Consider the following 576,716-nt stretch of genomic DNA (forward strand, 5'->3'; position numbering starts at 1 on the left):
GGAATTCTCATATATTGCTGGTGAAAATGTAAAGTGGTGCAGCCCCTGTGGAAAACAGTTTGATGGTTCCTCAAAAAACTACATATAGAGTTACCATATGACCTGCAATTTCACTTCTAAGTATGTAGCCAAAAGAATTAAGGCAGAGACTTAAACAGATATTTGTACACTGGTGTTCATTGAAGCATTGTTCACAATAGCCAAAAGGTGGAAACAACCCAGTGCAACCTAAATGCAAAAATACTATATATATAGGGAAAAAATTAACTATCATTTATATATGTTTAATTAATTCATTCATTTTTATTTTATTATTATTATTTCTTGAATCTCACTCTGTCACCCAGGCTGAAGTGCAGTGACATGATCTTAGCTCACTGCAACCTCTGCCTCCCAGGTTCAAGTGATTCTCCTGCCTCAGCCTCCCGAGTAGCTGGCACTACAGGCATGTGCCACCACGCCCAGCTGATTTTTTTGTATATTTAGAAGAGTCGAGGTTTCACTATGTTGGCCAGGCTAGTTGTGAATGCCTGATCTCAAGTGATCCATCTGCCTCGGCCTCCCTAAGTGCTGGGATTACAGGCGTGAGCCGCCACACCCAGCTGAGTCCTGTCTTTGAGTAAGCAAGAGAAGATGGGATCAACTACACATAAGAAGGGGCTGGGCTTTCATAGGATCATGGATAATTCATCCATACATGGTAACAATAATGAAAGTCAAGAGAATATGAACACAAATGCAGATAGTAGGTTTGGAGGGGAGGACAGATTTGTCTATCTTCATTGACTATAAGCCCTTGAACTTACACCTTTCTTACAGTGTTTATTTCATTCTTCCTAGTGGATTGTTGGTAATTCTTCCCCTTAACCATCATTTCACAATTGCAAGCTTCGTAAAGGTAAAGACAATGCCTTATTCATTTTGAATTTCCATAGAACCTGGCATAACATTCAGAATGAGTGAGTGAGTAAATTTATGGATACAATTGACAACTGGCTCCTATGAGTTGAGTTGATTTTTCTTCATCTTCAGTTTTGTTTATATTCTCTACTTCTGTGTTATACATGAATCAATGTGCTCCGTGAGAAACTTCCTTAGCATCCATCCAACTGTACAGTTGTGTGATAGTCTTCTCATATTCCTTTTTTAGAAATTTCAGGATGTTCTATTTAATTTAATTTAATTTAATTTAATTTAATTTAATTTAATTTAATTATTTTTTTTAGAGACAGGGTCTCATTCTGTTCCCCAGGCTGGAGTGGTGTGATCATGACCCACTGCAGCCTTGAATTCCTGGGCCCAAGCAGTCCTCTTGCCTTGGCCTCCTGAGTAGCTAGAGCCACAGGTACACACCACCATACCTGGTTAATTTTTAAAAATTTTTTGTAGAGATGAAGTCTCACCATGTTGCTCAGGCTGGTCTGAAATCCTGGCCTCAAGGGACACTCCCACCTCAGCCTCCCAATGCACTGGGATTACACATGTGAGCCACCACATTCAGACAGGATCTTTTATTCTTTTTTTTTTTTTTTTTTTTTTTTTTTTGAGATGGAGTCTGGCTCTGTTGCCCAGGCTGGAGTGCAGTGGTACAATCTCCGCTCACTGCAAGCTCCGCCTCCCGGGTTCATGCCATTCTCCTGCCTCAGCCTCCCCAGTAGCTGGGACTACAAGCGCCCGCCACCACACCCGGCTAATTTTTTGTATTTTTAGTAGAGACGGGGTTTCACCGTGTTAGCCAGGATGGTCTCGATCTCCTGACCTCATGATCCGCCCGCTTCGGCCTCCCAAAGTGCTGGGATTGCAGGTGTGAGCCACCGCACTCTTAACAGAAATTTCATCCAGTATTGTGCATTGCAAAAAGTGTTGTGGAAAATTCTAAGAAAAAAAAAATGACTCAGTCTCAGAGAACTGAATATCTAGTTTCAGAGAGGAATTTATGGGATTGACTTAAAGTATTTACAAGAAAGTAATGAAGATTGATGAAGGAAACGGTGAACAAATTCTAAATAATGTGACAACCAGTGCGAGGTCCAAAGAGTTTCTATTCTTTGGGTCTCTACGGTCAGTCAGGTGGAATCAATCAGAGACTTTTTGGAGCAGCAGCATTTTGAACAAAACTTTAAAAGGTGATGAAATCAAGTTTAAGTGAAAGATGATAAAGAATTTTGACACCAGGATAAATGGTTAAAGCATGCCAATGCAATGAGAATGCCAGTGAGGGGAGACTGGCTAAAGGGAGATAAGTAAGAAGAAGATAAGTTTTCTTCTAATATGCCTGAAAATCTGACAGCATTTCAAGCTTTAAGTTATGATCCTTGTGTAACATTTCATTTAAAGTGTAACATATCAAGAAAATTAATCCAAAAATGATTTAGTAATTGAATGACACAATTTGGGAAATGTTTTGGTACAACCAAAGAAACATACTAAATTGTTATTATTCTGCTTTGTATTCTTATAAAATCTAAATGTCATCACATATTTTTCTGGAAATGGTATTAGAGCTAACATTTACTGAGTGCCACTATATGCCACATACTATTCTTTATGTTCAACATGTGTTTCAGTTGCTCCTCGCACCCACTCTATGAAGTCAGCCTTATTAACTACTGTTGTTACAGCTGAGGAAACGAGGCACAGCAAGGGTCATTTAACTGTCTCAAGGTCACGTGGCAGGTCAGGGTTTGCATCTGGACTCTGTAAGTCATGAGTTCATATAATGTGTGGCACCTCTTCTTCAAAGCAACAACGGCAGTCAGGCAAATATTTTCCTGAACAGATTCATTTGATGGGAACAGATTTATACATCACAAATGAAGGGGGTAGAGTGCAGGAGAAGAATGAGAAGAATGAGATGGGGGAAATAGTCTATAATTTGAAAACATAGGATTACTGAGAAAGTATCATTAAAATAAATGAGCACTGACTATGCTAATACCAGATAATTCAATATGAATATATTCAATATTGAATGTATGTTGAGTATTGAATATTAATATATTGAATATGTTCAGTATATATGTTCAGCATGTATATATAGGATATGTTCAGTATTGTTCAGTATGTTCAGTGTGTGTGTGTATATATATACACACATATGGAACATGTGTATATATATACATATATACGTATATATGTGTATATATACATACATAGGTATATACATATATACGTATATATGTGTATATATACATACATAGGTATATACATATATACACATACATATATACGTATATATGTATATATGTATATATACATGTATATATGTATATGTTGTATACATATATACACGTATATATACGTATATGTATACATATATACACGTATATATACGTATATGTATACATATATACACGTATATATACGTGTATATACATGTATATATACGTATATGTATACATATACATATATACACGTATATATACATATGTATATACACGTGTATATATGTATGTATATATACGTGTATATATGTATACGTATATATACACGTGTATATATGTATACGTATATATACACGTGTATATATGTATACGTATATATACACGTGTATATATATGTATACGTATATATACACGTGTATATATGTATACGTATATATACACGTGTATATATGTATACGTATATATACACGTGTATATATGTATGTATATATACGTGTATATATATGTATACGTATATATACGTGTATATAAATGTATATATGTATATGTGTATATATACGTATATATACATGTATATATACGTATATATACACATATACATATATGGTACGTATATATACATATGTGTATATATGTATATATACATACATATATATACATGTATATAGATATACACACACACATACATACACTGTGAGAATGTTCCATATGTGTGTGTATATATATATATGTATGTTCAGTGTGTGTATATATGTATATATATGTGTGTATATGTATATATATATACACACACATATATACACACATATATACACGTATATATGTGTGTATATGTATATATATACACACATATATACACGTATATATGTGTGTATATGTATATATATACACACACATACATATATACACACATATATACACGTATATATGTATATATATACACATACACACATACATACACTGTGAGAATGTTCCATATGTGTATATATATATGTATGTTCAGTGTGTGTGTATATATACACATATATACATATATATGCACATATACATATATACACACACACTGAACATACATATACATATATATATACATATGGAACATTCTCACAGTGTGTGTATGTGTGTGTGTGTATATATATATTCTCACAGCCAACAGAATGTTTAGTAGTATGTATATACTGAACATTCTCATGGCCAACAGATTTACAGAGCACTTACCGTGTAAGGTGGTAAAGGTAAGAAAAGAATGCATGAATATGTATTGCCTTTGAGGTGTCTATAATCTAATGGGGAAGCAACAATTATAACAATTATAAATAATGAACATTTATCCCAAGCTAATGTTATAAATTCTATTCTTGAGGCATAAGTATTATGAGGACACAAAGAAACGATTATTTCTAGTGAATAACGGATAGAATTTGAAAGAGGAGCTGGCCTTTGAGCTGAACTTTGGAGGACGAGTAGGAGTTTCCCCAGATGCAGCAGGAGGGGAAGCACAGTCTGGGCATCAGCAAAGGGTGGAAATGTGAAAGATCACAGAATAGTTTGATGTGAATACCATACGGATGGAGAAAGGTGTGGAAAAGAAGGCTGGAAAGGCCCTAGAAATCCTGACAATGGGAGTCCCTGAATGCCACCACACTGAGGTATAAGGGCTTAATATTTAGTCAATGGGATTTGGCTTATGTGTTGAGCTGTAATTTGAGCTTTTTCAAAGCAAAAACAAGGTCCATGTGTCAATCATCCCTGAATTCCCTGTACTTTGTACAGCATCTGGAACACAGTAGGTATACACAGGATGGATGGGTGGATGGATGGATACATGGATGGATGGATGGGGCACATTCAATACAAACCTTAGAAGTACCAATGACAGTCCAGGCATGGTGATTCATGCCTGTAATCCCAGCACTTTGGAAGGCTGAGGCAGGATCACTTGTGGCCAGGAGTTTGAGACCAGCCTGGACAACACAGTGAGACCTCCATCTCTACAAAAAATTAAAAATTAACAAAAAATTACTAATGACAGAATTTCATGAATAATTGGATATTTGAACAACCAGAAAGAGTCAAAGATGACTTGAAGCTTCCTAGCACAGATTTTAAGGAATACAAAAGGATGAGCTGGTTTGAGGAGGTGAGAGATATTTTAATAAATTTATATCCTGCACCTAAAAATGTGGAGAGGGGACGATCACATGGCACAGAGGAAACAGGAAGGCATCAAGGGGGCTGAATGCAGCCTGGAGGGCCCTGTCTCTGTGGGTGGGAGTCGGGGGTACTCATCACTCTCCTGGACCCTGACAAGCTACTACTAGGGTTTGCTCGGGGATACCAGAGGGGTGCCGTGCCCTTGGACTTAGGAAGAAGTTGGGAAAGGTTGAATTCCCTTCAAAGCTTTTCCTAACCTGTCCTCAGGTTTACATCTTTACTCACCTTCTCTCTCCCTCATCAAAAAACAAAACCATGCCACTCTGTGAGCCTACATGCTCACAGTTTGCGGGTGTCGGGGGCTGAACATCCAATTGGTCAGAAATGTCATTTTAGATTATATAACTTCTCATAAATCTTATCATATTCAGTCTGGATTTTACTGGCATTTTAAAAGTCTGCAAGATCACTGTATTCTTTGAAGCAAAAGGACCAAGTACATATACACATGAATGAAAAGGTGGGATGCTTTACTCAGGAAAAAAAAAAATGATTAGCAAAAAGAGTAGAAGGTGATATGCCTACAATACTCCGTTAAATTTAGCTCTATTAAAAACTGTTTACCCAGAAAAAAAATTTAACAAATGAAGGTTTATGTGCAACACGAAGTCCATATCTCCCCAAACAAACAATTGTGTTATTTTGGCAGAACTTGTTTGAATCTTGCCTCTGTTATTTGTTATCTGTATGACTGTAGGTAAGATAGTTAACTTTTCTGAGCTCCAGTTTTCTCATCTCTTAAATGGGTTTAATATCATTTCCCTCCCAGAGACTGTGAGGATTAAATGGGATGTCCTACATAAAATTTTCACTGCAGTATCTGGCACAAGTAGGAGTTAAGAAATGTTAGTTCACCCTTCCCCCTTATGAGCCGAATTATAGGAAGCTGAGTCAAATTGATACAAAGACAGAAACTAAAAGGATGCTTGCAATTTGTGGGTAAATTCAGACAATCAGAAAATGTAAAGGACTGAGAACACTGATGCAATTAGGGGAAACACTACTGGCTAGTGTTTACAGATTTCAAGCGTCTTTCAAGCTGCTCTCACCAGGCCTTCCTCTGGCTTTCCCCTTTGAGCCTTGATCACTAGTCACACTGTTCTAGACCTTTACAAAGAGGTAGGGAAGAAGAGAATTAAAACGAACAGGCACTTGCATGCACTGAATTGTTCATTTTAACTGGAATTTGGTGATAGGATGGCTAGGGTTTCCTAAGGACTTTGAAGATTTTTCCCCCAAACTTAAGAATACAATAATTATGTAAAATTGATGCCAATGGGAATACTATGCAGCCATAAAAAATGATGAGTTCATGTCCTTTGTAGGGACATGGATGAAATTGGAAATCATCATTCTCAGTAAACTATCGCAAGAACAAAAAACCAAACACCGCATATTCTCACTCATAGGTGGGAATCGAACAATGAGAACATATGGACACAGGAAGGGGAACATCACACTCTGGGGACTGTTGTGGGGTCGGGGGAGGGGGGAGGGATAGCACTGGGAGATATACCTAATGCTAGATGACGAGTTAGTGGGTGCAGCGCACCAGCATGGCACATGTATACATATGTAACTAACCTGCACATTGTGCACACATACCCTAAAACTTAAAGTATAATAATAAAAAAAAAAACGATGCCAATGGTGTGCATTTTAACCTCCACAACTACATTTTTGCTAATGGTGCCTTGCTGCATTTAATATGGAAAACATTAGTCTACTTTGTGGCAGAACAGGTTTTTTTAAAACTCTTTAATTTTAACCCATTCTCCACAACTCTCCTTACCCAGCTGTTTTCCCCTCACAACCTTTTTTTCTTCTCTCTTCTCTATGTAACCCAGCTAATAAGTGGTCACTCTTTTATTTAGTTATTCATTCATGTAACAAATACTAAGTTCCTACTAGATTCCAGGCACTCTTCTAGGCTCTGAGGATATAGTAATGAGTAAGACTAAATCCCTGCTTCCATGCAGACAAATAGAGGGGACAAAGAATAAACAAATAAGCACATGAAAGAACAATTACTCATAATGATAAGTGCTACAGACGAAAATAAAGCAAGTGGTAAGAGTGACTGGGAGATGGCTATTTGCCTAATTTTTATAGACATCCAATGCCCCAGGCCACACACAAGATTACCCCAAGTTTAATTGCTTTGTGCAGAGACTGGAGCCAAGGTGTGTAAATGCATGTCGTGAGATACTCATTCTCCAGTGCCATCTGATAGTCCCATTAACTGATAGAAAGTCAAGAAATTTTTCCAATAAATAAACAGGTATTAGATTGATAATCAGAAAAAAATTCAACCTTATGTCAAAACATGAGAAGCTATTACCTCAAGATCTAAGAGAACATGTTCATGCTTTTGATGCTGAAGTGCTCTTGGTGACTGATGATAAAGGGAGACGGAAGTGACCTGGATACAAAGATGAATGACCCAAGCCCTGAATACAAACAATTTTGACATGCATCTACATCAGATCTCGTACAGGAGTGTCATGCATAAAATGAACTTTCCACAACAGAGATAGTCAAGATTTGGAAAAGGTAGCAGAGAGGAGCAAAGAAAGAGATTTAAATAATCCAGTAGATTAAGTAACTGGCAACCAAATAATTAATTGTAAATTAACTAATAACTGCTTCACGGATAACTGAGGCCGTATCAGAGGCCATATCAAAACATGAATCAAGGTTCAAATCCTATACCTCATCCTTTATTGGTTGGGTGACAATAGGGAAGTTATTTAATCTTCCTTATTTAATCTTTCCACATAGGCATATAATGCTGTCTGTTATATAATGATGCCTATTTGATAGGGTTACTGTAAGGACAGTAAGGACTGTGAGGACATAGAAAGAATTTTGCAGTGTTTAGAACGTACCAACCATTAAATGAGTAGTAGTAATTAATAATAATATTGTTATTGTTATTATTATTATTTGAGACAGAGTCTCACTGTGTCACGCAGGGTGAAGTGCAGTGGTGTGATCACGGCTCACTGCAGCCTCGACTTCCTGGGTTCAAATGATTCTCCCACCTCAGCATCCTGAATAGCTGGGACTACGGACATGCGCCATGATGCCCAGCTTATTTTTTGTATATTTTTGTAGAGATGGGGTTTCGCCATATTGCCCAGGCTGATCTCAAACTCCTAGGGCTCAAGTGATCCTCCCACTTCCCAAAGTGCAGTTATTACAGGTGCGGGCCACCGTACCTACCCAATATTATTATTATTAAAAGTTTTCTGCCTGTGACTTCAATTCGACTCTACTAAAGTAGTCTTTTTAGATGAGGTTAACATTAATTTGACACATTTTTATAAATCTTCACATTGTTTAAATATATTGTAACAAAATAATTTCTCTACAGTTCACTGTAGAGAAATTAAAATACACAAATAAATTATAAGTAAGAAATCTTAAATATCATAATTATGCCACTACTTAGAAACTAGTGAGATAGTTAGATACAATACAATAGATACAATAGATAGATCTAATATTCTTTTAGATCTCTAAATTAATCAATTTATAAATATGGAGTCATATTACTCATACTGTGTTAAAATCAGCTTTTTTCATTTCATGACATAGAGCGAAGAATGTCCAATAACTAGTTATCCAAAACGTAATGGCTGACTGATATTCCACTGGATGAATGAATAACTTACACAGCCAATGTCCTATCAGTGAACATTTAGATTTCTACCAATTAGATATGATGAAAAATCTTGTAGGTACTCTTAAAGCACTGCCCTAATATTTTTAATTTAATATTTATTTTAATATTTTAAAGAATTTGGTATAAAATTTCCTTCCAAAATAATTATAAAATTTCAAGGTCTTGAAAACATTGCCAAATTATCTTTCAAAAAAAAAGGTATCAGTTTATACTCTCATCAGCAGTGTGTGAGAGTGGCCTCTTCTTTGATCCTCAATCATAAGTTATTATTTCTTTCTATAATCTTTGTCAGTTTGATAGGTAAAAACAATATGATGTTTTAATTCACAGTATTTTATTATTAGTTAGCTTAAATTTCCATGTTGATTGTATAATTATATTTTTCCTTCTGTAAATGATTAGTTTAAATCCTTTGGATATTTAGAGATTGTTGTATTCATCTTCTTCTAAGTTTGTAAAAGTTGTTATATATGAAATAACATTTTATCTGTCCTACAGATTAAAAATATTTTTGCCTAATTTTTCAATTGCCTTAAAAATTTTTTTTTCAGGTTAATAGAGATACAATTTAGAATCGTTTCTCAGCCTTTTGGCTAAGATCAACTGTGAGATACAATTTAGAGAAAGTAAAACTTACCCTTTTCTATGAATTTTAACAAAAGCATACAGTCATGTAACCGTCACCATATTCATCACTAAATTCAGTAAAAATGTAGAATAGTTTCATCACCCCTCAGAAGTTCCCTCATGCTCCCTCCTTCCGCAACTCTTGCCCCCAAGTAACCACTGATGTTTTCTTTCTCTGTGGTTTTGCCTTGCCCAAAATGTCATATAAATGAAATCATACAGTATGTAGCCTTTGGAATCTGGCTTCATTCACTGAGAATAATGCACTTAAAATTTATTGATATATTAGTAGCTTTTTTTTCCTTTGAATGTATTGCTGAGCAGTGTTTTCTGTACTCAAATATCACATAGTTTCTTTATCTGTTCACTGGTTGATGCACATTTTCATCATTTCTAGTTTTGGGTGATTGTGAGTAAAAAAAAATAAGTATTCATAAATATTCACGTACAAGTTTTTGTGTAGACATGTTTTTATTTCTTGTGGTTACATCCCTAGAAGCAGGGTAAACATATATTGAACTTTATAAGAAACTGCCAAACTTTTCCAAAGTGACTGTACCATTTTCTATTGCTACCAACCATGTATAAGAGTTCCAGTTGCAGCCGGGCGCGGTGGCTCACGCCTGTAATCCCAGCGCTTTGGGAGGCCGAGGCGGGCGGATCACGAGGTCAGGAGATCGAGACCATCTTGGCTAACACGGTGAAACCCCGTCTTTACTAAAAATACAAAAAATTAGCCAGGCGTGGTGGTAGGCGCCTGTAGTCCCTGCTACCTGGGAGGCTGAGGCAGGAGAATGGCGTGAACCCGGGAGGCGGAGCTTGCAGTGAGCCGAGATTGCGCCACTGCACTCCAGCCTGGGCGGCAGAGCGAGACTCCGTCTCAAAAGAAAAAAAAAAAAAATGAGAGTTCCAGTTGCTTCACGTCCTTGCTCATACTTGATATTCTCAGGCTTGTTTTCTCTTTCTTGTTTTTTGTTTCTTTTTCATTTTAGTCATTCTACTAAGTATGTGATGTTATCTCACTCTGTGTTAAGTTGCATTTCTGTGTTAACTAATGATGTTGAGCATTTTTCCTTGTGTTTATTTGCCATTCTTATTTCTTCTTTGGTACAATAGTTCTTTAAATCTTTTGCCTGTTTTAAAAATGAAGTTGGCCTGGTACAGTGGCTCACACCTGTAATCCCAACACTTTGGGAGGCTGAGGCAGAAGGATAGCTTGAGGCCAGACATTCAAGATCAGGCTAGGTAACATGGGGCAAACCTATCTCTAAAAAATTAATTAATTAAAATAAAATAAATAAAAATGAAGTTGTTTTGTTATTATTGAGTTGTGAGTGTCTTTACATATTCTAGGTAGCAGTTCTTTATCAGATATGTGTTTTGCAAATATTTTTCCCAGTCTGTGTCTCATCTTTTCATTCTCCTAATAGTATCTTTCCAAAAAACATGTCTTTACCAAGAGTATCTTTTCAAAGAGGAAATTTTTTATTAGGTCAAATTTATCAGTTGTTTCTTTTATGATTCTGACTTTCCTGTGTCTTATCTAAGAAATATTTGCCTATTTAAAGGAGAAAATTTTTCTCCTATGTTTTCTTTTAGAAGTTTTATGGTTTTAGGTTTCACATTTAGGCCTATAATCCCACCTCAGTTAATTTTTTTTTTTTTTTTTTTTTGAGACAGAGTCTCTGTCGCCCAGGCTGGAGTGCAGTGGTGCAATCTTGGCTCACTGCAAGCTCCGCCTCCCAGGTTCACGCCATTCTCCTGCCTCAGCCTCCGGAGTAGCTGGGACTACAGGCGACCGCCACCACACTCAGCTAATTTTTTTGTATTTTTTTAGTAGAGACGAGGTTTCACCATGTTAGCCAGGATGGTCTCGATCTCCTGACCTCGTGATCCACCCGCCTCGGCCTCCCAAAGTGCTGGGATTACAGGCATGAGCCACTGCCCCCCGCCCCTTCTCAGTTAATTTTTGCCTATGGTGCAAGAAATGGGTCAGAGTGTGTGTGTGGGTGTGTGTGTGGGGGTGTGTGTGTGTGTGTGTGTATATATATATACACACAATTGAATATTCATATAAATATATGAATATGCAATATTCATATAAATATATTTGTAATGTTATGTATGTAAATTTTTAATATTCATATACATATGTTTATATGAATATTCTGTTGTTCCATCACCACTTGTTAAAACAAACTACTTTTTCTCCATTTAATTGCCTTCTCATCTTTGTAAAAAATACATTGGGTATAGGATAGGTGTGTAGATCTATTGCTGGACTCTCTATTTCTCCTTTTTTGTCTGTGGGTCTGTCCTTTTACCAATACCGTATTACCTTGATTATTCTCACTTTATAATAAGACAACATCAGGTAGTGAGAATACTTCAATCTGATTCTTTTTCAAAATTGTTTGGCTATTCAACTATTTTTGCTTTTTTCATATAGACTTTACAATCAGTTTATAAATTTCTACAAAAATATCATGCCAAGATTTTTTTGTGGAACTGAATTGCATCTGTAACCCAATCTGGGGAGAAAATTTATCTTAACAAAATTGTCTTCCCATCCATGAACACAGAATATCTCTTCATTTACATAGGTTTTTTTTTTTAAGTCTCTCGTTAGTGTTCTATGGTTTTCAGCACACATTTCTTAGATTTGTAGACAGGCATTTTATGTTTGTTTGTGCTGTTATGATACTCGGCTGGGCATGGTGGTTCATGCCTGTAATCCCAGCACTTTGGGAGGCTGAGGTGGGCGGGTCATTTGAGGACAAGAGTTTGAGACCAGCCTCGGCAACATGGTGAAACCCAATCTCTACTAAAAATACAGAAATTAGCCAGGCGTGGTGATGAGTGTTTGTAGTCCCAGCTACTCTGGAGGCTGAGGCATGAGAATCACCTGAGCCCAGGAGGTGGAGGTTGCAGTGAACCCAGATTGCACCACCGCACTCCAGCCTGGGTGACAGAGTGAGACTCTGTTTCAAGAAATAACAATAAGAAAATAAAAATAAATTAATTAATTTAAAAAATATAAATGATAGTTAATTTTTTTCTGTATTTATAGTATTTTTGCATTTAGGTATTTGTTGCAATGTCTGTATTTTATGTTTTAAATTACCCTTTGTCTGTCCTACCTGTCACCAATATTTGGCCTAACTTGCCATTTACCTTTTCATGTTGTTTATAGCCATATAGTTAAGTCTTTTTATTCATGCTTCTCCTTTTGTGTGAATTTATTATATTTTAAATTAATTACCTTTACCTATATTATTTTAATCTTAATGAAAACTATAATAACTATGAAAAGGACAGTGTTATTCATCTTTTAAAGCTTATTACACTGATATCAAAAGATTAACTTTTTAACATTCACAAATTAGTAGGTTACATTAATTTTCCAAGGTTAGAGGCATTGTTGAGTCTGAGATACTTTGATTGTTTTACAAATACCTTTCACAGATCCTGCACTCAAGGAGGAAAAACTGATAAATGAACTTAACAAAGCTTCAGAGGTATCTGAGGGGAAGTACAGAACTTCACATCTGTGGAGTGATCAGGTCACTGACTGATCACAGTGGTAGTAGTAGTAGTAGTAGACACAGTGGTACATCACCCATTAATTTAGTTACTGGTTGAGGTAGAACTCACAGGGCTGCAATTAAAGACTCTCTTAACATTATTTTTTGGATTTTATGATTCACACATTTTTTTTCTATTAATTGAAGACTCAGAGATTACATCTTGTCCTTTGAAAAACATCAGATGAAGTAAGCCAATTTTCTAAGTGTAAATTCATACATTTCTTAACTGGAAAAAGAAAAAGCAGCACCCCAAATATAAAAGGTATTATAATTTTGGATAAACTATTAGAAAGGCTGGCATGTGGAGCAAAACATGACATACTATTAATGGTACCCTTGGACTGACAGACTTATGGTAAAGTTTATGAATTCATATGAAGAAATGCAGCTACTAATTACTTTCAGATGAAGATACCATTAAGCCATTGAATTAGTCAGCTTGAGCTGCCATAACAAAAGCCACAGACTTTGTGTCTTAAAACAACAAAAATTTATTTTTTCACAGTCTGCAGGCTGGAAGTCTGAGATCAGGACGTTAGTTGGGTCCAGTTCTGAGGAGGACTCTCTTTCCAACTTGCAGATGGCCACATTGTCGCCTTGTCCTCACATGGTGGAGAGAGAACACTGGGTCTCTTCCTCTTCTTATTATAAGGACACCAATTCTATGAGATAAGAGTTCCAACCTTAGGTGTCATCTTCAATACAGCCACATGGGGGAGTCATTCAACATATGAATTTTTCAAGGACACACTTCCGTTCTTAACAGCCTTTAAGAGAATGACACATATTTTCCACTACAGAAGATATTACTAGTTAGCAAAATTTTACAGGAAATAGCTGAGGATTGTGTTTATGGTTTAAGCAAACAAGATGATGACATTTCCTTAAGCTAAACATAAATGCTGATCAATGGCCTCATTTAACTCTACTACCAGAAAACCAGCCTAAGACAAACCTGCCCTCTCTTGTGACAAAACCCAAACTACGACTCAAGAATTAAATGCTGATGGTAAATACAATAGAGTTTGGAATGACAACAGAATGTTCTCCTAAGCCTCCTGAGAAACACAGAAGACATAAAATATCACAAGTCATCATTATTCAGAAAGATCCCTACAGAGATCTCTGTTGCAATAAATTCTCTAGAAGGAAAAGGGTCTGCATTTGGGGATAACTGACCTACTCATTTGTCAATGGAATTTAAGTAAAATGTAATTTTATTGGTTGGAGAGATTTTGTGCTGCTTAGGTAGAGAGAAAATATGTTTCTTTCTGTGTTTTTTTTTAATAAAATAAAATCTTGGAGCTCAAAATTTTATTCAACATACTTATACTTTTATTCAACTTTGGTACAAAAACAGGAAGAAGTAAGGTAGGAAAGCAACTGAATAAGAACAGGAGAACTAAAGATAAAGAGGAGCCTATTCTCAATAATGCATCTGAATAAACTGTTTAACTTAAAAAGATTGATTGAGCAGGGAAAGGAGCAAAATGGGAAGCAAAGAAGGAGAAGATGATGATGGAAGAGAGATACTTGCACAAATGTACATCCCATGGGGAGGAACACATGGTAATTAGGAGGTCATGAAGCAAACGTTTAGAGAAAGTAATTACATAAAAAGTATAGGAATAATCCAGGAAAGAAATAGGTGTTAAATAAAAGTAAGTATGGATGATTTCACTAAAAACAAGTCATATTAGTGTATCTGCTTTTCTTCTATAATGGTTATTAAATCAGTAGATCAAGGGAATGCTTCCAGAGATTTAGGACAAATATGACAAAATCTTAGTAAATATCCTTATGAAAATAAAAAAGAAAATGTAAGTTGGATGTTGGCTAAATTATATGAGCCATGTATCTAGTTAAATAATCATGTTCAAAGCATATTAATTAATAGACATATGTCAGTTCATTCATTCATTCTTCAATTATAAACTCTTATTAAGCAGCAAATATTTGTCAGGCACTATGTTAAGCCTTAGAGATACTAAGAAGATCAAACTGTGGTCTCACAATCTATTAGGAAGAAGCAGGGCTGTCACCAATAACTGTGATAGGCTGTTCATTAACTATGACAATAATAATCTAGCTTAAAGAAAAATCTTTAGTGAGAAGAAAAGATACTTCCAAAGCCTTAATCTTATTCACCATTTTTACCAATAATGTGGCTAATGCCAGCAAGAACTTGCTTACTATTTTGCAGATGTCATAGAACTTGTGGAAATAGTTAGACATTGGTAGATCAAAATAAGAAGTCAAGAAAATCTCAATGGATGGGAATAATGGGCTAAAACCAGTAAGATGAATTAAATATAAATTAATGTGGTGATTTACATTGAGGTTAAAAGAACACAACCACGTGAATACAGTACTTGGAAGACGTAGCTTGACAGCAGCTAATATGAAAAAGACCTGACTCTCAGTCAAACACAAACTCGATATAGCTTAGCAGTGATATATAATGTCTAAAACCTTGAGGTTTCATGATCAAAACAGCAGATCCAGGCCAAGGACAGTTACGACACAAGTGTATTCTATGCTGGTAAGGATGATTCTGCGTCGTGGTCCAGTTCTGTGGGACGCTTCAAGGCAGTATTTGACATATTAGAGAGGATCTAGCAGGAGGCAATGAGGGGGAGTTTTTGTATGAAAACTTCTACTTTATATTTTTAAAACTTATAAGAAAAGAGGGCACTTTAGCCTAAAGAAAGAAGTTGTAATGAGTCGTGTCATTGTGTTTTTTAACACTGAGTAGAATTACTCTACGAAGTCCCAGAAGGTAAAATAGGAATAACTGACTTTTCTATTGGGATTTATTCTTTGCAAAGAGCTGTCTTATTAATTATATCATTTGGTTCTTATAATTACCTTGAGAGTTAGGCAATGCATACACTACCATTACCACCATTTTATAGGTTGGAAAACTAAAATTCAGAAAAGTTGAGGCTTACCCAAAGTGGAAAAGTTGAGGGCCCAAATCCCAATTTTTTGAGCCCAAACCTATGCTTGTCCCACAATGCCATGCCGTCTTTCCACTTGGAAGCAGATTTTATCTCAGTATAAAAAATAAAAACATTTTTAATAATAAAGAGCACACAAAAATGAAACAGATTAATGAAACAAATAAAGATTTCCTTTTCCTGAAAAAAAGCAAACATGGGCTGAGGATTTTGTGTCAGGCACTTCATAGGTGACTGCTTCTTATGGAGGAGGTTGGATCAGGTGATCTCCAAATACATTAGAATAAATATTTACTGTGGGTTGCCTGTTCATTCTGATGGTAGTTTCTTTTGCTGTGCAGAAGCTCTTTAGTTTAATTATATCCCATTTGTCAATTTTGGCTTTTGTTGCCATTGCTTTTGGTGTTTTAGACATGAAGTCCTTGCCCATGCCTATGTCCTGAATGGTAATGCCTAGGTTTTCTTCTAGGGTTTTTATGGTTTTAGGTCTAACATTTAAGTCTTTAATCCATCTTGAATTGATTTTTGTATAAGGTGTAAGGAAGGGATCCAGTTTCAGCTTTCTACATATGGCTAGCCAGTTTTCCCAGCACCATTTATTAAATAGGGAATCCTTTCCCCATTGCTTGTTTTTCTCAGGTTTGTCAAAGATCAGATAGTTGTAGATATGCGGCGTTATTTCTGAGGGCTCTGTTCTGTTCCATTGATCTATATCTCTGTTTTGGTACCAGTACCATGCTGTTTTTGGTTACTGTAGCCTTGTAGTATAGTTTGAAGTCAGGTAGTGTGATGCCTCCAGCTTTGTTCTTTTGGCTTAGGATTGACTTGGCGATGCAGGCTCTTTTTTGGTTCCATATGAACTTTAAAGTAGTTTTTTCCAGTTCTGTGAAGAAAGGCATTGGTAGCTTGATGGGGATGGCATTAAATCTATAAATTACCTTGGGCAGTATGGCCATTTTCACGATATTGATTCTTCCTACCCATGAGCATGGAATGTTCTTCCATTTGTTTGTATCCTCTTTTATTTCCTTGAGCAGTGGTTTGTAGTTCTCCTTGAAGAGGTCCTTCACATCCCTTGTAAGTTGGATTCCTAGGTATTTTATTCTCTTTGAAGCAATTGTGAATGGGAGTTCACTCATGATTTGGCTCTCTGTTTGTCTGTTGTTGGTGTATAAGAATGCTTGTGATTTTTGTACATTGATTTTGTATTCTGAGACTTTGCTGAAGTTGCTTATCAGCTTAAGGAGATTTTGGGCTGAGACAATGGGGCTTTCTAGATATACAATCATGTCATCTGCAAACAGGGACAATTTGATTTCCTCTTTTCCTAATTGAATATGCTAGATGATGAGTTAGTGGGTGCAGCGCACCAGCATGGCACATGTATACGTATGTAACTAACCTGCACAATGTGCACATGTACCCTAAAACTTAAAGTATAATAAAAAAAAAAAGAAAACTCTAAAAAAAAAAAGAATAAATATTTACTGTGAGAAAAAGAGAGTGAAAAAGAAAGAGATTCAAGTTGATATTCAGGAGACATCCATGGAGTTCATTCATTCACTTTGCAAAGATTCACTGACCACTTACTATGTAGTACATAGTCCTAGAATAGTGATAAACATACCAGACTTGAAAATAGAAATCCTGGTATTGAGTACGGGTTCACTCAGTTATCATCTGTGTGCTTTTTTGAGTATAAATTTTGCCATATGTCAAGGTTTATAAAATCCATGTCAAGAATTACAAGGATTGGATGAAATAATATTTTAAAAGTAGTAAGCACATAGCAGGAGCTTAATAAATATTAGTTCCCTTCTCCCCTTTACATATGAAAGTTGCCATCAGTTCCCAAAAGACAGTTTGTATGAATTTAATACGACATTAAGACAGGACCAACATGTAAAGAAAGTGGAAGGGCAAGTGAAGACTTTCTCGGTGTTCACATTGCTTTGCTGGTTTGAAGGTGACCACTAAGGCTTAATTTTGTAAAAAGCCTGGGGCACAGCATGTTCTAGAACTTTATTTGATCTTGAATTCTCAGCCTAAGATTTCTTTCTTCTCACTGATCTTTGTACATTGTTGAGTAAATTGTACTGGTTTCTTATTCTCAGACAGAATTAGAGATAATAAGATATTTGTCTGCTGTATACTCATGGATGAAAAGGATATAAAGGCCCTGTTTTATAATAATTTTGTTATTATAAATAACAAAATTTATAATATGCATCTAAACATGCTTCAAATCAGAGAGAAAAAAATAATCAATTGCCTAAAAATGAGGAATTTTCCTTTTAGTGGATTTAACAGTTACACATTTCTGTTTTGGAAATCAAGCTTCTTGGTTGTAACTAGAGTAGTTTAGGATGTGATGTTTTGGATAATTTTGCCAACTTCATGTTCTGGTCAGAAATAAGAACATCAGGAGACAATGGCTCATGAGTTACCAAAGATTGTTGGTTTGTATGCAAGCTCACCAAATATGGAAACCAGGTTTGTAAACAAAATCTTGCTTAGCCCTGCTGAGCCATTCTTCCAGAAAAAAATACTAAGTATAGATTTGTTTTATTTTTTCTTCTGTTTTACCTTAATATATAAACCAAATATTTGTTCAGCTCTCACCTCAAAGAATTAACAAAAATTATGAATGCCTATCAAATATAGAACTGGTTTATTCACATTCCTCTCTTACTATATATTCAAAAGGGTAAAAGATAACAAAGAATATAGGATTAATCTGTTTAGTTTCCTATGTTGAGAATGTACATTTAATATACATGAAGCAGTTTAATAGCAATATAAAATGTATTTAATGTTCGTAATAGTAAACATTTACCGTGTACCTAACCATGCACACCCTCCTTGAGGAACATAATCTGGTGGAAGTGGAAGATGTCAGATATAGAGAAATTTATAATAATAGTATAATGTAAGATGAGTTTCATTAGAGCTTAGGACCATGGTACTATCAGGGAGCTATTACAAAATAAGATGGTATGTCTATGTATACTGGAGTTGGGGGAGAGAGACAGACAGAGAGGGTCCTCACACTAAAAAAAAAGCGTCTTGTTAGGCCAAGCAATACCCTATTTAATAACTTGAAAATTACATAATGCAAAATTTACCAAGGAATGCAAAACAGCAATTCTCTTTCCAGCATATTAAGAAAAAAATAATTCTCAACTCCCAAATATCTAAGAATTATCTGGAAGCATTAAAATGCAAATTTTCAGCTTCACACCAAGATATTCTGATGCAGCAGCTCTGAAATGATGCATTGAAGTTTTCAGGTTCCATAACCCAGGTGATTCTGATACAGACATTATGCAGATCTCATTTTGAATAATACCACCAAAAGAATAAAAATTAGATATAACTGGATATAGCTCTTTCAATCACAGAATCCAAAGACTTAAAACTCCTTGAACAAAAACATAAATCCCTTTAAAAAAGAATTAAGAAAATAACTGTATTAAAAATCAAAGTAATTAACCATGATAATTATCACAATTCCTTCTTTCGTTTCATCCAGATGGTACTATCAACTACAAAAGGATGATTTAGGTTTGTCTCTAAGATAAACTTTCTGACAAAAAGAGAATCATTTGGATGGTAGAACAAATTATTAGAGATGAGTAGAGAACTTCTTTTCCTTGATACAACTTAGATGGTAACTCCATGATATCAAAACAACCATTTAAATGAGGTAGGGGGATTCAACTCATCAAGCATTTCCTAGGGAGAATCTATCAGGTGTATAACACTGTGGCAGATACTTGATGGTCTGGGGAGAAAGGATGGGATTTTCGTCCCCATAAGCCTAAGTTCTTGAGGAAACAAAACTAGCACTTAAGAGAAAAATACAAAATCCCATGAAACATGCAACTGATTATATACAGGAAACTATAAATGCGTGGTGTAGATGATAAGCACTGGATTAGTTCAGTGAATATCAGTGTACTCTGGACTGATCTGGGGAAAGAGCAAGGATTGGGGCCTGGAGGATAGAATGTGGATTGTAAGAAAGAAGAGGAAAACAGTATCAGCAAACAAATAGCACACTGTTTTGTCTCCCAGGCTGCTGGACAAGTGGTTGAGCAGGTTAAATTTTTGTTTTGGGGTCACCAAGCCACTACCTCAGATTTTCAATAATAAAAACCAATAAAGAAAGGCAGGAAGAGCAAGGAGAATAAGACAGAGAAAAATAAAGGGGAAAATAAACCCCAATATAGAAAGAATGACTTCTACTGTTAGGCAAGCAAAAGATTTCCTCACAAAATACCCCAGAGTTTATTTAAAGTAGTAATCAGAAGAAAATAGAAAACATTTATGAACATTTATCATATATCAGACACTATCACAAGCCCTTCCATGTATAAATTCCTTTAATCTCCCAACAACACTATGAGATAGGAACTTTCACTGTATCATCAGGATTCCTAACAGCCCATGAAGCCCTCTAAATCAGTGATTAGCTTGATGTGATCTTTCTACAATGTATACATAGATTAAAACATCATATTATACCCTACAAATTATACATAATTATTTATCGATTTAAGAAAATATTTTTAAACTGAAAGAAGATGAATTTCATTTGATCATTTTTAATACCTTCTGTTTTTATGTGTCTAAGAAGTCTGCTTTAGGAAAATATCCTTTATTTTCCATGGACAGTATATATTCAACCAGTTGAAATGTGAATTTTAAGAATTACAATAAGCAAATTCTGTTGAATGTTCAATACAGAGTTTATATAGATTTGCCTTATACACGTATTTTTAAATTATTAGTATTGATGAGAAACAAAGAATGTAAACTTGTACCTCAGTCTAAGAGGATGAGAAGTCATTTAATGTGGAACAGAGAAAGCATGGAGGGCAATATCAGAAGAAAGCCACTTGAGAATTTAATAAGCAAACTTGGAGTAAATTGGTGACCTAAGGTAAAAAGACATCAACTGCAGTCTTGCATTTTTAGTATAGCTCAGTTCTATCAGTAACCAGTCAAGTGGAGTTAAGAATTACAGCTGCTACTGCCTAAATTTTCCAGCAGTTCAGAAAAATCAACAGATTTTTTTTTTCTTGCAACTAGATTTTTAGGGTAACTCTTTTGGATAATGTTTACAGTTTCAGACAACTCTGATTTTCTCCCAAATTTGCTGAGCAAAAACTAATGGCCTAAATGCAAATTCCACTCCTGTTTGGTAATTACAAGTTTCCCTCTAACATAAACAAGAATGCTTTTTGGAAAATTGATTTTCTCACATATACCAAGCAAGTAGTCTCTTCATTGAAAGAACAGGTATCAATCCACGGACTGGTTTTAAATGTTGGTTAAATGGTCAGTAGCTGTTAATCATAGTTGTAGAAATTTTTAAGGTAATATGTTCATTGGACTAGTTTCCAATCATATCTCACAATCAATACTTTTATAATTCTATAAATTCATAACTGATCACATGCATTTCACATATTCATCGCAGTATTGATGTTAACACTATTTGAAATTACTGAATAACGTCATAGATGCAATAAAGTGATTTGCCATGCCTATCTTATTAGAATGTTGTAACAACCCTGGAAATTATCCAGGCAAAACACCTGGTTTCTAATCCAGAGCTCTTTCCACTGCTAATAAACAAGGGTTATGAGAAGGCAAAGAGCACAGTGAACTCTCAGTTATTAACAGGAAAACTTTCTGGTTTTCTGGAAGCCAGTCTTATCCAGTTTGACTTTTGGAAGGCCAAGCAACCCCACAAAATGGATGTACAAATTCCCTTGTTATATTTATCTCATCCACTATAAAAACACGGGACAGACCATCCTCCTAGGAGTGTCTAGAATTTTATATTTAAAATAAGTAGTTACTGATTAAAATATTGATTCTGCTGAGCTCGCATTTACTTTAAGATATTATTGAGATTTTTTTGACCATTTCTATTTTTTAAGTGATTGAGTAATTTTCTAAATTTGCATATTAGGTAATTGAAGGTTGTGTCGTGGCTGGAATCTGGTTCATGACAAATTCCTCTTTCTAGTTGTCATTCTTTCCATTTAGTTACTCTCTGGGACTTCAGGAGAATGCACAATTTTCCAGTAAAGCCACGTGATAAGTATTTGTTTACACTTATGAAGTACTTCCTGTTTTGTTTTTTCCCACTCTTGTCTACATACAGATATAAGAAGTCTGAAAAACTTGCCTGCTTTTCCTTAGTCCCGCTGGCTTTTCTTCATTATTTTCACCAAATAAATGAGGTAGAAAACTCATCTTTTCTTTTCTTTTTTTTTTTTTTTTGAGACTGAGTCTTGCTCTGTTGCCCAGGCTGAGTGCAGTGGCGCGATCTCGGCCCACTGCAAGCTCCGCCTCCAGGGTTCATGCCATTCTCCTGCCTCAGCCTCCCGAGCAGCTGGGACTACAGACGCCTACCACCACGCCCGGCTAATTTTTTGTATTTTTAATAGAGACGGGGTTTCACCGTGTTAGCCAGGATGGTCTCGATTTCCTGACCTTGTGATCCACCCGCCTTGGTCTCCCAAAGTGCTGAGATTACAGGCGTGAGCCACCGCGTCCGGCCGAAAACTCATCTTTTCTTATAGCAACTACACTTAGTATCATTTCCCTTTGCTTTTCTCTATTACTCACACACACAAACCTATGCTCTATATTCCTTTTTCGCTTGTATCTTGTTTCATTCAGTGACCACCACCTGAATCAATAGGCACTGCTCAGGGAGATTAGAAGATTTGGAAGGTATAGAAGCCATGGGCATTTTAGTAATCAGAAGGAAATAACATTCTAGCCTGCTTGGCCGGAACTGCCATCTTCCAGTAATTCACCAAAATAACGAATGCAAAAGGAAAGAGCAGAGGCACCCTATATATGTTCTGTAGGCCTTTTAGAAAACATGGAGTTGTTCCTGTGGCCACAAACACATGAATCTATAAGAAAGGTGATATTGTAGACATCAAGGGAATAGGTTGAAAAAGGAGTGCCCACAAGTGTTACCATGGCAAAACCGGAAGAGTCCCAGTGTTCCTCCGCATGCCGTTGGCATTGTTGTAAACATACAAGTTAAGGGCAAGATTCCTGGCAAGAGAATTAATGTGTGTATTGAGCACATTAAGCATGCTAAGAGCCAGGATAGCTTCCTGAAACGTGTGAAGGAAAATGATGGGAAAAAGAAGGAAGCCAAAGAGAGAAGTACCTGGGTTCAGGTGAAGCGCCAGCCTGCTCCACCCAGAGAAGTGCATTTTGTGAGAACCAACTGGAAGGAGCTTGAGCTGCTGAGACCCCTTCCCTATGGATTCATGGCATAATAGGTGTAGAAAAGTAAAAGGCCTCTGAACTGTAAAAATGTTTCTCTTCTTTGAGTAGAAGTGGGTGTCCTCTCCCCTAAAGAAATATTTAAAGCAAATTTAAATTTTGCCCTTATTCATTGTGTAATGTCTTTACTATTAATATTAAATTTAATGTTTTTCTTGCTGAAAGATGTGGCTTATTGTGCAACAAATTACTCAATTGGTTAGAAAACGGCCAGATATTACTTATAAAATATTTTTACTGGTTTGAAAACTGTCCCTCTAAATCATCATGTAAGAAATAAAATAATTTTGAAAAAAAATTCTAAGTAATTCTGGGCAAAGTATATAATTTATGCAATTGCATATAAATCTATGCCAGCAACTGCATCAAACCACAACTTTTATTTTTAAAGTTTATATTACTCTAAAAAAATACAGAAGGTTTCCAAATGATCAGTTTTCTTCAAGTCTTACAGATAATTATTTTAAGAAAAGGCTTTTCATGAGTTTTAGCAGGATCTTTAAATAAAGTTACCACATTATAAGCACAAAAAAGTTTTTTTCTTTGTCTTTACATATAAAGACAAAAAGGGAAGCATGTTTTACATAGACAGCCATAAAAGACAAAAAAGCAAGAATGCCTCAGAGACCTAAGAGTAGAGCCAGAAGGCAAAAGCCCAGAATAAACTGTAGAACAGGGGTCCCCAATCCCAACCCTTGGCGGTTGATGGGTACCTGTCCATGGCCTGTTAGGAAATGGGCGACACAGGAGGTGAGCGGCGGGGACATTACCGCATGAGCTCTGCCTCCTGTCAGACCAGCAGCAGCATTAGATTCTCATAGGAGCGCAAATCCTATTGTGAACTGAGCATGCGAGAGATCCAGGCTATGGCTCCTTATGAGAATCTAATGTCTGATGACCTGATGTGGGACAATTTCATCCTGAAACCATCCACTCCCAACCCCCATGAAAAAACTGTCTTCCACAAAACTGGTCCCTGGTGCCAAAAAGTCTGGAGACCCACTGCTTTAGAAAGTGGAAGATGCTGAGGGCTTCTTTAGTTGTGTTCAGGGTAAGAGAATGGAGAAGACGTGAACACTGCTGGGGAGTATCACACTGAATAAAGAGAAACAGAACTACTCAGGTCCTAGTTTAATTTGTCTTCTTTGTTACTGTGGATGTCAGTCTGAAATTAAAGATAGCTTCCAGCATGTGTAAGATCCCCTACACTCTGCACTACACGTGTAATCACATCTGTAGTTTTATGTTTGGTTCTAGGTTTAATATTTTAACAGGACTCAAAGGATACTTAAGTATCTTGAAGCAAATAGCATTTGTTCATGAATTCATTTTTTTCAATAAACACTTCTTAAGCATCAACTATATGCCAGGCTCCATATTATATGCTAGAAAGTAGACTCTCAGTCATTTAACTCATGCATGCCTGTCAGGTTCCCAGCATTATAAACAAGCCAGTTAAGTTCCTTGCTATCGCAGAGCACACAGATACATTAAAAACTTAAAATACAGTATAAAAATCACTGTAGTAAAAGGTGTGTAAAAGCAAAGTAAAGCATTTATGAAGCACAGAGGACAGAATAACTCATTTGGCTGGAAGACGAAAGGGTCCAAACTGGGCCTTGATGAATGAGTGACTCAGTATGGAGGAAGGGATGAAGCACACTGCAGGTGGAGGGTTGCATCTGCAGTCACTGAGGTGCAAAAGGACAGAGAGGCTGCATCAGGAATAAGGAGCAATTTGATCATATGAGAAGCAGTCAGAGAAACCAGAATTTTTTAACCTGGAAAATACAAGACTTATGGCTGGTGTACTATTGTTATTCTCAAATATCTGAAAGTCTGTCAAGTGATAAAGAGAAATTCCATTCTGTAGGGCAAAATCAGAATCAATCCATGGAAGTGACAGAGGGGTATATCAGGGGTTGATGTCAGAAAAAAACTTGCAATGAGAGTTGTTTCAATGGAATGAGGTGTCTTTTATGGAAATAACATCAAACTACAGGAAATACTGAAGCAGAGCTCGAATATGTCAGAGGATTAAAGAGGCAACTTCTACGTTGGGTTGAGTGCTGACCTGTAAAGTCCAATTCTTTAGGTTATTCAAAAGCTAAGATCAGGTCATAGTATTCTAAGAGAACACACTAGATAGAATTTAAGAGAATCTGGGAGAGGGAAGAGACCTTGGAGATTATTGAATCCAATACTTTCACTTTGCAGATGAGAAATTGAAGCCCTGGAAAGATAAATGGCTAGTTTAAGGTCATCTAGCAAATCAGTGGCTCCATCTGAACTGGAATCCTCTCTTCAGCTTCCTGTGTGTTGATCATTGCACAATATCACACTGCTACTATGAAATGAATTCCAATATCTCAACCTAGAATTCTCAGTGAATGTACAGATATTATAACCAAAACACAATCTATAATCTTAAAGGAAAAATGGGGAACAAGATGCTCAACTGCTACAGAACTGGAGATGGGCATACATTTTTCCTGATTTTTCAAAAATACAGAATTTTATAGTGATTTTTATCTCAATACAGGAGAATATAAACCAGATTAATAAATAATGATAAACAGAAAGAAGAGGTGATCACAAGGAACCAGCACGGAAGAATAATTGCAAAGTAACCTTTATTTTTTAACGTGGTAAGGAAATTTGTTCATTCCATCCATTTCTTTATTCTATCAACAGAGATGTTTAAGTGCCTGTGATTGGTCCCACACTCACCTATGGACATATCAGGAAGATAAAAGACTAAGTCTCTGGCTTCAAGGAGTTCAGAATAATACGATGCAATATGCCCGATGACACTATAGGAGGTAAGAGAGGATGTTTGGGAGTGGGTGTGGGTAAGGAAATCATTCCCAGAAGAGGTGATATCTATGCTAGGATTAGGAATTTTGGAGGCTGAGTAAGAGCCAGGTGAGGACTTTCAAGGTGGAGAAAGTAGAATATAAAGGAATAGCTCATTTGAGAAATTGAAGGCAGTGTAGTGCTGTGCTGTGCTGTGCTGTGACTATAATGTATTTGTATTTCAGCAGTTGACAAAAATCTAAATGATACATAACTTTTGTGCATAATATACAAGGTACATGGATTACTGACTGGCTAAATGGGCCCTCCACATTGGAAAGAGGACCACATTGATGTAAATGGGAGGAAAGGTTTTAAGTGGCTTTGTCCAGTTTTATGTGGTTAAAAATAAAGCAAAAGTATGATTTGAGGGAGAAATAATGTAACGACTAATATAGAAAATTCACAGGTATGAAGCTTTAGTTAACAACATATTCTATGAGACAAAGTGAAGCAAATTAGGATTATTAAAGATATTGTAGAACAGATAAAAGCATCAAGGACAAGATTTCTTCTGACTTTAAGAATCTGTATTTGTGCAGATGATAGTTTTACAAAATGAGAGGCCCAAGTGACTAGAAAGAGCGCACAACTAGAAATATTTCTGAATTCAAGTCTAGGATGTGCCATTTATTATACATCCAATCTTAGGCAACCTCCTTGGGATCCATTTTCCCTGTCTCCAAAGAGAGAAGGTTAGCCTAGATACTCTTTATTAAATTTCCAGTTTTAAAAATAACTCCACAATACAATTAGCCTTTAAGAATTCAACACTTATTTCATATCCCAAGTTCCTAGACTATTGTAGGTCCTCAGCAAGTATTTCCTGAATGAATGAATCAATTACTTCTGTATAGGCCTCCACTGTATCCTATGAGTTACAAAGGACAACGGGAAAAACAGGGAAAATGGTCTGCCACACTGGGGCCGGGTAAAAATTCATATTTTAAGGTTGGTCCCTCTTCTTTCATTGGAGGATATATATAATCAGCAAAAGAGAAAGTATGCCTTCTTTATAGAACCTTTATTGACTTTTTGTATTAAAACAGTAATACATACTCATCATATTATATAGAGTGACGTAAACTAAAAACCCCTGGTAATTCTATTACCAGTAAGTTGACATTTTTCATATTTTGGTACACAGCCTTTCAGGCTTTTCTCTCTCTCTCTCTCTCTCTCTCTCTCTCTATATATATATATATATATATACATATTTTTTTTTTTTTTTTTTTTTTTTTGAGACGGAGTTTTGCTCTTGTTGCCCAGGCTGGAGTGCAATGGCATGATCTCGGCTCACCGCAACCTCCGCCTCCCAGGTTCAAGCGATTCTCCTGCCTCAGCCTCCCGAGTAGCTGGGATTACAGGCATGTGGCACCACGCCCGGCTAATTTTGTATTTTTAGCAGAGGCAGGGTTTCACCATGTTGGTCAAGCTGGTCTCAAACTCCCGACCTCAGGTGATCCGCCCACTTTGGCCTCCTAAAGTGCTGGGATTTACAGGCGTGAGCCACTGTGCCAGACCTATACATACACATTTTTAAAACAAGTATCCTATTGTGCCTATCTATATGCTGCTTTAAAGCCAGTCTTTTACTCCCTTTGAAAATACAGTGTGGATTTTTCAAGATGGCATAGTACTCTATTGCATAAATATGCTGTAATTTATTCAACAAATTTTCTATGCTTAAACATTTAGGTTATTTCATTTTTTCTATCAAATATGTTATGATAAAAATCTTTTGAAAGTTTTAAAATTTATTCTTTAAGATGATAGGCATAGAATTGTTGGGTGAGAAAATATGAAACTTACTAAGGCTTTTGGATGTATCTCCCTAAATGACTTCCAGAAAAGGCTATGCCAATGTATATTCCCTCCAGCAAAGTATAACAATTCCTGTCTCCTTGTGTCATCAAACATGGGCATTATCAATTTTTAAAATCTGTGCCAATTTGGAAGGCAAAAATACCATAGTTGTTTTAATATGCATTTCTTGTCTTGGCTTACATTTGTTTAATTCCTTTAATAGTAGGTCAACATTATAAACAGGGTTGTACTAGAATGTGTGCCATACAGTGAATTAGAAAAATACACAAAAGATTACTGGACATCTTATACAAGTGAAATCATTTATTTATCTATTCATTTTCATTTATTCCATTTATTGAGTGCTTTTCTATACTGTGGATAGTTCTGAGTACTGGTGAAATAAAAGCAAAAACACACAGTCCCTGCTCTCAAGGAGCTCACAGTTAAGAAAACAGATATGTAAGTATGCTACTGTAATATGGTGTTATCAGCACTCTAATAAAAGTATATACAAGGTTAGTAGTGTCTCCATGATGGGTAAGGAAAGGGTGTTTCTTTAAAAATAATCAGACCCAGAATAAGGGGGGAAACCCTCCATGTCTACAGGATGCAGTAGAGATCTTGGGCATTCCAGAGACAAAGAAAGGTGCTGCAACTTCTGGACATAAAGAAGTTCCAATAAATCCAATCTTACATCATAAAGACTAAGCTTACCATCACCAATTCATACATTGGAAGTTCAAGAACCAGATTTCCCTTATTCAGTTGGTGGTCTGTCATCTTTTTTCCAATTATTTTGTAACATTGGACTAGTCAACATACCATCTTATGACCAAATTTAAAACAAATTACTGGTTAAGGAAAAAAATGACTCATTAGTAAGTAAAGTGACAAGCAGAACAAATGAACCATCCATCCTTCAGGAAACTTTTTTAAAAAAAGATTTTCTGCATGGTTTATCTTGTGGTTTGCTTCTTCTGACAAGGCAGCAACCTTAGAAATGATATCAGCATGAAAAGTTCATGACTTATTCACCTGTGACATAACTTTGGAGTCTCATGGGAGTTCCAAAGTTTTTCTCCTGATCATGAGATTTGGTGGCTTCACATATTTACTTCCCCCCCCCCCCCGCCACCCCTGTGTTAACAGGTTTACTGGCAGATGCAGGAGGTGACATTCCAGTGGCTCCATTATTTTCATTAGTCAATATCATTTATTCTTTGTCATTAAACAAATATTTGGAACCCACTACATTCAAAGCATAGCATTAGGTTTTACTTAGCATTTTACAAACACTTTTAAGTACAATATCAATATGCACATCAATCTTACCTCTACCTCACAGAAGAGGAAAAAGGGAGCTCAAGTTATCTTCTCAAGGTCACATAGTCACTAAGAAGCAAAGGACTCTGAACACAGATCTCTGAACTCCAAACCCAGGGCTCTTTCCAGCCTTCCTTACTAGTCTCCCTGTCCTCAGATTTTCCTGCTGCCTAATTAATGTTCTTAAAACACCAAAGTAGCCCCAGCCTTCATCGCGTCTCATCTGCTCTGAAAATCCACTTTGACTATTTCAGTCCACAGAACTCACTCTCCTCTGAACTCCTATAGCTTATTGTCATATTATTCAACTGGCACTAACTCAGAAAATGCTTAGTGAGATCTGTCTTTAATTATGAAATAATTTTAGTGTCTATTTAGAAGACACTGTGCCCGGTTATGTGAGACTGCTCCAGTACTACTTAAACGTAAGTTTTATTCAGTTCTGCAAATGCTTTTGACAACCTACCATGAGTCAGGCACCATGCTGAGAGCTGAAGACATGGTTTCTGCCCTCAAGAATCTCAGTCTAATGGGAATGTGGATATGTAAACGTTTTACAGACATATGTGTACAATTGGTCATTCATTCATTAATTCAGTAAGCAAACTCAATTTGCAGGCCATGAGAGATAAGTAAAATACGGTCCATTTCTTTTAAGTAACTTGCAGTCTAGGATCAAAGAGAGACGTGAATTTTTTCATTCATTAAATACCTATTATGTGGTGGAAACAAGTGAGGAACACCTATGAATAACATGGTCTCTGTTCACAGAGCTGTTTCCTTTTTAAGGATCATAATCTTCAAAGGTAGAAACTAACAACTACACTGTTTTATCCTGTGTAATAAGAGGGCATAGCAAAGCCTGGGCCTATGGATATTTATTGGATATTGATTCATTCCTTCATTCTTGTATCTACTCCAAGTCTCTCTTGGTAGTTCTTACATATCATCCTTTTTTAGACCAGCTCTAGATAATGAATCTAAGATAGAATTATCATAAACCTTATAGTTCTAGTGTAAGTATTTCCAAAGATACTTGGAATATTTTTCATGTTATTCCAAACACCAACCACTTCTTGGCTTTTTATAGAGAGAATAAAATAGAAATTCCTAAATAGAAATTCAGTTTTCTCACTCTATTACTTTGTTCACATGTTTGATGTCAAGGTGCAAATGTGCAAGTAGTGGTTTTTAAAACCTGCTATTCAGAGAGCAAGGAGTTCCTTTGAGGTTTTTCAGAAATAATACTAGCAGCGAGGAAGACAGGGAGCTTCCCACTTAACCAGAGTATTTTAGCTTTCTGTTTTAAATACTGTGCTTCTAGGTAAAACTTATTTTGCAATAGGGTCCTGCTACTTAATTAAAAAAAAACTGATTTAAGAGACTCAATGTAATAAGACATCATAGAATTTTGGCTTTTTATTTTTTAATATTTCTCTTTTTTAAAAATAGAGTCCTTCCTATGAAGTCAAACCAATCCACTTTTAAAGACAGCCATAGTAGCTATGTTACTGAGCATTTATTACTTGGTGCCAACTACACTGTAAATTGATCATTTAGTCATATTTAGCATCCATTTAATGAACCATTTCACTATACTGCCTACAAAGAAAGCAAGTAATACAAATCAGTGTGCATCATTGACATTACAGATTAATTTCCTAAGAGATTTGCATTTCTAAATATGTCTATGTAGACAGAAGAAATAAGACCTGGTGTTCGATATATCAGTAGGATGACTGATCTATTAACACTAAACTATTGTACATTTCAAAATAGCTAAAGAGAATTCGAATGTTCCTAGTGTAAAGAAAACATAAATATTTAAGGTGATGGATATCCCAATTATCTTCATTTAATTATATGAATATATCATACTATCACATGTACCCCCCAAATAAATACATTATGTATCAATGAATTTTAATTATATGAATATATCATACTATCACATGTACCCCCAAATAAATACATCATGTATCAATGAATTTTAATTATATGAATATATCATATTATCACATGTACCCCCCAAATAAATACATCTATTATGTATCAATGAAAAAAATGTATCTGAGTGGTTCAATTTTTCCATTTGACTCTACTATATATAACACTTATTGAACACAAGTCCATCCTATGAGGTTCAATTGATGTTTTTCCAGATAGCAAAGAGTAACTAATATTTACTGCCTGTATTTCATTTCATCCTCAAAATAATGCTATTAGATAAGGACTATTATTATCCTCATGTTACAGACAAGGAAATGAAAGAACTAGCACACAGAAATAGGTACCCTAAAAGGACTAGGGGTGCAAGAGGACCATGTATGGGAAAACTTTCCAGGTGAAAAGCAGGAAAAAGAACCTCATTCCAGAAGGTTCCATTTCATGTCAAACTTCTCAAACTGACGTAAGCCAGATAGAGAGAACCTCCCAATTTCCACATCTATGTCTCCTGTTTACTCCAATGACTAAAAAAGGCTTGACCTCCCACTCTCTATGGCTGCCAATAACTGCTCTTGAGGAATGGGGTTAAAGTCTGCTTGAAGAAGTAGTGGGAGCAAAGATAGAAGGTTAGAATTGTCTCCATAATCTTTAGACGTGTTAATAGGAAAAGCATCTCTCTAAGGGTAAAAATGTGAAAATAAGTTTTTTCAAAGGCCCCAATTCCCTGACCGTTTTCTTATTTTTCTCTCTCTCATTATTCACATGTTCAAACACTGTAAACTGAATTGTGTGATGGGCACTTGGAGGCACCAAAAATAAGTGAGTCAGGATTTCTATTATTGAAGGGAAAAAGACATTTAAATAGATACAGCACAAGATATTAAGTGCTGTAAGATGCTACAACAAAGCTTATTTAGGCAGGGACTATATTTTATTCATCTTTGTAGCCACGCTCATATAATAATACCCAGCACATAGTTAATTATTTCCTGAAAAAATGTTTTCATGTCCAGGATTTCTTCTGACTGGCTTTAATATTCATATATGTGGTGGAAGACCCTCTATATCAAATCTGAGTATAATTAAGCTACACTTGAGTTTCCTTGGAAACTCCTTGGAATATAAATATACATTTATATTCAAATGTATATTAGCGTCAACTGCCAGTCCTAGATGTACTAAAATCAATTAGCCTTATTTTATGCTTTCCTAGCACTAGAAAAAAACATAGTAGATGGCAAACCTGTCACATAAGAAACAACTGCATTCATTAATTGAGATTGAATGTAGGTGCAGGTTGAATATCTCTTATCCAAAATGCTTGGGACCGGAAGTGTTTTAGATTTCTTTTTTTTGATCTTTGAATATTTGCATATTCATAATAAGATACCTTGGGGATGGGACCCAAGTCTAAACATGAAATTCATTTATGTTTCATATACACTTTTTACACATAGCCTGCAGCTAATTTTATTTTTCTCTTGGGAACAGAGTAAACTGTTGTACACCTGCATTTTGACTGTGACCCATCATATGAGGTCAGGTGTGGAATTTTCCACTTGTGGCATCATGTCAACACTCAAAAAGTTTTGGATTTTGAAGCATTTTGAATTTCAGATTTTCAAGTTAAGGATGTTCAACCTGCGCTGTTTGGCTATATTAATTCATGTAGAACTCTTCACAATCTAGAAGCAAGCCTGCCCTCTAGTGCTAAAACTGTCAAATTGAATTGGAATAGCAATTTCCAACAATGAGAAAAAGAAACTAGCACTCCAGATGTTGTTATTCTTAATATAAAAAACTGTATTACTTCAAAACAAAAACTTTATTCCAAGAATAAAGTGACACTCCCTCCTCAATTTAATTTGCCATTTGTTTACATATTTGGCAACTATTATCAATCTTGCTTTTTAAATCTTAGTGCTTCTACAACACTATAGAAAGTAATGGTTTGTATATGTGTGGTAGAAAATGTTAACATTTTATTTCTATTTGAAAAATCACAAAAGTTGGCCTTGAATTTCATCGATCATATGTCTTCAATTAAGTTCTATCCTCTGGCTACACTTACTCTCTAAGTGGTTTCATCCATGTCCTGACTTAAAATAAGATTACACACTGATGACTTCCAAATATATTTATCTCCAGCCCAGACCTCTACTTTTCCAGGTTCAAATATCCAACTGCCCACTCTACATTTTCCTTTGGACGTCTGACAGACAAGTCTACCATAACATATCCAAAAGTAAACTCTCAATCTACCCGCTTAAGCCTGCTCCTCTGAGTCTTCGCCATCTTATTAATGCCCACTTCATTCTTCAAGCCAAAAACCTTGATCATTCTTTTTTTCATACCTCACATCCATTCTATCAGCATATCCTTTTGGTGCTACCACCAAAATACATTCAGAATCTGACCACTTATTATTTCCATTACTCTTAATCTCAAATTGTACCATTTGTCACCTGGATTTACCATATTATCTTCCTACTACTACCTGCTTCCATCCTTGCTTTGATCTGAATCCTAATTGCTTGCTAGCTCACTCAGTAAAGTCCTACTCTTGAGAAAGGGCTATAATGCCCTACGTAATTACCTACAATCAGGCAGGATTATTACTCCCAATCTCTCTCAGTTCATTTTCTAATTCTCCCTAAAATGCTATTATTGTTCACTACAGTCACACTGATCTCTTTACTGTTTCTTTACACTCTGTACCAGCTCAGGGCCTTAGCATGTAATATTCCTTCTGCCTGGAATGCTCTCCTCCCAGATATCCACACTGCACAACCATTCACCTCCTCAGGCCTCTGCTCAATGTCACATATCAGTGTACATGCTACTTAATAGTAATCCTATCCTCACACACTCTCTGGGCCCCTTCCTCAACTTACTTTCCCCATATAACCTTGTCACCAAATGATAAACTATTTTACTAACCAATTAAAATAAAAATCCCATAAAGGTTCGAAATTACTGTCTTGCTTCGTGCCCTGCAATATATTCAGGCCTAGAATACTTCTTGGCATATAGTAGATGCTTGAGATTTGTTAAATTAATGATTTAGTCTAAGGAGAATATTAATAATTTTGTTTGATTATAAAAATGGCAGGATAACACAGGAAATCCTAGCTATTTCTTTTTATAAAAGACAGTAAATTTGTCAGAAAAAAATAAACTATCATAACTAACCACTTCTTGTTCAAGTAACAAGACGCATTCATTTAACACCTACTAAGTGCTGTGGATAGGGCCTATTTGAACTTCGTAACAATACTGGTAGGTATCATTATCGCCATTTTACAGAAGAAACTGAAAATGACATAGGTTAAGTGGCTTGTTTAAAAGTGACATTAACAGGAATGTCACAAAAAGAAAATCAAACTCAGGTTTCTCAGATAATACTTCTATAAACTCTCTCTCAATAGGCATAGTTTCAGGGAATAATGTAAATTTCAAATAGGTAAGATTTCTACATTTGTAGATAAAAGTAACTGTGTATGAACTTGCTCTAAGCCATTTTATTTGCATGACAGAATAGTAAAGTATATAAACTAACTTCACTTAAGTCAATACTCACAAGTTAATTCTGCTAAGTTTGATAAGTTAGTTTAAGTCTCAAATGACAAGTTGCTCAAATAAAGTTAGTTTTTCCTCTTTCATGGTTCAAAGGCAATTGTTAGCAACAGCAAATTTTTTTTTGACCTTCAAAATATGTGAGGAGCTTTTATCTGTGATCTATTTTCTATGTGAAAAAGTTAATTATTTCCCAGGAGTGGTGGCTCACACCTGTAATCCCAGCACTTTGGGAGTCTGAGGTGGGTGGGATCACTTGAGGGCAGGAGTTTGAGACCAGCCTGGCCAACATGGTGAAATCCCATCTTTACTAAAACAAACAAAAAAAAAAATACAAAACTTAGCTGGGCATGGTGGCAGGCATCTGTAATCCCAGCTACTTGGGAGGTTGACGCACGAGAATCTCTTGAACCCAGGAGGTCGAGGCTGCAGTGAGCTGAGACCGCACCACTGCACTCCATCCTGGGTGACAGAGTAAGACCCTGTCTCCAAAAAAAAAAAGGGAAAAGTTAATTATGGCTAATATTCTACACAAAACACACACAGCTCACAGAGTTTTGGGGAAATCTGGCTCTCTCTATATATTCACTTCAAGTATTTATTAGCTTTTTAAAATCCACAATTTTAACCTCATACTTAAAACCAAACCCATGAAGTATGTGGAAAAAATTCATTAATATCTTAAAGCTCAGAAAGCCAAAAACACCCCAGAAGGATAAAACTTCTAAAAAATGATATAATTTGGGGGAAAGCTAAGACATTTTTAATAAAACGTTTGCTATTAACTCCCATTTATGGACCATAGAGCCAAAAATAAATGCAACAAAGCTCCAATAAAATTGGCATTATAAGACAAGATTCAATACTTAGGTTAAAATCTAACCTTACTATATAGTGTTACTAGATGTATTTTAAGGAATATTTAACACATGGTAAATCAGAAACCATGTAAAAATGAGCCATATTATAAGAGGTTCTAATACATGACACAGCATACACAGCAAAATGTTTCATCGATCCTAAAAAGAAAATGGTCACACCAATAACAACTGGTCAGGAAAAGGAGCAAAGGAAACACTATCTGTACTAATAGAATGTAAAAGATTGTAAGGTGGACACAGCAAATGTATGATCGATCAGTTTTAAGACTGTTTTTAAAAACATAAATAAATTGTGCTTTAAAAGATCTAAAGATTTGTTCCAGTGAAGTACAAGTTCACTAGAAAAATCTCTACAATTAAATTAATGACAACTTATCCAAGGTTTGGGGCAGAAATTCATCTTTCCACAGTCTGTAAGTTTATCATAAAAATTAGACTGCTTTTTGGGCTTCCACCATACTAATCATAGGTCTATTAACAAAAAAGAACAAATCTTAAACAATAGGTTTACCTGGTTCTTACCAAATATTCCTGAAGTAATAAAACTATATCATTAAAAAAAGATATAATCCAGAATATTTAATAATTCAGACTAGCCTTTCCTATTGAGGAAGTTAATGAAATTGTTATTCCTCTTTCTCCTGAAAAAAAAATGATCCTTTCTTTGAAATGTTTCCTTGTGATGATTTCTAATGTCACTCAAAAAGTGGTATTTCCTCAAGAGGGAAGGATTCCTCCTTAGAGGTAAGAATTCTTCTTTAGGAGTAAGACTTTTGGGTTTTTTTGGGGGGGGTTTTAATTTTATTTTTTATTTTTGGCCTTTTGCTTTAACAAAGAAAGGCATTTAGTTTTCCTTTTTTTTTTTTATTAAAATGCCCTCAATTTATTTGATGCCTTAGACATTTAAAACATTAAGCTGTAAGAGCCTTGAAGGCCAGAACAAAGTTTTATCAGAGATGAATTATCACAATAGTTTTAAGTACACTTCTTTAAGAGGGCAGAAGAACAACACCTGGCATTCTTACCAATTACACCTCAAACTGAACATATATTTCAATAAATCCTTTCATAATTTCACATTAGCAAGTAGGCAGACAGGACATGTTTTGTTGAAGAAATACTTCAAAGTGAAATGTTTCATTTTATACGTATGTATCATGTATTCTGAATCTGTGCTATTCCACATACCTTGTATGCCTTGAAAACTCTGGAGTTATCTCAGAATTTACTCCCACCCCGACCCCGAGTGATGGCATTCAATATTAAGATATAATTTTTGGTTTGCTAGATGAAAAGGCATTTGTATTTAAGAGAAATACTCCTCAATCTAACATTCCCAAAGAAGGCTTCAAATTGCAGTTCAAGAAACACTAATCTAGAGTGCTTCTGAGTAAAAACCAATAAAATCTATACATTATACACAAAAATGCTACTACTGTCAAAAATGTATTATATCAATAATTTTATCAGCAGCATTTAAGAAATAAGAAATCATTAGACAATAGAAGACAAACATGGTAATGCAGTCAGGCCAGCACACAATACACCGTTTTCATCACACACTGTCACCTGAATCCCTGGCAATTTCCTAGAGGTATTAACATCATACCTTATTAAGAATTATTGGCCCCGAGGAGTGGGGGGGTGGGGGGGTTGCAATCTGTCCAATCAACATCTGGCTCTACTTTCTCCCAGTAGTATTACATTTGTATAATATTCTTATAGAAACAACTCAACTCCATGTTATAAAGCACCATACGGTATTTCATCCTGTACAAAGGGAAGTAGTTCTGAAAATTTTACAACAGGGTTCGTGGGAAGGCACTTAAAGCTAACTAGTCAAAAAAGGAACCACAACAGTTAGACTTTTTTATACTGCAGGGTCCTTAATATTGTATTGTTTATATCACTTAACATTTTTGATCATAAATTTCCCAGTAAATTAAATGCTATTCAAAATTAACAAAGGAAAGACAGGAAGGGACACAGCCCACACCCTGACTGATGAATTAGGCAGAGTAAATTTGCCTTCAAAGTAGGCAAATGTTATAACTTTAAGAAGGTAAGAGAAATAGATGGAGCAATAGAGTAAAGCAAGCGTGGCCTCAGTGGTACTGGACTCCAAAGTATGGCTAGGGTAGGATAGGACAGTTGACTTTAAGGGAAAAAATAAAGTAAATTTCATTTTCAGACTCAAAAAGTCTTAAAGGTATCTTTGGATAAGTATGCAAAGTAAATACTGTTGACCCTTGAACAGCATGAGTTTGAACTGTGTGGGTCTGCTTATACGCAGATTTTTTTAAACCAAACATGGATTGAAAATACAGTATTCCCGGGATGCGACACCTACATACACGGGGAGGGCTGACTTTTTATACAGGCAGGTTCCACAGGGATGACTGTAGGACTTAAGTATGCACAGATTTGGGTATACACAAGGGTCCTGGTATCAATCTCCTGCGTATACCAAGGATGCCTGTGCTTTCATAAATATACCTTTTAAAAAACATGTCATCTATAAGCTTTAAGTGTTCCCTATTTTACTCAAATACTGAAGATGAAAAAGATATTACCATTAGTTCAGGTTACAAATGGACAATTTATAAGATTTTGCTTATATGTTTTGGAATTTAACAAAAGTGGATATGTTCTTCAGTTCAGATGTGCCTTGAAGAGTCAACTAAATTATAAATTTAAAGGTCTACAAATCTAAATGCTTTCCTTATAATAAATTTGATATTAAAACATCATTCATAATATTAAATCCTAACACCACTGGTATGCTCAGTTCATAACTCAGTGATTCTAATACTTAAGAGGAGCATTCTGTATTATCCTTTTCTATAAGACATTTAGGAAAACTGTCTCCCACTATTATGGGTGTTTCAGAAAACTGTACAAAGTAATCTTATTAAGAAGGCAAGTAAAACAGTGGCAATCATTTTTTTCCCAGCTGATTAACTAAAAAGCAAACAATAAAACACTTTAAAATGTCATTCTCTTAGGTAATCAATATGGAGAAATCATTCTTTAAACAAATTCACCACTGAAAAATCAACCTTTACCTTAAATCCTAATAGAAACACTCCCTTATTATGGAAAAATAACCTCTTTACTTCTCTCTACTCAAACAATGACACTAGAAATGTTTCTGAAGTTGTGACTGGGCTATGAATATGAACAAAGTTTTCATATCACTGGGATACTGGATGGTTTGAAAAGGAATGTACAAACAGGCCTGCTGCTAGTACAAAAGTGCCTTTTACATGAATTAGGAAAGCCTTCCCTTTCCTCAAGACACTTGATTACCAACAGGCAGAAAATTGTGATAATTAGCAAGCTGCAATACTACCAACGTAAATGGCTCTATTGAGTTGTGCACAATTAATTATACCCAGAGTTCTCTCATGATTCCTTATTCTATTGTCTTCTTTTCCTATGTGTATCTTAATTAAATCCATATCACAGCTAACGTTCTCTTAAGGCAAAAAAAAAAAAAAAAAGTGCTTTAAACAAAATTCCCTATATAATGACAGTTAAAAATATAAATATGCTATTATCAACAATAATAATGATGATACAACTTAATAATACAACTTTTTTAGAAAACAAAACAACTGGACATAATCTTTCCAATTCTAAGCTCTCTGAGATAAGACATCTGCATAAGACCTTGGCAGCTTTTATAGAAACCCAGAGCTAAAAGTAGGAGCATTTTTCCAATACCTAGAAATGTTTATTAGCTGCATCAGCAAATCATTATCCCAGAAGTCAAGGCCAACAGTCTTCCAAATTGTGCAGAGATGACTATAATGAGCCATACCATCAGCAGACTATGTTGCCAAATATTAAGACTGTTTAAAATCTTGAAAATTCTGTAAATTCACGGTGAATTGGAACCTCAAAAATCAAAAAATTCAAATTTACAAAAATAAATACCACTCTGACACTCAAGGGACATCTTCACTTTAAGGCCTTTGTCACAAATCTGAATCTTTATTGTTCTGAAATAAATGTTATAAACATAACTCAAAACAAAAACTTCAATATTCAGTCTAAGAAGAGGTGTGGCTCAATGCCCATCACATGTAACAAGAAAAACCTCCTTTAAAAAAAGGAAAAAAAAGTACTATGAGAAGTCTTTCATATGAATGAAAATGCACCCGTTGGATTTTTTTCCCCCTCATCACATTAGCTTGTATACACGTGGGAATTGAAAGGTTTGCATTTTCTTCACATAGTTCTTGCTATGATGTCTGACGGACTTTTTGCCACTCAACAAATTCATCAAGAAGAACAGGCCCTAGAAAAAAAGAAACCATTTTTGTCAGAATTCAGTGAACTCATCTCTCCAATTATAAAACAAACTCCCCACGAGCTCTGCAATGACAGAGGAATGACCCTTCCTTTCTTTGGGTGTTCTGCTTCTAGACACCTTATTCCATTTAATGGTGCTTTCTTATTAGCCTTTTCTTTTTTGCCCTTAAAGACACAAGGAACAATGGTATCTATAGCAACTTCCTTCTCAAGGTGTTTCATGAACCCTCCAGTAACTGAGTCAATACAAATCTCTCCCTTTTTCTAAGTGTCCATAGCATTCTGGCATTTAATTATGAAACAATCTGAAAAGTGTTGAAGGTAATATTTCTATGTTGCCTCCCCAAGAAGTGTACAAGCTTGTTGAGAGGGATCAGCCATAATAGAGACTTACTTTATTCCAATAACAGGATGTAGTACAAAGCTGAACACAAAGCAAGTGCCTAATGAATATCTAATTAATGAGCTAAGTACTATTCTAAAACATATATTTTTATAACGTAGGGGAGGTCCAAACTCATTTGCTGACAGAGCCAAGTAGGCAGTTTAAATGAGCTCAGTGTTTATTTTGTTTAAATGTAGGAAAAAAATCACCGCCACAAAGAAATATGCTTGCTTTATTCTTCTTAAAACACATAATCCTCTGGTGGTCTTTTTCCATTGCTTTTGACAGACATGTTTCTCTATCGTAAGAAAAGCAGCAGAGCACATATGATAATAAATGGCAACTGAAAAACAGCCTAGGTGTTGGCATACCATGAACTGTCAAACTGAAAAGCAAGTCCAACACAGTTAACACTTGACTCCAGCCTCTGACTCCTATAAAGGAGTACTATAAAGGTACAGTTTTGTCAGACTTTTTAAATTTTTCCAACAAATCTAAATGTTGTATTTTAATACAAAATCTCCTAGTTTTAAATGCTGATACAAAATACATAAATATACACATCTACGGGCCATATACAGCCTTTGGGCTGCCAGGTTACTGCTGCTAGGTATTATTTCTTTAAAATAATACTAAATTTTATACCATCTTGTAGAGAGAGGACAAAATATATGTGGGAAGAAATAAAGTTATCCCTTCTTCTGTTATTTTATTTTTTCAGTGTCACAGAAAAAAGTGTATAATTTCAGTTTAAGTTTATAGGAATGTACCTTTCCTTGTAACCCTTCTGAACACTGAAAACACATGCAACCAACCAAAATGGTGGTTGGAACTGAAAAAAATTTATAGTTCTACAGAATTAACTTGGTTTATCTAATTAATTTATCATTATTTCAAAATCCTGTTTTATGGCATTCTAGCCTTTCCATGGAGGAGTATGGACAGATATTTTAACTTGACGGATTGAAAAATTATAACTATTTCACTATCAGTTAGCTCACAATCAATTTATAGTTTTCAGAGAGAAGTTATACTGACATTATTTGCCATATTGTTAATGGGTAGCATAATATTACAATAATGTTAAAGCTTTTTCTATTGTGGCTGATTGTTTTGCTGTTATATTTTTAAAATCATGACTGTACTTTTCTTCCATAGGCAAATGCCAGGAAAGACAGAAACAAAGCTGAATTTTAGCTTCTGGATGCAAAAATTATAATTTAAATTTAGCTAAAATGTTTGGTTGCCGAGGAACTGAAAACATTTCATTTACCAGCATAGATTTTATATAATACTGCTGAATCTAAGCTCTCTCTCTACTTCTCCCACAATCCCTCACACAATTAAATAAGTTACTATTACAAAGTTTAAAACCTCTATGCTAATACTACACAAATGCATACTCTCATTTAATATTTTTGGAAATTTTGTTTTCAAAGGAACATGTTATGTTATACTTACAAGCACCATCTTCATCATAGTTACTAAGATCAGCATGGACTGTTCTGCTGAATTCTAATACATTGTACCATTGATCTTTGTTCATAACACGATACTTTGATTGCTGCAAAAATGATTTAAATATTTGTATTTAAATATTTAAACAAACATCATTTACTCAATTTAGTAAACTAAGTTTTAACTGTTTTTGTGATTTGGTTTTTTCTAAAACATTTACTATTTTTTTAATTATTTGTGTTTCTAAGAGATTCCTCATGGGCATTTACATATTAACATAATCTATTTTTTACTTTTTTTTTCATTTTTGAGGAATAATAAGAGCACTGAGTACTAACAGTAAGGATAAAACTAACTTTTTCATATGTATATACTTGTGTTACCACCAATGAGATCAAGATATATAACATTTCCTACATCCAGTATGTTCTATTGTGCTGCTTCCTAGTAAATCATTTCTTTGCTCAAGATTTACTGTTTAGCCACATTTTGAGTTTGGCATCTTTGGAAACAAGTGAAAGAGTATAGGCTTCGATTTAAATCCCACCCTTGCCACTTAATTGAGTGATTTTGGGAAAGTTACTTAAGAATAGAAACCACCTCCTCATTTGTTAAATGGGGATAGAATTTAATTCAAAATGGTATTATAAAGATTTTTAAAAATATATGCCAAACAACCTGCACATAACAAGTGTCTGAAAATATTTAGTTCTTCTCAGCTCCCCATAGAGCTGAATATTTTTACATTCAGTTAAATTTATTTTTGCCCAAAACTACTAATAGGAAGAAAATAGATACCATCCATCAAAAATAATTTATAGGACTTACAGATTGAATCATGCGTAAAACTCATTCATGTAAGACCTTTTCATATCATTGTCTCTTTTTTTTTTTTTCTGAGACAGAGTCTCGTTCTGTCACCCAGGCTGGAGTGTAGTGGTGCAATCTCAGCTTACTGCAACCTCCACCTCCCTGGTTCAAGCAATTCTCGTGCCTCAGCCTCCCGAGTAGCTGGGACTACAGGCACAAACCACCACACCCAGCTAATTTTTTGTGTGTATTTTTAGTAGAGACGGGGATTCACCATGTTGGCCAGGCTGGTCTCGAACTCCTGGCCTCAAGTGATCTGCCTGCCTTGGCCTCCCAACGTGCTGGGATTACAGGCGTGTGCCACCACGCCCAGCTGATATCACTGTCTTGTATCACAACTTTTACTACTCTGGGAAAAGGGAAGCAGCTATAAGCAATGTGCTTTATGAGAAATTATTTCCAAAGGAAAAAGCATCTGTATTCAAGATATGGTGAGAACTATACCAATAACCCTAGAATTACAAAGGCACAAAAACAGATTTAAAAAAAAAAAACTAGACAAAGCAATGGAAAAAAAGAATAGCATCTTCTTAGAATCACTGCCTATAGTAGTTGCTATGATAAACCTTCTAAAAGAACACGTCATCATTTCAGCTTACATTTTTTTAGTAACCAGCATATTTAAGTATACTATTATAGCCATTCTCATATTTGTGGCCATAAAATATTAATAGCTTTATTCTGTTTCTTTAGATTGAGCCTAAGTAGAAAAGGAAAGTTTTATTACTAAATTGGTTCTCTTATGTACATTTCAGCTTAAGACCCTGTGTAACAAAAGAAGAAAATCAGATTTAGAAGCTTAAAGGTTTGTGTACTAGCATTAACTCTCTTATGAAAACCCCGAGAAACTAATTCTGCAAGACAAATGTCTGTGATACAATGTATTTCTTGGAGGTTTCTTTTATTTGGGGGACTGGGGGGGTAGGATTGAAAATATCTTAGGTACAAAATATATTAATAAACATGAACTTCTATCTAAAAATAGCAACTGATATGTACATATTTTAGAATTTTTTCTCTAAAGTTTTTTTAAAGCATACTATTAAAAATCTACTTGTTCCTCAAAAGTATAACTTTCAGATTAAGTTTTAAAATAATATTTTCAAAATTCGAAAAAACATACGTACCTCCAGGTACTGGTAAAATACTGAAAACAGTGGCCATGTCCTCCCAAGCAGAAGAGCTAACATAGATTTAGCAGTATCAATATCAAGGCTTCTCTGATCTTTATCCTAAAATATAAGTGAAAAAGTTTTCCTAAGTGTGGTCTCAAGATGAAAAGCTATTAAAACAACAAAACAAGAAAATTGCACCTACCCTTGCAAAATCAAAGGCATATCTGTAGATATTCTTAAATGACGAAATATCATTCAACTGTGAGCGCAAAAAGTCAAATTTGTTTTGTAACTTTTCTGTGCAGTCACACCTTAAATAAAAGAAATATCAAACAAATTACATAATCAAGAAAATCAAATAAAAGTATCACTGGGGGTTAGACGTAATGCATTAAGAAAAAAGTGAGCGCATTTATGAAGTTAATTTAGTTTTAAAATTCTGAGTCACAAATTTAGAGTAATAAATTTCTTGCCCTGCATCTACCAATGCAATAAAAAAAGAAAAAAGGGGAAAAAAGAAAACCTGGGAATCAAAGAAAGTTCACTCCAATTACTTTGCTTAAAAACAAACAAACAGCTCATTCAAAAATTCCAAATAAAATCGAAGTTAAAAAGAGATGTATTAAAACATGTTTTATCACATATACAGCTAAAAATGGCAGAGCAAATGAAACTAATCACGCCTTTGTCACACATTTCTTTAGAAAGTTCGTAGGTAACAGTTTGGTGAAAGACATTAGTCATGAGTAGTTTTAAAAGTTTAGGATATAACACAGTGCAAATTAATACATTAAGTGGTCCAGTCATAAATCAAGATCCCTATATTTTTGTGAACAAAAAGTCAAAGTCAATCAGTAGAAGCACCTAACTTCAAATAAGTTATATATGCAAAAGCATGCAAACAACAAGTCATACGTGTTATTTTTAAAGACAAGACATTAAATATAAGCAGCTAAATATATGGAAGGCTCAAAAATCTTAACTGACTTTGTCTCAGTGGGTTGATAAATTCCACTGTTTAGCAAGAAGCAAGGCAGTCAAGGCCTTTCACAATTTGGCACAAATCTCTAGTTTCATCTCCTGCCACTTCCTGATAACCTTACCATGCTCTAATTATATCACTTACCATTCCCAAATGCCACTGCCATACTTCAGCACCCATTATTTCCACTTGAAATCTCAAACATGCTGATAAAAATATTATTCATCAAGACCTAACTCACATTTTGCCACCTCTGAGAGACCATCTGACTCCCTTTAATCAAATTAATTGTGCCATCTACTGTGGTCCACAGTATTCCACTCAAAACTGAATTTTAGTTATTCAACATGCTCTCCAGCCACCTGGCATTCTCAGATTTAACTAAGACTATACTAAATCAATAATGCAAAGGCCTATAATGTGTAGTAACATAATTTCATTAATGTGTAAATATTTTGGACAATTTTCTAATATTAATTAAACCTTGCATTTCTAGAATAAGTCAAATTTGGTCATGTTATCTGTTTTATACATTGCTGGATTTTGGGGTTGTTTTGCTAGGTTCCTAAGTGAGACTAGCTTTTAAGTTTCATTCTTACTCTCCTTGCTAGTTTTTTTAACAAGATTGTAGTACATAAGACTCAGAAAATGAAAAGAGAATTGCTACTTTTCCCCCCCGTTTTTTGAAAAAGCTTATGTAACCCTGGAATTAGCATCTGTCCAAACTCAGGTGAGTATTGAGGGAAGGAAAACTTTTAACTAATAAACCAACATTTTTAATGGCCATAGGGCCATTCAGATTTTCTATTTCTTTTTGAATGTTTTGGTCCCATACTTTTCTCATAACTGATTATTTTACATATAAGTTTATTTAAATATGATTAAAATTTATAACATTTTCTAATTTGCATTAGCATTATCTTCATCCCTTTTTTGTTGTTTTTCTTGACCAATCTTACCAGAATTTAATTAATTTAATATAGTATTTAAGGCTATAATTTCCCTCTTAATACAACTTTAGCTGCAACCACAAGTTTTGATAAGTATTGTTTGTAGAACTATCATTCGATCCAGCAATCCCATTATTGGATATATACCCAGAGGAATATAAATCATCCTACCATAAAGATATGCAGGTGAATGTTCATTGCAGCACTATTCACAATAGCAAAGACATGGAATCAACCTAAATGCCCACCAGTGATGGACTGGACAAAGAAAATACATATACACCATGGTATATGTACACTATGGAATACTAAGCAGCCATAAAAAAAGAACACGATCATACATTTTGCGGGAACATGGATGGTGCTAGAGGTCATTATCCTTAGCAAGCTAATGCTGGAAAACCAAATATCACATGTACTCACTTATACGTGGGAGCTAAATGATGTGAACTTATGAACACAAAGAAGGAAACAACAGACACTGGGGTCTACTTGAAGGTGGAGGGTGGGAGAAGAGAGAGGGGCATAAAAGATAACTGTTGAGTACTAGGCTTAATACCTGGGTAATGAAATAATCTGCACAATCAACCCCTCTGACACTACTTTACCTATGTAACAAAGCTTCACATGTACCCCCAAACCTAAAAATTAAAAAAAAAAAAAGATCTTACAGTTCAAAAATACATGCATATTTTTGCTTTCAGTATTTACTTGTATATGACACCTTGACAAGAACTGTTTTGAAGGAGTGACAGGGATAGAAATTTTACTGGCACAGGTTTAAGAGAGAATGAAAAGAGTGGAACTGGAGAAAATAAGTATAGACGAATGCTTTCAAAGAGTTTGATTCTAAAGTGGTGCAGATAAAAGAGGCACTAACTTGAGTGGGATGCAGCCAATGAACTTTTCACACTCACTCTCTCCTAGGTACAACTAAAATCCCTGAACATTATATAGAAAATAAACACAAGACCCTGAAAGGTGGAAACCTGAGGAACTACATGGTGGTGAGTTATCTGGGTTTCTTTTTGCCTAATATATTCCAAACTTGGAGCTGAAGAAGCTAGTAACCAGCAACACCAATGGGGGCAGACAAAAAGCCCCAATAAAACCCTGCCTTTTCTCTAGCCAAAAGACAAAGAAAGGAGGAGCCTCACAAAACAGAAAACTCTTAGAAAACAAACACTCTACTCCAGTTAAAAACCACTGAAAAAACTATGGCCCAACTCCCACCAATGCCAGCAAAGACTGAATGGGGACCTAAAATGTCCACCCTTACCAGGATATAATAAAGCCTCTCTCTCAACTCCTACAATGCTGGTGGAAATCGAAACCACACAGGTAACATGAACTTCTGCTCTTGCCAGGTAGTAACAAGCAGCCAATCCTCTTCTGCCCTAGGTTGATATAGAGGAGGCCTAGTGAAGGGTCAGGGCTTTCACCATCACCCAGTGGTAACAAGGCACTCCTATCCCTTTCAGACAAGAAAGCATCAGTAAAAGCGTAGTGGGAACCCAGAACTCTCATCCCTGCCCAGCAGTCACAAGGGATATCCTTCCTTAGATGTTAATGAATGCAGAGTAGAAAATTCAATTTCTACCTGTACCTGGCAGTAATAAGGTGGCAGCCCTGATTTCTCTTGCCAGAATAGCATTAGAGTAAGCTAGCTAAAACTGAAGCTTTAAATACGATCCAGAGATCCAGAGTTTCATAATATACTACCCAAAATATCCAGGTTTCAATTTAAAAAATCACTTGTCAAACCAAGATCTCAAATGGAATGCAAAAACACAATCAATACTTGCAACCACCAAAATGACAGAGATGTTCAGAATTATCTGACACATTTTAAATTAGCTATCACACAAATGCTTCAACAAGTAATTAAAAACGTAATAGAAAAATGAAAAAATATAAAGTCTCAGCAAAAAAAAAAAAGTCCAAGGACAAAGAAATATAAGATACAAAAAAAGAACCAAATGGAAATTTTTGAACTGTAAAATACAAGGTAGCCTTAAGCCCTAATATATCCATAATTACATGACAGTGAGTAGTCTAAATACACCAATAAGACAGAGTGGATTAAAAAAAGCATGACCCAAACATATGCTGTCTAGAAGAAACTTTAACTTCAAATAGTATAGGCAGGTTGAAAGTGAAACAATGGAAAATAATATCTCACAGAAATATTAAAAGAAAGCAGGAAGTGGCTTTCTACATTAGATGATATTAAAATAGAGCAACTTCAGAGCAAAGAAAATGATCAGAACAGAGAGGATAATCATATTATAATAAAAGGGTCAATCCATCAGAAAGACATAGCAATCCTAAACAATTCTAAGCAATCCTATACACGTTAAACAATAGAGCTGCAAAATGTGTGAAGTAAAAACTAAATGTGTGAAGTAGCACTGAAAAGAGAAATAAATTCATAATTATAGTTGGATATTTCACCACCCCTTTTCCAGCAATTGATAGAAACACTAGATAGAATTCAACGAACACAGAGAATTTAACATCATCAACCAACAGGATCTAGCTGAACTTAGTAGACTACTCCATTCGAAGACAACAGAATACACATTCTTTTCAAGTGCCCACAAAACATAAAACAAGACAGACCAATCCGGAGACATAAACCCCTTAACAGAGTAAAAATAACTGAAATAAAAAAGAATGTGTTCTCTGACAACAATGGAATCAAACTAGAAATCAATAACAGAAAGTTAATGGCAAAATCTCCAAACACTTGGAAACTAAACAGCAAACACCTAAATAATCTATGGGAGAGTTAAGTCTCAAGGGAAAACAGAAAATACATTAAACTAAATGAAAATACAACATATCAAAATGTTGACATACAAATAAAGCAGTACTGAGAAGGAAATTTATAGTGCTAAATACACACATTAGAAAAAAGAAAAAGCCTTAATCAACAATCTAAGCTTGTACCTCTAGAACCCAGAAAAAGAAAGGCAAAATAAACAAACCAAACAGGACAAAGTAAATAAGAGCAGAAACTGCTGAAATTGAAAACAGAAAAATCAATGCAACAAAGCACATTGAAAAGATCAATAAAATTGACAATTCTCTAACAAGACTGACAAAAAAGAGAGAAGACAAAAATTACCCATATCAGGAATGAAATGGGGTATTATTACAGACCCACAGCTATCAAAAGCATAGTAAGGGATACACAATGAACATATACAATGTATGATAGTAAGGGATCACAATGAACAACTCTCTACACACACAAATTTTTCTACACATATAAAGATTTTTATACAGGTATAATCTATATATAATTTTATATACTCTATATCTATATGATCTATAATCTATATATAGATATTTTATATCTATTGATTTATATAGATATAATCTATATCTATGTAAATATTTTATATAGAGATTTTACACAGATTTTTACATAGATATAAAAATTCTACATATGTAACAATTTTTCTACATCAAAACTTGGATGAAATGGACCAATAAGTTCCTTGAAAAACACAAACTACCACAACACATACAATATACAGTAGTCTGAGTAGACCTGTTATTATTAACGAAATTGAACTCAAAATTTTTAAACTTTCAAAAAAGAAACTCCAGGAACAGATGGTTTCACTACAGAATTATACCAAACCTTTAAAGACTTATTCCACATCTCTCTCAAAACATAAAAGATTAAGAAAATTTAAAATATTTAAAAAAAGAAAAATTTATTTAATAAAGCCAGTATTACTTGATACCAAAACCAGGCAAATACAAAAAAAAGCCACATAATTTTATCATTTAATACAGAAAAAGCACTTTAAAAATTTAACATCCATTCATGATAAAACTCAGAAAAAAAAAAATAGAGGGGAGTGTCCTCAACTTCGTAGAGCATAAATAAGTAACTTACAGGTAACATAACAGTGAAAGCCAACGTTTTCTCTCTAAGATGGGGAACAAGGAAAAGATGCCTACTCTTTCCACTCTTATCGACATAGTGGTAGAAGTTCTAGCTCATGTAATAAGTCAAAAAAAAGAAATAGGAGAGGATGTGGAGAAATAGGAATGATTTTACACTGTTGGTGGGACTGTAAACTAGTTCAACCATTGTGGAAGACAGTGTGGTGATTCCTCAAGGATCTAGAACTAGATCTAGATCTAGATCTAGATCTAGAACTAGAACTAGAAATACCATTTGACCCAGCCATCCCATTACTGGGCATATACCCAAAGGATTATAAATCATGCTGCTATAAAGACATATGCACACGTATGTTTACTGTGGCACTATTCACAATAGTAAAGACTTGGAACCATCCCAAATGTCCATCAATGATAGACTGGATTAAGAAAATGTGGCACATACACACCATGGAATACTATCCAGCCATAAAAAAGGATGAGTTCATGTCCTTTGTAGGGACAGGGATGAAGCTAGAAACCATCATTCTGAGCAAACTATCACAGGACAGAAAACCAAACACTGCATGTTCTCACTCATAGGTGGGAACTGAACAATGAGAACACTTGGACACAGGGTGGGGAACATCACACACCGGGGCCTGTCGGGGGGTGGGGGGAGGGGGGAGGGATAGCATTAGGAGATATACCTAACATAAACGACGAGCTAACGGGTGCAGCACCAACATGGCACATGTATACATATGTAACAAACCTGCACGTTGTGCACATGTACCCTAGAACTTGAAGTATAATAATAAAAGAAATAAAAGATATATAGATCAGAAAAGAGAAATAAACTGTCCCTATTTCTAGATGACATGACTATGTAGAAAATCCAAGGTCTATACAGAAAACATCTTAGAACGAACAGGTGAGTTCAGCAAGGTCACAGGATACAAGATAAACATATAAAAATCAATTGTATTTCTATATATTAGTAATGAACATGTGGACACTAAAATGTAAAATACCATTTACAACAGGTTGAAGTAAAAATAAAATACTTAGGTGTAATTCTAACAAAAGATGTACAGGACGTATATGCCGAAAACTACACAAAACTGATGAAAAAAATCAAATACCTAAAAAAATGAAGAGACATTACTATCTTCCAGTATTCAAAGCAAGACTGACAAAAAAAGAGAGAAGACAAAAATTACCAATATCAGGAATATTAAGAGTATTCAAAGACTCAAAACAGTAAAAATGTCAATTCTCCCCAAATTTATATGCTATTTAACCAAAATCTCAGCAAGATATTTTTGTAAAGAAAAGACTATTCTAAAATTTATATGGAAAAGCAAATACACTAGAATACCTAAAACAATTTTGAAACAGGATGCATAAGTCTACCTGATTTCAAGTCTTAGTATTTAGCCACAGTAATCCAGACTGTGTGGTACTGGCAGAAGGTTAAGACACATCAGTGGAACAGAGAACCCAGAAATAAATGTACACAAATATGTCCAACATTTACATAGCTTTTACAGAAATTAATTCAAAATGCACCACTGACTTACATGTAAAATTTAATAATGGAAGGCTTCTAGAAAAATACATGAGAAAATTCTCATGATATAAGGCTAGGCAAATAATTCTTAGACTTGACATCAAAAGTACAATCAAAAGTACATCAAAACTGAGGCGGGGGCTCATGTCTGTAATCCCAACATTTTTGGAGGCTCAGGCGGGCAGATCACTTGAGGTCAGGATTTTGAGACCAGCCTGGCCAACATGGTGAAATCCTGTCACTACTAAAAAATAGAAAAATTAGCCAGGTATGGTGGCACATGCATGTGTGGCTACTCGGGGGGCTGATGTGGGAGGATCGCTTGAACCCAGGAGGTGAAGGTTGAAGTCAGCCAAGATCGCAGCACAGGTTGCAGTGCAAACTGTGAGTGAGACAACTCACTGGAGTGCAACAGAGTGAGATTCTCAAAAAAAAGTACACTCCATAAAAGGAAAAACTAATAAACTGGACATCATCAAAAACTTTTGCTCTGCAAAAGACCTTGTTACAGGAATGAAAGAAGTTATAGAATGTAAGAAAATGTTTGCAAAACACACATTCAACAAAAGACTAGTATCAGCAAACTCTGAAAATTCAACAGTAAAAAAATTTATCTTCCATGTTCGTTAGCATCTCTTTCACATTCCCCTTCTGCCTCTCTGCACTAATCTCCTTAGATATCGTAGATCACTGATCCTTACAAGTCAACTACATTATCTTCTTTCTATCTCATCTGCTGAGTGTTTGTTTGTTTGTTTGTTTTGAGATTGAGTCTCGCTCTGTCCCCAGGCTGGAGTGCAGTGGTGCAATCTCAGGTCACAACCTCCACCTCCCCGGTTCAAGCGATTCTCCTGCCTTAGCCTCCCTAGTAGCTGGGACTATGGGCGTGCACCACCACATCCAGCTAATTTTTGTATTTTTAGTAGAGACAGGGTTTCACCATGTTGGCCAGGATGGTCTCAATCTCCTGACCTCGTGATTGGCCCATCTCAGCCTCCCAAAGTGCTGGGATTACAGGCGTGAGCCACCATGCCCAGGAGTTTTTAATCTGCTGTTTTTCACTTTCAGAAATTTAATTATTCGGAGTCTGATATCTGAGACCATTCTCTTTTCTGTAACCACAGAGTTGTCTTATGCGGAAATTGTGATAATTCATAAATTAATCTTAAAGGGTCTGATTCTCAAGTTCATTTTTTAAGATTGATTTCTCAATGTTTAGTGATTTCTGATTATAAACTAGTGATCACGGAACCTTTTTCTGCAAAAATTGAGGTTTGTGTAAAATTTCTCTATGGAAGAACTGCTTCCATTACAAACAGGGGAGTCTTATTCTAAAACACATTTTTGGCTTGGGTCAGATAGTGAATTCCAGCCCCAAATCTGCAAGACAGAAGATGGAGGACGAGGAATTCTCTCAGGTAGAAGCCCTTTACCTCTAATTGTGTGTAAAACCAGGCCCAGGTTATCAAATTTCCACTTATTGCATAAGTTTGTCATCAATGTTTTTAATCTGATTCCCATCCTATTAAGGTCTTGCTTGAAATGTGTCCTCTGTTCTCAACATGCATGACATGTCAACAACCAGACCCTAGGTGACTAGGAATAGGTAGGTTTCTTCAGGGTAAATGTCAGCTCCATAGATCTCTATGTAATCACCATCACTCATCATTTCTGGCCTCTGATTATTTTCCTTACAGGCAAGTCCAAGTGTACTTTTAAAAAGTTTTTTTTTTTTGAGATGGAGTCTCACTCTGTCGCCCAGGCTGGAGTGCAGAGGTGCAATCTCAGCTCACTGCAACCTACGCCTCCGGGGTTCAAGTGATTCTTCTGCCTCACCCTCCCGAGTAGCTGGGACTATAGGCGCATGCCACCATGCCCAGCTAATTTTTGTATTTTTAGTAGAGACGGGGTTTCACCAAGTCAGCAAGGCTAGTCTCAAACTCTTGACCTCATGATCTGCCCGCCTCAAACCCCAAAGTGCTGGGATTACAGGCGTGAGCCACCGGGCCTGGCCAAGATGTTTTTATATGTTATCCAGCATTTAAGCGTTTTACATGAGAAATGGTTTCTCCACACATTTAGTAGCCATATTGCCAGAAATGGAAATCAAAATTTGGATAAGTTAACCAGAATTCCTTATATATGAATGAATGCACAATATGCTTGATGAGGAAACAAGAAAAATTTATTCTTACTTATTAGAAATTCATTACCTACTATTTCACTAAGTGGTTTCTGTTAGTGCAAAAATTATTCATTATGTGAAAAATAATGCTTTAATGAAAGTTGACTTCTACCATGGGGATATGCAAAGCAAATTTCTCAGATTACATGCCACTATAATGTTTGAAAATATGGAGATGAAGTCTTCATAATGTGAGTCACATCTTTCATACAAAATCTCACACAGAATCTTAACAGGCTTGAGACTTAAGTGTTAAGGGGGCAAAGAAGATAAAGGATGCCTCCTGACATTCAAAGTTCTTTCTTTCCTTACCATCAGATTTAAAAAATCACTGTCATAGCATAACACAGGACCTGACATATAGCACTCCAAAAATATTTGTTAAATAAAAGTGTGACCACCAAAAATAAACCACAGGGTAGGTGATATATTTATTTAATTATATAATGTTTCAAAATTCCTATCTGGGAGAAACTTAGTGGTAAATGGTAGATCAAACAAAATCACAAAGCACATAGTGACTGAGAAGTCACTAAGGAGATAAGAATCCAAGATATTATAATATTTTCCAAATATTTTACATTTCATGGGTACACAAAGTTACTATCTTACTTATGTAATTTCAATAAGCTTAAGAAATAAAGTGAAGGGAAGAACAAATTTTCAAGTCAAACAGATTGGTTAAAATTCTAGCTTCTCTATTTCTGGTCATGTGGCTTTCAGCAAGTTACTAAACCGTTTTCAGCCTGTTTCCTCATTTTTAAAACGACGATAATAATTTAATAGGACAACTATATGGCAAGTTACTTAACCTTTTTCAGCCTCAGTTATCTGATTTTTAAAATGGTAACAATAATAATTTCATAGGACAACCATAAAGATTAAATGAGAATCCATGTGTTAAATGCTTAGCACAGTCCTTGATATGCTTCTTTTGAGGCAAATGGATTAAAAATCACCTACACTACACACCTTGGTAGAAACTACGTCATACCATTCCTAATGGTCTACTGTAAATCTTGAGCAGAGAAAGAATCCAACAGACTTTTTTGTAGTAAAAAAAGAATAGGCCAGCACGGTGGCTCACGCCTGTAATCCCAGTACTTTGGAAGGTCGAGGCGGGTGGATCACGAGGTCAGGAGATCAAGACCATCCCGGCTAACATGGTGAAACCCCGTCTCTACTAAAAATACAAAAAAAATTAGCTGGGTGTGGTGGCGGGTGCCTGTAGTCCCAGCTACTCAGGAGTCTGAAGCAGGGGAATGGCGTGAACCCGGGAGGCGGAGCTTGCAGTGAGCCGAGATCGCGCCACTGCACTCCAGCCTGGGAGACTGAGCAAGACGCCGTCTCAAATAAAAAAAAAAGAATAAGAGCACAAACCTCCATATTTATTAACAGTATCATGAAGACTGTGAACACATCTGGCAAAACCAACATACCGAAGCAGTTACTAACAGCAATACAATTTTTATATCGAATCTAGCTCCAAAATACTAACATCAATACCTCAGAAATTGGGAAGTTTAGAAAAAAGAATATTTCCTCCGAAATAAAAAGAAATGCATACTTAACTAGCGTACTATGGAAAGCAAGAGATAGTTTTCCAAATAACAACCAAATAAAACCACACAGATTTGAGGGAACACTGGCACAATACAATACACCATTCTCCAAGGCCACTGTAGTTAGAAAGAGAAGAAATGGGTATTAATTTCAACGTTAGGACTCGGAAATTAATTTCCTGGTATTGCTAAGCAACTGATTACAAAGGGAGGCTTTTGAACTTGTGTTTCATTAAAGACCTTTAAAGTGAGAAGAAAGTTTCATGCATGTATTAGATGTAAGTGAGGCTCTCTTCCTAATCCATAAGTCCCAGTGACTGTGCTGTGACACATTGATGTGTAACACGAAGAATTGTGTCACAAAGTTCTGGATTTAGAACTTCCTCTAAATAAGCTTTCTCAACCAGAACAATACCATCTACTTCTAGGGGTATTTGAAAATGTGCAGAGGGGCATTTTGAAATTGTCATAATGACCTTAAGAGAGAACAGAGGGAAAGGATGCTAATGGCAATTAGTAGTTGGGCCCCAAATGCTAAATGAATGACAGTCACATCACACACGATGGCATTTCATTTACTCTCCTCTTCCACCCCCACCAAAAAAAAAAATCATATAAATGTTCCCTATTCCCCTCTCGCTAAGACGGTCAAGCCATGCCATTCCTTTTACACTTCAAAGTCCGGGGCTCAATAGAGACTAGATTTACAAACTGCAACCTACCGGCAGGCAGCTTAATTACTATCACTGTTGTCAGATGCTCTTGTCTTGTCCTTTTCATTATCATAATCAAGTACGGTCCTCTTCAAAGGTCTATATTCAGTTTTCTCCACTGGTATAGTATTTCACCCTTGCTCCAACACCAGACTTTCAGCTAGCAGATATGAGAAAAGACCTCCACTCTAGTACACTATGCCAGAACAAAAACTCGCCAAGTATCCTTGAAACCTCGTATCTATAGACGAAGGAAGAGAAATTCCATAACCTCCTGAGAGCACATCAAATTTTTGTGTCTAGCAGTACATGTGCCTCTTAATGGGAACGAGGTCCATAGTTCTCATAAGACTCTCAAAAGAGACTGTGACTTTAAAATATTAAAAACAATTGCTCATTGAAAATTATCCCCCAAATCTTTTAAAATTCCTGTGCTTTAAAATCTCTGATGGTTTCCCAATATCTGTAACATAGATTTAAACTCTCTCAACGTATTAGCTAAAGCACTCTACAGTGAAGCCATCACTCAAAATATTAGAATTCAAAACCTATCCTGGCAATTTTTTTATGTACTTTACAATTTTAAGAAATCAAACTACTTCCTTCAAACATATGCTTTCCTTCCTCAAGGTCCTGCTCACAATTTCCCTCTTCTGAAACATTTTCCTGTATCCTCAACAAACAAAATCCTAATCATTCTTCATGTTCTAGTTCACAGGCCACACCTACATTTACCTACCTACTCAGCTGAAATTAACCTTACTCATCTGTGCTTTCATAGTATCTTGTATTTCCACTCTAGCACATGTCACGTTCTCCTTGGTTTATGGTTACAGCAAGGTGCCCAATGTCTGGGCTGAGCATAATTACCAGCCTGTGGCCTGTTAGAAACCAGGCTGTATAGCAGGAGGCAAGCGGCAGGCGAGTGAGCCAGCATATCCACCTCCTGTCAGAACAGCAGCGGCATTCGATTCTCACAGGAATGCGAACCCTATTGTGAACTGTGCGTGCGAGGGATCTAGGTTGCATGCGCCTTATGAGAATCTAATGCCTGATAATCTGAGGTGGAACAGTTTCATCCCAAAGCCATCCTTCCCTTCTCCCCAGCCCCATCCATGGTAAAACTGTCTTCTACGAAACTGATCCCTGGTGCCAAAAAGGTTGGCTGGGTTACAGTATTGTAATGTTTTCCCTGACCTAGTAGAATATGACTAAAGGACAAAAGCTGCATCTTATTCCTCGCTGTGATCACCAGTAAGTGATACTGTGCCTTACATAATATAGGTGTCTAATATAAATATCTACAAAATTAAATTAAAATTAATACTGGGCAAAGTGGCTTACGCCTGTAATTGCAACACTTTGGGAGGCCAAGGCTAGAGGATCACTTGAGCCCAGGAGTTTGAGACCAACCTGGGCAACATAGTGAGACAAGCTGGAGCATCACTTGAGCCCAGGAGTTTGAGACCAGCCTGGACAACATAGTGAGACCCTGTCTCTCAAAAAAAAAATAGCCAGGTGTGGTGGCATGTGCCTGTGGTCCCAATTACTTGAGAGGCTGAAGTGGGAGGATTACTTGAGCCCAGGAGATTAGGTTGCAGTGAGCCATGATTGTGTCACTGCTCTCCAGTCTGGGTAACAGAGCCAGACCCTGTCTCAAAAAAAAAAAAAAAAATTAACACCTTAGATTTGCAAGGAAATTTGGCTATTATTAAACAAAGATGAAAACTACATGGAAGAATAGATGTGAAAAGCATATGGCAATTTCATCCCCTGAAACTTACAAAATGGCTAGTCTAGGCCAGTTATATCCAGTTCATATACCCACAAATTCTTTCACACAAAAAGGAAAGCCAATTCAGTTATAGAAAGCCTATATGAATAGAAAACAAACGAATGTTAACAAAGTAGTCTGCAAACTATAAAGCATTACACAATATAGATGACTAATCATGATTATTACAGTCTACTATCCTTTAACACAGTGTATGTTTTAAACTACCAGACTGTTTCTATTTTTTAACAGACCAACATAGTTATAAAGAGTTTTATGGGTTAAAATTAATTAATTGAAACAACTCATGACTATATTAAGATGATTTAAGAGATCATTAGATGCCCAGGTGAAATCACAAAAGTATGAAAAATATCAGAGAGAACTGATAATAAAGTTTTATATTTTAAGATTATGTTTATTATATAGAACACAAAGTATACTAAGCAACAAATAATTTCTAAAGACACAGATTTTTTGTCTTCCTTGGTTTAAATTTCAAACTGTTTTATTCATAGCAAGTTTTTAATAAGAAAATTCAAGGAGTAATAAGACTTGGCCAATTGAAGAAAAACACTTTGTATTTCACATGGTAACCCAGATCATGAGGGAAAAAAATCAACGATTTTCCAGGTCAAGAATGCTCACTTCAAGCATTCCTCAGTAGCTTCAAGGCTCTACAGTATATTATTCTGGGCAAATGGGAAAGGAATAATAAATCAGTGAAAGAGAAACTTCTGGGACAAATTTAAGTGCTGAATAATTGCTTTTATTTTGTATACCCTGTGACCTTCCTACAGGAAAGGTGTGCTAATAAAAACCGTGCTTGGCCGGGCGCTGTGGCTCACACCTGCAATCCCAGGACTTTGGGAGGTCGAGGCAGGTGGATCACAAGGTCAGGAGATTGAGACCATCCTGGCTAACATGGTGAATGAAACCCTGTCTCTACTTAAAATACACAAAATTAGCCGGGCGTGGAGGCACACGCCCGTAGTCCCAGCTCGGGAGGCTGAGGCAGGAGAATCGCTTGAACCCAGGAGGCGGAGGTTGCAGTGAGCCAAGATCGCGCCACTGTACTGTAGCCTGGCGACAAAGCAAGACTCCGTCTAAAAAAAAAAAAAAACATGCTCATGGGCTAGTCAGTTTCTATTCTTGTACGCAAGACCATATGATGTTGATTATTCAGAAGTATATATTAGAAATGCTTTGTGCTTACACATTTTTGTTATAAAGACTTTTTATATTGTATCAACTTATGCAAAAACATAAATAAGAAACTTTTAGATTTAAAAATATACAGCCACTTGTTAGCTGAGATACTTCAAAAAGCAGTATTTAAAGAGGAGGAGGAGGAGTCCAAAATGCACTTATAATGACAAATGTCTTACATTAATAAGCCATATTACAACATAAATTTTAGTAAAACACACTGAGTTGTATAAAACCTATATTATTTGCATATTCTTTTGTATATTTATTTAATCTTTCTCCAAAAAGCTAATTAAATGTTGAGAAATAATCCAAAGAATTTCAGAATCAATGTATTTAACTGGGCATATTATGACACCTAAATGTATGGCAGAATTCAGTCTTGGTAGCAAATGCTATAATTTAAAAATAATGGTCCTCTATTTTATAAGGAATGTTGATTTATATAGAAAGTAGGAATACAGTATTAGAGATTGGTAATCAGGAAATTTGAATTCTAGGTTCTAACTAAGCACTACTACTAAGGAACTGTGCCAAATATTTTCGTAACCTCTCTAGGTCTCAGACTATTAAAAAAATGGAAGTGGGAGGGTTGATTTTATATTCCATTCAAGAAATTATGATTTGGTTCATATGAGCAAAGGCTTTTACCCAAAAATAAATATATAAAATATCCACGTGTCTACATGTTAATGTCAGTTAAAAAAGAGAATTACAAACCATTAGCACTGAAAATTCAAATTTAAAAATTTTAGTGCCTCATAAACAAATACTTTAAAAAAAAATTTAAGGCCAGGCAAAAAATAAAGAATAATTACATGTGTTAATGAAAGCATAATCACAACAGGAAACCAAACAGCTAATTAAGCCCCAGTTTTTGCCTCAAAAATATTATAAATTAATGCTTTCTCTATTTTAGAATGTTGATAACTAATACCCTGCAGAAACACTAGAAACATGATACTATACAATTAACACAAAATCACTAATTGATTCTGAAATTAAGCACACTTCATTCAGGAAAGCCAAAATCAAATTATTTTTATAAGATGCAATTCTATAACTTATGAAAATGTTCAAAGACAGGATCCTAAACTGAAAGTGTAGGACTATAAAATGGGTAAAGATTGCACGGGAGCAGTTACAACATTTCTACTTTTGTCCTTTATGAAATTCACTTGGCAATAAAGAAATCATAAAAGGGTTATGTAACTCTATCTTCAAATTTTTAAAGTCAAATATTAAAGTGAAGAAGGGAGAGGAGGCCCTAGAGCTTAGGGCTGCCCAACGAACATACTCCTTCGATAGTAGAATTCTGTATTGAGAGAGGAAAATCCTTATACTCAAACAACCTGTAAATAAATAGGTCTTTGATCATAGACTTTTAAGTCACTCACCAAGAGAATCAAGGAATTTTAATAGGACTGTACTAAGGTTCTTTCTTAGAGAATATAAAACATGGGGTACCTATATATTTGCCCAAGACCACAATATAATTTTTTCAATCCCCAAACTAATTGTTATAGATCAAACAGATTTGATTTAAGGTGAAACCTTACTCCTGAAAATTATGAAGCACAAAATATCAATTAAGATCTTCAAATAGGCCATCAAATTTGTTTTTTAAAAAAATTTCTTACTGTAATGAAGTCATTCCCTTTAACCATTCTTCCTTGGTAAAAAATCCCATGCTTTCAGCCTCCAATTTCCACGCTAAAACTAACATAATAATCTGGAAAGAACAGAACATAAAGGATAGGGGAAAAGTCAGCATAGAGATAATCATGTCTATATTTATCATGGAGAGCATTTTTACACAACTACTTCCATCCTTCAACTATTAAAGAGTACAACCTCTGGAATTATTAACTATATACAAAGAAATTGAGATGTGCCAATTTCTTAAAAGTAAAAAGTTCTAACAGTTTCTGAAGGTAGAATCTCTTATTCTATTACATATAACATTTGTATCAAGAAAGAATACATTTGCCCAACTTAAACTGATTAAAAATACCTTAAATGCAAATTTACAATATTAAACATGAAGAAATAAAATCTTCATACAAGATTAAAGTGTCTCGATTTTTAGTAATTTACGAATATGCTATACCCCACTTATATGCCATTCTACTTAGAAATAAAACATACATTTTCAGGTTCAACACCAATGTCTTCACAAAATTTTTCCATTCCTTCTGGCCCTACAACTTCATCAGGACCTTCAAAGACAAAAATAATTAACATATTTTGTTATAATATCAACATAAAACATAAATCGTCATGCTAAAGGTACCCATGAACACACCATAATATTTTGCAAATAATTAAATTTGAATTTTGGCATAGCTTTGATAAGTATAAATATTTGCTACAGGATTTAAAATTTAAAATTTGTGAAGTATTCTTTGAACACCAGATTACAATATGAAATTAAGAAAATTTAAAAAGCAGCAAAGAAATACTCCATTAGTATCAATCACAAGTTAGTACAAAAACTCAAACCAATCCATTAAAAAAAAAATTCACTGAGAGCCTACTCTGAATAAAATTTTTGACAATGCATGAATATGAAAAAACATAAGGCAGCTGGAGCTTCTTAATCTACTGGAATATCAGAACCAACACAAAGTTCAATACAGTAATCAGAAGGGGAATATATTTACCTATAAAACAGGCCATTTATTACCCTTTTGAAATACACTCAAATATAATTTAATTATTGAAAAAGACAAAGGTATTTTGAAAATAATGACTTATGGAAATTACTACATTCCATTTCCAGAAAGAGCTATTTTCCTTATCATCTTGGTTCTAAAACAGACAGCAAGCATTGATGTCACCTTAATGTAGAAACAGAAGTTTAATCTTTCAATTAGTTAGTGTCTATCATTCATCCAAAAATTAATTACTGGCATTTAACTTGTTCCTTATTTTACACCCTTAGCAACATTAATAAATCAATACATCAATTATCATTTTTTCAAAATGTTATCAGATTCCCAAAATATAGTAATTACATCATCACTAGGTCTCTTTTGTGACTGGATAAGAATAAAACAAATTTTGTAATAATATGAGAAATGTGTTTACCACTATGGGATTTTGAAAATATAATCTTGAGATATTATTCTTAAGAGTCAAGAGAAGCCTCTATTTTCCTTTTTCAAGGATGAAAATCCTCCAGCTTTATAAACCATAGACTAGACCAAGGCTGCTCAGGTAAATTTGACAGCACCATATTTAGGTTACTAGCACAACATAAAGTCAATACATTCTTGCTGCCTGAGATCCAAGCTGCTAAGATGACATTAATACTGGTCTGAAGCCAAAACCCTTTTTAATTTTTTTGTGTAACATGTTAAGTGTTATTAGGTTTAAATAAGTACTAACAATGCACTCGTGTTAAAAGGTGAAGGGGGTGATTAATTATAGGGCACTTTCTCTTCCTTTACATATTTGGAGAATTGTTTAAATGAGAATGTGTTAATTTTATAACTTAAAAGGCATACATATACAATAAAGGTGTTAAAATGCATAAATGAGTATGTATTCTTATATATGATTGAAAGAAAACAAAAATCAGATTTGAAAATTTAAGAGGCCCAGGCGCGGTGGCTCATGCCTGTAATCTTGGCACTTTGGGAGGCCGAGGTGGGATTATCACTTGAGCCCAAGAGTTCCAGACAAACCTGCACAACACAGGGAGACCCCATCTCTAGGGAAAAAAAAAATAGCCTTGTGTGGTGGTGCCAGTCTGTGGTCCCAGCTACTCAGGAGACTGAGGTGGGAGCATTGCTTGAGCCCAGGAGTTTGAGGCTGCAATGAGCCATGATCACGCCATTGTACTCCAGCCTGGGAGAGAGCAAGGCCCTGTCTCAAAAAAAAATAAAAAATAAAAAATTAAGGGAAAAGACAAACGGTTTTTTTAAAAGCCACGATGTAAATATATTGTAAATTTTTCTAAAGCATCAAGAAAACATACTTGCTCTCAAAGTTGCCATTAGTGATTCAAAGAGAAAGCTTTAGAGGATGTCTAGAAACATCAGCATAAGCTAGGAGCAGTGGCTCACGCCTGTAATCTCAGCACTTTGGGAGGCCGAGGCAGATGGATTACGAGGTCAGGATTTCAAGACCAGCCTGGCCAAGATGGTGAAACCCTGTCTCTACTAAAACTACAAAAATTAGCCAGACGTGGTGGCAGGTGCCTGTAATCCCAGCTACGCAGGAGGCTGAGGCAGGAGAATCACTTAACCTAGGTGGCAGAGGTTGCAGTGAGCCGAGATTGCGCCACTGCACTCCAGCGTAGGTGACAGAGCGAGACTCTGTCTCAAAAAATATAAAAAATAAAAAAGAAATATCAGTATAGCCCCCCTAGAAACTGGAGGATTACTTGGTGATTACTAATTAAAATTTGGTTAGAAGCAAGTCAAATGAGATTACATAGAGATATAATACCTTATAACTTAGATAAGGTCTGTAAATGTTAACTGACTTTGCCAAAGTGATGTAAATAGTAACAGATCTAAGTCTAAAGCGAGGTCTGTAACTAATGTGCTTTCCCCGGACTGCAAAATGTTAATCCTTCCAATACCATTGCTTCCAATCTTTCTAATAAAACTACTCTCTGGGTAAAACCTCTGGAGCTAAATTTAATTAACTCTTTTGGACAACTAGGTTTCCACTCAATTGAAGAAGCTATAGAAATGATTTTGTTCATACTATGAGTTCACTCTACTCCACCAGCTAGGTACTATATTAGGACTATGCAATTCCAACCTTATTTTTTGACTCTATGAGACTTTAAAACTGCCCTTTCACTTTCCATGTTTTCAATTACCATAGGCCAGTATATTACTGAATCATTAATTTAAATATCACTCAAGAATGAGGTCTTGTGAAAGAACAAAACCAACAGCCTTATCACACATAATACCATAGTAACAAGTTTAGTGATATTTTCAAAACTAAAAGAAAAACACCATCAATTTCCTGATTTCTTTATAACCATAAAGGAATGTTCCTAGCTATATCTGCAAGGCCTAATACCATGCCAGCCATAACAGATGCTTAGGGGGAAAAAAAAAAAATTCTCAGTGACACAGCACCTTCAACATGAGCTACGTAAGAGTCATTAATTTTGGAACACTGTAAAAAACACACAACCAGTAAATCTGATGCTGTAATGCTATTACTGTTTTAATAATAATAACATTTGAGTTCTGACTATATACCAGGTATTGTGCTAAGGGCTTTACATGTATTATTCTCAGTAGGCAAAATTATTGGCTTCATTTTAATACGGACATACCCATTTCAAGACAGAACAGTTACTGTTTATTTGGCAAACAAATGGTTCCTCCCTAATCAGGTCTCTGCACAAAGTGGTCTCCACAGAGAGGCCTTCCCTAATCACTCTATCTGAAAGTCCATCTAACCCTTCTTTCTTCTCTATTCCTGAACCTCACCATATTTATTATCCTTATAACTCCCCACAATCTGTACTTATCTTGCCTACATACCTGTTTACTGACTGTCTTCCTCACCAGAAGGCAAGTCCCCCAAAGGCAGGGATCTTGTCTGACTTGCTCAGCACTATATATCCAGCACTCAGCACAGTGCCTGACTCAAAACAAGTGCTCAATATTTATTGAATGGATGACAGAAATTAACCAAGAGTACCAATATTTTCTTTGCAAAAGTGAAAATTAGCTTAAATAAAAAATAAACATAAAATAATATCTATTATAATAAAATGTTTATAACTATATATAAACATTATAAAATTTAAATAAAAAATACATAAAAGCATAGTAGTTAAAAGCATGGACTTTAGAATCAGAAGGACCTGGGTTTGAATCCTGGCTCTTGTCACTATATGATCTTGGGCAAATTAATTAATCTAAGTCTCAGTTTTCTCATCTATAAAATGAGGGTATGGCCAAGCACAGCAGCTCATGCCTGTAATCCCACCACTCTGGGAAGCTGAGGCAATTAGATCACTTGAGCCCAGGAGTTGGAGACCAGTTTGGGCAACATCGTGAAACCCCATTTCTTTTTTTCTTTTTCTTTTTTTTTTTTTTTGAGGCAGAGTCTCACTCTGTCACCCAGGCTGGAGTGCAGTGGTGTTATCTCGGCTCACTGTGAGCTCCGCCTCCTGGGTTCACGCCATTCTCCTGCCCCAGCCTCCCAAGTAGCTGGGACTACAGGCGCACACCACCACGCCCGGCTAATTGTTTGTGTTTTTGGTAGAGAGAGTGTTTCACCATGTTAACCAGGATGGTCTCGATCTCCTGACCTCGTGATCTGCCTACCTTGGCCTCCCAAAGTGCTGAGATTACAGACGTGAGCCACCACACCCGGCTGAAACCCCATTTCTACAAAAAATTTAAAAAATTAGCCAGGCGTGGTGGCACATGCCTATATTCCCACCTACTAGAAAGGCTGAGGTGGGAGGATGGCCTGAGCCCAGGAGCTCAAGGCTGCAGTGAGCCATGATCACAGCACTGCGCTCCAGCGTGGGCGACACAGTGAGACCCTGTCTCAAAAAATAAAGTCGTAGTGGGAGGTGGTGATAATACTACCTACTTAATAGAACAGTCACAAGAAAAAATAATATACCTGGGACAATTCCTGGAATAATGCAATTATTATGTTGGCTATTAAAAATGCTAATATAGTAAACAAATGTTTAATTAGAATCTTACACTACCTAGGAAAGTTCCTAGTTGAGGCAAATATTTTCTATTTCTATTGTATCTAGTAACCTTTATAAGTGAAATAAGATGGGTGACCTTTTGATTATATATCATTCATACCAGTAAAACTGGCATTTGGGATAATGGGTCAACATTTTAAATGGAGGTCAGTAAGAAATGAATTCCCTTCATTTAAATTGGGTTAGTGGTTGTCTTGGGATGCCAGTAATAGCATTTATTTCTGGTCTAGAAAGAATCTGTTCTGTTACTAAACAATTTTAAAATTGTACTTTGGGATCACTCAGCTGATTCCAACAGTAAAGTTACTGCCCCCCTTTCAAAATAGTCTCACATTCCATACAATTAGCCTAAACTTATACCTCAAGTTCAAAGTATACTACTTTAGACCTTAATGTGGATGAGCACTAAATATAAGGCAATAGCTACATATACACTTCCATTTTAAACAAACATTTTGAGAATGATAGTGATTAAAAGAAGGAGAAAAAAAAGTGAAGCAGGTTAAAAAAAAGGAAAAGGAAAAGAAAAAAGCTTTAAAATCAATAACTCCAAAAAAACAAAACTATTCTAAGGGGAAAAAAATTCCATATATATTTATGAGATAGTATAAGTGTTCTTTTGCATATATTTGCTTAACTCTTCAGCCCCATCTCTGGCTGGCTTTGACTTTCGCCTCTAAAACACAACCCCATCCTGGGCCTAGGGCTCTTCATCCACCAGTTACAAGATTTAGCTGAGGTTAAGTTAGCTCCTCTAGAAAACTCCCATGACACTTTAAAAGCTGGGTTATATATCCCTCCTATGAACTCTCACAGTGTATCTTCTGAATATAGTATTTATCACACTGTATTAATATCAGTCTATTTATTTTCTTACTATTGCATCTCTAGTAGAAGTGGATGGCTAAATGATAATTGTTAAAAAGTAAATGTGTTGTACAATTATAACTGAGGGGTTTAAATCTTTTACTATGTCTCCCCAAAAGTTTCAGAAAATGTTAGTTCAGAAAAATTTCAAAAAGAGAATATTGAATAGAAATGTTTTATTATGTACTTTGTGTTTTCCACAATATCAAATACAAAAATGTTTTATTGTGTACCTTTTATTTTCCAGAATACTACTTTAGCCAATAGATGTAAATAAATGAATCTTTGTTTACACGTTTTATTAATAGTAAATGAGTTCTTCCCTCCCAGTAAATATATACCGAATATATATTTAAAGAAATATCAGCCTAAATTGGCAACAAATTTTTAGTCTACCCACAATCTTCAGTCCTGACCCTCATCCCAGTACACAGCACTAACACATAGCAGGCCTGTAACAGATAATTTGTTAAATGAATAAGGCAAATAAACTTTTTAAAGCATATGACTAGTATCTTCTTATATTAATTTCATTACCTGCATATTCATAAAACCAAGCCAGGCACTTCTTGCTTGAAAAATGTTCCTCTCCACTTATTAGTCTAGCAGGGGGTTGGGATCTGCAATAGCTTAGAAAACACACAGACGCCTAAGATTTTTATCACATCTCAACTCTTAGAGAAAAACTAAGTTCAAAATTAACAACTTCCATTCACATTAAACAAAGGTTTTTTTTTTCTTCGGTTGGCATTGTTGGAAAAAAACTGAAGTTGTTAAGTAATTGCAACTTGAAACAGTAGTCTATACATAAGAATTATCGGCTAACAAAACCCAAATACCTTTTCACTCAGTATCAAAATCCAAAAATATCAGTAAGTTATTTCCGCACATTTTAAAAGACTACAAAGAAGTTCAACCTAGTAGGTGGGAAAGTATAAATATTTATTATGATTCTATTGATTTGCATAGAAATTCTATTTGTGTGTAATAGATAAATATTTGAAAACAAACTCTTACAAAGTATATTTTGATACTTAATGAATCAATATTTCAAAATAAAATGTTATATTAAGAGTTGTTTTATCACCTAAGCTTAAATAGATTTTTAAAGATAAATGATGACTTAGGACCTAAGGGTATATTAAATTACACAGATTTAAAAAAAACAACAAAAAAACACTAAAAGTTAATAATAGTCCAAATAATTGGGACAAGGCTATTTAATCCTAGGTTCTGTTCATTCTATTTCATTTTTTTCATAAAATCATTTTCATTGTTTTTCATAAAATAACTAAAATTTGGTAAGTTCAAAATGGCCTCTAGAATTTAATGGCCTTCAGAGAAACTTTTTTCAAGGAACTCAAATAATTACCCTACCACAATGATATAGAAATGATAGAACTTCTGTAACTGAGTAAAGTAAGAGTATCATATTTAAAAATTTAAATTGATAGAGCAAAGTATCACCTGAGTTCTAATAATACTGCCTGCTCAGCTATCTTAATGTACTTAACTTAAATAATTTTAATACATTATATACTTAAGATGGCCATGATATAGTACAAAAATGAATAATAATTTGCCTGTATCTTATAAAAATGTGAGCTACTAAAGTAACCATGTCAAATTCTAATGTTGACAAACAAGAGGTGTATGTATCATCGTTCACATTAATAGCCTAATACTCCATAGACTCCTTTACCAAAACACAGTAATGAGGGAAAAAAGTCGACCAATTACAAAAAAGAAGATGCAGACTATGTAAGTCATCTACCTCACAGTTTAAGCAGATCTCTCTTTAAGGAGAGCTCTATCATTATTTCCTTCTTATAATCCTGGCTACAGTCTCCTTTCAATAGTAGCATCTGAAGTTGTCATATCAAGTGCCAACCATTGATGAAAAGGCAGCTAATATGGTTATTTTTTAAAAAAGCATTTCTCAGTCGGGCGAGGTGGCTCACTCCTGTAATCCCAGCACTTTGGGAGGCCGAGGCGGGCGGATCGCGAGGTCAGGAGTTCAAGACCAGCCTAGTCAACATAGTGAAACCCCGTCTCTACTAAAAATACAAAAAATTAGCAGGGCGTGGTGGCGGGCGCCTATAATCCCAGCTACTCAGGAGGCTGAGGCAGGAGAATCGCTTGAACCCGGGAGGCGGAGGTTGCAGTAAGCGGAGATCGCGCCACTGCACTCCAGCCTGGACAACAGTGGAAGACTCCGTCTCAGAAAAACAAAACAAAACAAAAAAACAAAAAAACCATTTCTCAAACCAAAATTGCAGTTTTTTTGTAGCATAAATTTTGCTGTGATGCCTCCATGATATGCTACAAGGGGATCAAAGAGCTACTACTATATAGTTCTGCCTTGTCTTCTTTCTTACCAGTAGGACAGAGTACAAGAGCTCACAAATTATTTAATTTATGCTGAGAGCTAACAGCGTCCTGAATGCTAGAAGACAAAAAGCATGCAGGGCCTTTCCAACTCTGCACACAGGGACTTGGCATAGGTGAGGCACTATACTTCCAGAAAATGGGGCTCCTGCAATTTAAAAGGCCTCCTGCTGGGACCTTCCGGGTTAGGCCACTCCAAATACTAAATATGGAGGCCAATTATAGCATACAAGTTTTCCTTTCTACCATTCCCAAGACAGTTGTCAAGATTCCTTATGTTCTGCTTTCTTCACACTCTACAAAGAAATTCTAGAAGTGACCCTTCTGCGGATATGTACTCACTTCTAAGTCTAGAAAAAGGCAGAGGAGCGATACGGGAGTAGGGGATCGAGGGTCGGTTGTGGGGTGGGGGTGGGGGTGGGGGGAAGCGCAATTTACATATGCATCTGTTCCCCACCCTGCAGGGCACGTAGACTCTTAACGTGGGCGGCTCTTCTAGTCTCTCCATAAACGCCAGCGTGCACACACTCGAACACGAGGTCGGGTCGGGCGCGGAGACTCGCGGTGTTCGGCACCTACAGCCTAGCTCGATCAAAGGGGCCTCACCTGTCTCCAGCCCCAGCCCGGCAGGCCGGGCCCGACTCCTTTTCCTCCAGTTGTCCAGCAAAGGAGGGAGGAGGGAAGCTTGAAGGGTGGGGGGAGATGGTACCTGGAGATTTTACACTTTTTGAGGCCTCCGTCTTCCGCTACTGCTGCTGCCACCCCAGGGGATTTTCTCTTCTTCTTCACCGGCATCTTCCGCCCTCCCCGGCAGGGTGGGCAGGGGAGCCGGGGAAGGGGGTCCCTGTCCGCTGGAAGCCCCTCAGCGCTGGCACCCAGTTCCCAGAGACAGCAGCAAGCGGAGGAGCAGAGTCGCCAGCCCGCACCGGCGCGGCCCAGCCCGGCCGCCGCCCGCTCCCAGGTATCCTCGTCGTCTTTCTCTGACCGGGACAGGGCTGGCTCCTCGCCGGTGGACACTGCGGTTCGTTCTCACCGGGAGGAGATAACGCGGACAGCGCGGCAGCTCCACCAGTCACAGCAAGCAAGAGGCTCAGCCTAACCCGGAGGCGAATCGCTGAGGCCCGGAAGTGACGCAATCGCGGAGCCGGTCCCGGGAAGGGGCGTGGTTCCGGTTAGCCTCTGCCACTCGTAGGTAGGCCAGGCAGAGCGAAGCTGTCTGACCCGTCGACTGCGGCAGTCCGCGGAATTCTTGTATCCTGTCCAGGGTATCCTGACCTTTCTCATGAAGCTTCTACCGCGCTCTGATGCTGGCAGTCACCGCCAAAAAGTGAAACTACTAATACTTTGCAGTTGACGTTAAAAACAACCTGGTAAAGTAGACCAAGTTCCACTTCTGAGCTCTTCCACACGATAACCTCACCTGAAGTGTTCCCACCCCGTAAATGCATTGTCACCCTGTGTCTTGCGTGTTTTTTTTATGGGCCTGTGATCAGCCACCCACTCCCCCTTCTCCCTACCTTTGCATATCACTTTGTCCTGTATTGAAACTTAGCTCTGCCATTATTTCCACAGAGCTCACCTCTCCGATAAGAGACAGTAGGTGACTGCGACTCAGTAGAGAGAAATTTGGGGGACAGTTCTAAGGAACCTCCCCCTAGACCCAAAACACACTGTAATCTATTCATCTCCACTTAGGTGGAAATACTGTTTTTAAATAATGGTTATTGTATGTAAAGACATAGTAGAAAGTCGTTAGTAATTCTGTTGGTAAAATAATCTCTGCAAACCAACTGTGATGGGAGAAGACTAAAAGTCTTTGAGTAATAGTTGAAGTGGTTCCTGTGAAACTACCCTCACAATGGCACCCTAATCTGGTCAATCCGAATATCATATTTCCTTAGTGTTATTAATTGGTTCAGGATGGACACATACTCAGGCCAGGCCAATGAGTGCCAATGACACAAAATTGAACCACCAGAAAGCAATTTTATTTCCTATGGATTTGAACCAGAGAAGGTATGGAGAATGAAGCCAAAACTCAGAAGAGACTAGTATCAAGCAGAAAAATAGAAAAACCAGGATGTGATTATATGATATGAGCCCAAAATCCATGATATGCCCTGGAATTTTCACTTATGTGAAGCAACAAATTTCACTATTTTGCATATTTAGTTCAATTCTCTGTTACTTAAAACCAAAAGAATGTCAAAGTATATGATCCTTCAACCCATTTAAAAATGCCTGAGGCCAAAATCAAAACAGAATCAGATAAAGTCTCTAAATAGAACTACCATCTACAAAAAGTACAGGACAGAGGAACATGTTAAATACCCAATGCAATCAGCAATATCTAGACGTCAGAAAAGTCTACAGGACAATGACCCAAATTCTGCAACAAATTATTAGGACGAGAGGAGAGAGAAGGAAATTAAAAGACTTAAAGGATATGTCAATCATTTTCAGTATGCAGTTCTTATTTGAATTTGACTCACACAAACAGTTTAAACAATATGATAACATCTCTGTGGCAATTGGAGATGTTAATGCTGGCTGGATATTTGATGAAATTCTAGAACATGTAAAACTTACTTATAGCAATGGCATATCAGTGACACTTGGGGACAGGGATGGAGTAAGCCGGGGAAGACTGACTGCAAAGAAACACAAGGGAACTTTTTGGGTAATGAACATATTCTATGTCTTGATTGAAGTAATAGTATATATACTTGTCAAAATTCATTGAATTGTACACTTAAAAATTGATATTTTTATGCATATTCTTCCTAAATAAAATTTATATAAAATGTGCAAAACAAAACACAAAATAAATGATAATGACAAAACTATTAGAGATAGCCAAACTTATTTCTTCAACTGGTGAGCTGCAAAAGCTAAACAGCCCCTTTTCCCAAGGAGGACCAAAGAAATGGAATAAAACCTAAAGGATAGAAAGAAAGATCTCAGAGGATGATGTTAAAGGGGTGTCCTTCCACAGAGTAGAATCAGGGCCTGATCAAAGAGTAGGGAATTTCATAATGCCTGTCTTGCAGGCTACCAGCATTGCTATAGACCAAAGACCACTGCACATCTCATCTTCTGTTCTTTTTTAAATAGGAATTTTTTTATTGTGATAATTGTGTCCCTTCTTCACCATTATTTATTGGGCGAGAGTGGGAAGTAGATTATTGCTTCTTAGTTCATAGGCCATTGGACCATAAGGAATCACTTTCGAACTAAGGAAGACCCCACTATACCTGGAAATCCTGGACATTGAGCTGAATGCAGTAACTGGATAGGAGCTTACTCACACCCATAGAATACTCTGAGAAAAAGACAAAAGGCTGGATCTATGTGTGGTATTCATTTAGTCTATCTATTCAAAAAATATTTAATCATCACTTCAACCAGGAGCTTTACTGGGCTTAAGAATATAAAAGGCAGACATGACTCCTGCAATCATGGAGCTGCCAGTCTGGAGGGAGAAATACAGTCATGCACCACGTAATGACATTTTGGTCAAGATGTGCATATGCGATGATAGTCCCTTAAGATTATAATACTGTATTTTTACTGTGCCTTTTCTATGTTGAGGTATGTTGAGATACACAAATACAATTGTGTTAAAATTGCCTACAGTATTCAGTACAGTACCATGCTGTACAGGTTTGTAGCCTAGGATCTATAGGCTGTACCGTATAGCCTAGATGTGTAGTAAGCTATATCATCCAGGTTTGTATAAGTACACTCTGTGATGTTCACACAATGATGAAACTGCCTAATGACACATTTCTCAGAATGTATTCCTGTCAATAAGCAATATATGACTCTATGTATGCTATCTGCATTTAAGAGAATTATATGAATAGGAATTAGGGTTCATAATCTATGCTTGTCAATGATATTAAAGGGATGGCAATTTCTGGGTCATGTAGACCATTCTCATCCATCTACCTCTTCATTCTCTTGTCTGGTCAGTACCTACTGCTACTGCCAAAACTCCATTCCCAAAAGTTGGCTCTTCATCATCCCAATTACTCTCACAAAGGGGCATATTGATAGCCTTGCTACCTATGAGAAGTATAGAAATGCCTAGTTATGTGGCTTTAATATTTTCCGCTGCTCACCAATGCATACATAGTACATGATTTTGCATCAAAAAGATGCCTCTAATACAGAAACAAACTATGACAGAGTACTGTGGCTCTCTGGCGTGCAGTAGAATTTTTTAAATGAAGGTAATGACAAGGAAGGGAGGGATGAAGTAGTTACCTCAAGCAGAAGCCTGTGTGTTCTGGTTTCAGATCCAAAGAAGACACTCAAGTGACTTTAGGAAAGGCAGATAATTTCCTTTATCTTTCATCTTATCCTACTATTATACAGAAGGATGTAGGAAAAAAACAACAATAATAATACTTATGCTGAATAGGGAAGTAATTAAGCAAGAAGACTGAGACCCAGTTCTATTATCTATTTGGCATCTTGGTCACATATACATCCCTTAGCTTTTGGGAGTTATAAAACAAAGCCATGAAAAACATCTTTTAAAATAGTTATATCTCTGTCAAGGTATCCAAAAATAGTACTCTAAGATGTGTTAATTTATATATTCCGTACATAGTTTAGTTTTTCTTAACACCTCTTTAAAATAGGACTTTCCTACTTGGGAGAATAACAAGCAACACAGACATTAAGTGATTTATGGGATGCCGCGTTATTGTGGTCCTGGATCTGTGCAGATGCTCTCCCTTCCATATATTAATGTTGATTTTTAAAACAGCATTGTAGTTAAAAATTTTCTGAAATGTTTTCATGCACATAAATCTACAGAAAGATAACTCTAAGAGAATAGTAGAAATGGGATGTCAAGACAGGATTTTTTGTTTTGGCATTTCAGTATAGCCTACAAGAACTCCTTGTGTTTTAGAGAGGCCCAGAGGTGCAGAACTGTGTAACACATGACACTTACCCCCTACACCCTAAAGCGGTGTGCCAGACCACATCAATTTTAGCTTGGCTGTGACTGTGGTTCACTCTGGGATCTAGACTGAGGGAACAGTCACTACCTAGAACACTGCTTGTCATCATGACAGAGAGAAAGAACAACATGGTAAATCCCATGCTGCCTCTTGAGGATTCTGCCCCGAAGTGACACATTAATCCTGTTCAAGTCATATGGCTACACCTGAGGTCACGAGGGCAGGAATGTATGATCCCCCTGCAGAGAGAAACATCAAGTAAAGGTAAATACAGCCTACTACAGTAAGAGACTGGACTGAAATTTTGTTCAAAGCATAGGGAAAAATGAGTTCACAGTGCAGTTTTAAAGAGGCAGTAGGAAAAAGCATAAGATTGGTTTCAGCTTATACCTCACCGTGGCAGTTTATATTCTTCAAAGGTGGTCACAGCAATATCTCTCATCCCACATATTCTAGAAACTTACCATTTCCTATCAAAAAGTGAAGTCTAGTTGAAAAAAAAAATCAATATTGGTTCATTCATTGTGGGAAATGTACCATACCAATGTAAGACATTAGTAATAGGGGAAACTGGGTGTGGGATATATGAGCAGTTTCTGTAGTATCATTGCAATTTTTCCACAAAATTAAAACTCTTCTAAAATAAATTATTAAAAAGTCACAGTGAATGGGAAAAAATAAAATTTAGAAAATAGTAAAGTACAGGAAGAAAGAGTAATGATTCAAAGGAGCTGCCTAGGTTGGATGCTTTTGGAAAGGTAAGAATCGAAAAAATTCTGGATGTGGGATCATAGGTAGAAAGCAATGTCTTGTATATCAGCTGGCCAAGGACAGAGCAATTTCAACTTGAAACCTAACCAGGAAGACTAAGAACAAGTGCTCAGGTGGGAAATTGTATTAAGCAGTACACCTGATTTGCTTTCCCATATGTGAATATGTACCCCAAATGAAGAAAAGTAGTTCAGGCCAGGTGCCGTGGCTCATGCCTGTAATCCCAGGACTTTGGGAGGCCGAGGTGAGTGGATCACTTGAGGCAAGGAGTTCGAGACCAGTCTGGCCAACATGGACAAAACTCTGTTCCTACTAAAGATACAAAAATTAGCCGGGCGTGGTGGCGCATGCCTGTAATCTCAGCTCTGCGGAGGCTGAGGCAGGAGAATCTCTTGAACCTGGGAGGTGGAGGTTGCAGTGAGCCAAGATCATGGCACTGCACTCCAGCCTAGGTGACAAAGCAAGACTCTGTCTTAAAAAAAAGTAGTTCACAGAACCAAAATTACTGGCAGAGGTTGTATTGTTTTGATGACTTGCTGAAGAGAACTCTCTTTTTGTTTGGATGAGATGGTAGAGAAGACCAAAATTGAATGGAGACAGCTTGCACTGGGTATGTTCTTAAGTGTAGTTTCCTAATTTTGGTATTTGCTGAATAGGCATTTATCACACTATACACTTCCAAGACTTAACATTGGAAAGTGGCATAGTGTAAAGGGTTTGTTAAAATAAGAACCACCATTAGACTGATGAATTTCCTTTTTAACTTTGCAAACTTGATAAAACATTTAACCATGTTGTGACTCAGTTTTGTTCTTTGTAAGATAAAATAATAATACTTGCCTTGTCTGACATCACAGCATTGTGGTGTTGAAAAAAATGAGAAAATAAATGTTAAATAAATGTTTTGATAACAATGTTATCAAAATTGCTAAAGGGTACAAAACCACGTATCAGTTGAGGTCTTTAGAGTACATTAAACAAAAATCAAATTCTATATTTAGCAAGAGGATATATTTTGAAGCATTTTACAGAATCAAAGGAAGGCGTTGCAATGAAGGAGATACGTAAAAGGAGTGAGTTGTCTTGGTTTTTATCCTCACCCAAATTCTGATAATGGAGCTTTCTTATCTATATCACTACCACCTTTTTGATGACTTCATCTTTAGTTGCAGGGATATTAACAATAACCATGTTTTCAGCCATTGAAAATAGGGTCATCTACACTGGGCAGTTTGAATGGGATTCAGCAAATTCTTGGGCCATGGCTATGCATGACTTCTTTGGAAAATCCATAGGTAACATGTGAGCAGTTATGGAAAGCCACTGGTGAGGACCACTCAGCACAGAGAAGATCAGTTCACATGATTGCAGCAGAGGCAGTTATTCTTAGAAAGGCAGTTAATGGTCTGCAAAGAGTCGGACATTTATTTGGCACCCACCTTGCTCTCGTCTCTGACAGTGATAGTGTTGGTGTCTCTTGATGCTGATGCTGCTCCTCATTATGTGTTCCTCAGAGGCCTATTCCCTCATCTCTAGTTTCACAACAAAGACCTCTTCCAAGTTCAAGCCCTATCCAACTTTTGAACTCTATTTCTAGCCAAGATGACCTTCAATTGTTATGGCATAGCATCTGTGATCTTCCTCTTTCAGGGCCTGAACTTGTAATTTGCAAAAGCCTTCTTGTTTATAAAGAAAACATAGCTTATGAGAATCAACAGTTTTGGTTTAAATAGCATTTTTTAAAATATTGTGGTATTTCAAGAGTATGTTTTTAAAGTAAATAGTAAGCCAACTATATTTCTTTCCATTTCTGATTTACAGTTTATAATTTTCTTTTAGATAATGACACTGACTATAATGATCATGAGCAAGAATATAGAGAAAACAAAAATAGAACAAAATATAACAATTCTTTCAAGATATTATCTCTCTATAGGCTAAACAAGTAGAGAATTCTTAGATAACTTCACTGAACTCTTTCACATTTCATATGCAGTTAAGGCTTCCACTGCACATCCTTCTGATACAACCTATACTTAGGACCAGATGCATAATTTGTGGGACTCAGAACAAAATGAAAATGCAGAGCCTCTTGTTAAAAAAATTATGTAGTGCTCTGTGAGGACCCATCATCAAACCAACTGAGAGGCCTTTTTAAGCATGATGCCCTGTGACATTGCACAAGTTGCATGTGCATAAAATCTGCCCTGCATACACTTTAAAAACAAGTCAAGGCCCGATTGACCTATAGGTTCATTCAATGGAACACCAGATTTGTAAAGCACACTTAGTCAGAGAATGATATGTGTTGATAAAGTCATTCTTTCCTATTCCAGGGTACAATAAAGATTACATTTCCCTCACTTGAACCCGGGAGGTGGAGGTTGCAATGAGCTGAGATTGCACCATTGCACTCCAACCTGGGTGACAGAGCAAGACTCTGACAAAAAACAAACAAACAAACAAAAAAAACAAAACATTTCCTATCCACCCTTGAAGTCAGGAATTGCCATATACATCTGCTGCATGAGACTTCACTCTTTACCTGTCAATCAACCAGATTTAAATAACCCAGGAGATAATTCCATAGTCCTAGGGGATAGTGGAGCTACAAAATGGAATAGGTCTAGATTCCTGAATCATCACATGGAAGACTGCCTGCCAAGTACCACATTGAATTGTCAGAAGAAGGAGAAATAAAATTCTTACGTTAAGCCACTGAAATTTGGGGGTTGTTATAATAACGTTTGCCATACCTTGATTGTATCTGTCAGGACTAGGCTATGTTACAGTAACAAACACTAAAATATCACTATGCTTATCGTAACAAAAGTTTATTTCTTGTTCGTGGTAGGTTATTGAGAAAACCCTACCCATCCAAGCTACTCAGGGAGCTAAACTGATAAAAACACTGTCTTGATTTATGCTTCCATGATTACCATGACAGTGAGAAAGAACTATGGTAAATCATATTGGCGTTTAGTATTTTTGTGTATATGTGATATATTACTTCTACATAGATTTCAGAGATCAAAGCAAGTCATAAGATCATACCTATCTTTAAAAAGAGCGGAGAAGTGCCAAGAAAGAGGAAAGCCAGAAACATTTGTTAGATGACAGTAACAACTACCACATGAATATAGATGTTGGTGCTTAGAATGAAGATGCTGCATGCAGAAACTTAAAATATGTTGTATAGAATTAGTGGTCATGCAACAGGCAGCAAAGAAACAGATTAGTAGGTTGATTATCTAGAGATTTTTAACATGCCTTGTTAAAATATTCAGTGATACTTCCCAATGAGAAGTAGAAGAGAGACCATTAACCTAGTAAGAATCTAACTCTATGGAAAATAGCTAGAGGCAGAGTGATAGTGTGTATTGGCTACAGTTGTCTGCCTTTAGCAAGATTTACAAGAAAAATATGAGCTCTGATGAGAGCTGGTTAATCTTCCAGAAAGAATAGAAGGATACTGAGGAATCCTAGAGATCAAGGGTCTCTCAGGTTTAGAGAGGCTGACTGCTCCTAGTTTCTAAGTAATAAGAGATAAGACTGAAAAAAAGTTGTAAGTGATAAAGGCACTGAAAGATCTCTCAGTTAATAAAAGTGATAGAATCTTTGGGTAAAGCTCAGACTAAGGGTTTTAACCTTGCCGTTTAAACCTATTGTTTCATATAGCCTCAGGATACCCATCAAGTTGAGAGAGGGGGACTTGGGTATGAGTAAGCAAAAAGATCATTCTTTGGAATCATATATAGGAAATAACTAGAATATGGAATTTAGAATATGGAACTAAAAGCAAATACATTCGAAAGCCTACTAAGTTTGGAAAATAATTTTATTGTTAAATAAACCATGTGCCTGGACCAAAAAACACTGATTTTTTGAGCCTTAAAACAACTATCAAGCTCCCAGAGTTTCCCCAGAAGGAAGCTCAAATAACTTAAATTTTTAGTTTGTAGGTTGCTGAACCATCAGGAGCTATATTTCAACCCGATGGAAGCAACTGCATCACATGGATACCTTAGAGATTCCTCTCTTTTCTCTGACAAAGGACTTCCCCAAACGTGTCTTCATTGACTTCACAGCCCCATTCCTGACAAGAACACTAGACACAGCATAGGAATAATTTCCAGTAGTTTCAGTGAATGTGTTCCTTAAAGGTGTAAAATCTCAAATTTCGTATTTGATTAGATATCTTTAGGGATTAAAGGTGCCAAGCCAATGCTTGAAAAATGAGAATTGTAACCTGATCTCTTTTACTTTAAATTTATCCTGAGCTACCCTGCTGAGTAGGTTGACACTGCCTAATTTTTGATGTTCTATTCTCATAGCAACAAGCTGTGATGTCAGAGAGTTATTTTATCACAGAATCTATCCAAAAAGATGCCAGGCTGTGAAGCAGAAAGTTCTGATTTAATTGCATGTTATTCAACAATCATTTTATGTAAATAAAAATGGAGATGGAAAAAAAGACTCAACAATTTATGTGAACATCTTTATTAATAGTTGCCATGGTGTAAAAAGCTTTCCCTTCAGCATTTACATCAGTGGGTACGTATTTCTTTTTAAATGACATTAAAGGACATTCAGGCAAGACTACTTCCTGCAAATAACAGATAAGCTAGATAATGCACACAGTAAAGAAAGCAACTTCAAACCATCTAAATGTATAACTAGCATCATCATAGAGGAAAAGATTAACTAGTAATGTGATTTGAAATTGTTTATATTAAGGGCCTTAACACAGTTTTACTAGCATACTTTTTTATCCTGAATGGCAAAATTAAAAGCAATATCTTTACCAGACAAGTAATTATCACATAATCTGGTGTAAGTGCAACAAATTTCATTAAGACAGCATTACATAAAGCAGCTTTACAAACCTGCAAGCCTTTTGGGCCTGGTAGACCATGTAAATTAGTGAAATGGCCTGGGTGTAAGACAACGGGGTAGGTGGGTACCATGGCTGAAGCCAAGTGCATGCCCTATCTGCAGAAGTCTGGATGGGTTAGATTAGGCCAGAGCAACAAAGAAGCCAAAGAAGCTCAGTTGTTGAGGACAACACAATTTTCTTGCTTGTTCATACTACCTGTTAAAGGTCAGCTGGAGACTCTGTTCTTTGTCATTAGTGCAGCCACTGTCTAGAACACTACTGGTTACTGTGGCAGAGTAAAAAGAAAGAGCACAGCTTCTTTGGCTTAGTGAAGCAGTATTTGTTTTTGTTAATTTGAAAAACATTAGGCCAGGCACGGTGGCTCATGCCTATAATCTCTTCACTTTGGGAGGCCAAGGTAGGCAGATCATTTGAGGTCAGGAGTTCAAGACCAGCCTGGCCAACATGGTGAAACTGGTGTATTCTCTACTAAAAATACAAAAAACCAAAAAAATTAGCTGGGTGTGGTGGCAGGTGCCTGTAATCCCAGCTACTCAGGAGGCTGAGGCAGGAGAATCACTTGAACCCGGGAAGTGGAGGTTGTAGTGAGTCAAGATTGTGCCACTGCACTCCAGCCTGGGGGACAGAGTGAGACTCTGTCTCAAAAAGAAAAAAAAAGAAAAAGAAAAAGAGAAACATTAGAAAGTGTGGTAGTTACTAGGGTTACTCTCAAATATTCTATAACTCACCTTTTGTGTACAAGGTATGGTTTCACTTACCTGCCCACTTGCAGTAAGATGTGACCATGTGGTTTGCTTGGCCAATGAAAGGTAAATGGAAGTGATGTGCAGAAACTTTGGGAGCCAGTATCTACTTTTTCACATGTTCTCTTTTCCCTCAATACCAGTAAGATGTACGGTCAAAAAGCAATGTGACTACTTAAGAGAATTCTTACATAAGGTAACTATAACCACAGCTCAAGAACTAGAAACAATTTTTACTAAAAAGTACTTGTACAGCATCACAAAGCTATACTTTTAAGAATATATATATATATATATATATTCCTCCCAAGACTGGTATTCTTTTTATTTTAAAAGATAACAGTTTTAATAACAGTTTGAATACAGTCTTTGCTGTATTTCCTGCAATCCTTGCTATTAATACTTAAATGTATTTAAAAGTGACTTTGATATGTAATTTTTAAAACATAATGAAGCACTAACATTCAAATAAATGATATTTATTATCTGATAGAAAAGTTAAGATTTAAACTATTTAAATATACTGTCTGGATGTTCTCATAATGAAACACAGAAATATTATTTGCAAGAAGGAATGCTACCCCTTGATTTTGTTATCTTCTAATGATTGTTTCTTGTTCTCTTGTTAGAGGAGACAGGTGAAAATCATGCCCACATTATCACATTTCTGGGTATTCTCCCACTTCTTCAATGATAACATCATAGGACATCATTGGGGGAGGGGGTGACAAGAGTGCAGATATAAAAAATATCTTCAGCTACATGTTAGAAACCAATGAAGACTAACACCCTTGCTTACATATCTCCTTCCTCTTTCCCTGTATATTTTCAGTGCAATTGACTGCAGGAAGAATTGGCTCCCTGCTAGACCCAGAAGGAACAGTTAGCAATTACTGACTGATTTAGAAAGAGAGTCAGAAGAAATAGAATTCCTTTTATTCCACAAAGAGTCATAAAAATGTGTAAAGGTAAATATATTTAAGTATTTGAGGTAAATATCAGATTTCAGTGTAGAGAATCGTCTTTGTTTGTTTGGGCTGCTACAATAAAATATCTTGGACTGGGTAATTTGTAAATAATAGAAACTTATTGCTCACAGTTATGGAGGCTGGGAAATCCAAGATCAAAGCAACAGCAGATTTGGTATCTGGTGGGAGCCTGTTCCTCCTAGGTGATGCCTTCTATATGTCCTCATATAATGGAAGGGGTGAACAAGCTCTATTGGTCCTCTTTTACAGGGGCACTAATTTGATTCATGAGGGCTCCATCCTCAAGACCTAATCACCTTCCAAAGCCCTACCTTTTAATAATATCACGATAGGGATTAAGTTTCAACATATAAATTTGAAGGAATATTAAATGATCTGTATTACTCAGGGCTCTCCAGAGAAACAGAATCAACAGGGTATAAATAAATATTTAAGAGGATATTTGTTATGGGAATTTCCTCACCCAATTATGGAGGCCAAGAAGTCCCAAGTTATGCTGTCTGCAAGTTGGAAAACCAGGAAAGCTGGTGGTGTAATTCAGCCTGAGTCTCAAGACCTTGGAACATGGTGTGCTGCTGGTATAAATTCTGAAGTCAAAAGGTCCCAAAGCTAGGAGTTCTGATTTTCCAGAGCAGAAGATGGATGGCCCACCACCAGAAGATAGCAAGTTCACCCTTCCTTGCCTTTTTGTTCTATTTGAGTCCTCAAGGGATTGGATGATGCCTGCCCACATTGATGAGGGCTATCTTCTTACCCAGTCTATTGATTCAAATACTAATCTTTTCCTGAAACACCCTCACAAATACACCCAGAAATAATGTTTTACCAGCTATCTGGGTATCATTTTATCTAACAACTTGACTAGTATTTTTTCCTTTAAATTTACTAAATTACAAAGCATCTATTTAACAAGTAGGGCAATATTGTATAACCAACACTATATATTTAACATATTTGCCAATATTTATCAAACATAATGGGTAAAATGGAAAAAAATCTTTATCCTATATTCACCTTCATGGAATAGATGCAGATACCTTAGAAATCATCTAGAAGGCTAGATTTCTGGAGGAACTTGAAATATTTTCAGAGGAACTACAAGGTCAGAACTGTTTTCACAATAATAGTGAAACATTATGTATCTCCGCTGCTATGCTTGACATTTTCATCGATGGTGCAGTAGCAATGGCAGCTACGGTAGGCAGAATTCTAGGAAGGCCCCAAGGCCACTGCTCCCTGGCACGCACACTTTGAAGAGCCCCCTAACCTTGAGTGTGGAGGAAATCTGTGAATATGACGGTATATCACTCCCGTGCCTAGTTTACTCATCAGTTGACTTTGAGTTAATGAAAAAGGAGATTATTCGTTGGGCCTGATCTAATCAGGTGAATCCTTAAAAGGAACTGGCTTCTTGCTGTTATAAAAGAGATTTGAGGCACAAGGGAGCTTAGATGTGTTAGGAAGTTCTCTACTGTTGGCTTAAAAGACGGAGGATAAGAATGTGGGCAATATCTAATTGCTGAGTGGCCCCAGCTGACATCCAGCAAAGAAATGAGGACCTCAGTCTTACAACTGCAAGAAAATGCATTCTGCATCAACTATAAGAGGACTCTAAGCTCCAAATGAGAATGCAGCCTGGCTGACATCTTGATTTATGCCTGTGAGACCCTTAGCATGCAGCACCCAGCCTCCTGACTTATCAGACTTTTAGCTAATAAATGGGTGTTATTTTAAGCCACTAAATTTGTAGTAGTTTGTTACACAACAATGTAAAACAATGCAGTGGCTAAAACAGCTGGCAAATTGACACAAATCAAGGGTGGGGCACCAAACTGCTTTACTAATCATCTATTCTTCACATGCATGCATTCACTGGAAAAGATTCCAGTTTCATTTAAGAATCTCCTGGATGAAGGAGTAAAATTTATTCTTTTCATTAAATCTTAAACCTTCAGTACTAGTCATTTCAATATTTTGAACAATGAAATAATATACCGTAAAACACTGCTGCATTGAAGTATTAATAATGGCCTGTTTCAAGGAAAATAATTTTGTGATTGTCTGAGTTATGGTCAAAACTAGCTGTTTTTTTTTCATGGAAGACCATTTTTACTTGAAAGAATAACAAAATAATGTTATTCAGACTTTGATATTTGGCAGAAATTTTTCTTAAAAATGAATGAAATGAGCTTATCACTTCCAGGGAAACAATTGACCTTATTTGTGGCCAATGATAAAATTCAAGTGTTCCTGCAAAAATTAGAATCTTGGATAACTTAAATTCTCTACTGTAAGTTTGACAACCTCTCCATACATAAAGACTTTTTCTTGGCCAGGCGAGGTGGCTCATTCCTGTAATCTCAGCACTTTAGGAGGCTGAGGTGGGAGGATCACTTGAGCACAGGAGTTTGAGACTACAGCAAGGTATGATCAAGCCACTGCACTCCAGCTTGGGTGACAGAGAAAGACCCTGTCTCTAAAAAGACTTTTTCTTATAAGATCAGTGGTGTATTAATAAATGTGATTTTAAAAATATTATATAAGCAAATGTATCAATATTTGGAAGATCTTCATAGCTTAGGAACCAATACTTTCTAAATGACCAATGTATGATGTTATGAAATTATGTGCGAGCAAAAGATACATTCAAAGTGCTAGAAAACCAATGGATTTTAATGTAACTGAGTATGAAATATTCATTGATCTGGTTCCAAATTCCAAATTTTAACTATCCTTTAAGAAACTACTACTTGTGGAATGTTAGTTTAGTATAAAAGAATATTCACAAGCATCTATTAAAATCTTCATTTTTTAGCTTCTCAATTTTTAAACTACATATCTGTGTGAGGCTGGATATTCTCTATATACTTCAATCCAAACAACGTATTGCAAGAGATGGAATGCAGAAGAACATAGAGGATCCAGTTGTCTTCTGTTAAGGCAGACAGGAAAGGGACTTAACAAAAATGTAAAAACAATGCCATTCTTCTCATCATTTTTTTTTGCCTTTTAGAAATATAATTATTTTCATAAAAATGTTATTTATTTTACCAAGAATGGTCTTATTATGCTTATTTTAAGATAGATAGATATTTCAAAAATTTCTCAGTTTTAATTTTGATTACAATAAATGTTGATAGAAATAAACTACAGAAACAAAATCCTTTTGAAGTCTTCAGTAATTTTTTTTATTTTATTTTTTTTGAGACAGAGTCTTGCTCTGTTACTCAGGTTGGAGTGCAGTGGCACGATCTTGGCTCACTGCAACCTCTGCCTCCCAGGTTCAAGCTATTCTTCTGCCTCAGACTCCCGAGTAGCTGGAATTACAGGTGTGCGCCACTGTGCCCGGCTAATTTTTGAATTTTTAGTAGAGACGGGGTTTCACCATATTGGCCAGGCTGGTCTCAAACTCCTGACCTCATGATCTGCCCGCCTCAGCCTCCCAAAGTGCTGGGATTACAGGCGAGAGCCACTGTGCCTGGCAGTAATTTTTTAAAGTATAAAAATAATTGTTTAAAGTATAAAGTATAAAAAGGTCACCAAAAAGTTTGGGAAATGGCATATAGGACAAAATTAGGAAACCCTGTCTCAGAAAGTTTTGGGCCTTCCCCTTCAGCTCACGTTACCTGTTTTTATGCCACCTGCCAGACAACTGCTAAGACAATGCTCCACATTAAAAAAAAAAATCATTACTACACTATGGATATCAATTACTCTTTTGGTTAGAGTAGCCTAAATTGCCATAAAAATAGCCCACACAGTTTAATGTACAATGCCTCAAACACAACAAAGCTTATTTCTTGCTTATTTAACAACTGCAGACATTATTCCACTCTGTGATTCAGGATCCTAGGGTCCTACTCTTGGAAAGTTTTGCCATCCCTGTTGCTTTATTGTTATCTGCAACCAGCTGGCAAAAGTTAAGGTATTCTCACTTCTTTAAAACTTTGCCTTGAAGACGCACACATTACTTCTTCTCACATTTTATTGGTGAGAATTAGTCACATGACCACACCTGGATGGTAGCCACTTCTTAGCTATGGAAGGGAAAAATAGATTTTGGTGGATATCTGGCTAACACTGTGATATGGTATATAGAGATTGGCTCAGAATTGGATTTTGGTAGGAATCTTGGTTCTACCACTTACCATCTCTGTGTTTTTGTGTAAGTTATTTAATCTGTGAGGTTCTTTCTTCTTTATTGTATGCTTGATACAATACATAAAGTCCGTATCTGTCTTTTCTTCCCACTCTGTGCCTCATTTTTCGTATATAGTAGTGAAAAGGAAACACAAAACTTCTATTTCATGGGGTTTACATGTCAACGGGAGCTTCCATGTTTGAGATCGGTGTTAAACTTGATTCAAACACAATTTCATAGTTTGTGGAAGCCCTAAGTTTCCTGAAGAGTTCTAAAAATTCTTGGGAGGATCACATACTCATGATCTCATCTGCTTTCTAGACTCATCTTCCTACATGTGTTGCCTTTTTATTTACCATATTGTTATGGAAGCTCAATTCAGCCATTTCATACATTTCCACCAAAACAACTCACCAAACCGAGCACTTGTGGGTAATGGAGACTTTCCTGAAGACCTTGGTAAGAGTGATAATGCTCATTGCAGAGCAGGAAACTCTGTAACCATAGTGGTCACTTTGGCTTTCAAAATCTTTTTATTAGCTACACAGTCATCTTGGGTTCCTGTTAGGATTTTTTCCCTCACCCAGTGGTCAGCATCCCACCTCACTGTTTGGATGTTTTCCCATCCAGTGGCCAGACTCCCATCTCTCACTGTTTGGATATTTCATGAGAATTTACATTCATTTCCTTTTATAATTTAGAGCAGTTCAGCTTTTTTAAGTTCCCACTCCAAAATCTTAAGTTGCTCAGCAAATAAAAGGACTCTCTCCTTCCAATTCTCAAATAGTATAGTTTTAAGGGGAGGTTATGATTATTAAGTGCAAACAAAAAAAATCTGCATATGTTTGTGTACCCTAGGATCTTGGGTCAAACCAGTGCTGAGGTGATGAATGACTACAGCAAAAACTTCCTGAGGGCAGGAACTGTGTCCCCAGGGCCTAGTTCGGTACTTGGCAAATTGTGTTAGATTGGTGCAAAAGTAATTACAGTTCTTGCCAAAAAACCGCAATTACGTTTGCACCAACCTAATAGCATGTAGTAAATATTTTTAGAAGAGAATTACTGAATTGAGAAAGTGTTTGACGAATGTTCGGATGAATGACCAGCAATTTAGTAGTTTATAGTAATGCCATGAAGTAGAAAATGACAAAGACCGTTTTCATATCTGTATTTTCACAGAATTTGGTTGCGGTTGTTATAAAATAAACTAAAAAGTATCATTTTACATTTTAGCTATTTTACAAATATGGTTGTGCTCGGGTAATGATTGCAATAAAAAATTGCTGGTTAAATTATTCTAAAATTAATAATAGAAAAAACGATGTTGGGAAATGCAGCAGCACAGAAAGGAGCAGAGGGCGACTGAGAAAGTAAATTAACATTGTATTGAATTCCTAGTCTTTATAAGCTTCTCTAAAAAGCGATTTTTAAATAGTAATCTTTTACAATCCGCACTACACCCCTGGTTGTGAGATAGTATTTCCCCTTCTTAACAGATGTGTACCTTGACGCTGACAGACTGGTTTGCTACCAGGTGCACGTGGAGAGCGAGCACTGGAACCCAGCTCTCCTAAATCTAGATCACGCTGCTGTACTTGAAGGCTAGATGTCTCTCTTCTGATTATGCGTGATAAGAAATCAGTAAGAAGAATAAAAGACATGTTTGAGAGCCAACATAAACTTGTCCGAACCCCTTACAATCGATGACCGCAGGGAGCCGCTGAAGAGCTCCGAGGCGGTCGATAGCCTCCGCGAGCTTTGCGTGCGCGTGCCCCGAGAGGGCAACGCCCACCGCGCGCCGCCAGCGACGCCGCCGTAGTGCTCCGTCGCCATAGCGACTACCCCTGGCAACCGCGAAGCTCTGCGGTCCCGCGGTCGGGCTACGGGTTTGAGCAAAGCTCCTCTCTTCCCTTCACTTCCCTCCGGACTGGTTTCTTCTTCCTTCCCCCTTCCCCCAACTTCCCTCCACCCCTTCCAATCATGGCGAACGGGACTGCGGACGTTCGGAAGCTCTTCATCTTCACTACTACCCAGAATTACTTCGGGTTGATGTCTGAACTCTGGGATCAGCCACTGTTGTGCAACTGTCTTGAAATCAACAACTTCTTGGATGACGGCAACCAGATGCTCCTCAGGGTGCAGCGATCCGACGCAGGAATCTCCTTTTCCAACACGGTACGGTTCCTTGCACTCCTGCCTGACCCCTGACCACTCTTCAAGTCCCCAGGCCCAGCCAGAGGGACGTCGGGTCACACTCTTTAGCTTTACCAACCAGATCCTTTTCAGGAACCCAAGGCTGTCTCCACTTCTCCTGCATTATTGGCTTAGATGCGTTGGCCTCGTGCTTAAGCAGGTAGTTTCCAAGCTTTGCATCCTACCTGACCGAAGCATGTTTCCCTTCCATACATCTGAATAGAAGCAATTAGATTGTGTTTTATTTTAAATTTTTATACGGAGTTTCGTTCTGTCGCTTAGGCTGGATGGAGTGTAGTGGCGCGATCTCTGCTCACTGCGTCCTCCACCTCCTGAGTTCAAGCGATTCTCGTGCCTCAGCCTCCCGAGTAGCAGGCGCGCGCCGCCACGCCTGGCTAATTTTTGTATTTTCAGTAGAGACGGGGGTTTCACCACGTTGGCCATGTGGGTCTCCATCTCCTGACCTCAAGTGATCCGGCCTCCCAAAGTGCTGGGATTGCAAGCATGAGCCACCGCGCCCGGCCTATATTCTACTTTTTAAGAAAGACTGCAGATACGTTATAACTAAAAAGAAAACATTTACTTAGTTATTTTTATTTTTTTCTCTCCCCTTTTTGAGTTTTTTTTTTGGGGGGAAGGCAAATTCTAGTCTATCTTTTTTGGATCAGGCTCTGATTTTAACATTGCCCAAGGGAAAGATTAGTTAGGAATTTAAATTTTTGTGAAATGATATATTTCAAAATAAAGTTTGAATTCTTTTTTGGTGTACATCATGTGATATACTGATTTATTAATTGCACTGCTCCCTCCACTGGCAGGATTGCTTAAAAAATGGGTTGCATTTGCAATCAGGGCTTATATATATAAGCCTAAAAGAAAAACACAGAAGAAAATTGCCTGACACATTAAAGGGGACTCAGTAAATAGATTTAAGTTAATAAAACAAAGACATATTTTAAACCTCTTCCTTTGGTGTTCACCCTTATCCCTAGGTCTAGCAGAGTTTTTGACACTCAGCAAAAACATTCAGTGCCTTTTTTTTTTTTTTTAGACGCAGTTCGCAGTTTCGCTCGTATTACCCAGGCTGGAGTGCAATGGCACAATCTTGGCTCACTGCAACCTCTGCCTCCCGGGTTCAAGCGATTCTCCTGCCACAGCCTCCCAAGTAGCTGGGATTACAGGGCATGTGCCACCACACCCAGCTAATTTTTTGCAATTAGTAGAAATGGGGTTTCACCATGTTGGTCAGGCTGGTCTCGAACTCCTGACCTCAGGTGATCCACCCGCCTTGGCCTCCCAAAGTGCTGGGATTACAGGTGTGTGCCACCGTGCCTGGCTTCAGTGCATTTTTATAGGATGATTGAATCATTCACCCTATTCACTATCTTTATTCTTAGGTTTAATTCGATTGTATTTAATAAACATTTACTTTGAACTCAGTACATGCAAGGCACTTTGCCAGGCATGATGGGTTTACAAAGATATAAAAAGGATGGATAATCATAGCTAACATTTATTTTCACTTTAGACTCTGTCAAGCACTGTTCTAAGTACTTTATATGTATTCGTTCATTTAATAGCCATAACGACATTGTAAGATAGGAACTATTCTTTTTCTTATTTTATGGCTGAGGAAAGTAAGGGACAAAATTTACAACCTAAATGTTAACTTTTCTTTTTCTCCAATAGGTAGCGTAGTTCAGGATAGAGCCCCCTGCTTTCTGCCTTTCCTAGACTCACTCCAGTGGCTTAGGATGACATATACTCAGCAAATGATAAAATCAGGACACACTGTTGTAAATGCCACTGAAAGTTCGGATAGAATGCAGTAGGAAAGATGGAAAGGGGTTTGGATTCGTGAAAGTGTATCTTGGCTTGGGTATTTGAAAGTTGAAGGTAGAACTTTTTTTTTTTAAGTTAAAGCTATTACTAGTAAAGCCCAACGATGTATCTGTTATTTTTAGTTGTACACTTCGCTACAGGTTTTTAGTCATATTTGAAAATATTTTGTTATGTCTTCAGTTGTACTTTAGTTGCCTGATAGTTAGCGTGATTCAATAAGTTAATAAGTCAGCAAATATTTATTGCCTACCTACTAGTACTGGGGACAAAGCCATGAACACAGAGTCCGTATCTTAAAGGAGTAACATTGGAATGGACAAAGGTAGGCTAAACGCATGCTACAGATATATGTAACATAATTTTGGGTATTGATAAGTGCCGTTAAGATAAAAATAATGTTATAGTAGTGATGGGGCAGCGTGGGGAACTAAAGATATATAGGGTGGGAGATAATCCCTCTCTGGATTAGTTATCTTTGAAGCGAGATTTGAATGATGAGTTGCAGGCAGGCATAACCTGGGGGAAGAGTGTTCTAAGCAAAAGAAACTGTAAGTACCAAGGCCCTGAGCTGGGTTTTAACTTAGTTTCCAGGGGCAAGAAAAAAAATCCAGAGTGATTGCTGGAGTTTATGGTATGAAGGAACATTGTGGTAGATGAGAAAGGAGAATAAGGCACAGGCTGATCATTTAGGACACTGTATACCATTTAAATTGAAATAGGAAGTTATTGGTAATCTTAAGCAAGAGAGAGCTGTGATCTGGTTTATGCTTTAGGACAGAGGTTGGCAAAAAGTTTTCTGTAACGGGTCAGATAATATTGCAGGCAACAAGGGCTCCATTAGCAGCTACAACTTGGCCTTTGTAGTGTGAAAGCAGACATGTAATACTTTGTAATAATACATGTAATTGAATGGGAATGGCTATGTTCTAATAAAACTTTATGGACACTGACATGTGGATTTCATATACTTTTCATGTGTCATGAAATGTTATAAGCATTTGAGCAGTAACAAAGTTTCAGCTCCTTTCCAGTGGCCAAAAATGTAATTATTTGGATAGAAATAAGTGGCATGAGACCCATAGCTGTTCTTCCTACACAGCAGTGACCTTGTCTGAAAGCTTTTTAATGTGTAGACTTCTTTTCCTGAAAAAAGAAATGAGAATAACTGAGAATGTGTGTATAATGCAAAAACTTCCTTTGACTAGTATAGTTCTCAGCTAATGAACTCATTACTATGAACTGACCTATTTTAAACAAGATTGCTGTAGTGAATTCCAATTGAGTTCATCTGGTTCCGATTTAAAATAATCTAGCTATATGACAATTTAACAAAGTTTTATGCTCTTAACTCTTTAAGGAAAAATTTTCAGTTAAGATAAAGTTAATTTCAGGAGATAGACAACTTAAGTTCATTTTGGTAGTTTTGAGTGCATGTATAATTTTAAAAGCACCTTTTAAAATGCTTTTTCTAAGTAAGAGGGTAATTAATTACATTTTGTTATAGACTTTCTGGGTTACTAGAGAAGCACACTACTCATTGTGTACCTGGAGCCTACAGCTTTCATCTGTACTATTACTGATTCTGGCTAGAATGGACTCTGGCTGGAATGGAATCTGGCTGGAATGGAATCTGACTGGAATGGAATAGTTAGCAGTCAACAACGTATATATTGTTTTATGTTTATAAATAACTTATCAAAGTGACTTTATGATCTAATGTAAGTGGGAATAAGTTTTTAAACTGAAGTATTCTTAAGGAAAGAAGAGATAAATTGGTTTTAATATATTTATTTTTAAAGTAACTATTTTTTTCCAAGAGGTATAATTATAGTGATAGAACTTTGTCTACATTTTTTTCAAATATTAAATTTTATGAAGATAACATTAAAAATCATTTATCACTTTAGATTGAGTTTGGTGACACAAAAGATAAAGTGCTGGTGTTTTTCAAGCTGCGACCTGAAGTAATTACTGATGAGAATCTACATGATAACATTCTTGTTTCATCTATGTTAGAGTCACCTATTAGTTCTCTTTACCAAGCAGTACGGCAAGTATTCGCACCAATGTTGTTAAAGGTGAGAAAAGAAGCTGTCATTTTTTTTAACTGAGGTATTTGGATAAATGTTTTCATATAAACATAAATATCTATTTTTTACTGTTAATGTTAGTAGTGTTTTAATTTTAATTAAAATATCTTTTCTTAACTTTTTTTAACTTAAATTTTAATGTAAGTTGTGGTAAAAAATAGAGAAATTGGAGAAAGGTATAAAATGCAATCCACATCAACTCAACATTTCTACATTAAATGCTTTTCATAGTTTTAACTGTTGAGAGGACTTTTTATTCTTCTTATGAAGTGGAGGTAGTGGCAGGCTTTAAGAAAAATGGGGTTTTGGACAGTGTTTTGGGAAGCCAATTTGATTAGCAAAATTTTGATCAATCTTGGTTGCTCTTGTCTGTTTTTATTTAGGATCAGGAATGGAGCAGAAACTTTGATCCCAAACTTCAGAATCTTTTGAGTGAACTAGAAGCTGGGTTGGGTATAGTTCTACGAAGATCAGACACTAACTTAACAAAATTGAAATTTAAGGAAGATGACACACGAGGTATATAACCATAGCTTAATAAAAGAGAGTACAAAATGATTGTCTCATTAATACATTAGTAAATGAACATATTTCTTCATAGATTTCTTCAAATACTTTTGGAATTTCTCTGAGCATAGGTTTTAAAAAATGAGTAGATTTATGTGGATGTAGAGAAGAGGAAAATATAATTGTTAATAATGTGCAATCTAGCTTGAGCCTCCAGAGTAGCTAGAACTACAGGTGCATACCACTATCCGCTGGCTAATTTATTTTAGTTCTTGTAGAGATGGGGTCTTGCTGTATTGCCCAGGCTGGTGTCAAACTACTGGCCTCAAGGGATCCTCACTACTAGGCCTCCCAAAGTGCCGAGGCAGTAGTTGTGTTCTATAAAGTCACTGTAAACACTGTAAACACTGAATTAGTGAATATTGAACCTTTGTTCCTAGGAGCAATACAAGATTAGGTTCCTTTGAGCCCCTGGTCATAACATCTCATCAACTGATCAATACATAACCTTATTATTTTTTTTCTGTTTAAAGACACTTTAATTTGTGTATATTGTTGATTCATTAACATTGACTTAATGGCTAACAGCACTGTAACTCATGCCTGAATGAAGTTTATCTAGTATATGTATTTTTTCGGTAAGGTACATTACAACCTTCTTGTGCTTTGGAACACTAGACAGCAATTTAGCACTTTTTTGGGGGCCATTTTAAACAGCGAATCACTAACAAAAAGCACACAGATCTAAAAAATGTGGCACTAAGTAGACTTCAGGAAGGACACTTTGTTTATAGTATGAAATAGGAAACAATAAGGAAGTGTCACCTATTTGACCTCAGCTAGGAGCATATGTGTTAGATGACTCAAATATTTTGCTGCTCTGCTGTTTTGTATTCATTTTTTTTTCTCTGATATTCTATGCCATTTTTTTCCCCTCTTGACTTTTATAGGTATCCTTACACCAAGCGATGAGTTCCAGTTTTGGATAGAACAAGCTCACCGTGGAAATAAACAGATTAGTAAAGAAAGAGCCAATTATTTTAAAGAATTATTTGAAACAATTGCAAGAGTATGTGATTCATAAATGGTGATATATTGGGCTTCTTATAAAAGTACTTTGGGATTCAATTTTTACAGCCTCTCTTCTGTTTTAAAATGTACTTGATGATTGTGAACAAAATAGATTCTTTATATGGAGAAAACTTTAAGTTGTATATGTAAAATGAATTGAGAAATCCAAAACTTAAATTCTAATCTCTATAAAATATTTTTCTCAAAAACAAAATTACGCCTGGGCATGGTGACTCACACCTGTAATCCCAGCACTTTGGGAGGCCGAGGTGGGTGGATCACTTGAGGTCAGGAGTTCGAGACCAGCCTGGCCAACACGGTGAAACCTCGTCTCTACTAAAAGTACAAAAATTAGCTGGGCGTGGTGGTGAGCGCCTACTCGGGAGGCTGAGGCAGGATAATCACCTGAACCTGAGAGGTGGAGGTTGCAGTGAGCGGAGATCGTGCCATTGCACTCCAGCCTGGGCAAGAGTGCGAGACTCCATCTCTAGAAAAAAACAAAAAACAAAAAAAACCCCAAAATTACTTTTCTGCAGGTATATAGTGAAAAACAAATATAACAGGTTTATCCATGCACAGGTAATACGTTCTTTTGAATGGGTATTCACTTTGTTCAAATTAGCATTTTGAAGTAATCTGAAATACTAAAAGTTTTAGTTTTATGCTTATTTAACTGATTATTCCTTTATGTGTCTACATTGAAATTGAGTGACCATTTTAAGTATGAACATAAAAAGTCTACTCTTTTCAAAACAAATATATATTAATTTTCTACTCATTTCCACTATTATTTCAATAATATTTTAATAGACTGTTTTAAATGGTTTTAAGCTTTTTTTGGTAACAATGATGAAATATAGCATGACAAATCTGGACTGTGGTTGTGTTATTCTTAAACATAATATTATGAATTAATAATGAATGAATAAAGACATGCGAACTACAGTGGGTAGTGTATATGTGGAGTTGAGATAACCTTTAATGGGTAAATTTTAAAAAATCAAAATTTAAAGAAAATTAGGCCAATTGTGTAAATGAATGAGTAGACTTTTTACAATTTTTATATATTCTTTCTTTTCATGACATTGATGTTTGGGGGGAAATTATAGGGTATTTGCATATGGAAGTAGTTATAAGCTGTTAGAAAAAGGAGGAGAAAATAATATGGCAAATATTAGAGTTGTGGCAGTTGAAAAGGCCTGGGAACATTTTGATTATATTACCCAAGGTACAAATATAATTATGTTTAAAAATTAATGCATTTTTTTCTAGGAGTTTTATAACTTGGACAGTCTATCCTTACTAGAAGTTGTTGACTTGGTGGAGACTACTCAGGATGTTGTAGATGATGTGTGGAGACAAACAGAACATGATCATTATCCTGAGTCACGAATGTTGCATCTCTTAGACATCATAGGTACTAGTAAAAAAATGAACTTTTGGAATTTTGAAAACCTGTCTTATTTTGTTATCTTTTTATCCTTTAAGTCCTTACTTAAAATGCTCCTTTATGTAATACTGTAACTCTTAAAGCAAATCATGTAGCATTATTTAAATAGATATTTGTATATAGTTGGGTGGTATAAATCATATGTGTCAAATTCTTTGAACCATTGATATAACCAAATTTACATAGATTTTTAGTATTTATATATATATTTAGGCTATTTTGAAATAAACTGAAAAATTATTTAAAATATATAGGCTTATTTGTTAATATTAAATTTTTTGACCTAGAAAATACCCTTGTCATTATTTTATAAGGAAATGTCAGATAAGTACATAAGGTTATATGTACAAATATATTTATTGCAGCATTGTTTGTGATGAGCAGAAGTAAATAGCAATTAGGGATTGTTTACATAATGCAGTATCCATACAGTAGGCTCTGCAGCCTTGAGGAAATTGTATATATATATATATATTTAATATATGTATATATATATTTAATATATATATTTTATATATATATATTTTTTAATATATATATTTTTATTATACTTTAAGTTCTAGGGTACATGTGCACAACGTGCAGGTTTGTTACATATGTATACATGTGCCACGTTGGTGTGCTGCATATGTATTTCTATACTTAAAAGGTGTAATGGTATATTGAAAATTGAAAGATGCAAAAATGCAAAGCAATATGTATGTGTGATTTTAAAAATATTTGTTACTGAGAGTGGTAGTCTAAGGACATGCATGTGGTATTTCATAGATCCTTAGTTGGCTAATTTGTATATTTTAAAAATATTGTCATAAGCATGTATTTTATAATTTTTCTATAAAAATACATTTATTTCCCTTAAACTCTTTGCTTTATGTTTTATTAGGTGGTTCATTTGGAAGGTTTGTTCAGAAAAAGTTGGGAACTTTGAACCTGTGGGAAGATCCTTATTATCTTGTGAAAGAAAGTCTGAAAGCTGGTATTTCAATTTGTGAACAGTGGGTGATAGTCTGTAATCATCTAACAGGTCAGGTGTGGCAGCGCTATGTTCCTCATCCATGGAAAAATGAAAAATATTTTCCAGAAACACTTGACAAACTTGGCAAACGCCTTGAAGAGGTATCAATTTGATTATCTAGATCTTTGTCTTTAAATGTAAAGTGTATCTTCACTTGTTTGTAAATGTATTTTATAATCAATAAGCACTATACATCTGCTGGAAATTAGTTTTGTGAGAGAATAGGAATTAAAGTTCTTGTTGGGCCAGTTTCTACATCCTTTCTTTTTATTTTGTGTGAGACTGGTCAACTTGATAGTTGTGAGCTTATATTTTGTTTTTTATTGTAAAAAGATAATCAGCCCACTTGACCATGTATGGAAGCTTTCAGGGGGTCTTTTGGCTATTGCAATTGTTTTTAAGTTGGGACAACTTTTTAAGTGGTATTCAGTGGAAATATTTGAAACAATTGCTTAATTTACACAAGTTATGAGTTTCAGTAAAGAACATATATTCAGCTTACAGGGACAGGCAAAATGAGATTACTTAAAGATTGCAAAACTGACCATTCCTGCCTTGCTTAGAAGAACTATAGTTCTTTATTAGAGACTTTTTTAAAAAAAAAAACAAAACTTTTTTAAAAAATGAAATATTTCAAACATATTAAAAAGTAAAATAGTATAATGAATGTCCACGTATCCACCATTCAATTTTAATAGTCATTGACATTTTTCAATTCTTTTCTCATCTTTGTCTTCCCTGCCTTTCTCTTAACCTTTTTTTTTAAATGGAATATTTATAAAGCAGAGATATTGTATACTTCCACCCTTAAAACATAACCACAATGCCATTATCACAGCCAACAAAATGACGATAATTCCTTAATATCATTTTATGTCTAGCCAGCATGTATTTATCCTGATTTTCTCAGAAATTTGTAAATAGTTGGTTTACTTGAATGAGGTTGCAGACAAGGTGCACCCATTGTATTTGGTTGATAGGTCTCCTGAAACATTTTTAATTTAAAAGTTTCCCCTTTTTTTATGCCATATGGCATTTCTCACCTTGCTATATCAGGACGTATGTGGTATTAGGTTTTCCCATTTTTAGTGCTGTTAAGTTTAATCTGTGAGGGTTCAGGTATGATCAGTCTGATGAATTTATTATAATGCTCTCCAACTTTTAAAAAATGCTTTTAGCAGTCATTAATCATGAAGAGTTACAAAATGGTGATTTTCTAATTCTGGTGTTTTTTCTGCTTTTATTAGTCATGACTTTTCTATAAGAAGAATTTTTTCTTCAACTTTTTGTTACTTTGAAATATAGTTTGCATAGAAACGGCAGTATAGATAATTGCTTATTTCTTTTTATCACTTTAGAACAATGAACATTAAGTAGATTAGTGTCATAGTAAGTTCCATTGGCAACCAATGAAATGTTTTTTGATAGTGTCATTATGAACCCATAAATTTTTGTATTTTATGTGTTTCAGTCCATTTTAGTTATTATTATTATTATACTCAATTTGTTCAGTTTTTGGGCAGAGAGTGCCCCTTCAAGTTGCCTCCTATGCCATTTTGACATGACTTCAGTGTTTCTTTCTTTCCTTTTTTTTTGAGATGGAATCTCGATATGTTGCCCAGGTTAGAGTACAGTGAGGTGATCTTGGCTCACTGCAACCTCTGCCTCCCAGGATCAAGCAGTTCTCCTGCTTCAGCCTCCTGAGTAGCTGGGACTACAGGTGCACGCCACCACACCTGGCTAATTTTTGTATTTTTAGTAGAGATGGAGTTTCGCCATGTTGGCCAGGCTGGTCTTGAACTCCTGACCTCAGGTCATCCGCCCACCTCGGCCTCTCAAAGTGCTGTGATTACAGGCGTGAGCCACTGCACCTGGCCAACTTCAGTATTTCTTTGATAGCTTTCAAGCCCCCAAAAATGTTCCAGCCCAGCCCATGTTGTACATTTTATGTCTCATACCTAGAATTAGTAATTTTTTTCAAGGAGCCTCATTCTTTTTGGGGGCTATTTATCAACAGTCTGTAGGGGAAGTGCTGTTACTTAGTTATCAATGCTGTTAGGCATTCTCAGTAGACAGAACTGCTAACAGGTAAATTTTTAGCAAGAGAAAAATAAATCATGAGTTTATACTGAGATTTACAACTCAAATAGAAGGAATTGTTTTCACTTAACTTTTTTGATTACCTTTTGATTGTTGGTGGAAATTTTTAGCTCAAAATACAATATGTGTTTCCCAGCTGTTTGTAAATAATAAAAAATAGGGCTGTTAACATGTCATTTCATTATTAGAAGTGCAATTTAATGCAGAATAATGAAAATCAGAAGTTATTACTATATTAAGGGTAGGCTCTAAAAATTTACTTAAATGAGCTCTAAATATAGTTTAAACAGTTTTTTAAACTGTGTTAAACTTTAAACATAGTTTAAAAATGTTTAGGTCTTATATATTCACTAGATTTGAGCACACTTATTAATGTTAGTGTGAAGAAACAGTTATGTTTTTGAGCATCACTTTGTTGTTGTCACGTGGCAATTCTCTGGACTAGAGTTTCAGTTTTATTGGTTTTTTCTTTTTTTAGTAAACCTAATTTAAAGAAATTCTTGCCCAATATATCTAGATTTTAGACCTATTTATGCAAATGGTTGGATTTAAATAAATTCTGTTGTTTTAATACTTCATTTTAGGTCTTGGCTATTAGAACAATTCATGAGAAGTTTCTCTATTTTCTACCTGCCAGTGAAGAGAAAATCATATGCCTCACTCGAGTATTTGAACCTTTTACTGGCCTGAATCCTGTGCAATATAATCCATATACTGAGGTTGTATATATATTTGTTTATGTCTGTACAGTTTCCTGTTTATGTTGTTCTTTTTAAAGACAGATTTAAAAAATACTAAAGTCTAACAATGTTGTTAATGTATGTAGCCCTTGTGGAAAGCTGCGGTGTCTCAATATGAAAAGATTATTGCACCTGCGGAACAAAAAATAGCAGGAAAATTGAAAAATTATATTTCAGAAATTCAAGACAGTCCACAGCAGGTAAAACATTGAGATATTTCACTTTTAATATTTCTCTTAAGCTAATATATATATAAAAATATATATATATTTACTGAGTTGATCCGTTGGGATGAACATGTACTTATTTTATTTTATATTAGCTTCTTCAAGCATTCCTGAAATATAAAGAGTTGGTAAAGCGTCCAACTATAAGCAAAGAATTGATGTTAGAAAGAGAAACTTTACTGGCAAGACTTGTGGACTCAATTAAAGGTAAAAGTTTATGAGATTATAGTGTTTGCTTGAGAGAATATTTTTGTATATTACTTTTTTCTTCGTTGCATACCATTTAGGATTAAAGATACATTTTTCTGACATTTTCATGCTGAAGATTAATTTACTTATTCTGTTATAAATGACAGATTTTTTTGCATTAACAAGTTATTATAATTCGCTGTTTCATTTGATACATGGTACAGTCCTTGGGGATAAGGACCAACTCATTATTTTTCTTTCTACAGCATCTGACATAGTGCTTGGTACGTGGAAGTTATTTAGGAAATCTTTGCTAATTCTTTGTAATCATTTATTTGATTTAAATTTTATAGATTTTCGATTAGACTTTGAGAATCGGTGCCGAGGAATTCCTGGTGATGCATCTGGACCACTTTCTGGCAAAAATCTTTCAGAAGTTGTCAACAGTATAGTTTGGGTTCGCCAGTTGGAATTGAAGGTATTTATTTTAATAAAAGATGAAGAGTACTAATTATAAAATCTGCTAAATTAAGGCATGTAGAAGGTACTCTAGAGCTGTAGTAAATATATTCTCTGTTTTCCTTGGCATGTCTGTCTAATTTTCATACAAAATGCAGAACACTGAAAAAGTATGCAGAGGAGTCGTAATGGTTCTATTCCTTCTTTCTGTAGAGATAATGCATCATTTATTCCAATTGCAGTTGTTCCAAAGAAATACCTGTATTCAGGAGGAAAACATCCTTTATGCTGAGTAAAAAAAAGAAAAATTATTGTTTACAAAAATGAGCTGGACATGGTGCTGCACATCTGTAGTCCCAGCTACTCAGGAGGCTGAGGTGGGAGGATCACCTGAACCTGGGATATTGAGGCTGCAGTGAGCCATAATTGTGCCACAGTGCTCCATGGTGGACGACAGAAAGAGATGCTATCTCAAAAAAAAAATATTGTAAAATTTTAGTAGTTGCAAAGTCTTACCTGCAAGTATGTTTATGTAACTAAATCACTTTAGGTTGGAAGGAAGTTAAAGGAAAGGTAAAAGGTAATTATGGCATGGTCTAAGGTAGTGAGAACAATTTATAGATGTAAACGACTATTATTTTAATATTATTAAAATTGACCTAAGACTCTTATGGACTTACTAACTGGTATGTGGTTCAGTGTCTTGCATTAGACTTGTACAATAAATGTTAATTGATTATAGTCTGTGAGTAAGAGCAAGACCTCATGGAATATTACAAAAGCCAGCATGTTCGACATTTCTGCTTATTCAGGTTTGTATTTTTGATGTTTTATTTTCTGATATATTCTGCCTAATGTTTCTGTCAGTCAGTTTTCCAGGGTGCTCTAATGTTCTCTGTACAGTTGTGGAGGAAAGGCATTTATGTCTCTTAATTGACATTCCCTTTGGCCTAATTACTATTTGTGCTTTTAATCGGAGCATGTTGCTAAGGGCCGAAATTATTACTGAACATGTTTAGCAGTAATGCTGAAGTTCTCAGAGTTTCCTCTGAAAATCACTGGGGCACAGATATTTTGAGGGCTGACTTTCCCTTTACCCTCCATTTTATTCTTGGAGTTATGCCTTGTATGGGTTATCCTCTTGCGTTTGCTCTTCTGCGGCTGTATAATTCAGAAGCAAAGTAGGGGTTGATATTTTTATATTCTTTGGTGAATCTTCCGTTTCACTGTTTATAGATGAAAGGTAAAATAATTTCTGAATCACAGATCAGAGAAGGGGACTCCTTACTTTATGCTAATTTTTTTGGAATTTAAATAATGCACATGTCTGTAATTTGGCTTTTTAAGGTAGATGATACTATCAAGATTGCAGAGGCTCTTTTATCTGACTTGCCAGGATTTCGATGTTTCCATCAAAGTGCCAAAGATCTCTTAGACCAGCTTAAACTATATGAACAGGAACAATTTGATGATTGGTCCAGGGATATTCAATCAGGTTTATCTGATTCCAGATCTGGTTTGTGGTAAGTATAGATATATTAAACTGTAAAATCCAAAACCATATGTTATTAATCCAAATACCCAGAGGGAATTAATTATCTTTTTCCTTTCTCCAAACTTGCTACTCCTCCTGTAATTTTTTTTTGTTGTTTGTTTTTGATCATCAACTTTTAATTCATTAAGGCTGGAAACTTTGATGATTTAGTTAACTGCTTCCCTCTTGTTTCTCTTGTCTGTTCCCCAGAATTATGGATTCCCATTTTAGGATTAGTCTTTCCCCATGTTTTTTTATTATTGGTATTTATATGTTTTTCTACCTGTTTACATTAATATTATATGCACACACACACATACACTTTAAACAATGTTGTGGTTTTGTAAAATTGTATTATTTTTAAACTCCTTGAGACAGAGTATTTCTTCATGGTGCCCCACGTAATATGGCTTTGGTAAATATTTATTGAGCTATATTGAATGTATTAATGAGTTAACCTTATTAATTCTAATGGGAATTTAAATCTGGAATTCTGGCTCTGGAGGAAAAATAGAGGAAACTGAACGGTGTTAGGGCATAGTGATTATAATTTTATGCCATTTAGCTCTTTTTCCTTCTACTTTGAGCCTAAAACATGAGAGATACTCCAGGCAAGAAAAACAAAAAACAAAAAAAACCAGTGCTTTAGTCAACTAATTTTGGAAAATTTGCATACTTTATCATTAGAGCTTCAGTGGAGGTTCACTAGCATGGTAGCATACCAACGGTCTGAGATCTGCTGTTAGTAAGTTTGTTTAACTTTGTTCCTTCCACACAGCGTTTCTCATTAGGCTTTGAAACCCCCTCCTCCTGCCCTTTTTTTTTTTAGACCCATTTTTTGTCCCATAGAATCATCAGTGTGTTTTTGGACATATTTTGGGAAATGCTGGTATATACAAACTAAATTTGAAGATCAATCCTGAATAAAGGCAAAAAGAGTCACCATAATAGTTTACTGACATGATTTATTTGTATATAGGAAAATTTGGGCTAAATCATCATTTTAAGCCATTTTAAAGTGTTCTACTTTTTATTATATTTTGTTTTATATGCTATTAAATAAGCTGAATACTTTTGTTCTTTGCTTTTCAGTAAGTTACCTTCTAATACCTGCAATTTTTCTTAATTGTGAGGGTGATTTGAAATAATGAGGCTGGGTGTGGTGGCTTATGCCTGTAATCCCAGTACTTTGGGAGGCCAAGGTGGGAGAGGATCACTTGAACCCAGGAGTTTGAGACCAGCCTGAGCAACATGGCGAAATCCTGTCTCTACAAAAGACAAAAAAATTAGCCGAACATGGTGGCTTGCCTGTTGTCCCAGTTACTCAGGAGACTGAGATGGGAGGAATCCTTGAGCTCAGGGAGGTCAAGGCTGTAGTGAGCCATGATCGCTGTACTGCACTCCAGCCTGGGTGTTGGAGCAATACCCTGTCTCAAAAAAAAAAAAAAAAAAAAAAAGCAGCATTATATAAACCTAATCCTAAAGGAAGGTGATGAAAGCATAATACCTGTTGCTGAATTTAGTTCAAGCATTTTTACAATCCATTCTGATTTGAGTTCCCCAAAGTAATATTTGCTATTATAGCCTTTACAAGAAACACAAAAAAGGACAATTATTAGGTAGTGAAACAAAGGGTAGAAGAATGAAACGTTTTAATATCTCTACTCCTACCATTTTGATATTCCTTATTATTGATGTTTTAATAAAAGTACTAAAGAAGCAAGTACACTGATTTTTTTAAAAATCAAAGATACCTTTAGAAAATGAATCAAAATTTTTTCTTTATGGTGGATGTGATGTCAATTTTGAGTTTTAGCTGAAAGTTAAGAGATTGATTTTTCTTACTTTAAAACTGCTTGGTTGAAATATTAATGTGATGATCTATTTTGGATATTGCAGTTTGTTTCCAAAATCTGAATTGTGAAATAATATATGGAAAAAACCCACAACTTAAAAGCTATAATTAAAAAGTTTTTTTTTACTTTGAGCTAATATTAGATGTACAGAAAAGTTGTAAAAACCTATTGTGTTTATTAGTCAAAACAGTGAGAACATGAAACTTAACAGGTTATTTATTTTGTTTTATAGTATTGAGGCTAGTAGTCGAATTATGGAATTGGATTCTAATGATGGATTACTAAAAGTGCATTATTCAGATCGTTTGGTGATTCTTCTGAGAGAAGTTCGTCAGCTCTCTGCACTTGGCTTTGTTATTCCTGCCAAAATACAGCAAGTTGCAAACATTGCACAGAAATTCTGCAAGCAAGCAATTATTCTTAAACAAGTATGAAATTACATTTTTTGAATACCTGCCTATTTGGAGTTCATTACGTTAAACTAGAATATGCTAAAGGCTTTTTTTTTTTTTTTTTTTAGGCTCATAGAATAGCACTGCCAGCTGTGAAATTATGTTTTACTAAATGAGTCCATTACAAAATTTGCTTTGTAACCTATAAGGAATTTATTAAATTATTATTGTTTATTGCTTTTCACTCTAAAAAGCATTTAGAAAATAGTATGTTATTCTTCCTTCTTTTGTTTCATGTTACTTGCATGGGTTTTAAAGGGCCTTCTAATTAAGGAGTCCTCTGCCTGCCTTCTAGGAGCAGAGTCATAAAGAATTATCAGGTTGATGAATGGTTTCTGTTTCTAGTCATTTTCTCAGTCTACCTATGGGCACATTGCCATCATTTCACTTGTCTAAAAATCAACTATTATCAGCTCACAGTCTAGCTCCATAACATGGCATACAAGGCCCTTCTTAATCATGACCCAACTAAACTGACTGGTTTTGGCCTTTACTACTTATGTACTTCCCTGTCACACTGTACCCTATGCTTCAGTAATATAAAACTTTGCTTTCATCTGAACATGTCTCCATGCATTGAAATCTGTTCTCTGATTGGAAAACTCAGTGTGATTGTTTAATTTCCAATTCACAAGTCACTTTCTCTGTTGTGTCTTTCTTTAGTTGATTTTTATTCTTTGGGCAGTGTGAAAATCACTGTTATAATACTGCTCATATTGTGTCTTGATTTTTTTCGTTTTTTCTTTGACTTGATTATTATATTTTAGATGGCAGGAACAGTATCTTGTATATTTGGTCTTTCATTTATTCTTTTATTCAACAAGGATTCATTGAATATCTACCCTGTCAGGCATAGCATAGGATATAAAAATGAATACAGTACTATCATAGTCAGGCACAGAATTTCTTAGCCTCTTTACTTTTGATAGTTTGGATCAATTCTTTTTTTAGGGGGCTGTGCTTTGCTTTGTATGCTTTTTATTGGCATTCCTGTCCTGCACCTAGTATATCCAGTAGCATCTGCTTAGCACTGCCAATCAAAAATATCTCTAGATATTGCCAAATGTTCCCTGAGGTATACTCTGCTTTGGTTGAGAATCACTGGTCTAGTGGGAGAGAGTAAACTAAACATTGAGTGCTCATTAAATATCAGGCCTTGTGGTAGATGCTTTCGTTATGTTATTTTTAATTAATTCCCCATTGTACCACTGATCTAACTGAGGATCAGATGTTTAACAAAGTTTTCCCAGTTTCACATAGATAGTAAGTTATGAAGCTGGGATTTGATATCAAGTTTCTCTGACTCTAGAACTCATATTTTTTTTTTTTTTTTTTGAGACGGAGTCTCGCTCTGTTGCCCAGGCTGGAGTGCAGTGGTGCCATCTCAGCTCACTGCAAGCTCCGCCTCCCGGGTTCATGCCATTCTCCTGCCTCAGCCTCCCGAGTAGCTGGGACTATAGGGGCCCGCCACCAAGCACAGCTAATATTTTTTGTACTTTTAGTAGAGATAGAGTTTCACCATGTTAGCCAGGATGGTCTCAATCTCCTGACCTTGTGATCCGCCTACCTTGGCCTCCCAAAGTGCTGGGATTACAGGCGTGAGCCACCGCAGCCGGCCTATTTGTTTCATTTCAAAATAGTGAACAAGTAGATCAATATTTAATGTATTATAAGTACTATATTACAGATGTTCAGGAAGTCTTGTGAAAGCATAGAGGTAGGAAGTTTCAATTCTTTTCCTAGGTAGGGATAGAAGTAGTAGCAGGTAAGTCTTTTCAGAGGAATGATTGATGTGAGTCTGGAAGAGTGTACATATGTTTTTCTCAAGTACACAGAGGGTTGGGTGATCATTTCAGTCAGAGCGACTACTTAAAAGCAGAGAGGCTTGCTTACTTTAATATGGTAAGTATTTAGTCTGACACAATAGGAGCTCAAAAAATGAATGGTCATAGGTATTTGTATTTACCCTGGAAGAACAACTGGGAAAATCTATTTATATATGCCTTTATTTCTGAGCAGAATTTAGCTGGAATAGGGTGTATAAAGCAGAATGTTGGATAGATAGCAGTATGGCTAGATTGTAACAGAATATATACTATTGTATTGCTTCTGGTTTTCTTGATTGTACTTTTTCTGGGCCTATTTTTGTGGTACAGAATAAGTAGAGTGGGTTTTCCCCACCAAATAAAGTATATTTTTACATGTATTAGTGGAAAGAAGAAGATCTCTATAAAATTAGTTAAGAAATATTTTTAAAGCATCTACTATGTGCCAAGAATTTTGTGAGGTGCTGGAGACACAAAAATTAAGTTTCCTTAAATGCCTTAGACTCAGCCCAGGGTGTCCACTTGATCTTATTCCCTGAACCGCTCCTTTTTCCACCAACACAGTTAAGAGTGTCCTCCTTTGTCCAACACTGTTCCTTGTAGGATCTGTATTTATTAATTAATTCAACAAGCATTTATTGAGTCCTTGCTGTTTGCTTGGCTCTGTTCTTAGAGCTGTCATTCCAGTTGGAGAGACAGATAACAAACACATAAATATATAATGCAGTGTTAGGCAGTGATAGTGATAAATGCCTTGAAGAAGAATAAAACAGAATAAAGATATTGTGACAAAGACTGCTATTTCATACTGACCGGTCAGGTTAGGTATGCCTTGATGAAGAGGTAACATTTGAGAAGAGACATGACATAAAGTAGGCAAAAGAACCATGCAAATGTCTAGAGGAAGACTATTCCAGGGAGAGGGAATGGCAGATGCAGAATTCTAGAAGGAAGCCTCACTTGTTAGGTGAGAATAATAGTAAAAAGGCAAGTTTGGCTCATTCTTTAGTATATTGGGAGACAATTTGAAAGTTTTTAGGTAATAGTTTTGGGATTTTTGGGTTTTATTCTCAGGTGTATTGGGAAGTCATTAGGTTTTGTGTAGGCAAGAGGTGTGATATATGTTTAAAGAAGGCCACTCTGGCTGCTTTGAATAGATTATAGGAGGCCATGATTGGAAGCAGAGAGACCAGTTAGGAAATCTGTTGCACTGGCCTTGCCAAGAGAGGAGAGTGTATGGATTGGGATGCAATTGATGGGGGTTGGGGAAAGTGGTTGGATTCAAGATATATTTTGAGAGTATAGGCAATAGACTTTTGCTGATGTGGAATATGAGAGAAGCATTAAGGATATCTCAAAGAATTTTTGGTCTGAGACATGAATAAATTATTGTAGCATATACTGAAAAAAGAAGGAGCAGATTTGGAGAAGTGCAGGAATTAAGAATTTAGTTTTTTAGCATTTAACATGCTTCAGTGAGTTCCTTCTTTCCTATGAGATTGTGAACTTCTTGATTCCGGACAACGTTTTCTAGTCTATGTTTAATCAGACCTCAGGACATGACTTGGCAAATTGTAGGAACTCAACACTTACTTGTTGATTGTGTGTATTAATACATGAACAAATGCCCTATTGGAGATGAAAAACCAATTTTCTGTTTAAATTTTAGGATTGAGAAAAGTTAACATTTTCATTCAAACAATTAAAAATAAAAAATTAAAAATGAAGTTATTAATTATTACTAATTGGACTTTTACTTTGTAGGTGGCACATTTTTATAATTCTATTGATCAACAAATGATTCAAAGTCAGAGGCCAATGATGTTACAATCTGCCTTAGCATTTGAACAGATAATTAAGGTAAATGGGCTTTTAATTTTATTATAATTAGATTTTACATGTGAAGTGTTTAATTCTTAATTTTCCGGTGTTCCCTTCAGCTTAATATATCAAATGATCTAGATTTTGTTTTGCTTCCAGGGACTTCCTTCAATCTTAGCAAGTAAAATTATTTTTTCTAACTGTAGGTTTAAGTGGTTAGAATATTTCATATATTTTGGTACTGATTTCGATCAATTGCATTGATATAGATAGAAAATGATTTGTATGATGTTATGTTCATTTATCCTCTGAAGTTTGAGGTCCTTATACACAAGCTTCCTTAGACCTTTCCCACCACCTCCCAATTTTGTAATGTAATATTTTTTTCCTTTTTATTTGTGGTTATTTAAATGTCTGTATATAAGAAATTAGGAGGCTGGGTGCAGTGGCTTACGCCTGTCATCCCAGCACTTTCGAGGCCGAGGCGGGTGGATCACCTGACATCAGGGGTTTGAGACCAGCCTGGCCAACATGGTGAAACCCCATCTCAACTAAAAATACAAAAAAATTAGCCAGGCATGGTGGTGGGTGCCTGTAATCCCAGCTACTCGGGAGGCTGATGCAGGAGAATCACTTGAACCCAGGAGGTGGAGGTTGCAGTGGGTCGAGATCGTGCCACTGCACTCTAGCCTGGGAGACAGAGCGACTCCATCTCAAAAAAAAAGAAAAAAAAGAAAGAAAAAGAAATTAGGAAAACCCATAATAGCGTTTAAACTGAATGTTACTATGTGACTACTAACTTTTTGAAGTCTGTATTTTTAGTCTTCATAGACATGAAATGTTTGACAAAAATAAGCAGAAGAGGTATATACCATTTTATTTTTTTCTATTTGAAAGTGGATAACTAGTTGTGTCAGGATCCTCAGGACCACCCCAGATTCTTTGATTTGCTCAGAGGATCCACAGTACTCAGTGTATGGTCATACTCATAGCAGTATTTATTACGGTGAATGCATACAAAGCAAAATCAGCAAAGGGAAAGGTGCATGATGGGGTGAAGTCCCAAGAAAACAGGTACGAACTTCTAAGAGTCTTCTCCCAGTGGAATCACAGAGGGTGTACTTATTTTTTGCAGCAACAAATTGTAACACGTGAAATTTCGTGTTACTGGAGAAGATCATTAGAGACTCAAAACCTAGGTTTTTATCGGGGATGGCCACGTAGACACTTTCTGCCTAGTATGCACTGAAATTCCAAACTCCCAGAAGGAAAGCAAATATTCAGCATAAACCAAATTATTTAGGTACAGTGAGCCACTCTTATCAGAGTGGTAGGAACTCTTCTGAAATCTAAGTTCCCAAATGCCAACTAAGGGACATCTTTTAAGCAGGTCTTTTGAAGGATGGTAGTCAGACCTGCTATGTTAACTCTTTTCTGCACACTAGTTCTCAAGCTTGATAATTCTAGAAGTTACATCATTCATATTATAGATGTTATTAAAAGCACTTTTTTTCTTGTTGGCAGAGATTAACATGAGTTTATAATGCAAAGTTTAAAAACAGGTAAACAAAAAGAGATGTCGTATAATCATGCCATGAAGAAATGACCATTTTAAGAAGTCTGGTGTACATCCTTTCAAATATTTTTCTATGCAAATTTTTGAAAATGTATGCATATTTTAAAAAATGTATGCATAGTTTTGGAAATGGAATCACCCTTTATTATTTTTGACCTTTTCCCTCTAAAGTATAGATCATTTTAGCTGCAAGTCCTTACAACTTTTTCTTCCCTAATAAATTTGTTTAAAATAAAGTCTGTTGATATTTCTGAGGAGGAAACTTATTTTGTAAAATTGTGTTGTGAGAAGTAAATATATTTAACAAGTTAAAGGAGACATAGTAGTGGTTATAAAACTAGCATAGGTGTAGAGAGAACATAAGGTTCTGTATGATGCTCTACTCACTATATTGTAGAAAATCAGACTGTAATTTATTTATTTTCATATTCTCAAGCAATAGAACAGTAAGTGATATATAGTAATTATTCAGTAAACAATTTTTAATTCATCAGCTATTTATTGAGCATCTCCTATATTCCAGAGACTTACTATGCCTTCATTGTCCCCTTCAAGTGAAGTATAGAAACTTTTCTTCTATTTAGGTTTCTTCAGTCTCTCTACTTCCATATATTAGTCTTAAATATTTTCCCTATATACATTGAAACCACTTCAGATGGTGTTATAATTTTTCCCCTAATCATCAAATATGATTTAAAGAACTCATGACAAAAAGGATAGTTTACTATATAGTTATATTTTTTACTTATCCCAATATTCTTTTTTTTTTGAGATGGAGTCTAGCTCTGTCGCCCAGGCTGGAGTGCAGTGTCGCAATCTCGGCTCACTGCAAGCTCTCCCGGGTTCACCCATTCTCCTGCCTCAGCCTCAGAGTAGCTGGCACTACAGGTGCCCACCACCATGCCCAGCTAATTTTTTTGTATTTTTTAGTAGAGATGGGGTTTCACCGTGTTAGCCAGGATGGTCTCCCCAGTATTCTTTTTTTTCCCTGAAGTTCTATGCTTCTTTGGATATTTTTTTTTCTTCTTTAAAGAAATAACTTCCTTTAGCCATGGTTTAAGATTAGGTGTGCTGGTGACAAATTTGCTTATCTTTCCTTTGTCTGATAATGTTTTCTTGTTTTCCTTTTCCCTCATTCCTGAAGGATATTTTAAATAGATATGAAATGCATATTTGACATTTTTTTTTTAGCACTTTAAACATTTTCCATGTCCTGCTGGCATCCATGATTTCAGCTGACAAACTACTGTCATTTGAATTTGTGTTCCTTTCTGAATAATGTATTGTATCTCTTTGGCTCCATTCAAGATTTCAAAGAATCTTTGTCTTTAGTTTTCAGAAGTTTAATTATTGTCTAGGAAAGCATAGAATCCTTTTTTAACTTTATCCTATTTGGGGTTTACTCAGCTTCTTGAATCTGTAGGTTTATGTCTTTTGCCACATTTGTTAAGTTTTCAGTTACTGTTTTTTGAATTTATTGTTTTTCTCAGTTTTTCTCTCTTCTTCCTTTTAGGAAGCATGTATATATGTATACACATATAATGCTTAGGAAGCATGTATGTATATATATACAAAATCCTTGGAAGCTAATATATATATATTAACTCTTTTGTCTCAAGGGCCTCTGTTCATTTTTCCCTTTATTTTCTCTTTGTTGTTCAAATTACATAAACTCTCTTGATTTTTTCTCAAATGTACTCATTGCATCCTCTGACATCTCCACTCTGCTATTGAGTCCATCCAGCCAGTTTTACATTTCTGTTACTGTATTTTTCAGTTCTATATATTCCACCTCATTTTTTTTATAATTCTATTTTTTCTTGAGATTTTCTGTTTTTCACTAGTTTCAAGAGAATTTGTAACTGCCTGTTGAAGCATTTTTATGATGGCTGCCTTAAAATCCTTGTCAGATAATTCTTATGTCAGATTCATTTCAGTGTTCACATCTGTTACCTTTTCTCATTCAAGTTGTGATTTTTTTTAGCTCTTGGTATCACAGGTGATTTTCCCTTATATTCTGGTCATTTTGGATATTATATTATGATGCACTGTATAATATTTAATTTTTATATTTTAGAAAACAGTCTCTTTGCTGAGAGGGTTGGGGGTGTGTGTGTGTGTGTGTGTGTGTGTGATGAGTTTCCTGCTGGGCCCTACAGTACCAAAGTGGAGCATTTGTACACTGATTCATTGCAGATGACTGGAATGGAAGTTTAGTGCTCCATTTTACTTTACTGATACCTTGTTGTGAAAGTGAGGCACCAACTTGGAGGCACCTTGTTGCCTCCAAGCTGGGGTGTAAGCTCAGCTTCCTACTGGGCCCTGTTGACTCCTCCCTGTTAGGGAGGAGGAGTAGAGGAGTGGAGGGCAGATTCACACCACTGTGAGTGGGGTGGGAGCTCAGCTCCTTGTTGAGCCTCATGAATATTACCTTGTCAGGGGGATTGGAACACTGCATGCTTTTGCCAAGTAGGTGATGGAAGATCAGCTTTTTACTTAGTCCCACTGAAACATTAGAAAGGGGTGATTTTCTCCTTGGTGTTAAGCTACAATAGGATGTGTATTGCTAAAAATGTTTTCTCTTGTTAGGCTGCTGTTTTCCTAGCCCTTTATAGGAGGTTTTTGAGTCTGTGCCTGTCAGTGGTTCCAGATTGGAATCTTCTCTAGCGCCCTGTCCTGGATGTATAGGAGATAATAAGGAAACCCAGGTTTGTCGTGCCTTAATTCCTCAGGTTTCTAGGCTGTCTGCCTTCTTCATTCTTCCTTTCCGTCACCTTATGCTTGTTTGTTGTGTTATGTCTAGGGCTTTTTAGTTGTAAAAGGGAGAAGCTGGAAGAAATGGGCTACTCAATCTTTGCCAGACTGCCTTATCATTTATAAAATGGAAAATTATTATGTGCTTTCTTTGTTGCAGGTCAGAGTTGGGGATAGTTGAACTTTTGATATAGAATATTGAAACTTTTGGAAAAAAGAAATACTTATACATACTAAAGGTTATTTATTGTACCATAGAATTCAAAAGCAGGAAGTGGAGGGAAATCACAGATAACTTGGGATAATCCTAAAGAATTAGAAGGCTATATCCAAAAACTCCAAAATGCTGCTGAACGGCTTGCCACTGAAAATAGAAAACTGAGAAAATGGCACACTACATTTTGTGAAAAGGTATATTTTGTTTATAAAATTGAATAAGCTATGAATGATATTATTTAAAAAGTCATTAAGATACAATTTTTAAAAACTTATTTTGAAATAATTTGAGACTTAAAGTTACAAAAATAGTACAGAGAAATCACAATTCCCATTTGCCCAAATTCCCTGTTGTTAACAACTTATATAACCGGAGTAGTTATCAAAACCAGGAAAAAGACTGTTTTGAATTTTACAATTTTCCACTAACATTCTTTTTTTTTTCCAGGATACAATCTAGAATCCAACTCTGCCCTTAGTTGTTGAGTCTCTTTAGCCTCCCCTCCTCAGTCTTTTCCTTGTTTTTCATGACTTTGATGAGTACTGATCAGTTATTTTGTAGAATCTCTCTTGATTTGGGTTTATATGATGTTTTCCCATATTAGATTGGGGCTATCTTATTTTGGCAGGAATAGCACAGAAGTGATGTTTTGCCCTTCTCAGTACATTGGTCAAGTATTGATATGTCTTGTATAGATTAAGTTAAACTTGATCACTTGGTTAAGGTGGTATCTGTCAGGTTTCTCCACTGAAAAGTTACTATTTTTCCAGCAATACTTTGAGACTAGCATGCTCTAATTTTTCATAGGTGGTTGTTCTTATGAATATTGATCTGCTTCGGCAGCAACAGCGCTGGAAAGATGGATTACAAGAATTGAGAACTGGCTTAGCAACTGTAGAAGCACAGGTAGAGTATGTTTTATTTTGTGTGTATACTTTGAAATATGACCTTTTCAGAATGTAAGTACAATATATGAATTGCCGAGAAGTTCATAAAAGTTATCTTTAAATCTTACTAATAAATACCTAATATATTTATAATTTTTGACTGAATTATATATAAAGACCACATATGAACAATCAATTTACATTTAAAAATATAAAAATAAGTTCCTGTAGTGTCTTATGGAATGCCAAATTCCTCAATTCAGAATTTGTAGGTTTTTGTCTTGGTATTTAAATATCTATCACTTATTAGTTCTCTTCTAGGTGATCGTGATAGCCGTAAAAAACAAAGTTAAGTTTAGGTAGAATCCTAATGATTGGAATAATTTTATTCCAGATTTTTTTCCTTTTTGGAGGTAAAATTTGAGTTCTATTCATATTTTGATATAATAGTTGATGCATATAAAGGTGGCTAGCACAAAGCCTGCTACATAGTAGATGGTAATGAAATCTTAGCAGAATATGAGTTAGATGTCTCACACATTTACATATATTTAATATTTTTCAGTTTTTATAACTTCAAGAAAAGGCAAAAGTACTACTAGAATGGATATATTTATGGTTGTATAGAAGCAAAAAAGTATGTAAATTCTTATGAGCAATCTAATATTTTAAATCTCATATGTTTTAAAATACGTAGTAGATTTACATTATGTAAGAAGTGGGAAGGGAAGAGAAGAGCTATACTTGATGGGAATTTTTGAAAAAGGACCAAGAAGTTCACAAAATAAACCAGTATTTGTGGTACTACATCATAAAATAAAGTCCAAATATGAAAGTCATTTAATATTTGCTTGGTTTTTAAATTTTGCTGATCTTTTAAAATAGTATTTATAAGTATGAAGATTAGATTTTCATATTTGTCTCTAAATAAACTTATACGGAGAGTAACAAGGATGTACCAGTTTTACATATTTGAAATGAGTTGGTTTTATTTTTGTGATTATAATTGTGCATTATGTGACATGAAAGTATTAAATGAAAAATCCATTCTACTGCCTAATTTTTAAATTAAAAATGTGAATGTAACATATTAGGGATTCCAAGCAAGTGACATGCATGCATGGAAACAACACTGGAATCATCAACTGTACAAAGCTCTGGAGCATCAGTACCAGATGGGCTTAGAAGCACTTAATGAGAATTTGCCAGAAATAAATATAGACTTAACTTACAAGTAAGATGTTTTTTCAACCCCAATTTAATGTTCATTGTATAATTTTCTAACAATTTATGTTTTAAAGTTATTTATTTACTTTTAGACAGGGACGATTACAATTCAGGCCCCCTTTTGAAGAAATCCGGGCTAAATATTATAGAGAAATGAAGAGATTCATCGGCATTCCAAATCAGTTTAAGGGAGTGGGTGAGGCAGGAGATGAATCTATTTTTTCTATTATGATTGATAGAAATGCAAGTGGATTTTTGACGATTTTCAGCAAAGCAGAAGATCTGTTTAGAAGATTGTCAGCTGTTTTACACCAACATAAGGTATAGAACATGTAATGTTCCATCCTTCCATCATAAAATTATTTCTGATTGATTGAATTTACATTAAATGTATACATTAATAGTTTACCTTGTGTGGCATAACATTAAAATATGGCAAAGCAGAGAGCTGGATTCGTAGATACTTATACAACCTAGATTTATACTTCAGAAGAGAAAAAAGTTATGGGAAAGATTTTTTTTTTGTCTTTGATTATTTTGTGACAATTGAGAAACTTGTTTTTTTTGGTTTTTTATTTTTATTTTTTATTTTTTATTTTATTTATTTTATTATTATTATACTTTAATTTTTAGGGTACATGTGCACAATGTGCAGGTTACATATGTATACATGTGCCATGCTGGTGTGCTGCACCCATTAACTCGTCATTTACCATTAGGTATATCTCCTAATACTATCCCTCCCCCCTCCCGCCACCCGACAACAGTCCCCAGAGTGTGATGTTCCTTTTCCTGTGTCCATGTGCTCTCATTGTTCAATTCCCACCTATGAGTGAGAACATGCGGTGTTTGGTTTTTTGTTCTTGCGATAGTTTACTGAGAATAATGATTTCCAATTTCATCCATGTCCCTACAAAAGACATGAACTCATCATTTTTTATGGCTGCATAGTATTCCATGGTGTATATGTGCCACATTTTCTTAATCAAGTCTATCATTGTTGGACATTTGGATTGGTTCCAAGTCTTTGCTATTGTGAATAGTGCCACAATAAACATACGTGTGCATGTGTCTTTATAGCAGCATGATTTATAGTCCTTTGGGTATATACCCAGTAATGGGATGGCTGGGTCAAATGGTATTTCTAGTTCTAGATCCCTGAGGAATAGCCACACTGACTTCCACAGTGGTTGAACTAGTTTACAGTCCCACCAACAGTGTGAAAGTGTTCCTATTTCTCCACATCCTCTCCAGCACCTGTTGTTTCCTGACTTTTTAATGATTGCCATTCTAACTGGTGTGAGATGGTATCTCATTGTGGTTTTGATTTGCATTTCTCTGATGGCCGGTGATGGTGAGCATTTTTTCATGTGTTTTTTGGCTGCATAAATGTCTTCTTTTGAGAAGTGTCTGTTCATGTCCTTTGCCCACTTTTTGATGGGGTTGTTTGTTTTTTTCTTGTAAATTTGTTTGAGTTCATTGTAGATTCTGGATATTAGCCCTTTGTCAGATGAGTAGGTTGCAAAAATTTTCTCCCATTTTGTAGGTTGCCTGTTCACTCTGATGGTAGTTTCTTTTGCTGTGCAGAAGCTCTTTAGTTGAATTAGATCCCATTTGTCAATTTTGGCTTTTGTTGCCATTGCTTTTGGTGTTTTAGACATGAAGTCGTTGCCCATGCCTATGTCCTGAATGGTAATGCCTAGGTTTTCTTCTAGGGTTTTTATGGTTTTAGCTCTAACGTTTAAGTCTTTAATCCATCTTGAATTAATTTTTGTATAAGGTGTAAGGAAGGGATCCAGTTTCAGCTTTCTACATATGGTTAGCCAGTTTTCCCAGCACCATTTATTAAATAGGGAATCCTTTCCCCATTGCTTGTTTTTCTCAGGTTTGTCAAAGATCAGATAGTTGTAGATAAGTGGCCTTATTTCTGAGGGCTCTGTTCTGTTCCATTGATCTATATCTCTGTTTTGGTACCAGTACCATGTTGTTTTGGTTACTGTAGCCTTGTAGTATAGTTTGAAGTCAGGTAGCGTGATGCCTCCAGCTTTGTTCTTTTGGCTTAGGATTGACTTGGCAATGTGGGCTCTTTTTTGGTTCCATATGAACTTTAAAGTAGTTTTTTCCAATTCTGTGAAGAAAGTCACTGGTAGCTTGATGGGGATGGCATTGAATCTATAAATTACCTTGGGCAGTATGGCCATTTTCATGATGTTGATTCTTCCTACCCATGAGCATGGAATGTTCTTCCATTTCTTTGTATCCTCTTTTATTTCATTGAGCAGTGGTTTGTAGTTCTCCTTGAAGAGGTCCTTCACGTCCCTTGTAAGTTGGATTCCTAGGTATTTTATTCTCTTTGAAGCAGTTGTGAATGGGAGTTCACTCATGATTTGGCTCTCTGTTTGTCTGTTATTGGTGTATAAGAATGCTTGTGATTTTTGTACATTGATTTTGTATCCTGAGACTTTGCTGAAGTTGCTTATCAGCTTAAGGAGATTTTGGGCTGAGACAATGGGGTTTTCTAGATATCCAATCATGTCATCTGCAAACAGGGACAATTTGACTTCCTCTTTCCCTAATTGAATACCCTTTATTTACTTCTCCTGCCTAATTGCCCTGGCCAGAACTTCCAACACTATGTTGAATAGGAGTGGTGAGAGAGGGCATCCCTGTCTTGTGCCAGTTTTCAAAGGGAATGCTTCCAGTTTTTGCCCATTCAGTATGATATTGGCTGTGGGTTTGTCATAGATAGCTCTTATTATTTTGAGATACATCTCATCAAGAGTTTTTAGCATGAAGCATTGTTGAATTTTGTCAAAGGCCTTTTCTGTATCTATTGAGATAATCATGTGGTTTTTGTCTTTGGTTCTGTTTATATGCTGGATTACATTTATTGATTTGTGTATATTGAACTAGCCTTGCATCCCAGGGATGAAGCCCACTTGATCATGGTGGATAAGCTTTTTGATGTGCTCCTGGATTTGGTTTGCCAGTATTTTATTGAGGATTTTTACATCGATGTTCATCAAGGATATTGGTCTGAAATTCTCTTTTTTGGTTGTGTCTCTGCCCGGCTTTGGTGTCAGGATGACACTGGCCTCATAAAATGAGTTAGGGAGGATTCCCTCTTTTTCTATTGATTGGAATAGTTTCAGAAGGAATGGTACCAGTTCCTCCTTGTACCTCTGGTAGAATTCGGCTGTGACTCCATCTGGTCCTGGACTCTTTTTGGTTGGTAAGCTATTGATTATTGCCACAATTTCAGAGCCTGTTATTGGTCTATTCAGAGATTCAACTTCTTCCTGGTTTAGTCTTGGGAGGGTGTATGTGTCGAGGAATTTATCCATTTCTTCTAGATTTTCTAGTTTATTTGCGTAGAGGTGTTTGTAGTATTCTCTGATGGTAGTTTGTATTTCTGTGGGATCGGTGGTGATATCCCCTTTATCATTTTTTATTGCATCTATTTGATTCTTCTCTCTTTTTTTCTTTATTAGTCTTGCTAGCGGTCTATCAATTTTGTTGATCCTTTCAAAAAACCAGTTCCTGGATTCATTAATTTTTTGAATGGTTTTTTGTGTCTCTATTTCCTTCAGTTCTGCTCAGATTTTAGTTATTTCTTGCCTTCTGCTAGCTTTTGAATGTGTTTGCTCTTGCTTTTCTAGTTCTTTTAATTGTGATGTTAGGGTGTCAATTTTGGATCTTTCCTGCTTTCTCTTGTGGGCATTTAGTGCTATAAATTTCCCTGTACACACTGCTTTGAATGTGTCCCAGAGATTCTGGTATGTTGTGTCTTTGTTCTCGTTGGTTTCAAAGAACATCTTTATTTCTGCCTTCATTTCGTTATGTACCCCAGTAGTCATTCAGGAGCAGGTTGTTCAGTTTCCATGTAGTTGAGCGGTTTTGAGTGAGTTTCTTAATCCTGAGTTCTAGTTTGATTGCACTGTGGTCTGAGAGACAGTTTGTTATAATTTCTGTTCTTTTACATTTGCTGAGGAGAGCTTTACTTCCAACTATGTGGTCAATTTTGGAATAGGTGTGGTGTGGTGTTGAAAAAAATGTATATTCTGTTGATCTGGGGTGGAGAGTTCTGTAGATGTCTATTAGGTCCACTTGGTGCAGAGCTGAGTTCAATTCCTGGGTATCCTTGTTAACTTTCTGTCTCGTTGATCTGTCTAATGTTGACAGTGGGGTGTTAAAGTCTTCCATTATTATTGTGTGGGAGTCTAAGTCTCTTTGTAGGTCACTCAGGACTTGCTTTATGAATCTGGGTGCTCCTGTATTGAGTGCATATATATTTAGGATGGTTAGCTCTTCTTGTTGAATTGATCCATTTACCATCATGTAATGGCCTTCTTTGTCTCTTTTGATCTTTGTTGGTTTAAAGTCTGTTTTATCAGAGACTAGGATTGCAACCCCTGCCTTTTTTTGTTTTCCATTTGCTTGGTAGATCTTCCTCCATCCTTTTATTTTGAGCCTATGTTGTCTCTGCACGTGAGATGGGTTTCCTGAATACAGCACACTGATGGGTCTTGACTCTTTATCCAATTTGCCAGTCTGTGTCTTTTAATTGTGTCTTTAATATTCACATTTAAAGTTAATATTGTTATGTGTGAATTTGATCCTGTCATTGTGATGTTAGCTGGTTATTTTGCTCGTTAGTTGATGCAGTTTCTTCCTAGGCTCGATGGTCTTTACATTTTGGCATGATTTTGCAGCGGCTGGTACCAGTTGTTCCTTTCCATGTTGAGTGCTTCCTTCAGGAACTCTTTTAGGGCAGGCCTGGTGGTGACAAAATCTCTCAGCATTTGCTTGTCTGTAAAGTATTTTATTTCTCCTTCACTTATGAAGCTTAGTTTGGCTGGATATGAAATTCTGGGTTGAAACTTCTTTTCTTTAGAATGTTGAATATTGGCCCCCACTCTCTTCTGGCTTGTAGAGTTTCTGCTGAGAGATCCCCTGTTAGTCTGATGGGCTTCCCTTTGTGGGTAACCTGACCTTTCTCTCTGGCTGCCCTTTTTTCCTTCATTTCAACTTTGGTGAATCTGACAATTATGTGTCTTGGAGTTGCTCTTCTCGAGGAGTATCTTTGTGACATTCTCTGTATTTCCTGAATCTGAATGTTGGCCTGCCTTGCTAGATTGGGGAAGTTCTCCTGGATAATATCCTGCAGAATGTTTTCCAACTTGGTTCCATTCTCCCCGTCACTTTCAGGTACACCCATCAGACGTAGATTTGGTCTTTTCACATAGTCCCATGTTTCTTGGGGGCTTTGCTCATTTCTTTTTATTCTTTTTTTCTCTAAACTTCCCTTCTCGGTTCATTTCATTCATTTCATCTTCCATTGCTGGTACCCTTTCTTCCAGTTGATCGCATCGGCTCCTGAGGCTTCTGCATTCTTCACGTAGTTCTCGAGTCTTGGCTTTCAGCTCCATCAGCTCCTTTAAGCACTTCTCTGTACTGGTTATTCTAGTTATACATTCATCTAAATTTTTTTCAAAGTTTTTAACTTCTTTGCCTTTGGTTTGAATATCCTCCTGTAGCTCAGAGTAATTTGATCGTCTGAAGCCTTCTTCTCTCAACTCGTCAAAGTCATTCTCCGTCCAGCTTTGTTCCGTTACTGGTGAGGAACTGCATTCCTTTGGAGGAGGAGTGGCACTCTGCTTTTTAGAGTTTCCAGTTTTTCTGCTCTGTTTTTTTCCCCATGTGGTTTTATCTACTTTTGGTCTTCAATGATGGTGATGTACAGATGGGTTTTTGGTGTGGATGTCCTTTCTGTTTGTTAGTTTTCCTTCTACCAGACAGGACCCTCAACTGTAGGTCTGTTGGAGTTTGTTAGAGGTCCACTCCAGACCCTGTTTGCCTGGGTATCAGCAGCGGTGGCTACAGAACAGCAGATTTTCGTGAACCACGAATGCTGCTGTCTGATCCTTCCTCTGGAAGTTTTGTCTCAGAGGAGTACCCGGCCGTCTGAGGTGTCAGTCTGCCCCTACTGGGGGGTGCCTCCCAGTTAGGCTGCTCAGGGGTCAGGGGTCAGGGGTCAGGGACCCACTTGAGGAGGCAGTCTGCCCGTTCTCAGATCTCCAGCTGCATGCTGGGAGAACTATTGCTCTCTTCAAAGCTGTCAGTGACATTTAATTCTGCAGAGGTTACTGCTGTCTTTTTGTTGTCTGTGCCCTGCCCCCAGAGGTGGAGCCTACAGAGGCAGGCAGGCCTCCTTGAGCTGTGGTGGGCTCCACCCAGTTCGAGCTTCCCACCTGCTTTGTTTACCTAAGCAAGCCTGGGCAATGGCGGGTGCCCCTCCCACAGCCTCGCTGCCACCTTGCAGTTTGATCTCAGACTGCTGTGCTAGCAGTCAGCGAGACTCCATGGGCATAGGACCCTCCCAGCCATGTGCAGGATATAATCTCCTGGTGTGCCATTTTTGAGGCCCATTGGAAAAGTGTAGTATTAGGGTGGGATTGACCCGATTTTCCAGGTGCCGTCTGTCACCCCTTTCTTTGACTAGGAAAGGGAACTCCCTGACTCCTTGCACTTCGCGAGTGAGGCAATGCCTCGCCCTGCTTCGGCTCACGCACGATGCGCTGCACCCACTGTCCTGTGCCCACTGTCTGGCACTCCCTAGTGAGATGTACCTGGTACCTCAGATGGAAATGCAGAAATCACCTGTCTTCTGCGTCGCCCACGCTGGGAACTGTAGATGGGAGCTGTTCCTATTTGGCCATCTTCGCTTTTTATTTTTTAAAATAGTTGTGTCATCTTGGTGGGTTGGGCGTGGTGGCTCATGCCTGTAATCCTGGCACTTTGGGAGGCTGAGGCTAATGGATCATTTGAGGTCAGGAGTTTGAGACCAGCCTCGTCAACATGGCGAAACATCATCTTTATTAAAATACAAAAATTATCTGGGCATGGTGGTGGTCACCTGTAATCCCAATTACCATGGAGGCTGAAGTAGGAGAATCATTTAAACCAGGGAGATGGAGGTTTCAGTGAGCTTAGATCGCACCACTGTACTCCAGGCTGGGTGGCAGAGCGAGACTCCATGTCAAGAAAAAAAGAAAATGTGTCAGTTTAGAATGTGATATGGTTCTGTTGTGTCAATTTGAATTCTTCTTCTGAAGCCCTCAAATGTTACTGAAATCAGGGCTATTTAACAGCTTATTTCCGTTTAAGTATATCATCCCAACTAACTTTAAGTATAAACTAATTGTATTTCTCATTTGTATTGATGCTGAGACATATGACTGAAAATTTGACCAGTTTCTTAACTGCCACTGCAATACTTCTGTGTCTTAGATTTCTAGGATGAATCTGGACCCTTTCAGATTTGTAGCCTATAGTGACTCTTGATTTTGCAGAAATGATTCCACCTTTGAAGTTTTGTATTATTTAATTTGAGAAGAGAATCTAAACAGAGGGTTTATATAATTTTCTTTAAAAGTTTATGATCACTGCATTTGCATATTAAATCTCTTTTTTCTGTTTATTCTTTAGGCTGTGCAGTAATGATTATATTACTTAAATTGACACTTGAATACCTCATATTTTCCTCTTTTTATTGGTTTTAATAGTTGAATCCTATTCTATTATATGTTAACATATTGGTTCTGTGTCTTTAATAATACATTTTTTCTTTCTTTAAATAGGAATGGATTGTAATTGGGCAAGTTGATATGGAAGCTCTGGTGGAAAAGCATCTTTTTACTGTACATGATTGGGAGAAAAATTTTAAAGCATTAAAAATAAAGGGGAAAGAAGTAGAACGACTTCCAAGGTATTGGAGGTTAATGTAGTACTTACGTACCATAATAATTTTTTGACATGGACAGTAAGGGAGCTCTCTACTTAGTGGCATTGAAGTCACATCAGCTTCTTGCCTCCTCCAGATCTCATTTATGACACTTGAGTATCATCTAGGTAGGGCATTACAGATAATAAAACAAGTTTTCCTTCTAGAAGCTCTGCTGGCGGAGACCTATTTAGGTAAAATAGACTGAAGAAAGAGGCTTCTATCTTCATCTGGTATGAAGAGCTATGTTTGATATGCATTGGCACAATCTCAGTATGGTTAGAAGCTACTGGTGAGAGCATACTAGACAATATAAAGCTAGTGACATTTCACTCTGCTTTTGTACTGCTCTGCTTCCTTTCAAGATGTCCTGGAAGGCACACAACATAGTGCTGCATCTAGATATTGCCCTAAATGTGGACAAAAGCCTCTGAGGGGCAACTCAGCTACTTGAGAATATAGTCTCCTTGTATCTAAAATACTCACCACTAGAACCACTCTTAGTAATAAGTTCCATGAAAGGCCTTGTGTAATCATGCATATGTCACCTCTAAAGGATAATATCACTTTTATTAATTTATGTTTTCATTATTTCAATAAATACTTAGTGCACATTTATAAAATGCAAAACTTTGTGCTTTAGGAGTACAAAGAGGAAGAAGACAGAGGACCTAAGATGAATTGCTTATTCTCTGGTAGTGCAATAAGACAAATATATTTGATGATTAAGTCAAGTACACACAGGGGTTAAGTAAGTGGGCTCTGGAGTTAGGCAGCTGTTACCAGCTGTATGACTGACAGTCATTGAAATTGTGAACCTAAATTTCTTTAGCTTTAAAATATTAGCAACAATAGTTAGTAATCTCATAGTGTTTTGAGATAAGTAAGTGTTTCCATATAAGTAACTGGCACAGGTTATATTTTCAATAAATGTTAGTTACTTTTAATTGTGATTAGTATCAAGTGGAATAGTCTATATTCCATATTAAAACTGAACTAAAACTATGGGGATTCAGAGGATGATGACATCCCCTCTGTCTGGGGCAAAATCAAGGAAAATCTTTGTTAGGATAGTAACACTGGAACTAGGATTTTGACAGGTGCAAATGAAAATGGGAGGGCAAAAAAGAACCTCTTAGCAACAGGAATTGTGTGCTGAAAATATGAAGTTGGTTAATTGAAATTGTTATTAGAGTTAATGTTTTATTAGAGACTAGAGGGAGATGATCCTGGAAAGGTGTAGATAAGGTATAGATCTGGGAGTCTTACATTCAAAAATAGAGAATTTGGATTTTATTCATTTTGGGATGATTAGCTTTTAAAGGGTTCTAAACAGGAGTGTGTCAGTACCAAAGCTGTTCGTTAGGAAATTTAATCTGGAAACACAGATATACGGTGGGATAAAGAGATCCTGGAGGCATACTGGCTAGTCTGTCAGTCATCCAGAAGACCAGTAATAATAATGATAATTAGTTATTTTTTTTTTTTGAGACAGAGTCTTGCTGTGTCACCCAGGCTGGAGTGTAGTGGCATGATATATGCTCACTGCAACCTCCACCTCTTGGGTTTAAGTGATTCCCCTGCCTCAGCCTCCTGAGTAGCTGGGACTACAGGCACGTGCCACCACGCCTGGCTAATTTTTTGTATTTTTAGTAGAGGTGGGGTTTATTATGTTGGCCAGGCTGGTCTCCAACTCTTGACCTCAGGTGATCTGCCCACCTTGGCCTCCCAGAGTGCTGGGATTACAGGCATGAACCACCATGCCCGGCCATAATAATTAATTGAATTATCTTGTTGGAACTCAAAATGAGGAGGAGGAAATAGTATGAGGAATTAAGTTTTATTTATTGGAGGAAGATGAGGGATTAGGAATAGGAAGAGACAAATGACTTGAGGGTTTGAGCGTGGGTGATTTGGATACTGGTAGGACCATTAATATTAGTTTAAAGTAAGGAAAAGATAGTGCTTTTGTAGTGCTTGCACATGGGGTTTTTCTTCTCTGTTGGGCCTTGCCTTTGATCCCAATCTTGCCCATCTTCTTTGACTTAATGCTGTCACCTGACTGCCTAAGAACCTCTACTGCTTCCTCTACTATTTTTTTGTCCCTTACTATAGATAGCTTTCCTATTTATGATCCTTGCCAAAAGAAAAAAAAATAAAAACAACAATGCCTATCCCACACTGTATTTTTCATTTTGTCATTTCTTGCTAACAAATTAACATGTATTCATCTAAGTGAATACATACATATGCACATACAAACATACACATTTATTTCATCGGTACTTTTTGGAAATGCTGTAAGATTAGAAAAGCTATGTTCTAGTGATGTATTTTAGATAGTATCATAAGAAAATCATTTTTGAATATGCATCTTTGATATATAATGAGTCATCTTCCATTTCTATCTATGGCTGAACAGAATCTCAGTTTCATATTGTGAATATTTTCAAATGAAAGATGAATGTTAGCCTTGTCCACAGCACTCCGTAGTTAGTGAGTAAAACTTCTTTGCTGTAATTAGATCACTTTATGTTAATTCATTAGCAAAATACAGTATAATATAACCTTTTAGGTTTACCAAAATCACATATCTTCATGTATCAAGTATCATAAATCATGAGTCTTTACGTGTCAGGATTTCAGAAATTTTATAACTTCATGTGTCAAGAAAATTGGCTGTTATATATAGCTTTTGGTTGTTAAGAACTGTAGTTTAAACTTATCCAGCTAGTAGGTGATTGAGAATAAATAAGTAAAACTTTAAAAGAAAATTATATTTTCAAATAAAATGGTATGTAATTAAAACATATAATTTGCCTCTTAAGGATCTCACCTGGCTCTATGCTTTAAGAAAGGCAAATAGCTTTCCGAATAACCTTTTTGACCAAAGTTTTCAGATTTGTTTTAACTTTGTATAATTTAAGATAAATATGAGATTTTCCTCAGATGACTGAGTCTGGATCAGCTTCTCTTTGGTTAGGACATTACAATTTGCGTTGGGGTACAATGGAAATAATTACTCATTTAAAAACTTTATACTTGTTTTCTGATTATTAAAATAGTACATTTGTTTTATAAATTGTTTTAAATGTAGTGAAGTACAGAGACAATTCCTGTTAATATTTGATGTTTTGGACATATTAATACACTTATAAAATGTAGATTATATTATATCCTGCTATTTGTTTTTTTGTTTGTTTATTTTTTGAGACTGAATCTCACTCTGTCACCCATGCTGGAGTGCAGTAGTGTGATCTCGGCTTACTGCAACCCCTGCCTTCTGGGTTCAAGCAATTCTCCTACCTCAGCCTCCTGAGTAGCTGGGATTACAGGCGTGCGCCACCATGCCTGGCTAATTTTTATATTTTTAGTAGAGACAGGGGTCTCACCATGTGGGCCAGGCTGGTTTTGAACTCCTGACCTCAGGCGATCCACCTGCTTCTGCCTCCCAAAGTGCTAGGATTACAGGCCACTGTGCCTGGCCTATTCTGCTATTTTTATGGAATACTATTTCATCGGTATTTTTCCATGTTATCATCTGCACATCAAAAATGTGATTTTTAATTATAGGTATATATAAAAATTTATTTTGCCATTTCTATATTTATCTTGTTTCAAACTTTTCACTATTATAGTTAGTGCTTTCATGAAAATGCTTGTGTATAAATCTTGGAGCCTGCCTTGAAATTTGTCTTAGGATAAATTCTAAAGGTAGAGTTGTTAAGACAAAGGATATGCCAGTTTAAAATTATTTGACGTGTACATTGCTCTTTACAAAGATTGCATTGTTTTATATTCTAACAGTTCTGGGAATTCTGTTTGCCCACAAAATTGAAGATTCAAAGTAACCATTCATTACATTTTTTTTCAATTTGATAAGTGTAAAATGGTGTCTTATCGTTTTATTGTTTTAGTGCTTTAATAATCTAAATTCACTTTCTATCTACATTTAATTTTGCCTTATTTTTATTGTTTGTATTTTGGCTACAGGATAGTAAATTTATTTTATAAATATTTAAATAGGTGTGTTACATGCTGTGACAAGAGAAGCTCATTAATATTTAAATATATTCTTTTGACACTTTACTAATTCATAACATACCACCTTTTTTTGAAGCTGATATGCTGGATGATTAAACTTCTAGTATTGTAACAAAATTATTGCTCAATGAAAAACTTCAAAATAGTATGTATAAGGCATTTTTGCTAAATTAAATCTAAATGTGCTTAAAGATCACCATATTACTGCTGACATACATTTTTAAGTGTATTACATGAAATCATTATAATATTATATGAGACTCTTTTCCTCTAATTAGTCTTTTCCATGTCAAAATATGTCCATTGACATTTTTCAGTGCTGTCAAGGTAGATTGTTTAAATATTAATTGCAACCCTGTGAAGACTGTGATTGATGATCTCATCCAGAAGTTATTTGATCTGCTTGTTCTTTCTTTGAAGAAGTCCATACAGGGTAAATACACATTTTAATTTTTATTTTTACTTAATTTGATATGTAGAAGCATGTACTTTGATAGTTATAAAATGTGAATTTCAATGATCATTAAAAACCAAAACTGAACTAATTTAAAAAAAGCAGGAAAAGTCCATATTCAATCATTAGGAGGTCTAATGAAGACATCTTTATTATTTGCAGTCTGAGCTAGTATTAGATTGTTGCATATGTAGCTGAGAAAGGTAGATAATTCTGATATAATGTATTTCTGCTTATCTCCTCAAATGACAAAGTATTTTTCAAAATACCACAGTTTCTTCTTTTTCTTTAAAACTGAGATGTTTTAGTATGTTGTATAAAAGACGAAAAATGCAGTAATGCATTTTAAGCTTTTCTTAAAATTTTTAAATACAACGTGAAACAACTAAACTTTCATGGGAAGAAATTTCTTTGCTTATTCCACATCTTGAAATTTTGTTTTATGAAAGCAAATGATAATTTAGAACTTATTGTATTCCATGTACTGATTACTTCTACCACCCCTTGATTTAGAAATTATGTAACTTAGTATTTTTGATGGTAATAATTAACATTTCTTGTATTTCAATGTTACCACTCAGCTCATTTACATGAAATTGATACATTTGTTACTGAGGCTATGGAAGTCTTAACAATTATGCCCCAGTCTGTGGAAGAAATTGGTGATGCAAATCTACAATATAGTAAGTTACAAGAACGGAAGCCAGAGGTGAGAATCACAAAGTAAAATTATTATTATTACTTTTTACTGCATGGAAAATGTTTAAATTAGGTAATTTTATGTCATTATTTACAAATATATAATCTCAACATTATAAGGAGGTCCACAATAGTCTGGCTTACCTGGTTAGCTCATGATTAGACTCTTGGCTGGGCCTGGTGGCTCACGCCTGTAATCTCAGTACTTTGGGAGGCCGAGGCAGGCAGATCACGAGGTTGGGAGTTCAAGACCAGCCTGACCAACATGGTCAAACCCTGTATCTGTTAAAAATACAAAAATTAGCCGGTTGTGGTGGTGGGTGCCTGTAATCCCAGCTATTCAGGAGGCTGAGGCAGGAGAATCTCTTGAACCTGGGAGGCAAAGGTTGCAGTGAGCCAAGATCGTGCCACTGCACTCCAGCCTGGGTGACAGAGCGAGACTCTGTCTCGAAATAAATAAATAAGTAAATAAATAAATAAATAGACTTTCGATGCACTATTGGTGTAATGAAACAGTAATAGTATTGTTTTCAGATCTATTTGCAGTCTATTTTATGATGTGGCATATTAGAGTAAGAGTAAACTTAAATAATTCATACTATTACCTTTAGAGTTATAACTTTAGGATGCAAAAGTATGAAGTTAAGAGCTAAACTAGGAGTACACATATACACATACATACATAATGGAAGAGCTCATAATTAAATACAAAGGAGAATGGTAAAGATTCATAAAAAACTATCCAGAAGGCTAGAGCCCAGAATAGACAAGCCAAAGTTTTATAACATATTATAGAGATTTTAGTTATGTTTGGAGCAAGAAGGAGAAATAATTCAAATTAGTGTACAAACTTATGTGCCCCCACTTAAAATTATAAAGAGAGATTCAAGGTGAATAAAATAACATACCACTGCAGTGGAAAGAATTACAGACTTTTATGTGATAGACTTAAAGGTATTAAAGAGGGTTTAAAGGTGAATAAAATAATGTATCCGTCTAGTAGAAGGAATTAACTAAAATAGGAATGGTTATGAGCTGTGGCAGTTAGCAGAGACATTTGACTGATATGTATGGATCACTTGATGTATTCCAGGCATTGTACTAGGAGTTGGGGATGCAGCTGTGAACATATTCTATTCTCATGGAACATACACGTGTGTGCGTGTGTGTGTGTGTGAGAGAGAGTGAGCAAAAGAGGATTGAGAGAGAGAGAGAGAGGGAGGAGAGAAGTGAGGATGAGTATGCTCAACTAGGGGTTATTACTTAGGGTGGGTGATCATGGGATATCTTCTCAGAAAGATGACATTTGAGCTGAGATCTGAAAGATAAGAAAGAGCCAGCCATTCTGAGATTTGGGGACAGATCATTCCAAAAACAATGAATAGCATGTACAAAGATCTTAAGGTAGAGAAGGAGCTTGGTATGCTTAAGGAACAGATAGATGTAAACAGTATCAAGAGAGTTAATTATTAAAAGAGCATAGTATTCAAGGAAGAGAATGGTATGAGGTGCAATTGGAAAGAGAGGCAAGGGCCAGATTACGAAGATGCTTTTAGAAATTGTAAGAAGTTCGTATTTTATTCTGAGTGTAATAAGAAAGTCTTTAGAGGGCTTTAAGTGGTGGAGTGACACAATGTCTCTGACATTTTGAAGTGATGACTCTAGATGCTCTGTGGAAAATGAATTGGAGGGAGACAATAGTGGTGGACAGGCCAGTTAGTAGGATATTACAATATGATAGACAAGAGATGATGGAAGCTTGTATCATGTAGTGGTAGTGGAGATAGAACTATATCTCCACTGATTGATGATGTATAGGGGTGGGTGTGGTTAGAGGAAGATAAATCAAAATGTCTCTTAGGAGTTTGGCTTGAGCAGCTGGGAAAATATTGGTGCCATTTCCTGAAATAGGGATGACTAGAGGAGCAACTGGAGTTTAGAAGTGGTGGAGACTGAGTTGTCTGGTAGAAATCAAATGAGGATGTGGAATTTAGAGTAAAGGTAAGGACTACAAATACAAATTTTGAAGTCTTCTTTCTATCTATGATACTTAAGCCTTGGGATTGGCTTAGACCAACTGGTAGATAATAAACAAAGGGTGTAAGACCAGGCTTGAACTTTGCAAAATTTAGACTTCAAGCATAGGATGAGGAGCAAAGGACATAAATGGAGTGGGAGGAAAGACAAGAGATTGTAGTGTCACAAAAGCTAAAGGAGAGATTGATGTTGTTTGCTGGGAACAGCAAGCAATTAGGTATTATAAGAGGAAATATGTGAGGTAGGAAGTGACATGAGATAATAAAAGAACTAGGCAGAATCTTCATGTGAGCCATATCAGGGACCTTAGAATCTCATATTCTGTGGGCACTGGGGAGCTGTTGCTGGATTTTATATAGCAAAGTATTATATAATTCTCTTTTGGTATGTCTATTTGTTGGTATGTGGATTTGAGGGGTAGGACTGGAGGTAGGTAGACTAGGAAACTATTGTGATATGTTTTACAGGCTAACTGGAGTTCCGTTCACGTGTAGAAAATTAAAATCCTGAGGTGTCCAATCATAGTTCACTGCAGCCTCAAACTCCTGGGCTCAAGCAGTGTTCCTGCTTCAGCCTCCTCAGTAGCTAGGAGTACAGGTGTGCACCACCATGCCCAGTTAATTTTTAAAATATATTTTTTTAGAGATGCGTTCTCACTATGTTGCTTAGGTTAATCTTAATCCCCTCGCCTCGGCCTCCCAAAGTGCTAGGATTACAGGTGTGAGCTGCCAGGCCTGCCCAATTCAGTTATATTTGAATTTCCTTTGTTGTCTGTTTTATTATATATGCATACTGATATTTAAAAATGTTTAAATGGATTTTATTGCTTTATTGAATAGTAAAAGTACAGATATTAATTATAGGATACTGTTGTTTTACAGAGCTTTAAAAGCCTTAGAGGCAATTCCAGCAGTTTAGCACCCATTGACCTACACCCAAACTGTTTAACAAACTGTTAGCTATATACAACTTAGGGCACTTCAGTTAAAAACCCTGAATGCATGAGCTTAATTTCACTTCTTTAGTTGTCTGTTTCTTAAGTACCTTTTTTCATGACTTTCCTTCTCTATTAAGTCGGATAATTTAGTTAACTTATGCTCTTAGATAATCACTAATTTTAGCTCCTTTAGAAACCTCTTTAGCATTTTCTTGTGAATGGACCATTTATAATAAGAACTTTACTTTGATAAACTGTAGTATTATCTTTATGGATTTCATTTAGTCTCATATTACTACTTTATCTTTTTTAACCTCTGATGTTAGAGTGCCTTAGTTGAATTTGTGTATAGTAAAAAATAACCATCAGAAAGTTTATATCCAGGAATTTTTTTCTGCCAAATCAGAATATATAGGAATTTAACAAACTGTTTAAATGCAAAAATCTTAATTTAAAAAATAAAGTTATGAAACAAAAATTAAAATAAATGAAATCTTAAGAGATTTGATAAAATAGGTTGTTATTCAATTTGTTTTTTTTTTTTTAACCTTTAGATTTTGCCCTTATTTCAAGAAGCTGAAGACAAAAACAGACTTTTACGAACTGTGGCTGGTGGAGGTTTAGAAACAATTAGTAATTTGAAAGCCAAGTGGGATAAATTTGAGTTAATGATGGAAAGTCACCAACTTATGATTAAAGACCAGGTTAGAATCTTTTAATTATTTATTAAAATGGGAACTTTTTTCTTACTTAAGATTTCTTGCTTATCTTTTATTCCTTTATAGCCCAGGTTTATAATAATTTAATGTGGCTGTTGAAATTGACCTCCCTGACTACTTTTATAGTGAAATATATAAATGATGATTGTTTCACATGGTTTTTCTTTACTTCCTATCACACCAAGAAGAAACCAATGTCTTTGAAATGTAACATTATTTGTAGGCCTGTGAATGAATCTGTTGCTTACCTACTATGTATGGCTTATTGCTGAAACTCATGTTTTCTTTAATTACTAAATTTATTAGGATATCAGTTTAACTACTCTAATGGAGACCCCAAAAATTGTAGCTTATGTTTCTGTCTCACATTAGACTATAAGCTGCTATGGTGCCTCTGCTTCATAACTTTGTCTGGGTCCTAGGTTTTGTCAATCTTTTTGTCTACCATCTCTAGCGTATTGTCCAGGATGGGTTATTCAGTTGCTGTGTAGTAGGGTTGGGAGAGAGAAAAGGAGAAAAAGGCAGCATCTGTCTTTTAAAGACACAACCTGGAAGTTGCACATATCTACTGCACTCATATTTTATCAACCAGAAGTTAGCCTTAGGGCCCAGTCCTTAGCTGCATGGGAGACTGGGCAATGCCTTCCTTAATTTAGCAGCTATATACTCAGGTAGAACAATCAGCAGTCATCAAACAAACATTTTAAAATTATCTTACCTTTGTTGTTAGTTGTACTAGGTGCGGTTAACCACATGAACGATTTTTAAATGATTTTATTTGAATGTTATCTCTTGTTATTATAAATTTATGGTCTAATTTATATGTTTGAATTATTTTATTGAACTTGGAATTAATAATTAAAATAACAACCATCCTTTGAAAAGTTGACATTGGTCATTGATATTTTTTCACTTTTAAATAGAAAATATTAGAAAGAAAAGTATGAACCCAAAATGAAATTTTACTCTGCATTAAATTATTTAAATTTTATTGGCTTATAGATTGAAGTGATGAAAGGAAATGTGAAATCACGTCTTCAGATCTATTATCAAGAACTGGAAAAATTTAAAGCTCGTTGGGACCAACTAAAGCCTGGTGATGATGTTATTGAAACTGGCCAACATAATACTCTTGATAAAAGTGCAAAGTTAATAAAAGAGAAAAAAATTGAGTTTGATGATCTTGAAGTCACAAGAAAAAAGCTGGTGTATGTTTTTTCTTTAAAATTGATAGTGCTTATTTTGAAAAAACAATTTATATATCAAGCTAGTAATTTTCTTATGTCTGTTATCTTGATAACTTTCCTCATAAACTTCATCACTTTTTAAACTACAAATAATAAGCATTCATATACTGTTGTCTTAGGAGTCATAGTTGTGTTATATAAGGATATTAAGAGAAAGCAAATTTCAAGAAAGGCCTAGAAGATAGATTTACCTAGAAGTTATATCAGGGTTAGAACTGTCACTTTCTTTGAACTTATCCTATTTAAAAATGAAATATATATAATTTTCAGAAAAATTACTTTTAGTGCCTCTGAGAAAAAAATAAATCTAGCATAATAAGTAATAATAAAAAACTTCAAAGAAAAAAATGAGTTGTTGGCTTATAATAATATAAAGTATTAAATTTGAGCACTGCTTTAGGTTTGTTCTATTTAAGTAGATGCTTTCATAAATGAGTGGAGTGAGTCAATTTTGTTACCATAATTACTAAATGGCATTATACTGATTAGATTAAGGATATCTTATACTCTAGAAGCTTGCCCTTTCAACTGAGAAGAGTATTCTTTTCCCAGATCAATCTGTAGATTTATACAATCTTGAATATTTACATATATATAATATGTATTACGTACATATAAATCTCTCTATATTACCAACTCAGTTTTGACTTCTTTGGAAAAAATGTATATTAATGAATTTATAGAGTTCATATATGAGTAGGTAAAGTAAAATTCTCATAGTAAATAGGTAGTTTCTTAATGTTCTTATTGTAGTTTCTTATTGTTTCTTATTGTATATCTATTAAACATACACAAGTGTGTGTGTACACACATACAAGGATTGCAGTTAAGTAACTTAATGATACTTAACAGTATCAATATTTCTGTTTTTAAAATTTAATATTTCAATATTTGTTTCTATAGTGATGATTGCCATCATTTTAGACTGGAAGAGCCTAATTTCTCCCTGGCAAGTAGTATCTCTAAAGATATCGAGAGCTGTGCCCAAATTTGGGCCTTTTATGAAGAGTTTCAACAAGGATTTCAGGAAATGGCCAATGAAGACTGGATCACTTTTCGGTTTGATTCAAAAACAATATTTAGACTAATAATTTGGTTGTTTTATTTTTGGATGTAATCTTTGCAATGTGTTTTTGGTATTTTATAGGACTAAGACATACCTGTTTGAGGAATTTTTGATGAACTGGCATGACAGATTAAGGAAGGTTGAAGAACATTCAGTGATGACAGTGAAATTACAATCAGAGGTTGACAAATATAAAGTAAGATTGTTTTATTATTTTGCCAATTAAAAACAATGTTTGGAGCTTTCATCTTATGTAGTGACTGAACTATATAATTTTACTTTATATGTTTTTCAATTAAATTATTCCGTTTGATGAAGAAAATAGGAAATACAGAGTAAACCATAGAAATTATTGATATTTCTACTACCAATGAGAAAGAAGTTATAAGAAATTTATGTTAAAGTTAAAAAACAGAGTGCTTATACATTCCAGTCCATCATGGGTCCTATCCTATAATAATAAAAATAGAAATAGTCTATGCCATGTTTTAAAATATATTAAACTACAAAGGGTAATTTGTGTGTGTCCATGGCAACATTTAATCAAAAGCTTTATACAATTCTGTTTAAGAATATGATTTTAAGATTATTAAACAAGAAAATGGAATAATTAAAATTTTGGTAACTAATAAGCATAAAAGTAAATACTAATTTGCATTTTGCTAATATATGTATATGTGTATACATATGACTTTTTCTTTTTTTTTTTTGTAACAGATCGTAATTCCTATCTTGAAATATGTGAGAGGGGAGCATCTTTCTCCAGATCACTGGCTTGACCTTTTTCGTCTCCTTGGACTTCCTAGGGGGACTAGTCTAGAGAAACTACTGTTTGGTGATTTGCTCAGAGTAGCTGATACAATTGTAGCCAAAGCTGCCGACCTTAAAGTATGAATCACTTTTATAAATATCCCATAAGTCTGGCCTTTTTTAATATACAATATTGCTTCATATTTTGTTTAAATACAAAAAAAGTCTTCCTTTAAGGGAATCAGCTTTCATCAAAAAGTAAACAAACACAAATCATTTTACATAAAATACATAAAAAATTATGTGATATGTTACACATAAAAGCTAGAGGATACACAAATCCAGAGAGCTAAGCCAAGAATCAGTTTGCTAATCACTTTTAGAAAAGCTCTCAGGTAAAAGTAAAAGTTGTCACAATTTATTACAAGTGACAGACTTTTAGTGTTGCATTCTGGCCGTTCAAAATTATAAGGACTCTTGATATCAAATTGTTTTATTTCCTATCCCAGAAATAAACCTCTGTGTTTGTTAATAACCCTGGAATGTTTTTAAATAATCTTGAGAAGTTATGAAGCATGACTGTTGCAGAAGATAACTCTAGTGGATTGTTAATCATTTTAGATGTATCAGAATCTACAATAAGATTACAGTATAATTTCTGAATTTCTTTTGTTCCAAATATTGGCCTTTTGGTCTGTAAAACTTTAAATAAACCAAACTAGTTTTGTCTTTTGTGATGGATGCTTTAATTTTTTGCTTTTCTTTTAGAGAGGTAAAAAGCATAAGGCAGAACTTTGTATATATTTTGACCATGTGAACCAGGATACTTAGTATCTTACATGCTTTGATAAAATAACCAGTAATTTTCTTGAGTTGCATGTAAAATAGAGCCACTTAACTTTTTTTTTTTTGCCTTATGGTGAAAAGCCAGATAAAATATATTTTTCATAAAATACTTTTCTATTAATTACTTATGTGAAAATTAATGTTGAAGTAATAAACATGGATATTTTGTGTTAAATAGGATTTAAATAGTCGGGCACAAGGTGAAGTTACAATCAGAGAAGCTTTACGTGAACTTGATCTTTGGGGAGTTGGAGCAGTGTTTACATTAATTGATTATGAAGACAGCCAAAGTCGAACTATGAAGCTGATTAAAGACTGGAAAGATATAGTAAATCAGGTTGGAGATAATAGATGCCTTCTCCAATCCTTAAAGGATTCTCCTTATTATAAAGGATTTGAAGATAAAGTATCAATTTGGGAAAGAAAACTTGCAGAGTTAGATGAATACCTGCAGAATTTAAATCATATTCAGAGAAAGTGGGTGTATTTGGAACCCATTTTCGGCCGTGGAGCATTGCCAAAAGAACAGACACGCTTCAACAGAGTTGATGAAGATTTTAGGTCAGTACAATGATGTAAGACATAGACACATATGGTATTTTTTTTAAATTAATTCATATTGTGAAGTGCTTAATACAGGCAAATTACTTTTACATGATTGGTATCCTCTGTGTATTCAAATTCTTTCCTAGTGGATCCTTTTGAGAAGCTATTCTCTCATTCAAGCATTTACTTCTTGAACCATTATGGTGTGGTCTCTGTTATTACCACTCTACCTAATAATACATACTTCATAAAATCACTAATTACTTTCTCTTTTAAATTCAAAAGGCATTTTCAATTTTTATTTTACTTTATCTCTCATTAGTATTTAATAGAGTTGAGCATTTCTTCTTTCTTAGAAAGTCTCTTCCATTGGCTTCTGTGATTTCGTCCTCTCTTGGTTTTCTGACTGTCTCTCTAGTTCAACACATAGTTCCTAGTCCTTAGCTGTCTCCAAATCTTTAGATGTAGTCATTCTCCAGGCCTCAGCCTTCGATTTTTTTCTCACTGTATTCTCAGGTAATCTTAACCACTGCCAGCATCAGTTCTCTTTTATATGCTGAGGTCTCCTCAACTTACATGTACAGCCCATATTTCTCTTCTGAGCTCCAAATCTACCAAACATGCTCAAATAGTAGGCTAAAACTGAATCCATGAGCTTAATTTACCAGTTCCTTTCCAACAAATCTTTCTTCTTTCTGATTCCTATTTCAATAAATGGCCCAACCTAATTGCTGAAAGCAGAGACATGATGGATAACTTTGATATCTCCCTCTTCCTCCACTTTTACATACATTAAGTTGCCAAATTTTGTTGATTCTAACCTGCTTAGTATATCTTGAGCCAAATACCTGTACAGAAGTATATCTGTACTTCTATTCTAATGTTCTGTATCTCTTACTTGGACTACGCACATTAACCTTCTGACTTGCTCTTGTATAATATAAGTTTTTCACACAACAGCCAGAGTAATTGTTTAAAAATGCAGGTTCAGCACTTTCTTTTACTCCTGTAAATAAAACTTTAAAATAGTTTCCCATTGTGCTAGGGATAAAGCATGATCTGCTCCTTGTTCATTTCTCTATCCTTTTCTTGTGCTGCTCTCCATTTTGCTTTAGTGACTCTAGCTTTTAGTTTCTCGGTCATACCTATCTTCTTCCCAGAATCTTTGCCAGAAACGTCTTCTACTCACTCACTTTTTCATTTTATTCTTCATCTGCATATCAATTTAAATTACTTCCTTAAAGAAGTCCTAGGTTATGGGTTGCCCTGTTAGCCATTTTAACAATACTTTACTTTTCCTTTTTAACATTTATCACAATTTTATTTAAATATTTCTAGAAATTATTTGATGTCTTTTGCTGTCACTGGACCATTAGCTCTATGAGGTAGGGCTTAAAATTAGCTTAGCAAGGCTGGGCATGGTGGCTCACGCCTGTAATCCCAGCACTTTGGGAGGCCGAGGCGGGCGGATCACGAGGTCAGGAGATCGAGACCATCGTGGCTAACACGGTGAAACCCCGTCTCTACTAAAATATACAAAAAAATTAGCTAGGCGCGGTGGCGGGTGCCTGTATTCCCAGCTACTTGGGAGGCTGAGGCAGGTGAATGTCAGGAACCCAGGAGGCGGAGTTTGCAGTGAGCAGAGATTGCGCCACTGCACTCCAGCCTGGGAGACAGAGCGAGACTCCATCTCAAAAAATAAAAAAATTAGCTTAGCAAATGAAATATATAAGATAATTTAAAATATAAGAAGTTAAAAATGATAGTGTGATATTAATATTTAACATTCCTAGAGGTGTAATACTGTTATAATAGTGTTACCTTTAGTTCATTTTAAGCAGGTAAAAAAAGTCTTAATCTGTTTTTCTTACCCCCCCAAATTGTTAAAGTAGATGTGAAGATACTTTTTTTTCTTTTGTAGATCAATAATGACTGATATCAAGAAAGACAATAGAGTCACAACATTAACTACTCATGCTGGAATAAGAAATTCTCTACTAACAATACTTGATCAGCTTCAAAGATGTCAGAAATCATTAAATGAATTTTTGGAGGCATGTTTTTTAAGAAAAAAATATATAATAAATTGTAAAGTACTTGATATCTTAATTATCTGAAAAAAAGAAAGCTATTTTTTGTTTCTATTTTTATTAGGAAAAACGCTCAGCATTCCCAAGATTTTATTTTATTGGTGATGATGACTTATTAGAAATATTGGGCCAGTCTACCAACCCATCAGTGATTCAGTCTCACCTGAAGAAGCTTTTTGCTGGTAGGATTCAACATTTATTTAACAGATATTTATTGAGTTTCAACTGTCTGCCAGGCCTAATATTATGCTCTTAGGTAGACTACTGAATACAGCAGTCAGTTCATATACCCAAATACAGTTCCTGTACCCAAAGAATGTACAGTTTAATGGGAGAGACAAGGTTGTAAGTTGACAAATATAATACAGTGTGACAATTCTGGTGATTGACATAAGTATGTGGTGCTATAGGTCCATCTGTGAGGGCATTTAGCTCAGTTTTAGGGCATCATGAAGTAAGTGACATCTAGGGCGATATCTGAAGAATGTATAGGCCTTAGTTAGAAAAAGGCAGGCAGGCAGTGGGTATAGGCTGTGCAAAGGCCTGTAGTGAAGGAGAATATGCCTCTTCCTTATAGAGTTTAAGGTGTCCTGAATGACATACAGGTGGAGATACTCCATAGGCAGTTATTGTCAGTGAAGAGACCTAGGTGAGAATGTAGGAGTCATCCATATAGAAATAATAGTAAGCTATGGGAACAGGTGAGATTACTTGGGGGAAAACTGTAATGTCAAATGCTTTGATGTTGTAGAGTCACTTTAATGGGATACTTATTAGTGGCAAATGGAATAGGTTTATTACCAAAATAATGACTATTATTTTCTTAAAATACTTAATTTACTTGGAAAGCGCAAGCAAATGACTTCTTCTATAGAGCAAACAGCTCTATAGAAAAGAGCTGTATTTTTCAAATTAAATTTATGAAGTAAAATAATTTTCATCATTTTAACTAATAATCAAGGATCAGCAAAATATAACCCATGGGCCAAAATCTGGCTCACTACTTGTTGTTTTTAAGTAAAGTTTTGTTGAAACATAATCCTGCACGGTAGTTTATGTATTGTTGTCTATACCTTTCATGCTATGAATGCAGAGTTGAGTAGTTGACACTGACCATATGGTCCATTAGACTTAAAATATTTACTCTCTGGTCCTGTACAGAAATATTCATCAATTCCTGTGTATCTGAAGCTTTAGGATGCTTATATTTGTAACTATGATTTGGGCAATGGGAAGTAGTAGAAAACAAACTCTTGCAATCAGAACCCTTTTATTCAACCAATTTCTCTATTGTTTATTAATTGGTTATCAAGTTACCTCTCTGAAATTTAGTTTTTTCTTTATATTGCAAATAATAATATAGTTTTTTTGTGAAGATCAAAATGACATAATATATTCAAGTTTTTTATATACTATAAAGTAATATGCAAATTTGGGGGAAAGGGAAGTCTTATTTGCCTTCAACACATTTACCTGTTCATGGGCATTTGGGTTATTTCCAGTTTTTGGCTATTACGAATAAAGCTGTTGTAAACAATCATACAAGTCTTTTTGTAGACATACATTTTTATTTGTATTGGATAAACACCTAGTTTTGGAATTGCTAAGTCATATAGTAAATATATGTTTAACTTTTTTAGAAACTGCCAAATCATTTTCCAAAGAGGTTATAACATTTTTCACTCCCCCAAGAATGTGAGTTAGGACAATTCTTACTGATTGGTACGTAGTAGTTGATTAGGTTGCCTAAATTTTTTATTCTGGAAAATGGTAGGAATGAATAAACAAACATATATAGAAATATCTAAATAAACATTCACAAATTTCACCAGTGAATCCTGTCACATATAGATAGATATTGATAAGAAATATTTCAGATGAGTGATAAGAATATTGATTCAGAAAGTGATTTTTTTCCCTCAATAGGACATTTAAACACTAGGAGCACTATATATTATGTGGTATACATTATAATTTGATTATTATATATGTTTTAGGGTATATATTAACACTATGTGACACATATTGTATCTAATAATTATGTCTTTAATCCTTTTGCAATTCAATCATTGCTTTTATATTTCAGGTATTAACAGTGTTTGCTTTGATGAGAAATCAAAACATATAACTGCAATGAAATCTTTAGAGGGAGAAGTTGTACCTTTTAAAAATAAAGTTCCTCTATCAAATAATGTAGAGGTAAGCAATTCTTTTTCAAATATGAAAACAAAAAGAATTAACTATATATGAACTTTGTGTCTAAAATAATTTAGTCAATTTAGAGGGTAAAGTTGGTTAATTTAGGTATTTTAGGAAACTCAGCTCATATCTTAAAAATGATTTGTTTTGTTAGTTTCGGAGTATTTTGATATTAAAAAGAATATGGATTTGTAGTCTTTGGAAGGCAGCCTGTAATTATGAAAAGAACCTTGGCCTTGGAGTAAAAAATCTTAGATATTAATCTTAGCTCCACAACTTAATAGCTATGTGACTTACAGTGTTGTTTTTCTAATCAGTAAAATGGTAATCTCAGTACAGGTGGAGTATGTCTTATCCAAAGTATTTGGGACCAGAAGTGTTTCAGATTTCAGATTTTGTTAGATTTTGGACTATTTGCATTATGTCAGTTCAGCATCCCTAATGTGAAAATCCAAAATGCTCCAATAAGTGTTTCCTTTGAGCATCATGTCAACCTCAAAAAGTTTTAGATTTTGGAGGATTTTGGATTTTGGATTTTCGGATTAGGGATGTTCAACCTGTAACTGTTGCAAAGACTTTCAATTAAAAATTAAATGAGATAATTGGCTTTAAGTACACTATTTAGTGCTTGGAACATGGTACTCAATACATTTTAGTTGTCTTTACTCTTTAAAATATGAATTTGTATAAGATGATTTGGGTGAACAAGTAAGCGAACAACTATTGATTAACTGGTTCTGCAGGACTGGAAGTAAACTGATCAAAGGCCTATTATAGGCATATAGCTAAAACTAACTAGCAATAGATTGCATCACATGGAATTGTAACTTTTCAATTTCAAATTATCTTCCACCTGGAAGCCAGGGCCCATGCCTTACCATGTGCATGTCCATACAGCCTAGCAAAATGTTTATTCCTGGTTAGGTTGCAACATTTTATTGGATATTGAGTACATAAATCAGTTGATTGAAAACCTGGGAGATTTGCTAATCATATTTGGTTAAGAGTTTTGTTTTTTTTCCTCTCTTGTAGTTTTGTTGGATATACACAGAGGGACAGAGCTTAAATTTTAGCAACTGGGCTAGAGCAGGTATACCAGCAAAGGAAAAGTTGAAACTCTGGAAGCTTTATGATTGTTAGCAGAGTAGATGTGTCTGTTGCCATGCACTGAGAGGCAGATTCTCACTCTAGCTTCAGTGAATTTTGATGCTATTTTCAATACTGGAGAATGCTCTACAGATTGAAAAAAAAAGCTGGAACACAGAGTTATTTAAGTACGCAATGATGAGAGGCTAAGATTGCAGCTTTTGCCTTTTTATTACAAATGATATATTTTTAAGGTTAAGAAGTGATTCATAAATATTCATTGTTTATCAATCATTGTTATTTTAACTTTTTATTATTTTATATATAATCAAGTGAGTGGAAAAATACATTTTTTTTCACTTTGAAACAAAATTAGTTTTGTTGGATGAAGCAATCTAAGCCCCCAAATAATACATTTCATCCTGATGAAGCAATCCCTTCCTATGGTTACGACTTTATGAATATAAGATCATCAGGATGGCATGAGCCAGGAACTTAGCCAGCCATTTTGACCCTGATTTATTGGCCAAACTATCTGGTTTGATTCATCATAATGATGAAGTGAATGGGTCGACTTTTAAATGCTCATATTATATTGGCTTGTATAGATATAGTCATGGTAGTGTTAGCCACAAATTTATGTTTTCACACTCATCATTATCCTAAGAGGTGAAAAAATTGTTTTATTCAAATTATTTAAACTGTTTATTAAGAAAATAAAGAATTATATTCCTATAACACATTTTAGGAGTGTAATGATCAATAGGAAAGTATAATACCCCGTCTTGAAATAACAGTATAGAGTTAGTAGATTGTATATTTATTTTATGTCTTATATATATTATTTTCCAGTTTATTTTATGTCTTGTTTATATTATTTTCCAATTTCTTTTTCAGACATGGTTGAATGATTTGGCCTTAGAAATGAAGAAAACTTTGGAACAGTTGTTGAAGGAATGTGTTACTACTGGGCGAAGTTCTCAAGGTGCAGTTGACCCATCTCTGTTCCCTTCACAGGTAAGGGGGCTTACGTGTAGAAGCTACATAGGCATGGAACGTGGAAAGATCCCTGACCTAGAAGCCAGGAGGCTCAGATAAATCGCATCTGTTTTCTCCCTTTATCTAACAGTTAACGGACAAATTGCTTAACTTCTGAGTCTCAGTTCCTTCAGCTGTAAAATGTGGGGGATGAATTGAGATCCAAGCAACCTAGGCCAGTGGTGAGTAGGATGGGGAGGAGGGAATCAGGCATCTAATAGCTTCCTGGTTCCAGATGATTAGTTCATCATTGATGGAGAATCACAGGATCTATAACACTGTTGTCCCCTACCCGTCCATCCCTCCCATGGGATCATCTAAGCATTGGAGCTGGCAGGAACTTAGCAGGTATTAGTGTAAATCTGAAATAGTCATAACACTAAACTGTAATATTGACAGTGAGAGTGAGGTCATATGGTGAATTACAGAGATGGCTGCAGCTCAGGGTTAATAGGAGTTCATCCCTGAACACTGGGTACTAGATATTTAGCTTACAAAATTTGTACCAGTCTATATCAAAATGTAGCACTAAGACTTGTGTTAAACATCCTGCGTTGTTTAATAGTTGGGCCAGACTGTTACAGGTGTAGGTCATCAGGAACTTTAGTTCTTAGGGACTGTGGATGGTAGACATTGGGATGTTTCATGATTTCTTACAGAAAAATCTACCCAGCAGCTCTCAAAGTTATTTGCTTTTCAAATAAAAAAAAATGTAGTGGCTATTGGAACAGGTTTTTATGTTGATTTTCTGTAAGTATGGAAGCTTGGAACAGTTTACATTCTGAACCATTTTCTCATACATGCCATTTGTATCTTTTTTCATTTTAAGGCAAACTGAAATGTTTCAAAAAAGCTCAAATTCTTAGAGAAAAATATAAGTAATCATCACTGAATAACCAAAGCCATTGTAGAACCAGAGTAGACTGCTTTATTACCACTGAAAATGTTTCCTAGTACTCTGTCAACTTCCAGATAGGATTTATAAATCAACTTAGAATAAAAGACACAGTATACAAAAAGTCTACAAAAGCAATATTGTATAATATTTGGGTTAGGGAAATGACAATTGTGTTGGGAGATATAGTGGGAGGTAATAGGCTAGAGAAAGTTGTTGGATTTCAGCCTGCAACTTACCTCCAGGCCCTTGAGCAGTCAGGTAAAAGTGTGAACTACTAAAAATGTAAATAGTTCATTATCTACTAAAATAAAGAATTCTAGTTTATTAGCATTTAATGCTAAGAAATATTGATCTCAAGAGTATTTACATAAGGGAATTGAGTAGCATAATTGGCTATTATGTACTGATAATTCAGTTACTTTTTTTATATGGACCTGAAATAATGGTAGAGAGGGTACTTTTTTGGTATGGGAAGGAGGCAGTGTGGTAAAGTAGAAAGAATCTGACTTTGGTTTAAATATTAATCTTTGCTAGTTATCCTGAGTAGAACATTTTGACACTTACATTATTTACATGACCTTCAAGTACCTACGTTATCAAGTCATTTTGAAGGTTATTTCATAATGTTTGCAGAGCACACTTAATTGTCATTACATTTTAGGTAATTCATAATATTAGTTCCTATCCAGCTGTCTTAACAGTAATGCGATTTTATAACCCAGGACTGTAACTTAACTCTAACTTTTGTTAGCCATTCACAGAAATTACACAGCAGACTGTAAAAAATTAAGTTTATTGATATGTATTTATAATATAGAAATTCAGTAGCATTGCCTAGGATTAGGCTTGAAGGTAGCAAAGGAACATTTTTATATGAAAATCAAAGAGCAAAGTATTTTTCTCAAAAGCAGATTTGGTTCTCCATAAATACCTCATCATATACCTGATTAAAGAAACTGATGAGTTTCATACCACAAAGTTTGTTTGGGCGATGAATTTGCTTAGAAATGAGTTACTAGTTGGCTTTCTTTTCCATAAAAGAACCATAATGTAATATTTACAGAATGTTTTAAGTTGCAGTAAGACAGCAGCTTAGCCTGCTCTCATGTGGAGTGCAGTGGTGCGATCTCAGCTCACTGCAACCTCCCCCTCTCAGGCTCAAGCGATTCTCGTGCTTCAGCCTCCTAAGTAGCTAGAATTACAGGCATGTGCCACCATACCTGGCTAATTTTTGTATTTTTCAGTAGAGACGGGGTTTCTCCATGTTAACCAGGCTGGTCTTGAACTCCTGGCCTCAAGTGATCCACCCACCTCAGCCTTCCAAAGTTCTGGGATTACAGGCGTGAGCCACCGCACCCGGCCAAGGCAGATCTTAGTTTAGGAGAATACTGGAATTTTGCTATCGTAGACTTCAGTACTATACTAAGAAATTATTTTGAAATGCTAAAGATTGCCCTTTTATTAATTAGAATGCATCATACTTTGATATCTTTGTAGTTTACTGGTTGAAAAGAAGCCATTTCTGAAGAGAGGGGAAGAAAATACAAAGGCTTTGAGGTTACAATAAACATAGTGGGTTATAGGACCAGAAAAATAGGTTTGTAGTAGAGTATAGTATGAAATGAGTTCTGTGAAGTAGGCTTGGCTGCATCACACAATACTTTTTCTACTACTATATTACTCTATTAATATTTAAGGTTCCAGTATGACATTAAGATGGAGAGATCCAATATACAATTGGCTATTTGAAAAAAGGTGCCTTTCTTTAAATTTATAAAATATTTCTAAGTAAATTCACCTTTTAAAAATAATTTTTCTCTTTATTCAATAGATTTTATGCTTGGCGGAGCAGATTAAATTCACTGAAGATGTAGAAAATGCTATTAAAGATCATAGTCTTCATCAGATTGAAACACAACTGGTGAATAAGTTAGAGCAATATACTAACATTGATACAAGTTCTGAGGATCCAGGGAATACTGGTATGGAAAAGACATTCCCTTTTCTGCCTGGTTTTGGGTTATTTTTTGGTATTCTATCCTAATTTACCTATTGTGTTTTTGACTGTATATCTGTGTTGGTGATTACTCGAGGAATTACAACATATATACTTAAATTTTTATAATGTACTTTGAATCAGTAATTTACTAATTTAAATAGAATATAGAAACCTTACTACCATATAGGCTTCTTTATCCTCTCCTTTTAATATTGTAGTTGTCTTAATATTTTACATTTACATACACTGAAAACTCCATGAGATTATGTTATAAATTTTGCTTTTAACCATCAAAGTTATTTGAAAAAACTCGAGGAGAACAATCTTTTATATATACCTAGATGTTTACCATTTGTTGCCCTTCCTTTATTCCTGATGTTCCAGGTTTCCTTCTGGTGTCATTTTCCTTCTGTCTAAAGAACTTCTTTTAGTGTTTCTTTTGGAGAAGGTGTCCTAACTCTGAATTCACATAGATTTCCTTCATCCAAGAATGTCTTATTTTACCTTTATTTCTGAAGAATTTTTCACTGGCTATCCTGGGTTAACAATTCTTTTCTTTTAGCATTTAAAGTGTTCTACTTCCATCTGAGCTATATGTTTTCTGATGAGGAATCCACAGTCATTTGAGTTGTTATTCTTCTATAAGTAATACATTACTTTTTTTTTCTGGCAGCATTCAAGATTTTCTCATATTCTTTAGTTTTCAGTAGTTTGATTATGATATAGACACATCTTTGCATTTATTCTCTTTGGGGTTGTCTCAGCTTCAATCTGTACATTTGTTTTTCACCAAAATCTGGGAAGCTTTTGGCTCTTATTTCTTCAAACATTCTTCCTGTATTATACTCTTTCTCCTATATTCTGAGTTTCTCATGACATGGATGTTAGACCTTTTGGCATGGGTTTGGATCTCTGAGGCGCTGCCTTTTTTTTTTTTTTTTTTTTTGATTTTTCCTCTTTATTAGCCTGCATAATTTCTACTGCTCTGTCTTCAAGTTCACTGCCTCTTTCCTTTATTATTTCCATTTCAATATTAAGTCCATTCAGTGATTTTCAAAGAATTTTTCAGCTTTAAAATTTCTATTTATTTATATTTTTTATTCCTTTGCTGAGATATTCTGTCTTTCCACTTGTTTCAAAAGTCTTCACCTTTTACTTCTTGTACTTCTTAGAGCACTTTTATAATAGGGCTTTAAAGTATTTTTTTTTTTTGGAGGGCGGGGACAGGTTCTTGCTCTGTTATCCAGGCTGGAGTGCAGTGGTGAGACTGTGGCTCACTGCAGCCTTGACCTCCTGAGCTCAAGCAATTTTCCCACCTCAGCCTCCTGGGTAGCTGAGATTACAGACATGTGTCATCATGGCTGGCTGACTTTTTTATTTTTTGTAGAGACATGGTTTTGCCATGTTGCCCGGGCTGGTTTCAAACTCCTGGGCTCAAGCAGTCCTCCTGCCTCGGCCTCCCAAAGTGGTGGGATTACAGGCATGAGCCTCTTTGCCCGGCAATAATAGTACTTTAAAGTCTTTTGCAGATAACCTCAACAGGTATGTCATCTAGATACTGGTACTTATTATTGTCTTTTCTTATGTGAATTGAGATTTTCTTGGTTCTTTGCATGTTGAATAATTTTGGATGATACCATGGATATTTTGAATATTATGTTATGAGGGTTTGGGTTTTGTTTAAATCCTCTGGAGAACATTGATATTTTTGTTTTAGTAACTGATCCTGTTGGGTTCAGATTCCAAGTTCTAGCCAGCTTTCTGTGGGTTATGGTTCTGGTGTCAGTCTGTTTTCAAATCTTTGCAGTGCTATTTCAGTCTGTCCCACATGTGTTCCCTCGTAGCCAATTCCAGTCTTTGGTTTCTGATTAGAATGAGATCTATTCATGCACCACACCTTGGGAATGAGTCCAGGAGTTCCTAAAGAAGTTTATGGGGTTATTTTTTCAATCTCCTTCTTCTCCATGATCTTCCCAGCATTTTATGGTTCCCTCAGCCTTCTGTTTTGTTTCTCTGGCCAGAAAGCTGGGGTTCATGTACTTTATTTTCTTGCACACTTTTGTGCAATTTGGGTTTACCTACTCTCTTGGGATCACAGCTCCTCTGGAGTTTTAGGGACTTCTGGGTCCCAGCTGCCAGTGGGATAGCTAGCAGAAGACCCCTTTCCTTCTAAAGCCTGAGCTAGAGGTGGTTTTCTAGAGATCTGTCTACACCAGTTTCGGTTTCTGGCTGCATTGGGTATGGCCCTAGCGTTGCCAGAAGGGGGGAAAAATACAATGGTAAATCCACCACTGGTTTGGTGTCTCTTCTAATTCTGGTCTTCCTCAACCTGCCTGCTACTCTTTTCAGAGTTCTAAATAGCAGTTCAATGTATGTTGTCCAACAGGTTTTTATGCCTGCATTCAGAGGGAGAAGCAGAGTGGAGTCTGCTTACTCCCTTGAATAAGGAACTGAAACTCTTTTCTCTTGGAATTTTGATATCTTAATTTTTATACTCAAAATTCTTATTTTTTACTTACTGGTAGATTTGACTTTTTTAGCTTATGTGATTTGTATTACTATACCATTCATATGTGTCATGAAATTACCATTTAAATTCATGGAGAAATCACCTGTACACGTAATCATAAATTATATAAATCACAGGCTAACATTTTCTCCAATTGTCAATATTTTTATTTCTGCCTAGAATCGGGCATCCTGGAGCTTAAACTTAAAGCCCTAATTCTTGACATTATCCATAATATTGATGTGGTAAAGCAGTTAAACCAAATTCAGGTTCATACAACTGAAGACTGGGCTTGGAAAAAACAACTTAGATTCTATATGAAAAGTGATCATACATGTTGTGTTCAAATGGTGGATTCTGAATTTCAGTATACTTATGAATATCAGGTATGAGTTGTGGCAGTGTTTTATATTTCCAATTAGAAATTATTTACTGTAAAGAAAATTTGTTATTGGTAGAAATACTTTTTTATTTAAGTAGTAATTTTTCCATAATATTTTTAGTATTATTGTCTTGTTTAATCAGAATTAGAAAGGTGTCACATAAGAAAAAAGTGAAACTTCATTCTATATACAAAAAAGTTAAAATATTGCTAGTATTGTACTGAATTCTCAAAAATGTACCTTTTCTTGGAGTTGCATTTATATACAATTTGAAATATATCTTCATCCAAGGAGAACTGAATATAGACAACCTCAGTCAAAGCAATTTGGTTTGTGTCTCCTTATACAAGGCAAAAATTAGTGTTATTTTAAATATGCTAAAATGTTTGCTAAATATTTTTTAGTTTGTAAGATGAAAAAATTTTCAGACAAATAACCTAGTTAATGTAAACATGTTCTCAAAAATTCCACCTGTTGCCTCTGCCTTTTTCTATCATAATGAATGAATCATCAAAATATATTTGAAAATATTGTTAATAAACCTATGTTAGGAGAGCTGCCAAATGGCTTTTTCAAAAGGGAAATGTATTTGGGACCCAAATCTATCTACCTCAATTGAGGAAAAACACACTGTAAATTGTAGCTGGAATGGGAGTCTGTTTTCCCTACAGTTTAGTAGAAACTTTGAGAATTATTTGATAAATTACATGATTAATTTCTTAAGGAATTTTTCAAATTCATTACACTTTGTGATCTCCAAAATAGTTCTGATTTGTGGATATCATAAGAGTCAAGGAAATAGTTTATATAAATTTTAAAATATGAAATGGGATGATTACTGTATAATAATTTTGGATTTCTTTTCCTTAGAAGTATATCTTTGTGCCATTAACAAGAACTTGAGAAACAATTTTGAAACCTAACAATGTATTGAGTATAGTATGAAATACTTTCTTGAAAAATAAGTTTGATTTCAGCTTGTGTTTAGAAAGCTTCTTTCACTAGAAAAAATTTTGGATATTTTTCTGTGTTAAAAACTTTAACCTGTTTGTTGCATTTTTATCTTTTTAACTACAATCTCATGCTGTAAAAATATTTGTAAATGTTGAATAGAACATGAATACTCTGACTTTGTGTTGTTCTTGTATAGGGTAATGCTTCCAAACTGGTTTATACTCCACTGACAGACAAGTGCTACTTAACTCTCACTCAAGCCATGAAGATGGGACTTGGAGGAAATCCTTATGGACCAGCTGGAACTGGGAAAACGGAATCAGTAAAGGCTTTAGGTGGACTTCTTGGAAGACAAGTTTTAGTCTTTAATTGTGATGAGGTAGAATAAATAATTATCAAAATATGTAACAATGGGTTAATCATATTTAGATTAGTTTCTATTAGTATATGAAATACTCTACTTAAAAATCACTACATTTAAATTAGTTGAAGACAGAATTTGTTTAAATTGAAATGTAAAATGGACAGAGGTTGTACGTAGTATAGTCCAAAACTTTTCTAAGAATTATGGCAAAGAAATAATTTTAAATACAGAATGAAGATTTATATTACATTGAAGAAAAATGTTTTTAGTAAAGAGAATAATACAAAAGGAAAAATCTTCTGTTCATTTCAGATGACAGTTTTAAAAACATTTTGTATGTAATTTGTATTTTGACTTAAAGAGTAACTAACACAAATCTTGTATTTTTTCTGCAAGCTTTTTAGAACACTTTCACATGCATTATTTTGTTTATCCCTTGAAATCAACCTGGGTTTTGAAAGAGTAGCTACTTAATCCGTATTTTAAAATGAGCAAAAGAGGCATAGATGGGATAAATTATCACCTTATCAATAAGTAACATTAAATATTAAGTAGTTATGGAGATTTTGATTATTTTTTAATGACTATAATTTTTATTGTTGTTTTTAAGGGCATCGATGTGAAGTCAATGGGACGAATATTTGTTGGTTTGGTGAAGTGTGGGGCCTGGGGTTGTTTTGATGAATTTAATAGGCTGGAAGAATCTGTACTGTCAGCAGTTTCTATGCAAATCCAGACAATTCAAGATGCTTTGAAGAATCATAGAACTGTATGTGAACTGCTTGGCAAGGAGGTATAGAATATGTTGGGAATTTAAAGAATTAAAATATTTTGTAAGACTTGATATTACTCATACTTAAGCAATATTCTCTTTTTATTTCTCCTGACATCCGTGTTTCTAATCTGTAACCTGTGTTGTAAGATTTTTTTAGCTATAAAACGTTTCTGAGGTTTCTTACCCTTTTTTGGTCCTACTTTCATTATTCTTTTTTTTTGGGGGACAGAGTTTTGCTCTTGTTGCCCAGGCTGGAGTGCAGTGGTGTGATCTTGGCTCACTGCCACCTCTGCCTCCCAGGTTCAAGCGATTCTCCTGCCTTAGCCTCCTGAATAGCTGGGATTACAGGTGCCCGCCACCACGCCCAGCTAATTTTTGTATTTTTAGTAGAGATAGGGTTTGATCATGTTGGCTAGGCTGGTATTGAACTCCTGACCTCAGGTGATCCACCCCCCTCGGCCTCCCAAAATGCTGGGATTACTGGTGTGAGCCCCACACCCAGCCCATTATTCATTTTTAAACTTTCCATTTTGGATAATTCAGTTATAATAATATTTATATTGTTGTATTATATATTATTCTATTGTCTGTGCTGACATTGTTCACAGTGCCTTAATGTATTGTCTCATTTAATAATTACCACAACCCTTTGAAGTAGGTGCTATTATTTTTTTCCCTGCTTTGTGGCTGAAGAAACTAGGACTTGATAAGTAAGAGTAAGAAGTGGAGCTAGGAATTGAACCCAGGTCTGTCTAATTCTGAAGCACATTTTTTTTTGTTTAACCTTCAAGCATAGGAGCAGAATGAAGCACATGTTTTTGATCATTATTCTATATGAATGTTAAAACAACAAACACTTAGCTATTTTGTTCCTCACTTCTCCAAATAGGAGATATACATTAATGTCACTAGAATATAAATTCGTTTGTACAGAAAACGTAAACTTTTTTATATAATGTGGATTGCTGAATACAGGAAGTTGTAAGAACTAAGAAATTATCATGTTATATAAAATAACATTTTAACAGTACATAGTTTTCTAGGTAGCCCAAGAATGTAAGACCAGTTCTAAATTGTTAACATGTTGTTTATGTGATGTTTAAACTCTTCACAAAGAAAAAGAGAAGAAACTATTAAGTGAGAATTACCTGCCTTCAAGATTTAGTTTCTTCTACATTCACTTTTTTTTCTTCTCTTACAAAGAAAGAGTTGTCTTTTCTCCCAACCAGTACTAATCTTTTCACCTGTACTTTGGAATCCTCTTCCCTGGGACCTTATTATCCCTTGTGCTATAGCTTCAGTCTTCCCTCCTCTACCAATTCCTCATTAGGTTTTAAACATAATCACATCTTTTTCATCTTAATAATAACTAAAACATAAACAAACCTTCCCTGATTTATATTTCTTCTTTCTCTTTTCTTTCCTTTGTAGCTAGATTTCTTGGTTTTTCTACTCTAGATGCTTCTACTTACTAATTGCCCATTCATTATTTACACATTCTAATTTAGCTTCTATTCTTAGGGTTTTGCTGAAAATCCTCCTACTAAGTGCTGTTATCACATTCAGTTCTTCCCTGTCATAATATTTATTACACTATGATTGCCTCTCTGTAATACCAGATAGACTCTGAGCTCCAGAGTGGCTTAAAGTATTATTTAGTTCAGTTGTCTCTGTGTACTTAACAAAGTGTTTAGTACTAAGAAGGCTTTTAGTAAACATATATTTAATGTATAAATAGATAATGAAATTAGTATCTCTTAAACATTCAGCCTCAAAAAACTGATTGTAAATAAACTCTGCAAAGCAGTGTAGGTCTTAAGGAATTTATCATATATTGAGTAAGGAGATGGTTAGTACATTGGAGGTTACCTTTACCTAAGGTATAAGATTTATGTGTAGTAATATGTCACAATAAAATTCTGTTGGCAGCATATTTTATGTTTATAGTTTCAAATATAAACGATGCCTATATGTTAAATATTTTAACTTAATATTTAATATTTAAATTAATATTTTTAATTAATATTTCAGGTAGAAGTAAATTCTAATTCTGGAATTTTTATCACTATGAATCCTGCTGGAAAAGGTTATGGAGGAAGACAAAAACTGCCTGATAATCTTAAACAGCTTTTCAGGCCCGTAGCTATGTCTCATCCAGACAATGAGCTTATTGCAGAAGTTATTCTCTATTCGGAAGGCTTTAAAGACGCTAAAGTATTGAGCAGAAAATTGGTAGCTATTTTCAATCTATCTAGGTGAGTTTTCTTGTTCTAAATATTTTTATATTTTACATTTCTAATGATTGATTTTGGTTATTAGTGATCATTTTCATATTTTCTCAATTCACCTATTGCATGATTTTTATTCTGATGATTTTATTGTACTTATAGTGTAGCTATGAAAGGCTTTAGCATGCACATAAAAATATTGGTTCAAAACTACTTGCTTTTCTTAAATATTATTAATTTGATCAGTTTTTTTTCTTCAAAATGTTTATATTAGAGTGCTTCAGCTAAATGATTCTTACTGAACTAATTTATCAGCTGACCACTCACAAACTACTGTTCTTTGGAAAGAATCCTTCACAATTTTTCTTATGTCTTATTTCTAGTAATAGAAACTGACATTTAGCTTCTTTGGGACAATGTACAATTCTCTTCCATATCACTTAAGAGATAATGGTGAACTAGACAGTGTCAGAGATTGAGAGCAAGATGGATTGATTAAAGGCTTTAGGCATTAGGGTAACAGGTAATTGTCATTTGGTGTCTTCATTAAGATAATTAGCTTGTTCATAAAAGCTTTATCCTACCCTTGAGAACCGTCCATCTTTAACAGCTTACTTGAATGATTATTTTGTGTGGTTGCTTCCCTTATATAAATTAATGGGATATCAACATTCATTTCTATGTGTCAGTGTTATATTCTGTATTTCTTTGGATGTTATGATGAAAGTAATTTCTTCTAGCTATTTGATGTGTTGATTTCCATGTCTCTATTTCAGGGAACTTTTGACACCTCAGCAACATTATGATTGGGGTTTGAGAGCTTTGAAGACAGTTCTGAGAGGAAGTGGAAATCTCCTTAGACAGCTAAACAAAAGTGGCACTACACAGAATGGTATGATTGATTATTCCAAATACATTAACTTATTTTTAAAAACATAAGCGTTAATTTAGAATAGTTTGAGATTTACAGAAAAGTTGTAGATACAATATTAAGGATTACTGTATACCCTGCCCCAATTTCTACTGTTGTTAACATCTTTCATTAGTGTGGTATATTTGTCACAACTAATGAATCAACTTTGATACATTGTTTTTAAACTAAATTTCCTACTTTATTCAGGTTTTCTCCAGTTTTTACCTGACGTCTTATAACTTTTAATGTGTGTTAAATATTAAATAGTTGTAATATGTAAAGTCCACTTGTTCTTTAACTTCAATGTCCATTGGAATCACCCAGTGGCTTGTTAAAACAGATTATTAGACCCCACCCCCAAAGGTCCTGATTCAGTAGGTGTAGAGTAGAGCCTGATAATTTGTCTTGTCTTGAAACAAGAACAGAAACCTTAGAAACACATGTAGGATTTTCTCTTTCTAAAGCTAGTATATTATGATTAGACTAGGTTATAAATGTTTGGAAAGAATACCGCAGAGGTGGAGTGTCTTTCTTACTGCGTCATATCAGTGGGTATATAACAACCATATGACATCACTAGTTATGTTAACCTTCATCACCTGGCTATGGTAGTGTTGCCAGGTTTCTCCAATGTGAAGTTATTTTCTACCCTCCTGGCTTTATTCTTTGGAATCATGTTAATAAATCTAGCTTACTCTCAGAGTGGCAAGGAAAGGATTAAGCTCCACTCCTTGCGGGGTTTGGGGGGGTGGGGTGGGGTGGGGGGTAGTATCTTCATATATTATTTGAAATTCTTCTGTAATGAAGATTTATCTTTTCTGCCTCATTTATGTATTCATTAACTCATTTATTTAGCTCAATACAGACTCATATATATGTGCTATACTTTCCTCATATAAAAAAATGGTTTTTTATTCACATAAAAATAATGATTTCCCCCACCTGTGGAGGTATACGTTCATGAAAGGCTGAATAATCAGTTTCTTCAGGTTGCTATTGAAAACTAAGTTAAAACACTATGAAAGTAGAGACAACATAGAAAAAAGGACCACATGAAATTACCTCTTTGGACTTTAAATGATCAAAGTGTGTCTCTTAAAAATGGCATCTACATTAGCTGTATTATTAGGTTGGCGTATGCCTGGGTAGATATAGTTATTTTGTGAGTGTTTATGTTACTATTTTTTAATTGTCTATATTTGGTGATTTTTAAGAAATATTTAAACCATACCTGTAATAAGTAAAGATGGCTTATGAGTTCAGTGCTTGAAATAAGCTTTAGAGAAGTCCAGACTTTTTATGTGTACTTAAGCATGGAAATATTAAGCAATTATAGAGGAAATGCCAGGCAAATAGTTTCTTTGACTTTATGTATCTTACCAATCAGCAGCTAATATCTGTGAAAATAAGAGTCTGGCAGTGGTATCAGTATTTGCATTTGGCTTAAGAATGGGTTTGTGAACCAAATTTGAACAAGGCTGATCAAAGATTGTTGCGCAGTTTGTTAGTTGTTTATCTTAGGACATAAACTGTGAGACGATATTGGTATATTTGGAGAGGCACCTGAATTTAGAATTAGTTTATCTGGAATTGAATCTTAGCTGTAATATTGCTGTGCCTTTTCTGAAAGTCACTTAAACCTTCAGAGACTTAACATTCTCATGTGTAAAATTGGAATAACAATAGTAATACTTTTTAACCTACTTTATAGGGTTGTTAAAAGGATTACATCATATAATATAAAAGGTGAAGTACTATGCAAATATTAGTGATAATGATTTTTATTATTAATTAAAGTCTTGGTACCCTGTGATCTGAATTCTATGGGAAAGAGTTTATAACTGTACTTAGTGATATTTACTTTTTAGCAGTCAAAAGATATTAAAGTAAGCTTGCCAATTCATGTGATGTAATGTCTTTAAATGTTACTAAATTCTAGTGCATTTAATGATTAATAATGCATATCAAGGCTATAGAATATTTAAAAACTTTTTTCATCATTAAAGTAATAATAAATAATTTTAAAATGAAACTTTTTTCTAGCTAATGAAAGTCATATTGTGGTACAAGCACTGAGGCTTAATACCATGTCAAAGTTTACGTTTACTGATTGCACCCGGTTTGATGCACTGATAAAAGATGTCTTTCCGGGAATTGAATTGAAAGAAGTGGAATATGATGAACTAAGTGCTGCATTAAAGCAGGTCTTTGAAGAGGCCAATTATGAAATTATACCCAATCAGGTAACTGTCAAGAATATTTTATAATAGATTGATCCCTTTTCCTAGTTGATTCCTTATTAACTATCCTTGTCCTTCATCTTTCAACTTATCTTTTATCTTTCAACTTAGATCTCACTTGCTCAGGGAAGTCTTCCCAGATCTTCAAGTCCTGATTTGATCTTCTTGCTGTGTGCTCTTATCAAATATTCTTGTTTCATGTTTGTGTGTTTAATATTGATTCTCCTCCACCATAAAGTAATCTCCGTGAAAGGCAGGATCCATGTATATATATATTTTATTTTTATTTTTTGAGACAGAGTCTTGCTTTGTCGCCCAGGCTGGAGTGCGGTGGTGTGATCTCGGCCCACAGCAACCTCTGCCTCCCAGGTTCAAACAATTCTCCTGCCTCAGCCTCCTGAATAGCTGGGATTACAGGTGCACACCACCACACCTGGCTAATTTTTATATTTTTAGTAGAGATGGCATTTCACCATGTTGGCCAGGCTGGTCTCGAACTCTTGACCTCAGGTGATCTGCCCACCTTGGTCTCCCAAAGCACTGGGATTACAGGCCTGAGCCACCGCATCTGGCCATCCATATATATTTTTGCTCACCATTTCATTTCTATTGCCTGTTATAGTACCTAATGTGTAATGGATTCATCATTTTTTTATAATTGATTATATATATGATTTAGTTTCATTTTGATAATTTATTAGGATTTTAAGTGAGTCTCTTTATGTAGTGCAAATAATTGTCCAAAATTAGCACTTTGCCCTCAGTTTTGGAGAGAAGTAAGATAAGAATGAATGAATGAATGAATAAGTGAATAAAATAATGAATATATTTGAATGAGTGAATGAGTGGAGCAAGTAACGAACATAATTGTTCATACAAGTTTTTTGAACTTGGAAACCTGGAAAGCACCTTTGTTTCTTTTAAAGAAATATTGAAGTATTTAAAGATTATATTGTAAATATGTTCAGATTTATTTAGGTAGTCTATTACATTTTAGGCAATACCTTCCACTGAAGAAATCAAAGGCTTAATTTACACATTAGAACAAGTGTTACAGAATAAAAGCAGAACTAAGTATGATTGAATATTATAAATCATATATGAACATATTTCTTTCCTACTAGATCAAAAAGGCTTTAGAATTGTATGAACAGTTATGCCAGAGGATGGGAGTTGTTATTGTTGGTCCAAGTGGTGCTGGAAAATCAACGCTTTGGAGAATGTTAAGGGCTGCGCTTTGTAAAACTGGCAAAGTAGTGAAACAATATACTATGAATCCCAAAGCTATGCCTCGATATCAATTATTAGGCCATATTGACATGGACACAAGAGAATGGTCTGATGGTGTTTTGACAAATAGTGCTCGTCAAGTGGTTCGGGAACCTCAAGGTTAGTCTCTATGTATACTTCTTTGCTTTACTTAGTAATTCTTAGATAATGATATAATTTGTCTATAATGCTGTCTTTGTCAAGACTTCTACATGACCATAAAGTCATAATTAAGTTAAAATGATGTACATTTGATATTTTACTTTGGAGGGGGCCAAGACATGCTATCATTTTCAGTTAAACTCTGTAACTATTTTTAATATAATAGAAACTTAGAGTAAGTTGGGTGAATTGTAATTCACAACTAGATTAATTTACTGAATGAATATAAAATCTTTGCTGAGTTGATATTATACTGCCTCAGAAATAAACAAGATGACAGATTTTTGTTTGGGGTTAAAATTGGTGTGTATGAACAGTATTAACTCATTAGTTTGAATAAAGTATTTTGAATACTTTTGAAAATTTAAGTGGTAAAACTGCGGATTTCCTGGTCTAAATTTGTTGACTTGGTTTTTTAAGAGAATTTTTGGCTGGAATCAGAGGAGACTCCCTACTTTTTGCCAGGTTATAATTTAATTAATAATTATTTTTCTAAGGCAGTAAGTGAAAGCATTGGAAGGGATTTTCAATGTAGTCTTTTCTTTTTCTATATAATACCACATTAAGTAAAGGCCAGTTATTACCTTCATGTATTTCTAACACTTTTATCAGTGAAATTTTCCTCTTTGAATTGTTTCAAAGGTCCAAGTACAGTATTAACCACTCCCATTTTAGGAAAGATGGATAAAAAAGGTTTTATCCTGGAAAGACTATGTATACAATTGGTCACTATTTTTCCCCCTTTGAGGTCACCTTTTTATATGTCAAGAAAATTTGACAGTGGTGAATTTTTTATTTCTCATGCAGGGAACTGGAAATTGGATTTTCTGTAGTTTCTAAAAGATATACAACAGAGCAAGCCTTCGTACATTCTCATAACATAGTAGAAGACAAAAGTCTGAAGAATATCTTGTGGGAATAAAAATACCTAAGCCTTGCATTTTTTTTAGTGAAATTGCCTATTTTGTATGTTTATAGATAAAGTATTATTACATGATATATATCTGAGTCTTTGGCCAGCTGAGCCAGGATTGCGCATGGGTTCTTCAGCATATTTGTAGTACAAATTCATATGAAAATTAAGAATTGTTTTAGTCCTTATTTTTAATTATTATCACTGCATATATTTTTATTTTGTCTCCACTGTTTTGATTTGAAAATAGATGTCAGCTCATGGATAATCTGTGATGGTGATATTGACCCTGAATGGATAGAATCTCTGAATTCTGTTCTGGATGATAATCGACTGCTGACTATGCCCAGTGGAGAAAGGATTCAGTTTGGCCCAAATGTTAACTTTGTATTTGAAACTCATGATTTAAGTTGTGCATCACCAGCCACAATATCTAGAATGGGAATGATCTTTCTTAGGTAAGCCATAGATTATTTATATACAGTATATTAGAATATTCTTTTACTGTCCTGGTTTCATATTAAGTAAAATAAGTGTAGTGTGAATAATGAATACATATTTTTCCCATTTATGATTAACTTCTTTTTTGTTAGGTTTTAATTAATTCAGAGAGTTCCTGTTTTATTACAAAATTGAATTATTTTAGGAGTTTTAGTTGTATCACAATTATGAAATAATTATTTGTTTAAATGAAACAGCAAGAAAATTTGGTCTGTTTATTATTTTGTTGAAATATTGTGACTGATTTCAGAGAAGTGAACATATTAATTATGAGCTAATATGAGCTAATATTATGAGCTAATAATTTAAAGCTGAGTAGCAATATTTTAATTTTAGAATTTAATTAATTAAATCTATTTAATTTTAGATTCACAGAATTTTAGGGCTAATTCAGGTTTATTAGGTCCAATGACCCAGTCTTTTCATTTTACAAATTGAACACCTCTTTACTTAATATTTTTTTTCTTCTTCAGTATATTTGGAAGAGGCTTAAAGACTGAAAGTGAATAATAAACCAATTTTAGATATCATGTAAAATAGTCACATACCAGAGCATGGACATTTGCACCAATTTTATTTTTGAAAATCAGTAATATTTTGGCATAAGTAAGAAACTTTTATTTTACTTTTCCAATTTTTATTTATCATACTGTAGCATTTTATTTTTTTTAGTACCATTTAAAGTCATTTTAGGTGTTGTATGACATATGACAATGTAATAAAGTTGATTCAAATCATGTTTTGAAATTATTTAGTTGTTTACTTTTTTGACAGTATTGTAGGAAACATTTACTTTAAATTAGCCAGAAGCTTCAATTGATATTTTGAGGTATTATTAAAAGATAATATAATTTTGGGTTTACTGCTTTCATAGCAGCATTTGCACACAATTTATCATATTTATTAATTGTGTTATAATCTTGTGAGAAAAATAGAATAAAGGTAAGTTTTTAGTTAAATTTTAAAGTACTTGTTAAATATTATATATATGGTATTAAATTACGCACCTGAGGAGAGAGAGAGCTAGAAAGGAGTAAAACTGTTTGTAGAGAGCTTATCTTTTTGGAAAATACTTTCACATAGAGGAGGCAAATTTATACAATTTATACAAGTGGAATATAAGTGAACTAAGCAGTAAGTAGAATACTATTAATATTTAGCAGAAAATAAGACATTGCTTTAGAGGAGTTGAAAATTGTTGGTGAATCAGGTATTGTTTGTGAAAGGCATAATGAATGTATATGATTTCATGTAAAATACAAATACATATTAACTTTTTTTGTTGCTATGTGTTCAGCTTATATCTTAGTTTTAGGTTTCCTTTATTCCTTTAGCAGATATTTGTTGAGCACTTGCTATGTAATAGGCCAAATGTGGACCTTTTAATACTGAAATAAATGTTATTATTAATGATTCTGGGACAACTGGTATGAAGCAGTGTTGTATTGGATAAACCAAGACATGTAGTCTCATAGACATTGAGAAAATACCATTGGTAAGAAACTCTTTATTCTGAAGGAGCTTAGCATCTTTGGTTGGCCTACTTTGGGCTAATCTAATGTTATATAATTATTAACCTCTTTGATATTTCAATTTTTTTCATATTAGACTGGATAGAAAATGTGAGAGCAGAGATTCAAGGCATCAGTGTCATTTATTAATTTGCTATGAAACAATGGTGGAAGATAGGAAAAAATGACAAAAATCGTGAGGTCTTGTCAATTCTAAAATAATATGAATTATTTTTACTATAGTTTTTTATAATTATATAAGGTATAATTTTGAATAAGATGTGAATCTCTATTATTTCACCAATTGGATTTTGGTGAAATAATTGAATTTTACCCAGATAATTATGTGCTTTGCTAAAGGAATTATAGTTTGCTTTAGGAAGATCTTTAAATTTTAATAGTGGCATGGGAATTTAGGTAGTTGGATTTTTATAGGATAGAGAAAAAGTGTTTCTAAAGATCTGTATTACAGTTTAGATCAGTGCATTTTAAACTCTAATGTGCATTTGAATCATCAAGGGGTCTTATTAAAATGAAGATTTTTGCTTTAGTATGTCTGGAGAGGGATTTGGGATTTTACATTTCTAACAGACCACTCTGAGTAGGAATGGTTGAGACCACTTTAGGCTATGTAGAGCCTATGTAGAGTAGGTTGTGTAGATATATAATTCTCGTTTAGTTTATATTTATAATAAAATAGATGAAATGTATTTGTTTTATAGAAAATGACATATATATGTATATATACCTATATGCATGTGTGTTTGTATATATTATGTGTATGTATACACACACACAGATGTAATTGTATTATTCACACATACTCATAGTAAAGTAACTAAAGCCACCTTTTGTATGCTAGCAGACAAAATATGTGCGTAGAATAATGTTTATTGGAGAAGAAATTTATTTTAATGTAAATTGATAATTTCTTCCTAAGTAATTTTTTATTTGTCTAAACTGTTTCAGTGATGAAGAGACAGATCTTAATTCTCTGATAAAATCTTGGTTGAGGAATCAGCCTGCTGAATATAGAAATAATCTTGAAAATTGGATTGGAGATTATTTTGAAAAGGCTTTACAATGGGTTCTAAAGCAGGTAAATTAACCATAATATTTCATAATTAATCGAGGTGAGAAGTATGATTAAGAGTGATGCTTATTTTAACTTCCTTGTGGTAGAACTCTGCTGGAATGTGGGTGTGAGGTGAGAGGTGGATTTTGTCACTGCTACTCCTCTGTATCTCTTAGCATAACTGTTATATCTCTTATCATAACTTTTTATTTTGTTAGTCTTAAAACATTTTACTTCTTTCATTCATAATACTTTACACTGCTTACCTAACAATCTTGATTACTAGAATGTCTTTCTAATTTTTACTAGCAAAAACCATCTTGCTGCCACTTTTTACTGATATGCCAGTAAATACCTATATATATGACATATGTATATATAATATATAGGTATTTATATACCTATATATACACCTATATATACACACCTATATATACCAATAAATACCTATATATATGTCACATATATATGATATATATAAGGTTAAAAACAATATGAAGTTAGCACTAAACTAGAAAAGGGATGGTGAGTTATTTGCAATAATGAAAACGTGTTTATATTTAACAAAAACATTGAATATCTAATATATGTGAAGCATAATACAAGAGAGACTTTGAGAGGTGAAGATTAACAAGGTAATTCCTTTCCTTGAGAAGGGTTTATCTAATGGAGAAAAATGACATGCAAACAGATAACCACAATTTAGCAGGATGAAGAGAATATTGCTGTCATTTAGAAGAGGTTTAAAAGGAGATCACATTTGATTTTGGATTTGAAATGTGAAAAAAGTTTAGCATGCAAAGAAGACCGTGGAGGGTGTTCAGATATTCTACATGTTTATGCCATTGCTTTTATGAAAAATGAAAACATATACAAAATAGAGGATATAAATAGCAGTGAGTTTTTTGAAAGTATCTGATTGTGATTGTGAATCTGAACTTGATTTAGAGTTCAATACTTTAGGATTGAACAAGATATAGAGAAATGAAGATTTGTTTTCGTTTTCTCAAACTTTTTCTTTTCTGACTTTGTAAGAATGAAAAATGGAGGAATAGGGATTTGTGAGGATAGCGATGCAAGTGAGGTGGGTTTTCCTGGAGGCCTAGGAAAGGGAACACTCCCATTAGCTCCTAGTCTGACTGAGCTGTCTCCTCCTTTGTGCTTCTGTAGCAACATACAGCATCTACCAACTATGTTATAATTGTCTGTTTACATTAAACTATAAGCACCTTGAAGGCAAGGACCAAGCTTATCACACTCTTCATTGTGTCCTCAGAACCAAGTATGATATTAAGTGATAGCAAATGAATGATAGTATTGTGCTTAATTATATACCTGATGCCTACATTGTGACACCTTTTCAGTAGATATGTTATTTCATTAGTACAAAACATTCAGAGCCTAACAAGGCTTTCCAATGCAGATACTTTGAGGTAATCTGCTCATAGATGTGTGAATGTTATAATAGGAGTATCGTATTAGATGGAATATATTTATGTATATATAGGGGTTTATGACTGTAGAAATGACGACAGGATAAGATTGTTAAACAATAGAGTGAATACCAAAGATTCAGTTAGGAAAAAAAATGGTTTATGTTTTGAGGTCACACCGCTGTTTGTTTGTTTGTTTTATTTAATGTGTTAAGGGTTCTTTTCTTTTTATCCTGTATTTTGTTCACCATGCACAGGTTCTGAGGTATACCACAATGAATTCTCTAGTCAAATGCTGAAATTGTATTTATAACTAGAACTTTGCTTTCTTCTTTTTTCTCTTCCTCAGCCTATGGGATAAATCTTTGCTTTCTTGTATGAATTCAGCAAATAAGAAAATATAGAAGAAAATATGTACATTTCCTTTATCTCACCTTTAAAATCTGGAACTCTCAGTATGAGTCTGTCTAGATTTCTTTCTTTCTTCTCCTTTCTTCCTGCTCTTCCTCCTATTTCTTCTTTCTCACAAAAATATTAATTTTTTTAAGCACAGCGATGTTTTTAAAATGTAAACTGGGTAATTTTACTCTATTATAAAAAACATGTTAAAGACAAGGAAAATAAGGATTGTATTCCTTACCATGTCTGATAAATTCTGCACTCTGGCCCTTGCCTATTTCTCTGACTTAAAACACTGTTTCCTTGCTTACTTAGGCATAACTTCTTTTAATTCCTTAACAGTGCTAAGTTTTTCTTTGCATGTGCTCTATTCTCTGCATAAGCAGATAGATCTCATCCTTCAGTCTTAGCTTAAATGTCACCTTTTTTTAAAGAAGCCGTGAGCCCTCAATCTGAGTTACTGTTTCCCACAACATTCTGTACTGCTGTAGCTCTTACCACAATTTGTTAACCATTTCCTGTGCTATGCTTGAGCTCCATGAAGACAGGGACCCTGTTTATTCCAGCTTTTAACAAAACAAAGCAAAAACAAACCTGGCACCACATACAGATCCTAATGCATGATTGGTTCTCCGTAAATATTTATAGAAAGACTGAGAGCCATTTTTTCTTTAACTCTCTGGCACTTACCAGGGACCCCAGGGAGGCTTACAGATCAAAGCATCTACACAGCACTGAAGTCCAGAAGTTTCATTTAAAAATTCTTTCAGAGAAAGCTCCATGTGGTTTGTCATTTATGCCTGCTTTTTCTAACGTTTCTTTTCTAGTGCCATCAATCTAGCTCTTGGCTCTTGTATTCTTTTTATCAGCAAGAGGAAATGAACATGTATTCTTTTTGGAACAATGCTCCCTAACTTACCTTTTCTTTTATATTCTTCAGGTTTAGGAAGTAAATAAACTGTATCTATTTGAGGACTGTAGCACTGAAAGCTAGAAATATATGATTGTACTTTCATGATTACTTTTTATTTTCAAAGTATATATAAAAATTGAATGAAATCCAAACTTTCTACAGTTTGAATAGAGGAGTGAGTTTAAAAATGGTTCTTGAAAAGGTATGTGAACATCAGTCTGTATGGTTCTATGTTTACTGGTTAATAGTTGCCTTTTGTCTGTTTGTATCACGGATTTTAATCAACAGAATGACTATGTGGTAGAAACAAGTTTGGTTGGGACTGTGATGAATGGTTTGTCACATCTACATGGTTGCAGAGATCATGACGAATTCATTATTAATCTCATAAGGGGACTTGGTGGAAATCTGAATATGAAGTCACGTTTGGAATTTACCAAAGAGGTAATGCATATTTATAGCCTATATTTAGTCAAAACTTTAACTTTTCATTAACTCTTAACTGCCAAAACACAATGATTTGTAACTGTAAGATATGGAACTTTTAAAATTTGAAATTATGTATTCAATTGAGTAATAATGTATTTATGTATGTGTATTTATATTTTCTCCTTTGAGTTATTTTATGATGTTTGATAATATTATTAACATTTTATAAAATAATGTTTTATAAGTTAAAGTTTGGACCATATCTTTTTTAAGTTAGACATTTTTGAACCTACTTGTCTACATTAATAATTATTTCATTCATTTAAAAATCTTAGAATAGTTTAGTTTTTATCATCCTTTTAACTAGAGCAGTTTTAGGAATTGGGAATATTAGGATGAATTAATTATTAATAAATATTTTCTTTAATATATGTTAAAGTTGTATTACAGTCAAGTTGTTTATAAAGCTGAATTCTAAATAATAAGTGATTTTTTTTCCAATTGACCTCTACTGAAATTATTGGACATTTATTCCTTTGGGTTGGCTCTAACATTAACAGCTTTTTTTTCTCATTTTGCTGCTTCTTTGATAGTGTCATTTACTGCTTTCTCTATTCCGTCTCCCTTTCCATGGCTGTCCTGTTGCCTCTGTTGCCAGATGCTTCTCATTGTTACCACTCAGTGACATACTATATGCTGCTTTTAAGCACATACTCTCTTGTCAAAGTTCCGAATAAATGTATTGAAGAATAGTATTAAGGGCTAACTCTGCTTTATATATGCATAGATAACAGTTTTCAGTATTAAAAAGAAGAATAACAGGTGGAGAGCAGTGGTAGTGACACTGTGATGGACAGTACCAGGATATGGCAGAAATGAAGGGCTTTAGGATTTCTGCATTCTGTACTTTGTGATTTAATGTTAATAAGAACTCCATTAAAATGGAATATATTTATACCTTAGTGTATAAATAAATATCCACTATGTCATTATCTCCTATATATACTTTAATTTACTTGCATAAATGATCATTTAGAGAAAAATATTTGAGATAAAATGTTACATTAATGATAAAATAGGTTTAGTTTATGTAAAGTTTTCTTGGAACTAAGATGATTTACTTTTGGGATATTTACTTGGAAGAATTTTAAAATGTCACACACTCTGGAGTATGTGAAAACTTATCACAATTTTTTCCTCTTAAGGTTTTTCATTGGGCACGAGAATCTCCTCCAGACTTTCACAAACCTATGGATACCTACTATGACTCTACTAGGGGTCGATTAGCAACATATGTGCTTAAGAAGCCAGAAGACTTGACTGCTGATGATTTCAGTAACGGCTTAACTCTTCCAGTCATTCAGACTCCTGACATGCAACGAGGTCTAGATTATTTCAAACCATGGTTAAGTTCTGATACTAAACAGCCCTTTATTCTGGTAGGACCAGAAGGATGTGGCAAAGGGTAAGAAAAATATTGGCAAAGGTATATGTTGTGGATTTATTCCTGCCGCCCCTAATTGATTTAATGGCTTTTGTTATGTTTCTTTTGGTTAAAGTAGCATTTACATTTTCATGGAAGATTCATTTTATTTTCATTACTTATAAAAATAAGAACTATGGGGAATAGTGTGTCCTTTTCTTTTCCAGGTTGTGTGATTTCTACTGGAAAGACAGCAATCTGAGAAGATACTCTTAAAAATTATCCGTCCATATAATACAGCAAAAAAAAAAAAAAGAATGCCTTATATATACTCACACACCATTTGCTTTAGTTATAAAATTTAAAATTTGAAGTTAGATCTCTATTTAAAAGTAGCTTTTAATTCAGTGGAATTCAGCCTAGTTTTAGTTCATATGGAGCATAGTCTCCTGAAATATAGGAACCATGGTTTATTATTTTCATATTTCTAGTAGGGGAGTAGTAATTTTAAAAATTGTATAAAATCATAGTAATTTTTTTAAACTCATGGAACTTAAAATCTTAAAATCCTTCAACTGTGGGGAAACAGGGTTGGTATATTTGACATGTACTTTATCAAACTAGATTAATTCTGAGAACTTTGATTTTTTTGGCTGAAAACAGTCCTCACAATGCCTTAAAACATGAATTTATGTTTTTCTAGTCTAAAAGAAAGTTGCTTTGATAGTTATGGAAGCCATATCTGTATTTACCATTTTTCCTATCATCATATACATTTTAGAAACTGAAATATTTATGAGATAGAAATTTCTTATTGAGTATAAAATGTATTTTGTTGGTTGCATTTTTATCAAAGTCAGATGTCATGCATTTTTCGTAGGATGCTGCTCAGGTACGCATTTTCACAACTCCGGTCCACTCAAATTGCTACAGTTCACTGTAGTGCACAAACCACTTCTCGACATCTCCTGCAGAAACTGAGCCAGACTTGCATGGTAATCAGTACTAATACTGGTCGTGTATACAGACCAAAAGACTGTGAAAGACTTGTTCTGTACTTAAAAGATATCAACCTACCTAAACTTGATAAATGGGGGACCAGTACTTTGGTAGCATTCCTACAACAGGTAAGTCATATTGCTTGAAGTGTTTTAATCTAATTGGAAACAATTTAATTTCATTAACTTTTCTTAGAAAATATTCATTCTTCATTTGGGGCCAGTTTTATCTAGCATTTGTCATGGAAATTAAACTCCTGAAACACTTCAGTCTTGTTCCAGTTCTTCTGTGATTTTCCTTTCTTTAGAAGTTAGTATTACGTCAGGATAATACATGACAGGGAGAATAGAAACAGCCTTCACTCTACATCTATTACTTGTCCTTTATTCGTAAAACAAGGAGGAAAACAAAAGCTGGACATGGTGGTGGAGGTGGAGAAATTTTTGCTTCATGTTTTAAAGTATGCATTCTTCTCACTGCAGTTAGACTTGGTCATGTTTTTTTCTGGCTGCTTTAACCCATTATTCTCCATTTTTGCCTGTATAAGGATTTGAGATCACATATCCTGAATCAGTGTGGAATATATTTTTTCTTTATGTTATTTACATCACATTAGAAGCTATAAATTCTTAGAGTTTATTACGGTATAGGTCCAATTTTAGGCTTATTATGTAACTGCAGAATATGATAAAATATTTACAGAAAAAAACAAAAATATTTTTCTCATATTTTTCCTGATACTTTCATTTTCTAGGCTAATTGTACTCAATTTATAATATCATTGCATTTTAGTGTTTATTAGAGAGAAAAGCATTTTAAACAGTAGGATAATTTAGCTAACATTCATAGAACACAGAGATTTGAACAGTATTATTTTTCAGTGATATAATAATTTAAGATACCATTTAATCTAAAATTCTTGAGTTAGATAGATGATGATTGCATTTAGAAATAATTGAAACTTAGGCAAAAATATCCTTTATCATGATTAGGAAATCTTAGATAAAAAACGTTTAAAATATATTTATTTTCAAATAGGTATTGACGTATCAAGGATTTTATGATGAAAATTTGGAATGGGTTGGTCTAGAAAATATTCAAATTGTGGCTTCTATGTCAGCTGGAGGAAGACTGGGAAGACATAAACTTACTACCAGATTTACTTCCATCGTTCGTCTTTGTTCTATAGAGTATGTATCTTTGTGTTTCAGATTTTTTAATTTGGGAAGATATCATATATAAATGAATTTTATTTAAAGTATTTATGATAATACTTTAAAATTTAGAATATAAAAATGGTCAAACTTAACCTCTGATATTTTTTCCTACCCTTCTCAAAATATAGGCAATAATTTAGGATGATAAAAGCTTTAATCAAAGCATCTTATTTATGATATGTTTAACAGGAAATAAAACGAAACTGTTTTGTGTAGTCTGTGTTCCAAAATGTCAATCTCAGGAGTCTGAATGGTGGATTTTAGATTTAAATGTTTTATGCAGTTCATGAAACAAAAATACCATCAAATTTATGAAGATAACAAAAAGAGAATTTCAATCTGAACAAGGGAGAATTAGGGTCATTTTAATGGCTGGTGGCATCAATGCTAATCATCTCCACGGGCCATAATTACAGAGACTATGGCAATATCTCCTCTGTTTATATTTAATATACATTATATTACATTACAAATATTGAATATTACAAAACCTTATTTGTATACTTTTGTGCTAATTGTACTCCATCAATTAAACTTTTTTTTTTCTAGAAATATTCCTGCTGCCAGTTAAACCATATTGAAATACATTTTGGTTTGGGAGAAAGGGGTTGATTTTATTTGTTGTATTAGTTTTACTTTTATAGTTCTGAGGTGGATTACTGCCCTGTGTACAGACCTTATGTAACTCAAAAATGCTTTTCAAAAGTAAAATTTTCCTTTTGGTCTTTTCTGAAGATCAGTGATATGTTTTAACATAATTTCTTGGGGTTCTCTAACACCTTCTGGTATTTGACAATAGATATTTCGGGATCGAATTTGGTTGAAATGAGAATGGATCGGGGCGATGAGCCTAGTCTTAGCCCCCTGGGTAAGCTTTGGAGATATGTAGGTCTTAGAGCAGCACAGTTTCAAAACCACTGTTGTAACTTAACATTGAAATATTAATTTGGAATACTGATTTATTTCAGCTTTCTTCTTATATGCCATTTTTTTTAGTTACCCAGAAAGAGAGCAGTTACAAACGATTTATGGAGCATATTTGGAACCAGTTCTACATAAAAATCTGAAGAATCATTCTATTTGGGGTTCTTCATCAAAAATTTATCTTTTAGCAGGATCTATGGTACAAGTGTATGAACAGGTAGATATGCATCTAAATTGTAGCTTTCATGTCTATTAGTATCATTTCTAAAGGTCTACTTTTAATTCTGACCTCTGTGTTGACACCCAGGCTTTACTTTCCTGTTTATTAGACTTTTCTAGTAGAGAGTAACTGTGAAGACAGGTGCTGTGTGTGCCTTATTCACTGTTGTATCCATGGCACAGTTTCTAATAGGCACTCGATATTTGTTGAATGAATGCATTTGTGGTAGATGGTTATTCTGCTGTCAGCTCAAATTTTGCATATTTAGAATTGAGTTTATCTTCTTTCCCAAAACAGATCTTTTTCCTGACTTCTATCAGTTTGTGTCTTCCAGGCTTCAAACCTGCAAGCAGTCTTTGATGTTTCTTTCTTTCTTCCTGACTGTGAGGAAATGTCTAAAGTATTCTTCCTAGATAAAATGGGGAAGATACTTGAAAGTAGGCATTGAGGATACACAAAACATTTGTTGAGCACCTTTTCTTGCCAGTAGTAGTCCTAGGGATGTAAAGATGACTTAGTTTATTTTCACTGAATGTTCGCAGTCTAATGAGGGGCTGAGTCATATAAATAAGCTATTAATGCAGTGTAATAAATGTAGCAATAACAGTATGTCTAACTTACAGAGATAGCACAGAGGAGGAGTAAATAACTTTGTTGTATATGGTAGTTGTTAAGGAGGAGGTGAAGTTTGATCTGAGTTTTGAAAAATTAATAGAAATTCACCAAGTTGCTGGAGGTGAAAGAATGTCTTCTTAGATAAAGGGAATAGCGTGTACAAGTTATAGACATGTTTGTGGAAGATGCTTTTTATAATATTGGAGTAGAAGTGGGGATAGGTAAGTTTAAAAGCAAGAAATTCCTTTTTTTAAAAAAATAAAGATGTTAAGTAATCAAGATCAGAATAAGAGTAATGGCTCTGTCCATAGAGAGGAAGGGACAGGCATTTTACCGGTTGGTTGTATATTGAAGAGAGATACTTTGATTTGTTCAGTGACTTCTTGAACTTAAATTGTTTTAATGGTTCCCAGCATTAAAAAATGGGTCTTACCTAGACCTGTGAGTACCTTGGAATTGCAACCATCATATTTAAAGGTTAGGTTTGTTTTTATTGAATTCTTCTGTTCAGCAGGGCTTTTTAGCCTTTTTTTTTTTTTTTGGCCATCTGTTGAAGCCTATGAACCCTTCTTAGAATATATGTATATATATATATTTTTTTTCTTTTTCTTTTTTTTTTTTTTGAGATGGAGTCTCGCTTTGTCGCCCAGGTTGTAGTGCAGTGGCACAATCTCAGCTCACTGCAACCTCTGCCTCCTTGGTTCAAGTGATTCTTCTGCCTTAGCCTCTCAAGTAGCTGGGACTACAAGCATGTGCCACCATGCCCAGCCAATTTTTATATTTTTTTTAGAGACGGGGTTTTGCCATATTGGCCAGGCTGGTCTTGAACTGCTGACCTCGTGATCTGCCCCCACTCAGCCTCTGAAAGTGCTGGGATTATAGGCATGAGCAACTGCGCCCGACCAGAATGTTTTTAAGTGCATAAAATATAGTATAAAGATAATGAAGTCATTTATATTGAAATCCAGTTCCATCTACAGGTAGAAATTGGTATTCCTCTGAGTCTAAGGAGACTGAAAAATTTATAACATGATTATTATTTAAGGCAGTAGAAAGATTGTTTACTGTATTTTCTTTTTCAGGTGCGAGCCAAATTTACAGTTGATGATTATAGTCACTATTTCTTTACTCCTTGCATTCTTACCCAATGGGTTCTTGGCTTATTTAGATATGATTTAGAAGGAGGTGAGTTTTGCTAGTGTGTATCTTGTGTGTGTGTGTGTGTGTGCACATTTATTCTCTAGATTGTATTTGTAATAGATAAGTTAAATGCGTATTATATCACAAGTTATATTATTAAATAGAAATATTTTTATTAAAATTATTATATTTCTTCTTCCAAACTGTGTATGATTGTCACTATTAAAACTTCCTTTTGGGAAAAATGAAATCATTATATTTGAGGCAAAGCATATTTAGTATACTTTCTGGAATTATTTTTGTTGAACAACTAGAGATGATAGTATTTAATGTCATCTTTAAGTAATCACAAACATGTACCAACTTATTAACAAAATGAATTTTAACTTTTTTTCCTTTCTTCCATTTATCTGATGCCAAAATTATGGTATGTAGACACCTGCTATTTCTTTCTAATTTTATGTTAAACATATTATTTAAAAATCATTATATTACAATTAAATAAAATTTTGCCTTTTCTAGGATCCTCAAACCATCCACTAGATTATGTGTTAGAAATTGTAGCATATGAGGCACGGCGCTTATTTCGTGACAAAATTGTTGGTGCAAAGGAACTTCATTTATTTGACATCATTTTAACATCAGTGTTTCAAGGAGATTGGGGCTCAGACATATTAGACAATATGTCAGGTAAGGTAATAGAGCTTATGCAAATACATAACTATTACAAGGATTTCAGAAATTTTTTCTTACCCAGAGCATGATTTTATAGGTCTAAACAAATAAAAACTTTGAATAATTTTAATATTATTTTTCCGTAAGGTACAGCTCAGTCTTTTTTGCTGGATTTCAGTAATCATGTTTCAATCAAAATATAATGGCAATTATTTTTTTCTTAGAAAAAAGTTCAGGCCATACTGTTTTACATTGGCAATGCAAGATTATTTTAATAAAAGTTTTTTTTTGAAAAACAGTTACATGTATATAAAACATGAAGATCATTGGGAAAATTCATATTTGATTGTCATGACCTTTTGCCTAAGAGCAATGGCTATTCTTATTCCTGTCACTACGTATAATGTCATTAGCATAGAACTTACATATGCTTGTTACCATCTTCATCTATTGTTATTGTAAAGAAAGCTTAACACCAGTCAAAGCTGCTGTGTTGCATTTGCAACTATTACTGCTTAATAACCAATCTGCATTTTGAAAACTATCGTGGGAGTAATGTATGTAATATGAAAGTCATCCTTGTGAGAGGGCCTTTCATTAAAAGAAGATTGCAATATGGAAATATTTCCTAATAAAACTGCTGTCAGGCCACAAAAGGTGCTTATTTTTTCAGAGGATAAAGCTAGGCTTCAAAAATATTTTATATAATAAATACATTTTATACAATTACTTTTAATGGCAAAACCACAATTACTTCTGCACCAACATATACATTTAGTATATTGTACATTTCTAGATTTGATATTGGTCTGAGATCCATGAGTACCTATCCTAAAGGGAACTTCGAGGGTGGGAAAGATGTTTAGATTGACAGAAAGAATTTTCTAGGTGCTCCTGAGTTTTTGAATCAGGAAATGGGTTCAAGAGAAACTTCAAGAAGGATGAAATGCTGAGAGAAGCCTGATCATATTAATAGTTCAGAGTTTGCTTGACTTGGAGTGAGGGTTTATGTCATTATGACCTGTAGCTTGCATGGCTTAGTGTGGAGAAGCTTAGGTTCTTAAATGGTGCTATCTTTCTCAGTCTGAAAATTGAGTCAGTAGTGTCTCTTTTTGCAAAGAGTGGCATATCCTTTGGGCATAAGACAGTATTGGCACCTAATTGGGTGTCTGAATCCTCTGAAGAGTTTGGTATCTTTCACAGTCTCCTGTCTAAGACTCAATAAATAAAATATGTCTTTTTTTGTTATTTTTCTCTTCAGTGAAAGGTTTTCTTTTTCTTTTCTTTTTTCTTTTTCTTTTTTTTTTATTTTGAGACGGGTTTCATTCTTGTTGCCCAGGCTGGAGCGCAAAGGTGCAATCTCGGCCCACCGCAACCTCCGCCTCCCGGGTTTAACTGATTTTCCTGCCTCAGCCTCCCGAGTAGCTGGTATTACAGGCATGTGCCACCACGCCCGACTAATTTTGTATTTTTTTTTTAGTAGAGACAGGGCTTCTCCATGTTGGTCAGGCTGGTCTCAAACTCCTGAACTCAGGTGATCTGCCCGCCTTGGCCTCCCAAGGTGCTGGGATTAGCTGTAAGCCACCACACCCAGCCAGATTTTCTTTTTTAAAAATACAGTTTTGACATATATTAGATCTAGGCATATAGGATTTTCACATATTGAAAGATAAGCTTATTAAGAAAAATTTAATCTTGGAGACATAAAAATAAACTAGATACATTCTTGTCCTTAAGAAGATTGTAATCTAATGACAGAAACAGATATAAAAATCTTTGCTTACAATGATAACTATTGCTAGTGTGGTTAGATGCCACAAATGTTATAGCAGTTATAGCACCACAGGATCTATAATGTTACCCTTTTGTAGCCATACTCACTTCTCTCCCATCTCCTGGAAACTACTAATCTGTTGTTTCTTTAATTTTGTCACTTCAAGAAAGTTATCTTGACTCAACCTGTTTCTCTGGAGATACATGCCGATTGTTTTGTTTCGATAGCTCGTTTCTTTTTATTGCTTTTTATTCCATCATATGAATATACCACTCTTTTTTTAACCCTTTATCTACTGAAAGACATCTGGGTTGTTTTCAGTTTTTGGCTGTTAGGAATGAAGCTGCTATGAATACTCTTGTACAGGTTTTTGTGTGAACATACATTTTTGTTTTCTGTAATAAATGCTCAGGAATGCAATTGCAGGGTTGTGTGGTGCTTGCATGCTTACTTTTTTAAGCAACTAACAGGCTTTTTTTTATAGCGGTATTGTTCCTCATCATTGTCAGCATTTGGTGTTGTTACTATTTTGTATTTTAGCCATTCATGTAAGTGTATATAGATATGTCATTGTGGCTTTAATTTGCATTTTGCTAAGGGCTAGTGAACTTGAACATCTTTTTGTGTAATATTTGCTGTCTGTATATCCTCTTTGGTGGAATGTCTTCATTTCTTTTATCCATTTTTCCAATCAAATTTTTTTTTTTAATTTGAGACGGAGTCTCACTCTGTTTCCCAGGCTGGAGTGCAGTGGTGTAATCTCTGCTCACTGCAACCTCTACCTCCTGGGCTCAAGTGATTCTTCTGCCTCAGCCTCCCGAGTAGCTGGGATTACAGGCGTGCACCACCTCGCCCAGCTAATTTTTGTATTTTTAGTAGAGACGCGGTTTCATCATGTTGGGTAGGCTGGTTTTGAACTCCTGACCTGAAATGATCCACCTGCCTCAGCCTCCCAAAGTGCTGGGATTACAGGCATGAGCCACTGCAGCCAGCAATTGGTTTGTTACTGTTGAGTTTTGAGAATATGTGTATATTAGAGATACCAATCCTTTGTTGGATATATGGTTTGCAAATATATTCTCCCTCTCAGTAGGCTTGTCTCTTCATCCCCTTAGCAGGGTCTTTCACAGATAAAAAGTTTTTATATAATTTTGTGAAGCCTAACCTATCATTTTTCATCGTAAGGATCTGTTGATGTCAAGTTTAAGGAGTCTGTCTAGTTGTAGATCCTGAAGATTTTCTCCTATGTTTTCCTTAAAAGTTTATAGTTTTATGTTTTACATTTGAGTCAGTGGTCCATTGTGAGTCAATTTCTGTATAGTGAATGAGACTTAGGTCAAGGTTTATTTTTCTGCCTATGGATGTTTATTTACTCCAGCATCGTTTGTTGAAAAGGCTATCTTTCTGCCTGAATTGCTTTTGCAGCTTTGTCAAAAATTGGTAACATGGGTCTATTTCTGGGTTCTCCATTGATGTATGTATCTGTCCTTCTGCCAGTACCACACTGTCTTGATTAGCTACTATATGAGTTGTGAAATTGGTTTAGACTGATTCTTCCTACTTTAGACTTCTTTCTCAAAATTGTTTTAGCTATTTCTGTTTCTTTGTCTTTTCGTATAGATTTTAGAATAATCGTTTCTGAATCCATAAACAATGTTGCTGAGATTCTGATAGGAATTGCTTAAATCAGTATATTGATTTGGGGAGAATTGACATCTTTTCTCTGTTGAGTCTTCCCATTTTCTCCATTTATCTAATCCCTCTATTTATTTAGATCTTTGCTTTCTTTCATTAGTTTTGTGTAGTTTTCAGCATTCAAGTATTATACATGTTATGTTAGATTTATACCTAACTTATACCTAAGTTTTAAATTTGTTAAAACAATTGTAAGTGCTCAAACTGTGTTTTGAAGGATGAATATAGTAAGCGAAGGATATTCCAGACAAGGGAAAAACAATGTGCAAAGAAACAGAGGCTTGAGAAAACTAGAGTATATAGTGCAGAGAGAGATAGAAGATTCAAACAATCAGTGAAGCCAGATTGTGGAGGGCCATCATTAGGAGTTTGGTGTTTTGTTTTGTTTTAAGAAGTGGAAAGCTATATGGGATATTGCAGTGGTGTGGCACAATCAGGTTTTGTTTTTATATGTGTTATGCTAGTGGTAGTAAGGATGTACTTGAGGAGGCAGAAACTTATAGCAGGGATACAAGGTAAGAGCCTACTGCAATAGTCCAAGTGAGAAATGATGAGATGTGAGGATAATAGTTCAGTTTTGTACATGTGCTTTGAATGTTTGCAATCTTTCTTCATGTCTTTTGGAAATCTACATGGAGTTGATCATTTATGAGGGTAGGAATCATGTTTGTCTTACTCAATACTTATCTCAGGCAGAAAGTACCTTGTTTAAACACAGGTGCTCAATAGGTAAGTATTGAGCCAATGAATGCATGAATTATATGTCTGTTAAGCAATTGGAAGTACAGGACTAGCCCAGAACATAGGAGTTTTGCCTAAAGATAAGTAGTAGGTGAGTTTTTGGTATATAAATTATTGATAATTTAACTGACAAAAAAAGATTAAATGATTCGGGGAGAATTTTAGAATTAAAAGACTAGAAGGCTGAAATTGGACCCCAGGGAGTATCAGTATATAAGGGATAAAGCAGAAAACTGAAAAGGACTGGTAGTTGTGGCGTGATAAGTAGGGTTACATAGATGCAAGCACAAAAGAAGAGATGCACAAAGGTCATGTTGGGATAATGATTGCAAAGAAGATTTAGATTTGGAGATTATGACTGTATTATTGTTCCCAAATAAGTTTTAGTATAGTAGCCTGTACAGATAGAAAATAATGTAAAAAATGTGATGGTGAAAGTAGGGAGAACATGACATAGCTTGGATCTAGGGAAGGTAAGGTTGTTTTTTTAGGGGAGTTTGGAACTGAGCATGTGACAAGGATGCTTGGTGGAACAGTCTCCCAGAAGAGTTGGGAAGGAAAAAGTTCAATAGAATGATGAATAGACTTTCCTTGTATGGTAACAGGAACATTGCTATAGGTAGATTTAAGGGAAGTTTGGGGGATTTTTGTTTTCTAATTGAAATTTGGTCAGTTTTTTTTTTAAACATTAGGGCTCTTTTTGGTATTAATACATCTATGTCCTTTCTCAAGGAGAGTTTTGAGATTGTTTTATTTGCTAATTTTATGTGAACTATTTTTAATTTACAAATTTTATGTAGATTCTGAAATAGAAGGAGGAAAATGGGACAAACTGAGAATAGACAGTGGGGAGTAGTGGGAGAAAGGTAGAAGGAATCCAGTTCATTTCAGGAGAAAGAAGTGAGGGGGCAGAATATAGACTAGTGGTGCCATCAGTCACTTTTCAGGTAGAGTTTGATATTGCAATTGAAGGTCTTTGTATTTCTTTTCTATTTATTTATTTTTTTGAGATAGATCTCACTCTCTTGCCCAGGCTGGAGTGCGGTGGTGCAATCATGGCTCACGGCAGCCTTAAACTCCTGGGCTCAAGTGATCCTCTTGCCTTAGCTTCCCAAGTAGCTAGGACCACAGGTGCGTGCCACCACACCTGGCTAATTTTTAAATTTTTTATAGAGATGGAGTCTTGCTATGTTGCCTAAGCTGGCCTTGACCTCCTGAGCTGAAGTAATCCTCCTGCCTTGGCCTCCAAAAGTGCGGGTATTATAGGCGTGGGCCACCTTGCCTGGCTCAGTCATTGTATTTCACCTGATTTTATTGACCTTACAATGTACACTTTAAAGTATTTTGCCTTTGCCCTTCTGGAGATGATCTTATTTGGATTATTAACTTAAAAATGTTTTAGTAGGCAATGTATTTGTTGAACTCTCATTACGAGTAATGCATATAAAACAAAAATATCATTTATTTCCACAGATAGTTTCTACGTTACATGGGGAGCTCGGCATAATTCAGGAGCAAGGGCAGCCCCAGGACAACCATTACCTCCACATGGAAAACCACTTGGAAAACTAAACTCTACTGATCTCAAGGATGTTATTAAAAAGGTATAATATGAATCATTAATTGGAACTGGGATTTGGTCATTATAGTCTTTTAAAAATATTTATTGTAAATATTTAGAGGGCATGAATATGATAGATTGTAGAATAGGCAAAGCTGGTTCTTATCTTTTGGAATTTAGTCCATTGTGGCGGATGTAACGAGATGTGCCTGTACTTACATAGATATGTGTAAAATTGCTAAGATACATTTTGGGCAAAGGTATGTTGGAAATATTAATGAGGTTTAATATTAATCAGGAAATTACTCTGGAGCAGTGGTTGTCAAACTTTAGAGAGCATTAGAGTCATGTAGAGATTAGAAAATATGCAGATTCCTGGGTCTCATCCTCTTAAGTGTCAGATTCATTAGGTGACCCAGGTAGTCCAGATGTCTAAGAGGCTCCCAGATGATGTTGATGCTGCTGGTCCACTGAAACTTTGAGTAGTGCTATCCTAGAGAGTTTCTTTCTCTTTTAAAGTTTAGTTATAATCAAGAAGAAGAAACAGTATTGCAAATGATTGCTTTAAAAATTAATATTTATATTGAATGTTAGTGTGGATTTTATATCAGGAAACATTTTTTCATGGTCTGGTAAACTGATTCGCCTGGAATGGATGTTGCAAAGTTTTGAAGCGTTGAAAGTTGTTAAATATGTAAAGTCTAATTTTCCTTTCTCCCTTCCTGCACTCTATCAGGTAGTCCCTGGCAGAGCATGGTACCTGTGTTAGCTTTTGATTCATTCCCAAGCAATGCGAAAGAACAAACATTCACAAAAGATTTTTTAGGCACTAGATTTCTAGAGTTTGGGGATTTTTTTCATGGTCTATGCACACTGATTCATGACAACTGATAAAATTTGAGCAATTTTAAAGTTTTATAATTAACCTGCTATCTCATGCTGCTTTTTATTAGTGTAGCAGTGACCAAAAGTAACTGATTTTCACGGACCCTTGAACTTGTTTGACATGAGTTTTTCCTTAGAGAATGCCAATATATTTATCCAGGATTACCAGACATATAAAATATTGAGTGTGAGATGATATGTAGTCACTTTACTTTTTTTCTTGAATGTATCAAAAATATAATATTTTAACCTAGGTAAGTAACATTTTTATTATGTAATTAGGGCTTATATTAATTATAAAATATTCTGATTTTTTTAAAAGGGTCTTATTCATTATGGACGAGATAACCAGAATTTAGACATTTTACTTTTCCACGAAGTCTTGGAGTATATGTCTAGGATAGATAGAGTGCTGAGTTTCCCTGGAGGTTCACTTCTATTAGCAGGACGCAGTGGTGTAGGTCGTCGGACCATCACTTCTTTAGTCAGTCACATGCATGGAGCGGTCCTGTTTTCTCCAAAGATTTCCAGAGGATATGAACTGAAGCAGTTCAAAAATGATCTCAAACATGTGAGTTGCCCACTCTCTTTTGCTTTATTTGGTTTTAAATTACATTGGTTATTACTCTAAACATCTTTAAAGACCTAAAGGTTTAAAGAACTAAAGTTTTAAAGAACATCTTTAAAGAACTAAAGTTCTCTGTTATACAATGTAGTCTTTATTTTAATTTAGATTATTTTTTCCATGATTATTAGAAAATTACATTTTTATCTATAGACAGGAAAGAGAATACTATTAGAATTTCTAGGAAGCAGATACTCCAGGTCATGGGATGTTAGACAGACATGAATGGTAAACAGAAGGATGGAATTTACATAGGAAATATATGAGTAGAGATAAAAATGATCTACTTGTTTTAATTTTAATGGCCTAGCTGTAAAATAATTAGTATTTACTTAGGGGTTGGATTTACTTTCCAAATTATGTGGCTAAAGTTTGATTTTTAATTATTAAAATGGAAATAAATGAATAAATAAACACATGATACTGGCATACTTTACATACAAATACAAAATGTTAATTTTTAACTGTACCAAAAATACTTAAAGGGCACTAAAAAATATTTTCTGATTTTGCAGGTGCTGCAACTTGCAGGAATTGAAGCACAACAGGTAGTTTTACTTCTTGAGGATTACCAGTTTGTACATCCTACATTTTTGGAGATGATCAATAGCCTTTTGTCTTCAGGCAAGTGAACAGTTTCTTTTCGAAGAAAATAAAAATAATGGCATAAAAATTATCCAAGTAAAATTATCTTGTGCAAAATTTATTTGTTTTGGAGAACTTTTGGCATAGTTCTTACTTAGGAGACATGGTGTTAAACATGCTCATGGCAGGAGAATTGAGAGACTCCATTTTTATAAAACCAATAATTTAAGACATATAAAAATTGTTAATATTGAGTATTGGTGAATATTCAGAAAAATTGACTTTTACATATACTTTTGCTGGGTTATTATCTGTTATAACCTTTGGGAAAATTATCATCTAGGACTTATTAAAAGCTGTGCCATACTCTTTGATGTACCATTCTATTATCTGTAGGAATTTAACCCACAGAAATAAAAGAAGTAGTATGTAAGAAAATAGGTAGTATAATTTATAATCACAAACATTTGATAGAACCTTCCTATCAGTAGTGGCATGGTTGTATAACTATATAATAGTATGGCCTTAGTATGGATATATGAATATACATATACTCCAGATATATGAAATTCCACATAATGCTACACATTAGTGCCCACATTTCATGTGTCTGGAATATAGTTGCATTCATTAACCTGGAAAAATGCACATTCTCCTTCTTCAGTTGGATATTACAAATCAAGTAATAAGTAATCTTGTTTGTTTGCTTGTTTGTTTATTTATTTATTTTGAGGCAGAGTCTTGCTCTGTCGCCAGGCTGGAGTGCAGTGACATGATCTCGGCTCACTGCAACCTCCCCCTCCCAGGTTCAAGTGATTCTCCTGCCTCAGCCTCCTGAGTAGCTGGGATTACAGGCATGCGCCACCATGCCTGGCTAATTTTTGTAATTTTAGTAGAAACAGGGTTTCACCATGTTGGCCAGGATGGTCTCGAACTCCTGACTTCAGGTGATCCTCCCGCCTTGGCCTCCCAAAGTGCTGGGATTACAGATGTGAGCCACCGCGTCTGGCCAGTAATCTTGTTTTTTAAAAGAAGAAATTAAAATTATTTTTAAGGAAAAAAGGAACTTATATGTACTTTATGCATCTGTATAATAGAAAAATACCACTTGAAAGAGGACTATCTTAATACAAATACTCTCTAGAAATTTATGGCTAAGTGGGCTCTCTATGTATCTGGAATTCTATGGATTGTAGAGATATTTATTGTTTTATGTTTTCAAGATTTCTATGGTTTGAAAATCATTACTTGCATTTTGCCTCTGAGATAAGTTCGAGTCTTGTTTTTCCTCTGAGATATAACATGAAGCACTGTCCATTTATATTCCTCAGCATTTCTCACCCCTAATTGCACGTTAGAATCACTAGGATAATTAAAAACAACAACAACAACAACAACTAAAAACGAATTCTTTGCTACTACCCTAAATCCATTGAATTAAAATCTCTGGGGTATGGTGGGAGTATCATTTGGCTATTGTGACTCCCTAATTGAGTCTCTGCAACCTGAACTAAGAACTGTTGCTACTCTTCTCCTGTGGCTCTGTCCCCAGCAAACTGTGGTACTCTCCTGCTGTCTGTGGTGTTACCTGACCTTTTTGGTGTCTTCCTGGGGAGGACACTTGCGAATTCCTATATTTCTTCCTTTTTTTTGAAGAATTTATGAAGTTTGTTAGAATATTTCTATGAGTAATCACTGTTAGTGATTGGGAGGAAGTAGCTTAGTTTTAAACTTGGATCAAGAGTGTTTTGTTATTTAAGTACAAAATAAACCTTAAAAACTAGTTTCAATTGTATGGGTGGTATCACTGTGGGGATCAAAGGACAAAGTTATATGAACTCATTTTCAACTCAGTTTTCAATAAATACTTGCTTTGTATCATGCTAGTGCTCTGAGGAGAAATTTTCTTCAGAATTTAACAGCTTTGGTTAAATAATAAGTAATATTTAAACATTAGTGCCCAGATGAGAAATACAGACCAGGATGCTCTAATTAGACAAGTGGTAGATCCATTTCTGTTAAAAAGTTGAGGGATAATGGCTTAGTGAAAGTAGTAGTACTTGAGTGGACTTAGAGCGTTCCATCTTTTGATATTTAAGGAATACATTCCTGCGTATTGCTTCAGTTGTCACTAGATGGAGACATTGTTCATTTTGGCTGATGAGACCAGAAACACAGATTTTTTTTTTTTTTTTTTGGAAAGCAAACATTCAGATAAGCACTAACCTAATAATCATTATTTTAAGACAAATTGGTCTTTATTATCAAGATATAATCGTAAAAATGAGAAGTCAAATCTTGGCATTTTATTTTCAGAGGAGGTATTCAGTAGGCTTGGTTTCTTTTTTCTATTTCAAATTCTTATTCCCTAATGTGTATAATATATAGATAGAGCTGACATTTTTTGCTAAATTTAAGGAATCAAAAATATCTTGGTATGTCTAAAATTTGAAGAAAAACATATACAGATTTATGTGTGCATGTGTTCAAGTATGTACAAGCTTGTGGGGTGGGGGTGGTCTGGTGCCTCTTAGTTGAACCTAAAGAAAAGTAGGGATCAGACTGTGATGGGCCTTATATGAATGCATTATTTTGGATGTGTAGCAAAGGACTTTTCACTTAATGTTATAGTTTCTTGTGAATTGTAAACATATTGGCTTAACAAATATTTATTAAATGCCTCTTATATGCAGGACCAAGTTTTAAATACTGTTACAATTTGTAGAAGTGAACAAGATGTGCTCCAGGCCCTCTATCTTTAAGTCTGTCTTTAAGACTAAAGTTGTAGTCTTAATCAACTTTGATTTGCCTTTCATCATTCTATTCATCATCATGATTTGGCCTGCATAGTAGCAGGCCATGGACCAGTTCTTCTGATTTCTAGTACAAGTTCATCTTTTCATTCATTCATTTATGTAAAACATATTTTTGTTCTAGATACTTAGGTAAGAATATTCTAGGGTTAAATGTTGAACATTGTCAAATATTTGTCCTCAGAAATTTAAAGTCTAATTGGAGATAAGAAGGAAGTAATTCATTATTAAATGATGTGATAAGTGCTAAAAAGTGATATATTTGAATAGTATGTGAAAGAGAAAGAGTGTTTAATCAGCATATGGGCAGTCAAGAAAGGCTTATGGGCATAGCAGTTAGGGAAGTAGCATCTTGAAGGATAAGAATTTATTGGGTATCAAGATAAGGGGCAGAGGATGACTGTAAGTATACATTCCAAGAAGAGAGAATATTTTGTTGTGTTTATGGAACACAAGTTTATTGAGGCTAGAGTACAAGGTCTTATGGAGGAAGATGGAAAAATAACCAGTAAAGGTAGACAGATGGCTAGTGTATGACTATTTTGAGTGGTTTGCTTAGGTGTTTGAATTTTATCAAATGAGGGCTATAGATAAAGATTTGTGAGTCAAGTAGAGGTAATAAAGTTTGTATATTTTTGGAAATAAAGATTGAATAAGAGCAGATTTTTAAATACAAAAATTGAAAAAGCATCATTTATTAAAATGTTTTCAATTAGTCTAATATTTTTCTGTAGGTGAAGTTCCTGGACTCTATACTCTTGAAGAATTAGAGCCCTTGCTGTTACCACTTAAGGATCAAGCTTCACAAGATGGTTTTTTTGGACCAGTCTTCAATTACTTCACATATAGTAAGTGACATAGAATTCATTAATCAAATCAAACTGGTTTGTATGAAATATATATCATTTAATTTGCCTTATTTTGTCATTAGATTGCAAAGGTATCTTAAATCTTTTTTCTGGAGCTTTTAGAAAGTAACACCTAACTAGTGGATAGGCTAACCTATAATAAAAACACCTGTATTAGTCTGTTTTTCCACTACTGATAAAGACTTACCTGACACTGAGCAATTTACAAAAGAAAGAGGTTTATTGGACTCACAGTTCCCACATGGCTGGGGAGGCCTCACAATCATGGTGGAAGGGAAGGAGGAGCAAGTCATATTTTACATGGATGGCAGCAAGCAAAGGAGGGCTTGTGCAGAAAAACTCCTGTTTTTAAAACCATGAGATCTCATGAGAGCCATTCACTATCATGAGAATAGCATGGGAAATACCTGCCCCGCTCCATGATTCAATCATGTCCCACCAGGTTCCTCCCGCAACACGTGGGGATTATGGGAGCTACAAAATGAGATTTGGGTAGGGACACAGAGCCAAACCATATCAATACCTTAGCAAAATTTTAGCAAACAGGAATGATGAAAGTATGGTAATGTTCTTTGGAATATTTACCTTGCCTCCTTTGTTTCATGTGGTGAAATTAGTGCTGCTTTAGTACCTCCTGTCTTAAAGAACTATTGAACCATTTAGATTGTGCCAGACTTCATAGTTTTAAAAAACTAGCCTTTTATTCTTATAGAAACAGTTTTATATGCACTGTAGAAATCCAAAATTGAAATAAGTAAAAAATGAGGCAATAATCACACCACCCAGACATTATGACACTTACATTTTTCATGGACATTTTTCTGAGTCTTTTTTCTTAACATGCACATACACAAATTTATAAGTGTTCTTTTAACTAAAATAAAAATCATAACATAATATTGTTTTATATTGTGCTCGTTTTAAGAAACAACTCCTACTATTTCATTTGAGAAAATTTTGATCTCTTTAACCCAGACCACGTATAGATTGCCTGATTGTATTATTATTCTTATATATTTCTTAGGAATTCAGCAAAACTTGCATATTGTCTTGATAATGGATTCTGCAAATTCAAACTTCATGATAAACTGTGAGAGTAATCCAGCTTTGCATAAGAAATGCCAGGTGTTGTGGATGGAGGGTTGGTCCAATAGCAGTATGAAGAAAGTAAGTTTAACAAATATTAAAAAATTTAAAAGCACATTTTATTTTTGAAGTTATTGATTTTCACAACTTCTCTTTGGTGTTGGTTATAACATCACCTTAATTATGGCACCAAACATCTCTTATGTTTGGAAATGTCTGTTTTCTTCGTACTCTTGCATCATAATTTAGTTGAATGTAGAATTTTAGATTGAGGATCATGTTCTTAATTAAGGACCCCAGAGACAACTATACTTTAAAATTTTATGGCTTTAATTAACTAGCCTATTACAGGCTGTCCTAGATTTTTAAAAAATCATAGCAAGTATTTAACAATTAAAGAATTTTTAAATCCTTAAAAAATATCATCACTATGCTGTGTGTTTGGAGGGGGATGAGTTAAATTGTGAACTCATAACACTATCTTAACTGGAAGCCTCTTATTTTACCTCATTTGAATAAGTAATAATTTCAACATTGTTTGTTTAAATGATATTCATATTCTCAATCACTAATTTCTTTATTTTTCTATAAGAGAAGTATAGTTTAATGCCTGCCATGATTCAGAGTAAGGAGTGTAATTGGAGATAAAAGACATGGTTTACAGATGAGGTAATATTTTAGTTACTGAAAGATATTTTAGCTTGAGGAGGCCACGTGAATAAGAGGCATTCATTAAGAAGTAATTATTGGGTGCTTAGTAAGTACCACTGTTCTATATATGTTGAGGACATAGCAGACGAAAAAAAACCAGAGAGAAATCCCTGCCCTCATGGTGTTTACATTCTTCTCAGGTATATCTGCGGGGAAAGCTTTCTAGGTGAAGATCCTGGGTAGAGAGCATGTCTGATGATTTTGAGGATCAGTAAGAGGCAACTTCACCTGGAGCAGAGTGATTGAGGGGAGAGTTGGTGAAGATGATGTCAGAGAACTAAGAGGAAACCAGTTAGGATGGGGCTTTGTAAGCTACTACACTCTATAGGATTTCAGCTTTTCCTGAGAACTAACTTACTTTTGGATGCTTTCGAACAGAAATATTCTGACTCATTTTTTAATGGGATTACTGTAGTTTCTGTGCTGAAAGTAGACTATAGAGAGCAATGGTTGGAGCAGTTACAAATGATTGCAGTAATCCAGAGAGAAAAGGATAGGTTGGGCTAAGGATGTAGTGGTAAGGTGGTGAGAAATGGTTGTATTCTGCATACATTTTGCAGTAGAAACAACAGGATTTGCTGACAGATTGTAATAAGGTGTAACAGAAAGTGAGGGGTCAATGATCCTTCTGAATATTTGGCTTGAGCAACTAGAAGGATGAAATGACTATCATTTGAGACAGAGGATACTGTGAAAAGAACATATTAAGATGAGACTATGAGGCCTTCAGTTTTAGATGTGTTAAATATGAGATACCAGACATTGAACTTATAAGTTTGGGAAGGCATTTGGAAATATAAGCCTGGAGCTCCAGGGGTCAGGCATACAGAAAAAAATTTGAGGAATTATCAGAGTGCAGGTGATATTTAAAGCTATAAGAATGAATGATATCACCAAGAGAGTAAGAATAAACAAAAGAGAGCAGCAATCCAAGACTGAACCCTAGGGCACTTCAACATTAAGAAACTGGAGAGATGAAGAGGAAGAACCAAAGGACACTGAGAAGCAGCTGCTAGGGAAATAAGAAGAAAACCAGACAAACATTATATTTTAAAAACCAAAAGAAGATAGCATGTCAAAGGAAGAAAGTATGATGAACAATGAAAGTAGATAAGGACTAGGAATTGATCATTGGGTTTAGCAATGTGGAAATCGTTGGTGACTTTGATGGAGCAGTTGCAGTTAGTAATGGAAAAAGCCGTATTGGAATACGTTTCAGAAAGAATGAGAAGATTGGAGACAATGAATGTGGGTACACTCTTTTAAGGAATTTTGTTTAAAGGATGAGAGAAATGGGTCAGTAACTGGAGGAAGGAGGGGTAAAAATAGTTTTGTTTTTTTTTCCAAGACAGAGTCTTGCTCTGTCGCCCAGGCTGGAGTGTGGTTGTGCAATCTCGGCTCACTGCAACTTCTGCCTCCTGGCTTCATGCGATTCTTCTGCCTCAGCCTCTCGAGTAGCTGAGATTACAGGTGCCTGCCACCATACCTGGCTAATTTTTGTATTTTTAGTAGAGATGGGTTTCACCATGTTGGCTAGGCTGGTCTCGAGCTCCTGACCTCAATTGATCCACCTGCCTCGGCCTCCCAAAGTGCTAGGATTATAGGCGTGAGCTACCGTGCCTGGGCCTGTTTTTTTTTTTTTTTTTTTAAAAAAAGATGGGACACACTATAGTATGTTCATATGCTGTTGAGAATGATTTAATAGGGAAGCAAAAAATATGTGATGCAAAACAGGGAAAAATTGCTAGAATAATATCATTGAGTAAGTGCACAGCAAATGGATCTAGTGTACAAATGGAAGAATTAAGGATCGGCATTTCCTATGAGAATGGAGGAATCATTTGTGATAACAGGAAAGAAAGCAGAATAGAGGGGGATAGATCCAGGTAGGTGGGCAGGTATGGTACTGGGAAGTTTGGGATACTCTTTTCTAATTGTTTCTATTTTCTTAGCGAAATAGGAAGATTATCCCCTGAGGGAAAGAATGAGGGAGGAGGCTTTGGAGGCTTAAAGAGACACAAGAAGACATGGAAAACAGTAGTTTGGGAGAGTGAAAGAGGGAAAGGATTAGGAGAATGGAGTATGATAGGATTCACTTGAGGTTAGTGATCATGGAGTTCAGTAGAGGCCAAACAACATAGTTGTGTGTTTTTTTCTCAAGCCATAGGTGCTTTGATGGATGCAGACCTTGAGTAGGTGGTGACTTAGATTTGATCAGAATTGGGACTTTGGTGCTTGAGTATGACAAAACAATTGAAGGCAAGAGAGTTGAGAATATTTATAAGAATATAATTATTTTGATTTACCATGGAATTTAAGTTGGTAAGGTGGTAAATTAGGATAGGAAGATGGTGAATGACAGTGAAGAGGTGGTCAAATTGGTAGATAGTAGGTTTCAGTGGAGTTTCAGGATTTTGATGTTGGAAGGGAGTAAGCTGGGAAGACAGGAATATAGTGATAGAAGAATGGGATGTTTGAAAGTGAGATTATGGAAGGATTTCACTTAGTGATAATTACAAAATCTCATGATTTGACTGTGTAGGTGAGTGGCTGACAAAAGGTTGGTGGCTAAGAGGAGAAGAGGCAACCAAGGAATTGAGACATGAGGGTATTAGAGGGATTATCTATAATGGATATTGAAATTGAAAATAATTAAGAAGGTAAGACAAGGATTGTGTTGGAAAGAGTGACAGTGAGCCAAGAGCTAAAATTATTTGTGGAATGAAGAAATGATTGGACTGGTAGATGCCTGCACCATGGAGGGTTAGTGGTTACTCTAGCCTGATAATATGAAAACTGAATTTAGGGAGCTTAGTGAGGATGATTTTGAATTAGTGATGAAGTACAAGAGGGCACTGCCTTGAACTTGCACTTGCAGGCCCAGTGGTTCAAGGACATGATATTGCATGGTGTGCTTGGGAAACAGAGAGTTCATGTGGCTGCTGCACAGGGTATGTGGAACATTGTAGTGGGAAATATCATTAAAAGCCAGATTGGGGACAGTTAAGGAGGGGAAGTGTTTAAGTGCCATAACTTTGAATTTTATTTAATAAGCAACTAGAAGCAATTGAAAGTTAGTGTGAAGGGGTTGATAGGATCCATCAGTTTTGGATATGTTAATGTATGAAAATGTTAATATATGTTATATATTATGTTATGAATATGTTAATATATGAAATATATGAGAATATGTAATAGATGAAAATAAAGCAAATTAATAGGCTTACTATGCCCATTCAACTCTTTAAAAAGTACCATTTTTACTTCAAGGGAAGGAACAGGGGCAAATCAGGCCAGCACACTTTGCTAATGTAGGATATTGTTTGAGGATAGACCATTTTAAAGAAAACGAGTTCCCAAAGAAACAAATTAACGTTGATTTAAAAATATAAGTTTAAAATATTCTCGTATAGGTTTAAGTGTTTTGTCAGAAATCAGTGAAGGCATACTCTCTGTCACAAGAATTATGGTACATTCGAACTCTGCATTAATGAAGACATCTTTTGGCTTACATTTTTTTTTCAGTCTGAGAAATTTAAAAAATGATTTTTTGACCTAATTACCAAGATCACTTGTGTTTTCTTCTTGCTGGTAACTTCAGCTCTATCAGGTGAAAGAAATTGAAGCTATTTGGCTTAATTTAAAATTTCAAAATTGTTACTTTAATTTTTTTTCAGGACACTAAACTTTCTTTTGTATATTCTAAAGTAGCATTCTTATAAGGTTATCTTTACTTTAATAATAATGATATCTGCTTATGAAACTGTATTTGCTTATTTACAGTAGTGGCAAAATTCCAGTCACAGTGAGAATATACTTTTTAGAATGATCAGTTATGAAATTATTGATTATAAAATTATTTTTATTTAATTTTAGTTTTTTTTTGAAAAAGCTAAGAATCCTTGCTACCCCACTATGTCATGAAGGCATTTTACTAGTTTTATGCCAAATAAAATATTTTTATTATTGTATGTTTTTAAATGACATTGTGATTATTTTCTAATTCAATCCAAATTGTAATTTCCTTTACTTCATATAGTCTCACCATTTCAAGTGAGCTTTTCCCAGTGTGCCATTGCAATCAGTTAATGGTTGATGTGTGTCAAAATGTTGTCTTGGAAATCATTTCTTCTAAAGATTTCTGTATTATTTTTGTCTCTTAGTCTGGAATGAATCCTAGAAGAAAAGTACAATCAATACTGACTTTTTTTGTATTAAAGGTTTTTAACTTATGATATGGGACTTATACTCTTTCATAGTGATATTCTTTTTATGTTTTAGATACCTGAAATGTTATTCAGTGAAACAGGTGGTGGAGAAAAATACAATGATAAAAAACGAAAAGAAGAAAAGAAAAAAAATTCAGGTAGTATTTTGATAAAATCAGTTTGATCTGGTTTTTATTTATGAAATAATTGCCGTTTTTAATGCTACAGATCCATTAAAGATTCATGATTATAAATTTGAATAATGCTAAGTGTAACAAAATTAGATTTCTTCTGATGCAAACAAAATTTTGAAGCCCTTTTTATTTTTAAATTAATGGTATGTCATTTAACCTAGAACCCAACAGAATATCTACTGTGTGAGTTCAAGAAGTTTAAAACTTATTTTTCTGACCTGAGTGATTTGAAGGACCTACTTAAATTGTTTAGAGTCTTTGGCAAGCAACCTAAACTTTTCATATTAGCTTATCACTTAGATATGGCACAGAACTCTATAATTTATATATGAAAAAGTTTTATGACATTCTTTGAATATGGGCTTAATCTTCTTAACTATAATATTCTCATTATTTTCTCTTCAAATTAATTTTGATTGTGGTCTTTATTTTTATACCATAGCTTATTAACTTATTTATTTAACCATCTAATAATCAAATATTTATTGAACTTGTTTTATACTGTACTGGGCTGGATATTAGAGATCACTTGGTAGCTCATAGTCCAGTGATAGTGAGAATTGTGTTATATATAAACATAAATTTCTGATATAGCAAGATAAGTGATAGTAGAACTTTCTATGAAATAATTGGAAAGTAAAACTTCAGACTAGCAGATATTATAGGAAATAGACATTGCCCAGACGGGCAGCTTGAGAAAGTCATTCTGGTTAGAGTGAGTAACATGGGAAAGGTTTGGAAAAGTGAAACAGGCATCTTATGAAACTATAAATAGCCTAAAGGGCTGAAACATAAGATGTATAAATAAGTACTAGATGAAGAGGGAGGAAAAGGTTGGCATGGTCAGGTAATGAAGAGCTTTCTGCATTATGCTAAGGAGTTTGGATTCTAACTTGCAGGTGATAGGGTATTATTGAGAGATTTAAAAGGAGATTTTACCAGAATTTCATTTTAGAAACAAATATCTTTATATATCCCTTTCTTCAGTTATTGGAAAATAGATTGGTAATAGGAGAAACCAAAAGCAATTACATCACTTTAGAAGTTTGTTGTAGTAATCTAAGAGAGACAAGATGAAGGCCTAAACCAAAGAAGAAGTAATAATAATGGAGGAAGGAATGGACTTGGTGGATATTAGGAGGTAATCTAAATGAGACTTGATGATTATGTAATGGCTGTGGCACACAAGAAGAAGAAAGAGTCGAGGATGTTTTTTGGGTTCTGTCTTGGAATATTCATTACAAATTGATTTCATTCACTGGGGCAGGGAATACAGATGCAAATTGTGTCGGTGAGAGGAATATAATGTGTTTGATCATGGATATATTGAATCTAGTGTGAACTTATTCTTAACTTTTTGGCTTTTGAAGTCTTGTTTCTCCCTGTATCAAATGGGAGTGGATAGGTATTTTGTGTATTGCTTTTCTGTTCAGCAGATTGTATTTAGCTCACTTTTGGATTACTGTACATGTGTTATATAGTCCCAATTAATTTATATGTTATGACAACATGTAGATTTATTTTTCTTGCAACAATAAAGATGTTCAGGGGAAATATATAACAATATATAGATGCTACTAAAACTAGAGAACTCAAAATTCCTAAGGAAGATGGGAGCTGTGAATAGTTGTCTAGGAATGCCTGTGCATCTTTAAGCAAAGATGCTATCTCATATTTATAACTATATAGCATGGAAGTATCTTGTATAAAATAACTATCATTAGGATATTTTCTCTTATTTTTAATGAATCATACATATAATAAGTTATTTTTATTTTCTATTTTTTTCTAGTTGATCCTGATTTTCTAAAATCATTTTTATTAATCCATGAATCTTGTAAAGCATATGGTGCTACACCAAGCCGATACATGACCTTTTTACATGTGTATTCTGCCATTAGTAGTAGCAAGAAAAAGGAATTATTAAAAAGACAAAGTCATTTGCAGGTATAGTATTGGTAATCTTGAATTATTTTATCTATATATAGGAAACAAGAGTTTTGTAAATCACAATGCTATGTTGCGGGTGGCATATATCTGGTATTAATAAATGTACTGTATTAAAAGCCTTGGAAAACAGTCTCACTTTCCTACCTATATTGCCCTGTAGGTTTTAGTGATGATTTGTATTTTTTTTAAAATTCAGTGGTTATTTCTTTTCTTCGCTGGTTGGCATTTATGGATTTTTGATAGCTTATGGTACTCTCTTTAAGAGTCTCTTTCACATGAAAACATTTTTAGAAATTAAGAAAACTCTGTTATTCAGCATAAGATGATACAGTGGACTTTGGGGACTTGGGGGTAAGAGTAGGGTGGGGAGGGATAAAAGGCAACAAATATGGTGCAGTGTATACTGCCCTGGTGATGGGTGCACCAGTATCTCACAATTCACCACTAAAGAACTTATGTAAGCAAATACCACCTGTACCCAATAACTAATGGCAAAATAAAATAAAATAATAATAAAGAAAAAAGAAAACCCTGTTATTAACTGAAACATAATATCCAAGATTATATTTTATAATAACCTTTAAAATTAAGATTATATTTTATAAAGTAATGTTTTCATCCATGTCACCTCACTTAGTACATTCTGAACAGTTTTCTTTCCGTATTTCTTTAACTATAAAGCTTTAACTTAAATGTGACATTAGAATGTCAGCCTCTGAAGTTGTTAGAGAACATTTCCTCTCTAAAGTTTTAGTTTCCCTTTGTTAGGGTAGTAAAGTAGGCTCCATCTTAATTGACATAATTATCTTAATCATTTCTAATGATTCACTTTCATTTATATTAAGGTACTAACTATACGGGCTTTGGGGAGGGTTAATTTCCTGATTTAGTTCTCTATGGTACTTTGGATAAATCACTTTAACTTACTGTTTTGCAGCTTAATTGGGTCAATGGTAGTTGTATGTGAGTGTATTAGATAAAATTCATATGGAAAAAACTTAGCTTAATACCTGTACTTTATGATGGGTGCTCAATAGTTATTAATTACATTCCTTTTTTGCCATTACTCTTTCCCCAAATCTTCTGATTTGTTAGGTGACAAAAACATGATAGAAGGTAAAGAATTTTTTTCATGTACATCCCTGGGTTCATTATTCTGCTGTTTGCACAGTAGGATGGGGTACCATAATGGCCAGGCCAGGGTGAAATGTCTACTCAAAATGCAGGTAAGGCAAGTGAATGACAGCCCACCAGAACCATATGTGAGAAAGTCTCTTACAAGAAAAATGAATATTAGACAGACAAAACCAAGTCATGTCTACTATAAAAAACAGTGACTCTTGAGTCCTTTTTCCCAATCAGTGAGACTAAAATTAGAAAAGGTTTAGTGAGTTACCCCTTGCTTGCTATTTTCTCTCCCATCTAATGTAATGGTAAAAAGTGTTTTTTATTAAGTTCAGTGTTTAAACTATCAAATATGTATTTATCTGTTTAGCTTTTCTATGATGCTTTTTTTTAAGTCTTATGGATTTATTTTAAAATGTTATATATAATGATAATTTTATTGATATTTATGGGGTACATGTGATATTTTGATTCATACAAGAATGTGTAATGATCAAAGGGTGATTAGTGATGTTGAACATTTTTTCATATACCGTTGGCCATTTGTGTGTCTTTTAAAAAAAAAAAATCTATTCAGATCCTTTGCCTGCTTTTTAATGGAATTCTTTGTTGTTGTTGTTCAGTTGTTTGAATTTCTTGTATAATCTACATATTAAGCCTCTTGTCAGATGAACAGTTTGCAAATATTTTCTCCCATTTAACAGGTTGTTTATTCACTCTGTTAATTGTTTCCTTTGCTGTGAAGAAGCTTTTTACTTTAATATAGTCTCATTTTTCTATTTTCATTTTTGTTGCCTATGCTTTTGAGGTCTTAACCATAAAATATTTGCCTAAACCAATGTCCTGGAGCATTTCCTCAATGTTTTATTCTAGAAGTTTTATAGTTCCAGGTCTTTTGTTTAAGTCTTTAATTCATTTTGAGTTGATTTTTTGTATATGATGACAGAAGGAGGTCTAGTTTCATTCTTTTGCATGTGGATATCCAATTTTCCCACCACCATTTAATGAAGAGGGTGTCCTTTTCCCAATATATACTTTGCTGAAAATCAGTGGACTATAAATACATGAATTTATTTCTGGGTTCTTTATTCTGTTCCATTGGTCTGTGTGTCTGTTTTATACAAATACTGTGCCGTTTTGGTTACTGTAGCTTTGTAGTATATTTTGGAGTCAGGTAGTGTGATGCCTCTAGCTTTGTTCTTTTTGCTCAGGATTGCTTTGGCTATTCAGGCTCTTTTGTGGTTTCAAACAAATTTTTGGATTTTTAAAAAAATTTCTGTGAAGAATGTAATTAGTATTTTCACAGATATTACATTGAATCTGTAGATTGCTCTGAGTAGTATGGCCATTTTAACAATACTAGTACTTCTTCTTCTTTTTTTTTTTTTTTTGAGTAGGAGTCTTGCTCTGTTGCCCAGGCTGGCATGTAATAGTGCGGTCTTGGCTCACTGCAGCCTCCAACTCCTGGGTTCAAGAGATTCTTATGCCTCAGCCTCCCGAGTAGCTGCGATACAGGCAGGTGCCACCATGCCTGGCTAATTTTTTATTTTCAGTAGAGATGGGGTTTCATCATGTTGGCCAGGCTGGTCTGGAACTCCTGACCTCAAGTGATCCACCCATCTCAGCCTCCCAAAGTGCTGGGATTAGAGGTGTGAGCCACTGCACCCAGCCACAACAATGCTAATACTTTTGATCCATGAGCATGAGATGTCTTTCCCTTTTTTTTTTTTTTTCCTATCTTTTTCAATTTCTTTCATTGGTATGCTGTGGTTTGCCTTGTAGAGGTCTTTCCTCTCCTTGGTTCACTTTATTCCTAGGTGTTATTTATTTTTTTGTAGCTGCTGTAAATAGGATTGCCTTCTTAATTTCTTTTTCGGTGAGTTCATTATTGATGTATAGAAACATTGCTGATTTTTCTGTGTTGATTTTGTATCCTGCAGCTTTACCGAATTTGCTTATTACTTCTAAGAGTTTTTTGGTGGAGTCTTTAGGTTTTTCTAGATATAAAATCATGCCCAGCTATAAAGAGGGACAATTTGACTTCCTCTTTTCCAATTTGGATGTCTTTTGTTTCTTTCTCTTGCCCGATTGATGTGGCTTGGACTTCTGGTACTATGTTGAATAGGAGTGGTGAAAGTGGGCATCCTTGTCTTGTTCAGTTCTTAGAAAAGGCTTCCAGCTGTTCCCCATTCAGTGTGATGTGGGCAGAGGGTTTGTCATTTTTGGACTTTATTATGTTGAGGTATGTTCCTCCAATGCCTAATTTTTTGAGAGTTCTTGCCTTGAAGTATGTTGAATTTTATCAGATGTGTTTTCTGTGTCTATTTTGATGATTATCTGGTTTTTGTCCTTTGTTCTGTTGATGTGATATATTATGTTAGCTGATTTGCACATGTGGAACCATTCTCTGCGATGCTTTAAAATTTGTTTTTCTTTAAAACCTCTGTGGGATCTTTAACTACATCTTAATGAGTATCATGTGAAATAAATTGTTATAATTAGCAATAAGAAAAAACCTAAGTCTACTTGCTACTGTTTTGTATATACACACTTAACATGTTTGCTTGATTCTTTTCTATAGGGCTTTATTTACTGTGTGTGTAAAATTCCTTTTTTAAAATATTGCCGATCAATATTTTATTGATGTAGGCTGGTGTATCTAAACTAAATGAAGCTAAAGCTCTTGTGGATGAACTGAACAGAAAAGCTGGAGAACAAAGTGTGTTACTTAAAACGAAGCAAGATGAAGCAGATGCTGCCCTTCAAATGATCACAGTGTCAATGCAGGTAATGTTTAGAGTGACCACAAAAATGAAAACAATATGGAGAGCATTTATGCCTGATAGTCAGTGAAAAATAACATTTTCACTTAGGTGGATTTAAAAAATATTGCTTATTCATACTGAGTCAGACTGATATTATGTCCTTAAGCTTTTGTGGAAGGGCATGGTATTTTCCTATATTGTTTAGACTGATCACTCGGTGCACTCAGTTGACCATGTGCAACTTATGTAAACTCTTTTTATATTTTAAATTGGCATGGATCTGTCTGTAACTGATTTTATTTCTTATACTCTGCCATTTAGGTTGGTATTTCCTTTTATTTTTCTTAGAATTCTCTCCTTCAGGCTTTGAGAGTTTTCCTTGCTTTTAATTTTCTCAAGATTTATGAAATGTTTTTATTCTTTCAGTACTTTCATGATGTTTTGTATTTTGATTATACATTTTTTGAGTGGTTGCCTTTGTTTTGTTGAACCCTTTCAAGGGAGATTTCTCTGAGTTCCTTCTTTGCCCCAGTATTTTATGTCTGCATGCTCTTTCAGGATGATCTTGTTCATTATATTGCTCTTACTACCAGCTACATATAACTGTTTTCAAATTCATCTTTTTTATTCTTTATCCTAACTCCTCTTATTAGCTTCAGACTTGCTCAATTACTGGCAGGGCATGGTCACTCATGCTGTAATCCTAGCTCTTTGGGAAGCCGAGTGGGAAGATTGCTTGAGCCCATGAGTTTAAGGACCAGCCTGGGCAATATAGTGAGACCTTATCTCTACAAAAAAAGTAAAAATTAGTTGAGTGTGGTGGCACGTGCCTATAGTCCCAGCTACTCAGGAGGCTGAGGTAGGAGGATTGCTTGAGTTTGAGAGGCAGAGGTTGCACAACGAGCTGAAATCATGCCACTGCTCTCCAGCCTGAGTGACAGAGCAAGACTCTCAAAAAAAAAAAATTCAATTTTATCTGTTAAACATGTCTTCTTGGAAGTCTCTCGGGCATTACAATTTGAAACAGGTTCAAAACTGAACTTATGAGTTTTCTTTCCTGTATTTCTTTCCTCAGATTATGGTACTATAATATACACTAATTATTTAAGACAGAACTTATAAATTATATTATACTGAGACTTTTGTTACCTTATCCCTTAATGTAATGAGTCATTAAATTCTGTCAATTTTATTTCCCTGACTATGCCTCAAATATGTTTCCCCATCTCCCTCTTGGTAACTGTTACCTTGTCAACTAGGCACTAATCTAATGCCTCTTTTATGAAAATTAACTTTAATATTCATCAGACTAATGTATATATCTCAATTAAAAAGTAAGTGGCATGAAAAATCAACAAAGTTATGGGAGTTAGGATTTCTTTTTTTTTTTTTGAGACGGAGTCTCGCTCTGTCGCCCAGGCCGGACTGCGGACTGCAGTGGCGCAATCTCGGCTCACTGCAAGCTCCGCTTCCCGGGTTCACGCCATTCTCCTGCCTCAGCCTCCCGAGTAGCTGGGACTGGGACTTAGGATTTCAAGAGTCACTTTTCAGTAATCATAAGGCAATCTGATATTACTGTAATATTAGGCATAGAGATCACTGGAATGTGGTCGGTTGATTTTACACAAAAATGCCAAATAAATGGGGAAAGATAGTCTTTTTGAAAAATGGTGCTGGATATTTAGATATCCAGGTAGAGAGAGAAAAAGCCCAGAACCTTTACCTTTTAACTTACACAAAAATTTACACAGTGTGGATGATGGATCTTAGTGTAGAACATGAAATTATAAAACTTAGAAGAAAACACAGGAGAACATCTTTATGACCTTGGTGAGGCAAAGACTTGTTTGATGTGATATCAAAATAGAAAAAGAAAATTGATAAATTGAATTTCATCAAAATGAAAACTTCTGCTCTTTGAAATAAATTCCGAAATGAAAAGGCAAGTCACAGACTGGGAGAAAATATTTACAAAACATATATTTGATAAAGAACTTCTATTCAGAATTTTAAAAATACTGCAACTCAATAATAGCAAAACAAAAATCCAGTTTAACATGAACAAAAGATTTGAGCAGGCCATTTATGAAAGAAGACATATAAAGGGACAGTAAACACATGAAAATATGCTTAATTTCATGATCATCAAGTAAGTGTGAGCTAAAGTCCCAGTGATATGCTGCTACATATCCACTAGAATGGGTAAAATAAAAAGACTGAAAACACCTCAGTCTAGTATGGCAAGGCCGTGTGGAGCATCTGGAACTCTTATAATTGCTGGAGGAAATGAATAATGCTACAGTTACTTTTCAAAAGTTTGACACAGTCTCATAAAGTTAAACATATCTTAGTACATCAGCCAGCAGTCCCACTTTCAGATTTTTAGCTGAGAGAAATGAAAACGTGATAAATCTTAGAAGCATTACACTTAAGCGAAAACAGCCAGACACGAAAGACTGTATACTGTATGATTCCTTTGTAAGAAATTATAGAAACAGCCAAACTATGATAGAAATCAAATTAGTGAGTACCTGACCTGGTAAGTAATACATCAGAAAATGTAAATATAATTTTTATACTGGAAAACTTTAACATATTTTTTTCTCAAGGTATTTTGGAACAAAATTAATATAAATATTTACTTAATGAAGACAGCCATTTTTATTGTTAAAAAATCTGTCAATTATTTTGACCTTAAAAGAGTTGTTTGAAATATCAAAAAGTAAACACTATGTAAAGGATAACACTGTTGATTACCATGTGTTTATAAAGGAAAATATTTGGTGTTTTGATTACCATGTGTTTATAAAGGAAAATATTCGGCATTATGTGTGCTTTGTGTACTCTCTGGCTAGTGACATTAGTAATACACATTGAGTATCTGCTACTTTTTTCTCTGCGCTGTTCTGAGAAGCGATATTTCTAAGACTGTAGCTAATTTTATTATCCAGCAAAGACCCAGGAGAATAACTGTGCATCTCATAAGTTAATAATTTTGCTTAATTATAAATAGCAGATATTTCTGTTTGGTATTTTGTAGAAAGCACTGTCTGAAGAGATAGCTTAAATACCAAGTTGTGTAACTTCTAAGGCTTGCAATTCTAGGTTAATGGCATAAAGAAAGTGCAAATTAAATGCTATACAAACTCAGAATAGAGATACCTTCCAATTGGAACAGGAGGTTAATAAAAGAAGGAATCCATGAGCTGTGCCTGGGCTGTTTAAGTGTTTAATATGTTTTATTATGATTGTTTAAGAAATTATGCATTTCAGGATCTGGGCATGGCAATACATGCCTTTAATGTCGGCTATTTGGGAAGCTGAAGTTGGGGGGACCCCTTGAGTCTGGGAGCCTAATTAACATAGTGAGACCCTGTCTCAAAAAGAAAAAAAGGAAAAAAAAACTCAGAATGACAAATATATACAAAGATGTTCAACCTCATCAATAATCAAGGAAATACAAATTAAAATCATACCTTGAAAATTGTGTATTTCTGCTGGGCGCAGTGGCTCACGCCAGTAATCCCAGCATTTTGGGAGGCTGAGGTGGGTGGGTCACAAGGTCAGGAGTTTGAGACCAGCCTGGCCAACATGGCGAAACCCCGTCTCTACTAAAACTATAAAAATTAGCTGGGCATGGTGGTGGGCACCTGTAATCCCAGCTACTTGTGAGGCTGAGGTAGGAGAATCACTTGAACCCAGGAGGTGGAGGTTGAAGTGAGCTGAGACTGTGCTCTTACACTCCAGCCTGGGCGACAAGAGCAAGACTCCATCTCAAAAAAAATTAAAAAGGAGAAAATTACGTTTTTCTATCTTGTTTAAATTTTATATAAAAAGCATTTATTGCTTTGCTAAGTAGAAAAAAATTAAAGCACTGAAACCTTTCTGATAGAAAATATGGAGTAAAATATATCATTGGTTTCCCAGGCATTTTGGAAACTCTCTTGTCATAGATTCAAAACTAGTATTAGGAAACATTTAATAGAAAATGTTATTTTGAAATGTTATATTTTGGATTTCATGCTTTTAAATATCAAGCATTAAAATTGATTGGAATGCCACTTAAATATTCTTATAGGATGCTAGTGAGCAAAAAACAGAACTTGAAAGACTGAAGCACAGAATAGCAGAAGAAGTTGTTAAAATTGAAGAAAGAAAAAATAAAATTGATGATGAATTAAAAGAAGTACAAGTAAGTTAAAAAACATTCTAAGATCCATTTACATTTTTGCTTACCAGTTATATGTAGGAATTTAAACATTATTTGTAACTCAAGTTGTTTTCTCATAGTATTATAAAATGTGGTTTTCAACCAAAATGTTACTTGTAAAAGAGAACAAGAAGGAAAGCCTTCCAGGAAAAGTATAAATTAATGGATGATAATTAAAAATAATCTTTGTTTTCCAAGAGCCATATGGTTTTGATTGCAGAGGGAAAAAATGTGTTAGATAAATTAAGATATACTGTTAAGCTCTTTTTCTCCAGTTGATTAAATTAGTCAGCTAGTCCTAGGATATAAAGAGCCTCTTGAAAATGACAAATTGTCTCAAAACAAGTTAGATTTTCCAAATTAGGTTATTGCAGTTGTGGTGGCAAGACGTCTTACTGTCTCAAGTTGAACATTTTTTACACCTTGTATGATTGAAAGCATTTTGATATTTTAAGAGAGAGAACATTAGTAACTATAGTCATTTTGCATAAATGACAATAAAACATAATTTTTCAAGAGTTAATGATTTAAAGAAATATATAATTTGAAGATAAAAATGGCCTTTTTCTCTTTTAGCCTTTAGTCAATGAAGCTAAACTAGCAGTTGGAAACATTAAGCCCGAATCACTTTCAGAAATTCGCTCACTACGCATGCCACCTGATGTAATTAGAGATATTCTTGAAGGAGTTTTAAGGTTGATGGGTATCTTTGATACATCTTGGGTGAGCATGAAAAGGTACATTTTTCAATTTGTGAAAAATATTATTTCGGCAATGAATGACACATTCTTTCGTAGTTTTAAATATTTCTTATATTGTTTTTCAAAATGCACTTCATCTAAATACATGGGTGTACATTTTGGCTTGAAATTTCAAGGTATTCTATGTAATCATATATCAAGATCTATATATTCCTTTCTGTATAAGTGATTGTTAAAAGTGTCAAAAGAGGAGAAAAGGAATACCTTAGAATGTTTAAGAAATTTCTCAATAAATATAATAATATATTTGGTCCATACATAGTATAGAGGACTGTGATTTCACCATGATTTACTGTTGAAGAAAATATAGTCACTATCCTTAAGAGTCTTGTACTACCGAGAGAGGGAAAAAGACAGAGACAGAAACAGAAAGAGGGAGACCCTTAAATAATAAAAGGGAGCTGCAAACTAGAAGAGAATAAGGTATTAACAAAATATGAAACCATGCAGGTTCAGGTTTCATGTTATAATAGTTGTGTTATGGTTTGTGCCGATATTAAGTTCCTTGTCAGTATTTAGGTTGATAGTAAAGAGTTCCTTTTATATCTGGAGATGGAGGAGGACATAGGTTGACAGAGCACTTTAAGTTACCTTAAAAGGAGTCAGACAATTTTCTTGCATATCCTAGAACATATGAGTACCTAATAGTTCACAAATAAGGATTTGAGTAGAACAAGATTGTGATTCTTTCATATCATTTCTTGTTCTAGTTTATTCACAGAACATTAGAAAGACTGTCCTACATCTCTCTAGAGTTTTTGTTGTCTACGAAAAGTCGATAATACAGCTGGGCACACCTGTAATCCCAGCACTTTGGGAGGCCAAGGCACTTTAGGCCAGGAGTTTGAGACCAGCCTGGGCCACATGGTTAAACCCCATCTCTACCAAAAATACAAAAATTAGCCTGGTGTAGTGGCACGCACCTGTGGTCCCAGCTACTTGGGAGGCTGAGCTGGGAGGATCGCTTGAGCCCAGGAGGTGGAGATTGCAGTGAGCTGAGATTGTACCACAGCACTCCTGCCTGGGTGACAGAGCGAGACTCTGTCTCAAATCAAACAAACAAAAATAAGGATAATACATTAGAAGCTTAAAGGTTTTAATACCATATTTTTGTTAACTAATGGATTAAAAGTATTGCATACACCATTTTGTTAAACTGATTTTTTTTCAGAAACAGCAAATTTTATTTAGCCTCATTTAAGGAAATATGCTTTAATTTTAGTTTCCTTGCAAAAAGAGGTGTAAGAGAAGACATAGCAACCTTTGATGCCCGAAATATTTCAAAGGAAATAAGAGAGAGTGTTGAAGAACTTCTTTTTAAAAATAAAGGCTCTTTTGATCCAAAGGTAATTTTTAAGTTATACTATAAATTTGTTTTTCCATACCATATAATATTCTGCTTTTTAAAATGTGGTGCTTTGTCATTGCCAACTGTTTAGATCACCTAAAAATGAAAATAAAAAATAAGCTTATAGGAATTACACTTGGGAAGCATTAACCATCAGAATCAGGTAAATTAGAATCTAGGTAGCAGGGGAGATTTATTATCTTGAGTGGTTTTAATAGTTTTGTATCTGCTGTTAATGTTCTCAGCTTTTTTTTTAAGCTTTCAACTGTCCTGGTATGCTTTTATTTTTTCTTGTGTACTTGTCAGATAACAACAGGTATCTGTTTTAGGACAGTGGTATCTAATTTCAGTGAACAATTTAGATTTCATGATTCTGGTATTTTTTTAGATCCCTTAATCAAAATGTTATGTACATCTTCTTTAACACCAACTACAATAGTTTTAAAGCTGCTCTTATCTAATAAAGATAAATCACATGTATAGAAGAAAAAGAATTGATGCTCAAACATTGTTGTGGATGACACATGTATTCATTAGAAATGTGACTAATAGAAAATTATGTTGATAAAACATCTTTAATTTAAAGATTCTGTGTGGTTCAAAAAATTTATTTTTAAGTGAAAATAGAGTTCATGTATATTTCTTTTAATCAAAATAGAAGTTCACTGTATTTTTATTTTAGCTATAAGCCAAAAAACTACTTTATTTGGGTCAAGTTAATAAGTGCCCAAATAAAGTGTGTTAGAATTAACTTTGCTTTCATTTGAAATTAAGTAAGGATGTTGAATCACTTCTCATGGATTTTTCAGAATGCTAAGCGTGCCAGTACTGCAGCTGCACCTTTGGCTGCCTGGGTGAAAGCCAATATTCAGTATTCCCATGTCTTGGAACGAATTCATCCTTTGGAAACTGAACAGGCAGGATTAGAATCGTAAGTGAAATATAAAATATAAACAATTCTAACCTTTATTTTCATCAGTTTGATGAGGTTTTAATAATTATTATTTTTATTTTTTCTCTATTTGTAAAATGGCAGTTGACAATACTAAAATATATGAATGAGTCAATTAAAGACAAATTTAAAAACAGATCAAAAAAAGAAAGCAATTAGAAGGAGAGAGAAGAACCAACTCACTTTTTCTTTACCATTATTATATTGTTGGAAGGCTAGGTAAAAGTTCCTTTAGAAGGAGCCAAAGTTTCATAAAGGAATTTTTTTTGTTGTTGTCGTTTTTTGTTTTTTGTTTTTGAGACACAGTTTCGCTCTTGTTGCCCAGGCTGGATTGCAGTGGTGTGATCTCGGCTCACCAAAACCTCCACCTCCCAGGTTCAAGCGATTCTCCTGTCTCAGCCTCCCGAGTAGCTGGGATTACAGGCATGTGCCACCACGCCCGGTTAATTTTGTTATTTTTAGTAGAGACTAAAATAACATGTTGGTCAGGCTGGTCTTGAACTCCTGACCTCAGGTGATTCACCTGCCTTGGCCTCCCAAAGTGCTGGGATTACAGGTGTGGACCACCACGCCTGGCCAAGGAATAATGTTAAAGTACGAAAGGAAAGCTTTGGAAATTTAAGACTTTTATGTTTATTTATTGATTTTTTTTTTTTTTTGAGACAGAGTCTTGCTCTGTCGCCAGGCTGGAGTGCAGTGGCGCGATCTCAGCTTACTTCAACCTCCGCCTCCCGGGTTCAAGTGATTCCCCTGCTTCAGCCTCCCAAGTAGCTGGGATTACAGGCATGTGCCACCACACCTGGCTAATTTTCTGTATTTTAGTAGAGAAGGGGTTTCACCATGTTGGCGAAGATGATCTCGATCTCCTGACCTAGTGATCCGCCCACCTCCGCCTCCCAAAGTGCTGGGATTACAGGCATAAGCCACCGTGCCTTGCTGGAAATTTAAGGCTTTTGTATTTGTTTTTACCTTCTAAGTTCTAGGAAATGCTTAGCATGTATTTTCCAAAACAGTGTGTGGGCAGGTAGGAGGAAGATTTAACCACTTACTATTAGAGCTGTGGTTCTAATTTGCTATCGTTACTAAGTCAGAAATATATTTTATCTCTTTTGTTCTAAATGCAGACCCAAAGGTTTATGTTCTTTTAAAAAAAAAAATTTCAATAGGTTTTTGGGGAACAAGTGGTGTTTGGTTACATGAATGAAATCTTTAGTGGTGATTTCAGAGATTTTGGTGCAGCCATCATCTGAGCAGTGTTACACTATACCCAATGTGTAGTCTTTTATCTCTTGCCACCCCCTGCCCTTTCCCGAGTCTCCAAAGTCCAATGCCTCATTCTTACGCCTTTGCGTCCTTATAGCTTAGCTCCTACGTGAGTGAGAACGTACAATGTTTGGTTTTCCATTCCTGAGATACTTTACTTAGAATATTAGTCTCCAATTCCATCCAGATTGTTGCAAATGCCATTATTTTGTTTCTTTTTGTGGCTGAGCAGTATTCCGTGGGGTATATATATACCACATTCTCTTTATCCACTGGCTGAATGATGGGCATTGGGTTGGTTCCATATTTTTGCCATTGCAATTTGTGCTGCTACAAACATGCGTGTGCAAGTGTCTTTTCCATATAATGCCTTCTTTTCCTCTGGGTAGATACCTAGTAGTAGAATTACTGGATCAAAGAGTAGATCTACTTTTAGTTCTTTAAGGAATCTCCACACTGTTTTCCACAGTGGTTGTACTGGTTTACATTCCTACCAAAAGTGTAAAAGTGTTCCCTTTTCACTGCATCCCTGCCAACATCTATACTTTTTTAATTTTTTTATTATGGCCATTCTTGCAAGAGTGAGGTGGTACTGGATTGTGGTTTTGATTTGCATTTCTCTGATAATTAATGATGTTGAGCATTTTTCCATATGCTTGTTGGCCATTTGTGTATCTTCTTTTGAGAATTGTCTATTCATGTTCTTAGCCCACTTTTTGATGGAGTCGTTTGTTTTTTTCTTGCTGAATTGTAAGAGTTTGTTGTAGATTCTGGATATTAGTCCTTTGTTGGATGTATAGATTGTGAAGATTTTCTCCTACTCTGTGGGTTGTCTGTTAACTCCGCTGATTATTTCTTTTGCTATGCAGAAGGATTTTAGTTTAATTAAGTCCCGTCTGTTTATCTTTGTATTTGTTGCATTTGCTTTTGGGTTCTTGGTCATGAAGTCTTTACCTAAGCCAATGTCTATAAGGGTATTTCTGATGTTATCTTCTAGAATGGTTATGGTTTCAGGTCTTAGATTTAAGTCTATGATCCATCTTGAGTTAATTTTTGTATAGGGTGAGAGACGAGGATCCAGTTTCATTCTTCTACGTGGGGCTTTCCGATTACCCCAGCACCATTGGTTGAATAGGGCATCCTTTCCCTACTCTATGTTTTTGTTTACTTTGTGAAAGATCAGTTGGCTGTAAGTATTTGGGTTTATTTCTGGATTTTCTCTTCTGTTCCATTGGTCTATGTGCCTATTTTTATACCAGTGCAATGCTGTTTTGGTGACTGTGGCCTTATAGTATAGTTTGAGGTTGGGTAATGTGATGCCTCCAGATTTGTTTGTTTGCTTCCTCTTGCTTTGGCTATGCAGGTTCTTTTTTGGTTCCATATGAATTTTAGGATTGTTTTTTCTACTTCTGTGAAGAATGATGGTGGTATTGTGATGGGAATCACATTGAGTTTGTAGATTGCTTTTGGCAGTATGGTCATTTTCACAATATCGATTCTGCCCATCTGTGAGCATGGGATATGTTTCCATTTGTTTGTATCATTTGTTTGTAACCATATCCTTGGTTAGGTGTATTCCTAAGTATTTTTTTTTTTTACAGCTACTGTAAAAGGAGCTGAGTTCTTGATTTGATTCTTAGTGTGGTTGCAGTTGGTGTATAGCAGAGCTACTGATTTGTGTACATGAATTTTATGTTCTGAAACTTTGCTGTATTCATTTACCAGTTCTAGGAGCTTTTTGGATGAGTCTTTAGGGGTTTCTAGGTATATAATAGTATCATCAGCAAACACTGGCAGTTTAGCTTCCGCTTTACCAATTTGGATGCCCTTTATTTCTTTCTCTTGTCTGATTGTTCTGGCTAGAACTTACAGTGCTATGTTGAATAGAAGTGGTGAAAGTGGGCATCCTTGTCTCTTGTTCCAGTTCTCATGGGGAATGCATTCCACTTTTCCCCATTCAGTATAATGTTGGCTGTGGGTTTGCCATAGATGGCTTTTATTACCTTAAGGTATGTCCCTTCTGTGCCAATTTTGCTGAAGATTTTAATCATAAAGGGACACTGGATTTTGTTAAATGCTTTTTCTGTGTCTATTGAGATGATTATGTGATATTTGTTTTTAATTCTGTTTATGTGGTGTATCACATTTATCGACTTAACGTATGTTAAACTTGCATCCCTGGTATGAAACCCAGTTGATCATGGTGGATTATCTTTTTGATATGCTATTGGATTTGGTTCACTAGTGTTTTGTGGAGGATTTTTGCATCTGTGTTCATCAGGGATATTGGTCTATAGTTTTCTTATTTTGTTATGTCCTTTCCTGGTTTTGATATTAGGGTGATACTGGCTTCATAGATTGATTTAGGGAGGATTCCCATCTTCTCTATGTTTTTGAATAGTGTCAATAGGATTGGTACCAATTCTTCTTTGAATGTCTTATAGAATTAAGCTGTGAATCCATCAAGATTTTAAAATTACCATTTCAATCCTGCTGTTTGTTATTGGTCTGTTAAGAGGTTCTATATCTTCCTGGTTTAATCTAGGCGGGTTGTATATTTCCAGAAATTTATCCATCTCCTCTGGGTTTTCTAGTTTATGTGCATAAAGGTGTTCATAGTAGCCTTGAATAATCTTTTGTATTTCTGTGGTGTCAGTTGTAACATCTCCCATTTCTTTCTAATTGAGCTAATTTGTATCTTCTCTCTTCTTTTCTTGGTTAATCTTGCAAATGGTCTGTCAATTTTATTTTTTCAAAGAATGAACTTTTTGTTTCATTTATCTTTTGTATTTTTTTTGTTTCAATTTCATTTAGTTCTGCTCTAATCTTCGTTATTTTTTTTTTCTGTTGGGTTTGGGTTTGGATTGTTCTTGTTTCTTCAGTTCCATGAGGTGTGACCTTAGATTGTCTATTTATACTCTTTCGTACTTTTTGATATAGGCATTTAATGCTATGAGCTTTCCTCTTGGCACCATCTTTGCTGTATTTTAGAGGTTTTGATAGGTTGTATTACTATTATAATTCAGTTCAAACAATTTTTCAACTTCCATTTTGATTTCATTGTTGACCCAACAATCATTCAGGAGCAGGTTATTTAATTTCCACATATTTGCATCGTTTTGAAGGTCCCTTTTGGAGTTGATTTCCAGTTTTATTCCACAGTGGTCTGAGAGAGTACTTGATATAATTTCGATTTTCTTAAATGTACTGAGACTTGTTTTGTGGCCTGTCATATGGTCTATTTTGGAGAATGTTCCATGTGCTGATGAATAGAATGTATATTCTGCTGTCATTGGCTAGAATGCTCTGTAAATATCTGTTAAGTCCATTTGTTGTAGGGTATAGTTTAAGTCCATTATTTCTTTGTTGACTTTCTGTCTTGATGACTTGTCTAGTGCTGTCAGTGGAGTATTAAAGTTTCTCACTATTATTGTGTTGATGTTTATCTCATTTCTTAGGTCTAGTAGTAATTGTTTCATAAATTTGGGACTGCCATTGTTAGGTGCATATATGTTTAGGATTGTGATATTTTCCTGTTGGACTAGTCCTTTTATCGTTATATAATGTCCCTCTTTGTCTTTTTTAATTGCTGTTGCTTTAAAGTTTGTTATGTCTGATATAAGAATAGCTACTCTTGCTTACTTTTGGTGTCCATTTGCATGGAATATGTTTTTCCACCCCTTTACCTTAAGTTTATGAGAGTCCTTATTGTGTCAGGTGAGTCTCTTTTAGACAGCAGAAACTTGGTTGGTGAATTCTTATCCATTCTGCCATTGTGTATCTTTTAAGTGGAGCATTTACGCCATTTACGTTCAGTGTTAGTATTGAGATGGGAGGTTTAGATCCATTGCTGATGAGCTGGTATAATATTTTGGGGGTGTTAAAGAACCTTGTTTTGTCATATTACCACAATTGTTTTTCTGGTTCCTTCTCATTTGGGTAGACTATGTCAGAGGGAAGATCTGGGATTCAAGTGCAGCTGATCAGATTCTTTTGTCTCATGGGGCGCTCCCTTGCTGTGATGGTCTTTCCCTTCCCCTAGGAATGGGTAGTTCTGAGATCTGAACTGTAGTGATTGTTTTTGCGCTTCTGGGTCTAGCTACCCAGCAGAGCTACTGGGCTCTGGGCTGGTGTTGGGGAGTGTCTGCACAGAGTCCTGTGATGTGATCTGTCTTCAGGTATCTTAGCTGTGGATACCAGCACCTGCTCCACTGGAGGTAGCAGGGGAATGAAGTGAACTCTGTGATGGTCATTGGTTGTGTTTTTGTTTAGTGTGCTGGTTTTGTGTTGGTTGGCCTCCAGCCAGGAGGTGGCCCTTTCAAGAGTGCATCAGCTGTGGTCCTATAGGGAGGATGCAAACTTGCCCTAGGGACACCTGGTTAACTCTTCAGGTTTCTCAGGCGGTGGGCAGGGCCTTAGAGCTTTCAAGATATTATGACCTTTGTTTTTGGCTACCAGGGTGGGTAGAGAAAGAACACCTGGTGGGGGCAGGGATAGATGTATCTGAGCTCAGCCTCTCCTTTGGTGGGGCTTGTTGTGGCTGCTGTGGGGGAGGGGGGTGTGGTTTCCAGTCCAATGTAATTATATTCCCAGGGGGATTATGGCTACCTCTGCTGAGTCATGCAGGTCACCCAGGGTAGTGGGGGAAAGCCAGCAGGCACAGGCCTCACCGGCCTCCTATGTAGTCTGCAGTCCTAAAGGCTGGTCTCACTCCCACCATGCCCCAACAGCACCAAATGTATTTCCAGGCAGCCAGTGACCAGGGCTGAGAACTTGCCCCAGACCATGAGCCTTCTGTTGAGAAAGCAAGCGGACTTAAGTTTTTTGGTATCTCAGGGAGCCTGCAGTGGTGACCCAGTTCCTTCAAAGGGTCTGTGGATTCTTTTGGCTTTCCTAGTATGTTCCTGCAGTAGTTCTTGCAGCGAAAGTTCACCATGTAAGTCTCCACATGCTCCTCTGTCTGTCTGAGTGGGAGCTGCAAGCTAGTCCTGCTTGCTATCTGTCATCTTAATCCTAATTGACTTATATTCTTGATTGTTCAATTTTTGACATTATCTATTAATTTCATACTGTGTATTAAAATTTATTCATCTTATTTCCTTTCTTGTATACTTTTTGCTTCTTAATATAAGAATTGCCTCCTTTTTTTAGTTGATTATATTTTTCTGTTTACGTATCACAAATTTATCCACAGTTTCTCTGTCAGAGCCCTGAAACATCTTCATTGATCTGTGTGTTCTATTTATTTTTTCTTAGCTTTAGGCCTGCTGCTTAAGGCTGTTGTCTTGGGGCTTCTCTTCAGCATTGTTCTAGAGATTACCTATTGTATTCTTTTATTATGAATTCCTGTCTTTCTCTTCCTTCCTTTAGTTCTTCAGGTTTCTAGAACACATCTTCCATGGTAGAAAGAGTATATGGGCTGGAACATATTTTGAGATTTGCATGTCTAAAAGTGTCTATAATATATTATTGTATGTGATCAATAATTGGGTTGTGTTTAAATACTAGACTAGAAATAGTTTTAGCTCACAATTTTGAAGGCCTTATTCTATTGCAGTAATTCTCAAAATTTGGTTCCTAGACCAGCAGCATCAGCATCACTTTGGAACTTGTTAAAAGTGCAGATTTTTAAACTCCACCCAAACTAACTGATTCTGATTCAGATATATTGAGGGGGAGGGGACAGTAAGCCCTCGCAATCTCTGTTTTGACAGGTAATTTTGGTGTACACTGAAGTTTGAGAACCCCTGCTGTACTCTCCTCTAGAGTTCAGTGTTGCTTTTAAAAAGTCTAATGCTACTTTGATTCCCAGTGTTTTGTATGTTACCCCATATTTTTAGGGAGTTAGGAAGCTTTCTTGACCTGTCTGATCCTTGGTTGTTAGTTATTAATCGTGAGTTTTAGAAGTCTGACTGGAAGCCCTGAGTGTGTGGCCTGGGCTCCTTGGCTGCTGAGCATCACTGTAAGGCGATCAAATATGGACTGGCCATTTTATGGCAACCCCTTAATATTTGTGGGTATTTTGAGAGGATAAGGTGTCAGTCATTTTACTGTAAAAGAATCTTTTTATCTTTCACCTAGGATGTGTGCATAGAGGTTGATGGAGATGAGTAAGGGCATAAGCTAGACTTGCAGCATTCTGGGTTTTATTAGCGGTAGTCAGCTCTCAATAGAGGATGGATTCTGAGGTCCAACTCTTTGTAATATCAATTATTAAATAATCTTCTGTATTTAGCTTTATTGTTACCTTCATAAGTATCTGTACATTTTCTGAACATTTTAGGATTCTGCTTTTTTTGGCTCCTCTTTGTATAGGCATTTTAGCTTTTGGCTTTTTGCGTTCCGGTATGTTAGTTATTACTTTTTAAAAGTTTATTGAACTTTGAGGGTGCAGGATGCTGAGGTGGGAAGATTGCTTAAGCCTAGGAGTTTGAGGCTGCAGTGGGCTCTGATCGTACCACTGCACTCTAGCCTGAGAAACAGAGTGAGACTCTGTCTCTTAAAAAAAGAAAGTTATTTTTGAAATTTCTCCTATTTCATACTTTCCTCTTTTGATCTCTGTGCATATGTATCTTTCTTATTTTCTTGGCTTCATTTTAGTAGGGTTCTAGAAGGGATAGAAGATAAATAAATATGTTTACCATTTTTATCCAGAAATTTACACGTATGAGTGTTTTTAAATATAAATTCCTAGAAGTGGTATAGTTGGGTCAGAGGAAACACTTCTAATTTTAGCGTTGCTTTTCAAATTAAATTCTAAGTAAAGGTGTTATAATACTGAGTTACTGACAGTTTTAATTGTCATATGATTACATTTTAAGGTGCTGCTGCTGCTTTATAGTTGATATCTAAAATAGAATGACTTGTATAATATTGAGTTATATTTTAGGAATCTGAAGAAAACTGAAGACAGAAAAAGGAAACTAGAGGAGCTTCTTAATTCTGTTGGTCAAAAGGTATCAGAACTCAAAGAAAAGTAAGTTATATTTTGAAGTGTATTTTGGATAATGCTGAGAGTGTTTACATTTGACATCTTGATTTCTTTCTTGTTTTGACTTTTAAGATTTAGACTCTTATGTCAGATGATGCTGTGGGACCCAGTAGTCTATAATCTTTTTAAGGGTACATTATTATGTTTAAAAATTCTATCCTTTTAACTTTTTTCTCTTTTGTGTTAAAAAAATTTCTTCATGCAAATGTTATACTCAAGTTAAGGATCATTTTTGAATATTAGTTTTAAAGCCTTTCATGTATCCCATTTAGTACAGGGTAGAAAATATTGGTATGGGAATTATAAATGTTAGAACATTTTCTTTTAAAAGTTGTGAAGATTGAAAAGCTGAATAATATCTGATTTAATACAGTGTATGTTGAAGTGATGTATCATACTTCCTTTTTTAATGGAAGCAAAACTAATTATTTTACCAAGAAATTATTCAGATTAAAACTATGAATTTTTTCTCTACGTTCAGGAAACAATTTTCTCTCTCTGTGTGTGTGTTTCTCTCTCCCCCTCTCTCTCTTCTTCAGTTTCTCTTTCTGTCTCACCAATATATACTTATAGAGAAATACTTATAGAAAAAAATCAAACCGAAAAGAAAACCCCAAACCAATAAACCCAGTGTTTTCAATATTCCTGAACAATTATGTTAGAAATATAGGAAATAATTCACATCATTTTTTCCAGGTATTATTAGAGAAGTATAAGAAAAATAAGTATAATGTATTATTTTCACTGTCATGTGCTCACAATCAGCACTTAATATTCAGCTAATTCTCAAATATTTATTGAATAATTAGCTTGTTATGGCAATGTTTTGACTTCATTTATTAGTCACTTGCTGTGTTAGGTGTTATACTGGGTAATTTATGTATTTATTTCTTTAATCCTTAAAACAATGATGAGAAGTAAATCTATTTCTATTTAGCAGATTAGGAAGGTTAAAATTATATAGTCTTTTTTGTCTGAAGTTGAGCAGCTAGTAAAATACTAAGCCATGTTAGATACTAGATTTGTCTAATTCCATAAAGTTTCTGCTCTTAACCATTGCACCATACTACCATTATTTTGGAAGGATTATTATAAGAACTTTTGGAATTAACTTTTAATTTTAAATAAAACAGAATGACATTTTTCATTATAGAGTCATTGTTGAGAATGAATTAATGTTGGTTACCATGCTGTTACTTATACTGATCCTTAATTAAGGTTTAATTGACTCTAGGCCATGAGTAACAGTCTTATTTTCTTATACATCAACAAAGAATAAAGGACTTGAAAAATAAGCATGATCTATCAATTTTTAAATTCTAATTTTACAAAATTAAAGAGATGGTTTCCATTTCTAATACAACTTATACAGAGATATGAGAGTTGATTTAATGCAACAAATATTCATTGCAAAACCATGTTCAAGGTGTAATATGAAATGTTGTGGTCAATAAAGATGCAGCTTTCCATTTCCAGGTTTTAGAACAGTGCTGTTTAATGGAACTTCATGAGATTATGGAAATGTTCTGTGCTCTGTGTTTATCCAGTATGGTAGCCAATAGTCATATGCAGTTACTGAGCACTTGCAATGTTTGTAATATGACTGAGGAATTGAATTTAAAATTTTATTTATCTTTAATAATTTAAATTTAAATAGCCGTAAAGTGGCTAGTGGTTATTTGTCCATATTGGACAAATTGGTTCTAGAGTCTTATGTCTAGGGAAAGAAGGAAGAAGGCACTTAGAAAGACAATGAAATATACTGTAAAGTACATGCAACTTAATGCCAGTCACATCTGTATATGAATTTTAGATCCTCTGCTGATTATTGATGAGAACCTGAGAAATAATTTATTTGGGTTTAAGTTTACATATGTATAGCATAAGATTTATAATACTTAACTGGAACTGTTCTGGAGAATTAAATGCTGGTTTTTTTTTTTTTGATGCTTGGCACCACCCTGGGCATATTATAAACACTTACACATATTTGTTGAATGACTAAATAATCATGTCAAATATTACTATTACATTTAATAAAATCACACACATATTTTTCAAGGAAAATAATTTAAAAAGAAAATCATAAAGATCAATGAATATAGGGAGAGATTATATATAATGTACTAAAATGAATTTTGAAATTTTATTTGTATTTTTAGTGGTAGATGTTAGAGGGGGTTGGGCTGTGGGGTGAGGAAGGGTGTGGTTGGAAGATACTCTAGGCAAATGGAACATTCTGAAGAACACTGGAGATGAAGGATAGGATATTTACTGATAATGTAAAATTCTTCCGATATTGACATATATTAATGGTTTTGCTGATCAGTAATATAATGAAATAAAACTAGAAAGACAGATGGGATGTTTAGGACAGTGCCTTGAATGCCGTATTGGCAAATTTTTATATAATGCAGTACAGCACGGAGGCCCTGTCAAGTTTTTTGAGGTAGAGAATGCTACACTTTATGTGTGTGTGTGTGTGTGTGTGTGTGTGTGTGTGTGTGTGTGTGTGTGGGTTTGTCTCTTCTATTAATGATACTTTGTATGCAAACATTAATAGTATTATCATTAAATTATGGCATAAAAGTTTACTTTATTACCTATGGATAATTTCATTAAATCTCTCCCAAATCCTTTTTGCTTTTAATTAAATTTTAATGTTTACATAGATTTCAGAGCAGGACTTCAGAAGCTGCCAAACTTGAGGCTGAAGTAAGCAAGGCACAAGAAACAATCAAAGCTGCAGAAGTCTTAATTAATCAGCTTGACAGAGAACATAAGAGATGGAATGCACAGGTTTGTTTGAGAGAGGGGCCATGAGGAGTCTACCTTTAAACTGCAGGAAATCTATAATGTAATGTATGTTAAGAAAAAGGAGAGAAAGATCCATTAATTTGCACCTGGCTCAGGATAAATAATCTGGATATAAATGGCCATTATGTGAATTACTCTTTAAACAAAGCGTCTTTATATGAATAGATTTTTAGGCAAAGCAGCCTATTTTCCTTTCAGTTCCGTATGTTATGAGAGATGAGCAGGATGAAAATGGGTGGATGGAAAACTTAGTACTCCTTAGAATTTTCTTTGAATTTACCTTCACCAGGACAGTAATTTTAGGATTTGACACTGTTGGCTATTTATTTTTTCTTGAAATATTTTATTATTTTGACTTTTTAGTGTTGTCTCTTGTTTTTTCTTGGTTTATTTCTGAAATCAGTTAAGCTTCCTTTCCTTTCCTGATCCTCCTCATCTGCTCATCCAGTAATGTTGATTGTCCTTGTTATTCTCTTCCACAGCAGCTTTTTCTGCAACTGCCTTGGGGGTTATCTCATCCCTTCATAATATCACCTACACCTTCATAATGACCAGAGCTACATTTCCAGACTACTGAGTTTTAAATGTGTATTTCCAACTATACATTAGACATTTGCATTTAATTGTCTCTGAGGAACTCAAACCCAACATGTCTAAATTATTTTCTTTTTCTTATTCCAAGTCTCCTTTATTTTCTGTTTCACTGGAGGCATCTTTCTTTGGGCATCAATACTAAAAACATGTGGGTTGTCTTAGACTCTTCCCTGTTTACTTGTCATATCAATTTGCAAATATTCTTTATATTTGTCTTCTATCTTTAATGCCAATTTCTTTTCATTTCTCATCTGACTTTTTTAATGTATCCTCCTATCTGACCCTTTAATTAGTTCACCCTTCATTTGTCAGCTGAATTATCTTTATAAAACCCAATCTGATTACATTACTCATTGCTTGCTTAAATGCTTTCAATGGCTCACGTCACAGTTTAAAATAGAAATTCCTTTGCATGTCGTGGAAAACCTTTCACAATCTGCCTTTAATTAGCTCTATCTCTCTTCTTTCCTTTAATATAACTACTCTTTCTGCTGAATCTTGTGCTTTATTTACAATAACCTTTTTGCTAATGGGTCTTCATGCTGTAGCTTTGTTTTGTCCCTTTGTTCATTCTCTGTGTCTTAATCTTAGTTTACAAAGTGGTGCAAACTCACATTTAACTGTGATTGGGATGAAAATTCTGCTTTCTTTAAAATCGTTAAGAACTTTCAATGACTAAATATGTTTGTTTCTACAAATATATTAGGATTTTATACTTTTAAAAAATATCACAGCAGAGTCTGAGATCTTTTTGATATTTTTACATTTTGACTGTTACATTCAAAACAAGTTATTACCTGTGATTTTCCCCCTCACAGTCAAAACCATAAAACTGTCATTTTCTTTAATGTTAGAACATACTCATATATCTCCCTCTTTCTTCTCTCTCTTTTTTCCAGGTTGTAGAGATAACAGAGGAATTAGCTACTCTTCCTAAAAGAGCTCAACTTGCTGCTGCATTTATTACATATCTTTCTGCTGCTCCTGAATCTCTGAGAAAAACCTGTTTGGAAGAATGGACCAAGTCAGCTGGTCTTGAGAGTTTGTATTTAGTTATTCCTGATCTTGAGAGTTTGTATTTAGTTATTCCTGAATTTAAAATTTCAATATACTAAAAATAGACCCTTTATTCTCTGTTATTTTACCTTTTTTAAATGGGGGAAATTTTATATGGGTTCCAAGGATACCCTAGCTACTTTAGATTTGCTGAATTCCACAAATGTTCTTGAATTTGCTTTATTAATATGATTTTTCTATTCTTAAATCACTGTAAAAAACTGAGATGACTGAATTATTTTTGATATTGCATAGATGCAATTAAACATTATGTTACTTTTATTTTTATAATAATTTTATTTCATAGGCTGAGATGCAAGAACTTTAAAATTCTTTGTGATGTTAGTGGTATTTTACAAAATTATTTTAGTTTGTGAAACAGTCACTCAAAGAAATAGGACTTCGTGGAGTTCCATTCCTTTGCACTTTTTGTTTTTGTTTTAGACTTTTTTCTCCGTGGGTTTGGGTGTTAAATGTGGAAGAATGGGTTTCAAGTAAGGACTGTCATAGGACTTTTGTTTCGGAATAAATAGCTTTATTTCCTTCCCTTCATCAAGTACAAGATCGTTGTGAAGTATTATCAATATCTTCAACTTTTCAGAATTTGATCTGAGGAGATTTCTTTGTACTGAAAGTGAGCAGTTAATTTGGAAAAGTGAAGGCCTACCATCAGATGACCTTTCCATAGAAAATGCTCTTGTAATATTACAGGTAGTTAATTTATTTTAATTTTTTTATTAGAAATGTTTTATTGTCAAGCTTGCTGTAGAAATTGTGTTCTTCGTATTCTTAGTCTTTCACAGTTACCCTTTTCTTACTAAAATAAAAATATTTTGCTAATGAAAACCCATCAATGATTCAGTTAGTGAGTGTAAGACTTTCTGTATAATTTATTTTTTACCTTAATATAAAAGTATAAAGTGGCATTCTTTTGATGGCAAAATATTCTAAATTGTATTTCCTAATAGTAATAGAAATATTTTAGGGATACCCAATTCATTGGTTATATAGTTTCTTCATGAGTACAGACTAGAATATATGACTTCATAAATTTTATGTTTTTATTTCATTTTATTTTGCCAAACAAAATTAGCAAAAAGTGAAGATAAGTTTTGGCTTATCAATTAGAGATAATCATACACATAATTTGGAAATTTGTTTTGTCACATAGTGCACATTTTCCAAAGCTATTTAAAATGGAAAATAGCATAACCTTATTATCAGTGAGTGTGAAAACCAAATTCAAAGCCATGTACACAAATAAATAATCACTTGAATAAAGTTTGATTTTTCCCATTAACTTGGTTTACTTTTCTTGATATGGAAATTGGAAGATGATTTTTACTTCTTGATAATGTGATTTTTCTATTCTTTCTGTCAATAGTTTATATTTCATAATAAATATTAGTATTCCTTTTCCTCTCAGTAATCCTTCTCTCTGCCTACACACTATTTCCTTATTCTTATTTTTTAACTCCATAGTCTCAAAGAAAGCATGAACATTAAACATGCTCCTCTTTATGTAGCATAAACTGTATTATAAGATTTATATTTTAGGTGCTGTTCATTACTTGATAATTTGTTCTGTTTTATTAGACCTATTAATCAGCTGACTATGCTTCAGCTCACTGTATTGGTAACTTACCGGTAGAGAAGTTGCTGACCACTAATTGAATAGTTTTGCTTTCTATTAATTTGATTTTGCCTGTTTTTAAATTTACTTTTAAAATTTTTTTTATTATTTTCACAATGGAATCACAAATATGAAACTCTAAATGCTTATGTAAATAAATGTATTACATTATAGCAAACTATATGCTTTTTATTATATTTGTTATTCCCTCCCTAAGGTTTCATAGCCACATCTTTTTCCTGTTTCAATAATCCAAGAAAGCAATTGATTGCAAATTAAAAAAAAAAGGTTTAAGAATTCTTTTTTATTCCATAAGAAACAAGGGGAGGGTGGTAAGTCTGTAGACAAAATATGTTTATCAGAATAATTTTTTTACCAATGTTAATTGAAAATGCTTAGTTTTGTATTCTGAATTGTCTTTCATGATGGATATGGGAAATTGCCTTTGAAATTAATAAGCTTAAATTTACTTTGTATTTAACATTGCTAAGTTCCTTTTAGATAATTACTTGCATTTATATGACAAAACAAAAATCATTGGAAACATTTCTTAGGGTAATTAGTTATTTCGTTGAAATGAATTTGCTGTTATGGTCGACACTCCATCTCAGTTTTAAGGTGTACTAGATTTAAAATTAGTTGTAGTTTAAGGGTGTGATTGGATAGCACGTAATCTGTAACATCAACTCATTAACATCACCATGTACGTAAAATTAAATCTGTAAATATATATTAGTTGGGCTTCTGGGAAAAGATGGCTAGACATGATAAATAATATGCATTTGTGATTCAGAGATATAATCTCCTCATTAACTATGCTAAAGCTGGCCTGGTGTAGTGGCTCATGCTTGTAATCCCAGCACTTTGGGAGGCAAGGCGGGTGGATCACTTGAGGTCAGAAGTTTGAGACCAGCCTGACCAACATGGTGACACCCTGTCTCTACTAGAAATATAAAAATTAGCTGGGCATTTTGTCATGCACCTGTAACTCCAGCTACTCAGGAGGCTGAGACAGGAGAATTGCTTGAAACTGGGAGGCAGAAGTTGTAGTGAGCCGAGATCACACCACCGCATACTCCAGCCTGGGTGACAGAGTGAAACTTCTCAAAACACACACACATACACACACACACACACACACACCCCAATGCTAAAGCTTTTCTGAGGTTCTCCCTCTCAGCGGAGGAGGCTTTGCTAAGAAAGGCTTTTGTGTCTAAAACTATTCTTTTATTGGTCTTACAAAGATGCTTAAAATTCTCATATTTAGGTTAAGCTAACTATTGAAGTGCATGTATTGCCGCAGAGAGTAATTAGTCAAATCCTTACATACCCTTGGTCTTACAACAGGAATTAGTTTTACTACGTTAGCAGAAAGCTCATGTGACCTATGTATTTGAGAGACAGGGAAAAATTTGGCCATAGTGATCATATGTCCTGGATTGCTTGGTCTATGGTTTGCACTTGTTGTCCTGATACAATTATTAATAGTTTTCCTTTCACTCTCAACAGTGTCCTGGTTTGGGTGATAAATTATATGATCTAATATTGGTCAACTCAGTGGATAATGGAAAGTATAATAAGGCTGTTAGAAACTATGGAGAAGGTGTGAGTGAAAAGCATCAAGAAAGGAAGTGGAGAAGATGACTAATTAAAATATCAGATTTTATATGGGTTTTTCTTGTGATGACATCTATTGAATATTTGTGTTTTATTGTTATAGACAGTTCAGTGTCAAATTGGTTTTAACCACTCAAAATTTCATAGATTTTTTTTTCTTGCTGCCTTTTGGTATATGCTGAGGAAATGCAAACTAATGTGATACTAGTCTAAGAATATAAAATTATAATGGTAAATTTACAACTTTAAAGTTAACTTCTCCACATAGGAAAAAGTTTTTCAATCCTTACATAAGTAATAACAATAATCAATACTTGCGTATTACTTACCATGTTGTGCATATATTACTGTTTAAGAATAAATAGGTAAGGCACTTAAACACATAACTCATGTAATTCTCAAATCAACCCAATCTGTTAGATTCATGTGTTATCCCTTTTATAGATAAGGACATTGAGGCACAGAAGAGTTAATTCACTTGTCTAAGGTCACATGGCTATCAAGTGGTAGAGCCAGGATTCAAACCCAGGCCACCTAGCTCCTGTCTATACACTTCTCATAGGAGTGTGTGTGTGTGTGTGTGTGTGTGTGTGTGTGTGTAACCTTATTTATTTTATATTCTTGTTAATGTAACTCTCCTTAGTGAATCAAGAGTTAGGCTTTAGTTTTATTTATAAAATGTTTTTGCATTTGTCCCATTTATAAGTATTGAAAATAGACATAACATTATAGGGTGTACTAGGTGTTTTAAAAATTATCTCTTTCAAAAATATCCTTTGACCAATCTTTTTTTCCCCCAAGGAGAGAAGAATTTAAATAGAGATTATGTATCTTTAGTTTTTAACCTGTTTTTTGAACTCTTGACCTACAGTTCTAACTACCTGTTAGATATTTTTACCCATTCTTTCTAGGCAGCTCAAAATTTATCAGCCTTTAACTAAATTCACCATTTTTTAAGTCAAAAATCCTCCAGTGGCCAGTTATAGCACATTTAAGGGAAAAAACTAGCAATTTATGCTTTTAAATAGCTGAGATGTCTAAAAGGTTGGGGCAAGCTTCTGAATTAAAATAATTTTTACCAGGAGATCTCTGCCTCCATTTTATAAGATGGATTCATTCTCAGATGGGTTCTCTTTACCCTTTGTTAACCTTGTCCATTGGTGACTCCATGTTTACCATTATTAGAGTTTATGTTTCCAGACTGAAGATGTGTCATTCACTCCCTCTGCACCATAGATAATATGCCAGTCTCCCAAAAGGATTCGGATTGGTTAGCTTAGATCATCTAATCATATTGATAACCCATCAGAAATACATTTAGTGGGATATGCAGGGTAGGCAAGGTAGCTCTCTAGTATAGAACTCATTTTTCTTCCTCTCTCACTGCCTATAACCTGCTTCTCTTATTTTCTACCACCAGAGATATCACAGTCTTTTCTCAGTAATGCAAGCTACAACCCTGAACGTCATTCTTACTATGTCTCTTTACTTTTTTATTCAGTTATTCAACTAATCTTCTCAAATCTATTTCTCAAATATCTCATGAATTCATCCTGTTTTAATCACTTCCATTGCCAGTGGCTTCATTTATGCCTTCATCATTTTGTATGTGGATAAATATATCATTATACCAGCTGGTTCCTTGTCTCCAGTACCACTTCCTTTACTGTTGTTGGAGTGATTTTTCTAAAACATTAATCCGATCATAATATTGCCTCAATTAATATATTTTAGTGATTTCCCATTGTCTGCAGTATAAAAATTTCATTATCCTTAGACATGGCATAAAAAGCTGATCATGATCAGACAGACTCCAGGTTACTCCTGCCATTTTATATGCATCACCTTTTCCCATATTTATTTTTCTTTAGCTACACCGGAGTACTGTAAGTTTTCCAAATACTCCAAACCTTTTTATTCCCCTCTATATCATGCTGTTGTTTTTGCCTGAAATGTTTTTCTTTCTTCACTTCTTTGCCTAGCTGATCTCTCTTGTCTTAGTTTGACTTGAACTGTTTTCTAGCCATAACTTCACCTATCATCCTTCAGTAGCAACTTGTGCACCTCTTGATGATGAAATTTTTATTTTTGCATCTTTATTGCCTGTAAAGTTATTGAGGTTAAGGGAATGTATTTTCTTAATTTCTGTACTCCTTGTACTATCTTACTATAGTTGTTATCCAACATATAGTAGATGAAGTAACGAACAAATGAGTAAATAAATGAAAGCTCAACATTTTTGGATTGAGTATAGTTGTAGAATTTAACTATATTTAATCATGGAATACAGAGATAAAATGTACCATAGAAATCTTATCTAAATCTGTCTGGAGACGTAAAATAAGATGACAACAAACTTTTAAGTACCCTTTGAAAAACTTAAGCATGTTTTCTTTGCTAAAAACATTTTGAAATGTTACCTTTCTTCTTTTCATTTAACTGCATCAGATCATTGGTTTGAAATCATGGGTAAGAACTTTTTAAAAATTTAAAATAATTACTTTTGTAGTTAGGCAAAATGCAGAATTGTGAAATGTGTGCTATTGAATGCTAGCATAAAATTAGATCAAAAACCTAGGTGCAGCACCATGGTAACACTTCACAGGCTATTTACTAACCACATCATTGTGCTTCGAGTAGTACATTTACGTGATGGAGCAGTAAGTGAAATCTCTAGAAATAGATGCTGGGTGATGCTCATACAGTGTAACGTGGCAGGAGGTATGATGGGAGTAGTCTACTGTGGGTGCAAGTGAAAACAAGGTACCTTGTCTGTGGACCATTTTAAAATAATAATAATAAAGCTGTTTTAAAGTCGTTCTTCTCTTTAATATCACCGTGTGCTAGCAATTGTAAACAGCATTGGTGATATAAAACTATTCGTCCACAGGGCAGATAATTCCCACTATCTCCCTCCCTCTTGGTGTGCCACTGAGATAACCTGTATGTTCTTATTAGATATACAGTGTTCCCCCCTTTTCTCCTGGGCATGTGTTCCAAGACCCTCAGTGGATGCCTGAAAGTTCAGGTAGTACTGAACCCCATATTTATATATGGGGTTATACATTTTTATATAACACATACATACTATTTTATATACACATACATACTATGATATACATACATGCATATATATACATACAATGTTTTTTCTAAACATACATACTATAATAAAGTTCAATGTATAAGTTACACACAGTAAGAGATTAACAACAACAATAATAAAATAGAACAACTATAACAGTATACTGTAATAAAAGTTAAGTGAATGTAGTTTTTCTTTCTGCCTGTCAGAATATCTTATTATACTGTACTCACCTATTTTTGGACTGTGGTTGACCATGGGTAACTGAAACCATGAAAATAAATTGTTGATAAGGGGGACTGCTGTACCCCATTCTAAGTTTTCATCTTACTCTGACTTTCATATGTGTTCTCTTATTCTTATAGCACACAATTGCATTACATTTTTCAAATAAATGTGAAAACTTAAGAAAAATTAGATCAGTTTAAATTTTAGTAGGTAGCAATGATTGTTAAATGACTTTTAAATTTATCATACATATGATATACATTTTATACATTTATAATTGGCTTTCTTCTGTCTACTAAGTGCCATTGTGTGTGGAGGGCATTTTCACTGGTTTCTAACTCCCTTTTTTTTTGAGATGGAGTCTCTGTCGCCAGGCTAGAGTGCAGTGGCGTGATCTTGGCTCACTGCAGCCTCTGCCTCCAGGGTTCAAGCGATTCTTCTGCCTCAGCCTCCCAAGTAGCTGGGACTACAAGCGCCCGCCACCACGCCTGGCTAATTTTTGTATTTTTGGTAGAGACGGGGTTTCACCATGTTGGCTGGGATGGTCTTGATCTCTTGACTTCATGATCTATCCACCTCAGCCTCCCAAAGCCACCACACCGGGCCTGACTTCCTTTTTTTTAGAATTTAATTAGTGCAGGATGTTCTATAATGAATTTAGTTTTTAGTTCATTTCATTAGATCTTAACCTACAGCCCATGTAATTTTCTCTTCCAGGATACTCCTTTAGTAATATTGGATATATACTGCTTTAGAAGAATTAATGTCTTAAAATGTGAACAATTATATTGATAATTAGCAGTGTTTTAATGATTTGCTCATACTTCTTTTTATGGCCTTTATAGTTTTTATTCAAACAAAGAATATAGATAGATAGATAGATAGATAGATAGATAGATAGATAGATAGATAGATAAATAGAGAATAATTTGACTGTGTATTATAAAAGCCAAAAAGAATGCTGCAAATGACATCAGCTTGAGACTAAAGCTCTTGCTTAGCATAATGTTAGTACAGATATTCTGTGTTATTTTGTGTTAAGTAGGACTGTACTCTCTATACTCTGGCTAAATGTAATTACCTAATATTAACTCCTGGTCACTGAAGATTTGTTAATATGGCTTGTGATGCAGCTAAAAACTGTATTTTTGTTTCTTTTTCATGGTTGTATATTTGTGTTCTCCAAAGCTTGAGAGAAAAGATCATTTAGTAATTGATTTATAATTTCTAGAAAACTATTTCCATTTAAATGAAAGCTTATAATCATTAAAAAACATTACTTTTCCTTTTTTTTATACTAGAGTCGAGTGTGCCCATTTCTTATAGATCCTTCTTCCCAAGCTACAGAGTGGTTAAAAACACATTTGAAAGACTCACGTTTAGAAGTTATCAATCAGCAGGTATGTATTATTTATAATTTACATACCAATTAGGAATGACCTCTTATAGTGAAAAGATCTTGGAGTCTATAATCAGAAAACATAGATTCAACACTGGGTCCTACTGTATGGGACCTTGGGCGAGAGATATAACTCTTAGCTTCAGTTTTCTAATTTGTAAAAAATAGATAAGAATATTTATTTGATTCTGGGTATTGATCTAAGCCCTGGGAATTTAATAGTGAGTTCCTTCCCTTATAAAGATGACAGTCTAGTAGGTTAGAGAAACAATTAAAGAAGCTTTGCACTACGTTATGACTAATGACACAAGTATAAGCTGCTGTAGAAGTAGGAGCTTTTAAGTTAGCTTGGAGAATCGGAAAAGCCTTCTAGCCTTTTAGCATATTTACAGTTTCTCTGAATGCCTCTCATAATTTCCAATTTCTTTAACTCATTGACAGACATCTTTAATGTATCCCAAGATTTGATAATTGTTCAGTGAAATATAATCATAGTCTTTTTGGTAGTGACTTCTCAGTTTCATGTTTATCTTGCAGAGGAAATTATTTTTGGTTAGGTTATTATTTTGTTAAAGGAAGACCTAATATATGATTAATTTTCATAGATAATTTTCAGGTGTTTCAAAAATTACCTCTAAAAGTTACTTTACTTGTAAAATGGGGATATCTACCTTATTTTTTGTGTGATAAGAATAATTATAAATTAAATAATATATAAAATACTTTAATAATCATTTATGGCTTGCATATATGCAAATCATTTATGGTTTGCAATATTATATATAACTATATATGCAAATCATTTATGGTTTGCAATATTATGTATGACTACATATAAGTATACTATATATCTCTATATAGTTATATACATTATAAGTACTATATATCTATGGTTATAGTTATATACATATATCACTATACTATATATCTTATATACATATAAGTATATAAATATACTATATATATCTATAGTTACAGTTATATACATATAAGTACTATATCTATATATAGTCATAGTTATAGACATATAAGTAACTATATAGTTACTTTTATATATATGTACACACACACATATATATATACACACACATACCACACATACACACACACATACACACGCCTGGGGTGATGTTTAAAACTACTCCTTCCCTATCTAGAAAGCCTTAAAATTCTTGATTATTGAATTTTGCCTAAAGGTTCTTTTCAGAATTATCAGACCTATCCACCAAGAAAATTTTACTAGAATTCATCATCTTGCCTTTTTTCCCCATTCAATGTGTGATTCTGAACATAAGCAGAGTAGGGTTCTTATTAATACTTGGGTGAGTAATTTATTACCTATAGAATCTGAAATTGTGTTTCTATAACATTTTGAAATTACTGTAGAAAATCAAAGAAAGGATGTTTGTAAATATTAAAGTAATTAAATAATTAATACGTATTCTTTTTTATTCAATTAGGATAGTAACTTTATCACAGCTCTTGAATTAGCAGTACGTTTTGGGAAAACCCTTATTATACAAGAGATGGATGGTGTAGAACCTGTTCTTTATCCATTATTGAGACGAGATCTGGTTGCTCAAGGTAAATAATTGACACTTTCCAGAGTGTAAATATTTTTAAAATTTCCAAAGTAAGTAATTAAACCAGGTGCAAGCTTTCAAGAGTCCTCTTCCAGTGGAGTCACACATGATGGGCTTACTTCCTTCAGCAATATGTGTAAAGTTGTGACAATATGTGTAAAATGTTGTTTATCAGGAAAGCTCAGTAGAGACCTAGTACCCATAGTTTACTGGGGGTTGATTACGTAAGCACACTCTCCCTAGCACATTACAAAATTCTAGACCCCCTGAAGGAAAGCAGGTGTAGCATAAACCATATTGTTTGTACAAACAGTTTAGGCACAGTGAGCCACTTTTTTGAGTTCTGAGGATGGTGAGAACTCTCCCAAAAGCTAAGTTCCCAGGTGCTGGTTATGGGCCAACTTTACAAGTAGCCCTTTCTAAAGAGTCTCAGGATTGCTATGTTAATTCTTTTCTGCATAGGAACCCAGCCCAGTCTTGGATGATTAGAAGGCTATGCCTTGAAACTTAAAGAGCATATCATGCAAAGTGTATACACATACATATGTAGACGTGTACATATACGTACGTGAATGTATGCCACATACGTTGCTAGCACAGCAAACTTTAAATAGAAAATTGATGTTATTGGGGCAACGCAGAGAAATAGCAAAGCATGCACTATTCTCTGATAACCTATTGTCCCTCACATTGATATGTTTGGCCTAGTACTGGTTGATATGTTATGAGAACTCAAGTAGTGGGGCCTTTGTAACATTATCCTCTTAATATATTTTATGGGCATGAAGGGCAGGGAATATCTAAGCTACTGTATAACAACAGAAGCTTGTAATCAAGAAAGTGACCTTGCTAGAATGGAGTTGTCTTCCAGAGCTCAGTTTCTGGTCCTTCTGTTGGGGGTAACTCAGATCTGCTGAGCTAGTTTCTTGCTATGATATCTTAAGGAGGAGGAAATGAACCTTTAGGGCCATCTCAATTTGCCATTCTTCATTCTATACTGTGGTCCTGAAGGACTCATTAAATATAAATCTCCATGAGTTCTGGTTAGTGTTAGGTTTTAATGGTATGTGTGGCATTGTCTGAGTGTAGAGTGTTGACTAGATCCCCTGAAAAGAGTGATAAATTTTATATCATGATTGGTTCACATTTTGAACTGTTCTAGGTAGTTATGCAAGCCTGTTTAGGTCAATTTGTTTATGTCAGAATTAGGAAAAGAGAGTTAACCATTGCCCCTATCTTACTTTTTCCATCTTCTCCGCAGGGTTGGATGTATTCGTGTCACACTAGTCTGTTATCCCCTTTGTGTATATTCCAGATATTGTCCTTTTCAAGAGTGATAAGTTCCTCATGAGTTGCCATTTTTTCATCATACATTAACTCTGGGGACAGAGGATGGTAGTCCTAGAATCACATAAAACAAAGTTTGTGCCAAGTTTGTTTACATCCCAGTGTCCTTAATCTAAGATATACAAATTACTTTTCTACTTACTGTGTTTAAAGCAGACATAAATATAGGAATAGAATGTACTTCTCTCCTACAAATTTATGCTCGTCAAAAATCTTATTTATTGATCGTAGAAAAGCAAGGTATACTTCTTCAAATTCTCTTTTTCTCTCTCTCTCTCCTTTTTTTTTTTTTACTTTGTTTCCTATGTGCTTAGGAGCTCAGCCAAGACAGAAGGTAGATGTGGCAGTTTGCAGTTGGTAAATAGTTGAAGACAATTGGACCAGCTAACTGTATAGAAGTTGTTGAGGGAGAGGCTAGTGTAGTTGGCTAATAGTTTTACATTTTACAAACAACAGACATCAAAAGTATCTTCTATTAAGCATTCTAATCCTTTATGGTTGTTTTATTTCCATGTTGAGTTTGAGTATGGAACCAGGAATTATACTAGAGATGACAGCTAAACATTTGTGGTTGATTCTTTTAGTCCAGATGCCTCCTTTTAGGCATGGTTCCTACAGAGACAGGCATACGTACATGCAACATAAAGGTTAAATTTGTGATTAATTGTTGTCTCTGTTTTCAAGAGGTATATCTCCATATGGATGTGTCTTTCGTAGTCCAATTGCTTCTGGGTGACCCAATGGCCCGAAGACTGGTAGATCACTGTTCTTCTATTAGGAGCAGTTTTGTCTCCCAGAGAATATTTGGCAATGTCAGGAGACATTTTTGGTTGTCACAGCTGGAGTGGAGGGCCACTATGCTAGAGACATCTTAAAATGGACAGGACAACTACCTAACAACAAATAATTTCTCAGAACAAATTGTTAATACTGCTAAGGTTGAGAAACCTTAAGCTAGTTCACTAGTTCCAACCCATGAGTCTCTGGACAGGTATATTTTAGTTGGTCTCAGAGTGGCATATTTTCTAGCCAGGAACACTACTTGAAGTGAGCTCATTGTACAGAATATCCAATGCTATAGATTGCCAGAAATTGTACCTGTGGTTAGTTGATGGGTATAGCATTGCATTGGATTTGCTTATCTGTAAGATTATTTGTAGATATCTGTAATTTGGTGTACCTGAAGGGTATAGGGACCGAAGACAAGGATTGATTTACAGTTGCCTCAATTACTTCCAAAGGTGCCTCTTGCAAGGGCTATGATTTAAACCTAGCCATGTTTGTTGACAAGATATAGGGGCTATGGTGAAATTTCCAGGTATGGAACATGCTGCTTTTTATAGGCCAAGAGGGTATTCAGATGTTGGTTATCTTTCTTTCTTTGTATTTAGTGGCTGTAACGCAAGCAGTTGGTCTATAATGGGCTGTGGGATATCTCCTTGTGAAATGTTTATTTCCTTCTTTGGGTGCCAGAGTTTTAGATTTGCCTTTAATTAAGTCCCATTCATCTTGAGTTGTGCCTGAGTGGTATGCAATACAATGTGAAAAGTTTTCCCACTGGAGACCATTATCAAAATTTTATCTACATAATGGAATGGAATTTGGACCTATATGGAGGTTCTCATGGTACTTGAATTCATCTAACTCAGTTGATAATATATTTCTGAAGTGTTTGGACCTATAAAGGTGTCCTGCATACAATAGCTGAACTGATTTTGGTCTTCTTTTGAAAAGAATATAAAAGAGAAATAATTAGTAATAATTAGCAATATCCCAGTCTGCATACTAAGTATCAGTTATGACAGCAGTTTTTATATTCATTGTTATGTCAGGTACTATGGAATCTATGGTGGCCACTGCCTGGTTTAAATTTGAATGGTCATAGTAAACCTTCAGCAGCATTGGTTTCCAAAATTCAGACAGATAAAATTGTGGAGCACCCCTGCCTGGTGTAAAAATATAGATTCCTTTGCACTTTCTGTCATAATACATTTCTTTCAGCTGTAAATATTGATAGGATTTGGGTATACCTTATAGGTTGATCTTGCCTGAATCTTTATCTGATTGTTACAGAAGTAACCAAAGATATCACAGTGAGTGCATCTAAATATATCCATGTATCCAAGCACCCCAAATGTTCATTCCGTTGTACACGTTGACTGAAAAAAACAAACAAAAAAACAAAATATCCAAGCCTTATGTTGGTTCAGAAAACAATAGCCATGTAAATTGGCACTTTCCCTGGAAAGGACCCAGAGACCAACTCTTGTACCTTGCCCAATCATGCTGTCTTTAGTTATCTAAAGTACAACACAGATTCTGTGTTCAGAGGAAAAAAGTAGTCAAAATTAACTGCATCACAGGTTAATTCCAATGTAAATTAAGAATTCATACAGTTAAGACTGTGTTGGACTCTATAGTTCTACATTTGATATTTTCTATGAATAAGAGATGAGACAACACTGAAGAGTCTTTTTTAGACAATAAAATATTTATTTTAAAATATTTTCAAAAATGTTTTATCAAAGTAGTACATGCATGGGTTGTAAAGTCAAATGATACAGAAGTGCAGCAGCATTCTGTTCCTCCCCTCCCATGACTAGTTCTACTCACCAAAGAAAAACTTTTTTTATTTTAACTTTTTATTTAAAAATAAATATGCGTAAAGAAAAGAATACCTAAATTTATAGCTAATGAATTTTTACAAATTGAATACACCTGTATAAACACCCAGATCAAGACATAAGAGCTTTATTAGCACTCCAGAAGCCCACTTACTTACTACACCTCTTCTCCACAAGGATAACCACATTCCTAACTTACAACAGCATAGAGAAGTTTTGCTTCTTTTTGTACTTTGAGTAAATGAGAAAGAAAAAAAGCAGCACCTGACTACTCTAGACTGAGATCTGGCCAGATTCTAATAGCTTGGACTTTGTGTACTCCTGTTGAACATAAATCATTTCATAAAACACCAACATCAGAGAGGTCACTCTGACTGCAGTCATGTTTGAGCACAAAAAACAGGAACACTTTCCATAACACAAAAATAACCAAACATTCTCTTCTCCCAGTTAATATGAGTGACTCCTGCTTCTTTACCAATGATAGTTTAGTCCCACTCCATTTCTCTTACATATACATAAAAATTAAGATACTAAACCATTGTTTGCTCTTTCTGATCACACCCAATTCCCAGGAAAAGTACATTTTTCTTGAATTATTTATAAATCGCCTAACACAAGCCAAAATCCTCTAACAAGCCTCTATTAAGTCCTTTGTACTGACATAATGCACAATTTCCCATGATGTTCTATCTTTCATTGTAAAGAGCTGGTAAACGTGAGCTATGGCTCTTTAAACACTGGGATTATTTTGTTTTGTTTCTATTGTGTTTTTTGTGTGTCTGTCAGCTTTGGTTAAGTCGTATTTTTTTAGGTGATTGTTTTATCTAAATTATCACATAATATATATTTTAAATAATATTCTCATCTTTTCAATGTCTGTTGGCTTTGTAATGATGTTTCATTTTTCCTGATATTGATAATTTTTATTATCTTTTTCATTGATTAGTCTTGATAGGGATTTATCAATATTACTAATCTTTTCAAAATACCAACTTTCAATTTTTAAAATTTTAATTTTAGATTCACAGGGGACATATGCAGGTTTGTTTAACAAGCGTATATTGCATGATGCTGTGTTTGGACTCCTATTGATCACGTCACCCAGATAGTGGACATAGTATCCAAGAGGAAGTTTTTTAGCCTGCGATCCCCCCTCACTTTTGGAATCCCACTATCTAATGTTACCATATTTCCCAAGTCTGTGCGTAGCCAACCAACTTTTAATGTTGATTTTCTGAACTGTATTTTAAAATTGATGTTGCTCTTTGTTATTTCATTCCTATCACTTCTCCAAATTTTATTTGGTCTTTTCTAGATTTTTGAAATGGAAAATCAAAATATTGATAGTCTTTTCTTTTTTCTAATATATGCATTTATGTCTATCAATTTTCCTTTAAGCCCTTCTTCAGCTTCCTACCCAAGTTTCAGTTTCTTTTTTCAACTTATAAATTCCTTAGTATTTTGTTGTTTAATTTTCAGGTGGTTGGAGATTTTCTAGTTACATATTTGTTATTGATATGTAGCTTATCTCCATTTAGTCATAGAACTTATTGTAAAGTATTTTAATTTTTTGAATTCTGTTGAGCCTTCTTTCTGATCTGGCATTTGGTTATTTTTTATAAATGTTCTATGGAACTTGAAAATTGTATGAATTTTGCTCTTGCTTCATTTAATTTTCTGTACAGGTTAATTAATAGTGTCAAGTTTGTTAATTGTGATGTTCAAATCTATGCCCTAATTTATTTTTTTTCTTTGCTTTATCGTGTATTGAGATAAATATCCTAAAGTTTCTGTGATTTTGAATTTGTCTTTTAGTTCTGTCAGTTCTTGTTTTAAATATTTTGAAAGCTATGTTATTAGATGCATACATTTTTGGAAATGTGACATCTTTCTATTCAGTTGTCTTATTTATCATTATGAAATGTTCTTCTTTATCTCTATAAATGTTTCAAGCTTTAGAGTCTGATATTAGAGTGGTTACACAAACTTTTTGGACTAGTATTTACATGGTATATACTTTGCCATTCTTTAACTTTCAACTTTTTTGTTGGGTTTTTTAAAAAATATTTTATTGTGCATATTTAAGATTTACAGCATTATATTATGAGATACATATATATCATAAAATGCTTTTCTGTCGTAAAGCAAATTAACATATCTATCAATTTACACAGCTAGCCCCCTTTTTGTGTGTCAAGAGCAGCTAAACTCTACTCCTTTAGCACAACATCCCAAATGCAATAGTTTTGTTACCTACAGTCCTCATGTTGTACATTGGATTTCTAGACTTAATCATCCTACATATCTGCTATTTTGTATTCTTTGACTACATCTCCCATCCCCTCCTTCATTCCCCTGCTACCTGCCCCTGGTAAATACTGTTTTATTCTCTGTCTCTATATATTTGAGATCAAGCAGTAATTTTCTTTCTGTGTCTGGCCTACTTTACTTTGTATAATGTTTTCCAGGTTTATACATGTTATGGCAAATGGCAGGATCTACTTTTTTATGACCGAACATTATTCCATTGTGTGCATGTGGGTGTTTGTGTATACACATCATGTTTTCTTTTCTTTTCCTTTCATTTTTTTAGAACAGGGTCTGACTCTGTTGCCCACCAGGCTTGAGTACAGTGGTGTGATCCATAGTTCACTGTAACCTCGAACTCCTGGGCTCAAATGATCCTCTGGCCTCAGCCTCCTGAGTATGTTGGACTATAGGCACATACCATCATGCCCAGCTAATTAAAAACATTTTTTTTTTTTTTTGCAAAGACGAGGTCTCAGTATGTTTCCCAGATGGATCTTGAACTTCTGGTCTCAAGTGGTACGTCCGTCTCAACCTCCCAAAATGATGCGATTACAGGCATAAGCAGCCGTGCCTGACCCACATTTTCTTTATCCGATCTGTTGATGGACATTCAGGTTGTTTCCATGTCTTGGCTGTTGTGAATAATGCTGTGAAGAAATGGGAGTGCAGATATCTTTATGAGGTGGTGACTTATTTCCTTTGGGCATATACCCAGAAAAAAGATTGCTGGGTCATATGGTAGTTCTGTTTTTAATTTCTTTAGGAACCTTCCTACCATTTTTCATAATGGCTGCCCTGGTCTTCATTCCCACCAACAATTCCCTTTTCTCCGTATCTTCATCAACATTTGTTATCTCTTGTCTTTTTGATAATACCCATCCTAACAGGTGTGAGTTGATATCTAATAGTGGTTTTGATTTGCATTTCCTCATGATAAGTGATGTTGAGCATCGTTTCATATAGCTGTTGGCCATATTTGTATCTTCTTTGGAGAAATGTCTATTCAGGTCCTTTGCCTGCTTTTTAATCAGGTTATTTATCTTTCTGCTATTGAATTGTATGAGTTTTTTCTTTATACATTTTGGATATTAACCCCTTATCTGATATATGGTTTATAAATAACTCCAAGTTTTTAGGTTATTCTTTCATTTTGTTGATAATGTGTATTTTTCAGTTACTCATGTGATAATCTGTTTTTTTAACCATCATTCTGTTTTCAAATACTGTATCTTAAATACTAGTGCAATAAACACTTTTAAAATGATGAATTTAGAAGTAAAGAAAAAATATAATTGAGGATTTCTATTTTTGTCATCTATAATCAGCCATTTCAGAGCAATCTGGAATATGAAACATATTAATGTTAAAACCATACTGAATGAGAATAGATATTCCTTGGGTGCTTCAGTATCCCAGGATCTTCTTAGTGAATATTATTTATCATTGCTTGCATAAGTGCTGATAAATAGAACATTCTGCTAATAGTATCTCAGGTAACCCAACTTTTGCCGTCTTAGACTCTGTCGAAAAGCCTATATTTAGAAGTACTTAAAAATTATATTTTCAAATATTGTATAGTGAAATACAGAAGATTCAGACCAACCAATTGTGTGTTTTTTTTAAATAGGACCACGTTATGTGGTACAAATAGGTGACAAAATTATTGACTACAATGAAGAATTCCGCCTCTTTTTGTCAACAAGAAACCCAAATCCTTTTATTCCACCGGATGCAGCTTCCATTGTTACTGAGGTTAACTTTACTACAACAAGAAGTGGATTACGAGGGCAGGTATACATAGATAATAATAATTTACCTTGGAATCTTTTCGAGCTTTATATACCTATTAGACATTGTGAGTGAGAAGCTATTTTGTTAGACTAATTAGTATTTACATTTATGATTTTGAAAATAATACTTGTATGTTGGAGTGAAGCATTCTGGCTTATTTCATTTATCATATGTATTAGACCTGTACATTTGATGCTAATGTCAAATTGCTGCTCCTTTTAATATAACTCTAATTTTAAAGTTTATTTCTGTTATATGTGGTAGAATTTGAGAGATTGATGGATCGTAAAGATCATCTGCATTATATTTTTGGTTTGAAAACTGAAATTTAATTGTGAAAAGTGTAGCTAATTGACTTGTTCAGCTAGTTAAGAGTCTTTGATTCCTGAGCCAGCATTTTTTTTTAACCATTAGAACACATGGCATCTTTGAAGTCAATTTATCTTCATATGGCTCATTACAGTTCAGAATTATTACATAAATTTCAAAATGATTTTTCATGTCCATACTCACATGTTTCCTAACTCATTTTTTCCCCTTTAAAGATATAATGCCAGTTGACTTTTGGAGTATCATCCTATTTTTTACTCATCTAACAATAGTAGATTTTTTTCATCTTTTGATTTATATGATAGCATACATATTTGCTGCAATTTTTACTTGATTGTAATTTTTAAAATTGTCCTTTCAAAATATTTCTTTGTATACCATATGACTCATCAAGTATATTTTAATGAACAATATCTTTTGATTGACTTGATGATACTTCTTTTAAATAAAACAATGTGACAATCATTCAAAACTTGGCAGAATTAATTGACAGAATTGCTCCTGCTGTGTAAAAGATCTCCACAGTAGTTGCAAAAAAGGAGCTATGTAGGTCTTACTTAGCAAGAACTAAATGAAGATGCTTATACAGCAGATTTTGAATTACATATTTTATACCAATGTCTTTCTCTATTTTAGTATTCAGAGTTAACAATTTGACATAGCATTTTTCAACAGCTTCACAGATAACAGCTTTAACAAATACAATGTACATACCATACAACTTGCTGATTTAAAATGTATAATTCAATGGTTTTTTTAGTGGAATTGCTGGGTCTTATGGTTACTTTATATTTGGCAATTTGAGAAACAAATCTTTCCAAAGTGGCTGCACTATTTACTTTCCCACCAGAAATATAGGAGGGTTCCGCTTTTTTCCATATCCTTGCCAACTCTGGTTGTTATGTATCTTTTTAATTGTAGTCATTCTAGTGGGAGTGAAGTGGTATCTTATTGTGGTTTTGATGACATAGTATTTTATCTTTTTATTTGTTTATTTTATTTTATTTTTTTGAGACGGAGTCTGGCACTGTTGCCCAGGCTGGAGTGCAATGGCGCAATCTCGGCTCACTGTAACTTCTGCCTCCTAGGTTTAAGCTATTCTCCTGCCTCAGCCTCCCGAGTAGCTGGGATTACAGGCGCCCACCACCACGCCTGGCTAATTTTTTGTATTTTTAGTAGAGATGGAGTTTCACTATGTTAGCCAGGCTGGTCTCGAACTCCTTACCTCGTGATCCACCCACCTCAGCCTCCCAAAGTGCTGGGATTACAGGCGTGAGCTACCATGCCTGGCCCTTTTTATTTGTTAATGTGAATACTTACTATTAAAAAAATAGTAATCTCATAATTTAGTATATTTAATTTAAAACTAAATATTACACATTGATATGTTAAGTAATGCACTTTCTTACAGCTTTTCTACAGTAGTTAATATTTTACTGATCAGCTTAACTGTTTTGTCTCTTTTTCATCAGATGTAATTGTTGAAGGTGTCTTATGTTTAATTAGAAAGAATGAAATGAGATAACATAGTATCATATTTGTAATAGTCTGTCAAACACAAGGCCTGTTTGCAGGAAGTTTTTGTTTTGTTTTAAGCCTTATTGCTAGAATTACCTTGTCTTTTTGTTATCCCAAGCTTTTAGCTTTAACCATTCAGCATGAGAAACCTGATTTAGAAGAACAGAAAACAAAACTATTACAACAGGAAGAAGATAAGAAAATACAGCTAGCCAAGCTCGAAGAATCTCTTCTAGAGGTAAAAGTCTAGCTATTTAGGTTACTTTTTTCGTATTACTTTTTTTTTAATGAATACAAATAACAGTGTTTGGAAAATTAATAGTATCTTCAGATTTTTTTTTCCAAAGACATATTAGTGTATATCTTACAGTCAAAATTCTAACAAGAAGGGGAGCTATGTTTTGGAATACAAGATCTTAATGAGCAATGTTTAAGACAAGCAATTTTTAACTAATTTGTATTGTTTTATTATTTAATTATATGCTAATAATTTCAAGAAGCATTGAAAGCAAGAAATTATAACAATCTGTAACTTTAAGTAGTTTTTATTTTTTATTAAATTGACAAAATTAATACCTTGCTATGTTTGATAATGATATAATTTCTTAAAATAATTTATGAATTCATTTGATATAAGAAGACTATAATAAAAACAGAATAAAACTTTAAGAGGGCTATAAAATGTTGAAATTCTTCTAAAATAACATAAGTTGCCATAAACATCAAATGAATGACAGTTAATATGGGTTTGCTTTAATTGGTTATTTTTATATGTATAATAATATTCATATTGTTAACTTTCCCTACAGACACTTGCCACATCTCAAGGCAATATTTTGGAAAATAAGGATTTGATTGAGTCTTTGAATCAGACAAAAGCAAGCAGTGCACTTATTCAAGAGTCACTTAAAGAATCTTACAAACTCCAAATTTCCCTTGATCAAGTAATTATTTCCTTCTTTGTAATTTCGTATTATGTTTTCTTGAACATTTAGGTTAATATGATAGAAAATGTAGAATCAGGTCCTCAGGGGAAAGATGATGTGAAAAGAAAAAAGCTATTCAAAAACATCAGAACATTGGGTTTGATTCTAGTTATTGTAGAGAGGGAATTCAGATGTTGGCACACTGAGGATAAGGAGTGTTTGTCAGTATACCCTGCTGCCTTCTACTGATTTCTGGCATAATGTTATCTAAGGTAGAGCTGCAGTTTTGTACTAAAATTGGAAATGAGTATATTGAAAATGAGTATTAGAGAATATCTTTGCCGTTCTTAGAACTTTTCTTAAGTTAAGGCAAGTTAAATATACTAATTAAAAGGGTTATAAGCTCTAAGGTACAGTTATTGGCTCTTTTCATGCTTATAATGAACAGTGCTGGGTACTTTATTATCCTAATGTGGACACCTGTTAGAGTCATCTTCTCTACCTCTAGTTCCATCAGTGTTCTTATTGTCACCAATCCTATACTCATAGTTCGAACTTTTCTTCACATCAGAGATAGCCTGATAGCGCTGTGCTGTCTTGCGTTACCTTAACTGATTCTCTTTTGAAATGTAAAATTGGATCATCTATTCTCTGATCACAAATATTTACCATTTCATCTTACCCACTTTCCCCTAATACTAGTGCTGTTGGTCCTCATTAAGACCAATCTGTGAACCACTTCTAGCTCTGTCAACTGAGAGGTAGAAAGGTGTTTAAAATATATTGCTATAGTCTGAATATTTGTGTGTCCTCATCACCCCCAAAATTCATATGTGGAAATGTAATCCCCAGTGTAATAGTATTAAGAGGTGGAGGTTTTAGAAGGTGACTAGGTCATGAGGGTGGAGCTCTCATGAGTGGGATTAGTAACCTTATAAAAGAAGGCCAAGGGAGTTTTTTAGCCCCTTCCAGCATGTGAGAACACAGCAAGAAGCAGTTCTTTCTGTGAACCAGGAAACAAGCTCTCACGAGACACCAAATCTGTTGGCACCTTGATCTTGGACTTCCCAGCTTCCAGAACTGGGTGAAATAAATTTCTGCTATATAAAAGCAGAACGAGTTTAGTGTATTTTGTTATAGGTAGCCTTAATAGACTAAGACATATATTCTTTGCAGTTTTATAAAAATGAGGAAGAAAAACTAGATTTTGCTATCTTTTTTAGTTAGAAACCATGATTCATCATCTTCATTTGTTTTATGTGCATAGAAAAAGTAAGGTTTTTTTATTACTTGGGTAGATATGTGCATTGTAGTCTTTAGGTGGCAGTAAAGCACTAATTCTAAGGTGTTTCCACCCTATCCCCTACTGATCTCTTGATCCATAGGAACGGGATGCCTATCTCCCCCTGGCTGAGAGTGCCAGCAAGATGTACTTCATTATTTCTGATTTGTCCAAAATTAATAACATGTACCGTTTTAGTTTGGCTGCTTTTCTCCGACTTTTCCAACGAGCTCTACAAAACAAACAGGTAAGCTGTTGGATACCCTGTACCAGAGACTGAATTACAGGGATTACTTTACTAGGGATAGTACTTAATTTATAATAAAAATTATTAAGCAAACTTTCATAGAATTATGTTCCAAAAGACCACATGTAACACTTTTAAGCTATATAAAGAAACTACTTAATTTCTTTTTATATTGTTAACAAGGTGTCCCAATGTGACAATCTTTTTAATGAAAACAGTTTATGTTCTGAGTATAAATTAATAAGTAATATATAATCATTTAAAAAACCCAGTGATTCTGAAAGGTATAAAAATAAGAATTATCCCTATAATATCATTACCTGGGGAAAACAACATTTAACATTTTATTATATATCCTTGTTGTTTAAGGCAGTAACTTTCCAGATAATGGAGGTACACTTGTCCACTGCCTTATCAAGCATGTATTCTAATGGAGGGAAGTATGTATTAAAGGATAACAAATTGTTTTAACTAAAAGATACAATACTGTGCTTTAAAAAGTGTATTAGTGTATTATGGACAGCTTTCCTACCAGTGAATATAAACTTAATGTTTTTAAGAGATGGTGAGGCTATACCATACTTTATTTAACCACCTCCCATATATGCACATTGTTCTAATTATTTCTGTTGAGTATCGTATTAATCCGAAACTTGGCCAATTAAAACTATTTTCTTATGCTTATTGATTCTATTGGAAATTTAGTCAGGACTCAGCAGGGATGACTTTGTTTGTTTCACAACGTCTAGGACCTCAGCTGAGAGGACTTGAGAGTTGAGGGGCTAAGACAGGTGCTTCACTTGCCCGCCTGGTGCTGTGGGTTGGGAGGACTTGACGACAGGACTGCCAACTGCAGCACCTCTGCAGGAGGCTTGGCTTTTTCACAGCACTGAGTAGATGGATGGACTTCTTATTTTTTAGCTCAAGGCACTAAGTATGTGTTTCAGTGAATAAGGCTGAAACTGAATAGCCTTTTAAAATGCAGCCTTAGGTCTGTGTCATTTCTGCTGTATTGTACTGGCTGAAGCAGTCACAAATCTATGTAGAGTACAAAACTTTCTGCTGTTTAAAAAATCTACTGGATCTTGTAGGTACAGTACTGTGTCTTATGATAGAGTGACTTTTAGGAAATCCAAGTCTCAATTTCATATGTGATCTTTGTTAACATATAGTGAAATGAATACAAGTATTTGCTATCTAAAGTAATGATTAGTTGTCTTGGTTAGAACATGCTACTACAAGGCTAGAAGCCTAGGATTAATGCATCTGAGTTCCAGTTCATAATGTTTTCTTTATACCAATTTCACACATTTCTTTGCTGATCCTGGATGTATTTTTCTAAGCATTAAAATTGTTTTACTAGGTTTTTTTCTTGGTATTAATTTATAAATCACAAGGAAGCAAGCAAATTTAGTCTAATTGTTATACCAGAATTGATCTTCCTAAGACATGTATTCTCCAAATGCTCTGAGATGTAAAACTTACATCACACTAAGGGAAAAGGACAGGTTGACAACCTACCCTTCCTCCATTTCTATGCCAAACAATTTTTCTTTAATCAAAGGAAATAGACACTAATAACATGTTTTTCAATTATTACAATCTTGCAAAACGGAATTATTATATCAGATCAAAAACTAAAATTTTATGTGAGTTTTTACAGCATCAATTTCAAAGTTATTGTTCATCCTTATTCATCCTGCAGCACATGATTTAAGATCATTGAGGTTCCCATATTGAGAATGAGAAAATTCTTTATAAGGTATTCTTGTCATATTGTTTTGGGGCTGGATTGATAATTATAATATAAATAATTAAAATGGCCTTAACCTAGATTGATGTAGATAGTATTTTAATGCTGATAGGAGACTGATATAAAATTCAACTTATATTGTATTATTGGGAATTGATTGTAATTTTCATTTCTTGAAAGCTTTAACTCTATACATTAAAGAAAGATGCGTCATTTTTTAATATTATATTAGTATACAAGTTTAATGCACTTGTTTAGTCCCTTGAATTTGATGGTTAAAGATACTTGTTTCAGAATCAGCTTTGAATCTGGAGGAACAATTTATAGGCGTACTTTTTAAATGTTTATAAATTTCCTAATGAATTTCCAATTATAATCTACAGGATTCTGAAAATACAGAACAGAGAATCCAGTCACTTATCAGCTCATTACAACATATGGTATATGAATATATATGTCGTTGTCTATTTAAGGTAAGAAGCATCATATTTTTCAAATATAAAATACTACTTGTTCTGTGATTTAACGTAATATTTATAGTTATAGTATAACTCTTTCCCTACTGGAAAGGTATTAAAAATGGTATTTCTGGTATTTTTCCAGAACATTTAACTGGAATGCCTTATAGCATTCTTGGTTGTAGTGGGGAAAAAAGTGACAAGTGAAGAAGGGACAGCAAACACTGCGTTAGCTGACTTAGTTCTAAATATTCCAGTGGTCACCAAAAGAGATAATGACAATGGATTATGTATCTCATTATATAGCTAGACTTTCTCATCCTCAGCAACTGACATTTTGGGCTACATAATTCTTTGTGTGTGGGATGTTGTTCTGTGCGTTTTAGGATGTTTAGCAGCATCTCTGCCTTCCAGCATTCCTTCCCATCAATTGTGAGAATAAAAAATGTCTGTGGACATTGTCCAATGTCTCTGGGGTTGAGGAACAAAATTATTTTGCATTGTTAGCATTAGGAAGTAAACTAGTGTTTGATCCTGAGTTATGAAATTTTTTACAGAAGTCTTCATATTACGTGTGTTCCAGAAGAGAACACACATCGGACAATATTTTAGAAATTTTAGATATTAGAAAACGCAGAGGCCTTTTTGTACTTAGAATTTTTTTTTTTTTTTTTGGAGACAGAGTCTCTCTCTGTTGCCCAGGCTGGAGTGCAGTGGCGAAGTCTTGGCTCACTGCAAGCTCTGCCTCCTGGGTTCAAGTCATTCTCCTGCTTCAGCCTCCCAAGTAACTGGGACTACTGGCGTGCACCACCATGCCTGGGTAACTTTTGTATTTTTAGTAGAGAGAGGGATTCACCATGTTGACCAGGGTGTCTCGAACTCCTGGCCTCATGTGATCTGCCCTCCTCAGCCTCCCAAAGTGCTGGGATTATAGATATGAGCCTCCATGCCCAGCCAGAATTTTTTTTTTTTTTAAATAGCAATCTGTGGGTATAGCTTAAGACATAATGTTGCAGAATAGCTTTGTAAAGGCAATTAATTCAGAGAAATAGAATTATTATGGTTCAATTATATAGGCTTCTTAGAAAGTGTTGAAAAATATACAGTTAATGTATTTTTAGAACAGGATAGTAATTTTTGTGATTTTGTTGAGGATCTTTATTTGAGATACAGAATAAATCCTTCAGAAGCTCTCTGGGCAGGGCATCTCTGAAAGAAAGGCAACACCCCCAGTCAGGGGCTTATAGATAAAACTCCCATCTCCCTGAGACAGAGCAGCTGGGGGGAAGGGGTGGCTGTGGGCGCAGCATCAGCAGACTTAAACATTCCCACCTGCTGGCTCTGAAGAGAGCATCGGATCTCCAACACAGAGCTTGAGCTCTGCTAAGGGACAGATTGCCTTCTCAAGTGGGTCCCTGACCCCTGTGCCTCCTGACTGGGAGACACCTCCCAGAAGGGGTCGACAGACATCTCATATAGGAGCACTGCAGCTGGCATCTGGTGCGTGCCCCTCTAGGACGAAGCTTCCAGAGGAAAGAACAGGCAGCAATCTTTGCTGTTCTGCAGACTCTGCTGGTGATACCCAGGCAAACAGGGTCAGGAGTGGACCTCCTGCAAAGTCCAGCAGACCTGCAGCAGAGGGGCCTGACTGTTAGAAGGAAAACTAACAAACAGAAAGGAATAGCATCAACATCAACAAAAAGGACATCTATACAAAAACCCCATCCGAAGGTCACCAAGATCAAAGACCAAAGGTAGATAAATCCACGAAGATGAGGAAAAACCAGCGCAAAAAGACTGAAAATTCCAAAAACCAGAATGCCTCTTTTTCTCCAAAGGATCACAACTCCTTGCCAGCAAGGGAACAAAACTGGACGGAGAATGAGTTTGATGAACTGACAGAAGTAGGCTTCAGAAGGTGGGTAATAACAGACTCCTCCAAGCTAAAGGAGCATGTTCCAACCCAATGCAAGGAAGCTAAGAACCTTGAAAAAAGGTTAGAGGAATTGCTAACTAGAATAACCAGTTTAGAGAAGAACATAAATGACCTGATGGAGCTGAAAAACACAGCACAAGAACTGTGTGAAGCATACACAAGTATCAATAGCTGAATTGATTAAGCAGAAGAAAGAATATCAGAGATTGAAGATCAACTTAATGAAATAAAGCATGAAGACAAGATTAGAGAAAAAAGAATGAAAAGGAACAAACAAAGCCTCCAAGAATTATGGGACTATGTGAAAAGACTAAATCTGCATTTGATTGGTGTACCTGAAAGTGACGGGGAGAATGGAACCAAGTTAGAAAACAGTCTTCAGGATATTATCCAGGAGAACTTGCCCAGCCTGGCAAGACAGGTTAACATTCAAATTCAGGAAGTACAGAGAACACCACAAAGATATTCCTTGAGAAGAGCAACCCCAAGACACATAATCATCAGATTCACCAAGGTTGAAATGTAGGAAAAAATGTTAAGGGCAGCCAGAGAGAAAGGTCGGGTTACTCACAAAGGGAAGCCCATCAGACTAACAGGGGATCTCTCTGCAGAAACCCTACAAGCCAGAAGAGAGTAGGGGCCAATATTCAACATTCCTAAAGAAAAGAATTTTCAACCCATAATTTCATATCTCACCAAACTAAGCTTCATAAGTGAAGGAGAAATAAAATCCTTTACAGACAAGCAAATGCTGAGAAATTTTGTCACTACCAGGCCTGCCTTACAAGAGCTCCTGAAGGAAGCACCAAATATGGAAAGGAAAAATCAGTACCAGCCACTGCAAAAACATACCAAATTGTAAAGACCATCAACACTATGAAGAAACTGCATCAACTAACAGGCAAAATAACCAGCATCATAATGACAGGATCAAATTCACACATAACAATATTAACCTTAAATGTAAATGGAGTAAATGCTCCAATTAAAAGACACAGACTGGCAAATAGGATAGAGTCAACACCCATCGGTGTGCTGCATTCAGGAGACCCATCTCACATGCAGAGATACACATAGGCCCAAAATAAAGGGATGGAGGAATATTTACCAAGCAAATGGAAAGCAAAAAAAAAAAAAAAAAAAAAAAAGCAGGGTTTGCAATCCTAGTCTCTGACAAAACAGACTTTAAATGAACAAAGATCAAAAAAGACAAGGGCATTGCATATGGTAAAGGGATCAATGCAACGAGAAGAGCTAACTATGCTAAATATATATGCGCCCAGTACAGGAGCACCCAGATTCATAAAGCAAGTTCTTAGAGACCTACAAAGAGACTTAGACTCCCATGTAGTAATATTGAGAGAGTTTAACACCCCACTGTCAATATTAGACAGATTAATGAGACAGAAAATTAACAAGGGTATTCAGGAGTCGAACTCAGCTCTGGACCAAGCGGACCTAACTCCACCCCATCTACAGAACTCTCCACTCCAAATCAACAGAATGTACATTTTTCTCAGCACCACATCACACTTATTCTAAAATTGACCACATAATTGGAAGTAAAACACTCCTCAGCAAATGGAAAAGAACGGAAATCATAACAAATAGTCTCTCACAACACAGTGCAATCAAATTAGAACTAAGGATTAAGAAACTCACTCAAAACTGCACAACTACATGGAAACTGAACAACCTGCTTCTGAATGACTAGTAGGTAAATAACAAAATTAAGGCAGAAATAAATAAGTTATTTGAAACCAACGAGAACAAAGACACAATGTACCAGAATCTCTGGAACACAGCTAGAGCAGTGTTTAGAGGGAAAGTTATAGCACTAAATGCCAACAGGAGAAAGTAGGAAAGATCTAAAATCAACCCCCTAACATCACAATTAAAAGAACTAGAGAAGCAAGAGCAAACACATTCAAAAGCTAGCAGAAGACAAGAAACAGCTATCAGAGCAGAACTGAAGGAGATAGAGACATGAAAAACTCTTAAAAAAATCAATGAATCCAGGAGCTGGTTTTATGAAAAGATCAACAAAATAGACCGCTAGCAAGACTAATAAAGAAGAAAAGAGAGAAGAATCAAATAGATGCAATAAAAAATGATAAAGGGGATATCACCACCGATCCCACAGAAATACAAACTACCATCAGAGAATACTATAAACACCTCTACGCAAATAAACTAGAAAATCTAGAAGAAATGGATAAATTCCTGGACACATACACCCTCCCAAGACTAAACCAGGAAGAAGTCGAATCCCTGAATAGACCAATAACAAGTTCTGAAATTGAGGCAGTAATTAATAGCCTACCAACCAAAAAAAGCCCAGGGTCAGATGGATTCACAGCCAAATTCTACCAGAGGTACAAAGAGGAGTTGGTACCATTCCTTCTGAAACTATTCCATGCAATAGAAAAAGAGGGACCCCTACCTAACTCATTTTATGAGACCAGGATCATCATGATACCACAACGTGGCAGAAACACAACAAAAAAAGAAAATTTCAGGCCAATATCGCTGATGAACATTGATTAGAAAATCCTCAATAAAATATTGGCAAACCGAATCCAGCAGCACATCAAAAAGCTTATCCACCACAATCAAGTTGGCTTCATCCCTGGTTCAACATATGCAAATCAATAAATATAATCCATGACATGAACAGAACTAATGACAAAAACCACATGATTATCTCAATAGATGCAGAAAAGGCCTCCAATAAAATTCAACACACCTTCATGCTGAAAACTTCATAAACTAGGTATTGATGGAACGTATCTCAAAATAATAAGAGCTATTTATGACAGACCCACAGCCAATGTCATACCGAATGTGAATCAATATCAGTATCATACTGAATGGGCAAAAGCTGGAAGCATTCCCTTTGAAAACCAGCACATGATAAGGATGCCCTCTCTCACAACTCCTATTCAACATGGTACTGGAAGTTCTGGCCAGGGCAAAGTGGCAAGAGAAAGAAATAAAGGGTATTCAGATAGGAAGAGAGAAAGTCAAATTGTCTCTGTTTGGAGATGACATGATTGTATATTTAGAAAACCCCATCGTCTCAGCCCAAAAGCTCCTTAAGCTAATAAGCAACTTCAGCAAAGTCTCAGGATACAAAAAAAGGATGAATTCATGTCCTTTGCAGGGACATGGATGAAGCTGGAAACCATCATTCTCAGCAAACTAACACAGGAACAGAAAACCAAACACCACATGTTCTCACACGTAGGTAGGAGTTGAACAATAAGAACACATGGACACAGAGAGGGGAACATCACACACTGGAGCCTGTTGGGGGGTGCGGTAAAAAGTGAGTGAGAACATTAGGACAAATACCTAATGCAGGTAGGGCTTAAAACCTAGATGATGGGTTGATCGGTTTAGCAAACCACCACGGCACATGTATAACTATGTAATAAACCTGCACGTTCAGCACAAGTATCCCAGAACTTAAGTAAAATTTTAAAAAACAGAAAAGAAAGATAGTCTTCAAGCTCTCAGATTCTTTCCTCCACTTCATCTATTCTGCTCTTAATAATTTAGATTCCTTATAAAATTCTTGTAGTAAGTTTTTCAGCTGTATCAGATCAGTTGTATTCTTCTCTATACCGACTAGGTTGTCTGTCAGTCCCTGCATTGTTTTATCATGATTTTTAGCTTTCTTGGATTGCCTTTCAATGTATTCCTGTAGCTCAATGATCTTTATTTTGAATTCTATTATCTTCTTTATCCATATTATGAATTCTATTTCTGTCATTTCAGCCATCTCAATGTGGTTGCTTGCTGGAAAGGTGATGAAGTTGTTTGGAGGAAAGAAGGCACTCTGGCCTTTTGAGCTTTCAGGTTTCTTGGGCTGGTTCTTTCTCATCTTTTTGGGCCTACCTATCTTCAGTCTTTGAGGTTGCTCACCTTTCGATGGTTTTTTTGTTTTTCCTTTTATTCTATTTAATGACATTGAATGTTTGATTGAGGTTTAAGCTGGATTTAGTTAGCTGCTTTTGTTTCTGGAAGATTTTAGTGGGCCAGCGCTCATCTCCCATTTCCTGGACTGTGTGCCCTAACTCTGGGGGACTCATATTGGGCCCCAACTTTGATCTCTGGCTCCTTGGGGTTAGGAATCCACTGTGGTTGGGAATCCACATGTAGGGCAGTCAGGGTGGGTGGGGTGGGAGGGGCAAGGCGCTCTGTGACCGCTGGTCACTACACTGCGATAGGTGGTGTTACCTAAGTGTTTCATAGTGCGGTTACAGTGGGATTCATCCCTGTTTGCAAGTGCCAGCAGCAGTGGTAGCAGCAGCTGTGTCAGGGTACTAAATGGTCCCAGAGTGCCTACCTTTCTGCTTGCATTAACCAGGTGGGGGAGGCAGCACAGCTGCGGGGAGGGCATGTGGGGCCCCTGCAGATGACTGTGTGCATGATCACACTGCAGGTGGTGTTGGCTCAAGGGCAGGGCCCCTGTGGGTGCAGGTGGGTGCCTTCTCTGTGACCCTGCAAGCAGGAGCGGTCACTCAGGTCTGGGGAGCATCTTCTCTTCTCTGCACTTAGTTCCATTCCAGTGGCAGTCTTAGCACAAAAGTCAGCCACTAGCGGGGGTGGGGCCAGCTGGTTCTCTGCCTGCCAAGGCTCTTTTTGCGATGGTGGTGGGTGGTGGGAGGTTGGGCAGACTGCACTTTCACATGCTGGTATGGCAAGGAAAGCAAAAGCTGGCTATGCATACATGCACCGCAAAGATGTGTGGAGTTGCTGTGGATCGTGGGGAAGCTGGAGTGTGGGGAGGGAGCGCATGGGCTGGTGCACAGCTATGGAGACAGCTCTGCTGGAGCTGTCTGCCAGTCAGGCACAGTCTGCTAATGCAGGTCCCCTGGGCACCTGAGGCTGCCCTGCAAGCAGGCGTGGCCAGATTGGGGCTTCCGGAGATGCCAGCAGACCAAGGGGTGCTCAGGTTAAAACAGCCAGTCTAATGGGCAAGACTGCCCTGCAGAGTTCAGGACAAACAGTTCCCTTAGAGCTAAAGTCTCCAATGGGAGCAAGTTGAGCTGGGAATGGCCATTCCTGGCCAGCTCTGCTGCACATACTCCGGTACCAAACCCCCTGGGCTCCACATCAGCTGGCTTGCTGCCCCTACCACTTCTGTAAGCCCCTCTCCCTGCCAACTCAAGTGTCTGTGGTGGTCAAGGGATCTTTTCCTGCCCGGGTTCCAGAGGCCTGTGGCGAGAAAAGGTTGCATCTTGCCGGTTCAACTCACTTAGTCCCCAGAGCCACTGAGGGCCAGGAACAAGTCCAGGTGTGCAGTAGCTCTGGGTGGGGTTCCCAGCTTTCTCCTCCTTCAACCGAGCTTCTGTGTCTTCCCTGTATCACTCTTGGTGCTTTCCCTCTGAAGATCTGTTAGGGCCCGCCAGTCTTCTTGGCCCTTCAGTGGGAGCTGTTCCACCTGGTTGCATCTAGTAGGTCATCTTGCCTTCCACTCTGTATATTTTCCTTGTAAAGATTTTGCACTTGACTATAATCCAAACCTCACTTTTTAAGCCTCAATTTTACCTTGTGTAAAATGGGAAATTATAAGCAAATGATCTCAAAGCCATTTTGTTACTAAAATGTTATGATCCTAATTATGAAGATAACCTTCATAGTGATAGTTTCATTAGTTATAGATATCCTGTTTTGTCTAATATTGTATAATGTATTATCTCATGCAATACTTAAAACTTTTTCATTATACAAACAAAACTTTAAAATATTTTTAGAGTTTCAAGCTTAATGGAACTATATAGAAAGGAAACCTTAAAGATCCATTTAACTATTTCCATCCCTTATTCCTTCATCAGAGTAAACCAGTTCAAGGTTTGATTTGTTCCTTATCATCCATTTCCTATCTCTTTATATTCATAAGTACAAATATATAGATATAATTTTTAAATTTTTCTTGCTATATATTTTGTTCCATAATTTCTCTCTTCTTTTTGTAGTAAGGCCTGAAGATCTTTCCATGAGTATAAACATGTTAACTTCATTATTTTTAGTGACTGTGTGCTATTTTATAATATGACCATGTACTACTTCATCTACTACTCTCAGTGAATATTAGATTATTTATACATTTTTTGTTCTTATACATGACTATAGTGAATATCCTATATGGTACACTTATTTTTATGTATAGTATAAGTATTTCTATTCAGTAAATTTCTGTAAGTATAATTGCTGGTCCAAGGATTGCTTTATAAATCTTATTGAATATTAGCAGATTGCTTTCTGAAAAGCTTTTTACCAGTTAATATCTCTACCCACATAATAATAAAGGTATATCTTTATCTCCTTTGTTGCACCTTATCAACCCAGGATGTTATCAGTCCTTTAAATTTTTACCAAGCTCTGGTTTATAAATGTTATCTTATTGTTTTTAAAGTTGTTTATTTCTACCTTCTTCCCTTACCTTGTCATATTCATCTGTTTTCTTGATATTTTAAATAAGCTTTTGCTTTATATAGAAAAAGTCTATTTTGCTGTAATTATTATCTTCTATTTTTTAATCATTGGATTTACTTAATTTATACTTCTAGGTTGTTAGATTTGTATGAGTAGTTTTTTTAAATGTAGTTTTAATCTGTTTTATTTTCTAGGCAATATATTAAGCCTACGAAGTTTCGTTATTGGTCAGTCTTGTAATAATGTGTTTAATGGTTTTTAAATTTTTATTTCTAAGACCTTTACACTGAAATGGGCTGTGATTTATGAAAATGTTATGGAGTTACAGTTATTTTAAGCTGCCCCAAATCTTTTTTGAAAGTGGATATGTTATAAATAAATATTATTATTAAAAATTGTTTATGGCAAAAGAGAATATAAACTTCCTTCTTGTTCATTTGAAATATTAGTAGCTTTTCTTATTAGGAGTTAGTTGCTTGTTTCTAAGCTATGTGTCTTATCTCAGTTTATATATTCTCATTTTATCGTTAGTAATACAGTATATTCACTGATGAAATTTGAACCCCTGTGTCATATTTTATAATGTAATTTGGGAAGGATAAAATGATTTAATATATTAGTGGACTATAGTGACTGCAGTGGGATTATTTCTTTGAAGTTACTTTAACTTTTAAAAATGCATATATTAGGCAAAAGGCAGCATTTTGTTCACTAGGACAGACGTTGAGAGGCTTAAGCTTATTAATATTTTAGTTAGTACTCAATTGGGATTTTTCATTGCTTACTTTGAATAATACTTTTCTATTGTGAACATGTGAAAATCATTTTTAAAAAGCTATTTTTAAGACATGTTTTAATTGATGATGGAATATCTGTTTTGGAAAATTCATATTTCTGTTTGAGTAATATTAAATTCAACATTCCATAGAGTTTCAGTGATTAATAAAAATTCAGAAAGCACATTAATCATATAGCAATGAGATACATTTCTCAAATTTATCACTATAACCTTACTTAGGATGGAACCAATTTTATATTTAATGAAAGCTTTTAGGGTTTTTAGCAGTCAGCGTAACATTAAACTACCTGCTAGGTTTCTCTCATGCTGAATTTGCTCTTGTGTTGGTGACAGCAGTATGGCAACAGTAGACTCTTGAAATAGAGAGAGACTAGGATTATTAATATTCACATCACATTGAACTGAAAGCAAGTTGACCTGGAACAGAAACATGATTGACTTATTTTGTAGCAGGAAATTTAGACTGTTAATAAACTAAAACACATAAAGAAAGCTGTCTAGACCTTTCAGTTTATATTATTAGCTATTCCATTGTTTTTTCTTCAAGAGATCAAAAGTTTTTATTTCAGTTACCTATTTCAGACAATTATAGGATAAATTGTATATTTTGTTCCCTAAAACTTATGTTTATAATAAAACAATTTTTATATCTAAGTACCTTTATGTATTGTTTCTTCATTTACTTTATAATTTAGAATAGGTACAAAATAATGGAAGTTGTTGGAGTATTCATTTTCAACTATATAGGGTGAGTATACAGAAAATGGTTGGAGCTGGGTGCGGTGGTTCACACCTGTAATCCCAGCACTTTGGGAGTCAAGGCAGGCGGATCACCTGAGGTCAGGATTTGAGATCAGTCTGACCAACATGGTGAAACGCCATCTCTACTGAAAATACAAAAATTAGCTGGGCATGGTGGGGTGTGCCTGTAATCCCACCTACTCTGGAGACTGAGGCACGAGAATTGCTTGAACCCAGGAGGTGGAGGTTGCAGTGAGCTGAGATCACGCCACTGCATTCCAGATTGGGTGACAGAGCAAGATTCCATCTCAAAAAAAAAAAAAAAAATAATAATAATAAAAGAAAGAAAATGGTTGGAAGGAAGGATTGGGAGCATGTGCAGTAGTCATCTCTTATCTATGGGGGATACAATCCAAGACACCCCGCATGGGTGCCTAGGACTGTAGATAGTACCAAACCCTATAGGAAAAAACATAATATATGTAGGCTTTGGTATTATCCTATACATATCTATATCTACAGATATATATCAGTGATAAAGTTTAATTTATAAATTAGGCACAGTAAGAGATTAACAATAATAACTAATAGTAAAATAGAACAATTGTAACAATAGTGAAATAGAGCAATTGTAACAATTGTAAAATAGAACAATTGTAACAATATATAGTGATGAAAATTATATGATGTGGTACCTCTCTCTCTCTCTCTCTCTCTCTCGAACTATCTTATTGTACTCTACTCACCCTTCTTGTGATCTGTTGATCTGATAACTGAGATGGCTACTAAGTGATTAACGGACAGGTAGCATATATGGCATGGATCTGCTGGACAAAGGGACAATTGATGACCCAGACAGGATGGAGCCAGACAGCACATGATCTCATCATGTTACTCAGAATGGCTTGCAATTTAATATCTATGAGTTCTTTGTTTTTGGGGTTTTCCATTTAATATTTTCAGACCACTGTTGACTGTAGGTAACTGAATCCACAGGAATTAGAATACTATATTCTTACTGTTTCCCTTACTTCTTGGAATTAATATCTTAGATTTGAAATGGCATAGAAAAATGGTGGAATATGAGGAGAAATTGTTTTCATGCAAACTTCTTGAAAGTTAGTGTCTGTGCCGCTCACCTTGCCTCCATTTCCATATGAATTTGTTTGTTGATGGAGTAAAATTCAGATATATATTATGTTTTAAAGTATAATATTACTAACCTCACATGATTGTATTTAGTGTGCAAATAATTTAATTTGGATTCTGCTATTTTTTCTGCGAAGATTAGTTTTTCTTATATGAAAAAGTGGAAGTTCTGTGGTTGGATGTTTAGAAATTTTATAACTTGTGGCTACTAAAGTGAATCTTAATAAGTGACACAATTTTCTTCTGCTTAAATAACTTTGAAACTCCTAGAATTGTATCTAATCCTTTGAGTTTTCTGAAAATACAGTTGAATGTGCATAAAATTATTCATGAAAATGAGTGATTTAGTCTCAAGCAGTATGTGAATGCCCAAGTTCAATGTTATATAAACTGCTTTGAGCTTAAAGCATGACTTCTCTTCACAAGGTAACATTTCTTTTATACTTTTCATTGAACATATTTGAAAGCAATAAATATAGTAGAGTAGAAGTAAAAGGAATGAATTACTTAGATTTTTTACTGCTTCCTTAGTCTCTTTGAGGATCATGGGGTTTATGGAATGTTTTGGAAGTAAATTTGATATGACTATTATATAGTATATCAGTTTACTGTATATCAGGTAGTTATTTTACTGATCACCTTTTGTTAAGTGCCTTACATATACTGCCATTTAATGCTTACAACAATTCTGTTATACAGAGGAATAAACTAAGATTTACAGCTAATAATCTTTAACTTAGATCTAGAGGATAAAAGAAGACATTTATGCAGCCAACAGACACATGAAAAAATGCTCATCATCACTGGCCATGAGAGAAATGCAAATCAAAACCACAATGAGATACCATCTCACACCAGTTAGAATGGCGATCATTAAAAAGTCAGGAAACAACAGGTGCTGGAGAGGATGTGGAGAAATAGGAATGCTTTTACACTGTTGGTGGGACTGTAAACTGGTTCAACCATTGTGGAAGTCAGTGTGGCAATTCCTCAAGGATCTAGAACTAGAAATACCATTTGACCCAGCCATCCCATTACTGGGTATATACCCAAAGAATTATAAATCATGCTGCTGTAAAGACACATGCACACATATGTTTATTGCGGCACTACTCACAATAGCAAAGACTTGGAACCAACCCAAATGTCCATCAGTGATAGACTGGATTAAGCAAATGTGGCACATATACACCATGGAATACTATGCAGCCATAAAAAATGATGAGTTCATGTCCTTTGTAGGGACATGGATGAAGCTGGAAACCATCATTCTGAGCAAACTATCGCAGGGACAAAAAACCAAACACTGCGTGTTCTCACTCATAGGTGGGAATTGAACAATGAGAACACTTGGACACAAGAAGGGGAACATCACACACCAGGGCCTGTCGTGGGGTGGGGGGATGGGGGAGGGATAGCATCAGGAGATATACCTAATGTAAATGACGAGTTAATGGGTGCAGCATACCAACATGGCACATGTATACATATGTAGCAAACCTGCACGTTGTGCAGATGTACCCTAGAACTTAAAGTATAATTAAATAAATAAATAAATAAATAAAAAAGAAATTCTAGTGCATCCTGCTTGATGCTGAAGTTATCTTGCTGATAAGATGCAGTTGAAACAAACCACTATGCCTGGAAATGTGGACTTGATCTCAACTATAAGATTCACTTTAAGATGTCCTAATGTCATATTAATCCTGATCTAGTAGTTTCACTCTAATTATAATTATTTACTAGAGTGTATGGGATTTAATGTATGGGAGGTGTGGTTGACTTAAACCATCTAATGGCCTACTGTCATTTATTAATTTTTCTTCATTAGGTAGTTATTCATTTAGAGAGTTATTCACTTGAGATTTTGCTTGTTATATATCCCCTTGATATTAAAATATTTTTAAACAAAACTCAAGTATATTGAAATAAATTGTCATTGAATTAAAGTGACCAAATTTCTTGATCTGATAAAGCAAAAATAGATGAAGGATTTTAAAGATACCAAAATATTTGCTCAATTTTGGATTTTGACAGTTTTTTTAAAAAAAAAACTATTCAGAAAGCCTTAATTTATTCATTTTTTTCTCCCTTCCCTTCCCTCCCCTCCCCTTTTCTTTTCTTTTTCTTTTCTCTTCTCTTCTCTTTCTTTTCTTTTCTTTTCTTCTTTCTTTTTTTGATAGAGTCTTGCTCTATTGCCCAGGCTGGAGTGCAGTAGTGCGATCTCGGCTCACTGCAACCTCTGCCTCCTGAGCTAAAGCCATCCTCCCACCTCAGCCTCCCAAATACTGGGACTACAGGCACACACCACCATGGGCGGCTACTTTTTGTACTTTTTGTAGAGATGGAATTTCACCATTTTTCCCAGGCTGGCCTCAAACTCGTGAGCTCAAGTCATCTGCCCGCCTCTCCCTCCCAGGATGTTGGGATTACAGGCATAAGCCATGGCACCCAGCCCCTTAATTTTTTTATTCTTAATTTTAATTCAGTTTAACTGGAAATAATGCAGCCATGCACTTGTGCGCATGTTCTTTTTCTCTTTTTCTGTAAATTGTGTTTTTAGTATTATTCTTGAATCATTATTGTTCTGCTTTATAATGTTATTGTTAAATACTTATGGCTGAAGGGATTTATTGGTACAGGTAGGCAACCAGATATAGGGCCAAAAGAGCTTTCTTTGCCATTTCCAGCTTAGAAAATTAAGGAAGAAGATCCTGGTTGGCCTGTCTGAGGTCACATGGAAACCCTTGTATCAATGTCTATGGAGTGCTGCGATGTGATTGAGCAACACCGTAATTATATGCTCATTCTTAAGGTCAGGATATCTTCTGTAACCAGATAACAGGAGAAGGGTAACCACCATTACCCACTTATTGTCTACATATTATGTGCCTATTTTTTGACAACATTTTGGAGTTTTGGGCTCAGTAATAATTAGCAATTAGTTTACTGACTCCAGTGGATAATCTGAGGACCATAGACTGACAGGGGCTTTGCTTCTGTTCTTGAACCTAGAGACTACATTGTTCTTCCTCAGTACAAGTGAAGAAATGGCTAAAATAAATGTAGTAGTACTGTGTGTACATTTGTTTGTGTGTGTGTGTATATATATATATACACACACATATATATATATCTGTGTGTGTCACAGATATATATATCTGTCATAAAGAATTAACTAGGCCAGGCATGGTGACTCATACATGTAATCTCAGCACTTTGCATGGTCAAGGTGGAAGGATCACTTGAGTCCAGGAGTTTGAGGCTGTAGTAAGCTATGATCACACTACTGCACCCCAGCCTGGGCAACAGAGTGAGACCATGTCTGTAAAAACAAACATCAAAACAAATGAAAAGAATTTGCTATATCATTAAATTATAAGTATTGAACAATATCATTAAATGATAACGTTTTTGAATTAATACATTTATTGTCTTATTTATCTTTATCGATAATTATGTATTTCTTTACCTTAAACTATATGTTATTATAATCATTTTAAAGATTCATTAATTTATAAAATATTCATCTTACTAGCTTCTCCAGCTCATCATTATTTAACTACAAATCTGAATTTTAACCTAATACCTAAGAATACTACGCTACACATCTTCCCAAAAGACACACCTTGCTTTTTATAGTATTTTAATTCTCATGGTAGTTGTTTCATATACATATTAGTTGGTTGTAACTGTTTTTGGGGGTTTTTCAGCCACACTTGAACAATGGCCAATTGCTTAGATCTGTTATGTTTTGAGGGATTTAAAATTTATTTATGTAGGCTGGGCGTGGTGGCTCATGCCTGTAATCCCAACACTTTGGGAGGCTGAGGCGGGCGGAAGACCTGAGGTCAGGAGTTGGAGACCAACCTGGTCAACATGGCGAAACCCCGTCTCTACTAAAAATACAAAAATTAGCCAGGTGTGGTGGCGGGCACCTATAATCCCAACTACTGGGAGGCTGAGGCGGGAGAATCACTTGAACCTGGGAGGTGGAGGTTGCAGTGATCTGAGATTGCGCCACTGCACTCCAGCCTGGGCGACAGTGAGAGACTCCGTCTCAAAAATAAATAAATAAATAAATAAAATAAAATTTATCTATGTAATATTCATTGGCTATGTTATAGTTGTGAATGTGTTTTTTTAAAGTAGGGTTTATTTTTTAGAGCAGTTGTAGGTTCATGGCAAAATTAAGCAGAAAGTATAGAGATTTCCCATACATTCCTTGCCTCCACATACTGTACAGCCTCTTTCACTATCAAAATCCTGCACCAGAGTGGTACACTTGTTAAAACTGTTCAACTTACATTGACACATCCTAATCACCTGAAGTTCATAGTTTACATTAAAGTTCACTCTTGGTATTGTACCTTATATGGATTTTGAGAAATTTAAATGACATGTGTTCACCATTCTAGTATCTTACAGAGTAGTTTCACTGCTCTTAAAATATTCTCTGCCTTATCATTCCTGCTCACTTAACCCCTGGCAAACGCTGATCCTTTTACTGCCTATAGTTTTGCCTGTTCCAAATTATATTCTAATTATATTTGTCATATAATTGGAATCATACAGTATGTCAGTATGTAGCCTTTGTAGATTGTCTTCTTTCACTTACTATTGTACGTTTAAGGTTCTTTCATGTTTTTTTCATGGTGTAATATCTCATTTCTTTTTAATGTTGATTAAAATTCCTTTATCTGGAGGACCACAGTTTATCCATTCGGCATCTACTGAAGGAAATCTTGGTTGCTTCCAAGTTTTGACAGTTATGAATAAAGCAGCTGTAAACATCCATATGCAGGTTTTTGTGTAGACATAACATTTCAACACATTTAGGTAAATACCAAGGAAGGCAATTTCTGGATCATATGGTAAGAATATGTTTTGTTTTGTAAGAAACCGCTAACCTGCCTTCCAAAGTGGCTGTACCCTTTTGCATTCCTGCCAGCAATTAATGAGGGTTTCTGTTGCTCAACATCCTTACCATTATTTGGTGCTGTCAGTGTTTTGGATTTTGGCCTTTCTCATAGGTGTATAGTAGTGACTTATTTTAATTTGCCTTTTTCTGATGACATATGATGTGGAACTTTTTTTTACATGGTCACATGTTTGTTTTTGTTAATTCACTTAATCAAGAAATAGTTATTGAGTACTACACACACACACACATGCACATCCCCAATATATACTTTTATAAAAGAAATTTTACGTATGTAGGTGTGATTTTCTTGTAGGCAAGGAAATAACTTGCTTGTAGTACTTACAGGAAGGTCTTTTCATTGTATGTATGTTTTGTATAAATTGTGACTTAATCTCATATTTATCCCAACCTGTAGGTTTATAATTACACATACATATAATACTAGATGTAAAGTATTACAATATGGGAAAAGCTATATAAATTATCTGTTAAAACTTGGTAGGAAGGTTTGTGCTTAATAGATGGCTTCTTTTTGTTAATAAACATTTAGTGGGTTTTTTAAAAAACGCAAATGATACAAGCTTATTTTTAGAAAATTTGCAAAATACACATAAGAATAAAGAAAACAAAAAGGACCTATAATCTTAAAATTAAATCACTGATTAAAATTTTGCTATTTTAATGTGTTTTTGCAGATGTTTATCCATATATGTATGTTTTTATAAACATCTTCCTCCTCCTTCTACAAAATGGATTATGCTGTATATATTTTGTTTTGATTATTATTTATGATAGACTTTTGGATATTGTTATATAAGGTTTCCCTCTGTTATAAACAATCTTTCAATGACTGTCCTTATTTCTTATTAGGAGCACATACGTGATCCCTTTGCTTAAATTTCTAGAAGTGAAATTTCTTTATATAAGGACATGTAGAGTGTTAAGGAACACATAAAATGCCCTCCAAAAAAGACAGAGTCAATTTCATTCTCAACAGCAATCTATTCGAGTTTTAAATCTCTGAACCTTATTTATACCAGGTATTTTATAAAGTACTTGGCCTTACAATTCTTATTTTAACATATGCCACTTAATTTTTTAAATTACAAGTTATTCATGCTCTTTGTAATAGCCAAATAATGTATACATATAAATAAAGAAAAAAAAGTCTCCTTTTCAGTCTCTCCCCAACTTGTTACCCCCTTTTAGACCTTATATAACAGGTGTTAAAAATTTGGTTTTATTCTTCACAAATTTATTTGTGCTCATATAGTTATACAAAGTGTGTGTTCAAATTTTATCATGTATGGCTTTTTGTATTCAATTTTTTAAAAATTTAGCTCCAATTTTATTTTAATGTGGGTAATTTCCTTCGGTTTTTCTTTCATTTTACTTATATTTTACAAATTTTTCTTCATCTGGGTCTAATTTAAACAATTATAAAGTTCTCTCCCCCTCCTTCATCTGCCTTTTTCAGAAGCGCTGTATACTTCTGGGATGTTTAGTCCCTTCTTACATTCTTGAGTATTTAATGATACTTGTATTAGAGTCTCTTTCAGATTGTTCTATTATCTGAAATTCTTAACATTTTAGTCTTCTTTTCTGATGTGTCTAATGACCCTTGCTTATAGTGGATTGTTTTCTCCTGCTGATAATTTTGGACCGTGAACCCATCTTCAGTGATACTTTATCTTTTGGAGTTCTTTGAGAACAGGGTTAGGGGAGTAGTTCTCTAAAGCAAGCTTGCCTCGACTCTTACCAGGTAACCTAGTGACATCATGATTAGTTCTGTTGTTTAGGGACTCCCTGTCAGTCCATTGTTAAAATTTATGCCTTAAGTCTGTGCTCGGCACAAGTATGATGTTTAATTTTTTCAGAGGACGCTTTTCTTTTCCCCAGATTCCAGGTATATTTGTTGCTTCTTGTGAGCATGGGCACTTTTTTCTGGTTCATATTTTTGCTGATAATGTAATTCTTTAAGGGCCCAAGTTTTAGAAAGAAAGAAATCTCATTGTTAATATTTCTCCTTATGTTGGCTCTGGTAGGTTGTGCCCTAGGTTACCATGACTGTTTTCCTCTAAGGCAGCCATAGCTGGTTTTAATGCCACTCTGGTTTTCAATTCCCTCTTTTTTTCTGATGCTTGAGGACCTTTTATCCAAGATTTTAGGTATTTGTAGCTGGAATGTTTTGAAAATTAGTCTTTCATCTTCCATTTTGCTAGAACTGAGTCACCAATTGCTGATTTTCTATCTTAATTTCCTGCAAGTTGGTAATTGTGTTCCATAGACAAAAAGATTAATAATGATTAAATAAAATGTAGGATCTGTTTTATTCATTATTAGTACTAATAAAATGATAATAACTAATGTTTATTGGGCTTTTAGAGTGTCCTAGGTACCATGCTAAGTGCTTCAGATACATTATCTAATCTAATTATTAAAATAATGCAGTGAGGTAGATAGTATTTAATATTATTGTCCCCTGTTACAGAGAAGGAAACTGAGGTCAAGAGAGATGATGTAATTTGTTTCTGGCTAAGGTCACCTGGCTAGTAAAATAGGAGGGATGGAATTTATATCCAGTTTCTTGATTCTGGACCTGTGTGGGTTCTTTTTTCTTTTTTTTGACACGGAGTTTCACTCTTGCTGCCAAGGCTGGAGTATGCAATGGGGAGATCTTGGCTCACTGCAATCTCCGCCTCCAGAGTTGAAGTGATTCTCCTGCCTCGGCCTCCTGAGTAGCTGGAACTATAGGCGCATGCCATCACACCCAGCTAATTTTTGTATTTTTAGTAGAGACAGATTTTCACCATGTTGGCCAGGCTGGTCTCGAACTCCTGACCTCAGGTGATCCGCCTGCCTTGGCCTCCCAAATTGCTGGGATTACAGGCATGAGCCACCATGCCTGGCCCTGTGTGGGTTCTTAATGCCCATGTAATGAGACTGTTCTTATAAGAAATACTTGTTATCCACCTGCCTATTGTAGGCAATAGGGTTGCAGTGGAGAACAAGGCCTACCCAGTCTCATGGAGAGTAGAGTTAGTATACTGTGTGGATTAAAAACATTCTTCCCATAAATGGAAACAAGTTCGTTTATTTCCACAACATTTAAAAGATGAAAACATCAAATCTTATTTTGCATAGGTACCCTGTATTTAAGAGTGGTGTTTTTGATACATCATGTTACAATTATATCTTATCCATTTCCATACTATATGTCTGACACAGTATTGTTTTACCAGAAAGATGTTTTATTATATTTTAATAAAGACATAATTTTATTTACTCAATTTTGTATGCCATATATAAACTTGTGGCTCTTATTTAATTTAATATGTTCTTAAAAATTGAACCAGTTCTTACTTATGGAAAATAATTAGTTTTCAGTTCTTTGTAAATATATTATTTAATTTCAAAGAGTTGAAGTCAAAGAGTATGATCCTCCTAAGACTACCGGCAGTGGAATGTATGCGGCGTATTATTGAATTCACTTCCTACATTCTTCGACTTTGTTTCTTCCTTCTTTCTTTTTATTTTGTCTTTTAGATTGCTCCTGAAAGTCTGAATCTTAATTTCTACCTTATTTTTCTATCTTCCCTTCTTTTTTTCCTCCTTCCTTTACTGAGAAATTTCTGAGCATAATCTGTGTTGTAGTTTTCTGATAAAGTAGATACGACCTTCTCCTTTGATAACTCTCATTCTATGTGATTGGTGTCTTTTTGATACCTATTTATTGACAGCCTGTTTTTGGTTCTGCTTTCGTTTTACCTGTGAAGTACTGGGTTATCTGATAGTTTTTTCTGTATTATCTAACCTCAATTAGTTACTCATGTTTTAACTTTCTAAGTGATAACACATTGAAGGAATTATTTGTTGTTTGGACTTATTTGGTATAACTTTTCTTCTTGTGTGGAAAATGAAGAGTTCACTACAGTTTCCTGTTTGATTTAGGAAATTAATCTATCTAGTAAGGAGAAAATAGTTGTCATAATTGCATGTAGTCACCCATATGTTTAAACCTACACAGTGACAAACTGAAGATTGCTAATGCATGGAGTGGATTTGGTGGATGATGACTAATCAAATTTCACAACTATATTAATGTTTCACCTGGCTAAGTTAGTTTTGTTTTGTTTTTTAATGACATGGGCCCACTGCATAATTGTTAGTGCTTTCTCCAAAAATGTGATCACTTACTTACTCTGACCCCACCCCTGACTTGAAGTGTCTCTAAGATGTAGAAAGCAATCTGAATAGTAATTTCTTACATCGATAAAAAAGTAGGTCATATGAAGACAGAATAGAGATTTTTGTGTGCCAAATTTTAACGACTATGCTTTTCCAAAGACACAAATTTTTAAAAGGCAAGATAATATCTGTTATTCTTTGCAGGCTGATCAGTTGATGTTCGCTTTGCATTTTGTTCGAGGCATGCATCCTGAACTTTTTCAAGAAAATGTAAGTCAAATTAAAGGAGAGAAATTTTACAGTAACATAGAAATTTGTTAATGGGTGGATTTATGTTTAGATTAGAAATTATTTAGGCTAGAAATTATATATCAACCTATTAATCTTTTACTAAGTTAGAAATGTAGTATAAAATGGTGATTCCTAGTTCTACTTCCCTGTGGATGAGCCTAACATTCCAGAGTGATGGTAAAGCAGGGAAAGAAATCTACAAAGCTGCCTACATTTTTCTGAACCCAAGTTCACTTACTTAGGGCAACAGAAGAGTCAGCCTTCTTCTTTTCCCGGCCTAGGTAGTAGAGCTCATATAGAAAAAGTGAGACAATATTGGTACAAAACTACATTATTTATTGCTTCCACTGAACTGTCAAGAGGCAGCAGGTGAGGCATGAAGATGGGCAGTTCTCAGAAGTTTTCCTGAACCTACAGGTTTATGTTAATTTTTTTATGTATAATTTGTCTTCCTTGTTTATGATCTCATTTCTAGTCTGCCATGTAACCCCTTCTCAAACTTTAAAAGGACCTCCCTTGAGCTGGAGCTAACGAGACCATTTCTTGTCTGCTTACAATTTTAAAAAAAAAGCTATTTGCAAGTAATTTTTCTCATTATGATGCTGTTATCATAAAGTGAGATTCCAGTAGCCAGGGTGTCAAGGGATGGTATATGGACAGTGCAACTTTGACTTACTTTACTCTACTTAGTCAAATTTTAACTATTTTCTGGTTCCTTTCATTTGAATATAATAGTTAAAATAATGCAGACCATTCACAGTTCATATGTTCTCCCTTTGTTTTTCTCTGACTCCACATGCACTGACATGTATAGTTTCTGCTGAATTTATTAATTTGGTCCAGTTTATTCCTGCTGTTAACTTTGATTTCTTTTCCTCCTCTTATCTAATATTTTTCACTATGATCAGTATGTTCCATGAAATATATATATTCCTTATTTTTCTCTCCTAAAGTATAAACAAATTGTCATTGGGAAAGGAGAACACTTTTCTCTGACTCACATAATGTAGTAGTAATCATTCATATTTTACTTATTTGTGGCTGCATAATTGTAATAGGAAGAGTGTGTGGCCAGGGTGAGTGAAGCCAGAAAATATGTTGCTTTGGTAGTTTTTCCACATTGCTCTCAAATTTTCATATATTTTGCTTATTTACTGGCCCGTGTGTGACAGTAGTCACACAAATAGTACCTATTATTGTCTAACTTGGGGATGCCATGGGGAAGGTGTAGATTTTCTTGGCACTGGATTCTGCAACACTTGATTAATCTTAATTCTATGGCAAAAAAAAAAAAAAGATTAATGGCATCTTCTCCCAATCAGTGAGAAAAAAATGCGTTAATGGAATTACTTTTCTCAATATTTCCTACCAGATACCATTTTTAAGTTTTTGGGTGCACCTTACTTCTACTTATTAGCAACAAATAGCCTGTGGGAAAACAATTAACAGGTAGTGACAAATGTTAAGTGAACATGACATTTAAATTTTTAGACATTGAGACTCATATATATAATGGAGTTGTTTTGTTTTAATAAAATTATTCTTAGTAGATTTCATATTAATATTTTATGTTGTCACATTAATTCATTCTTGATAATGTTAACATACTAGAAGAAGTGGTAAGATGGAAATGAGTATCTGCTTAGAAAAATGCATTTTAAGCCATCTTATAAGGAAAGTTAGACAATTTTGTTAACTGGTTATCATTTTTATATTTTTGTGTTCCTATATTTTTATTCAATAGGAATGGGATACGTTTACAGGTGTGGTTGTTGGAGACATGTTACGGAAAGCTGTAAGTTAAAATAACAAAATCTATTTTGCTCTTAAAGAAAATATTTCTGGCTTTTTGTTCATGAGGTATAATTTGCTTCAGAGGTGTTCTAAATTATTGTTGAAGTTATAATTTGATTAGAAGAATATATTCTGGCCTCTTAAGTATTTCCTATAAAATAGACAAGTATATTTGTTTACTTTGAAGACATATATTCTGAGAATAATATGTCATACTAATGAATTAATGCAGTTTCTTTTTCTCAGTATATGTATTTTATTCCAAGGATATTTTATAATCTTTAAGAAAATCAAATCTTATAACTTGAAAATTTTTCTTATATACTTGGAGTTTTAAAATTACATTTTAGAACTTTTTAATAACTTCATTCAAATTTAGCTTTTTTTCCTACTAATTTCCTATTTGAATACATAATGAATAATAGTCTTCCAGCAGTACACCCAAAATATAACACGGAACATAGATCATGTCTGAAATGTAAGATATAATTTTAAAAAATGTAATTTTTATGACAGTTCCTCATGACATTTGAGTTTTTCTGAAGTTTCATGAAAGATTAAGCACAATGAAAAAATGATTGCAACATTTTCCTAAATGGTTCTCAGTCCCTTATGTTACATAGAATTTTACCATGGTGACTTGTAAAATACATAAAAATATAAAGAAATAATGCATAGAATGAATTTTTTTCAAAATAATAAAATAGCTAATCAATTGCTATTTTTTAAACTCTGAATTTTACCAAGTATACTAAGGAAAATAATTGCTTTTATTAAAGGACTCTCAACAAAAAATACGTGATCAGCTTCCGTCTTGGATAGATCAGGAACGAAGCTGGGCCGTGGCAACATTAAAGGTATTCCTTTTCTACTATGAGACATGTTTTAATTTCTTCTGTATTTGCATTGTTTCTGTTGATACTTTGTGCTCCTTATTCGTAATCAGTGTTAACATTTTTAATAGGATGTAAGTTCCCCCAGTAAAAAGTTACCAAAGAATTATTGTAATTAGTCCTTTAACCAGTAATTATTAAACCTTTCATTTATGAAATAGCATGCCTTCCAAATACAGTATTTTCTTTCTCTCCCTTCCCACCCCAGCCACCATGGTAAGTTAGGCTATGAGAATGGTGACATGGGGGAAGAAAAAGCAGTTTAGAAGCTTAACTCTCAACAATTCTGTGTTCTTCAACTACTCAGGCTAAAATGTTGTTTTTGTGGGGAATGAAAGACAAGTCTATGCATATGTTTCCATCCTTCCGTTCCTTCCCCTGCTTTTCTTCACAACTGTTGTATCATTATAACAGCACCTGATAAAAACAGTAAGAATAGCTAGCATTTACTGATGGCTTACTATGTTCAAGGCATTATACAGAATTTTAAAATGTATTATCTCACTAAATATTTTCAATAACATCATGAGGTAGCTATTGTAATTTTCCTTGTGTCACAGATGAGGAAATTAAGGCACATAGAGATATAGTAACTTGTTTATGGTCACTTAGGAAGTAGAGCCAGGATTTAAAACTATGTTTCTTGTTGCATAGTCTGGGCTTTTCACCACTACTCTTTACTGCCTTCATTTCATAAACATTGGTTGAGTAAAAGAAATGAAAAAAAGGGGGGGGAATTCTGCTATATATCCTCCATTTTTTTTTCATTAATCATTTATTTGGTGCTTACTACCAGTTGGCATAATGCTAGTGACAGTCTTTACTTGACCAAACTTTAGTCAGGCTCTTGAACCTTCTTCTAGGCCCACCTGTGCACTTCCTTGTAAAAGCTACTTTTAACAGAACCCTGCAAAGTTGGTTTAGTGAGAATTTCTTAATCTTCCATATCTGATTACCCTTGAAATCTAATCAGATTCCTCATTCCCCACCATTCCCCAGGTGATTCTGATGACTTCGGCCTGTCTTCAGCAAGAATCCCATTAGGTTGGTTTAGCCAGAAATCCCTGTACCCCTGATATTTCCTCTTAGTAATTTTCCATCCACTGACCTCACTTTGCTCCTTGGCTATAAATTTCCACTTGCCTATGCTATATTCAAAATTGAGCCCTGCTCTGTACTGAAGTCTCTTTTCGCCTATTGCTTCCTCTATTGTAATAGTCCTGAAAAAAAATCTGTTTTTAATGCTTTAACTACTGACAAGCTCTGGTTTTTTGTTCATACCAGTGGAATGACAGGTGTATTAAGAGACTCTGCCATGAACAAACTTACATTGTAGAGAGCATATCAAATAATTACCTTGTCATAATGGTTGACAGTATACAAGGTAGCCAAATACATGATGATAATATAATGTGTAGCACACCTACATTAGCAATGATGGGGCCTTGTATACTAAATGTCAATAAAGTTAACAGACCACCATCAAGCATTACTTTAATAGGCTTAGATCATTTATTAAAAAGTAATTAAATTGAAATGTAATTTATTTTCTGCTATTTAATTTAAGTTACATAATGAAATTTGGGCAATATAATGGATTATTTTTATATGAATATAAATGTTTGGATAATGCATTTTTTATATACTTGATTTATGTTCATATTATATGAAGTTCTATACTGAAGATATAGATCTTCTAAATTTCTCATTTGTTTTCAATGAAAATTCTTCACCTTTACAGATTTACATTTCTGATCTTACACCGCACTCTTGAAAAATTTGGGAAAAGAGAACACTGTTTGAGGTAGAGGGATTAATGTGTTTGGGAAAGCCTCTGAAAGATGATATTGTTTAAAGTGAATATTGAACGTGGAATAGAAATTTGTGAGGTAGCAAAGAGGGTTAGAACATTTAGAGACAAATAGAGGCATTTACAAATAGAGACATAAACAAATAGGGTTTAGAAAAACATTCTTTGTTTTTGGATTTGATACTGTTTTAGAAAAACAGAGCTTGACAGAGTTTAAAACTGAAGATAAGTTTTATTGCCATAGGGGAAAAGAGATGTCAGTATAGTACTGGGCTCAATTCTGAATATAGCATGGACAAGTGGGAATTTGTACCCAAGAAGCAGGGTAAGGATTAGTGCTGGGGGTCAGTGAATAGAAAACTATTAAGTGGAAATGTCAGTGGCAAGTGGGGATTCTGGCTAAACTGATTTAGCTGGTGAAGGCAGATCAAGATGATCAGACACCAACAGATAACAAGGGTGGGAGAGGAGGAATTTTTCTTTTTTTCTTTTCTTTTTTTTTTTTTTTTGAGACAGAGTCTCGCTCTGTTATCCAGGCTGGAGTGCAGTGGCGTGATCTCGGCTCACTGCAACTTCTGCCTCCCGAGTTCAAGTGATTCTCCTGCCTCAGCCTCCCGAGTAGCTGTGATCACAGGCGCCCACCACCAGCCTGACTAATTTTTTTTGTATTTTTAGTAGAGATAGGGTTTCACCATGTTGGCCAGGCTGGTGTCAAACTCCTGACCTCAGGTGATCTGCCCGCCTCAGCCTCCCAAAGTGCTGGGATTATAGGTGTGAGCCACTGTGCCCGGCTGAGAGGAGGAATTTGATTAGATATTCAAGGTAGGGATTCTTGCTAAAGTTACTTAGCAAAATTCTTATTAAAATAGGATACAAGGCAGGACACAAAGCCCCTGATTGAGGCCTAGTCAAAGAGAGCTCAGAGGAGCCTGACCGAAGTTTTGACAAAGAGAGTCTTTGTTAATATGAAATTTGACATACTTAACTTGACAATCCTTAAAATTTGCACTTGATCTTAATGACAGCACTTGTTTCCTTCACAAGGTGGAGATAGCTAGGTACAAATGTTTTTACATAGAGAAAAGATTAACTCATGAGTACTGATTTAGTACTACTTTGGAAGTGTATTTTAATTCTGGCTTTAATATTAGGTGAGTTTACCATAGAGTTGCCAACCTAGAAATAATTAGACAAGGCAACACAAAGTAGAAGAGTAATAAACATCAACCAATAATTGGTTCTCACTTTTAGTTTTTTTAAAAATAAATGTATGTGCTTATATTTGCTTATAGCTCACTGTATATGGCCATTTTTATTTTTTAGATTGCTCTCCCCAGTCTTTATCAGACCCTCTGCTTTGAAGATGCAGCTCTGTGGCGTACTTATTATAATAATTCAATGTGTGAGCAAGAGTTTCCATCTATCCTTGCAAAGAAAGTTTCCTTATTTCAGCAGGTAAAATTTAGTGTTATCTAAATGCAAAAAAGTGTTTAATGTTTCTCTTATTATTCAGAAGCCATTTAAAGGAAAGCTTTGCTTTTAGAGTGTTACTTTACCTTTAATGGCGTATTTGGGGAAGGGCTTGATCCTTTTGCCACCTTATTGACAATTAAATCACGCCAAAGTTTCTGGGTCTGGTTTCTCTCTCACTGTGGCTTTTTTTATTCCTTTTGTCTCAGACCCGAGGGGGATTTTGTAATAGGAAAAATGTATTTCAGAAAGAAACTAAGGTACAAATTGTACAAGTTTTACAATCATTTCCCAGAGTTATTTTTAAGGAAAAGACCTAATAGTGAGTAACAGGGGATTTTTCCCATTCTATTTTAAAATAGAATGTTGAAACCTACTGGCAGGTTCCGCTCAAACTTTTTTGCTAGTCAAAAAGCTTAGAGTGGGAGAGCTCTTCAGAAGTTGATGCTCCAGAAAATGACCTTTCCATTTATCTCTTCTCTGGATCTAACCCCTTTGTGTCTCCATATACAGTGAATTCTATTTCCCCAAAAGTGCTTAAACAAAAAGGAAAATGACTAAGAAAAAATTGATTTGAAAACTTAAACATCTAGGAATATCATAGATATGCATGAATCAGTAGTCCCAGCTACTTGGGAAGCTGAGGTGGAAGGATCACATGAGCTCAGGATTCGAGGCAGCAGTGAGATGTGATTGCACCACTGCACTCCAGCCTGGGTGACAGGGCAAGATGCTATTTCTATTTTTTTTTTAAACGTAAAAATAGTGATTTGAAAATTTTAGGGAGGATTTCTGGTTTCTGGGCCTCTGTTTGCTGTCAACAGAAATGCCTCATCTACGTACCATGATTTTCACCTGCCATTTAGCCTTTTATTAGATCCAGAAGATGTTTCTAACCCTGTTTACTTTTGATGATAGGCTTGAGGAAGTAAATGGATTTCAGTAATATTTTTGATATATACTTGCTATATACCTATTGTGACAGTTTAAAGCACAGTAAATAATATGGAACAATGATAAGTGTTCCCATATTTAGTAAACATTTGTTTAATTAGTTAACATTAATTATTGTTTAGTTAAAGTAGTTGCAGCAACTTTATTCTTTAAAAATATTCTGCATTTTATTTTAAGATTCTTGTAGTACAGGCGCTAAGACCGGACAGATTGCAAAGTGCCATGGCTCTTTTTGCATGTAAAACTCTGGGTAAGTGTGATGCTTTTCAAGAACTAGACCACTGACCTGAATTATTTGTTTTTAATTTACCTTTCATTTTATGTTAGCCTGAGTTTAGAAATGTTATAATGTCTCTTTTATTCATTCTGTTTATTTATCTTCCAATCTCTACCTGTTTTAGAAAAATAATTCTCGGCTGGGCATGGTGGCTCATTCTGTAACTGCCCAACAGGTTCAACTTGCCTGCTGCCTAGACAGAGCTGATTTAGCAAGACAGGAGAATTGCCATGGAGAAAGAGTAATTCACACAGAGCCGGCTGTGTGGGAGACCGGAGTTTTATTATTACTCAAATCAGTCTCCCTGAGCATTGGGGGTTACTATTTAAAGATGATTTGGTGGGTAGGGGCTTGGGAAGTGGGAAGTGCTGATTGGTCAGGTTGGAGATGGAATCATAGGGGTTTTCAAGCGAGGTTTTCTTGCTGTCTTCTGTTTCTAGGTGGGATCACAGAAATGGTTAGGTTTTACAGTAGTGGTGTTATCCCCAGGAGCCATTTGGAGATGTTCAGACTCTTGCAGCCACAGGCTGCATTACCCCTAAACCATAATTTCTGATTTTGTAGCTAATTTGTTAGTCTGCAAAGGCAGACTAGCCCCCAGGCAAGAAGGGGGTCTTTTTGAAAAAGGGCTGTTATGAATTTTGTTTCAGAGTCGAATCGAAACCACCTTTGCAAAAATTAAAACTGAGGTAATTATGACAGTGAAAGAGCTCAGGCCAAACTGACTCCATCTTGCTTCTAACCTATAAGCTATCCTTGTTCATTCTTGGGCACAGGCAGAACTAACCTTGGGAAGGAATTTAGTTTATGGTTTGACTCTGAAACAATATTGATAATAGCCCTTTCCCAAAAAGACCCACTTCTTGCCTGGGGATAAGTCTGCCTTTGTAGGACTAGTAGGTTCGCTATGAGATTAGAAATTATGGTTTAGGTACTGGGTGTGGTGGCTCATGCCTGTAATCCCAGCACTTTGGGAGGCCAAAACGGGCAGATCACTCGAGGTCAGGAGTTCAAGACCAACCTGCCCTACATGGTGAAACCCCGTCTCTACTAAAAAAAAAAAAAAAAAAAAAAAAAAGAAAAGAAAGTAAAAGAAAGATTAGCCAGGCATGGTGGCGAGTGCCTGTAATCCCAGCTCCTCGGGAGGCTGAGGCAGGAGAAATGCTGGAACCCAGGAGGCGGAGGTTGCAATGAGGAGATATCATACCGCTGCACTCCAGCCTGGGCAACAGAGCAAGACTCAATCTCAAAAAAAAAAAAAAAAGAAAGAAAATTATGGTTTAGGGGTCATGCAGCCTCGGGCTGCAAGAGTCTGAACGTCTTCAAATGGCTCCTGGGGATAACATCACTATTGTAAAACCTAAGATCAGTAGTTGAGATATTTTGCAGACCCTGCACTAGATGGATCAGCTGACACAACCTAGTCCGGTAATCTGGCTCAACCAATTCTGTGATCCCACCCAGGAATAGAAGACAGCAAGAAAACCTCACTTCACCCCCACTGTGATTCCATCTCCAATGTGACCAATCAGCACTCCCCACTTCCTAAGCCCCTACTCACCAAATCGTCTTTAAAAACTCTGATCCTGAATGCTCAGGGAGGCTGATTTAAGTAATAATAAAACCCCAGTCTCCTGCACAGCTGGCTCTGTCTTGGTAAATCAACTCTGTCTAGGCAATGGGCAAGGTGAACCCATTGGGCACTAAAAAACCATAAGCTAAATTCCTTCCCAAGGATAGTTCAGCCTACATGCAGGAATGAACAAGGTCAGCTTAAAGGCTAGAAGCAAGATGGAGTCGGTTAGGTCTGATCTCTTTCACTGTCATAATTTCCTCAGTTATAATATTTGCAAAGGTGGTTTCAGTACCTGTAATCCCAGCACATTTGGAGGCTGACGGGGGAGGATTGCTTGAGCCCAGTAGTTTGAGACCAGCCTGGGCAGCATAGTGAGACCTTGTCTTTAGTAAATATTAAAAAATGAGCCAGGCACGGTGGCATGTGCCTGTAGTTCCAGCTACTCAGGAGGCTGAAGTGGGAGGATTTCTTGAACTCAGGAGTTCAAGGTTGCAGTGAGCTGTGATTCTGTCACCACATCCCAGCGTGGACAGCAGAGCAAGACCTCATCTCAAAGAAAAAAAGAAAAATGATTCTCTTTGTTGGATATAACCCATATATAATGTTGAATTAAATTTGACATCCTATATTTAGTTACGATATTTGGACTGAGTGTTCCTCAATCCAATATGATTGGTGTCCTTACAAGAAGACATCCATGTAAAGACAGACACGCAAGGAGAGTATAATGTGATTATGAAGGCACAGATTCAAGTTGTGCAACTGCAAGCCAAGGAACACTGAAGATTTTTAGTCAACCACGAGAACCTAGGAAGAGATATGGATGTGTTCTTGTAAGGACACCAGTCATATTGGATTGAGGCACACTCTTGTCCAGTATGACCTCATTTGAAGTTAACTAATTCTATTTGCAATGGCCCTATTTTCAAAAAGGTGAACCTTTTGAGGGACAGGGGTTAGACTTCAACATATCTTTTTTTTTGGGTTGGGGGGAGACACAATTTAACCCATAACACCTACCAACCAAGCTTTTCACATAATGCCTATCTTCTGCCTCACCCATATGCACACAAATATTTTGAGTCACTTTTTAGACTGGTCACCTGGTTGGTTAATGATGAGTATATGGAAATAAGTCTGGATATGTTCTGTGCTTTTGCTTACTTATGCAGGGGGAGGAAATGTCACTATTTATTCACCTCTGATAGAATGTTTATGTACCAGATAACTTTTACTCATGTTTGGCAGAGTAATTATCCACCTTTCTTTTGGTTGCAGGTGACAGATACCCATATTAAACTCGCTTAAATGAATAAAGGGAATTTATTAGTTTAAGTATTCAGTACTCAGGAAAGAAGAGATAGGGCTGGCCTTTGGGTTAACTGGACTTAGACAACATCATGACTCAGACAATATCAGGAAACTCTGTCTTTGTCTCAATCTTGCAGTTTGTCTCTGTGTTTCTCTGCCCCCCTACTCCTATCTCTCTGTTTCTCCCTTTTTCTTTGTGTCTTTGTCTCTCTCTTCCTCTCTTGTTGCTTTTAGACTCTCATTTTAATTTCTGCATGTGTGTTGTCCTTAGTCTCAAGGGTTCATAATATTCTGGTTGATAAGACCACTAACTTGCTGAGTTATGTTTTAAAGCTTATGATGAAAGGAGAAAGATAACTTTTCCTTCCCAACTTCACCATCAAAAATCCTAGAGAAGGACTCTGATTTACTCAATTTAGGTTACATATCCACCTCTGCAACTAATCACATCAGAAATATGTGGAATTACATTTCTCCAAAAGCAGCCATGGATGGGGGAGTGGTTATTACCAGAAGTGAAGGAGGGGATGCTGGTACAAAATAATAGATATGCATGATAATCAGGCTACATATAACCTGTTTTAATGTTTATATTTATTGATAGTTTGATAGCTGACCTATTAATTTGTAAAGTGCAGCTGGGCGTGGTGGCTCATGCCTATAATTCCAGCACTTTGGGAGGCCAAGGTGGGCAGATCACCTGAGGTCGGGAGTTTGAGACCAGCCTGGACAACATGGTGAAACCCTGTCACTACTAAAAATACAAAAATTATCTGGGTGTGGTGGCAGGCACCTGTAATCCCAGCTACTCAGGAGGCTGAGGTGGGACAATTGCTTGACCCACAAGGCGAAGGGTTGCTGTGAGCTGAGATCGTGTCACTGCACTCCAGCCTGGGCTACAGAGCAAGCCTCCATCTCAATAAATAAATAAATAAATAAATAAATAATTTTTTAAAGTGCATTTTGGTAGTCTAACTCCTTTAAGAGTTATAAGTATACAACTTGATTCTGTAGCTGTTGGAGAAAATGTTCTGTAAATGTCTGTTATGTCTATTTGGTCTATAGTACAGATTAAGTCTAATGTTTCTTTGTTGATTTTCTATCTGGATGATCTGTCTAATGCTTATAGTGGAGTGTTGAAGTGCCCTGCTATTATTGTATTAGAGTCTATCTCTCTCTTTAGCTCTAATAATATTTACTTTATATCTGGATACTCCAGTGTTGGGTGTATAGATACTTAGAATTCTTAAATTCTGCTGAATTGACTTCTTTATCATTACACAATGACTTTGTTGGTCTCTTTCTATACTTTTTGTCTTGAAATCTCTTTTATCTGATATAATTATAGCTACTTCTTCTCTTTTTTGGTTTCCATTTGCATGGAATATCTTTTTCCATCTCTTCATTTTCAGTCTATATGAGTCTTTATATGTGAACTGAGTTTCTTGTAGGCAGCATAAAGTTGGGTCTTATTTTTAATCTATTCAACCACTGTTTCTCTTTTACTTGGAGAATTTAGTCCATTTATATTCAGAGTTATTATTGATAGGAAAGGACTCTGGCTATTTTAGGAAAAGACTAACTACGGCTATTTTGTTTTTTTGTTTTCTGGTTGTTTTGTTAGTGTCTTCTTCTTCTCTTTTTTTTTTTCCTTTCTTCCTGTCTTCCTTTGTGTATAAGTGATCTTCTCTGGTAGTATATTTTAACTTCTTGCTTTTTTTTATGTGTGTATGCATTATAAGTTTTTCCTTTGTGGTTACTATGAGGCTTGAAGAAAACATAACCAGTGGATTTTAAACTGATGACAACTTAACTCTGATTACAAAGAAAAGAAAAGAAAAACAAACCAAGCAAAAAGAAAAAATTTACACTTAAACTCAATTCCCTTTCCCCCATTTTGGGGATTTTTTTGGTCTCAATTTATATCTTTCTATATTGTCTATCTCTTAACAATTTATTGTAGTTAGTATTTTTGATAGGTATCTTTCAGACTTCATAATAAAGATATGAATGGTGATATACTTTGAATATACGTCCCTAGCAAATCTCATGTTGAATTGTAATCCCCAGTGTTGGAGGTGGGGCCTGGTGGGAGGTATTTGAGCCATGGGGGCAGATCCCTTGTGGCTTGGTGCTGTCCTCACAATAGTGAGTGAGTTCTCTCAAGACCTGGTTGTTTAAGCATGTGGCACCACCCTCCCTACTCTCTCTTGCTCCTCCTTTTGCCATGTAACATGCAAGCTGCTGTTCTCACCATGTGAGATGCCTGCTTCTCCTTTGCCTTCTGCCATCAGTAACAGCTCTCTTGAGGCCCCCACAGAAGCTTAGCATGTGCTGGTACCATGCTGGCAGAATCATGAGTCAATCAAATCTCTTGTCTTTTTAAATTAGCCCATCTCAGGTATTTCTTTATAGCGACACAGGAATGCCTAACACAAGTGACTTACACACCGCAATTACAGTGTTAGCATTTTATGTATTTGTCTGTATACTTACTTTTACCAGTGACTTTTATACCTTCAGATGATTTCTTGTTGCTTGAGAATCCTTTTCTTTTAAATTGAAGAATTCCCTTTATAGTTCTGGTGTTGGTGACATTTTTTAGCTTTTGTTTGCCTGGGAAAGTTTTTATTTCTTTTTTATGTTTGAAGAATGATGTTGCTGGATATAATATTCTAAGTTGGAAGCTTTTTTTTGCCTTTAGCACTCTGGATATGTCATCCCCCTCCCTCATGGCATGTGAGGGTTCCACTGAGAAATGTGCTGCCAGACATACGGAGCTTCTTTATATGTTATTTGCTTCTTTTGTCTTGCTGCTTTTAGAATCTTTTCTTTGTCCTTGGCCTTTAAGAGTGATTATTATATGCCATGAAGAAGTCTTATTTAGATAGAATCTGTTAGTGATTTTGGCTGTCTTGTACCTGGATATTCTTATCTTTCTCTATGCTAGGCAAGTTCTCTGTTATTATTTCTTTGAACAAACTTTATATCCTGATCTCTTTCTTTACATCTTCTTCAAGGCCAATAAGTTATAGATTTGTCCTTTTGAAGTTATTTTTTAGATCTTGTAGGCATACTTCATCCTTTTTATTCTTCTTTCTTTTTCTCCTCTATATTTTCATGTTTTCAAACTCACTAATTTATTCTTCTGCTTGATAAATTCTGTTATTGAGACACTGATGCATTTTTCAGTTTGTTAATTGTATTTTTCAGCTCTAGGAATTGATTGTTTTTATAAAATTATTTGAATCTCTTTATTAAATTTCTCTGATATAGGCCAGGCACAGTGGCTCACACCTGTAATCTCAGCACTTTGGGAGGCCGAGTTGGGCGGATCACTTGAGGTCAGGAATTCAACACCAGCCTGGCCAACATGGTGAAACCCCATCTGTACTAAAAACACAAAAATTAGCCAGGCATGGTGGCAGGCGCCTCTAATCCCAGCTACTTGGGAGGCTGAGGCAGGAGAATTGCTTGAATCTGGGAGAGGCAGAGGTTGCACTGAGCCGAGATTACACCACTGCACTCCAGCCTGGGCTAGTGAGAGTGTCTCAAAAAATTTTTTTCTCTGATATAATTCTGATTAATTCTCTGTGTTATCTTAAAGTTCATTGCATTTCCTCAAGACAGCTGTTTTGAATTTCTTGTCGGAGAGGTTACATATCTCTGTTACTTCAAGATTGGTGACTGGTACCTTATTTAGTTCATTTGCTGAGGTCATGTTTTCTTGGATGTTTCTGATGCTTGTGGACCTTCATCATTGTCTGGACATTGAAGAGCTAGATATTTATTCCAGTCTTCAGAGTCTGGACTTGTTTTTACCTATTCTTCTTGAGAGGGCTTTCTAGGAATCCAAAGGAGACTGAGTGTTTTTACCTAAGCCTGTTTTCACTAAAGCTGTTTTAGCACTATTGGGAACCCTAAGCCCAAGAACTCTATGACTCTTGCAGACTCCTAGAAACACAGCCTTGGTGGACCTTAGGAAGATAAGGGAGAATTCTCTGGGTTCCTAGACAAAATCTTTTGCTCTCTTTCCTCTCTTTTCCCCAAGCAAAAGGATTCTTTCTCTATGCTGGGTTTCCCAGAGTTTGGGGAGAGGCAATATGGGCTCTGCCTTGACCACCGCAGCTGGCACCATGCTGAGTCATACCTGAAGCCTCAAGCCTTCCACACCAGCACAGTACTGAGGCTTGCCCAAGGCCTGTGACCACTACTGCTTGGCTGTCACTGATGTTAATTCAAGGCCTGAGGCTACTTTAGTCAGCAGGTTATAAGCCAGCAGGTTGCCTTCTGGCCCAGAATGGATCTTGAAACATCAACTAAGGAGCAAAGGCCTGGAATCATAGGCTTCAGGAATCTTCCTGGTGCTTTATTTTCCTGTGACTGGTCTTGTGTCCAATTTGCAAGACATAATCCTCTGTACTCTTCTCTTGCCTTCCTCTAAAGAGAAGGAACGTGTCCATGTGCTGCATTGCCTGGAGTTGAGGGAGTGGTGATGCAAGTACTCTTGTGGGCTGCTGCAATTGGTGTTACACTGGGTCACACCCCAAGCCCACTGCTATGGACATCAGAATAGCACCAGGGCTTGCCCAAGGACTGCAGTCACTGTGTCCTGACTGCCACTCAGATTTATTTGGGCCCTCAGGCCATTTAATTAGCTAGTGGTGAAGATGACTGGGACTTGGTTTCCTCCTTCTGAAGCAGAGGACTTCCCTCTGGCCCCGGGCTGCTGTATATGCTCCTTCCATGGGCACTGGTAGAATTCTGTCTGGTAATGAGGAGGAAATTAAAGAAAGAAAAAGAAAAAGAAATAAGCTTTCCTGTATTAGGCTGACTTATCCTAGAAGCAGCAACAGGCACAGCCCAGACCCAGGAAAAGCCTCGATAAACAACTATCTGCGAAGCTAGGACACAAAGGAATGTTCTCTGGAGACTCTCCCAGCACTCCCTCAACTTAGGGAGGAGAAAAACAAATTTTTCTTTCTCTTATGGTATGAGTTTATAGATTGCTGTTCTCTGTAACTAATAACTTCAAGTATTCTGTTTTATCTAAGTGGTACAATGAAGGTCATGAGCCATCTGAGAAGGCCTGAGCTACAGCCACCTGGGCACCATAGTGAAGGTTATGAAATAAGCCTGTGCAAGACACTAGAGCAAAACCTAGATAACAACCATCTGTGCTGAATAGCAAGGGTCATGTGTAATTCTGAGTTATGCACCTGTCACAATTTGATTAACTGCCTTTGTTCTGCCTCTCTATCCTTGCTTTCACACCACTGTAATCCTGCTTCAAGTTAGCTCACTCCCTTTTTGAAGGGTGTATAAAGGTCAAGAGCTATCTTTGTTCCGGGCCCAGTCTCAGGATGTTAATCCACTGGGTCTGAGTGCCCTCGATAAAATCCTCCTGCTTTACTCCGAGGTCTCTCTGGTCCTCCTGATTCCTGCAACAGTATTGTGTTCCGCTCAGTGACAGGACCACACTGAGTTCCAATGCAAAGTCACACTCACTTTCCTCCCCTACGCACACAGATTCTCTCTGTGCTGTGCTGCCTGTGGTTGGGGTAGGAGTGGTATAGGCAATCCAAGACTGTTCTTCTCACTCTCTTCAATGCCTCTTTACTTGTGAGTCTATTGAAATCAGCTGCTGTGATCACTCACTAGATTTTTTGGTTTGTATGAAGGTATTTTCTTGCATGGATAGTTGTTCAATTTGATGTTCCTGAAGGGGACAATTGCTGGAGGATTCTATTTGGCCATCTTGCTCTGCCTCCTTCTTAACTGTTGAGTCTAAAGACTGAAGTAGTTGGAAAAAAAGATGCTGGTGTCCATGTTTGGAAATGCTTTTGAAAATACTTTATCTTGTTACTGGAACAATTAACATGTTCCCAAATTTGGATAAACATGGTGAGTAATAACTGTATAATACACATCTAAGAATATGGAGAACAGTTGTCCCTGTATTTAGCACTAAAATTAGTTGATTGAAGTAGGCTTTTACTAGCATTTTTGAGAAAATAGAAGCAATAGGACAAAAATTCTTCATTTCCCATCAACACATCTACCATTTGCCTTAGTACTCATACTCATTCTGCTTTCCTTTCTCTGACTGTGAATGAATGTCTTTGCTGTAATCAAAGCTCAACTCATTTGCTGTTTTCTTCTTCATTTCTGCCATTATCATCTTCTCCCACATCACGAATTTCACCTTCTTTTCTGGATCTTTTTTTTTTCAGCATACAAATATATTTTACTATCTTCTGTCTTAAAAATACCTCCCTTGGTCTGAGACCCTTTTCTAGCCACTATCCTATTTTTTACTTCTTTCTAAACTCAAAATTGTTCATTTCTTTCTAGAACACATTCTTCTCTTGATTGTTATGTTTCTTTTTTCATTCCCCAACCCTCTTAGGCTGTTCCTTTTTACTTTCCTTTACTGGCTTCTTGTCTGCATGTCTTCTAAGTGTTAGAGTACTTTTCTTTTTTACTATAGTTTTACCCTGGGTTTTATTCTTTCATTATTACACATTCTCTCTGTAGGTGACCTTACCCAATCCCTGGATTTAAATATCATTCTTAAATTACTGATGCTTATATCTCTTATTTCCAGCCCTGGAATTCTAAGCTTGTATATTTAATGCTTATTTGATGTTTTTATATTAAAAACATCAAAAATAAATGTCTCAAATTTAATGTGATCAGTACAGAACTTTTGATTTTTTTATACTAGCATCTACTCAGTTGTTTAATCCAAAACCCCAAAAGTACAGTCATGTGTTGTTAAACAGTTAACAGTTTAGCAGTGTTGTTTAACAAAAGTACAGTCATGTGTTGTTAAACAGTTGTTTAACAGTTTAACAGTGTTTAACAAAAGTACAGTCGTGTTGTTTAACAGTGGGGATGCATTCTAAGAAATGTGTCAGGCAGTTTCATTGTGTGAATATCATAGAGTGTACGTAAACCTTGATTGTACACCCTCAGACACACCTAGGCTATGTAGTATAACTTATTGCTCTTAGGCTACAAACCCGTGCAGCATGTTACTGTACTGAATGCTATAGGCAATTGTAACACAGTGGTAGGTATTTGTGTCTCTAAACATAGAAAAGATACAGTAAAAATACAGCATTATAATCTTATGGAACAACCATGGTATACATGGTCCATCGTTGATTGAAAAGTCATTATGCAGCTCATGTAATTCTTTCCTCTCTTTTCTTTCTTTCTATACTCAATCTACCATCAAATTCTTTTGGTTTCAACCCTAAAACTTACTCTGAATTCATTTTATTTGCTTTATTAGTACCAACCTAATACAAGCTATCATCAGCTCTCAATTACTGCCATACCTTTTATTTGTTGTCTCTATGTTTAGAGTATATCCAGAATCCAGTCACTTCTCAGACCTTTAGGACTTTCTACCACTTTGTTTAAGCCACTTTTATATAAGCGAGATTATTACCATTCAGGCTTCTATCCTTCCCCACTTTAAGTCTATCCTCAACATAGCTGCTAAGTGCCTTTTGAAATATAAATTAGATCATATCACTTCTCTGCTCCAAGTCTTCTGATGGAATGTGACATCTCATCTTCTTCAGAATCCTTATAATGTCCTACAAGGTCTTACCCTCAGATCTTATCTCCTAACCACTCTTGACCCTTGCTCAGTTCTTTACCAACGTAATAGTCTTTTTCTTGTTTTTTTTACTGCTCTAAGTATGTTTCTGGAATATCAGAACCTTTGCACTTGCTGTTCCTATTGCTCAAACGCATGTTAAAATAAAACAGGACACTTTTCAGAGAGGTTCTTAAGAGAGGTTTTTTTTTCCTACCCATTTAGTCTTTAATATACGTTTTTTGTGCCACATGGCACATAACCTTTCTTACTGATTTTATAGTTTAACTCCCCATCAACTCTTTGAAATACTTATGGTACTATTTCATCTCCAGGTCAAATGACATTCAAGGTTTAATGGCATTAATTAAAAACCTCATATTATTTATATATTCAGATGCTTTGAAAGTTTAATACACTTTTAAAATCATACTATTTCTAAGCAAAAATTATGTTTACTATTGTATGGCTGTATGACTTTGTATTTGGTCAGGTAGCTTTATTAAATTGTTTTAATGTAAAATTGGAGTTTTTATTTCAGGAATAAGTTTTAAAAATTCAAATTACCAGAGAACAACAGGCACTTCCCTCTTTTTAATCAAATTTTAGAGCTTTGATTTTAAATGTAATTTCTCAAGCATCATTCATATGGAAAGATCTTTATTAAGTTTTAGCAATTTTTTATAATCTGTAAACCTTAAAATAGTAAGTTAAAAAGATGTATTTATGAAAGTAGTCTTGATTTGAATATTTAAATTAGCATAGCAGTCCTCAAAGCTTTTAGGGATGCCTGTTTAATATGATTCTACAAAGCAAGACTTATGTGCTGGCAAAATCTACTACGTTACTTTTTAGAAATGGTAGTGACCAGATGCAAGTATTCTTACTTCTGTAATTCTGATATAATTTTGACTTAAAATGACTATCATGAGGAGTATATTATACTATGTGTATTGAGGTATTGGAAATGTAAAGAGACATGTCCCCATACGGTGCTACAATAACTACAGTAACCAGAAATTTTTAAACGTTCTTCATCCAAAAGTTATTTTTGAACTATGCATCTTTCCTAGTTTTACAGTTCTGTACCTCTTATGGCATCATCCCATCCCATGCACCCTGCTTTCATAGCTCAATCTGTCTTATCAAGTTTGTGTCTAAAAGAAAGAAAGACATAAGGATATGTGCATTCATTTTCTGTTGCTGCTAGAAATTTATCAGGTTTAAACAATGCCCAGTTATCATCTTCTGCAGGTCAGAAACCTGATGGGCTCACCAGGTTTCTTTGCTCCAAGTTTTGGAAGCCCTGGGGAAAATCCACTTCCAAACCCATTCAGGTTCAGCCCTATTCAGTTTTAGGAGTGAGGTCCCCATTTTCTTTCTGTCTTTTGGTGTCATTCTCAGCTTTTGGATGCCAGTTGGTATCTAGCCTTCCTCCATCCTTAAAGCCAACATTAGCAGATCGATTCCTTTGCATGCTTCATATCACTCCTGTTTCTCTTTTCTGCTACACTTCTTTGACTCTAACAAGAGAAACTGCTCCGCTTTCAAGGGGTCAATTGATTAGCTTGGCCCACCTGAATAACACAGGATAATCTTCTTACTTTTAGGTTCATGACCTTAGTTACATTTGCAAAGTCCCTTCACAGCAGTACTTAGTTTAGTTTTTGATTGAATAACCAGGGCTTAGGATTCTTGAAAGAGGTATCTTTAGAATTCTGCCTACCACAATATATTTGACATTTTTACTTGTTTCTAGGGTTCAGTACTATTCCATTTCTAAAGTGCAGTTTCCCATTTAATTGGTTCATATATATTGGGTTAGGTAGTGGCTGTTGATTTTCCTCTTTTTATTGATGTTTGTGGTACATTTTTACAATTGTTTTCTCATAAAAGAAAGGTAATTTTATACATCTGATACTTATCAGCTCTTTGTTATGGAGGATGAGAGGAATTAAAAAGAATGAATCTATTATACTTACTACGTATAATAGTTTTGATAATTTGCCACTTTCTTTACTCAGGTACCTGCAAAGTACGGGAGTCAATTTGTTCCTTTTTGAACTGCAAGTTGTTTCTTTTTTGTTATCTCAGTATTGTATTTGCATAAAATAAAAAACAATAAAGGTTTCAGTTATTCGTTTGTCTTATTCTTATTTTTTTGAAGGAAGTGCTGTATTTATTTTTTAAATTATGGTCAGAATATAAAGTTCCAGTGATTTCCAAATAGTTTTACATGATAATTCACAGTGCAATTATTATTTTTGGCTCTCTAACTATATTAAATAGTTTTGAATGATTCATATTGATGATTCTGATGGTATCATGAATCAGAATTATTTGGATTGATAAAACCAGTATACTCAGTTCACTTAAAGTGCAACAGAAATTTTGCTGGAGTTTTGTGGGCAGGATGGCTAACATATAATTCCAAGTAACATGAATGTCACCTGTGTTATATTAAATGGCAAGGTATTTTTCATGATTTTTTTCTCCAACTCAAAATGTTTTATTGCTTTGAAATATTGTGTAAAATGAATTAATGGACATATATTTATATCCTGTGGGATTTTAAAATTAAAAGTTATAATTGAATTTACTAGGCTCTGGATAATAAAGTAGTGAAAGATTCAGTATGATTCTTGCCCTCATGAAGTTTACAGTGTACATTGGTTAAATAAACAAGTGGTATGGTAATCTGCATTTTAGCTTTTTTAGACAGTTTTTGTACTGGCATGTATTTTCCAAATAAAATACACTTAAGTCAGTAAGTAGTTATTTTAAATGTAAATATTTTATATATATTTTGACATTTTTATTGTATAATACATGGTAATTACAGGAGTATCAGAAAATGCATAGACATGAAAAGAAAATGAGAAACACCTGGTATTCCATCATTAACACTAATCATTGTTAACGTTTCTATGTATGCCTTTGCTTTCTTTTTATGCACATAGAAGTGTATACATTACAATATGGAATTATTGCCAAATCTCTTGAATGGTCTGATTTTTCTGTAAATTATCTTTTACCTCAACATGTTTGTAACTTCAGTTTTAATGTATGGCTATCAGAAATTACTCAGACTCCTGTTAGAAACTCAGTTTCTTTCTACCAGTTTTTAGCTAATATCAACAGCTACAATGAAAAGCCCTTGTACATGCTTCTGCGTCCATATCCTGAATTGTTTCTTAAGTTATTCTAATTTTAATTACTGATCAAGGCCATGTACATTTTTAAGACTTTTGATACACTTTATTAAATCAGACAATATATTTAATTGGCCTAGATGTTTATTGAGTTAATGAATAAATAACTGAATGCTTGAATCAATGGAAATATTTCTTACTGCATTGCAAGTATGTAAGAATTCTTTATTGCTAAATTTAAATTGCTAACAATTGAATAGTTGTTAGCAATTTAAACTTAGTTAAAAAGAAAATTTATAAAATATGCCTCTAAAAGCAATTCATCAATTTTAAGTGGCTCTTGGAGTAAATTTCACCTGTTATTAGGAATATTTCTGCCTTTGGAAATTCTTAGCATTATGGGTAGTTGTTGTGAAGAACAGACAAGGGTGCTGCTTTAGGCGTGAAATGTACCTTTTCTGGTTGGCTATCTAGAATTGTCTCTTTTGACCCATCATGATAACACAGAGTTTATATTTTAAAGTGTTTATTATTCTTAATTCTTTAAGGATGTCCATATCTGAGGTGCAGTCTTGTCTATTCACTTCTATTTTTGAGAATATATGGAAGCCTTTCTTGCCCATGTACTCATTCAGTTACATTCTCCTAATTTTTCGTTTATTTTTAAACTCCTGTGTAACACTCATTTTAGCTCAATTCAAACAAGTATATTTTAAATTATTAATTGACATGAGCCTTTTCAGTTTGGCCTTTATGAAATATATTAATAATGGAAACTTTCAAGTTTTAGCAGAAGAGATTTAAATATAATAGCAAAATTATAATCTCTTATCTGAATAGGACTTTATAGTTTGTGAAGGGCTACAGAGCAGAAAAATCACAGATGAATTGTTTAAATATAGTTAATGGTGGCAGCTGGGTGCCCTTTGGCAAGATAATCAATTTCTTTGAGTATTAGTTTTCTTACCTATAAAATTAATATAGTGATATTTGTTTCTCAGGAGCATTGTATGGTTTATATATCATTTAAATAAACTACCCAGTATAATGCTTAGTATTCAGTAGGTGATGAATAAATAGAATTTGTTACAATTATTATACTTATTTTGCTTCCAGAGTACCTGTGGATTGCTTTATCCTTGTTTTGCAATTGAGGAAACTGAGGCACAGTGCATTTTAATGATTTGCATAGAGTCATTTGGCTAACAAATATAAACTGACAGCTATGTACTTCTGTCTTAAATGAAGCATTCTTTTCACTCTCCATACAACTTTTTTTCCCCATAACACATGGGCATAAGAAATAACTTTTTGGCCTATATCATGCCAGTGAAATCATTTACTCAGATCATGAGAAATCTGATTCCCCATATGCGTGACACAGAGTAGGCACTCAACTATCATATCAGTTAATGAATTGTATTGTACTAATGAGATATATAGATTGATGGTTGGGTTCAGTCTTCTCTTGCATTGTGGTCTCAATTTACAGTACAGCTACAGGCCTGTATTGTGGTCTCAATTTACAACACAGATGTTAAATGTGGTAATCAGGGTACCTACCTCATAGCATTGTAATAAGAAGATGATATCATACGTGGAAAACATTTAGAAAAATGCCCGGCACCTTAAGCATAAAACAGATGTTGGCTATTACTAGTATATTATTTTAGAGTAGAAAAACTTTAATGTATTATGAGATTACAACTCACCTGGGTATTCTCTATTATATATCATATAATTAGATTTAATAAACTTTTTAATAATGCATACTGCTTTTATTTTTAATTTTTAAAATATATATTTTAGGACTGAAAGAGGTGTCCCCACTGCCTCTAAATCTCAAACGTTTATACAAAGAGACACTGGAAATTGAACCCATCTTGATAATTATTTCTCCGGGTGCTGATCCTTCTCAGGAACTTCAAGAACTAGCTAATGCTGAAAGAAGCGGAGAGTGTTATCACCAGGTAAGTACATATTGTCCCGCTGTTTTTGTTTTTGCTATTGCTGTTCCCACACTTGATGATATTGGTCAAATGGACATTTTTTGTTGTGATAAGCCAAATAATGCCCCCAAAAATGTCTATGTCCTAATCCTCAGAACTGTGGATATGTTATTTTCCATGGCAAAAGGAACTTTGCTGATGTAATTGAGGATCTTCAGATGGGAAGAGTAGCCTGGATTAGCCAGGTGGACCCAATATAAAATCACAAAGGTTTTTTATAAGAGGGAGGCAGGTGAGTCGAGAGTGCAGCTAGGAGATATGATGATAGAAGTAGAGGTCAGAGAAGTGAGAAGGTGCTGTGCTACTGGCTTTGAAGATGGAGGAACGGGCCATAAGGAAAGAAATGTAGGTGGCTTTCAGAAACTGGAAAAAACAAGGGAAGAATTATCTTTTAGAGCCTTTAGAAAGAACATAGCCCTATAGTAGTACCTTTGTTTTCAAACTCAGACCCTTGATTTTAGACCAGTGAAACTTCTGGCCGCCAGAAGTCTGATGGTAATTTAAGGCACTAAATCTGTTGTAATTTCTTAAAGCAGTTATAGGAAATTCATACATTTGCTACCATTTTGAGAATTATTTTTAAAATTTTACTTGGATGCTTTTATAATAAATCACAGTAATGTTTATTTACACTTTATTTACCTGACCTGAAAGAAATCCAGAAAATCTTGAGTAAAATGTATTCATTGTAATGCCATTTTTTTTTTCCCTGAGGTAGGAACTTTTGTTTGTTCAGGGTGCCTTTTTTTCAATTTGCATGTAAATTTGAAAATGAAATGTATTAATTCACCCTCAATTTTTAAGAAGTGAATACATCTTTTTCACAGGGAAAATAGTTAATAATGATTTTTTAAACAACTGAATACTTCATAGCAACCAAAAATTGAAAAGTGAAAATTCTACAAAGAAAAATATAAATGAAAGATAGCAAAATAGCAGCGCTGTTAGGCTCAGGTGTGAAGGTTTTGCACTAAGTCTAGAGAGTTCTAGTCAATCATAGTTAGAGTAGATTAGTTTATACATTAGGTCAATATTCAGTTATCAGTGAGGGATCTTAGGAAGGGGAGCTCTACAGATTGTACCTGTTACTAGTGATTTTGGCAGGAAGGTTAAACTATTCATATAAGCTTTTAATTATTTAATGAAGATTAATTTCTGGTATTAGTTTGATTCTTCTTCCAAATTTATTATTAAAGCCAGTTAGGAAGGTTTAGGGATTACTATTATTGAATCTCATACTGTTATATTACAACATGTTAGCAGATCTGTTTTTAAATTTTGTTTGTTTTTTTGCTTTTGTAGGTTGCCATGGGTCAAGGTCAAGCTGATTTAGCAATTCAAATGCTAAAAGAATGTGCCCGCAATGGAGACTGGCTCTGTTTGAAGAACTTACATCTTGTGGTATCTTGGCTGCCAGTTCTGGAAAAGGTAGATTCAGATAAATGTACAAATAATATCTATTATACTCAACTTAGCAATCTCCAAGGGACATCAGTATTAAAATGTCATGCATTATTTATGATGATTTAAAAAGTAATATTTGAGAAATTTTAAATTTAAATATTTCATAAATATGTACAATTCTGCAAAATAAGACATTAATAGGAAGTCTATAAAAATCTTTTTTTAAAGGCATATAAGAGAAGCCAAGACATTTTTAATGAAGATTGACAGGGAAGCTTAGAAGACATATTTATACCATGAGTTTCTTTTTTTGCTCTTATTCTGTTGATCTGTATTGGGAGAAGAGACATAGTGGGGTGTCAGAGGGAACTGCCTAACTTCCTAGGTGCTAAGGAAGCTAGAGAATAAACTGAAGCAAATGTTTCGTTTATCTCAAATGGACTCAGGAGAAAAATAATCTTAAGACAGGACAAGTCACTGGATGGGCTTTACATGCAAACCTAGATTTTATTCTAGTGCTTATTTAAGAAAGATGAGTAGGGTCTTGGGTAGTTAAAGATGATTCTGAAGAGATATTCCTTGAAAGTCAAATAGGATTTTGCTAAGTATAGGCAAAGAAAGGATATCATGATTTTAATTCCATCAGCACAAGTAGAGATAGTGTTGGGGATGTCCACCCCTAGTACAAGGAATGAAGAGATGTCCTTGATAGTACTAGACGGGCCAGGCAGGGAAGCGTGGGGAAATTGAATTAGATGACTAGGAAAGAGCTAGGTTATGGAATACCCTGAGAACCATGCAGAACATTTTGGAATTTTTGTCCTGGGACTTAGAGGGCCAAAGGAGGTCCTTAACAGAGAAGTTAGTAATTAATTAATTAATTAATTTTTTCTGGCAGTGGTATATAGAATAGAAACAAACAGAATAGAGTAAATTGAGGGAGGTCCTGCCCTAGGTGTGAGGTATTAAAAATCTCTGCAGTCCTAATTAATTGGCAACTACACACTTCCACAAATAGTCAGTAAATTTTTGATGAGTAAGTTAATGAGTGAGTGAATGAGTTGATGGACCATGGTGATTCGTGATTCATTACTTGTAATCAAGAGAAGATACAGATTTTGGACTATGAATATTCATGTAATTCTATTATGGCTTTCTGTAAAAATTACTAATGTGTAAAAATATAAAATTTATGTCTGATAAATCATATATGTTTTGTTTTGGGTTTTTTTTGAGACAGAATCTTGCTCTGTTACCCAGGCTGGAGTGCAGTGGCACAAGTTTGGCTCACTGCAACCTCCACCTCCCAAGTTCAAATGATTCTCGTGCCTCAGCCTCCCAAGTAGCTGCGATTACAGGCATGCATCACCATGCCTGGCTGATTTTTGTATTTTTATTAGAGACAGGGTTTTGCCATTGTTGGCCAGGCTGGTCTCGAACTCCTGGCCTCAAGTGATCTGCCTGCCTCAGCTTCCCAAAGTGCTGGGATTGCAGGCGTGAGCCATCGCGCCTAGCCTGATAAATCATGTATGTTTTAAGATATGTAAAAAAGACTGGCAAATACTTGTACTGCTTTCTGTGTCAAACAGTTGATTGATAGCTACTAATCTATGTAAAATGTAATTAGAGTTATTATCTTGAAAGCACATCTTAATTAGAACTCGTAGAAACAGTACATAATATTATATAATTTTTAAAATAACTGATTATTATTTGCTTTTCTATTAGTTTGGGTGGATTGATTGGATATAAATTTATAAATTTACTGTAAATCCAACTATATCCAGCTATAAATCCAACTATATCACAATGTATTGTTTCTTTTACCTTTTAAATTTTTTTAGATTTGCTAACCCAAAGCAAAGTTTTATATAAACTTTACATTTTAAAGTTATGAGGTGTAAATACATTTTATCCTTTATAATTTTAAGCAAGCACAATGTTTTTAGGGCCATTCTTTTGTCATTTTTTTGTCATCTTAACTCTACATTTCACGTGATATTAAATGAATGTTAGTGTTAAACATCAATTATATTAAAATAATTTTTAGACTTCATTCTCTTTTAGAGCTATCAAAACTTCTTCTGTCATTTATTTATTCATTTATTAAATTTACAAATACTTGCTGAGTACAAGAAAAAGCCAGAAATTGTGCCAGGTTCTGGTTACCTACAGAATTTGTACCTGCTCTCTGGGAACTTAATTTAGAAGAGACAGATCACATTAATAACTATATTGTGGGATGAAGAATACTGTGGGAAAAATTTACAAAATGACATGGGTCATTAAATCTGGTTGGGATTGTGATAGTGAAGAGTTGGAGAAGATATTCCACTAAGACATAATATTTAAATTGTATTTTGACAGATAAGTAATAATTTGTCAGAGTACAAAGAGAATAATAGGCAGAGGAAATATGATGAGTAAAGATAGTCATAAGAGTCTGGATAAATGACTAAAGCCCACAGTATGAGAAGCATGGGCAGATGAATTTGTATGGTGAAGTTTTGAATTTATATTATAGGCCATAAGGTGCTACTAAAAATTGTAAATAAGGGAATTAATATCATTATATAACTCTGTAGAAGCATGAATTAAAGCAGTGAGAATCTAAAGACCTTAAGAAGGCTGGTAGTTTAGGCATAGCAATTGTAGCTAACACTTACTTTGAACTTACTATGTATCAGGCACTGTTTTAGTGTCTTAAACAATTCTTTGTGATAGGTGCTATTATTATCCTTGTTTAGAGATGGAATAAGTCAAAGAGACCAAGGTCACATAGCAGATTAGTGGCAAAGTATGAATTTCAACCCAGTCAACATGACTTTAGATGGAGATTCTTATTCATTACACTGAGCTAGTAATAGAAAAGATAAAAATTTAAAGGAAATATAACCAGAGCATTAAGAAATACATCAGAATGTCACAAAAGTTTTAATTAAAAATAGTTACTAATAATGTAATGTAAAAGAGAAACTTTCATATATATTTAAGTAAATTTTTGTCATTGGTTTTGTAAACAAGGAATTGAATACTCTTCAACCTAAAGATACCTTTCGTCTTTGGCTCACTGCAGAAGTTCATCCCAACTTTACTCCTATTTTACTACAGTCAAGTCTGAAGATAACATATGAGGTAAGAAGATTTAAAACTTGGATCACCAGTTGTATGAAAGCAGTACTCTATACATGACTTCTAAAACTTTGTAAACAACTATTATACAGAACACACAACTTCTTTTTACATTTAGATGAGGTATACATAGATAATAGCATAAGATGATGTAAAATACATTTAAATCTTTTCAAATTTTATTTCATACTTATGTTTTTTGTTTTTATTGTGGTAAGAAACACATAACATGACATTTGCTATCGTAACAATTTTTAAGTGTGTAGTGCAATATGCACCTTGTTGTGCAGTAGATCTGTAGAACTTTTTTTATCTTGCAAAATTGAAACTCTATGACCATTGAAGAGCAACTCTTCATTTTGCCCTATCCTCTGGCAACCACCATTTTACTTTCTAAGAGTTTGACTGCTTTAGCTACCTCATTTAGTAAAATCATGGATTATCTTTTTGTTATTTCACTTAACATAATGTCCTCAAGGTTCATCCATGTTTTAGCATGTGGCAGGATTTCCTTTCTTAAGATAGGATAATATTTCATTGTATGTATATACCACATTTTCTTTATCCATTAATCCATCAGTGGACATTTAGGTCTTTGACTTCTTGGCTGTTGTGAATAATACAGTGAACACTGGTGAGCACATATCTCTTCAAGATTCTGCTTTCAATTATTTTGGATATGTAGCCAGAAGTGGGATTGCTGCATCATATGGTGATTCTATTTTTAAGTTTTTGATGGAACTTCATACTGTTTTTCATAGTGGCTACATCGTTTTACATTCCCACTAGCACTGAACAATTTGTCCACATCCTCACCAACACTTTTCTTTGAGTGTGTGTGTTTAATAGTGGTCGTCTGAGTGGGTGTGAGGTGATGTCTGTTTGTGGTTTTGATTTGCATTTCCCTGGTAATGAGTAACGTTGAGCATCTTTCATATGTTTGGACATTTATATATCTTATTCGGAGAAATGTCTTTTCAAATTCTTTGCCTACTTTTAAAATTATTTAATTTTTTGCTGTTGAGTTGTATTAATAGTTCATTATATATTCTGGATACTAATTGCTTAGTATCTTATCAGATGTATGGTTTGCAAATATTCTCTCCCATTCTATAGATTGCTTTTCACTCTGTTGATTGTTCCCAACCTCCCTGCCTTCCTTCTATGCTTATGTCCATCCATCCTTGTATCTCTCTAATATGTAATGCTAGGTAGATCCAACCCAAACCTTATATAGCTAAAATTGTGTTTGTAATGATATTTTGTGATTTGTCAGAGTCATAAATGAAATAGCAAACTATTAAAACTGTCATTTTATTAGTGTTTGTAACTGCATGCTATTTTTTTTTTTTTTTTTTTTTTTTGAGATGGGGTCTCGCTCTGTTACCCAGGCTGGAGTGCAGTGATGCTATCACAGCTCACTGCAGTCTCGACCTGCTGGGCTCAAGCAATCCTCCCACCTCAGCTTTCTGAGTAGGTGGAATTACAGGTGCTTCACCACACCCAGATAATTTTTTTATTTCTTTTCTTTTTTTTTTTCTTTTTTTTGAGAGACGAGGCCTAACTATGTTGCCGAGGCTGGTCCTGAACTCCTTAGGCTCAAGCAATTCTCTTGTCTTGGCTTCCCAAAATGCTGGGATTACAGGCATGAGCCATTGTGCCTGGTCCTACCTGTTATTTTAGATCAGTACTGCTCTTTTTCATCTGAAGGTGTTTGTTTCATTTAAGGAAAAAAAAAAGGGTAAGCATTAATCCAGAAATGCAAAGATGATTTAATATTAGAAATATTTTAATTGAATGATTATAAGGTCTAGTAAGAAAGAACTTTCCCAGAATCTTCTCCAGCTACAATCCCACTATACAATTCTACTAATCTATATTCTAGGACTGGATTGCATGAGCCATGAGGGCAGGGGGTATTTTTTTTTGCTTGCATTTTTGAACTTAGCATGTAATTCAAGGCCAAGTAAGAGGAATTCAGTAAATATTTCGATAAGAGAGTATTATTATACCAGGTAAACTGTTCCTTGAATGTTTTAATGTGTAACCTTTTCTGGGATCTTGTTAAGAGGTAATTTGATTATATTTTTATGGGAATTTCCAATTTGATTTCAATTATTAGTGAATTTTTTTATTTCTTGAATCACTATAGGAAATTTTAACTATCTTAGCTTAGACTATCTGTGTAGTTCATTGAGATGTTCAAAATGATTATATGTATGTGCATATATATAATATGGGCATATATTATTTTTTAAAATTGTTAAATTCACTTCATTATTTTTTTCCTTTTTCGATTAGTTGTCAGAGTTGTTTAAAAAATTGTTTTTCCAAGTAACTGTTGCTATACTTATGAATTTGCTTTTTCTTATTCTTTTCATTTCACCGAATTTTCTTCTTTTTTCTGTTTTCCTTTCTAATGCTGTCTTTAGATTTTTTCTCGTTTTCTTCTTCCTGATTTCTTGAGTTGAATGGTTGTTTTGTATTTGCTTGTATTCATACTGAAATTGTTCTAAGTCTGAATTTGCAGCTTAATATGTCTTTGGCTTTATTTCATAATTTTGGCATATTAGTATTTTTGTTTCATTTATTTTTCAGTCTGTACTTATATGTGATTTTCTATGTAACTGTATAGGATTTATTAATTTGTATGATCTTTAGTGTAGTGCCTTTTTAAAAACTCTAAGTGGTTGTTTGGTTTCCTATTAATGTCATGTTTTATTGAGTAGTGTGCAGAAATTTGGCCTTATCTATGGTGGTTTTTGTAAATGTTTCATAAACATAAAAGCTTTCATTAAAAAAGTGTAAATTTGATAGGTACTTAATACTTCAGTAGTGTATTTTCTTTTTTTTTTTTTTTTTTTTTTTTTGGGAGACTGAGTCTTGCTCTGTGCCCAGGCTGGAGAACAGTGGTGTAATCTTTGTAATCTTGGCTCACTGCAACCTCTGCCTCCTGGGTTCAGGCAATTATCCTGCCTCATCCTGCTGAGCAGCTGCGATTACAAGTGTGCACCACCACACCTGGCTAATTTTTTATTTATTTTTTGTATTTTTAGTAGAGGCGGGTTTCACCATGTTGGCCAGGCTGGTCTCGAACTCCTGACCTCAAGTGATCCACACACCTCAGCTTCCCTAAGTGCTGGGATTACAAGCGTGAGCCACCATACCCAGCCACTTTTTAAAGAAGAAGGTCGTTTTACTTAAGAAATAACAATGAAAAGGATTTCAAAGGGGATGACTAATTTTTGTAGTAGGCATTCTTAAAGTATTGCCCTGAATTTATTATTTTTATGTTAGAAACCATTTTGGAAGAAATATTTTATTTTTAAAACAAGCTAATTAGAATAACTTGGGCAGAAAAACCCACATTATATATTTTTTAATATTAGAATTCTTTTCGAGGGGGTTGTTTTGCTATTTTCCCATGAACTTGAAAAGTTATCATTTTGATAATTTAAAAAATAATGACAGATATGATACATATGGATGAACATTTTTAAAGATTTTATACTAGTCTGATATATAATTTCACTTCCTGGATTTTTGTGTCTATGAACCTAGCAATGTTAGGTAATACTTTAAATCTGGACTAATGCATAAGGAACGTTAGTTGACATTCTATGTAAATGGTATGTTGAATTCCTCATGGAAATTCAAATAGCAACTAGTAAGGGAAAGCTGCTGTATTAAACTCAAATACCTGTCCCATAACAATCAATATCACATTAGTATTATTAAGTAGTGATTTAGTGTCAGTGGGAAAAAAAAAACCTCTCAATCATCCTATAAAACTTATTTGGTTATTTTGAATATTATTGTATAGATTTTTAAATTTGAATAATTATTCTGTATTTATATTTGAGATGAACTGTTAGATATAAGCAATTTAACACTAGTTTTATGTACATTTTGAAGTAACATAATAATTTAACTCAAACCCGGTAAGCAGTGAAAAATTTTCTTTAAATTATGTTCTTAAATATGTTAAAATCTAATATATTTTACTTGTAGGATTTTAGCAATAGGATGTCTGTTGATTTTTTTTCTAGTCACCTCCAGGTTTAAAGAAGAATTTAATGCGTACTTATGAGTCTTGGACTCCTGAGCAAATTAGCAAAAAAGATAATACACATCGAGCTCATGCTCTCTTCAGTCTTGCATGGTTTCATGCTGCATGTCAAGAAAGAAGAAACTATATTCCTCAGGTAAGTAAGAACATGTCTTGAATACATTCTAAGCTTTATATTTTTGTATGTTAAAATATTTTTGTGGCCAGGCATGGTGGCTCATGCCTGTAATCCCAGTACTGTGGGAGGCCAAGGTGGGCGGATCACCTGAGGTCCGGAGTTTGAGACCAGCCTGACCAACATGGGGAAACCCCATCTCTACTAAAAATACAAAATTAGCTGGGCATGGTGGCGCATGCCTATAAGCCCAGCTACTCTGGAGGCTGAGGCAGGAGAATCGCTTGAACCCGGGAGGCGGAGTTTGTGGTGAGCCGAGATTGTGCCATTGCACTCCAGCCTGGGCAACAAGAGCAAAACTCCATCTCAAAAAAAAAAAAAAAAAAAAAAGTAGTGGCACACGCCTGTAGTTCCAGCTACTTGGGAGGCTGAGGTAGGAGAATTGCTTGAACCCAGGAGGCAGAGGTTGCAGTGAGCCGAGATCACGCCATTGCATTCCAGCCTGGGTGACAGAAAGAGACTCTGCCTCAAAAAAAAAAAAAAAAAAAAAAAAACCAATTGTAATGTAGTATAAATAGCTAGGTTTACATATTTACATATTTACATAGTAATTTGGCTCATGACTTAAATTTATATCCTTAATTTGATCTTTTCTGCTAATCTAGACTGTATATAGCTAACTACTTCACGTCTCATTGTATTAAAGTATTAAGAACAATTTGTGACCCATTATAAGCCCTCAATGAGTGTTAGGTATCATTTTTATAGTTTATATTGCCTAGACGTCTCAAACTTCAAAACTTGTATTCCCCATACCAGTCAGTTCTTCCCAATAAAAGCCATTGGTATCTGTCTGCTTCCTCAGTCTATAAACTCAGGAGCTGTTCTTGATATGTTGTGTTTCTTAGCTTCCCTATCCAATCCATCATCAAGTCTTGTTAATTCTACTTCCAAAATATAATTTAAATATGTGTACTTCACCATTTTAAACCTCACCTCTCACCTGTACTACTTTCTGAATTTGTCTTCCAACTGTTCTTCCTACTTTTTGCATTTAGCAACCAGAATTATCTTTCTAATATCTGAGTTTGGTTATTACTTTGCTTAAAATTTATCAAGTGGCTTTTTATTGTACTTAGGGAAAAGATATGCCTTACCATAGTCCAGAAGAAAAGACCCACCTATCTCTTCAGCCTCCTCTCAGGCCCTTTGTGTCACTTGCATTCTATACTTCAGTCATGCTGGGCTTTTTTAAGGTCTTGAATCTGTCTACTCTTTCTCACCAAAGGCTCTCTATCTGTTATCGTCATCACAATCAATAAACTGCATTTTTTCCATTGCCATGGCAGTCATATCTGGTACTAATGGTCAATTCTTCTTGCCAAATGCTTCTCTCAGCTGTAAATTGCATCACTCTTCCATCTTTAAATTTTTCCCATCCTCTTTTTTCAACTTGGTCCACTTCTGTTGAGGAAAATCTCTCCTCAAACTTTCCCCCTCATGCTGCTCCCCTTTTAACCTCTCTGTTTCAGTGCCATGTCAAAACAAGAGCATAGGTTCTGGAGCTAGACAGACTTGCATTTGAGTCCTGACTTGAGAGTTTCCTTGCAGTGATACCTTGGGTAAACTGTTTTAACCCCCAAAAGCGTCAGTTGCCTCAACTGTAGAACGAGAGTAACAATCATATTTACCTTTATTGTGGGCATCAAATGAAATAGTGTATGTTTAATGCTTAACACAGTGTCTGATTTGTAGCCTGTCAATAAACATTTGTCAAACAGATGAAATAGTAAACAATAATAGCATTGTGTTGTTTCTTATAATATGTATACCACACTTATGGGGAGGACTCATTGATCATAGTTAACTTGCTCAAAGAATCACACCTAAAAAGTAGAGTTCCAAAATGGGTAGGCACATCTTCCTGTAAATCTTTTTTTTCCTGACTTCTCTGACCTCTGTCCTTAGCCTAATATATCAATTAATCCTGAAGGATAGATGAACAACACTGATAGTGATTTACCTTTATTGAGAAAAGTTACATTAAAAATTTAGATTTTATTATTAAGTTATATAGGCACATGGTATAAATAAAAAAGATATAAAATGGTTTGTAATGAAAAGTTAGGTTCCTCCCTACTTACTTCCCTGCCACCCACTTTCTATTCTGAGAGGGTCCACTATTAACCATTTCTTGTTTGTGCTTCAGAGAGATTGTATAAATACACAAACATATTAATTTCTATATGCATTTATGTTCTTTATAACTCAAACAGTAGGTAGCATATTACAAGCACAGCTCTGTACCTTGCTTTTTAAAACAATATGTTTGACATTGTTAAGTATCAGTGTCTATTTAATGCCTAACTTAAAAATATTATTTGTATTACATAATATTGCTATAATTTTTTAGCAGTTTTGGATTGTTGGATGGGCATATATATTCTTTTCAACTTTTGTGAATATAAAAAAATGTTGCAATGGAGATCCCTATGCATGCTTCATTTAACACCTATTTATAGCTGTCAATTTTTAAATGTGGAATATTTGGGTCAAAGAATATATGTATTTTTAGAAATCTGTAAATATTACCAAATTGTTATCCATAGGGGATACAGCAATTCACTTTCCCACAAAAAAAAAGTTGGAGAATGTCACTTTTTTTCATACCATACTGTTGTTGTCATAAAAATCATAACACTGGAGGTAAATGTAGACAAAATATATATACCTATGACATGGTCTCTAACAATAGAATTGTTAGAGACAATTTTTATTAGAGACATGTCATAGGTATATATATTAAGCAATATTGATAGCAACGGTTTTCTAATTTGGGGATTTTAAAAATACTGATCTTCAAGGTATTAAACATTTTTTAAAAATAAACTTTTTCACATACGGTCTAACAGAATGATATAAGAAATTTTATTAAGACTTTTGAATTGTTAGAAAGTTTAGATAAATATTAGAGGAATTTTGTTAATTGTTGATGGGTACATATCCTTTAGAGATCTTTAATTCTTAAATCTGCTAACAGCAAAATTTAAATCTTTTGTTTTCATAATATCCACAATGTTCTTTTTTTAAAAAAGTATCCAAATGCTATTGACCCCAAATTTACACATACAGCTCAGATCAATTTTCTAGGCTGTATGTTTGCATATCTGGCAGTTGACATATCCAGTTGGATGTCTCAAACATGTCTGAAAATTCACGTATTCTGGATCAAGCACTAGAATTTAAGCTTCCCAAGTGCACAGATATTTGCCTCTTGTTTATTGCTATGTTTTAATTGACGAAAACATGGCCTGGTATATAGCAGTCCAAAACTTATGTTTTTGTTTAATGTGTTTGTTTAAATGCTTTGTTAAGCTTTTGTTTGGTGATCTCATGATATTCCTTCCCAAACCTTGTATTCTTTCAGTGTTTCACTTATTAAGAATGACATCATCCATCATCAATTTGAATGAGCGATAAGCTTAGAAGTCATTCTTAACAGCCCTCTTTTTCATGTCTTCATACTCCATTACAATCCAATACAAAAATTCTGTTAGTTTTATTTTCCTAACGAGTTCTTAAATCTGTCTACTTTTATCTTTGTATGTCACCCCTCTCCCCATTAGGGTGACTTTCCCTCTCCTCTAGATTAGGTCAGATCTCTTTCATATGTGTGAAACATACTAAATGTTTCTCTCCATCAAAGTTATTATCATTTTACAGTTGCATATGTATTTGAGTGATTGTCTCCAGCCCACTCTTTCCCACGTTTTACTGAAAGCTACATGAGGGCAGGGATAATTTTTTTGTTCATTCTTATATTCCCAGAGCCTGACATATAATACATATTTTAAAAATATTTTTTGAGTGTTGAATGAATGAATGAAATTTGTATCAGTATTCCTAATATCCAAGTCTAAATATATTTTAATTTGAACTTATTTTATTACTTAGAACTAATTAGTCAATAGAAGCCATATAGAAATTATTTTATGTTTCAATTTATTGTCTACACAATATAGAGCTCTATGAATATTCATTTTATACAAACATTGTAGCTATTAGTTATAGTTATATAATTTTATTTAGTTCTGATACGCATGCTTTGTGGGTTCAATATGAATGAATATACTGCTATAAGCTTTTGGGCCTTTTTTTGTGCAGTATTTTTTTTTGTATGTTTGTGGAGAAAATCCACAATTCTGGAGGATAAAATTTTAGGAAATATCCCAATGTATATATAGCAATTAGAATAAAAAATGTAGTATATCAGTTTGTTCTCTATGATTGTGTTGCCACATAACTAACTAAAACTAGTATGGTATTATAAAGTACTTTTCATGCTATGGCCAGTTAATTTTTTTTAAGTTTACTGTTACTTTAGATTTATTATGTGTTGGTTTTATTAAAAATTCTCAGGAGTTATATATTTTTAAGTCTATATTGATCATTTAATTTAAAGACAGTGATACATACATATATATCTTTGACTACTGCTTAGTTGTTTACTTAAAAAAATTGTTTTTTGACAGGGTTGGACAAAGTTTTATGAATTTTCTTTATCAGATCTTCGGGCTGGGTACAACATTATTGACAGACTTTTTGATGGTAAGTTCTAACAAAAATTTTAATCTCATATTAATAAAATATTTTATCTGAGGTCTTATTAACTATGTTTTCTTCAGAAGTGGCTTAACTTCCTATCACAAAATTTGCTTGTGCTTTTTATTTTATTTTTTATTTGACTTCTATACCTGTGTTATCTCAGAGTTCTTATATGGATCTGTTTTTACATGGATTCTTCTTTCTGGGAGCAGAAGTCTAGAAAGACCTTGTTTTCACTTTGTGGCTTTCAAAAGTTTCAGGCACTAACTGAATTTTTCAGATGTCTTTCAGGGGAACTGTTAAAATTCAGGAGTATAGCAGACTAAGATTAGTACCAAGGATCTGTGGAGTCATAATTGAATTACTAAGTAGGATTCAGGAAACAAGGTACAAATAATAGATTGAAACACAGCAGCAAATAAAGCCATTTAATCTGACCCCCTAAGGCCATCTAGCTATCAGCCTCCTTGAAAACAGGAACAGTCTAATCTCTAAAGTTTATTGTGCAGGGCGAAGGGAGGGGGACACTAGAGTTTAGACCAATGATGGATTAGAGAATAGAGTATGTTGATAGTAATCTCAAACTTAAAAATATCACAAACAAATCTCTCAATTCCTGTCTCCTCCCCACCCCCAACCCTGCAACCCTGCCAAATACTTTTTCCTGATTCTGCCTCCGTTTCAGTAGATGGCCCACCATTCCTGTATTAATAGTTGTTCAAGGCTAAAGCCTGTGAGTCACCTTGGATTCTTTTTTTTTTTCTCATCCTCAGACATCCAGTGCTTTGGCAATTTCTATCCTTTGCAAATCACATCATGATTCTATTCGCTTATTTTCCAATGTGTTGGCAGTCCAAGCAATAATTTCTTACCTGGTCTTCTTCCACTTTAGCACCCTTGCAAACATTCTTCATACCATAAACAACTTTAGTTTTTAGAAATGCAAACCAAAGCATATAATTTTCCTGTTTAAAACCTATATCCATATTTGGCATCTTTGTGTTCCTCAAACAAGCCAGACTTGTTCTTACTTGAAGGTTTTAATAGGTGTTCTTCCTTCGGTCTGAAATGCTTTCCTCCCAAACTTTCATATGGCCTTCTTCTTCCTATTGTTCACTTCTCAGCTTGGATGTATCCTCTTGAGAAGAGAATTGCTTCTGGAGATTGATTTCTTACTGCTGAATCTGAAGTAATCTAATCATTCTCTATCCCTTTGTATTGTCATATTGTCTTAATACATTAGTACTACCTCGATATCTTCTTGTTTATTCATTTATTTTCTTATTTTGTTTCTCTTCCCACTAGAGCATTATCTATTTTAAAGTAAGATCTTTGTCTCGTTAACTGTGTATATCCTTGAGGTTTATAACAGTGCCTAGCCCATCATAGTTACTCAATTATTATTTCAGTTAATAGCATCAGAAATTTTTTCTATAACTTGTCTTTGGCAAAAGGATAAGGATGGACAGCTAGGATGTGGCCAAGTCCCATTTTAATTTATATATTTTTAAAGTTTAAAAAAACCTATTTAATGAAGTATATGGACAAAAAGTACTTACAAGATTATGGCTCACTGAAATTTCCACAAACTGAATTCCCCCACGTAGCCAGCACCTTAATCAAGAAACAGAACATTATAAGTACCACTGAATCTACTCATGTAATGTTGCCTTTCAGCCTCTACCATCCCCTAACTTTATCTTCCCCTGTTCCTGAGGTAGACACCAGACACCTAACTATATAGATTACTTTTGCCTGTTTTTGTAAAACTGGAAACATACAGCATATATGCTCTAGTGTTTGGGTTCCTGTAGTTAACATTATATTTGATAGATTCAGCTATGTGTTTGCATTTAGTTGTAGTCCATTTATTCTCAATGCTATACAGTATACCTTTGTGTAATTATATGTATTTCTGTTGATGGACATGCTGGTAGTTTTGAGTTTGGGATGATTATGGGTAATGCTGCTATACCTTTAGGTGAATATATAGATATATTTCTGTTGAGTATATATGTAGGAGTAGAATTGCTAGGCCACAGGTTATGCATTTGTTCACCATTACTAGTTAATGCCAAATAGTATTCCAAGAGAATTTTCTGTTTGTTTAAAAGATTTTTTAAAATTCTACATCAGAAAAGTACACATAAATGTACAATTCAATAAATTTTCCATAAACTGAACCTATGTAACTTGCCCAAAATAAAAAATAAAATAAGAACAGCATTATCAGTATTTTAGAAGTGGCTTCTTCCTACTCCTTTCTACCTATGACCCAACATTCCCCACCTCATACATGGGTAACTACTTTCCTGCACTACGTGAACTGTTGTTTTTAATATTTGACACAGATTTTTTTTTTGGAGGATATAAACTAATACTTTTTTCAGCTTGCCTAAAAACTTGGTAATTTTCCAAAATGCTTTTGAATATTTATTTGACTTTTATAATACCACTATGAGGCTATTAGTGTTAGTGCCTTTTCACAAAAGAGAAAAGCAAAACAGAATTTGAATGATGTATCATTGTGTTTCACGTTTGTGATAGAATTAATTAATAGCATTGTAAGACATAGATATATAAATAGGTATCTTACACCATTATGTTTTGAATAAAAGGCAGATGCTCTAAAATGATATTGAATCTGAGTAAAAATCTGTTAAATCTTGATTACAGAATTTTCTGACATGAAGGAACTTCCACATGTATAGAATTAAATGCCAAAAAAGAGAAAAAGGTCTAACTCTTGGGAACAATTGGTATTGAGAGTAATAGCCATGCGACCTAGAGCAAGTTTCCTAATCTTTAAGCCTGAGTTTCCTGATCTTTAAATTAGGAATGATAGTAGACACTATCTCAGTTTATTCGAATATCCAGAAGTTTAAATTACAAAAGCTACATGAAGCATTTAACATTTAGTACATTTAATATGTGGAGTTAAGCTATCAGTAATTGTTGGCTGTTATTATTGCTATTGTTGTAATTTAAGTTCTATTCATTTTATTTTATCCTGAACAACATAAAATTTGTTTTGAGAAAAATAGGTAGAAAAAAATAAGATTTTCTTATAAAAATTCGATAAAATATTTCACATAATGGCTGCTGTTTCTGTTTTATAAGTTGAAAGATACACTAATATGTCTGTATTCCTTAATGACTTATCAATGACTGGCTAACTTATCAGTGACTGTCTAAATGATAAAGGTATCATTTAGTGAGTATCAGGACAACTAGAAATTTGAGTCCTGGTGAAGTCCTTTGTTTAGTCACTGTTGACTATAAGATGTAGGCAGATAACAACTTTATTCTTCCACTATATAGGTCCCCTTATCCTGCAGGAGGCAACCTAAATCCCTTATGTTCCAAGGCATGTAGATAATCAATTTTTGTCATATCTCTAAATTTTATAGTAATGAAATGGAACTATGCTAGTAATGCTAACAATAAAGTTTATTAGCTAGTTTAAATGTAGTTATGTGTCTCCTGTATTTACTGTGATCTGAGATTTAATTCTTACATTTTAACATTACCACAAAATTGTGATGACAAGGATATTTCTGTTGCAAAATGAAATAATATACAAGAAGTTCCTCCTGACCAACATGGTGAAATCCCGTCTCTACTAAAAATACAAAAATTAGCGGCGTGGTGGCATGCGCCTGTAATCCCAGCTACTCAGGAGGCTAAGGCAGGAGAATCGCTTGAACCTGGGAGGTGGACAAAGCAGTGAGCTGAGATCGCGTCATTGCACTCCAGCCTGGGTGACAGAGTGAGACACCGTCTCAAAAAAACAAAAAACAAAAACAAAAAGTTCCATTGTGGCTTTTTAATATTACATTTCTCTTCTATTAAAATAGAAAGTGGATAGTTGACTATGTAAAATCATGACGTTTAGAAGAGTGTAATGTGTGAAGGTGTTTCATAGAGTTTCCCTGTTAATCAGATTATTTTATAAACTGACAGTTTCATCAAATGTGTAAAATTATGTTTTGGATAGGTTCTCTTAAGGAATTTCCAATTTAAGTAGCCAGGATTGTGTGGCAGATAATTCAGATAATCTGACTGGATTCAGAGTACCTCATTTCTATTTCAGATCTTCGAGATTGTATAACTTTCTCATTTTGGTGCCTCAGCCTCCCTATCCCTTAGGAAGGTTTCTCCATATGTATAATTGTATAATATTAATACTTCTATCTTTGCTATAAGGATTAAGTGAATTTATACATGTAAAATATTTGGAAAATTTTACTTGATTAAAAAATCTCAAATATTTACTACTATTAATAGTCATTTGAATAAATGATTTAGTTGTATTAAATACATTTGGCTACATGTTATAAATATAACTCAAGGCAGGAATTTAGTTAATATTTTAGAAATGAAATTAATGAGTGTTTTTTTAAAATTATAGGTGCCAAAGATGTACAATGGGAATTTGTACATGGTTTACTTGAAAATGCTATTTATGGAGGACGTATAGACAACTATTTTGACCTTAGAGTTCTTCAGTCATACCTGAAGCAGTTTTTTAATTCTTCAGTTATTGATGTATTCAACCAAAGGAACAAGAAAAGCATTTTTCCATATTCCGTATCTCTACCACAATCCTGCAGCATTTTGGTAGGTAAAATGAATGATTTTCAATCTATTTCCAGGTAGATACGTGAATCATTTCTTACATTGTTAAATACATGTTACTTCTTTTCAAATGCACAAGTAATTATTCACAGTTTGGATTATTTGTTATGACAATATATGGCTTGATTCTTTCAACTTTAGTGAGGCATCCTAAAAACTTTTGAGTACTTACTGAAAGTTGGGTGGTTGATCATAATAATAGGCTGGTATATAGACAGATCTTGAAGGGAGTGGCCAAAGAAAATTCAAATAAGGTAGGACTGCTGTGAAAAGCTGAAGTGGGAGAATATGCACTTCATAGTAGGCATGAGTATACTCTCATATATTGAAAAATATGAAAGAAGACAAATATTATTTAATAAATATGTGTCTTCAGTTTCTGGCTTGTACACTTAAAGCTTGTCTAAATATGTAAAATGAATTTACTTTGTTTTTCACAGCAACATTTTGTGTATTTTTTTCAGCCAGCTGTAGCTTTTTGCCTTGAGCCGTCACATGAAAGCCTCCTAGAATGTACTCATCTTTTCCAGAAAATAGTAATAAGTATAGCCAAAAGATTTCAATTTTGATTTATTTTGCCATAAACCTATCTGTGTATAAGTGTGCAAATAATTCTTTATTAGAGTACTATAATTATACATTTCTTCATGAATTACAAAGGCATATATCTATTCAATTATGTAGTTCTCTCAGTTTTGTGCTGTTTCCTTTCATCCAAATTTTTTTCAAGAAAAATCCTTCATTTGGCACATAATTGTCAAAAAATAAAAGTTTAAAAATCACTATTAAATATATTACTCTTACTGACTATCTTACTTATTACCTTAAGTATGCTGTTTTGTTTCTAGTATCTTTAATTTACTCATTCATTCAATAATATGCATTGAACATCTGCTCAGTGATAGTGCTGTTCTAGGTATTGTGGATATAGTAATGCACCTGTGGAGTTTACCTTCTAGCAGAACCTTAGAGGGAATGAATAAATAGAGAATATCGCATAATTACTATACATTTAACTCAGATAGTGTACCCCAACAAGTTTTCCAACTCTATTGTTAGAAGCTTACATTGAAAAATACAATTCATACAGAAATGTATACATCCTAAGTGCACAATTCCATGAATTTTCATACATAGACCACATGAGTGTAGCCAGTTCTGGGGTCAAGAAACAGAGTATTATTAGCTTCCCAGAATTTCTCCTTATGTTCCCTTCTAGTTACTACCTCTCCCACAAAGGGTACATTATACTTAACTCTAACAGCCTAGTTTTCTTGTTTTTGTGCTGTTTATATAAATTATATCACGTGGTATATATATATTTTTATGTACAAGTAAGGGTAAATCAGTCTGAATATGTAACTGCCAGTTACTAGTCAGCATATCACTGTATAGTTCTAGATAGACAGAAGACTCTAGCCAGTCTAGACAAGATTTCATAGCTATTTTGAAATAAGCAAAGTGTATAACTCTACAAAGAGTAAATATTTTTAAATTTATAGGATGACTTATGACAATCACTGTTTAGCTTTCTAATTGAGTTAGATGAAAGACACTGAATGTTTCCCACGATAATACATGCACACATATATGCAAACATACACTCATGTACATGTACATATACATTTATACGTATATATTGTGATTGAATACCTTGAGGAAGTTTACAAATGCTAAGCTAAAGGATTGGAAGAATTTCAAAGAACAGCATGACTTTCCAAAATGTGACATATTTACAGGCCCCGGACTTCCTGGAGTCCAACTGTCTCCTTGGAAATACTTCAGGGTCAGCTGCCAAGGATAAGAACGGATGAGGGGAAGTCAGAGGCCAAGTCTCCCATGCCTACTTCAGCAAACACGGTTTAGATGCACGTGCAGTACTTGCCTTAAAATAACTTCTCTTCATGAAAACAAAACAGTTTCCATGTTTAGGCCAAACTGAATAAGTGTTTTTGCCTGCACTTAGTTTTTGATTTAAAGTCATGAGTGAGTAACTGTTGAAATGAATGCTCAACAAGCCAAGCTTATTCAATGTGTAGGGTAATTCTTAGGATGAAATGATAGGATTATCAATGCATTTTATCACACCTCACCAGCAAACTGAAGACTAACTGGAATTGCTCTATTATAAAGCAATTTACAAAGCAGTGCTTCTACACGTTTACAAGGTTTCTCTAAGTTAAAAAGAAACAAAAGTAGATTGCCTGAATATATAAATATATATATATATATATAACTGCTTAATTTAACATGAGCAGAACTGCACTCTGCAGATTGGTCTTTGGTAAGTTATAGGAAAAAAATTACAGAGCTATCCTAAAAACATCTAACATGGTAGCTTACATATAGTAGGCATAATCACTCAAATATGTTGTAAATAATTCGGAGTCCCTTTGTATGTGGGAGTTATGATAAGAAAATATAATATCAAATAATTGAAGTGTGAAGAAGTATTAATGACAGAATACTTCCCACAGATAACTGAGTTAATATCATACAAAGTGAGATTTATCTAGAAAATAAAAATACAAATAATAATTGAACATTTCAAAGTATTCTTTCTTATTTCAATGATTGTAAGTTCAATCTTTATTTTTTAAAAAAACTGTTTTTCACTTCTTTATATTTAGGACTATCGTGCTGTCATTGAGAAAATTCCAGAGGACGACAAACCTAGTTTCTTTGGTCTGCCTGCCAATATCGCTCGCTCATCTCAGCGCATGATCAGTTCTCAGGTAACCTAAAAAAAAGATCTACCTTCAAAAAAAGTTGCTAGTGAGCCTGAAGGAGACAAAATTAAACTTGATTTAGTACTGTAGACCCCACAAGCTTTATTTAAACATTTTATTTTCACAACACATTCCAGTTTTACTTTAAATATATTTTTTAAAATATTTGATTTTCTGATTTTTTTTCTTTTTAAACTTTTATTTTAGACTCAGGGGAAATGTGCAGATTTGTTACATAGGTAAATTGTGTGTCGTAAGGGTTTGGTGTACAGATTATTTTATCACGTAGGTAATAAGTATAGTGCCCAACAGGTAATTTTTCGATCCTCCCTCTCCTCTCACCCTCCACCCTCAAGTAGGCCCTGGTGTCTGTTGTTCCCTTCTTTGTATCCATGTATACTCAGTGTTTAGATCTCACCTATAAGTGAGAACGTGGTATTTGGTTATCTGTTCCTGTGTTAGTTTGCTTATGAAAATGATCTCCAGCTCCATCCATCCTTGCTGTGAAGGACATGGTCTTGCTCCAGCTCCTTCACTTCCTTGCTGCAAAGGACATGGTCTTGTTCTTTTCTTATGTTGCATATTCCATGTTGTCTATGTATCACATTTTCTTTATTCAGTCTACCATTGATGGCCATTTAGGTTGACTCCATATCTTTGCTATTGTGGGTAGTGCTGCAGTGAACATTCATGTGCATATGTCTTTATGGTAGAACCATTTATATTCCTTTGAGTATATACCCAATAATGGGATTTCTGGGTCAAATGGTAGTTCTGTTTTAAGTTCTTCGAGAAATCGCCAAACTATTTTCCACAATGGTTGATCTAATTTGCATTCCCACCAGTGGTGTGTAAGCATTCCCTTTTCTCTGCAACCTTGCCAGCACCTGTTATTTTTTGACTTTTTAATAATAGCCAGTCTGATGGGCATGAGATGGTATCTCATTGTGGTTTTGATTTGCATTTCTCTAATGATCACAATGTCAAATATTTTTTCATATGTTTATTGGCCGTATGTATGTCTTCTTTTGAGAAGCATCTCTTCATGTTTTTTGCCCACTTTTTAATGGGCTTGTTTGTTTTTTGCTTGTTAATTTCTTTAAGTTCCTTATAGATTCTGGACATTGGACCTTTGTTGAGTACTTAGTTTGCAAACATTTTCTCCTATTCTGTAGGTTGTCTGTTTACTCTGTTGATAGTCTCTTTTGCTCTGCAGAAGCTCTTTAGTTAGGTCTCATTTGACAATTTTTGTTTGGGTTGCAATTGCTGTTGGCATCTTTGTCATGAAATTTTTGGGCCAGGGCCAATGTTCAGAATTGTATTTCCTAGGTTGTCTCCCATGGTTTTTATAGTTTTAGCTTTTACATTTAAGTCTTTAATCCATCTTGAGTTGATTTTTGTATATGGTGGAAGGAGTGGGTCTAGTTTCCATCTTCTTCACATGGCTAGGTAGTTAACCCAGTACCATTTATTGAATAGGAAGTTCTTTCCCCACTGCTTGTTTTATGGACCTTGTCAAAGATCGTCAGATTGTTGTAGGTGTGTAGCTTTATTTCTAGGCCCTCTATTCTGTTCTGTTGGTTTATGTGTCTGTTTCCATAGTTCTCTTTGTGGAGATCTTTCACCTGTATACTGCTGTTAATACTTCTGATTGTATTATGAAATTCTTGTAGTGAATTTTTCCATTCCAGAAGTTCAGTTTGGTTCTTCCTTAAAATGCCTGTTTCATTTTTGAGCTCTTGGATTGATTTACTGGATACCTTGGATTCTTTGGATCGGATTTCAACTTTCTCCTGAATTTTGTTGAGCTTTTTTGCCACATTCTGCATTCTACGTCATTTCAGACATTTCAGTCTCATTAGGGACCGTTGCTGGTGGGCGGGGGATGGGCGTATAGTGGGCTCCTTTGAAGGTAAGGGGACACTGGCTTTTTGAATTGCCAGAGTTTTTTCTCTGATTCTCATCTGGTGGGGCTGGCGTTCCTTTAACTCTGATGCAAGTTGGGTGCACTCAGTTGGGTTTGGTTTGGGGCGCTTTCAGAGGGCCAAGGCTCTGTACAGTGTCTTTATTTGTGGGTGAATTCTTGCTCTTGGTTTCCGGCATCTATTAGCAGAATAATGTTTAGTGTTGTAGTTTGGGCTTCAGTCCAATAGATGGCGCTTAGGAGTAGTGGCTGGTAGATAGGCTCTTACTTAGCCCTGTGGTTTTTTTGTTATTTCCTTGTTTTCGCAGGCACGTTCTTGGGAGTAGAGGGAGGGGCGGGGAATAAAATCATCTCACCAGGGCCCCGTCCTTGGCTTTGAGTGAGCCTCTTCTGATCATTGGCTCCTTCCCCGGGTTTCTTTTGCTATGTGTTCGGGGTGGTTGGGCTCCCTCTGACAGGCTGCATCCGGGAGATAGGCCGGCCATACGCTTTCTGGGCCAGCCCTGTGGAGGGACGTACGAACCGCCTCTGTGCTGGCCCACAAACCTGCACGTCCCACCCCTCTCAGTGATCTGAGGGTGGGCGCTTCTCCCCAGCTCCAGTGTTGGCCGCAGATCTGGGCTCGGTACTCCTGAGCTGCAGACCGCATTCCGGGGACACTGGAACAGCCCTTGGCTTGGGGTCAGACTCTGGCAGCACTGGGGGATCTGAAGTGCCCCTAGGTTACTTGGAAAATACTCAGATAGTGCGGAGCACTCAGGCAGGGCTGTGGAGGCTGCGTTGTGCACACGATCCTGCGGGGTGGCTATGGAGGGGCTCGGCAGTGGGAAGGCCTGCAGAACAGATGTGCCCCAATCCTGTGGGGGAAGCCAGCCTGCTGTCTCTTGGCCTGGCAGTCAGCTGATGCTAGAGCCTCTAGGAGGGTGATGAGGACCCCTGGGGGAATGGGCACTTAGGGCCTTACTCTACTACAGCTGTCCTGCACACAAAAGCTCCTGAGCTCCACAGCAGCTGAAGCACTGTTTCTGCCTAGTCTCCAGGCAGATCCTCCACCAGCTCACACATCCATGGTGGATGCGGGGTCCGCTGAGCTAGGATTCCATAGGTCCAAGGTGAGGGTGAGATGTCCCTCAGTCTCCTCACTCATCACTTCCTCAGGAGTTGCTTGGGGCCGGGAACAGCCCCGAGCATTATGTTAAGGCACACAGGGTTCCAGCTTCCTCCCGCTTCACCCTGAGCATCAGCGTCACTTCTCCATCCACTCTCGGTAGTGTTTTCTTCCCCAAGATCTGCCCAAATTTTGTTGGATTACTTGATAATTTGGTATCTCTCAGTGGGAATGGTTCTTCCTGGCTGCATCTAGTTAGCCATCTTGTTCCAGCCCTCTCTATTTTAATGTTTAAACTCAAGTTCTACCCAAATACATACGTGTGTGTGTGTATAATACATATATTTGAATATTCACATAAAATTTTACAATACTTAAGCAAATAAGGTTAATATAATTAAAAGGTTATTAAAAGAATAAAAAGTTATTTCATAGGCTCCAAAAAAGGATTTGCTTTGGGAACCTTATCAATAGAAGTTCAAAACCTTCTCTTGAAAGTTCTATTATTAACAGAACATGGCTTCTGCAACTGCTAGTCTCAGTATCATTCAGGTTCTAGGGGAATCTGATTTAGCATAGTTTGGATCAATTATCTAATGAAGGTAATAGGGTAAGATAGAGCAGATACAGCCTTAGAGACTTAGAGATACAGGAGAAGAAATACAGAATGTTCAGCATCTTCATCTTACAGGGAGGCCAAGCAAAGCAGCTACCTATATACAGAACTTATTTTGCTCCTGGGCCATTGACAAGAGCCAAGGATGTGGGGGTCATCTTGGTACTGCGAAGCTGTAGCCTTAGTTTCCCACCAATCTTCTATTTCATGTTAGCTACAAAAGTCCAGTGCTTGTATACCAACACACAGCTCCCCAGGCTAAGTGGAGTCCCAAGGAACAGGGGTTTCATGACAAACTAGGCAGATAAAACATTCCACCCTTATCTTAACTACGTAGTTTCTAAGGAAATAGTACTATGAGAAGATAGACGCCCATGTTGTTTACCCAGATTGTCCTGATTCAACCCAGACTTCATTTTACTTTTTACTCACTCGAATATAGCAAAAAATTATCCCAAATTTATCGTAATATGATCTAATTTCTACTAGTTTGTCTTGCCTTAGTATTCCAATTTTTATGAATACTTTTGGGATGAAACGAAGATAAAATTCTTCCTAAGGTTTTTTGGTTAACACTTATTTTCTTATTTGTATTTTAACTGTCAGTCTGTTTCACTGCTTATTTACTTGAGTACTTATTTTTTAATTACCATTTTTTACTTAAAAGGGTTTCACAGTGCTTCAATCATTTTAACGTTTTATTTTTCAAATTATAAAGATGTATATGCAACTGAACTAATAGAATTTATATATTTAGAGATTTTTTTCATTCCAAGCCACATTTAAACACCCTTATTTGAAAGTAAATATTCAGATACTACAAAGTTTGATTTGACACCATGCCTGTCAATGTACTTAACAAAAAGTAGATTAGAAAACATTATTTATCATGCACAAATTCAGGGATATAAGAACTGATATTGCATCAGGTATTTGATGATTTGGGCTTTTAAGGACAGGCTAATGCCAAAGTTGTATAACCAATTTTGTACAAATATGAAGGCCAAAAATGAGTACATACATTCAAGGCAATGACCACAAGTTGTATCTATCTACTGCAAATTGTTGATTATACTTATGTACAGATGCTGTGTGTCAGTAGTTAGCAGTTTTTTTGTTTTTGTAACCTGCTGCAGTATACACACCACATGGCATTCTCAACCACATCAGCTAATACACTCTTTTCCTCAACTTTTCCACTGTTATAATTACCGTAGGGATGTTACATTAACCAAAATGTGAAAGTCAAAAGCAAGAGACTTTGGGTTTTGTTTTTGATGGTGAGGAGGGGGAGAGATAAATTTGATATGTTAGTTCGAATTGCCCATGCAATAATGTTTATTTGAGTTGCCATAAAATATCTATTTGGAAATGTCTAGTAGGAACATAGACTAAATAAACGTAGGACAGACTTCAGATGTAGATATGATAAAAAAGATTTGACAAAAAAGAAGTACATCTGTGACAGAGGAAGCTGTGAGAATTAGAGATTGATTGCTAGGAAGGATGAAACAGAAAAGAAAGATGCCTGAAGGTAGTATCCTGGGAAATATCTATGATTAACACATACTTGAAGATGGGAAAATCTTTGAAAGAATTTTAGCAAGAGTGATCTGCATTCAGAAAACAAGACAAGCAGAAGAGCTTTAAAAGAGAGTCTTCAGGTGATGGGAGGGAGTGATGCTGGTTGTTCAGGGAGTGGAAGAGGAGGGCTAAGTTATAAGGAATTGGGCATTATTCAGTATTTCAAAATCTTTTCTAGAATCATCTCTGTAGAATGTTGGAGGATAGAAATCTAATTGCAGTAGTTTGGGAGGGAAAGTGGGTGAAAAAGTGATGCAAATGAATATAGGTGATTAATTTAGGAAGTTTGACACTGACCAGAACCTCTGTCTCTGCCAATAAAAGTTAAAGGCAAAATGTAAGTAATCTAATGTGAATACAAGATTCAGGGAGAAATTGTTATTACTGATGTTAGAAGAAACTGAAGCATGTTTTTTTCTGTACTCTCTTACAGGATTCTGAGTTATTCAAGGGTAGAGCATGTATTTTTCTTCTCCTTTTCTTTTTTTTGTTGTGGGGTGGTGTGCCAGTACCTGTTTGCTGATGGTACCCTTAGTGTCCTTGGTACTTTCTATTAATGAATATTGCTTTTGTTTTAAAGATGTATTTTACATTTAAAGCAACTATAAATATTGTTTGAGTTGATTGAAAAAATATCTTAAAATATTTTTGCTATTAGCGTTTTTGGCTATAGGTATTTCAGTATTTCTTTATATCTTTTCTAGAATTACTCTTGCCACTGCTTTTGCTTATTTAAATTCTTCGTTCAATACCCAGTCCAAAGCTTATCCTCTCCTGAAGTATTTGTATTGATCCTCTGGTATTTTTTACTTTTATTTATCTCAGCTATCCAACATTATTTGCCTCTAATATAATATTAGAATAGGTTTTGGAATGTAAAGGTGAATAAAAATAGTCCCTGTTTTGAAGGAATTCAGTTTAGTGGGGAGAGAAATGTGTAGAAAAAGTCCCACTGCCACGTAAGTGGTAAAATAGAAACATGTATTCTACTAAGTTTGTATCTTGTGAATTTATATCTGAATAAATATATGTACTTTTCATTTCATTGCTGAAGAAAAACTTTTTGCATGAATTAGATCATTTGTGTTATGTTTGTACGAATTTGTGCAATCAAGACAGTTTGAGTAAATGAGAAACACTTTAAAATTAAGCTAAATTAAGTTCTTCTGAAGAAATCTTTAAAGCAGAAATTATACTTCTCTTATAACTTCAGACTTAGTAATGTTTGAAATTTTGCTTCTTTTAAATTAAAAACGTAATTGTAGTTTCTACAGCTTTTTGTTTGGTTAAAACAGACTTTTGTTTCAGAAAATGAAAACTAAACAATAAATTTTTTAAATAACTAAAGCTCTAACCTATTTTCATTAATATATATCTTTATTTACCCAGATAGGACAATATCTTCTATGTGTTATGTATATTAACTTTTGTCTCCCCAAATAAATAAAACAGTTAAAATAGCACTTAGTAAATAGTAGGTCCCTTTATGACAACGCTATTCTCTTCATCTCCTTCATGTCCCTCCTCCTCTTGTACTGAAACTGGCCGGTCACAGTACTTTTATCTTTCTAATTAAGCAGCATGTGGCACCAGCAGAGTCAGACACTGAGACAAAAACTATACATCTTTCACTGGATTTCATACATTGGAATATTAGTAGTCTTTACTTGCTGGTGATCATACTTGGAGTGGAAGAAGGAAGGCAGTTGTAGTCAATAATAAGTAAACCTCAATGATTTAGAGAGCTTGAAAGAGCATTGTTTCTACTCTTTTGACAATAGAAGCCAGACTAACTGCAAATTTATAACTTTCTTTGAACCTCTCAGAGATGAAATTGCAGGGCAAAAATATGAAATCTAAGGAGATGCAGTTGCCTAAAAAGAAGTGACACAACACAAACATTTGCTTACCTGGGGCATATGGCATACCTAGGCACTGTTAAGAATTCAGCTAGAATTCTTAATAGTTAATAAATAGTTAAAAAATAAATTCTTAATAGTTAATACATTGGTCAAGGCCAAGTGTAGGCTGCTAGCCTGTGAGGGCAACTGATATAGGTGTTCTTACCCCCTTACAGGCTTTTTCTCCATGGCTCTTACCTGATGAGAGTACTCAGGAGCTTTTTTTGTACCAGAAACCTTGGGGAGAGAAACACAGCTATTTTGTGGGGAGGGGTCCATAAAACTCTGCCCCTACCCTAAGTAAAAGGAATCTGTAGACCCCTGCTTTATATAAAAGTTATCTTCAGAGGAATTTGAAACCTGCACTGCAAAAATCACCCTCAAATCCAGCCCAACTCCTCATTTAACACAAATCCCTAAAGGCCTATCAGAAAGAAAGTTATATGCATTTGTAAGCTTTAAAACTTCCTTAGTCTTTACTGCTCTGGACAAAATGTTCAGCTTTCAAGAAAACATTACAAAGTATATGAAAATGCAAGAAAAGGTACCACTCCAAGAGACAGAACAATCCAGAGAACCAGAATAAGATAAGACACAGATGTTGGAACTACCTAACAGAAAATTTAAAATAGTTACAATTTTTATGTTAAAAGTTCTGATGAGGCCAGGCGCAGTGGCTCACGCCCGTAATCCCAGCACTTTGGGAGGCTGAGGTGGGCAGATCACGAGGTCAGGAGATGGAGACCATCCTGGCTAACACGGTGAAAGCCGGCTCTACTAAAAATACAAAAAATTAGCCAGGCGTGGTGGCACGTGCCTGTAGTCACAGCTACTCAGGAAGGTAAGGCAGGAGAATTGCTTGAACCCGGGAGGCGGAGCTTGCAGTGAGCCGAGATCGTGCCACTGCACTCCAGCCTTCCAGCCTGGGTGACAAAGCGAGACTCCATCTCAAAAAAAAAAAAAAGTTCCGATGAAAAAGCATAATATGCAAGATTAGATGTTTAATTTTAGCAGAGATATGGAAACTATAAGAATTAATAAAATGAAAGTGCTAGAAATAAAAAGCAAAGTAACAGAGATGAAGACTGTCTTCAACAAGTTTATAGACTTGATATAACCAAGGAAAGAATCAGTGAAATTGAAGATAGAGCAATAGAAGTTACCCAAACTGAAACATAAGGAGAAAAAAACTGGGAAAAAAAAAAAAAAAAAATAGAACAAAGCATCCAGGAATTGGGAGACAAAATCAAACCATCTAACCATTGTATAATTAGTACTCACAAATCCACAAAGCTTAAAGGACACCATGCTGGATAAATTTCCACCACCTCACCCTCTCTTAAAAAACAAACACACACAGGCATAAAATATTAAAACTGAAAAAGACTGAAATACTGACCCTAGCAGCGGGGTAGAGAAAGTATTGTGGGGGAAACACACACCACATACAAGAAACAAATATTAGAGCAGCTTTTTCCTCAGAAGCCATTCAAGTCAGAAGATAATGGAATCGTGGTAACTTTAAAGTGCCACATGAAAAAACTGGAAACCACAAATTCTAACTCAGCAAAATATCTTTCAAAATGAAGTCAAGTCTTTCTCGGCTGGGCACAGTGGCTCACGCCTGCTATTCCAGCACTTTGGGAGGGCAAGGCGGGCAGATCACTTGAGGTCAGGAGTTCGAGATCCCCCTGGCCAACATGGTGAAACCCTGTTTCTACCAAAAATATAAAAAATTAGCCAGGTGTGGTGGCACACGCCTGTAATCGCAGCTGCTCAGGAGGCTGAGGCAGGAAAATCGCTTGAACCTGGTAGGCAGAGGTTACAGTGAGCCGAGATCATGCCACTGTACTCCAGCCCGGGAGACAGAGCAAGACTCCAACTCAAAAAAAAAAAAATCTTTCTTAAATAAAACAGAATTTATTGCCAGCAGACTTTATAAGATTGTTACAGGAAGTTCTTCAAACAGAAGAGCTATAATTACATATTAACACACATTTGAATGTTTACAAGCCAAATAACTTTCTGTTTATAATTTTAATACATAGCAATTATAAAAGTATTTCCATATTTTTGAATTCAAAGTTGAATTGTTATAAAATTGTGTGTGTAAAAAAAGTAGAATTATTATGAGGTTTATGTGTTGTTTGTTTCTTTGTTTTTTGAGACAGAGTCTCACTCTGTTGCCCAGGCTGGAGTGCAGTGGCACAATCTCAGCTCACTGCAAGCTCCGCCTCCCGGGTTCATGCCATTCTCCTGCCTCAGCCTCCCGAGTAGCTGGGACTACAGGTACCCACCACTTCGCCAGGCTAACTTTTTGTATTTTTAGTAGAGACAGGGGTTTCACCGTGTTAGCCAGGATGGTCTCGATCTCCTGACCTTGTGATCCTCCCACCTCAACCTCCTTATGTGTTTTTGAAAAGGAGGCTTCTGAAAACCTTAAATGTGTCATTGAAACTCAGTTCTACTATACTGGCCTCCCCAACAGGAAAGCCTATATTCATGGGAAGAAGTGCATGCATGGTTGTGGATATGGGTGCACATGACTATTTTTTAATGGGATATGGATTTGGTGGATTTTACCAATAAGTTGTTTCTAAGGATATATTTTAATTCTAATTTATCTTATCTGTCAAAAATCCAATAAATAGAAGAAAGTTAATAGAAAATTTTATCATCATAATCATTTAAGGACCATAGAAAATTAACTTTAATGTAGAAATTTCTTTTTCTCTTTTAGTGGAAATTAGATGTTGAAAACATCTGTAATAAGTTCAACTCTAGGAGGTTTCTTTTGTTCAGTAATATCATGGTTTTATTTAGCTGTTTTATCTCTTTCTTTTAAATTCTTATTTTTCCTTTAAATGTTTGCATTTGTTAATAACGATTCAGTGATGGCACATTCTCTAGGCTAAGAACACTTGCAGCATGTTGCCTGGAAAGAAATGGTGTAAAATTTGTTATTTTTGAACAAAAGTCAGAAAAATATGGGCCAACTTTACCTTTGAAAATATCCTTACTAATTTAATGATTTGAATGAAATCGAGATACAATAAAATCTTAATTTAAAATTTTTCCATCTCTGTTAATTCCTGAGGCAAACACAATAATCTATTCTAGTCTCTTCACCAGGTAGCTGTGTGACTAGTAAAACATTGAGGATTCTACTGGTAAAGAAAAAAAGCAAGCAAGGATGGTGGGGTAAATTTAGGTATTTCTGGCACGGATAGGGTAGAACAGAATTTGGCTACAAGGAATATCTGTTGTAAATCAATTATAAATTGTAAATCAATTGTAAATTGGATAAATCAGTTTGCAAATTATAAATATCAAATGTAAAATTTGGTTTCATTCTAACAATTCCATGTAATGAAGTTTTTTTTAATTACAAAAACCATTTTTATTACCAAAAACAGTTTTAGTTGGCATTTTATTACTTTTTAAAATAAATTCAAAGTTCAGTATTGGTATCTAATATGTAACATCAATATAAATAACATATAAATACGTGTCTTAAATTTGAAGATTTTGATATACTCCAGCAATTGAACATATTAAGTACCCAAGAAATGCCCATTTAAATTTGAAAATGTTCTGGTAAGCAAATTTCTTAATAATTAAAGTAGAGAGGATTTTTGTTTCATGATAGAATTGACTGCTTGTAGAACAAAGACCACAGTAGACTACTACAGTATGATAGTTTTGCAGAATACAAAGATTGCTGTGGAGTAATCTTTCCACATGCTGCAGAGAGAAGGGTATTTTCTAGTAATCTTCTCTGCAACTTTCAGCTGTAAAATGAACCTTTTTAAACAAATAAAAAACACCAGAGAAACCAAATGTTCCTTAATTATTCACCTTGAAGAATTTGGAATAATTTCTTCAGTTTAGCAAAATACATTGCCCATGATTACCATATGTATTAGGGCTTTCATGGATTAAAATACCATCTTTGGAAAATGACTTCAAGAGGTATTTTTCAATGTCCCTTATTTTGTCATGGCATTTCTTTGATTTAGCATCCAATAATGCATTTTAAAAGCATCCATCAGCATTTTAAAATTTGTTTCTGTAGGTCAGTGTTGACATTTCCCTTTGAAAAAAAAGAAGAAATGAGGGAATGGGAGGAATAGGCAACATGCAAGTTGATAGACTGATAAACATATATTTCTAACCTCTTTAATGACTATACAGTTCCTGGTCCCTTAAGTTTTTACATAACAGAGCTGCCTGCCCTGGTTTATATGGAATGTTTCAATCAGAAGCTTCTACTAGTTTCAAAAGTAGAAATATGGAAAAGTTAGAAGCTGTTAGAAATTTTCTGATCTAGGAATGAAGGAGAAAAATAGGATGTTTGGTTGGCTTCTGGCCATGAGATTAGCAGAGAGGAGAAAAATATGCTTTTGAGAATTGTTTTTTTAAATGGGAACCTGTACAAGGAATCTCTTTAAGTCTAAGTACAGTCATATAATTTTTATATTGCTAGAATTATATGAAATACGGTTACTACATTTATTACAAACCAAACTATTCCAGATAGCTTCACTTAAATCTCTTTTAAAATTGTGATTTTATCTTTTCCCATATACAGTTCATTAGTTTTTAGTGTATATGTGGCGTTATCCTTTTAACCTGTGTTTATGATGATGATAATGATTTTTATACTTCTTGTGCTCCCTGTAATAGGTTTTATGGTAAACATTTTATGTGAATTATCTCACTTAACTCTCAGAATAAGAGAGGTTACTGTCAAACTCATTCTATACGTGAGGATATTGAGGCCCAGGGAGGTTTTTATTTTTCCCAAGATCACATCTTTAGAAAGTTACTAAACTAGAACTTAAATGTGTTACTGAATACTGGTTCATGCCTGTATGACACACTCAGAGAGCAAGGGTAAATAACTTGTGTTATGAGATTCAGTCGCTTTTCTCCATAAAGGTTTCACTTACCACATAACCTTCTTATATGGGGAAAGAAAAAAGATCTCTTGCTAGGCAAAAGTAATTGGCAAAGTATTCTTCTCTTGTTTTGTATTTTTTATGGCTACATAGTAGTTGTACATATTTATAGGGTACATATAATATTTGTTAAAAGCATACACTGTGTAATGATCAAATCAGGAGAATTGCAGTATCCATCGCCTCAAACATTTGTCACTTTTTTGCATTGAGAACATTCCAAATCTACTTCTCTAGTTATTTTGAAATATACGATAAATTATTATTAACTATAGTTTCCCTGTTGTGCCACCAAACACTAGGTCTTATTACTACTATCTAACTGTATTTTTGTACCCATTAACCAACCCCTTTTTATCCTACCCTCCCTCCCAACCCCTATACACACCCTTCCTATCCTCTGGTAACTGTTATTCTACTCTCCTACCTCCATGAGATCAACTTTTTTAGCTCCCACGTATGAATGAGAACATGCAGTATTTGTCTTTCTGTACCTGGCTTATTTCACTTAATATAATGCCTTCTAGTACTATCCATGTTGTTGCAAGTGACAAGATTTTATTCTTTGTTATGGTGAAATAATATTCCATTGTTTATGTGTACCATATTTTTTCTTTATCCATTCATCTGTTGATGGGCACTTAGGTCAATGCCATATCTTGACTATTGTGAATAGTGCTGTAATAAACACTGGAGTACAGATACCTTTCCAATATACTGATTTCCTTTCTTTTGGGTATATACCCAGCAGTGAGATTGCTGGTAATAAACACAGGAGTGCAGATACCTTTCCAATATACTGATTTCCTTTTTTTTGGATATATACCCAGATTGCTGGACTGTTGGGAACAGGCCCCCAAATCTGGCCCCAAAACTGGTCATAAACAAAATCTCTGCAGCACTGTGACATGTTCGTGATGGCCATGACGCCCACGCTGAAGGTCATGGGTTTACCAGAACGAGGGCAAGGAAAACCTGGCCCACCCAGGGCAGAAAATGGCTTAAAGGCATTCCTGAGCCACAAACAATAGCGTGAGGGATCTATGCCTTAAGGACATGTTTCTGCTGCAGATAACTAGCCAGAGCCTATCCCTTTATTTTGGCCCATCCCATTGTTCCCCTAAGAATACTTTTAGTTAATCTGAAATCTATAGAAACAATGCTTATCACTGGCTTGCTGTCAATAAATATGTGGGTAAATCTCTGTTCGAGGCTCTCAGCTCTGAAGGCTGTGAGACCCCCGATTTCCTACTCCACATGCCATATTTCTGTGTGTGTGTCTTTAATTCCTCTAGCACAGCTGGGTTAGGGTCTCTATGACCAAGCTGGTCTTGGCACTGGACAATATAGTATTTCTATTTTTGGTTTTTTGAGGAACATCCATACTGTTTTCCATAGTAGCTTACTAATTTACCTTCTAACTGTGTATGAATATTCTCCTTTCTCCACATCCTCCGTAGCATCCATTATTTTTTGTCTTTTTGATAAAAGCTATTTTAACTGGGGTGAGATGATTTCTCACTGTGGTTTTGATTTCTATTTCTCTGATGAGTAGTGATGTTGAGGATTGTTTTCTATACCCGTTGGTCATTTGCATGTCTTCTTTTGAGAAATGTCTGTTAAGATCTTTTGCCTGTTTTTTAATCCAATTATTTGTTACTTTGCTATTGAATTGTTTGAATTGCTTATATATTCTTGTCATTAATCTCTTGTCAGTTGAATAGTGTGCATATATTTTCTCCTGTTCTTCAGATTGTCTCTTTGTTGATTGTTTTCTTTGCTGTGCAGAAGCTTTTTAGCTTGACATGATCCCATTTGTCCATTTTTGCTTTGGTTTCTTGTGCTTTTGAAGTCTTATTCAAGAAATCTTTGTCCAGATTAGTGTCCTGAAGCATTTCCCCAATGTTTTCTTCTAGTAGTTTCACAGTTTCAGGTATTATATTTAAGTCTTTAATCCATTTTGATTTTTGTATATGTTGAGAGACAGCTGTCTAGTTTAATTCTTCTGCATAAGGTTATCCAGTTTTCCCAGCACCATTTGTAGACGACACTGTTCTTTCCTCAATGTTTGTTCTTGGCACTTATTGAAGCTGAGTTGGTTGTAAATGTGTGGATTTATAGTCGGGTTCCTTGTTCTCTTTCATTGCTCTATGTGTCTGTTTTTATGCCCCTACCATGGTATTTTGGTTACTATAGGTTTCTAGTATACTTTGGAGTCAGGAAGTATGATTTGCTCTAGTTTTGTTCTTTTTGCTCATGATTGCTTTAGGTATTCTGGATCTTTTGTGGTTCCATATAAATGTTAGGAGTTTTTTTTCTATTTCTGTGAAGAATGTCATTGATATTTTGGTAGGGATTGCACTGAATGTGGGTGATGTGGTCATTTTTACAATAATTAATTCTTTCAAGCCATGAACATAGGATATCTTTCCATGTTTTTGTGTACTCTTCAATTTCTCTGTGTATGTTCATATAGCCTCTTTTCAAGCTCACCAATTCTTCTTCTGCCTGATCAGTTCTGCTGTTGAGACACTGATGTATTTTTCAGTTTGTCAATTGAATTTTTTAGCCAGGAATTCTGTTTCATTTATTTTAAAAATTATATGAATCTCTTTCTTAAAGTTGTCTGATAGAATTCCTTCTCTGTGTTATCTTGAAGTTTGTTGAGCTTCATGAAGACAGCTGTTTTGAATTTCCTGTCTGAGGTCACATGTCTTCATCACTCCAGGATTGGTCACTGGTGCCCTATTTAGTCTGTTTGGTGAGGTCATGTTTTCCTAGTTGTTCTTGATGCTTATGGACATTCATCATTGTCTGGGCATTTAAGTGTTAGATATTTATTTCTGTCTTTGTGTTATGGCCTTGTTTGTACCTGTCCTTCTTGAGTGGACTTTGAAGACTTCAAATATAATTGAGTGTTGTTACCATAGCTGTAGCTACTACAGCCATTTTAGCATTACCAGGTGCCCTAACCCAGGTATGCTGTGACCCCTACAGACCCTTAGATATATAGCCTTGGTGGAGTTGGGCAAGGTAAGACAGAATTCCCTGAGTTCCCAGGCAGAGTCTCTTGCTCTTCCCACTCTTTCCCCCAAGTGGAAGGGGTCTTTATGCTTGGCTGCCTTGAGTTGGGGGAGGGGTGATACCTGCAGTCCTGTGGTCGGCACAGTTGACTGCATTAGAACACCATGAAAGCCTGAGGCCTTCCAGATCAGTGCAGCTTCCACCGGGGGTCACCCAAGGCCCATGGCCACCACCATGTGGCTGCTGCTGATGTTTATTCAAGGCTGGAGGCCACATATCAAGTGGTGAGTTCTGCTGGGAGTCAGTTTATCCCACCAGGGTTGTAGATTCCCTTCTGGCCCTGGGTGGGTCAAGAAACACCATTCAAGAGCAAAGACCTGCAACTGAAGGCTTTAGGATTCTCCTTGTTTTTTGGGTTTTTGGATTTTACTGTGGCTGAGCTTGTATTCATTTGCAAGACAAAGTCTTACGTATTTTTTCCTCTCTTTCCCACAAGTGGAAGGAGTCTCTGCACTGCGTTGCCTGGAGTTGGGGGAGAGGCGATGCATGTACTCTTGTCATCGCTGAAGCCAGTGTCGTGCTGGATTGCATTCCAAGCCCAGTCTCTGATGCCAGTGCAGCACTGGGGCTTGCCCAAGTACTATAGTTGCTGTGGCCCAACTGCCACTCAAATTTATTAGAGGCCCAGGCCACTTTATTCCATAGTTGCTGAAGTAGGCTGAGACTTGGCTTTCTCCTCCTGGCGATGGATGCTTTCCCTCTGCCCCAGGGATGGTCTGTTTGCCCCCTCTGTGAGCACTGGCAGAATTCTGTCCAGTGTTGTGTTCCACTGTGATAGGGCAGCACTGAGTTCCAATGCAGTATCCCACACTCACTTCACTCTTGCTCTTCCAAACACATAGATTCTCAGTGCTATGACGCCTGGGTTTGGGGGAGGAATGTTGTAGGTAATGCAAGGTTACCTAGCTTATCCTTCCTACCCTTTTAAATGCCTCTCCCTTTGTTATTATGTTAAAGTTAGATACTGTGATTGCACACCTGATTTTTTTGTTTTTAAAATAGTGTTTTCTTGTGTTGATAGTTGTTTAATTTGGTGTTCCTGCATGGGGGATGATTGCTGGAGGGTTCTATTTGGTCATCTTGCTTTGCCCTTGTCTAAAGTCAAATCTTAATTACAAACATGTATTTTTTTTTCTTTGCATTCTACAGATAGGGAAGCCTGAATGATAGATAAATATATTAATAAAAGATTTGCAAAATTACGAAAATGTGACATTTTGACATTGAGAAAATCTTGACATTAAAATCAATATTTTAGTTACGTCATCTGCCTATGAAGCCTTATCTTTAGCTTCTATCCTCAGTAATTCTTCACAGCAGTAAACTTTCTTTATTGCTAGACTAAACTATTTATGTGCAAGTAAAATATTGGGTAAAAATAATTAGGTAATTTGGTATTTAATGAAGTTGTTCATTTCTTCAGTATTATTCAAAGGCCTGTCACATTTTATGGTAAATATTGATTAAAAGACTAAGTAGAATTTGTGTTTGTTGCTCATCTTAATACCTTGGTACCTGGATATCTGAAACTCATGGTAGTATATTAAACTCTTGGATTGTGAGGCCGTGTTTTAGTACACCTTTCGTAACTATTGTCTGGCCAGCAGTTTCAAAATGTAATAGCTGCACTGGCCATTGATGCTGGTGGAGGTGAGGTAGTTGCTAGAACAGTTGATTCACTCTGCCAAGAACAAACAAATAATGGCATAAAAAAACAAATTATAGTTGTAAAGAAGTGAATATGACCATATGAATGGTTAAGAAAGCTTATAATAGTTACAAAGGTTAGAGATTTAAAACTCCAAGCAGAATTTGGGCATTAAGTATATAAAATCAATGAGGAACACAAAGCTGTAACATGATTGGTGGAACCTTTTTTTAAAGCCAGAGTGATACAGGCAAAGAAGTGACAAGGCTGTGTACTTGATTATTTTGAAAGCTGCTGTGTCCCATAACTATGCTGTTAAATTTAACTGTAGCACCCAGCTGCTATCTGTATACTTCACTTCTTTATGGAATCGATTCATTCAAAATCTTGGCAGGAGATCCATAAGTGCTAAACTATTCAAATAATTCTCTTGCTTTCTATTTCTCTTTCCTAGAATTTGTTTCCATAAGATTGTAAAAGCAAAACTCAGATCACTTAACAGCTTTTTTCTTTTCTTCCCCCCCTTTTAAAATTTAACAGTTATTAAATCCTCAGTTGCAGATTGAGATTATTTAAAGTAATCCTTAAACTGTCATAATTGCCTTTCCAGTTAAATTAAAATCTGGACAATTTCTCTAAGTGTGGGTGGTTGGCCACTTAGTATTATCTGGGAAGTTAGTTTACAAGGTAGATTCCTAAGTTCTATCCCAGGTCTGTAAAATTAGACTATCTCAAAGTGGGGCTCTGGAATCTATATTTTTTTACAAACTTTTGGGGCAATTCTTAGGCACCCTTAATTTTTGGAGTATCTGTACTTAGAAGAAACTGTAAAGAATTGCTAATTTTGGTATCCTAAATGTCATCAAATCTGTATATCTGATTCTTTTCTAAAATCTGGCCCAAATAGAGTCACATTTCTCATTTGACTATAGGTTCAGAATTTAACAAACTTAGTAAAGTACTCCTGGAACGAACTTTAGAAATAATTGATTCCAAACTTAGATACTGAGTTCCTAATGTTGTGCACTTGTAAACAATAAGCTCTGCAGTATAACCAAGGTTTCTTCAATTATTTCAGTTCTCTCCATTGTAGGCTATTTCCAGAAATTCAGTTCTTTGAAACATTTTTATTTCAACCTGGGCAACATAGTGAGACCCCTTCTCTACAAAAAATTAAAAAACTAGCTGTGTGTGGTGGCATGTGCCTATAGTCTCAGATGCTTGGGAGGCTGAGGTGGGAGGATCACTTGAACCTGGGAGGTCAAGGCTAAAGTGATCCGTGATCATGCTGAGAGGTGAAGCCAGCTGGACTTCCTGGGTTGAGTGGGGACTTGGAAAACTTTTCTGTCTTACAAGAGGTTTGTAAAATGCATCAATCAGTGCTGTGTAAAAAGGGTACCAATTGGCACTCTGTAGCTAGCTAGAGATTGGTAAAATGCACCAATCAGCACCCTGTAAAATGGACCAATCAGCACCCTGTAAAATGGACCAATCAGCACCCTATAAAATGGACCAATCAGCACTCTGTAAAATGGACCAATCAGCAGGACATGGGCGGGGACAAATAAGGGAATAAAAGCTGGCCACCCCAGCCAGCTGCAGCAAGCTGCTCCAGTCCCCTTCCACAACGTGGAACCTTTGTTCTTTCACTCTTCGCAATAAATCTTGCTGCAGCTCACTCTTTGAGTCTGTGCCACCTTTTTTTTTTTTGAGATGGGGGCTCGCTCTGTTGCCCAGGCTGGAGTGCAGTGGCGTGATCTCGGCTCACTGCAAGCTCCGCCTCCCAGGTTCAAGTGATTCTCCTGCCTCAGCCTCCTGAGTAGCTGGGACTACAGGCGCCCACCACCATGCCCGGCTAATTTTTTTTGTATTTTTAGTAGAGATGGGGTTTCACCATGTTAGCCAGGATGGTCTCGACCTCCTGACCTCGTGATCCACCCGCCTTGGCCTCCCAAAGCCACTGCACCTGGCTGGGTCTGTGCCACCTTTAAGAGCTGTAACACTGCAAAGTTCCACAGCTTCATTCTTGAAGTCAGAGAGACCAGGAACCCACTGGAAGGAACCAACTCCAGACATATCTTGGGGGCTTGTCTGGGATATTGCCAAGTGGTGAGTACTATGGGACCCCTTTTGCTTGCTATTCTGTCCTATTTTTCCTTAGAATTTGGGGGCTAAACACTGGGCACCCATTGGCCAGTTAAAAGTGACTAGCACGGCCACTGGACTAAAGACATGGGTATCAGGCTTTCTGGGAAAAGGCTAACAACCCCTGACTCTTTGGAGTTGGGAGCATTGGTTTGCCTGGAATTAGCTTCTGCTTTTGCTGTTCTTCCGGGCTGAGCCGAGGGTTGACAGGGAGGAAAGCCATTCAGCTCTGAGGTCCCGACAAAAGTTTCGTTGACCCTGCAGCCATGAGCAGAGCTCTCAAAGTTAAGTCGCCCAAGCGCAACTCGACCATCTATCCTGTATATCCTGACCCTTGCCTCATGGGTCCTAACGCCTGTCAGACAAACTTCCTCCCACCTCTCTTCTCCAAGGCTAGTCTCGCTTCTAAAAACCACTCCCTGTCTCTGGTGCTTTTCTAGTTTCTCCTATAAGAATGATTTCTAGTATAAATTTCAGGACTCTGTTCCTTTAGGCACCCAGGCCCACCAATCAGAAAGACATAATTTTTGCCCAAAGCCCCATCGGGGGTGGGGAGACTATCTGGAATTTTAGGATCCCCCCTCAGGCAAGCAGGCCTAACAAAAGCTATTCCTGAAGCTAGGATGTGGGGAGCCTCAGAAATTATATCCTTCCTATTCATATGACGAGAAGTGAGGACAAAAGGCGTCACTCTTCCAAAACCACCTCTGGACACAATGCCACTGCATTCCTGTCTGGGCAACAGAACAAGACCTTGTCAATCAATAAAATAAAATAAAATAAAACTTTGTTTTCCTCAAATGAGTGTTTTGAACTTAGGACTTTCTGGAATTTGGTAACTGCCAGTTTTGTGCTTCCATTTAGACAAACAAATCTCCCCAAAAAGTGCTTTTCCTATATTGAGTTTGTGATTTGGTTTCATGGCTATAAGAGAAGTGTCATATTATTGCATATCTTATTTAAGACTATACACTTCAACAATTTCTACCTGTGATTTATGGAATTAATAAATTCAGGGAAATGATAAAGTACAGTTCTTAGAACAGTCTTCAGCAAAACTACTCCATCACTTTTAGGAGTCAGTGAATCTCTAGAGCAATTTGAGATAAACACTGTGAAACTTTGGTGCAGACCCTTTTGACTTTGGTGCATCTTGTCAGTACCCTATGTGACTCAGAAAAATGTTTTAAGAGTCATTTGAATCAACATTTACATAAACACGAAATCTTTCTGTAGAGATTTTAGATAGAGGCAAATAAGACTGAGTCTCTGGGCTGACTTCCTCATAGTCTTAAACCAGTGCAACTCTATCCATGAAACAAAATATTCTAATAATAGGATAGACATTTTCGTATTGTATAGACAGTAACAGAAATAGTCGTTTTTCCTCCAGTCACTCCCCATCTAATTCGGAATAAATGCATTCATTACAAAGACTTATGAGATCCTCCAGGCTCAGGCCTTCTGCTCCCTCATTGCCTTTGTCTTCTGATCTTCCTCTTGCTCACTTTGTTGCAGCCACACCTGCTACACTTCCCTTGAGCTTCTGCCTTGGAGCCTTCATACCTTCTGTTCCTTTTGTCTGGAACATTCATACCCTAGGTATCTGAATGGCTTAGTCTATTACTCCCTTCTGGTCTCTGAATGTTACCTTACCAAACAGACTGTTTTTGAGCATTTGTATAATATAGCAACCTCCCCCAACACTTAGTTCCACTTATTCTCCTTAACCTGCTTTGTTTTTGTAAGACTTCTTAGTATATTTATGTGTATTCTTCTGATTTTGAATTTTTACTATCATTTCAAAATATAACACTTAATATATACAAAAGAATATATGTAACTTTAATATATTAATGAGTAATTAAAACATTACAAGTGTGAGGATATAATGAAACCCATGAACCAATAACTTAACCCAAGAATTAAGATATTACCATAACTTGCATCGACTTATGTGATTTTCTTCTATCCAGTCTCCCTCCCGTTCTGCTGAAGTCCCCACCATTCTGTTTTGTTTAAAACTCTTTTTGTGGTTTTACATATTTTTTAGTAGTTCTATTACGTGCATGCATTCTTTCAATCTCTCACACATGCATTTGTGCCCAAAAACATATTGTTTTGCTTATTTTTCGAACATTATAAAGCAGTGTTGCAAGGGATGTCCTAGGATTTGCTTTTTTCCTTCAGCTTTGTCTGAGATTCATTATTGTGGTTGGTTTGGCTGTTGTTTCATTCTTTATTGTTATTGTACAATATTTCATTATGTAAATATAACACAATTTGTGTATCCATTCTCCTATTGATGGACATTTGGGTTACTCCAGTTTTTTTTTTGGCTATTGAAACAGTGCCACTAGGAACGTTTGTGGCTATGTCTCCCTACTGCATAAGCTCAAGAGTTTCTCTAGAGTATATGCTTAGGAATAGAATTGTTATGTCAAATTGTTTTTAGTGGTTGTACTAATTCACTATTGTGCGAACAGTATGTAATATCTGCATCCTTTTAATCCTACTAGTACTTGGTATTTTGGGATGCCTTTATTGTTGCCAGTCTGGTGGGTTAAAGTGGTACTTCATTGTGATCTTGATTCACATTTTTTATTGCTGTGGAGACAGTATGCATCTTTCCATGTGTTCTTCAGCCACTCCTGCTTTTTCTATTGGAAAAACAGCAATAAGGCTGATGTGGCTGAAGCACAGTGAGGGAGAAGGGGAGTGGTGGGACATGAGGATGGGAGGTAGCTGGGGTGGAGGTGGACTAGGTCATAAGTCTTGTGAGCCATGAAAGTAAATAGATTACTCTGGCAGAGTATGTTTTCTAGAAAATAGACTACTGGGGAGTAAGACTTAAAGCAAAGAGAGATGTTAGAAAACAGTTGCAGTAGCTAATGCTGTTGCTCAAAATGGTAGCAGGTTTGGGGAGGCAATTGTTATTAATAAAATTTCTGATTAGCTTTAGTTCTGTAAAAGTTATATATGTTTTTGTATAAGAGCTACGTATTTCTATGTGCTAGCTACATATTCACTTATTTTCTTCTAAACATACTTTGAAGTTCCAGAATTGTATTATTTTTTCATAGTTTCAATAGCAATTTCATGGCAAAATTTTAAAAACCTGTTAGATTTATTCTTAAAATGTAATGATGACTTTTCTATTGCCAAAGATTTGAAGATTAATTGCTAGTGTAATAATTTTAGCATAATTGCATCGAATGGCTTTTATGAACCCAGCAGCTGTGGTTACTCATATTCAGCAGCTGTGGTTATCCTGACTCAAATGGTTTTTCATCAGTTATTAGAAAAGTCACAAGTTCTTGGTAAATTCATTTCTGAAATCGGAAAGCTTAAGTTTCCATTTTTTCTCAGATATACTCTATTTGAATATATTATCCCATATTTCAAGAGCATATTTTTAGCCACAACTTAGCCAATGGCAACATCAGCAAAAAGAGATAATGTATTTGTACTTTTATACACAGTGTAATAACTTCTGATTTCTAATTGTAGGCAAATCTGAATTTGAATACTTTTCATATTTTGAGTTCTAAGACCGTTAGACAAAAGCAAGTTGACTGAAGGATATCACCAGTCTGTTTCATTTTGTAATGTACATAATGATGTTATATTTTTCCTTTTTAATATTTATGTAGAAATAATGTATTTACTAATATCATAGACTTGATTTTCAAACTTTTATTAGGTTATTATTTAGTAAGATATGAAAGTGTCTTTTTGAAAATGCAGTTAAAGGGAAAGAACTATGTACTTATCTTTCCTTTGTGAATTATATTTCAAGATAACAAAAGAAAAGTTGATACAACTCTTCCTTATTGAATAATTCTAGATAATAAATATGGCAGGAATGATGGAATTTGAAAAATCATTATTTCACAAACTCTAATAAAATAATTGGTTCAGACAATTATTATCAAAGGTTGAATCCATTAGATGGAAGGTTGATGGGGGTGTTTGCAAGAGAAGGATAAGCTGTCACCACCTGTACCCTGTGATCAATCTTTGCATCACAAAGAGGAGGCATTCAGACACTATGTGCCTCCTAATGTGATGAAATATGAAGAACAATTTCCAAAAGTATTCTTTCAAAAAGAGTAAACCTGAACCTAATCAAGTTTTAGAACTAATTTACCATTAACAGGAAACACAGGTATAAAAGAACAAGTTAAATGACAACACTGGAACCAGAATGTGGGACAGTTTGCAAGATAACGAACTCAGTTTAATCAATAGGTTAATGGCAGGCAAAAGAGGCAAGCGAGAAGGGCTTCTCTATATTAATAAGACTTATAATACATAACAATTTATGACCTTTCTGTGAATCCTGATTTAAATAATTCAATTAAAACAAATTTTGAGACTGTCAGAGAAATTTAAATATGGACTGGGTATTATGTGATGCCAATTAATTTTTGTTTCTTGGGAGAAGTAATGGCATTATAGTAGTTATATCATTTTTTTTTTCTTTAGAGATACATACTGAGTATGTAGGAATTAAATAACACGTGGTCTGGGATTTGTTTTAAAACGCTTAAGGAATAAAAACAAGAGGGAGATGAATGAAGCAAGTGCTGGAAAGTGTTGACAGTTGTTGAATCTACATTGTGGGTATCTTTGGGTTTCTTTGAAAATGTTCATAATAAAAATCAGTTTTTGTGTATCTTTGAAAATGTTCATAGTAAAATTAATATTTAAAAGTTTTTAAAATGTCGTGGATATTTACATGTATGTTCTTGACCTTGTCACCCACCTTTTAGTACTTTCTTTTACACAGCTATTAGCACTTTTCTCCAAAAAAGTCTTGCGGGGGAGGCAGCATCCCCTATTACTGCAGTGTTGAAAATGGCAACCACTTTTCAAGTCCCCCTCACAGTTAGAGAACAGTCATGCCAGGCACCAACCCCAGTTTCTGGATAGGGAACTAGTGAATCAAAGAGGCAGTTTCTTTGCTCTCTTGAAAGGCAGTGGCAAACTAACCTACACTGAGAAAAAGGAAGTCGGTGATTGCCTAGTGATAGGGGAGGAAAGATTAGACGGGGGAGGGATTGCGAAGTACTAAGAGGTAATTTTCGAGGTGATGAAAAATGTTTATTATTTAACACTAATTAGCAAATTCTAATTCCTGGTAACATCCAGAGCTGAAGGCAAAGGTGATAGAAAAGCCATAGCTTCTGTGTTCAGTGGCACTATCAGGTTTTCCTTTCCTTTTTCCACCAGAATAACCAGTGTTTAACTGACCCTAGCCCAATTTTTGACTTTCCTGATAATTCTGTAAACTACCTAACATTGTTTTAGTAATTATCTTTTTTTACTTTTTACAGCTTTATTGGGGTTAATTAGCATTCAGTAAACAGCACATATTTAGTGTGTATATTTTGGTAATTTTTGAAATATGCATATACTTTTGAGGCTATCGCCACAACAAGATAGTGAACATCCCCATTACCCCCAAAAGTTTTCTCTCAGCACTCCCTCCTCTTTCTTCTGCCCTATTCCCAGGCAACCACTGATTTCTTTTTTATCAGTATGGATTAGTTTGCATTGTCTAGAGTTTTATATAAAAGGACAATACAGTTAAGTGTTCGGTTTTCTTTATGGCTTCTTTCTCACTCAGTGTAATTATCATAAGATTCATCTGTGTTATGTATATTAGGAGCTTTTCCTTTTTATTGCTAAATAGTATTCCATTTTATGAATATACCACAATTTGTTTATCCATTTAGTCATTGAAGATATTAGTTTGTTTCCATTTTGGGGCTCTGATATGGTTTGGCTGTGCCCTCACCCAAATCTCATCTTGAATTCTAGTTCCCATATCCCCCATGTGTCAAGGGAGGGACCTCATGGGAGGTGATTAGATTATGGGAGGCAGTTTCCCCCAGGCTGTTCTCATGATAGTGAGTTCTCACGAGATCTGATGGTTTTATAAGGGGCTTTCCCCCACATTGCTCTGCACTTCTCTCTCCTACTCCATGTGAAGAAGGACATGTTTGCTTCCCCTTCCACCATGATTGTAAGTTTCCTGAGGCCTCCTCAGTCATGCAGAACTGTGAGTCAGTTAAATCTCTTTCGTTTATAAATTACCCAGTCTCGGGTATTTCTTTATAGCAGCGTGAGAATGGATTAATGCAGGCTTCTACATTAAGCTGCTGTGAATATTTAAACATTGATTTTATATCTTCATATGAACATATTCTTTTATTTCCCTTGACCAAATACCTAGTAGTGGAATGGCTAGATTATATGACAGGCATATGTTTAATCTTTTAATTAACTGCAAAACTGTTTTCAAATGTGATATATAATAGATATTATTTTAAAAAATAAATAGATGAATGTATTAGGAAAGATGAGGTCTTACATGTATTTCGTTGTGTATATACATGATATAGTGCATTTATATGTTCCGTGTGTCTTATTTGTATTTTGATAAATAACAAAAGTATATTTTTACTATCAGTAGGTAGGATTGTTAGAGCCACTAATTATTCAGGGTGCGACAAAGTATCATCTCAAGGCAGATACAGCATTTCATATAGTAATTAATACCAGATCTTATTTAGTATTAACCAGTTATGCACAAAATATGAATATATGTGATTTATAATGAAGTGTCAGCCTAGTACTGCAAATAATATAGCTCAGTATTTGAAAACTGATAGATTCACTGTGTGAGTATGAATTTATAATAAATACACTTCGGTGACAGGTTCATTCTCAATTTGCTTATGTTAAAATTGCACTAACTAGCAGATCCTCTGAGATTTATTTCCAGGCTTTTAATGTCATATTACCTTGAAAAATGATGATGTGAGTTCTTAACATGGTAGGGGTGCCTGTACATTTCACTTTTGATCTTGAGTGAAATCTCATCTCACAAATCACCAACATAAATTACAATTTGGTCTTGTGTGTGACTGGCATAAATATATTTTAGAGACATGAGAAATACAAAGAAAAGTTTTCCCGCCTCCCCCTTTATCCTGCATATGTTAACATTAGAAAGATAAACCACTGCATATTCTCCTGTCTCATTTTAACATGTTGGTATGTAGTTTTGGGGGGATATGGATTCTTATGTATGCAGGGAAATTTTATATGGTTTGATACATCTTGATGTGTTTGGTGACACAGTTGAACATCATCATTGTACATGGCCAAGCATGCACAGGGAGCATGAAACTATTAAGGGGTGATGAGAATATTGCCTAAGTATATTTTTGAGGCCCCCAAATCATTAAAATAGAATATTTGGGCTGAAGTTAAAAATATAATATTGTTTAATGAATTTCTATTCATTTCAAAAACAGAAGATACATATTGTAAATATAAAAAGTATTATAAATTGTTTTTTTCTGCAAATTGTAATATCTGAGAAAACTGATGATTTAGTATTTTTCCTTTATAATTCTTAGACATTTAATTGTCTTTATTTGTCTTCTTGGGATAGGTAGATCCATATGTGCAGTGTTGAATAAACATAGAGCTAGTTGGCATCCTTACCTTGCTATGAGTTTAAAGGGAATGGTTTTTAACATTTTATTATTATGATATTTGCTTCATTTTATAGATACCATTTATCAGGTTGTATTAGTTGGCTTGGCCTGCTATAACAAAATACCACAAATTGAGTGGCTTAAACAACAGAAATTTATTTTCTCACAGTTTTGGGGGCTAGAAGTCTGAAATCAGGGTACAGCATACTCAATTTCTGGTGAGGCTGCTCTTCCAGGCTTGTAGACAGCTGCCTTCTTTCTGGGTCCTCACATGTCCTTTCCTTTGTACATGTGCACAGAGAGTGAATGAGTGAGGTCTCCAGTGTCTCTTCTTCCAGGGACTCAAATCCTATCAGATCAGGCCCCGAACCCCTATGACCTCATTTACCCTTAATTACCTCCTTGGAGGCCACTTCTCCAAACACAGCCATAATGGGAGTTAGGGCCTCAACAGATGGATTTTAGTCCATAAATTAAGTCCATATTTATGGACATTTAGTCCATAAATTAAAGAAGTTTTCTAATATTCCCAGTGCTTCCCTTAGTCTTCACTTTACAGCAAACTATCCCAAAACTTAGTGACTTGAAGTAATAATGTTTTCTGCTTTTTAAATGATTCTGTGGGTTGGCTGGATTATTCCTTTTTAGTTTCACTTAAGCTTACATGTAAGGTTGCCTTTATTTGGAGAGTTGACTGGGCTGGAAGGTTCAAAATGTCCTTACTCATGTTTGTAGACGGTGCTGGCTATTAGCTAGGGTGACTTGATTCTTGATGTGGCCTTTTGTCTACCAGATGCTAGCATGGTATATCAGGGTTAAGTCCGGAAAGTAAACTGCATGTCCTTTTGAAGTCTAGGCTTTGTAAATTACATATTGTTTTTGCCGTATTCTGTTAGTCAAAGCAAATCCAGTCCAGATTCAAGATGGTGGGGAAGTAGATATCTCTTGATATGGGAGGAGAAGAACATTACATTGCAAAGGATGTGATTGCAGGAACGCATCATTTATCGAAGGCTATTATTATAACAATCTCCCAAATCTTTGCTAAGTTTGCTAGGGGTAATTTGTTAAGAATTTATTGATGAATTTTATTGTCCGTGTTTCCTCTAAATATTGAGAAGATTATATATTTTTTCTCCTTAATTTATGTGATGAAATATAGTTTCTATGGTTGAACCATATATTCAGTGTCATCCTGTATATCTTTTTAAAAATGTTTGATGTTTATTTCTTGAATCTGTGTTCAGGAGTAAGACTGGTCTTTGAATTTACATTTTCTTTGGTATTAAATTTTTACTAGCCTTTGTAACATTATTTGGAAAATGTTGCCTCATTTTTCTAGTCTCTGAAAAAATTATTTGTTTTAAAGAATGCTAATAGAACTTAACATGTAAACTGTTGGTGCCTGAGATTTACTTTGAGATAGTATTTTTAACTTCTAATTTAATTTTTTGACCAACTATAGCCCCACTTAGAAAAACTCCACCATTCTTGAGATTGTTTTATTAATTTACATATTCCTAAGAATTTCTCTATTAGCCAAATTTGCAACTTTGTATGGTATAAAGTTTAAAATAATCTCATGGCATCTTTTAGTATTTTCTGTATCTGTAATTTCCTTTAAAAGTAGAATTTTAAAATAAAATTTTTCCATTTTTAATTTTACCATTAGCTATCTACCATTTAATCTGGTAAGAAATCTCTTAATTTTATTAGTCTTTTCAGTGAACCAACTTTTGGCTTTTTAAAAACTCTGATCTCTTTTGTATCTGTTTTCTATTTAAATTTTGTTTCCCCTTATTGTTATATATAGCTTTCATCTATATTCTTAACTGTGTAATTTATAAGTTTTACTCAATTTTTAGCATTGCTTCTTTTTAACATAAGATTTGCTACTATAATATTCCTCCAGAATCTCATTAACTGCCCATTCACTATTCTATAAATTTTGATATATGGGTTTTTCATGAACACAGTATTTTAAATTTTTATTAAAATTACTTACTTGACCTTGAGTTATTTAGAAATGTGTTTTCATATTTCCAAGTGTAGGGGGTTAATTTTGGTAACATTTTACCAATTTCTAACAATTACATTGTTGTCAGATATGATCTGTGTGATATCAACTCTTAAATTTGCTAAGACTAGCTTTATGGCCTAATACGTGGCTGATGTTCTTAAATGTTCTCTGTGTGCTTGAAAGAATGTTCTTGCTTTTACACTGTTGGTGAAAATGTAAATTAGTTTGACCCTTGTGGAAGACAGTGTGGCGATTCCTCAAAGATCTAGAACCAGAAATACCATTCGACCTAGCAATCCCATAACTGGGTATATACCCAAAGGATAATAAATCATTCCATTATAAAGATACATGCATGCATATATTTACTGTAGCACTATTCACAATAGCAGAGACATGGAATCAACCCAATGCCCATCAATGATAGACTGGGTAAAGATAATGTTGTACATGTACACCATGGAATACTATACAGCCATAAAAAGAAATGAGATCATGTCCTTTGCAGGGACATGAATGAAACTAGAAGTCATCATCCTCAGCAAACTAACACAGGAACAGAGAACCAAATACCATATGTTCTCCTTCATAAGTGGGAGTTGATCAATGAGAACACATGGACACAGGGAGAGGAACAACACACACAGGGCCTGTCAGGACTTGGGGGAAGGAGAGCATCAGGATAAATGGCTAATGCATCTGGGCTTTATACCTAGGTAATGCGTTGATAGGTGCAGCAAACCACCATGGCACACATTTTCCTATGTAACAAACCTGCATGTTCTGCACATGTATCCCGAAACTTAAATTTTTTTTACAAAAAATGATTGTCTGTTCTCCAGATATTGGATGTATTATATGTCCCTTAGGTCATGCTTGTTGATTGTGTTCAAATTTTCTATATGTGTTCTGTATGTGATCTACCAATTGCTGAGAAACCCACATTAACTGTCCTACATAATACTAGATTTCTATTTCTCTGTATCTTCTGGTAATTTTATTATCTACAACATCTGTGTTTTTAAGTATTAGGTTGGTGCAAAAGTAATTGCAGTTTTTGCCATTACTTTTAATGACAAAGTATCTATATATCTATATATAAAGATACTTAGAATTATGTCAATAGATAGTGATGCTTTTTTCCCTGTAATACTTTTTGCTTTAAATTTTGTTGAGGTTTACTAAAAAAGGGTTACCTTTTTCATTCTATTACCTTTTAACTTTGAATGTCCTTATGTTTTAGGTGCCCACTTTTAAATATATATACATATGTTTAACTATTAACATATAAACATATTTTTAGCTGTTGTTTTTAAGTAATGTTTAAGCAGTTGTTTTAAAGTAATCAATTACTGAAATTATTGATTTATTTGGATTCATTAATATCATTTTTTAAAAATCTCTTTGGGCCGGGTGCGGTGGCTCACACCTGTAATCCCAGCACTTTGGGAGGCCGAGGCAGGCGGATCACGAGGTCAGGGGATCAAGACCATCCTGGCCAACATGAGGAAACTCTGTTCCTATTAAAAATACAAAAATTACCTGGGCATGGTGGCGCATGACTGTAATCCCAGCTACTCGGGAGGCTGAGGCAGGAGAATCACTTGAACCAGGGAGTTGGAGGTTGCGATGAGCTGAGATCGCGCCACCGTACTCCAGCCTGGGTGACAGAGCCAGGCTCTGTCTCAAAACAAAAAAAAAAAAAAAAAAAAATCTCCTGTTTAGCCTGCTGTTTGGCCTGCTGTTTTTTGTGACCAAGGGCCTTCTACTCTACCCTTGTTTGCATTCTTTTAGATTCATTTTTCCCCTTTTTAAAAAAATTCTGGGTTTTTTTCTGTTTTGGAAAATTTATTCTATACTTATTTTTTCCCTCAATGGTTATACTAAATTTTAATGTGCCATCCTTCCATACAATACGGTGATTTAGAATGCTGTAACTCTGGTCACTTTATCCCAACTTAAATATGATTGTTTTTTAGTGTTTTATTTCTGTTGTATATTGGGATCATACTTCAATAGATTTATAAATTTCTTAAACATTTTCTTTGCTTACCATTCCTTTTTACTTATTAGACTTTTTTTTGGATGATTTTCTTCTAGCTAATGTCCATGGTTTAAATAGTGAGGCTCTATTGATAGTGCACTCTCAGTTTTGTCTCAAAAAAACTCATATTTTATATTTTCTCAAAAAATAATTTTGCTAAATTTATAACAATGCTAGGTTGACAGTCTTTTTGTCAACATGTTTTGCCTTCCATTGTTGCAGTTGGGAAGTGTTTGTTTGGAATAATCTATTATTTCTAGCTTCTTGTAAGATCTTTTTTTTTTTTTTTCCTCAATGTTCTCCAATTACATTGTGCAGTACCAGATGATTTCATTTATTCTGGTTGGGATTCTTTGACTTTTCTGAATATGAGAAGTATTGTCTTTCATCAGTTCTGGAAAATTCACAGAAGGTTTCTTTTTAAAAATTGCCTCTGTCTCCTTTTATTAGCTCTTCATATAGTAATAACTCTGAATAGGCATATATTAAGAGTTTTAATTTTCTTCTCCATGTTTTAAAACTCTTATTTATTATTTTATGTCTTTGTATTTTTTCTCTTTTGGCTTTAGCATTTAAGATTTTCCTTATTTTCCTTGACAATTCTGTCATAAATTTTAAGTCATTAGTTGATGATGTTCTTGCTTATTCATAATTTTGAAATGTGCTTTATCATAAAATTTTCTCCAGAAATCTAGTCTGCCATATTCCCTGTAACAAAAATGTAAATTATTTAATTTCTTTGACATCTATAAAATGAGAATGAGTGTTTATATTCCTTCTTATTCCAAAAAAGAATTACTGGCAGTGACTAACAAAAATGTAAATAATCTACTAGGATAAAATCAGTAGTTGAGGAAATTAGTGTAAGAGAAAATTAGGATGGGAAAATAAAATAAAACTAAGGAAACAGTTTATGCCAAATAGGACAAAACAAAAAAGCTTGTACTTTCTGTTCCTATAGAGTTGGTATTGTTTGATCAGAAATCATTTGGGGTGCTTCATGATATCCAAAGGAAAATACAATTATGTATAAGATTTAGTGTCTTACAATAAAACATACCAATTGCTCAGGAAACATAGGTGTTCCTGAAATGTCTCTCACTGGTCTTTGAAATAAGAACAGGTGAAGTAGGAGTGGGTTTCCTACAATTTCTTCATTTTAAAAGTTTGTTTTCTAAATTATTTTTTATTTTTTAGAGATGGGGTCTTGCTTTGTCATGTAGACTTGAGTACAGTGGCATGATGATAGCACACTGCAGCTTGGAATTCCTGGGCTCAAGCAGTCCTTCCAACTCAGCCTCCCCAGTAGTTACAGGTGCACACCACCATACCTGACTAATGTATTTTTAAAATTTTTTAAGAGAAGAGGTCCCAATATGTTGCCCAGGTTAGTCTCAAACTCTTAGCCTCAAGTGATCCCCCCACCTCAGCCTCCTGAGTTGGTAGGATTGCAAGTGTGAACCACTGTGCCTGGCTCCTTTGCAATTCTTATAGATCTCCCAAAGCATGCCAGTAGCATAATTCATGCTGTTAATTATGGGTAGAAAGTGGAAGAATTGATGTAAATATGTTGTTAATGAATTAAATTTTATCCCTTTTGATACCATTTTAAAGTAGTATTCTGAAAAAATTATATTTAACTGGCTTAAAATATGAAAAATAGATATTTTATTATCTATGCTTTATAAAAAGATAAATATATGTGGTAGATTTTATAAAAACAGACAGTTCATTGATACAAGTTATAGCCCTGTCCTCATTAATAAAAATGTTTTTATTTTATGTTTGAACTCCCTTTCTTATTACTGCCTGTTCTTTAAAAATTATGATAGTATTATTTAAAAAGAAATCCTCACATGTTATTTTTCTTGGACAGAAGACATCTTTTTTTGGTTGGTGTACATTTTATTCTTAAAACAGATTTTAACATCATGCACAAAAAAATTTGCACTCTTTTTCCTTTAGACATCTCTTTGCAGTCTTATTTGTTTTCTGTCATGTTTGACAAATTTAAAACACGAATAAGTGACAGCAAAACTTGAGTTAAAATAGCACTTCTGACTACCAACTAGTTGTGTTTTGTAGTGTAGCAAAGCTGATAAATTAGGTGCTATTGTAGGGTTCAGCTAGAGCAAATGAAAATAATTTATCAGAAAAACAAAAAAAATCAAACACTGAATCACAGTTTTTTAAGACTAGAGAATCAGTCAAACACTCTGGAAGTAACTTGAGTTTAACAGCATGATTATTGATGTTTAACAGTTAAATCCTACATTCATTCTGAAAGATTTATGGCCCTGATTTTGTTATGAACTTTACCAATGTAAGAACCTAACAAAATATGAAATATAGTTCAATATGTTACAAAAGGAAAAACAAATCACATTTCTCCCAAAGTAAAAACAGAAGTAGTCAACATGCTGCAAATGTTGAAGTTTAAAATGCTGACTTAGGAAGATATATCTGGTTTTTTGGATTTATTTTGTTTATTTTAGACAAACAGTGAGATAGCACAATTTTAATATTTAGGTATAATATGAAAAACAATATATACATCATTGATTTTATATATATAAACACACATATATCACATTATCTGTAACCTAATATTTAGCATAGTTAGTACTATTCTCGATCATTAACAAATGATTAATAAGATTCATTAATGTTCTTAAAATGGGAATCATTAAGTATTATTTTAGAAAAAAAAGTGAGTGAATTGGTTTTGATGAGAATAATGATAAAGAAACTGATAATAAGGACATTATAGAAGTGAAAGCCCTAAATAGGGAATATTTACCTTGCCTTGTTTGAATTGATTGACCCATACTTTTTTCATTAGAGCCTTGTATGTAGAGGAAACATTGAAATTACAACTTAAAGTTAATGTAGAGCATTAAAACATTTATAAATAACTTATCAACCAGTAATTATCATTGCTTTACCATTTTATAGGGTTTATTATGCTATTCTTTTTCCAGTCATTTCATATTTTTAAGGAAACTATCTTTGTCAGCATTTTGAGATTATGAAATTTAAATCAAAACAATTCCAGATTTCAGAAATGAACAAATAGAGACACTGAGCGGTTATTAATTATGAGTAATTAGAGCTTTCTGGATAAAGAGGCAGCTTTATGCCAGGACTGGTGGCTCACGCCTATAATCCCAGCATTTTGGGAGGCCGAAGTGGGAGGATCGCTTGAGCCCAGGAGTTCAAGACTAGCCTGGACAACATACTGAGACATGGTCTCTACCAAAAATAAAATTAGCTGGGCATGGTGGGACACACCTGTAATCCCAGCTAGTAGGGAGGCTGAGATGGGAGGATCGCTTGAGCCCAGGGATTTGAAGCTGCAGTGAGCTATCATTGCGCTATTGCACTCTAGCCTGGGTGTCTGAGCAAGACCCTGTCTCAAAAAAATCCAAATAACAACAACAAATGAAGCATCTTTCAAATACAAGCCATTATAGTATACAATTTAAAAATCGGTTTTCCCCAACTTTGAGTTCTTTTGTTTTTTAAACTGCTTAAATAAAACAGTAAAATATTAAGCCAATTGAAGAGAGATAATAAGATTATAAACTGTTGACAACATTTTTGGTCTCTATTTTTATAAAACAAAATGTCTGTTTTTGTACCTATGTTCTTTCTTCCTGTTCGGCTGAAGTTCTTTTTATTTGTTGATACTTATTATTTTTTTATTCAGGTTATTTCACAGTTGAGGATTTTGGGCAGATCCATAACAGCTGGTTCCAAATTTGATAGAGAAATCTGGTCTAATGAACTTTCTCCTGTCCTCAATCTCTGGAAGAAACTAAACCAGGTTAGTAGTGGAATATTCTTCTGATTCTTTTGCTTTTTCTCCCGCATCGTAACCATGTGCTCCCCATTTCTGCCTGAGTCATACAAGTAATCACATTGCAGAGGTTCCTAACTGTGAAGTCATGGCCCATGACCTCCTTTCTTCATACCAGTGCACATCAAAGTTAGTATTTTTTACTCTCTCTTTTATGAAATAGATCTTTCCTTATCTTTAAATAAGTAATCATATTCACATAATTTCAGTTCTTCCCTTTAGCAGTTCATTCCTTGTCTTGATGTTTGATAATTTTCTTCCTCTCAGGGCTATGCTTCTTGTAACAGTTTCTGAGCCCAGTTTCCAACTTTTTTTTAAGTGACATTGGCAGTTTTGTATTTTCTAATGATTTTCCCAATTCATGCAGTTCTTAAAATGTATATACATAGTACAACCATGTAGGTATTCATATGTATATATATTATTATGTAATATAGCTATTTATTCTGAGAATAATGTGTGATTGTTTTCAGTTTTTACTTAGTAATAATATGAAAATGGAATAATTTGCATAATTGACTAAGTTCACCTCTTACTAAACAGAAAACCAATGGCAAAAGTAACCTTAATTATTGCAAAGATCTCATCTTACATTTTGGAGACATAATCCAGGTATTTGTTGGAAAGTTTCCTTCTCTGTGAAATACAGGTTAACTTGTTTGACTCAATTTCCAGAGTTTGGGGGAAGATTAGAGTCTACTCTGTAGTTTTGGCACCTTAGTCCCCTATAATTTTCTCTGCCTACTTCTGAATTTGCAAAGTCCATGTTGTTTTTGCTCCACATTTGATTTAACCTTAAAGCACAACTTATATCTCTGTTTTTTATAAGAAATCCGTTGATGTGATTTTGTAGTTTTAGTGATCATTAATGAAGTTGCGAGGACAGCTCATATTGCTAAGTGTGCAGTCTTCTACTAAGCCACTTTTTTTTAAACTACATTCTTTGAAGTTTTGCACTTCAAAGTTCCCACAGTTGACTCTTCCATCTGTGCAAAGTTTACTTGGATGTGTCATTTAGACTTCCTTGCACTAACTGCTTCTCTTCATCAGGCACATCTGATTTTATGGCTAGTCTCTCTCCCTCACTGCCAGCACACATACATACCTTCTTTGTAATTCTGAGAAAACTTTTTTCGATTATTATGTAAAGAAGACTATACGAATGACTTCAAAGGCTTACATGTAGATTATTTGCCTCCTGTGACCCAACTCAAGATTAGAAACTCACTGTATTCTCTGCCTTTCCCCAAACCCTCATTTACTTTTTTTTTTTTACTTTTTTTTTTTTTTGAGATGGAGTCTCACTCTGTCACCAAGGTTGGAAGGCAATGGCATGATCTCGGCTCACTGCAGCCTCCGCCTCCCGGGTTCAAGTGATTCTCCTGCCTCAGCCACCCGAGTAGCTGGGACTACAGGTGCACACTACGGCACCCAGCTAATTTTTGTATTTTTAGTAGAGATGCGTTTTTACCATATTAGCCAAGCTGGTCTTTAACTCCTGACGTCAGGTGGTCCACCTGCCTCAGCCTCCCATAGTGCTGGGATTACAGGCGTGAGCCACCACGCCCAGCCCAAACCCTCATTTGGAATGTAGATATAGCCCATTACTAGTTCTCTGATGTTGGATTTCTGCCACAACACACCCCCTAATTACCTGATTCCTACATACAAAGGTAACAGTGTAGAATCTGGGTAGAGTACAATATCATAGGAACATTGAAGTATGTGGCCAGAAGGACAAATTATAGAATATGTTGCTCAAAGGTTTCATTTTAGGAGAAATTACTATTTTAGGGGAAATCATAATTTCCCCTAAAATAAAATTATGATTTTGAATGCTAATTAATTAATAATGCAGTTAAATATTTTGAATTCTCTTCACTTATATAACAGAGATAAAAATGGGACTTCCAGAGCCAGACCGGTGGGGTTCAAATTTCAGTTCTAGAACTTTCTAATTGTATAGCTTAGGAAAGTTACTCGACTTTTCTGTAAAATGGATATAATGATAGTACTTACTATCATTACTTACTATCATCACCAGCAATGATAGTATTCATGAGGATTAAATGCATTAATATATGTAAAGCTTTTATAATAGTGTCTGGCATATGTAAGCACTCTCTTTTAACTACTCATTTAACATTTATCAAAGGTACTTTTATTATGAATGGTCATTTATAATATATGATCATTCATTTTACCCTTTTTCAAGCAAATTATTATTATTTATTTCACAATATTATTGGTCTGTCATTCATTCAGAATATTTTAATGAGTACGTAATGTGTTTCAGTGATTTTTATGCTAGGGACTATGCAGAGATACTTGTGGACAGAATAGTCATGGTACCTACCTTGTGGAGTTTACAGTTAGTTCGTAAGAGAGATATTAGAAGATGAAGCAAGTAAATAAATAAAATATATTATTACAAATTATTGCAGATGCTGTGGGTGGAAAGCACAAGTGGTGTTATAATAAGGGAGAAGACCTATTTTGGCCTGGATAGTTAGGGAGTATCTTGTTTGAGAAGTGAAATGGAATCCAAGATATGAGCAATGAGAAGCTAGCCAGACAGAGTTGGAGGGGAAGACTATTTCAAGCCAAGGTGACAGCATACACAAATTCCCAGAGAAGAGAAAATGTTTGGCGCATTCAATAAAACTGAAAGGATGTCAGTGTGATTGGAGTATAGAGACCAAAGGATAGAGTAGATGAGGTAAGGGGATGCTATGATCTGAATGTTTGTTTCCCTCTTGAAATTCATATGTTGAAGTCTTAACTCTCAAAGTGATGGTATTTGTAGATGGGGTCTTTGGGAGGTATGATTAGGGCATAAGAATAGAGCCCTCACAAATAGGATTAGTGCTCTTATTAAAGAGGTTCCAGAGGGATCCCTTACCCCTTCCTCCACGTGAGGACACTTCAAAAAGACTGCCATCTGTGAATCAGGAAGCAGGTGCTCACCAAATACAGAATCTGCTGGTGTCTTGATCTTAGACTTCTCATACTCCAGAACTGTGAGAAATACATTTCTGTTGTTTATAAGACACCTAGTTTATGGTGTTTTGTTATAGCAACCAGAACAGACTAAGACAGGGATAAGGAATTTTATTCCAAGTGCAATGGGAAACCATGGAAGTTATAGGTAGAGTGGGTATGATCTAGTTTACAATTTCAAAAAGTTTTTGAAGAAAGCTGTTGTGTAGAAGATGGTGAGAAAGTAAGGAGAGCATTCAGGAAGCTCCTGCAGTAGTCCAGGTAAGAGCAGATGGCAGCTTACATTACGGTGGCAGAGCAGATGAAGAGCAGTGGGTGCCCTTGAGTAATGTCAAAATGTAGAGTTATTATGAGAAAAAAATTTAGAGTTATTATAGGGAAACAAACAAACAAAAACAAAAAACGAAAAAAGAACTGAAGACTGTGTTACCATAGAAACCTTGAGGAATCTTTAGTTAGGAATGAAATTGTTAACTAGGCCGAATAGCTTCTGAGAGGTTAAACAAAACGAGGACAGAATTGACCACTGGATATTCAGAATAAAAGTGGTCACTGGTGACCTTGACAAGTAAAGTTTAGGTGGAATAAGGAGACTGGAAGTTAGATTTAAAGGCTGACTAGAGATAGGAGATGAGGAGCTGGAGTCAATGTATCTAGACAATTCTTTTTTAAAATGTGCTTATAAAGGAGAGTAGTGAAATAAGGTGATCAAGATACAGGGCCCATTGTGTTTTTTTCTTAGAGAGGGAAAGTAAGTATTAGGTTGGTTTTAGGCTAATGAGAAAGATCCCGTTGAGGAAGTAGTTGAAGATGCTGAAAAATCGAAGCTCTTAAACCATTTAGGAAAACAAAAACAATGATTTTTGCTAAATGAGGGATCAATAATAAATATAGACATTCCTGCTTCTTAAATATATTAATTTTTTTCTTTTTTTTTTTTCTTTTTTTTTTTTTTTTAGCTATAGGATCTTGATGTAACCACTTCTCTCAATGTGAAACCACTGAAGTTTAATCTTGCCTTGCTTTTCTGTCCTTACTTCTGGTCATATAGAATTCCATTGTTTCAGTATTTACAAGACTATTTGGTTTGTGTATTTGTTTTTAATTATTAGCTCAATCAAGATATATGAAATATTTTTCCCACTTTTTACAACTGTTGATATAATCCCAGATATTCCTTTTAGCTCTTCTCAATGTCACATTTCAAACCAATTCAATTAATCAAGTTTCAGCTTTCTGTCCCTTTGTTTTCTTTGACTTGCCTTAGTTGACCAAATAGAGCGCTACAAAGTTGCTAAACATCCTTGTTCCCAATTTAATCTTTGTATATCTACTCTTTAAATGATATAATAGGTGGCTGGGCGCAGTGGCTCACGCCTGTAATCCCAGCACTTTGGGAGGCCGAAGTGGGAGGATCCCCTGAGGTCAGGAGTTCAAGACCAGCCTGGCCAACATGGTGAAACCCCCATCTCTACTAAAAATACAAAAATTAGCCAGGCATGGTGGTGCACACCTGTAGTCCCAGCTACTTGGGAGGCTGAGGCAGGAGAATCACCTGAACCCGGGAGACAGAGGTTGCAGTGAGCCAAGATTGTACCACTGCACTCCAGCCTGGGCGACAGAGCAAGACTCTGTCTCAAAATAAATAAATAAATAAATAATATAATATAATATAACAGGCATTTCATTTAAGTATACTGACAGCTGGTCTAGGTTTAGCTTGATTTTTATCCTGTTATTTTGCACGAGATGCCTTAGTAATACTACAGTTCCAAGAAACTTTTCCAACCTGTTTTTCTTAACACATCAGAGGTAAATGTGCAAGAATACTTTAATTATTTTGAAGTAGTTTTCTCCAAAACTCAGCTTCTCTCATCTCTCCACTGCTTTTTTTCTTAATTAGAACTATTAGTTTATGAGAAAATCAGTTTATTTTAGATATGTTTATAAGTGAGCTGGAGAGGAGATCTACTAGTGTGTTATTTCAACTGAGAGAGAATGTTTATCCAGCCACTCTAAAGATTCTGGAATTTAGCAATTTCAAAATTGCTGTTAGGGGTTTAGATTAATACTCAATTTAAAATCTTACCACAAGGCAAACTCTTATTCTAAAAAAAATGTTTTCCGAGTTTGTTCTTTCCCAAACTTGAGCTCCTTTAAGGGAAATACTGATAGATATGGAATTAATGTGTTTATCTTTTAACAGCTAGAATTTTAGAATTTTCCTGTTAGGGATCATTAGGAAAAACTACCATCATGTTGAAACTGGAATATGGAGATCCTGAAATGTTTCTAGTGATTAAAGGGATTGGAAAATATAAATTAAGTCTACATTACTGATTGTGACTAATAATTTAAGGCATCCAAAAGTGTTATTGTAGCTGATTTAGTGTGCATTCTCTGCTGCTTTATGTTTAAGGGGAGAAAACACTATTATATAAAAGGTAAACACCAGCTAGGCTTATTTTGACAGTAGACACTATTTTATTTTCATGGAGCCAAGGACTCACAAAAACTCATGACAGATAGCATTATGACTTCCCAATGTAATAGGAGTCTTTTTTCCATATGAGGACCTTGAAGCTCCATAAGGCAAGCAAGAAATGCCATTAATAAAAAATATGCAAATGTCTGGCTATTCTAGATATCTGACAGAGAATGATGAAAAGGAAATGACCAAAGAAAACCAAAGATATAGTTAAGTTTTACTAAAATATTAACATTTTACATAATGTGAATACTATTAACAATATGTGTAAAGAATCTAATGCAGTACCTACATTTGACTTTTAAAATATCAAAATATTAACTTCAGTAGATTCTAAGAATTTAAGAATCTTAATAAATTATGAGCAAAAGGGCTAAATAAAACAGAAGGGTTCTACTGACAAAGGAGATAGGAGGCTTTCGTGAGAAGCAGTTTCCTTTTGATGATTTTTTTTTTTTTAAGGGCTGGTATTTGATTTGATTACTGAGTTTGTTAGAATAGTTTCGTAATTGGTCCTTGAAACATTTTTATGATGGCTGCTTTACAGTCCTTGTTCAAGAATCCCAACTTCTGTGTCATGTTGGTGTTTGCATCTGATAATCTTTCTTTTTAAATTTAAATTGAAGTTTTACTGGTTCTTGGTATAATGAATAACTTTGTACTATATCCTGAACATTTTAAATATTTGTAAGACTCTGGTTCGTATTTAAATCTTGTTGTTTTTTTTTTTTTTTAAGCAGGTAGTCAACCTATTTAAGTTCAGAATGCATGTCTTGATTCACTTCTATAGGTTGTGGTTCCAACATCAATTTGGTTTATAAAATATCTGCAGTGCTATTCTGGTCTGCCTCACTTGTGTCTTATATGACAGGACTTTACCACCACCACTGCCATCACTACCTCCTCCCCACAGTCTCCACAGAGCCAGCTGTGAGAGGGAGGGCATGCCCTCTCGTTACTTCAGTAGTGAAGTGGAGCCCAGAATTCCACCCACAGGCACTGCAGGGGAGGAGCAATATGCTTCTTACTTCAGGGAGCAGGCAGAAGTCAGAGTACTGCCCAGCATCTCCACCTGGCATCTCTCCTTCTACTGCAGGCCAAGGATGACTCATGACTTTTAATAAAATAATTATTGATTTCTTCTTCTTTTTTAATTTGTAGAATATTTTACATTGGTAAGTTAGAAATGTGCATTGGTGCCCAGGTGCGGTGGCTCATGCCTGTAATCCCAGCATTTTGGGAGGCCGAGGCGGGTGGGATAATCTGAGGCCAGGAGTTCGAAACCAGCCTGACAAACATGGAGAAACCCTGTCTCTACTGAAAATACAAAATTAGCTGGGCATGGTGGCACATTCCTGTAATTCTGGCTACTCAGGAGGCTGAGGCAGGAGAAGCACTTGAACCCGGGAGGCGGAGGTTGCAGTGAGCCAAGATCGCACCATTGCACTCCAGCCTGGGCAACAAGAGCGAAATTCCGGCTCAGGAAAAAAAAAAAAGTGTATTGGCCTTTTGTAATTAAATTAGTAATAGAAGGTTGCTGGAGATTCTAAAAATAAATTATGTAAAGCCCAGAAATTGTAACTTTAATTCCTATTGGGCTGAATAAGTTAGGAACTCACAGGAATACCTAAGTACTTATATTCAGGCAAGGGTCCAAAATACATTTTTTGATCAGATTGAAATAGGGAAAAGGTGTCAGTTTAACTCATTGTTTAGATCTGGGCTGTTTCTAACCTTCAAACTTGTTGAATAGCCAAAGGAGAGAACTGAGATGGCAAAGCTAAGTAGATATAGCACTATAATTCTTTATTGTACAGGGAAAATTTTCTCTCTTTCCCCTTCAAAAGGTTTGAACATGCAAAGAAATTATATTTTGCAATTTTTAAAACCTACATCTTTGGCTTTATGTGTTTGAGCTATGTTCAGATTGGTTGAAACTAAAGGAAGAAGTGGAGCTTATGAATTTTGGACTAATCTGTAGCTTTTGTGAATCATGAACTAGTTCGATCATCTTTAATAGACGCAGATAAGAACAAATGCTCCTTTTTTGTGAAGTAGTTTTGAATGCAGGACAATAGAACTGGGAAATGAATTTATATCTTAAGAGAGAAAAATATTTAAAATTGTATAGGCATTAAACATGTTTAAACTTCCCTTTCTGTAAAACGTAGTCATGGAACCAAGGATAATTGAATAGCTAGTGTCTCCTTAGGTGGTACAACAAAAATGATGGATTTGGAAGAAGTGATGCAACTCTGGGTTTCATCTTTTGGTTGGAACATTTCCTTAATGTCTTGTTGGATTGAATGTAAGAGTCACTTTTCATTGCTAATACAGAAGTAAAGCAGTATGTCAGGCATTTACAATGGCAAATGCCAAGTTCTTGAGCACATGTGTGCATATATGAATGTGTGTGTCGTGTGTGAGAGGGAAAGCAAGAGAGTCAAAGTTAAAGTCTTTGTGGTCTATTATATTCATGCATTTTAAGGTAAAACACTAGATAATAAAGCAAAAGGGATAAGGACTCAAATCAAGGTTTATTTATAAATGAACCTTTAATAAGAAAAAATGTTTTTCATAGAATTTTTAGTTTAATATAGTTTATCATTATTTTTTATAAAATCTTATTGGTAAGATAATATAAAATGTTAAAATAGGACTGAAATGAGATATTTTTACCATTCATTCTTAATGCAGTTTAATGACGTAAAGCATGGAGCATGGAACTTCACTGCTTTGTTTAAAATTCCAGATCTGCTGCTTACAGATGTAATTCTGCCCATTTTCTTTACTTGCTTTGCCTAGTTGACTCCTCTGTGAAATGGGGATAATAGATTGTCATAATGACTAGATTAGTTAATACTTGTAAAGGACTTAGAACTGCACCTAGCCCAATGTTAAGTGTCCAATAAATATAAACTATTACTAATACAGATTTTAAAGATAATATTAGGAATGAAATTGCTCTGTAATCTCTCTGTATCCTTGAAATTTGATATCCCTTTGATAACTAAACAATTTAGAAGAGTGGCATAATTTTTCTTGCATTTATTTTAAAGATGTAATTAACAGAGAAGCTTATCCTAATAACGTAACAAAAAATAGGTCTGTAGAAAAATGTAGCTTAGTTTAATATCATGGGTCATTTTAGAATCCTAATTAAATTGCATATTAAGCAAGTTTTCAATCAACTACTAATGAAATTGTTCTAAATGAATTACTTCTCTGGGAAGAATAATAATCATTTTTAATGAATAATATATGAGTTGTGGCTAAATGTTATTCAGATATACACATTTGTATGTGTCTGAGTGTGGGTGTGTGTATACTGCTTTATCAGATGAGTTTTTTAAAAAATGTATTTCATTGTTCCAATAGTTATTGCTAGAATGCTTTTTCATCATTTTTCCACTAAATCAAAGATTCTGAAAGGAAATCTTAAATAATTCTTTATACATAATTATGAAAAGTTTTAAAATCATCTAGGACACCTACTCCCATTTTTATCAGGTCACTTTTGTCTTATTTATAAAGTAGAAACCCAGGTTTTTCTTTAGTTTTCAAAATTTGTTGTTACCTTTATACTCCACACATTGTAATTGTACATATTTTGGGGGTGCAATTTGATGTTTAAATACATATATGTTGTATAGTGATCAAATTACGGTATTTAGCGTATCCATCAACTAATGCATTTATCATTTCTTTGTGGTGAGAATGTGGAAAGCCTCTCTTCTAGCTATTTTGTGCTATGCTTTACTCACCCTATAGCTGTAGGGTACTGTAGCTATAGTCACCCTGCTGGGCAATAGAACACCAAAACTTATTCCTTATATCTAATTATAACTTTGTACTTGTTGAACAACCTCTTTTTATCTTCCCTTTATGTATCCCCTCCACAGTTTCTAGTAACCGCTGTTCTACTCTCTGCTCCTATGTTACCAACGTTTTTCCTAAGATTCCACATGAGTAAGATTATGTGGTATTTGACTTTCTGTGTTTGGCTTATTTCACTTAATGTAATGTCTTCCAGGTTCCTCCGTGTTGTCACAACTGACAGAATTTCATTCTTTTTTTTCCTATAGCTGAACAGTATTCCATGGTGTATATATACCATGTTTTCTTTATCCATTCATTGTTGCACATTTAGGTTAGTTCTGTATCTTGTGTCTTGTAAATAGTGCTACAGTAAACGTGGGAGTTCAAATGCCTTTTATACTAATTTCATTTCCTTTGGATATATACCCAGTAGTGAGAGTGTGGGTAGTTCTATTTTTAGTTTTTTGAGAAAACTCTGTACTTTTAAAATAATAGCTATACTAATTTACAATTCCACCAGTAGTATGTAAGTGTTCCCTTTTCTCAATATCTTTACTAACACTTGTTTTCTTTTGCCTTCTTGATAATAGCTTTTCTAACTGGAATGAGACAACATCTCGTTGTGGTTTTGATTTGCATTTCTCTGATTAATGATGTACATTTTTTCATACATCTGTTGGTCATTTGTGTGTCTTCAGAAATGCTGGCTAAGGTCTTTTACCAATTTTTGAATCACATTTGGGTTTTTTTTTTAACCATTGAGGTAATTTCCTTTTACATTCTGGATATTAACCCCTAATTAGATGTATTGTTTGCAAATATTTTCTCCCATTCTGTAGGTTAACTCTTCACTCTGTTAATTGTTTCCTTTGCTGTGCAAAAGCTTTCTAGTTTGATATAATCCCATTTGTCTCTTTCTGCTTTTGTTGCTTGTGCATTTGAAGCCCTATTTAAAAAATCCTTGCCCAGCCCAGGTACTGAAGTTCTTCCTGCATATTTTCTTCTAGTAGTTTCATAGTTTGAGGTCTTTAATTTATTTTTATTTTATTTTTGTATATAATGAGAGGTAGGGGTCTAGTCTCATTCTTCTGCATGTGGATATCTAATTTTTCTAGCACCATTTATTGACAATACTGTCTTTCCCCAATGTGTGTTCTTGGGACCTTTGTCAAAAAATCAGTTGGCTGACTTTGGGCTGGAATAAGATGGCAGAATAGAAGGCTCCACCAGTCACCCTCCCCTCTACCAACCCTGCAAGGATACCAATTTAACTATCTGCACACACAAAAACCACCTTTATAAGCACTAAAAATCAGGTAAGCACTCACAATAACTGGTTTTAACTTCTTATTGCTGAAAGAGGCATTGAAGAGGTAGGAAAAACAGTTTTGAATTGCAGACACCATCCCTCCCCTGTCTCCAAGCAGCAGTGGCATGGCATGGAGAGCGTTTTGGTGCACTGGGGAGAGGGAGATTGCAGCATTTGTGAGGCACTGAACCCAGTGCTGCCCTATTATAACAGAAAACAAAATGGCTGACACCCACCCTCAGAAGGATAATTTAAACCAGCCCTAACCAGAGAGGATTCCCAGATGCTGGCGGCAGGAACCTGAGTTCTTGCAAGCCTCACCAAAGCAGGCGGAAGTACTCTGGGGCTCTAAATAATCTTGAAAAGCAGTCCAGGCCACAAGGATTTCAATTCCTATGTGAGTAATGCTGCTGAACTAGGCCCAGAGACAGTGAACTGGAAGGGACACGTGACCTACTGAGGCACCTGCTGGGGCAGCTAAGGGAATGCTGGCATCACCCCTCTCCTAACCTCAGGATACACAGCTCACATCTCCAAAACAGACTCTTTCCTTCTGTTTGAGGAGAGGAGGGTAAAAAGTGGGGAGGATTTTGTCTTGCATCTTGGATACCAGCTCAGCCACAACAGGATAGGGAACCAGTCAAAGTTGTGAGCCCTTTTTCTAGGCCCTAGCTCCCGGGCAACATTCGTAGACACTCACTGCATCAGAAAGCAACCTGCTGCCTTGAAGGGAAGTACCCAATCCTGGCAAGATTCATCACCTGCTAACTGAAGATCCCTTGTGCCCTGCATAACCAGCAGCAATACCCACGTGTACTACATTGAGGGCCTTGGGTGAGGTTCTGAGGCTTACTGGCTTCAGGTGAGACTCAGCACATTCCCAGCTGTGGTGGTTGTGGAGAAAGACTCCTTCCACTTGAGAAAAGCAGAGAGAAATGCAAAGGGGACATTGTCTTGCACATTAGGTAGAAGCTTGGCTACAGAGATAGGACACCAAAGAGGCTCTTGGAGCCCCAATTTCAGGACTTGGCTCTTAGACGGCATTGCTGGACCTGCCCTGGGCCAGAGGTGAGCCCACTGCCCTGAAGGGTGAGTCCCAGGTCAGGCAGCATTCACTACAAGTGGACTGAAGAACCTTTGGGCCTTAAGGGAATATCAGTGGTAGTTTTAGAGGCTCCTTATGAGCCTGTTGTGGCAGTGGCCACGAGTGAGGCTCCTCTGCCTTTGGAAAGGGGAAGGAAGAAAGGAGAAGGACTGAATTTTGTGGTTTGAGTGGCACAATACTCAGCTGCAATACAATAAAATACCAGGTAGAGTTCTAAGATTTTTGCCTCTAGTTCCTAGCTGCCAGACAGTACCTCTGGACACACCCATGGCTTGGGGAAGCTCACCAACCTGAAGGGAAGGACACAGGCCTGGCTGACTTTGCCACCTGCTGATTGTAAAACCCCAGGGCCTTGAGTGATCATAGGCCATAGCCAAGGAGTGGTTACTGCAGGCCTTGGCAAGACCTAGTGCTGTGCTGGCTTCAGATCTGACACAGTACAGTACTAATGGTGGTAGCCACAGGAGTGCTTGTGTCACACCACCCCCAGCTCCAGGTGACTCAGAACAGAGAGAGGGTCCTTTCATTGGGGTGAAAATAAGGGAAGAGAACAAGAGTCCCTGCCTGATAATCCAGAAAATTCTTCCAGATCTAGTCCAAGACCATCAAGGTGGCACCTCTATGAAGATGCAAGAACCACAATATTACTGGGCTTGGAGTACACCCTAAAGCAGGTAGAGCTTAGATCACAACACCCAAGTCCTTTAAAATATCTGGAAAGCCTTTCTAAGAAGGTACAAACAATCCCAGACTGAGAAAACTACAATAAATAACTAACTCTTCAATGCCGAGACACCAAAGAACACCTGCAAGCATTAACACCATCCAGGAAAACATGACCTCACAAAATTAACTAAGGCACCAGGGACCAATCCTGGAGACACAGAAATATGGGACCTTTCAGACAGAGAATGCAAAATAGCTACTTTGAGAAAACTCAAACTCAACACAGAGAAGGAGCTCAGAATTCTATCAGGTAAATTTTAACAAAGAGATTGAAATAATTAAAAAGAATCAGGCAGAAATTCTTGAGTTGAAAAGTGCAACTGGCATACTGAAGAATGCATTCAAGCCTTTTGATAACAGAATTCATCAAGCAGAAGAAAGTGAGCTTGAAGACAGACTATTTGAAAATATAGTCAGAGAAGACAAAAGAAAAAAGAATTAAAAACAAGCACACCTACAGGTTCTAGAAAGTAGACTGAAAAGGGCACATCTAAGAGTTATTGGCCTTAAAGAGGAGGTAGAGAAAGAGATAGAGGTAGAAAGTTTATTCAAAAGGATAATAACGAGAGCTTCTCAAATCTAGAGAAAGATATCAATATTCACATACAAGAAGGTTGTAGAATACCAAGCAGATTTAATTGAAAGAAGAGTACCTCAAGGCACTTACTAATCAGACTCCCAAAGATCAAGGAAAAAGAAAGGATCCTAAAAGCAGTAAGAGAAAAGAAACAAGTAACATACAATGGAGCTCCAATACATCTGGCAGCAGACTTTTCAGTGGAAGCCTTACAGGAGAGAGTGGCATGACATTTAAAGTACTGAATGAAAAAAATATTTTACCCTAGAATAGTATATGTAGTGAAAATATCCTTCAAACATGAAGTAGAAATTTTCTTGATTTTATTTGCAGATAGCTCACTATTAGTGGATAGTAACACTACTGGTTTTTGTATGTTAATTTTGTATCATGAAACTATACTGAATTTGTTTCTTCTCACAGTTTTTGGTGGAGTCTTTAGAGTTTTCTGTATATAAGATCATGTTGTCAGCAAATAGGAACAATTTGGTTTCTTCCTTTCCCATTTGGGTTTTTTTTTTTTTTTTTTTTTTTTTGTCTTGCCTAATTGTTCTGGCTAGAACTTTCATTCCTATGTTGAATAAAAGTAGTGAAAGTGGGCAACTTTGTCTTGTTCTTTTTTTTTTTTTTTTTTTTTTTTTTGAGGCAGGGTCTCACTCTGTCACCCAGGCTGGAGTGCAGTGGCACGATCTTGCTCACTGCAACCTCCACCTCCCAGGCTCAAGCAATTCTCATGCTTCAGCCTCCGAGTAGCTGGGATGCACCACCATGCCTGTCTAATTTTTGTATTTCTAGTTTGACCATGTTGTCTAGGCTGGTCTCGAACTCCTGAGCTCAAGTGATCTGCCTGCCTAGGCCTCCCAAAGTGGTGGGATTACAGGCGTGAGCCTCCGCGCCCAGCCTTTATCTCGTTCTTGATCTTAACATTCAGTATGATGTTATCTGTGCATTTGTCAAGTGTGGCCTTTAATTGTGTTGAGGTAGATAACTTCTGTTTCAATTTGTTGATAGTTTTTTTGTCAGGAAGAGATGTTGAATTTTGTCAAATGCCTTTTTTGTGTCTGTTGAAATGATCATGTGGCTTTTGTCCTTCTGTTAATGTGTGTCATTTTTATTCATTTGTATATGTTGAACCATCCTTGCATCCCTGGGGTGAATCCCACTTTAGTATACTGAATGATCTTTTTAATGTATTTTTGAATTTGGTTCGCTAGTATCTTTTTGAGAGTTTTCACATCTATGTTTCAGGGATATTGGCCTGTAGTTTGCTTTTTCTTTGCTGTGTTTTTTCTTTGCTGTGTCCTTCTCTGGTTTTGGAATCACAATCATGCTGGCTTTGTAAAATGAGTTTAGAATTGTTTCTTCCTCTTTATTTTTTTGGAATAGTTTGAAGAACATTGGTATTAGTTCTTTAAATGTTTATGGTAGAGTGCAGCAGTGAAGTCATCAGGTCCTGAGCTGTTCTTTGAAGACTTCTATTACACATTCAGTTTCCACACTTGTTATTGGTTTGTTCAATTGTGTGTGTGTGTGTATGTGTGTTTGGAGATAGGGTCTTGCTCTGTCACTCAGGCTGGAGTGCAGTGGTGTGATCTTGACTCACTGCAGCCCCGACTTCCTGGGCTCAGGCAATCCCCATGCCTCAGCCCCCCAAGTAGCTGGGACTACAGTCGTGCACCACCATATTAGGCTAATTTTTGTAGAGATAGGGTTTTTCCATGTTGTCCAGGCTGATCTCAAACTCCTGAGCTCAGGCAGTCTGCCCATTTTGGCCTCCCAAAGTGCTGGGTTTACAGGCATGAGTGACCATGCCTGACCCCATTTTTTAATTGATAATTTATCTTGGTAGATTGTATGTGTCTAGGAATTTATCCACTTTTTTCTGCTATCAGTGTGTTGGCATATAGTTGCTCATAAAAGTCTCTTATGATACTTTGTATTTCTGTGATATCAGTAGTAATGTCCTCTTTTTTGACTCTGATTTTGAGTCTTCTTTTTTTCTTAGTCTAACTAAAAATGCTTGTTGATTTTCATTGACCCACTGGTTATTAGGGGCATGTTGTTTTGTTTCCATGTATTTTTACAATTTCCCAAATTTTTCTTATTGATTTCTAGTTTTATATGATTGTGGCCATACAAGTTACTTGATATGATCTCTCTCTTCCTAAATCTCTTAAAACTTATTTTGTGGCCTAACATATCCTTGAGAATGTTGCATGTGCAGTTGAGAAGAATGTGTATTCTGTAGCTGTTGGATGGAATGTTCTATAAATGTCTGTTAGGTCCACTTGGTCTATGGTGCAATCTTAGTCCAATGGTTTTTTATTTTTTGTCTAGATGATCTGTCCATTGTTGAAAGTGGGGTCTTGGAATCCCCTACTATTACTATATTTCAGTGTCTGTTTCCTTGTAGATCTAATAATATGTGCTTTTTATATTTTGGTGCTTTTCTGTTGGGTGCATCTATATTTACAGTTGCTACATCCTCTTTTTGAAGTTACTCCTTTAGCGTTAATATAATGAGCTCCATAGTCTTTTAAAATTATTTGTGACTAAAAATCTGTTCTATTTTATATAATATGTTTATTCCTGTTCACTTTTGGTTTTTATTTATAAGGAATATCTTTTTCCATCTCTTTTCAGTCCATTTGTCTTTAATGAGTAGGCAACATATAGTAGGGTCTTGTTTATCGATTCAGCCACACTATATCTTTTAATTGGAGAATGATATGGTTTGACCATGTCCCCACACAAATCTCATCTTGAATTGTAATCCCCATAATCGCCGTGTGTCATGGGAGGGACCCAGTGAGAGGTGATTGAATCATGGGGGGTGGTTTTCTCATGCTGTTCTCATGATAGCGAGTGAGTTCTCATGAGATCTGATGATTTTATAAGCTACTGGCATTTCCCCTGCTGGCACTTATTCTCTCCCTTTCCTTTATAAATTACCCAGTCTGAGGTGTTTTCTCATAGCAATGTGAGAACAGACTAATACAGTAAATTGGTACCAGGAGTGGGGCATTGCTATAAGATACCCAAGAACGTGGAAAGCAACTTTGAAACTGGGTAATGGGCAGAGGTTGGAACAGTTTGGAGGACTCAGAAGACAGGAAGGTGTGGGAAAGTTTGGACCTTCTTACAGACTTGTTGAACGGCTTTGACCAAAATGCTGATAGTGATATGGGCAATGAAGTCCAGGCTGAGGTGGTCTCAGATGGAGATGAAAAACTTGTTGGGAACTGAAGTAAAGGTCACTCTGGCTATGCTTTAGTAGAGAGCTTTTTGACCCTGCCCTAGAGAACTGTGGAACTTTGAACTTGAGAGAGATGATTTAGGGTATCTGGCAGGAGAAATTTCTAAACAGCAAAGCATTCAAGAGGAAGCAGAGCATAAAAGTTTGGAACATTTGCAGTCTGACGATGCAGTAGAAAACAAAAACCCATTTTCTGGGAGAAATTCAAACCAGCTATAGAAATTTGTATAATGAAGAGCCAAACACTAATTGCCAAGACAATGGGGAAAATATCTCGAGGGCATGTCAGAGAGACCTTCATGGCAGCCCCTCCCTTCACAGGCCAGGGGCCTAGGAGAGAAAAATGGTTTCTTGGGCCAGGTCTAAGGCCCCCTTGCTGTGTGCAGCCTTGGGACTTGGTGCCCTGCATTCCACCTGCTCTAGCCATGGCAAAAAGGGGTCAAGGTACAGCTCAGACTGTTGCTTCAGAGGGTGCAAGCCTCAAGCCTTGGCAACTTCCACATGGTGTTGGGCCTGTGGGTGCACAGAAAACAAGAATTGAGGTTTGGAGACCTCTGCCTAGATTTCAGAGGGTGTATGGTAATAGATGGATGTCCAAGAAGAAGTCTGCTGTAGGGTTGGAGCCCTCTTGGAGAACCTCTGCTAGGGCAGTGCAGAAGGGAAATATGGGGTCATAGCCCCCACACAGAGTCCCTACTGGGGCACTGCCTAGTGGAGCTGTGAAAAGAAGGCCACCATCCTCCAGACCCCAGAATGGTAGATCCACCAACAGCTTGCACCGTGCTTCTGGAAAAGCCACAGACACACAAAACCAGCTGTGAAAGCAGCCAGGAGAGGGGAGCTGTACCCTGCAAAGCCACAGAGGCAGAGCTGCCCAGGGCCATGGGAGCCTGTCTCTTGCATCAGCATGGCTTAGATTTGAGACATGGAGTCAAAGGAGATTGTTTTGGAACTTTAATGACTGCCCTATTGCATTTTGGACTTGCATGGGGCCTATAGCCCCTTTGTTTTGGCCAATTTCTCCCATTTACAATGGGTGTAGTAGCCAGTGTCTGTACCCCCATTGTATCTAGGAAGTAACTAACTTGCTTTTGGTTTTAAATGCTCATAGGTGGAAGGGACTTGCCTTGTCTCACATGAGACTTTGGTCTTGGACTTTTGGGTAGTGCTGGAATAAGACTTTGGGGGACTGTTGAGAAGGCATGATTGTGTTTTGAAATGTGAGGACATGAGATTTTGGAGGGGCCGGGGACAGAATGATATGGTTTGGCAGTGTCTTTACACAAATCTCATCTTGATTTGTAATCCCCATAATCCCCACCTGTTATTTGAGGGACCCAGTTGGAGGCAATTGAATAATGGGGGCAGTTTTCCCCATGCTGTTCTGATGATAGTGAGTGAGTTCTCATATGATCTGATGGTTTTATAAGCGTCTGGCATTTCCCCTGCTGGCACTCATTCTCTCTCCTGCTGTCCTGTGAAGAGGTGCCTTCGGCCATGATTGTAAATTTCCTGAGGCCTCCCCAGCCAGGCAGAGATGTGAGTCAATTAAAACTCTTCTCTTTGTAAATTACCCAGTCTCAGGTAATTCCTTATAGCAATGTGAGAACAGACTAATACAGAGAATTTAACCCATTAATATTTAAGGTTATTAATAGGTAAAGACTTCAGCCATTTTGCTAAATGTTTTCTGGTTGTTTTTTAGATCTTTGGTCCTTTCTTCTTGTTTAAATCTGGTTTGGTTGTTTCAACAGTGTTGCTAAGCCTTGTTTACTTTTTTTTTCTTACTTGTGTATTTGTTGTAATTTCTTTCTTTGTTTTCACCATAGGGCTAACATAAAGAATCCTGTAGTTGTAACAGAGTATTTTAAGCTGATAATGTAACTTTGGTTGCATAACACTGCTACACTCCTTTCTCTCTCCCATTTATATTTGTGTTATCTTGATTTACATCTTTGTGTATGATGGGTTCCTTAGCCACTATTTGTAGCTGCTGTTTTTTCACCATTTTGACTTTAAATCTTCATACTAAAGGATTGAAAGATTTACATAGCACTATTAGAGCAATTCCGTATTCTTTGTTATAAATTAACATCTACTGGTGGGTTTTATACTTTCATGTGCTTTTATCATTTTTTGTAAGGCCACTCTAGTAGTGACGAATTACCTCAGCTTTTAATTATCTGGTAAGGTCTTTATTTCTCCTTCATTTCTGGAGGATAGCTTTTGCTGGATGTTACATTGTTGACTGATTTTTTTCTCAGTACTTTCTCTTCCTATTCTCTCCTGACCTGCAAGGTTTCTGCTGTGAAATCTGACTGTCTAGTGGGGATTCCCTTATATGTGACTTCACATTTTTCTCTTGCAGCTTTTAGAATTATTCGTCCTTGACTTTTGACAGTTGGATTGAAATGTAGAACTTTTGGGGTTGAATATAATCGGGGCCTTTTGAGCTTCTTGCATCTGGATGTTCATATCTCTCCCAAGACTTGGGAAGTTTTCAGCTATTATTATGTGAAATAGATTTTCTGTGACCTTCTCTGTCTCTTCTCCCTCTTGCACTCATGTAGTGCAAATATTTTTTTCACTTAATGGTGTACCATAAGACCCATAGGCTTTCTTCATTCTTTTGCTCCTCTTATTTTTTCCCCCTTGGACTGGGTTATTTCAAAAGACTTTTCTTCAAGTTCAGAGACTCTTTTTTTCTGCTTGTTCTGGTCTGTTTTTGAAGCACTCAATTGTATTTTTTAGTTTATTTTCAATAAAGTAACATCATATAAGAGAGATTAGACTATCGTACATAATATTTACTAAAATTTAATATTCTTATTAAATAAGCACTTTTTAATCTTTTGATTATAATTATAGATATTGGTGGAAAACTAACCATTTAGTTATATAATTCTGTTTTTAAATGTCTAAACTAAAAATGAAACTAATCTTTTACATTCTTATACATTTATTTCTAGTATGAATATGCAAAATACAAATAATTTTTTCTTCTCCATATCTTGGTGGAAGAGTTACTTTGATAGAATTTGAAGTTACTTTTTACATTTACATAGGGTGAATATTGCTTCTTTTGAGACAGTCTCGCTCTGTTGCCCAGGCTGGAGTGCAGTGGCACAATCTCTGCTCATTATATCCTCCACCTCCCAGGTTCAAGCAATTCTCATGCTTCAGCCTCCCAATTAGCTGGGATTACAGGCATGTGCCATCACACCCGGCTAATTTTTGTATTTTTAGTAGAGACAGGGTTTCACCATGTTGGCCAGCTGGTCTCGAACTCCTGGCCTCATGTGATTCCTCCAGCCTTGGCCTCCCAAAGCAATGGGATTACAGGTGTGAGCTACCATGCCAGGCTGAAGGCTGCTTTTTACATTTTCTTCCAAAGATGTGCACATGCAGTCCAAAAAGTTAATTTAACATCATTAATACTGAGCATAAACAGGGATAAAAAATTTATGATCCAAATATTTATAATTGTTATTAATATTAAGAATTGTACATCTCTATCCCCATTTTACCCTACTCTCTCCCAAATCCCTTCCTTTCACACAGGCAACAGAGTATATTTATGAGCCTTATTTGTTAATGTCATGCTAGAAGTCACTTTGCTCTTTCATTTTCTTGTGATAATTTATCATATATATTTTAAGTTCTCTGCTTTAAGTTCTAACATTGTGGGACTGGCTGCCTTACTTTGCTCTGATTAAGAAAAGAGCCCTTACCATTTTTTTAAAGAGAAATCAATACACTTACTCAAAATGAGCTAATTAGGGTAAGCCTTTGGGATACTGCAAATGGAGAGTAGATTTTCAGGCCACTGTGATGGCTAGGACTGCTTAGATACTTCAGGTTTTTAATTTCAGGAGGTTAAAATCAAATATAGTTTAGAGATTGCTTATAATGCTTAAATTTGGATCTCATTGAAATGAAAATAATCAGTGGTGTCTGGCTCAAGAGAGTAACCTCTAATTCCAAGGCAATTCCAAAATATTATTTAAAAGTGTTTCTTTGTGCAATAAACATTTCTGAGGATTTTTACATCTGAAAATATCTTTATTTCATCTTCACATTTCTCTAGTAGACTGATAGTGTAGCTGCAGATCAATTTTTAGCTTTCCAATTCTTTTTCTACAACTCTTAGAAAATATTACTCATTGGTCTTTTATTGAAAAAATTAATCTGATTCTTATTTCTTTGAAAGTGACTATTTCTTTCCTTCAGAGTATTCTTTGTCTCTGATATTAAGTTCCACGATAATATGTTTAAGTGTATGTTTTTTTGTTTGCATCTATTCTGTTTGATGCTCTAAAGCCAACCTTTCCACCTATTCCTGGTAACTCAAACCAGCTGGATTGCATGCTATGGTATATTAGGTTCGCTGCTGCCTATGGCTAGTTGTTGATATTGCTCTTTTTTAGCTCTGAAATAGTGACACAGTGGATAATGATGCAATCAAGACAATGTGAAAAGAAAAGTTTGCAGCCAAAATCTCTCCCTAGTCTGGTTTGCCCCAGCCATGGCAGTTACCATGTTCTCTCCTCCTGCTTAAAGTGCCCCAACACTTTCTTTCTGCCAGATGTTTCCCATTCCTGTTGTGCCATCTTCTGTGTTCAGTATCCTTTTATTTTGTCAAACACAAGATTTGGAAGTGGGAGATAGTTTTTCATTTTGAGTATAAACCAGGGTAACTTTTAAAACTCCATTTTAATTCTTGTTTGTAAAATACAGTTTTCCAAAATTTTTATATTACATTCATAATAGCCAAATTTATCAAATATTTTCCTCTTCATTCTGCTGTAGTTTTACCCCTCCCATTTTCTTCCCAAAGCCATTACCATGACTGAGGCTTCTATTCTTTATGGACTAAGGCAGAAAACTCCAAATTTTGACTCTTACTTCCTTTCAAATCATCCTTTATTAATATAACATTTATTTTTCTAAGGAAAACCTTTTTTCCCCTCCATAACTTGGTTCTGTAGCCAACCTTACGTCTAAGCTTCTTCTATAGCAAAGCAGATCTTATTGTTGCATGAACAAACCATGACAGATTCTGTGAGGACTTTCTAAATGCTCTTTCCTTCTCCTGGAATCTCCTAGCTATGCTTAACCAATAAAAATCAGATAATGCTCCAGCATGCTCCAGAAGCCCTCTCAGTTGTTACTTATTTCCCCTTCTGTGTTTCTAGTACCAATATATTACTTAAATAATAATTTCCATAAAAGTTATGTTTTAAACTAGGCAAGTTCAGATATGGCACTTGAATAAACAGGAATTATTTGGGGAGAATTTTAAAGTGTATACATATAAATGATTCAAATGAAAGAACTTAAGACCAAATTTTAGTTTTACAGTTTATCATTTTTATCAGGTTATAGTTAATTACTAGCTAAACTTAATAGAATAATTACACTTTAAAAAAATAAGTCAATTTTTGTTGAAAAGTAAAGAGCAGCGAGTCATCCAGGTTCTCATCTTTTCCCATTAAGTATTTACAGGAATTTAGCTGACTGTAAACTTCTGTAACTGACTGTAAACAGTCGAGATAACTCACTACCTTTGTACTGGTCTGAATCACTTCTGAAGTTTTTCTTAGGTTTCTCATGTGTAAAAGAACGTAATAACCACTTCCCTCTCCAGTCATTTGTTTTCTCATTTGTTTATTTATTTATTAAATATCTATTGAGGAACTAATATGCAATAGGTACTATATTAGATGCTAGTGATTTACACTAGAAATTATGCTAAAGATTATACCAATACACACACAAAAAAAGAGTACAGGTATTACAGTCTTCTTTGGGAGCCCAGATGAGGGAATGATTAATTCTGCTGATAGGAAAGTCAGGGAAGACTTTTTTTTGGAGGTTACGTGATGAGGAATTTTTTTTGTTTTTTTGAGATGGGGTCTCCCTCTGTCACCCAGGGTGGAGTACAGTGGTGCGATCTCAGCTCACTGGAACCTCTGCCTCTCAGGCTCAAGCAATCTTTCCAACCTCAGCCTCTCTAGTAGCTGGGACCACAGGTGCACGGCACCAGCCTGGCTAATCTTTTGTATTTTTGGTAGAGATGGGGTTTCGCCTTGTTACTCAGTCTGGTCTCAAACTCCTGAGCTCAGGCGATCCACCTGCCTCAGCCTCCCAAAATGCTGGGATTCCAGACCTGAGCCAACATGCCTGGCCGAGGAATTCTTTAGACAAAAAAAGGTGGAATGGTATACCAGGGAAAAGGAAATACCTGCCATGTTTGTTATTCTAACCTAACTGTTGCCGATAGAACTAGGTTGGAAAGGGGTTAATATCATGCTGGAGTGCTTATGCTTTATCCTTTAGACAAGGAGGATTTAACAGAACTTACAAGAAGGGAGCATGGAGGTGATATAAAAGGTTTGTGTTTTATAAAGGCAAAATTGATGAAGATGTAAATAGTAGATTAGATTAAGAAGATTGAGACCTGAAAACCAATTAAGAAGTTATAATGTTCTAAGAGCAAGGTGGGTGGGGACTTTAGTATTGTGGCAGTGTGAATATAAAGTAAGAAGAGTCAAAACATGTTTCAAAAGTAGAATCAGCCTTCACAGAGATCCTATATGAATCTAATAACAAATAGATGTGATCACAGTTTTTGAAACATGTGGACTTTTCATAGATTAAACATTATCATCATTCTTATTTTAAAGATTTGTGCATTTATAAAAGCCTGGCATAACAAGCACTAGTAGTGTTTGTGACATTGCCATATTCAATATCTTTTATTTATTTTATTTTATTTTATTTATTTATGTATTTGAGATGGAGTCTCGCTTTGTCACTCAGGCTGGAGTACAGTGGCGCGATCTCGGCTCACTGCAACCTCCACCTCCCGCGTTCAAGCAATTCTCTGCCTCAACCTCCCGCGTAGCTGGGATTACAGGCACCTGCCACCACGCCTGGCTAATTTTTGTATTTTTAGTAGAGATGGTGTTTCATCATCTTGGCCAGGCTGGTCTTGAACTCCTGACCTCATGATCCACCAGCCTTGGCCTCCCAAAGTGTTGGGATTACAGGCGTGAGCCACCATGCCCAATCTTTTATTAATTTAGACGCTAATGCTTGAAGATTAAGACTGTGTCTTCAAATTTTTAGTGATGTTAGTGACTATATTTTTTGGTAAAATATATATTTAAGTATATAACTTTTAACATTACTTTGTGTTAATGGTTAACTCATTATTGTGTAAACTGTTCAAATACACATTTTAACATCTTATTTTTGTGTAATTTTTCCTGGTATTCTGAAAAATTCAGTACGTTTGAAAACAATAATTTGAAAAGCAAAATACTGAAAAGTATAACACCCAAAGAATCTAATCTTCTTTAGTATTCTACATGTATGCCTCTGAAAGGTCAGTTCTTGTTTTAAAATTTTTATTACGTACCAGCTACCACCCAGCAATTTTTAATACCTGTTGATGGTGATAACTATTGAGAATTACTGACATTCTAACCAATTTACATCTACTTTATATATCTTCAGAACTCCCATTAATTCTCATTTAAATTACCTATATGATAAGAGGTGCATATAAAAGAATCTCTTTTGGTCTGGTAGAATCTGTTGAGAGAAAAATAGGTGATAGACTTTTTTTCTGAACAAGAGTTGAACCAGTAACTATATTTTTGTCCAGAATGTTCCCTAGATTTATGTATCTGCCAAATTAAACTTGTAGACTTGGAATAGCTTAATTTCTAAAGAATATGCTAAAGTTAAATAAAATTAAGAAAGTAACAAAAATAGTACTTTCTTAGGTTGCTGAACTAAAAATATCTTTAAAATTGATAATTTCTTCCTCTCAGAGTCTTGTCCAATTTTATTTCCTATTAATCAAGGTGAGTCATAAATGATTGCTTATACTGTTTTTCAAAACTTTGTGGTACGATACTTATTTGTAATACATACCTTGGTTGGATGAAAGCATTTCTCAGTTGTGCTTAGAGCTTTCTTTTTGCTAACACTTCTGAAACTCCACAAACTAATTCACAGTTCTGTATGTCCCAGGTGAAAGATTTCCCTTTGAATTTAGTTCTTAGTAAAACTTTATCTATGCCTCTCCTCCTAAACTGATATGTTTCATTCCTTTTGATAATAAAAATTATGTCATTTACTTACAGCGTTTCAGTCAGCAAAGTAGAACAAATACTAGGTATTTCAATGGATAATTTAATATAGAGAATTGGTAACACATGTTGGAGAGCTCAAAGAGCAAAAAGGGAACAGTGGAATAACTGAGATATTTGCAGGAAGCAGCTACCTCCCCTAGAGCTAGAGGAACACAGGGAATCAAAGAGTCTGAGCTAATCTGAATGTAGAATTGGAGAAAGACCCCTCGGAGCCAGACTTAGACCTCTGAGGAAGGAGTGCTGCTCTTCAGAAGTACTGATGTGTTTGAGGGGGGGATTCTTTGGCTGAGGCTGAGGGTGCCAAATTAAGCTGGATACTGGAGCCAACTGCTGTTGTTGGAAGGATACTGAAAAGAATCTCAAATGAACAGGAAGAAGGAAGTTCCTTTTCCTCTATTCCTGCTTCACGTTCTTGTATAGAAATTCCACTGGCAGAACCTAATAGGACATCATCTGTAAAGAAGAACTTCAGTTTGCAGAGTTAGCCCCAGCTTCACAAACATACATGCTGAGAGATAATACCTCCTACATAATAGAATATGCCTTTTCATTTGCACGTCCTTTATTGGTTTTTTTCTCTAATGTTTTGCTTCTTGATTTGGGTGGTTAGTTTGGTAATTCTTTCTCCTTTTAAATCTTTATTTTTTTTTTTTTGAGATGGAGTCTCGCTCTATTGTCCAGGCTGGAGTGCAGTGGCGCAATCTTGGCTCACTGCAAGCTCTGCCTCCCGCGTTCACGCCATTCTCCTGCCTCAGCCTCCCGAGTAGCTGAGACCACAGGTACCCACCACCACGCCCAGCTAATTTTTTTGTATTTTTAGTAGGGACGGGGTTTCACCATGTTAGCCAGGATGGTCTCCATCTCCTGACCTCATGATCTGCCCGCCTCAGCCTCCCAAAGTGCTGGGATTACAGACGTGAACCACCATGCCCGGCCTCTCCTTTTAAAAATCTTAATAAAAGCACTGAAGGCTATATTACTGAGCACCATTTTAACTATAACCCACAGCTTGATAGGCATGTTTTCATTATTGTTCACTTTTAAATATTTTCTAAATTTCATTGTAACTTCATCTTCTATGCTCCATTTTTTTACTCATTCTTTACTGTCTTGATTACCTTTTAGGTATAGATGTCTATTATGTATGACTACATTATGACTAGAGAATATGGTCTTATGACAGTAATCTTTTGAAATTTGTTGGGATTTGCTTTATGGCCCACTATGCAATAACATTTTGTTATGTTTGAAAAGAATGAATATTCTGCTATTGTTGACTGCTGTCCTCCCATTTTATCCTTTAGTGTAAAATGTTTTAATTCAAAGCTTATACTACTACACATACACAAAATGGTATTTTGTTCATTTGTTTTATTTATACAGGTTCAGAATGTTATCTCTTCTTGATATATTGAACATTTGTCATCGTAAAGTGATTCCCTTTAGCGCTTATGTTTTTCCTATTTTTCTGATATTAATATGTCAGTTTTCTTTTGGTTATTTTTTGCTAGATATATCCTAATTTATACTTTTAACGTTAACTTTCTCGAGTTTTTCTATGGGTGCCTCTTATAAAGAGCCTATAGCTGGATTATGCCTGATCTATAACTGGAATATTTAGTCTGTTTACATTAATTTGGATTAATTATACATTTTATATTTTTTATACTTTTTTTTACTCATCTTCCTTTGGACTGATTATTTTCTAATGTTTCTTTTTCCTAGTTTACAACTTATATGCATTTTTTACTTTTTAGTTGGTATTCTGTATGTTTTTTGTACATACATAGCTTATCAAAGTTAAACTCAGTATATTTGCATAACTCCCAGACAGTTCAAGAAGCTTAGTATATTGTACTCAATTCCAACTTTATATGCAGTTATGATTTTATATTTTAGTCTGTCTTTCTTGTTGTTGTAGTCATGTACATAATGCTTATTTGGATTTGCCCCATGTTTATCACTTGTATTGTTCTTTATTTCTTCCTGTATCTCAGACATTCTGTTTGGTTTCACTTTGCATCTGCTTATAGTGTAGAAAGTATCTTTTGGTTGTGAACTCTTGAGTTTTTATCTGAAAATGCCTTTAATTTGCCCTCTGTCTTAAAGGGTATGTTATTCTGTATTAACATCTAATGTCTCATTATACTGAAGGTAGATTTGAGATAGAATTCTGTCTTTTCTGGTTTCTGTTGTTGAGAAGTCAATTTTTGCTTCTTTGATCTATCTTTTCTTGCTGCTTTTAAGATCTCTTTACCTTGATTTTCTGCAGTTATACTGTTGAGATTGGGTATGGAATTGTGTTCTTTTTCTCTTTAATTCATTTTTTTAAAAAATTGGGTAAGATTTAATGGGCTTTTTGAATTTTCATTAGTGGTGTTGATCAGTACTATCAACATCTGAGTTACTCTTTAAATTTTGACTACTTCACTATCTCTCTTTTCTGGAACTCTGATATTGGATGTATGTTAGACCTTTCTCTCTCTGTTCATCATGTGTCTTATTTCTCATAATTTCCATCTTTTTTTCTACATGATGCATTCTGAATAAATTCTACAGAACTGTCTTCTGGTTCACTGTTTTTTTTCAGCTGAATCTGATCTGTCAGCATGTTACATTCTCAGTGTTTCTGTGTAAAAAACCCTAGTCTTATGACTCTTCATCTACCATAGAATTAAATTTGTAGCCATTGCCTAGTTTATTGGTCTGATCAGAAAGGATAATAAAACTTATATTAGCTTCCAGAAAAGGGCCAAAGGGCCTAAAATCCTATATTAAATCCAGAGTCCTGGAGGGACTATAGCATTATCTCCTTAAATATTTACATATCAAAAGGAATAAAGCTCTAAAACTTGGAATCATCTCTAGGTCATCTGGCTCCTGGAGAGATTTTATTTACGTACCACAGTGTTCTTTAAAATTCAGTCACATTACATTTCCTAGACATCCCCTTTCAAAGGAAAGAGGACAGCTGCCTTCTTCCTCTTTATAAGCAGAGAAAAACCATTTTTCTCTACCCCTTGTACCTAGCCAATGGAAGATCTGTCTACTTGAATAGGATAATTGATCTGGTTTTCATGTGGCTGCCCCAGAAATAAGGCCTGGGGCAAGAAGGTAGGGGCAACACACTTAGTTACTATGAGAGAATTAATAAGCAATCTGATCTAGAATACCTCTGTTCACATTCAACATGAGGTAAATAAAGATGAAGATTAAAAAGTCAACACTTAGCTTTCTGAATAATCATGCCTTACTTCTGAACTCGTAGTTACATTTGTTGCATTTAAGAATATGCTTTAATATGTTATTCAACATTTTTGGTTGTTTTCAGCAGCAGCTAGCCCTACTTGAAATAGAAGCTGAAATAATCTTTTTATTTTGAGCAACTGTGAAATAAGTTATATATGTGTATTAAATGATTATGCTTTGTTTGTAGACTTCCTTTTTTTGTTCACTGGTGATGTTATGTGGTATTGGAATTATTTTTTGTTTTCTCATTGAGTCTCTACAGTAGCTGTTGAAATGCTAACTCTTCCTTTTAGCCATAAAGTTATTGAACCAATTAGCTTACTCTTTGAGAGCAGTTGGGCTCTCCTCATACTTTAAAACACACCACACACACACACACACAAAAGTATTTTGGGCTATCTTATTGGCTTTCTTTTTTTTATTATTATTATACTTTAAGTTTTAGAGTACATGTGCACAGCGTGCAGGTTTGTTACATATGTATACATGTGCCATGTTGGTGTGCTGCACCCATTAACTCATCATGTAACGTTAGATATATCTCCTAATGCTATCCCTCCACACTCCCCCCACCCCACAACAGGCCCCAGTGTGTGATGTTCCCCTTCCTGTGTACATGTGTTCTCATTGTTCAATTCCCACCTATGAGTGAGAACATGTGGTGTTTGTTTTTTTGTCCTTGCAATAGTTTGCTGAGAATGATGGTTTCCAGCTTCATCCATGTCCCTACAAAGGACATGAACTCATCATTTTTTGTGGCTGCATAGTATTCCATGGTGTGTATGTGCCACATTTTCTTAATCCAGTCTATCGTTGTTGGACATTTGGGTTGGTTCCAAGTCTTTGCTATTGTGAATAGTGCAGCAATAAACATACGTGTGCATGTGTCTTTATAGCAGCATGATTTATAATCCTTTGGGTATATACCCAGTAATGGGATGGCTGGGTCAAATGGTATTTCTAGTTCTAGATCCCTGAGGAATCGCCGTACTGACTTCCACAATGGTTGAACTAGTTTACAGTCCCACCAACAGTGTAAAAGTGCTCCTATTTCTCCACATCCTCTCCAGCACCTGTTGTTTCCTGACTTTTTAATGATTGACATTCTAACTGGTGTGAGATGGTATCTCATTGTGGTTTTGATTTGTATTTCTCTGATGGCCAGTGATGATGAGCATTTTTTCATGTGTCTTTTGGCTGCATAGATGTCTTCTTTTGAGAAGTGTCTGTTCATATCCTTCACCTACTTGTTGATGGGGTTCTTTGTTTTTCTCTTGCAAATTTGTTTGAGTTCATTGTAGATTCTAGATATTAGCCCTTTGTCAGATGAGTAGATTGCAAAAATTTTCTCCTATTCTGTCAGTTGCCTGTTCTCTCTGATGGTAATTTCTTTTGCTGTGCAGAAGCTCTTTAGTTTAATTAGATCTCATTTGTCAATTTTGGCTTTTGTTGCCATTGCTTTTGGTGTTTTAGACATGCAGTCCTTGCCCATGCCTATGTCCTGAATGGTATTGCCTAGGTTTTCTTCTAGGGTTTTTATGGTTTGAGGTCAAACATTTAAGTCTTTAATCCATCTTGAATTAATTTTTATATAAGGTGTAAGGAAGGGATCCAGTTTCAGCTTTCTATATATGGCTAGCCAGTTTTCCCAGCACCATTTATTAAAATAGGGAATCCTTTCCCCATTTCTTGTTTTTGTCACGTTTGTCAAAGATCAGATAGTTGTAGATATGTGGCATTATTTCTGAGAGTTCTGTTCTGTTCCATTGGTCTATATCTCTGTTTTGGTATCAGTACCATGCTGTTTTGGTTACTGTAGCCTTGTAGTATAGTTTGAAGTCAGGTAGTGTGATGCCTCCAGCTTTGTTTTTTGGCTTGGGATTGACTTGGCAATGCAGGCTCTTTTTTGGTTCCATATGAACTTTAAAGTAGTTTTTTTCCAATTCTGTGAAGAAAGTCATTGGTAGCTTGATGGGGATGGCATTGAATCTATAAATTACCTTGGGATGTATGGCCATTTTCACGATAATGATTCTTCCTACCCATGAGCATGGAATGTTCTTCGATTTGTTTGTATCCTCTTTTATTTCCTTGAGCAGTGGTTTGTAGTTCTCCTTGAAGAGGTCCTTCACATCCCTTGTAAGTTGGATTCCTAGGTATTTTATTCTCTTTGAAGCAATTGTGAATGGGAGTTCACTCATGATTTGGCTCTCTGTTTGTCTGTTATTGGTGTATAAGAATGCCTGTGATTTTTGCACATTGATTTTGTATCCTGAGACTTTGCTGAAGTTGCTTATCAGCTTAAGGAGATTCTGGGCTGAGACAATGAGGTTTTCTAGATATACAATCATGTCATCTGCAAAGAGGGACAATTTGACTTCCTCTTTTCCTAATTGAATATCCTTTATTTCCTTCTCCTGCCTGATTGCCCTGGCCAGAACTTCCAACATTATGTTGAATAGGAATGGTGAGAGAGGGCATCCCTGTCTTGTGCCAGTTTTCAAAGGGAATGCTTCCAGTTTTTGCCCATTCAGTATGATATTGGCTGTGGGTTTCTCATAGATAGCTCTTATTTTGAGATATGTCCCATCAATACCTAATTTATTGAGAGTTTTTAGCATGAAGGTTGTTGAATTTTGTCAAAGGCCTTTTCTGTATCTATTGAGGTGATAATAAGGTGGTTTTTGTCATTGGTTCTGTTTATATGCTGGATTACATTTATTGATTTGCGTATGTTGTACCAGCCTTGCATCCCAGGGTTGAAGCCCACTTCATCATGGTGGATAAGATTTTTGATGTGCTGCTGGATTTGGTTTGCCAGTATTTTATTGAGGATTTTTGCATTGATGTTCATCAGGGATATTGTCTAAAATTCCCTTTTTTTGTTGTGTCTCTGCCAGGCTTTGTTATGAGGATGATGCTGGCCTCTTAAAATGAGTTAGGGAGGATTCCCTCTTTTTCTATTGATTGGAATAGTTTCAGAAGGAATGGTACCAGCTCCTCCTTGTACCTCTGGTAGAATTCAGCTGTGAATCCATCTGGTCCTGGACTTTTTTTGGTTGGCAAGCTATGAACTATTGCCTCAATTTCAGATGCTGTTATTGATCTATTCAGAGATTCAACTTCTCCTGGTTTAGTCTTGGGAGGGTGTATGTGTCGAGGAATTTATCCATTTCTTCTACATTTTCTAGTTTATTTGTGTAGAGGTGTTTATAGTATTCTCTGATGGTAGTTTGTATTTCTGTGGGATCGGTGGTGATACCCCCTTTAACATTTTTTATTGCATCTATTTGATTCTGCTCTCTTTTCTTATTAGTGTTGCTAGCAGTCTATCAATTTTGTTGATCTTTTCAAAAAACCACCTCCTGGATTCATTGATTTCTTGAAGGGTTTTTTGTGTCTCTATTTCCTTCATTTCTGCTCTGATCTTAGTTATTTCTTGCTTTCAGCTAGCTGTTGAATGTGTTTGCTCTTGCTTCTCTAGTTTTTTAATTGTGATGTTAGGGTGTCAATTTTGGATCTTTCCTGCTTTCTCTTGTGGGCATTTAGTGCTATAAATTTCCCTCTACACACTGCTTTGAATGTGTCCCAGAGATTCTGGTATGTTGTGTCTTTGTTCTCGTTAGTTTCAAAGAACATCTTTATTTCTGCCTTCATTTCGTTATGTACCCAGTAGTCATTCAGGAGCAGGTTGTTCAGTTTCCATGTAATTGAGTGGTTTTGAGTGAGTTTCTTAATCCTGAGTTCTAGTTTGATTGCACTGTGGTCTGAGAGACAGTTTGTTATAATTTCTGTTCTTTTATATTCGCTGAGGAGTGCTTTACCTCCAACTATGTGGTCAATTTTGGAATAGGTGTGGTGTGGTGCTGAGAAGAATGTATATTCTGTTGATTTTGGGTGGAGAGTTCTGTAGATGTCTATTAGGTCCACTTGGTGCAGAGCTGAGTTCAATTCCTGGATATCCTTGCGAAATTTCTGTCTTGTGGATCTGTCTAATGTTGACAGTGGGGTGTTAAAGTCTCCCATTATTATTGTGTGGGAGTCTAAGTCTCTTTGTAGGTCTCTAAGGACTTCCTTTATGAATCTGGGTGCTGCTGTATTGGGTGCATATATATTTAGGATAGTTAGCTCTTCTTGTTGTATGGATCCCTTTACCATTATGTAATGGCCTTCTTTGTCTCTTTTGATCTTTGTTGGCTTAAAGTCTGTTTTATCAGAGACTAGGATTGCAACCCCTGCCTTTTTTTGTTTTCCATTTGCTTGATAGATTTTCCTCCATCCCTTTATTTTGAGTCTATATGTGTCTCTGCACATGAGATGGGTTTCCTGAATACAGCACACTGATGGGTCTTGACTCTTTATCCAATTTACCAGTCTGTGTCTTTTAATTGGAGCATTTAGCCCATTTACATTTAAGGTTAGTATTGTTATGTGTGAATTTGATCCTGTCATTATGATGTTAGCTGGTTATTTTGCTCGTTAGTTGATGCAGCTTCTTCCTAGCCTTGATGGGCTTTACAATTTGGCATGTTTTTGCAGTGGCTGGTACCAGTTGTTCCTTTCCATGTTGAGTGCTTCCTTCAGGAGCTCTTGTAGGGCAGGCCCGGTGGTGACAAAATCTCTCAGCACTTGCTTGTCTATAAAGTATTTTATTTCTCCTTCACTTAGGAAGTTTAGTTTGGCTGGATATGAAATTCTGGGTTGAAAATTCTTTTCTTAAGAATGTTGAATATTGGCCCCCACTCTCTTCTGGCTTGTAGAGTTTCTGCCAAGAGATCAGCTGTTAGTCTGATGGGCTTCCCTTTGTGGGTAACCCGACCTTTCTCTCTGGCTGCCCTTACCATTTTTTCCTTCATTTCAACTTTGGTGAATCTGACAATTATGTGTTTTGGAGTTGCTCTTCTCGAGGAGTATCTTTGTGGCATTCTCTGTATTTCCTGAATCTGAATGTTGGCCTGTCTTGCTAGATTGGGGAAATTCTCCCTGATAATATCCTGCAGAGTGTTTTCCAACTTGGTTCCATTCTTCCCATCAGTTTCAGGTACGCCAATCAGACGTAGATTTGGTCTTTTCACATAGTCCCATATTTCTTGGAGGCTTTGTTCATTTCTTTTTACTCTTTTTTCTCTAAACTTCTCTTCTCGCTTCATTTCATTCTTTTGATCTTCAATCACTGATATCCTTTCTTCCAGTTGATTGAATTGGCTACTGAAGCTTGTGCATTCATCACGTAGTTCTTATGCCCTGGTTTTCAGCTCCATGAGGTCATTTAAGGACTTCTCTACACTGGTTATTTTAGTTAGCCATTCATCTAATCTTTTTTCAAGGTTTTTAGCTTCTTTGCGATGGGTTCAGACTTCCTCCTTTAGCTCGGAGAAGTTTGATTGTTTGAAGCCTACTTCTCTCAACTCGTCAAAGTCATTCTCTGTCCAGCTTTGTTCTGTTGCTGGTAAGGAGCTGTGTTCCTTTGGAAGGGAAGAGGCGCTCTGATTTTTAGAATTTTCAGCTTTTCTGCTCTGTTTTTTCCCCATCTTTGTGATTTTATCTACCTTTGGTCTTTGATGATGGTGATGTACAGATGGGGTTTTGGTGTGGATGTCCCTTCTGTTTGTTAGTTTTCCTTCTAACAGTAAAGACCCTCAGCTGCAGGTCTGTTAGAGTTTGCTGGAGGTCCGCTCCAGACCCTGTTTGCCTGGGTATCAGCAGCAGAGGCTTTAGAACAGCCAATATTGCTGAACAGCAAATGTTGCTGCCTGATCCTTCCTCTGGAAGCTTTGTCTCAGAGGGGTACCCAGCCGTGTGAGGTGTCATTGTGCCCCTACTGGGGGGTGCCTCCCAGTTAGGCTACTCGGGGGTCAGGGACCCACTTGAGGAGGCAGTCTGTCTGTTCTCAGATCTCAAACTCCGTGCTGGGAGAACCACTACTCTCTTCAAAGCTGTCAGACAGGGACATTTAAGTCCGCAGAGGACATTTCTGCTGCCTTTTGTTTGGCTATGCCCTGCCCGCAGAGGTGGAGTCTACAGAGGCAGGCAGCCCTCCTTGAGCTGCGGTGGACTCCACCCAGTTCGAGCTTCCCGGCCACTTTGTTTACCTACTCAAGCCTGGGCAATGGCGGGCGCCCCTCCCCCAGCCTCCTGCTGCCTTGCAGTTTGATCTCAGACTGCTGTGCTAGCAATGAGCTAGGCTCCATGGGCATAGGACCCTCCAAGCCAGGTGCAGGATACAATCTCCTGGTGTGCCGTTTGCTAAGACCGTTGGAAAAGCACAGTATTAGGTTGGGAGTGACCTGACTTTCCAGGTGCCATCTGTCACCCCTTTCCTTGGCTAGGAAAGGGAATTCCCTGACCCCTTGCGCTTACTGGGTGAGGTGATGCCTCGCCCTGCTTCGGCTCACACTTGGTGCGCTGCACCCACTGTCCGACAATCCGCAGTGAGATGAACCCGGTACCTCAGCTGGAAATGCAGAAATCTTTCGTCTTCTGCGTCGCTCACGCTGGGAGCTTTAGACTGGAGCTGTTCCTATTCGGCCATCTTGGCTCCACCCCTATCTTATTGGCTTTCTAAGAATCAGTCATGCACATAAACCACACCAAAAGGCATTTCATGGAAAAATATACATCATTTGATTTTTAGGGGGTATGGAGGCAAAGATAAACTTTTCAGTGTAAGTCAATTTTGGAAAAAAAAAAAGTCTTCCTGTTGGTTTCCTTTAAGCAAGTACAAAAATCTCAAATGTATGATATTGTATGTTATTCTTCATAACCCACCCTTCTCTCACACTCTTATATTCCTGAAACTATTTTTTTTTTTTTTGAAATGGAGTTTCGCTCTTGTCACCCAGGCTGGAGTGCAATGGTGTGATCTCAGCTCACTGCAACCTCCGCCTCCCAGGTTCAAGCGATTCTCCTGCCTCAGCCTCCCAAGTAGCTGGGATTACAGGTGTGCACCACCATGCCCAGCTAATTTTTGTGTTTTTAGTAGAGACGGGGTTTCACCATGTTGGCCAGGCTGCTCTTGAACTCCTGACCTCAGGTGATCCACACACCTCAGCCTCCCAAAGTGCTGGGATTACAGGTGTGAGCCATGGCACCCAGCCAGAACTTAAAATGTAACAAAATAACTTTGTACTGAAAGGCATATGCCTGACACATAGTCAGTACTCCATGAAAATTAGCTATTCTTCCTCTTAAATATCATGGTCTGTGTTAGGCCTCTTAATGTGAGATTGTATTGTTACTCTATTATTCTACTAGTTTGCCTGTTTACTTGATAGCTTCACAGAGCAGAATCATTCCTCAGGCCAAATTATGGAGCAGATATCATATTAAAGATACTTTCCTAGAAATAAAAATTTTTATTAATGTGCCATCTTTTCTATTAATAGCCTACTTCAAAAATTATTTGCTTTAAAATTATTTACTCATTTCATATGCCTTGAAAGTTTCATAGTTTTTATTAAAATGGCAAAATCACAATTACTTTTGCACCAACTTTATTTCAAACAAAAGCCCCTTTGTATTAGTGTTCTGTAGGTTTCTCCTGATTTTTCTTTTAGAAATATGTAATAGCATTAGCTTCCATGCCTCAGATCTTTCAGAATACTCCTGTATTAGTCCATTTCACGCACTGATAATGACACACCGGGACTGGGCAATTTATAAAAGAAAGAGGTTTAATGAACTTATAGTTCCATATGGCTGGGGAGGCCTCACAGTCATGGCGGAAGGCGAGGAGGAGTTAAGTCACTTCTTATGTGGATGCGGGCAGGCAAAGAGAGAGAGCTTGTGCTGGAGAACTCCTCTTTATAAGACTATCAGATTTCATGAGACTTATTCACTATCACGAGTACAGCATGGGAAAGACCTACCCCTATTATTCAATTACCTCCCACTGGGTCCCTCCCACAACATATGGGAATTCAAGATGAGATTTGGGTGGGGACACAGCCAAACCATATCAACTCCCCTTCTCTTTTAGCCTTGGCTTTACTTGATCTACTAGTTTCCTGTGTTTTTGCCCTTTATTTCAGCTCTTCAACACTTCTGATTTAAACAATTTATTGGGTATTTATTACTTACTTTCCCTGGTTGAATTCTGCTTGCTCAATTAAATAACATATCTTTAATTGCAATTAAAACATGACTGTTTGGGTTTTATTTGATCCACTTGACAATTTGCTATGAAAAGGAATACGGATCTCCGAATCTGTAGGTTCCACATCTGCAAATTCAACCAACCATAGATTGAAAATATCCTGAAATAAAAAACACAATACAGTATAACAACTACTTACGTAATGCTTACTTACATTGTATTAGGTGTTATAAGTAACCTAGAGATTATTTAAAGTATACAGAATTATGTGTGCAGTTTATGTGCAAATACTACCCCATTTTATATAAGAAATTTGAGCATCCATAGATTTTGGTATTGAGGGAGGCTCAATACCAAGAGGAGGGTAGGGAAGGGAATAAAAAAGGAAAGAAAATAGCATTATGAGTTTGGTGAGTTCAAAGAGTTGAAAGATTATAGAATTTCTAGCTACCCATTTTATAGGATAGCCATCTGCCTTACTGTACCAAAAGCCAATTATTAGTGGACAAACAGAGCTAATACAAAGGAGCTTTTGTTTGAAATAAGGTTGGTGCAAAAGTAATTGCGATGTGGATACCCTGTGCTATGGGAGGGGAGGGGATCCAATCCCCTGAGGTATGACTATAGTTGTTACTAGGTATAAAAGGTTTAGAAATCCAAGCTCTGTCCACTAATAACTGGCTTTTGGTACAGTAAGGCAGCCAGCTATCCTGTGAAATGGGTGGCAAGAAATTCTATAATCTTTGAATTCCCTGAACTCACCAAACTCAAAATGCTGTTTTCTTTCCTTTTTTATTCCCTTCCCTACCCTCCTCTTTCCACAGTTTTGCCAGAAATCCACTTGTGGATTTAATTTAATGCAGATATGTACATAATATACAGACATGCAGATATGGGCATAATTTAATCCAGATATGTAATATTTTGACCTTTCTGATCGTAGATGCTTGGGAAAGTTGTCTGTTGAACTTGCATTAATCAGTTATGACATTTTAGATTGCAAGTAATTGGAAAACTCAGCTCAAACTGACTTATGTGAAAAATGGAAATGTATGGTGTATATGATTGAAAAGGTGTTAAAATGTTTTTTTCATAGCTTGTTTCAAGAAACTTGCAAGAATGTCATGAGGACCCAGTGATTTCTATATACATATATATTTCTTATTATGTATTATGTATATCCTCATATATAATATATATTCTGAAAGATCTGATGTGCTGGAATATATACATGCATATGATCATGTATGTTACATATGATCATTGTATCACTGATATACATATATATCATATATATATTTATGTATATGTACACACACACACACACACACACACTTCTCTGTATTGGCACCATTTTTCATACAGCATCTCTTTATTATCACAGAATTATTGCAGCTATTCTCTAATTTATGATCCCTCAGGTTCAAGTCTAGTAGAAAGAAACAGTTACCTATTTTTCAGAATACCCAGCAGAATTCTTACCACATTTCATTGTCTCTGTTTGGTCATGCTGCCATCCCTGAACCAGTCACTGTGGTCAAGAGAATGGAACGCTCTCATTAGTTAAGCCCCAATTCAAGTTGCAAATTAATTTGTGGAACTGAGTTGAATCAACTCTTCCAGAACTCTGTGGACTAAGACTTGGGAAAGGCTTCTGCCCAGACGATAGGAAATGATTATCTAAAGAGGAATGAAGGGTTACTTGAGGGCAAAGGTAGAATTTCCATTACATAGAAGTGAAGGTATTTTTCCCTTTTCTTTAACCCTTACAGATCCACTCCAACTTTGTTTTTACTTCTAATTTCCTTTTTTGCTTTTTAAAGTGACTGTTCATCGAGTCTTTTGTTATCTTTATCTTCCTTATCATAGAAAACATACATTGAACCAAGACATGATCATATAATCTGGAAAAAATACCTTTGTCCATTTGTTGATTACTGTTTTATAAGCTCTGGATAAATACAGCAGAGGCTACATTTTACATCTTATGAATTTCACTGAGTCACATATCTGAGAAGGACTCTGATGTTACCTAGACTCTATATCAATCCCCATAACACCTTGTACAAGTGATAATCTAGTTGAGAGGTTGGCAAACTGCAACTCAGGAATAGGCCAAATCTAGCCTGCTGCTAGTTTTTGTAAATACAGTTCTATTAAAACCCAGTCATACCTATTTGTTTATATTGTCTGTGACTATTTTCATCCTACAACAGCAGAATTGAGTAGTTGCAACAGAGACCTTACAGCCCACAAAGTCTGACGTGTTTACTCTCTGGACTTTTACGGATGAACATGCTAAACTCTGGTCTACCCATTGCTTGAGTGTACTCTGCTGACAAAAATTCTTTCTGAGGGAGAATCATTTCTAAAAGCTCAATTATCAACAAACAAAAAGAATGCTACTTTCATGTGTCATCCATTCACTTAGGTCTAAAATAGTATCCCACCTAGGAAATTGTTTCAGTTAAAACACAAACAACCTGGTTTCACACCTAAATTGTACCAAATTAGACAAATTTTTCTTGCCTAAATGAGTTTTCTTGCTTAATAGTTAAGTTTTAAATATTGATAACCTGTATACACACACACAGCATGGAGTACCACTCAGCCATAAAAAAGAATGAAATTATGTCTTCTGTAGCAATATGGGTGGAGCTGAAGGCCATTATCCTCAGTGAAATAACTCAGAAACAAAGTCAAATACCACATGTTCTGACTTATAAATGGGAGCTAAACAATGGGTACACATGGACATACAAAGTGGAATAATAGATATGGGGCACTGTAAAAGGTGGGAGGTGGGTAAGGGTTGAAAAAATACCTAAATAGTGCACATTGTACTTCATAGGTGATAAGTACTTTAAAAGTGTGGACTTCACCACTATGCATTATATACATGTAAGAAACCTGCACTTGTGTCTAAATCAATAAAAATAAATAGAGACAGAATGAGAGAAAGAAAGGCAGACAGAAAGGAATTAAGAAAACCTTATTCCCTCCTAGCAGCTCCATGATCAGATAATGATTTTGTCTGTATACACTGAGCTTTTTAAGGACAAGATGAACTTTAAAATGTCAAAAGCAATCCTTCAAAAATATACAATTCAATCAATTGTATTTACTCAATAAAAAAAAAACCCTAGTAATCAATTGAGTAAACATATGGCTGTCAGTTGCTAGTTTCATCAAAAAGCATACTGCATAGTCGTTGTAACATACTCATTTTGTGATTGTTAGCTATATTTGAATTATAAATGTTGAGTTTATTTTCAAGACTACGTAACATACAATTTAACATGTTGCTATTGCATAAATATGCTCCATTCATCTTTTGAGAATGTTTAAAGCAGCTGTATTTATTTTTAGAATTGAGTTAGTTTCAGCTTGGATATTGTGGGGATTGCTAAATCAACCTTTTAAAAAGTTTAGGCTGGACATGGTGGCTCATGCCTGTAATCCTAGCATTTTGGGAGGCCAAGACAGGTTGATCACTTGAGTCCTGGAGTTTGAGACCAGCCTGGGCAACATGGCAAATACCTGTCTCTACAAAAAATACAAAAATTAGCTGGGTGTGGTGATGGGTGCCTGTATTCCTAGCTACTCAGGAGGCTGAGGTGGGAGGATCACCTGAGCCCAGGAGGTCGAGGCTGCAGTAAGCCACTCCAGCCTTGGTGACAGACAGAGTAAGACCCTGTCAAGAAAAAGTTAATAAATAAAAAATAAAATGTTTAGTACATTTAGCTACCTATTTTCTTGGATTGTAGATAAATGGAATCTTGCTTCAATGATCTAAGTTTGAGTGTTTTTGTTCTATTAAGTGACAGTGCAAACAATGCTATCAACTTAATAAAATGGATTAAAATCCACAAAATATACTTTGAAACAAACTAAATTAGTACTTGTTAATCTTGCTTGGTATATGATTGATAAATATTTAAATACCACATATTATTTACTTCCAGGAACCCTGTTTTAATATAAAGGATTACAGAAGGTCTATAAGTCAAATTTTATTTGAATTTTATTACTTAGTTGATTTAGGATGGAGATGTGCTAAATATTATTTATTGCATGCTCTGACAAGTAGTTAATTCTAATTAATTTTTTATAATATTAGACATTTTCCCCCTCTGGATTCAGTATGAATGTATCTCAAAAATGATTTCAGAGTATTAATATTGTAAATGTAGCAGTGATAGGGATAAAAATGTCAACATTTAAGCTCATAGCCTGAATCTGCTTTTAGGAATGATTTTATGCTAATAAAATTTACTTAATGTTGATTTATTTAATGGCAGTAACCATGGTAGGTTAAATTACTTACTATGCTAAATAGATGAAAAAGCAACAGTGCCACCATAGACTCGTCAATGTGGCAACTAGTAGAATGAGGAGAAGGGATCCTTAATGAAGACTGTAAGCAGAATACATAGAGAAAATTAAGATAATGAGTAGTAGGTAAGAGAATAGCACTTTCCAAAATTATTTCTTGGCAGTTCTTTGACACTTTTAGACTATTATTGAAAGTGATCTTTTTCTTTTAATTATTGAAAGTGATTTTTTTTCTCTTAATAAGCTGTTTGGAAACAAATGGGATTCCTTCAGTTTTTCTTAAGAAACCCCAGAACTGTCATATATCACAGGCCTTGTTAAAGCATATATATAGAAATAAATACTAAGATATAATGTTCACTGATCTTGAGCACAAGATTTCGTTTTTCGTTTTACTGTGGTTTTGTGTTGTAATTTTCAAATTGAAAAAAATGCCCATTCACATTTTATTTTAAAACCATGATCTCTTCTGCTCTCTTTGTAGTGGTCGAGTAGTATTGCAGTTGTTCTGATCTCTTTGCATTGACTTACGGGATGCCATTTTTTCTACTTTCTTTTCTTACCATACTATTACTTAATGTGGTTTCCCTTTCACTGTTCTTAATTCTCATTTCCCACACCGTTTTTTTTTTGTTTTTTTTTTTGAGATGGAGTCTCACTCTGTCGCCCAGGCTGGAGGGCAGTGGCACAATCTTGGCTCACTGCAACCTCCATCTCCGGGGTTCAAGCAATTCTCCTGCCTCAACCTCTTGAGTGGCTGTGGTTACAGGTGCACACCACCATATTCGGCTAATTTTTTTTTTTTTTTTTTGTATTTTTAGTAGAGGCGGGGTTTCACCGTGTTGGCCAGACTGGTCTCAAACTCCTTACCTCAAATGCTCCACCTGCGTTGGCCCCCCAGAGTGCTGGGATTACAGATGGGAGCCACCGCGCCTGGCCCACACACCGCTTTAAATGTTGAGGAACTCCAGAATTCCCTTCCTGTGTATTTGCTGACTTAATACATTTGACCGTTTATAAAATAAAAGCATTTCAAAATAGTTTTTAAAACAGAATAGAACAAAAGGTTTAAATAAGTTTCAAAGCGTTTTATATATCAGTGATCTGTGTTACTATTCGGTAAATATTATGACATTTTTCTTTTAGAATTCAAACCTAATACATCAGAAAGTGCCTCCTCCTAACGATCGACAAGGATCTCCAATACTGTCATTCATCATTCTTGAACAATTTAATGCTATTCGTTTAGTACAAAGTGTCCACCAGTCTCTTGCTGCTCTCAGCAAAGTCATCAGAGGAACTACTTTACTGAGTTCAGAAGTACAAAAATTGGCAAGTGCTTTATTAAACCAAAAGGTAAGCGAGTACTAACTGTATGTATTTTTATTTCATTGTTATAAGTGACTCCTCCATCACACATATATTTGTCAGGAATCATATAGTTAATAGCAGAAGACCCGAGTCACACTGGCTTAAGCCATATAAAAATTAATTGACTGATGTAACTGAAGAATCCAATGGTATCTAGCATTATGCCAGCTTGATGTAGGAACTTAAATTGTCATTAGCATGTCAGTTTATGTTAGCTATCTAGTGTTACATATATAATGAAATTTATGTTGATTTCACTTTGGGGCAGGTCCCCTATACATGAGCTTGAGTTTTATATTCCAAGCTCCAAGTCCAACAGAAAGAACACGTGTTTTCTAGTAACACACACAAAAATCTTAGGATTTGCTTTGATTAAAACCAGTTGGCTCATGCGTTATGCCTATTCCCATACTAGTTCAGTGGGCAGTGTGTGCAAAGCTCTCACTGACCAGAGCTTCAGCCAAATGCCTCTTCCTGGAGCTGGGGATGGATTTATCTTTGCCTTTAACACATATACTGAGAGTAAGGAAATGATGATTACCAGTGAAAAGTCTAGATAGTTTTAGAAGAAGGGGAAATCAACACTTCTTGTGCTGAAAAATTGGACCATTTTAAATGATAATAAAATCCATGTATTTTATATCTATTTGATAGAAACAAAAATATGGGATGTTCTGCACAGATTTATTTTAGCTGTTTGGAGAATAGAAACTTTGCAGAAGTTGGTATCTGGAAAATATTTCAGTGGAGTGCTATAGGAATTAAGTTTTCTTTTTTTTTTTCACGCCCCCTTGCTGTTTGTACTCAATATAGGGAAACCTCTGATAGTCAACCTAACAGTCCTCTCTGTTTGAATATAAAATAATAGCCTTCCTAGAACTTCCTACATTCACATATACTAGCATTAAAATATCCAGTGCTTTTCTACATATACAGAAAGGTCTACTCTGGCATCCTTGTCTTCTTTTTTATTTTACCTTGAAAAAGAATCTGTTTTGCATTGTTTTTTCTTTGTACATACATTGCCGTCTCTGTTAATCAACCATGATTATCAAAATACTATAGTTTTGATTTGTACCACAGATTGTAACTAAGTTGTTTTTAATTTGGAGTAGATATATTGTCAGTCATGAAAGATTCTTGGCACAGTGAAGGAACCAGTTGGAAAGGATTCTAAACTTTCTAAAAACTTTATTTAATTAACTCGTTTAATCATCACAGTAACATCTTGAGTGACATACTGTTGTCTCCATTTTACTGTGATGAATTTGAGGCAGTGGGGTGTTACATAACCAGAATCACACAGCAAAGAGTTCCAGAACCAGGATTTGAATCTGGGTATGTCCTGTTGTCATAATAAATGTAAATGCTTCAAATTTATGTATCAAAATATAAATGCTCTTGAGAGTATATTTCTTTATCCAACTATATGCCGTACAGAGTAAAATGTATCATTAAGACAAATTGCTGTTGAATTAGAAGAGAATAATAATATAGGAAGATGACATGTAGAAGAGAAGAGTAAGTCTAGTAGGACGGGTACACAATGAAGTATAATTAGGATTGGATCAGATTTTGAGGTCTCTAAAGCCAAAGAAAGGAACTTGGATTAAATGCTGTAGGCAATAATGATATTTATATGTAGAAATAATAGAGCAAAATGGCTAAGAATGTGACCGCTGGAATATGTCTGCCTGTTTGAGTTCTATTCTACCACATAGCAACTGTGTAACCTTGGGTAGGTTAATTAAGCATCTCTAAACTTCGCTTTTCTCATTTGTAAAATGAGGGTAGTAATAGTACCTACCTCATGGGATTATTACGAGAATTAAAACATCATTAAAGTGCTTGGCACATAGCAAGCACCCTACAAATGCTGTTCTTGTTATTGTTATTTTAGGATAATTTTATTATGAAAAGCTCTTCAAGCATTTATCTGGTATCATTGTACAAAATAAGTTTATAGAAATAGGAATACCATGTAGGTTACTGTAATTCTCATCTCAGGAAGAGGTAGTTAAGTTAGGGCCTGGAATAAGATATTTCAAGATGGTTCTATGTGATATTAATAAAAAATGTAAGAGGTAATTGGTAACCCATCAGAGACAGTGAAGAGGTAAGAGGTAACCCATCAGAGATAATGAAGGAGGTTTCAAAATATTCTGAGATTTATAGGAGGGTGAAGTAAATACCTAAAGTAATAATGTTGGATAGTGCTTGAATTATCTGTTTTTGACTACCTTCTATTAGTCTGTGGTGAGCTCAAGTAATTGAAACCCCTGATGCAAGTAATACAGATGTATTCAGGAGGGAGACTTCTAAGGGGTTGAGGGGAAAAATGCCTGTTGAGGGTCAACGTCCCCCTAATTCTGGTGTAGGAGCTAGACTAGAGTGGTAAAATGCCCTGAAGAAACCAGCAAAAAAGAATACTTCTGAGATAATAAATAGGATTATTCCATATTGGAGGCCTTTTTGGACAATTGTTGTACGGTGGCCTTGAAATGTGCTTTCTTGGATAATATCACGTCATCATTGGTATACAGTTAGTGTATTGGTTAGCAAGCCTAGGGTTAAAAGAGTCATAGAGTTGAAGTGAAATCACATGGCCAGGCCAGATGTTATTAGAAGAGCTGAGAGAGCCCCTGTTAATGGTCAGGGACTGGGGTTGACTATATGGTAGGCATGTGTTTGGTGGGTCGTGGTGTTGTCATGTAGATAGAGGCTTACTAGTAGTGCAAAGACATAAGCCTGAATAAGGGCTATGGCGAATTTGAGAATGGTTAGTAGGATTAAAATAATGAAAGCAATTGAAGCTGTGGGAAGACTAATAGTTGATAGTACTAGTGTGGCTCCTCTGATTAAGTGTATTAGTAGGTGGCCAGCTGTAATGTTGGCTGTTAATCACTCAACTAGTGCTATTGGTTGGATGAATAGGCTAATAGTCTCAATGATTACCAATACAGGAATAAGTGGTATGGGTCTGCCTTGTGGTAAAAAAGTGGGCTAAGGAGATTTTCATTTTAAACTGGAAGCCTGTAATGACTGTGCATGTTCACAAGGGGATTGCTATACCTAGATTTATTGATAATTGGGTAGTTGGTATAAATGAGTAGGGTAGAAGCCCGAGGAGATTGGTCGAGGCAATGAAGAAAATTAGGGATATCAGTATTAGGGATCAGGTTTGTCCTTTAATGTTATGGGTAATTATTATTTTAGTAAAGTTGAACTATTCATTGTTGAATGGAGATCAGTAGATGACTAATTAGATGATTGGAGGTTAGAAATAGTATGGTGGGAAATAAAATGGTTAATACTACTGCGGGTAGACCTAGAAATGTTGGGGTAATAAAAGAGGTGAATAAATTTTCATTCATTTTAATTCTCAAGAGGTTAAATGTTCTTGTATTTTGATTATTTTTTGTGTAGGGGGTGTGTAATAAATGAAATTTGGTAGTTTTAACTGAATAATGTAGAATAAAGTTATGATTATTGACAAGATAACAATAGATCATGTGGAAATATCTAGTCGAGGCATTCACTGCAGAGAGGTGTAGACCCCTCAGTCTTTAACTTAAAAGGTTAAAGCTAAGTAGCTTTACAGTGATATTATAGTGTGGTTGTGGATCAGGTTTCGAAATTTTTTAAGGGAATTGATTCTAGGACAATAGGTATAAAACCGTGGTTAGACCCACACATTTTTGAGCACTGTCCGTAGTAAAGGCCTGGTCATGTAGCAGTCAAGGTAGTTTAAGCATTCAGGAATTGCATCTGTTTTGATGCCTAATGAGGGAATAGTTCATGAGTGTAGGACGTCTTCGGATGAGACTAATATACAGATGGGTATCTCTATTGGGAGAACTGTTCAGTTATCAACTTCAAAGAGTTGAAGCTCTCCTGGCTTTAAGTCTGCTGTTGGGGTTATATAAGAATCAAAGCCTAACTCTTCATGTTCTGTATACTCATAGCTTCAATATCATTGGTGACCAGTTGTTTTGATGGTAATAGAAGGGTTGTGAACCTCATCTGTTATAGAATACGTAGGGATGGGAGGGCAATTAAAATTAAGATAATGGCAGGTGAGATAGTTCAGACAGTCTCGATTTCTTGGGCATCTATGCTGTTAGTATGAATTAATTTGTTGTGAGTATTAGGGAAATAATATATAGGACCAGGGAACTAATTAGGAAAATAATTATAAGAGTATGGTCATGGAAAGTGAGTAATTCTTCCATAATAGGGGATGTAGCACCTTGAAAGCCTAACTGAACTGCATGAGCCATTAAGACATACAGGGTTTAACCTATAACTTAACTTTGACAAAGTTATGTAATGATTTTACTAGTATCTTATCAAGAAATTCATAGAGGTTATGGGATTGGCTAGAAACCAGTTTCAGGAGGTTCGATTCCTTCCTTTTTGGCTTAGGTTTTCATGCAGGTTGGTTCTTCGAATGTGTGGTAAGGTGGTGGACAGCCGTAAAGTCACTCTAAATTAGTAGATGATTGTTCAGTTGTTAGAACTTTTCATTTTGAAGCAAAGGCTTCCCAGTTCTTAAAAATTATTAGTATAACTGCTGCTAGTGAGATAAGTGAGCCTACTGATGAGATAATATTTCATATGGTGTGCACATCAGGATAATCAGAGTAATGTTGGGGCATACCAGATAGGCTGAGGAAGTGCTGTGGGGAAAAGATTAAATTAACACCTATAAATATAATGGTGAAGTGGATTTTAGCCTATCTGATTAATTGTATAACCTGAAAATAAGGGGAATCAGTGGACAAAGCACCCTATCATGGCAAATACCATTCCTATTGATAGGATGTAGTGGAAATGGGCTACAACATAATATGTGTCATGTAAGATAATGTCTAGTGATGAATTAGCTAGTATAATGCTGGTTAGACCTCCTACTGTGAATAGGAAAATGAATCCTAGGGCTCAGAATATTGCAGGAGATCATTTGATGTTACCGCCACGCACTGTAGCTTATCAGCTAAAGACCTTGATGCTAGTAGGGATAGCAATAATTATAGTAGTGGCAGTGAAGTATGCCCGTGTGTCTACGTCTGTTCCTACTGTAAATATATGGTGAGCTCATACGATAAACCCTAGGAAGCCAATTGATATTATAGCTCATACTATGCCCATATACCCAAATGGTTCCTTTTTTTTTCAGAATAATATGTTGCGATATGGGAGATTATTCCGAAGCCTGGTAGAATAAGGATATAGACTTCAGGGTGACCAAAGAATCAGAATAAATGTTGATACAAGATAGGGTTGCCTCCCCTAGCAGGGTCAAAAAAAGTAGTATTGAGGTTACGGTCAGTTAATAGTATGGTAATGCCGGGGGCTAGAACTGGGAGAGAAAGGAGGAGAAGGACTGCTGTAATGAGGGCTGATCAGACAAAAAGGGATGTTTGATATTGGGAAGAGGGTTTTATATTAAATTGTGGTAATAAAGTTAATGGCTCCTAAAATAGAAGAAACACCTGCCAAGTGGAATGAGAAGATGGTTATACCTACAGAGTTTCCTGCATGAATTAAGTTCCCTGCTAAAGTGGGATAAACAGTTCAGCCATTTCCAGCACTGGCTTCTACCATTGAGGATGCAAGCAGGAAAGAGGGGAGGAGAAGTCAGAAGTTCATATTATTTATCCGGGGAAATGCCATGTCAGGTGCCCCAGTTATCAGAGGGACTAGCCAGTTACCAAAAGCCCCAATTATGATTGGTATGACCATAAAGAAGATTAATACAAATGCGTGGGTTGTAACAATAACATTATAAATCTGACCATCTCCTAGCAGAGTTCCTGGTTGGCCTAATTCTGCTCGAATTAGAAGGCTTAAGGCGGTGCCCCCTATTCCCACTCATGCGCCAAATAACAGATATAGTGTTCTGATGTCTTTGTGGGTAGTTGAAAACAATCAATGATTGATGAACGTAAGTGAAAAAAAGGTAAAATGGCTGAGTAAGCATTAGACTATAAATCTAAAGACAGAGGTCAAGGCCTCTTTTTACCAGCCCTGAGGTGATTTCTCATGTTGAATTGCGAATTCAAAGGGGCAGCTTCAATCCGCCTTTCCCCGACAAGGGCAGGAGAAGTAGATTGAAGCCAGTTGATTAGGATGTTTAGCTGTTAACTAAATTATCCTGGGTTTGAATTCCACCAATCTAGCAAGGGCTTAGGTTAATTAAAGTGATTGATTTGCATTCAATTGATGCAGAATAGTCTTGCAGTCCTTAGATCTGTTACAGAAATTAAGTGTAATTTACTTACTAAGGGCTTTGAAGGCTCTTGGTCTTATTTAACCTAAATTTCTAAGTTATGATTAGTATTATTGGAGAGATGGGTAAAAGGAGGGGTAGAAGAAATAAGTGAGAGGAGGAGGAGTATGAGTTTTGTGCTTTCGAATTGTCATTTTATTTTCATATTATTAGATGTGGGGAATATTGTTACTGAGATAGAATAAATTAGGCGTATATAAAAGTACAGGTAGAGTAGGGTTATGATAGCTATAATAGTTGGGGTAATAAGACTTGTTTTTTGTAAATTCTTGAATGATGGCTCATTTGGGCAGAAATCCTGTTAGTGGAGGTAAATCTCCTAGGGATAATAGAATTAGTGGGATTATAGGTGTTAACCATGTTAGTTTGTTTCAGGCATGAAATAGTGACAGGGTTGTAGTGCTTATACTCAGGTTGAGTGAGTGCTAGGAATGCGGCGATTGTTAAAGCAAATAATCAGGTTTAGAATAGTAATGCTTGGGTTATAAATTAGTACTGCTATCATTCAACCTATATGATTAATTGAGGAGTAGGCTAGGATTTTGTGTAGCTGTGTTTGATTAAGTCCTCCTCAACCACCCACCATAATGGATAAAATTGTGATAGCATATTTGTGTGTTTATTGATGGGAAAATTTGAAATATAATTAAGATAGGGGCTAGTTTTTGTCATGTGAGGAGAAGTATGCCAGACATTAGAGAGCTTCCTTGGGTCACTTTTGGGACTCAGAAATGAAAGAGGACTCTTTCTAGTTTTATTACTAGGGCTATTATTAAGGATGAAAATCGATTAATAGTATTTATTGTTCATTGTCCAGAGTACAGGTTATTGGAAAGGATACCTATCATACGAATTATAGATGTGGTTGCTTGTGTAAGGAAGTATTTGGTGGCTGCTTCTCCAGGGCCGGGATTTATTTTTTTTTTTAATTAAGATTGGAGTAAGAGCTAATATGTTTATTTCTAGGCCTGTCCAGATGAGAAATTAGTATGAGCCTAGTATTGTGATAAGAGTTCCTGTGAAAATAGTTAAATAAATAATAAGTTGGGCTGGTGGATTAATTAGTACAGGAAGGAGATAACCAGCATTTTCAGGGTATGGGCCTGATAGCTTATTTATCTGACCTTACTTTAGGACATCGCGTAATAGGTAGCACAGACAATTTTGGATTCTCACGGGTAGGTTCAATTCCTATAGTTCTAGAAATAAGAGGATTTAAACCTTGTTTACTCTATCAAAGTCATTCTTTTATCAGACATATTTATGTTTGGGGTAGAATGCTGGAAATTAGAATAGGCATTGAGACATATGCAGAATGCTAGCGTAAGTGGTAGAAAATTTTTTCATAGAAGATATGAATTGTTCGTAGCAGAAATGGGGGTATGCTGTTGGAATTCGTAAAAACAGGTAGTTACAAGGAGTGTCTTGATAATGAAATTTGTGGTATAGAGTACTGGTGAATGTATGGTGTGTAGTGCTCCTAGAAAAATAGTAGTTAGGGCATTTATTACGATAATATTCATATATTATGCTATAAAGAAGAGGGCAAATGAACCTGCAGCATATTTGATGTTGAAGCCTGAGGCTCTGATTCTCCTTCTGTTAGCTCAAAAGGGCCCCAGTTAGTTTCTGTTAGTGTGGAGATAAATCAGATTATGGCTAGGGGCCATGATGGTAGGAGTAGTCAGAGGAATTCTTGCTTTGTGATGAGTGCATATAAGTTAAATGAGCCACTTATCAGAACTGATAATAGGATAATGGTTAGGGTGACTTCATATGAAATTTGTCTGGGCTACAGCTCATAATGCACTGATTCGTACATAATTTGAATTAGATGCTCATCCTGATCATAGAATAGATGGCTAGGCTTGATGTGGCTAGTATAAATAGGAGGCCTTTATTTAAAATTAATAAGAGGATCCGGTATAGGGAGGTGAGTTCACAAGAGGAGAGCGATAGAAAGGGCCAGGGTTGGAACAGTAATATAAAGGGTAACGGTAGATGTTGAGGGTCATAAGGGTTCTTTGGTGAAAAGTTTTATTGCATCAGCAAATGGTTGAAGCAGTCCGTAGGAGCCTACAGTGTTAGATCCTTTGCGTAGTTGTATATAGCCTAAGATTTTTTGTTCAATGAATGTAAGGAATGCTATAGCAATTATAGTGGGAATAATAAATAGGAGGTGGTTAATTACAGGCATATTGTTAAGAAGAGGAGTTGAACCTCTGATTTATAAAGTTTTATGCAATTACCGGGCTCTACCATCTTAAACCCTGTTCTCGGGTTGGATGTGTGATGATTTGTTTGATTGAGATAGTATCATCTATGAGGCGAGGTTGCTTTATGAAGTAGGCCCTATTTCTCTTGTCCTTTCGTACTAGCAGAAATATTAAATAGATAGAAACCGACCTGGATTACTCCAGTCTAAACTCAGATCACATAGGACTTTAATTGTTGAACAAATGAACCCTTAATAGCAGCTACATTAGGATGTCCTGATCCAACATTGAGGTCGTAAACCCTATTGTCTATATGGACTCTAGAATAGGATTACACTGTTATCCGTAGGGTAACTTGTTCAGTTAAATTATTGGGTCAATATATGTTAACTCGCTTAGACTAGTGCCATTTTAGTTTAGGTTGTTCGGAGGTTAAATTATGCTCCAAGGTCACCCCAGCCAAAATTTTTAATGCAATGGTAATGGGTTAGGGCGAGTTTCTATTTGCCTTAATGAATTAAAGCTCCATAGGGTCTTCTCATCTTGTTTATATCCCGCCGGATAGGTCAGTTTCACTGATTAAAAGTAAGAGACAGCTGAAGCCTCGTGTGGCCATTTATACAAGTCCCTATTTAGAGAACAAGTGATTATGCTACCTTTGCACAGTCAGGATACCACAGCTGTTGAACATATGTCACTGGGGACATGTCTAATACTGGTAATGCTAGAGGTGGTGTTTTTGGTAAACAGGCAGGGTAAGATTTGCCGAGTTCCTTTTACTTTTTGTAACCTTTCCTTCAAGAATACCTTTGTTGGATTAACAGTATAAATAATAAGGTGCTTATTGTATCACTTATTAATATTAGGCTGTTAACGGTCAGTGGGTTATTCCGGTTTGATGTAAGCTTATGTGATGGAGGATATCTTCATGTTACTTATATTAACATTATTGCTTCTATTAAGTAATAGATTAGTCCAACGTAATGTTAGGAGTTCAGTAGAGTGATTAGAATTTAAAATAGATGTTGAGCTTGAATGCTTTCTTAATTGGTGGCTGCTTTTGGGCCAACTATGGTGGTAATAATGTTTACTCTCTGGAGGAAGGTTATTTCCTAGGGTCTAAAGATCTGTCCCTCTTCAGACTAGCAGTTAAACTTACAGGGGACTAAGTAATTCTGTGGGTACGTAGACGGCTAGGCTTGATGTGGCTAGTATAAATAGAAGGCCTTTATTAAAATTAATTAGAGGATCTGGTATAGGGAGTTGTCTAAGATTCTATCTTGGACAACCAGCTATCACCAGGCTCGGTAGGTTTGTCACTGCTACTCATGAATCTTCCCACTATTTTGCCACATAGGTAGGTGTGCTCTTCAGCTGTTCTTGGGTAGCTTGTCTGGTTTCAGGGGACTTGGCTATGGGTCTCTGTGTAAAGTTAGTTATTTCTAGTTAATACATTATGCAGAAGGTATAAGGGTTTGTCTTTGCTTTTTAATGCTTGATTCAGTTCTTTCATCTTTCCCTTATGGTACTATGTCTATTGTGCCAGGATAAAATTTCCATCGCCTATACCTTTATATAAGATAAATGGTTTAAGATTATTTGATAATGTCTTTAGTGAGGTTTGGAGTGAGAGTTGGCTCAAAGTGATCAGGTCATGATGAAATCTTCCAGGGGTAAGCTGGGTACTTTGGATTAAGCTACACTTTGGTTTGTCCAAATGCACTTTCCAGTATGCTTACCATGTTACAACTTATCTCCTCTATACGTGTGTAGAGAGATTTTAGTAATAGGGATTTCTAGAATAGTATTTGGAAAGGTGACAGGCAGTGTGTGTGTGCTTCATGGCCTTATTCAACCAAGCACTCTACTCTTGGTTTACTGCTAAATCCTCCTTGAGTCTTTTGATTTCATAAAGGTTGTCGTGAGATTTTCTGGGTATAGAAAATGTAGCCCATTTCTTCCCACCTCATGAGCTACACCTTGACCTAATGTTTTTATGTGTATTACTTGTGCTTACTCTATAACCTTTTTAGGGTTTGCTGAAGATGGCGGTATATAGGCTGGGGGCAAGAGGTGGTGAGGTAGATCGGGGTTTATAGATTATAGAACAGGCTCCCCTAGAGGGATATAAAGCACCGCCAAGTCCTTTGAGTTTTAAGCTATTGCTTCTAGTATTCTGGCGAATGGTTTTGTTAATATAACTATTATAGTTTAGGGCTAAGCATAGTGGGGTATCTAACCCCAGTTTGGATCTTAGCTGTCGTGTCTTCAGGATATTAAAGCCACATTCGTAGTATGTTTTATTTCAGCCTAAGTTTTTTACAACTTAAATGGAGTTTAGCTTTATTGAGGGCAGATCTTAAACACTCTTTACGCTGAGTTCTATTAGCTTGGGTTAATTGTATAGCTTGGGTTCATTGTATGGCCACAGTGGCTGGCACGAAATTGACCAACCCTATATATCAGTATAGCTTAAACGTTCATTTATTACTAAATATTTATCACTGCTGTTTCCCGTGGGGGTGTGGTTGAGCAAAGTATTTTGAGCTGCATTTGTGCATGCTTGATACTTGCTCCTTTGATCCGGGTGATGTAGAGGGCATTTTTCACTGGGGTGGGGATGCTTGCATGTGTAAAGACCAGGACCAAACCTATCTGTTTATGGGGTTGTGCAAACCCATCTAGACATTTTCAGTGTCTTCCTTTAAATAATTAAGCTACATTAACTGCATAAATACTTCAGCGTAAAGTTAATTAGAATATGAGGAAAGAAGAAATAAGTAAGTATAAACCGTCATTTACAGTTCTAGAAATCCAGTGGTTTAAAGTTGAGTTGGCAGAGGTTTAGTTGGGGGTTACTCATAATTAGGGTATAATTGATTTAGGCTATGATATATAAGGTAGCGCTTTCAGAAGGGTGTATTCAAGGTATCATATCAGTATTAGGGTGGGAAATTGGTTGTTGTGCTTATTGTATAAAATGGAGGCTTTGTTTAGTAGGGTTTTCAGATTGTTAGGAAAATTATATCAATCGAGGGGTAGCCGTTGAGGTACTCATGATTAAAATATGATTTCTGGGCAAATTTGGTTTCTTGTTTTGTTTCTGCTGTTAATTATCTCGGTGACCTGTGGCATAAACACTTGAAAAAAAAAGGATAATTTAACTTTAAATCATTTTCTATGATTATAATATAATGTGGCTTAGATTATGTTGAAAGATAAAGAACAAAAAGGGCTTAATTATATGAAACAATTTTTTAAGACCAAAATATTTTAGAAAGGGGTCATACATTTTTAATTTTTATATTTTTTCTTTCTTTCAACCAAGATCTACTAAGTATTTCATTATTTCACACAGCAACAAAACTGGATGGCTTATTTCTTAATTAACATGTATTTATGTAGGATGCAGATAATTTCAATATATAAAGTATTCTATATTATACTTTGAATTAAGAAATGCAGCCTCAGAAAATATCACTATTTTTGAAATATTTGTATTATTTGCATGAAAATGAATTTGTTAAAATTCTTTCAAAGTATGAAAAATGTGTTTTACAAAGCATGTTTAAATTCTGTCACAGGTGGTATTCTTAGAAATCGTTTAGGCTGTTTGATGAAATGCAAATGAGACTAGTCTGACTTTCACTAAGATCAGATCAGTAAAACACTTTCTGACATTTACTTTCTAATGAGTTTTAACAAAAACTGAGAATTCAGTACTACCCCATTTATTTCAAAATAAAAGTTAAATTTTTGTTAAATTTTTGTTACATTTGAATGTGACAAGTTATGTATGATGCCATACGATTTAATGTGCTTTAGGAAAGAGTTCAGTACTTGACATTTTCTTTACTATGTGTGACACGATTGGAGTAGGAAATTTCCTAGAGAGAATAATGACTTTTATTTCTTTGATAACTTATGATGATCTGCTAAAACTTTTTTAAATACACAATATTTATAATTTGCTTTTTAAAGAAAACAATATTGTAAAATAGTTATCTTCTACATGTTAGAACATAGACTTTAAAACATAATTTAAAATATACAGCAAAAATTACAAAGGTGCAAATGCCAAATTGCTTTATCTTACTGAATAATCACTAAGAGAATGTACCATTTTAGTAGAAATTAATAGGTTGTATTGATTAATTGAACCCCTTTTAAAGCCAACATATCTATTGGTTATACATTTCTGTGTATTCTAACATGCAAGCTGGTAACACTAAATGGCTCTTCAATTTTTTAAACCAGGGAGTCCTTCAGCAATATGGCAAAAATGCTAGTGGATCCTGTGTCTTTTAATAATTTTCAAAACTGTTTAATCATTTTGAAATCATTTTTTGATCACTGACCACCTTAAAAATTGAAGAGGAAGGATGTACTTTCTTAAAATATGTTCATACATATACATATAGAACTTTATTATATAATTTTGAGATGTATGAAGTTAATATCTTCTTTGCTATCCTGGTTATTCCTTTCACTTTCACTCCTTTCCTCTACCATGGCCCTCTTTGTAGGAGTGGTTCTCAAAGTGTGGTCTCCAGACCAATATCATTAGCATCACCTGAGACCTTGGCAGAAATATGAATTCTTGTACCACCCCCCACCTACCCTCCAGACTACTGAATCAGAAACTCCCAGTGTGTTTACTTGCAATTTGTTTTATCAAGCTCTTGAGGTGCGTGTCAACTTTGGGGAAATACTGCAGTCAGAATTCACATCCAAAAAGGCAGTACCTGCCATGTCACCTTTCCATCTATCTCCACTACACTTTGTGAACATTTATGACTACATCCACCATGGATCTTTATAAAATGACTGGGGACCTTATTTTTTGTTAAAAGCCTATTTTTATTGTTTACTTGCCTGCAAATTAGTTCTTAGGAAAGTTCTACTCCAACTATTTTAACAAATAATTATAAACGTTGAATAATTTGTATTTTTTTCATTTAAGGTATTACCTCATGTTTTAAAACATAATATTTATGTTAAATAACAGTTTACTATTTATGCAGAACTTTAGTAGCCCTTATGAAATTTGATACTCTCATCCTGCTTTTACTTAAGAAGACTGTGAAAGAGTTACATCCTGGTAGAGCATTAAAGCCTGTACTGTAATTCTGATGTTGTGATTCCTAGATCAGAGTTCTTTCCACCTTACTGCTCATTAAATATTTTGCTAGATCAAGCAGCTAAATTATAGTGTTTGTTATAAGATGCAGTTATCAGCTTTGTTTGTTTGAACTGAACTGCATATACTCATCTTCAAAGGCCTATCAAATACTGGGATGGAACTCTGCCTACTCCCTCATCTATAGCTTTACTTAGCAACATTTTATTATATGTACTTATAATGTAAATCAATTTTTATTGATTTAAGGGAAAAAAGGGGCCTGCATATAACAAGAATCTTTAATCTTTTGGAATTTTCCTTTATATCCCTAACTTAATATCATCATCCCAAGTTAATAGAATACACTTTCTCTTTTTTAGCAAGAGATTTTAACTTCCAGAGCTTGTCCTTTTGTTTGTCCTTTTTCATTCATTTAGCAAATAAAAACAGAAGTACATTATTGTAAGGACTTTATGCCATGCTAAAAGAAGTTTTATCATTATTATTTGAAAGTAAACTGTGGTAAGTTAAAGATGTGTACATAAGTCATAACACAATGATAAAAATGAAAGTACCAAAGAGGTATGCATAATGAGCCAAAATAGGACATAAGATGGAAACATAACCTTTATCAATTAATACAAAAGCAAGATCAGGAAATAAAAAGTCAGAAATTACAAGTATCAGGAATTAGAGACAGGACATCACTGCATTTCCTACAGACATTAAAAGGATATTAAGGGAATGTTATTAATAATTTTATGCCTACAAATTCAACAACTTAGGTGAAATACACAAATTCCTTGAAATAAATTCACCACTGCTGGGCGCAGTGGCTCACGCCTGTAATCCCAGCACTTTGGGAGGCCGAGGCACATGGATCACGAGGTCAGGAGTTCAAGACCAGCCTGACCAACATGGTGAAACCCTGTCTCTACTAAAAATACAAAAATTAGCTGGGCTTGGTGGCACGTGCCTGTAATCCCAGCTACTCGGGAGGCTGAGGCAGAAGAATTGTTTGAACCCAGGAGAAAGAAATAAAGGATATTCAGATAGTAAGAGAGAAGTCACATTGTCTCTGTTTGCAGGTGACATGGTTGTAGATTTAGAAAACCCCATCATCTCAGCCCAGAAACTCCTTAAGCTAATAAGTAACTTCAGCAAAATTTCAGGATTCAAAATCAGTGTGCAAAATTCACAAGCATTCCTATACATCAATAATAGACAAGCAAAGAGCCAAATCATGAGTGAACTCCCATTCACAATTGCTGCAAAGAGAGTAAAATACCTAAGAATACAACTTTCAAGAATGTGAAGGACCACTTCAAGAAGAACGATAAAACCACTGCTCAAGGAAATAAGACAGGACACAAACAAATAGAAAAAAAATTCCATGCTTATGTACCACCATAGAATCAATATCATGAAAATGGCAGTACTTCCCAAAGTAATTTATAGATTCAGTGCTATTCCCATCAAGCTACCATTGACTTTCTTCACAGAATTAGAAAAAACTTTGACAAACCTGAGAAACACAAGCAATGGGGAAAGGATTCCCTATTTAATAAGTGGTGCTGGGAAAACTGGCTAGCCATATGTAGAAAGCTGAAACTGGATCCCTACCTTACACCTTATACAAAAATTAATTCGAGATGGATTAAAGACTTAAATGTTAGACCTCAAACCATAAAAACCCTAGAAGAAAACCTAGGCAATACCATTCAGGACATAGGCATGGGCAAGGACTTCATGACTAAAACACCAAAAGCAATGGCATGCAACAAAAGCCAAAATTGACAAATGAGATCTAATTAAACTAAAGAGCTTCTGCACACCAAAAGAAACTACCATCAGAGTGAACAGGCAACCTACAGAATGGGAGAAAATTTTTGCAATCTATTCATCTGACAAAGGGCTAATATCCAGAATCTACAAAGAACTCGTTAAAAACCCCATCAAAAAGTGGGCAAAGGATATGAACAGACACTTCTCAAAAGAAGACATCTATGCAGCCAACAGACACATAAAAAAACGCTCATCATCACTGGTCATCAGAGAAATGCAAATCAAAACCACAATGAGATACCATCTCATGCCAGTTAGAATGGCGATCATTAAAAAGTCAGGAAACAACCAATGCTAGAAAGGATGTGGAGAAATAGGAACACTTTTACACTGTTGGTGGGACTGTAAACTGGTTCAACCATTGTGGAAGACAGTGTGGCGATTCCTCAAGGATCTGGAACTAGAATTACCATTTGACCCAGCCATCCCATTACTGGGTATATATCCAAAGGATTATAAATCATGCTACTATAAAGACACATGCGCACATATGTTTATTGCTGCACTATTCACAATAGTAAAGACTTGGAACAAACCCAAATGTCTATCAATGATAGACTGGATTAAGAAAATGTGGCACATATACACCATGGAATACTATGCAGACATAAAAAGGATGAGTTCATGTCCTCTGCAGGGACATGGAATGAAGCTAGAAACCATCATTCTCAGCAAATGATCACAAGGACAGAAAACCAAACACCACATGTTCTCACTCATAGGTGGGAATTGAACATTGAAATCACCTGGACACAGGAAGGGAACCATCACACACCAGGGCCTGTCCCAGGCTGGGGGGCTGAGGGAGGGATAGCATTAGGAGAAATACCCAGTGTAAATGATGAGTTGATGGGTGCAGCAAACCAACATGGCACATATATACCTATGTATCAAACCTGCACTTTGTGCACATGTACCCTAGAACTTAAACTATAATAATAATAATTAATAATAAAAAAGAAAAAACTACTTTTAAGTTTCATATGGAACCAAAATAGAGCCTGTATAGCCAAGACAATCCTAAGCAAAAAGAACAAAGCTGGAGGCATCAGCTACCTGACTTCAAACTATACTACAAGGCTACAGTAACCAAAACAGATTATAGACCAATGGAACAGAACAGAGACCTCAAAAATAATGCCACATATCTACAACCATCTGATGTTTGACAAACCTGACAAAAGACGAGCAATGGGGAAAGGATTTCCTTTTTAATAAATGGTGCTGGGAAAACTGGCTAGCCATATACAGAAAACAAACTGGACCCCTTCCTTACACCTTATACAAAAGTTAACTCAATATGGGTTAAAAACTTCAATGTAAAACCCAGAACCTAGGCAATACCATTCAGGACATAGGCACTGGCAAAGACTTCAGACTAAAACACCAAAAGCAAGGCAACAAAAGCCAAAATTGACAAATGGGATCTAATTAAAGAGTTGCTGCACAGCAAAAGAAACTATCATCAGAGTGAACAGACAACCTATAGAATGGGGAGAAATTTTTGCAATCTACCCATCTGACAAAAGGCTAATATCCAGAATCTACAAGGAACTTAAACAAATTTACAAGAAAAAAACAACCCCATCAAAAAGTGGGCAAAGGATATGAACAGACACTTCTCAAAAGAAGACCTTTATGTGGCCAACAAACTTATGAAAAAAAGCTCATCATCACTGGTCATTAAGGAAATGCAAATCAAAACCACAATGAGATACCATCTCACACCAGTTAGAATGATGGAGTCTTTCTTTGTCGCCAGGCTGGAGTACAGTGGCACAATCTGGGCTCACTGCAACATCCGCCTCCTGGGTTCAAGCCATTCTCCTACCTCAGCCTCCCAAGTAGCTGAGACTACAGGCGCATGCCACCACACCCAGCTAATTTTTATATTTTTAGTTGAGACGGGGTTTCACCATGTTGGTCAGGGGGGTTTCACCATGTTGGTCAGGATGGTCTCGATCTCTTGACCTCATGATCTGTCTGCCTCAGCCTCCCAAATTGCTAGGATTACAGGCGTGAGCCATCACACCTGGCCCAATAAAGTGATTTTTAAAAAGCCAACAAAGACATTATAGGTGAAAACCCTTCACAAATTTGCTTCATGCACATAATCACAAACACTAAACTTCTTACAAGATATTAGTAAATTGAATCCAACAAAATGTAAAATGGATAATGCATCATCCCCACAATACTAGTGTAGGCTAACATTTTAAAAATTGATCCGTGTTGGCCAGGCGTGGTGGTTCACGCCTGTAATCCCAAAACTTTGGGAGGTCAAGGCAGGCAGATCAGAGGTCAGGATTTCGAGACCAGTCTGACCAACATGGTGAAACCGTGTCTCTACTAAAAATACAAAAATTAGCTGGGCATGATGGCACGTGCCTGTAATTCCAGCTACACAAGAGGCGGAGGCAGGAGAATTGCTTGAACCCGGGAGGCAAAGGTTGCAGTGAGCCAAGATTGCACCACTGCAGTCCAGCCTGGACAACAGAGCGAGACTCCATCTCAAAAAAAAAAAAAAATTGATCAATGTTATTTACCATAATAGACTCATAAAGAAAAATTGTAACATTATCTCAATACAGAAAAATCATTAGAAAAATTTAACAGCTAGTCGTGATTAAAAAAAAAAAAAAACTTTAGCAAACTAAGATTAGAAGTGAACCTCTACAGCCAGATGAAAGGGCATCTATGAAAAAGATACAACTAATATGACAGTAAAAGACTATATGCTTTCCTTTTATGATCAGGAATGAGGCATTAAGCTCCACTTCTATTCAATGTTGCACCACATATCCTAGCTAGTAAAAATATTAAGAAAAATAAATACAAGTCATGCAGATTGGAAAGAAAGAAGGAAGCCTGCCTTTATTTGCAGAGGATACTATCATCTATTTACAAAATCTTAAGGAATCTACAAAAAAGATTTAGAGCTAGTAAGAGTTTGTTTAGCAAGATTGTGGGATATAAGGTAAATATATAAAAACTTAATTGTAGCTCTATATGTGAAAACAAATTATTGAAAATTGAAATTTAAAAATATTATGTGCATTACCTTTCTACACACTGAAAACTATAAAATGTTGACTAGTGAAATTGAAGAAGACCTAAATATATGGAAAGATGCATTGAAAGATGTACTGTGCTTGTGGATCAAGAGACCTAGTGTTAAAATGTTAGTTCTAAGATGGCCAATTAGAAGCAGCTGCAGTCTGTGGCACTATGGAGAGGAATGAAAGGGCAAGTGAATTCAGCACCTTCAACTGAAATATCCATGTTCTCGCATTGGAAATGACAAGGCAAAGAACTCACAGAGAACAAAGAAAAGCAGTGTGGGGTAATGGCCCACCTGGGAGTGGCATGGAGCCAAAGGAACCCCCATCCCCAGCCAAGGGAAGCAGTGAGTGATTGTTCGACCCCACCTGGGAAACCACATTTCTCCCACACATCTTTGCAACCCATAGATGAGGATATCCCCTCATGAGCCCACACCACCAGGGCCTTGGGTCCGAAACACAGAGCTGTGTGGAGTCTGCACAGCAGCTGCTCAGGTACACACACACAGGCCCAGGAGTTTTACATACTCCAGTCCTGTGCTACCCAGCAAGGAAAGAGTCCACCTGTATATATCCCTAAAGAAGGGGGCTGAATTCAGGGAGCCAAGCAGCGTCATTCTGCAGGGCCCACTTCCATGGCACTTCACAAGGTAAGACCCACTGGCCTGGAATTCTGGCCAGCCCACAGCAACAGGCTGGAGTCTGCCTGAGGCAGGAACAAGTTTCTTGGGGTAGGGGTGGCGGCCGTCTCTGCGATTTGGTAGACTTAGCCATTCCAGCCTGCTGGCTTGGGAGAATACAAACAGTCCAGATGAGGAAGGGTCCCCCCTCAATGCAGCACACTTGCTCTACAAAAATGAGCCAGACTGATTCTTTAAGTGGTTCCGTGATCCCATTCCTCCTGACTGGATGAGACCTCCCAACAGGAGTCTCCAGATACCTCCTACAGGCACATTTGGGCTGACAACCAGTCATTATCCCGCTGGGACAGAGCTTCCAGAGGAAGGAGCAGGCTGCCATCTCTGCTGTTTCACAGCCTTCACTGGTGATGCCTCCAGATACAGGAAAAATCAAGGCAACTAGGGTCTAGAGTGGACCCCCAGCAAACCACAGCAGCCTTGTGGAAGGGTGGCCTGACTGGTTAAAAAAAAAAAAACCACACAGAAAACAATATTTAAAATAAAAGACCCTACAAAAACCCCAAAGGTCAGCAACCTCAAAGATCAAAGATAGATGAGCCCACAAAGATGAGAAAGAATCAATGCAACAACACCAAAAACTGAAAAGCCAGAGTGCCTCTTCTCCTCCAAATGACTGCAACACCTCTACTGCAAGGGCACAGAACTGGGCTGAGGCTGAGATGGCGGAATTGACAGAAGTAGGCTTCAGAAGGTGTGTAATAACGAAATTTGCTGAGCTAAAGGAGCATGTTATAATCCAATGCAAAGAAGCTAAGAATCATGGTAAAACCATTCAGGAGCCGAGAGCCAGAATAGCCAGTTTAGAGAGGAACATAGCCAACCTGATGAAGATGAAAAACACAACACGAGAACTTCACAATGCAATCAGAAGTATCAATAGCAGAATAGACCAAGCAGAGGAAAGAATCTCAGAGCTTGAAGACTGTCTTTCTGAAACAAGACAGGCAGACAAGAATAGAGAAAAAAGAATGGAAAGGAATGAATAAAACCTCCGAGAAATATGGGGCTATGTAAAGAGACCTAACCTCTGACTGACTAGGATATCTGGAAGAGATCCATTCTGGGGAGAATGGAACCAACTTGGAAAACATATTTCAGGATATCATCCAGGAGAACTTCCCCAACCTAGCAAGACAGGCCAACATTCAAATTCAAGAAATGTAGAGAACCTTAGTAAGATACTTAACAAGAAGATCAACCCCAAGATGCATAGCAAGGCAGGCCAACATTCAAATTCAGGAAATGCAGAGAACCCTAGTAAGATACTCTACAAGAAGATCAACCCTGAGACACATAATCATCAGATTCTCCAAGGTTGAAATAAAAGAAAAAGTATTAAGGGCAGTCACAGAGAAAGGACACGTCACTCACAAAGGGAAGCCCATCAGACTAACAATAGATCTCTCAGCAGAAACCCTACAAGCCATAAGAGATTGGGGGCCAATATTCAACATTCTTAAAGAAAAGAATATTTAACCCAGAAGTTCATATCTGGCCAACCAAGCTTCATAAGCAAAGAAGAAATAAGATCCTTTTCAGACAAGTAAATGCTGAGGGAATTGGTCATCACCAGGCCTGCCTTACAAAAGCTCCTGCAGGAAGCACTAAATATAGAAATGAAAACCTGTTACCAGCCACTACAAAAACACACTGAGGAACACAGACCAGTGACACTATGGAGAAACCACATAAACAAGTATGCAAAATAACCAGCTAACATCATGGTAACAGGATGAAAGTCACACATAACAGTACTAATCTTAAAAGGAAGTGGGCTAAATGCTCCAATTAAAAGACACAGAGTGGCAAGCTGTATGAAGAACTAAGGCCCATTGGTATGCTGTCCTCGAGAGATGCACCTCACGTGCAAAGACACACATAGGCTCAAAATAAAGGCAGGGAAGAAAATTTACCAAGCAAATGGAAAACAGAAAAATGCAGGGGTTGCAATCCTAGTTTCTGACAAAACAGACTTCAAACCAACAAAGATTAAAAAAAGACAAAGAAGGACATTACATAATGGTAAAGGGCTCAATTCAACATGAAGAGCTAACTATCTCAAATAGATATGCACCCAGATTCATAAAGCAAGTTCTTAGAAACCTACAAAGAGACTTAGACTCCCACACAATAGTGGGAGACTTTAACCATTGACAATATTAGACCATCGAGGTAGAAAATTAACAAAGATATTCAGGACCTGAACTCAGCTAAGGATCAGGTGGATGTGATAGATATCTATACGACTCTCCACCCAAAAACAACAGAATATACATTCTTCTCATTGCCACATGGTACATACTATAAAATTGATCACATAATTAATTGAAATTAAAACTCTCCTCAGCAAATGCAAAAGAACTGAAATCATAACAAACGGTCTCTTAGACCACAATGCAATCAAATTAGAACTCAAGATTAAGAAATTAACTCAAAACACCACAACTACATGGGAATTGAACAACTTGCTCCTGAATGACTCTTGGGTAAATAATGAAATTAAGGTGGAAATCAAGAAATTCTTTGAAACTAATGAGAATGAAGAGACAATGTAGCAGAATCTCTGGGATGCAGCTAAAGCAGTGTTAAGCAGGAAATTTATAGTACTAAATGCCCACATCAAAAAGCTGGAAAGATCTCAAGTTAACAACCTAACATGCCAACTAAAAGAATTAGAGAACCAAGAGCAAACAAACTGCAAAGCTAGCAGAAGACAAGAAATTACCGAGATCAGAGCTGAACTTTAAAAAGCCTTTAGAAAAAAATCAAAGAATCCAAGAACTGGTTTTTTTTTTTTATAACAAAATAGACCACTAGCTAGAATAATAAAGAAGAAAAGAGAGAAGAATCTAATAAACACAATCAGAAATGATAAGGGAGATATCACAACTCATGCCACAGAAAAACACAAACAACTATCACAGAATACTATAAACACGTCTATACACATAAACCAGGCCATCTAGAAGAAATGGATAAATTCCTGGACACATACACCCTCCCAAGACTGAAGCAGGAAGAAATTGAATCCCTGAATAGACCAATAATGAATTCTGAAATTGAGGCTGTAATAAGTAGCCTACCACCAAAAGAGGCCCAGGACCAGATGGATTCACAGCTGAATTCTACCAGAGGTACAAAGAAGAGCTGGTACCGTTTCTACTGCAACTATTCCAAAAAATTGAAAAGGAAAGACTCTTCCCTAACTTATTCTATAAAGCCAACATCATGCTGACACCAAAACTTGGCAGAGACAACAAAAAAAGAAAATTTTAGGCCAATATCCTTGATGAACATCCATGTAAAAATTCTCAATAAAATACTGGCAAACCAAATCCCACAGCACATCAAAAAGCTTATCCACCGTGATCAAGTTGGCTTCATCCCTGGGATGCAAGGTTTGTTCAACATATGCGAATCAATAGATGTGTTTCATTGCATAAACAGAATGAAAGACAAAAAACACATGATTATCTCAATAGATGCACAGAAGGCCTTCTGTAAAATTCAGCATCCTATTATGTTAAAAACTCTCAATAAACTAGGTATTGAAGGAACATATCTCAGGATAGAGAGCCATATATGACAAACCCATAGTGATGTAATAATGAATGGGCAAAAGTGGGAAGTATTCCCCTTGAAAACTGGCACAAGACAAGGATGCCCTCCCTCACCACTCCTATTCAACATAGTATTGAAAGTTCTAGCCAGGGCAATTGGGAAAGAGAAAGAGATAAATGGTACTCAAATAGGAAGAGAGGAAGTCAAATTGTTTTTGTTTGCAGATGACATGATCCTATATCTAGAAAACTCCATAATCTCAACCCAAAAGCTAGGAATACCTCTGCAGGATTTTTTTGTAAGTATTGGCAATTTGAGTCTATTTTTTTTTCTTTTTGCAAAAATGCAAAGGGTCTACTGTAGACCGTTTTATGAAAACGAGAAAAAAATGGAAGGTCTTACACTTTGTGATTTCAAACATTATGAAGATATTGTCATCAAAATACTGTGGCATTGGCATAAAGCCAGATACAGAGATCAATGAAATGGAAATCAATGGAATGAAGATCAGTGGAATGGAATCCATTAATCAATGGATTGGAATGGATCAATGGAATGGAAGGAATCAGTGGAGATCAGTGGAATGGAATAAGAATCCAGATAGACCCCGAAATATATAATCAATTGATTTTCACCAATAGGCTAAGGTAATTAAATAAGAAAAGGAAAATCTCTTTAACAAATGGTACTAGAGTAATTAAATAGCCAAAAGCCAAAAAAGTAAAAAAAAAAAAAAAAAAAAAAAAAAAAAACCCTGCAACTGTGTCTCCAAAGATATACAAAAATTATCCCCAAAGTAATCATAAACATTAATAAAACTTCACTAAAATTTTTTAGTGACTTTGTGTTTGACAGTGATTTCTTAAATAGGACACCAAAAATGAACTATAAAAAGAAAAAGTGATACATTGGACTTTACCAAAATTTTAACCTTCTCTTTAAAAGACACTTATAAAAATGAAAAGCAAGCCACAGAATAGGAGAAAATAATTTCAAGACATATACTTAACAAAGGAACCTACAGCTAGATTTTTTCAAAAAACTCAATAAACATCTCAATTATAAAAATGCAAAAAAAAATTGTATAGATATTTTATTAAGACTTGTGGATGGGAAAGAAGCACATAAAAATGTAGGTGTCATTAGGAATATCAGAACTGCAATGAGAATATCAATATATAAAGATCAGTTGTATTTCTGTATAATAGCAATGAATCCTAGTATATGGCACTCACAGTACCCAAAATGAAATTAAGAACTTAATTCCACTTATAATAGCATTGAAAAGAATGAAGTAGATGGGAATAAATTTAACAAAAGGAGATCAAGACTTGTGCACTGAGAGCTACACAACATCATTGAAAGAAATTAAAGACTACTTAAGTAAATGGAAAACCATCCTTTGTTTAGGGGGAAAGGGAGAATGACTGCATGGATCCAGAGTATTTTGGGGGATTGATAAAAATATTCTGGAATTAGTGGTTATGCTTGTACAACCTTGTGAATATATTAAAACCCACTAAATCATACACTCTAGAGAGGTGACTTTGATGGTATATTAATTATATATCAGTAAAAACATTTTTTAAATCACAATGAGATAGCCCTGCACACTAGCTTGATTGGTTTATAGCTTAAATTAAAAAGCCAAATGGTACCAAGTGTTGATATGGATCAGGAACAACTTGAATTTTCAGATATTGCTGATAGTTTAGCTTTTTCTTATAAGGTTAAACATATACTTAACATATTTGCCCACTATATCACTCGTGAATATTGACCCAAGAGAAACGAAAGCATATGCCATACAAATACTTATTTGTGAATGTTCAAAGCAACTTAATTTTTAAGAGTCAAAAACTAGAAACAGCTCAACATTCAAGAGGTGAAATGATAAATTTTTGTTATATCCATAAAATTGGAGTGCTACTCAGAAATTCAAACAATGACTATTTGATTTATGCAACTACATGGATACACCCAGTGTTCTGCTGGCAAATGTTTAAAAACTGGCTCTCCAAAAAAAAAAAAAAAGAGGAGGCAACTTTGATCTATATAGCATTTTCTCATTTCCATGGTACAAATGCTCCTGCCATGACTGATTTCAAGTTACCAATATAAGGTCAATGAATGTGGAGTTAAGAAGAGATGCCTAGTAGCAAACTATTTTATAGTATTTCTTCTATCCATGTCTTCTATCCGGTATTTCTTCTGTCTTATATCCAATAGACATAATCTTGAACACAGATTTCTTGTTTTGTTTTGTAGAGACAGGGTCTCACTCTGTCACCTAGGCAGGAGTACAGTGGTACATTCCTAGCTCACTGCAACCTCCAACTCCTGAGCTCAATAGATCCTCCCACCTCAGCCTCCTGAGTAGCTAGGAGTATAGGCACATGCCCTCACACAAGGCTAATTTTTTTATTTTCTGTAGAGATGATAGGTACTCACCATGTTGGCCAGGCTGTTTTTGAACCCCTGTGGTCAAGCGATCCTCTTGCCTCAGCCTCTCAAAGTGCTGGGATTACAGGTGGCGCCACCTGGCCCAGCTTAAATAAACATCATTCTTTATTCAGGTTGCTATTACAAATTTTGATAGACTGGGTGGCTTAAACATTTATTTCTTACAGTTCTGAAGGCTGAGAAATCTAAGATCGGGTGCCAGCATGGTTGGGTTCTGATGACGGCCGCCTTCCACATTGCAGGCAGCCAACTTTTCCTTGTATCCTCATATGGTGGAAAGAGTGCAGGCTAGCTCTCTAACCTCTTATTATAAGAGCATTAATCCCATTTATGAGGGTGAAGCCTCATAACCTTCACCCTCATAACCTATTTCCTTCCAGAGGTCCCACCTCCAAATACCATTAGTGATTAGCTTTCAACAAGACGTCTGAGGGGACACAACATAATAAAAATTGTAAAATAATATGAAAAGATGAGGTTTGAATATTTGTTAACTGTTTTAAAATAACATTTAATTTATAACTTTTAAAATAATGGCTATTTAACAACGAATTTAAATAATTTATAAAATTTTAAGACTTGGCTCTCACTAGCCTTTGTGAGCTGGTTCAATCACATTACTGGATAAATCTCAAAATAATTATACATAACAAAAAAAAGAAGGTTAAAAGTTTAATATTTAAAAGTTTAATGTTTATAAATACTATATATATAAATTTCATTATATACATAATTCTAGAAAATTCAAATTAGTATGTTGTTGGGAACAGGCCCCCAAATCTGGCCATAAACTGGCCATAAACAAAATCTCTGCCAGCACTGTGACATGTACGTGATGGCCATGATGCCCACGCTGAAGGTTGTGGGTTTACCAGAATGAGGGCAATGAACACCTGGCCCACCCAGGACAGAAAATGGCTTAAGGCGTTCCTAAACCACAAACAATAGTATGAGCAATCTGTGCCTTAAAGACATGTTCCTGCTGCAGATAACTAGTCAAAGCCTATCCCTTTGTTTTGGCCCATCCCTTTGTTTCCCATAAGGAATACTTTTAGTTAATCTATAATCTATAGAAACAATGCTTATCACTGGCTTGCTGTCAGTAAATATGTGGGTAAAACTCTGTTCGAGGCTCTCAGCTCTGAAGGCTGTCAGCCCCCTGATTTCCTACTCCACACTTTATATTTCTGTGTGTGTGTCTTTAATTCCTCTAGCCTTGCTGGATTAGGATCTCCACAACCAAGCTGGTCTTAGCAGTGTGTATTAACATACTAGCAATTGTCTGTTAATTAGTTGGTGGGGGTAGGACTGATGGATTACAAATGTAAACAAACTTTTGAGAGTGAAAATATTGTCAATAATTTTTAGTTATATTTTTATTTTACCCTATACAAGTTTAAATACTATTTAGACCCTAAAATTCCATTTAATTTACTGAACATCTATGTTAGCTTGGAAGACTATATGTAAGATTTTTCAACATCCATGCACATAAACACACAAAATCTATGGCTAAACTGATGATTGTTATCTAGTTTGTGCTTCAGTTAATAGCTGGCTAATTTAGTATCAAAAATATAACAAACTAATGGGCTTGAACCCAGGTTTGTTTCACCTCAAGCATTTGATTGATTGGTCGCGTTAATGCGCAGAAATTAGTGCGACTGCCTCAGTAATTGTTTTATGTTCTAATTTATATTAATAGCCACCATACCAAGTGAAACGAACAATTACTATTGAAATATTTTTGTGCCATTTTGCATTAGTAGTTATGTTTAAATAAATTCTATATAAAAATTCATAAATGTGTTGTTTCTTGTTACGGCTCATTTAACATGGTTAGTGTGCTAAATTGTGGAAATCAAAACTCAATACTACTAGCTTTACAATGTTTATAGATCAAATGTTAACGTAAACCCACAGAGCCCATTTAACTCTACTCTTGATGTATGTTTGGTTAAAATTTTTGAGAAAATATTAATAGAAATTATAACCCCAACATGCCTACATACATACATACTTTTAACTATGGCAACATGATATTGGCCTAAATGAATGTATCACAGAAAACAATGTACAAATAATCCACAATTTTTTAAACTCTCAAGGAATGTAATAGCATGAAGACATGTCAGTAAATATTATTTCAATAAATTTCACGGAAGTAAATATACATTCAATGTAGTTTTACTAGATGAAAGAAATGTTACAGATTATCATTTTACTTGCTGAACATACTTAATGATAAACTTACCTTCGTCTTTCCCAGAGCTAAGCTTCACTATAAGTATTCCTAATGTATACCATGCTGTAGATAGTATAATCTGTTCATATTTTAAAAGACAAATACTGTCTTAGACAAATTGTCACAACAAAATACTGTAGACTAGGTAGCTTAAATAACAGACATTTCTCACAGTTCTGAAAGCTGGGAAGTCCAAGATCAAAGGGCTGGCAGATCTGGTGGTATCTGATAAAAGTTTACAGATAGCCATCTTTTCCTTGTATCTTCACACTGTGGAGGGAAGAAAGAGAAAGCAAGCCCTCTCATATCTTTTTACAAGGGCACTAATCCCACCACGAGGGGCTGCTCCATTCTCATGAGCTTATTACTTCTTAAAGGCCTTGCCTCCTAATATTATCACATTGGGGCTTAAGATTTCAACATATGCATCTTGTGGGGACACACACATTCAGTCCACAGCAAATATTAACTAAATCGCTTTTTAAAAACTGTACACATTTTGAGTAGAATTTATCATTCTCCACTGTACTAGAGTTCTTCCAAGAAACAGAACCAGATTATAATATGAATATATATAAAAATAAAAAGCATACGGAAATATATATATAAGTATATATATATAATTCAGTCTCAAATACTAATCTTTTCTGTAAACACCCTCACAGACACACCCAGAAATAACCTTTAATCTGAGGACCCTGTTAGAGTAAAACAGCTTGCTACCTGAATGGAACTCTGGGACAACAGGCATCATTAGTCAAATGGATATATGGTCTCTCTATAACATGAGCTTTTTTTTTTTTTTTCAGAATATCTGAAAGAGAGGAGTAAGGAGGAGTGTGGATAAGAAAAAGCTTGCAGTTGGATGATGTAATAAGTAACACTGAGCAAATATTTATTGCCCACCTACCATGGTCTATATCATGCGAGGCTCTGGAGATAGGAAAAATGAATAGTACATAGTCTATATTCAATGAGCTCAATATAAATAACAAAAACTATCTAACATACAGTGATGGCTAGCAAAACTTCACAGAAGGAAATTAGTAGTCTTTCTTAACCTTTTCCCAATGAAGTTTTTATTTTACTGTGACAAAATATACATGACACAAAATTTACTGTGTTAACCATTTTTAAGTATACAGTTCAGTAGTGCAAAGTACATTGACATTGCTGTACAGCTAATTTCCAGAACTCTTCATCTTGAAAAACTGAAACTCTGTCCTATTAAACAACAGCTCCCATTCACCCCTTCCCCAGCCCTTGGCAACCACCATCTACTTTCTGTCTCTGTGAATCCTGGTATTTTGGGTACCTCATTTAAGTGGAATCATAACAGTATTTGTCTTTGTGTCCCTGGCTTATCTCACTGTGTATAACGTCCTCAAGGAACATCCATGCTGTAGCATATATCAATTTTTTTTTCTTTTTTAAGGTGAATAATATTCCATTGTATGTATATGCCACATTTTGTTTATCCATTCATCCATTGATGGATGTGGGTTGTTTCCACCTTCCTAACTTTTTATAACAGTGTAATCTCTTAAGATAACAAGCATTCTATTTTTTTAATTGAAAAAATCTGGCTGGGCGCAGTGGCTCACGCCTGTAATCCTAGCACTTTGGGAGGCCAAGGCGGGCAGATCACTTGAGCCTAGGAGTTCAAGACCAGCCTGGGCAACATGGCAAAACCCCATCTCTACAAAAAATACAAAATTTAGCCAGGTATGGTGGTGGGTGCCTGTAGTTCCAGCTACTCGGGAGACTGAGGTAGGAGGATCACCTGAGCCTGGGAAGTCTAAGCTGCAGTGAGCCATGATCATGCCACTGTACTCCAGCCTGGGTGACAGAGTGAGACCCTGTCTCAAAAAAAAAACAAAAACAAAAAACCTGAGGTTAGTTTTTCATAGAAAGCAAGTAATAGAAGATCCTCTTTGAGAAGGGAAAACATAAAATAGATTCAAAAAATGATTTATGTTTTAAAAGAATCATTCAATTAAATCTTTTAGATCTGAAAGTCCTTAGTTTGCTCATGTACCATTTTATAATCCTTTTTCTGTACTGATAAAAAAAAAAATTGAATGCTACAGAAATACTGTGATGTACCCATGGAGCTGAACAAAGGTCTTGTTAAGATTAAACTACAATCTGCTCTAACTTTTATCACAAATTACTCATTGTCTGTGTTGTACTTCCTCTTAAGCATAGATAGTAAGGGCTCTCTTATTGTTAAATTGTTTCGCTCTGAAACTTGTCTTTATCCTTCTGAAATATAAATTTCTAATTATGTATGTTTGTGAAATAGGTTTTAGTTATTTCAATTAATTGCGTAGAGTTGTAAATTATGGCAAGTGTAGGAGTTAGTGATAATCTTAAATTGTATCTATTGTTAATCATTGCATATGAAGTTGAAATTACAGTGACCTCTCTGCATTTCTTCTCCTTTTCTTAAAATTGTAAACTGAGTCTTTTTTCACACATCATAAAAACCTTGTGCAACTGCTAGTGTTTGAAATAAATTGCAGTTACAGTGCTGTCTCCCTGTTTCAGGCACTGTGATAAGCTAGAATCAAATGAAAGTTCTTCTGACATTTTCAGAACCTAAAATCCAATGTTGGTTTAACTTCAATAGTCTGCAGATAATGGATTACTGGTATTGCACTCCTATTTGAGAAACAAGCTATTATTTTTACCAGTGGGATAGTGATATTTGTTAGTAGTACAAGTAATTCCATCATTAAATAGAGAAGGGAGGAAAATTCCTACAAGTGGCCATTTTTTAAGGTTCATACAATAAACATATTAAGATTCTAGAGTGGAAATTAAAACATCCACAATTGTACTAGAGTGTTTTTTTGTGCAAGTCACTTAACCTTTCTCTACATCAGTTTCCAGATATTTGAAATGGTAATAATTATACCCACTTCCGAGGGTTGTCGTAAGATATAAAAGTCTTAATGTAGATAAAATGCGTATAACAGTGCCTGTACATATAAGTGCTATACAAGTGTTTGCTATCGTTATCCTTCTTTTTCTCATTTTCACATGGTTCTTCATTGACTCACGTTTAGAATATTACCGTACATTTTTAACTCACCTCCCTGATTGCAGTTTCGTCTTCCTAATGTTGTTCTTCCCATTTCTACTAGGGTAATCCTTAAAAAAAATCCAAATTGTTGTGTCACTTCCTCGCTTAAAGGTTGATTTAGTTTTACCATTGTTTTCCAGATAAAATTTAAATTCCTTAGTATAAACCACCACAAATTTTATGATGTCATCCTTAAGTCATCAGCCCATTTCTGTCATGTCTTATTAATGCTTCTTCCTTTCCCTGCTGTCTTTACCTGACTATTATAGATACTCAGGAAAAGACTATTCATTTACCTTCTGAGACTCATTTCAAGCATGATCTCCACCAGAAAGCCTTTCCTAACTCTTGCCATTCTACGCAGTTTGAATTTGATATACTCTACCTTCGTGTTCACAATCACAGTGCTTATCGCTATTAGGGAGCTCAATTTATTGTCCATAGCCATCTCTTTTATTGTTGATTTCCCTTTCTATCATAAGCTTTTGTAGACAAGAATTGTGTTATGACTTCCTATCTTCAGCAGTTAACAAATGATTGGCAAATAGCAGCTATTTACTCATACTTGCTGCATAATCACTTAATTGAGATTTGAGAGAGAGTGAGTTAACAAATGAACACCCTGGTTACAGCCGGTTCTGCTTTTGTGACATCTTTCATGAAATGCATGGGATGGTGAAAAGAGGTTACATTTAGGGTTAGACCTGGATTCAACTTCTCTATCATTTAGTTTAAAAAAAAAAAAAAAAAACTAAAAAACTTTAAGATTAAACTTACTGTAAGCCTTAATGTCTCCATGATTATAAATTTAATTCCCAATACCTAATTATCTTACATTGAATCTCAAATGGTTTAATATGTATAAATCATTATAGAAATATTAGATCTATTAAAGACAGTATTGGTGCTGATATGGACTCTAGAGCCAAGTTACCTGGGGGTTTACATCCTGGATCTGCCATTTGCCAGCTCTGTGATTTTTGAACATGCTATTCTCTTTGTGTCTACATTTTCTCTTCTGTAAAATGGAAATTATAATATTAAGTTGGTGCAAAAGTAATTGCAGTTTTGGACCATGAATTTTAAGTTATTATATTAATAACTAGGCTCAAAGACATCTTTATTAATCAAAATAGGAACCATTACAATCAACACATTTTGCCAATAAGAAATACGTTGGTTTATTCCTGTAACATAATCTGTCCTTTGGGATTCGACAAACTCTTGAAAAGCATTTTCTGCATCCTGTTGATTGTGGAAGTGTTTTCCCTGCAAAATGTTGTTGAGATGCTTAAAGAAATGGTAGTCAGCTGGGGAGAGGTCAGGTGAATATGGTGAATGAGGCAAAACTTCGTAGCCCAATTCATTCAACTTTTGAAGTATTGGTTGTTCAACTTGTGGTGGGGCACTGTCGTAGAGAAGAATTGGGCCCTTTCTGTTGACGAATGCTGGCTGCAGGTATTGCAGTTTTTGATGCATCTCAGCTATTTGCTGAGCATACTTCTCAGATGTAATAGTTAAGCCAGGGTTCAGAACGCTGTAGTGGATCAGACCAGCCGCCGAGCACCAAACAGCAACCATGACCTTTTTTTGGTGGAAGTTGGCTTTGGGAGGTGTTTTGAAGCTTCTTCTTGATCCAGCCACTGAGCTCATCATCGCTGGTTGTCATATAAAATCCACTTTTGATTGTATATCACAATCCGACTGACAAATAGTTCATCGTTGTTACGTAGAATAAGAGAAGACAACACTTCAAAACAACGATTTTTGGTTAGCTCATGAGGCATCCTCTTATCAAGCTTTTATCACCTCTCCAATTTGATTCAAATGCTGAATGACTATAGAATGGCCGATGTTGAGTTCTTCTGCAGCTTCTCCTGTAGTTGTAAGAGGATCAGCTTGGATGATTGCTCTCAGCTGGTTGTTGTCAACTTCCGATAACTGGCCACTATGTCCTCATCTTCAAGGATCTCCTTTGCAAAACTTCTTGAACCACCACTGCACTGTATGTTCGTTAGTAGTTCCTAGGCCAAATGTGTTGTTGATGTTGCCAGTTGTCTCCACTGATTTACGACCCATTGTGAACTCAAATAAGAAAATCACTCGAATTTGCTTTTTGCCTAACATCATTTCCATGGTCTAAAATAACCATAAACAGCAAGCAATAAGTCATCAGCAAAAAAAAAATTGAGAAATGCTCATTAAAATGATGTATAACATAACTACATTTATTTAAGAATGTATTTCAATATCAAACAGCAAATTCTAACAATGTAAAAACTGCAGTTACTTTTGCACTTACCTAATAGTACACTTCTGAGGATTATTTTGAGGACTATATGAGGTGGTGTGTATCAAGCACTCACCATAGTTACTAACACATAGTAAGCACCCAATAAATATTAGCTTAAAAAAATTTCCTGCGACTCTTTTTACCTTTGTGCAAATCTAAGACAACTTTCAAGGCATAGCTTAATAGCTACCTCTTTTTTAAAGACTTCCTTGATTGAATTGTTTTTTCCCTCTAAACTCCAATAACATGATATATAATTTATTCATAAAGCACCACAAGGAACTTCAGCTTTGTATCTCCTTTATTGGTTTTTAAATTTCTTTAAATACTATATTTATTTTATTCATCTCATGTATCACTATCATTATCATTTCTATTATGTCACCTATTATGTTTTAATTCTCTACATATTTAACACTATGAAATATTTTTTATATAGGTAAATATTATCTATCTCGCTATAAAATGTAAGCTCCATAATAGCAAGGACCTTATGTTAATAGTATCTGCACATTGTAGATAGTAAATAATTGCTGAATGGATGAATAATGACTTAAACATCTATTGAATTAATGTATTACACTTGGCAATAATATTGGTAACTCTCTTAACCATCTATAGATGAATAATAAATTGCCCTAAGTCTTAGTGGCATAAAACAATAGAAATTTCTTATATCACAGTTTTTGTGGGTCTAGAATCCAAGTGTGGTTTAGCTGAGTATTCTGGCTCAGGGTTTCTCACAAGGCTCAGCTTCCAAGGTTACTCATGGGCTAGCTGTTAGTCAACTGTGAGTGAGAGGAGTGTCAAATAATTTAAGAGTCATGTTTAAAAACTGCCACAGTCTGCCCTCTAGGCAGAAATTATTTACATTTCCTCACATGCAAAATACAACCGTCTCCTCCCAGACTCCTCCACATGTTTCATTTCATTACAGGATCAGGCTAAGGCTAAAGGGATAAAATTGTCATTTAAATCAGGGGAAAGTATGGATGAGGCTTTTTGGGTTTGATTCCTCAAAAATAACCGCATAAATATTGTTCCCATCTAAAGACCAGTGAACTACAGTGACAAGTTGCCCGTTCCCTTTAAAACCAATATAAAATGGTAGGACAGGCATAGGGTAACTGCAAAGACATTCCTATTCAAAAAGGGAAGATGGAAAGGCTAACGTCCTTAGCAATTCTGAAATCCAAGGAAGTTCATGTTTCCCGTTCCTTTATTAGAATTTTGTATTGTTTCCTAGGAATGATTAATTGCTCTTGGCTTTACCTTCTGAGCGCTGGATTCTAACCTCTGAATTATCCATACATTTCAATAAGATGTAGCTCATGTTTGCAGCTGAGTGGTTTTTTCGGTCTGTTTCCTGCCCATAGAAGCCCTGGAGCCAAGTTCTCTTTGAATTGCATCCTCTCCTAACCCTGTAATCCTAAACTGATAGTTTACACCAGAACAGTTTTTCTGAAACTGGGAGTTTGCTATGAATCTCATTGAGATTCACTCCATTAGACAAAAACCACAAACAAATCTTTTCAAGATAAGCCTTTCTTTCTATCTTAGGCTTCTTTTGCATCAGCTGTGGGACAACACCCTTAAGATTTATTGAAGCCCTATTGTTTAACAGAGGGTTGTCTGAGATTTTTCCTTCCTTTTTTTTTTTTTTTAAGTCCTCAAAGCTCCATAGGCTTCCTCTAGTATTCTTCTAGAAGTCCTTTTAAGTTTTCACTTACATTCTCCTAAAGATCCCTCCAGCTTCAGCCCATCACCTAGTCTCAAGTCCAATGCCATATGATTGAGGATTTTGTTAAGGCAGCACCCTGCCTCTGGTGTATCAAAATCATTATCGGTTGTCTTGCTGCAGAACAAATCTCACCAAAACTTACTGGCTTAAAATAATGTTTTTTAAAAATCATTTATTTTTAGCTTAAAAGTGTGAAATTTACTAGGGCTTGGTAGAGAAAGCTTGTCTCCTTCACACAGCTCACTCATGGTTAGCAAGTTGGTGCCGGCTGAGAGCTGGGGGTCTCTGTTCATCTCCACATGGGCCTCTCCAAAGACAGTTTGGGCTCCACAGCATGGTAACTGGCTTCTAAGATTAAAAGTCTCGAAAGGCAGGAAATATAAGCAACCAATTTTTTATAGCCTAGACTTGGAAACTGGCATAGTATCACTTTCTCTGTATTGGAAGACAGGAGCACAGACCTCAAGTCTCAAGAGGCAAAGTGTCAAAGGATTTGCAGTTGTGTTTCAAAATCACTACACCTGTTTTAGATCAAAGCACAGTTCTGGCACTTATCTATCACATTCCTAAGAAGGCTTACTTTATTCCTGTAAAGTAAAGGGATTCGATGTTTTCTAAGGTCCTTTCTACTCTAAATTTGGTCATCTTACAATTCCCATTTTCTATACATTGTTGATATATTCTAGCCCATAGCAGCTTCTTAACTATGTAATCAGACAGTGTTTGGGGTATAAAATTGACGTTCTCTCCTTATTACCACACTTCAGAAAAATAATATGTTGAGAAGTTTGTGTGATATTTAGAAAATCCAGAAAACCTTCACCAAAAAGGTATATTATAATGAACATGACCTTACAAGAATACTTGTGAAGAGTCTGCATTAATGGTTAATGCCTTTATTGGAAGGTCAAATATTAGATAACTTTTGTAAGGCAGCTGTTCTTAGAGGGGTTTTATTTATTTTTAATTTCATGTACTCCTTTTTATTTTTTTCTGTTTGTTTCATATGTCTCCATGTGGTTGGGGAATAAAGTTTCCATTATACTGCTCTATTTATAGTTTTAAAAAATTCTGTAGGGACCAAAGCTGGTTGTTTTTTAATCTTTACCACTTATAAAATGAATTTGTCAAATTTAATTTGAGTTTCATTTGCAGTAAATATTGTTTAAGAAAACATGGTTGACTATTTTTTATATGCCAGTTTAAGTTCATCTTGTTATTCTTTCAGGAACTTGTACTTTCCTTCCTTTTAGAGAAACATTAATTCATGCTGTCTCTACTGTTCAATTTAATGAGATCAAACTTAATGAATTTCATATGTATATGTGAATTATGCCAAAATTTTTCTCCATCACACTAGTGTTAGTAGTCTTCTATATGTAGTATCATATACACAAACTTAATTTTGACCCTTTTTAAATTGCAGTGTCCTCTCGCATGGCAGAGCAAGTGGGAAGGCCCAGAAGATCCCTTACAATACCTGAGAGGTCTTGTTGCCCGTGCCCTTGCAATACAGGTATGCCTAAATTATTTACTAAGTGGGTTGTCTGACTGTGTGACTATTGTATTATAGAGATAACCATTGTGCTAATCACTAGTGAGAATTACACTATGATTTTGCACATAAAACATCATATATTCATTATTCTGCCATTTGTTATTTTTGTATAGCACTGTTCTATTTTTTTTTTTTTTTTACAAAATGTGCTTTCTGCTTTACTGTGGCTTTTCATCATTTTCGAGAATTTAGAGAAAAATTTACAATTTTAGTACAGTTGGATCACATAGACGGTAACTGACACTGAATCATCACTGTGACTAGTTTGCCTTAGGGAGCTCCCTATGGGGAGCTGCTTTAAAAAAGTTTTCTTCAAATTGATCAAGTTTTTTCAGAATAAACCAGTCAGGTAACTTCAGGAAAACAGAAGAATAATATAGACAGAGAAAGAGTGTATTTTTAAGGAATAGTAAACATGATACAGGTTAGTTGATGCAAACAAGGTACCTTTGTGGATTTTCCACTGTCTTCCTCTGCTTGTTGCACCAGCTTCACAAAAGAGCCTTTTGTTTTAACCACATTAACGTCTACTATCACATGAATAACTTGATCTTCTCAATGCAGCACTCTTCATCCATGTTTTTTAAAATAATGATCCACAAGTCTGTTCACATTTGTCATCACTCATCCCTGCTCCACCTTTGAACCCCTAAGCATACATGTTATTCTTTGACAACAGCCACATTTCATTCTCAATTTTGTATTCTCTAGACTTTCCAGTCTCTTCCTGTTCAGTTCTCTATCACTTTCTTTCCTGATTCTGGCCGATTCAGCCTTCTATTTGTGGCACATAACTATATTCTCTTTCTAGCACCTTCAGTATCCTAACTCACTTTTCTTTATGCTTCATCCTTTCCAAAAACCATTTAACTTGGATTAGTATCTGTCCATATGCAGGCTGCTGAGCGCTGCTACCGAAACTTCAGATACAGTGTACAGTGTACACTTCAGATACGGTTCAGATACAGTGGATGGGCCCTGAGCACTGCTCCTGTATTCCATAGTGATGTTCTTCACTCTTTCTTGAAGACTCCATTCTGTCACTGACTCCCCTTTTCCTTAGCAGAGCACCTTACGTTTTACTTCATAGAGAAAATTCAAGCTGTGAGATATGACCACTTGAAAATTCCTGTCCTTCTCTCTCATCTACAAATTTGTTTGAAGCCATCTTCGTCATCTTTGTTCTAATATAAAAGTTGACCTTATGAAATTGAAAGCTCATCCCTAGACCTGTGTACTGATTCTGTCTGTTCTCCTCTCTTTAGAGACCTCCTCCAGGGGGTCTTCCCTTGTTCTTCTGTCTTTTCATCTTTTCATCTCTTCTTACTCTGTTTGCCAGCCTACAATTGGGACTCCTTTGAAGGCACCAGGACTGATCTGAGCAATTGTTTGGCTTCTATTATAACCAGTTCTCTGGATTGTAGGATTGTTAAAGGAAAAAAAAGTACTAGATCTGGAAATGAGGTTAAAATTAGCAAGTAGAGAAGAATCTGGCAGGGACTCTGATTTAGTCATCTTTCTGTCTATCTGCTGTGTATATACCTGGACATAATTTATCACTAAATGCTGGAAGGAAGAAAGGGAGAAAGTCTATTAGTGATCTTAGAACAGTATAGAAATGCTCTGAAGTTTGTTGTATAATTGCATGGCTGTGATAATTTACCACTTCATGTACTTTTCAGTACTGTTTCCTTTAAATTATTTTTAAAAGGACAGGGACTTTAAACTTGCCATGAATGGTAGCCTATATTACACTATGTAAGTACACTTAATAACTATGCTGTGAGTTTATAATGATAAATATATCAGTGGTACTATAATTAATACTCTTTAAAACAATTTTACATGAATTATTGCAATTTTCTTGCATGGTTATTCATATATTAATAACTGGTCATAAAAACTGATGAAAAACTGGTCGTCAAAACTGAACACTTTTCTACTGTGTAATTTTCTTAAAAGCTTTATAAGGCATTTAACCTTAATTGTAGTGATAAAATACCCTCCTAACCCTCAAGATAATGTTCAGGACTGACCATAGCTTACCTTTCATCCTTCCAACCAGGGAATATGCACTATTTCTTCCACAACCACTTGGGGATACTTTTTACATTGTTTTATTTTCCTGGCTTAATATTTTTTTAAATTATAAATATATATAGATATCCATCTCCCTGAGGTAACCTTTAATATTTGGGATTTGCTTTTCATCTATTCAAGGGCCCGATAGATCCCTTGTTTTCATCTGTGCCTTCTCTGTTTCACAAGTACATATCCAGAGCAGCTTGTGATACTTGGAGAGCAATGTAACTACCTATTTGGAAAACAAAGGATGGGAAACTGGGTGGGCAGGGAAAATTAGAAGCACTATTTGCAAGGATCTGTGAAAATGGCACCTTTTGGTTTCTTAAGAAAGCATAATGATCAGACTCAATCCAAACAGGTATACAGCAGGTTGAGCCCAGATCCAGCTATAGTTTAAGATTTTAGGGTCTTGCATTTTGAGGCATAGTTTATGGGAAAAGAGAACAAACTATTGAGGGTGTCATATATCATGCCAGTTTATTACAGGGGTTCTGTGCAAATAAGGTAAGACTGACTTGGGTCAAAGGTAGCATTCATTTATTCAGTCATTCATTCAGTCAAAAATATAATAAGCAGCTACTTTATTCTAGACCCTGTGTGAAGTACTGGAGATATCAGGATTAGTAAGTAGATACAATAACTGCCTCACAGATCTTATCTTCATTCATTTATCATTTTATCAATAAAAGTTCTATAAATGTAAGCTGGGCACAGTGGCATGTGTCTATAGTTCCAGTGACTCAGGAGACTAAGGCAAGAGGATCGCTTGAGCCCAAGAGTTCAAGTCCAGCCTGGGCAACAATGAGACCTCGCCTCTTAAAAAAAAGATAATTCCGCAAATGTGATTAATACTTTCCTGGTGCCAAACACTGTGTGAGGTTGCTGAATATAGAGTGGTAAACAAAATAGACATACATCTTGTTCTCCAGGAACTATCCTTACAACTTATCAGAAAGATAGAACTGAATAAACAACAGTAAGAGAAGAGTGATAAAGGAAGTACAGTATTATGGAAGCAAATAGCACTATTTAACCTAGAAGGGGTCAGAGAAGTGCTGCCTAAGCTGGGAACTTAGTAGGAATAAACCAGATGAGGATGAGACGAAAGAATGTATCAGACAGAAGGCAGACCAGAGTCTGATATCAAGAGTAAGTATTGTGTTATACCAAAGTTATTGAAATTTTGTAAAAAAAATTAATAAAAAGTAAGCATTGTGGTTTTCAAGTAACTAAAAGCAAAGCATAGATTGCAAGGAGGGGTGTTCAGGCTGGAGGGCAAGAGGGGCCAAATCATGATAATGTATTAAGGAATTATATTTTATCCTAAGGACAAAAGGTAACCATTGCAGCATTTTAAGAAGGAAAGTCAGATTATGTTTTAAAGGGACTGTTTTAGCTGCAGTATGGAGAGAGTCTTAGTCTACTTTGTGGCAAAAGGTTTAAGACTCCTCTGAATACTCTTAATTTAGAGCTATAGATCCCCTAGGTATCCAAGGAACCTGAGCCACAGAGAGTCTTGCAGGCAGCCTTGCATTCACTCTCTGGTTTCTGTAAGATCCTTTAGAGCAAAGATCTTAAAAAAAAAATTCCACTATATTTCCAATACCTATATACTGTCTGCTGAATGAATGAATGAACAAAGGAATTAACAAATGAATGGACTGGACAGATTACTCTCTTTGGGGAACTTAGAATTATTTCCCTGGCTTCAAATTTTTCTGTCTTTTCTTCAGAAATAACATCTTCAAAGAGTTTCTTGTGTTCCTGATTTCCACTCTGTGTTTTCCCTTTGGCTTGTAGCGTATCCCTTACAGCAGTATATTCTGATTCTTCTGTGATGATCATTCTAAATTCTAGCGTGTTCTCTACCCTGTTTGTAAATCTTACATTGTCAGCTTTGGTTTGGTTCCTTTATCCTAGTTTTCTCAACTACTCATAGTTGGATCCCTTGACCGTACACCTGTAATTTTTATTCCAGCCTTGCTCATGTGTTGATTTCTATATCCAAGCCAGGATATAGAGAGAGATCTTTATCACCATCAGCTAGTTATACTTGGTTATGCTAAATAGACCCAATATTCTAAGAAATGTTTAATGGACTCCTAAATATCTCCCCCATTATGCTTCCATTGGAAAGCAAACTTGGAGTGCTGTGTGTTAAATTAGCATTAAGGTTTGCCATTAATACTTACAGTTCATTTTAAACTTCTGCTTCAGTTTCATGTCTTTAGTTTTAAGATCCACAGTGACGACTTGAACTCCACTCAGTTTTTTTGCTGAACTCAAGCCAGTGGCTGGTACGTTGCTCTACTACCAAATCCTGCCACCCTTCATTCTTATGACAGAATTTTGTTGTTTATATCAACTATTAAGCACCTTGAAGTTTGGGGAGATCTAAGCAATAAATAGCATTAATTATTGTTATTAGTAAATACCACTTAGCATGACATATAGACTATCATTAAAGCTTATCAGGAAAATAGACAACTAAATAAGCAATAACAACAAATCATTAAAGGAAGTATTTGAGCAAATAGCAGAAGTACTACAATCTAGAACCACTTAGTGTTATCCCCTGTTCCCCAGCGGGTAGTTCAGTCTAAAATTTTTGGAATCATTGTTTACTTCTCTCCTCTCACACTTTATATCCAGTCTACCAGAAAGTCATATTTTCTCTGCATTCAAAATACATTGAGGTACCTTTTACTATCCGTACTACCACTACCTCGATTGAAGTCATTGTGAATGCAGCCACTATCTAACTAGAGTCCTGCTTCCACCCTTGTTCCCATTCTTATTGGTTCTCAACCACACAATCTCAAATGTTCTGGTGTTAAAGCACAGCTCAGATTACATCACTCTTCTCTTGGAAATATCCCCATGACTAGTCATCTTGAGTATCAAAATCCTTACACATCCTACAAGTTTCTTTAAGGTGAAGCCCCATTATCTCTCTGCTTTTCGTTCCCAGTTTTCTACCTCATTTACTCTGTTCTAGCCATACTGGTCTTGCTTTTCAGTGAACAAACCCAGCTCGCTCCCTCTCATGGCCTTTACCCTTGCTGCTTCCTCTCCTTGGAATGCTCTCCCCGGGATATGTGCAAGGAAGCTTCCTTACCTCCTTCAGGTCTTTGCTCAAATGTCACTTTTTCAGTGAGGCCTTCCCTGACCATCCTGTTTCGAATGTAACCCCCGCACTCCCCCCTCCAATACTTCTTACTCTCTTTTCCATCTTTATTTTTCTCTGTGGCCTATATCTTAGTCTAATACTCTGTATATTATAATCTATTTATTTTTAAAAGTTTCTATGTATTCTGCCACTAAAAAGAAAGCTTCATAAGGGCAGAGATTTTTGTCTGTTTACTGCCCCATCCAAGCATGTAGACAGTAACTTGTACAAATAGGCTTTTCAGTAAATATTTGTTGAATAAATAAATGACTCCAATCATAAGGTTATTTACTCTCAAGCAAATTGGCATAAATCTCTTTTTTCCAATCATCAAGATTTAGCTTCCTGAGATATATTCTGTAGTATTTCATTATCTATTTTGAGATTTTTGGCTTCTATCTAAATCTACCCATAAATATTATGGTTTAACTTTATATTTCCACAATCTATCATTTGAAGTGTTTTATTTTTCTTAAGATCTCAAATGTAAAAAGCAATTTATTATAATTACATTGTTAGGTTTTCACTCATTTTTTGAGGTGTCTTACTGTATTTTGGAAGGTTCTGCTACCATATTCTGCATTTCTGGAAGAGTGTATTATTTTCCTAACTCATCTTAGTAACTTTCCTAGTCCTTGGTACGGTGTTTCACACACAGCAAGTACTCAGTAAAATTATTCATAGAAGACTTATATAAATAAACAAAGTTGAAAAAGTCTATATGTGGCTTTAAAACCTCCAGCATCCCCATTTTTGTATATTATACCCAGAAGAGAAACCTGTGGATGTTTTTTATTCATATATATGAATAAGTATATATTTATCAGTTTATTCATTCGGTGAATATTTATTGAGCTTCTATTATATGCCAGCCACTGTTCTTAAGTCGTAGAAATACACTGTAGTGAGAAAACATGAAATTCCTGTGAACAGGAATTACTGCATTTTAGTGAAGGAGATAGATAGCAAACAAATAAATATGTTAATATTAGAATTACATCAAAATCTTGAAATTAAAGATTAATATATGGCCAAGCTTTAAGTTGGGTTATCACCATCACAGTATGAACTTAGGGTATATATCTGAAATTTTATTCAGAAAAATAAAGCTTTTACTATAGCAATAGTATTACAAAATGTTGAGTCAAATTTTGCACAGGGACAGTAATTTCTCAGCAGTAACAGCTGATAAATCCTTCGTATGGCCAACTATCTTGCACATTTGGAATACTAAACAGTACTCTATGGTCTACAATGATATGCAGTTTTACAGAAGCAATCTTACAAAACATGCTATTTGTACTGCTTGCAGAAGATAAATCTTGGTTCTAGAAATTTGACAGTATAGCAACATAATTGGCTTTGAAGATAACAAAATCTTTCCCGAATTTCTATCTGCATTGCACCTTTCATCACATGCATACCAATTTTAGCAGCTTCCTGGAGTAGAATAAGAGTATCTTTACAGCAGAAAACATGCAGAGAATAAACTCTTATGACAAATTTGGTTTCTTGAAGAATCAGCAAGGTCCAGCAAACAATTTTTCCCTGCATGTAACCAGTGATTGTTAGTAATATCTCCTATGCTGGTACCCTTACTTGCAAAATATCATTTCAATGCTTCCCTTGATTTATGAGCCCTTTTTTTTTTTTTGCCATTTAAAGGCTTCTCTTAATCTTGTTTGAACATACGTTATTAATATATAACAAAAGAGTTGCTAAATGTCTTGTATGCCATATACTTTTATTTTTGGTAAAGAAGAAGAAATGATTGACAGTTTTTCTGCTGTTGTCAATAAATCCCAGCTATCAAAATTTTTTATTATTTCTGAAGATACAATGGAAGGTTGTGAACAAAACATTGTGTACTTGTGATTCCTAAATCAATCATAGCCTTCACCACATTTGTTCCACTGTCAATAATTGCATTATGCTTTATTTGCTGATTTTCCATTCTCTATTATCTATCAGCTTTACTTTGTTGTTAGCTATTTGCAACTGGAAATCTCTTCACAAGCAAGGAAAGTAGTGATTGGTTTTATTGTTAATTTATATGTTATCACACTTTAAAAGGACTTTGGGCTGTATATTATATTATTTATCTATTTGTCTGTTATACATAATATTGAAGTAGACTATTGAGTGTTTGGCTTAATACTACCAATAATACTAACTGTTGTATACAATAAAAATAATTTAAGAAAATATTTTTTAGTAATATATATTCTAGAAAGAATCTTGAACATAAGACTCATAGCTTAGCAAGCCTCAGAACTCCTTTTACTTCATCTCCTGAAAATTATTGGTAATCTATGTCAGTGATTTTGACAAGTTTTTTTTTTAACCTCCATAGATTCAAAACCTCAACAGGAAATTGTTCCTAAATATTATTTTTGATGTCTGCAGTTCTGAAATTTGATAAGTGAGAAAATATTATGTGTACCTAGTTTTTATTTTTTTCTCTCCTTTGTCTTTTATTTTTATGTCTGGATTGAAGATGATTTATATTGGATATTTTTAAAATATTTGACTTTTTCTCCTTGAGAAATTTTGAGATAGCAAAGTTGTTATTCCATTATTATTTGGTCCTCACAAAATGGGAAATATTTCCACATAACTCTTCCTCTTAAAAGACTCATGGAACAAAGTAACTTACGATTAAATTTTGTTACATGTTATTTAATTTTGAAAATGTCAGTATATTGAATAATTCCTCAAAGATCTGGATTTCAGGACTGTCTTGATACATATATTTTTGTATTAGTTAAATTTTTATTAATATTTCTTGACTAAAATGTTTCCAGCTTTTTAATATTTATCTTGCTATTATAATCTAATATTTATATTAATTATCAATCTATTTCTTGAACCATAAGTTCTGAAATCTTTAACATAAAAATAACAATTTTTATAATAATTATTCTTTAAATTCTTCTCTTGCTATACTAAACACATAGTAATGATTCAGACTAAGATAATTTCAACCTATAGAGCACATAAGGGGTTTTCATTCAAGTAGCATATAGTGAATATTTTTAAATAAATCTAAATGTCATGCCTTGTTGACAGTACTAACATTGTTACACTTATTAAATAAGGTAGTAACATCTGTCCTTATACAAATATTAATATTATATATTTCCGGGATGTCAGAACAGTGTTAAAGTAAGCATCTGTTTGTTAAGCCTACCAGAAGGTAAAAGGCAAATAACAGATCCTGGCCAAATATTGAAAATGAATTAAACTTTATTTCTAATACATATAAGGATGCTGTAAAGCAAAATGATGTAGATTAAGGGGGCTAGAGACAAGTGGGTTGGGGAAGGTAACACTTTAGTATGTATGGTCAGGGAAAGCCTGTCTTTGGAGGTGATATTTAAACAGAGACTTGAATAAAGTAAGAGAGCAAACCTTAAAATGTATCTGAGGGAAAAACAAATCCAGGTAGAGAGATCAGTAAGTACAGAATCTCTGAGACAGGAATGTGCTTTGCTTGTTCAAGGAATGAAAGTTTTACTGGAAATAAGGTTGAATGGGTGGCCAAGGACCATTATGTATGAGTCCATGTAGGCTTGGTAAGAAATTTAAATTTAGTCTGAGTACATGGGAGGTCAGTAGAAGATTGAGAGCAAAAGATTAAAAGGTGATTCCGCTGGTATATGAATAAGCTATAGGGAGGAAAAATAGGAGCAGCCTGACCAGTTAAGAGGTTATTGCTTTCAAAAAGCATACAAGTAGTTGCATCTCTTCTCAAATACCGAATGAATAAATACATTTTGTACATTCAAATAAATAATGCCTGTAAAATTCACTTTCTGCTTTCAAATATCTTGATGGAATGTAATGATTTCATAAAAACGAACTAGTTGAGGAAATTATCTTCAAGATTATGGATAGTCACATAAATATTTGAAAGACTTTATTTTTCATTCTGCAGATGTTTCAGCATTTAGTATATGAAACTATCTTTGTATAGACCTATATTTGCTATTATCTATGGACATTTGGGGCTTCTTTCTATGCCCATCTTAAAGTATGATTTTATTCTGGGATTATCTTTATATATTCTTTTTAATCTCTTTTTACTTATGTAGAGATTTGAATATTAATGTGAGTAAACAACTGACTTGCTTCGGAAAAAAAGAGGTTATTGCAGTAATCCAAGTGAGGTTATGATGGACTAGGGTGGTAGCTGTGTATTATGGACTAGGGTGGTGGCTGTGGAGGTGGAGGCTTCTTAAAGAAGTGGTCATATTTTCATATTAAACTTGTGGATTTGGCTATGGGGCATGGGAGAGAGATATCAAACGTGATTTCAAAGTTTTGTTGTTGTTGTTTTTTGAGACGGAGTCTCGCTCTGTTGCCCAGGCTGGGGTGCAGTGGCTCGATCTCAGCTCATTGCAAGCTCTGCCTCCTGGGTTCACGCCATTCTCCTGCCTCAGCCTCCCTAGCAGCTGGGACTACAGGCGCACACCATCATGCCCGGCTAATTTTTTTGTATTTTTAGTAGAGACGGGGTTTCACCATGTTAGCCAGGATGGTCTCAATCTCCTGACCTCGTGATCCGCCCGCCTCGGCCTTCCAAACTGCTGGAATTACAGGTGTGAGCCACCGTGCGCGGCCCTTGATTTCAAAGTTTTGTCCTAAGCAGTTGGTTAAGTGGTTTAGTGAGTTGAAGGATACTGACAATATGGTAATAGAGCAGAGTTTTGTTGTTGTTGTTGTTGTTGTTGTTGTTGTTTAGGGAGGAGGGGAGTGGTCTTGCAAATTAAAAGTTCTAATTTGAACATGATAAGTTTAGATGTCTTTTAGACATCTTGGTGGAAATGTCAGAGAAGTAATTGATGAGAAAGCTACTGGAATTGGAAATAGAAAATTAGCAATTATCAGCATATCAACATAGTGTTTAAAACCATAGGAATGGCCAAGTATCTGGCACTGGTGCACTTCAATATTGAGATGTTTAGAAAAGGAAAAGTTGTCCATCATTAAAACCAAGAAATAGTAGTTAGGTATATAGAAGAAAGCCTGGGAGGCTGTAGTGATCAAGAAGCCAAGAGAATAAAGTGTTCTTAAAGGTCAGAATTATCAACTATGTCAAATGCTGTAAGTGAGGTTAGAGAAAAATCATGTTTGGCAACATGGAAGACGTTGGTGATCTTGAGGAGATGTTTTGTGAAGTTCTAAAGAATGAAAGCCTGGTCATATGAGTTTAAAAAAGAATAAGGGGTGAAGTTGAGACAGCAAATATAGACAGTTTTTTCAGGGAGTTGTGTTATGAAGTAACACAGATGAATAGAGTGAGACTGACAGGGAGAAGAGCCAAAGGAATTTTTTTGGTTTGGTTTTGTTTTTTAATATAGGGGATTTTTGACCATATCTGTGTTCACTATAAATTTTTAAATTGATGGTACAAGAAAAAGGAAATGATTTTAGGAGTAAAGTTCTTAAAAAGGCAAGAGGAAATAGGGCCCAATGCACATGTGGAAAGATAGGCCTTAAATAGGAGCTTGAACTATTCACAAAATAAGTTATAGTTATAAATTATTATTAATAATTAAGAGGAGACCTATAAGTAGGTGGACATTATAAATTCCTGTTTTGCCACACTAAAAATTAAATACTGTGCCAAAAAGTAATTTTTAATAATCTTGTTTCCCATAGTGGTTCAGGTTCTGCATGAACACCATCAGGGTTTTTAGCCCATGTAACTCAACTCATTTCTCTATTTAGAAAAGTCAGGGAAATGGTAAATAAAAAACAAAGAATGAAATTGTATTACCTGAGATTTCCTCCACAAGGTGATAAAAATATATCACAAAGTTCTACTGAAAAATGGTACTTTTTTATATCAAATATTGAGCCTAGAAACCCAGGTTTATAAGTTTAATTTAAAAAATACCAAATCTATGGATGGAAACTCCAGTACTCTAATAGGTGGCTATATTAAGGATGGGGAAGAGTAAGATTTCCTTTTTTAACAGTAAGGTAGGGTATATTCTCTTTCTAGACAAGACTATGTCTATTAACTTAATAAAGTTAAACAAGGTAAAAAATCAACCCAGTGGAAATAGAGCTGTGGGGCCTAAAATCTTCCTCAAATCCTTTGTACAGCTTGAGACTTTTCAGTACGCTACACAATGTGGGAAACCATTAACATAACCCAGTCAAAAAGTGGTTACGATTTTAAAAGTTAGAGTCATTGACTTCAATTTACAGACTTGGAAGAAGCAAGCCTTCCAAGTATCCATCATGCCATTACCACATTCATCAAATTCATAGAAGTTACTTTGTCCCAGAATCTGCATCCATCACTAGACAGCATGGCTAAACTTTGTTCTATTTGAGAGGTTTATTATAACTAAGTTTTTTAAGGCATTGGAAATGTGTAACATGCTTTAAATTTTATAAGCACTTGGGTTTACTACTAATGTTTTGTTTCTTGTGGGTATCTCATTAATTCGGGTAAAGTTGTTTTGTTTCTTCTCTGTTTTGTTAATTCAAGATTTGAGTTTTGGGGTTTTTTAATGTTTTGTCCAATATTTTTACCAGATATTGTTGACATCCAAATAATAACCAACAAGGTAGGACCCAAAATACTAGGATTTTTTTTATGTTATTTGCAACTCTCTGATAAATATTGAAAGAAAAAGGCTTAGTCTTTTAAGATACCTAAGACATAATTATAAAGGATGATTAACAAGTGGCAGGTCACTTTTAGCATTTGAAAATTCTTCAGAAATTTTTTCCACCTTATTGGATGCAGGTTCTATGCTTACTATGCCAAGGATTAAAGGGGGAAGAAAATAATAACTTTCGGTAGAAAAATTAGGATATTACGTTTAAGGATAATAGTAAGCAAATCGGGGGAGGTTGGGGAGGAGCTTACTACATTATCTACAGTGCTTTTTACTGGAATGAATGTGGGTGATCATGTGTGTGTATGTTCTTCCACAATACTGTTTAACAACATCATGTTCTGTGTATAAATTAGTGTGTGGAGAGATTTCCTATTTAACTTAAAACTGTTTCTAAAAAGATACCTCTTCCACAGGAAAATCTTATCCCATTTCTCTGTGGCTCCAGATCTGCTAGTTCTGACATTTATATTCTACAAAATGGTTAGAATCTTCAGGGAAATTTAGAATAAGTAAAGGTTAAAATACCATAAAAACAAAGTCCTAAGTCAAACTATTTCTGTGCCTTAGGAGGGGAAATGCAAATAGTTAAGAAGTGTTATCCAGCCTACAAGGGAACTCAATCCACAGTAGAAGAGGGTAGGGCAGAGAGAGATTTCTTATAGTCAGCTTTCAGCAATATCTTTAAATCTGGAGATAAGAAATGCCAGAAACATCAGAATTTCTTTATAAGTTTATCATGTTAAAGCCCTTCTCAAAGCCAGTACTTACCTGTTTCTTGGTTAAGGTTACTTAAAAACATGAACATGGGGACATGAAAATTTAAGTTTCTTAGAAGTTTTACTTTGAAAAACTCTCAGAAAAGCAACACAATGAAGTCATTACTTTAGGAAAATGTTAGCCAAATTCCAGGTATAAAACTATAGGTATTGATTTAAATTGATCAAAGATTCTTTTTTTTCCTTTGTTTCTTAATTCCTACTAGTAGCATGTAGAGCTGTAGATATAAAGGTAAAATATTTAAAAATTTGTTGTGTTAAAACTGGTAGAAATAGGAAAGACGTTTCTGATATGGTGGCATGTGAACAGAGACCTAAAGGAGGTAAGGGAATAGCCTATACAGGTAAATGTCTGGTAGAAGAGAGTTTCAGGCAGAGGGAACAGCAAGTGCCATGGCCTGAGGCAAAAAGGGTTTTTTGAGAAAGGGCGGCAAGTGTGCCTGAAGGAAACAAGACAGAAAAAGGTGTCCAGAGAAGTCAGAAGTTAGGTAGTGAGGGGCAATGGGTTTAGAATTCAGGCAGGAACAGACAATGCAGGCGTTGTCTGCTATCAAAAGGACACTGACTTCTGTGAGTGAGATGGGATAACTCTGGGCAACTTTTGAAGACTAGACTGTATGCAGGAAGGAAGGCCAACAGTTAGGATTTATATTTGTGCTTGCCTTTGGATCTTCAAAATATCTTCCTCAAATTATTTTTAACACATGTATTAATTGTATTTAACTATTCATGGAAGCTCAGCAATGCCATCTAGTTTTCAAATTGATCCATTGTTTAAAGAATGAGGTCAAGAATTGTCTTACACTCAACCACGTAATCAATAAGCCAAGAGTGTTATTCATACCAAGTCACACATTGAACTTTATATTAATCAAATCTTCTCTATACATGTGGTAATTATTAAGTTTAGAAATTATTCATTTTCATTATTATTCTTAATTAGAATATTGTTTAATTAAAAAATAATGATCTTACTGAAAGCATGTTAGAGCCATAATTTTACTCATTGAATTCCATTTTGCTCAGCCTAAAACACTGAAATGTTTACCTACAAAATATGGCAATTTATAAGCTAATTTTCTTCTACCTAATACATATAATTAGGTAGCATTTTTACAAATTGATAGGTATTTTAAAGTCACCAATTAAAAGGCAAAACTTGTCAGATTGGATAAAACAAGACCCAACTATGATGGCCATAAGGCATCATGGCATTGCACTTTAAATATAAATACACAAATAAGTTAAAAGGAAAATGATAGAAAAAGATGTATCATGCTAACACTAGCCAAAAGAAAGCTGGTGTAGCTATATTAAATATTGAGCAAAATAGGTGTCCCAGCAAAGTTACTAACCAGAGATAACAAAGATTATTTTATAATGATACAGAGATCAAGTCATCAAAAGAACATAACAAAACCAAACTTTTACACACCTAATAACAGAGTTTGAAAATAAATGAAGCAAAACACTGAGAACTGCAAAGAGAAATAGATAAATCCAGAATTAAAGTTGGAGATTTCAACATACGCCTCTCAGTAACTGAAAGGATAAATAGATAGCAGATCAGTAAAGATATAAAAGACTTGAGTAACACTATTAGCCAGATTAATATTTATAGAACATTAACAAAAGCAGAATGCGCATTCAAGTGCGCACAGGGTGTTTACAGTGGTAGGTCACATTCTGTGCCATACAGCTAGTCTAAATAAATCTAACAGAATTCAAACCACACAAAGTATGCTTTCTCACCACAATGGAATTAAGTTAGAAACCGGTAACAAAGATTTATTGAAAATCCTAAAATATTTGGAAATAAAATAAATACTTGTAAATAACCCATGGGTCAAAGAAGATATCAAAAATAAAGTTGGAAATTAATTTAATTGAATAAAAATTAAAACACAATACATTAAAATGTGGACATGGCACATTGAGAAGAATGATCGCTTAAATTACTTATTTGCATTAAACACTTTTGCCAAGGAACACAGTGCATTAAAACAAAGTAAAATGGCATCAGTTTATAAATAACATTGTCTTTTACATTATAGAATTGCAATTATATGTGAATGAAGATATTCATTAATAGGCTATAGGCTAGACAGACCCACTGGAATATTTTGATATTTTCCCCATATTTTTCTATGTATTTAAATAATGTTTTTATATAATTAGGTTCATACTGTGTATACATTTTTGCATTCTGATAAATACGTTAGGTCCTAAACAGTTTCCAATGATATTAAATATGTTTCCAATACCAGTTATTGGCTGTGTAATTTTGTAGTGATATGCCATAATTTAATCAGCTAATTTCCTAAACATTTTCCAATTATATTAGATATTTTTCCAATACCAGTTTTTATTGGCTGTGTAATTTTGTAGTGATATATAGAGATAGGTTTTTAGCCCAACAGAATAGCAGGAGAAATGTAGTGCTATGCCATAATTTAATCAGCTAATTTCTAATTATGCTTCTAATTTGTTATAATTTTGAATGAGCAAGCCATGTATAATAATGTCTTCATTATTCCCTTAATTTGCATTCCAAGAAATGAATCACTGAGTAAAAGGGCTTTTTTTTTTTTTTTTTTTTTTTTTTTGAGATGGAGTCTTGCTCTATCACCAGGCTGGAGTGCAGTGGCACAATCTCGGCTCACTGCAACCTCCGCCTCCCAGGTTCAAGCGATTCTCCTGCCTCAGTCTCCCAAGTAGCTGGGGCTACAGGCGCGTGCCACCACGCCTGGCTAATTTTTGTATTTTTAGTAGAGACGGGGTTTTGCCATGTTGGCCAGGATGGTCTCGATCTCTTGACCTCACGATCCCCAAACCTCAGCTTCCCAAAGTGCTGGGATTACAGGCATGAGCCACGGTGCCCAGCCAAGGCTTGTATATTTTTAAAGCCTTGACACATTTTATCACATTGTTTTATCACAGTGTACCAGTATATACTCCTACCAAAATTTTGTCCATGTTGCAACCCTTAGCAACATTTAATCGTTATCATTTCTCCTGCTATTCTGTTGGGCTAAAAACCTATCTCAGTTTTACATAACTTTTGAAGATGATATCTTGTTTCTATAATTATGTAAACAATTTGCCACTTTGTTAATGTTATTAACTCATTTTCATATTTGTGGTAAATGTGTTTTTCCAATTTAGTTTTAATGGTATATATATAGATATAAAATCTTGTATAATATAGCCTATATTTCTTTTATCTTTTTAATGAAAGTCCACCATTCTGTAATCAGATGTATAATCTCACCCCTTTTTTTCCTCATGTGAATTTTTTTCCTCCATTATGGAATAAAATTTTACTCTGAATGGTAAGTAGCACAGTTTTAGGTTAGAATGTGAACTGAAGATTGAATTTTTTTCCAAAACAATAGTTTTTCCCCAGCATAATTGATTGAATAATGTTTTTATTCCTCAGTGACCTTATAATAGGTTAAATTCTAACATTTTTACTTGATTATGATCAGAGGCTCAGTTTCTTCCTGGTGTGTGGATACGCATTTCATAAATGTTTGCAAAAACTTTAAAGGAATTTTTCCTCCATAGGGTATCACTGATACATTTGAATCACTTAATTTTTTTTTTTGGATCTCATGCTTTTGGCCCTTTGGGATTTTCATAAAGTTGTTTTCATGCACATTTAATTTTGTCACAATAATTATATAGATTTAATTCTATGTTTAACTGATTTCATTGCTTATAGCCAATAGGATTAGCCTCTGACTTCTATATCCCTAAAAATATTAGTGTTAATTAATATGTAAAAGATATGGAAAACTTTTTTTTTTTAGAAAGAGATACAGACATGTATGTGTTCTGAACTCTCGCCTATGTAAAAATGATACCTGCTTGTATTACAATTTACTGATAAGTTACCTAGATAATATTCTAGGATAGCCTTTTACCTTCAAAATTCTGTATATTTTGGTCCATAAAGGAGTGGAACTCTTATGACATACTATTTATTTCTTACATAGTTTTCCACTTACTATCATTTTTCACAGTTATTTTTGTATGTCTCATCTCCTCTAAATAAGCTGTTTGCATTCAGTAAATGCTTCTGAGTAAATGAATGTAATTTGAATTCGTAAATCCTACTACATAATCAACATTTTAAAAATAAAATATTGCAATATCATATCACTTTTGAAAATCATTTATGTTATAATAATGGAGGTAAACTCGATAATCTTTATCATTCATTCCAGTTTAGAAGTTTTACTGCCTGTGATTCTAAGTGTTTGTGCGTGTATAATATTCAAGAAATTGCCTAGCCCATTTAGCTGTTCAATTCTATTAGCTATTTATTCACTTACTTCCATGTTATATCCGTTATATGCCATTTGAAGAATTATGAGTATATAGTCTCATAGTCATAGAAGGGACTAGAGGTTTTATGTTTAATCTCAAACCTAATCCTTTAAAAGGGGCATAGCCCATAACTTAGAGTGAAGTAAAGAACATTTATGAAAAATATTTGCCAGTTAGTATGCCTACGACTTTGTTCAAAGCCCAATTTATGTGTGCATATTTCTGGTTATTAAAGATAATGCTACTTCTTTATTTTCATGCTTATCAGTATAAATGTGGTTAAGAGAAAAAAATATGCTTATCGTTTCTGCACTGTGACGTTTGCTGTTCAAAGATATTATGCATGCTAAAATAATCTTTGTTATTTATTTATCTCATTAAATAACACATTTGCATTAGTCTACCTTTAAGCTTAATAGCTTAACAAGTTATTTTTTCCATAGATTAATAACATTTTTACTAAAAGAGCTTTCCCTTCTTGACAAATTATATTATTCAAACAAGTGAAAATCTGATTATCAGCCATGTTAGTTTAGACATATATATATATATATATATATATATACACACATTCATTACTGGCAACAACTCTTCAGGACATTTGAATTCAAAATTAATTTTACAGCATTAATGAAATAGTAGTATAGTTGGAAATACTTATTAAATGACTGTTTTAAAATAACTGTTATAAAATAACAGGAATAAATATTAACTATAATAAAGATACAGTTAAGTATAATTTGTTGATTATGTTTAGCTAGCGAAAGAAATTAGCAGATAATTTAATAAAAATTATTTGATAGGGAATAAATATGCTATGTATAATATTATTTAATTGAAAATACTTTATGAAGCGCTATCATTGTAAAGGATATAGCCAAGAGAAATAATTATGCTTCGCTAAGAAGATCTTTTAAAAGTCTTTTCTGTTTATACAAAACATATTATTCATTGGTAGAGGAACATAGGAACATTTCTGAGTACTATTCAAATGCATTAAGATGTTAATGCAAACACAGCTTTAGAGATTTTAATTTCTTCTATTCTAGACCTGGCTAAGAGATGTAAATGCTTGGGTAAATAATAGGGTGTTACAGTACATGAAACACATCCTTTCTATGACAGTAATAAATTAAATGAACACATATTTTTCTAGGCTGTTTATAAATCATGCAAAATGAATTACTGAGTAAATGAGGATTCTGTACGTTTTTAATCGCTGACATTACTATAGTACCATCTCTGTGCACCAGCTGAACTAATAGCTTACTGATGATTTCTGAATCAGTCTATCTCTTAAAGGATATTATCACCTGCAGGAAATATTACAGAGAAACAAGTCACTTAAAACTACCTGAGTTTAATAACTTCCTGGTTCCAGCAGCTTATTTGACCTTGAGCAAGACCCTTAACCTCACTGGGCCTCCACTTCCTCATTTGTAAAGTGGGGATACTAATACTAACTTGCAGGGTCATGGTAAGTGTAAATTTGGTTAATACATGGAAAGCATATAGTAAGTGTTACACAGACTTTCTGTTGTTTTTGTTATCTGTTCCAAATGGCAATTTTTAAAAAATGCTTATGAAATATACTTTATATTGATATGTATTTCTCCAAATGGAATATGAGTTGATTATTTAAAAACACCTTTTAACACAAAATTATTTCTTCTTGGACATTGCCCTCCACTGTTGTAAGATGGCATATTCACCATCAAATCTGGAACTGGAACCCTTATTCAGTTCACATTGCCAAGAGAACTTTTTAGTTAGGCCTGGATGCTCAGTATTTCGTCAGCACACTACAAGTGCTGGCCCAAAATGGGGTGCTGTACATTAGGTTAATTTTCACCTTTTGGACTTTTTATTTTGAGCAGATTTTTACCAACAAACAATTGTGCAAGGAATCGTATTTAAGATGGATGGATATTATGCCAAATTGCAATGCCAGACTTTACAATGTAAAATGGAAATGTTATATATATATTTTCTAGCTACCATTTCAGAGCATTTGGAAGCTGAATTACTTTCTTATTGAAAATGACTTAAGTCTTTAATTGACTTATAAGTGTGTGTGTATTTATATGTTCATATTTCCCCCCCTCTAGAACTGGGTAGATAAAGCTGAAAAACAGGCTCTTCTCTCTGAAACACTTGACCTATCAGAACTTTTCCATCCAGACACATTTCTTAATGCTCTTCGCCAGGAAACTGCAAGGTAATTAAAATGAAATACTTTACCTATTTGTCCCTGACGGTAATTAGTTTTGCTTTATTGACTTCCTATTACACTGCCCTTGATTGTCAAGAAATAAATTTATTATTGAAACACAGTTATGTTATTTTCTTATTCTCTACTTTAAATCATACAGTTAACCTTTAGCTTAAAAAGCATTGCTTTTAATGATGATATGTTTTATTCAAATTTAAAAAGATAAAATGTAACTTTTATAATTTTGATCATTTATCTATACCTGTGCTGTCCACTATGGTAGCCAGAAGTCACATGGACCTATGTAAATGAATTAAAGTAAAAATCAGATTTGAAATTCAGTTTTTCAGTAACTCTAACCACATTTAAAGTGCTCAATATCCACATGGCTTGTGGCTACCATTTTGGACTGCATGAAAATATTTTTATCTTCGCAGAAAATTCTGCTGGACAGTGCTGACTAGGCTCCTTGGTGGAGAACAGGACTTGATGATTAAGATCAAGCTCCTTTTCTTACCACACTCAGATTATCATATCATATATAATTTTTAACAAGTTGGAATGTAATAAAAGGGACATTACTAAAAATATCCTCAACAAAATTTAGTTGTTTAGTAACTCTCAGGGGTATTTCAATTTGTATTGCTTCAGGCTATTATAAACATCAAATTTCAGTTCAGCTAATAAACATTTATTGAACACCCATCGTGTGCCTGCATTTGAGGGTCATGGTCAAAACAGGATTTAAAAATGAAAAAAAGAAAGGCCTTATCCTTAAGGAACTTACAGCATCAAAGAGGAGACTGACAGTTAGCTTTGAAAATTTAGTGTGAACTCTGACATATTATGCATAGTTTAATGGTATTATTATTTACACATGGTAAATATTTTAATTTTAAATAAATAGGACTATATCTTCAGTTACTCTTCATATTTTAATTCCTAAGGATTATTGATTTGTGACTTTGATGCTTTACCTTTACAGGGCAGTGGGTCGTTCTGTGGATAGCCTTAAATTTGTAGCCTCATGGAAAGGTCGACTGCAAGAAGCAAAGCTACAAATTAAGGTACTAGACTAATTTTAGATCTTGGAATCTCAGCCTTATCACCAACTGATATAAGAGATTCTGAAATTTTGATCTCAAAGTGACCTATCTTTATAGTGTAAGATCAGTAGAGTTAGATTGTATTATCTATGTGAAAAATCAAAATAAGATTTGGCATGAAACAACTTGTAATAGAAAATACAGACTCTTCTTATGCAAACATAAGAATCTTGGGGATACAATATTTGAAAGTGTAACTTTTAGCACAAATTTATACAAACCATGCAGTTCTTTTACCTTACCTGTTCTAAAATTGAACCTAATATTTACTGTACAATAAACTACATACAGGTTGAGCATCCAAACATCCCTAATCCAAAAATCCAAAACACCCCCAAATCTGAACCTTTTTGATTGCCAATGTGATACCACGTATTGTCGTATTTTGGTCCACATGGGTGGCCAAGATAGTGACACCTTTGCTTTCTGATGGTTCAGTGTGCGCAAACATTGTTTCATGCACAAAATTCTTTAAAATATTATATAAAATTACCTTTGGGGTATATGTATAAAATGTATATGAAACATAAGTGAATTTGGTGTTTAGACTTGGGTCCCATCCCCAAGATAGTTCATTTGTGTATGTGCAAATAGTCATGCACTGCATAACGATGTTTGTCAATGACAGGTTGCACATACTACAGTGGTTCCATAAAATTATAATGAAGCTGAAAAATTCATATTGCCCGGTGACGTCTTTTGTTCATTGTAACATTTTGGTGCACACATTAGTCCTGTGTTTGCAGTGATGCTAGTGTAAACAAATCTGCGCTGCCAGTTATATAAAAGTAAAGCACATATAATTATGTATAGTACATAATACTTGATAACCGTTCATGCTTTATGTATTTACTATATAATACCTTTTATCATTATTTTAGAGTGTACTCCTTCTAATTATATTCTTCAAAAAGTTAACTGTAAGACAGCCTCAGGCAGGTCCTTCAGGAGGTATACAAGAAGAAGGCATTGTAACCATAGGAGATGACAGCTTCACGCCTGTTACTGCCCCTAAAGACCTTCCAGTGCTGTAAGATGTGAAGGTGGAAGACTGATAATAATGATCCTGACCCTGTGGGAGGCCTAGGCTAATGTGTGCATCTGTGTCTTCATTTTTAACAAAAAAGTTTAAATAGTAAAAATTAAAATAAATTTTAAAAAGAAAAAACTTAAAAAATAATGATATAAAACTATTTTTATACTTTTTGACTCTTATAAATAACACTTAGCTTAAAACATAAACACATTGTACAGATACGCAAAAAATCAAAAGTATAAAGTAAAAAGTGTTTATGTTTAAAACACCTGGGTTCAAGTGATCCTTCTGCCTTGGCCTCCCAGAGTGCTAGGATTACAGGCATGAGCTATTGCACTTGGCCTGACTATAGTTCTTTAATGCAGTTAACTTTATGCAACTAGCTTTTCAGAAATTCCATTCATATAGTTCTAGTTTCCTGCTCAAAACACTTTTTACTTTATACTTTTAATTTTTTTAACTTTTTGACTTTTATAAATAACACTTAGCTTAAAACATAAACACGAGATGTGTAAAAAATTAAAAGTATAAAATAAAAAGTTACAGTAAGCTAAGGTTAATTATTGAAGAAAATTATTTTTAACAAATTATTGAAGCCTAAGTGTACAGTGTTTATAAAGTCTACAGTAATATATAGTAGTGTCCTAGGCCTTCACATCATTCACCACTTATTCACTGACTCACCCAGAGCAACTTGCATTCTTTCAAACTCCATTCATGGTAAGTGCCCTGAACAGGTATAGGATTTTTTTTATCTTTTATACTCTCTTTACTGTATATTTTCTATGCATAGATACACTTACCATGTGTTCCAGTTGCCTACAGTATTCAGCACAATTACATGCTGTACAGATTTGTTTCCTAGGAGCAATAGGCTATAGCATCTAGCCTAGGTATGTAGTAGGCTATACCATCTAGGTTTGTTTAAGTACACTCTCATGTTCACACAGTGATGAAGTCACCTAATGATGCATTTCTCAGAATGTATTCCCATCATTAAGTGATGTATGACTGTATTCCAAAATTCAAAAAAAAATTCAAAATCAAAAACACTTTGTTCCCGAGCATTTCAGATAAGGGATACTCAACCTGTATATAGTATATAAAAATTAGTATATAAAAAATCTTGTCCTCAGGGAGTTTATAATTTGTGAGTACATTAGTTAACAGTTTAAAAAAAAAGCCACTTATGATGATCTATTTCTTTCGTAGTACAAATTTTTCTTAGCTCTTTTTCCTGTTAAAAATCCATTATTTTTACAATAACAGGTAATCATTCAAACATTAACAAAAATAATTTAAAAGTCTGTGATGGAAACTTTTTCCCCAGCAACCCCAACCTTTTTTTGTATCACTAGCCCCTCTTACACTATCATTCCTTGCCATTCCTCTTTCCCATTTCTTTACATAGAATTGCCCTCTTAACATTTTTTTCCAGTTAAAAACTTCAAGCTGGTCTCAAACTTCTGGGCTCAAGCAATCCACCTTCCTCGGCCTCCCAAAGCGACCAGATTACAGGCGTGAGCCATTGCATATGGCCTGGCTATAGTTCTTTAATGCAGTTAACTTTATACAACTAACTTATTAGAAATTCCAGGCCGGGCGCGGTGGCTCACGCCTGTAATCCCAGCACTTTGGGAGGCCGAGGCGGGCGGATCACGAGGTCAGGAGATCGAGACCATCCCGGCTAAAACGGTGAAACCCCGTCTCTACTAAAAATACAAAAAATTAGCCGGGCGTAGTGGCGGGCGCCTGTAGTCCCAGCTACTTGGGAGGCTGAGGCAGGAGAATGGCGTGAACCCGGGAGGCGGAGCTTGCAGTGAGCCGAGATCCCGCCACTGCACTCCAGCCTGGGCGACAGAGCGAGACTCCGTCTCAAAAAAAAAAAAAAAAAAAAAAAAAGGAAATTCCATTCATATAGTTCATTTCCTGCTCAAAAAATTTGTTTTCGTATTACTACTATTTTCTAACATACTGTCATTTATTTATATTTGTTGTCTTATTCTAGTAGAATGTAAGTCCCGCAAGAGTAGTAACAATAGCCGTTACATAATAAGCATTCGATCAAACCCTTTCTGAAGGGTTGAGCGCCTATAATAGGAGAGGCACTGTAGTAGGTGTTCCTAGCATCGGCTACAATGGTATAGTGTGCCAGAAATTTGATCATTACCAACAAGCTAGATCTTTCCCTTTTGGCTCTATAGACTGCCATAAAATTCTCACTTAAAGCTGAAGGAGTGGCCGGGCGCGGTGGCTCACGCCTGTAATCCCAGCACTTTGGGAGGCCGAGGCGGGTGGATCATGAGGTCAGGAGATCGAGACCATCCTGGCTAACAAGGTGAAACCCCGTCTCTACTAAAAATACAAAAAATTAGCCGGGCGCGGTGGCGGGCGCCTGTAGTCCCAGCTACTCGGGAGGCTGAGGCAGGAGAATGGCGTGAACCCGGGAAGCGGAGCTTGCAGTGAGCCGAGATTGCGCCACTGCAGTCCGCAGTCCGGCCTGGGCGACAGAGCGAGACTCCGTCTCAAAAAAAAAAGAAAAAAAAAAAAAAGCTGAAGGACTTAGAAAAGTTTTCTTTCATTTAATTTTGTCGTTTTGTTTTGTTGAGATGGGGTTTTGCTATGTGGCCCAGGGTGAATTTGAACTCCTGGGCTCAAGCAATCCTCCTGCCTCAGCTTCTTGAGTAGCTGGGATTACAGGCACATACCACCACACCCAGCTTCTTGACATTTTATTTTAACCTTAGCCCCTAGCTCATGAGAAGTACCTTGGCTATTACTGGTGGGTCATACACTGCTATCCAATTGTCAGGAGAGTGAGGGAACACAAAACATGTATATTTAGTCTCTGGCAGCTGTGAACCATGCATGTAATTATAGCATCATTTTTTAATTTAGGAGTATAATAAGCAAGGGAAACCAGTTTTATTGTGTCAAAATGTGTTCATATTTCCCAAAGTATATTGACCGTTCTTTCAAAATGGGAATAAAGTCGTGCACAACCAGAAAATCCCAAGCTTATATAATTGTTTTGTACATTGGGGCAGTGGGTGGGGTGGGGGGTGGGCTGCACTGACAGTAAAATAAGATTATAATATTAGTATCTGAAAAAGAGCTATGTGACATTTTTAAGCAATTAATGGGGCAGTCTGAGCCTTGGCTGTCACAGTTATGAGTAGACTTCAATAATAACTTCATTGACATGTTTATTATGAGGATCTCTGAAAATATATGTATAATCTGTATATATATAATGAATGTATATTTTTATATATACAATGAATATATATTTTCATATATATTCAGATTACATATATGATTAAGATTTATATAGTAGGAAATATTTGTTTCTTAGTTAGAAAACCAAGTATGTTTTCATATAAAGTTCTGTATATCCAGTGAGCAAAATTCTTTTATTTTTCATTTGGGATTCATTAAAAGATATTTTATTGTTAAGAATTAAAATATTCACTTGTAAATATTTAGTAACATAAATAAGCATGGTATAATGACTAGAAAATAATTGTCATTTTTGTTAGTAATGTATTTCCACATATACTTACAACTTTAATTTTAAAAGCCATCTCTACATATGAGATTTAAGATAACTCGACAGAACTTTTCCTCTCTCTGGTCCATTCATGTGAGCTATAAAAGCACATTTTCTAACTTTCTCGCCTGCAGTTTCCAATAATGTTACCAGGGAAGAAGTCTTTGTAAGGCTTTCACTGTTAGCACTTGGCAAAATTAGTAAGTTCATTTGTCCATTTAGGCTCCTTTTAATTATGTTTTTCAGCAGAGGGGATTGTTTCAATAGGAGAAATTTGGATTTGAATTATACTTGAATTTTACTATCACTATAATTTTATTAGTTTTTTTTAAAATCTCTATCACCATAGACTGAATTAAACAGTGAGGCTGTAGTTCTCCAAACCGATCAATATCTTAAACCCTTTAGACCTACTTGAGAGAACATATTTATGTATTGATTTTCAGTTCCTGAACATGGCCCTCTAAAATTCCTGCCATTATTGATCTATTATGTGTTAAATAGTACTTGAAAACTTGATATTGCAAAATACATAAATCAAGCTCCTGTTCAGCCTACATTTTACATCTTCCTCCAAGGCTGAGAGAGGATTGCCCTAGCAACACTTCGAGTGCTCAGTAGCCATATGCGGTATAGTATATACAGTAACCACATATGGCTGCTGAGCACATACGGGTACTATATTGTAGCTCTGCATGGAACGGTCAATTCCCTAGAAAATGTAAACATCCTTTGGTCTTCAAGGTTTTTTTTTTTTAATAATGTTTAATACTTTCTATTATTAAACATTTTAAACAAATACAGAAGAGAGAGTAGTAAAATGAGTCTGCATATTTCAAGGTTTTAAGATTTAGAAACATTCCACCTTTTTCTCTTTTTTCTTGCTAAAACACATTTCAGACATCATTTTATTTTACCCCTCTATGGTTCTGAATGTGTTTCTTTAAAAATATTTTTTTTCTTAAATATAATGTATTATCACAAATATCAAAATTAAAATTCCTTGGAATCATTTAATATTCAGTCCAAAACAATATTGACCAGTCTTCAAAAGAACTCTTTCCAGTGGTTTGTTTGAATCAGTGTCAAAATAATGAAATGAGATGCTAACATGGCATTTGGTGATGTGCCTTAAGTCTTTTTATATCTAAATCAGGTTCCACCTTTCATTTATTACCACTGTTACAGGAGTGGGGTCATTTCTCCTATAGAATGATGTACATTCTGTATTCATCTGCTTGCTTCCTTATGTTAGTAAACTTTTGTTCCTCTGTCTCTCATTCCTTATAAATATAAATTAATTCCAAAGATCTAATTACATTGATTTTTTTTTGTGTGGAGGGGCAACAAAAATACTTCATAAGTGGCACTGTGTTCTTCATTTTACATTGTATCATAAGGCACACACGTGTTGTTTTCTTGTTTTTAGTCATGCTAACATTGATTCATGTGTACAGGCAGTGACAGCCTCATTCCTCATGTAAAGTTTCTCATCAGTATTTCATCTAATAGATCATTGCTTGGATAACTACGGTTGCACACTGATTTTTCTAATTTTGTTATTCCTTCCACATTTATTAGCTAAAATTCTTCTGCAAAGAGGCTTCAATTAGGTCTATTTAGTTACCTGGATATTATGAAATACATTTTTTGTTGAAAATAAAGAATACCTAATTTTTTCATTTAAACTGGGAATATTCAAAAGATGCTGTTGATAGTTTCCAGCAGTGTCCAGTGACATTTTCTCTTTAAGTATCATTGTGAGCTTCTTGTATATCTAATGTTTCAGTAAATTGCATTTATTTTATTTTTCATGTGCAGTTGTCTCTGGTCTTTGGCATATATGTGACGCCTCTTAATGTTGACCTGTATATCTTTCTTTTTGCTTTTATGAGGAGGGGGTAAACCTTAATAGTGAAGTGTAGCGTCATACACAAAAATGTACAAATTTCAGAGTACAGCTTTATGAATTTTCAGTAAGTGAATAAACCTATGAAACAATCATGCAGATCAGTATAATATTTTATGGTGATTCGTTCTCAAAAATTATGTTTGCAGTTAAATGGACCTAACACATATAGTACAAACCTTATTTTTCTTTCAATATATTGTAAACAACTGAGAACCGCTGAAGATGGCCCAGGGAGATTGTGATTCATCCACTCTTATCTAAATATATACTAATGATTGGTAAAATATAAAAAAAGGAAATCACAAACCTTAGCTGGCTTGAAATACAAGATAAGTATTACATTGTGTCAGAAACAGGACAGAAAATAAAATTATAAGTAGGGCCGGAAATACAGATAGATTGAGCTATAAGTCCAGAATTAGGAAGCAATGAAGCATGGCTTTTTTAAAGTAAAAGGAATTAGTAGTGCTAAATGTTACATAGGACTATAACCAGGCTTGTTGCTGGTCGAATCCAGTTCTGAGGTTAGGCTCTCCATCTCCCCAATAAAAAGAGACTGAATAAAGCTGTTGCAGGCCTGGAGCAGTGGCTCATGCCTGTAATCCCAGCACTTTGGGAGGCTGAGGCAAGCAGATCGCTTGAGCCCAGGTGTTTAAGACCAGCCTGAGCAACATGGAAGAACCCTGTTTCTACTACAAATACAAAAAATTAGCCAGGCCTGGTGGTGCATGCCTGTCATCCCAGCTACTCAAGAGGCTGAGGTGGGAGAATCACCTGAGTCCAGGAGATCAAGGCTGCAGTGAGTCATGATCATGCCACTGTATTCCAGCCTGGGCAATGGGAGTGAGACCCTGCCGCAAATAACCAAACAAACAAAATAAAGCTGTTGCAGAATCACTGATTGAGTTTATGGCATTATAGAAATCTGTAGGCTTAAGAAAGCTGAAAGACAAAGAAATAGCCTGACTCCTTAGATGCTGAATCTCACTACCTATCCACGAGATCTGCAGTATCCCAACATTGCCAGAACAGAACCCCCAAACTGGCATTATAAATATCGTATGTATGTAGATATGGAAGGGACAGTACAGAGGTCTATGGAGGGAAAATACTGCTCAAGATGAACCTAGAATCCAAAATCCAAAGTAAATGGGAAAAAAAATCTAATCCAAAAAGGAAAACTAACAAAATCATTCAGATGAAACAGCTAGTCAATTAGTTGTTAATTTTATAGAAAAATCTGACAAAAAAGTTAACTATTTTAGTTTCCTTGAACAGATACATGAAGGAATAACTTGCAGTACAAAATAACAAGAACTTCTGGAGAGAAACAGGGAAAGATAATACAGTTATAGTTGAAAGTAATGTCAGAAATGAAAAATGTAGTCTTTAAATGAAAAAATTGATAGACAAACTATACATTAGATATGATTGAAGAAGACATGATAAATTGGTTATGTTATGAGACAAAAACAATAGTTTCAGATACTCCAACCTATTTCTAAAAGGATTTCTAGAAGTATAAAACAGAGAGAATGACAGAGAAGAGAAATTTGAAAAACTAATTCAGGAATTTTCCAGAATTGGAGAATGATGAGTTCTTGGATGAAAAGCATCTGCAAAGTACCAAAAATAATAAACAAAAGTAAATTAAAGAGGAAAATCTTCAAAGTTACCAGATAAAACATCAGATTTTCTTCCAAAGTAATCACCATGTTGACAGCGGACTTCTCATTCACAACACTAGATGTCAGAAGACAGTAAAATAATATATTCAAATTGATGAAGAAAAATAATTGTTAAACTTTATTGCCATCTAAAATAATTCAATAATGAAAGCAATAAGAGACTTTAGGAACCCAAAGACCACAAGAATTCACCACTCACATACAGCCTCAATGAAAGCAATATTGAAACATGTACTTCTGCAAAAAGTAAAGCCAGAGAGAAAGTAATGAACACCTAAAACAACAGTGAACCCCAAATTAACAAAATAATTTTAGTGTGTAATTTAACTTAAATTTAAGTAGCTTAAATATTGACTGTAAAATATGTTATGCTTAAGCTGAAAATCTAAACAGCAATAATTCAATTAGATATAATGTGTTAAAATTCATACTATGTTCAGTACTGAATACTTTAAGAATTTATTAGAAAGTTTTACACTTAATTACGCATTTAAAAGTAGATGGTAAAACACTAAAATGGATATACAATCCATAGCAGAAAAGGAGAAAAAGCAAAAAAAGGTAAAGAGAAAAAAATATAAAATGGGAATAATACCAAATATATGACTATTGTAAACATATTAATCCTACCAATTAAGAGAGATTATCAGACTGGGGAAAAAATAAAATCCAGTTAAATGTTACTTAAAGATATACATTTCAGTCGTGATCACGCAGATAATTTGAGAAGTGGAAAAATACAAGAAAGAAGAACTTAATGGTGAAAATGTCCTGTTTACATATCACAAGAGTAAATACTTAAAAAATGTCAGACTTTCCAAAATCAAATTTTAAAATTTAATGCAATTTCAACCAGTATCCCAAAGTGTGTTTTGTTTTTTTTTTTAATCTGTGGCACATGAGTTTGAGTTAGCATTTGCTCAAACTAGCTCAAAACTTAGTGGCTTAGAATACCAATTTATTATTTTCTCACAATTCTGTGGGTTGCCTAGTAGATCCTTTGCTGATTTACTCAGACCCACTCTGCATCTGCATTCGGCTAGATCAGTTAGAAGGGAAGGTCCATGCTGGCCTCATTCATATATATGGCAACTGGTGCTAGCTCAGTCCTTCACATGCCCTCTCATACTGTAGGTACCTCATACTGAGGTACCTCAGTCCTTCACATGCCCTCTCATACTGTAGTAGACTAGGAGAGCTTCCTTATATGGTGGTTTCAGTGCAGCATTTCTAGAAGGCAGAGCCTTTTAAAGCCTAGCTTCAGAAGTTGCTTAAAGTCCTACCACATTCTATTGGTCAAAGCAATTTAAAAGACCAGCCCAAGTTCAAGGGGTAGAAAAGAAACTCCACGTCCTGAAGGAAGCAGCAGCCAAGCTTACTTGGCAAAGGGGTGCATATTAGGAGGAGAGGAATGTTTGACCATATTTTTCACTGTGTCACACTATTATTATTGTTATCATTATTAAGCAATGGCAGTTGAGACAGTATGGTGCTGGTTTAGGGAACGACAGACTAATGTAACACAAAAAAAACAGTCCAGAAACAAACTTATGCCAGTATGGAAACTTGACACATGACAAAAGTGGAGTTGGTTACAAATTAGGGGCTTGGAAGGACTATTTGATAAATAATTCTGAAACAATTGCTCACTCATTTAGAAAATGATAAAATTTGATCCATACTTTATATTACAAATAAAAATTGACTCTGAAGGTTTAAAAAGTTACAGAAATAAAACTGAAAGAGAAGACTTTTAGAAACAAAACACAGGAAAATATCTACTCAGGATTTCTTTAGACACAAAAGAAGTAAAAGTCTTAAAGGAAAAAGCTGATAAATTTGCTACCCTGAAATTAAAGATACCATAGAAAGTGAAAACACAGGCCACAGACTAGGAAAAGATACTAGTATCTTGTATAACTGACAAAGGATTAGTACTTAAAACAGATAAAGGATGTTTATAGATCAATCTTTTAAAGAAAATGTCCATAGTAAGGAAAAGGTGGAGGTGGGCAAAAGATTTTAATAGGCAACTTAGATGAAGAGGAAACCTGAATGGCTAATAAACATAAGGAAAAGTACTTGTTCTTACTAGTAACTAGGAAATGAAATTAAGACCAAAATTTGATTCCATTTCATGCTCATCAGATTGACAGAATTTTTAAGTCTCAACAGACCAAGTATTGGCAAGATTGTAGCATAATGTAAATTCTTATATATGACAAGTAAGAGTATAGATTGATAGAGTTACTTTGGGGAATAATTTGTCAATATTAGGTAAAATTGAGATTGACCACACCTTCAACCTACCTAGAGAAATTCATGCAAATGTGTATAAGGAAGTACACAGCATGGTTATTGAGGTGTTTTTTTAATAATGGTAAACAGTTGGAAATATTCACCAGCAGAAAAATGGATAAATTGTTGTATATTAACAAAATGAAATGTGCAGCTGTTGGAAATGAAAGAACAAAATGGATGCACCTTAAAACCAATAATGAAGGAAAAGAGTAGGTTGCATGTTACCCTTTATATAGAGATTGGAAACATGAAAAACAATACTATTTATTGTTTATAGATACAGATAAAACTAAATTCAGGCCAGAATATTTTCAAAACTCTTCAAGTGACCTGTATATCCCATTAGTCATATAGTAGAAAGAATATTTAAGTATTAAATAATTATATTATCATCCCAGCTCTTTTACTAACAACAAAGTTACTTATCTTTTCCTTGCAACAGCAACCTTACTGTAAAATTCAAGTAATGAAATCATTCAAAACAATTGGTTAAGGGATTCTCTCCTAGCACCTAAACCATTCCCTGACTGTATGTTGCTGAAAATTATCTTCACTCTTCCAATTTAGTGTTCCCTTCATTCTGAATTCTATAGTTCTTTCATTTAGTATGTTAAAATTTGAAGGCACTGTTTTGTTTTGTTTTGTTTTGTTTTGTTTTGTTTTGTTTTGTTTTGAGGCGGAGTCTCACTCTGTCGCCCAGGCTGGAGTGTGGTGGCGCGATCTCGGCTCACTGCAAGCTCCGCTTCCCGGATTCACTCCATTCTCCTGCCTCCGCCTCCAGAGTAGCTGGGACTACAGGTGCCCGCCACCACGCCCAGCTAATTTTTTGCATTTTTAGTACAGATGGGGTTTCACCATGTTAGCCAGGATGGTCTCCATCTCCTGACCTTGTGATCCGCCCGCCTCAGCCTCCCAAAGTGCTGGGATTACAGGTGTGAGCCACCGCGCCCAGCCGGCACTGTACACTTTAAGTTTGTTTATATTTTGTACCAAGTTCAAATTATGATAATATAGATGTGGCTCTTAGGGCAAAGTGCCAGAAGAGCTATAAATGCCAAATACTGACTCTACATTTGTTACCTTTAGGATAGTCAGGCTAGATTAACTGCAGAAACTAAAAGAATGAAGAGTTTCAAAGAAGAAATATGAAGATAATAATACCAAAAGAACCGTGTTTTCATTTTCAGGATTTCTTATATCTACACCAAGGTTACCTTAAAGACATGAATTCTTTCTTCTCTTTAATTCTTCTTTCATATTCATATCACATGTCGTTTTTTTCATTACACTTTCTGAACTTTATTCTATTCCTTAAAAGGTGTCAGAATTCCAGGTTGGGAATACAATGTTTGCTCTCTAATTATGCTTTTCTCCCTTCCCTCATGGAGAAAGAATAACTTTTTGGCTTTTGCCACTGTAATTCTATTACACTAATGTCAAGACACCCGCAGTTGTATAACAGATGAGATTTATATGTAATTTCAAAAATATATTTGCTAAAAATGAGAAATCAGTCTCAAAGAAGTTGACAGTGAACACTAGTCCAGGCCTTACTGACTTTATTCTCAAAGTACCATAATCTTTGTTTTCATATATTTGGAATCGGTGAACACAATGGAAAGCATAGCTCTTAAGGTAGAATAGAGTAACCTCTGACATTTGCGACTTTAATGCATATTTTCATGACATATTTGTTTCCATGGCAGATCAGTGGCTTGTTACTAGAAGGATGTAGTTTTGATGGAAATCAACTTTCTGAAAATCAGCTTGATTCTCCCAGCGTGTCATCAGTGCTCCCTTGTTTTATGGGCTGGATTCCACAGGTAATACATTTTTAACAAGCACAAGTTTTAATTATATCAGTTCTCTCTTAGATTTTATCTTTTCAAGAAGACATTCTTGGCCTGTGTATTTTTGTTTGCTTTCTAATCTCACCTGCATTTGAACAAATTTGCAGTCAAAAGTACTTTATCCTTTATCATGTTTAAGATGCACAAGACATTTGAAAACCTTGATTTTGTTATAGAAAGAATAACATAGTATTAATTTCTGGAGAGTTTATAGCCTGGTAATAAAAAAGCCTTTAATGATAATAAGAACTACCATGTGTTGCATTCCTCTTATTTTCAGCAATGTGTGCTAGGTACTTTATATGCTTTACCTAAAATCCTCCTCAGAGCAGCCATGCAAGGCAGATATTATTATTCCCACTTTCAAATGAGGAAACGTGCTCACGCAGGTTAAATGACTTCTCGTAGTTAGCTACACAGAAAGTGATAGAATTAAGGTGTTAATAGATGTATGGCTTTGTATCACACAATGTCATTATGCAGCTGATAGGTGGATGAAGAAAACAATCTTAAAGACTTATTTAGTTAACTTTTTTCCTTTCAAAACCATTATTGAAAAAACTTTCAACAGTAGAACTTGGGGTATACATGTCTTTCAAATAGGACATAGTTGTAAAGAAGCACATAACTTTTTCTTAATAAAGTTTAAGAATGCACATATGACTACATGTGAATAAACTTTAAAGTTCTGATTGTGTATCTAATGAGCAACAAAACTATTTCATATATTGCTCACTACAAGAAAAATGAGCTTTCTCATTGGGAAATAATGCATTGAATTTTCCAGTTATTGTCATTCTCCTTATAAAATAAAAATCAAATGCACCAGAGTATTTATTTAAGGAAAATCTTAAAAAGCGATAGCAGTTAGCAACATTGCCAAGACAGCTATAAGAGTATCCTCTGACCTAAAAGAGCATATGTTTCTGTCAAAATTCCCTATTTTTCCCCCATATCAGCTTCATTTTCTCCAAAATTAGAGTGACTATAAGATAAAGGAGAGAGAAGAGACTGAAAGAATCAATGTTTACTTCAATCTTGCTGTTAATTCCTATAAGAATTTTCTACAAAAATTTGGTAAATTATGAATGACACATTTTTGTCTTAGCTGTGTAAATCAAATTGAAACTTATATACAAAAGTTAAGGTTGGAATTTGTCAAGTGTTGTGAATATAACATACAAAATTGTTTAGGATGGCAGAGATAAATTCCAACGAATTTAAATTATATAAACTGCTAATTCTCTGGAAAATAAAATCCATATAATGATCATGAGGAGGAAAAAAAAAAGTAGGGCAAGTATAAACAGGTTCACTTGAGGAAAAACCCAAACAATAAAAATAGAGCTTGAAGAGCAACTAAGAATAAATATAGGAGACAATGACCTGGAGCCATACCCACGTACTGAACGCAAATCAGGAATGCAGTGCTGTCATGGACAAAGCCAATCTGTTACTGGGTTGTATGAAAAGCAATGTGACTTTACAAGACTAGGAATTGATAGCTTGGCAATATTTTACTTTGTGTATTATTTCTATCCAGTTTTATTTGTCATACTTCTAAAAAGTCAGGATTGGAATAAAAAGCTAATTTAATTTGAAAAATAGCTCATATAAAGAGAGGTAAAATGAATAGAGCATTTATCCTATAGAAGAGATGACTAAAAGGTAATATGAACTTTTTACTCTTTTTCTTTTTATTATTATTCTTTAAGTTTTAGGGTACATGTGCACAACGTGCAGGTTTGTTACGTATGTATACATGTGCCATGTTGGTGTGCTGCACTCATTAACTCGTCATTTAGCATTAGGTATATCTCCTAATGCTATCCCTCCCACCACCCCACAACAGTCCCTAGAGTGTGATGTTCCCCTTCCTGTGTCCATGTGTTCTCATTGTTCAATTCCCACCTATGAGTGAGAACATGTGGTGTTTGGTTTTATGTCCTTGCGATAGTTTGCTGAGAATGATGGTTTCCAGCTTCATCCATGACCCTACAAAGGACATGAACTCATCATTTTTTATGGCTGCATAGCATTCCATGGTGTATATGTGCCACATTTTCTTAATCCAGTCTATCGTTGTTGGACATTTAGGTTGATTCCAAGTCTTTGCTATTGTCAATAGTGCCGCTATAAACATACGTGTGCATGTGTCTTTATAGCAGCATGATTTATAATCCTTTGGGTATATACCCAGTAATGGGATGGCTGGGTCAAATGGTATTTCTAGTTCTAGATCCCTGAGGAATCGCCACACTGACTTCCACAATGGTTGAACTAGTTTACAGTCCCACCAACAGTGTAAAAGCATTCCTATTTCTCCACATCCTCTCCAGCACCTGTTGTTTCCTGACTTTTTAATGATCGCCATTCTAACTGGTGTGAGATGGTATCTCATTGTGGTTTTGATTTGCATTTCTCTGATGGCCAGTGATGATATTTTTCTGTAAGATTTTCTCCTGGGCTTTTACACTTGTACATGACATGTAATGGAAGAATTTGTTAGTGCTTCCCCACCTCCTTTTTCCCCTTCTTTCTTTACAGTGAGCCTCCTCCTTGTCCTGTAATCATACTACTTTCAGAATGTCTGTCCCATATCAGCTAAGAAGGAAAGAACATGAGATCTACTGCTAAGTGTTTCAGAACACAAAATTCTCTAGTTCAGCAGACCTAAATTGTAATCCAAGTTTCCAAGCTTATGAATTAGGTGATTTAGATAAGGTACCTAACTTCACTGAGCCAGTTTCCTCATTTGAAAATGGACATAATAATGTTTCTGTAGGATCATGTTGAGGATTAAATATGTTTGTGTGTGTGTAAAGTACCTAGCACAGTGCTTCATACATGGTAAGTCAAATTTATCCTGTTGTCAATAATTTAAACTTTTATAATGCTATAATGTTTTATCTTATTTCATATGGTACTTTTTAGTTTACCAGTACTTTCACTCATTATTAAGTTATTGTTGAGTTTTTATATACCAGATGTTATGCTGAACCCTGGGGTTACGAAGATAAACAGATTTCTCCTGCAGAGTCTTCCGCCAACTGGGGAAGCAAATAAGCAAAGAGAGTGCTACAGTTCGGAATCATTAGTGCAATTAGAGAGGTTTATATAAAGTGCTTTGATAGATGAGGGAGGCTTCAACTCTACCATGTGTGAACAATGAGGGAAAGTCAGATGACCTCGCTGAGAGAGGTGGCAGCTTCTCTTGAACTGTTACTTGAACTTTAGTAATAACAGTTTAAGGACAAATTCAAAAAAGATAGGGTAACAAGGCATTCCAGACAGAAGTAGCAGCATATGTAAATATATGCAGATAGAAAAGAGCTTAGGATATTCTGGGAACAGCAAGTATTGTACATCTGGAGGGTATAGTTCATATGGAAGAATGGTGGGGGATGCGGCCAGAAAGGAAGGCCAAGACCAAGTATGAGAAGCTGAGTAGCCATGCCAGAGTTTAGACCACCTTATGATCAGTAGGAAGCCATCAAGAATTTAGAACAGGGCCAGGCACGGTGGCTCACACCTGTAATCCCATCACTTTGGGAGGCCAAGGCAGGAGAATCACTTGAGCCCAGGAGTTAGAGCCTGGCTTGGGCAACATAGCAAGACCCCATCTTTATTAAATAAAAAAAGAATTAAAAAAATTTTTTTTAAAGAATTGAGAACAGGAGTATGGTAAGATCAGATTTGTAGTTTTAGAAAATCGGTCTAGCAGTGAGTGGTTGGATAATAGATTGGCACACTGTGAGATACAATTATACTGGCGTCTCATAACAATCCTATGAGTTTGGTACAGCAAATTTTCTATTTTTCTGATGAAAGGACTGAGAATCAGGTAAGTTAAATGACTTATGAGTTCCACATTGGTAGCATTAGTGTCCAGACAATCATAGTGAACATTTATTTGCACTGATTACATACCAAGCACTATGCAAGGTGTTTCAAATACAAGATATTAAGCTTTAAAAAAAATTTTGAAATAGGAATTGTAATCTCCATTTTAAAGTAGAAAATGGAGGTTTAAAAGATTATGTATTATTATATGATAATAATAAAATTCAGAACTTTGGTAACTAAACTTTTTTTTTACACCAGAAGGAGGTTATTTCACAAATTATTTTCACAATATTATCTGACACCCAGTATCCCTGAGGAGCTTCGTTTCAACAGAAACTTGCCCACTAACCCAGTCATTTGCACAACATTGCTTTGAGTTAGGCTGCAGCTCCATTTTTCAGAGAACATTTTAGGTTGCAAAAGATTGAAGAACTTCAACATTGTTTCAGTATGTGGTGATACTTAAAAAAGGGTATCATCAACAAATTCTAAGACTTCTATTGGGGCATGAAGAGGAAGCTCTATCATTGCCTCTATTTGAAATGCAGTGTACTTTGTGAATTAACAAGATTGGAATGATGAATTCAAGGAAAAATGAAAATAAATAAAATGCTGATGAAATATTTTTCTAGTATTTCTGTTTACCATTATCTATGTACTAAGATAATATAACTGACATTCACACTATTTATTCATTCATGAAACAGATTTTTTTTTTTTTTTTTTGAGATGGAGTCTCACTCTGTCTCCCAGGCTGGAGTGCAGTGGCTCCATGATACAGATTCTTAAAGTTACTCCAGTTCCAGTTCGGTGCAGTATTTTTGGTTAAATTAATATTGGTTCAAATTAAGATATAGCTAGAGGATTTTACCCAGAAAGCATTAGCTTTTTCCAGTGCATTTCTTAACATGTTTCTATATATCATAATAATTCTCTATGAAAAATGATTCAGTAAACAAACTTAATAAACACAATATTCCCTCCCTTGGAAAGTCTTATATTAACATCTCTGAGAAGTCCCAAAGATTACTTACCACACAACCTTCTCATGCCCCTACACCCTATGCTCCATCAGGATCTAATATTCCACATAGTATGATTTGGTCAACACTGCTTTATGATGAAGACCAGTCTCAGTGATGCCCTTCTGGCATTCCACAGGAAGTCAGTTTGCCTTTGCTCTATCTTCCTGGAAATAATGCTCCTGAGAGTTTATCAGCCCCACAGTAACACAGTAGTCCTGAGCCAGCCTGAACCCATGAGGCTGGATCTTCTGATAGGCACAATTGACAATTCAGCTTCAGAAAAAAATTTATTCTCAGAGAAAATAGAACTATAAAATATTTACACAAGCTACTCAGGAAAACAATCATTACTTTATATTTTGTATAGATGTTAAAATATCACATATATCAGAAGATATGTGTTGAAAGTTCTGCCTTCTATACACTCTGGTTTAAAAATACCAAATATTTCACTAACATATTTTGTATGTTATTTTTTTTCTTCAAGGACTTATTATGAAAGTAATGATGTTATCACTATATTGTTGAAAAATCAGGGAAGTATATCTTTACCAATATACATTTTGAAACCTAGCTAGACATTCTTAACAGAACAAAGTCAGAGTATTCATTGGTGGCAAGCTGTTTTGTTTCCTATTTTGAGATTTTTTTCCCCCAGAATTGCATCACTGAATTGTGCTACTTGTACATACATTAGAACTCCGATTTCCTATCATTTCCTCTTCTAAAAAAGAACTGTTCATTGACTTGATTATAAACATTCAGAAAGCATGTGTTAAAATAAGTTGGACTGTGCATAGACTGATGAATATATTTTGTTTTGTCTTCATATGTGTTTTGTTATGAAATTTAATTGAAATTGGCCAAATAGCTAATATGAGTAACGTAATAATTTTGTTTTCATTGTTTGGTTTTGCTTTTCCTTGCTTTCTTTGGTTTGCAAACTAAGTGATATCTAATATGGTAGTCCCTCTGTATCTGCAATTTCAGTTACCCACAGTCAGCAAATAAATGAATATAGTACAATAGGTATTTTGAGAGAGAGAGACCATATTTGCATAACTTTATTATTGTGGTATTGTTACAATTATTCTATTTTATTATTATTTATGTTAATATCTTACTATACCTAATGTATAAATTAAACCTTATCCTAGATATGTATGTTTAGGAAGAAACATAGTATATATAGGGTTTGGCACCATCCGCAGTCTCAGGCATCCATTGGGGCCTTGGAATGTATTCCCCATGAATAAGAGGGGACTACTGAGTCACCATTTTGCCTTTGAAAATTGCATTGTCTTCTTTCAAATAGTAGTGTATTGCTTGCTATTTGTAGAATGTATGTTTTTAAGTCATTTTGCCCAAGGCATGGGCAAATTTTGTTGTGAGACATTCAGGCTTTTCTTGGACACTTTAGGAAAGCAGAAAAATTATGCAAGATGTTTATTCACATAAAACAATTTTTATTTATGAAAAGCTAATTGATTCAAATGAGTGTAAAATTTCAAATTTTAGCCTCATTATTGAACAGAACTGGACCAGTTTGTTTTAATAAAGATATGGTTTATGAACACATCAACCATTTTAGAGTAATCAATCACAATTTATAGATTTTGAATTACTGTAATTGCACAAAACTTTGGAGGAAATATAATGTGAATTATTTGAAGTCTTCCTAATATATCTCCTTTTCTGCATTAATTGAACACAGGGTGTTTGTTCATAGTTATTAATAAAATTTTAGTTTCATCCAAATACTTCAGCCCAACAGTGTCTTATGTTTTGCCTGTTAAAGATATTAAAGAGGGAATTGGGTCATAATAATTTAATTCAGTTAAGGAGTATTCAAAGAACTTCTATATACACAAAACATTGTGCTAATATAATAGTGAGAATGCCAAAAATACTTGTCCCTGCTTCTACTGTGAGCATTTATTTATTGGAGACTTAAGAGCAAGTGTATTTAACTTTTTTACAGAAGTAACATTTACCACTGAAGAGATTTTGAGAAGTGACAAAATATCAAGAAGCCACTGTATTGCTTTGCTTTAAAACACTGTAGGTTTTGAAAGAAAGATTTGTACCCTGGCTGTAAGACAAACAAAGCCTACAACTAAAAGATTTGGAAGAATTTGGAAATATATACAAAAACTAGTAAACTGTTAGTGAATATGCAAAAAATCAGCTTTAAGTTGATAATAATCAGCATTATTAAGTTCCTAATTTAAAGAGAAATAGTCTTTACATCGATATAGAGAAAATCTCCTGACTAGAAAGGAATAACATCGTAAAACATTTCATTGTGGTGTTTCTATTTCAGTTTTGATCATAGAAGTAATGGAAAACAAAGCAAATATCAGGTGTTGGAAAAAGATAATTTAAGACCTTTCCCAGGATTAAAAATAGGCAATCATAGATTCAGATCACTTCAGTCTAACAAATATGTGATCTTTGTCTGCTCTTTGCCAAAGAATGTAAAGGAATGCTTGCACTAGGCTTTACCTTTTAAGATCGGCTAAGGAGTCATGACAATTACAGGTTTTTATTCCTAAAGCTTTGCCATCTAAGCAGAATTGAACAAGAGGGAAGAGATTAGTCAGTGACTGATAAAAGTTGAAAATTCTCTTTATCCCAAATCCCACATTTTTTTTTCTGAAGTTCAACTAAGGATTTACTCTCTCCATGAATCACTGTTAGGTTAACATATCCCAGAGTAGCATTTTCTTTATTTTGATTTTCTGAAGTATATATTTTCCCAAAACTTATATTCTAGATATTTGATATGTGTGTATTTTGTTTCCTAAAGTAAAAATTCAAAGGAGATTATTTTCTCTATTTCTCTATGTACTGAAATGCTTAGCCTTTACAATTCTAGGCACAATATTAGCATATAAAGTGCTGTTAAATGAATAGCTGAATAACTGACAAGCTCATCAGTGCAAACAGATAATTAGAAAAATTTAGGACAGATGGTGTTTTTATCTATTTGGGAATCATTTTACCTAGAGAATATGTCTTGTTATATGTAAATCAGGTTAAGTTTTAAGAATGTTAGGAATGAATAATTTTTTGGGGGACATACTGATTTATATCAAGGGCCAGAAGAGTCAGAGCAGTTGTTGGTGTGTGGGTATGTGTGTGGGCGGCGGAGGGAGAGAGACAGAGAGAGGAGCAGGATTGGAAAAGATAATGTAAAGTTCATATAATGCCCACTTAGGCTTAAAAGTAGAATGTCTTAATTTTCTGTGAAAGAAAATTATTTTACTGCTATCATAACACCATTTAAGAGATGTAGTAGCTGCCAAAAAGCTGATTTTTTCTAGTCGATTTGAGAATTAGCAGGGAATAAGGAAAAGGCAGTCCAAAGAATCAGAGACATGTGGATAAATAATACTTATATCTGGAGCTCTTTAATATGACATCTGATTCTTTCCACATCCTGTGAGGTGGGTAAGTGTCATTTGTCTTTCTATAATAGTGAAACTGATGTTCGGAGAGTAACCTCTACAGGGTCAGGAGCTCCTAGACAAGTACTCCAGAGCCTGAAAATAATTTATTTCCATAAATGTTATTGTGTTCTATTTTGCAAAGTAACAGAATAAGAGACATTAGTTGCTAACATTCATATACTAGAGTGTTTTGTCAACTGTAGTATCTGTGACAACTTTGCCACTTCCTAACTAGGCTACCATGGGTAAATTCTCTGTGGGCTTCTGAAGTGTCACTTTTGTAATATTTTAAAATGGGTCTAGCTTGCCTCTTAAGTTCCATTCCAACTCTGCAAAGTAATAATTAATTGAATAAAATCATATAAATTCAGTAAAAATGCTAATCCTATATTTGAATTGGAAATACAATTATGAACTCATGATGTTTTTCTTTTAAAAATACATGATTTCTAAGCTCCAGTCACTAAAACATCCTAGAATTAAAATTATCAATTGGCCGGATGCAGTGGCTCACGCCTGTAATCCCAGCACTTTGGGAGGCCGAGGCACACGTATCACGAGGTCAGGAGATGGAGACCATCCTGGCTAACACAGTGAAACCCTGTCTCTACTAAAAATACAAAAAAGTGCCCAGGCGTGGTGGCAGGTGCCTGTAGTCCCAGCTACTTGGGAGGCTGAGGCAGGAGAGTGGAATGAACCCGGGAGGTGGAGCTTGCAGTGAGCCGAAATTACGCCACTGCACTCCAGCCGGGGCGACAGAGCAAGACTCCCCATCTCAAAAAAAAAAAAAAAAAAAAAAAAGATCAATTATTCCTAGCACCCAAATTATGGTCTCTAATACCATTTCTCTTGAAAGAAACTAGGAATCATCAGATTAATGACTAATTTCCAGGGCAGGAAATATAAAAGATGAACTTGTATAATAATACCTGTCATACTAGAAAGGCAGTGAAACTACTGAAGAGACAACTGGGGACGTATCAAAACTCAGGAGCCAACTTAAAAAGTTCCCCTGAGCGAAGACTGACAATTTGAACACCAATGCAGTAGCGATTGCATTGCATTAAAGCACATCATATATGTTTAAACCCACCAGTTCATAATACCATTTTTTAAAAAGAAGGGGTGGTCATTGATCACCTTTGGAGTGTGCTAGGAAACATTCACTGTTTTGAAAACACATAAAGGGAAATAGGCATTTATCTAGTTTTTCTTATATGAACTGCACCTCATGGTAATAAAAAAATTGATAAGTGGAAGTTTCTCTTTATAGATATATTCCTGCTTGGAATAAGGAATGATAGATTACCCCTTGTGTAACCTTGAATGAAAAGTGATTATCAGTGGCCTCTAATAGCCAAAAAAGAGAGACAACCAGACATATGCTGCTTGATGGAAACATCTAGTACCACCTATGCGGTATTTTCCAAACATTGAGTCTGAGCTCACCTCTAGATCCAGTTTATAGGAATACAAGGAACAGACAGAGCAACGTGATACCATGGGAACGTAACCCAAAAAAGAATATGGGAAACTATTTGGTATAGTTTCTTCTGCAAACAAATTGCTAGGAAAAGAGGAGGAAAAGCTTACAGATTTAGGAGACTTAAGAGACATTTCAACAAACTGCAAAGCATAGGCTTCATTTAAATTATGATTCTAACAGAAAAACTCTTTAAAACAGGAGATGAGATAATGGATGTGTGATGATATTAAGGAATTATTGGTAGTTTTCTACTGTGTGATAATACATGGTTCTATTTTATTTATAGAGATATATATGTAAATATTTATAGGTGAAATTTTGTAATTGTAAGGTGCTGTTCAAAATACTCCAATGTTTGGGGCTAGGGAGAGGTTGTAAATAAAACACGATAGGCCATGTGTTTCATTTTGTTGCAGGGGGATGATAGGGGTTCATCATATTAATTTGAAACATTTCATAATATAATATTAATATGTTTGTTTCCTTGGTTATCTAATAATCTGTTTCCAAATAGTGTATTGCTTTATTTTAAAACAAGTTATTTTTTAAACAGGATGCATGTGGTCCATATTCTCCGGATGAGTGCATCTCTTTGCCTGTTTACACAAGTGCTGAAAGGGATCGTGTGGTTACCAATATTGATGTTCCATGTGGGGGCAACCAAGACCAGTGGATTCAGTGTGGAGCAGCTCTATTCCTAAAAAATCAGTAGAATCTAATGACAACAAAAGCCATCTTCACAAAAGGGAACATTGATTCTTTAAGCTTTAAATCAAACATGTGGTCAGTCTACATTTGAAATGTTAGTTCAAAATATTAACATATAGTTATGTTGTTGATGTCACTGAAATTTTAATGTGTAAAAGCAGCACTGTGCATCTTTTAAAGTAATAAATTAATGGAGTTATTGTTAAAACAGAGTATTCTTTTGACAACATTAAATATTTCTGTGAGAAAGTTCACTTTTCCAGTGGCTCAAAAATTTGTTTTAGGTCAGAGATTTTAAGTGGTATATTAACCAATAATAAATATTTTGGCTGTCATTTGTGTCATAATTATTTAATAAAAGAGCATTCATAATTTTTGCAGTCTTCCCATGACTCTTTTTACATACTGAAGAATGTATTATAAAGTTATAATGAATGTATAAAAGTATCAACATGAATATAATTATACTATGCTAATTATAATATACAAATATATAATTATTGTCATAATTATATACTTATAACTAATATCTTAAGGTAATTCAAATAGGAATAATTCAGGTGACATAATAATGGAGGATAAATTCTGGTTATTAAACATTCAGCTTTTTTGTGTTTTTGTTGTTGTTTTTTGAGACAGGGTCTCACTCTGTTGCCCAGGATAGAGTGCCGTGATGCAATCACGGCTCACTGCAGCCTCAACCTCATAGACTCAATCTATCCTCCTATCTCAGCCTCCTCGTAGCTGGGACTACAGGATACACCACACTGCCTGGCTAATTTCTTTATTTTTTTTGTAGAGATGGGGTTTCGCCATGTTTCCCAGGCTGGTCTCAAACTCCTGCACTCAAGTGATCCACCTGCCTTAGCCTCCCAGAGTGCTAAGATTATAAGCGTGAACCACCACACCTGGCCTGTATTTTTTATAAGAGCTATTACTTTAGCTCTGCAAGATTCACCAAAATCTAAGGAACCAAAAATACTGTTCAGTTGAGTGACAGACATTTTAGTATCCTATGAAGTTTTTTGCAGCTCTATTCTTGCAGCAAACAAATTCTAAGAGCTGAGGCTTATATTTTTGATAGTTATTTAAAAAGTCATATCAATGAAAAGTTATATATTTAGAGGAGAAACAAGATAAAATGGAAAACATTTTTAGAAAAATATATTTAAATATGTACTTTAAAGGAATATATTTAAATGTATATATTTAAATATATTCTTTTAAAAATATGTTTATAGGGCTTGCTGTTGACATTACAAGATCAGCTAGGAAGGGAAAAGCATGGACGAATACACATGGAACGTTTTTGTGGGCCGTGTCTGGAAATGTCACGCATCATTATGTTTACATTCCATTAGAGAGAACTTAATTACATGGGTATACATAATGTCTAGGGTGGCTGGGAAATGTAGTCAGCTGGGTGCTCAAAAACAGAAGAGGATGGAGGGCTAGCTAGCTCTTTCTACCACATCCCCATCCAGTGAAAAATTTTAATTCATTACAGAAATGTATTCAGTACAATGACATAAAATTACTTAATAAAGCAGCATAGGTCTTTAATATGATGCAAACCTCATGTTTATGAATTTTTGCATTAATATTCAGCAAAATAAGCCAGATACTGGCCAGATTCCAGAAATATGAAGATAGATAATACAGTCCCTGCTCTTCAGAGATTTAAAAGCTGATCGGACAGTGAAATATGTAAAAACAGTCTCCACACTGTAAATGTTTTAATCTGATATTAATATTGCTATACCACCAGCTTTTTTGGTTAAATTTGGGAAACAATACATTAAAAATGCCCACATAGAGACAAATCATAGCACAATGAAATAAGAGTTACGTGGCACGGTAGCAAAGGGCCGTGGGATTCCAGGGGAAGGAGTAACTAATCAAAAATTATTAGTAACAGTAGGCTTCTTTTTCTCTTTTTAAAAAAACTTACTTTGAAAATATTTTACAAAGAATAAATTAATTGCCTTCCTCAAATGAACAAATATTAGATGTTACGGTGTTTGCTTTAGATTTTTTTTTAAATATCAAATTTTAAAAATTGTTTCAAAATCAGAGTCCTTCACATTCCCTTCAGCAGAACTTACATTTCTTCCTCCAAAGAGACACCCACTAACCTGTATTTGTTACCTACACAGTACATGTTTTTAATATATAACCAAAAATAAGGGGAATTTTTTTTAATTAATGGGAGCTGCAAGGAGCCTCTCTAAAGCTTCAGAAGGACACAGTATGTGAGGTTCTTAATCCATTAGAAGCAACGAACGATAGTTTTCAGTCCTCAGAGACCACAGATGTTGGAATGGCCCCAAACAAAATACATCATAGCCATGTATTTGGTAAATTCAATATGACAATTTGCAAAATAAAAATCTTGGCTAGCCAGGAATTGAAGGGACTTTTCACAAATAATGGATATCTATGAAAAACCTATAGTAAAGATCATTTTTAATGAGGAAACAGGGTATTCACTTTAAAATGAACAAGACAAAGCTCATCACTTCTATTCTACACTGTTTGGAGGTCCTAGACAGCACAGAATGACAAGAAAAAGGCAGAATTGAAAAGGCAAAGACAAATACAAAAAAATACGTTCAAGGAGAAGAAAATATCAGCATTCACATACTTCTTCCCATCAGCCCTTTGCGCAGCTTTCGATTTTGGCAAGCTCACACATGTATACATCAAAATAAAAATTTTAAAGGGAAGGAGCTGAAATTTAACTCCCTGTGTTAAATATTCCTAACCAATAATTATTTGGGGGTTTTATTCGTTATGCTGAGACCTTCTGCTATAATTTCTGAAAAAGATATGAAGACTAAAGAAAATAAAATTCACTCCAGTTACTTGGGGGCATCTTCTTCCATGTTATTTCTATGTATTTACTTCCATTGTGTCAAAGTCTGGATGAGTTATCATTTCCCACCTATCTTAGGAAGCTGTGAGCACAAAAGAGCTCTGTCAGGAAGGCGGCTACAGAGCACGCAAAGTGCGAGACTGCATTTGACCTTTGGGAGACACACAAAAAGAAAACAGTACTATAATACGAAGAATATTTAATTCAAGAAAAATCAGTCATTTCACCTCAATTTTGACCCTCTTACACACTAAGCATCTTAAGAGCAGGAAGTATACATTTCATGTTTTTGTTTATGGCACTTGCTTTTACTGGAGCTCAACACACATTTATTGAGTCAGTGACTAAAAATTGTTTCCAGACAACTTAATCATCAGATTTGTCTCCCAATGATTTTAGATTGCTCCCAGAATCAAACCCATCCTTAAAGAATGAGTACATTTCCATCATTGAGGATAGTTGGAGAAGGCTTTCTTCAAAGGTTCTCATGGAAACTTGTAAAAGAAATTTCAAACATCTCAGCAAGGTTGACATCATTGGACTGCGCCTCCATGTGATCACTTTGAAGAAAACAAATCCTTTGGTTGTATAGTCCTTCAATCAAAAAATCTTTGGGGGCCGGGCACGGTGGCTCACACCTGTAATCCCAGCACTTTGGGAGGCCGAGACGGGTGGATCACGAGGTCAGGAGATCGAGACCGTACTAGCTAACACGGTGAAACCCAGTCTCTACTAAAAATACAAAAACATTAGCCGGGTGTGGTGGCTGGCGCCTATAGTCCCAGCTACTCGGGAGGCTGAGGCAGGAGAATTGCTTGAACCCAGGAGGCAGAGGTTGCAGTGAGCCAAGATCATGCCACTGCACTCCAACCTGGGCGACAGGGCGAGACTCTGTCTCAAAAAAAAAAAAAAAAAAAAAAAAAAAAAAAATCTTTGGAAATGAAAAGGATCTTAGAGATTGGCTGGGTTTCTGTTTTATTTTTACTTTACAGCCACACCTTCCTAAATGCTCACAAGTCATGCCTTGTAAACTTAACATTTTAACTAGGAGAAAAATCAATTATCAGAGAAAGTTTCATGGAAGAGGTGGACTTCATGCTGGACCATCAGGGAATCTATAAGGAGTGGACGTGTACCTACCAGGGTCCAAAAGCTCAAACCAGTCCACCTCAGTACATCTGCTACCATATATTAAGACTGCAAATTTCACACTGAAAAATAAATGTGCTCCAATAGTTAAGTTATCAATGGAAGGACAGGAAAAATAAACCCAATCTAAGCGGAGAGAAAAAGTAAGCTTACTGAGAACAACTGTATACCTACAGTGATATTTTCCATGTATGTAAACATGGCTATCAGCTATTTGTTTTTCAAAAATAAAGAGAAAAACAAGTATCAACCAAAATATTATGCATAACCATTATAAATTCTGATTATACTGTGCCTAAATTTTCCTTCCCCTTTTTTAGTTCCTGAACACCGTTTCCGAAGGGATTAAGGCAATAGAAACCTAATAAGATAAAAGCAGAGACAAGAAGGTGGAATGTGTTAAGAATCAACACAATAGATAGAAAGATGGTCTTCAATTTCTCCCTGTTTTCGAAAGTGTATTATTTATTGTTTAGCAAAGTAAGAATAAAGAATAAAACCATGTTTAAGTTTTATGGGAAAATTACAAAGTAATGAACACACCAACTTAAACCACATAGAAAAAAATAATGGAATCAAATTACAGCCTAAATGCAAAATTTGATTATTAAAGTCAGTGACACCTGACTTTTAGAAGTTAGCTTCGTTTCCATTTGAAATTAATCACTATTAAAATAGGAATTTATGCGAATGTAACTGATTCTACTAGCAATGGCGATATGCTTAACAATGGGGTGGCTGCTCACTGATTTTTAATTTAAAGATGCTTCCCTGCATGTAAAGCACAACTCTATGTTAGTTACTGCTGCTTGTCTCCCAGTGCCCATTCTCCCCTACCACCACAGTCAGAAAACTTATAATGTTTAACTGAACAAATGCATACTCAGAATAAAAACTGAAATTCCTTATCTCCCTTACATTCAAGTGTGGCCATGTGACTCATTCTGTCAAAGAATGTGAGCACAAATATCCTATGGCAGCTTCCAGGGTCATTCTTTATAGGATGTGGCCCATATACCATTTTCTTTCATCTTCATCTCCTCTACTCTGCTGCCTGCAACACTACCATCTTGGACCTCAGTCTCTGAGGACTTTGTCAAACAGATACCACCCTGGACTATTTAACTCTGAATTTCATTTATACAAGAGAGATTTTTCAACCTTAGATGGGGTGGATAAATGCCAGCTGGCTGGTGGTGTGGACAGACAAGATCTACAGCCCTCAGACAGTCCCTCCAAAGCCAAGGACGAGACCCAAATATTCCAACTGAACTAGGAACCCTAAGTTAGAGGCACTTTCAACCTGTGCTCTCTAATACAAGTCCCACTTGGCAAGGGAAAGCAATAATTGTAAACAAAACGGTCTCTCCAGGAACACCGTGTGCACCTTTGGGATGGTACTTTTTACATGGAAGCCAGTCATTAACCTGCCTCCCTCCCAAAACACTTCCACCTTATAGATGGTCACAGGAGAGCTGCAAGTGTTTAAAGTACCACCAGGAGGTCATTTCTCCCTTAGACCATTTCAGAGATCTCTCCAAAATGAATCTACCATTGGTTACTTGGTAGAGGTTCGCAAAATAACTGCTTCATTATTTATGTGCCCCTTGTGAGCAGCTTTCCCTGTAACTAAGTCATCCAATTCAAATAGATGGTATGAAATTTGTTCTTGATTTCAGCTGAAGTGATCAATGACACCACCTCAGCCCTGGAAGGCACTCAGTTCAGCTCCAACTCACTGTCTGTGGTTGTTTTGCTATATTTGTGATTCTGGGATAAGCATCTCTGAGATAAATTCTATTTGGTCTTAATATGATAATTTAGGCCGGGCGTGGTGGCTCACACCTGTAATCCTAGCACTTTGGAAGGCCAAGGCAGGCGGATCATGAGATCAGGAGATCGAGACCATCCTGGCTAACATGGTGAAACCCTGTCTCTACTAAAAATACAAAAAATTAGCCAGGCGCAGTGGTGGGCGCCCGTGGTCCGAACTACTCGGGAGGCCGAGGAAGGAGAATGGTGTGAACCCAGGAGACAGAGCTTGCAGTGAGCCAAGATCGTGCCACTGCACTCCAGCCTGGGCGACAGAGCGAGACTCCGTCTCAAAAAAAAGAAGATAATTTAAAAAGAAAATGTTTATAACAAAATGTTAGAAAAAATATTTTGTACTATGTAATACAATATTACTATGTATTACTATGTAATACAAATATTATATTTGTGAATATATGTATGTATGTAGTATGTATCTCAAATTAGAAAGTGGTACTTTAAAATATTAAATGTTCATTATTTCTGAATAGAGAGATGATAGGTAATTTTTTATTTTGGGCAAATTTTTACATTTTTCAAATGCTGTAATGAGGATGTATTGCTTTTATAACCCAAACAAAACACTAGTTTTTAAAAATTAAAGTAAATATAAGCTTAAAAAGAGCCCATCAAAGTTAGCTTTTCACGTTTCAAGACACTTCCCTTCAGAGTTTCTTTATTTGCAAACTTTTCAACGTATTTGTAGCTTGAATTGCTATTGAAGATGTTAATATACCTCAGCTCTTTGTAACTTCCAGTAAGGGTTTATTGGCATTTATACATAAGAGACATTTGATACAATTATCTTAGACCCAAAAGCAAACATGGCACTTCTAACTTGGCACATAGCTGCAATCAGAAATGTCTGCAATTTCACAGTTTAATATCTATAATAATGAGGAAACTGGTGAGTCAGCTCTTATATTGAGGCAAGAACCCTAGACTTGGAGTTAGGTCAGCAGCCTGCCAGTCTTAAGCTAGGCCCATCACTTTTGTTGTTCCTTCTGCATTTAGTTTTGTTTATGTATAAAATGTGGATTATAATTCTCATTTCCAAGTGCGATTTGAAGATCAAATGAAATTTAAGGTAGTGTTATATCTTCTTCATGGGACTGATGCAAATGTAAAAGCTAAGATTTAAAAAAATTATAAATCACAATTTTGTATAAAATACTATTTAGAAATAAAAATTTAAGTTGAGAACTTTTAAATTACCATGTTCTCAAGCCTTACATTATCTAGTTTATGATTATGTTTCTAGTGTTAAAGATCCACTTTGTTTTCATAAGATGAACTACAGTTTATTCAAATAGCTGCCATTTGTAGAATTTTGTTCAAAATCAATACTCTGTATATGACCAATAATAATGATGATGGCTTATATAGTTCTTATTGCATGCTGACATTGGCATTGCTGCAAGCAACTGATAGGTAGATACATACATGTTTATCACCACTCACCTCGTTATGTCCATTCCATTGATGAGAAAACTAAGACAGATTACATAGCTAATAAATTGGCAAAGTGGCAAGAAAGAAAACTCTCTTTCAGCGCCCCCCCCCCCCACCCAGGAAAGAGCAAAGCGAGCAAAACGGAATTCTCTAACATATATCATTTGGAAGTTAGTATGCTAAAAGGAATGAGCAGGATTATTCCAGAACCACAAGTTGATCAATTCTTCATCTTGACAAATATTTAGTACAGCAGTGCTTCTGGCAAGAAGATAAAATGAATTGACAGTGCTAGTCAAAATACTTGTTACATTACATATTTTCATTGAAGAGTCACCTCTATAAAACTTAGGAAGATAATATGGGGGAGGAATGCTTTGAATTGTGAACTTAGCTCTCAGAACTATCAACTTAGCTTCCTTCACTGCAAACACGCAGCGCTCTCTGCATGCACAGGACTATCCCAGGGGCCTTGAGGGCTCTCAGATACCCTCATTCTTCACTGTATTATTTATAAAGAACACTGTAAAATATTTCAAACAGACAGATATGTGTAGTGGATATATATACTATAAAGAGTAATATAATGAACACTTGTACCTAGCATGCCGCTGAAGAGAGCTTTACCAACAAATACCGTTTAAACTGCCTGATGTATTTTCAGTATCTCATTTCCCATTCTCCACCCAGAGGCAACAATTACGCTGAATTTGGTTTGCTTAATTCCCATGGTTTGATGGTTATTTTTATGTGTCAACTCAACTGGGCTAACGGCTACCCAGATAGCTGGTAAAACATCATTTCTGGGTTTGTCTGTGAGGGTGCATCTGGAAGAGATTTACATTTGAATCAGTAAACTGAATAAAGATCTGCCTCTACCAGCATGAGTGGGCCTCATTTAATTTGTTAAGGGCCCAAGCAGTACAGGAAGGCAGAGGGAGGGTGAATTTTCTTTCTTTGCTGGAGCTGGGCCATTCATCTTTTCCTGCCCTTGAACACTGGAGCTTCCTTGGTTTTCAGGCCTTCACACTCCAGGACTTAAACTAGTCTGTTCCTCTTCCCCTAGTTTCTGGCCTTGGACTGAATTATACCACTGGCTTTCCTGGTTCTCCAACTTGCAGATGGCATATTGTGGGACTTCTTGGGGTCCATAATGTCATGAGCCAATTCCCATAATCCTCTCTTACATCTCTCTCTCTCTCTCTCTCTCTCTCTCTCTCTCTCTCTCTCTATATATATATATATATATATATATATATATATCCTATTGGTTCTGTTTCTCTAGAGAACCCTAATACACCTGGGGAGTGGGTTCTTTCTAGTTTTTCTGAATATGAATGAATCCCTAGACCATATTCTTCTACTTGACAAATATTTGCTTTTAATCTTAGACAGGCCCCATTAAGACAAGAATAATACAGGGTGTTTGTGCCTAGAATATTCTAGACAGCAGTTTCACATAACTAGCAAAACGGAAACTGTTGAAATAGCTGCATAAGATAGGAACTAATAAGACCCTGAAAAACAGGATGTGGGTCAAGCTGGCTAAGACCAACTGGGCCCAACATGGCACTGGATTTGAGCTAGGTTTCACCTAGGACCTCATTATACACAAATTAACATACTCAACCACACACCCATCAGCACCATGACAGTTTCAGGAACACCCATATTTGGTGTAAAAATGTGTGACACCACAGCTCTGAGAAATCTTTACCTTCTTCCAGAAATCTTCATGAATATTCCATTCCTTGGTTAAAGCAACCCATAGACAGAAACCTCAAACCCTATTGTGCATGACTCACTCTCCTGAGTACACCTACAATCCCCTTTCTTGAGTGTGTACTTTAACTTGGCAATAAATCTCCATACTTTCACCATTTTCTGACTAGTCCTTAAATTCCTTCTTGAGACAGTGTCAAGATCCTGGACACTGGCCAGGGTTGAGGTCCTACCAGCATCTGGGTACCTTGTCTAGCCCACTGGTATCACTATCATGTTTGTATGGTTTTTATTTTTATGTAAATTATGTCTTGCTGTACATATTTTATGACTCTTTTTTTCTGTATGAACATATGAATTGACCACAATTTATCCAGTTTTCTCTTGATGAATATTTGAATTGTTCTAGTTTCTTACTACTACAAACTATGTGGCTGTAAACAGTAAGTTTCCTGACATGCATTTACAAGACTTCCTGCAGGGGTCCCCAACTCGCAGACCATGGACACATACAGGTCTATTAGGAGCCGAGCTACACAGAAAGAGGTGAGCAGCAGGTGAGTGAGCATTACCAGCTGAGCTCTGCCTCCTGTCAGATCAGCTGCAACATTAGGTTCTCATAGGAGCATGAACCCTACTGTGAACTGCACCTCTGAGGGGTCTAGGTTGTGTGTTCCTTATGAGAATCTAATTCCTGATGATCTGAGGTGGAACAGTTTCATCTGAAAACCACCAATCCGTCCCCCACCCCTTAGCCCCAATCCATGGAAAAATTATCTTCCACGAAACTGGTTCCTGGTGCCAAAAAGTTTGGGGACCACTGCTCTAGGGTATATACCTAGTAGTGGAATCATGGAATCTCCTGTAGGAAAACTGTCAATTTAATTAGATTACAGTAAAAATTTTCCATGTGGTTAAATGAGTTAACATATATAAAGTACTTGAAAGAGTACCTAGCACTGGTAAGCACTGTAATCATAACAAGATTTGAGTATGAACCAATTCATAGTCCCACCAACAGTTTATATGAGTTCTTATCATTCTGCATCCTCATCAATACTTATATTTCTGCAAATCTGGGGCATAAAATGGCATCACATTTACTTTGCATTTTCCCAATTAAAGATAAGCAATTTTTAATGTTTATTGTCCATTTGTGACTTTGTAACCACCCAGTGGGTTCTTCCTGTCCACTGCACAGATGAAACCAATTCACTGTGACCATGGCATTGCAATAAAGAAAGAGTTAATTGACATGAGGCTGGACATGCCACATGGAAGATGGTATTATTAATCAAATTAGTCTTCCCCAAAATTCAAAGGCTAGGGTTTTTCAAGAATAGTTTGATAGGCCAGGGAGTCCACTTCTGGGTGGGGCCACAGGACTGATTTGGGGGTCCGGGTGGAGCCATTGTTCACTGGAAGTGTAAAATCCTGAAAAGACATCTCAAAAGGCCAATCTTAGGTCCCACAGTAACAATGTCATCTGTAGGAGTAATTGGGGAAGATACATATCTTGTGACCTCCAAAATAATGACTAGTGATTATTTATGTCTACAGCTTAGCAGAATTCAAGCTCCTCCTCTCTCTAAACTTGTCATCTTTCATTAGCTTTACAAAGGCAGTTTAGTTTTGGGAAACGTCTATTATTTAAACTATAAACTAAATGTATCTTAAAGTTAGCTTGGCCTAAGCCCAGTGATGATTAAAGAAAGTTTGAAGGTTAAAGGCAAGATTGGGGTTGATTAGATCAGATCTCTTTCACTGTCATAATTTTCTCACTGTCATGATTTTTGCAAAGGTGGTTTTAATTTTTGTCTGTGAAGTGCTATTACCTTTTGCCCTATTTTTTCTGTTATCTTTTTCTGATTTTTAGGAATTAATCATCCTTATATATTTGTAGAGTAGTGCACTGTCAATTATATGTTTTATAAAATACACATTCCCAGTTTAGGGCTTGTCTTTTTTTATGTTGTCTTGTGATGAATAAAAGCTTTAAACTCAAATGCAGAATGTGCCAACCTTTCCTTTTTGGCTTGTGTTTTCCCAACAAAAGTTCATTACGATATACATGTTTTTTCTTACAGATTTAAAGTTTTAGAATGATTCTAAAAAGTAACCTTAAGTCAGATAAAGCCACATGTAAATCTAAAATTCAGTTGCGTGTCATTTTTGATATCTGTAAAAGTTACACAGTCCAAGAAAATGAAAGAATGGACACAGGATTATTTGGTGCTGCTTCACTAGCTGGAGACCTCCACAACTGGCAATGTCCTTGCCCGGGCCTTGTTTGGCCCTGGGGTTGCCACTGGAAATACCCCACCCACTGAGCCCAAAAGGCTGCCCTTGGCTTGCACTCCATCCCAGATCCTGCTCTCACCATGGGGTTTGCACTCAGCCTCCAGCTAGGTTGGGTGTGCTGTGACCTGCTTCTGCTTTGGGTACCAACATCTGGATGAGGGGAACATGGTGGCTATCAAAAAACTTGGAGACACCAGCAACTCTGAAGCCCCAAAGGGGGTGTTACAGTGTGTTAACAGCTCTTTCAGTCCCACTGTCTGCAGCCTGATGAATGGGGGCATGTGGCACCCAGTGGCTCCCTCTCCCATTGCTTGGCAAGTGGGAGAGACGTGCTACAGGGTTACAGCTCTGTTCACACTCGCCATTCTGTGGGTCTCGAGTTCTTGTCCCATTTCTAAGAAGAATGAGGTTATCTGGCAGCTGGCGGGTGAGCAAGGCAAATAATTTTGAGTGATGAAACAGCTCTCAGTAGAAAGGGGGACCCAAGTTTGGCAGTTCCCTACCCGAAGTTGGGTATTCTCCTCTTCCCAAAGGTGAGCAGTCCCAAAGTGTGGCTGAGTTTGGGGCTTTTATGGGCTCAGAATGCGGGAGTGCATGCTGACTGGTTTGTGAGTAAGCCAAAAAGGCTAAAAAAAAAAAAGGCACCACTGAAAGATGGGCACAACAGTATTGAAAACCAATTAGGGAAGGGTAGGTCTATGTAAAATAGGTGAAGGGTGGGGATCAATCAGAGGAAAGCATGCCAAATGGGAAGAGAACTTCTCAATCTGGTCTGTGGATTTATCCGAGACTTGTGGCTTGGTTTTCAGGCTTTAAACTGTCTTTGGCTTGAAGGTCAGGTTTCACTGGGGACCTTCATCAGAATGAAGAGTCCATTTTTGAGGGAAAACAAGTTTTTTCTTCCTACTCTCACATTCAGCACAGGACTCTTCTTTGGCCAGATGTGTCGGGGGGTTTTCTTCCCACACCAAGTAATTCTTTGTGGACATCAAATAGTTGTGCCCTATACTTTATTTCAATTCAATTTGATTCTGATACTGTCTACCTAGAGATAGTTACAGGTTGTAACCTGTGCATCTGACTAACCTGCTATAAATTGGGGTTTCCATGACCCCCTCCTGCCCCTTGACCTTAATAATGTGCTAGGGTGGCTCCCAGAACTTGGGAACACTTTACTTATAATCACCAGTTTATTATAAAGGATACAGATGAACAGCCAGATGAAACGATGGATAAGTCAAGGTGTGGGGGGAGGGTGCAGAGCTTCCCTGCCCTCTTTCTGTGCCACCCTCCCAGCACCTCCACGTGCTCAGCAACCTAAAGGCTTGCCAAATCATGTTGAAGAGTTTTTATAGAGCTTGTTTTTCAGTGCTGACCAACCCCCACTGGGTGGTGCTGAAAGTTTCAAGCCTCTAATCCTCCAATCACTGTCTTTCTAGTGACTGGATTCTTCCTGAGGCTATCTAGGAATGCCACACTAAGTCATGTCATTAACATCAACTCCAGTGTGATCTGAAAGAAGCTCATTCTGAATAACAAAAGACATTCCTATCACTCAGGAAATTCTAAGGGTTTTAGGTACTTTGTGACAGGAACCTCAGACAAAGACCAAATATATTTCATATTATACTACACCATTAATTTCTATTAAAGTAGAAAAACTCTAATGAGCTCCAAGCAGAATTTTAAATGCCAAGCAGGAAAATTCATACTGAAGGGGAGAAAATATAATTTCTTTTTCAACCCTCATAAATTCTTAGTTGAGACACTCTCCTGAAAATTCAGATTAACAAAAGAAAAACCAGCAGAGGTTTACTGATGTGTGCTGTACACACGACATGGGAGAGGCCTCAGTTCAAAAGCATCTCTCAAGGTTTAAGAGACTTGCTTAAATAGTATTTTAACAAAGAACCATAAATCCTATAAAAACAAAACAAAGGAGAATGCAGTTCCAGACTTGTAAAAGGTGGGAAAATGTGGGAAGGTAGTAGAATCTGTCCCAGTGTTAAAAAGTTTAGCCTAAAGCCTCCTCTTTATGAAACTGCCATCGCAAAACTGTAACTGAGATAGTCAAAGAGATCTGACCTACCAGCTCCATCTTACTTCTAACTTTCAAGCTGTCCTTGTTCATTCCTGGGTGTAGGCTGAACTAACTTTGGGAGAAACTTAGTTTATAGTTTAAAATGTAACCTCCCAATGGGCTCACCTTGCCTGCTGCCTAGACAGAATTGATTTATCAAGACAGGGGAATTGCAATAAAGAAAGAGTAATTCATGCAGAGCTGGCTGTGCGGGAGACCGGAGTTTTATCATTACTCAAATCAGTCTTTCCGAGCATTCGGGGATCAGAGTTTTTAAAGATAATTTGGTGGGTAGGGGCTTGGTAAGTGAGGAGTGCTGTTTGATCAGGTTGAAGATGGAATCACAGGGGGTCAAAGTTAGGTTCTCTTAATGTCTCCTGTTCCTGGGCATGACGGTGGAACTGGTTGGGCCAGATTACCGGTCTGGGTATCAGCTGATCCATCAAGCACAGGGTCTGCAAAATATCTGAAGCGCTGATCTTAGGTTTTACAAAGGTGATGTTATCCTCAGGAGCAATCGAGGTGGTTCAGACTCTTGGAGCTAGAGGCTGCATGACCCCTAAACCGTAATTTCCAAACTTGTCGCTAATTTGTTAGTCCTGCAAAGGCAGACTGGACCCCAGGTAAGAAGGGGGTCTTTTCGGGACTAAATTTGTTTCAGAGTCAAACGATGAACTGAATTCCTTCCCAAAGTTAGTTCGGCCTATGCCCAGGAATAAACAAGGACAGCTTAAGGGTTAGAAGATAGAGTCGGTTAGGTCTGATTTCTTTCATTATCATAATTTCCTGAGTTACAATTTTGCAAAGTCGGTTTCAAAAATAAAGAGGACAACGGCCCTTTCCCATAACAAACCCCCTCTTGCCTGGGGACTAGACTGCCTTTGTGGAACAAAGTAGCCAAAAGATTAGAAATTATGCTTTAGAAGTCATGAAGCTGGAGGCTACAAGATTCTGATTGCACCACTCCCCACCCCTTCCTACCCCCCCAGATTGCTCCTGGGGATAAAAGCACTGTTGTAAAACCAAAGATCAGTGCTTGAAATATTTTGCAGACCCTGCACTTCATGGATCAGCTGGCACCACCTAGATCATAAACTGGCTTATCTGATCCTGTGGCCCCCACCCAGGAATTGACTCAGCACAAGAAGACAACTTTAACTTCCTATGATTTCATCTCTGACCCAACCAATCAGCACTCTCGACTCACTGGTCTTCCTTCACCCACCAAATTATCCTTAAAAACTGATCCCCAAATGCTCAGGGAGACTGATTTGAGTAATAGTAAAACTGGTCTCCTGTACAGCCAGCTCTGTATGAATTACGCTTTCTCTATTGCAATTCTCCTGTCTTGATAAATCGGCTGTCTAGGTAGTGAGCGAGGTAAACCCACTGGGTAGTTATACTTACAAATTTTAGGTTTGGCCTAAAGGTTTCTCCCTACGTAATAAACTGTTACCTAACTGGGTGAGGAAACAGATTGTAACCTACTGTTGGGCCAGTCACTAAGTTTTGTCCCATCAAAGGTGGCCAACTGTTCAAACCATTTTCAAATAAGGCAAACATCTAGCTGTAACCAATCTGGCGATTTCTATATCTTACTTTTGAGGCAGGGTTTTACTGTGTCACTCAGGCTGGCGTGCAATGGCACATATTCGGCTCACTGCAGCCTCAATTTTCTGGGCTCAAGTGATCCTCCCACCTCAGCCTGCCGAGTAGCTGGGACTGCTCAGTGTGAGCCACCATGCCTGGCCTTACTTTTGTTTTCCGTACATTCTTTTTCTGCTCATAAATCTTCCACTATGTGGATGCGCTGGAACCTCTCTGACCCTATTCTGGTTTGGGGGGATACCCAATTTGCAAATTTTTCATTGCTCAATTAAACTTTGCTGAATTTAATACGTCTAAGGTTTTTCTCTTATCACTAGATTCTTCTGGTGCCTGCTCATGCCTTCTCTGGGCCAATAAGCAAGTGCCATTTTCCAGTAAGGAAGGATTATATCCTGCTATTGCTACAGAAGGGCTGGGCTCCCTGCTAAACTCCACCCTCAAGCCAGGAAACTTGGCCCTAAGTGAAAACAGCTGACCCTGATACAGAAGGGCTGGGCTCCTGCCTAAACTCCACCCTTCAGCCTGGAACCTTGGCCCTAACTGAAAACAACTGATCCCAGTTTTCCACCCAAATTATTGCCTTTTTGGCCTGCCATGCCCCTATCCTGTGCCCATAAAAAGACTTCAGCTAGCAGCTGATGCAAATGATTGGGGTTACCAGCTGCTGAGTGTCGGGGCTGCGTGCTGCTGAGCAGCTAGCAGAGAAGCAGCATTGAGTGTCAGAGAACACAGACATGGCTAACTTCACATCATGTGGCTTCAAGGAAAGATCACCTTCTTCCTGCACACCATCCCCTTTCCAACTCCCATCCCACTGAGAATCGTCACCCAATAAAATCCTCTGCATATACTACCCTTCAATCCGTTTGTGTGACCTAATTCTTCCTGGACGCCAGACAAGAACCTGAGTGACGAGAGGGCAGGGGCTTGGATGCTGTGGGGCCTGCACAGAGCCTGCTCCCACCAGAGAAGAGTGACTGGCCAGTTCCAGCATTCATTCCCTCTTGTTCCCACACTCACTTGTATGCACACACCCTCTTGAGAGGAGTGGCCAGTGGCAGGCTGAGTGAAACGAGCCACTCCAGTTCCTGCCCATGAAGGGGGTCAAGGGAACAATCCCATCTCACTATCAGGCATATTGAGGCAGAGCGTTCTCCTGTGTTTTCAGTGTCATTGACATAACAATCCTCAATATTTTGGGGAGAAATATTTTGGTTTTCTTTAATACAAACACACTTGGGATGTTCCTATGTGGGTAGGCTTTGGGGGAAGATCACCAGGGCATGGCTTGCAAAGCAAAAATCACAAATGCATTTAAGCTCAAATTAGGCTTAGAATAAAGGACTATGTGTAGAAGGTATAGTGAAGTCACAGGCTTTGCATAACCATAAATGTACTAACTTTGTTTTGCTACTAGTCACTCCTCTATGAAATGATTGATTTCTGACTGCTAGCAATCTTGACAAATCTCATATGTTACCTGTCTGTAGATGCTTTTTCTTTTTGTTAAACACAAGATTTGTCAGTCAGTAACCGAGTACTCCACTTCTAAATTTTTCTTTCTACCTTCCTTTTCCCTCCTTACTTAGTAACAAAATTATAACCTCTTCCCACTAGGCACCTCACCCCCTGCAGAATGTTTCCCTTATCTAATTATATGCTTGCTTAGAAGTTCCAGGAACTGAAACTTCAAACAATCTGGCACCAACAGAATTCTCATCCACCAGGAGATTACCTCAAGGCTGCAGTTAATTAACCTGATTGTGCCTGGGATGGCATCAGCTCATTCATCAAATGAGACAATAATGCGTAAGTCGTTGGAACAAGTCACATAGACCAGCACCTCCTTGGCCCTCCTGCATGCCCCACATTCCAAGCTCCCCTTTTTAAGCCTTTGTGTTTTTTTGTCCAAAATTTAAAATGATTTAAGATAGGAGCCTGGACCATTTCCCCATTGCTAGCTTTCAAAAATGAAGTTACTTTCCTTCCACTGTTCCTCCTTGTTATTTAGTTCTGCAAGCAGTGATCGGTTGGACCTGCATTCAGTTACAAGTTAAAAGGTCATTGTTTAGCAAAGATATGAAATCAACCTAAATGCCTGTCAATGGTAGACTGGATAAAGAAAACGTGGTACATATACCTCATGGAATACTACACAGCCATAAGAAAGCACAAGATTATGTCCTCTGCAGGAACACTGATAGAGCTGGAGGCCATCATCTTTAGCAAACTAACGCAGAAACAGGAAATCAAATACTCCCATAAGTGGGAGCTACATGATGAGTACACTTGGACACAAAGAAGGGAACAGCAGACACTGGGGCCTACGTGAGAGTGGAGGGTGAGAGGAGGGAGAGGATCAGAAAAAAATAACTATTAGACCCCAGGCTTAGTAGCTGGGTGATGAAATAATCTTTTCAACAAACCCCCATGACATGAGTTTACCTATGTAACAAACCTGCACATGTACCCCCAAACCTCAAATAAAAGTTTTTTAAAAGACAAAAATGATTAGTTGGAGAAGAAAATGGAGGGGAAAGGTCATTGTTGTTATTCATAGAAAAGTATTTGCATTTTTTTAGGAATTCACCAATTTCAACTGACATTTGTTTTTAATAAAAAATGTACATGTCCTGAGAGACTGAGCAAGATGGCAGAATAGAAGCCTATACCATTTGTCCCCTCTGCTGGAACATCAAATTTTAACAACTATCTGCACACAGAAAAGCACCATCATAAGAACCAAAAATCAGGTGAGTAATCACACTACCTGGTTTTAACTTCATATCACTGAAAAAGGCATTGAGGAAGGCAGGAGAGACCGTTTTGAATCTCCAAAGTCACGCACACCCCCGATTCCCCTATAGCAGCTGTGTGGCACAGAGAGAATCTGTGCACTTTGGAGAGTGAGAGCTCAGTAACAGCATCAGTTGAACTCATTGCTGCCCGTCACAGTGGAGAATAAAGCCGTGCTGGGCTCAACCAGTACCCACGCATGGAGGGAGCATTTGGACCAGCCTTAGCCAGAGGAAAATTGCCCATCCCAGTGGTCAGAGCTTGAGTTCCTTGGGAAGCCTCCCTACCATTTGTCGAAGTGCTCTGGGGTGCAAGGGAAACTTGAAAGACAGTATAGGACACAGGACTGCAATTCCTAGGCAACTCCTAGTGCTAGGCTGGGCTTAGAGACAGTGAACTAAAGTGACATGTGACTTAGAGAAACACCAGCTGGCATAGCTAAGGGAGTGTTTGCACCACCCCTTCCCAAACTCCAGGCAGTGCAGCTTGCAGCAATGAAAATGACTCCTTCTTTCTGCTTAAGGAGAGGAGAACAAAGAGTAAAGAGGATTTTGTCTTGCATCTTGGATACCAGGTCAGCCACAGTAGGATGGCAAACCAGTCAGAGTCATGAGGCCTCCATTTCAGCCCCTAGCTCCTAAATTACATTTCTACACACCCCCTGTGCCAAAAGGAAACCTACTTACTTGAAGGGAAGGACTCACTCCTGGCAAGATTCATCACCTGCTAACTACAGGAACCTTGGGCCCTTAATAACCAGCAGTAATACCTAGGGAGTACACCATGGACCTTGGGCTCTGAGATGTGCTGGCTTCAGGGGTGATCCAGCACAATCCCAGCTGTGGTAGCTATTGTGAAAGACTCCTGTTTGGGAAAAGCAGAGGGAAAAGTAAAGGGGACTTTGTCTTGTATCTTAGGTACCAGCTCAGCCACAGTGGAGCAGAGAAACAAGCAGATTCTTGTGGTCCCTGAGTCCAGGCCTAGGCTCCTGGAAAGAACTTCTGGAAATTCCCTGGGTGAGAGGGGAGTGCACTGCCCTGAAGGGTGAGTCCGAGGCCTGGCAGCATTTACCATCAGCTGATGGAAGAGACCTTGGGCTTTAAGTGAACATTGGTGGTAGAGTGACAGAACCCTCCACAGACCAGTAGTGGCGGTGGCCACAGGGTGAGGCTCCTCTGCTTGTGGAAAGGTGAGGGAAGAATGGGAAGGACTTTGTATTGTGGCTTGAGTTCCAGCTTAGCCACAGTAGACTAGAACATTAGGAAAATTGCTAAGGTTTTTTATTCCAGTTCCTGGCTCCCAGACAGCATCCTGGACATACCTGGCTTCTGGGGGAACTTGCTGCCCTGAAGCAAAGAGTCTTGGGTAAGGTATAGTACTGTGCTGGCTTCAGGTCTGACCCAGTGCAGTCCCAGTGTTGGTGGCCACAGGGGTGTGTATATCACCACACCCCCAGTTCCTGGTGGCTCAACACAGACAGACTTTGTTTGAGAGAAAGTAAAGGGAAAGAACAAAATTTCTGCCTTGTAATCCAGAGAAATTTGTCAGATCTTATCCAAGACCACCATGGTGTATCTCTATAAGCATACAAAAACACAGCATTATTGGGCTTGGGGCCCAAGTTTTTTTGAATACCTGGAAAGCTTCTCAAGAAGGACAGGGACAAATAAGCTCAGACTATGAAGACTACAATAAATACCTAGTTCTTCGATGCTCAGATACCAGCAATTATCTACAAACATCAACACCATCCAGGAAAGCATGACCCTACCAAATGAACTAAACAAGGCACCAGGAATCAATCTTTCAAAAACAGAGATGTAAGACCTATCAGATAGAGAATTTTAAATAGTTTTTTTTTTTTAGATAGCTCAAAGAAATTTGAGATAACACAGAAGGAATTCTGAATTCTATCAAATTCAATAAGGAGATTGAAATAATCAAAAATAATCAAGCAGGAATTTTGGAGCTAAAAATGCAACTGGCATAATGAATAATACAGCAGAGACTCTTAATAGCAGAACTGATCAAACAGAAGGATTAGTGAGCTTGAAGACAGGCTATTTGAAAATACACAGTCAGAGGAGACAAAAGAAAACAGGTGAAAAAACAATGAAGCAGGCCTACCAGGTATAGAAAATAGCCTCAAAAGGGCAAATCTAAGAGTTACTAGCCTTAAAGAGGTGATAGAGAACAAGATAGGGTAGAAAGTTTATTCAAAGGTTAGTAACAGAGAAATTCCCAAACCTAAAGAAAAAGGTCAGTATCCAAGTACAAGGTTGTAGAACACCAAACAGATTTAACCCAAAGAAGATTACCTCAAGACATTTAATAATCAAACTCCCAAAGGTCAAGGATAAAGTATCCTAAAAGCAGGAAGAGAAAAGGGACAAATAACAAACAATGGTGCTCCAATACATCTGGCAGCAGGCTATTCAGTGGAAACCTTAAAGGCTAGGAGAGAGTGGCATGACATATTTAAAGTGCTGAAGGAAAAAAATACCTTTTACCTAGAATAGTATATCCGGTGAAAATATCCTTCAAACATGAAGTAGAAATAAAGACTTTCCCAGACAAAGAAAAGAGGAGAGCTTTCATTAATACCAGACCTGTTCTACAAGAAATGCTAAAGTCAAGTTTTGAATTTGAAAGAAAAAGATGTTAATGAGCAAGAATAAATCATCTGAAGGTACAAAACTCACTGGTATTAGTAAGCACACAGAAAAACACAGAATAGGATAACACTGTAATTGAGGCGTGTAAACTACTCTTGTCTTAAGTAGAAAGACTGAATGATAAGCCAATCAAATATAATAACTACCACAACTATTTGAGGCATAGACAGTACAATAAAACATAAAGAAGCCAGGTGTGGTGGCTCATCCCTGTAATCCCAGCACTCTGAGAGGCCAAGGTGGGTAGATTGTTTGAGCCCAGGAGTTCAAGAACACCCTGAGCAACAGAAATCCTGTCTCTTTAAGAAATACAATAATAATAAATTAACCAGGTGTGATATTGTGTGCCTAGAGTCCCAGCTACTTGGGAGGCTGAGGTGGGAGTGTCACTTGAGCCCTGGAGGGTGAGGCTGCAGTGAGCTGTGATCATGCTGCTGCTCTCCAGCCTGGATGACAAAGCAAGACCTTGTCATTAAATAAATAAATAAATACATCAGACATAAAGAGAAAGTTAAAAAGCAGGAGGATGAAGTTTAAGTGTAAAGTTTTATTAGTTTTCTTTTTGCACATTTTTGTGTGTTTATGTAATTGGCGATGTCATCTGTCGAAAATAATGGATTATAATATTTGCAAGCCTCTTGATAACCTCAAATCAAAAAACAAATACACAAAAAATAAAAAGGAAGAAATTAAATCATATCACCAGAGAAAATCACCTTCACTAAAAGAAAGACAGGAAGGAAGGAAAGAAGAAAGAGAAGACCACAAAGCAATCAGAAACAAATTTTTAAAATGGCAGGAGATAGTCTCTACTTATCAATAATAACATTGCATGTAAATGTACTAAACTTTCCAATAATATGACATAGAATAGCTGAATGGATGAAAAAAACAAGACCCAGTGATCTTTTGCCTATAAGAAACACACTTCACCTATAAAGACACATATACACTGAAAATAGACAGAAAAAGATATTCCATGACAATGGAACCAAAAAGAGCAAGAGTAGCTACACTTATATTAGACAAAATAGATTTCAAGAAAAATATTGTAAGAAGAGACAAAGAAGCCATTATATTAACGATATAGGAGTCAATTCAGTAAGAAAATAATAACAATTGTAAATATATATGCACCCAACACTGAAGCACCCAGATATATAAAGCAAATATTGGAGCTAAAGACAGTGACAGACCCCAATATAGTAATAGCCACACTACTTCAAAGCACTACTTTGAGCATTGGACTAACCTCTCAGACAGATAAATCAACAAAGAAACATCAGACTTAATCTTCACTGTACAAATGGACCTAATAAATATTTATAGAACATTTCATTCAATAGCTGCAGAATACACATTCTTCTCCTTAGTATATGGATCATTCTCAAGGAAAGACCTATGTTAGGTCACAAGTCTTAAAACATTCTAAAAAACTGGAATAATATTAAGCACTTTCTCTGACCACAATGGAATAAAACTAGGAATCAATAACGAGAAATTTTGGAAACTACAAATACACAGAAATTAAATATGCTCCTAAATGACTAGTGAGTGAATAAGGAAATTAAGAAGGAAATTGAAAAACCTTTTGCAACAAATAATAACGGAAACACAACATTCTAAAACCTATGGAATATAGTGAAAGTAGTAATAAGAGGAAAATTTATAGCTATAAGTGCTTACGTCAGAAAAGAAGAAAAACTTCAAGTAACAGAAATGAGTAGTATCAACATGAACAAAAAAGATGTCTACCCAGAGACCCCATCTGAAGGTCACCAACTCCAAAGACCAAAGGTAGGTAAATCCACAAAAATGAGGAGAAACTAGCGCAAAAAGATGGAAAATTCCAAAAACCAGAATGCTGCTTCTCCTACAAAGGATCACAACTCCTTGCCAGTAAGGAAACAAAACTGGACGGAGAATGAGTTTAACAAATTGACAGAAGTAGGCTTCAGAAGGTGGGTAATAACAAACTCCTCTGAGATAAAGGAGCATGTTCTAACCCAATGCAAGGAAGCTAAGAACCTTGAAAAAAGGTTACATGAATTGCTAACTAGAGTAACCAGTTTAGAGAAGAACATAAATGACCTGAGGGAGCTGAAAAAAAATCATGAGAACTTCATGAAGCATACACAAGTATCAATAGCTGATGGATCATGTGGAAGAAAAGATATCAGAGATTGAAAATCAACTCAATGAAATAAAGCAAGAAGACAACGTTAGAGAAAAAAGAGTGAAAAGAAATGAACAAAGCCTCCGAGAAATATGGGACTACATGTAAAGACCAAATCTACTTTTCATTGGTGTACCTGAAAGTGATGGGGAGAATGGACCAAGTTGGAAAACACTCTTCAGGATATTATCCAGGAGGACTTCCCCAACCTAGCAAGACAGGCCAACATTCAAATTCAGAAAATACGGAGACCACCACAAAGATACTCCTTGAGAAGAGCAACCCAAAGACACATAATAATCAGATTCACCAGGGGTGAAATGAAAGAAAAAATGTTAAGGGCAGCCAGAGAGAAAGGTCAGGTTACCCACAAAGGGAAGCCCATCAGAGTAACAGCAGATCTCTTGGCAGAAACCCTACAAGCCAGAAGACAGTGGGGGCCAATATTCCACATTCTTAAAGAATTTTCAACCCAGAATTTCATATCCAGCCAAACTGAGCTTCATAAGTGAAGGAGAAATAAAATCCTTTACAGACAAGCAAATGCTGAGAGATTTTATCACCACCAGGCCTGCCTTATAAGAGCTCCTAAGGGAAGCACTAAACATGGAAAGGAACAACTGGAACCAGCCACTGCAAAAACATACCAAATTGTTCCATGGATGCTATGAGGCAAACGCATCAACTAATGGGCAAAATAACCAGCTAGCATCATAATGGCAGGATCGAATTTGCACATAACAATATTAACCTTAAATGTAAATGGGCTAAATGCCCCAATTAAAAGACACAGACTGGCAAATTGGATAAAGAGTCAAGATCCATCAGTGTGCTGTATTCATGAGACCCATTTCATGTGCAAAGACATACATAGGCTCAAAATAAAGGGATGGAGGAATATTTACCAAGCAAATGGAAAGCAAAAAAAAAAGCAGGGTTTGCAATCCTAGACTTTAAACCAACAAAGATCAAAAGAGGCAAAGAAGGGCATTGCATAATGATAAAAGGATCAATGCAACAAGAAGAGCTAACTATCCTAAATGTATATGCACCCAATACAGGAGTACCCAGATTCATAAAACAAGTTCTTAGAGATCTACAAAGAGATTTAGACTCCCACACAATAATAGTGGGAGACTTTAACACCCCACTGTCAATATTAGACAGATCAGTGAGACAGAAAATTAACAAGGATATGCAGGACTTGAACTTAGCTCTGGACCAAGTGGACCTAATAGACATCTACAGAACTCTCCACCCCAAATCAACAGAACATACATTCTTCTTACCACCACATTGCACTTATTCTAAAATTGACCACATAATTGGAAGTAAAACACTCCTCAGCAAGTGCAAGAGAACGGAAATCATAACAGTCTCTCAGACCACAGTGCAATCAAACCACAACTCAGGATTAAGAAACTCACTCTAAAGCACACAACTACATGGAAACTGAACAACTTGCTCCTGAATGACTACTGGGTATATAACAAAATTAAGGCAGAAATAAAGATGTTCTTCGAAACCAATGAGAACAAAGACACAATGTACCAGAATCTCTGGGACACATTTAAAGCCGTATGTAGAGGGAAATTTATAGCTCTAAATGCCCACAAGTGAAAGCAGGAAAGATCTAAAATCAACACCCTAACATCACAATTAGAAGAACTAGAGAAGCAAGAGAAAATAAATTCAAAAGCTAGCAGAAGACAAGAAATAACTAAGATCAGATCAGAAATTAAGGAGATAGAGACATAAAAAACCCTTAAAATAAATCAATGAATCCAGAAGCTGGTTTTTTTGAAAAGATCAACAAAATAGATAGACCACTAGCTAGACTAATAAAGATGAAAAGAGAGAAGAATCAAATAGATGCAATAAAAGATGATAAAGGGGATATCACCACCGGTCCCACACAAACAGAAACTACCATCAGAGAATACTATAAACACCCCTACACAAATAAACTAGAAAACTTAGAAGAAATGGATAAATTCCTGGACACATACACCCTCCTAAAACTAAACCAGGAAGAAATCAAATCCCTGAATAGACCAATAACAAGTTCTTAAATTAATGCAATAATTAATAGCCTACCAACCAAAAAAAGTCCAGGACCACACAGATTCACAGCTGAATTCTACCAGAGGTACAAAAAGGAGCTGGCATCATTCCTTCTGAAACTATTCCAAACAATAGAAAAAGAAGGAATCCTCCCTAACTCATTTTATGAGGCCAGTATCATCCTGATACCAAAACCTGGCAGAGACACAACAAAAAAAGCCAATATCCCTGATGAACATCAATGCGAAAATCCTCAATGAAATACTCGCAATCCAAATCCAGCAGCACATCAAAAAGCTTACCCAACATGATCAAGTTGGCTTCATCCCTGGGATGCAAGGCTGGTTCAACATATGCAAATCAATAAACGTAAACCATCACGTAAACAGAACCAATGACAAAAACCACATGATTATCTCAATAGATGCAGAAAAGGCCTTCGATAAAATTCAACAGCCCTTCATGCTAAAAACTCTCAATAAACTAGGCACTGATAAAATGTATCTCAAAATAATAAGAGCTATTTATGACAAACCCACAGCCAATGTACTGAATGGGCAAAAACTGGAAGCATTCCCTTTGAAAACTGGCACAAGACAAGGATGCCCTCTCTCACCACTCCTATTCAACATAGTATTGGAAGTTCTGGCCAGGGCAATCAGGTGAGAGAAAGAAATGAAGGGTATTCAATTAGGAAAAGAGGAAGTCAAATTGTCTCTGTTTGCAGATGACATGATTGTATATTAAGAAAACCCCATCGTCTCAGCCCAAAAATTCCTTAAGCTGATAAGCAACCTCAGCAAAGTCTCTGGATACAAAATAAACGTGCAAAAATCACAAGCATTCCTATACACCATATAACAGAGAGCCAAATCATGAGTGAACTCTCACTCACGATTGCCAAAAAGAGAATAAAATACGTAGGAATGCAACTAACGAGGGATGTGAAGGACCTCTTCAAGGACAACTACAAACCACTGCTCAAGGAAATAAGAGAGGACACAAACAAATGCAGACATTCCATGCTCATGAATAGGAAGAGTCAATATCATGAAAATGGCCATACTGCCCAAAGTAATTTATAGATTCAATACTATTCCCATCAAGCTACCAGTGACTTTCTTCACAGAATTGGAAAAAACTACTTTAAATTTCATATGGAACCAAAAAGGAGCCCACATAGCCAAGACAATCCTAAGCCAAAAGAACAAAGCTGGAGGCATCATGCTACCTGACTTCAACCTATACTACAAGGCTACAGTAACAAAAACAGCATGGTAGTGGTAGAAAAACAAATACATAGACCAATGGAACAGAACACAGGCTCAGAAATAACACCACACATCTACAACCATTTGATCTTTGACAAACCTGACAAAAACAAGCAATGGGGAAAGGATTCCCTATTTAATAAATGGTGTTGGGAAAACTGGGTAGCCGTATGCGGAAAGCCTAAACTGGATCTCTTCCTTAGACCTTATACAAAAATTAACTCAAGATGGATTAAAGACTTAAATGTAAGACCTAAAACCATAAAACCCTAGAAGAAAACCTAGCCAATACCATTCAGGACATAGGCATTGGCAAAGATTTCATGACTAAAACACCAAAAGCAACAGCAACAAAATCCAAAATAGACAAATGGGATCTAATTAAACTAAAGAGCTTCTGCACAGCCAAAGAAACTATCATCAGAGTGAACAGGCAACCTACAGAACGAGAGAAAAATTTTGAAATCTATCCACCTGACAAGGGCTAATGTCCAGAATCTACAAAGAACTTAAACAAACTTACAAGAAAAAAACCACCCCATCAAAAAGTGGGTGAAGGATATGAACAGACACTTCTTAAAAGAAGACACTTACGCAGCCAACAAACATATGAAAAAATGCTCATCATCACTGGTCATTAGAGAAATGCAAATCAAAACCACAATGAGATACCATCTCACACCAGTTAGAATGACAATCATTAAAAAGTCAGGAAACGACAGATACTGAAGAGGATGTGGAGAAATGGGAATGCTTTTACACTGGTGGTGGGAGTATAAATTAGTTCAACCATTGTGGAAGACAGTGTGGCAATTCCTCAAGGATCTAGAACTAGAAATACCATTTGACCCAGTGATCCCATTACTGGGTATATACCCAAAGGATTATAAATAATTCTACTATAAAGACACATGCACATGTATTTTTATTGTGGCACTGTTCACAATAGCAAAGACTTGGAACCAATCCAAATGTCCATCAATGATAGACTGGATAAAGAAAATGTGGCACATATACACCAGGGAATACTATGCAGTCATAAAAAAGGATGAGTTCATGTCCTTTGCAGGGACATGGATAATGCTGGAAACCATCATTCTCAGCAAACTAACACAAGAACAGAAAACCAAACACCACATGTTCTCATTCACAAGTGGGAGTTGAACAATGAGAACACATGGACACAGGGAGGGGAACATCACACACCAGAGCCTGTCATGGGGTTGGGGGGCCAGGGGAGGGATAGCATTAGGAGAAATACCTAATGTAGATGACAGGTTGATGGGTGCAGCAAACCACCATGGTACTTGTATACCTATGTAACAAACCTGCACGTTCTGCACATGCACCCCAGAACTTAAAGTATAATAAAAATAAATAATATAATGATGCATCTTAAAAACTAGATAAGCAAGAACAACTGAACCCAAAATTAGTAGAAGAAATAATAAAGATCAGGGCAGAAATAAATAAATTTGAACTTAATACAAAAAAACCAATTAAACAAAAATTTAGTTTCTTGAAAAGATAAACAAAACTGTGACTAACAAAGAAAAAAAAGAAGAGGACCCAAGTAAATAAAATTAGAGATGAAAAAGGAGACATTACAACTGATACTACCCAAATTCAAAGGATCATTAGTGGATACTGTGAGCAACTATATGACAATAAATTGGAAAGTCTAGTAGAAATGGATAAATTCCTAGACCCATACATCCTACTAAGATTGAACCATGAAGAAATCAAAACCCCAACAGACCAATGACAAGTAATTACATCAAAGCTGTTATGTTTCCCAGTAAAGAAAAACCCAAGACTTGATGGCTTCACTGCTGAATTCTACCAAACATTTATAGAACTACTACCGACTCTACTCAAACTCTTCCAACAAATATAGGAGAAGAGAATACTTCTAAACTAATTCTATGAGGCCAATATTACCCTGATACCAAACCCATACCAAGTCACATCAAAAAAACAAAACAAAATAAAAAATACAGGCCAATGTATCGGATGAATGCTAATTTAACAATCCTCAACAAAATAATAGCAAATAGAATTTAAGAATACATTAAAAAGATTGTTCATCCTGACCAAGTGGGATTTATCCCGGGGAAGCAAAGATGGTTCAACATATGCAAATCAATGTGATATATTATATTAACAGAACGAAGGACAAAAACTATATGATCATTTCAAATGATACTGAAAAAGCATTTGATAAAATTCAACATCCCTTTATATAAAAGCCCTCAGAAAACATCATAAAAGCCATATATGACAGACCCACAGCTCATCTCATACTGAATGGGGTAAACCTGAAAGCCTTTCCCCTTAGATCTGGAGATTTAAGGATATCTGCTTTTGCCACTATTATTCAACATAGTACTGGAAGTTCTAGCTAGAGCAATCCGACAAGAGAAAGAAATAAAGGACATCCAAATTGGAAAGAAAGAAGTCAAATTATCCTTGTTTGCAGATGATATGATCTTATATTTGTATAAACCTAATGACTCCACCAAAAACTATTAGAACTGGTAAACAAATTTAGTAAAGTTACAGGATACTAAATCGACACTAAAAAAATAAAATCAGTAGCGTTACTAAATGCCAGTAGTGAACAATCTGAAAAAATTCAAAAAAGTAATCTCATTTACAATATCCACATATAAAATTAAATACCTAGGATTAACTTAACCGAAGAAGTGAAAGATTTCTATATGGCAACTATGAAACACTGAGGAAAGAAGTTGAAGACACAAAAAAAGAAAAGTTACTCCACGCTCAAGGATTGGGAGAATCAATATTGTTAAAATGTGCATATTATGCAAAGCAATCAATAGATTCAATGCAATCCAAATCAAAATACAAAAGACATTCTTTAAATAGAAAAAAAATCCTAAAATTTCTATGAAACCACAGAAGGCCCAGAATAGCCAAACTTACCCTAAGCAAAAGTAAAAGAATCACATCACCTGATTTCAGTTACACTATAAAGCCATAGTAACAAAATCAGCATGGTATTGGCATGTAAACACATACATAGACCAATAGAACAGAACGGATAACCCAGAAATAAATCCACACACCTACTGTGAACTCGTTTTTGACAAAGGTGCCAAGAACATATACTGGGGAAAAGACAATCCGTTCAATAAATGGTGCTGGGAAAACTGGATATCCATATGCAGAAAAACGAAACTTGACCCCTATCTCTTACCTTGAAAATCAAATAAGAATGGATTAAATACTTAAGTAAGGTCTCAATCTATGAAAGTACTGTAAGAAAAACATTACAGAAACTCTAGGGCACTGGACCAGGGAAAAATTTCTTGAGTAATACCCAAAAAGTACAAGCAAACAAACCGAAAATGGGCAAATGGAATCACATCGAGTTAAAAAGCTTCTGCACAGCAAAGGACACAGTCAACAAAGTGAAGAGATAACCCACAGAATGGGGAAAAAATTGCAATCTACCCATCTGACAAGGGATGAATAACCAGAATATATAAAGAGCTCAAACACTGTAGAAAAAAATCTAATAAGTTAATTTAAAAATGGGCAAAAGCTTTGAATAGAAATTTTTCAAAAGAAGACATTAGGGTGGTAAACAGGCATATGAAAAAGTGCTCAACATCACTGATCAGAGAAATGCAAATCAAAACTACAGTGAGATATCTGCTCAGCCCAGTTAATATGGCTTATATTCAAAAGACAGACAATAACAAATGCTGGTGAGGATGTGGAGAAAAGGGAACACTCATACACTGTTGGTAGGAATGTAAATTAGTACAACCACTATGGAGAAGAGTTTGGAGGTTCCTCAAAAAACTAAAAATACATCTACCATATGATCCCGCAATCCCACTGTTGGGTATATGGCCAGAAGAATCTGCACTCCCAAATTTGTTGCAGTACTGTTCACAATAGCCAAGATTTGGAAGCAATCTAAGTATCTATCACCAGAGAAATGGATAAAGAAAACATGGTATATTACACAATGGAAGACTATTCAGCCATTTAAAAAAGGAGGAGATCCTATCATTTTCAACAACATAGATGAAATTGGAAATCATTATGTTAAGTGAAATAAGCTTGGCACAATCGCATGTCCTCACTTATTTGTGGGATCTAAAAATCAAAACAATTGAACTCATGGACATAGAGGATGGAAGGATGGTTTCCAGAAGCTGGGAAGGATAGTGGAGGTGTGACAGGGAAGGTGGGGATGGTTAATGGGTACAGAAAAAAGTAGTTAGAATGAATAAGATCTAGTATTTGATAGCACAATAGGGTGACAACAGTCAATCGTAATTTAATTATGCATTTAAACATAACTAAAAGAGCATAACTTGTTTGTAACACAAAGGATAAATGCTCAAGGGGGTGCATATCCAATTTTTATTATGTAATTATACAATGCATGCCTGTACCAAAATATCTCATATAGCCCATAAACATACCTGTTACATACCCACACAAATTTTAAAAATAATTTTAAAAAAGAAAATTTATATATTTTGTGATATCTAATTCAAATGTCTTTAGAGTTATACTGAAAAATACATATAGCTTTCTATCTCAGAGCCAAAGTAATAAAAAATCAAATTAAGTTGAAGAGGTGAATTGGAGACTATTTTGAGTAGGTAATAAAGCAGATAATATGTATAACCTACACTCCTGAACAAGGGCTCTTTATTTAAAAGTTTTGAAGCTCATGATACAGTGACATTAAAAAAGGGCTTGGTATGACAGAAAAGTCAGGGAGAGGGACCTTCTGATATCTACAGTCTACGCTATCTGTAGCCCAAATCTACTGTCATCCAAAACTTCAAGGAGCTAGATGTGACTATTTTCCCTGGCATAAACATATTTAACTCTGGGAAGATTTGAGGTTATGCATAGAAAGTTTAAGTTTTATATTTAACTTGGTATTTTATGTATTTATAATTTTAAGTACAATTAGGCTTATCAGAGCATATAGTTCGAATTTAAAATGTAAAATAGAATAACTGGATTCAAATTTATGATCTTAAAGTAAAATCTAAGTTTATAAACAATTTTGAAACACCTAAGATAACTTCCACTCAACATATTCCTGACTTTGATATTAGCTTGTGAGAGTTAACTTCAGGTCTAGGAAAATTTTGGTTGAACTCAGATAACTAATTTAGGAAGAAAATTAAAAATGATAGATGTATAAATGTAAATGCTTAAAATATTTGAAGGTGTTTACTTAGCTAAGCTTTTAACAGACCAAACATTTTCTAATGACAACTTAAAAACATTTCTAACATTGGCTAGATTTAAACATTGAATAATAAGATTTTTAGGTTTAAGGAATACATGGAGTTTTAATTCATTATTTTAATAATTTGAATATCAATTTTTAACTCCAAATGAATCTCAGAAGAAATCTTTCCTGGATTTAAAAGCCAATGTTAAAAGGCTATTCTACCAAAAACTATTCGCAGTTAAACCTTGAATCTACATGATATTTATCCCTCTGTATTGTGTAAGATAGAGATCCAAGTTCATTTTTCGTGTATGAATAAACAATTGTCTCAAAACTATTAAGTAGTAGTCTATCCTTTCTTCAATGTCTGCTTCCCCATTTGGCCAGTGTTGAAACAATGCCTGGCTGACATAATTACTTCAGTGTCATATAAAGTTTATATATACGATGCAGCAAATTCTACACTTTTAAGTTTTGTCATTTTGCTATTCCTCATCAAATTTAGAATCAACTTGTTAGGCTCTAAGGAAAATCCTATTGTAATTGCATTGAATTATAAAATATGGGGTAAGATTGACATCTCTACAACATTAATAGCACATTATATGTCTTTATTTAGGTCTTCTTAAATGCCTCTCAGAATGTTTCTATAATTTTCTTCATTAAAGACGGAAACTTGTTTGTTAGATTTGGTCCCAGGGGCTATTTTGTTATTGTTGTTGGTGCTGCTATAATAGTTTATGGAAATTAGTTTCTAACTATCTGATATGTGTAAATCAAAACAAATGATTTTTTTTTACTGATTTCTTTTATTATTTCAGTTCTTTTATTTTTTTAATTTTATTATTATGATACTTTAAGTTTTAGGGTACATGTGCACAATGTGCAGGTTAGTTACATATGTATACATGTGCCATGTTGGTGTGCTGCACCCATTAACTCGTCATTTAGCATTAGGTATATCTCCAAATGCTATCCCTCCCCCCTCCCCCCAACCCCACAACAGTCCCCAGAGTGTGATGTTCCCCTTCCTGTGTCCATGTGTTCTCATTGTTCAATTCCCACCTATGAATGAGAACATGCGGTGTTTGGTTTTTTGTCCTTGCAATAGTTTGCTGAGAATGATGGTTTCCAGTTTCATCCATGTCCCTACAAAGGACATGAACTCATCCTTTTTTATGGCTGCATAGTATTCCATGGTGTATATGTGCCACATTTTCTTAATCCAGTCTATCACATAAGGACATTTGGGCTGGTTCCAAGTCTTTGCTATTGTGAATAGTGCCTCAATAAACATACGTGTGCATGTGTCTTTATAGCAGCATGATTTATAATCCTGTGGGTATATACCCAGTAATGGGATGGCTGGGTCAAATGGTATTTCTAGTTCTAGATCCCTGAGGAATCGCCACACTGACTTCCACAATGGTTGAACTAGTTTACAGTCCCACCAACAGTGTAAAAGCGTTCCTATTTCTCCACATCCTCTCCAGCACCTGTTGTTTCCTGACTTTTTAATGATTGCCATTCTAACTGGTGTGAGATGGTATCTCATTGTGGTTTTGATTTGCATTTCTTTGATGGCCAGTGATGATGAGCATTTTTTCATGTGTTTTTTTGGCTGCATAAATGTCTTCTTTTGAGACGTGTCTGTTCATGTCCTTCGCCCACTTTTTGATGGGGTTGTTTTTTTCTTGTAAATTTGTTTGAGTTCATTGTAGATTCTGGATATTAGCCGTTTATCAGATTTTCATATATTAATATTATGTTTGAAAATTTTGCAACTCTTCTTAAAAGTTTTTATTTTAAAATAAACTTTATTAAGGAATAATTTATACATGATAAAAGGCATCTATTTCAGTATAGAGTTCTATGAGTTTGGAAAAATGTATATAGTCTTGTTACCACCATCATAATCAAGATATAGAACATTTCTATCATCCCAAACAATTTTTCACCTCTTTATCAGTCAGCATCACCCCACTCTTTGGCCCAGAAAACCACAAATCTGCTTTCTGTAATTAAAGATTATGCTGTGTGTTCTAGAATTTCTCAAACATGAAATCATCCATGTTGTTCCAATAATATCGTTAACCTTTGTGTCCCCGCCAAATCTCAGCTTGAATTGTAAGCCCCATTATCCCCATAAGTACTACATAGACTGGAGAGCCTCAGCAGGGTAAGCGCCAAATCCTAAAGATGACCTGTTCTCAAGAGGCTGTTGTATGGGGAGCCAAAGAAAGAGTGAGAAGCCACCAGTGGAGTAGGCAGAAGACTAATAAAGCTTGTTTCTCAAAGGTGTCTGCAGGTTCAGATGTACTTGAGATGAGATGCTTGCTGGATTCCTGGGCTCCAGCCCAGACCTTAAGAATCAACCTTTGGAAGTGAGACCTGAGAATCTAATTTTTTGAAAAAGTTGTCAGGTTATTCTTATGACTATCCCTACAGTACAGGTTTGAGTATCCCTTATCTGAAATGCTTGGAACCAGAAGTGTTTCAGATTTCAGATTTTGGAATATTTGCATATATATGCAATTATGTATATATAATATGTGGTTATATATATTAATATATATTAAAATATATTTATATATTATATGAAATATATAAAAATATATGTAAAATGAGATATCTTGGGGACAGGACCCAAGTCGAAACACAAAATTCATTAATGTTTGATATACACTTTATACACATAGTCTGAAGGTCATTTTATACAATTTTAAACAATTTTTTTATGTAAAAAAAGTTTTAACTGTGTTTTGACTTCGACCCTTCACATGAGGTCAGGTGTGGAATGTTCCACTTTTGGTATCATATCCGCACTTAAAAATGTTCAGATCTTGGGGATTAAAGACTTAAATGTAAAACCTGAAACTATGAAACTACGAGATGAAAACATCAGGGAAATGCTTCAGAACATTGGTCTGGGCAAAGATTTTATAGGCAAAAATCAGAAGCAACAAAAGCAAAAACAAATAGGGTTACATCAAGCTAAAAATCTTCTGCACAGGAAGGAAACAATCAGAGTGAAAAGACAACTTACAGAATGAGAGTAATATTTGCAAACTATCCATCTGACAATGGATTACTAACCGGGATATATAAGGGACTCAAACGACTCAATAGCAAAATAACAATCTGACTTTTAAAATGGGCAAATGATCTGAATAGATGTTTCTCAAAGAAGACATACAGAGGGCCAACAGGTATATGAAAAAAACTTCAACATAATTAACTATCAGAGAAATGCACATCAAGACCACAGTGATATATCATCTCACCTCAGTTAATATGGCTATTATCAAATAGACAAAAAATAACAAATGCTGGTGAGAATGTGGAGCAAATGGAACTCTCATACGCTGTTGGTGGGAATGCAAATTAGCATAGCTATCATGGAAAACATTATGGAGATTCCTTAAAAAACTAAACATAGAGCTACCATATGATCCAGCAATTCCCACTGCTGGGTATATAGCCAAAAAAAGAAAAAAGAAAGAAAAGAAAAGGTATCAGTATGTCAAAGAGATGTCTGCATTCCCATGTTCATTGCAGAACTATTCTCAATAGCCAAGGTATGAAATAAACCTAAGTGTACATCAACAAGTGAATGAATAAAGAAAATGTGCCATATATACACAATGGAATACTATTCAGCCATTAAAAAACCAAAATCCTGTTATTTGCAGTAACATGGATGAGCCTGGAAGACATTATGTTAACTGAAATAAACCAGGCACAGAGAGACAAATATTGCATGTTCTCACTCATGTGTGGGAACTAAAACAGTTGACCTTATAGAGGTAGAGAGTAGAATGCTAGTTACCATTCTGGTATGTACCAGAGGCTGGGGAGGGTAAAGGGGATGGGAGGATGAAGGAAGGTTAGTTAATGGGTACAAAAATACAGTTAGATGGAAGGAAAAAGTTCTAGTAGCACAGTAGGTGACTGTAGTTAACCATAATTTATTGTATATTTCAAAATAGCTCAAAGAAAAGATTTGGAATCTTGCAACCCAAAGAAATGATAAATGTTTGAGTTTCTGGATATCCCAATTGCCCTGATTTGATGATTATATATTATATGCATGTATTGAAATATCACATGTATCCCATAAATATGTACAATTATTATGTATGAATTAAAAAATTCAAATTTTGGAGCATTTCAGATTTTTAATTTTCAAGTTAGAGTTGCTCAACCCATAGAGGGAAATGATGCCGAAACCAAGGCAGAAAATGTTTTCAATGGAGAAGTGGGTAATATTTTTATTTCTATAGAAAGTTCAAAGTCCACAGCATAGTCAAATAACATCTGTAGTGAAAACTGACCACTGGACTTTGCAACTAGATTATGTGTAGTCCCTAGTGAGAACAAACATTATAAAGCAGTGGAGGGCAATGCAGGTAAACCAGAGATTTCTTTCTAGATTGCAACCTCCCTTTTTCTGCAAAAAGAGAAATTGATGGTAAAAATTTGAGACTTTACAAATGTAGGTCTTTCTGCCAATTTTCAATATGATCCATGATTTTTATTTCTATAGAACTATGTGTCCTTCTCTCCCCTAAGAAATCAGTAATGCCAAACCTGGTTCTTCTAACCATTTATATATCTTAAGGTACCCTTTAAAAAAAATTACTTTCGCAAACATGTCTTTTTTTTTCTTTCTAGTTCAAATATAAGGATGTTTTTTCTCTTGATGATTAAATGTCACTAGAATGTATTCTGATGCTGAAGTCTGCTTATTATTTTTCTTCTGGAAGCTAAGTATCAATTTTTTGTTTTTAGCCTTTAAGTTCTGGAAAGTTTTCTTCAATTACACTCTTGATAAATTTCTACCTTTTGTTTCATACCCTCCTTTTGGAAATCTGATTAATCTTGGGTTGCTTCTTCATGTTCTGTCTTCTATAATTTTGCTATCCTCTCTTGAATTGTCATTTTTTATTATTTTCTTTTGCAGCTTGTATATGTATAGAGTCTGTTTTCTGTTTCATTAATCTGTTTTTGAAGCATTAATTCTACTACTCAAGATTCCAATGAGTATTTGTCACAGAATTTGTCCTGATCTCGTTTCACAATTGCTGCTATTGTCTATCTCCCTGAAAATAGATTACAGCTATTTCCAGAAGATTTGATGTTTCATTCTTCCTTTCTATGAGGAAAACCAAGCTCATGGATTAGAACTGGTGAAATAGAATTGCTCTTCCCTTTTCTGTTTCTTTTGCATTGACAGTTCCTTATGGAAGTCAGATTGTTTTCCTTTCTTGCCCACACTTTCTTTAGCTTACTTTGATAATTCTTAGTGATGTGGTAGGGCCATTGCCAATAAATACTCGAAATCTCACAGTCCTACCAGTTGCTCTGGTTGGCCATATGAAAAACTGCTTTAAAATCTCATTCTAGTAATTTGCTTTCAGTGGAAAACTCTACACACCTGAGGTTGGGCTTACTTGTAAGCACTGTAGAAGATCAATGACTGTGAATGACAGCAGAGAGCCTTGTTCACTTCCAACCACTTGATCTACTCAACTGTCAATCAAGTGCTTCCTTGCAGACTTCAAATTACAGGCTACTTTGAGGCCTCCTTTGTTTTTCACTGTGATCATCCATTTTAAGAAATTTGAAGGCATTAAAAGAAAACATTGGCTGCTTCGTTAAATCTCCTTGAGATCAGCCTTGAAGATGGACAGTAATGACGCAGCTGTGAGTTATATGGTTGTGATCACTCCTGTTCCATCTGTTGCCAGGACTGATTTGAGGAATCTGACCATCTAAGCAGGTTATTCTTTCTCTTATTTCTCTTGTCTGGCTCCATGTGTTCCATAGACTCAGCATAATTACTTGAGGGATGACTTAAATTATTAAGGAGAAAAATATAATACTGATTTTGTAAAAGGGAGTTTGGGTTAGATTATTTTAATAATATCCCTTAACATATTTGCTTCTTGGTGTCCAAGCCCTTTTGCAACATGACTGATGCCCCTTCCAACAGGAGGTGAAATCTATTTTCTCAGACCTTGAATCTGGCCTGGCCTCATGACTTGTTTTGACCAATAGAATGCAACAGAAGCAATGTCATGCGTCCTCAAGGCTAAGCCTTCAGAGAACTTGCCTTGACTTTCACTCTTTTAGGTCACCGCTGGCTTCTAAACAAACCTGGCTAGTTGCTTTTCTCTGCAGAGAGGAAAAGAAATCACAGGGAGAGAAAGACCCGGTAGAGAGAGTATCAGCTGTTTCAGTGCAACTACGGCCATGTGTCACTTAACGACAATACATTCTGAGATGGGACCTGGCCGGGGCTCTGGTGGAGGCATGAGGAGGGAGAATATCAGGAAGAATAGCTAATGGATGCTGGGCTTAATACCAAGGTGATGGGCTGACCTGTGCAGCAAACCACCGTGGCACACATTTACCTATGTAACAAAACTGCACATCCCTCACATGTACCCCAGAACTTAGAATAAAAGTTGAAGGAAAAAAAATACATTCTGAGAAAGGTGTCATTAGTTAATTTCATCATTGTGCAAACCTAGATGATACAGCCTACCATACACCTAGGCTGTATGGTAGCCCATTATCCTAGGCCATAAACATGTATATATGTTACTGTACTGAATACCATAAGCAATTGGAACACAGTGATAAGTATTCGTAAGTCTAACCATATCTAAACATAGATAAGGTGCCATAAAATACAATATAATAATCTTATGGGACAACCACTGTATAAATGGTTCATACTCGACCAAAACATTGTTATACAGCACATGTCTTAGTTGGATCCAGTTTATCAGCTGAACATAACCTCATGGCTGGACCACCCAGCCAACCAGCAGAATCCTGAGATGTAATTGTTGTTTTAGGGATGGTTTCTGACAAAAACACAGGAAACTAGAAATGGATTTAGCCTGGAGTTTCCCAGAAAGCAGAGCCTGAGGCAAAAGCTTATTCATACCTACTTTTCCAGGGAAAGCAGGGAAGGAGAGAAAGAGACAATACAGGGGTGTGTTACTAAGAAAGTGATCGATTGGTTACCTCATTTTGGGAAAGCATCTTCTAAGAGGCCATTTGAATTGCTACATCACAGGATAGTCCACCCAGAGGAGAGGCAAAGGAGAAGGGTTTATCTGCTGGCTCCTGTCTTCCATTAATGAATTAATTTAAAATTTATACCTTATAAAACGTAAACTGCTTCATTCTCCTAGTTTCCCATTTGCAAGAACTGAGCGGGTCCTGGAGAGTTTCACCCTTGGGTCCAACAGAGATATCTCAATGTGAGGGGAATTGCTCACTGCAAACTGCTATACAGTTGTGCCATTTAAAATGAGTTGCAGCCTATTCAGAGTTGGTTCCTGCAGCAGAATCTGAGAGTGTGGGACAAGCAGCCAGAGCCCCAGGGTCAAGTAAGGCCAAATAGATCAGAGGTGGTGCATGTGTCTGACATAGGACGCAACAGGTATTTGGTAGATTAATGCTGATTGAACCCATAATCAATCAGCAGTTCCTACCTGTATTAGTTTGTTCTCACATTGCTATAAAGAAATACCTAAGACTGGGTAATTTATACAGAAAAGAGGTTCAATTGGCTCATGGTTCCGCAGGTTATACAGGAAGCATGGAGGCATCTACTCAGCTTCTGGGGAGGCCTCAGTGTGCTTTTACCCATGGCAGAAGGCAAAGCCAGAGCAGGCGTCTTACATGGCAGGAGCAGGACCAAGAAAAAGAGGGAGAAGGTGCTACACACTTTTACAACAACCAGATCTCATGATAACTCACTCACTATCACAAGAACAGCACTGAGGGAATGGTGTTGAATCATTCATGAGAACTCTGCCCCCATGATTCAATTACCTCCTATCAGGCTCCATCTCTAACAATGAGGATTACAATGTGACATGAGATTTAGGTGGGGACACAGATCCAAACCATATCACTACCTAATATAATCTAATATAAACCTATTGTATTATTCTCAACTTCTATAAAGACATACCTTAGACTGGGTAATTTATGAAGAAAAGAGTTTTAACCAGCTCATGTTTCTGCAGGCTGTACAGGCTTCTGCTTCTGGAGAGCCCTCAGGAAAGTTACAGTCATGGTGGAAGGTGAAGGGGAAGCAGCAACATCTTACATGGCCAGAGCAGGAGGAAGAGAGGGAGAGATGGGGAGAGGGAGAGAGAGACATAGAAAGGGAGAAACAGAGAAAGGGAGAGACAGAGAAAGGGAGAGGGAGAGAGAGACAGAGAAAGAGGGAGAGAGAGAAGGAGAGACAGAGCATGGAGGTACTACACACTTTCAATCAGAACTTGTGAGAACTCTATTATGAAAACAGCAAGGGGGAAGTCCATCCCCATGATTCAGTCACCTCCCACCAGGTCCCTTCTCCAATACTGAAGATTACAATTCAACATGAGATTTGGGTGGAGACACAGAGCCAAACCATATCACCTATCTGATATAAGACTGTAGAAGCCTATAACAAAACTACACACATGCATACCCTATACACAAAACTCTTAGATTACAATGATATGACTTTCATCAATCTGTATTTAGATAATTTTTAAAGATGTTTTTCTCCTTCAAAAAATATGAAGTTTCTATTTCATTGTAGAAGTGATGTCAGAAGACAAGATTACAACAAATGTAAAGATCAAATTGGCTTTTATTGTGGTTCTAGAATGAGGCAACACCTCATTCTATAAAATTGAATGTTCTGTTGAGTTGAGAAGAGGCTGGCTTTATAGGCAGGAAAAGGCTGAAAAAAGCAGAAACAAAACAAAAGGTGGATTGGTTATTTCAAAGTTACTTTTCTTACAAGGCTAAAATAGAACTTTCTTCTTATGCTGACGGATTAAGTAGAATTTTCTATTTTTGTTTTGTTTTTAAACCAGCTTGTTTCAAAGTTTGATATGCTCATTGTGCCCTTAGCACAAGACTTCTGGTTTGGTCTGGTCTGCTGGGGCCTGGCGCAGAAGGCTAATTCAAAACAATGGCCTTCCATGTACTTTATTTAATAGTAATATATGCCCATTGTAACAATTCAAACCAGAGATATGTCACATCTCTTGATATAATTAATATTAACAGTATGGTCAAATAACTTATGCTTTCCCAAGCTTTGTATACATGTAGATTGATAGATACATGCATAAACCCACATGCACATGTGGTTTTAAAAATTTTTAAACAGGCCGGGCATGGTGGCTCATGCCTGTAATTCCAGCACTTTGGGAGGCCGAGGCGAGCGGATCACAACGTCAGGAGATCGAGACCATCCTGGCAAGCACAGTGAAACCCTGTCTCTACTAAAAAAATACAAAAAAAATTAGCCAGGCGTGGTGGCAGGCGCCTGTAGTCCCAGCTACTCGGGAGGCTGAGGCAGGAGAATGGTGTGAACCCGGGAGGTGGAGCTTGCAGTGAGCCGAGATGGTGCCACTGCACTCCAGCTTGGGCGACAGAGCGAGACTCCGTCTCAAAAAAAAAATTTTTAAACAAAAATAGGGTTTGACTACTTATACAGTAACTTGCTTAATTCCATTAAAAAATGTATCAAGATGAAGCCACTTTGGAAATCAGTGTGACAGTGATATGACTCAGTTACTCTACTCCTAATATATACCCAAGAGAAATGAAAACAAATGTTCACATAAAAATTTGTACACAAATGTTCATGGCAGCATTATTCATAATTGCCAAAAAGTATTAACAACTTAATTTCCCATCAGCTATGAATGGATTTTTTTAAATGCGGAGTATTCATACAATGAAATATTATTTGTCAATATAAAGGAACCAAGTACTGAAACATGCTACACTGGTGAACCTTGAAGACATTATATGAACTAAAAGAAGCCAGTCACAAAAGACCACATATAATTCCATTTATATAACATGTCCAGAACTAGCAAACTCACATGTTATAGACTGGATGTTTGCATTCCCCAGAATTCAGATGTTGAAATCTAACCCCCAGTTTAAGGTGGGAATTTGGAGAGGTGATTAGGTCATGACGGCAGAGCCCTCATGAATGGGATTAGAGCCCCAGTAACAGAGGCCCCAGAGAGCTCCCTTGCCTCTTCTACAATGAGAGGATGCAAGGCAAAGACCATTATGAACCAGGAAGTGGACCCTCACCAGACACCAAATCTGCCAATATCTTGATCTCAGACTTCCAGTCCTAAAAAGCCATGAGAAATACATTTCTGCCGTTTATAAGCCACCAATCCAAGGTATTTTTTTTTTTATAGCAGAATGGACTAAGACACCATGAAAGACAGAAAGCAGACTCATGCTTGCCTGGGGCTTGGTGGTGTTGGGAGAGTGAGAAAATGAAGAGTTTCTGCTAATGAATACAGGGCTTTTTCTTGAGGTGATGAAAATATTCTGAGAGTAGTACACAGGTCTGCGAATATACTAAAAACCACTGAACTGTATATCTTAAAGGAATGGATTTTATGATATGTGAATTATATATCAATTAAGCTGTTAAAGATGTATCATGGACATTTCACAGCTCATTACATGCAAAACGAGTGCATTCTTTTACGTAGTTGCAAAACAATACTCTGTATTCTGCATCTGGTGCAATTTATTTTAGCATTTTTATGTTAATTGCATTCAATTTTGTTTTTCCAGTTTTTTGCTATTAACAATGCTCCAATAAAATACTACTGTAGGTAAATGTTTTTGCCTAAGTTAGATAAGTACAACTAAAATTGTTGAATTAAATTGTATGTACCTATTTAATTTTAATAGATGCTGCTAGATTGATTTACAAAATGAAAAGAGCAATTCACCCTGATACCAACAGTAAATGAGACAGTCCATTTTCTTATACCCTAACCAACACTGAATGTAATCAATCTTTTTAACTGTTGCAAATAGGCCAATAACAGTGAGTCTTTGTTGTTTTAATTTGCATTAAAAGAACTTTAGTAAGATTAGACATGTTTTAATATATTAGATATTTGCATTTTTTCTTTCATACATTTTCTTTTATAATATTTAGTCAGGTTTTACTAGATTTTCTTTGGTACCTTTACTAATATGAAGGGTTTTCTAGTGTAGTCATGCTATGAACCCTTTGCCTGCGATGTTTTCCAAATGCTTTTTCCCCAATCTATCTTTTGGTTTTGGCTTTGCTCAGTATCTTTTGCCATATGAAAAGTTTTATTTTTTATTTATTTATTTTTGAGACGGAGTTTTCGCTCTTGTTGCCCAGGCTGGAGTGCAATGGCATGATCTCAGCTCACTGCAACCTCTGCCTCCCAGGTTCAAGTGATTCTCCTGCCACAGCCTCCTGAGTAGCTGGGATTAGAGGCATGTGCCAACATGCCCGGCTAAAAAAGTTTTATTTTTTATGAGGTAAGGCTATCATTCTTAAAATGCCTTTTGTGTTACCTTTCTTACTTAAAAATTACTCTCCCTCTCCACCTCAAACCTTGCTAGGCTTTAAATGTGTCCCCGAAATTTTCATTTGCTGGAAAGATAATTATCAAATTCATATGTTGGTCAGAAGTGGGACCTTTGGGTGGTAATTAGGGTAAGATAAGGATGTCAGCGTAGAGTCCCTGTGAAGAGACTGGTGGCTTTATAAGAAGAGAGAGAAGTCTGAGTTGATATGCATGCTTTTGCCCTCTTGCCACTTGATACCTTCTGATATGTTCTGAAGCAGCAGGAAGGCCCTCACTGAAAGCTGAGCAGATGTCAGCACATTGCTCTTGGGCTTCGCAGTCTCAAGAACCATAAGCAAAATAAACTGATTTTCTTTATAAACTAACCAGTCTCTGCTATTCTGGTATAGCAAAAGAAAATGAACTAATACAACCCCCAAGGTTATATTAATAAAAAAAAAAGTATATGGTATTTTAGTTTCATTTTGAACAATCATATCTTTAAATCAATTTTTTAATAAGATGTAGAATAGATGTCATTTTGAAATTTTCCAGTGAAGAGACAATTGTGCCCAGAAAATCTATTGAATAGTCTATTCCTAAACTTTAACTGTGTCTTAATCCCATTCCTTCTTGCCTACTCAAGGAATTTTTTCTTGTAATTTTTTGTTTTGTCATTGGTCATTTTTTCTTCCCTAATGGATTATTTCCACTAGCTGATGAATATGCTATAATATCTCCCATATTAAAACAAAACGATCCACTTGGACTGCAAATCTTCCTCTATCATTTTGTTAGAGCAAAACTCCTAGAAATAATTGTCTGTTTTCATAGCCAACACTTCTTTACCCCATTCTCTCTAGAATCCACTCCAATTGGTTTCCTGCCCACCACTCCACTGAAACTCCTCTCATCAATGTCATTTACTTTACATTGCTGAGAGCCAACCTAGCCTCAACATGTATCTTGAACACTGAAAACCAAAACCATCCATCCCCCACAGCTTACTGTCTATGTTAACATGACTTTACTGTGCTATTGTCTTAATTAACATAGTTTTATCAGGTGACAGTTGCCCAGCAAATAACTTCATTAATTACAAGAATTTCCCCCAAAGACCCATCAACTCTTCAACAGTAAACATTAACCTGACTCTTCACACTTCTTACCTCAAAATCCTCATCTTGCTATTTCCACAAATCCTAAACTGTTATCTCATGATCCTTACTCACACCTAATCTGGCAGTTCCTGCATTGAAAGAACTGCCCTAAATCAAACTTCAAACTCTTAATAAAATTTGATACTGCTTTCCCTATTTTACCAGTCCCCCTCGTCCAATGCCTAAGATGTGGTGGTGGAAGACAGGAATATCGATCATCCTTGTCCCATGTAGTCCTAGGCTAATATGTATGTTTATGTCTTAGTTTTTAAACAAAAAAGTATAAAAAGTAAATAATTTTTTTAAAAAAGATAAAGGCTTATAGAGTAAGAATATAAAAACATTTTCAAATTCTTAATAAAATTTGATCCTGCTTTCCCTGTTTTACCAGTCCCCCTCTTCGAATGCATAAGATGTTGAGGTGGAAGACAGCAATATTGATAATCCTTGTCCCATGTAGTCCTAGGCTAACATGTATGGTTATGTCTTAGTTTTAAACAAAAGAGTAAAAAAATTTTTTTAAAAAGATAAAGGCTTATAGAATAAGAATATAAAAACATTTTTGTATAGTTGTACAATGTGTTTTAAGCTAAGTGTTATTACAAGAGCCAAAAAGTCAAAAACATTAAAAAGTAGAAAGTAGAAAATTACAGTAAGCTAATTATTGAAGAATTTCCAAAAATAAATTTAGTGTAGCTGAAACATTCAATGTTTATAAAGCTTATAGTAGTGTAATGTTCCAGGCCTTCACATTTACTCACCATTCTCACTGACTTACCCAGAGCAACTTCTAGGACTACAAACTTTATTCACATTAAGTGCTGCCCTATACAGATACAACATTTTTTTTCAATCTTTCATAGCATGTTTTTACTGTGTTTTTTCTACGTTTAGATATGTTTAGATATACAAATACTTATCATTGTGTTATAATCGCCTACAGTATTGAGTAGTCACAAACCATACAGGTTTGTAGCCTAGGAGCAATAGGCTATACCACATAGTCTAGGTGTGCAGTAGGCTATACCATTTAGGTTTGTGTAAGTACACTATGATGTTCACACAATAAAATCACCTAATGACACATTTCTCAGAACATATCCCCACAGATAAGCAACTTGTGACTGTCTTCGTATATTGTCTTTCTCATCTACTAAAATGAGCATTCCCTGAGGAAAGACTTAGCTTGTCTTGTTCTCTATTGTATTCTAGTACCTGGCACTTAGTGTGCACTCTACAAATATTTTTTGAATTGACTCATTAATTAGTCAATTTTTGGATTGACTAATTAGCTATTTAACTGAAATTTCATCTTTTTCATCCAATAAGTTACTTAGATCTGTTTTTAGACATTCTGATCTGTTCTACTGATCTATTTTTATCTATTTCTGGGTCATTTTTTTCATTACTGGAAGTTACAGGTTTTAATATTTTCAAAACTGTCAATTCTTCCATATGGCTTATCAACTCTAATCTTTATTATCATTTTGTATAGTTATATAAGATACACTTTTGAAATTAAATTTATATGTTAATTGGAGAGGCTTAATCATTTTTTTACTAAATCTTACTCAGGAACATGCCATGATACCTCATTCAGGTCTTTCCAGTTTTAGAGGTTTCATAATTTTTATTGGATATTTTGTAGTTCTTATCACTATTATGTATTCTTTTGATTTTTATTTTATTGCTAATATTAATAAAAACTCTAGGTTTTTATATGTTCTACTTACCTGTGTATCCAGCAGCCTTAGCAGAGTTTTTAAAAAACATTTCAAATAGCTTTGCTAAAAATAAAGTTCATTTTGGAATAATTTTAGATTTATAGAAAATATACCCCACACCCAGTTTCTCCTTTTGTGAATCGCACATATTTGTTGTAACTCAGAAACTAACACTGGTACATTACTATTAACCAAAGTACAGACTTTTTGTAGCATTCACTAGTTTTTCCACTTATGTCTTTTTCTGTTCCAGAACAGAATCCAAGAAAATACATTTAGTGTCCATGTTTTCTTAATCTTCTCTGGTCTATGACAGTTTCTCAATCTTTCATTGTTTTGAGGAGTCTATGATTAGATATTTTATAGAATATTCTTCAGTTTCTATTTGTCCAGTGTTTTCCCCATAAGGTTGTGGTTAGTGTTCTTTTTAGTGCCTTATATCAGGAAGTGCATGCCATTAACATGATTTATTACTGATGTTAACCTCAATCATCTGGCCAAGGTAGTGTTTGCGGGGCTTCTCCATTGTACAGTGACTTTTTTCTTTCTTTCTATACTCTATTACTCAGAAGGGGGTCACTAAGTTCAGCCCCCACTCAAAGTGGGGGAAGAGAATAAGCTCCAACTCTTAACAGAGAGAATATCTACGAGTCACTTTTGGAATTGTTCTATAAGGAATACTGCCCTCTTCTATTTGATTGTAGTTATTCAATTAATCATTTCCTTATATAAGTACTCATGGATATTTAAGACTTGGTTGTAATACAATGCTATGCTACTTATTTTGTTGCTTGAATTGTTCTGTTTTAGCCATTGGGAGCTCTTTCAAGTTGGCTCCTGTCTCCCTTTGATATATCGTCTCTAAGAGGTTTTTAGATGAACTGCTTGAATTTTGTTACACATACAGTCACATAAACAAGTAAAACTTGCCTTTTCTGGTTCTGATTTTAATGACTACTTCTGTCCTCGGCTGTCTAAAGTCTACATGTTCAATGCACTGTAGTTTCCTGTGTTGTAGAAGAGAATTTTGATGCTACTTGAATCCTCTTACCTTTGTAAGTAGTCAGTTCTCTTTGATTGGAAATTGTAAAATATGCCTTTTATCTTTGGAGTTCGGGAATTTCACTAGCATATCTAGGTATGTGTCTTCTTTCATTAATTTTGCCTACGATTTAGGAGTCTGAAATCTCACATTTTTTCAGGTCCAGAAGTTTCCCTTGAAACAGGGTCTCGCTCTGTTGCCCAGTCTGGAATACAGTGGTGTGTGATCATAGTTCCCTGCAGCCGCAAACTCCTGAGCTCAGGTGATCTCCTTGCCTTAGCCTTCTGAGTAGCTGGGACAACAGGCACACACCACCACATTTGGCTTTTTTGTGTGTGTGTGTGTGTGTGTGTGTGTGTGTGTGTAGAAACAGTCCCATTAGGTTGCCCAGGCTGGTCTCAAACTCCAGGGTTCAAGTGATCCTCCTGCCTTGGCCTCCCAAAGTGCGGGGACTGTAGGTGTGAGCCACTGTGCCTGAAGTTTTCTTGTATTTATTCTTCAAATATAACTTACATATGGTGTGTTTTTGTACCTTAAAACTTAGTTTTTCATATTGACTTTCTGAATCTATCTTTTACAGCCCTTATCTTTTTACTCATGCTTTCTATGATTTTATATTTATGCTCTCTTATGGTATATTTCTTCTGTTTTCCAGAACAATAAGGCAGTTTTCAGTTGTGACCGTTCCCCTATCTCTTGATTTTTTTTTTTTTTTTTTTTTTTTTTTTTTTTTTTTTTTTTTGAGAGGAGTCTTGCTCTGTCACCCAGGCTGGAGTGCAGTGGCACGATCTCGGCTCACTGCAAGCTCCGCCTCCTGGGTTCACGCCATTCTCCTGCCTCAGCCTCCCTGGTAGCTGGGACTACAGGCGCCCGCCACCACGCCCGGCTCATTTTTTGTATTTTTAGTAGAGACGGGGTTTCACCGTGTTAGCCAGGATGGTCTCGATCTCCTGAGCTCGTGATCTGCCCGCCTCGGCCTCCCAAAGTGCTGGGATTACAGGCATGAGCCACCACGCCCGGCCCTCTTGATTTTTTATATCCAAAAATATGTTGAAACTTCAGAGAAACGATTTTATGTACTCTATTTGTATCACATTAAAGGTTTTTTTTTTTTTTAACATTTTTGTTATATTTATTCTTTTAATTCTGATATCACAGGAACCACTTACCCTCACTGGCTTAGTGTCCCTTGTGTTCATATTTAAGCTATTGTCTCCAGACTGTCTTAGTTCATTTGTACTGCTATAAGAGAAATACCATAGGCTGGATGGCTTATAAATAATGAGTTTCTTACTGTTCTGGAGGCTGAAAAGTAAAAGACGAAGATGCCTACAGAATTGGTGTATAACAAGCACCCATCTCCTGATTCGTAGAGCACCATCTTCTTGCTGTGTCCTCAACATGGCGGAAAGGGTAAGGAAGCTCTCTAGGGTCTCTTTTATAAGAGAGTTGAAGTAAAAAAAAAAATCCACTAGATCCATTTATGAGGGCTCCACCCCAATAACCTACTCACCTGCCAAAGGCCCCACCTCTTAATACCATCATCTTGGGTGGTAGGATTTTAAAAACAAATTTTGTGAGTGGAGGGACATGAACATTCAGTCTATAGCAGGCTTCAGGCCCACCCTTCTATTTTCTGCTTATTGAAGCTGGACCTGAGCTTCTGCAAAGCTTTTTCTGCTTTTCCAGGAGGGTCTCTACTCAGTTTTACAAATGAAAGGACACAGAGGGAGACATAAGAGACACACATGTTCCTGTTTGCTTCCTGTTGTGTCAACTCGTCAGTGCTTCTGTTTTCTGGCAGCGACAGTTGACTTCGGATCTCCCTTTTATATTCATACTCCTGGAATCATTCTCAGGGACCCCACGGCACTAGCTAGCCAGCACCCTTCTCCTAGCATTTTGAGCTTCAGTTCCACACAACCCCTCTATAAGCTTTTATTATTTACCATATAACATTGCTGGTAGTTGAACATCTTGATCTAAAAACAGAGACATTTCATATGATTCAAACCAGGACCAGTTCCATAACGGTGTGAAATGAAAAATGAGGGTCCCTTGTTCAAAAATTGTTCATCAGACAGTGAAAGCAGAACATAAGCCAGACCCTTCTGTGCACAGGGTGCCATGTGACTGCATAGGTTGCGCAGCCGTGAAGCTGGCCCTGGCTCAAACTAATAGGTGTAGGTTCAAATAAGGCCAACCTCTTCCCTTAGTTCCCCTGGCTCTATGGAATGGTAGCTGCCTTTGGTAGTCACTGTTTCTGTTCTGTCTTTTTTTTTCTTTTTTTAACTGTTTCAGTTCTCCAATACCTGTTTAATCCATTTTTTATTGTTATTTTTATTACAATAACTAATGTGACTTCTTTTTTTCCTGAGTGATCCCTCCTAGATGCTTATGATATTTATTTGACTTCTCACGTCAGCCATTGTGCAACAGGGACCCTTTATGTTGAAATGGGGTGGTGTCGGTTTTCAGGAGTATCAGGAAAGTCCAGTTTTTCAGTAAGAGGGTGTCAAAACATTTAAGCCAGACACTTAAATATGGAGACATGTTCAAAACAGAACAAAACAAAACACAAAACAGGTTAAACGTATTTCTTTGCTCTTAACCTAAGTTCAGATTTTGGTATTCTGTTACCATGTCTTTCCTACAGAAATTGTTCTACCCAGATGAAGATCTGATGTTAAGTGGTACCGACATTAAATTCCAGCGTATGTAAAGGACTAGCAACACTGCACACTTTTTAAAGACCTTGCTGAAAATCCAGACTCCCCTAACCAAAAGTCTTTGTATACTAAACCAGCACAGTTATTCTAGAGGACAACAGTAGTACCTGCGGACTGTTAGATGCCTGTGGTCTGCAGAGCCAGAATACAATATTTGATTTGGCTCTTAAAGAGAGTGCTAATTTCCAGAGCATTAAATGGGGGCCTATGTTTGTTGCTAAACAATTAGACACACGTTGGCTTGCATTCTCATGCAAGCCCTGCATTAATCAAAGCCTGTTGTAATCTAACTGCTGATTGTTTTGAAAGATGAGGAGAGTGCATCTGTGTTCCAGTGAATCCCATGCATTCAAATTGCCCTTAAAACAATGAAAGTCAAGTCATGGCAGCTGAAATGAAGCAGCTTTGTACCTGGGAACACTAATATGCATAAGCATACCCCTCATATGGATGTGCTTGGTGGGGAAATGTTTTTGTCTTGTTAGGGAACATGCATTAATGCAAATTTGAGAATAAGAAGTTATAATCATTAAAGGCAATTCCATTTCTGAGCTACTTACAGAGACAGAAAATATTGCATAGCTTTTATAAAACTGCAAATTACATCTGATTTGAACTTCATTTAAAACTCCAGAGTGAGAGAACTGTGAGTTTCCCGTTAAATACAAAAGCTTAAATGAGAATTCAGCACTCAGGAGACAGCTGACTGACAATAACCAATCTCACTGACGCTTGAGTGGGTACACACCAGTACAGTTAATCAAAACTCCACTCAGCTGCCAGCTCTTTTGGCATTCTTCTGAGCCCAGCAGAGAGTATCCAGGACAGGAGATTCACCCATCAAAGCTTCAGCTCTGCTTTCCTTGACATTCCAAGCAGATTAGTAAATGACAGATTTCTGCAGCCTAGTAATGGGGCTAGCATGACTCAATGGCAGAGATGACAAGCAAATCTGTAGGATCAAGTGTTCACGGCCTCTTGTTCCATCAGAACTGGCAAAGCTGCCACCAAGGTTATTGGAGTCATATGTTTGGGGGAGAAACATTTTGTTTCAAACAATGTGACAGGAAAGGAGAATGAGTCTACTCCTCACTGACACGTATAGCAGAAAATCTATCAAGCCTTCACCACCCAGCACCATCTATCCCTCCCCTGACACGTCATACAAAGATTTGTGTGTGTGTGTGTGTGTGTGTGTGTGTGTGTGTATTTTGGGAAAACAGCAAAAATCATGGTCTGATTAAAGTTTACCCTAGGTAAAACTTTACTTACAAAAATGGTACACATAGACATTCCTGATAATCTTGTCTAATATTTGCAAATATTTCATCTTCCTCATAAAGTAAATGCATATTACCCTGTAAACATAGTCCCCACAACGCTTTTTCAATTGCTTAAACATAATCTAACCAAAATTTAAAGTTATGATTGAATATAGAAGGACTCAGATGAGGTGTACGTGGATTCACCAGTAGAGTTTTACTCAGAAACTTTTGCTTTGCTTTGTAACCCACTTATGAACAAGTCCTGAGTGTCTTGACTGATGATAAACTTACCAAGGCTTTGTTTGTTTCAGATTCTCTGTCCTGCCAATGCCTTCCTGGGCTTTAAAGAATTGCCTTCTTAGCCTCATTCCAAATTGATTTTCTGAGCACCTATTGTAGAAAAGGAGCCTGAAAACTACTGAAGAACACATCAGTGAAAGTGCTCATGCTCTTTCTACTTGGATAGCAGATATTAAATAGCAGCTTTAAAGTACTATTTCCACAGCAGGAAAACTATTTGAGAAAAGAGCCTAGGAGGCAAATACTAAGGTACCTGAGATTGCTTTTGCCAAAGATGGCTTTATACAAGGAAAGTCCTCTCGAAATGTCTCCACTTCTCTTATCTACTAGGAAATGTGAAAATGTGTGTAGCGTCTCCTCAGGATGTGAGCGTGTCATCATATGCCAATGTGAGCTTGTGCTAGTTAGTTCTTACTCAGTCCTTTAACATCCATCCACTCTTCTGCATCCCAGTTTGTGGAAACAATGATGCCTGATTTGAATAGCATTTTACAGGTTTCAGTGGTAGACCCACTCTCCAGGTAAGCAATCTGGATTCAAGTCCCGGCTCTGTCCCTTATCAGCTTGTCACTTTGTACAAGTTACCGATCCTCTATGTACCTCAGTTTTCTTATCTACAAAATGGGGATAATAATAGTACCTATATGATAGGATTGTTTAAGGATCCAATTATTTGTATATAAAGCACTTAGAACAGAGCCTGGCACAGAATAAGTTTTATATACATGTTCTATTGGTATTATTTTCTTAATAAACCTATGATGCGTGATCAATTACCCCCTTTAAAACCAGGAGACTGAGGTTTGAAGATGTTAAATAAATGATTCCAAGCCAATTTCTAGAAAGCATCAGGATGAGGACCAGAATCTAGGCCCTCTCCCAGTCAAATGCTCATTTTACTTTTCCACTAGCATAGGACTTTTATAAGCTTTTCAAAGGCAGAGCCTGTGTGGTCCCTGTCAATGCTTTCCTCCAAAAGCATTGAGGTGGAGCCTCAATGCTAAGAATCCAGTCCCTGTGGTTGGGAGCTTGCCTCAGGTATGGGGGAGGCATAATCTCTGAGGTAGGGGATCTGGTCATCAGAACCAGAAGAAAACAGGAGAGGATGTGGGGTGAGAAGCTAAATGCAGCAAGGGCCATGTTTTCAGCACATCATTCCATATCTCCTTCTCTCCTTCTCTGTCTATAACCAAGTCATTTTTGGTGCAAAAAACTGAGGTCCCTTTTATGGAAAAGTGTAGGTACTGCACTGGATACCTGAGCTACAAGGCACAAGCCCAAAATTTTAGAAAGAGGTTTAAGTGTCAAATCCGTGGGACTTCAGTTTCACATCAGCATCATCCTCAGATCACTCACAGTCACCCAAGAGTGGGTAAGAATCTTTCCTGTCCTAGGGCTCAGGAACCTTCTGGTGTCTCCCTCCTGCTCTAAGCCAGCTCTCCATCCCTCCACACTTCGTACTTTCATCTCCTATCATGGCTGTAGCAGTCTTGGATCATCACTTTTGTCTTCCCAGGAAATCGTGTCTGCAGGTTTGTGAGAACATAGCTATTCATTCTGGTTGCCAGCCCCCTTCTTCTCTGCTGAGCCCTCCTGGGCTCACCCAGGGCATCAGGATCAGGACCAGAAAGAGGTCCTGGATTATTATCAGGACCAGAAAGAGGTCCTAGATTATTCTTGGGAAGAATAATCTAGTTGTCTCTCTGCTCCTGGTGATTTTCTTTTGAGGGGAAGTTATTCTCAGCAAATCTGTCCTCTTTGACCCTGCAATTCTAGGAATAAAATATTCTTAATATTACATCAAAACTACAATACCCCTATAAATCTCTTTGAGCCTCACATCCTCTTTCTATTTAAAAGAGATTAGACTCAGGAAAATGGACTCTACGGTAACCACAGGAGGGATAACTGTAGGGTGCTTTTAGGATTTTTAAATTTTTATATTTTGTTTTGTTTTAGTTATTAAAGTCTTGTACTAAAGCAATTGTAAGACATTCTCTTGCCCCATGTTACACTATATTCAGAGGGGTGGGAGAGTGTGGTGATACAATAGAATGGCAGCAAAACTAAAGGTCTACCTATCTTAGGGGATAAAGTTTATAAGAAAAATAATCATCAGAGCCATTAAGCATTTTTACTTACTATAAAGCTTTTTAAAATGTAGAATGGGAAGATAACAGCACCTAACCTAGGATCATGAGTCAGCATATGGACAACACAGAACAAGGCCTGGTGTGGGGAACGATATTGTAAGTCTTGGTCATCTCACTTGTTTCCCTTACAGCATCATTCTATTCTGTTCTCACAACAACTCTGCAAGGCAGGGGTTATTTCCATTTTATAGAGGAGGAAAATAAGTGATTTATTCATGCTTGCAAAACTACAAAAGTATAGAATTGAAGTTCTAGGTCTTCCTTTTTTATAATTCTGCAATCTGAGTGGCACTGGCTGGTAAATTCCATAGGAAAAATAATTCCTTTTTCTCTGAAGGTTTGGTCTTGGAATTGGGACAGGAAATAAAATTGGTGAATGTTGCATTCCAAGATTAGGAGTAAGTGGCTCTGACATCATCTTTGAAAAATGCAGTAGATGTCAATGCAGAGTTTATAGGGATGATTTCGGAGTCACCATTTACAAGATTTCATTCGCTAGTTATTACAAACCAATTTCTGCATTCAGTGCACTTGTGTGCACACACAGAAACACACACATTTTAAACATGGATCGATGCAAGAAATTGCATGAACATTTTCTTCCCTAGCATGTAGGAAAACTTCCACCCTAATTTTGAATTGTCCCATGTAACAGTTCACCACACATCTTACTACTTCTAGATATTATTTTTTCATTTTTTTCCCCTCTTTTCCTCTTTTCTTCATTCAACAAACATTTGTTAAATACCTACTATTTCCCCAGCCATCGACACATTCAGACAAATTGGCAGGATCCTTGCCCTCAGGCAGCCCTGGTTCCACTCATTCCTCCAGAGCTTTATTCCCCTTCTCTATCCCCACATTTCTCACTTTGGTTCAGACCTCTTTTCTATTTTTCTAGATTCTTGCAATAACCTCCTAAATGGTCACTGGACTCAACTTTCCGATCATGGCTTTTATCATGTTCTTTTCCCACTTAGAAACTATTCATGACTTCCTACTGTCTAATGAGTTAAGTACAGACCTCTTTTTGTGGCATTCAAAGCCCTCCTCATTCTGGCTTCTGACTTTTCTTATGTATCAACTTCTATAACTGCCCTCTTTCATCCCTTTGCTGATTTCCAATAGAAATACTATCCCACCAAGCACATTTCCTTCCTCCCCTCTATGTGTGGTTGCATCTCAAGTATTACTTTTTTGTTTTTTTGTGGTTTTTTTGAGATAGAGTGAGACTCTGTCACCCAAGCTGGAGAGCAGTGGTGTGATCTTGGCTGACTGCAACCTCTGCATCCCGGGTTCAAGCCTTTCTCATGCCTCAGCCTTCCAAGTAGTTGGGATTACAGGCATGCACCACCATGCCTGGCTAGTTTTTGTATTTTACATAGAGACAGGTTATCACCATGTTGGCCAGGCTGGTCTCGAACTCTTAGCCTCAAGTGATCCACCTGCCTCAGCCTCCCACAGTGCACAAGCATGAGCCACTGTACCTGGCCAAATGTTACATTTTATCTCAGTCACATATCCATACCCACCTTTCTAGCCTTATTATATATGTATCAACCAACAGAACAAAAAGAGAGAGCCCAGAAATGAACCTACATATGTATGCATGGTCCACAGATTTTCAACAAGGGTGCCAAGAATACACACTGAGAAACTAATAGTCTCTCCAGTAAATAGTGCTTGGAAAACTGGATATTCATGTGCAGAATCAAACTGGATCCTTATCTCACTCCCTATACAAAAAATCAACTCAAAATTTATTAAAGAGTTAAACATATGACCTGAAACTGTCAAACTATATGAAAAAAAAATCAGAGGGAAAAATGCATACATTAGTTAACGAATTTTTAGATTTGACACCAAAAGCACAGGCAATAAAAGCAAAAATAGGCAAATGAGATTACATCAAAATAAAAAGCTTCTGCACAAAGGAAACAACCTAACAGATTGGGGGGAAATATTTTTAAGCCATAGCTCTGATAAGGAATTATTATCCAAAACATATAAGGAACTCAAGTTTTTTCTATAGAAAAATAATTTGATTAAAACATTGGCAAAGGACTGAATACACATTTCTCAAAAGAAGACATCTAAATGACCAAAAGATATATTTTAAAAATGCTCAACATCACTAGTCATTAGGGAAATGTGAATTAAAGCCATAAGATATCATCTCACACCTGTCAGATGGTTATTATCAAAAAGAGGAAGATAACAAGTGTTAGTGAGGATGTGAATAAAAGGGAGCCCTTGTACACTGCTGCTGGAAATGTCAATTAGTACAGCTATAATGGAAAACTGTATAGAGGTTCCTCAAAAAAAAAAAAAACCTAAAAAACAAAAGTGCCTTAGGATCCAGCAATCCCACCAAATTCTACTCAACAACTAAAAAGAAATTGTCATTTGTGAAAACATGGATGAAATTGGAGAACATGATGCTAAGTGAAATAAGCCACATGTAGAAAGATAAATGCATGTTCCCACTCATATGTGGAATCTAAATCAAACTCAAAGCAGCACAGAGTAGAATGGTGGTTACAGAGGCTGAGGGGTGGAGGTAATGGGGAAATGATGGTCAAAGGGTACAAAGCCTCAGACTGGAGGAGTAGGTTTTTCTTTGAGCTATATTTTACAGCATGGTAAAGATAGTAAATAATAATGTCCTGAACATTTCAAAATCACTAAAATTGTAAATTTCCAACGTTCTCATCACAAAAAAATGGTAAGTATTTGAGGTGATGGATATGTTCATTAGCTTGATTTAATTATGCTACGTTGTACTTATAAATCATAACACCATACATATATGCAACTATAATACATATATACAATTATCCTTTGTCAACTTACAATTAGAAAATAAAAATTTAAAAATAACGAATGGATAAACAAATTGTGGTATACCTACACAATGGAATTATACTCAGCAGTAAACAGGAATGAACTACTGATACATGCAGCAACCTGGATGATTCTTAAAATAATTATACTGATTGAAAAAAGCTGGACTAAAGAAGGATACATATTTAGCTAGTATGATTCTATTTATGTAACATTCTAGAAAATGCAAAGGAATCTACAGTTACATAAAGCAGACACACTGGTTGCCCTTCAGTGGAGGTGGATGTACCACATCTGTTCTTTACTTTGATTGTTGATGGTTCCATCAAGTATACCTACGTCAAAACTTATCAGGTTATAAACTTTAAACATGTGAAATTTATTGAAGCTCAATTGTTCCTAAATACAGCTTTAAATTTTTTTAAAAAAATCAGGAAAATTTATTATAATCATATATCTTAGATGTAACCATGATGCTTGGGTGAACATTTGGCTTATACATATTTTCTGAGCCTTTTAAAAACCAAATTTGCATTTACATAATATATTAGCATATTTTTCATTTGTCTCTAACACTATAAGACACTCCTAGTATTATTAGAAGTTCTTTATAAACATTTACATTGAAAGATTCATACTGTGATAAACTGTATCAGTCATGTGCCATCACTGATACCAGTCTTGACAATGTAGCTTGGTCTGGCTAATGAAATATGACTTCGCATATTTCAAAATTGCTAGAAGAGTAGCTTTTAAATGTTTTTACCACAAAAAGAAATAAGTATGTGAGGTGATAAACTTTTAATTAGCCTGAATTATTCCATATTGTGAACATATATCATATTATACCCCTCTAAGTATGTTATTTGTCAATTAAGAATAGAAAAGAAATATGACTGGAAGGGATATGTTATTTCCAACAGGATTTAAAAGCATGGTGTATACTTTGTCATCCTGATGTCTGTCTATAACATTCTTTAAATTATGGTTACTTAATAATATGTTTAATATCTGGTAGTGTTTGTCCCAATCAAGCACTTTATGCTACTGTCATGAAATAAAGATGGGAACTGGGGTGAGGTTCAACATAGAGCATGCTTCTCACAATAATCTCTGTAGCTGTCTGTTGTAATTTTATTGTTAAGCTCTCTTTCTAATTTAGTCTTGAGGCCTCTCTGTTGGGAGTTGCCATAAGACAAGGTAACCACTCTCTAGCAGAGTCCTGGCCAGGAAAAAAATTAGCTTTGGGTATGACGGTCAAGTGAGGTGCACCGAGGAGGTGAAGCCAAGATGCACGAAACAAAAAAAGAAGTTTGGATCACTTACAGATCCCAGAGAGGCTAGGGGTGCTGACGGGAAGCTGGGAAGTCCGGAATCAGCAGGCGTCTCAGCCAGCAGGGTGGGAGCCAGAGAGAGCCAGAGGACCTGTGGGACTATGCTTTATTAAGACCCAAGGGCATTATCCCTTAGGCTTTGCTGGGGAAGGACGAGGCGGGGTAGTTGTGGATTGGCTAGTTTAACAAAAACACAAAAATCTGTGTTGTGGCTCTGGTGTTAACCATCAGATTTGATCCTGGCCAGCAGCTATTGGGCGTGCTGGGTTTGGGTCGGTGGGATAAGAAACAAATGAGCTTATATTGAAAATAGCTGGCTAGGTGGGGTGGCTCAAGCCTGTAATCTCAGCTACTCCGGAGGTTGAGGCAGGAGAATCGCTTGAACCCGGGAGGCAGAGGTTGCAGTGAGCCGAGATTGCGCCACTGCACTCCAGCCAGGGCGACAGAGTGACTCCGTATCAAAACAAAAACAAAAAAACAACTTCTTAGGGAGAGGAAGTTTTAACTAGGCCAAAGGTGACGAGGTACTACTCGGTTTCAAATAACTTATGTCAAGCCTAAAAATGGATGCCGAGACAGCAACTATATTACGTAAATTATTGACACTGCCCATTTTTGTTTCACTCTATCTCCTCTCAGACTCCAGCTCCTTCCACACAGGAAGAGGCCAAATATTCCTGCGCCCCTCACAAGACTCTGGGCTGAAGCCCTGCTGTTTGCCTCTCTGTCTCAGCCCGGGTGAGCTGGCCCATCTTAGACTGGCAACTCTGTTCTGTGAACAGGTTGTTAGAGCCCAAGTGCAACAGGAAATGTACAGAAGGTTTCAAATCATTATGTATACCTACAGGGAGGGAGAAGCAGATGCCATTTGAAAGGGGCCTGATTAGAGAACGTGCTTGCCGACAGTGTATCTGATTGGCATCTGTGGCTTTGCAGCCAGACCATCTGTTTTTGCTAATGCAGCTTCAAGTGCGGTGCATAATGAGGTTAGGGTCAGGACTGTATTGTTCGTCTATGGCTTATGTGTGCCTCCTCCAGCTATGTGAAAATTAAAGGGGCACTGCCAGGACCATGCAAGTGGAGAACACTTCTCTGCCAAAATGTGACCAGAAAAAAAAAAGGGATAATGGACTCCCTTTGTGTCTCTCCAGGGAGATCTTAAGTATGGAGGAACACAGAGCTAGAGTGCTATGTTAATAGAGAGAAAGGACAATGGGTGTAAGATGTAGTGGTTAAAAATGGATGGTATCACAAGTAGGAAAAGAACTTTAAAAATAAGACAAAAATCAAGAGGGACTGGCAGGTAAAGAGAAAGAGACATAAACATTTATGTCCCTGGGTTAATGTTTCAGCATTTACAAAATAGAGTCTCCCCAACTCTCAACCCACTCCCAGCTCATGCGCACTTTGTTGAGAGTGCACCACAACTGTACACCATTAGTCTAAAAATAATCAAAGCACCTATCAATTTGATAATGATTTCTTCTCATCTTTGTGCCTTCTGAAATTCTGTCCTCATTCCAAAGCCCAGGGAGGATTCCTGGTACATTTAAAAATCTCTCTACTTAAGCTTGGGGACAGACAGCTTTAAAGTAGATTATTTGACAAATTACATGTTATACTTGCTTTTATGCAGTGTATTGTATAAAATTTGCCTACACCATTTTTAGGGAACTCAGTAGCACCCCCTAGGGATCACTGTTTGACAACAGAGATTTACATGGGAGTAGTGCAGTGTCTCTCTCAACAGTTCTTAATTTATGATTTCTTTTGACAAACATAAATAAAATAGACTATGGTGTTACTTGAAGTTCATAAATCAATCTAAATCAATTAGATATTGTGACTAAAAACAGCAAAGTAAAGCAAACTTTAGAATTTACATTCTCAAATCACATCCTTGTGTTTTTGGAATGTTTCACTGAGTGGGTACCCTTGATACCCACTTAGTGGGCCCAAAGCTCCTGACCTGAGAATCTATAGATTAACAAGTAAGTCATCAAATAACAGGTGCTTTAAAAAAATTATTTGTTAGGATTCCATACTATGTCAAGCCTTTCTATTCTCTGTTTTAATAAATACAGTTTTGATAACTATATTATATGTACAGCTTTGAGCTTATGCTTAAAGTCTGTGCTTGTCATTCAGAATAATGACTGGGGGAGGTTTTCACTATTGAAATGAAAATACCCAAAGTCCTCTGAATACTCCCCCAACAGCAGAGATAAATACCTTATAGACTGATCTGTTGAAGTAAGAATGTGATGGTGGAGTGGTTCTCTCGTTCCTCCCTGTATTAGGCTATTCCTGCACTGCTATAAAGAAATACCTGAGACTGGGAAGCTTATAAAGAAAAGAGGTTTAATTGGTTCATAGTTCTGCAGGCTGTACAGGAATCATGGCAGCATCTGCTTCTGGAGAAGTCTCTGGAAGCTTACAATCCTGGCAGAAGGCGAAGCGGGAGCTTTCATGTCACATGGCAAGAGAAAGACCAAGACAGAGAAGGTGCCACAAGCTTTTAAACAGCTAGGTCTCCTGAGAACTCACTCACTATGATGAGAACAGTACCAAGGGGATGATGATAAACCATTCATGAGAAATGTGTCTTTACCCATGATCCAGTCACCTTCCACCAGGCTGTACCTCCAACATCGGGGATTACATTTCAACATGAGATTTGGGCAGGGTACAAATCCAAACTGTATCACTCCCTAATATAGACTTTTGAACACCTGCCCTTTCACACACTGTATATTGATACTCTACTGCCTTTTGTCAAAATTCAAACTTTGGTCCTCAGCTGATAAGCATTTTGAGCTATCACATGGCTGGGTATATTTATTTAGCAGTGTTTGTATAATTATCTGGATATTTCAATGACTTTTGCTCTTAAAATTTTAGAAAAATAAGTAGATTGTATAATAGGAGCTATAAAAGTGCTAGCCTCAGCACTTAACAGCACATTTGTTATAAACTCAACTTAATTGAGATCATCATTAGATGAGCTGAAGCAGTGACTTTTTAGCCTCAATTAGATGCTTAATGAATTAAACTGGCTGACTATATTAATTATGAAGAAAAGGAACAAAATTAAAATTTAGGAAGAAGTCAAATTCTGGAAATATGCATTGAAGATTATTTTCAAAAGGCAAACTTTTATTAAGACTTTATAATGTTTTTGTTTCATGGGAATACCTCCCCATACACACGTGTCTGCACACAGTGACACATAAAGTTAGTTCTTTGACTTTCAAAAAGTCACTTCTTATATACATTTTAAAGACACATAATATAACAAAAATGAGAATCATTGCATACCTTCCTCTTTAAAAGGGAGTATAAAAGTCACAACCTCTCGGTGTGGTTGGTATGGGGCATTATTTGCATGACACATTATAAATGAATAGATAATGTCCCCACTAGTGTTTTTCCACATGCCAAACATGATATTCAGATCATTTAACAACTGATATAGGCATACCAGTGCTATTGGTCCTGTTGAATTGGAGAAAAGAAATTCCTTGAGAAATAAAATGATGGTGTGTGAGTAACTTACAAATCTCCTTAAAGCAACAATATAATTTTTACATTAAGCAAATGCTCAATGAAGGCTGTAAGAGGATGCCAAGTTTCTTGTGTTTGGATCTTCACCAGTATATTTCTATACTACAGCAATTTGTAATTCTTTTTTTTTTTTTTTTTTTTTTTTTTTTTTTTTTTTTGAGACGGAGTCTCGTTCTGTCGCCCAGGCGGGAGTGCTGTGGCGCGATCTCCGCTCACTGCAAGCTCCGCCTTCCGGGTTCACGCCATTCTCCTGCCTCAGCCTCCCGAGTAGCTGGGACCACAGGCGCCCGCCACTGCGCCCGGCTAATTTTTTGTATTTTTAGTAGAGACGGGGTTTCACCGTGGTCTCGATCTCCTGACCTCGTGATCCGCCCGCCTCGGCCTCCCAAAGTGCTGGGATTACAGGCGTGAGCCACCGCGCCCGGCTGTAATTCTTAATCTTGTCTCTGTCAATGTAATTGTGGCTATAGAACTTGAAAAGATTATCTTCCCTTTGTGTAATTTGGCTTGTTTGAGGGGTTGATGATACTGCAATAATTTCCTCTTTTTCTGGGGTCCTGGACTCCCTCTTCTGCTTGTCTCTCCATTGCCATAGACTTTTGCATGTCTCTAAGTCCTGGGCTCTTAGCTCTTCCTAATTACAATATTGATGCTGACAGTTTGCTACACCAATTCTAATCACAAATCAGATTTACAGAGGGCTTGCAATGGAAGAATTGCAGCCATGGCATTGACTAGACTGAAGAGCTTAGTTACCAGAAGTCACTTATCAAATGGGAAGGCTAGCTGGGATGGTTAATTTTATGTGTCAATTTGACAGAGCTGTGGGGTGTCTAGATAGCTGGTCAAACATTATTCTAGGTATGTCTGTGAGGGTGTTTGTGGATGAGTTTAACATTGAATAGACTGAGTAAGGCAGATTGTCATCTCTAATGTGAATGGGCTTCATCCAATCAGTTGAAGGCCTGCATAGAACAAAAAGGCAGATCCTCCCCTGAATAAGAGGGAATTTCCTCCTGAGTGACTTTCATTAGCTGGAAGTTATTGGTTTTTTTCCTTCCTTCAGACTGCAACTGAAATACCAGCTCTCTTGGGATTCCAGCTTACCCACTGCAGATCTTTGGACTTGGCAACATTCATAATCATGTGAGCCAATTCCTTATAATGCATCTTTCACATCAAGTGTCAGGTTCTAGCCCAAGCTGAGGTCCACGGGGAGTGGGTGGCAGATAGCTGGAAAAACACTAGAGGAATCATAGGCAGTTTTGACATGGCTTTATTCTCTCTCTGGTAGCAAGCCTGGGCATGAGCTGTATGTACAGTGTTAGCAGTGTAATTATACCTTTCACAGACAATAGTGGTTCCGAGCCAAGCACGAGCTCACATGAGTAGTTACCTAATGTGCCTCATATAATGTGTGGGGTTGTGCACCTGAGCTCCAAACCTGCTGAGTCATGCTGTGCTGGAAGGCCACCTCTGCCTACTCCTGACTGAAGTGCAGCTATTTCCCTTACACTCCAACCCCTAGGCTGAGGGCATCTTCTGGGTAGGGACATGTGCCCATAGGGCAGAGCCCTGAATCCATAACCCACAACAACAATACAGAGAGCAATACCTCACTACTAGGATCTCAGCTATGCTACTTATGACTATTAGGGCCCAGCATAGACCAGGGCCCAGGGATGCCCACTATCTCTGCAGGGGGTTGTCAGTAATGCTCTCGACTACCTTAATCTCCCATGAGACCCCTTGCAGGGCTGCTGTTGTGTTCTGCTGATTGTCAGGGATAAAGGTACAACATTGTGTTCCTTAAAGGGCATAGATGCCTCCTTGGGCAGCAGTTACTATGTCTATGGCCATCCAGTTTTGCAACACCACCTTTCTGATCTGATCAGCCTCATCTGTTAACAAGAGAAGGGCCACTTGGGTGTAATTCAGAGCCCGAGTGGTGTGCTCTGCTCGAGCAGTAACCTGTGCTTCTACAATTATGACACCCACTCCAGGGATAGTCACTGCCAAAGGGTAGAACTGCTGGGGGCTCATTGCACTCACACAAACTAAGAGTGTAGCATCTCCCAGTTATGCGGGCATCAGGGCAACATGGGGAGAACAGTGGCAGGCACATAAGGCCACCCCCAGGTACAATGTCCAGTGCAGTTCGCGGGTAGGTAAATCTACTCTGTGTCCCCACAGACCCATAGACTCCCAGGGGGCACAAAGTCAATCAGGGCCTGACCTTGGTAGTGACATGTGTTATGTTTGCAAAGGCTGTGACAGGTACCCATCCCACAGTGGTGTTACCCCAATGTTGCTCTATGCACTGTGGCACTTGGGCTGGGAGTACTACATGTTCCCCACTAGCCAGCCCCATCATAAACGCTATGGGCCAGCCAGGGGTTGGGCACACCATGTGTCTTGCAGCATCCTTTGTCCAAAGCTGCCATGTTGCATTCCAGGCATCAGCCATGGGACCCCCAAGTCTCCAACCATGTCCAGTTCTCTGCAGACACAAGATGTATGTGCCAAGGCAAGCCATCCGCAGCCCTGCTGGAAGGGCAGTGCATATCCAATAGTTGGAAACATTGGTCACCTAGTGTAGGTGTGGGCCCAGTCCACAATGCAATTGGAGTATGTTAACCTCTGGTCAAAATGACAGAGCAGGCATAGGTACTAACAGGAGTAAATCACACCCCTCAGGCAAAATACAAGCTAACCTTTTATCCCTAGATAACAATGCAGCTGCCAAGGGCTTCTGCCCTCAGTGATGGTACCATAACTTCTCAGCTCCCCATGGTTCCTTTGGGTCCTGTATCCATGCCAAAGTCATGGGGGAGCTCATAATAGGCCACATAGACAGTACATATGTTCCCTAAAGGAGGATTCCTTCCCTGGTCATTCCCCTACAAACAGTCAACTGCAGGGGCCATGTATTGAACACCCAAGAAGTTACATGCAAGTCATACTGTAGGCCCTCCCTCCAGGGAGCTATGATGGCCAACCACCGGCAGTCAGGGGCCTGGAAGGTCCATGGCCACAGCCAGGTTTTCTGTTCCCCTGCCTTCAGGGGCACTGGGGCAGGCAACAACATGTTACCATTTGTCCTCATACCTGGTCAAAGGAGGTCATCCTTGTTGTGTATCTGCAACTGAATAGGGGTGGTGGCCCACTGTAACAAAGCCTTCACTGGGGCCAGGCTGCCTTTCCATGGCCATTCATTCAAGGTTTGGAGCACCAGGTCGAGACTTGAACTCCAGCCCCGCAAAGATGGGGGTGTGACATGCAAGTGTAACCCATTCTTCAGTAGCCTGTTATATCGCTCAATTATACCTGCAGCTTGCAGGTTGTATAGCACATGGAATCCCCACTTTATGTCCATTTGTTGTGCCCATTATTGTACCTGTTATCCAGTGAAATGTGTTTCCCTATCACTCTCAACGACCAGAGGGCAACCATCCAGGGTACATAAGTGTTGCAAGGTCCAGATGGTGTGCTATTGTTTGGCCACTCTGCAAGCGTAGGTGAACAACAGGCCTGTGGCCATGTCCACAGCTGTTAGCACACGTATATTCCCTTGCAACTTTGGCAGTGGCCTGATGTAGTCTACTTGCCACCTGGTCAAGGGGACTCGCCGTATCATCACTTGTTGTGTAACACTGGGCAGCTGCCTCCATTTGGGGTATGCCTGAGCACGTGCTGGGCATTTCTGACCAGCCTTGCAAATATCTTCTGTGGGCAGGGACAGACCCAAATGCATCTGCCTCATCATTACCAGGGGTAGCCAAAGACATATGGCCTCACACATGATAAATAGTTACATCTTTCTGATGACCCATTTCTTAGAGGTCTTGCCACATGGCTTGGCCCCAAATGGGTTGGTGGCCAACTAGCCAATTCTGTATTTTCCAAGTAGTTAACCAAGAGGTTAAGCCTTGATAGACCGTCCAGCTATCGGTACAGATTACCATAGGTGTCACTTCCTTTGTGATCGCCATCCATACTGCTTTAAGTTCAGCCCATTGGCTGCTTTGCCCACACCCAGTATCAAACCATATGGTGTCAGTACCAACCAACAACAGTCCAGGCAGCAGTAGTACCTCAGCTACAGCCATCTGTGTACCAGGCCTCTCTGGGAATGAGGGGACCCCATTCCTTAAACAGTGATGGTTTGGAGTCTAGGGGTGCATCAGACCCCGTGGCCTTCTCTTGCATTAGGACTACAGGTCCCAAAACCTCTTTCAGCTCTGCTAAGGGGCTTGTACTCAGATTACTCCACTGGTCTAAGTAGGCACCCCACTTTGCTAAAGTAGATGTCTGTGCCATCCCAGTCCAGGGGTCAATACCCATGAATACACCCATCCCGCTATTGGGTAAGTCATTTGCATGACGACTATAGCCCATCCTGTCACACTCTCACAAGGCTGAAAGGCAGCATTTACAGCTGCTAGCTGTTTTTCTGTCAAGGAATACCAAAACTCAGCTCCCTTCCATATTCAGGACCAAAAGCCTCCTGGCATTCTCAAGTGCTCTGTGCACTTCCACAGGCCCCAGCTGAAACCATCTGTGGTCAGATGCATATCCTGCTCAAACGGGCACCCCTGGTCAACTACCCATAGGGCTTGTGTCTGCTGAATAGCCCGCTTTGCTGCCTGGAAGGTGGTCTCAGCTGCATCATCCCAATCCCAGGTAGCTCCCTTCTTTGTTAACCGATATAATGGTTTTATCATTTGCGCTAAATGGGGGCACAAATGCCCACCGATATCCCAAGAGGCCCACAAAAGTTTGCAGCTCCTTCACCATGGTGGGCTGGGGATATGCCTGAATTTTGTCAATGATCTATCAAATCCATGATTGACAGTGCAGCTGCATACAAAGGGAGTGTTACTTTATTCAGTTCCTGATAGTCAACCATCAACCACCAAGTTCCATCAGGCTTTCTAACTGTCCACATTGGAGAATTGTAGGGGCTGTGGGTGCCATGCACTATCTGCACTTCATGCAGCTTTTTAATTGTCTCGGTTATCTCCACATGCCCAGCCGGCAAATGGTCAGGGTTGTGCGGGACCTGAGGCTGGTGATGCATATGTCCAAGCAGCGCCAGCTTCACCACAGGCACTCAGAGTCTGAATTCCCCAGCTGCGGTTTGTAACGGCAGGCCATGTAAAATGTCCACCCCCAGAATGTATTCCAGGATGGCAGAGACATACACAGTATATAAGCAGGGAGCCAAGCGGACCTCCTGACTGAATTGCAGTCATTTCCCTTACGACATCTTTCTTTCTCTCTCTCTCTTCTCTCCCTCTTTTCTCTCTCCTCTCCCTCTTTTCTCTCTCTCTCTTCTCTCCCTCTTTTCTCTGTCTCTCTCTCCTCCCCCTCACCTCTCTTTTTCTTATCTGTATTGGTTCTATTTCTCTAGAGAATCCTAATACTCTAACATTGACATTTTTGTGTGTGTGTCAGAAACTGTCCACAAATCCACAGGGCGGACAACTTGAAAACAATGAAAATTATTTTATTTGCATTAAAGGTTCTTTTTAAAGGGTTGATTGCACCTATTATGCCAGCTACTCAGGAGGCCAAGGAGGGGATGATCACTTGAGGCCAGGATTTCAAGACCAGTCTGGGCAACATCTCTAAAAATAAATATATATTTTTAAAAGGTGTGTTTAGTTCCCCAGCCATTGCAGCCACCACTCTGGGTATGGCTACATGCCCAATCTTTTATGCCACAAAAATAACTATGAGCCTTCTACATGTGCAGAAGTTCCATACTTGTTTTATCATGATGTCACAGAGGTCAATGCAATACAGAAGTGTAGCTAAATTTAGTTGCTCTCATCTTTAAATCAGAAAGCCACATTCCTTGTCCTGATGGTGAGTCTGCTGGGTTCCAGGCTGGAGCTATCCTGGGAGCAATGGTGAAATCCATCATGAATTTCTTTCCCTACACTTGGTAACCCTCAGCTGGTTGTCATGACATTAATGCTACCGTTTTAGTAGAAAAGGAAGTTGGAACCGTGTGAGAAAGAGACAAAGGTAGACAGCTGGAATTTTCAATGGGGAAGGATTGAATACATCAAATTTTAAGGTTCTAAGATGAAGTTCATATTCTTCAAATGTGTTGACCCTCCTATTTATATTTCCAGCTGCCCAACTTATACATTTTGTGTAACTATTGTGAGAGAATATGTTACAGATTCATAATACTCATGAACTATATTCTTCCCTAGCTTTTTAGGTCACACTTATAAATACATGTCACAGTGTTTAAGCTCAGCTTGAAAACTTCAGCTTCATCCTTCATTCATCCTTTTCTTAATCCCTCAGATTATCAGTTCAATTAATTTGTGTTTTCTTCTAAAGAACTCATGCAGGTATCCCTTGCTCTATTTGACTAATGAGTAATGATGGTGAAGTGGCTTAAAAACATATCTGGACCAGCAGATCCTGAGGTTAGAATGGCGAGGCAAAACAAAAACCACGATGTGCTGTGTGTATGTGTGCATGTGTTTCCCTGGTATCTCTCATTCCACATTGATGATTAATCATGCAATAAATACTGTTTAAATATTATTTTAGGGACTTATTGAAATAGCCAATAGACTCCCAATTATCTTAATGCTTTATGTAAGCATTAAGCTCAGACCTAATGAATCTGAAGTGAGGCCAGACTGATTCTGAAGCAGGTGGCCTAAAAACCACGTGGAGAAACACCTGGTACACCCTCTAATTTGTACAGATTAGGCTCAATCAAGCTAACTATTTTACATCTATAAGTTAATGATAATAAGTAATGGTCACTTTAAGATCACAAAGCACCTCTTAAGTAATTAAAAATGGATAAATTGTATTTAATAGAGTTTTAGATTTAATTTCATGTTTTATGAATTATAATTCTTATGAAATTAGAAACTGACAGTTAGCTTGCATGGAATCGCTCTGAAAAAGGAATATTCATGAGTACCCCATTCTTAAAACTCTGAATACAATGAGGTTTATTGCAATTGGTAAGTTTTTATGCTTATCTGCATCCTCTAGATTCTTATTAGTAAATAAGAACAAAGCTTAAAAATGGTAAGTTCTGTTTTGCCTGCACCATCAAGGACAGGTGTTGTGTCTCAGAACTCGGTGGCTCATGGATGATCCCAGAGAGGTGAGACGGTCAGGCAGAGGAATTCACCTTCTTGTATGAGGGTGATGGGTGCTGGTGAAGCTGTCCCAGCATCACAGGCTGCCAGTAGAGGCAGCAGGTGACATTAACAAGTTGTCAGGCAGATAACATGAGAATCATATCCAAAAGGCAGAGACTGCCAAAAAAGGGTAGGCCCTGGGTCTTATCAAGGAGTTGGAGAACCAAGCATATACTTGAAGAGGAAAAATAACTTGAGATTGGAAGTAGAAACCCAGTTATAGAACCAAGGCCCATTGATTGGGGGCCAGTGACAAGCCTCAACTAAGGCTCAGGTATGATTAGAGAGCTGCTAATAACAGTTACCATCTGTTGTGCAGTTACCATGTGCTAGGTACAGTGCTAAGCATTTTATGCATATTAACCTCTCTAGCCCTTGCAAAAAGTCCATTATGGAGATGAGTAAACTGAGCTTCTGTGTGCTTAGCTTACCTGCCTAACTGAGGTCATATTAAGTAGATGACTTGAAGTTGGATCAAGAAGCTTATGCTTCCAGAGCCCTGCAGGAGGGTGGGATGTGAGCACACACATGTGTTTGCGGGTATGTGTGAGTGCATGTGTGTGAACTGGGTGAGCATGCATGCATGAGTATGTGTGTTTGAGGGACAGTGTGTGCAAATATGTGTACAGGGCAGAATGGGAAAGGAGCCCAGTATTTCCGTTCTGGTCACTGTGGCACTGAAATTCTGGAACAGAGTGGGGACCCATTGGCCACTTCGTCTCAGGTTAGACTAAGGGCAAGAGTGGCCCAGTGCCCAGTGGGTTGGGGTGATGAGGGGGAGCAGAGGACACAACTATGTTTTACATCCTGTTTTAAGTCAGATGGACGTGGGAGGTGAAGGATAGTGGGCCTAGCTGGCAATAGCTACATCCAGTCGCCTAGGCAGTTTCTCATTCTAGAATAATATAAATAGGAAAACTAAAAGATTAGAGCTTTTAGACTAATAATAAACACTGATTTTGTGTTTTCCCAAGTCACCTTCATCTCTCAGGGCTTCCTGAAATCCTAAAAATAGAAATCTAAAAATGAAATGAAATCAAACATAAAAGTGCCATAATCTTATTTAAACCTAAAGATTTCCAGGGACTGAAATCACATATGTCCAGTACAACGTCAAGCACAGGGTGGGACACACTTAAGACTCACTGTAAACTCTTTGTGTGTGCAGTTTTATATTCACCCTGTTTTCATTTTAGAGTGATGTAGGTCTGAGATTTTGTGCTCATGATTTTACAGAACCCACTTCCAGGACTGATTTGTATTTTTTATGGAATTAAACTAAAAATATGAATATTCAACTGATTTTAAAAAGAGACAGCTCACAAACAGCTCTTTGATGTAAATTAGAAATTTATTCTTAAACCATGAAAATGTCACTTGAGCTCTATATATGATTGCAATGAAGTCCAAAGCTCTATCAGGCACCCAAAGTTAACTTATTAATATCTGAAACTGATAATGTGCCAAATATGCAGATTAGCCTAATTTTGCAAGCCAGGCTTGGACTATGAGTGATTCTCTTTGACAATCTCTGTAAAGATTGCAAAAGGAAGCCTAGCTTTGTGACCTACCCTGTGTCAGAAGAGGTCCAGGTGAAACCCATTTTAATTGTGGTAGTGTGCACTGTCCCCCATCCCACTGAATTCTTCAAATTGACTCAGACAGAAATGGAATTTAGAAATGTTCAGGATCTATACATTCTTTATTCTTATTCTTTCTCCTCTTGTTTGTACTTCAGAAAATTCAAAACACTGAATTTAATTAAAAGTTTGACACAGGTTTGGTCATCGCTAGACAATGCAAATATCAATCATATGGAAATGGAATTTTCTCTGATGAATAAATAAGGCTAATACTTAAGCATTTGATGACTTTGCAAATTACAGGGCTGGAGTTTTGCAGTGATCCATTCCCAAGTGGTACAAATTCAATATCTTCAATTAAATACTAAGATAATGTGTATTAAAACAAGCAGAAGAGCTAGAGATGGCTGATGGAATCATTTCTTTTGTCACCTATGTACTTTGAGAGAATTGTGGAAACTTCAGAAACCAGAGTGCTTTCTAAGCTGGATGGAAGGAATTGCATACTTCATCTTAGCATATAATCTGGCTATATTCCTAGAGTCTGGAGGTGGAAGCATTACTGTAATTAAAATATGGGATTTTACTTAGGTGATATTGTTTCAAAAAGCAATTACATTAGCATTTTTCCTACCACTGCTCTCAATGGGACTCTGTTCATCAGTAATTACACCAGCATTATCAACTGCTCCATGAGCCCTGGGTTCCAGTGTATCTCTCTCTGAGAAGTTATATTAAACAACACTTGTTTCTCCATACATAGCTACATATAAGCCCATACTGGGAAGCATTAAGCCCCCTGTTCTTCAGTATCTCTCTGATGTGAATTTTATATTCTGCATCTTTACTTACACTAAGAATGTGTGGGCTTTTCAAGTTATCCAGAAAATTTACATAAACCATTCACTCTTCTTTGCCTTCTTTATTTCCCAAAGATAAGAGGAAGACTCTGATTGCAAAATCCAAGGCAATGAATATTAGGTGAAGTATTCTTTTATGTTTTGCTGCAAAAGAAACTGGGAAGAAGATGTCAGGGGAAGCAGGAAACAGAATAGCAGAAAATAGTTTGGGGAAGGATGGTGGTGGTGGTTGGGTAGTTGTTAGAAACATGGCTTCCCTTAGGAATATAGAATTGTCCTTTAGGGAAAATAAGACATTTGCTAGCACTGGTCCATGTCATCACAGATAGATGACTTGTCCTTTCTCTGAGTCATTGTTTTTACCAGGAGACTTGAGAGGTGAGGGTGAAAGGAGGAGGGAATAGGTGAATGCTCCTCACTGGTAGCAAAGTTTGATGGTGGATGCAAGAATCCTTCTCCTCCTCTGTGTGACCTGGGGATGCAGGAGACTGACAGTTGGACTCATGGAAAGGAGGTGACTCCTGTGATTTTTTTTTTTTTTCTAGAAAAGGGTCATGGATTAGAAAGAAAATAAGCCAGGTTAATTATTGAGGTATAAACTCCCTGTCTGGTTCATGGTGACTTAGGATAAACAGAAAAAGGGTTCTTTTCTCTCTGAGGACTATTTGGTGTCTGTTTCTGCCCTAGGAAAGCTACCATCAGCCACCTGCATTGTTGTTGATCCCACCTACCCACTCTGATGATGGGGAGAATGGGGTCCTCCTAAGCCCATTAATTTTTAAAGTTTGCTTTATAGTCATGTTATGGGATAACATAAAAGTCACTCCCCAAATCAGATTTTCAAAAGAGAACATAATTAAATCACTTGCCTCTCCGCATTCTGTGCATCAAAGGAGGCAGGGTTTGGGGGAGGGCTGGCTGTGGCCAAGAATAACAAATGACATTAGAAAATTGGTACCACATACTAATGACCAAGAGGCAATATGCAAGTGGAGAGCAAAGCTGTGGGGTGTTCAAGGATTTTTATCTGTGCACTGTCCTATGAAAATATCCGGGAGTTCAAAAATGAGAAAAAGATGTTTTCTCTAGTCTGCTAATTTCAAAATAAGAACTTAGGAAAAGAAAAGAAGGAAGGAAGGAAGGAAGGAAGAAAGGAGAGGGAGAAAGAAAGAAAGGGAAAGATAAACAAAAGTAAATAAACAAAAGCTGTTCTTTCCTTAGCTGGTCTATATCATAGTCTCTAACCTTACATCTTTAGACAAAACCCCAAAGAGAAGTTAGAAACCACAGCTCCTCTGATTATAATCATTTCTCCATCTAAAATAAGTAGTATTTCTCTATTTCCTACCACACTCAACAATAATTGTACCATGCTGCTAGTGAGGCTTACTCCTGCAGCCCCAGCATCACACAGCAGGACCCATAATTCTGACATGATGAGTAAGACCAGCTCACAGGAAGACTTTCTGGGGGAGATTTTTTATATGCAAAAAAATCTTTCATAGTCGGGGCATGGGGCTTCAGGCCCAGGCAGCTATTTATTTAACAATCTTCATTCAATCAACATTTATTTTGAGCCAGCATGACAAATTTAGGAGAAAACAATATTTTTGTGTGGTTGACCTTCATGGAGGAGGAAGGTAGAGAAGAGATGAGATTGTCAAAGGAGATGAGGCAGGCTCTTATATGCTATGGTAAGGAGTTTGGATATAATCTATAATCTTTCTTTCCACCTACCCATCCACGCTTACTTCCATAAATTGCTTTCTGATACCCCATTACTGTGCCACCAAGATAACATGGCTCACAGGTGGAGCTACTAAAGGATTAAACCATGGAGTTGACAGGATCCTGTAGTGATTTACAAAATAATATTCTGGAAACAGTGTGGTGATAAATAAGAGGAGGTAAGGATAGAATCAGCAAAACTAGAAAATCAGTGGTGACAACGGCCGGATGGTCAAGAAGGGCCTGAAGGCAGTTGATAAAGTGTGTGTGTGTGTGTGTGTGTGTGTGTGTGTGTGTGTGCTCGTGTGCACGCATGTGTGTGTGAGAGAGAGAGTTGGACACTTAGATTGAAGGGAAGAAAAAAGTCAATAACAATTCTGAAGTTTCTAATCTAAGAGTGTTCTCTCAGACTCTACCATTTTCACTAAACATCTTCCTCATTATCACCCATTCACTGGCCAATAAAAGCAAATTTAAGGGCCATTTAAGACACCTATGGACTCTCCTCACTCTTCCCCAACCTGCTCTGGAACGAACCCCCTTCTTTCCAAACAGGAGGTCCTCTTGAGTGTATGCCTTCATTCGGATGCTCTCTCCAGCCATATGGACTAGGCCTTAAGACCTGCCTGACTGAGAAGTGTTTCTCAGTCCTCCCTAAGGGCTGCAACTTAGGTGTGCTTCCCACCCCACCTTACTTTAGGTGGATTCTCTGCTCCAGCTGGATCTTCTTGGAACCCAATAACACTCCAAGAGGGAGTCTGGTGCCCTCTCCCTAAAAGGGAGTTTGGGTAGAGAAAAGAGAAAGAACACTTGAAGGAAAGGCGACCACGAGTTTCTTTTAGGTACATTGGGTTTGACATGCTTTCTGGGCTACCCCGCAGGAGAGAGTTGAATTGGGGACACTGGTTTGGGAATAGTTGACACCGTGGGAGTAGATGATGTCAGCTTGGGAGTGTGTGTGGCGTGAGAGGGGAAGCAGGCCCAGGAGGAAAGCTGGGAATGCTGACAGAAGAGGAAATAGTAAAGAATAGACAGAAGCAGCAGCTGGAAAGAGAAAGGAAGCCAAAGGAGAAGAAAACTGTGAGAAGAGAGTGATTTGTGAACTAACAATAAAATCCTAAGCCCCCACTGACTGAATGTGCCCTGTCTTGACCAAGGGGACCCCAGAAAAACCTTAAAAATGGAATTCCCAGCTATGACAGGAAGGGGGCTTGGACACACCTTATTACACTCCCTCTCTTTTGGAGTTTAGGCACAACTGACCAGTATTAACGTTAAAATAGAGATCATAAGACTAACAACACGGAATTTATCTCAATAAAATACCAAATTATAAATAATACCTAAGGCCATGTCTGACAAGGGTTAAGTAACACACCCCTGCAGGTCACTCTGACCCAGTGTGTTGGTTAATAGACTTCCTTATGGTAAAACCTTTCCTTCTGCTGACTCCAAATTTTTAGACAGAGCTTTACTTCTTTAACTAATTGCAGACTAAAGAATCTCTGAATCCACCTGTAACCTGTAAGTCCCTGCTTCATGATATCCCATCTTTTTGGGCCAAACCAAGGTAAACCTTTGATGTATTGATTTATGTCTTTGCCTGTAACTCTTGTCTCCCTGAAATGTATAAAACTAAACTTTAGTCAGACTGCTGCGGGCACATTTTCTCAGGATCTCTTGAGACCACTCCCCAGGACATGGGCACTCATATTGGCCCAGCATAAACCTCTTTAGAATATTTTACTGAGTCTGGTTTTTCCATTAACAGATCATTTGTGTTAAGTATCAAAGAGGTTTTTGTGGGAAAAGACCAGATAAAGTCTTGTATTGGGTGTTGAACTCTAAAGCAGACAAGCAGTGGTCCCTGGAGGAAATTTTAATATCCCTCCTTCTAAATCCAAATACTGAATTGTCTCACCTTTCACAGCAAGCTCAAGCCAAAGATCAAATTAAATTGAAACAGAGGGATTGTGCTGATGAGCATGGCTTAGAGAAGCTGCCAAACGATGCTTAAACAAGACCACGTGGCCCTCTCAGCTTTCAGCACACGGTTAAGGGCCAAAGAGAATTTTACTAAATAGGCAGTATGATTGCAATTAAGCCAAGATCCAGCTATCAATTAGTATACCTACAGTCAAATTTCAGGTATTAATTTACTTTTAAATTTCCCATTTATTAGAAATAATTATAAACCCCAACTACGAAGAAGTAGTTTTCAGTAATCCATTGATTTGCATTCTTTTTGTTAGCATAACCAATCATCATTCCGAGGCTCATTCTATAACTGAATACAAGCTCAGCTGCTCACAGCTTGCAAAATCAAATGAACAAAGATGAGACGCAGTGAAAGGACCGTGACTTTAATTGCAAAAGCTAGCAATTGAGGAAATGGCCAGGCTCATACCTTGAATAAACCGTTTCAAATTTTGGGCTGAGTATAGAGGATTAGAAAGGAAAACTTGGCTTGAGGGGCATGCAGGAGTGGCAAGGAGGTGCTGGTCTATGTGACTTGTTCTGATGACCATCTTGAGTTTTTGTTCCATCTGGTGAATGGGCTGGCAAAGTCTTGGTTACGGCTGGGTTGTAAATTAACTCTAGCCTTGAGGTAATTTCCAGGTAGGGGAGAAATCCACAATCAACTGGTTTGTTTCAAGATTTAGTCGCTGGAACTTCTAAGCAATCACATAATTAGATAAAAAAGAAACAGTGTGCAAGGGAGTGACTGGTGGAAAGACAGGAGCAAAGGTTATTACATTATTAAGAACAAAACAGGAAGGAAAAGAAAAGGATTTTAAATGGGCTACTCAGTTACAATTCTATCTAGTAGCCTTTATTAGTTTGAGTGTTTATTGTTTCACTATCATATGTTCAGATATAGGTTAATTTTTTTCTGCTCAAGTCTTTGCATGTTCCTTTAAGTATTCATGTTTTCCCATTAATTTTAGAAGTTTTTATGAACTTATGTCTTAGAATATCACCCTTGTTTCATTGTCTCTATTTTTTTTTAACTTCTACTTTAAGTTCAAGGGTATATGTGCAGGTTTGTTACATAGGTAAACTTGTGTCATGGGGGTTTGTTGTGTAGATTATTTCATCACCCATTAGTTATTTTTCCTGAACCTCTCTCTCATCCCACCCTCTACATCCGATAGGTCTCAGTGTGTGTTGTTTCCCTCTAAGTTTCCTTGTGTTCTCATCATTTAGCTCCTACTTATAAGTGAGAATATGCGGTATTTGGTTTTCTGGTCCTGTGTTAGTTTGCTAAGGATAATGGCCTCTAGCTCCATCTATGTTTCTGCAAAAGACATGATCTCAGGTTTTTTTTATGGCTGCATAGTCTTCCGTGGTGTATGTACCACATTTTCTTTATCCAGTCTACCACTGATGGGCACTTAGGTTGATTCCATGTTTTTGCTATTGTGAATAGTGCTGCAATGAACATATGGGTGTGTGTGCCTTTATAGTAGAATGACTTCTATTCCTTTGGGTATATACCCAGTAATGGAATTGCTTGGTTGAATGGTATTTCTGTCTTTAGGTCTTTGAGGAATCATCACACTGTCTTCCACAATGGGCGGGCTAATTTACACTCCTACCAACAGTGTATAAGTGTTCCTTTTTCTCTGCAACCTCACCAGCAACTGTTATTTTTTGACTTTTTAATAACAGCTATTCTGACTAGCGTGAGATGGTATCTCATTGTGGTTTTGATTTGCATTTCTCTAATCATCAGTGATCTTGAACTTATTTTCATGTGATTGTTGGCTGCATGTCATGTATGTTTTCTTTTGAAAAGTGTTCATGTCTGTTGCCCCCTTTTAAAATGGTTTTTCTTTTAAATTTAAGTTCTTTGTATTAGGTTGGTGCAAAACTGTGTTTTTTGAAAAAAGTAATTACTTCTAATGGCAAAAACTGCAATCATTTCTGCACCAACCTAATAGATGCTAGATATTAGTCCTTTATTAGATGCATTGTTTGCAAACATTTTCTCTCATTCTATAGGTGGTCTGTTTACTCTGTTGATAGTTTCTTCTGCTGTGCAGAAGCTCTTTAGTTTAATCGGGTCTCATTTGTCAATTTTTGCTTTTGTTGCAATTGCTTTTGACATCTTTGTCATGAAATCTTTGCCCATGCCTATGTCCTGAATGGTATCAGCTAGGTCTCATTTTCTCTATTTTCTTCTTCAGTTACTCCAATATATACATGTATGTGCTTTTGTGTGTTGGAGGGGGGAGTGGGTGTGTGTATGTGTGCATATGAATATAAGTACAGCTACACATACCTTTTCCTTACATTTTCTCAATTTTTTAACTCTTCTTTCATCTTTTCCATCTTTATCTTATGCTGGACTCATATTCTTCTTTAATTCTCTTGAATGGTATCACTGTAATTACTACTTGAGGGTTGTTATTTTTGATTTATAAAACTTCTCTTTTGTTATTTTTTTAATACTGCCTTCTCCTATTTTTTTATTTCTCCCTTTGTCTGTTAGGACATTTCAAGTATTTATATTTTAGTCTCTTTCACATAGTTTTACTATCTTCAAGTCTTGTTGTGATATTGCAATGTAATAAGAAATATATACTTAGTCTTCATCTCCAGTTCCTGGCACAGAGCTCCTAAAACTCTTGGAATTTCCTGAGTGATTGGGGTGACAGAAGCATTTTTTGTTATTTATAATAAGCCCCTTTCAACCACACTGGGGTTTATGCTATCTTGGAGGATAGGAACTGAGGTACCAACGATGTGATTAGAGGGTTGGAAATTTAAGCCCCATTCCCTGACCTTCCGGGAAGGGAGAGGTGATAAAGATTGACCTAATTAGCAAGGGCGGTGATGTAATCAATCATGACTACATAATAAAACCTCCATAAAAATTCTAAACAACAGTATTAGGAGAGCCTTTGAGTTGATGAACGTATCAAGGTGCTGGGAGGGTAGCATGCCCACAGAGGGCATGGAGGATCCACCCCCTTATACCTTGACCTACTCTTCTCTTCCACGTGGCTTTTCCTGAGTTGTATCCTGGATAATAAACTGGTAAATATGTGATTTTCTGAGTTCTGTGAGCTGTTCTAGCAAATTATTAAACCTGAGAAGGGGTTGAGGGAACCCCTGAATTACAGGCAGTCATTCAAAGTACAGGTGGAATCCTGGGAGTTGGGATTGCCATCTGAAGTGAGGGAAGCCTTATGGGACTGAGTCTTTAACCCCAAGGGACTCCCCTAACTCTGGGCAGTGTCTGAATTGAGTTCAGCTGTGGGACACCCGGTTGGCATCTAGAGAGTTGGATAATTGCTTAATGTGAGGGAAAAACCCACATATTTGGTTTCAGAAATGTTCTGTTGAGAGTGTAGAGAAATAGTGTTTTTGCTTTCCTATGAGGTACAAATTCCTGTATCATAATAGTTCATTTATTTTTGTTTCATAACTTTTTATTTTAATCTTTGATCTTCTGTTTAGACTGATCATCTTCTCTGGAGTTGTGGCTTTGTAGGCGTGTGCTCACAAAATGTTTTGGGTTTGCCTCAAACCCAGAGTCTATAGACTATACCTGGCCTGGATCATGCTTTGATCTTGTATCATAACAGGCTTGTTAATTCAGACTTCCTATTCATGTATACTGATGCTGGGAAAGTCAGGCCTAAGCAGAATGCCTAAATTCATAAGCTCACCTTTCCAAAGATATATTTTACAATATCTCAGGGGTAATTATTTTCTCTAGCAGGGCCCTGATTTGATAGCAAGTGTCTGAGCTCCTTTCTAGGCTGGCAAATAGCAGTCTTCTAAAATCCATTTCACATATGGACCAGCCCTATAGAATTGCTGGACACAGATATTTCAGTTCCATGGCTCTACTTGGGTAGGCATTAGAGCTGTTTAGGCCAAAACCCTTTGTTAGTGTCTCAGATTTTATGCTACTTCTCTGGCTCTGAGTTTCTTCTTCACTTCTGGTACCTGCAAATTCTCATTTTTTTGGTTGTGACCTCAGTACTATATTTAGGGAGTGGGTTATATTTTATTAAGAATTATATGTTTTCATATTACGTCAGCCTCCCAAATTGACCTCTAATGATAGAATCCTTAGATACTAAAATATTGAAAATAAAATTGATGGCTGCTTTTATTTACCTCAGAGGCCCATGCACAATGTAAATAGACTAGCTAAGCATCTGAACCCTCACAGACACTTCCCTCAATAATATGCTTCCACTTGTCATCAGGGAAAAAAAATAACCGAAAGTACCTGCATATGAATGAAGAATCTGTGTTCCTTACATGATAGTCCATAAATTGCTTTACTTAATTTGAGTCACTTTCAAAACCATTATTTCTTTGATTCTTAGAACAATCCGATCATGGAGATTGGGTGGGTAGTTCTACTCCCATCTGAATGGAAATGAAAATGGGACAGGGGCTGGGGGGCAGTGTGCAGAGTGAGAAAACGTGGATGGTGGAAATTGGGTACTGTCAACATCTACAGGATAAGAGAAGGACATCATCAGGATATTGAAGAAAGGCATTTCAGGAGGCAGGAGCAGAACTGTCAGAGAGCGGCTGCTTAGAATACAGGGAGGAGTGGTCAATGAGGCCAATGGCTGAAAGGGCGAAAAAGGATGAAATATTAATTTTTATCCACTCTAAAGCCATTGGTGACTTTGGAAGAACAATTGTAGCAGAATATTGGGGTCTTTTCAAACAAAGTACGTTTAAGGATGAATGAAAAGTAAGAATGTGTATCTAGTGAACACAAAGACTAGTGTTAGGGATCATTGCGATAGTTTATTACTGCACAGTGGCTCATGTCTATAATCCCAGCACTTTGGGAGGCTGAGGAAAGAGAATCGCTTGAGGCCAGGAGTTTGGGACCAGTCTGGGCAACATAGTGAGACTCCTTTCCACAAACACAAAAAATTACCTGGGTGTGGTGGTGCACACCTGTAGTCCCAGCTACTCAGGAGGCATGAGGATTGCTTGAACAAGACCCTGTCTCAAATAAATGAAAGAAAAAAATAAAGAAGATAGAAGAGACCTTGGTGTCAGTATTTGTGGATAAAACAAAATTGTTCTCTTTACTCCTTATTAGAGTTTTGAATTAATACTTGTGAATTGGACAAATGGAGGTCAAATTTTAGCTTTAGCACTGAGAGTGCTATTGTGGAATGTGCCTTCAATGAGTGACAATCACAGGTTTCACATGACTGAACACCTGATAAAACGACCTTACCACCATTTGCTGGGCAAGCCCTGTGTGTGCCCCAGGGGCAGTTGCTTCCCAAATAAACAAAGCAGAGCAGAATGTCCCATTATTTTGTAATTTCCAAAATTAATTTGGTTGGAGAAAATAACCATACCATATTCAAAGCATATGCAATATCTTACACTTAAAATATAATTGAAATATTTAGTTACTTTGTATTTCAGTACATTAATATTTCTGAAAACATATTTGATTATTAAAACCTCCACTTCTAAGCAGAGTAAACACATTCAAAATCACTTCTGCATATCCTCAGTTTGAGTGCCAACAACAAGCAGATTAAATTTGGAGAGGCTCTCTTTCTTTGCTTTAATTGAATCTTTTTTTTGTCCTGTTCACAGAATTGAAAGTGAAGACTGATGAATCATGCCTTCTGATCAAGACCCATGTTGGAGATTGTTGCCCTGACCTTGGGAAAGTCTGTGTCCATGTAAATTCAGATCTTAATGAAACAAAAATAAATGTAAAGCATTTTCTGGGAAACAGAAAAGTTTTGCTGAATGAAATCTAGGATACCAGCCATCAAAAAGACAACTTTCAAATGCTTGATTTACAAACTTTTCTGCAAATAATTTTAAATATGTTTTTCTTGTGGTAAGTAAAGAACATTAAAAATTCCCAGATTTTTCTGGTGACACTAAGTGTATAGAAAGCATATAAAGTTTCCTGATAAATGCTGATGTGAATACGCTTTGAGACCATCTGCATCTCTCCCATGGAACCTGATGACATTAGAGCTTATGGCTTGAGAGTAAACAGAAAGGTTAATTTTCTTTTTTATAAAGCTCTTAGCTTCAGATACATGGGATAGAGATTGATGGTAGGACTTGGCACCAGAATACCAATTGAACAGTGCTCACGGCTCATTTGGGAATCAGGTCTCCCCAAGAAAAGCTGGGTTCTGACCTCACTTCTGACACCTTAAGAAAAAGCCATTTCGTTCAGTCCAAGCCCCAAATTCCCATTGCCAGCCTGAGTTAACAATTTAACATATAGGGAAGATCCTATAATTAAAAAGTGGTAACGTTAATAATAAACATGTACTGAGTGATTATCATGTGCAAGCCACTGTTCTAGTGCTTTCCATTTATGAACTCAATTACTTCTCACAATGACCAAAGCCATGATTTAAAAACTACACACCCACCAGAAAGACCTTAACATCCTAATACTTGTAGTATGTTGAGTGCCTACCATGTGCTTAGTTTACACTTTAGGTAACATGCTTTATACACTATATGCCATTTAATCCTCACTGTATCAATCTAGTGTTTAGATGCAAACTAAAGCATGTTAGTTGCTAACTCTAGTTGACTTATCAGAAAAGAAGCTAAGTAAAAATAGGTCTGTCTCTTTAGATAGACCACAGAGACATTTGGAGGGCTGGAGAATCAGGCCCAAGACTGTGCTACCTAGAGCAATACCTATACCACACAAACTGGTCTAATGAGAAAAATGAACACTGCTGCCCCCATACTAGGTTTTAGTATATCACTGGCAACTTCTATGTTAAAAAATAAACTTTAAAGCAGCCATTTGCATCATTAATGTGACCGCCATTTCTTCTCGAAGAAATTTCATCCACTGCTACTACTGCTGCATCACTAGGTCCGGAGAGAATGGCAAGGCGTTGGAGAGCTGATGTCTTTTGGCTCTACCCTCAGATGTTTAGAGAAATAACTAGCATTTTCAGTTCTGACCTGGGGAGACCATTTTTTTTCCCTACTGATTTCTTAAATCTGGAAAGGAGTTCAGAGGAATGACAAATTTCTCCTCAGTGATTTTGTAAGAAAGGGTTTATTATCTCAATTTTAATGTATCATGGGACTAAGATCCAGAGAAGCTAGATTGGGTTCTTGCAAACAAACTGTAAGATGGAAAATATTGTGCAGGTTTATTAAAGAGTGCTCTCAGGACATACATCGCTAGGAAATGAAGAGAAAAGAATTGGGCAGAGGGACAAACTAACCTTCACTGCTATCACAAATGAGGCCTCAGACAATCCTATAGGACAACAGAATTGTCCCAAATTAAAGCTAGGGGACTAAGCCTTGTATCTCTGCAAAAAGCCAGTTTTTGATCACAAGATGCCCTTTGGATGGGGCAAAACCTTGAATGAGGCAGTTTTCTGTAGTTGAAAGAGAACGAGTTCCTGTTGTTTTGGTAATGGCAATGAATTCATCAATTTAATATAGATGAATTCCCGAAGAAATATTGATGGAATAGCAGTGGCATCCATCTCTCTTCCTATGATAGAATCTACATGAACCATATTTAAGTATTGTAAAAATATGACATTCAAAACTAAAGATGGACAACATCAAGTGTTACTAAAGATTTAGTGAAATTGGAACCCTCATACTTTGCTGGTGGGAATGTGCAATGATGCAGTAGCTTTGGAAAACAGTGTGCTCATTTCTCCAATATGAATCCCAGTGGTGTCTCTGTCACCCATTCCTTATCATCTGTAATGTTTTTGTATTATGTAAGTCCTTTCTATCTAAAATATCTAGGGTGATTTTAGTTTTACAATATTTAGTATTATACACTGATACCTGACTGGTGTAACCTGTAATAACTAGAAGAAAGGTGGTATTATTCCTTCTTCACCTAGATCACTTCATTTAGTCCTGGGTTGAGGACTAAATTCCCACCAGCAATGTATGATGATTCCAATTTCACCAAATCCTTAGCAACACTTAATGTTGTTCATCTTTAGTTTTAATGTCATATTTTTAAAATATTTAAAAATGGTTCATATAGATTCTACTATGGGAAGAGAGACGGATGCCACTGCTATTCTACCAACATTTCTGTGGGAATTAGTCTATATTAAATTGATGAATTCATTGCCATTACCAAAACAGAACTAAATGAAGTTATACACTGAGGAAAACAGATTACTGAATCCATCCTGATAAGAGTGTAATCAAGAAGGTGAGAAACTTGAAACAAAGAGAGTTGTGCAAAGATCAAAGGTACCAGACAAAACTTATGAGGAACATAATGGCTGCTTTTAAATATCTTAAGCACCCTATGTGAAAGAATTCAAGTACATAGGAAGAAGTAGGACAAGTTTTAGGGACAAGTATGTGAAGAAAAGTCTCAGTGGTCAACTTGCCTTGTCAGGCATTAAGATTCCCATCACAGGAGGAGTTAAAGCAGAAGATGGGTGGCCACTTAGTGAAAAAGTCACAGGGGCGATCCAAGGATTCTGAAGCGGGAAGTATGCAAGAGTCGAGGCAGATGATCTTAAAGTGGAGGTAGCAAACCAGCAGTTCGTGGCCAAATACAGTCTACGAGATGCCATAACACAGGTGGATTTAGTTATCAACATTTATGAATCAATAGATTCCCATAAACATCTGAAATTTCTTTTTTCTCAGGGAAAAATATGAAAATATGGTAGCACTGCATTCCCTTTTGGCAACAATTGGTGATGCTAAAAATAGATTGTTTCTTTTAAACAGATCAAGTAGCCTATAGTTTACCACAGTCCCAATATTCCCACCCATTTAGGCTCTAGCTCACAGCTTTTATCCTATGCTACCTGTCTGGGATCTCAGTTTGCTACCACTGGATCCCCAAACCTAAGATTCTCTGATTCTTTGATGCCATGACTCAAAGTCCAGTTCAAATGTTATCTCTGCTGGGAAGCTTTTCCTATTCATTCCAGCTAAATGTTCTTATTCTCCTCCCTGAATACCTCTGGCGCATAAAATATTTACCACAACTTATTTGAGTTTATTCTTGCAACTTTCCAATAAGGTAGATGTTTGAGGTCAGGGATCTCACATATAGGAGATATCCTTCGATATTTTAGCAACAAATATCCCACATTGACTTTTAATGATGCTCTTTAACAAGCTGATTAATTTCACTGTAACTTAGAAATAGCTTTTTCTACACAAGGGAAAGGCTTACCTGATTTCCTTTTGACTGTAAAGTTTATTTTTGAAATTGAGTTCTATTTCCCCCTTGGAATTCAGGAATCTTAAAACAAATATGAAGGAATAATTTAACTTTTAGACTATGCAACTTCCTAGTTTTTAGTCATTGTACTAGGCACCAGTCAGAATGTACCTTTGCCATGTAAACTTATAAATTTCCTTCTTTCCTTCACTGAGAAATTAAGATGTAAGACTAATGCATTCCATGATGCCTAGAGTTTACATTTGAGTTTATAATTGCAAATTAGTTTCATTGTTATTGTTCTAGACATTATTTTTTCAAACCACAATAATTTTTTTTTTGAGACAGTCTGGCTCTGTTGCCCAGGCTGGAGTATAGTGGCACCTTCTCAGCTCACTGCAACCTCTGCCTCCTAGGTTTAAGTGATTCTCATGCCTCAGCCTCTGGAGCAGCTGGGATTACAGGCGCATTTCACCATGCCTAGCTAATTTTTGTATTTTTAGTTGAGATGGGCTTTTACCATGTTGGCCAGGCTAGTCTCGAACTCCTGGCATCGAGTGATTTGCCTCCCAAAGTGCTGGGATTACAGGCGTGAGGCATCATGCCTGGCCTGAAATCACAATCATTTTTGTTGGGAGGGAGTAGGTGAACAGTTTGCTACATTTGATCTAATCTGGACTACTGAGAATAACAGTATAATTTAATGCTTGGTAATTGTTTTTATATATAATTAATAATTACATATTACATATATCAGCTTTTTCTAAAATATATTCTATATAATACTGTTCAAAATGCTTCCCCAAATGCCCCATTTAATAAATAGGTTGCAAACTTATTAGATATCATACCCAACATAGACTGAATCACGATATTTTTTGAAGATACAGATAGTTCCAAAAAAAGTTACCAGAATTTTGCTTCCAATATAGACTATCCCATTTATTCTGGAAAAAATAAAAGAATAAATCATACCAGTGCTTTCACAAACTCTTCTCAAAATAGAAGAAAAATTTCCCAACTCATTCTCCAAGGCCAGTGTTACCCTGATAACAAAGCCAAACAGGACATCACAAGAGACCAATATCACTGATAAATATAGGTTAAAAATATTTAACAAAATATTAGTAAGTTGAATCCAGAAACATAGTGAAAACATTGTACTCAGGACGGGCAAGGTGGCTTATGCCTGCAATCCCAGCACTTTGGGACACTGAGGCAGGCATATTGCTTGAGCCCAGGAGCTCCAAATGAGCCTGGGTAACATGGCGAAACCCTATCTCTACTAAAAATACAAAAGTTAGCTGGGCATTGTGGTGCATGCCTGTAGTCCCAGCTACTCAGGAGGCTTAGGTGGGAGGATTGCTTGAGCCTGGGAGGCAAAGGTTGCGATGAGCCAAGATCACATCACTGCACTCCAACCTGGGCAACAGAATGAGACCCTGTTTCAAAAAAAAAAAAAAAAAAAGAGAGAGAGAGATTATACTCCATGATTAAGTATGATTTATTTCAAGAAGGTAAGATTGGTTTTCAGATATCTAATACTGTGTAATAATATTAACATTATTTACAAATTCAGCAACTTAAAACAATATGCAGTTATCCCACAGATTTTGTAGGTCAGGAATCAATGCATAGCTTAATTGGGTCTTCAAGTTAGTATTATACAAGGTTGCAATCAAGATGTCATTTGGGGCTGCAGTTTCATCTGAGGCTCAACTGAGGCTGGATAGTCCTGTAAACTCACTCAGGTTTTTTGGTAGTTTCTTATGATTATAGGGCTGAGAGCTTCACTTACTGGTTGTTGGCTAGAGGCCACCTTCAGCTCCTGGATGTTGCCTGTATTTCCTTGCCACTTGAAATTCCTCAACATGGGCAGTTGTTTCTTCAAAGGCAATGGAGAGAGAGATTCCAGCAAAATATCCCCCCGCCCTTTTTTTTTTTTGGAGATGGAGTTTTGCTCTGTTGCCCAGGCTGGAGTACCATGGTATGATCTCAGTTCACTGTAAACTCCACCTCCCAGGTTCAAGCAATTCTCCTGCCTCAGCCTCCCAAGTAGCTAGGATTACAGGTGCCCACCACGATGTACCATGCCTGGCAAATTTTTGTATTTTTAGTACAGATGAGGTTTTACCATGTTGGCCAGGCTGGTCTTGAACTCCTGACCTCAGGTGATCCACCTGCCTCGACCTCCCAAAGCAGGTGTGAGCCACTGTGCCCGGTCCAAAACACCTCTTTCAATCTTCTATAATGTATATAATGTAATCATGTAATCTTAGACATTGAGTCATATTTGCTGTGTTTGTTTTATTAGAGCAAGTCCCAGGTTCTGACCATACTCAAGAGAAGGGAATCACACAGCCCACTTAAATGGGCTTACTCTTTAAGTAGGTTTCCCAGAAGTCTTGTCCAGTGACTACCACTTATTTCCCTTGGACAAACCTGGGCTACATGGTTATTCTAGCAACAAAGGGAGCTGGGAAATGTAGTTTCTAGATGGGCATATTGTCCACTAGAGTGTAATTGGGTTCTGTAAGAAAAGTGGAGAATAACTATTGGGTGGGCAAATAGCAATATTTCATTCAGGTGGAACCATATCACTGAGCCAGGAATATCAACTAGTGAGTCATACTGCGAATATCGAAAGCCAAAATGATTCTTTTTAGGACAAAATGAATCCATTGGCATTTCATTAATGGAACATGAAAATTATTGTTCTATTTGTTTCTACTTGTTTAAATGAAATACTTGTCTTCAATTCCAGTTTTAGAATGTGGGCCTTGAAATGCTTCAAATTAGCCAATTTAAAATTAATTCTGCTTTAGTAACATTTCATAAAAATGATTATAAATCAGAACAAAAACCTGTAGGGTATAGCAAGTTTCACAATTTCTTTACAAAAACAGCAATGCACCAGTAACCACAGAACAATAAAGAAAAATTAGAGGGGTATATCACAAGGGAAGAAATAATGGAAACCATTAGAGACTCAAAGAGCGGAAAGCCACCAAGAGAAGATGGATGGCTCCATAAACTTTATCACAGTTTTTCAAAAAAAAATACAACAATCTACCAGGTAGTGAAACCATTAAGTGAAATTATTGGTATAGACCAATTATGTCCCCCAAGAAATGAGATAATCATTTCCCTCTTACTGGATAAAAAAAAAAAGAGCAGTAGGAACAGAGACACATCCTGCCAATGAAAACTTTAAGTGGTGATTATAAAATATTCTCCAGAATGGAGTAATGAGTATAATGAAGGTTGTACACAACAAAGTAAAACTGTACTGAGATTGCAGCTTTAGAAAATCACTACAGTCACTGTGACTGTGGACATTCTCTGTGCTTCGATTCAGTAAAACCAGTTGATGGAGTGATGAATTGCTTCTTCAGCTTCTCATGGGTAGATTTAGGGAGAGAAAATGACAATTAGTGCCAATATTATAGAGATATTATTGGACAAATTCATAGGCTATCATCAGAAGCCCTCATGGTAAGGAGGGGAAGGTAGACTGGGTGATATTATTTCTGTGTTTATAGACAAATATCCCAAACAAAACCCTAATCAGCATATCCAATTGTGGGGTGAGGAGTATCATCAGTGACCTTAAAGAGGTGCCTGTGAAGGGTAAGGGGCCGGACTCTCCAGTTGCAAGATAGAGGATGTATTGCTGCTTCTCCATCAGACCAACTCATTTTCCTACTAGTGTTTCCTCTGCGTGGAACACATCTCCTCAACTCATACATAACTAATGTGAAGTGTGGGCAGATGTGGTATGTGTTGATGTATTGCTTCTAGGTGGAAGTATTTACTTGCCAGAACTTCGACACTCTTTCTTCTTGGCAAGGTAATTGTGGAGTTTGGAGATAGCGTCTCTCCCAGCCTGTTGCTGGGTGACCACATGAGCAGAGCTCCCAAGCTAACCCACAATGTCCAAGTAACATGAGAAATAAACCTCTTTCTTTTGGGTAGGGGGAGGGGGTTGTTTGTTACTGTAATATAATCTCCTAGCCTGTTCTGATACTTCATATCAAATCATCTTAATTACTTATTTATAGCACTGTTCATGATCCATACACTCTTAATGTGTTTCTTTATTCTTTTTGTCTGGCCTTGAAATGTAAACTGTATGTGGGCAGGGACCTTATCTGTCTTGTTCACTGATACATTCCCCAGAAAATGCATAATATGGAAAATAATAAATGTTCAGTAATATATATTCAATAAATAGTCTTTAAATAAGAAGTACAATTCTCTTTAGCCAAAGAATAAAGCAACATTTCTTAAATGCCTTTCCTAGGCATTTAAGGAAGTAAGAACCCTACATCCAAATTTCTAGCATTTATCAGCTGTGAGACCTTAGGGACATTACTTTATCTTTTTGTGTCTGATGCCTAAGTGTCTTCATCTGCAAAAACAGAAATAATCATATAAGGTTGTTGTGAGCATTAAATGAGTAATACAAATAACATAATAAACCATAATAATATATATTTATTACTAAAAGTGATACAAAGCAGATATCCAGGGCAATGTGCCTGAATGGCAAGCTATATTTTCCATCTTTCCTTGCGGCTAATTAGGGATATTATATTCTAGCTAATGAGATGTAAATTGAAATGTTGAGTGGGATATTTGGGAAGATGCCTTTCAAAGAAGGAAGCAAAACCCTCTTCTTCCTGCTGGTTGGAATGTGGATATAATGGATGATGTTCTAGCCCCTATCACATGAGATGAAGTGGAGGCTAGAAAACCATACACAGTAGAACAAAAAATAGAAAAAGCCTAGGTCACTGATGACTTGGTAGAACTGCTACATTAGCCATAAACAGTCTGTCTTCAAACTGCATTTTTTTGGAAGAATAAACTTTTACTTGTTTATGCCACAAAGTACTCATAGCTAGCACAAATTAAGTCTCTAACTGATATGCTCCCATCATATGTTGATCATCTATTTGATTTGTTTTTCCCAATTAAGAGTCTATTTATAGGGGTGTGTGTGTGTGTGCATGCATGTGCACCTGTGAAAATGTGTATATATATATATGTCTACCTTCATGGTGAAACTTTTACAACAACATCCTTTTTTCACTATTGTGCCAAGTTCTCTGGTGAGTGAAATGGCAATAGATCAGATGGCAATGAGTAATGTAAACCTGGATGTCTTCTTAATGCATTTTAAAAATTTTTTTATTTCAATAGGTTTTTGGGGAACAGGTGGTGTTTGCTTACATGAGTAAGTTCTTTAATGGTGATTTCTGAGATTTTAGCGCACCCATCACCCGAGCAGTGTACACTGTATGCAGTGTGTAGTCTTTTATCCCTCACCACCCCCTACCCTTTCCCTGAGTCCCCAAAGTCCAATGTATTATCCTTATGCCTCTGTGTCCTCATAGCTTAGCTCCCACATTTGAGTGAGAACATACGATGTTTGGTTTTCCATTCCTGAATTACTTCACTTAGAATAATAGTCTTCAATTCCATCCAGGTTGCTGCAAATGTCATTATTTCATTCCTTTTTATGGCTGAGTAGTATTCGATGGTGTGTGTGTATGTGTGTGTGTGTATATATATATATATAAATGTGATATATATATATATATATATATATATATATATATCACATTTTTTATCCACTTGCTGATTGATGGGCATTTGGGCTTGTTCCATATTTCTGCAACCGCAAATTTTGCTGCTATAAACATGCCTGTGCACGTATCTTTTTCATATAATGACTTATTTTCCTCTGGGTAAATACCTAGTAGTGGGTTTGCTGGATCAAACGGTGAATCTACTTTTAGTCCTTTAAGGAATATCTACATGGTTTTCCATAGTGGTTGACTAGTTTACATTTCAACCAAGAGTGTAAAAGTGTTCCCTTTTGATTGTATCTGCGCCAACATCTATTTTTTTATTTTTTGATTATGGCCATTGTTGCAGGTGGTATCACATTGTGATTTTGATTTGCATTTCCCTCATCATTAATGATGTTGAGCATTTTTCCATGTGCTTGTCGGCCATTTGTATATCTTCTTTTGAGAATTGTCTATTCATGTCCTTAGCCCACTTTTTTGATGGGATTGTTTGTTTTGTTCTTGCTGATTTGTTTGAGTTCTTTGTAGATTCTGGGTATTAGTCCTTTGTAGATTCTGGGTATTAGTCCTTTGTCAGATGTATAGATTGTGAAGATTTTCTCCCACTCTGTGGAATGTCTGTTAACTCTGCTAATTATTTCTTTTGCTGTGCAGAAGCTTTTTAGTTCAATTAGGTACCATCTATTTATCTTTGGTTTTTTTTGCATTTGCTTTTGGCTTCTTGGTCATGAAGTCTTTACCTAAGCCAATGTCTAGAAGGGTTTTCTCAGTGTTATCTTATAGAATCGTCATGGTTTCAGGTGGCATTGCTATAAAAATAGGCTCATAGACAGAATAGAAAACCCAAAAATAAAACCAAATACTTACAAACTAATCTTCAACAAAGCAAACAAAAACAAAGTGGGGAAAGGATGCCCTATTCAACAAATGGTGCTGGGATAATTGGCAAGCCACATGTAGAGGAATAAAACTGCATCCTCATATCTCACTTTATTAAAAAATCAACTCAAGATGGATCAAAGTCTTCAATCTACGACCTCAAACATCCCTATTTATCATTCTTAATGTTTGGATTAATGATTTAATCCAAAAACTCAGGCAAAGTCCAGGGATAGGTTAATATCTGCTAGAGGGAACCATAATAAACATATTCATGAACCAACTGTTATGTACAAGTCAAACAAACAAGTTAATTGTTTGTTAGCAGAAGAGATTATGAGTTTATTTTAGGCCATTAGTGTATATTACTCAGTTAAATTGTGTTTATATTCTGTAAATCTTTAATATTTCACCACAGGAAAGAAATTCAGCCCATATTTCTACTGGAAACTCCCAAAGAAGACTTAGAGCATGACTTAAACAAATTAAAAATTAAAATTAAGCATAAGCAGTGGATCAAGTAATGAATTATTTGACGTTTAAAGCTTTGGTTATTAGTCAGAATTAAGTCTTTAGTGATATAATGGGCTGGTTGGTTTGGTGGACTTTACAATTGTTTTTAAATAAAGAAGGTTTCATTCAAAAGTTGCCAACCTCATCTTTTGGGTACTGTTTCTAGAGTCATAAGCAGGGTCCTCTTCGTTATGCAAATATAAGATAAATAGGCTCTTCTTTCTAATACTCTTACTAAATTCTTGGGTAGGGAATAGGCAAACTGATATAGGTCCTTGAAACTTCCTGGAAGTTTTCTGAGAAATGCATTTAAGATCCCAAACTTCTTTTACTTTAAAAATATTTGAAATTTAATGTTAAAAGAAACTCTCTGTAAAGTGTAGACGCTGCTGATGAGATTCAACAGCAGAAAAACGAGTCCTACAAGAAAATTCTTCAGGGCACTAGGGCTAAATTTGGCCTTGGCATCTTGGCTGATACTGCGATCACAGGAGACTTGGTTTTGACATTTGGTGACTGTACCTAAGAGCACTTTGGGCCTAGCCATTCTAGTACAGTGGCTGCCTTTGAGAAATGGATCTGAACATGTAAATGTAAACTAAATAGCTAAAGTGGAGAGAGCCAGCAAGAGCCTAGCTGTGGACAGGTATGGAATTACTAAAATTTCATGACTGAGTTTTACCAGCAACAACATGTGAAAGTGGTAGAAGTAAAAACAACTGGAAATAGTAGACCAGTTAGATTCTTTATTTCCCTGAAGAATTTGGAAGGTGACACAAAGATTAAGAAACTGTATTATTCAGGATTCTCTAGAGGAATAGAACAGGATATGTATACTGGAGGCCAAGAAGTCCCACTGCATGCCATTTGCAATCTGGAGAACTAGAAAAGCTGGTGGTGTAATTCAGTCTGTAGTTGAAAGGACTGAGAAATGGAAGAGCCTATGGTATAACTCCCGCTCAGAGGCCCAAAGGCCTGAGAACCTGGAGTGAGGGCTGGTGTAAGTCCTGGAGTCTAAAGGACTGAGAAACAGGAGCTCTAATATTTGAGTGCAAGGAGAAGACGAATGTTTCAGCTCAAGAAGAGAATTTGCCCTTCTTCTGCCTTTTTGTTCTTTCTAGGCCCTCAAAAGATTGAATGATGCCCACACCTCCATTGGTGAGGGCAGATCTTTTTTACTTAGTTTACTGATTTAAATGCTAATCTCTTCCAGGAACAAATGTTTTACCAGCTGTCTGGACATCCCTTAGTCCTGTCAAGTTGACACATAAAATTAACCATCACAGAGACCAAAGATTAAGCACTGAATAGAAAGGTATTTATTGTCCTAGTGGGAGTCCAATCCTGCATAGAATCTAAGTGAATAGAAGATGAAGTTAGGGGAGAAACAATTGGGTAGATCTTTTAAAGTCAAAAGATCATCAATCATCTTCCATATGGTTGGGTTCCCCAGAAAACAGACTCCGAGATGAAGATTTGTTTTCTAGTGGGTTACTGGGGAGTGTACTCAGGAATAACACCCATTAGGGAGTAAGGCTAACAGGAAGAGAGTGACCACGATAACTCTACCACCTTTGGATCCATGGCTCCATTGGTCAGATAACCCACACATTTGACGTATCTCTTTCCTACCATTTGGGAATGCTAGGAGACGTGCTGTCACACAGTGTCAAGATGATTCAGAAAGACTCATGGAATTGAGGAGATGCCTGTAAATTAGCTTCTGAGTCTTAAAAAATAGCCTTAAGCACATCATATAATTAATGTATAATATTTGATGTGACTCCATTAATTTCCCAAGATATTTACTCTTTCCTTGTCAGTTCCATTATCTTGCCAGGCACTGAAGTCTAATTACATGTTAGTAGTTTTATCTAATCAGTATCTCATAGCAACTTTTAAATATGTGTTCTGGGTTCCAATTTCCTGACACTTTTGGGGTTTGCCCAGATATCCCTACCCTCCTATGTTTCTCAGACTAAACACTTCACAGTTGACAACGTGCTTTTATAAATTTCTCAGATTGTAAATTTACCTACCACTTTCAGATATGCAAAGAAAGCACAGCTTATGTATTTTTCATAATTTACCTAATCATCTTAAGAAGTCCCCTCTTTATTGGGTAGCATGGGAAGAGGACACTACAATTAGTCCAATTCAGTAAACTCAGTTGAATCCTATAATTTAAAGACCATCTGATGTATAGTTTAGTCTCTTGGATAAGTCTTTGTTTTTATGCTTCGTGCATTTCTGATTCTCTCCAATATCAATCCAAGAATATAGGGAAGAGGCTTATGTGACCTCATGGCAGCAGGGAAGAGGAACAGCCCCTCAGCTATGTGTCCATGTTTTTTGAGCATCTTCTTGTATCTTCTAGACCCAGGCAATGCCACTTTTCCTCTGGTCAGTGGGTTTCCTGTTGGTACCTAATGGCTCAGTCTGTTGTTTATGACATTGGGAGATTTTCTTTCTTGGTTCCATTAAATCCTGGTGGAGTCAGAGCCTTAGGATTCAGTCCTTGACCTTGACCCTTGCTTTTAAGGGAGGAGACCACCCCTTATATTGTCTTATGCCCAATTTCTGCCTCCAAAGAAAGAAGAAGTAAAAACTAAAAGGCAGAAATGAAATCCACAGGCAGACAGCCTGGCTCCATGCCTGGGCCTGGTAGTTAAAGATCGACCCCTGACCTAACCGGTTATGTTATCTATAGATTCCAGACATTGTATGGAAAAACATTGTGAAAATCCCTGTCCTGTTTTGCTCCATTCTGATTACCCGTGCATGCAGCCCCCAGTCACATATCCCCTGCTTGCTCAGTCAATCATGACCCTCTCATGCAGACCCCCTTAGAGTCGTAAGCCCTTAAAAAGGACAGGAATTGCTCACTCAGGGAGCTTGGCTTTTGAGATGCAAGTCTGCCAAAGTTCCTGGCCAAATAAAGCTCCTTCCTTCTTTAACCTAGTGTCTGAGGAGTTTTGTCTGTGGCTCATCCTGCTACATTTCTTGGTTCCCTGGTTCCCTGACTTGGAAGTGAGGTGATTGGCAGACAGTCGAGGCAGCCCCTTAGGTGACTTAGGCCTGCCCCATGGAGCATCCTTGCAGGGGACTCCAACCAGCCTGAGTGACATGGATCCTGACAGCACTCCCAGGTAGGCAATTGCCCTGTGGGATGCCTCGCCAAAGCAGCATGTGGCAGGCCCCCATGGAGGATCAGTGCAGTGGCTGAATGCTGGGAAGGAACTAGCTCTTGGAGTCTGGATATCTGAAACTTGGTAAGACTGGTCTTTGGAACTTGCCCACTCCATTTGAGTGGAAAGGCGTGCCTGCACCGGCATTTTGGTTTTTGTTTTTGACTTGATTTGGATTGCTTGATACTTTGGTTTTGGTTTTGACCTGGCTTGGATATCTTGATACTCTGATTTTGGTTTTGATTCTGGTTTGGTATAAACTGTAAAAGTGTGTGTATGCCCTTTTTACCCATTCTTTGTTTTGTGGTGTGCGTGTGCTGTGAGCGTGGTGTTTTGTCTCAAGGAAGCGTGGGTCAGGCACAAAGTAAGCCCACCCCACTAGGAACTATGTTGAAAAATTTCAAGAAAGGATTTAAGGGAAATTACGGTGTTACTATGACACCAGGAAACTTAGAACTTTGTGTGAAATAGACTGGCCAGCATTTGAGGTGGGTTGGCCCATCAGAAGGAAGCCTGGAAAGGTCCCTTGTTTCAAAGGTATGGCACAAGGTAACCTGTAAGCCAGGCACCCAGACCAGTTCCCATACATAGACACTTGGTTACAGCTGGTTTTAGACACCCCACCTCTGGCCCCCGCCACAGTGGTTAAGAGAACAGCAGCATAAGCTGCTGACAGAGGCAAGGAAAGACCAGCCAAAGGAGAGAGAGGAAAGAGATAGAGAAAAAGAGGGAAAGCGAGAGGAAGAGACAGAGAGACAAAGAGAGAGTCAAGGAGAGAGAGAGAGAAAGAGAGAGGCAGAGAGACAGGAAGAGATAGAGGCAAAAGGAAAGTCAAAGACAGAGAGAAAGAGAAAGAGATATATACAAGTAGTTAAGAAAATAAAAACACAGTGTACCCTATTCCTTTAAAAGCCAAGGTAAATTTAAAACCTATAATAGATAATTAAAGGTATTCTCTGTAACACTCCAATACCACTTTGTTGTCATTTAAACAAGGGCATATCCCGAAAGCACCGAGGACTTCCTATCAAAAATCCTTAACCCAGTAACCTGCGGATGGCCCAAATGCATTCAATCTGTAGCAGCAACTGCTTTGCTAACAGAAGAAAGTAGAAAAATAACTTTTAGAGGAAACGTCATTGTGAGCACACCTCACCAGTTCAGAAGTATCCTAAGAAAAAAAAAAGATGATTTAACATTAACCACTGAAAATTCCCTTAACCCGGCAGGTTTCCTAATAGGGGATCTAAGTCTTAATTACCATACAAAGGTCCAACCAGACCTAGGAGGAACTCCCTTCAGGACAGGACGATAGATGGTTCCTCTCACATAATTGAAGGAAAAAAAAAAAGCCATCTATACCAATTCTAAGTTAATTTGGACTAAACAACATCTATTAATAGCAACAGATAATTAAAATCTCAAACTTAAAAGGTTTTCAACAAAAGTAAAGTTTGCTAAAAGTTAACAGTGTAACATGTATTATAGTAACTTCTAATCTTGTGGCCTTAGACAGTCTAGTTCACCGATATAAAGGAAGTTCGCTTTGGAAAAAAATGGTTATCACCTTCAAAAAAAAGGGAGAAAAAAAGGGAAAAAAAATTGGGGGGCAGAATTTATGTAAAAAGAATGTTATATGGTAAATTCTTGTTCTGAAATAAATTAACTGGTTGTTTAAAGAAAGAAATGTTTGCAATAGAAAATTGAGGCATAGTGTAGAATTGTCTGCGAAAGTCATGAAAGAGAAAAAAAGTTATAAAAAAAGAATTTATGCAAGAAATGCTGTATAATTTAAAAGTAATTAGGCCTCCTGAATGTAAAACAATTGAAACAGTTTATGTGCAAGGTGTATAAGGAAAGTAAAATATACCTCTGGTAAAAAGATTATAGGGAGGCATAAGAAAGTGGATTTTTATCTATATTAAAAGGTTAAAAAATTGTTTTAAAGGTTTAAGCAAGTTTTAAAACAATAATTGTAAAGGAAATTCTGTGTGTAAACATATTGGCTAAAGTTAAAGGAGTATCATCCAGTTTTTCTGTGAACTGGACATTAAAATAAAAGCACAACAGGTTTTTCTTAAAGCACTAACCTGCTCTTTAACAAAAATTATAAAAAAGGTTAAAAAGAGTCTACAAAAATCTTACCTTATGTCAGACATTAAAAATTGGATAAACATGTCTACAAGGTTTTATTAAAATTAAGTTTAACATTAATAACACACTAATATAAAGGTAAAATTTAGCCTATCTGGTGTAAAAATCATACAAGAAGCATTATTAAATATAAAATGGTGTTTGGCTTTCTTTGGTCTAAAAACTAATAAAAATAAGTGCTAAAGGAAATTTCTCAGTAAGAAGGCACCAAAGACTATAAAGTCCACTGTTGATGCTCCCACATTTAAAACCAAAGGTCGTTTTCTTAGAAATTATATACTTGGTTTATCTTCCTCTTTCCTTCCCCTCAAAACTAAAAGTCTTTTAGCACAGGTACCACCCCTAGAATTTTCAGTAAACTAACACCAGCCTAAAGATCACCTTCCCATCAAAGGGTGGAAAGAAGGAAAACTTGAGCCAGCCTAGAAGGACCCTACCTTGTGCTGCTAACCACCAAGACTGCTGTTCGTACAGCGAAAAAGGGATGCACTCATCACACCTGAGTCAAAGTGCCACCCCCTCCAGAGTTGTGGGCCACAGTCCCAGGGGAAAACCCTACCAAACTAAAGCTAAGAAAAGTTTAACTCTTTCATCTATTCTATTACTCTTTCTTCTTTCCTCGCTCTATTGCTGACCATCTAGTTATTAACATAACCAAGTCAATTTCATCTCAAACTATTGCATTTAATGCTTGCCTTGTTATACCCTGTGGGGACTTGCCAAGTCAAGACAGCTCTCTACTTCAGAAAAGTACCTGTGTCCCTCCTGACTCTCCTCAGACTGGGCATTAGTAAATTGGGATCATTAATCCAGGGAGATTTCAATAAAGACCCCAGTGACAACCAGGAGTCTTGCCCCCCGATGTAGAGCTTTTATGCCATAGTCAGTCCAACGTTCTGTGGACCACTAAAGAGCAAGGATGGACTGCCCCAACTGGTTTTTGTAATTTCCTAAAATCATACATTCATTTTACTAGAGGATTATAGAAGTTAAAGACTTAGGGGAAACTTTGGCCATTAAGACAGGATACCAAGGTGCAAATGCCTGGTTGGAATGGATCAAATATTCTGTCCACATGTTAAACAAAAGCAATTGTTATGCTTGTGCACATGGCAGGCAAGAGGTCCAGATTGTCCCCCTTTCCACTAAGGTGGTCCTCCAGTTGACCAGGCGTGGGCTGCATGGTAGCTTTTTTCCAGGATTCTACAGCCTGGAGTAATAAGTCATGCCAAGCTCTCTCTGCTATATCCCAAAGTCCGGCACCCTGAGGGTCAGACCCCGAGGGCCATCTAGCTTCCGTCTTCCAACACTAAGTTCACTTCGTGTCTCTCATGACAGGGAGGAAACTTAGTGTTCCTTGGAGATCTGAAGGGATGCAGTGAGCTTAAGAATTCTCAAGAGCTTATCAATCAGTCAGCCCTTGTTCATCCCCGAGTGGATGTGTGGTGGTATTGTGGTGGACCTTTACTGGGCACTCTGCCAAATAACTGGAGTGGCACTTCTGCTTTAGTCTGATTGGCTATCCCTTTCACCCTGGCATTTCATCAACCAGAGGGAGGAAAAATAAGACATCATAAAGCAAGTGAAGCCCCTTATGGGTCTTTGGACTCTCATGTCTATTTAGACACAATTGAAGTCCCATGGGGAAAACCAGATCAATTTGAAGCCTGAAATCAAATAGCTGCAAGATTTGAGTCAATATTTTGGTAGGTGACAGTTAATAAAAATGTAGATTGGATAAACTACATCTATTACAACCAACAGCAACGAGCTTTTCATGAGATAAAAGAAAAACTCAGGTTGGCCCCAGCCCTGGGGCTACCTGACCTGACAAAACCTTTTACACTATATGTATCAGAGAGAGAGAGAGAAAAAAAAAATGGCAGTTAGAGTTTTGACCCAGACCATGGGGCCCTGGCCAAGGCTGATGGCCTACCTCTGTAAACAACAAGACAGGGTTTCTAAGAGTTGGCCCCAATGTTTGAGGGCCTTGGCAGCAACAGCCCTGCCAGCACAAGAAGCGGATAAGCTAACTCTTGGGCAAAACCTAAACATAAAGGCCCTCCATGTTGTGCTGACTTTAATAAATACCAAAGGACATCATTGGCTAACGAATGCTAGACTAACTAAATACCAAAGCTTGCTCTGTGAAAACTCCCGCATAACTATTGAAGTTTGCAACACCCTGAATCCCACAACCTTGCTCCCGGTATCAGAGAGCCCAGTTGAACATAACTGTGTAGAGGTGTTAGACTCAATTTATTCTAGCAGGCCCACCCTCTGAGACCATCCTTGAACATCAGTAGACTGGGAGCTGTACTTGGACGGGAGCAGCTTCGCCAACCCTTGCAAAGTGACTCTGAAGACGACGACAAGCCCTGCTTCAGTCACACCGGAAGCTGACTGGTCCATGCACAGCCAAAGCATGAGGAACTCATTGCGGGACTCATTTTCCTTAAAATTTGGACTTGTACAGTAAGGACTTCAACTGACCTTCCGCACACTGAGGATTGTTCCCAGTATATACATCAAGTTACTGAGGCAGGACAAAAGGTTGCTACAGTCCTATTATTTTATGGTTATTATAAGTGTACCAGGACTCTAAAAGGAACTTATTTGTATAATGCCATATAAGGTATGTAGCCCAGGAAGTGACCAGCCTGATGTGTGCTATAACCCACCTGAGCCCCCTATGACTCCCGTTTTTAAAATAAGATTAAAGACTGGCAACTTCTGCGTTCTGAAAAACCTCAGTTATTAGACAATATTGTATAGCAAGGGTGAGGAAGGACTTCACCCTTCCTGTGGGAAGACTCAGCTGCATTGGGCAAAAACTGTATAATAGTACTACAAAAACAGCCACCTGGTGGAGTTCAAACCACACTGAAAGAAATCTGTTTAGTAAATTTCCAAAGTTGCAAACCGTGTGGACCCACCTGGAGTCCCATGGGGACTAGACAGCCCCCACTGGATTATACAGGATAAGTGGGCATAGAGCCTATGCCAAGTTACCTGACCAATGGGCAGGTAGTTCTGTTACTGGCACCATTAAACCATCCTTTTTTCTACTGCCCATAAAAACAGGCGAGCTCCTAGGCTTCCCTGTCTATGCTTCCCAAGAAAAGAGAAGCATAGCTATAGGCGACTGGGAAGATGACGAGTGGTGCCCTGAAAGAATCATACATTACTATGGGCCTGCCACTTGGGCACAGGATGGCTCATAGGGATACCGAACCCCTATTTATATACTCAACCGAATCATATGGTTACAAGCTTAGAAATAATCACTAATAAAACTGTCAGAGCTTTAACTGTTTTAGCCCGGCAAGAAACCCAGATGAGAAATGCTATCTATAAAATAGACTAGACCTAGACTACTTGCTAGCAGCTGAAGGAGAGGTCTGTGGAAAGTTTAACCTGACCAATTGCTGTCTGCACATAGATGACCAAGGGCAAGTAGTTGAAGATATAAAGATATAACAAAGCTGGCACATGTGCCCTTGCAGGTGTGGCATGGGTTTAATCCTAGGTCCATGTTTGAAAAATGGTTTCCAGCACTAGGAGGATTTAAAACTCCTATAATAAGAATTATAATAGTAATAGGAACCTGCTTGTTGCTTCCCTGTGTGCTGCCTTTGCTCCTTCAAGTAATGAGAAGTTTTGTTACTACCTTAGTCCATCAAAATACTTCAGCAAAAGTGTACTATATGAATCACTATCAATCTGTCTTGCAAGAAGACACGGGTAGTGAGGATGAAAGTGAGAACTCCCTCTAATGGGTGAGGTTCTCAAAGAGGGGGAATAAGGGAGACCACCCCTCATATTGTCTTATGCCCAATTTCTGCCTCCAAATAAAGTAGAAGTAAAAACTAAAAGGCAGAAGTGAAATCCACAGGCAGACAGCCCAGTACCATGTCCTGGGCCTGGTAGTTAAAGATCGATCCCTGACCTAACCAGTTATGTTGTCTGTATGAATCTGTAGATTCCAGACACTATGGAAAAGCACTGTGAAAATCCCTGTCCTGTTCTCTTCCGTTCTGATTACCAGTGCATGCAGTGATTACCAGTCACATACCCCCTGCTTGCTCAGTCAATCACGACCCTCTCACATGGACCCCTGTAGAGTTGTAAGCCCTTAAAAGGGACAGGAATTGCTCACTCAGGGAGCTTGGCTTTTGAGATGCAAGTCCACTGAAGTTCCTGGCTGAATAAAGCTCCTTCCTTCTTTAACCAGGTGTCTGAGGAGTTTTGTCTGTGGCTCATCCTGCTACACTTTGACTGGCTATCTCCTTGGTACCTGGTCATAGCTCTTAACTGGGGACCACATTGTTCCCAATGCAGTTACCTCCCCTTACAGAATCACCAGTCAGCATCATCAACTACTCTCCATGTCTGCCCCACAGGATGCAGAAATTCTGGAACCGTTTCCACACCACATAGGATTTAGGGAGGTTTTAATTATATTATACTTTTTTTTTTTTTTATTTTGCTTTGGCTGCTTAACAAAGTTTGAGTCCTCGAACTTCTCTTGCTATTCTCCATTCACTCCTTAGGTTATCTTATTCAGTACTACAGCTTTAAATATCATCTATAAATGAATGACTCCCAAACCTAGATTCATATCGCAGACCTTTCTGCTAAACGCTAGACTCAGATACCAACTGCCTACTCAACAGCCCTGCTTAGGTGTCTAACAGGCCTCTCAAACATAAATGTCTAAAATGGAATGCCTTATCTTCTCCACAAATCTACTTCTTTTCCAGTCTTCTACAACTCGGTAAGTGGTGCCTGTGCTTTTTTAGATACAGGAGCCCTAATACCTGATCATTATCCATGACTTTCTCACACCCACATTCAATCCATTAGAAAATCCTTGTGGCTTTCTGACACGATTTTGCTGTGTCCCCAACCAAATCTCATCTTGAATTGTATCTCCTTTAATTCCCATGTATTGTGAGAGGGACCTGGTGGGAGATAACTGAGCCATGGGGGCGGTTTTCCCCATGCTGCTCTTGTGGTAGAGAATAAGTCTCATGAGATCTGATGGTTTTATAAGGGGTTTCCCATTTGCTTGGCTTTCATTTTCTCTCTTGCCTGCTGCCATATAAAATGTGCCTTTTACCTTCCACCATGATTGTGAGTCCTCCCCAGCCACATGGAACTATGAGTCCATGAAACCTCTTTTCCTTTATAAATTACCCAGTCTTGGGTATGGCTTTATCAGTAGCGTGAAAACGGACTAACACACTCTCTTTCAAAATTCATCCAGATTCTGTATTTCTTACCACCTTTCTCACCCTGGGCCACGACACCATCCCCTCTCTTCTGGATTAGCTTCCTTATCTCAACCCTTGACATAAAATCTACCTTCAACATAGCCTCCAAAGGGATTTTTAAAAATGCACGATTATCTTCTGTTAAACATTTTCCAAAGGCATTTGCTATTTCCTATGCCTGATACCCTCTTCCCTCAGATATCCACATGGCTCATCCCTCATTCCTTTAGCTCTCTACTCAAGTATCGCCTTCCAGTGGGGCTTTCCCTGATCTTTTAACAGTCATCTTAAAAGGCAATACCTGGGCAGGGCAGTGGTGGCTCATGCCTGTAATCCCAGGACTTTTGGAAGCCAAGGCGGGCGGATCACAAGGTCAGGAGATTGAGACCATCCTGGCTAACACGGTGAAAACCCGTCTCTATTAAAAATGCAAAAAATTAGCCGGGCGTGGTGGCGGGTACCTGTAGTCCCAGCTAATTGGGAGGCTGAGGCAGGAGAATCACTTGAACCCAGGAGGTGGAGGTTGCAGTGAGCTGAGATTGTGCCATTGCACTTCAGCCTGAGCTACAGAGTGAGACTTCATCTCAAACAAACAAACAAAAATATGCAACACCCACCCCCAACAATGGAAACTCCCTGCCCCATTTTCCTGCTTTACTTCTCTGTAGTACTTATATTCCCACATGTATGCATTTATATATTTGTTATCCCATTTTCTCAATTGGAAAGAAAAGCTTATAAGTTTAGTAACTTGATTCTGCTAATTACTTTATCCCCCGTGTCTAGAAAGGTTCCTGGCATGTAGTGGGTACTCCATTAATTTGGGATATAATGTCTATTATATAGCTTACATCAGAATATAAGAAAAGTTCAAGAACCTTTTCAGCATAGCTTTGCTTCAGTTCCCTAATCTGGTTTCTCTGTTTGACGGCACCAGCAAAATTATTTTATGTCTCCCAGTGATCTGTTGGGGGATTCTGTCCTTCTGTCTTCTACCTTATGGTCTATGGGTTTATCTGTTTACCATCTAATTTGTGAGGGAAGTAGGATGGTACCTTAATGTTGAAAATCCAGCATTATGAAATTTGGTATTATTATAAAGATTTGACTAAAATTTATGTTTCGGACAATTCTCAATTTTTTTTTACAAAGATACTCAGCTATAACTGAGGTGTAAGAGGACATAGTTTGTTACATGTAGGCACAGATTTTGGGGAAAGAAATGGGAGGTAATTATACTACCAATAATGTTAAAAGCCACTATTTATTTAGTGTCAAACTTGTGCCAAAAACTATGTGTACTACCTTCACAACAGCCCTAGAAAATAGATATTGCTACTTCTGGTTTACAAATGAGAAAACCAGAGCCTGTCATTAATAACTTGATCCAAAGTCATGAGTTTAATGAGGGGCTGAGCTAGGGTTGTTGACTCTAAATTCTTTCCACTATACTGTGCTGTATTCACAGTAGTCTCCAAAAAGATACTGGCAGCCTACTTGTTTTTGAAAACTCTTTGAAATGCTGTTTTAAAATGATCTTAGGCGCCTTTTAAAGAAACATAGCAGGATAGCTTCTTATATTGTAAACTAACCGAGCCCACAATTTTTGTGACTATGCATGTCATCAAGCTTATTTGTTTAAGATTACATGCTGGCTAATGATTATATTGCTTTGCCAGTTTCCATGATTATAGAGAGATTTTTCATCTGGAACAGTGGAGGTGGCCTTTGACAGTGCAGAGGAGTGAGAGTGGACAACACAGTACATCACAATGGTAAGTATGTGACCTGCCTCCACCCTGAGCTTCTGCAGAAGCAGCAGGACAATGAAAGGAGAAGAAAGGTAATTACCTACATATGAGTGATGACTGCTGAAAACCATCTTCCCCACAGTGGTTAGACCCTGGGTTTTATGGTCTTAACATTAGCACAGCAGGACCTAATGCTGATAGCCTGGAGCGGGGAAAGCTACATCTTTCACTTTGGTGCTCTGCCTCTATGGTGTTTCTCATCGCCCTGCTGTGTTTCTTAAAGGTCTCAGGGCAGTCGTCCATCAGGGGTGACATCGATCATGCCCACTCATAACTTAGGCTTGTTACCTCAAGTCACATTGCATTGCTTCTCTGAAAGCACATAAATCCTTTATCCCTTTTTCAGGAATTCTGTTCGCCTACTTCTGTGATTTCATACACGGCAACACTTTGGTAAAGGTAGGCTGCTCTTTCCTAAGGCTGCAGGTTCATGCCTGTCAAACCTGGGCTAGAAAGAAAATATGCCCTGTAAATCGCTCTGTGCAGTGATTTGAAAATAATGATGTGACTCATTAGTATTCACAGGTAGAAAATGGAACCTGCTGTTTGTGTTCAGTTATTAAACAGTGTAGATGTCTTCCTGTAAAAAAGGTGGAAGTGGCCTCTACAATCATTTTCAGGTGTAAAATTCCTGCACACTACATCCTTTCCTAATTAATGTCAGTTGTACATTCTGCATTATATTCCCCTAGCACTTCTGGGCTGTGGATGTATTTATTATCATATCGTTTGAGAAGGAGGGCAGTGATTGACAACGATTCTCTTTACAAATCCCAAGTGGTGTGTAATTTGGTTTTCTAACTGTGCATGTTTGCACAATCTGCTTCCTACTCCAGCTAGATTACTATGAGTTGAAAATGCTCATCAGTGTGGAATTATATTTCTCAATATCTTGAGTCTGTTGTATGACTCGAGTGAGGACAAAATTTGAACATTCTAAGTATTAGGGGGCTCCCAAGTGTATCAACAGGTGATCAGAATGCACTATCATAGCTGCTACAGTAGATATACCAAGGAGGGCAGTGGAAGCACAGGTGCAAGCCAATAGAAGCTTCACTGAGAAAAATAGCACTTGAGTTGGGTCCTGAAGGATGGACAGGAGTTTGACAAGCAACAGGGAGAAGGACATTTTAGACTTCATAAATATGGAAAATCTTGGAACAGCAAGGCCTACTTGAAAAATGGCAGTTATAGCAATTACGTTATCTTTCTTATGTTATTCCCTCCCTAGTTGAAGCCTTTTGTTCCTTGAGTTATATGGAATTTAATATGTCTACTTAAATCCTAATGATAGGTTCACGGTCTTATGGTAGGGTGAGTACTAGGACAGAGGGAGCCATGAGGCTTACAAAGTGCAAGAGGTTTGAGTTTTAGGAAGGCTTCTCTCCTTGCTCTGTGACTCAGTTTCCTCATTTACAAAACAAAGACATCAACTGCCCCTGGTCTAAAGGTAACTGAGTGAAATATGACAGGCATCCACAGTCAGTAGATGAATTCTCCTCCTTGGGGGCTCATGAATGTTTCTGGTGGAGGCAGACAGAGGTGATGTGGAGCCCCTCTGAGATGTACAAGTCCAACATCACCAATGTGCACTTTGGAGTTATACTCACATGGGTACCTCAAGGCGTTGGGAAACTAAAACGTACCTCTCACAAAAATGTTGGGCACCCCCACATATGGAAAATGCTTGAAGTCTCTTGTTAGTCTAGGATATGCATATTATTCCTTACATATACTATCAGAGGATTTGGGGTGACTAATTTTAGGAAAAAAACTACCAGGAAAATACACTCATAAGTCTTCAGAGCATCTTTCAAACTAATAATCTGTGAGCTGTTATTAGCAAATTTTATATTCAAGAATAAGAACAATTCTCTAGAGGGGAAGAACAAGCCCTCACTGCAGTGGCAGAAGAGGAAGCTGAGCAGAAAGAACAAAACTGTGAAGGCTTCTTTCCTGGGATCCAGTTGTGAGTTTAGCTTTTCCCTGGATTTTCTACGACACTGGTATAGAGACTGACATTTTCCATGCCATAAGTAATTAAAGTATTCCAAAAGCTCTAAAAAGGTAACTCATAGAGACCCATGGGTCCTCAACAATGCTCCTGAACACAGACTCTAAGGAAACAAGGAGCCTGAAACCCCTTCATTAAACCAGGAAGATAGGACAGAAAAGAATCCTTCCTTCTTCCCTTCTCCTTAAACATTTCAAAGTGCTGAGCTTTGCATGTCACACAAGAAGACAGCCTAAGGCTCACTCTCGAAGGAAAGACTCATTTCTTTTCTGGCTCCCGTGGTGCTGTGGATAGTTCTCAACCTGGACAAAGGAAGGTGTTAAGTGGGCTGAGCTCTCTGCCTTCCTTTTCTCTGCAAAGAGAAGGCAAGGCCTTACTTTCTTCCTTGGATGAGAGGCAACATAAATTGATCACACAACTATTGAAGAAGAAAAAATAGTAAGAAAAAAATAACTAATTTACCTGATTTATGAAGGTCATTAACAACCTACTAGGATGTTCTGATTCAGTTGAGACAGTAAATTTTATGTGACAAAGATGACAATTGAGAAAAAGTGACTGAGAGAATGCAAATGAAGAAACATTTTGTTTTTCCCTTGCCCTCACATTACATCTTCCTTACTTCTTACTATGAAAATTCCTACCCTTTTCTATCACATATACCTGGACTCTTTTCCAGATTGAACCTAAGTCATGCTATCTTGTCCTTCATTTGGACTGATGGGCCTAACTCAGTGCTCTTGGCAGTCTTGTGGTTTGGATTTTCAATTTTCTCACTGTAGCTAATAGTCTCTTTTATAGGCTGGCCAAAGCATTCACTTTGAGATTCGATAGAATCTTCCAAATTGGAAGATAACAATATGCTTGGTGTTGGCTCCTTTAACTGAAAATGAGAAAAATCATGCAGACATTGCAAGGCTAAAGGTTGTTTATCTCCATATTATAATTTCATTCTTTCTTTTTTTTTCAGATACAGCATGACTAAGCCTGCAAATTGTAAGGGATCTCAGTGATCACCTATTCTAATGTTTCACAGAGTACACAGTATGATTCTAGACTGTACATGAAATAATTATTTTTTAACTTTAAAAATTATAAATAGGCAAACATTTATTTTTGTATGCATTACAAAAAATGTTGAATAGTACAAGAAAAGCATGATTTCAAGGATATTATTATATAGGGTGAATATACACATGGATATGGCAATAGTTGTAAGGGTTTTATGGGTGGCTAAAGCTTGGAAAGCACTGACCTACCTACATTTTTCTTTCAACAGCTGGGACAACTGAGACCCAGGAGACAAATGATTAGGTCAAGGTCATTCAGTGAATCTCTTGTAAATCTGGGGCTTAAGCCAGGATTTGGGACTCTTAATTCATTCATCGTATTCTCTTTTTTCACAAATGTGTAACATTGTTCTTTGCATACTCACATATCAACAGTTTTTTTATATTGCTAAATCATGCATTTAATTTCTATGTATTAGATATAAAATTTTAATTTGGGAAAAAACATTTAACAGGATAGTTAATGAATACAGAAAAGTGGTTTTAAAGGTAGTGCCTGTTGGGCTTGGCTGTAAAATCTGAGATTGTATATCAGCTGTCAGCCTTTCATGTCTTCAGCATGCAAAGCATGCCTGCCATTCTCTTTGGATTGTATTCCATAGTTAAGCAAGAGCAGGAAACTTTAAAGACCTAATTGAGATACCACAATGGGATCTGTTTTCGATGAAATCATATCTGTCATCCACTTATTCTGACTATTCAGTCTTTTTCTTCCATAATTTTGAAACTTATGTCCCTGCTACAATGGACCACCGTATTAGTTCATTCTCACACAGCTATAAAAAACTACCTGAGAATGGGTATTAAGAAAAGAGGTTGAATTGACTCACAGTTCCACAGGCTATATGGGAAGCATGGTTGGAAGGACTCAGGAAACTTACAGTCATGGCAGAAGGGTGAAGGGGAAGCAAGCACCTTCTCCACGTGTCGGAGTAGGAGGAAGACAGACCGCGAAGGGGGAGGTGCTACATACTTTTTAACAACCAGATCTCATGAGAACTTACTCACTATCATGAGACCAGCAAGGGGGAAATTTGCCCCATGATCCAATCACCTCCCATCAGGTCCCTCCCCCAACACTGGGGATTAAAGTTCAACATGAGATTTGGGTGGGCACACAGTGCCAAACCACATTAACCACTAACAACAGTAATCATAGCTACCGCTCATTAAGTTCTTTTTGCCAAGTGCTATTCTAAGTACTTTTTACTTATCTAAGCCTCATAAGAACCCCATAAGATAGGTCCTATTATTATATCCAATTTAAAAATCAGAAAACTGAGGCACACAGAGGTTAATCAACTTGTACAATGTTAGAGAACTAGTCAGAGAGTTTTATCCCAGGGAGTCTGCTCCAAGGTTGTTGCAGTAACCTTGTCTCAAGTCTTTTTAAGATTTCTCTATAAATTTTTATTAGCTTGTATACTGCGATAGCACTGAAAACTCATTGTAGTATGTGTATAATTGGATGATAAAACTTGTTTAAAAACAGCTTTGTTTTTCTAATCTTCATGTTGTGTATAAAAATACTGTCACACATAATTTGACAAAATCCCTTAAAGAGGATTATAGAGGGCTGGAAATTGGCAGGATAATTAAAATGAATTTTAGGCAAATTAATTTGAAAACTAGAGAAAGTAGAAAAGATGAGGTAAGGAAGTGCAATGAGAATGGTGATTCAGAATGAAGATAACAATAATAGCATTTAACAATGGTAATAATAATTGTATCAGCTACAATGAGTTGAGAACTTAATATATGCCTAACACTGTGTTACATACTTATTTGTATATTGTCTAAATTCTTAGAACAACCCTTTGAGGTATTTATCATCACTCTAATTTTACAGGTGAAGAAACAGACTCAAAGAGGTTACATTATGTGTTGCTGTGATCTAGCAAGTGATAGCAGAGTTGCGGTTTAAACTCAGGCCCAGCTGTGACATTCTATACTTTTCCATTCCTGGGAGCTCATAGAACTCAGACACCTGATATGTAATGCAATGTTTTTTGTTCTATTTTTAGCTTGAGTTATGAGTCAAGAACACACTGAATATTTTTCCTGCTTGGATGAGCCTCCATTCTCCAAGTTAGTTAGCAGGGTTAAAGAGAAGTTTGGGGGCATCTCAGCAAGAATTGCTTTCAAAAACCTCTTAAGCGGCTCCATCTCAACATTTATAGTAACACTTTAATTTTGATTTTGACTTTCTGATCCCTCAAAAGTATTCATCTACCTCTATTAATCACATTATTTATGAGAGAGATATAGGTCTGGGTATCCGTTGACCTATTCAAGAATCTAGTATTGTGGATTTGCCATTACAGAGGCATCCCAGGAGAAAATGGTCCATAGGCTACAAAGGCTCTTCTCAAAAGGGTGTTCTAAAACTGTCAAGGGCAGCCTTTATGGAATGAGTTTATAACCTTCTAGGGTGACAATTTTGAAAGCAACATACTAATTTGGATATCTGACTCATTTGGTCAAAAAAAGTCCACAAATTTAATGTACAAAACTTCATACACACACACACACACACACACACACACACACACACACACAGTCCAACTTTCCAAAAAAGCAACCCCCTTGGTTAAAAAAATTCTACCTTAGATTGGGTTGAGATCTGTCTCTGTAATTCTGAAATTCCAGCCCACATCTTCCAACATGTCCTTTCAGAACAATAAAGATCAAGTGTGTTCCCTCTTCCAGATGAAAGCCCCACACATATTTGAAGACAGTTTTCTGGTTTTCCTTGAATTGTCTCTTCATGAAGTTAATCAAATTATCCTTGAAACTTCCCTCCTCCATGAAAGACTAATAAGAGGATACTTCCTCTAGAGAGTTTTAGTGCCAGAGATAAGCACAGCCTAGTTCATTTCTACTTTAAAAAATGGGATATGTGCAATGATAAAATGCCACTCGGCCTGTTTTCTCTTTGCAAGGCAGGCTTTAGGATGATGATAAATATTTGTCTAGATTGTGCAGCTGAGCCATATGTAAATTTGCATAATGGGACTCCAGGTGATGTGCTGCATGGTAATTACTTGTTACTTGTAACTTGATAAAGCTGGAATTTAGCAACACACTTATGACTGAATGCACTGTCAACAAACCAAGAGCCCTCAGCTTGTCTCCTTGTCACCTTAAATGGTGTTAAGGAAGAGGGAAGAGGTGGTAAGAGTCAGTGGAAGACTGATTTGTTAGACTTCTCCAAGGTCACAAACAATTTCTAAGAATAGCACAAGATGTTTGTTAACAGTGCAAATGTTCTGATTTGATTGGTCCACAATTTCAGTCTTTGTCAAGACCAATTCGGCCAGACGGATGAGTGAATTAGAGGAACAATGGGTATTAAACACACATTATGTTTCATATCCTGCAGTGGTTGCATGAAAGAGGAATCCAGGCTGCAGTATTCATACTTCTTGCTCTTCTCAAGAGCATTTGTCTCCCTGGATAAACACTTCCTCTTAGGCAAAGATCCTGCACTGTCCTATAAAGATCTAAGGAAGTCAAATCAAATCAACAGATTTAACAATTCAAGTAAAAAACATTGGGTTAGGTGCTCGGAAAAAGGAAATGAGTAACACATTCCTTGCTTTTGCTTTTTTTGATAACTTTTTTTATTTTGAAATGATTGCATTGCCTTGATATAAATAATAATTACTTAAATCTAGGTGATATGGCAATTGTTGATGATGCAGTGTCAAATATAAAAATAACAGATTACAAAGATTGGTTTGTGAAGATGTGTAGTGCAGTGAGTAATAAAGCACAACTTTAGAATCTGAATTCCTACCCCCACTTGACATATTATATAACCTACCTGATCCCAGGTCTCTTATCTTGGACATAGAAATGATGATGCATAGCTCTTACACCTCATTACTAATGAGATAATGACTGTAAAATGCTTTGGAGAATGCCTGGCCCCTAGCTGAAGTTCAATAAATATCAGCTATTAATGTGATATCTGCACTGTGCTAGAACATTGTGAAATTATGAAAACAGAGTGAACTTAGAAAGGCCAGTGGAAAATACACAGTGGATTAATCAATATGAGAGGATTTGAGGGACATATCTTTTGATTTATCTTGAAAGAATGTTTGAATGACAAGAACAGATTCTAAAATAAAAACTAAAATTATTAAATGGAAATAATTTTAAGCAGAAATTGAAGACTCAGTCTCTCCTATCAGAGACCTCATAGTCTAGTGGGGGAGACACAATTGTGGGGACACACTTTAAGTATAATTATTAAATGCTAGAACAAAGCAGGGGAAGATGAACCCTGTGAGAGCAGAAAGCAAACGTTTAGAAATACTTCTTGGAGTCAGTAATGTCTGAGATGTAGATGGAGGGAGCAACAATGGTGGCATGGTCAGTAGGACAGGAAAAGAGGGCAACTATTTTGTGCAAATCCTCATGGCAGGTTCCAAAAGGTACAGATATGGATTAGTGTGATACATGTTGGTGATAAATCATGGAGGGTCTTAAACATCAAGTCAAGAAGTTAGGGCTTGGCTATTTATTCTGAGTTCATTGCCTAAATACTTTTTATATGGCATGAGAATGCATTAGATCCTGCCTTTTTCTTCCAGTGATTAGCTTTTCAGCATATTAAAAAATGGAGAGTGATAATGATATGGACAGGAGACAGGAGGGTGGGGTCCCTGGAAAGGGCTCCACCCTCAAGCCTGGACCCACAGTTCTAAATGAGAACAGGCATTCCTGTTTTTTCACCTAAATGTTGACTTTTGGCCCACTATGCCCCTCTAGCCTGTGCCCATATAACCCCTAAACCCCAGGCTCCATAAGCAGAAGAGTAGCAGAGTGGCAGAGCAGCATGGCAGAGAAGAAGAAGAGAGAAGTGTCTGAATGTTGAGAGGAGTTTGGCTGGGGGAGGTTGTGGTGGAGATCAGCCATGGGATGGCCAAATCCCAGGGGAAGATTATCTTCCTACTCCATCCCCTCTCCAGCTCCTCATCCCACTGAGAACCAGCTCCATCACTCAATAAAATCCCCGCATTCACCATCCTTCAAGTCTGTGTGACCTGATTCTTCCTGGATGCTGGACAAGAATTTGGGACACACTGGGTGTGGTAACCGAAAAAGGCTGTCACACTGACTCTTCACAGAGCTGTTTAACACTCAAGCCATCCCTGGACAGCAGGGCTAAAGGAGCACTGTAAGACCCCTAGACAGTGCTGTGGGGCTGGAGCCCAAAAGTGCTCATCCCAGCTCCTGCACCTGCTCACCTGCATACTTCCCTTCCTGTAAGGGATTTGAGCACATGGTGGCCGAATAAATGAGCCACACCATCCCATAAGGGGATCAGGGAATTCTCCCATTTCAATAATGTTTTAATTGAGATGATTTGGGCATAAAAAGACAACCAAAAATATGCCACCCAGGAATGGTAGTGTCTGAGCCACTAAAAGACATGCATTTTACCCATTTTATAGGGATTCTGGGAGTGAAAACAAGAAGCCATGATCTTCTTCAGCATCCCTTTCTACAGCATCCTCATGTGAAAATTGGCATAACTAGACAACTTTCAAACTTCTGGATAAATTTGAGAATAAATATATGGCATTTGAAAACAGAGTTAAGTTTCTACCTCCAAAACAAATCAATCTGCTTGTACTTTTTGATGTAAAAATGGATCCAGGAGCCAAGTAGAAGAAACCCTTCCTTTTGGAATGATTGACCTGGCTATGAATCCTGGCTCTGCCATCACAGTTCTGTGTTACATTAGGTGGAGTCACGGGACTCTCTGAGCCTCAGCTTCACAGACATAAAAGAGGATTGAAATAAGGCCTCCTCAACAAGGAAATTCTAGGAGACTGATGGAGAATTCCCCTGCTCCATGCTTTTAGAGATTAAGCTGGGGTCATTTACTGGGCCTGGACCCAATCTGCCTCTTTCAGGATCATGAATATTGTTTATGCAGTGAACATCACACAGGAAGATTTTTCAGTTTTCCAAAGTAATATGCTTTCTTCTCCATGAAACACACACAGGGTTCTCTTGGTTCATCTTTTATTTTTTCATTAGAAGTGCATGATACTCCATGCCTGATATTGCTTCAAACACTTTATATATATATTAACTCATTTGATAAATCACAATTTTTTTTTTTTTTTTGAGATGGAGTCTTGCTCTGTCACCCAGGCTGGAGTGCAGTGGCACGATCTTGGCTCACTGCAACTTCTGCCTACCAGGTTCAAGGCATTCTCCTGCCTCAGCCTCCCAAGTAGCTGGGATTACAGGCGTGCCCCACCATGCCTGGCTAATTTTTGTATTTTTAGTAGAGACAGGGTTTTACCATGTTGGTCAGGCTGGTCTCAAACTCCTGACCTCGTGGATCCACCCGCCTCGGCCTCCTAAAGTGCTGGGATTGCAGCGTAAGCCACCGAGCCCAGCCAATCATAAAAAATTTTGAGTGGATTTTATCGTTACTCCCATTTTAAATATGGGGTAACTAAGGCATAGAGAGATAAAGTATCTTCTCATGATCATACAACTAGTAAATGTTTGATTTGGAGTTTAAATTTAAGCAGTCACCTCCTGAATCAATGGGCATAACCACTGTATTATATTGACTCTCTTAGATAGAGATGTGGGTTCTTTCATTTACCATAGTCAAAGCAATAGCATAAGCTCTTAGTCTAAGTGTTGGAAAGTAATAGAGAGTAAGGGAAACTGACAAACAAAAGAACGCATGACTCATCTGAAGGTGATGGCTCTACTCACATCCAGTGTCGGTTGCCATGGATGTCCTTGGACTAGTACTGCCAGCATAAATATTCTGATTTTTCAATAAAGGCCAGAGTTCAGAATTTTAAAATGTATTCTACTGATTGTTAGTTGTTTCAGACTAATTACAAAATTTTAAGAACTCAACACAAGCCATCCGTGGTTCACAGGACAATAGTTTGTGTTGTCAGTTGAGCACATTAATAGCTTCATGGTTATAAGAAAGTCTCTGAAGCCAGATTTCTAGTTCAAATGCCCACCCCATTAACAATGAGAAAGTCATTAACCTTGTTTGCCTTAGTCACCTTGTCTCTAAAATAGGCCTCATGACATAAGTGAGGATGCATCCTTCAAATTATTGGCATAAGGATTAAATGAGTTAATATTAAGATTCCCGCACAGTGTCTAGCACATGATAAGCATTATGTTAGTACTTATTATTATATCTTCTTATAATTCTGCTCCATGACATGAAATCAATCATTCACAATGAATGTAGAACTTGCATAGCTCTGGGTGGTAAGTAAAGTAGCTTTTCTTGGAAAAGAATGTTCTGTGCAGACATCAAATAACTGACATCGAAAAACTATTGATTTTATAATATTTTCCCTATTTTAACCTCAGTCTATATTCTACCTAAATTTCCATCAAGGGGGGCCCAGAAAAAATTATGAAAAAATTATTTCCTCATAAAAATAAGAACTGATTTCTCACTTTTATCTTCCCATCTTATTTGTTGTTGCTGTTTTTAATAATATTTCCTCTTGCCCCTTTTTCTGGGAATAATATGAGCAGAAGAGGAAATAACACAACCCTATAACAGCATTTACAGGGTTCCCACAGTGCACAAAGAGAAGTGCTTAATCCTATAGGGAGTAATAAGAAACTAGATGACTTTTGCTGAAAAGAAAAATTAAGGAAAAGAGAAAAAAATTGATCAGTTTTTTAATATAACAGTAATTAAACAACTCCATTAAACATCTGCCCAAGAACAATATTCTCTATAGATGGCATGAGGATGTGAATTTGAATCAGATGAGGTCCCAAGGACTTCTGCAATGTGCTAAAGGATCACTTGGGGAGATTGTTAAAATGCAAGTTCCTGAACATTACTGTAGGGGGTCTGTTAATTTAGGTCTGAGTAGGGTCCAGGTATATGTTTATGTTCATCAGAATACTAGCACTATACATGGACCACACTTTAAGAAACACTGTTCAAAAATAAGGGTTTGGGGGATTAGAAAATGGGATTACCGACTCAATAACCTCCTCTCCCCAACTGACTTTTTAACTAAAAGATTCTTGAATATTATGTATTATGAGCCCACCCCAGTTCACGGGGATGAATGTTGATTTGATTAAATCATTAGCTGTAATGCCAATCACTTGACAGGCATTGGCATGAGAAGTTACACAGGCCAGTAAGAGAACATGATGGGTGTTTAGGGAAACTTTCTCACTCTGATTGGAAACGGCAATGGACCAAACCACTGCTAATTTTTTTTCTTTGCCCCTCGATGAAGCTGTGTGGGAAGACAGTGTCTGGAGTTGGCAAAGCCATATCCTAGCATAGGCAGAGTAGCCAGTATACTAAGGATGATGGAGAGGAAAGAGGGAAGAAATGTAGGTTCTTGATGACATTGCTAATGATTAAAAATAACCTTTGAAATACCTTGCCACTGGACTTAAATACGAAAATAAGCCCTACATAATTTGAACTACTTTAAGTTAGATATCCTGCTATTTGAAACTTATAGCATCTTATGATAGTTTTATTCCAGAATGCTCTAAGGAACAGACCATAACATGTTGAACTTGTAAGTGCAGCAGATAGAATGGAAGACAGTGGCAACTGGACCACTCCAGGCTGGGAAGTTGGAGATACCCATTATGCAGGTATTTGATCCAACTGCCACTTGTTTCTTGTGATGCCGATTATATTCTGATTTGGCTCTGAGTTAGAGGAAATGAGAGGAAAAATTCAGTATATGAGGGATTTGTGACTGTTTATAGATTCCTTCATAAGATTCTGCAAGAGACACATCTCCTGAATGTGGCCCATGTGAGAACAAAGTTAAAGAAAACAAACTGCTAAGAGAGGTATTTTATACCCAGAAGCTGAAAACTGTGTTGACTGAGAATCTTTTAATTTGAAGTCTTGCAGTGTTGAAAAAGCCTTGCAGTGTTAACTGCCCCCCAAGCTAAAGCTAGTTTATGAAGCAGCAGGGAAACAGAGACTTATCAGAAGATAAAATTAAGCAGTTTGGTGCTTCGGGCCTCTTGCAAATACCCCATTATTAATTACTTCTAAATGAAAGAGAGGCAAGTCTGTCTGTGAAGACTGAATAAAGATGGGAACTTTCTCAACAAAGGCCACACCTTTCAAAGGTCTTAAGGAAGGGGCCATTAAACCAGTGGAGAGGGAGAAGGTCAGGTTTCCAAGATCAAGGGACAGACAGTGGGTAGGAAACAAGAATTTTGGAATTAGTGACCACGTCCAGTCAAAAATTTTAGCTGTGTTTAGTAACCCATGAAATTGGAAGTAAATAGACTGCATGTATGCCAAGTTTGTATGATTACTGTGTTGAAAAGAAACACTGATCCTGGCCCAGAACAGCTTATGAATTATAACCCCTGAGGCAAATTGCAGGCCTCTACACCTGAACAAATATGCAGGGGGTAGCTACTGCTGTGCCTCCTACAGGAATGCAGTCTCACATTGCTCATCTCAGATGTAGCCAGGGAGGATCAGCCAATCTGAGAGCAGAACCAGGTTTGTGGAGGAGAGGACACAAAGGGAGATCTTCCTAGAGTGCAGAACCAGGTATTCAGAGGACTGTGGACAAAAGCTATCTCCACCAGATGGCAGAACCAGGTCTACTGAGGACAGGGGACAAGGGCCATCTTCTTAAACGGCAGAACCTAGGCTTCCAGACTGGCTGTCCTGAGAGGTGACTGCACTGCCTGGGCTTAGAATCCTCATGATTCCTGTCCAGCTGGGTAGGGATGGGTATACACCAGGGCCTCTGCATTGTTTCTTATTCTATTGCTGTTCAAACGTAAGTTTTCATGGCAGTGAAAACTGCCTTGCAGTGTTAACTCCCCCACCCCGCCTCCCCCAAGCTAAAGCTAGTTTATGAAGCAGCAGGGAAACAAACTTATAAGATAAAATTAAGCAGTTTGGTGCCTTGGGCCTCTTGCAAATACCCCATTACTACTTACTTCTAAACGAAAGAGAGGCAAGTCTGTCTGTGAAGATTGAATAAAGATGGGCACTTTCTCAACAAAGGCCACACCTTTCAAAGGTCTTAAGGAAGAGGCCATTAAACCAATGGAGAGGGAGAAGGTCAGGATTCCAAGGACAAGGTACAGACAGTGGGTAGCAAACAAGAATTTTGGAATTAGCTGCTTCTGTTTCTCAGTGTATATTTGTGTGTAATTAGTAAATTATTTGTCTTATATCCATAGGGTTGTACATAGGGGATAAATGAAGAAAACACTGCATCACCCAGATGTCCAGAACTTGGAGCCAGGTGCTCCATTTAGAAAGGAAAAAAATGAGTGTCATTTAGATATAGACATGAATGGTATCTCTGAGTATCATGCAGCCAAAGAAGTAGAAGGTGATAAACCATTTCTGAATACCCAAAGTCTCTTTCCGCCTCCTACCACTGTGGACTGCCATGTTAAAAGGCTTGAATTTTCTTCTGGTATTAGGAAACCACGTGCTTCATGGAGCCTCTCCCCAGCCTGGGGGTGAGAAAATTTGATAAGTCTAAGGCAATCATGGCAAAGTCATGATCAGCAACAGTCATTGGTTTAAGTATGGGCTGTGACTACACCCTGGCCATTTAGCAAAAGAACTTTCTTAGAGATTTCTGGAACAGGTGTGCCTTCCTGTAAAAAAGGGGTGTGTGGGAAAACCCTCCCCATACCTCTGTTAGATGCTGTGAAAGAAAAGCCTCAGCTGCAGCAGTCATCTGGCGACTCCCTTGGAGTATGACATAATGACAGAGCAGAAACATGGATGAAACCTGGGTCCCAGTTGACATGGTGCAGCCTCTGAATGAGCTTGGATCTGCTTGGCACCTGACTTCTTGTGAAGTGAGATAATGAAGGCCTGGTGTTGAAACAGTTAATTGGATCCTGTTACTTGCAGCATTAAACATCCTAAATGATTGATATAGACAAGTCTTCCTTAAATACTACGTACAGGGTCTGTATAACATTCATTTAGCACTTAGGTTTTTGAGTCGAATGAGCATCTGAATTTGAGGCCAGACTCTGCCACTTAGTAGCTTAAACAAGTTGCTTCACCTCCTTACCTAAGTTTCTTGGTCTATAAAAATAAAGATAATAGAAACCTATTTGATAAGATTACCGTGAGGCATGAGATAATGTACAAGCAGTAAGCATTTAATAAATGTTAACTGCTTGTCATGATTACGGTATTGATAAACAATATTTTAGTTTTACCCTGCAGTAGAAGCTATTGTTAGTGTAGCATAACAGCACTCTGATTTGAAGCGTATTCTCCTTCATTTTAAGTAAAACAAAAATGCCACTTATTCCTGGCTTCACTGCATCAGAATTAGGCTGCTAAAGAAAAACAGAAGCAAGTTTATTTTGCTGCAGTGGAACATTTCAGCCCTTTCCTTCTTAGTAGATTCGCTGGATTAAACAAGCATAGATGCGTTCCACAATTATCCAGGTGGCTCAGTTGGAATGTGTGATTCATGCTGATCGGGTAATTGATGGTAAGCAGGAGATGTCTGAATAGGGATGCTAAATTACTTTCACCATGGGAATAGATTGTGTTGGCACTACTGTTGCTATATTTATTTAAACCACACAATCATTGTTGCCATTCTCTCTGCTCCTGGAAATTGGATGTGGCTATTTATCCAGGATGGTAATTCATACATTCATGGACCACACTGGAAATTCGAGTCCAATCAAGGACCAGTGATGAAATGAACGTACAGAATGGCCCAAGCTGAGATAGAAGGAAAGGGTAACATTCTCATAGTATACAATTTCTCAAAAATTAGATTATAAAATCACACAGTATATTTTTATGAGGAAGATTCCCATGAATTCAGTAGAAGTTAATTTGTTCAACACAGTTCTCTGACGCTGCCCTGTACCAGATGATGATGATGACATTTTATTTCAACTAGTACTTCCAGTCATGTTGCAAAAGTCAGCCTTCAACTAGCTTAGAATTGCCAGCTTCTTATCATAGACCTATATCTAATCCTGGAAATGACAAACCCAATTTCTGCTTCAATTTCTATTTCAACTATGACCCTAAGCTTAGGGGATGCATTGGAGGGTACTGTTGGTGGGAGTGGGGGAAGAAAACTGATTTTATTCACAAAAATCCCAGGGCATTACTTTGGACAAGTTGTTTAATCTTGCTGAACTATTGTTTCCTCCTTGGTAAAATGGGGATATCGGTGCCTTTACCATGGGCTTGTTGTTAGAATCAAAACGACATGAAGAAAATGAAGCTCGTGTCAGTTGATCTGTTACCACATCATGTAAAACCAGTTAGGGAGATTGTATTCAAAGATGGAGGGTATGTTCAGAAAATGTGTCCTCAATGTATAAACCATATGGAATGTGCAAAATTCACATTGACAGATCCAAGGAATTGACTTTGAAGATACAGTTTTCTTTCAAAGTAGCTAAAACAGGTACACTGAGAGGCATATGTATATAATAAATTAGCAGCCTAATCACCTGTTTCCTTCTGTCTACTCTGCTTAAACATATATATTTAAAGAAGTAAAACAGGTGACAGAAGGAAACAGGTGATTTCAAATAGGAGCCCACATTGCAAATCTCAGGGACAGATGTTCTATTTCTGAGGTTCTATTTCTGGGACACATATTCGCTTTAAAAAAACCTACGGTGAAACTTTCAAACATACACTAAAGAAGAATATAATGAAACACCATATATACATAATCCAAATTCAACAATGATAAAGATAAAAATTGTGCCATATTTGCTTCATCTTTCCTCTTCTGTAGTTTTTTGTAAAGCCCAAATCTCATTTTTTTTTACACTTAAATATTTAGAATACATCTCTAAAAACAGGGCCATATTCTTGTTTAACCATGATGCCCTTATCACATTTAACAAAACATAATCAACAAAAATTTTTTGTGTAATTATTGCCTAGTCAGGATCCAGATTTACCTGATTTTGTCAACTGTGAGCTTTTATGATTGATTATTCCAATTAGGGGAAAAATAACCCACATATCATTTGGTTGTTATGGTTTAAATTTCCTCCCATCACCTCTTTTGTTTCATGCTGTTGTCTTATTGAAGAACCAGATTTATTTTCCTGGATATTGTCCCATAACTTGGATTTGTCTGTTTCTTTGGAGTGTCATTTAATTTGTTCCTTTAGCCCCATATTTCCTAGAAATTGAAAGTTAGCTCTAATAAGGTTCAGATTCAACTATGTTTGGCAAGAATATTTCACAGGTGGTTCTGTGTACTTCATGTTATATCATATCAGGAAGCACACCATGTTTGAATGTCCCATAGCAGCATTTTGTGCAGATACCATGCTTATTCAACTAGTCCTCTATCGGTAGATGTTTATGGGTTTTTTCCAATTGTTTATCACAAATAATGCCACAATGAATAGCCTTGTGCATAAGATGTATTTTGCTCACAGTGCATCTTTTATACGATTTCTGAGGAAAGAGATTGTTACTTCTTTGATGCTCATTTATATTTTTTTTCCATGGCTGCTTAGAAGTTTTTTCTATTTTTGTTTCAGCAATTTTACCATGATATGCCTTGATGTGTTTAATTTGCTTGTGTTCATACTGCTCGGGGATAGAAATGCTTCTTGAATTTGTGATTTGATGGCATTTGTTGGTTTGGAAAATTGTCCATATCACATATTCAAGTATTACTATGCTCATTCTATCCTATCTGGATCTCTAATTACCTTTATGTTTGACCTCACTGTATCCCCTATATCTCTTATGCTCTTTTTTTTGCGTTTTCATTCATCGATTTCTCTGTGCTTCATTCAGGATACTTACATCTGACCCACATTCTAGTTCA

At 36.1% G+C, this 576,716-nt stretch overlaps 2 protein-coding genes and 7 pseudogenes across 10 annotated transcripts, besides 10 other annotated features; 2 read left to right on the forward strand and 7 right to left on the reverse strand.

The window, feature by feature from the left end:
• Positions 23,050 to 23,586, forward strand: RPL21P96 (ribosomal protein L21 pseudogene 96; annotated as a pseudogene).
• On the reverse strand, positions 28,533 to 70,007 carry DCUN1D5 (defective in cullin neddylation 1 domain containing 5). 4 transcript variants are annotated; one of them, NM_032299.4, is made up of 8 exons: positions 69,634 to 70,007; positions 67,074 to 67,165; positions 61,103 to 61,173; positions 60,595 to 60,686; positions 44,306 to 44,414; positions 44,116 to 44,220; positions 42,122 to 42,224; positions 28,533 to 40,261 (listed from the first exon to the last, which is right to left on the reverse strand). In NM_032299.4, the coding sequence occupies exons 1-8, from the start codon at positions 69,717 to 69,719 to the stop codon at positions 40,206 to 40,208; spliced, it is 714 nt and encodes a 237-aa protein (NP_115675.1). In that variant the 5' UTR covers positions 69,720 to 70,007; the 3' UTR covers positions 28,533 to 40,205. The 4 variants fall into 4 exon arrangements, with proteins under 4 accessions (NP_115675.1, NP_001305668.1, NP_001305669.1 ...); NM_001318739.2 differs by having other exon boundaries at positions 69,531 to 70,007; NM_001318740.2 differs by lacking the exon at positions 60,595 to 60,686.
• Positions 69,127 to 69,744: an enhancer, noted in NCBI's record as "H3K27ac hESC enhancer chr11:102962009-102962626 (GRCh37/hg19 assembly coordinates)". NCBI's record gives its function as "activates a minimal SCP1, AML or CMV promoter by ChIP-STARR-seq in primed H9 embryonic stem cells {active_cell/tissue: H9 hESC(primed)}" and the evidence as "EXISTENCE:reporter gene assay evidence [ECO:0000049][PMID:30033119]".
• Positions 69,307 to 69,601: a silencer, noted in NCBI's record as "tiled region #3; HepG2 Repressive non-DNase unmatched - State 1:Tss, and K562 Repressive DNase unmatched - State 1:Tss". NCBI's record gives its function as "represses a minimal TATA promoter and a strong SV40 promoter by Sharpr-MPRA in HepG2 and K562 cells {active_cell/tissue: HepG2 | K562}" and the evidence as "EXISTENCE:reporter gene assay evidence [ECO:0000049][PMID:27701403]".
• Positions 69,745 to 70,362: an enhancer, noted in NCBI's record as "H3K27ac hESC enhancer chr11:102962627-102963244 (GRCh37/hg19 assembly coordinates)". NCBI's record gives its function as "activates a minimal SCP1, AML or CMV promoter by ChIP-STARR-seq in primed H9 embryonic stem cells {active_cell/tissue: H9 hESC(primed)}" and the evidence as "EXISTENCE:reporter gene assay evidence [ECO:0000049][PMID:30033119]".
• Positions 70,292 to 70,341: an enhancer, noted in NCBI's record as "active region_5449". NCBI's record gives its function as "activates an Ori minimal core promoter by ATAC-STARR-seq in GM12878 lymphoblastoid cells {active_cell/tissue: GM12878}" and the evidence as "EXISTENCE:reporter gene assay evidence [ECO:0000049][PMID:35858748]".
• Positions 70,412 to 70,461: an enhancer, noted in NCBI's record as "active region_5450". NCBI's record gives its function as "activates an Ori minimal core promoter by ATAC-STARR-seq in GM12878 lymphoblastoid cells {active_cell/tissue: GM12878}" and the evidence as "EXISTENCE:reporter gene assay evidence [ECO:0000049][PMID:35858748]".
• Positions 86,866 to 86,985: an enhancer, noted in NCBI's record as "active region_5451". NCBI's record gives its function as "activates an Ori minimal core promoter by ATAC-STARR-seq in GM12878 lymphoblastoid cells {active_cell/tissue: GM12878}" and the evidence as "EXISTENCE:reporter gene assay evidence [ECO:0000049][PMID:35858748]".
• Positions 87,056 to 87,105: an enhancer, noted in NCBI's record as "active region_5452". NCBI's record gives its function as "activates an Ori minimal core promoter by ATAC-STARR-seq in GM12878 lymphoblastoid cells {active_cell/tissue: GM12878}" and the evidence as "EXISTENCE:reporter gene assay evidence [ECO:0000049][PMID:35858748]".
• On the forward strand, positions 87,273 to 457,710 carry DYNC2H1 (dynein cytoplasmic 2 heavy chain 1). Of its 6 annotated transcripts, NM_001080463.2 has the most exons (90): positions 87,273 to 87,616; positions 91,384 to 91,554; positions 91,950 to 92,085; positions 93,024 to 93,142; positions 94,417 to 94,561; positions 95,478 to 95,710; positions 98,294 to 98,428; positions 98,536 to 98,649; positions 98,772 to 98,883; positions 99,219 to 99,343; positions 100,672 to 100,847; positions 102,947 to 103,142; positions 106,757 to 106,852; positions 111,402 to 111,554; positions 112,168 to 112,266; positions 113,342 to 113,481; positions 113,567 to 113,795; positions 121,115 to 121,242; positions 125,619 to 125,734; positions 126,337 to 126,464; positions 129,983 to 130,132; positions 131,150 to 131,355; positions 132,298 to 132,453; positions 132,542 to 132,656; positions 133,178 to 133,348; positions 134,235 to 134,617; positions 136,524 to 136,656; positions 136,757 to 136,874; positions 138,779 to 138,891; positions 140,875 to 140,994; positions 143,745 to 143,895; positions 146,602 to 146,807; positions 147,955 to 148,137; positions 148,733 to 148,915; positions 150,929 to 151,152; positions 151,902 to 152,017; positions 154,082 to 154,281; positions 155,403 to 155,667; positions 156,873 to 157,080; positions 159,604 to 159,733; positions 162,743 to 162,898; positions 164,089 to 164,348; positions 165,187 to 165,433; positions 166,344 to 166,495; positions 167,519 to 167,663; positions 169,364 to 169,466; positions 169,944 to 170,111; positions 175,780 to 175,910; positions 177,075 to 177,323; positions 177,893 to 178,001; positions 181,510 to 181,623; positions 182,669 to 182,811; positions 187,723 to 187,807; positions 189,636 to 189,790; positions 193,568 to 193,705; positions 197,762 to 197,875; positions 198,470 to 198,630; positions 199,877 to 200,000; positions 200,812 to 200,933; positions 209,107 to 209,193; positions 211,881 to 212,007; positions 213,519 to 213,660; positions 214,277 to 214,386; positions 219,374 to 219,394; positions 221,540 to 221,638; positions 223,098 to 223,221; positions 231,132 to 231,295; positions 233,262 to 233,381; positions 233,953 to 234,087; positions 235,455 to 235,598; positions 237,735 to 237,824; positions 258,195 to 258,260; positions 260,026 to 260,076; positions 260,855 to 260,932; positions 264,102 to 264,233; positions 265,380 to 265,452; positions 280,940 to 281,100; positions 282,442 to 282,567; positions 285,568 to 285,678; positions 289,725 to 289,880; positions 294,392 to 294,467; positions 298,876 to 299,084; positions 301,733 to 301,837; positions 336,090 to 336,206; positions 377,510 to 377,719; positions 413,790 to 413,879; positions 433,033 to 433,142; positions 434,122 to 434,203; positions 446,436 to 446,552; positions 456,942 to 457,710. In NM_001080463.2, exons 1-90 carry the CDS (start codon positions 87,422 to 87,424, stop codon positions 457,098 to 457,100), a joined length of 12,945 nt encoding a protein of 4,314 aa, NP_001073932.1. In that variant the 5' UTR covers positions 87,273 to 87,421; the 3' UTR covers positions 457,101 to 457,710. The 6 variants fall into 6 exon arrangements, with proteins under 6 accessions (NP_001073932.1, NP_001368.2, XP_006718966.1 ...); NM_001377.3 differs by lacking the exon at positions 219,374 to 219,394; XM_006718903.3 differs by lacking the exon at positions 219,374 to 219,394 and having other exon boundaries at positions 169,965 to 170,111.
• Positions 119,447 to 119,948: an enhancer, noted in NCBI's record as "H3K4me1 hESC enhancer chr11:103012329-103012830 (GRCh37/hg19 assembly coordinates)". NCBI's record gives its function as "activates a minimal SCP1, AML or CMV promoter by ChIP-STARR-seq in primed H9 embryonic stem cells {active_cell/tissue: H9 hESC(primed)}" and the evidence as "EXISTENCE:reporter gene assay evidence [ECO:0000049][PMID:30033119]".
• On the reverse strand, positions 379,860 to 380,433 carry MTCO3P15 (MT-CO3 pseudogene 15; annotated as a pseudogene).
• Positions 380,435 to 381,269, reverse strand: MTATP6P15 (MT-ATP6 pseudogene 15; annotated as a pseudogene).
• Positions 381,359 to 382,014, reverse strand: MTCO2P15 (MT-CO2 pseudogene 15; annotated as a pseudogene).
• Positions 382,156 to 383,681, reverse strand: MTCO1P15 (MT-CO1 pseudogene 15; annotated as a pseudogene).
• Positions 384,066 to 385,088, reverse strand: MTND2P26 (MT-ND2 pseudogene 26; annotated as a pseudogene).
• MTND1P36 (MT-ND1 pseudogene 36) lies at positions 385,288 to 386,223 on the reverse strand (annotated as a pseudogene).
• Positions 559,370 to 560,295: an enhancer, noted in NCBI's record as "NANOG hESC enhancer chr11:103452251-103453176 (GRCh37/hg19 assembly coordinates)". NCBI's record gives its function as "activates a minimal SCP1, AML or CMV promoter by ChIP-STARR-seq in naive H9 embryonic stem cells {active_cell/tissue: H9 hESC(naive)}" and the evidence as "EXISTENCE:reporter gene assay evidence [ECO:0000049][PMID:30033119]".
• Positions 561,608 to 562,531: an enhancer, noted in NCBI's record as "NANOG hESC enhancer chr11:103454489-103455412 (GRCh37/hg19 assembly coordinates)". NCBI's record gives its function as "activates a minimal SCP1, AML or CMV promoter by ChIP-STARR-seq in naive H9 embryonic stem cells {active_cell/tissue: H9 hESC(naive)}" and the evidence as "EXISTENCE:reporter gene assay evidence [ECO:0000049][PMID:30033119]".

This window comes from Homo sapiens, chromosome 11 (genome assembly GCF_000001405.40).
Source record: "Homo sapiens chromosome 11, GRCh38.p14 Primary Assembly".
NCBI lineage: Eukaryota > Metazoa > Chordata > Mammalia > Primates > Hominidae > Homo > Homo sapiens.

Coding starts and splice junctions, on each gene's coding strand:
- DYNC2H1 (NM_001080463.2), top strand. CDS start 87,422: ATGGCGAACGGGACTGCGGACGTTCGGAAGCTCTTCATCTTCACTACT. Junction 132,454..132,541: donor GAAGACTGGATCACTTTTCG/GTTTGATTCAAA, acceptor GGTATTTTATAG/GACTAAGACATACCTGTTTG. Junction 165,434..166,343: donor TGGTAGCATTCCTACAACAG/GTAAGTCATATT, acceptor ATTTTCAAATAG/GTATTGACGTATCAAGGATT.
- DCUN1D5 (NM_032299.4), bottom strand. CDS start 69,719: ATGCCGGTGAAGAAGAAGAGAAAATCCCCTGGGGTGGCAGCAGCAGTA. Junction 60,687..61,102: donor TTGGTGTTGAACCTGAAAAT/GTATGTTTTATT, acceptor TGTTCTTTCCAG/ATTATTATGTTAGTTTTAGC. Junction 42,225..44,115: donor TATTTTACCAGTACCTGGAG/GTACGTATGTTT, acceptor TCATTTTTGCAG/CAATCAAAGTATCGTGTTAT.